The sequence below is a fragment of the Anabrus simplex genome, chromosome 9, assembly GCF_040414725.1.
Source record: "Anabrus simplex isolate iqAnaSimp1 chromosome 9, ASM4041472v1, whole genome shotgun sequence".
In the NCBI taxonomy this organism is placed as follows: domain Eukaryota; kingdom Metazoa; phylum Arthropoda; class Insecta; order Orthoptera; family Tettigoniidae; genus Anabrus; species Anabrus simplex.
Window position 1 is genome coordinate 139,811,390 of NC_090273.1, and position 487,587 is coordinate 140,298,976.

The 487,587-nt window shown below is 41.3% G+C and overlaps 1 protein-coding gene across 3 annotated transcripts; it reads right to left on the reverse strand.

The window, feature by feature from the left end:
• Positions 1–27,039: 27,039 nt before the first annotated feature.
• Reph (Regulator of eph expression) lies at positions 27,040–483,972 on the reverse strand. 3 transcript variants are annotated; one of them, XM_067153458.2, is made up of 4 exons: positions 483,498–483,972; positions 483,060–483,123; positions 247,735–248,345; positions 27,040–28,023 (listed from the first exon to the last, which is right to left on the reverse strand). In XM_067153458.2, exons 1-4 carry the CDS (start codon positions 483,564–483,566, stop codon positions 27,940–27,942), a joined length of 828 nt encoding a protein of 275 aa, XP_067009559.1. In that variant the 5' UTR covers positions 483,567–483,972; the 3' UTR covers positions 27,040–27,939. The 3 variants fall into 3 exon arrangements, with proteins under 3 accessions (XP_067009559.1, XP_067009560.1, XP_067009561.1); XM_067153459.2 differs by lacking the exon at positions 483,498–483,972 and adding an exon at positions 483,212–483,355; XM_067153460.2 differs by lacking the exons at positions 483,060–483,123; positions 483,498–483,972 and adding an exon at positions 280,019–280,084.
• Positions 483,973–487,587: the final 3,615 nt, after the last annotated feature.

Here is a 487,587-nt window from a genome sequence, read left to right on the forward strand (position 1 = left end):
GAAGCGTTTACAGTTCCACGCTTCCAGTATTCCATCATGTTTGTCACCAAGCGCGAACACTACGATTCTGAAGGTAAGGTCCAAATTTTAACTTCGTTCTCTCTCCACGTTATGTTACTTGCAACTTCAAAATGATATCTTGACCTGTATGCACCAAATGCAAATTAAACGCGCAACTGCTGCACGTTTTACAAATTCACAGTATTAGTGTATTAATATTTACTGCAACCTTTTCAAGAGTCATAAACTGGATGAACTCAACTTTGTTACTAATGAGTATATCATATGTACAATGTTACAACAAGGAAATTATAAACTGGTATCAATACTATACAAATTGGCCCCTATCTTATTCATTTGTACATTCATAGTTTTTGTTTAATTAAATTGGTACAACTAAGCTTCTTATTACAAAGCAATATACCATGAAGAATTGAAAATTTCTTTGCATGTTTGGAAGAGTATGTGGATTATATCTATGGTATATCCCAGATAAGGAAAATCTGGTCCAGCTCACGAAAAATAATTCAACTTAATAAACACAGCTCTCAAAAGTGATACCTCAAGCAACAAAATATTGAGATTTTCAGGCGTATCTCTTAATAAACGTTTATTCAAGAATTTCACAAACAACATAGGACCCTAAATTCATATCAAGCAAATAATTGTTGTTCAGGCTAACATAATTTACCATAAAATATTTAACCACTAATGGCAGACAACAATGCTTTTCAAATAATTATAATTTTCTTAGATTTTTAATCTCTAAAGTATTAACTTAAAATGGTGGATTATAGTGAACAATCACAGAAAAATTGAAACAGTCTACAGTAAGAACAGTCTTCATTTTTTCTTTTAGAAAAAAGCAATAAACGTTTCCAAAGTTATAATGGGATTCAAAGAAAATCTACGGTATCCTATGAAGAGATATAATCAAATATTTGAACCAATGTATGGAATCATTTACTATAAAAATGGTAAAACAATGGCAAAGAAATATTGAAAATATATATCACAACGGAAAATTACCAAAGAATATTCAACTAAATTTTATAAATTTATTGTACATTTTTCTTACACCCTTCCTGCGGAAACTTTGGTGACAAACGACGCGCTACGAAAAGGCCACGTGCAGAAAACAAAAACTAAGCTGCCATTTTCCACTGCAACACTCCAAAATAAACCCCAGAGTTATTATGGCAAGAGGAAAGTGATACTAGTCGGTACAGCCTTCACTTTCAGCACACGCTCCACACATCTTGCCAGTGCGCCGCGTTACCGTCAGACCACCCTTCAATTCCGGAGCCTTGCAGTGGAAACAGGCAGCTAATCATTTGCACATGGTCTTCTCGTAGCGCGTCGTTTCAGTTTCATGTTCGATTTCGATATGAAAGGCGTGACATGTTAAGTAAGCCTTATACCTGTTTTACATTAATTAATAAAACATTCGTTGAAAGCTGCACATCATTACAAAGAAGTATTTTCAGGTTCTACCAATATTTTTGAGCCACCTTCTTAGCTAGAATATACCAGAGGAAAGTTATACTTGGATATGTTTTCTGGTGAACACATGTTCTCAAGAGTAATCCAATGTTGCAGAAATGTCCCTTCTATAGAAACAATGACATAATCAGACAGGAATGGAAGACTTCGTGTTAAAGCATATTAAATGTTCGAAATGTTCACTTATATTTTTTTTTGCTAGTGGCTTTACGTCGCACCGACACAGACAGGTCTTATGGCGACGTTGAGATAGGAACGGCCTAGGAGTAAGAAGGAAGCGGCCGCGGCCATATATTCACTTATATGCTAGAATTCCTTCCAGTGTACAGACCTCAGTTTTCAGATGGCATTTTCTTTTATATATTCAAATACTAACAGTGTAAACTTCTTTTTAGCTAGTCCTGAAGTGCTCAAGTTAACTTGTTTTATCACTATACAGATTCGTATTCTCTTAAGTTACAAAATTTAGTGAAATCATTTTTGGTATAACAGCTCGCATTCTCCTTGTACTGTTAATATAGCGGTGAAATACGCTCAATACTGATTTGTTCCTCAACTCGCTGTTTTGATTTTTTTTTATTACAAGGAATAATGAAGATTTTGGTAATATGTGATCCCTAAAATGTCATCTCGGTTGATAATCCCCTTAAAATAACGATCAATGAAAATAAAACAAAGCAAACACTCTCAGATCTTTCTCGATTTGCATTAATTGTGAAAGCCTAATACATATTATTCAAAAATATCGAAAGAATATTGCCTTTCTTGTGACTTTAAAAATACTAAAACCAACAAATTATCTATGTATTAAACTAGAAGAAAGCTAATAATGTAATAAATAAGATTAGCAGACTGATTACTCCTACACCAAATGTCCCGTAATTTTTAAGGTACCGGGCGAGTTGGCTGTGCGCGTAGAGGCGCGCGGCTGTGAGCTTGCATCCGGGAGATAGTAGGTTCGAATCCCACTATCGGCAGCCCTGCAGATGGTTTTCCGTGGTTTCCCATTTTCACACCAGGCAAATGCTGGGGCTGTACCTTAATTAAGGCCACGGCCGCTTCCTTCCAACTCCTATGCCTTTCCTATCTCATCGTCGCCATAAGACCTATCTGTGTCGGTGCGACGTAAAGCCCTTAGCAAAAAAAAAAAATTAAGGTCTACAGACTGAGCCTGGCGATGTTGCACGTTGTTTTTTTTGTTGTTGTTTTTTTTTTTTTTTTTTTTTTTTGCTAGGGGCTTTACGTCGCACCGACACGGATAGGTCTTATGGCGATGGCACGATCTTAGCTATCTGTAATTTCATCTTGTGACATTGATGAAATCGGGTTAAGCATTGTCAAAGTAACGCAACTGTAAACTCTAGATAAAACAAGTATAGTCGCCAAAGAACGGAATGGGAATATGATATTGTATAAGTTCCTCACAGGTACAGAAAGATAGCGCTCCCAAACTACTGTTGTAGCAAAGCAAAATCTTGAAATTAAGATATCCCCTGAATATACAATTCATTCCATCAGCAAATACAATGTAATATAGACAATACTTCCTATGCAAAATACATCGCATACCTATGAATCTCGACAGATATATACTTTCAGTGTACTGATATACTACACGACCCGTTATGTATAAGAATTTTCTCAGAAGGAATGTATACAATATCCTTTAAAAGTGGAAACAAAAAGTTCTAATCGACTTCACTTATTTAGTGTTGACAATTATTCGTTTGAACCCATTTTTAAGATGCTAATTTTGAAACGTTTAATTACACGGTATTACAAAAGTAAGTCACATCTTGATTTAATCACGAATCGATTCAAATTTCACTATAAGTTTAGGTATTGAACAAACACATTTCTTGACCTTGCGGCAATGTATGTTGTAAAATGGCCAGTGAATCAACCATTCCTTTTTCTGATTACTACCAACAGTTTCTCGAAGTAGTGGACAATCATTTCTCCTGACAGGGGTGCCAACTTTACTCCTTACATTAGCTCATTACCAGTGTGCAAACACCTGTAATAATGACTAACAATTCTTTATAATGGTTTAATAGCACATCAATTCTGCCACCATGCTGTGCATCGAATGTAGGATTTTTTTTTTTACATTTTAAAAGCAAAATATTGAAAGAATAGTATTATTTCCTTTTTCGTGAGGTAGAGTGGCAGTATTTTTTTTGTACTTATTTCCTTCTTGAACTCTTCTTTATCATCATCATCATCATCATCATCATCATCATCTCCTCCTCTCCCTTTTAAGATAATTAATAATATAAAGGGGCACACACACATACACACATCCATGTCTACAGTACCATACAAACAAATTCAGTTCTTCTTCCTCTTCCTCCTCTTCTTCTTCCAACCCCCAAAAATTGGCAAGGATTTGACATAACATTTGTGTAACTTTTTTTAGTACAATGAGGCTAAGTTGGGAACCAGCATTAATATTAGGAAGAAACTCCTTTGCTGTAACGCAAAAGAGCACACAAAATCATGAATTTCAATTTGATCTAATCATCAATTCTGTTTTCACAAGATATTATCCATAAGATCGACTGGTCAGTTCGGGACAACAATGATAATTCTTGTAAGAGTTTCTTGGACGTTTACCTAGTTATACTCCAATGTCTCGCAACAAAACAAATTTATATGTTAAAACTCATGGTCATCTACAAGATTGTTTCTTTATCGGTCAGCCTATACACCTGAAATACGTAATTCCTCATACACTGATTATTATTCATGTCTATGAATTAAAACCCTATGCTGTTTCCAGTTTTGGAAAACTAGGTTTATCTCTGTATGTTTACTCATTTGTTTACCATGATTACAATTAGTCATATCACATTTAAACAGGTTACATCAAAGAAATCTTTTCTTTTTATATAAAGGTACAACCCCCCCAACGATATATGAAGCCTAAAAACATGATCGGTATTTGAATATACTTTCAATAATTTTCTCAAGGAATGAAAAATATTTGCTGACAAATTATGTAAATAAAAACATGATCATTTCGATAGTAGAAGAATTTCACGTAATATATTAGAAGTTCACCAAAACCAAAAAGATAAACCAAATCAAGGCTCTGACGGTCGTCCTCTGCAATATTTCCCAGAAAATAGTACTTCACTGTACTTTTGTCATAATGGATATAGCAAACCGGTCGTCGCCATTTGTTGGAACATAACTTTGATTAGAACAATATATCGCTTCATGATACGCCTCTAAACAATTCCTTCAAAAACTCTTCATTTACAGTGCATTCAACTGATCTATCGTCAACAAAGGAAACGCTTCTTCCCAAGAAAACCTCATTGTATTTTTGTTTTACGTTGTCGACACTGCCTTGGCGCTAAACGACGCTCTAGAACATGAAAGCAACGTGCAACGGTTATGCACAATACTAAAGAGTTCTTTTTTTTTTTTTATCTCTCTCAAAAACTACCACGTTCCAATATTACAAAGAAATATAGTATATCCCTACGATGAATCACCATAATCTTTTCTTCCATTTCTTCAATTTTAAGGGTGTATACGCTCTTTTGTTTGAAGATATCTATATTGTTCAAAAATTCATGTTTTCAAGTCCTTCCGTTTCATTAATATAGATATATTTATATTTTTTTTATTTATTATACTTCTTGTTTCAAATATTGACAAGGTGCCCAAAGTTTCGAGAAGGGTGCTGGTTTGATCCGACATCGTTGCCTTTCTGCTGTGCTGTGACAAAAGAAGAAAGACATAAGACTTGTGACAGTGACAATTTTTTTTTGCGTCGTTTTTAGTTTTTTTTGTTCTTTTAGTATTTTTCACAGCAGATCATTGTATATTATAATACTTGCTATATATATATATATATGTATATTTATAAAAACAATCTCCTGCTGCCTAATGCCTCAACGCATTCTTTCATTATATCTGAGATACAGACAGGTAATTTTATTTTTACATCTAGACAGAAATCAGAAACCACATATTAGCAGGATATATTGCCACAGTTATGGGCAACAATACTTATGATAGAGTATATTGCATATCTTATTCCAAAAGAAAACATAAAAAGTTATAGGTATTATAAATGAATGGATAAGATGGCAGTGGCATATTTTTATTTTAAGGTATCTGCAACTCAATGGCTCCTCAGATTAAACTAATTTCTTTATGAACTGTAACACAGTTTTATTAAAGGGGGTTAGGTTTGCGTTGCGACTTGGACTTCTCACAAACCAGTACATAATTTTGAGCAATGGAAACGCTGAGGCTGACAAATGTTCAGAAATCCTTATTTAAATATTAATCCATGTTGAAAGTTAAGTTTTAGGATAGCACTCGGAAAACGTTGGAGACTCTGGCCACTGCATTTCTATTAAACGCCTAAACTCCTTGAGAAATGCTGGACGAATATAATTATTGCTCAGGTGTTTAGATGCCATGATATAAAGTATTTTGCACAGTAACTATAACATCTATTTATGTTGAAAATTACTGTTTTTCGAGAGACGTTTACTAACATTTGCAATACACAGACCCAAAATAGTATAATAATACAGTACCAATGGATACTGGAGATAATGATTATGTTTAGATTCCTTAGGAGTGAAACAGGACAAGTTTCGATGAGGAAAGTCAAAAATATTTGCTTTACGTCGCACCGACACGTATGTCTTACGGCAACGATGGGATAGGAAAGGGCTAGGAATTGGAAGGAAGCGGCCGTGGTCTTAATTAAGGTACAGTCCCGACATTTGCCTGGTGTGAAAATGGGAAACCACGGAAAACCATTTTCAGGGCTGCCGACAGTGGGGCTCGAACCCACTATCTCCCGATTACTGGATACTGGCCGCACTTAAGCGACTGCAGCTATCGAGCTCGGTCAAAAATATTTAGCTGCATGACAAGAGTATAAGCAAACTTCAGGCAACTTCCTTATAATTTCGTCAGTTTCGTATACCGTTTTCTTTAGTGATGACAAAATATGGCAAGCGGTATGTTGCCAACAAAATTGAATATTTCACAGAAAAGAAGGTTGGATACTCCTTTACAATTTCTGTCAAGTGTACAATGTAACAGCGGCAGTCTAAATGAAATTTTAACCTATACTTAAGGTTTTCTAGAAGTAGGAATGATGCATGTAAACAGGACTTTCTTTACAATTCTTTAAGTCTGCCAATTAGTAATTAACGATGTACCTCATATTTCACTCGTAGCACAAAAGATGCATGCTGGCAGTAGAATCATTAAAGATTAACTCTGCAATAAAACAGACTCATTGTAATTCGCATGATGTAACTCTGTGTAATAAATAAAATTAGCATTGGATCTCATTAAAACAAATTATAGCTTAAGTGACTTCTCCCAACCAAAAGCATCAATTACACCATGCATTAGAGTATTTAAAGCTCAATCGCATACCGCATTACGATGATGTTTCAAATCTAGACAGAACATAACTACATATACAAGAGAAATAATGCAATGCCTGCAAAACAACTACTACTCAGTTAACATACTGGTTTAAATTTGGTTCTGGTGAGATCTCGACTCCATGTCTAAGAGTTTGCGGCAAGCATAAACGCTATTCCAAATTTCACTTCCTCGTGATGAGCGCATTTGCTCTTTAATATCTTCCTCGACACGAGCATTTAGTCAATTGGTCAAATGAATTACTGCTTTCGTGCTCCTTTCCGCCCTAACGGACCACCTTCGAGTAGAGTGAGAATGCCTAAGAAGGAAACCTTAAATATGCATTTCCATGGTTTCATCGGATCAGAAGATACTGAACTAAGTAATGAACAACAAGGACTACTGAACCTCGTCGAGGAGTGATTAAGGCAACAAAATCCTCAGTTTCTGTTTAGACAGCACGATGGAAAAATATTCATGAACCTCTTCACCGAAATTATATGAACCGTGCATTCCATTTATCAGTGTCGTTTTGCTAGAGTTGTTCTTTGTGCAATAAACGTTAATTTTGAATAAAGTCTACCAATTTGACCATGCTCATTCTAGAAGATGCACAATCTCACTTTATTTCAGGAGAAATAACCTTTATTACAATAGAAGAAATAGGTTATCTGTTGTGTGCGTTCACGGCTGTTTCACACATTATTTCCCTTGTGTACAGTAAAATCCTATCAAACCCACTTAGTATTGCAAGTTAATTCTCTGTGTAAGGTTGTATATTTGCTCCCTTACGCCAGAAGAATCAAAAATTTCATCTCATGTAGGTAGTATTTACAACAATGATTGTTTCATCTGTCATTTCATATGGTGTAAAATTAACTTTTAAATTAAGAATTCTCCACTTCACCGTATAGCTGACATTGCACTGCATACACTGTTTTCTGTACAGTCAGAATCTAACGACTTCAATTTTTTCGGTTTATCAAATGCATGGTTAATTACTCACAATGCGCAGTGTCATTGAGATGGTAAGTTGTCGATGATTGAAACACAGAATGTGTTGCATCAATTTCGATTAAGGCAACAAAATCCCTGTTTTTATTTACAAAATTTATGTCTAATGTTTACAGTCTGGAAATGTTTGACTTTCATTGCAATTTACGGGTACATCATCTGACCAATCTAAATCTTGCAGAAAGCAATTATTTTAGCAAGTCCGACGATGTATCTTGAGATAATGTTAATAATAGCACAGAAAATTATTCAACTCCCTCTCGAGGAAACAATTCATTTCGCTGTATGAGAAACAAGGTATTCGGATTTCGTCTGTCTTATTGTGTTGTGTTGGTAAGCCTTACTTATTATAAACCTCTTTATTCACTAGAAAGAAGGGTTTACGTACAAGCCTACGATTCTACCATTCACGCAGCCTAAATGATTTTAAATATTAACTCTTTTCAACAGCCCGTACGGAAAATACTGTAAGTTTAAAACAATTGGTCAGTGTAACACTAAACCGTTAGTCTGTTTTGATGCGCAAATGTTACAGCAACTAAAGTGACAGTAATGTTGGTGAACGCTTTTGATACACAAGCTCGTTGAAGAAACCACAGTAGGCCCTACAGTGTTATATTTTTGTTGTTAACTCAATTGTGTTGTAGCATTTGAGAACATCGGGATGGAGTGTCGTATGACCTACTAAACGCAAAGTTAGGTCAAATCCCGATGAAGTATTATGGAGAAAAGCAAACACTATGCAGTTAAGGAGCGACAGATTAGTGGCGATTGTTTTAAGGACAAAAATGGCGGGTTAGACACATTTTACCGAAATACTGAGCACCGAGCCTTTGGAACGTTCCTATTACTTAAAATCAATTTAAAATAAAGAATCAAAATAAGAGTATGGTAAGAAGCGACAGCGACCTCATATTGACGGAATATGAAACTATTTGTGCACTGTGAAAAACAATTGTGTACGACTAAAGAAACCTTGTCCAACCTTCAAAGACCACTGGTTCAATTTCTGCCTGCCTGTCTGTCTGTATGCGTTTCAGATGAAAATAGCGAGGCATACTTTCATGAAACTCGATATATATTTTACAATGTGTTAATTTAAATGTTGGGCTAATAGGCACTAGGGTATTTAAAGGACAGGGGACAAAGAAAGGCGTTGGAATTGTTTCTTCGTGATATTTTGAAAAAACTGTAAGCTTTATTTACGAATGTTACTAGACGCGCAGGTCGTCCATGGGTGCCAACTAGAAAAACCTGCGCTCGGCCTATCGGGACGCCACACAGCATATTATTATTATTATTATTATTATTATTATTATTATTATTATTAAGTTTCAAACAAAACTCAACATATTGAAAATTAAATTTGAAGTATGACATGACAAGCTTTCTGATAATGCCAACCTTAAACGACTTAACTGCGAATAAGCTAGGAAATGGTACCACTCCAGGTTTCCAGCCTACGCTCTGGGGATCCAGTGACCGATACTCCACCACTAAACCACATAGGGAGGCCCTGGAAGCAATCAACGCTACCATTCACTAGGGTGACCAGACCCCTTCTTTTAGTGTATCCCGTTGTCCCGAAAAAGCTTAACGGAACGTATAATATTGTCCCGTATTTTTCTGTCTGCATTGACTGGATATAAAAATAACATCAAATAAATCTGAATGGTGCTGCTCTCTGTCGGAAATTTACCTTAACTATTAAGCTATTAAACTATTAAACCAGGCAAGAATCTCGTCGAGACCTGGGTACTTAGAAAATACTATGTAAAAAAAAAAAGACGTAACATTGTGGTAAACTTAGCCGTTTCATAGCTAAAACAGTTTTTTTACACTTTCTTTAGCAACGAACCCGTCAGCATAATTATATTAGGCAGAAAAAAGGAATACAAAGATCAGTGTTACCCAGCTGAAATAAATTTACAGTCATCTACATCTTACTAGGCTGGTAAAAGAAATTCCCAAGTAATGCAAGCCTGCCTTCGGCAGCCGAAATTACTATGTGAAAAGTAGTAACTAAGAGCGCGGCCGACTTAATACGTCACTCCAGTCACCTCAACGTAGACCTAGTTGGCCGTGTTCAAATTCGTACTTCGAACTCATGCCAATAGATGGAGCTGTGCGTGTTATCACTTCGCAATTTCTGTAAGAATTGCGAACGTAGTGCTCGTGAGGAGTTCGTTGTATTTTTCTTGTAAAAGTGCGGTAATAATATATCTGGCGTCAATTTCAACTGTTAAAAGTTCCATTGATTCTCTCAATATCGCTGTGAGAGACCGACAGACATAGGGACTGTATATACTGTATATTGATGTTCCAGTTGACATCTCTATTTTGTGAATAAAATATAGTTAAATTGTTGCAAAATGTTCTGTCTTTACTGATCTTATGAAATCATTTCATTGAAATATTCTAGAAGATTGTTCCGCCTTTTCCGATTCTGTAGAGCTGGATATCAAACGTTACACTGAAATTGAGTGTCCTCTCTCTTACGGGGTCACTCGCCTCATATCCGCTAGATGGCAGCAGTTGTTCAAGAACTAAATCATCAATATACACAGAGGCTGTTCTCCCATCTTAAAACAATATTATCAGCGCCAAATCAATAGAATAAATCACATACATTTACATAGCAAGAAACTGGAATACAATGAACAACAACGAATTTCAGCGTAAGAGATTACAATTGTAGTCTCTAAAACGACAGAAGATTGCAAACATTGCTACAGAAAATTAACATCATCTACAACAGAAGCTGAAAAATTAATGTTAAGGAGGACAAGATTATGATTCTAAGTAGGGACAGGTACAGCAATTTGCAAATAATGATTGGTAAAGAAAAAATGGAGTGTGTTTCACATTACGAATACCCTGAACGCAATCTAAATGGCCAGTGGGAACGCAAACAAGGAATGTCAGTTGAACAAGCACGAAGTATGCTCGCGATGATGAGTGCTTTTTTAAATGGCTTAACGTCAAGGTCATCAGACCCAAGTAAGCACATTAATCATATTCCTGCGATCTAAATAACTCAATCTTGAGAGTTCGCATTCTCAAATGTTTTGTCTTTCCAAAATGGCTGTATGAAATGGAATAATGAACTGTAAAACTGAATGACTACACAAAGCTGGAGTCCTTTGAAATGTGATGTTACAGGCGTATGTTTTGCATCTCCTGGACTTCATGATTGAAATAATGAATAAAACTGAGGTTTTCCTTTCTCTCAAGGCCCGTAAAATTCTATAGCTCTCTCATGGTGTATCAACAGGGGAGATAATTAGAAATTCTTGCAGTTGATACTCCAAAGTAAGTTTGTACATAAACGTCGACTTGGGAGATTTATATCATGGCCTGAACATGTGAGAGATTTGTACGGTAAAATAAAAACCATCTCCTGGAAGTTGCTAAATCGGAATGCCACAATGATCGTGAACCTTCGAAAGAAAAATACACCTCCAGAAGAAGACTGATACAAGTATTTCGGTACTTCTTACTTTCATCTTGACCAGGCATTATATGAGCTTAAGTGATTCAAATATTTGTACGTATAGCAATACGTTAAACCAATGGAGGTCAATAAGAAACTTTGTAAATCAAGCCAAGAACGGCCTATTATCACGCATTACAAATCCAGATCCCATCTTCAGGAAAGTATAATGAATTATGTCCAGGTAACATCGCTTAATTTTAACATATTCAAATTTTACTTACATCATTCATGTTAACACGTGTAAAAAGATCACTCAGAATGAATCATCATACTCGTTAAATAAAATATTTCTGGGAAAGCGATTTTTTTAAACGCCCATGATATTTTCACTAGACACACGCTGTTGTATACAGTTTATTGTGAAGTAACCCATAGTTATCACTACTGCCAATCTGAGGAGGCAACTAACGGTGGTTTCTTGTAGCCAAATAATTAATGATGTTACGATTGGCTTCAAAATGCAGTTTCTTCCGCTTTTCTCTGCGATCATTTTAGTGATGTCAGTTGGGAAGAAACCTTAAGGTGACTGAATATCAGATCGAGAATTCCAAACTTTAACACTCTTCGGTCGTGTTAGATAACAATATGAACACTTTTTACCCAGGTCGGTCTAAGAACTCAGCACCATCTCTCGTCATGCGGACAGCGTAGTACTAACAACGTAGGTCAAATGTTGGTCCAGACAAAATGAAATATCGCTGAATATCTTCGTTCACTTCTCGCGTTTATGCCCAAAAGAACAAAGACGAACGGAGGGTTGAATCAATCTCCTTTCCGATCCTAAATGTATTAATACAAACAAGCTGTGAAAAGTAATTATGAGAGGTACAAGCATTGGGCAGGATTCGGACATCTCCTCCCCCGCCCCAATCCCAACATGTCCGACTGCGTTAATACGTATGAAAGGGACACGTTTGTGATAGTGTTGAAGCTGATTTCATACGAGTATTAGGGAGTGCCGCATGAGAGTAGCCTCCTGTGTGGAGCGGGGCAACTGGATGCCAAGATCGCGGTTTCAAACCCAGCAGAGGTAATGGATTTTCTTAAAGTCCATTAGACACTGAATGTCGTACGATGTCGGCATGTAAAAGCTCTCTCGTTACATTTCCTATTTACTAAAAAAAGCCAAATATTGCCCAACATAGATCAGTTTATCTGTCACCTCGTGGAGTAAAACGAAACATCCAAACTGATACACAGGCAGGATAAACGGCAGCAAAGTGAAACTGTGTCGGCACATAGCCTACTCCTTTCGAATACTGCTAGCCACCATTCGGATGGTGATTTTTTTTTCCTTCACGGTGTTACCAGACTTACCGTGATCTCTGGTAAAAGTGTTACTTGTAATTATTCAGGTAAAAAGTTCGGATAGATGTGGAATTATCCTATATTTTCCACGAGTGTGGAAACACAGATCAGCAGTAGTGGCGTGACACTAACTTTAGTTGCTAGGTTGAGAGTTTCACAGGCCATGGATGTGTACGTCATAGCCATCCATCAATACTTCACATCACAGCCTGAACGATTGATAGATAACATAGCGTCAAACATTTTATTGCAAGATATATTTATGATCATTTGATTTTCCTAAAAGGAAATTTAATACCGTTTTTGAAAAGAAAAAGGAAACTTTAATTACTAGGCCAAGAACGTTTCATTGATTTGAAGTATGCTTAATCTCTGCGCGTGCCTAATTTTGAATCTCCTAATTTCGTAGTTAGCTCACAAATGTTCATTTTGTAGGGAGTTTGAGGCTTAGGAATTCGTTCATTTATGATGTTGGTAGCAGTGAGAGATGCTTTCTTTCAGTATTTTAACCACAGTGAAGTATAGCGAGCTAAATTACGCATGTGGATAAATTTTCAAGTATTAATTTAGTGTTTCTGGCGGTATTGTAACAGGAGCGAACGATCTGATAAGTCAATGGGTGTCGCCTAAAGACACAATGCACAGCGCGGATATTCGAACCTGCATGAGTGAGCTACAAAGCACAGCGTTCAGCTTTGTTCCAAGCTCATTACATAAGTTTTCTAGATAATGCCTTTATTCGTGGCGAAGTTATGGCTGAAGGACTTCTGTTACAGTTAGCCACTGGAAGAGTATATATCTACACAACTTAAAATTACAAACAGCACCAATAATAGTAATAACGGCTTCTATTCTTTCGCACGAACTTGAGATCTTTTTCCATCACACACTTACAGATACATTTTGAAACGTTCACCGGAAAAGGAAACGACATGTTCTTGGCGGAACAAGTATCAGATTCTCGAGGATACCTTTGTGAATTAACGCTCACACCTGTAGTAGCGATAGTGGTTTTCCTTGTAAGTTAAGTGCTTTCTTTTACTGGCTGTTAATAGTTCATGAAAGCGCGTACCACGTAACAAGACCAGCAAGAAGATGACCCTTTATACTACAGGCCTTCAGGTAGACGACAAAGAAATGCACCATTCAGGGTATATTTTAATTAGCATTGTATTGGATCGTGTAAAATTTCGATAGTTTAATACTGAATGTAATATGTGTAGGATGGTAGTGAAATTCAATCAGGTTGCAGCAAATTTAATGCATCAGGTGGATCAACGGTATTTTAACAGAAAGTATTCAGTTCCCAGATGTAACTATTAATACAGTATCTGTTTTCAGAGAGACTGCCGCCCGACAGTGAAAGATGGATGGACTCAGGATCTCATTTATGAGTTCGAAGTAAAAGACATGAAAGTAGCGACAATGATTGCGGGTAGAAACAGAGGGGGAAAATGCCAGGAAAGTCCACTCAATGAAGAGATAAAGGCTGTTAGGAATAAACTAAATTGATGAAACAGTACGTATCAAGCAACTTCAGTGGTGGGGTCATGCGAGATGAATAGGGTAAGAGATTACCTAGGAGAATAATGGGTTCAACCATAGAGGGAAGAGAAGTAGAGGGAGACTGACTCAGGTTTTAATTTAATGATAACGAGTTGTGGAACTAAACGAGGCACTTAGTTAATTCAGAGAGGCTTGCAGAATGAACGTTGAAAGGCAAAACAGTATATAATGAAGATTGTGTATGTACTGTATATGTAGGTAGCAATGAATTTTATCATTTGTAAAATCATTGTTTAAGATCTACACCAGTAACAAAACACTATTGGAGCGAGTATAGTAATTTCATATACACAAATGACTGAAATAGTTTTTCAAAGCAAATCATAAGTCTTGAATCCGGAGTCCTGCAAGGATGATCTTACTGAACATATTTTATGAGAAATACTAGAATATTTCGCGATTCTAAAGTATCAGGGATACACTATCAACAGCGCTCTTACACAGAAGCAGCATTGTTTGAAATGCAAGCAAGCAAAAAATCTGCCAGGAACAATGTGAGGAAACTGGCAGGTACAACGTTGAGACTACAGCCAAACAACACTACACCCAGTGTGGCACGAGTCCAACCATGCACTGAATGAGGCATACCGCATTATTACGGGTGGACTATGGCTTGCACTCCTGAAAAGCTGTGCTGCTTCCCGATTACCGATACTACACCGCAGTAAGGAAAGAAAAGAAAAATGCATCGGCATCCTAAGTCCATCCTTTATAGGCCATCAACCAACCAGCATGCCCAAGACTTAAATCACGTAAGAACATTTCAAAAACTAAGCCTGAATCGTTAAGACGTCAAGTCTTTATGGTCCAATACCGGGGTGAGCCGTTTCGAGTCCCGCTAGAGAGAAATATATATATCACCGTCAGAATGTTGGCCAGCAGGGAAGGAAATGTGCTGGTATGCAGTGGTTTAGTTGGACGGGTACGCCGTCACGGAAAATATTTTCCCGCTTTAGAATGACATAACATTTTTATATTCAGTAAGAAGAAAGTCTTACGATCTATACATACCGCTGAAACGTCATGAGTGTACTCTAGCGGACTAATATCGAACCTTACTGTTTTATGTTCATAAGATACGGTCGCTTTTACACTCCTGGGCGGTTTTCTGGTTCTCTAAGGTTGGCTACACTGCTATTGGATTCCGAGAGCGAGAAGTGAGCACAACAACTTTCTTCCACTCGTTATGTTTGTGTGAATCCAAGGTTTATTTGACGTTTTGCTCAATGTGTTGCTGTGAAGCAGACATTATGGGATCTCTCAGCAGTTAATGAACATCAGTACCCCCGTAGTACCTTCCACGTTTTCCAGTGGCTGTGAAAGTGAGTTTTGAGTGTGACCATTAGTTTACTTTAGTGAAGTGGCTGGGTTCAAAAAAAAAGTGCTGGGGATGAAGATGAAGAATCAAAGAATACTAAAACTCTAAAACTGTATGTGATGGCTCAAGTAAAAACGAAACTGGAGTTCCGAGAACGTTAGTTTCATTAAATACGTTAGTATAAAGACAGAGCCTGGGTTAAATGTTGCTGAAACGTGTGATGCAGATTCAAGAGAGAATCTAGGTTATGGTTCTACACCTACGAGCGACTGTGAAATTCGAGGACCCAGCTACGGAAAACAAGATTTTTCCAGACTGTTGGAACGAGTCTCACTACCGTTATTTTTTTGTCAGAGAACAAGAGGTTATTTGCAGAAAATAAAAATTTAGGCTGCAAAATATGTAAATAGGAAAGTAAATTAGGCTTAGGAGTTTCTAAAGGGGCAGGACTTAATCTAATTGAAGTATGGGTAGAATGCAAGGTTCATCCCAACGGAAATAATATTAATCAACAACAAACAAGCCTTCGGAAAAAAATATTTGAGCACAAATAGTCAGAACCTCACGAAAAGCTATGTTACAAAAATCAGAATCTAATAAAAAGATATTTGAAAGTTGCTTGGACACTATGAATGTAAAACACCTAGAAACCACCGTTCGAGTATTTCGAACAGCATACTCAATTGCGAAAAGAAATAGACCCTTCGTAGACCTACAGGCTTATGTTGAACTTCAACAATTAAATGGTTTAGATATGGGACGAGTTCTTCATACAAATTTTAGTTGTGCTTATGTTATTGAATACATTTCACAGGAAATGAGAAATAAAATAGCAAACTCTTTACCAGAATGTCAGAGGAGAATCAGTATTATGTTTGACGAATCAACGACAGTTAGTGTAAAATCTGTTTTTATTATGTTTGAGATGTGCTCTTTCAGATAATTCTGAAGTTATTTACTTTTTCTGGGACTTGATAGAACTTGAATCAACCACAGCAGATATTATTACTCGAAAGATATTGAAGAATCTTTCTTCATATGGGATGAATGAAAACTTTCTGGCAGAACATTTAGTTGATCTGGCAAGTGATGGGGCCTCTGGAATGTTAGGTAGGAAAAATGGAGTTGGAGCACCGTTTTTAAAGTTATTTCCAGATATAGTAATCTGGCACTGTTTAAACCATCGCTTGGAATTGGCCGTTTCTGATACAAGAATTGAAGTTACAGGTGTTAATCATTTCCATTCTTTCTTTGACAAATTGTATTCCATATACAGCATGTCCCCCAAAAATCAAAGGGAACTCAACATCTGTGCTGCTTCACTGGAACAAAGAGTTAAGAAGATTAGGAAAATATTTACAATAAGATGGGTAGCATCAAGCCAGAGAACTATAAAAGCTGTCTGGATAAACTCTAGTGCACTAGTAAAACATTTTAGTGAGGCCAAAAATGACCACCAGAGAGACTACAAAGAAAGGGCAAAACTCCAAGGTCTAGAAAATATGTTAACATGTGTAGAATTTCTAGAAAATATTGCAATTATGTATGATGCTCTTGTTGAGTTAGCTGATTTGTCATTAGAATTACAGAAAATAGAGACAAGTCTGACAGAGGCTCAAAATGCAATCAAGCGCACTATAAAAGTGTTTGAATCTATGTGTAATTCAGCTTCTGGAGAATACTACAGAACAGTTCTTAAAGCAGTAGAAAACAAAAGGTTTAGAAACATGGATTACATGATTCTAAAAAAGTTCTAAAAATTGACAAATCAGTTTTTCAGAAGTCTTGTGAACAATTTAAATAACAGGCTTATGGAAAATGTGTCCACACCATCTCATCTTGGTTCCAGCTCTAGTCAGCAAAGACATGAGAGAATGACAAAAGTTATCAGCGATTCGAAGGTACTATACAAAAATAACTGGCCCTCCCCTTCTACTTTGGATATCTGCTATGGTGGTGAGTGTTGGCAACCTTTGTGACTTTTTCCACGTGTCAGACAAGAGGAGGTACATTAATGCTTTTAGAAAGTATGTCGAGACCAAGGAAATTCTAGTGGAGCTGATGCCTTTAATCCAAGACTATACAGACCATTCCCATCTCTTCAGCAGAAGCTGAAAGAGCTTTCAGTACCATGAATGAGATCCACACCGAAAAGAGAAATACGCTGCTGGTTGCAAGATCAAGCGAACTTATTTTCGTAAGCAGCGGTGGACCTCCTGTGCATATATTTAACCCACAACCATATGAAAAGTTATGGCTACGAAAGGGGAGACGTTCAGTTGATGAAACAACTTGTCGGAAAGATGAGGCCGCTGATTTTGACACCCAATACGAGTCCATTTGGAAATTGCTGAATTAATAAGGTGAGTTCCTGTAAATATTTTGCTCCAGCTAAATCACTGCTGGTATGCAATTCCTAATCACTAAATTGCATGCAAAAAAGCCCGGGCTGAACTCCAATCTCTCCCATCCATGTACTTTTCACAGCGTGTGGTGGCATGTTGTGTGGTTGCAGAATTTTCGCCACGCTCTTCTACCCCTACGCTAATTCGACCGTCGGGTGGAGACTAAGCCTTGATCAGATGTGTTATTTCGAAGAGAGCAGGCTGTGCGCCAGCAGAGTTCCACTCTTTCCCAACATCATCAGAACATGCATTCATCAGACTGCACACAGAAAAACACACAATCGCTTAACGATTTTCAACTCTGGGCGCCTGAGACCAAAGATGATGTGCACAAATAAATGAAGATCATGAACCACCCACACAGCACCGGCCGAAAAACTAGCGACCAAGAAGCCAGTATGTTATATGGGAAGGCCGTATGGCAATATGGAAAAATGAGCAGCAGGAAAGTCTCTCAAAAGGTTGTAGTTGAGGGTCACGAGATGCTGGATCAATCGGCAGAGGTGGGATTTTGATGTGGATTCCATGTTATAAGAATGTAGAGCCGTCGTCCAGACATCTCCTCGGCTGTACTGCAACCCCTCGCCTACTGCATGCAACATGGAGAGCCTGGTGGCACCCAGCTAATACATTTGACGGAGCTAAAGTTTATTTCATTTTCTTATGTTTATTTCGTTCATTATTCATACGAATTATGTCATTACCAACTTCAAGCTCAATTGGTCCAGTAGTGAGAAAGAAACTGACACCATCTAATTTTAATATCTTTTTGCAAATGTATGTTCAGTTCAATATTTTGAAATAGAACAGTTACTTATGTGACAGATCTCTGTGAGAATGTTTGTGCAAATTGTCATGAAATTTCGCCCAGCAGTTTAGACCAGGTGTGTAAAATAAGCAGACGCCGGCACGCCCTGGGCGTCTAAATTATTTACACAAGCCTCTTATTAAGATTTCGGTAACATGTGTGACAGAATAAAGGAAAATCGCCGAGAAATTTACGTTCTACAATGAATGTTTCAATTTTTTTGAACTTATTATTTTGTGATATTTGCTACGTAATTATAAATCTACAAGTTACAACTGAACCTTCTGACACGCATGTGCCACCAGGTACATACCGGTACATCATTTTCCCCGCCAGGAATATTGTTTCACCAGTGAGTGCGTACTGGAGTAAACAAGGCAGCGATCTTGCACTGTTTGTGTACGGTTATCTCCCGTCTCTCAATTGCGAGTTTTGATTAAGAATTACGTATAAATAGTTCGTTTCAGTAACCAGCCGTACGTCTCTGTAGTTTGTCCTCCTTTGGGAAAGACGAAAGATTTTAATTACAAAAATCAAATACAAACTACTCACAGAAGCACGGTACTTGGAATAACTGAATGACTATCAGTATGCCACTGACCCAACAGAACCCATTCAAAATTGGTTTCTCAGAAGTCACGTCGGCCTCACTATAAGCAGTAGGCCTACACCAGGTAAGCAAAGTGGGCCTGTAGATTTTCCGGTGACACTCTAAATATTCTGCGCTTATTTACAACCCTAGCTTACGAGACGCGAGGCAAACACACATTACTTCATTTTTATAAGGAGAAATTGTATGGCATTTTCCTAAACAAGTCTTAAGTGATAGTACAAAAGAACCGAAAAACAAATTTCAGTTAATGTGAATGATGCACCTTCAGGTCCAGCCCACATCCTCAAGCTACTGAGCTAATTATACTTGCACAAACAATGGACCAGAGCAGACAGAATGACGTCCGTCGCTATACCTGCCAGAACGATTAGCGTTACAGTCTTACCTATTTTGATCAGAGATATTTTCTTTCTAAGTAATTAAACTGGCATCAAGCCCATGACGCCCCATACATTAGCGTGTTCCAACACAGAATACTAATTTAAGAGTAAGGTGGATCGTACGTAGGCGTAAGGTTATACGCATGTGAATTGTCATTTATTTACGTGTTACATGCATCGCAGGCTTGAGCTTGTTTCGAGCATAACAACCTATCCGATAAAATTTGTAGCATAGTTCTAGTGGTGGGTAAACAGGTTTTTAATTGGAACCTGGACCAGTTAGATAGCATTTAAGGGTGCTTAAATACAAAACCTGAAGTACATGCATTTATGTTTTGAAAGTAGACAAAATAAGGTCAATGTTCAATCCAGTGAGAGGGACTCGTCCTAAAACTCTCCGCGACCACAAGTTTCAATTATTGATGAGCTGATAATTCTCCTTCGTGGTTGCTGCCGTGCGTCAATACACTGAGTGAAGTCCTAGTCTTTTTCTAGATACCAGAACGTTGCTCTTGTTAGAAGTAAAGCAGTCTCGAAACTGCTGTATAGGCTTGCTGCAATTCACTAAGTCGTTTTGATGGGTATTTTACTTTACTTAATCCTCTCCGGAAGAACTACGATTTCAATGATAATCAACAGTAAGGCACTTACCTTTTTAAACGCACTTATTGCCAAGATTTTCTGTACTTCGGTAAAGGACAGGTATACGGTCTTCCACGCCCAGTAGATGTTCAGTATATACTAACCTTTTGTACACAGTAATTGTAACTGCAAATAAAGTATTTGCTAAATTACAGTTTCATAGCTTCGTACTTGTATTTTGGGGCGTGTTTGGGCAATGAACATTCTTTTTCCACGAAACCGTCTTGAGGTATATTACGGGAGTTCAAGACGTATTGACATTATCACCAGTCCACCAGCTCAACAAATGGTTTCATCATTGATCCGACCTTCAGAACGGAAATGAGCGAATTGTATATTGTAATTTATGAACCAGTCATACTGCCAAACATCCAAGCTATAGTTATAATTTACTAATGGGAGCCATTGGGACCATATCCATGAGGTTCACAAGCTGACCTGAGTTGCACTTCTCCTACCAAGACGTATTGGTAGTGAACTATTCACTTAACAGATTGAGGTGCTGGTTCTTTAGTAGATTAAGACACAAAATTACACATATTCAATCCTTTACTCAATGTACAATTTAGTTTCATCTTTAATACGAGTTCTCTGCTGACAAGACCTATTGTTTTACAATGCATTATGTCTTCTAGTATGGACTAGAACGAATCTGTTACTTTCATTGACCTGCCTTACTTTTATCATTAGTTTTGACAAAACGAACGTAACTGAGGTATGAGCGATGCTGGTAATGTCATTCCCTATGCAGCCAGGTTCTGTCATGAATTATGTGCAAATGTTGCTCATACAGTCTGTTGGTGTATGCGTTTCAGTAAACTTGGCAAACTGATTTGGTAATTTTTGGCTCGGTAAGGTAAACTACCTCATTCCTCATTTCCGTCTTATACATACCTCTTCAGTGGTGCTTAAGGCCATCTGTGACAGCTGATGTCGATGCTGTTGAGGTTCCAACCAGCCCTGGGGTTGGGCACTCAACATACATAATTTGATTCTTTAGTTTTCTGAAGCTTCGTCAGTAAGACAGACGCCAATCGGACGAGCACAAAGCACAAAGTTGTGTTAAATTTCTTTCACATTTCTAGGAAGAGGTACTTATTTACAGACTGTGGATATATACTTTCTAAGTTGTTAGTATTCTTTTTCGTATTTCTAGGTCTTAAGTCATTATATCCTATTTCAGGTATATCCTAAACCAACTGCCCGATAATGATTTATCATCATGATAAATGATCTTTGAAACGCCATTCAATTACAAAGATACCGACGACCGTACGTGAAAGATCATTTTTAAGAAAAGATCAATACTATAAAGAAAGGGATTAGATAACTGGTATCCTGTAACATTTTAACTGGCAGGTAAAATAAAACATTACTAAACTAAACATTCGGGATAAAGTGTCATACTACTTTTCATGTGACATGCTTTCACTGTGACGTGTGGAGCCAATCAAGAAGTATTCACAATAAACAATGTTGTCTCTGCTAATTGCAGTGCTCCCCCTCCATGTCGATAAAACTACTATGCTGAATGCTTTGCCTGAGTTTTGTGATAAGATTTAGTGCATGAAGATATAATTAGTAATGAATCTATAACAAAGACACGCTTTCCAGTGTATTATACCACGACCTTGGACACAGTGAAGCAGATTGTACTTCGTATGACGTAATCAAATTACAGGACAGTCGCTAAAGCACGAAACGAGCTTGCATTCAGATCAAAGCACGATTAGTGTAAAGAATACAAGAAAAGCTGTCATTAACCTTCAAAACTTTTAATGCTAAATGTAATCCAACTGAAGACCTGAAATTTCAATGGGATCAGTTTCAAAATCAAAGTTTCGAGATATTAGCAAACACAAATGTATATTTTTCACGATGCAAGAACACAGCAGAAAAGTTACAGAACTAGGAAATGTGTATTTGAAGGCATACGTTTACTGGACACTTACGCCAATGCCACGTAATAGGCTAACAAATGGGCTAAGGCCATGAGTTTATTTCTTCTGCAATATACGAATATCTAACTAAATTAAAATATAGTACAAAGAACATTCTGATGACAAACATAGCAGTGTTTAACAACATCGCACGTGACTAACAAGTTCCGCATTTCAGAGGAGTAATGTTTACTATTTTCTAGAGTCATATTTAAAATGCTTATGGTGTGCGAAAGTGATTTGCGTGTTTTCACGGAAAACTTTAAGTGCATTACCCGATTGCTTCGTTGCAACTACGGAAGAATTTCGTTTTCTTGTCTTGTATGCTAAATGTTGCTTCTGAATAACTCAAGTCACAGCAACTTCCACGATTTCTCTCCATTGCTTACCGAGTGAATTAGTTTGGCGGTATGGGCCATGATAACTGAACTTGCATTCGGGAGATAGTGAGTTCGAAACTCATCGTCGGCAGCCTAAGTTTTCTATGGTTTCCCATTATCTCACTAGGTAAATGTACTTTAATTAAAGCCACAACCAGTCCTAGTCCTATTATTGCACCGTCGTCGAAAATATAGAGTAATCGTTGGTACCAACTGGAAAAGAACCGTTCTTAATACATTACTTTGCCCTCATGACCTTAGTCCTTTGAAATTTCAATTCCTCAATATGAATAGTAAATAATTTTCTTTCTTCTTTTTTAATTGGCCTTACGTCGCACCGACACAGATAGGTATTATGGCGACGATGGGATAGGAAAGGGCTAGGACTGGGAAGGAAGCGGCCGTGGCCTTAATTAAGGTACAGCCCCATTATTTGCTTCGTGTGAAAATGAGAAACCACGGAAAACTATCTTCAGGGCTGCCGACAATGAGGTTCGAACCCAGTATCTCCCGGATGCAAGTTCACAGCTGCGCGCCCATAACCGCACGGTCAACTCGTCCGGTAAAAATAAAATAAATTTTCATTACGAGCAAAAATATCAATGAAATCTGGTTCTTTGAAGGAAAGAACAAAAGCACTGACGTATTATACAATCTGGTATACAATGAACGAATCAGGGCAGTCCAAGCAGTCTCTACTTGTTTCTCCTTTGATTCGTTCTGATTCATATTATTATATTGCATATCCACCCCTTTTGAATCAATGTTAACTAGTGAAGAACGACTGTTATTCCTTATTTAACCTCAACTAAAAGTAAGGTTAGGCCTTTGCTGGCAGGACCTGGTGTTTACAGTGCACTATGTCTTCTGGTATAGGCTAGAGCAATTTTGTTACTTTCATAGATCTGTCTCATCCTTGGCTTTGACATATGTAAGTGACTGAGGTATGAGCGATGCTAATAATGCCAATTCCTTATGCAGCCAGTCCCTGCTATGAATGGTGTGAAAATGTTGCTCATAGGGTCGGTTGATGCATTTCACTGGGCTTGGCAGACTGATATGTGATAGCAACTCTGGCTCGGTGAGGAAAGCAACGGGAAACTACCTCACTCCTCACTTCCCTAGTACGCCTCTACAGAGATGCCTAGGCCATCTATGACAGCTGATGGCAGAGCTGTTGAGGATCCCACCAGCGGAAGCGCCGACGGACTGAACATACATACATACATAAGTCCGGTTCAAAACTAAAATACAGCTAACCCAACCTTAAAGGAAAAACATATTTTAACAAGAAATTATCACTTCGCTTCAAGCCAAATACAACACGAAACTGTAGTATATATTCGACTTCCAACTGGGTCTGAAATGTTAGGTAAGTTCATTTCAAGGTTCCCATTCCCGTTCCTTGAGTTCATGTAAACTTGTGAGGTGTGAACATCGAAACCTTCTCGTTCTTCTTTTGAAGCCCACATGATACTGTATGAAGAATTGAGAAGTTTTTTCCCCCCTATTGTCATGAAGTATGTATGCAAATGAAAGTTAAATAGCAAAGCATGATTTGTTTTCTAGCTCTACGGTTACTGTAAGGAGCGGCAATATATTTAAGTGACATTTAGAATGGTTCAAATTCGACTGCCGTATCGGTTCGAACAGCGGCATTGAAGAACCACGACGACTTTCACCTCTAAAAGGAAAAAGAATGTTACTCTTATTATAATAATGATAATTATTTTGAACATTTCTTGTAACATGTAAAACAGTAACAGACATCAAGAGCGAAACTGACTGGTTCACCTGATTCCATGGTTTCGCTTTCACTCTCAATCAAGTGGTATTCGAATGAACGAATCAAACGAACGGATCATTCTGGTGAATCGTTTCAAATGAATCGAGTCTTGTAACTGATTCGAATTCCCCGTCTCTATACTGAATCGTTGAAGTTGAAACGCCAGAACGGTGCTAATTATTAACAGATTTCTTAAAATAGTTCATGATACTGTTGTATAGATGTGATGCTCATATCACACCATACCGCCAGGCTTTCTCATGGCTGAAGCCTGATAAACATCAACAGCTGCATATTTTAAAGATGGGGTTTAACTGAAAACCAGCCTCTAAATTCATCTTTCTATCATCTTTGCATGACCTAAAAACCCGTTCAGGCTCCTTTCTTTCTATCCCTGTGCACCGCACAAATAAAATTAAGAGATTTGTTGTAACCGGCGTCAGAATACGGAATTCCCTGCAAGCTCAGGTCAAGAGTTAGCAACTCGTCCAAATTCAAGGTCGCCTGCCAAGACTACCCGCTGAGGACAGCTGACTGAATAGTTTTCGTATGAATGTGTGCGTGAGGATTAGTTAGATTTTAAGAGAATGTTCTATCCGCGAAACTTTTAGTGGCACAGTTTTACGGGGATGAGGAGTTAAGGAGGGAGCTAAAACGGTTCCGGTAATACTGCCAACTCAATGGAAATGAGATCTGAATTGAATAGAAAGTATGATCGATCGACATGAATTTTCTAAACCGTTGTTTCCGTGTAGGAGTTCTAGGTTGTTCCTGTGATGTACTTTGGTTTTCCTCACTCATGTTCAAGCTTAACCTATATTTCGACTTTGCTGTGTAAATAACAGTATTTAAAGTGTTGCAATTATGCCGCCAGTTGTCTCACGGCGATGCACAATCGATTCATATTTTTTGAGGCAGACGTTGCCAATACGAATCTCGAAGTTAACCGAGGTCTACCGATTCAGCACTAGGAAGCCGAAGTATCACTGAAAGTTTCTCGGATAGTAATAGGACCTATGGAAAAACGTAGTTATGGTTGCAAGACAAACAAAATTATTTATTGCGTGTTTTGATTGTTTATTTCATTCTTAGAATCTTAGATTCTTAGAATCTTTGATTTACTGCAGTATTACATTGTGTTTGTACTTGCTCCTAAAGGATGTTCCAATTTTTCTTTAATTTAAGATTTAAGTTTCAAATTTAACTTTGAGTATGTCAGTCTTTAGTTCTAGTAATTATATAATTAATTATCAATTATATTTAACAATTTTAATACATTTATTATTAAATTTGAGATGTGGTTAAGTGTAAGAGAGGGCCTAGAGCCCTAACTTCGCCACTGAACAAGGCACAAATAAATAAATAAATAAAAAAATAAATAAATAAATAAATAAAATGTAATTACATTACCGCCGCTGAACTCTGACGACACACGGCAACGACCGTCACGATCGTCGATGGGGAGAAAAACACCGCACAGATGGTTCTTAGTTCAAATGCTCTCACTGTTAAACTACCTTCTCAATTCGAAATAGCTGTTGTAGTCGACCAGTCAACTCACCGTGACGTAATATTCTTAGAATTTTACCAAGTAAAAAAGGAGAAAATCCTCTGCGTAGAAATCTTACCTCAAATCTGAGCAGTGTTTATGTCGCACACAAGAAAATATTTCTCTTCAAAAAGCAACTTTTCGTTTATCCTCTTCAGACCTGGTTTATCACATGGAAAACGTTAGAACATTCAAGAAGCATGAGGTGTCAACTGTTTTGGGCTTGTGGTATCATATAACCCTACCGCAGACCTATAGCTGCCACACGTTTAGTCATTTCTTTTCTCTTGGCCCAGCCCTGTAGTTTCGTATATAATGCCTACTAGTATTCTGAACGGTAGGAGATCAAAAGTACTTATGATTAAATCACGTGGTAAAGAGATTAATCTCCTAAACAAATTTACAGAATGTTGCCTGTAAGCTCAGTTATTGTATTGGAACAATCACTTGTTTCAAATAACCGTAAGTAGTATTCTGCAATTTCATATTCTAATTTTAAACTTCGAGAGGGTATGGTTGGAATATGACTATAATAATGCATTCAGTGTTGAACTCTGTCAAGATACAAATGCACCAAAAATTAGAATTAGTGATAGTAAAAGCTTACAAGGATTCATATGAATGAAAAGGGGGACCATCCAATAAACTAGATATGAACCCATTAGTTTCTTACACAGCTTACCTTCTAATAACATTTAATACTATATCTAGGTAAGAATGATCCAATAGACATTTTATCAGTAAAAATGCCGCGGGATTCTTCTCAGGACTAAAAAAAAAAAAAGGATAGCATGATACAACTGCTCAAGTATCCGTTAATGTTTAAATCATCACTTAAGAAAATTCATCACTAAATACAGTGTATACCCCGAGAGGGATGGGAAATAAATTACGGTTTTTAATACCGTACGTCAAAAAATTAGAAAAACAAACAAATAAATGGTTTAAAATTTCATTATCACTATGTAATGCAGCTAAAACTGCTTTGTACAAAGGAAGAGATCTTCTGGAATTAAAAATGCAATATACACACAAAGTAGATGGAAAAGTTATTCCAACATATATACATCACAAGAAACATCCAAGTGAAAAATCACCGCCTGCTAAACTGTGAGTTCCTGAGCTCTAAATCCAGACATTCATTCAATACGACTTGAATCGGACAATCTCGAAGGCGCACCATCATCTACACATGATAGCCTGAGGCGTATCATTCAACGTTACTTCGTTAAATCTCTCTCTCTTCAGTACAAACAAGTTCCCACACACAACTATCCGACTTCTTTCTTCGAGTAAGAAAAGAACGAGGAACAATGAAAAAGAACAGGAATACGATGATGTAAGAAAATCAATATTTTTAAACGTCTTATTTCTTGACAAGAATTCTCAATGTAATGTCCATATTATTCTTGATTTTCAAACTTTTTTATCTGTTCACGTTGATTTCTTTAATAGCGCCTCAATGAATTAAGAATATAATAGACTAAAGCTGAAAAAAACATGAATTTCTTATAATAGATATAAATGTAATCATAATCTCCATTTTTAAAATGGTAATAAAATATCGCAACTCAACTTTTCATAATATGGCCTACTTTCTTTGTAACAATAATTAATCATTTTGTATTTATTTACTTAAAAAATGAACTTAAAAGAAAAGTTGATAAAGACTGTCTTCTCTTTCTCTCTCTCTTTCTCTCCGACTTTCTCTCTTTATATAAAAGCACAAGTTTGCACCACATCACACTTGCACACGCACTGCTCGAGCTTGCCCTCAAATGTCCCTGGCACGGCTGCTTCTTGTACCGGCTCAGCAACCTCACCAGCAGAATACGGACAGCTCGCCTCCATGGCCGCCATGATCGCCACTGTGTCGCCAGGCCGTGACCGCACGGGCCTTCAGCTGAAACAGACAGAAAACAAGCCTTTAGATAAAGCTCATCAAAACTGAGTTACGACCCGAATTTTCCTGGTCTTTTTATAAAATTATATCCATATTATGAAATTAAAAATAGAAAAGTGTGAAAGAAAATACAGAAATGATCTATTTTGAAAACATTTGGGTGAAATATCGGTATCAAAACTAGAACTAAACACCAAAACTTAAAAAAAGGCCCCAAAGCTTATTATCATGTTTAAAACTATAGCACATCAAAACAAATAAGAACACCCAGATGAAATACAATACAAGAAGTTGACAAATGTTATTACCTAGACGGGTTAATTAGACTGAAAAAAATGATGTATGGAAATTAGAAGAAGAGTTGCCGTTTAAAGTAACAAGTGTTTTCACAGAGAGAAATGTCTTGGTAAATAACTCCCTCAGTACGGTTAGCAACGAGGCCAACGAGGGAGACAGGCCGCAGCCCGTTAAAGTGACGTGACAAGTCCAGTCCCAGCAATGGTAGAGTGAAGCCGGCTATTACATGTGTTCTTGCGGTGTTATTGCTAGTTTATTGTGGATTATGGAAGGAAATAACGGAGATTTTGTGTTTATGTGAATATGTTGGTGTTGTGCAACAGTTCCTTACATTCATAGTGTTGTGTGCGGAAGTGTAAGTAAGTATTAATTTACAAAAATGTGTATATAACCTCTACGTTGTTCACATCATTCAGCAATGTTGGGCTGCAGTACACGAGTTGGATAAATTACAACACCAGTGCTGACGATTTAGAGGTAATGCATTCATATCCTATTTAATTACAGATATATGAAAATGAAAATTTAAGTATTAAATATGATGCTGAAACCAGATTGTAAATATCTTACAATAGGCCTACCTTTGATCCCGGATTCAATAAGATATTCCTTACATGAATGTTGTTGTAAATATAGGCTTAATTGTGCATTAGCCAGTTTCATTAGCAACATTTGATTTATCTAAGTGTGCATATCTTTACTGCAGTAAGATTTTCAGTTTTTGTCATCATTTAATTTCGATCTGAATAGGGTGGTTGGTTCCAAGATAACTTCCAGGAAGGTAGCAAAATTTAAGTATTAGATATGATGCTGAAGCAAGGTGGAACAAATTCAAGACTTGTAAATAGCTTAAAATAACTTTCAGGAAGGTAGCAAAATTTAAGTATTATACATCATGCTGAAGCCAGGTATGGAGTGGAACAAATAAAAGATTTGTAAATAGCTTACAATAGGCCTACCTTTCACCTTGGATTCAATAAGATATTCCTCACATGAATGTTATTGTAAATCTAGGCTTAATTGTACATTAACCACTTTCATTAGCAACATTTGACTTATCTGAGTGTACATCTCTTTACTGCAGTAAGATTTTTAGATTTTGTTAACCAAGGCTAGTAAGATACACTGTATTTTACTTAATTTCTAAATTAATAGGGTGGTTCCAAGGTAACTACCACGAAGGTAGCAAAATTTACGTATTAGATATGATGCTGAAGCCAGGTATGGAGTGGAACAAATGTAAGGCTTGTAAATAGCTAAGAAGCTAAGAGTATGCCTACGTTTCACCCTGGATTCAATAAGATATTTCGTACATGAATGTTATTGCGAATATAGGATTACTTGTACATTAACCATTAACATTATTGAGTGTGCATATCTGTACCTGAGTAAGATTTTTAGTGTTTGTTCAACCAAGGATAGTAAGAGACAATATGTTTCATTTGATCTGTAGTTCAGTAGTGTTATTTTAGTAGGTTGAAATACGCCGAAATGTATTTTATTTACCACGCTACGATAGTCTCTCACCTGAACCTGGGGATTCATTCTCTACAGCAAGACCGGCCAAGTCACGTGACATTCAGTGTATGACGTGCGCGCCGCGGCCTGTCTTTCTCGTCGGCCTCGGTTAGCAAGCAGTTTGTAAATATATTTAAGTGGAATGTAATGTTACACGCATAGGAAAGCTGGATTATCTCGACCAAAGTACGTCTAGAGGCAATGAAAACTGATTGTGGAGGAGACAAAGAAACTAGCTGCACAGAAAGTAAAACCGACGAAGAATTTTTAAAGTAAAGGAACAAAGAAAGAAGCCCCACAGCTAATAGTCAGGAAGGAAAACGAAACGTGTTGGCCGCGTGTTCACACACAATAGCTTCGTAACCGACATGTCTGAAAGCAAAATTCTGAGAGAGAGAAGAAAATTAAGCATGTAAAAACAGTGCTTGAAGATGTACTGGCGGGAGGAGGGGGGAAGGGAGGGGAGGGTGTCGGCAAGAGATGTCAAGACTATCAAAAAATGAAGAAGGCAACAAAACACAAATTATGATGTATGTTCAGTCTTCAGCCCTAAGGCTGGTCGAATTCTCAACAGCTCCGCCATCAGCTGTCATAGATGGTCTAGGCATCACTGAAGAGGCGTACTAGGGAAATGAGGAGTGAGTTAGTTTCCCATTGCTTTCCTCATGATTACTATGAATAACGCACATTTTATCATTAAGTCATATTTGACAAAACACAGTATAAAAACATATTTTTTCGGTCATGCTGTACTATTTTTAGTCATTCCTGCCGATATTACCCAAGTGATTGTGTTTTTCTTTTGGTTATCTTCAATTTCCTGTCCTTAGAAATATTTCGTGGCTCCAAGATAAACGTGCTTCGTGAGCAGTAACTTGTCAAAATAGAAAGGACAAAAACAAAGTTCTGAATGTGATCGGTTTGCTGTTGGTCTCGTAAGTAAATTTTGGTCAATATTTGATATTTCCGAGTTATCACCACAAAAAGAAATCCAAGGGTGTCAGATCGGGTGGTCTTGGCGACCAAGCTATCGTTCCATCACATCCAATCCACGTCACGGCGTGATAGAAGTAAGACGGAACCTCGTAATGGAAATGTGGAGGTGCATCATCCAGCGGAAAATTTAACGCTCTGTTCATATCTTCCTGCAATCATTGTGGCATTAGAGAGTTTTGCAACATATCTAAATAATTCGTTCTATTTACAGTTTTCTCGATAAAAAAAAGAATAGACCATACACTTCGGTAGAATTTATTGCACAAAAGACATGTAACTTTGCCGAACCACATACATGTTTGACAGTTTGCCCGCTAAGATCACCCGATCTGACGCCCTTGGATTTGTGTGTGGGGCTACGTTAAAGACGAAGTATCTTCCACCTCTTCCTGCAAGTCTCAATGAACTGAGAATTCGGATAAGAGAAGTAGTAGCAAATATTTGCCGTGATAGATGGGATTCGTAGAATTTGGGATGAAATCAATTACAGACTAGATATGTACCGTGTAGCAAAACGAAGCCATATTGAAAGTTGGTAATACTTCTTGTTCACGAAACTTTGAAGTTATACTGAATGTTTTGCTGCATTATTGAAGTAAATCCGATTTATACTGCCTTCACAATTCAAGTTCTGTATAATTAATTTAGGGAGATCGTGTGTATTCAATCAAAACAGTAAATATATACAGTACGTTGTTCATATTATATTAAATTCATATCCGATGTATAAATACCAATAAAAATTTGTAAGTTTCTTCAGCTTATTCAAAGTATTTGTGGGGGTCATTCAATTTTGGGCTTTGGTGGACTGTTTAAGGCCGAACGTCCTACCGTCCTTCCTGAGAGGACGAGGTTTTTCTCAGGTGAAAATTCCAACCCGGGAAAGACCGCGAATCGAACCTCGGGTTTTCAAGATAGAGAACCCGCAGAGAAGCCACTCCGCCAAGCAGGTTCCAATAATAATAATAATAATAATAATAATAATAATAATAATAATAATAATAATAATATGGCCTCATCTACTACGTATAGGATGTCTGTCAGCCAAATTTGAGATATTTTACACGCACACATTGTAAGGCATGAAGTTTCAAATGAATTTTTCTCCGTCGGTCAGCGATTACCTCTGCCGGGTATTTGAAGCGGCGATCTTCGGATTCGGAGCTCGACACTACCACTAATCCACACAGGAAGCTTATGCAGGACGTGAAAGTATTACAGAAAAAACGTTTTCTTGGTTCCTCTAACACACTCCTATTGGTACAATCACACCACACCAACTGTCACAGGAATTTTGCCTGTTACTGTAGTTTCATGCAACGTTATCAAATATGTACATATATATTTAGTTATTTTTATTGAAATAAGGCATTGTATATGGACTTAAAATTACAAAATCTATAATTTCCATTCAATATTGAAGTTCTATGAAACTAAAAGTAGGCCTACATGAAACAACGTTGTACTTCTCATTTTAATATGAACTAACACCACACGGTCTTTTATTCTCCGTTATCAAAGCAATGGATTACAAAATGTTATGTTAAGCGTTGGAAAATTAATCTGCGTTCAACAGGAGAGGTATTGGGGGCATATTTGAACTTCGCAATGTCTGCTGGGGTTAAGCGCACACAGCATTGCAGCAATCTTTCAGATTTCCATATATACAGGGTTCTTTGGAAGTACAGTGTACATCTTCATTTCTGCTATACCTGCAGCAATACCTCTACCACGACTCAGTTGCCTTACAGTATTATTCACATTTTTGAAAAGTTCAGAAAATGATAGATGCGCGTTCTGTAGCCTTTTGAGTGCTTTTGTGATGCATGAAAAATTATACTGAAGATAACCAAGTCATTCATCACACTTGTGACAGAGACTAACATAATTCGGTCTCAGCAAATTGTGATTTGAGCCGGAGAAACACATAGGGTCACGAATGACCTAACTTACTTGTTAATTCATTTTCTAATTGGGTGTATGTATACCGGATGTATGTGTGATAAGTAGATTAATGAGTGGCTTAATGGTGAAGACGTAGACGATCCTAGAGATCGTGAAAGAGTTTTTAGTGAACATGATACTGAGAGTGAACAAGAAATAAGGAGGAAGATTCTGATGAGATCATCGTTACTTCCAGGCCCCAGTAATTTTCGCCAGAGAGAAGATCTTCCAGAACAACTAACTACTCCTGTATGCCCCGAACAGGCCGAAAAACAGGATTCTGGATCAGAGTTATGTCCTGTGACAAAAGTTATTAGATCAGCCGAAGAGAAAGATGTTTACGATAAAAATAGTTTCGTATGGAGCACCCTGCCTCCCTGCAGCTCAAAAATAAGACAGCATAATATAAACAAGGTAAAGTTGTCTCAGCTCCGAGGGGAAGCAAACAGTTCTGTCTAATGAACCTGTAGATTTTTGGCAATTTCTTTTTGCTGAGGACATGCTGAATATGATTTTCACCCACACAAATGCCAAAATAACAGAACAGTGTTCGAACTATGGTGGTACAGCTTCGTTTGTCAAGCATACCGACCTTCTTGATATAAAAGCTTTGTTGGGTTTGCTGTATCTATCTGGAATTTTTACGTCAGGCCATAAAGATGTGAAAGTGCTACGGCACAGGAAGCGACATATTTAGAGACTCAATATCTCTAGAGCGCTTTATTTTTCTTCTAACTGTTCTACGGTTTGACGGTTTGAGTTTCACCGAACTGGATGACCGCAGTTTTATTGAAAGACCTATTGCATTGTCGATGTGTCGTGTAAATAATGTTTTTTACGTCTGAATTATAGAGTAGGTATATTTTTTCACAAAGTGGTCTCGCGGCTTTGTGTGAGGACAACTTTAAAGTGCTGCAACTTCACGATAAAAAATCCGAAAATTAAGGGAAAGTGTTCAGTCTTCCATAATATGAAAGAAATATTAGGACCCACATTCCAACAGTCTTAGAGGAATAATTCTGCAGTACCATTTTCTCTATTTGTTTATGGGATTTACACAGTGAAATATTTCGGGTCATACTAGACCCGAGGATAGTGTTAATGTCAAGAAATCCATGATAATAGCTAAGGGTTAATAGAGTCGCATAAAGAAATTAAGGGAATGTCGGAATTACTACGAAATAATCGGGAAACCACTGGCACACTGTCGTTTGCTGAGTTGCACACAAGTTAAAATGTTATTGCTAATTTGTTTCTCGATTATTGACAGGACTCTTCATTCAATAGAATTGAATATGTTTAGTCGAAATATGGACTATGACTAAGAATATGGACCATGTGTGCTAAACTTCAAAATATGGAAAATAAACACAGCATTTTTCAACTCCGCGCGTCATGATTCGTAAAGATAATACAACATAATAATAATAATAATAATAATAATAATAATAATAATAATAATAATAATAATAATAATAATAATAATAATGGCATTTTACGGTTTTCGGAGACTCCCAGTTGCCGGAATTTAGTCTCGCAGAGTTCTTTTACGTGCCAGTAAATATACCGACACGGGGCTGACGTATCTGAGCACCTTCAAATGCCACCGGACTGAGCCAGGATCGAATCTGCCAAGTGGAGTTCAGAACGTCAGCGCCTCAACCGTCTGAGCCACTCAGCGCGACAATTTTTTAAAAAATAGATATGTATTTACATAGAAAACCGTTCCACTGATTATCGCCAATAGTTATTCGGTACCAGTTGAAGTTCTGACGACTTGTTCATGTCATGTTAATTGTAGATCAATCTTTGTTTAAGCCATGTACTGTATATAACGAAGCTTATCATTAGGGAGCATGTATGTATAAAATGTTTATTAGTATTTTCTCAAACTTAATATACTAATATTGTGTGAATACTGTATGATGTTATAATAATGCACATCGCCGTCATTTCTATTCTTGTTGTATTTATATATTGTTTAGTGGTTGTAAGACGTTTTATTTGTGGTCTATTTTTTTAACTGTGGTGCACATTTAATGTTTTATTTTTAGTTTACATGGAAGAGAGGGCCTAATGGTCTTAATCTTGCCAGATGAAATACACGTATTCTGTTCTACTTCGTGTTTTAAGCCATAATCTTATCCTTAGTAAAATGTCAATGATGGTGGGTATTAATAGGTATTATATCACAATGCAAACAGACAGTGCCAACATAGTTTGCCACACAAACAAACGGCTGTTTAAATCAATGCGGAGGTGTCAACTGTTGGCAGTACCTGTGGCTACTACACATTTATACTAATTACAGACTACCATCCAACACAGGCAGTGGCAGACAAGACGACGACTGCCGGTCTACCTGACTCGGCGGTCGCCAGCACTTCTGGGAACCGTACGTAGCGCGTGCAGCTGTTCATGTGGCCCGCAGCCATATCCCCGGACCTCGGTATCACCGAGGTATTTCCAACCGAAACCCAAAAGAGAAGCAACACCTTACTGAATGTGTGTTGTCCCTTTAAACTGGAATATGTTATGGACCTGTTTCTATTATGATTAACACCTGTTGTGTAACTGTAGCAGCAATGACATATAATGGAGGTGAATGACAGCAAAAGAGAGAACTCACACCTCAACAGTCACCCAGTGTAATATTGTCAATACGTTTTAGGAGCTCAGGAAATTGTAAAGGACTACATTTTCTTTTCTTCTAGCTCGGTGATATTAAGGTCTCTTATTTCCTAAGTCTTTGAGTGTTCGTTCTTTTACGTTTAGTCTTCATTATCTTCCAGATACACAAACTAACATCGCCCGCTAGTTCGTTACCATGGACTGAACAATATTTCCACGTGAGCGACGCTCGCCCTTGATGTAGATGGCGACTATCTCAGTTACTGTAGCTCTTTCGGTATAAATGCATCAACCGAGCGAGCTGGCCGCGCGGTTCGGGTCGCGTGACGTCGCACTAACAGTGAAAATTTTCGGCGACGCAAAGATGGGAAAACGCTAGGATTAGGAAGGAAGGAAGGAAGGAAGGAAGGAAGGAAGGAAGGAAGGAAGGAAGGAAGGAAGGGGTTGTGGCCTCAAGGTACAGACAGCATTTGCCTGGTATAAAAATAGGAAATGACAGAAAATCAATTTCAGGACTGCCGACGGTGGGATTCGACCGCACCATCTCCCGAATATAAGCTCACAGTTACGCAACCCTAACTGCACGGCCAACTCATTCGCACTCAATTTTTTTCACTTTGCTTTACTTGCACCGACACAGATAGGTCTTATGGCGACGACGCGACAGGAATGGGCTAGGAGTGGAAAGGAAGCGGCCGTGGCTTTAATTAAGGTATAGGCCCAGTATTTGCCCGTGTGAAAACTGGAAACCACAGAAAACCATCTTCAGGGCTGCCGACATTGGAGTTCGAACCCACCATCTCCCGAATGCAAGCTAACAGCTGCGTGATCCTAACCGCAAGGCCAATTCGCTCGGTACTAAAATATCTCTGGTTAACATTCTATGATTACCCAACAAAATTAACTAAAACTCTTGAGATCCGTTTCCCTGCCCTGCTAGAAATTGGCACGCAGGCGTACAGTCAAAATGCTTGCACACAGAAACCGAGGTAATACGATTATTACCTGTAGACATGATATGAGCTGTTCTTCCTCGTCAACAGTCGAGATTGTCTTCTGAAGACGCGGAGCAAAGTTTACGGCGAAACATAGATTTTCACCTCGTTTTCTTGACACGGCATGTCTACAAGTACGGGCCGTGAAAGCGTCAATGTTAACGACTATTACCTGTTTATTAATATGTAACACGGTCCGGTAACTGCAGTTATCGTTTAACTGTTTTCTTAAAAACTCATTGCGATTTGAGCACGCAGCGTAGTGCAGGGGTGCCACTTTACTTAACTACGAAAGTGAAATGTCACTTCTTTCAGCTGATAATACCAACAGTGCGCGCCATTTTGAACTGCAGCAACTAAAGGGAGAGATTTATATTTTCGGGCCTGTAAGGATGTTTACGATGGTTTCCAAGCCCACGTACAAGGAACCGGCGGCTGTTCACAGATGTTGCACTGCTGAAAAGGCTTTCTCTAACCAACACATAATGCCAATACGAAACTTTAGCAGAAGTATGTAGGCTCCAACAATATTCTGTATTAGCCAAATCTGGAGCTTCACCAGTCTGACGGCGAGCAGCCGCCACTTGGAGGAATCCTGGTCATTCCAGAAATCTAAGATATGGGCTACGAAAGAATAAGACTCAAAGAAAAACTGCCGTTTGGGAGCATAAAGCTATTTGAAGAAACAGAAAAATCTGAAGAGAAAAATAACAGAAAAACGCCTAGCACAAGAGGCAGGAATTTCAAACAGTTCACAATCAAGATTTTCGAGTTTACGTCCCAAAAACTGTGTGTACACCGAAGTACCCTAATTTTGCCTCCATACATTTTCTTTACGTTCCAGTGTGGGTGTAAGCACCTGAGCTGGGACTGAACCCGCCAACTTGGGCTCAGAAGGCCACTTAGCCCCGCCCATGTAATTCCACTGGTGGCATATATTTGTATAATAATAATAATAATAATAATAATAATAATAATAATAATAATAATAATATTTTGACGTATGAATGGCGTACACATGTGGCTCATAGGGTCGGTTGGTGCAAACATTTCAGTGGGTTCTGCAGACTGATATGTAATAGAAACTTCTGGCTGGGTGAGGAAAGTAAAGGTCACCACACACAGAAAGCTAAGCTAAGCTAAGTAATGCCAAGCTGTACGAAATGAAATGGCTTATGGCTTTTAGTGCCGGGAGTGTCCGAGGACAAGTTTGGCTGGCCTGGTAAAGGTCTTTTGATTTGACTCCCGGAGGCGACCTGCGCGTCATGATGGGGATGAAATGATGAAGACGACACACACATCCAGCCCCCGTGCCAGCGAAATCAACCAATGATGGTTGAAATTCCCGACCATACCGGGAATCGAACCCGGGACCCCTGTGACAAAAGGCCAGCACGCTAACCATAACCATCGAGCCTGACATGCCAAGCTGTGTTGTGCTATGTCACGAATAAAAAGCTAAGCTAAACTAAACTATGCTAGGCAGCCGTTTAAAGATGGTGGATTAACTGAATGTGTTTTCATTGGCCTCTGTCGAGGAAGATGAAGGCAGAGAAAGAAACAAACAGGAGAAGATTTTAGACACGTGAAATTGGGAGAATAATTCATGGTGAATCCCATCATTTGGTTCAATATAACAGCTGGTGTATTCAGGTAATTCACGAAAGCCACGCGCATGAAACAACTGTGGAAATTATGAAAAATTAAACATTATTTTCATCCACAACAGGAACAATTTCGTGAACTTCCCTCTGTTACTGAGGATGATATGGAGAAAAAAATGAATACGAGTACCCAAGTTATAAATGTAGAGTAAAAATGTATGTAAAAGCAATTAATGATGCGTAAAATACATTTCCAGAGTTTCATTTATTTCTTGCCAACAGTTGTATTTCCTGGTTATCTTTAAAAATTTGACAGACAAGTGTATTTTTGTACCTCTTTTAATGAGCCTTTCTTTCGTCTGCCTTCCATGATAATTAACAAACACAAAAACAATTCAGCAATATAATGGCTACTGTATTCAGGTAATTCACGTAAGTGACATGCATGAAACAACTGTTTGCTAGATGCCGGCTATGAAAATCGCCGCCTTGGTTATCGTGGCATGGCTTGGCGTAGCAGTCTGTGTGTGCCATTTCATGTAACATCATGCGAGCGAGTTTTTTCGTTGGGTTGCGTAGCTTAACTTTCTGTGTGTGGTGGCCTAGCTCACTCCTTTCCTGAGTACGCCTCTTCAGTGACACTAGGCGATTTTAAATGGTTGACGGCGGAGATGTTGAGGATCAAACCATCTTTCGGGCTGATCACTCAATCAACCAACTAACCAACCAACCAACCAACCAACCATACCTACATAACATTGAAGCTGCACAACGCTACGTGACAAGCAGCACGCTGCTCGGTGCAACTTGGAAATACGGTATTGTTTGTGATCTAGCCATCTGTCGAGCACACAGTGCAGCTGTATGTACGCTGCAGCAGGTAATGTCCAAACATAAAGCAGAATTAAATAGAGCGTACAGACGGTACACAATGGGTGTGAGGTAGTAAACACTGATAAGAGTCCGCTTCGTATTTATAAACTTCCCAAGCAATGTTGCATAAAAGAAAGTACGTAAGGGAGATCATAAACATAATCGACTGTGATATTGCAACATAGTGGGGGGAACGCTAGTCTTGCTGGAGGTACTGGCTCCGAGCGAGATCTACATGTACGGTCGTATATGCGAAGCCTCATGATGCCATATAACATCAGAATGATCTCTAATCCTGTAAGTGTATTCAGCATGCCGAGATGTCACGTGGCAAGGAAAATTACCTTTTGCCTTTCAGCGATTGGTTGATAGCACTGGAGCAGCTCAAGTGAACAACTGCATTACCTAGATGGAAGAGTAGTATACTCTCGTTTCAAATAAACTTAAATAAACTTAAACTGGATAGAACACCGTCTTTATTAACTACTTAAAATAACTGACTCTCTTGACTATTATTTCACAATAAGGTTTTATTTGTAGTAAATGTAGGAGCATTCTATTGTAAATAACACTCCATGTTCACAGTAAAATGTGTTTTTAAACAGGGGCCAGTTTTTTTATATTTTCTCATGAAAAGTGGTAATGATAGGGGTTGTGTGTATGGACAAAAACGCGAGAGTAATTGTCAACGTTCACAACGTAATAATAAAAATTAAAAACACAGTTATACAGCCTACATGGGCCTCGGCTTGCCAAGCGACCGCTGCTCAGCCCGAAGGCCTGCAGAATAAGAGGTAACGTGTGAACAGCGCGACGAATTCTCTCTGCCATTATTCTTGGCTTTCTAACCCGGGGTCACTATCTCACCGTCATCAGATAGCTCTTCAATTGTAACCATAACAGCTCAGTGGACCTCTAGCCAGCCTTCAGACGCAGTTAATCTCTGACGTGGTCAGGAATCGAACCCTGGGCCTCCGTGCGAGAGGCACGCATACTAAAAATAGACCGCGGGGCTGGTTTTCTACTTGCTGATTACCATAACTTTTTGCTAGTATAACGTCGCACTAACACATGGACGGTTTTCGGCGAGGAAAGTGTGGCAAAGAGCTAGGAATAGGAATGTATCGGCCGTGGTCTTAATTACAGAACAGCCTCAGCATTTGCCTCGTGTGAACATGGGAAACAATGAAAGGAGGTTAATTTAAGGTCAAGTTTCCTGCGTACTTAAAGTTGATTCTACGAGAGGCCTTTAATATATAATGCAACATCTTTGAATATTCCCGTTTCGTCTCGTCGAGTTTCATTTTGCCGGGCTGAATGGCTCAGACGGTTGAGGCGCTGGCCTTCTGACCCCAACTTGGCAGGTTCGATCCCAGCTCAGTCCGGTAGTATTTGAAGGGGCTCAAATACGTCTGCCTCGTGTCGGTAGATTTACTGGCACGTAAAAGAAATTCTGTGGGACTAAATTCCGGTACCTCGGCGTCTCCGGAAACCGCGAAAGTAGTCAGCGGGACGTAAAACAAGAGCAGTCATCGAGTTCCTTTTGGGGAAAAACCGGGACAACACAGATATTCATAGGCGCTTGCAGAATGTTTACGGAGATCTGGCAGAGGACAAAAGCACGGTAAGGCTTCTCCATGACAACGCAAGACCTCGCACAAGTACGCGCACCCAACAGGCGCTCCCAAAACTTCAGCGGACTGCTCTTCCTCATCCACCCTACAGCCCGGATCTCACGCCTTCTGATTTCCATCTGTTAGGACTAATCAAGGATGCATTCCGCAGGAAGCACTACGTGGATGGTGGAAAAGTTATTGATGTAGCACGACCTTGGCTCCGATATCGAACAGTAGAGTGGTATTGTGTAGGTATACGGGGCCTCACATTACGGTGGCGTAAGGCCGTAGCATTGAACGGAGATTATGTTGAAAAACAGGATATTGTAGCAAAAGGATTGGGGAATAACATGGTGTATTTGAATCCTCAATAAAACCAACCTGCTTTTAGACAAAAAATAAAAAAGAGCGTAGCACTATATAATGAACTCACTTCGTATTGAAAAGAATGTAATGGGATATGCAGCATACAGGGGACCGGGCAAAGAGATGCATAGCAATAAGACTAGAACAATGTTACAGCAATTAAAAATCAGACGTTTAACTTCAGCACTTTAATACAACAGTTTAAGCGGATAATCCGGCATCCTACAAGCGTAGCTACCAGCATGCCTGCGGGAGCCACGAGAAGGTGGCATTCTTATGACAACGGAAGAAGAGGAAAAAATTCTTGGATATTCGTTACGAAGGAATAATTTAATCGTAGCGTTGACTATTGTCGTTCACAATCTGTAAATTCAGGAAGTTGAGGCGTTTACAGCTGGACTAATTTTATACCGGAAATATTGTTTCCTTCATAGTATTTAAACACCAAGAATAAACCATCTGAAGGAAGTAAGCTAAGCTCGGTATTTTAAAAACAAGCAAGTTTACAACTGAATGTGTCTGTTGATATAGTAATCATACCCACAGGACTTGCAACTTCATGTGGAATTCCAACCATAGGAACATGACCTCTATTTTATTTAACTTTAAATGCACTGGCCGAAATCCGAACCACGACCACCTTGATAAAGAAGCAATGACGAAATCACCCAGTTATCACGTCCTGGAAGCTTAACGTTGTTCCTTTTTTTTTTGCTAGGGGCTTTACGTCGCACCGACACAGACAGGTCTTATGGCGACGATGGGATAGGAAAGGCCTAGGAGTTGGAAGGAATCGGCCGTGGCCTTAATTAAGGTACAGCCCCAGCATTTGCCTGGTGTGAAAATGGGAAACCACGGAAAACCATCTTCAGGGCTGCCGATAGTGGGATTCGAACCTACTATCTCCCGGATGCAAGCTCACAGCCGCACGCCTCCACGCGCACGGCCAACTCGCCCGGTTACGTTGTTCCTTACCTAAATCTCAGAAGTGTATTAATAAAGTATTAATAAAGTGGAAACATTTCATTGCGAAGTCGCTTTTAACGACGTATTGAATAAACGGCGAAATCTAACGCTTAGTACGACATCTCTTATGACATACCGTATAAAACGACGTATTTTGATCACATTTTCGGATAGATGTATCGGCTATAACGTTCAGTGTTGATTTTTGTTACGAATTCGGGGATTGCTGACAACACTTGCATACTGTTTGGCGCTAATTTCTCAGCTCGCGTGTTCCTTAAGGGCAATCGCGAGAGAAAATCATGCGACCGACCACAGCCCAAGCATTTGCCTGGTGTGAAAGTGGGAAGGTGGTGATGATTATTGTTTTAAGAGGTCAAAAATAAATTTAAAATAAAATATGTATTCAACGAACGAATTCGGAAACGAAGTACAAAATAAAACAAAACATACTGATTTTTTTCTACTTGCTTTACGTCACACCGACAGATAGGTCTTATGGCGACGATGGGATAGGGAAAGCCTAGGAGTGGGAAGGAAGCAGCCGTGGCCTTAAGGTACAGCCCCAGCATTTGCCTGATGTGAAAATGGGAAACCATGGAAAACCATCTTCAGGGCTGCCAACGGTGGGATTCGAACCAACTATCTCCCGGATGCAAGCTCACAGCTGCGCGACACTAACCGCATGGCCAACTCGCCCGGGAATTATTGAATTAGGCCAAAACATTACTAACGAATCAAAAGGGAACGTGTGTTCCCTACCACGGAAAACCATCTGCAGGGCTGCCGACAGTGGGGTTCGAACCCACTATCTCCCGAATGCAAGCTGATAACTGCGTGACCCAAACCGCGCGGCCACTTGCTCGTTGAAGAAATGCTGAAAAATCGGAGTAGTTTTAAACAATTAGAAATTATATTTCTCAACACTGAATCCTGTTCTAACCTGCGGAAATCGTAGCTGAAGAAGAAATCTGATTAATTTGGTCCCTTAATACTGTATGTGGACACAGAAGCACAATTCTGAATAAACACCCGTCTTCCTTCTCTGTCTTCAAAGGCACGAGGAGTTATTTAGGGATACTTCGGACCCGTGCCACATCCCAGTAAAGACCTCGGGAAATGGGCAAAGAGAAGCTACCACGCAACGCGGGGAATTAACGTTCCAATGCAACAGCGCGTATAAAGAGGAACAAAGAACGCTTTTGCACTACAGTCTGCTGATTAAATTACCCGCACCAGGCTACAGAGATCACCAACCTACGAAATAATTGTAATGCAGTTTCTCAGTCTATGACCTCTTCTGTAGGGAAAAAAGAAAAATCCAGTAATTTTGGCAAACACTCAAGAGTAGCTTGTTTGCTAAAATGACGGCACAAACAGAATTATTAATTATAGTATTTTTTCTACTGTTAGGACGTGTTATTGCGCACAGAGTCCTAGTACATGCGATGCAGATGTTTGGTTAACCACAGAGATTACTATTATTAATTATATTTCTTCAACTTATCCCAGTTATTTCTTGGGTTGCTGGAGCCACCTAGGCTCAGTTTGGTTTTGATTGCGGGTTTACGGCCGGATGCCCTTCCCGACATCGTGATTTTAGAGAAGGCAACCTCAATCCAGGATCGTCAGGGATTCGAACCTCAGTCTTCCGGGTGGGAAGCCAGCAACTAAGCCAGTGAGCTAATCATTCCCCATCCCCCAGAGGAAATTCGATGGTAATAATAACTTTACTTTGATGGACACCCAGAAAGGATGAAATAATCAAAACTAAGCAGTATCTGGCTCCTTGCCTGAATGGTCAGCGTCGACGCCTTCGGTTCAGATGATCGCGGGTTCGATTCTCGGCCAGGTAGAGGCTTTTACGGTAGTTGTGCCTGGTAAATTCCTCTGTCTCGAAATTTGTGTTTGTCCACACTAACCAACCACGACAAACACGCAATAGAGAATGTATACCTCCTCATAGAACTGGCATCAGGAAGGGTATCCTGCCGTTAAACAGTCCGCACGTGCGACATAGTTCGCATCCGCGATCGCATCAGGGTGAAGGAAAGAAGAAGAATCAAGAGTGACCAGCATAATCCACAGACTCAACTTACGCAAGAAAATATCACTTTGGTATAAACAGGTCAGACAAGAACTTATCCCTGAAATACTATAGGCCTATATGGCAGAAAAATGATAAGAAAATTCACAAAAAGAGTTTAAGAAAGAATTGAGACGAAAGAGATCAGAAGAAAAAGAACAATGCAGTTAAAAATGAAAGAGATATGGACACGGAAAAAACTCCAAGAACGCACAGGCAGCCCCAGTAATCTCACGAAGCTGAATATAATTTTGGTTGACTTTTGCAGTCCAAGTTAACTCATCCGAAAACAAACAAACAAACAAACAAACAAACAAATAAATAAAACAAACAAACAAACAAACAAACAAACAAACAAATAAATAAATAAATAAATAAATAAATAAATAAATAAATAAATAAATATTTCCCGTTGCCTTCCTCACTGTAACAATACAGTATATTCAAAATAATTTACTACTTCAGTAATGCAGCACTGTTCAAATTATCTTGTTTCGCCGATTACGCAGTAAACAGAAGTAGTGCCATTGTAGTTTTCTTCATTTAATACTGTACTTTCCACTGTCTGCAAACGCCGGTCGAGTGTTAGCCATCTCAGTCCAAGTTTGCGGGTTCGATCCCGGCTCAGCCCGATGGTATTTAAAGTTGGAACTGGCCTATCGACTGACAAAGAACACTTATAACAAAAAATGCCTGTCAAGCAAACTGAAGCACTACAAGTCAGTCATACGACCAGAAGCTCTGTATGCCATAAACCGAAGAGGTCTGATGGAGAAACTGGAAGTCAGAGAGAGGAGAATTCTCAGAAAATCTTACATCCAGTAAAGGAAGATGATGAATTCCGTAGACGGCACAATTTATCATCAGAAAATGTTTGCTCTAAACGCGTAGACGAGACTTATGACCACGATGCCCTGCTTGTCGAAAGAAAACAGGCAAAAGCACGAACGAGACAATTGCACAATAATTTCAGCAGGATATTTTTATCTTCAGTGGTCAATAGTTATGAAATGCGACTCAAAGGATATTTAAGACTTGATAAGAAGCATCCAGAGATTTCCGACCTGTCAGAGCGACACACGTGGAACCGGCCTGTTTGTCCCACCCAAGCCAAGAGAAGAAAGAAATGTCTTGTGGCCACTCTCCAAAACAACTTTCTATTTCTGGGCTACGCCGAGCCTCTTGCTTTGCTATATACACTTTTATCACATCAAACTCAACTACTTCTGTTTAGTTACTCTTCTGCCTTATATTAATACGACTCGATGTGACAACATTCACTCCAGAGGCCTGTATGCTTGGGAAGATGGCGTTACGGTAAACACCCTGCTTATCACAGGCCGTTTGTAGTAAACCATAAGTGATGCGAGGCCTCATCTAACTGTAATAATGATAAATCCAGCGCGATAGTGCAACTTCTCCTCACGGCGGCCTTGTGTTGTGAGCTCTCTGATTACGCGCCCTCAGTACAATTCGGAGCGCCGTAGCGAGTGAACCTGTGTAGACACGTCGATTAAAAATATTCTAGCCTAGTTTTGTTCACTAACATACCAACATATGTTACCGACATTACAATGAACAGTTTTGTTAATAAGTGAATCAAAATGCAACAGCTGCTTTCTTTAATCAGCGATTTAACCGACTAAATATCAATTCCGTCCCTTATGCGGGACACTTATGAAGTAGCCTACTAATTGATGACGGTATGGCAACGGTTGCTCTGCGACACTTGGGAACAGGATTAATTTGCTTCATACACATTTCTGAATGTAAGTTCCGACCCAAAATTAGTATATAATTGAAAAGAAAATCCTCCGCCCAACACGACGGTATTATTGCAGTAGATTTAGAACAATCAGAGAAGAAGGTACATTGTCGAAGACATTATAAAATGATCAAACATACGCTTGGGCTATAAAAAGATATCCGTATTGCTAGACGATCAGTTAGGTAAGGTGGGAATAAATAACGTAACAGCCGTAATGATAAAATCAGCTAATCGATTTTCATTTCCTTATTGATGAGAATTTCCCATACGATGAAAAAATGAAATGCGTATGGTTTTAGTGCCGGGAATGTACGAGGACAAGTTCGGCTCCCCAGATGCAGGTCTTCAGATTTGACCCCCCTAGGTGATGATGAAATGATGACACAGTCTACACTCAGCCTCGTGCCAGCGAAGTAAACCAATCATGGTTAAAATTCCCGATCCTCCGGGAATCGAACCCGGGACCCCTGTGACCAAAGACCCCATGCTAACAATTTTTTTTGCTAGTGGCTTTACGTCGCACCGACACAGATAGGTCTTATGGCGACAATGCGATAGGAAAGGGCTAGAAGTCAGAAGGAATCGACCGTGGCCTTAAGGTACAGTCCCAGCATTTGCTTGGTGTGAAAATGGGAAACCACGGAAAACCATTTTCAAGGCTGCCGACGGTGGGATTCGAACCCACTATCTCCCGGATGCAAGCTCACGGCTGCGTGCCCCTAACCGCACAGCTAACTCGCCCGGTACTAACAATTTAGCCATGGAGCCGGACCCCATACGATGGCCGGGCGAAGTTTGTAGCAACCCCTAGCGAGACCGTCCCTCACTGCTCCCATCCGTATTTTTTAGAGATTCCGGTTTGCCGATTGATCTGCTCGATAAAACTGAACGAAACGTTCGGCGAATTTTAATAATAATTTGGTCTGTTATATCAGAGTACAGAAAGTCTGCCATATCATTTATGATAATGTTTGTTCTGTATATAAGTGAACATTAACAGATTCCTGGCACGGTAGAACTGAGGTCAAAGCACACATACAAACTTGACCTGTCCTTCAGTAATTCTAAATAAAGTAATATGAAATAACATTATTAACTGATTGGCAGCAGCAACAATAAAATTATAAAGTAGTTAATATCTACTTCATAAGTTAAAGGTCAAATCTTATCACCAACGCCGAAGTCAAACCTGGACTTCATCGGGGCTGTGATGATAACCCATGATGATGCACTCCTACACTATATATGCTACAGTTTAACCTTCAGGACTACAATCACACTTGATCCACTTAGGTATTTTTTTTTTGCTTGTTTAAAGGGGCCTAACATCGAGGTCATCGGCCCCTAATGGTACGAAATGAAATAACAAGAAGTTCAAATTCATCCACTGACCAAAATAAAATAAAAAATATAATGAAGAATGAATGGATGGACATGAACCCAACAAAAAACAAACAAACCAAAAAACAGTGGATCAGACTCAAAAAAAGATCGTAAATAATAGTATTACTGACCAAGGGACCACTTATAAAGCACAATGATCCATGATGTCTAAAGGGGTGTAAAATCCACGTCTAAGGCCCCACAGAATGGTACATGTCGCGAGTAAAGTAGAACCATGGTATTTGTCATGTTGGGATACTAATCGAAAGTAGCGAAGACTCACGGTGTTCCACACAAGATAGTACTACTCACAAGTACTGCACTTCGTACAGAGAACGCAGACCTATGGTGTTTCTCACACAATGGCGCCACTCATAGCCAACGCAAACCGATAAGGTTCCTCACCTAGGTGTACTAACCACAGGGACTCGCACTATCCCGTGGTGTTCCTCACATAGTGGGTATTAATCACAGGCAACGGAGACCCACGGTGCCGCTCATATGGCGGTACAACTCACAGGCTACGCCCAGACCCGCAGTGTTGCTCACATGGGTACGACGCACGGGTACTGGAAACCCCCAGGCCAGCCTCTTTACTGCTACTAATCACAAACCTATTTCGTACCTAATTTAGTGGTACTACTCGCAAATACAGGCAACCCATGGTGTTCCCCGCATGATGGTGCGAATCAAAAGTAGTTTCATGGTTCTAATTCAATCATCCCTTGGTCGCCCCTTTTAGTCGCCTCTCACGACAGGCAGGGCAAACCGTGGGTGTATTATTCGTCTGCATCCCCCACCCAAAGGGGGTAAAGAGAGAGAAAAAAGAAGCAAGAAGGGATCCGTCAAGGCAAGGGCCACGAAGGGCATGAAAATGAAAGACTCCCTAGGCCTTGAATGCTCTAATACCGTCGGGGTCGGAAAAGAACAAGAGTTGACCAAGGAATGTCGGATAGGATAGACGAAAATGAGGAGCCTGGCACAAGTGGAAGCAATGCCAAGACTCAGCTAAGGGCCCCGTGGTCGCCAATCCACACTCCAAGGTGAGAGCTCCTTGGACCCCTTTTAGTCGCCTCTTACGACAGGCAGGGGATACCACGGGTGTATTCTACATGTGTGTCCCCCACCCGCAGGGGGTAGTGTGTTTGGTCCGCGAGAGGTATTTTATTTCCCTCAAGTCCGCCGGAAAGCCGGTTAGGACCCCCCTATGCGCCGCCTGGAACGCGCCACGTGGGAGTATCACCTCCCCCCCTGCTAAGCCAGCGTAGTAGGTTCGAGGGATCCACTTAGGTAGTGAGGCGCCATATATGTCGAGGTTGGTCCGAATTCTGTTCAACTTACAACATATCCCACTGGGTAACGTCAAAGCTAGAGGCCTCCGCGATCTTCTTCTTCTTCTTCTTCTTCATGTACGTTGGCGGACATCTTGCTCCACAACACTTCGACGGTGCTACTTAGGAACAGCAACGAAGATTTTTGAACTAAGAAGTCTGCCTTCTCCCGCGTCCTCTTCTACCAGAGACTTTTCGTTCCAATGAAGAACAGAAGGAGGTGGTACTTCTCATTACATAGCATGTACTCAAAATAATTCTTCGCTGTTTATACAGTATCTATTACTTCATTTATCCCGCGTGGCACAGTTTCATTTGAGGCATGATATATCTCCGAAATTCGGGGCAGTCAATCTGCTTGTACACAGTAACAAAGGATGGAAAAAAAGGACAGCATCCCAGCATTCTTGTTCTGAGGTATGCTGTAGTCTTATATGCAAGCAACACAACATGTAGCTCAATTTTATGACTTGTAGGGTCTATAGCTTTCTCGATATGGATCTTATTTCCTTGGCAGGGTCCCAATTTTCATTTAGCACGCAACCCAGATACGAATTAGTTGGAACTTTTTGAAATGCTATCTGGCTTACCATTATTCTGGCTGTTACGTTAGCATCTTTGCCTGTTACAATTCTTGTTTTGCTGGCGTTGAACTTGATGCTGTACTCTTCACATATTACAACAATTGGGTCCATTTATCCCTGCAGGTGTTCAGTGTAGGGTAGCTGGTATGTAATGAATTTCTACAGTACCGGTCAAAAGTTTAGGACCACATAAAGAAATCACAAAATGTCATCTAGAACCTAAAATTGTGTCACTAGACCTCTAATTTTATTCTGAGCTCTCACATCTAATATGATACATGTCGCGTGATTTCATTGAGTTAGTCCAAACACTGTAGAAGTTATGAATTTTTAACTCTTGGAAGCTCACACCAAAAAATCAAAAATTTTGGTAATGTAATGTACTGAATACTCTAATTGGCTGCAAGTATCATCAACAAGATTTTTCTGTAGACTTAGGAATAGGTGGGGGCCATTTCAGTATATATAAATTCCGAAAATATCCGGCACCGGTTTTTTGCGTGTTTTTTTTTTTTTGAACCAGGGCAAAAATCGTTTATTTTTCTTTGCCTTTGTCATGTATGGCCCAAGGTCTCAGCACGAGCTCACGGCGTCAAACTTATCTGCCCTGATAGTTTCATTTACACTCTGCGGATGGCATCCAAGAACACATTTCTGATGCCGATAGTTCACACTGAGACCTATGACAAGAACAAGGAAAAATTGTCCGTTTTAGCGCTGGTTTGAAAAAAAAAAAATTAAACGCACGAAATGGGTGCCGCATTTTTTCGGAATTTTTATATTTATACTAAAATGACCCCTAACTATTGCTAAGTCTCTACAAGAATCTTGGTGGTGATACTTGAAACCAATTAGAGGACACAGTACATAATATTTCCAAAAATGTTGACTTTCTGATGTGACCTTCCAACAGTTAAAATTGTATAACTTATACAAAACTTGGCGTAAATCACTGAAATCAGGAGAAGTATATCATATTAGATGCAAGAGCTCAGGAAAAAAAAAAAAAAAATACAGAGGTCTAGTATCAAAATTGTAGGTCCTAGATGGAACTTCGTGATTTGTTTAATGTGGTCCTAAACTTTAGACCGGTACTGTACAGGGGCAAGCATATTCCATTCAAATGATCGCTGATAAATCACGTAATTTTTTGATATGTACACTGTGTGTTGCGGGGGGGGAGAAGGAAGAGGCTGCTTTGAACGAGAGCTATTGGACTGGAAGTTAGTAATACTGTCATGAACAGGTGGATGTTGGTTTTCATGTTTCTTATATGATACTCGAGAAATCTAACAATGCAGCAACACCGAGCTCGATAGATACAGTCGCTGAAGTGCGGCCAGTATCCAGTATTCGGGGGACCTCACTTTTACATGGAATCCAATGTGCTTTTTTAAAATCTCATGCGCCTTTTGGTAAATAAAAAAAAAAAGGAACAGTACAGGCCAATTACGAGCCGAATTGGTGGCACTGTGAGAGCAATGACAATTGCTATGCGAGATCACTATAGTGAAGAACTCCGTTTCACTTTTTTCGAATATGTTATAGATTTATTTCGCAAAAAAGTTTCGAACTTCGAGTTTAACTTGTACCTCAACTCTCGCAACTACCTACTAGACCTCACAAGCGCTGTCCATAACAAACGATCTAAGACGTGACCTGCCCCAAACCAATGGATTTCATGGACTCCACTGTCAAGAGAAAGACGAGGAGACCTTGATAGTAATACAGTATACTCTATTAATGATTGTTGTTTTAAGGGGTCTAGGTCATCGGTGAACTCTGTAGTTATAGTTAACCCTGAATTGGTCGCACGAAATGAGTACCATACTTACTTCCCCGTGGAATCGTGTTCCGCAGAGTACATAACACAATCATTTAAATTCAAAATATAAGGAACTATTTTGTGACACTGTATCTAGCAAACAAGAATCCATTAGTTTTTAAACAGTGATGATTCCCACTTACATGGTGATGGTAATTATGGCGTGTGGCCTCCGGAGAGGCTTGGTGCAGGTCTTTTGATTTGACACCCGTACGCGACTTGCGCGTCGTGATGAGGATTAAATTATGAAGACGGCACATATATCCAGGTGAATTAACAAATTATGGTTAAAATTCTAGATACTGCTGGGAATCGAACCCGGGACCCCTGTGACCAAACGCGAGCCTTGCATGGTGACGAAGGGGATCTGAATCACGGTAATCAACAGATTCTTAACCTCAGGATTCATAATATTTTCTTATATAACATAGTAATTGTCATTTTTCTCCAATGTTTCAATTTTGCACAAACCTCATTTGTCTTCCTCAAATATACAACTTTCACAAACAATTTCTATTCTTAATATTTCATTGAACACGTTATATTTCTGTTATATTAGGAAGACAGATCAAATTTAAATACATTTAAAATACTTTAAAATTCATTTGCAGTGTTAGCACGCAAAGGTACAATACTGCCTTTGTTACGGAATTAAATAGCTGCCTCTGTGGATCAGCGGTAGAGTGTCGGCCTCCGGATCCCAAGATAGCGGGTTCAAACCCGGCAGAGGTAGTCGGATTTTTGAAGGGCGGAAAAAAGTCCATTCGACACTCCATGTCGTACGATGTCGGCATGTAAAAGATCTCTGGTGACACATTTGGTGTTTACCCGACAAAATTCATTAAAAATCTCAGCCATAGACGCCCAAGAGAGTTTCGGTTTACTCGGTCTGCCATCTAGTGGTGGCCTAGAGTAAAACGGAACGTCGAAATTGACAAGCAGACAGCCAGATGGCGTCAAATTGAAATGTCTGCACACGGTAGCTGAGGCCATACGATTATTATTATTATTATTTTACGGAATTAAATTAAGCACCGTTCCGTCGCACTTATTTTCCTCCGCGACAGTGGTCCTTTCGAACAGGTTAAAAAGTATTTACAACTAGTCGCGAGAGAATATTTATTTACCCATGGATCAAAATTCTGCATTGCGACTAATTCAGGGTTAATGATTTCGAGGTGAGAGACATGGAAGTAGATTCTTGCAGATTGAATGTTGAAAGGCATAACTGTTTCTAACGAATATGTGTGTATGTATAATTATCCTCCGTGCAGTCTACACAACTCAGAACTAGCCACACAGCTTGTTTCTGAGGAAGCATCAAGGGCAAAGTAAGACTAAGAAGAGTACGGAGGAAGGTAACCCGTGGAGTTCCTTTCCGTGCTCCTACAGCTGGTTCGCACCCATTGAGTTCTCCCACTCCATCTCATGGAATGGAGGGGAGGAGTGGGGAAGAGTAGCTTAAAGCTGATGGACGGTGAGCTCGCGCATCAATGTTTTAAACACGCCCGTTCGCCAGCCATTTGAATAACTGCTGGAGTGGAGGAAGCGGGAGAAAGAGACATAATGGATCACTCTTCATTGTTATGACTGACTTAAAATTTATATCACGATGAAAATGTTTAAAAACAAAACACAGTGAGTGAGCTTCAGTGAATGGCGCATATAAAATGGTTGCCTTTTAAGCAGTAATGCTACCCCATGCTATTGCTGTGACCTTAATACACAACGCCAAGCAGAGTGGATAACGAAGGTTTCCAAATTGCTAGGAAGATGGCAGACAATGTTGATTTCTCATACACAGAGCTCATAAATACCTTGGTCCGAATAACGAACAACCATAAATGGAAGAGATGTGCATCAGACAGTAGACTATAATATCCCGTGTCAGTGTATTTTTCCACAGACTGGAGTGTCCAATTGTTTGGAAGGCCAGGCCGGCACAAAAAGTCCGCCATCACTTTTTAAATGATCGGTACAACATGGTGATGATACATTTTATTAAAGCAACATGGAATTCAGGGGCGCAGTCAGGCAGGGCGGGTGGACGGCGGAATTTTACAAAAAGGAAGTATACAGAAACGGACAATAAACGAACTAAATAAAAACATTCAGAGACAACTGTAGAACGAACAGATCTGTAAAACACTTGTATCAATGTACATTCATGCACCTTCATAGTGATCTACCAAGAAACTAACTACAACACCTCATTGGCGGATCCCCGCTACGTTACTAATGGAATTGTAAGCCATTCTAAATTATACCACTTCATAATTTTTTAAAGCTATTCTTTTACTTACCACAAAAATGGGCAGTATACTGAACACATGGACACAGACTAATTCCAACAAATAAATACGATAATAATACGATGAGTATAAGGCAACAATGGCGGACTTCGACGTTTCGTAGAAACCACAGCGGTGATAGCTATAGTGTTAACAGTTAGGTCCATCTGACGATCAAAGTCAAATTCGGGACGTTGGTGTCCCGTGTATATGAGCGTTACAGGGTTGGTTATGCTGACAAATAATTTCAAAGAAACAATTCGATATCTCGCACCGTTGTCATTTCATCAGCTGCACAAGTCAGCCAGTCAGATCGCTTCGCGGGAGAATTCAAATGAGCTGATATCACCCAAAAGAGATCCGTTTCTCTGTACGACGGAGCGCCAACATTGACAAGCAGGCAACCCAAAACCGATCAGCCACTCAAACAATCATTGATCTGCATTTACGGCTGTAGGCCAAGAGGCAGTTTCCCTATCGTTTTTATACCCAGTATTTTCTTAAATGATGTCGAAGAAGTAGAAAATATATCAATCTCTCTTGGGAGAATCCCATCTATTTCAACATTTATTTAAATTCCCAATTTTTAAAAAAGTATAGCTATCGATAATCGAAACTAATCGATCGATTTTGAGGAGACTACGTCATCTGACATATTATACCGTATAGGGTATTCCCAAAAATGTGAAATGTAATCTGGGCGTTGATAGCGCATGCCGAAACAACACAAAATGTCTATGAACATACATCCTAGAATTGATCGTGTACGAGTTATGCCTGTTCATACTATCAGTTGGAAAGGAGTAAAGAATTATATGTTGTAACATCTCATATAATTTAATTCACCCATTTAGCAACTGCGAGTTCGACGCTGTCCGTTCTTCTTCCATGGCCAAAATAACGCAAGATACTCACAAAGATAACGCCATGAATGATTTCTACAACCACTCGTAAATACTATGTTCAGTAGAGCATTTCTTGTACACAAAGTTGGCTACAGCTACTCGAATTGTGATGTGCCTGGTAGGGTTCTTGACAATTCTAGTAAGTTAACACTATGGAATGTCTGCATATTATATTCATTCGTATGCATATTACATGCAGAATAGCTTCAAAATTTCACTCACAGAACAATACAGCACCCCAGTCCTATTATAACGCGTGCCGTAAACTCTCCGATGCAAGAGAGGGTGGGACATTGCTCCGAAACGATATTCACAAAATCGGGAAGTTCGGGCATCCATCAAAACCACAAAGAAATAGCGTTAAATAGAGGTAAAAGAAAAAGGAAGATCAACACGATTATTTTTGAAGGCGTTTGCACAATGCAGTATTTTCTAGTCTCGAAAGTCTAATTTACAAGGAAAAAATTAACCCTTCAAACCAATTTTCTCCAAGTCTCAAAATTACAAGTAATTTTACCTCTGTTGAAATGATGTCAGTAAACAAACAGCAGTCCTACGGAATAGCCTAGCTTCTATTTCTTAACGAGAAACGAAAGAAGAGAGTTTGTATAGAATTTTCCAAGTCTTTTGTTTAGTATTCAACTGGGTAAACGGAAGACAGCTGCTATTGAAGACAAAGATATCAATACAGGCTTCCGTGCTGGCGCGTACACAAGACAGCGCTGCCAACCGCATAACAGACATACGATAAATTAATTACTAGCATGTCCTTCTGGAAAGTGTAAGAATTCTCACATTTCCGCAGACAGGTGTTTATGAAAATATTGTACCGGTATAGCAAAATATTTAGTCGGATGAAAAAAATTATCACCGTCTGACAAGGGAACTGTCTGGATTGAATCAGACTGACTATAATGAAACTTGGGGTCAATGATAAATTAGCATATCGTCGTTGAGGAAGCAATACCACGCATCTAACAATGCTCTTCCTATCCATTATTTTCTTTACGACTGGTCATGCATCCCAGCCACATATGTACACGCAGTTCATCAAAACAATGTTCGGTGTGTTATTTTCCCTATGGTGATGTGCAGAGGAAAATATCTATTAGTCTACACCAAAAATGTACCAGATTAATATCTAATATCTATCCGGCCCGGAGACTGGGTGTTTGTGTGTGTCCCAATACTTTCCTCTTCATATTCAGACAACACACTGCACTACCAATCACCACAGAAATACGTAATAATGATTGCATCCCTCCATACACGGTTGGCGTCAGAAAGGGCATCCGGCAATGAAACCGGGCCAAATCCACATGTGCGTCAGTTCACACCCGCGACACCACATGTGTGGGGAGCAGTAGAAAAAGATTTTATTAGCACAAGTGAGGAAACTGCCGAATTGCTATTCCTACTGCCTATGTAACAACAGCATGTGTGCAGCGATGCTCTGATGTGTTAATGATCATCCTAGAAAGTATCATTTGCCATCAATCTGGTCTAACCGAAATATTTCCCTAGTGACAGAGTGATTAGTGTTTGGTGATTTTCCATGCTTTTCTTGTGGCGATACGCAACGGTACGCAGTATCGACACTTTTTTCTCAAAGAAAAAATCAATTTGATATTATTAGGAATATTCCTATCACATTTTCTTTGAAGTGTTGGTGTATGGCTTGAAATAAAGTTTGTTTATCCGCTTTTGTTACGCTTCTATAGATATGCGTACGAGCACATGATTGTAGTTTCTTGTCCTATTAACCATTTAGTGTCGCCAGTTCGGAGTTAAGCAAAAAGAAAGAATCTTTGTCTTGCTCTTTCTCATCCTTCTAAATTTTTGGCTATTGAAATACAATAGAATAGGGAGCTGATTTTCTTACCCTTCAGCATATTTCACCAAGTGCCGTTAATACCAAGGAAGCAGCAAACAACTATAGCAAATAGCTAAACGTCATTGCATTTCGGTACAAACTCATGTTTTAAATAATTCAGAAAGCATAAAACACTATTTTTGCTGCCGATGCAAGCGAGTTCATTTAGTAGGCGCAGAAGGTGCGCATGTTTCGCAATTTAGAAAAGTCAAATGAATAAAATAACTAATTATTTTGCACAATGAAAGGAAGCATCACGATTCTTCCATATAAGTACTTCTAGAAAGTTTGGAATTTAATAAAGGATTTTGGCGCGCAATCTAGTCGGAAAGTTTTTATTGACCAACGGGATTCGATGGTGATTATGTTTGTGGTGATTGTTTTGAAAGGAAGAAAACTAGGCAACCATCCTCTATATAACAGTAATCAGAGAAAAGATGGAAGGGAAGTATCGGCCAAAGGAAGACAAGGGCCACGAAACTTTTTACTATCCTGCCTACCAGCCAGCATTCTGAAAAGAACAAAAATTGACCAAGGGAGGTCTCTGATAGGATAAATGAAAGTGAGGGACCCGGCACAATTAAGTGGAAGGAATGTCAGGACTCAGCTGAGGGCCCCGTGGTCGCCAACCCACGCTCCAAACTTGAGAGCCCCTGGGGCCAACGGGATTCGAACAGGCTAATCACGGTGTCAGACCGTATAGACTTTACGCCTTAAAGATCATGGCTCCAGGCGAGTTAGATAAGTGATAACTATTCAGTCTTAATTCGGTATCAGAGGAAAGAAAGGAAAGGATCCGATCTTTCGAAGAATGAAAGTATCTCAGAGGAAGCATTATAAATGGAAAAGACTCATTATTATGGCAGCCTAGCCGAGGCCAGAGGCGTGCTCTCTTTAACTGGAAGGATATAGGTTCCATTCCCAGACAGGATGTCGAAAATTGTAAGAAACGAGATTTCCACTTCTGGAAATGTTCACTCAGAATACAGAAAAACTGAGTTCAGTTTTCGGGAATAAAGTTAACCACTCTATCCCAGTTAGGGCCGAGATTACAGAGACTGGAAGCCTTAATGGCCCAATCGGAGATATTATTATTATTATTATTATTATTAATAATAATAAAAATAATAATTGTACCGGGAGGTACACCTCAACGCCGCGCATTCAAATTAGCGCCTAAATGAACTCCTCTATTGGTGAAACAGTGAAAGTGAAAGTGAAACAAACTACACCAACTTGGAACTTTAATTACAGTACCTGATGTCACCACTAAAATATTGAGAAATTTTGTTATTGTGAAGTTTCCTAAACTGACTGAATTTCTCCTAGATTTGTTTGCTATACATCAAGAAGTTTGGACATTTCTCCACAGATGACACTACCAAAAAACTATGATCATGCACCCTGGTGCAAAGTGAAAGAACTTATAATTTAAAGAAGTTGTGTATTTCTAGGTTTTTGTAACTGATTGATGTTCATTTATTTTTGGGTTGGCAATATTTCCTTTTCCTTTCCGCCAGTTTTGAATGTGGCCAATGAAAATTTTCTGTAATTGATTTTCAACCTATCACAGGCTTCTTGTTCGATTTTGAGTGTTACTTTTGAACTAAACCAATAACATTGAGAGGGTGTGACTAGTTTAATCTTGAATGATCTCGAACCTTCCCTGAGGGTTTATAAACTGCGGCTTTTCACGTTTCTTGGCCAATTGATCGACGTCTATCTGAGTGTGTGTTAAGCAGGAGACGGGCGGCCTCTTTCGTCGGCAGCTAGAACATCTACAACGTAATTGCAACATAACTTTAGTCTTTCTTGCTACCTCCGCAGTTTAATCCTTGAGAGAAAGGTCTAAATCGTTAACTATGTCACCTACTTTCTAAAATGTAAACCATCTTTCGGCTAATGTAAAAACTTCGTAAACCCTTTAATTGTAAATCGGGGATAGAGAGTGAATTATCCCCTTCATCTTCGTTTGAGGTGAATACGTTTTATAATTGTTTTTCATTCTGTAATGTAGCTGCCTCTGTGGATCCGTGGTAGAGTGTCGGCCTCCGAATCCCAAGATAGCGGGTTCAAACCCGGCAGAGCTAGTCGGATTTTTGAAGGGCGGAAAAAAGTCCATTCGACACTACATGTCGTACGATGTCGGCATGTAAAAGATCTCTGGTGATACATTTGGTATTTACCCGACAAAATTAATTAAATCTCAGCCATAGACGCCCAAGAGAGATACGGTTTACTCTGTCTGCCATCTAGCGAACCTAGAGTAAAACGGAACGTCGAAATTGACGAGCAGACAGCCAGATGGCGTCAAATCGAAATGTCTGCACACGGTAGCTGAGGCCATACGATTATTATTATTATTATTATTATTATTCTGTAATGTGGTAAAGTAATTTCTATACGAGTCACCTGTAGGTTTTAATTTTTCATTATCTGGGAGCGCTGTGTACGCCTCCAAAACTTGTGTGTTTGGGCCAGTTATTTAATCTGTTCCGTTTTCATGAAGGCCCCGTAGGTTGGGTATTAAATACGCCTGCATAAAATTATTTTCAAATGGTAAGTTGTGCCTTGAGAGGCCAGTGATTGTAAATTGATGACGCCTCGAGTAGGCTTGGAAAACTGAGAGCCTGTTAGCTCTTTTTCGAAGTTTCGTACCTGTAAAGAGGGCCTCTGGAAGGCCAGATATTGTATTTAGGGAGCAAGTGCTCTGTGAATTAGGCGATTTCTGTCCTTGAATAAATGTGTGCTCTTTTGTAAATTTGAGCTGGGAGCTCAAGAATTGTAAAGCGAGGGGCTTGAAGCCCAGGACCTGTAGGATTCACTAATTTTGTATTTTCCTTGACTTGTTTCAAGATTGTCATTGTACCTGATATATTATTGTGTTCACTCAGTGAAATATTGTTAAGTTTGAAGTTCTAAAAGAAAAATATAACCTTTTATAATTTTAATTCATTTCTTGATATTGTAGATAGAAGACCCATTCACCCCGGCACTTTCTTTAACCTCTTTCTGCTCCACGGGTATACCCGTAACAACAACAACAACAACAACAACAATAATAATAATAATAATAATAATAATAATAATAATAATAATAATAATAATAATAATAATAATAATAATAATATGGCTTCAGCTACCTTGAGCAGGCATTTGAATGTGACTCCAGATCGCCTGCGTCTTACTTTACAGATTCCGTTTTACAATACCAGATGCCAGAGAAACTGACGTCAGACAGGCGGTCTATGGCTCAGGTTTAATTACTTTTGTACGACAGCGAGTGCTGGATGGATTTCCTTCCAGCCTCCAAAAATCCGACTACCTCCGTCGGATATGAACCCTTGATCCCGGGATCCAGTGGCCAGTGATCCTGGGCCTCGCAAACTAGTACCATCGCGGTCGGAATAGCACTAGAGTTCATCGAGAGTGGTCGGATAGGAAATCTAAAACCGAGAAGTCTAGCACAACTGAGAAGAAGCATTTTTCTATTTTTTGTGGGCGAAGAAATGGAGAGTCCCAGGGCGGAAACTATGCCCTTTTACTCACCTGTTTTCAAGGAGTACCCGAAGAGCCGGAAAACCTTAATTCATGCACTGGCGGAGGTAAAAGCAATCTATCTTGGAGGCAAAAGGCCTACAAGTCAGAAGAGAACCCCACCCACCCACCCACCCACCCACCCACACTCTTCGCTACTTAATTTGGAATATAATACTGATGTTAGTGGAGGTGAAGAGGAAGGAGTCCTCTTAACAAATGGCGCTTTTCAGGGTATAATTTAGATGCATTTAGTGGAGGGTGGTGCTAAAATTTGAAAAAGGCCGAAATGATTGCTCTAAGCCAGGTCAAAAATGAGCCAAGGGCCGCGATATTTAAAGCGAGTGTTTGGCTTCTTTGTCCTTATGACCTGTTTTAAGTAGAGAGATGCCCTGATCAGTAGATAGGGCTTGCAGTATTCTAGCCTTGTTCATCTTGGTTATCTTATTTATCTGGGTTCTAATAGTCGGAATACGGACTTCAGAGCGTATCTTCCTATTAGATCTCAGAATGGGGGCTGGTGTCATCTTTCTAAGTACTTTATTTTGGAATACTAATCTGGAAAGAGGAGTTTTGGGACTATAGCCCCAGGCCTCGCACCCATAAGCAGTACGGGCCTGAACATGCTAAATAGAGCTTTCTCTTGATGGAAGTAGAGATGTACCTACCGTATAGCAGAGGTTTCAGGTTGCCACATGTGTCCATGCTCATTGCAGGGCCTGTTCTATATTCCCTCTCCAGATAAGACTTTTGTCCATTGTTAGGCCGAGATATTTGATTTGATTGGTCCAGAACAGGGGGGTATTGTTAACATGAAGATGACCAAGTCCAGGCCTTCGTTTATGAAAGATAATTGCTTGGGTCTTGCCGCCATTTATTTTAATTCTGTTCCGAAGGCACGACTTCCAGAACAGAGCTCCAAGATTGCAATGCGGAGATGGTATCGCTGTTTCTCCTTTTTGAGGCATAAACAGCTATATCATCAGCGTAATGCTGAATTTCTACTCCCTGCCACTGTGGTAGATCGTTCATATATAGGGCGTATAATAAAGGAGAGATTTTTCCGCCCTGAGGGACTCATGCTCGGAGCCTCCCAGGGGTGGATTTTTCCCTGTCTACAGTGATGTAGAATTTCCTATGTGTAAGATATAATGATATAATTTTGATTAAGTAATTTGGAATGACATGCAGGTCCAGAAGAAGCAGAAGCAATGAGACTCAGCAAGAGGCTATGTGATCACCGACGCCACGCTTCCAAATGCAGAGACCCGGTCCTCTTGTCGCCCAGCAATGCCCCTACTCTCTACGTCACTTATCGGTGTCATAGCCAAGGGATCTCCAGGTTTATGGGAAATTTTGACTACAGGGTCGTGTCCTCATAATGCAAATATCCCAATCATATTGGTCTGATTGAAACTGCGAGCACCGAGCTCGATAGCTGCAGTCGCTTAAGTGCGGCCGGTATCCAGTATTCGGGAGATAGTAGGTTCGAACCCCACTGTCGGCAGCCCTGAAAATGGTTTTCCGTGGTTTCCCATTTTCACACCAGGCAATGGTGGGGCTGTACCTTAATTAAGGCCTCGGCCGCTTCATTCCCACTCCTAGCCCTTCCCTCTGTGTCGGTGCGACGTAAAAAAAAAAACTGCGATCGTCGTAGTTGAGAAGCTTGTATCGAAATAATTCAGCTATCGCACCAGAGAGTGCGCGCGCGCACGAGACAACTAATTTCTGGTATCTCACATAGCAAAACTTGTTTTTCCAAGATATACCTAGGTAGATACGATTTATCACACAATAAATCAGCCGTTCTCCAGTGAGGATGACCATAAACGTCCGAAATACAAAACTTATAGTAAAATTACACTTTATCAGTTTGGCAACTCGTTCGTGGGAGAAGTTGTTGACATAGAATTATTCTTATTATTGCAACCGTACTTTTTTTTGTTTATCCAAGGAAAATGTTTCATCTCATAACAATGACTGACCGTAAATGCTCTAATAGAGGAACAGTAATTTCTTACCTTGGCTTAAAAATTCCACAAAAGTAGAACGAGAGATTTCTCAAGAATTTTGGACACACCCGAAATGTCTACTAATCAAACATTAAAATTAGAAAGTTAGGAAGTTTAATCGGTTCTGTTGAAACAGAGATGTAGAGAACGAAGAGGATTTTTGCTAATTCCCATGAGCACTCTATATTTCCATATTCTTTTAACGGCTGATGAAAACAGTGGTCAGTATCATGAGGTATGTCCTGTGGAACTGATTTAATCCTCAATTTATTAGTCTTACACTGAAGTTCTCTGTGCGGTTGAGACCGTTAAGATTTTAGTCTTTTACAGCAGCATTCTGGATTCAAGTGGTTGTGATTTCAGTTGAAATTTCTGCTCGACAAAGAGGAATCGGGCCAAGTGTTCTTCGAATCTCCTGTTTTTCCTATCCAATTTCAGTCCAGTAACCCGGTCCAGTGGAGCCCATTCCAATCTCAGACCAGAATGAAACTTCTCAGACGAACCAGGAATCTAATCCACAACTTCTGGGTAAGAGGTAGAGACAGTCCCAGATCACAGGCCTGGCACGAAAAGAAAACCTTATATAACAATTTCACCTTTCCTCTACTGAAGCGATACGACAAAAAGCTTATTCACAAGCTGAAGACAAGCATATTTTAATGCGACATCTGTTTTACTTTATCTCCTCTCATAGATTTACTACGAGTATAAAATAGGATCTTCCCATACACATGTTGTAAATATGAAATACAATGAAACCCCCACATCCCGGACACCCCTTTTGATTGGACATACACTGAATGAACCGTATGCTAAAAATCCTCTGTACACTGGACAGCCCTCAACTCTGGACATTGGACAGGCATTAAATGACAGTTTGGACAGGTTCAAAACGATTTTGTTGTGTGTTTAGTAATGGCTTAGTGCAAGCAATTTTAACATTTTCATTTGAAATTATACCAGTATAAGAGCATTAAAAACAATAAAGTTAAGACAGAGTCTTCCTGTAATTTGGCTGGTAACATTGCAATCGAATTTACACGGAGTGTGACAGTCCTCAACGCAATTTGCTGGATCCATGGTGTCTACGTGGACGTGTCAAAGGCAACAATTGTGAAATGTGTTAACTGAGGAATTGAGATGTCTCCCTAAAGTCCTTCAGAGTGCACTGGGAGACGGTGTTTTTAGTGATTTCGATAATGTGTTAAAGTCTACGAGGATATTCTTGGAACAATTGATGGATTGTTAAAAAAAAAAGTGATTTCTTCAGAAGAACGATCGTCTTCAGAAGAAGGAAAAACAGTTTGTCACCCAAGGAACCACCTATTCATCAAAAAGCTGCGGAGTGTTGTAATGAGTTGGAACGTTATGCCTTTGTGTATAATCAACTGGAAATAATTGAAACTATTTCGATTACATATAAGAAAACTGAATCAGAATGAGCACGAACAAAAGTTAAAAAATGAAACAGTCCTGTGATTGATGGTTTCGCTACGCAGTAAAGGCTGAGTACTGAACAATACAACATGCAAAACAAAACATTAGAAAATACCGTAGTGATTTTTGAACTTTTAGTACGTAGGTATGAAATTCAGTGCACTGTGTTGTGTACGAATTCAAAGAACCGCGGTTTTTATTATGTATATGCAGTTTTATTTTTCCTTTCTTGCACTTTTATAATGTTTTTTGCTTTACGTCCCACTAACTACTTTTTTACTGTTTACGGAGACGCCGAGGTGCCGAAATTTAGGCCCGCAGGAGTTCTTTTACGTGCCAGTAATTCTACCGACATTGATCTTTAAAACTGCTTAAAATATAAGTGGAATGAATTACTTGAAAATGTTCCTATAATATGTAGTGATTAATTGTTCGTATAGAACAATGACCATAATAATCTTTGCTCAATGGCATTAGACTGTTTGTGATTAAAAACAGTTATTCACATAAGGGTGAGCTCTTGTAATGAACTATGATGATGTTTCATAAAATAAACATGATGAGGAATGCTAAAATCACATATATTGGTTGAAAAACGAACTGCTGATGAATAAAACGTCGGCGTAAATAACCTTATGGGACTCCCTCGCGTTGTGTTTCAAACAATGTTTATGTAATAGTGTGTTAACATTGGGCTTCCAATGGAGAACTACTGATCTTGTAGGTAAAAAAAAAAAAAATCGGGTGTATCCCGTGTGTTAATTGAGGGGAGATTAGTCCCTTGGTTGTTACGGAGGTCTGATGGTCACTGACTTGCTGCTACGTGTGCTAGGTGTTTGTATGCCCCAATACTCTTTACGATGCCACGTGCTTTCAAGTGAAAATTCCAACCCAAGATCGACCAGAATTATATCCTCAATCGTCAGGGAGGAAAACCAACAGGTAGGCCACTGTGCGAATAACTATTTCAATATTCTTCTATGTATGTGAGCGCGAATGTAATGCGTCTCCGTTATATTATAAGACGACATGGGATTTTGAGGCATTTTGTTCCTTAAGAAATAACATGAAAATTTAAAAACGTTGACGTTTCAATTATGAATCCCTTACATTCATGGTTTTGTAGTGCCCTGAAATGTCAATTTTGACCTTTAACGCCTATTTTGGTGCTTAAAATGCCTATATTGTTCATTTAAAATACAATTACAACAGTTGTAATTTTTACAATCATGTGATGTACATCCCTGAATGAAGAGTAGAACAGCAGAGGTTGGGTTTGAGGGGATAAGAGACAAGAGGGCTCGTCTATTGCGGAAGAATCCAAGTTATTCAGTGCTGAAAAGGGTACATCTGGTAATGGTTGGGGAAAAGGGTAGACTTACGTAGTGAAACTGAACTGAAAAATGTAAGTAAATTTTCATATGCCCCTCCAACATCTGTGAGTGTGGAGCATTCTTTCTTCTGATTTCAAAATAACTTTTACAGACCAAAGACACAACCTGACTGTGGAAAATTTGGAGATTGTTATGTACTGTAAAGCAAACTACGAATGAAAATGCTGTACGAATGTTTCTGACAAATCAACACACTCCGCGTTTGCACCATTATGAAACGCCTACACTGCTGTAATTGCGATCAGTGATTTTAGTATTAAAATGTGTAAACAGACAGAAAACAGAGTTTAAAATATTACAACATACTTAAACTGTAATGTGATCTTTTCATTTTTTTCACTTAACAAAAATAACTACAAAATTAAGACAAAATTAAAAAGACATTAATCAAAAACACTTGATTATATGAAAAATTATAATTAGTACTGAACTAAAACCTGAAGAGCGTCATTTTAAATGCCTCTTAAAAGCCTACTTACGTGTTTAAAAAGCCTACTTTAGGTGCCAAAATCGGATTTTTTTGCTATTGGCTTTACGTCGTACCGACACAGATTGGTCTTATGGCGACGATGGGACAGGAAAGAGCTAGGACTGAGAAAGAAGCGGCCGTGCCCTTAATTAAGGTACAGCCCCAGCATTTGCCTGGTGTGGAAATGGAAAACCACCGAAAACCATCTTCAGGGCTGCTGACAGTGGTGTTCGAACCCACTATCTCCCGAATACTGGACACTGGCCGCACTTAAGCGACTGCAGCTATCGAACTCGGTAAACGGATTTTTCTAGAGCCTAAAATCCCAGGTCTCATTATAAATAATATATCTGTAGATAATACTGTAGATGTAAAATGAGATGTTTGGATGTGTGTAGGTGTAACGGAGAACCAGGCCTAACTTTGCTACTTGAAAGGAGTCACAATAAATTAGCAAGTGAAATTTGTAATCTGCTGTTTCTCATCACAGAAGAATGGTGGTCTTCATGGAATAATTATTCCTATTTTGTGCTTCTCGTCCACATGATTTTCCGGGCATGATGGAGTACTTCCTCGTTGGAGACTCGTTCCACCCATGGAATCTTCCAAATTCTGTGATACACCTACAATGAAAGGTATGGCCCGCCTGGTGGCCATGATCGTTAAGGCGTTGAAGTCTAAACGGTCTGACACCGTGATTAGTGGGTTCGAGTCCCGTTGGTCGAAAACATTTTTACCATCAGAATGTTGGTATACGATTTCTAGTCACTAGATTGCGTGCCAAAAGCCTGGATGAAATTCCAAACCTCTCCGCAGTGCTCACATGGAGTGAGGGTATATGACGCTGTTGATGGTGATTCGTCCCTCGGATGGGACGTTAAACCTCGAGCATACCCTTTGGTGCTATTCGACAGGAGTAGGCTATGTGCCGGCACCGGGCTTCACACTCTCACCCTTCCAACTCCCATATATCACGTCACACATTTCATCTCATTAACTCCTCCGATGAGGTTTACGTCAGCAAAGGCATCCGGTCAGAAAAACCCGCACGACAGATTCATCTCACCTCACACCCGACCCAAGGCCAACTAGTGCGGCCTTGCCCGACCCCGTAGAGAAACTGAACAAGAGTTGGACAAACCTACAATGAAGGTATGAAAATGAAAGATGCCTCAAGTCGGGGTCCGAAATAGGCAACACTAGAAAGAGAGGGTGCAAGCGATCGAATGGTTATCTTGTTTCGTTTTATTTTAGACTGCATTTTAGAGACTCCATTACAGTGCTCCAAATTGTTTAATGGAAATGTTCGCATAAAACTATGAAGAAATAGCCGAAGAACATTCCACAATTCTCAAGGAATTCTGAGCTGTTATCAGTACGACAAGTATTGCAATTCTTCTCTCATTTTGCTTTAACTCTTGCGCGCTCCGGCAGCTGTCATTCAGCAGAGTTATGGTGAACTGTGCGTACTCGTCCCCGAAAGGTTAGTTACTATAATTACAGCAGTAAAACCATCTAACAGAGGTGAGTTGCATCAGAAGAGGGAAAGGAACACACACCTCAACTTATTAACAATAGTCGGTCTAAATCTACTGTTGATACTTTTTAGGGGCTTAAGAATCCGTCTCCGTAGCGTAACGCTTACTGTTATTAGCTGCCGTCCTACGGGGTCCGAGTTCGATTCCCGGTAATGCCAGAGATTTAAGAATGGCAGGAGGGCTGGTGTGTGGTTGAAATTGTATATGTAGCTCACCTCCATTGGGTGTGTGCTTGAAAAGAGCTGCGCCACCTCGGGATGAGGACACAAGTGTACTTAGGGGCTTAAGCTATTGCAGGTCTTCGTCTTCCGACTCAGCGATATTACGGCTTTCAACGCCCACACCCCACGCCATCCCTCTTTTAGGATTACTTTTCCCTAATTCTTCGAGTGATACTCTTTTTTAACAATCTGCTTTACGTCACACTGACACAGATAGGTCTTATGGCGACAGTGGGATAGGAAAGGCCTAGGAGTGGGAAGGAAGCGACCGTGGCCTTAAGGTACAACCTGGTGTGAAAATGGGAAACCGCGATAACAATCTTCAGTGCTGCCGACAGTGGGGCTCGAACCCTGTATCTCCCGAATGTAAGCACACAGTTGCGCACCCCTAACCGCACGCCCATTATTTTAATTTTTTAAATGCTATTTGTTCGGGGCGTCGACCTATAGAGATCTTTTGCCCCTCCTTGCACCATGTGATATGAACATGAGTGTAATTGGAATGGAGTAAGTGTAGAGGGTTGAATGTGAGGAAAGGAACGTTAAGGACGACACAAACACTCAGTCCCCAGGCCAGGGATATCGAACCCGGGACCGCCGGGTGACAGGCGAACGCGTTGCCCCCTATACCGCGGGGCCGGACAACCGCACGGCCAAGTCGCTCGGCGAGTGATTTCTTTGGCGTTTTCCTTCTTATTTCCAATCACCTGAATTATCTTCCGAATGCGGTTTTGCAGCTTATAAAACCAATCACACCACCACCACATCGCCAGTCAACACGTTACCGTCACTACTGAACATTTCCACGTCAGCGATGCTCGCAGTTGGACTAGGTTATCATTACGCTTAGAAAATGGCTGCCCACACGAACAGTGCTCCGAACTAGAGATCTGCATTGTTTAGTAATTTAATAATCAATTTGCATCAAGTAGCTATTGGAAGACTGTATCAGACCCCCAGAAACCTTCAGGATTCTCTAATTCCTTAAATAAATCAAATTACCGATTCTCAAAAAGTTCCAAGCCGTTTACTATTTATAAAAACTATAATGTTTATTCATACAATCTATTGTTTATGGAGCTATGTAACAAGTCATTTACTTGTCATAGTAACTCCACCATGCGAATACTATACCAACTCAGCGTGCATCTCTTTCATAATAAACTGTATTAATTCGTCTTATAGTGGACTATATAGCGGTCATCAGTCATTGATGGGCTACTTTTAGGGCAACACAGAAAACGCAGCTTCATCATCCTTTCAGCAGAAATCCCATACATCCTAACCAAAAGCGGTATGTCAATGTTATGCTATTGCTGACTGCCATTCCAGGTTGCGTTCTCTCTGGTAGTGCGCTGCCCTCCGGATCTCAAGATGGCGGGTTAAAGTCCTGCAAAGAAAAGACCACTCGGGAATCCATGTCGTATGATGTCGGCATTAACAAGATTTCGGGTGACTTTCCCAGTAAACACGACAAAATTAAAACTCAGCAGAAGTTCGCCTAAGAGGACTACTTTCTTTACTCTGGCACAGAGAAACGGAACGTCAAAACTGACGCGCAGGCGGCCTAACTAGTGTCAAATCCAAATGCACGGCAGCTGAAGGCATATCACCAGTTAACTTGGAATTTGTGAGGAATATAATGATCGCGAATACTTTCGTTATTTTTCGCATGAAGCATAAAAAGTATGAAATTAAACTTCTGCACATTTTTTATGCCCCCTTACTATTGTTACGGCAATGTATACTAATAAATGATTAGACTGTATCAGTTTTCTACTTCCATACATGCAATCCGAGATTAAAACTAAATATAAGACAGACTGTTTCTTACTCTACAAGTTTGTTTCAAAAAAAAAGAAGCATTAATCGATTTCGACAAGGCAGAATTGAAAACACACCGAAGGTGGCTTTGAAGCAATCTCAGTTGATACCTCAGATAGGAAACAAGTTACTCCCGTGCTAAACAAACTGCTATTCGTAGTTTCTTATGCTCAGCTGGTGCGTCAAGCGTGTTGCGCTGTCAGCCTCAAATTTTCAACGGGAATCCGTCTGAACACAGACATAAGGGTTGCATATCGTTGCACTACATTGCAATCAGCATTCTTGAAGGGGTTTGAGATTTTGTCCTCATGAGGCGCTTGTGCCCTTGCAGAACAAGCCTATAGTCTGATGATGAGCAACTGCATTCTGTAGCAACCAACAGTCTAACGTGGAGTGAACGCCATGGCTCGTTCCACACCCCTGGCTGCATGAATGAAGTGTATGGATCGCCGCGCCGGGAGGAGAGAAGAGGGTCACGGGACCAGACCAGGGTAGAACAGGCAGATCAATACTCAACAAGTCCCCAGGCATGCAGGCTAGCAGAGCGGGTATGGCTGTAACGTACAGTATATACACACTCTCGCTCGGGCTCGCTACCAATTAGCACTTGCTCACTGACTCTCCATCTGCATTCCTTCTGGCTCCCTGTCCCTCTTTCGCTCCTTCCTTACACTTCAATCTCTACTTCCTTCCTTCCATGCCGGTCTTCTCTACGCCAGTCAGCGCATTCCTTTGTTCTCTACGCTAGAATTCCTTTGTCTCTGTCCGGTAGACTGTATCCTCTCACGTCCTGGCTCCCCACCCCGCCACACCCCCCTTTATTTCTCAGCATACCTTTAACCCCTTACTCCGCTTTTCATTGTGCAGCAATCTGCACATGGACGAACTTAAAGGGAGAGAGTAACGGGGGTGTCCTCTTTTCCCAGCGCAATTCAACCAACCCGATATAATGGACATAAGGAGAGTGTTTCTGAGATAATTACAGTCTCCATCATCAACTTCGATCCTGACAATTATCATATGTTCAAGGATACTCCATTGTTCTATCTTCTCTCATCTCATAAGTCAGTCGTAATGCACTGGCCAAAAATGGTTGATTACAACCTTTGTACAAAGTGTGCCTAAATGTTTCTGCTCTCTCCAAGAAAACTTGCATTCTTGTTCAATTTCAGGGATTAGGGCTTTCGTGTGCTTCAGCCATGTCTATGGAGACTAATGGTTTAGTTTAGAGAACAACAAGCCATCACACACTATGGTAGAGGAAGGAAGAACACGCTAAGAATGAGAACAGAGCAAGACTTTCCAACCAAGAGGTTTACTCAAGATGAAAGTCTTCAGTGACCTATAGCAAGCCGATCCCGCAGTCAAAAGAGTAGCGAACATGTCCCTCGCCGAAGTCTAGGATAAGACTTCCGCGCCAGGTCAGGGAATTTTACCTGGATATTAAGGCAGGTTCGAGGTCTTCTGTCTTCACGATAACCACTGAGAAACTAGCTGGCGATCAGATGACTGCTACGGTCTGGAAAGCCAAGAAAAACGGCCGAGACGATTCGTCGTGATGCCCATGCGTTACATCGCATATCTTCGGGCTAAGCAGCAATCGCATGATAGAGCAAGGATCAGGACTGTAATACCCTGTAATGCTCTGTTGCTTTACCAAAGCTCACTTATACTCCATTTCTTTACAACCACCACTACTAATAACATACAGTATGTGTCACTGTTATTCGTACAGGCTTCAATTTCTTATCGAGTCTCGTATATTCACAGTAACGATTGAAAAACTGAGATAAATCGTACATTACTGGTAAAAACATGATTTGTCAATGATAATTCGTTAGTCAAAACCATACTTATCTACATACAGGCACGAAGATTTTATATGAATATGCCGGCATCGACAAACGGGTGTACCAGTTGTATTCGTACACATGGACAGGATGAAGCGCACAGTTTACTTGCGATGCACGGAAAAGTCTCAGTGACGGCATACGACTAGTCAAGTGTGTTAGTCTCCTTCCTAATGTATCTGTGGTGGACATGGGAATGAGTGCAGAGTTAAGTACGGAACTTAAGAACACTATGTATATCATCAACTGCAACTTCACGGATTTTCATTACGAAAAATTTGAGAGCTGGTCAATAGAATACATTCTAAGGTGCAATATGTGGTTGATAAATGTAAATATACACTACAGTATTAAGAACACTCCAAGGAAACCCAGGAGAAAGTGTTTAACTGAAAGGAAAGAACATTTTCTCTTCGGCTGCTAAAGTCAGATTCCAAATTAAGTACACCAGTACTGATGCAACTCACGGAGGAACGACCTGGAAAGAAGATCAACTCCACCATCCGTCGGATCCTGTATCGGCATGGGTACTAGGGAAGAATTCCATGGAAAAAGGCCATTCGTAAGTTGAAAAAACAGACGGCTTAGACTGACTTTTGCTAAGGAGCATGTGTATAAAGAGAAATCATTCTGCAATGACGTTATTTGGTATGGTGAGACAAAAATGAACCTATTCGGGTCAGATGGCATCCACGGAATATGGAGAAAAATTGGTACGGACAATTATTTGGCAAATACACTCCCAACTGTACAATACGGTGGTGCGTCTGTAATGTTTTGGGGCTGTATGTTAGCCAGAAGTGTGCGTAACATATATTTCATTGACGGAATAATGAACAAGAGGACTATAATGCAATCCTAGGGCAAACGTTAAGCAGAGTAAAAAAAAAAAAAAAAAAAAGTTTCCACCTGTTTATATGTTCGAGCATGATAATGACCCAAAACACACTGCTGACATTAATATGATATGGTTGATCTGGAATATTCATAAGCAGCTAAGAACACCTCCCAAGTCTCCGGATTAAAATCCCATCGAAGATATTTGGGCTACGTTAAAGAGAAATATCCGTAGGGAACGTGTGCGTACGAAGGAGGAACTTAAAAGCGTGATTCTTCAGGAATGGCAGAAAATCAGCTCTGAAATGTGCAAGAAATTAGTGTATCTATGCGGCGACGATGTCAGGAAGTTAAAAAATGCTAGGGGACATTCCACTAGATACTAACAAATTTCAGGAACCCTTTATTTTTTTGTTTATTTCAAGTGTTCAGTTTGTACGAATAGGAAAGATACATGATTATGTGCGCGCTTTTCTTTATTAGAAGCTGTATGTTCTGTTAACACGGTTGCAAACAGATATAGTAGATATATGTTTTCTGAAGGCTTTTTCGAATATATTTTCAGTGAATAAAATCATTTTCAGTTTATTATTTTCTGGCAGTGCGTTGAGGTACTAAAGCAAACAGCCCGTACGAATAGAATAGGTACATACTGTACATCATAGACCGTTATGCCTTTCAGCGTTCAGTCTGCAAGCCTCTGAATTTACTAAACGTCGCCACAATCCTCTATTTGCAACTAGTGCTGTGGTCTCATTTAGTTCTATACCTCCTATTTTTAAATCGTTAGAAACCGAGTCTAGCCATCGTCGTCTCGGTCTCCCTTTATTTCTCTCACCCTCCATAACCTTCCACCATTCGCCTCACAAGACCCACCACCAAAGCCAGTTTATGCGTACAGCTTCAAACATCGAGTTCATTCCTAACTTAGCCTTTATCTCCTCATTCCGAGTATCCTCCTGCCATTGTTCCCACCTGGTTGTACCAGCAATCATTCCCGCTACTTTCATGTCTGCCACTTCTAACTTCTGAATAAGATATCCAGTTCTCGCTTCCGTAAAGCAAAGTTGTTCTGAAAACAGACCGATGTAAAGATAGTGTCGGCCGGGAGCCGACTTCCTTCTTGCAGGAGACTGTTGATCGCAACTACGAGCTCACTGCATTAGCTTTAAGACACCTTAATTCACTCTCACTACATTACCATCTTGGGAGAACACACATCCTAAATACTTGAAATTTTCTACCTGTTCCAGTTTTGTATCACCAATCTGATATACAGTTCTGTTGAATTTCTTACCTACTGACATCAATTCAGTCTTCAAAAGGCTAGATTTCATACCATACTCATTGCACCTATTTTCAAGTTCCAAGATATTAGACTGCAGGCTTTCGGCACAATCTGCCATTAAAACCAAGTCGTCAGCATAGGTCAGACTGTTCCTAAATTTCCACCGAACTAAATCTCTCGCCGTCACAATACCTTTCAGCAGATGATCCATGTAAACTACGAACAACAAAGGTGAAAGATTACAGCCTTGCCTAACCCCTGTAAGTACCCTGAACCAATAATGCATTCTACCTACCATCAATTCCCACTGCAGCCCAATTGTCAACATAAATGCCTTTGATTGATTTTAATAATCTACCTTTAATTCCAAAGTCCCCCAGTATGGTGACATGTTTTCCCTCGGTACTTAGTCACATGCTTTCTCTAGATCAAAGAAACAAACACAATTGTGTATGCCTCTCGTAGCATTTTTCAATTACCTGGCGCATACTGAAAATCTGATCCTGACAGCCCCTATGTGGTCTGAAACCACACTAGTTTTCATCCAACTTCCTCTCAACGACTGATCGCACCCTACCTTCCAAGATTCTCGAGAATACTTTGCCTGGTATACTAATCAATGAGATACCTCGATAGTTGTTGCAATCCTTCCTGTTCCCTTGCTTACAGATAGGTGCAATTACTGCTTTTGTCCAATCTGAAGGTACCTTCCCACACTCCATGCTAATCTTACTACTCTATGAAGCCATTTCATCCCTGCATTCCCACTACATTTCAGGTCAAATTTCATCTATTCCTGCTGCCTTATGACAATGGAGTTTATTTACCATCCTTTCCACTTCCTCTTATACACAATGCAGAACACTAATTTAGAAACCAGTAGGACAAAGAAAAATGCCAAAATAAGAAGAGGAGTTAGGCAAGGATGCCCACTGTCTCCTTATCTCTTCAATATGTTCATCGAAGAAGCCATCGCAGTCATGAAAGAGAAAACAACGGGGATCAAAGTTAATGGCAAACAAGTACACTCTAAGATTTGCTGATGATATTGCCATACTAGCAGAAACAGGTAAAAGTATGCAGATAATGATCAACATATTAACAGAAACTTTAGGCAAATGGAACCTCAAAATTAATACAAGAAAAACAAAAACCATGACAATATGTAAAGACAAGAAAACACCTATAACACACTTCAAAATTGGCCCTGATAAAATAGAACAAGTGAAACAGTTTTGCTACCTAGGAACCTGATCACGAGTGACAATCGGAGTATATCAGAAGTCACGAAGAGGATACCCATGGCAGAGAAGCATTCCAAGATAAAAATCACCTGCTGGCCAACAAACATATAGATATTCAAACTCGGAAGGCCTTTGCAAAAACCTTTGTATGGAGCGTGCTTCTGTATGGTTGCGAAAGCTGGACATTAGGAATGCAAGAAAAGAAAAAACTAGAGGCAGTTTAAATGTGGATCTGGAGAAGAATGCAGAGGATAAGTTGGACTGAAATGAAGAGCAATACCGAAGTCCTTAGAGAGATGAGAGAAGAACGAAATCTGATGACAAATGAAAAACGGAAAATAAAATTTATTGGTCACATTCTGTGGCATGAGGACTTCCTATGTAATATCATTGAAGGAATAATTGCTGGAAAAAGAGGAAGAGGACGACCCAGAGTGTCCTACTTCAAGAACCTGCTTCTGAGGATGAAGTGCAAGACCTACGCTGAGTTGAAAAGACAACTGTGGCTGCAGCGACAAGGCTTAGCCTTTAGAATATTATGATGATCCACTTCCTCAATCGTAATTTCACCAACATTTTCCTCCTCCCCATGAGCTTGGCTGTTCGCAACACCGCCAGGATGATTTCCTTTTACATTGAGAAGATGTTCAAAATATTCCCTCCACCTCTCCAGTGATTCCCAGGATCTATGAGTTCACCTGAATTACTTAAAACACTGTTCATTTCCTTTTTCTCTCCCTTCCTAAGATTCTTTATTACTGCCCAGTAAAGTTTCCCTGCTGCTTGACCTAACCTTTCCAGGTTATTACCAATATCTTCCCACGAGTTCTTTTTGGATTCAAAAACTATTTGTTTCGCTCTGTTTCTTTAATCTACGTACAAATCCCTGTCTGCCTCGGCCCTTGTTTGAAGCCAATTCTGATAAGCCTTCTTTTTACGTTTACAAGCTGCTCTCACTTCATCATTCCACCAAGATGTTCGCCTTTTCCCATCTTTACACACAGTTGTTTCTAGGCATTCCCTTGCTGCTTGTACTACAGCATCCCTGTATGCCACCCATTCACTTTTTATATCCTGAACCTGCTTACTGTCTACTGTTCGAAACTTCTCACTAATCATATCCATGTTCTTCAGTCTAATTTCCTCCTCCTGGATATCTTCTACCCTTATTCGTTTGCAGACAGATTTCACTTTCTCTACCCTAGGCCTAGAGATTCTTAGTTCACTACAGATCACATAGTGGTCTGTATCAACGAAAAATCCCCGGAAAACTCTTACATTCCTAACAGATTTCCTGAACTCGTAGTCGGTTTAGATATACCGTAGTCTATTATGGATCTGGTACCCCTAGCCTCCCATGTGTAGCGGTGAATAGCCTTATGTTTGAAGAATGTATTCATAACTGCTGAAGCCATACTAGCACAGAAGTCCAGCAAACGCTTCCCATTTCCATTAGCTTCCATATCTTCCCCACATTTACCAATCACCCTTTCGTATCCTTCAGATCTTTTCCCAACTCTCGCATTGAAATCGCCCATTAGCACTATTTTATCCTTGCTGTTGACCCTGACCACGATGTCACTCAATGTTTCATAAAACTTGTCAACTTCATCCTCATCTGCACCCTCACATGGTGAATACATGGACACAATTCTAGTCCTAATTCCTCCAACTAAAAAATCTACCCACATCATTCGCTCATTTACGTGCCTAACAGAAACTATGTTGCGTGCAATGGTATTCCTGATAAAGAGCCCTACCGCAGACTCTGCCCTTCCCTTCCTAACACCCGTCAAGTACACTTTATAACAGGGATGGCGAACCTTTTCCAGCTAGTGTGCCATTTTAAGTCTGTTTTATTATTCTCAACTGTTTACTGTGCCACTTGTTATTTTCTTTTAAGGAATGTTTATACCCCACCCCAGTACGACTTCCTTTCTTAATTCCAATTATGTTTCATAATATGTTAGTTATTCATTTAGTGATTTATTTACTTATTTAATATATATCTTGTAAATACAACATGGTTGTATTTTGCAAAAACATCAAAAATACATTTTTTAAGTATTTTGAGAATACCTAACATTACTTGTAAAAATATATAATAAGCTCCCATTGTAACACACCTCGTCATTAAATATTATTAGATATAACAATTAAAATACTAATATTGCTAATGAACTTCGAGTGAAATATCGTTCTCACATTTAGTACCCATGTCATTTATATTAGGTACATAACTTACGGTCTTCAATAACACACAAGAAACACATAGGTAACCCATTATTAATACCCACCATACTTGAGGCTATTCTGTAAGTCAAAGCCCATTTTTAATACAAGTTCTTGCTTCAGATCCTTCATTATATCCTCACCTATTGTCCTATTTCGTAAACTCAACAATTTTACTAATTCCTCCCTCCCCTCATCATATTTTCACAAGGAAATCAGACAAAACAGCAATCCTTTCTTGTAAGGTCACATACGTGTTTTCATCCAGACATACTGAATACATCTGGGAGTTATCAGCTTTCAAAAGCTCCGAAACATCTTCTTTCATTCTTATTATTCTACCCATGACAGTTTTTCGGCTGGCTGGCATTTCTTTAATTCTGTTAATTATTTGCTATTTGTTAGGAAAGTCTTCAATTAATGTATCGGACGTCGATAAGAAAGTCTTTTTCAAGAACTTGCCGTCAAAACTCGGCTTCCCATGCTCTAATATGCAGTGAGACAAATGGAAGCATCCGCGCTGATATTATTCCTTGGCCTGAAAGATGATACAAAACAAATAGTGTGCTTTGTGTATTCTTCGATTTTCTGTGAAACTACCTCTCTTCTTTCTTCATTTGACATGGAATGAACATTTAAATGGTTCGTCCCGAAATGGTGCTTTCGGTCTACATTAAATGTGCGGGACACGGCGGTTTTCAGTCACAGGAAACACAAAGCATTATTGCTTATTTCTATCACTCTGAATTCCATTGTCCACTGTTCTTGAAGAATCCGGTTACTACTTTAACTTCTGTTTTATCGGCACCGAAAACCTGTTTGAGGTCCGTATAAAAACGACATTCAATAAACTGTAACACACAACGAATAATTACGCGCTACTTGCTACCACACACACGTCAAACCTAGTGACACGCGTGGCATAGGTTCGCCATCCCTGCTTTATAATCTCCTATCTCTTCCTCGTTATCTCCCCTTACCCGAATATCACTTACTCCTAACATATCCAGATGCATCCTCTTTGCTGACTCAGCCAGTTCTACTTTCTTTCTTCCATAAGCCCCATTAATACAGATAGCTCCCCATCGAATTCTATTTCGTTGCCAAGTTGTTTCCAAGGAGACCCTCGCCTGTCAAATGGGAGTGGGACTCCGTTACTCCCATAGGTCCGAGGCTTGCTTAAAATGTTCTGAGCTCGGTAAATTCATGAAGCAGGATGCTACCCTACTTGCACATAGTCCAAGTGAGGATCTCTCCTCTAGCGGGTTATGGACCACCGGTGAATTGTATAGTCCTAGCCGCCTAAGCACAAGGAGGGCCACGACTCAGAACATGTTCGAGATGCCCACTCCCATTCCATAGCAACTGTTATCCCGACTCTCAGGACCTCTTACTGGGCCACTCAGCCGTTGCCCATGGTTCACGAACTAAGACGTGACTACAGTAACCCACACCATAAACCATTAATAACACTAAACATAAATAAATACATTTTCTTTCTAAGTGTCCACCATTTTCGGATATGAACCGACAATTTATCTATCGGCCACTTCCAAGATAAAAAAAGCAAGGCTCTGAAAAACTTGCGTGTTTCTGCACATTACAGGGTACGGAAATGGCCTGCATTGGTGAAAGGAAGTTAGGCAGGGACGATTAAACAGAGACGAAGACAGTACCCACCAGAGGCGTATTCTCCTTGAATGCAAGGCATTCAATGCATGCGTTATGATAACACAAAGAACTGTCTGATGTACGATTTTAGGTTGTTTCAAGTCAAATATTAACGATTTCATCGCTCAGAAGTTCAAAAGGTCCGCGCAACTGTACTAGTTCCGTTGCTTGACTACGTGTGGTGCCGGTGCAGTCTCGCCGTCTACTCCACTCTAGGAAGAAAGACAGCGAATGGAGGATTTAAGGATGTAAGGCATTCAATCTTAAAATTGCATTCGGTGGCAGACGTAGTTCTGAAACCCTCCGACGATGTCGCTGCAATTGAAACTTGGTCAGAATTTGTCACCCCATACCAGTGCTACCCTCTGCCATCTGTTAGCAACTGGGAGAAAGTCGGCATCTTTACAGCGAACGGGACCCACAGATTACCCCCCAGCGAGAACCCAAACAAGTTTCCATGTTGGCTGCAAAACCAGAACTAAAGCTTTCAGGCTTGTCAAAGGCGGCTCGCCCCACTCGCGCTATTTTTCGCTCTGAATTGCGCTCTGTTTTGGGTAGTGCGAAATTTCACTCGAAGCGAGTAAGTTTCGCCCAAGGGACTTTCGCGAGGGAGTTTCGCTAGTGTAAACGCAGCTTTACAGCGAAGCCCTGGGTTTGATTCCCGGTCAAGTCAGGTAATTTACCACGATCTGAGGGCTGGTTGACTTGGTTTAGGTGCTCTTCGGGAGAATTGGGTACCAGCTAGGAAGCTACATTTTTTCCTAAAGATGGCGGCTGATGCGGTCTTTTAACATGCTGTAAATGTGACTAGCGACAAAGTGGATACATATCTCACCAGGATTTTTAATAGCGAAAAACATGCTATTGAAGATTGTATTAGAAAGAAAACACTCAGATTTGTTGGAAATATCCAGGAAACTTCTTCTATATAAAGCCATGCCTTCAATTGATGATTCACAAGACATGATTCATGAACGTGTCGTAATTAACTTTACAACCTTCCAGCGACAGAAATAAGGCGTCTTTAGGACTTGTCGAGAACCGGCGTTTACTCTCGGTTGGGGACTTTGGAGTGATTAACTTACCCCCACCCTTCCCTTACCCCCCACAAACACAAGAATTTCTACATTGAGTAATGTACAATGTATCTGATCATAAATTGTCCTGCAGATGGTGATCCATCATTTTCGATCGGTCCCCTAGAGTTGTCCACGCCTTGCTACGGACAGTTGAACGACATGCAACTGGATTAAATCCAAGATATTGGAACTTAAATACCAGAAACTTCTTTCCGTTACCGTTTTCTATTTTATGTTGATGGCGAGTGGTTGTGATGGGTTAAAACAACGAGATCATTTCCTCCTCCATGAAACCAACTGAAGGAGAAACATATGTGATCTAACCCTTCGAAGAAATATATATTAGGCTAGTTTTCCGCCGTACCACGATAGGTCATTGTGAGGATGGGATTTTTTTTTCACACTTTGTTTCACATCGCACCGACACAGATAGGTCTTATGGCGACGATGGGATAGGAAAGGCCTATGAGTGGAAAGGAATCGGCCATGGCCTTAATTAGGGTACAGCTCTATCATTTGCCTGGTCTGAACGGTCAACGTACTGGCCTTCAGTTCAGAAGGTCCCGGGTTCGATTCCCGGCCGGGTCGGGGATTTTAACCTTAATTGGATAATTCCTACGGCAAGGGGGCCGGGTGTATGTGTTGTCTTCATCCTCATCACAGCGCGCAGGTCGCCTACGGGAGTCAAATAGAAAGACCTGCACCTGGCAAGCCGAACCCGTCCTGGGATATCCCGGCACTAAAAGCCATACGACATTTCATTTCATCTCATTTGCCTGGTGTGAAAATGGGAAACCACGGAAAACCATATTTAAGGCCGCCGACAGTCGGGTTCGAACCCACTATCTCCCCGGTTGGCCCGGTGCAATGGGATAAGAGAAGGTTAGGACTGGCATGGAGTGACCATATGCCAACAGTGGGATTCATAACCATCATCTCCCGAATGCAAGCTAACACCCAACACGGCCGAACCGTGCAACCAACTCCATTCATCGAAGGTTGAGTTCACCTCCGTCCACCTCCGTAGTGTAACGGAGGCCCGGGTTCAATTCCCAGAAAATTGAATATTAACAGTAAGGCCGGTATGTGGTCTGGTCTCTAGTTCAGGTACATGCAGCTCCACTGAGGGTGAGCTCGAAAAGTTCTGCACCCCGTTGGAATGAGAACACGAATTTGTCCGGCTCTGTGATTAACTGGTAAGCATGTTGGAATTTGTCTAACGGGTCCCGGGTTCGACTCCTGGTCAGAACGGGGATTTTAACAGTCTTCAATTATTTCCTCTGGCTCGGGAGCTGGGTGTTTTGCCGTCTTAAACATTAGATTTCATCCTATCCTCACACACGCGGAGTTCGTCCATAGGCATCAACACCTGTACAGGCCTCTCCGGACACCACACGCCGTTATCGGGTCAAGAGGACAATGAAACACGGAAAAACAAGACACGATAAATCTTATAAAGCCAACACAGATAGGATCCGCGGAGAACGCTGCACTGCCTTTACGCAAATGTTTTCTCTTTACTGAAAAAAGGAACGTTACGCTAACCCAAATAAATCTTATGGCTTACCTTCAAATTTGATAACTGCGTCTCCATTCATAATAATCACCTCGTCCACGGCACTCCGTAAGATTTGTCTTAGCAGAACGTAAGCTTTTCTTTAAAGCTGCTGTAGATTATAACTGTGTCCCAGCTTTTTGATGTTTTTTGATAACGATACTGCGCCACTTTAATACGGCAACTTTTCCTAAGATCCATGTTATAGTCATGTATTTTCTTTAAAATTTTCTATTCGTGTTTTTAATAACGTTTTCCAATTTTTCTAATCGTAAGAGAATTGATCGATATGTATATCTACCTTGGGAGTTGTCAAAGCTTTTCTGTTAGTAGCCTACATGTATTTTCCGACTGTTTTTTTTAAATGTCTATGGAACGATTCTGCCCCATTGTCTTTCTAGGATCGCTTGAAGGACAACTAGCCCATAACACTGGTAGAAAGTTGGAGTCATTACTCGTGGGAAGATGTTTGAGTTTTAATTCACGTTTCAGCCCAATGTTTACAATTTGCCGGAGCCAAGACTGTCCGAAATGAAAGTTACATTATTTTATACGCGCGTTCGGGGATACTGTATGTATGTCCAAACCGGGGCGGGTAGGAAGTGAGGTGTGCTTCCTGAAGTCAACTTCAAAAGAAGAAATGAATGACGTGTATATGATAGGAGAAAGGGAGAGGGTGGAACCCGGTGTCGGCTCATAGCCTGCTCCTGTCGAATAGCACCAAAGGGTCTGCTCAACGCCACCAACCGACGAACGAATCACCATGAAGTCCCCACTCCATATGATATTGCGGAGAAGTCTGGAATTGAATCCAGGCTATTGGTACGTAATCTAGTGATTAGAAATTGTATACCACATCCTCTCATGCCCTGCCGGCCAATATCCAGATTGTGAAATGTTTTCGACAGACGGAACTTGAGCCGCCTAACCACAGTGTCAGACTTCACGCCTTAGTGATCAAGGCCACAAGACGAGCTTCGGAGACACATTCAAAGTCTAAATTCATACAAAGTTTTTGTCGGACGTTCCACATGCTTTTGTGCGTATCAAAAGGTTTAGAGAAAAGTAAACAACAAGTTTAATGTATCAGGATTACAAGAAAAACAGTAAATGTTTTTCACACGTAAAAACCTCTATTTTGCTGCGAAAATCTGCGTAAAGAACATATCTTCTTTATTGCATGAAATATTTAACTCGTACAATTGTAGCATTGCTCGTCTGCATAAAAAGATAACAGTGGTCTTAAGAGGTAGTGTAGTAAAGTCCTCTTCAGCTCTGCGTTTACAACTATTTTTTATTACAATGCGATTTTCGATGCACTGTTTTCACTCTCACGCTTATATTCACTCTTAGCTACACACGTCGCCTACAACATTCTGAACAGTGCACTCCCACGATATATTTCCGGCACTCATACGTTGACTAGTGTATTAAATAAGGAAGGTGTGCCTAATAGGCATAGGAGAACTTTACAACTTTCTAAACAGAATTCTGTCAGTGATGCTGTTCTGTTGGTACATTTCATGGCGTGATATTTTTCATACTGTTTCAGCACAAACCGCAAATGCACTCGTCCGTTGCCTCACGGAACGACTTCAGACTGCATTCAGTGGTGGAAACCATGCGTTGCCAAACGTGTCGCTTCCATCCACTTGTTTGTTTGCATAGCCGTGGGTGGTGATGTAGAATTCTTCGTCTATGTTATTCCTTTTCGTTCGCGGGAGCTCAGTGTATGCAGCTGTAGCTGACAAGAGCAATTGCAGCTTCAGGTCTTCTACCAGAAATGTTTCCCTCACCATTACAAAAGTGTAGCGAGACCGCGTGTATTTTGAAAGTCCTAGCACCTTTTTCAAGTAACTTGCTTTCAGGTTTTCAACCTCCCTTAATTGCTACTTCGGTAGGTGTTCCCATATTAATTCAAGTCCGTAAGTAAGCACGAGAATCACTTTCGCTTCAAATAATTTCATACCGTGATAACAGACATTCTCGATATAGGCCTATGTCTGATGTCGCTCATGATTTTTATAGCAGAGCTAGTCTTTCCCTTATATACCTTTCCTAAATGATAAAAGCACTCCACGGCTTGACATTGCTTTTACAAGCTCCATGCCGACACCACTGGTGAAACCCAAACAAGTACCGAGCGAGTTGGCCATGCGGTTAGGGGCGCGCAGCCGTGAGATTGCATTCGGGAGATACTGAGTTCGAACCCCACTGCCAGCATCCCTGAAGATGGTTTTCAGTGGTTTCCCATTTTCACGCCAGGCAAATACTGGGTCTGTGCATTAATTAAGCCGTTTCCTATCCATCGTCGCCATAAGACCTATTTTTGTCGGTGTGACAAAGCCATTTGTAAAAAAGAATGTGTTTACATCTATATAGGCCTACCGCTACCACGTTTAATACGGTACCGGTAATGCAATCAATTCTGAACATATTACAGTGTTGCCAAACATCACAAGTTGTAAACCCCTGGGTACCTTCTTCCGGTAAGCTAGGCTGTAGTTTTATATGGAATCAGAACTATGGGGACGGGGCAACAATATAAACCATTACCCAAACATGCATCTTGAAATTACACTTAATGACCTTTGACTGCAAATTTTTGGGTGAATTCCAACTACCGATCACAAAAAAAAGACAGAGGTCTTACATCACCAATTAACAAAACAATTTACTGCCTTACCAACAGCAATAAGACTGCAGCTTAAAGCTGTGTTGATTCCTTGGGACAATAACCGACCAAAATACCGTACCATGCATTTATGGAATTGGGGCGTTCTACCCCCTTGAAGAGCAGGAATGTTTTCTACGGGAACTAGAGTTCTGAAGTAATGTGGCTGGGCCAGGCTAATTGCGTGTTAAAACCGCTTCAGGATCTAAAAATATCACTGTACTACATGCAAAGTATGGTGTGGAGCTATTTTTAAGAAATCGCGCTGCCTTCTGCGAGAGGCGCAATGCACTTGTCGCACCCACGAACTCAGCACAGGCTGTAAGCTACAGTAGGTGAACTGGAGGTCACACTAGTGGTCTGACATTGAGAGTCCTTTTTTTTTGCTAGTTGTTTTACGTCGCACCGACACAGATAGGTCTTACGGCGACGATGGGACAGGAAAGGGCTAGGAGTAGGAAGGAAGCGGCCGTGGCCTTAAGGTACAGCCCCAGCATTTGCCTGGTGTGAAAATGGGAAACCACGGAAAACCATTTTCAGGGCTGTCGACAGTGGGATTCGAATCTACTATCTCCCGAATACTGGATACCGGCCGCACTTAAGCGACTACAGCTATCGAGCTCGGTATTGAGAGTCCTAACATGAATAGAACCCTCTGATAATGATCAGTATCACGGGTCCTTAACCTGGGGTCCGCGAATGGGCTTAAGGGGGTTGAAAGTCAAGAACATTTTGCAGATCTCAATACGTGTGACTTATTTATGGGGATATTTGAAATGGAAAGTTTATCGGAATAATCCGCGCAGAGCTCACGCCCTGGATAACGACATTAAGAGTGAGATAAGTGAAATAACAAAAGACGAATTACGACGATGCTAGGTCTCCATAAACGAAAATGACACTCATTTTCAGAAGCTGCTGTGACATTAAGGTAAGAAAGGAAAATCACTGCTTACTTTTAATTTCCTTCCATACACCATCTACAATTTCAAAATATAGGATATTGAAAGGTTATTTGCCTGTTTAACCCTCAAACTAATTCTACTCAATTTAATCATCTATTCTACCCATGCATGTCCTGTTCAACAAAATACTTCCCGGAAGACAAAGAAATAGCAAGCACATCTCACAAAAGTGCATTTGTCCACTGTTTACATCCTGCGCGGGTTAATGAGGGCCATGAGTCAGTCTAGCTTGAACCATCGAGGTGTTTGTGACAGTGTTGAGGAAAAGCGAGTAACTATGCCTAGAAAATAAATATCTATGGATATTCGTAATTTAAAACTGAAATTACATTATGAAGATATTGTGGAGAATGGGGGAGGGGAGGGGGGGGGGAAAGACTCGTGTAACTGTTGAAACAATTGTGCGCAATTTCAAATTGAATGGTAGTGTGATGAATAAATCACGTTCTGGACGTGCACGCATATTAAATGACCGTGATGTTCGGTCAGTCTTGAAGACAGGGAAATCCAATCCACGAACAAGTATCCCTAAAATAGCGACAGATATTGCAAACACTACACATAAGACTGTACACCCCGAAACTGTAAGTAGGATTTTACGGAGAAAGGGATATCGAGGACGAAGTGCAAGACGTAAACCTCTAATTACGGAGCAGAATCGGAGGAAGAGGATAGAGTTTGCCACAGAGCATCTTGGGCAAGATGTTACGTTTTGGAAACGAGTTCTCTTTACGAATGAAAGTCCACACAAAGTATTTAGAGCAGATGGCAGTGGTAAAATATGGCGTAAAGCAAATGAAGCCATGAAAACAAAATCTTTTACCAACCGTCAAACATGGTGGAGGCACTGTGATGGTATGGGGATCAATAGCGGCGGCTGAGGTGGGGAATTTGGTTTTTATTGAAGGCACAATGGATCACAGGCAGTATCTCAACATATTACAACAAAATCTGAAACGTCTGCAGAAAGTTTAGGGCTTGGACGACACTGGATCTTCGAACAGGATAACGATCCAAAACACACTGCACACACCGTCCGAGAATGGATTCCGTATAACGTTCCTAAACAACTGCAGTCACCACCCGAGTCACCCGGTTTAAACCAAATCGAGCACATCTGGGCTGAAGTCGAAAAAAGACTTCGCAAATATCGAATCACGAACAAAGATACTTTGAAGGATGCACTGAAGAGGGCATGGTCCGAAATAACTCCATCGATGACAGAACACCTTGTGTTATCTATGCCTAGAAGACTGCAGGCTGTTATACAAATAAACACAGATGGAGATCCTACGAAGTATTGAGACTGAACACTGGTGTTGTATGAAGACTTTTGTGAGGTGCTACCTTTAGTTTTTCCATTTTTGTTACAAAATAGATATCTGAATGTTAAATTTTGTTATGACAACTTAAATGTCCCTGTAAAGAAGCAAGGTGGTATAAAACTTGCTAATATTTATTTGTGTTTCTTGTATAGGGAGAACACTTACTAGGTGTATGTAGACTTTTGTGACTGATTAGCGATGGTATATGAGGCTGTTTCTTAATTCCCTCCTGTTGAAGAGAACAGCGATTGTCTCCAGTTGGAAGGAGCGGTAGGGTTTTGGGGAGATAACAGCCAGTCTTTCCCGTCGCCTCGCTAAGGGCGTCTGGCTTTGCCGTGAACTTTCGTTTCCTTTCAACAAGACATGTACAAAAATTTATTTCTGATAGATTTATTTAAGTGTAAATATATGTGTTTTGCAGTGCCAATCATTTCGATGTTTAGCCCCTTAAACAATGATCGTCACATGTTCCAAGCACTGTACCTTTGCAGAAAGCTTCCCACTGGGTGGAAAAATTCCTCATGTAATTGCGTAGTTACATTATTTTGTTTCTGATACCCCCGCCCCATTTACCGATATTAATAGCAATACAAATTAAACCCCAAAACCTACTCGCCCAATGTCCATTCGGCTTTGGTAAAAGAAAAATGGATAACCGGAGAGAAATAAGAATTTGTCGAAAATAAAACTTTAATTAAACGTTGAATATATGAACATCGTCGCCATAAGACCTATCTGTGTCGGTGCGACGTAAAGCCCATAGCAAAAAAAAAAAAATATATATATGAACAAGCAGAGTTGTTTAGCAAAGCTAGAAGCAGGTTGATAATCTGGATTTCACTGCATTAGAAGACGTCGAAGACAACAGAGAAATGTCCTTAAAGACTTCATTTTTGAAACCATAGACATTTTCTGGCTGGTGCTGGAGCATATCAGCCGAGCAAGGAACTCGGAGAATCAACAGATGCAAAGAGTAGCCCTTAAAAAGTCTGTAAAAATTTAAACTTTATTTTTAGCTGATGGGCATGTCAATATCACAAGTCTTCTTTGAACATCGATAAAATAGTATCGATAATTAGTAATATCGGCAAGTCTAAGTAGTATTTTATAAAAATCTTAACTGAATGATTATCATTTACCAGAAATTACATTCTTCCAGATTTATGAGCGAGAAGGCTGCGCGGTGCACATCGTGTAGACGTGAGCTTGCATTCGGGAGGTGGTAGGTCAACAATCATGAAGATGGTTCTCTAATTTTTCACACCAGGTGCGTCAAAGCAACGACCACTTCCTTCTCAGTCCTATCTCTGGTAAGGTCCCAACTAGAGTACCTATGGGTCCAGTGTATGGGACCGTCACCAGGATTACTTGATTCGAAAACTAGAAAAATCCAAAGAAAAACAGCTCATTTTTTTTCTGGATGATTTCCGACAAAAGAGTGGCGTTACAAAAACGTTGCGAAATTTGGGCTGGGAAGACTTGGGAGAAAGGAGATGGATGAGCTGTTCCGAGCTGTCAATGGAGAGATGGCGTGGAATGACATTAGTAGACGAGTGAGTGAGTGGTGTTTTTAAAATGATGAAAACGCTGGCATTCAAGAGGACAAATTGGGGCAAATATTCATTTATAGGAAGAGGAGTCAGGGATTGGAATAATTTACCAAGGGATCCGTTCAATAAGTTTCCAAATTCTTTGGAATGATTTAATGAAAGACTAGGTAAACAGATAGGGAATCTGACACCTGGGTGACTGTGCTAAATGGTGAATAATTGACCCCATCGTCGACGAAAATCTGCGGTGGAGCGACACTAAACTACTAGCAAAACAAGAGAGATGAACAGAGTTTTCATGACACTGCAAAGTTTAGAAACAATTGTTCTTACATTGTAATGCTCAGGGCAAGCACCTTTAATCCAGCGACAAATACGAACCTGTTTGCAACATCTTCATCGGAGAGGGTTTCAGATTAATAATGCTAATGGCATAAGAGAGACCCGGGATTATGATGGATAACTCTTAATATGCATTAATTAATTGAGCGTCTGTTACTGCAACTCGCGGAACAGCTGACACGAGGACGAACGGGCACTAGACCGCGATCTCGCCTAGCTGGCAGGCTATGCGGAGCATGGCAACATCGCACTCATACAAGCAGGGAACTTGGAACACATGAGATATCACACACACACTAACTCTTCTTGCCTTTGAGTTCAAAGTAAACATTTCATTCCATCCAACACACATACGCACACAAGGACGTTCTGCTGCAGTATTGTCTCTAGGCGCGACCACGATGCAGCTCCGTTCAAATAATCTAGCAGCAAATAGTAGTTAGCCTTCGGTTTATTTTTTCCCTCTCCTGCCGCAAAATCCAGCAATGCTGCTCTACATCAGCACTCTAGTTCCGTGAACAGTGAAGGGCACCTGTACGCGAAAATTGATGTTAGAAGGCCCATTTTGTAGATTCTTCTGTTCCAAGACAACCAAACTTTGCTCGCCTTTAAACTTGAAGTATCCATCTCTCTCCAGAGCCAGACTGAACTGTAGAGCAGTAGCCTTCTGACCTCAAGTTGGCAGGTTCATTCCTGGCTCAGTCAGGTGGTATTTGAAGTGCTCAAATACGCCAGCCTCGTGTCGGTAGATTTACTGGCAAGTAAAAGAATTCCAGCGGGACTAAATTCCGATATCTCTGCGTCTCCAAAAAACATACAAGTTGTCAGCGGGACGTAAAAACATTTAACATTATCTCCCATCAGTGATGCATGAACAAATCACATTTAAGAATTCAAACTTCTGTCAACTTCAGACAATTTTCACCGTATATATTGTATACATTACACATCTTTCAGTCGTAATTATTTCTGTGCAATTTAATAACACTAGTACGCCTACAATAAATACCTACAAGTACATTTAAAAAAGTATTTTGTCCTATTAAAATTTGCTCTCAAAAATACAATAGTTTCCTCTCACAAATTTGGAGGTGCTTAGTGCCTATATTTTAGAGAAAAATATACTTTTTTCAAGACATCCTTGTATCTTTTGGGCAATTAAAGAAGTGTATCAAGCTTGAATTTTTTTTTAAATGTCACAATTTGGAAATGTTATGTTGCCTGACAGCTGAGGAGTGTCAATGGTGCCGCCATAGTTATATAGCCATTTAAAATACAGTTTTATTGCAGGAACGTACACATCTTCGGATAAATACAATTATATAAAATTGTACTGTCTAATTTCATTTATTTTGCGTTATTTTGATATATTTATCCGTTTTAGGTCAAATCAAGACCGTATCAATGGTTTTTAGCTTTCGTGTCTTTTCCACCATCAAGGGGGAAACAGCTGAATTAGATCTCGACCAAACTTTGTATCTAGACAGGGCCAGGTTTCAATATGCATATTATTTAAAAATCACTGAATAGACTGGTTTAAAGGAAGACCAGAAGATATCTTTTCAATTTTCTTTTAAACTAGACTATACCTCGACCAAAGACCTATCTGTGTCGGTGCGATGTAAAGCCCCTAGCAAAAAACTTGATATTTAGGGTACTCATCCAGAAGCAGGTGTTTAAAAACCCTTGAACAGATTGGGAGTTTATAGGAATACCAGAAGAGGAATTTTATTTTATTTCAATTTCCTCTTACATTTACATTGAAGCAGGTTTTGATGTGCATATCATTTAAAAATCAGGGAATAGACTGGCGGTTTATAGGAAGACCAGAAAAGGGGTTTTTTTTTTTTTTCATTTTCCCTTACATTACTGACTATATGTAAAATCTGTGGACTATATGTGAAACACCCGTTCATTTTAAATTATTTTTATATACATAATTTCGCTCAAATGACGGAGAAAAATACTATTTTCTACGGGCTTCATGCTCTGCAGCCAGTATCCGGCTCCACGGCTAAATGGTTAGCGTGCTAGCTTTTTGTCACAGGGGTCCCGGGTTCGATTCCCGGCAGGGTCGGTAATTTTAACCTTGATTGGTTAATTTCTGTGGCACGGGGACTGGGTGTGTGTGTGTCGTCTTCATTTCATCCTCATCACGACGCGCAAGTCGCCTACGGCAGTCAAATCAAAAGACCTGCACCTGGAGAGCCGAACATATCCTCGGACACTCCCGGCACTAAGAGCCATACGCCATTTCATTTCACTCTGCAGCCAGTGACGGACACCCTCGCAGACTTAGTTATTTGAAGGATCCATAACAGGAGAAAATCAGAGGATGCATAACATTTCGCTCAGCTTAAAAACTGAACCCACCTAATGAAACCGAACACCAAGGAAACGAGTTAGAACGTTTCCTTTTGGTCATTTGAAGAGTAAGCGAAAGTATGTACATAAAAATGATTCTACTGGCTATAATTAAGACTATGGCAATACAATACAATGTGTGTATCTATAATGATGTGTGTGCTTTAAAAAAGATGGCCTACTGCAGCTTGCTTTGCAAATATAACATTTCTATAATAATTTGTTTCTAATTGTTAACCTACTTTTAAAATGGTTAAAATACATGTTGCAAAGAGTTATATTTTACTAATTAAAATGTATAAATCCCGAATTACTTCCTGCGATTTACTGCTATGATCAACCGTCTTTTCAAATGAATTTCATGAGGTCGTGAAGAAAACCTTTGTATCACAGTTATCTATTAATGCAACCAACAACAAGCATAGTTCTGCCCCAAAGGTTATGACATTAAAAAAAAAAATCATCTGAAGGCATCTTTGAGAAATCTTCTTCTTCTACTTAGCATTGCAAAGTGTCCGAGAAGTCCCCGTACCCCTAGTTTCATACGTGTCATATTATAGTGGAGTACTTACATATACAAACTATGAATCTAGGGAATCTGTATGTGCACCATCCTGCCTTACACAGAGTTCTATCCGTCTCCAAGACCTCATTGATATCTCAGGAGTTATGGAACGAAAGGCTTCCTCCACACTTTGGCGCAATTCTTCATTAGTCGTGTACCAACACTGAGCCACATGGGACTTAATTATTCCCCATAATGAGTTGTCTGGCGTGGTAAAGTCCGGGCTTCGTGGTGGCTAGTTCAACGGGGCTGGAGATGTTCGTGAGCCACGGCCAATCCAACGGCCTTTAAATTGTTCATCAAGGAACTCGTGGACCTCAATAGCAAAATGTGCTGGAGTCCCATCCTGCTGTAATCACACATGACCCATGATTCCCTTGTCTTGAAGCTGAGGTATTAACCAAGATTGTAACATATGTAAATAAGATTTTCCATTCACATACCCATAAAAAAAATACGGTCCGCAAAAGTGACGTGATGACATCCCGGCCCATACCATAACATGAGGGGTGTTCCTTTTCAACTCTTGCACATAATGAGGATTTTCCTTAGACCAGAAAACCACATTCCTCCTATGTGAACTGCAATATATCGCACATTCATCAGAAAATAACACACTTGAGCGAGACACGGCAGTTGGGCATTGTTCCAACAAAGCACGGCAGGCTGCAACACGTTGCTCCATGTCATTGTCAGATAATTCATTCACATGCATCGGCCTAAATCCTTTCATTTTCAAATCTCTTTTAATGTGGTAATGCATTGTTGACCGCGGTACTTGAAGCTCAGCTGCTCTTTTGCGAATGGAGTTCAATGGAGACTGCTCGATTGATTGAGCGACGGCACACGTTTCTTCCCGCGTCTTCTTACGACCACTACGCAGCCTGTCTTTGACACTGCCTGAAGCAAACGAACGTTTCTCCCAATCAAGCAGAGTAGCTTTACGAGGTGGGGGTTTGCCAAAGCGATCTCTAAATGCACTCATTATTACCGTCATTGTTTGCCCTGTATATGCTCGTTCGTGCACCCACACACACGCCACAAATCGCTCCTCAACAGTGTAGCTGTGTCCGCTCACGTCCACCATGACTTAACAACTGAAATGAGACCAACAACGATGCTAGCAGCAGGGATACCAATACCAATAAAACAACTATTGAATTCTTCAATTATACAAACTCAATTGTCCATGCCATAATATAACAAAATAATGATATGAAACGTATGAAACTAGGGGTACGGGGACTTCTCGGACACCCTGTACATCACAAACATGGCCGGATTAACACATAGGGAATGTGGTCTTAGATTCTAATAATGGCTTTAAACAAAAACATAGAAAGGGATTCAGCGATAGAGGGCCACTGTAAAATGATTGATGAATATATGTATGTAAACATCACACATATTCCAGCTTCGTATGGTCAGCTGTTGATGAAGGTGCCCCGAAGTAGTTCACGTAATTTCAACCTGCAGCAGCACATTGCTATACGCACGGAGCCTATAGTAAACGTGCTTGTGTTAAGAAAAGTCTAGTATTTAAGTTAACCTGCACATGTCCTAACAGTAAGTCCATATGGACGAAGGAGTAACATAAAATAAAACAGATAAGAAAAGAAATAATAAATTGAGGCACTGGTGTGTCTCGAACCCGAGATGCCGACTACTAGGCCAGCGGAGTGTAACATACCTGCAAACTGCTCAAGTATGCAGGCCGTAATATTTTCCCTTTAAATGAGGACCAACGGAAGCATCGGTTTATTTTTGTTGTAGATCTGTCTCCCTGGTTTGAATGAAATCCGTGACCTCATAGCTGTGGCCCCACTTGGTCAGAATCTAAGCGTGACTATAGGTACCGTGGAAGAATACGCACTGTGCAGTGGCATGTTGCTGGACAGAATCACTACGGATTGGCTGGGTACCACAGGCGCTCTCCTGTTCTCAAGGTTGGGAAGTCGAATCTGGACAAGGTCGATTTGCATTTAAGGGTGTTTAAATTTACTGATGTTAAAAAGGACTTCCAAAAGAACTAAACTACCAAGGAGAAAATTGCGGCACGAAGACTTATTTTAAGTGTGCTCATAATCACTTGCACCGTAACTCCAACGAGTCATACGCTTCTGGGTTAAACAGCTGTCACCCAGAATTGCCATTTTCTTCCTTGTAAACCTGCGGATGTAAGGACAACTTCCAGACGCCGATTTCCATTTTACTTCAGGTGTTTCAATGTTTTCGCCCCTTGGATCCCATCACTTCACCCTCTAGTGATCCAATCACTGAAAGTCGGAGCAATATGTAGCCATTTCTCTTCGACAGAAGATTTTTTTCGGAAGAATGTCTATTCTTTAAAGAAAAACTGAAGTTACAGTGAATCGAATGGAAAATCGTTCGCGCAACGTAGTTCGAAGGACTGCTCAAAAATTGCCTAATAATTGAAGTCTTTTGGCCTGTTAGTGATTTTATTCCTGCCTCAGACATACACTAATGGCTACTGTGATTTCTCAATCAACGAACTAAGATCAGGGATTCAAGTGAGCAAAAATTCAGTTCAGTTAACTAAAATGTGTTAAAATTTATCTTACAACATTATTCAAACTAATGAAGTACTTTTATGTCCCCCGTGTGATACATGTACTTCCTTACGAATCTCTTCTTATTCATCTCCTTTTCTCGATTTGGTTGCTCAGCCGTACATTTTTATACTGATTGTTTCAATCGTTGCGTAGGATTTCTTAGTCACTTATAATTACAGAATACGTGCGATTATATTTCAACCGTAGTTCATATGAGCCAGTAAATGTAAGAAATATGATTGGATATCGTATCTTTGGATTATACGTAACCTAAAATTGTGAATTTTATCTATAAAGGTAATTTTGGAAGTACTTATTAAAATATTTATAGGATAACTTCTGATTTGTAAAATGTGTTCAAGCTACAAAATGCCTAGCCGAGGAGGTTAAGGAGGGTTCGGTTCACCCGGAAGAACGTGGGTTCGATTCCTTATCAGGAAGAGAAACGAGATTTGCACTTCGAGGGAGGCACACGGAGGCCAGGTTAATTCCTGGGGTTAAAGGCGGTCATAGCTAACGACTATCCCACACAGTAACTAGGCTACTGATAGTGGAAGCCTTTGCCGCCTACTCTAAGGGCCTTCATGATCTGCACAGAAATAGCATTGCTTTGCAAAGTACAGGGTGTATCTGTGATGATGTTACAGACTTTCAGCTATGATGGAGGACGGCAAATAGATCAATTTGAAATAAGGACCCATATTCCGGAAACTGTAGAGTCAAAAGTTAAGCAAAATTCTACTCATTTAAGTCCATTTACCTGCACAAGTTTCACAAGCTGCTCCATTTACAACAAATGTTCGAAATGGCGCCCGCCTTCGTCAACGCAGGCATGGCATCGCTGCATAAAGTTCCGTCGTACCCGTTCGAATATCCCCAGTGTCGTTTGAACAACGTCGCAGGCAGCGAGAATTCTTTACTTTTATATGAGACACCGCCGAGACTGACGAGGATCTCTTGGCACATGTAGTGTACAGTAAAGTCGGAGGTATCAGACCGATTTTGAATTATCGGCCGCAGTGATGTAGTGGATACGGCATTGGTCTACTAATCCCAAGTTAACGGGTTCAAACCCGACTGAGGTCTGTGGCTTGTAAGGGTGTTTAAACGTGACAACCCCATGTCGCTGGCTTCCGGTATGTTAAATAACTACTGAGGGTCGAAATTCCGACATCCCGGCGTCTGTTAAGAACGGACGGACGTTAAACATTTTGGATTATCAATAACTCATGACTCGAACATCCCCGGAGTACGGTTCGTTATCTCAAATTGATCCATTCGCCACCCTCCATCATCCCTGAAGTTTGTAACATCACGGATACACTCTGTACATCGGTCTTTAAACTACAGTTTAGATTGAGGATGCAGGGCTGGTTGGCTCAGGCGGCAGAGCGCTGACCTGAGCTCAAGTCTGGGGCTTCGACCCCGGCTCAGTTTGGCGCTATTTCAAGGTGCCCAAGCACGTCGGCCTCGTGTCGGTATCAGGCACGTTAAAGAACTTGCTGCGGAACAACATTCTGGCACCTCGCCGAAAACCGTAAAATTAGTGGGACAGAAAACCAGTAACTTCATCATCATCATCATCATCATCATCATCACACTGGGGATGATTTTGGTTTTCGCAACCCATAGTAGGTTGTGTTCCGAGCAGCACAGGAGCACCGTTGGTGAACGTCTAGAAATCGTGGAGAATCTCATCGTGATCGTACTCCACATTTTGTAACAAGCTGTGGTCTATTGAGAACAGCAGTTAGCGATGTGTTGTAACAAGGCAGATTCGCTTTCCCGGCGCATCACGCTTCTTTTTAATGATGCCGAGTACTTCAGCACGCCCCGCCGCAATGTTGCCTAGTTTCTTGTCTGTAAAAAAGAATTGATTACTTTCTGTCTTTCTTAGCAAGTCGGTATTTAAATTCTTAATTAGGAACGAGCCTGTGAAGTATTGTGATACAACACAAATCGATTAAGTGCGCTCTTTGTTTATAGTGACATCAAGAGGTCGTTAAAATTAAGAGAACATGTGATAGAAAGAGTTTTTATGATGCTTCAGAAACCTTCAGAAACTCCCTTTACACTCCTGATTGTTTTCCTACTAAGGTTAGAATCAGGAGGGATAATTCTGGATATTCTGCTTTTTTGGTTTAGAGCCTGTGGTTCATTGTGCCGAATGAATTAGCAAAACTTCTAGGCGGTGCAAAAGTCCTTGTGTTTTTGAAAATATGCTGAAATCGCCAAAGGCAGTTTGGCTCATATACAGTGCAACATAAATAACTAATTTTAAGTTTCCAGACGGAATTCTACCTATTTTAAGTGCAACATACTTCAAGCCAAGATGTAAAATATTTTCTGTCCCTCGAAGTTATGTAGAAATTCACGTAGAAATTTTTCTACTCTACTATTCCCATGTTAACTTTTTATAGATACAATCAAACTTCGTGAATTGTTTCGGAATTACAAAAATTTATTGTGATGGGAAAATGTTAAAAAGGAATCTACATAAATACAAATAAATAAATAAATCCAAAATTTAAACTAGGCCCTATTTCAAGTTGACCTACAATCATTTAGGAAGACCGATACCTAAACTAGAATTCTTCAAATTCGAGTAAGTTAATTAAAACTCACGGGACAATAACTGGTGGGATCAACATCTAAGGATGTTACAATCGCAAGTCACAGTTTTACCGTCTGTCAGAAACTTCGATTTACAACGGTGGCCAGTTCTTCGGTGTCTGAATTGCACCTATCGCTCTATTGTTGTATCCTTCATTTTAATAACAACTAGAGGACCCGTGCTGCTCCGCAGCATTAGTTATACCGGGCAGCTCTATCTCAACAGCAATGAGTGGAGTGCGAACAGCGACGGTGGTGACATCTAGCGTGTTGGTGTGAACTGCATACTTGTCTGTGCTACAGCTGAGAGGAATGCACTACACTCATTGGAAATACTTTTGTTAAAATAATTGAATAATCATAATAATTAAGAATGAAATTATAAAATATGAAATGCCTCCTTCATAAACCTCCAAATGAGCATTATGTTAGCCGTGCCTTTCGCTATGTCTTAAAAATTATAAAGCAGAATCTGAGGATCCACCCAGCCTCTGGGGAAAAGGCTTAATAACTACACTCTCCTCTTTTTTCTAGCCTGTTCTCAATTACCTAGCGCAGGATTTTGTATGGACTTAGCCTAGTTTTCCGGCCGGATGTCTTTCATAACAGCAATCATATGTGGGGGGATATATACCGTACTCACTATCGCGTGTTTTTGTGGTTGTTTTTCGTAGGATGTGTTGTATATACTTGAAGATGCGTATGAATACGAACACAAACCCTCGATCTACAGGAATTAACAGACGCGATTAAAATCTCCGACTCAGCCGGGAATCGTATCAGCGCCCTCTGAACCGAAGGCCAGTACGCTGACCATTCCGTGGTGGTGATAATTTAAAAGGAAGTACAACTGGCCAGCCATCCTCTATTAACACTAATCAGAAGGAAAATGGAAGAGGTCCATAACTCCGAAGAATGAAAAGGGGGGATGGGGATGGCACGAAGAGCTAACCATTCAGCCAAATAGTCAAAGGGGGCAGATAACCTAACAACATCCATGATTTATTAAGATTTTGGGAAAGAGAAGAAGCTGTAATTAAGAAACAGTAGTTTGGTCCATTATGTTGACTTCTTCTTCTTCTTCTTCTTCTTCTTCTTCTTCTTCTTCTTCTTCTTCTTCTTCTTCTTCTTCTTCTTCTTCTTCTTCTTCTGTACGGCCGATCTACAGAGCAACTCAACCTCACGCTGCCATCTCGCTTTTGCTGTTCTTTGAATTTTCTGTTTTACCTCTGAAGACAGAAATACATAATATATATAAAACACATATTGGGGTTACGTGAGTGAACTACGATGTTCCTGACAAGGTTGAAGTGTTCAGAATTTCCAAAAGTCTCTTTCACAAATTTATGTATGAAGAATTACCATACACACGTATTAATTTAGTTGGACTGGTGTTCAAGCCTATGCCAATAATACACTGAAATAATTTTCTTACGCCGGGCTGAGTGGCTCAGACGGTTGATGCGATAGCCTTCTGGTCCAATTAGGCAGGTTCGATCCTGGCTCAGTCCGGTGGTATTTGAAGGTGCTCAAATACGTCAGCCTCGTGTCGGTAGATTTACTGGCATGTAAAAGAATTCCTGCAGGATTATATTCCGGCACCTCGGCGTGTCCAAAAACTGTAAAACTACTTAGTGGGACGTAAATAAAATTATTATTATTATTATTAAGGTTATTAATTATTATTATGCTCTTACAGAAAAGAAAAGGTGACTGGATTCGAAACTCATGGCCTTCAATTTTCAATTTCAAGACTACCGCGATAACCATTACGCTACAGGCCCACAAGTTTTCGATTATGAAATTTATGGCACTGTTTAACAATATGGACCCTCAAGCTTGAGCATACTAGAGTTGCATATTTGTTATTATTGGTTTTAATAATAATGTTATTTGTTTTACGTCCCACTAACTACTTTTTTAAGGTCTTCGGAGACGCCGAGGTGCCGGAATTTAGTCCCGCAGGAGTTCTTTTACGTGCCAGTAAATCTACCGACACGGGGCTGTCGTATCTGAGCACCTTCAAATACCACCGGACTGAGCCAGGATCGAACCTGCCAAGTTGGGGTTAGAAGGCCAGCGCCTTAACCGTCTGAGCCACTCAGCCCGGCATTATTGGTTTTACGTCCCACTAACATTTCAGTAACCGAGCTCGATAGCTGCAGTCGCTTAAGTGCGGCCAGTATCCAGTATTCGGGAGATAATAGGTTCGAACCCCGCTGTCGGTAGCCCTGAAAATGGTTTTCCGTGGTTTCCCATTTTCACACCAGGCAAATGCTGGGGGTATCTTAATTTAGGCCACGGCCGCTTCCTCCCCACTCCTAACCCTTTCCTGTCCCATCGTCGCCATAAGACCTATCCGTGTCAGTGCGACGCAAAGCAACTAGCAAAAAAAAAAAAAAAAATCAGTAGGCTATTTGATTAAATTTCTTAAGATAAGGGGCGTAGACTGTAACCTCAACACAGATGCGAGGTCATTACTTCTTTTTAATACTTGCGGTCCTTATTTCCCATGCCCATTATCTTGCTGGGTAATTTGTTCAGCGCATAACACTTTTCATGGAATATAACTGCAATGTAAGATTATTTAGTGACAATCACTGATACATTATAAGCAACACGACAGTGAGCCAAGAATCATACAGATGGCAGCATGTTTTTAAAAGTTGGTCACACCAAGCCATGTAGGTAGCAGCACTATCGGCTTTCTCGCTGAAAACAGCAAGCTGTCCGGTATTATCATATTAAAGTATTTGGTTGTATATAGGTCTTATAACTCGTATTGATGTGTCGTAGTCATTGTTTTGCCCGCCCTTTTAAATGGTTTTATGAAAATTTATTAAGAAGCGCGTTATGGTATGCCGCAGTTCGAAGTCAGAATTAATGTATTCTGACGCCATCATGCCGTCTGTTTGCTAAACATCTACCCATATATTCGCTTTTTTATCCAGCAGTTCTTCATGTAAAGCTTGGTATTGTGTCAAAGGCAATGGCATTTTTAATCGCAGTTCTCTATATAACTGTTGTCTTGTGAGCTCTTATGTTAGTCTCGAAGGAGCGCTTTTTGCCAGGCAGAGAACTGTTTTTAAGATGCATGGCCTTCATTATTTCTAATGTAGCTAGGTTATCCTTCAATACGTGTTCCCAGATAACGTCTAAGGTGTATGTCATGTTGGTGTCTGTACGTAGACTTTTTCTCTTAGCAGCATGTAACTTATTAGGAACGCTCTTCCATCTGTTGAATATATTTGGAAGCTGGGAAAGGTTAGAGAATCAGAAAGTATATAGCAGGGGAAATAGTATTCTTCCATAATCAGAGAAAGTGTCCGACTCGTTGGCTGAATGGTCAGCGTACTGGCCTTCGGTTCAGAGGGTCCCGGGTTCGATTCCCGGCCGGGTCGGGGATTTTAACCTTCATTGGTTAATTCCAATGGCCCGGGGGCTGGGTGTTTGTGCTGTCCCCAACATCCCTGCAACTCACACACCACACATAACACTGTCCTCCACCACAATAACACGCAGTTACCTACACATGGCAGATGCCGCCCACCCTCATCGGAGGGTCTGCCTTACAAGGGCTGCACTCGGCTAGAAATAGCCACACGAAATTATTATCAGAGGAAGTGTATACTATCTGGCTTGACAGGTGGTAATCAAACATGGCTGCATGCAATGATATTACTAACAATAACAATGTTACTGGCTTTACGTCCCACTAATTACTTTTACGGTTTTCGGAGACGCCTAGGCGCCGGAATTTAGTCCCGCAGGATTTCTTTTACGTGCCAGCAAATTTATCGCCACGAGGCTGACGTATTTAAGCACCTTCAAATACCACCGGACTGAGCCAGGATCGAACCTGCCAAGTAGGGGTCAGAACGCCAGCGCCTCAACCGCCTGAGAATAACAGTACTAAGGATGATAATCATATATTAGAATAGTAATGTAAGTGTTAGTCGCATAGCAACCTGCTAAGCACAGAATGTAATGTGGGTTAGGGTGAGCCTTCGCTTGCAATTACTGGAGTGATAATTTCATGATTTGATTTTATGATTACTCAAAGTTGGCTGAACTTAAGGACCTATCAATATCTCATGATTTACCGGCAGGTAATTCCGGAGACAATAAAACAAAAATGAAGCAAATCGGTCCAGTAGAACGGACGGACGCATTTGCCAAAACTGTTTTTAGTAAACTCTTAATATATAGATCATGTATTTTAGACCTTTTTTCACGGCCGCATTATAACTTACAGCTACCAAAGCACTCTTTCTCCATTGGTCTAACACCTCAGGAGTGCAAAGTACACTAGTGTCCAAAGGTTAAGCATGATCACTAAACGAGGCCATACTGCCTGATGAGAATGTCAGACGGACTACTGAACAAATGGAAGTTGACTCACACACCATATGTCACACAACTTGTCTAAAAAAAGTGTGAGAAAGGTTGATAGCTAAGGTACTCCTTTGACAACAACTAACAAAACTTGGCAATGTCTTCCACAACAAAATATGATGTTATTAGGGTGTACGGTTACCCCTAACGGCCACACATGCTTTGCTGCGACATGGCATGCTCTCTATCAGATGGTCCAAGAGCTCTTGTGGCAGTCGATCCCATTCCTCCGAAAGGGCAATGCGAAGGTCTTGGAGGGTCCTTGGTGGAGGCTGACGGGATGCATTTCCTTTTTTTTTTTTGCGTCGCACCGACACAGATATATCTTATGGCGACGATGGGATAGGAAAGGCCTAGGAATGGGAAGGAAGCGGCCGTGGCCTTTATTAAGGTACAGCCCCAGCATTTGCCTGGTGTGAAAATGGGAAACCACGGAAAACCATCTTCAGGGCTGCCGACAGTGGGGCTAGAACCCACGATCTCCCGATTACTGGATACTGGCCGCACTTAAGCGACTGCAGCTATCGAGCTCGGTGGGATGCATTTCACCTCCCCAATGCATCTCAGGCATGTTTTATAGGATTCAGATCTCCAGACCTCGCTGGCCAGTCCATGCGATGAATGTCTTCCCCAGCCAGAAATTCATCCACCAGAGCAGCGCTGTCGGGCATTATCGTCCATTAAGACGAAATCTGGACCAACCACACATCTGAAGAGTCGAACATGTGGTTTCAGTACCTCATCACTGTATCTCCGAGCGTTAAGTGTTCCTCGGACCACCTATGAAGATGTGCAGGTCCGTACGGCCATTCAACATGATGCCGCTCCACACCATGGCACCACCACCACCACCACCACCACGCTGGTCCCGTTCCACGATGTTCCTTTGGTTGTATCGGCTACCCGGTTCTCTTCAGATTAATGTGCGCCGGGAATCGTTCTGCAAACTGAAGCGGGATTCATCTGTGAAGAGCACATGCCTCCATTCATTCATGGTCCAGTTTCCTTGTTGACTGCTCCACAGAAAATGGGCCCGTCTTTGTGCTGGAGTGAGCGGGACGCACACCGCTGGACGTCGGGCAAACAGCCCTGTTGTTCTGAGCCTTCGGTACACAGTTTGCCGAGAAACGGCAACCCCTGAGACGGCTGCAAGCTCCACCGACAATTGTCTTGCAGATGCACTCCGATTTCGTCAGGCGGTTAAGGCCAGATATCGGTCATGCTGTGGGGTGTTTACCCTTGGTCGACCTGGTACTGGCCTACGACTAACATCTCCTGTGTCTCGAAATTGTCTCCAAAGCCTGGAAATTACACTTTGTGGCACATTCAAGGATACGGCGACTTCGGTCTGTGTCTGGCCCGCTTTCAGGCGGCCGAGTATTCTACCCTGCAAAACGGGGTCCAAATGGCGTCGTTGTCCCATTATGTTGTGACGTTCACCACAAGGTTACACTCCGCACACCAACAGGGCAAACACGTACGGTTGGTAGGTGCATATGTCGTGCGATTTACGGTCTATTTCCTGTTGCCCTGGTTACACGTAACTTATACTTAACTTTTGGACACTAGTGTACTAAGCACAGAAGGGAGCGTGTGGACGCTGTTTCGTACTAGAACAACAGTACGTAAGGTACCGTATGTAAATACTGTGTATTTTGAACAAAAGTGCTCTCCGGACATTTTTTTTTCTACATTAGCCTCGTAATACAGCAAAGGTGATCATCCCTTATAAGTTTCTCCAACCAACGATGCAACTCAATCTCAGCCTCTGTAGTGCAGTTTGAGGACGGTGCCCAGTTATAATTCCTCGTTTAAGTGCAGCCAGTAGCCAGTGTTCGGGAGATAGTAGGTTCGAACCCCATTTTCACACCAGGCAAATGCTGGGGCTGTACCTTAATTAAGGCCACGGCCGCTTCCTTCCCACTCCTAGACCTTTCCTGTCCCATCGTCGCCATAAGCCCTGTGTCCGTGCGACGTAAAGCAACTAGCAAAAAACAATAATCATCGCAATCTCGCAACGAAAGCTGTAAATTATCCATAATAGCAAGAAAATAGGCTTTTAGAAATCGTACGAGATTTCAGACAGACACCGATCAAGCATAAACTGCAGAAATATTCAATATTTATGTATATGCGTGGGTTGATGTTAATATCGCCATCCGGAATTTTCGTTCGATATGGCCTTCCTAATGCACCATAACTGTTCCTCTCCTCTTGCCCCATAATTTAGCGTGACGAATAATTGCTGCCTGCTCTCTGCAACCAAGAACGGAAACTCGCTTTGAAGTAGATGATGATGATGATGATGCCAGTATTTTCAATGTGCTGAGTCACTAACTTCTCCCTCGCCTCACGAAATATGGGCTATTGTGAGTCGCTGGAGATGCTTCAATAAAAAAGAGAAGTTCCTTTAGAGAGGGAATGAAGTAAAGGTGGAAAATATACGATCATTAAAAACTTTCGGTAGTGCAGAGAACTGTGAGCTTGCTTGGCCTTTCACATCGAGGAACACCGGTCGCTGAAGAGAAGCTTCCAAGGCGAGATTACACACTCTACTTCATATCAGTGTGACCAGCTCTGGAGCTCTCCTAGTGAAAGGGAGTAAGTTATTTATTACAGTATGCACGCGACACGGTATTTTTTCTGAAATATCATCATCATGATCTAACTCCCCATTTAGCAGTTAAATACTGAATTCTCATATGATCAACTACTTCAAACTATTACACGGCCGCTATTTGATTTGCACCAGAATTTTATTTACTCGAGATCAGGCAACTGATAAAGCTATGAAAATGGTTGTGGGCTGATCTCACAAACCAGTATTTTATTTCTCCTTTTGATGGTGGTGATGATTATGATGATGATGCCGAATGTTGTTTAAAGGGCCTACCAGCTAGGTCATCGGTCCCTAATGGTACGAGGTGAACGAAATGAAAATTAAAACTTCCAAATGTATCCACTGACTACAATCCAAAACGAATGATGAAAAAATGATCGTGAAACAAAAATAATCAGTGGATCCAATTCACAATGCCAAAATCCAGGTCACCGGCCCCTCATAATGGTAAAGCAGTGGTACTAATCACAGGCAACAGACTCGTGGTGAATCTAGCAGGGTGGTAATACACGTAATCTAGACCCACGGTATGTCACACACAATGGCACCACTCACAAGCAACGCAGGCTCATGGTGTTCTTCGCATAGTGGGACTGATCACGGCGCCGGTATTCCCGTGGTGTTCCTCACATGGTGGAACTAATTACAGACAACGTATATTCATGGTGTTGCTCACATAGTGATACTAATCATAAGCAATGTAGACCCACGGTGTATCACACATTATGGTAACAGACAACACAAACCCAAGGTATTCCTCTAATGGTACAACTCTCAGACAATGCAGACTCATGGTTTTCCTCACATAGTGGTATTAATCACGGGCGCCAGCCAACCCGTGGTGTTTCTCACTTAGTTGCACTAATCACAGGTTTGTTAACAGATTTTCTTCTGGTGACTGCCCTACTGCCCAACCTGGACGAGCAATCTTAAGCTATCTGTGAACATGGATGCTTCTATTACAAAGAAAAGTTTATATAAAACTGTCCTTGCACCCGTAGGAAGTCAGATTTGTGGGTGCTGTCATGAGGTCCATAAAACCAGTCAGTCCACTCTCTGAGCTCCTCACGTAGTCAAGTTGACTCAAGGAGGTGCTGCCACCTGTCTGACATGTCACGAGCGTAATACAGTCTTGCCAGGAGTGAAGTACCTCTAACCCTCACCGGTCAACTACAGTAGTTTCTTCAGTGCTGGCCTCTGAATCCGAAGATCGCGGATTCAAAGGCGATACGATGATGGAATTTTAAAGATCTTTGATGACACATTCAGTGTTAACACAAAAAAGCAAAGCTATTTCCGTACAGCTCACGGAGAGTGCTGGAGGAGTGAAAAGTATTCCTAACTACAGCCCCAAGAGGGAAAGAGTGGTTAGCAGAAAGCCCAGTCCTCAGCAATTAAACCTGGTACTCATTTTTTAGCAGGCCAAGTGAACATCAGGATCACGTGCTCTTCCGCAAAAGCATATCACATTTCTAAACGTATTTTTACTTCCTTACAGTGAATCGAACATACGTCCTTCTACGTTAACCGGACACGACTTCATCGTCTCTGCCAGGCAGCCCTTGTTCACTCGTCCCTAAATTAGGACTCATCGGACAGAGGACAAGTGGAACGACGAAACTGATAGACAGGCAGCCTACATCTCCACCACGAGAGCCAAGATTTGGATCAGTGGTGGAGCGTTGGCCTCGAAATCCCCCGATTGTAGGTTCCAACCTGCACAGGCAGTCGAATTTCAAGGGCGGAAAAAAGGCCATTTGGCTGTCTATGCAAGTATAATTTCGGCAGCAAAAAATCTCTGATGACCGAGCAAGTGGCTGCGCGGTTTGAGTCACGTACGTAGCTATCCCGCTTGCACTCGGGAGACAAGTAGGTTTGAAACTCACTATCGGCAACCCTCAAAAAGGTTTTTGTGGTTTCCCCATTTTCACACCAGGCAAATGTTGGGGCTGAACCTTAATTACGGCCACGGTAGCTTCTTCCCATCCCTAGACTTTTCCCACCCTATCGCCGTCTATCTGTGTCGGTTCGATTTCTGAGACATTTTTGGTGTTTACCGAAGAACAAAAAAAGAAACTTACCAATAGATCGCAAAAAATATATATATTTTCTATGCCACCTCATAGCGAAAAACAGAACATCTAAACTGCGTCTAATGAAACCTGCACCCGACGGTTGAGGCTATTATTATTATTATTATTATTATTATTATTATTATTATTATTATTATTATTATTAACGACAGGAAACTTGCGTAGCTGAGTTTTTACAAGTTCAATGGGAGATAGTTGCCACGGGCATCTTAGTATACAGCTGCCCGCTTGTTAACAGACATTTTGGATCCAAATTCTAGCTTAAACTGGCGGTAGCACTAGTCGCTGAAGGGCTTTCTTGGTATGATGGGGATAATATTTTCAGCTGAAGACGATCAGAGAAAAATGAATTCAAAACCATTCTCGACAAACTTTCTTTCCCAAACAAATGCAGCATAAACAATATTATTCAAACGAATTCCATAAACCAATCGTAAAACGAGTCCAGGTCAGGAAAAAGAAAGTTATAACTGAAACAGCGACTCATCTACTCCACTGTTCTTAGCACATACCTCACTCTCACACCCTTTTCGTGAGCACGATATCCATGACTTCATCTAAGATCAGTACGTTCCCCACGTACATTTTAAAAGGCGTATTTAATCTAGCCTTGTGTCTATTAAGGTATAATCTCACACTTATGGCTAAAAATCGGGCATAAAAGTCGAGCAAAACGCACCATTTGAGAAGTACAACTAAAAACTCGAAATAAATATCTCTGCTATCATTTATTAAATGAACATTTGGGTAAGAAAACACAGATTGGAAATTACTTTTTCCACTGCTGTATTGTGTGGCAATTGATTAGAAATTTTACTGAATCTTTATTTTTACAGTTCCTGTTCCGGTGCAGTTTCCTTATAGAAAGCTGGCAATCATGGAGTTATTTTCCTTATTTTATATTTCCTATCCTGGCTGTCCCATCATAACAGGAGATTCTGCATTGAATATAATATTCTCCGCACACGTTTTCCCTGCTATGATCAGTTGTATAAGGCTGGACGACGACAGAAATGATTTTTTTTTTCCTGCGTTTTGCGAAGGTTAAGCCTTCTCATGATTTCCCGGTACAACGGAGTACCTCCTCGTTGGTAACACGGCCTACCTTGCGATACATCCACATCTGAAAGGTTAATAGTGCCCATCCTGCGACACAACAGCAGCACTGGTAACACACAGGTAATAGAAGTCACGATTGCACACAAAATGTTTAAATAATGTTATTAGCTTTACGTCCCACTCACTACTTCTAGGGATTTCGGAGATGCCGAGGTGCCGGATAGTCCCGCAGAAGTTCTTTTCGCGCCAGTAAATCTACCGACATGAGGCTGATTTATCTGAACACCTTCAAATACCATCGGACTGAGCCAGGATCGTACCTGCCAAGTAGCGGTCAGAAGGCCAGTGCTTCAACCGTCTGAGCCACTCAGCCCCGCACACAAAAAACAAACAAAATGTTTTGATTCCACGATAGAAATAATATAAATGGGAATTTGGGAGACGCGGATTCAAACTTCACCATAGGCTGCTCTGGAGCTGGTGTTCCATAGTTTCCAATTTTCACAACAGGCAAATGCTGGGGTTGTACCTTAATTAAGGCCACACGGTTGCTACCTTCCCAATCCTAGCTTTGCGTCTCTTCAAAATGAAAGTTTGCCATTTTTTATTTTTACAATTTGTTTTACATCGCCCCGACACATATAGGTCTTAGTAAGACTATGGGATAGGAAAGGCTTAAGAGTGGGAAGGAGGAGGATGATGATGATGCTTGTTGTTTAAAGGGACCGAACATCTAAGTTGGGAAGGAAGCGGCCGTGGGATTAAGGTACAGCCCCAGCATTTGCCTGGTGTGAAAATGGGAAACAGACAACCATCTTCGGTGGGGCTCGAACCCACTATCTCCCGGATGCAAGCTCACAGCTGCGTGAACCTAACTGCACGGCAAATTCGCCCGGTACTTCGCCAATTCAAGCACGAATGTATGCTCCTCTCTTATATTAGCATACATTCACAGATTTTATTTTAAGAGGTCCGGATTTAAACTATCAACAGAGCTCTCAAGTAGAAAGCAACAGACCAGTAGTCTGTTGGGAAACTGCATGCACGTGGCCATCAATAACGCGCTAGACATTGTAATCGAATGTAAGCTAGAAACTAGTAGCTCACGCCTTTTACGGCACAGCAAAGCATTCGTAATCCGCTCTGCGCCGACCGCGCCAAGGTCACACAAGCCAAAACCAGCCTGCTGTTTTATAATCGAATAACATTACTTATTACTACCGCACTACGCCATCATAACTATTACAGAGGCCATCAATCTATCAGAGTGCGCGAACCTCCACTCAGGTTATAAAGTACTTTCCCAGCCACATTCATCAACACGTAAAATATATATTTGAAAATGTAGATTACTTAATGCAACTATGAACATTTCATAGGACACGAAATTAGCACTCTAGTGTTGAAGAATCAGCGTCAAACTTAGTTTCGTGCTAGGGTCTTTCATCATTAAATATTTACTGTTTAACTCTTTAATACATATTTGTCAAATACAAATTCCGCCAATGAACTTGCGAAGTTTTATGTTACGAACGTGGCAAACAGCATTTAGGGAGATTTGTAGCGAATGTTATCGTTTAATGTTGTTGGTTTGACGTTCCACTAACTACTTGTTATGTCCAGCCCCGCGGTGTAGGAGGCAACGCGCCTGCTTGTCACCTGGCGGGCCCGGGTTCGATTCCCAGCTGGGTCAGGGGTTTTTAATTGTAAAAATGATAAAATATCCCTGGCCTGGGGACTGGGTGTTTGTGTCGTCCTTAATATTCCTTTCCTCACATTCAACACTTTACACTTCCACCATTTCCAAAAAACACGCAGGTTCACAACATACGGTGCAAAGTAGGGGCAAAAATTCTTAAGTCGACGCCCTGAATAAATGGCATTAAAAAACTACTTGTTATGGTTTTCTTAGGTCTAAATTGTCCGATTCCATGGCTAAATGGCTAGCGTGCTGGTCTTTCGTCACCGCGGTACCGAGTTCGATTCCCGGCAGGGTCGGGATGTATGTGTCGTCTTCATCGCCATTTCATGCTCATCACGACGCGCAGGTCGCCCACGGGAGTGAATTCAGAAGACCTGCAGCAGTCCTCTCCGGAGACCACACGCCTTTATTATTAGGTCAAAACTGAGTCTTAGGCAGCCTAAATGACGTCAAATAAAAGTGTATGCACACTGCAACTTGGGTGAAAGCCAGGTGGATCTGAACGCGAATCTGCCGCCCCTCCAGACGGGTCCTACACTAGGTTTTTCTCCCAAAGTGGAAACTGACACACAGGTAGCTTACAGTACATGGCTTCAATTAAAATGCATGCACACAGTAACAACAACAACAGTAAGAAGAAAAACAATGTCGCCTAATTTGTAGGCATGTACTTCAAACTCCTTAACACCAGCGAGAAGCAGAGCTCAGGGTTATAGTTACTATGGCAACTGATCAATATTTGCAATGTTACCATTGATGCCCTTACAACATGTATAGGCTTTTTGGGCTTATGCCGTGTCAAGAAAATAAGGTGAAATTCTTTACGTTTCGGAGAGAACTAACCACTGTTTTATTATTATTATTATTATTATTATTATTATTATTATTATTATTATTATTACGGTATTAGCTAAAGTATCTTCTTCCTGGAATTTTTCCAATTTCTTTGGGTAGGCAATTCACGTAGATTAAGCCCCGTTTTACTGCCAGATACCATTACTGACATCTGAAGGGATGCATTCACTATTAAGTGTTTCTGTGGTGGTTGAGCGTATTAAGACAAAGACAGACATCAATTGATTCACTCCCTCTTCACTCCGCACGTAGTGTATTTTATTTCCGGAAACAATATACTGGACGATCCCCTCTAATCCAGCAATATTATTCGATAACATACAGGTCTTTCTTCGTCTTGTCCAATCAGGCATTACTTTGATGAACACACTGTACTACGCTGCCTACCTCCCACGTTGCCGTTTGCTTTGACAAGTGAAAGACAGACGTTAACCTCACAGGGGTTAGCACGAAAACCCTCCCTTTTAACCAGTATTGTAGGCAATTAAAAATAAACTATGAGGCGGGGAAGGTGAAACGACCAGCTACCCTTCATAAAATTTCTCAACTAACAAACACATGTCTGTATTCACATGTGTTTAGATGTGAAGAGACAGCACGCCTGTGGATAGAACTAAATTATTACCAAGATACACCATACACAGAAAGGAACTTATACTACTAAGGGAATGAAGGAAGTGCAGTAAACCTAACCTCGGAGCATCTGACCATGATTTTTTTTACGAATTCCAACATGACTCAGAAAAATTCCCGCATGTTTAACACCTGCATACACGAACAAAATACAAGTCAACAACTAGACGAACGATGAGCGTGGATAACATTCTACAAGATCGCTATCCCATTCTTTTCGATTTTGGCAATCTAAGGACTAAGGAAAATGAAAATAACCCTGTGCATTCATCTTGACGCTTCTTTTCTCGACTTTCACTTTGCCCATCTGTACTTCCTCTCAAAACAGTAACTGCCACCACCTCCAACCCACGTACTTCCGAGTGAACAGAGCAAGCTGAGACAGCAGAGTGCAGTAATGTGCCCCCATAAATCTACAAACACGGGTATTTCACGCCAACCCGTCCCGCCGGGATTCAAGATGGCAGCCAAGCGCATTGTGAGGAAGAGATACACAGTCGGTCGAATAGAGGTTTACCACTGAAATTTCCAAATCAAGATCACGCACGTCGATAGTCTTGGAGGAGAAACGGGTGCGTTGAAAGGCCTACTATATGCAGGTCAACTGGCCGTACTTATGAAACAGTGCGATCGGAACAAAATGTAAAGAACAAGCAGAAGGAACTAGGACGGTAGTTTCCGTGCCAAAAATGCTGCCTGCGATTGCCGTTAAAAAGAAAATTATTGATGAACCCGCAAATATTTCAGTCACAAATGCATCATGTGATCACACACACACAGGCTTGCCTACTTGGCAAGAAGTGCTACGCCAAGAATACTCCCGATAAACAAACAAAGCTTCCCCCCCCCCCTCTCTCTCTCTCTCTCTCTCTCTCTCTCTCTCTCTCTCTCTCTCTCTCTCTCTCCAAGCAGATTTTTCTCACAACTGAACCGATTGTTTGTTTCTTGCGTGAAAGCTTCCAACTGGCGTAAGAGTATCGCAAATTTTCAGCTGACTTATCCACAAATACAACTGCATCATAAGTGGACTCAAGGGAAAGTTATAGTTAATTTTACGAGCTGTAAACAGCATGGTTATCATCAGTCGTGTACTTCCCGAGCAACTTATGGCAAGATGATGTGGTTTTAATAAACAATACAATGGAATTACCAACAGAACTCCATGGCTAAGGTGTTAGCGCATTCGTCTTCGGCCCTTTTGAGACCCGGGTAAATCCCCTTGGCTAGATGTTTGTGCTGTCTGCAACACCCCTGCAACTCTCACACCCACACAACACTCTCCTCCACCACACGAATGCGTCGTTTCCTTTTCCTACACAGGACAGACGCTGCCCACCCCTCACCCGAGGTTCTGCCATACAATGGGATGCACCAGGCTGGTAATAGTCACAAAATAATATTTTATTATATTCTAGAATAAATATATCACTTTCTGGCTAGGGGCGGGGAGATAGTATACATCCACATATCTCCTGCCTGTAATAAGAGACAAAAGGGGGATACCACGTGGTTCTCAACTTTGCAGAGAGGGCTGGTGATCAGCTGAGACTGTTATTGCTTCCACTCACTTTCATCTTCCCTATGCAACCTTCCTATTGTCCTCTACCGATCCCAACAAATTGAGTTAACGGGGCCTGGGGTCTCACTTCCACGCCCTTCGTGGCTCTATCCTTCGCCGATGCCCTCATTCATTGAAGGGTCGACCTCATTCATTTCTTTTATTAGTGTTAAGAGAGGATTTGCTATCCAGTTGTACTTCCTCTTACAACAATAACAGTCACAACAACTATCAATACAAAGAAACACAAGATCGCATCCTTCGAAGAATGAGCTAACATGGGAAAAGGCATGTAGACAGAGGATTCTCAAATAAACCTAATACGGCAGAGATCGGAAGAAAACACGAGCAAACCAAAGATGGTCGGATAAGAGAGGAAACTGACATTAGTACATGGAAATAAAGCCGGTCTCAAAAGATGTGAACCACTGGAGAGGAAATGAGTTATTCCATATCTGTGATTTCTAAGAAAAATTGTAGAAGAGAAGTAACATCACAGCATATGCCTCTTGAAGTAACAGCACGAGGGAAGTTACAAGGGGAAAACTGTATTCATAAACATAACGTTCCAAGTTCTAAAGTACACTACTACTGCACTGTAGTTCAGGCAGAGTGTATGTATGTATGTATGTATGTATGCCTCTTCTTCCGTAGGGCAGACATTAAAAATGGCAACAGAAAGTGTCGGAAAATACAAAACATTAACCAAATATAGGGTATAATAAGTCGATGACAAATACATAAAGGAAATGACCAAGATGTATGCCAAAATGTAAATGATATATATAGCCTACATTTCCCATGTAAATCAATTTAAAACTGCGATGTTTGTCGTATGCAAAACTTCACCTTGACAACTTTCCCAGGTTTGATGAGAATCTGACCGTATAAGCTTGATATTTCTTCAGGCAAGAAATGAGGCACATTTTAATTTGTGTGTACAAAATAGTATAGTTTCATAAATACATCATTACAGATTGCTATGCCTTTCTGCGTCCAGTCTGCAAGCCTCAGGATTAACTAAGCGCTTTCAAAATCATCTACTCTAGCTCCAGGGTTTCATCAAGTACTACACCTATCATTGACAGATCATTAAAAACTGAGTCAAACTACCGCCGTTGTCTCCGTCTCTCTCTCTCTCTCTCTCTCTCTCTCTCTGCTTCAGTTTCATGGATTATTTTTCTTCTCGTTTGTCATCAGTTAAAATAGGAAAAAATGGAAATGAACAATTCGTATCTCAATATTTTTGATTCCACCAATTAATAAGCCCATAATTGAAGTAGACATGTAGTTTTTACTGGTTCTGGGGAGCGTATTGCCTTTCTGGCATCAACCCAAAACCCGCTTGTTCCTTGGTGTGTTACAGATTAAATGTCCGACGCAATAAGGCGTAGTAAATGCTGGAGAATGCTCTCCCTGTACTGAATACAATCCATAGCTAACGATGTAATACACAAAAGAAACCGGTATTTGAACAACAATCGCTCCATTATATTATAATATCGGAACATATTGAGGAAAATAAGTCCAAGTCAATACTTCAACCACAATGTCAAGGAGATAAAGCACACAATTATAAACTGAATTTTAGAAGCTTTAAATCCTACAATTACGGTCTTCCACAAAGACTTCATTTCCTGTCTGTGAGTACCAGTAAGGTTTCATTACCGTTAAAACGAAGAATATTGTTTTAACGGTCATAACCAAACATTCCGCAACTATGAGTGCCAGGAAATTAATTCTGGCGTAGAACAAGTCCTGAGTTTCGAAATCGTATTTGGGCCGGAGTTATTAAAAAAATGAGTTTTTTAACATCTAAATACTTCCTAAGCAACACGTAGGACAACAGTTTTCAATATCTCATTTTACGAGGAACGATCAATGTTTCTAATAGCAACGGTCAACGTCATCGAGTGAAGCAATAGCGTTGCCATCTTGAAGTACTAAGATCGTCGTTCAACGTCGTCTAGCACTGGACTCCGGCGCGGTGGCACATCGTTTGATTCGTCTACACTGAACGACAGAAACAAAATCAGGTAGCAAAAAGAAATGTAGTACGAAGAAGTCTGAAAAATGTCCCTTCGTAAAATGTCGCGACATACGGACAAGAATGGCTTCATCAATATCTAGCATCAAAAGATTTATCACGAACGTCTCGAACTTCAAGCGGCCGAACGTCGGGAACCCACCATCTCCCGGATGCAACCTCACGGCTGCGCGCCCCTAACCACATGGCCAACTCTCTCGGTAATTATAATATCAATATAAATGTGATACGAAGAGTCATTACTTACCTAGTGTACACTCAAGAGTTAGGGATGAGATGTCTCCGTACATCTTAATATAAGAACGAATATGGGGCTTTTCAATGAAGTGTTCGTAAAAAAAGAACACATTTGACAACAGCTACATCACTGCACATATCTTCAACGTTGCAACCAAACGTCATAGCTTAATACACTCATGTTCATAAAAACCAGAACACCTTGAAAGAATAAGATAGGAAGTTCATATTACAGGACATGTGCATTAGTACAGTATGTTCTGAAGAAATGATTAGCATTTGAACCATGTCGGTCTTAGGTTCAAAGTCCACATCGATATCTCAGTGCACCACCATCGACTGGTAAAATGTGCCTGCGGCTCTCGTTGTCGCTATAAACCGAAGGTAATGGATCAGTGTGACTTGAGCAGACGTATGCGAGGGCGCATTATTAGCATGAGAGAACGTGATGCATCCATCCGGGAAACTGCTGCTCGTGGGGGACGACGTGTGTTGGCAGTGCAACGGGTGTGTACAGAATGGTTCACAGAAGGCCGTAGACTACACGATGAAATGGGTCTGGTCGAACCACCCAGACCACCCCCCGAGAAGATCGACACCTCACTCGAATGGCATTGCAGGGCAGATCTGCATCCTTCTCGGCTCTGGCTCAACAGTAGAACACATCGTACACTATCAGGAGTGACAGTCCGTCGCCGTTTATTACGGCCTGGGCTACTGGCGGGCCATACACTTCTCCGCCTACCTTGACTAATGTGCGTAAACATGCTGAACTGCAATGGCGTGTGGAATGACGTCAATGGGAACAGGAATGGCAGCAGATAGGGTTTCTGGGCGAATCCAGGTTCTGTTTGAAAATGATGGCCGCATGGATGGCTATACCCCAGGACGCCATTCGCGCCTTATACGCGTCGATGCCATCACGCATGGAACAAGTTTTCAGCGCCCATGGAGGACCCACTGCCTACTAGGCAACAGGACACATGCTGAACCCAGGTGACAAAATGCTAATCGTTTCTGCAGAACATACTAATGAACATGCCCTGTGAATATGAACTTCCAATCTGTAGTCTTTCAAGGTGTTCTGTTTTTTATGAACATGAGTGTATTACTAACCTCAACTACTGTAAGTTATTCGTTTGATTAAATTTGTAACCGTACACGGAAAGTAACCCTACAGCCATTTTCAGTGACCATATTGGAGCTTTCCTATCAGTTTTAATGACATTCGCTGTGTTCCGAAAACAAATACTTCCCTCGTAACTCAACTTCGTTCCAGACATTAGCTGAAAGGAACAAGCGTGTAGCAAAGCTAGGAGTAGAATACCGGACCACCTGGACGACAACGATCTCATTCTTACCTTACTCTTTCTCAACGTCCGACATCCACCGGTCCTATTAGTAAGAAAATATGACGCTACGGGCAAGAGTGAAACTGTTATCTCTGATGCCAGACAGGGAAAGCAGACAGGGCAGTTTTCTTAAGTGAAGTGGTGGTACGCAGTTCAGCCAATTCAGAATTTCAAATGCCTATTTTGTGGGCATAGTGACTTGTTTTAAAGGACAAAACAACAAACGTAACAGATTCTTTTAACATTAATCGAAGAGAGAAAAAGACTGGATCATTCGAGAAAGGCCACAAGAGGCAAAAAATGAGACTTTCTAGAACGCACTGAGCAGGAAACGAAGAAGAGATTGTCACAAAAGATGAGTACACAAGTGAGGAGCTTGACACGAGTAAACGGAAGTGTTGCCAGGACTCGGCTAACGCACCAGGAGTAAGTTAGGTCTTACGTCCCATAAAACACTTTCACGGTTTTCAGAGATGCCAAGGTGACAAAATTTCGTCCCGCAGGAGTGCTTTTACGTGCTAGTAAATTTACCGACACGAGGCTGACGTATATGAGCACCTTCAAATATCACCGGACCGAACCGGTATCGAACCCGTCAACTTGAGTTCAGAAGGCCAGCGCTCTACCGTCTGACATTACGGCGTGGTTTGTTTAAAATAGTTGGGCTTTCTGCAAAAATGGACAGATTTTCGAATTTGCTCGATCCCTGGCCCTAGTAAGATAAACTGTGTAAAAAATAACAGCTCGAAAAATTACGCGACAATAATATTAAAACCACCGGTTTTCCAAAGTTAACATGCAATAATGTTACTAGACACAGAAACGCCTACACACGTGTAACGATATTCACGTCTGAGACAATGAGAAGTCCTTGACCAAAGATGGCGCACACAAATAAATGAATATCACAAACCGCCTATCATAACGTCCAATGGGCACTTATCCAAGTGCCAAAGGCATTAGAACACACAGACTTCAAACGAGTAACTCTACTGAAACATTGCACAATTCTGTCATGATCCGTGCATTGTAAGATAATATCCAAACATAAGCATTTTAAATACCTTTTCTTTCCATCAAAACCATTCATTTCTTTCCTTCGAAAATCTGTGAAATCAGATATAAGTCTCTAAAACTGTGGTGTCATTCAAAATTAATAACGGGGAAAAAATGGCTGCACACTACATCCACACTCGCAGTATGTGAAACAGGAAAACAATGGTCTACATTTGTGGATCGCTAAGTGAATCCTGGTTTTCTTCACAAAATACACTCGGTATGAAGGTGGAACATGATCGTGTGGAGATCGCTGTGTGCCAGAATGAAATAAATTCATAAACCAAGCATTTCCACGACCTATCCGATGCAAGAACTGTTGCCATTTATTTTCAGGCTGTCACTTGTAACCATTAAAAATACTATAAGTCTCTCTGGACGAATACATTCATATATTACCTGCAGGGCGCTAGAAGTGAAATTCTCCAAAGCGTTTAACAATTTCCTTCAAAGAATAAGAACAGTTTGTCCCGAGGTCTCTAAGGTATCATTGCGCAATGACTTGGCAGGTGTTGCATTACTGTCGTAAAGTCAAATTTTATCAATGCAAGATAAGCTACTGGCTTGCTACTTGAACCAACATTATTGTACGAATAAAAACGTACTTGAAATTATGCTTTGCAATTCCATCGAGTTCCTCCTCAGCTCGGTATCCTACAGTGACTTGATGTGCGTTAGGATACGCGATATCGCCGTCAGATCTGATCTGAGAACAGTTTCGGTTCGCGGAACTGTTGAGTTTTTAAAACCGTGACCTTCTATTGGCTCTCTTGAATCGCGCTTCTCCCACTCATGCGCCAACGGTGGTGCCAAAGTCAAGGACACTAAAAATACTAGTGTTTTATCTGATACGTGGCTCTGCACTGCAATCGACTGTACAGATTAAGGGCCGAATTCAGAGACAGCACTTTTACATGAGTGTCCCTTACAAGCCAGGTTTCATTTCATATTACCTACTTAAGTGTCCCACTTATTGCTATAAGTGGACCTCCTACACACACTTACGTGACTCACTTATGTTGCAGCAAGATGGAGGATAATGATTTTGCTGAATATGTTGAATTTCATTCACAAAATGTTTTCCGTACACATAGTAGAGATGGAAAATCCTGTCGAAATGTAATGTGACCAACAGTTTAAAGAAGGTTTCGTTTTAGTAAAGTAAGAGTTATGAATATTCTTGTTCCTTTGATTGAGAGAGTGAATATAACCTCTAAAAAGGACTCACTATCACCATTAATGAAGATATTGAGATCTGCCGTCCCTTAATTTCACGTTATTATCTCCATCATCATTACCGGTATTTCGCTTAATTGGAAACGTGTTACAAGTTGATAAGTTAGCAAGACTGTAGGCCTATGGAATAGTAAAGAACTATATTGAGTTCTAAGAATAATGAACGTGTTGCAGTACCACTATTTTAAGGTTGATTTATGCTAATTATATTAGGTTAGTCAACCAATCGTTTGCTGGATTATATCAGAAGTTTCTGAAATTATGGCATCGCACATCAAAACATACTATTTACATTTTATTGGAGAAGTAATTAGGCCTATTACAACGTAGTAACGGCTACGGATATATTTGTGAAATCATTAAAAGCGTTGTAAGGCTGAATATCTACATTTGGATTAATATTTTTATAGGTTCGAGTACCTGGATAACTGTAAGCATATTATATTACGAAGAAAATTAGACGCTGGGCATGTTCGTAGTTTGCATTGTCCACAACAAGTTTTCCCACGTCATTCATATTCTGATGAGAAACTTCGTCGATCTGCTTGTCCTATATTATGTGCATGTACTTCGACAAGTTCTTGCAGGTGCCGTCTCAGCTCGCTGTTTTGTTATCTTTTCTGATAAACAATAGATCATCCCACTATTCAGTAACCAGAACTACGCACTGCCACATCTCCAGTGAAATCTTACTGTATCAATGAGTGTGTTCTTTAAGTGGGGTCTATGAAATGTAAACTCATAAGTGAATACTTATAAGTGATCCCTTATTACTTAAGAGTTCCACTTATGTGTAAGTGCTGACTATGAATTCGGCCCTAAGACAGTTTTCTTTCTAACTGTAGCCCCAGTCAACTACGAATACACTTATTACACACACCAAATTGAAGAAAATAATAATAATAATAATAATAATAATAATAATAATAATTTTTTGTTATCGTCAACTACAGAATGTAGGCATATTGAAGAGATGCCATCTAGGCCGCCTGCACGTCAATTTCAACGTGGAAATGCATGGTTTACGATTTTATTTTATTTTATTTCATTCTGGCACACAGTGATCTCCACACGATCATGTTCCACCTTCTTACCCAGTGTATTTTGTTAAGAAAATCAACCAGATGGCAAAGTAAACCGGATCCCTGTTAGACAAGCTATGGCAGAGTTTTAATTAATTGTGTCAGGCGAAGACCAAAAGTGTCACCAGAGATCTTGTAAATGCCGGCATCGTACAACATAGGGGTGTAGAGTAGTCTTTCTTCTTTCAGCTCTTTAAAAATCTGACGACCTTTGCCGGCTTTGAACCCGCGATCTGGGCATTACGCCCGACACAGAGCGCTTATGTAGAAGTGAAACATGGACGATAACTGTTATAGAAAGAAAGAGAATAGAACAGAAGACTTTCGAAATGTGGTGGTAAAAAAGAATATTGAAAATAAGTTAGATAAATCTGATCCCAGACGAAGAGATACAGAGGAGAACGATTTGGAGAAATTAGACCAGAACAGGTAGACTGACGAAGACCCGGGACCTGTACAGAGTGTGGTTTGTAAGGCCACGATATGAATATGAGAGACCGATCAGAATGAACAATGGATGACAAAAACCATATACAAATAAGCAAACGGTAAACAATACTAGAACTGTAGACAGTTTAGCCGCTGCCACCGGGCGATACAATACATCCTCTACCAGACGTACGAAGCGACTAGTAATAACACCGGACTGAGGCAGAATCGAACCTGCCAACTTGGTCAGATGGCCTGCGCCTCAACAGTTTGAGCCACTCAGCCCGGCAAGAAGCGACTACAAGGGCATCTCAGGGAGTCAAATTGGGAGTGTAGGTTGACGACCATCCAACCCTTACACGAATCCGGAATGGTTTCCACTCAATTGTATGTATGTGTTGGGTATTCAGCCCAAAGGCTGGTTTGATCCTCTACAGATCCACCAACAGCTGCCATAGATAGCCTAGGTGTCACAGAAGAGGCATACTAGGGAAATGAGGAGTGAGGAAGTATCCCGTTGCTTTCCTCACTGAGCCAGAAGTTGCTATTAGGTAACAGTCTACCAAGCCCACTGAAATGCATGCACCAACCGACCCTATGAGCGATATTTTCACCCCGTTCATAACAGGGACTGGCTGCATAAGGAACGGTATTACTAGAATCGCTCATACCTCGGTCACTTCCATTTGTCAAAGCCAAGGATTAGACAGACAGATCAATGAAAGTAACAAATTTATTCTAGCCCATACAAGAAGACACAGCGCACTGTAAATACTACATCCCGCCAGCAATTATGACAGTGAATGGCTGGCACTTCTCCTATCCGACCTTCCATGGTCCTCTGTCCGAAACGGCATGATGTCTGGAAGGCCTGGAAGCATTTCCTTTCCCAGTCCTTCATGGCCTTCCCACATTTTCTGGCGATACCTTAATTTTTCGAAGGATCAGCCCATCTGGCTAGTGATAGGACAGAATGATTGTGTAACATTGATACCACTTTTGTCGCTGGTTATAAAATCCTGCAAAAAACTTGGTATTTGAAAGCGACAGGCAGTCACAATTTCACTCATTTGGCAACACTCGTTGAATACTCCTAGGATGTGCCGCAACCAGCAGTACAGCATGTGCATAAGTTGTCCTTGGCCTTCCTTGTGCCACACCCGCCACCGCTCAAGAGCAAGCTTGTCCGTCATAGAGGCTCGCCACAAGTCGTGACGAAGCCTGCCGATTTCCTGCGATACCACACGGCTCACACTATGCATACAGAAAAGAGAGACCGTCCATATTTGAAGTGACTGTGCGCTCAATGAGTGTGCCTAATACTAACGAGTAATGATGAATGGCGCGGCATTGAGTAAGGCCCGTCGTTTTTGAGCAGAGATCAGACAGACACCTTTGAACACAAAGGAAATCACTGACTCAAACTCTGTTCACAGAACTGTTAAGTTCTTTTCATAAGAGTGCAGACTTTATGATAATTATATATCTTTCATTTTAGACATATATTGTACATAGCTCGGATCTTTGCAATTCGGCGTTATGCTGTTGTTTACCCTGAATTTAAAAAAAAATACTCTGAAATAAAATTCGTAAGCGCTTCTAGGTCTGATTGTGCCACAATATAGACTGAGAAGTGTTCGTGAAAATCTGCAAGCCCTTCCAGGTGGTATTGGTGGTGATTGTTTAAGAGGAAATGGAACTGGGCAACCATCCTAAACATAACACTAATAAGAGAGAAAAAATTCAAAGGGATCCGGCCAAGTCGAAAAATGAAGATATCGACCAAAGAAAGACGGGTCATGAAGGGCATGAAAATGAAAGACTCCCCAGGCCTCGCAAATCTAATATAGTAGGGGTCGGAAAAGAACAAGAATTGGCCAAGTGAGGTCGAATTGGATAGGTGAAAGTGAGGAACCTGACAAGTGGAAGCAACGTCAGTGCTCTGCTAAAGGCCCCGTGGTGGACAACCAACGCTCCCTAGTTCAGAGCCCCTGGGGCCCCTTTCAGTCACCTCTTACGACAGACAGGGAATAATACCGTCTGTGTTATTCTACAGCCCCACCCACAGGGGGTGCAAGCCGTTCCATCTTCCTAAAACACTGCTAACCGACGGGGTATTGACAGCGCTAATATCTTAAATGAGGATTTTAATTAAATTATCTTCGTTGAATGGTTCATGTTTGTGGGTTACTGTAATCACGTCCTAGTTCGTGAACCATGGGCAACGGCCGAGTGGCCTAGTAAGTGGTCCTGAGAGTCTGGATACCAGTTGCTATGGAATGGGAGTGGGCATCTCTGACATATTCTGAGTCATGGCCCCCCTTGTGCTCAGGCGGCTAGGACTATACAATTCACCGGTGGTCCATAACCCGTTAGAGGAGAGATCCTCACTTGGACTATATGCAAGTAGGGTAGCATCCTGCGTCATGAATTTACCGAGCTCAGAACATTTTAAGCAAGCCTCGGACCTATGGGAGTAATGGAGACCCACTCCCATTTGACAGGCGAGGGACTTCTTGGAAACAACTTGGCGAACGAAATGGAATTCGATGGGGAGCTATCAATATTAATGGGGCTTATGGAAGAAAGAAGGTAGCACTGGCTGAGTCAGCAAAGAGGATGCATCTGGATGTGCTAGGAGTAAGTGATATTCGGCGATTATAAAGTGTACTTGACGGGTGTTAGAAAGGGAAGGGCTCTTAATCAGGAATACCATTGCACGCAACATAGTTTCTGTTAGGCACGTAAATGAGCGAATGATGTGGGTAGATTTGTCAGTTGGAGGAATTAGGACAAGAATTGTGTCCGTGTATTCACCATGTGAGGGTGCAGATGAGGATGAAGTTGACAAGTTTTATAAAGCATTGAGTGACATCGTGGTCAGGGTCAACAGCAAGGATAGAATAGTGCTAATGAGCGATTTCAATGCGAGAGTTGGGAATAGAACCGAAGGATACGAAAGGGTGATTGGTAAATGTGGGGAAGATATGGAAGCTAATGGGAATGGGAAGCGTTTGCTGGACTTCTGTGCTAGTATGGGTTTAGCTGTTACGAATACATTCTTCAAGCATAAGTCTATTCACCGCTACACATGGGAGGCTAGGGGTACCAGATCCATAATAGACTATATCTTAACAGACTTTGAATTCAGGAAATCTGTTAGGAATGTACGAGTTTTTAGCGGATTTTTCGATGATACAGACCATTATCTGATCTGTAGAAAACTAAGTATCTCTAGGCCTAGGGAAGAGAAAGTGAAATCTGTCTGCAAACGAATAAGGGAGGAAAATCTCCAGGACGAGGAAATTAGACTGAAGTACATGGATATGATTAGTGAGAAATTTCGAATAGTAGACAGTAAGCAGGTTCAGGATATAGAAAGTGAATGGGTGGCATACAGGGATGCTGTAGTAGAAACAGCAAGGGAATGCCTAGGAACAACTGTGTGTAAAGATGGGAAAAGGCGAACATCTTGGTGGAATGACTGAAGTGAAAGCAGCCTCTAAACATAAAAAGAAGGCTTATCAGAAATGGCTCCAAACAAGGGCCGAGGCAGACAGGGATTTGCACGTAGATGAAAGAAACATAGCGAAACAAATAGTTGTTGAATCCAAAAAGAAATCATGGGAAGATTTTAGTAATAACCTGGAAAGGCTAGGTCAAGCAGCAGGGAAACCTTTCTGGACAGTAATAACGAATTTTAGGAAGGGAGGGAAAAAGGAAATGAACAGTGTTTTTAGTAATTCAGGTGAACTCATAATAGATCCCAGGGAAACACTGGAGAGGTTATATTTTGAACATCATCTCAATGTAAAGGGAAATCATCCTGGTGGTGTTTCAAACAGCCAAGCTCATGGGGAGGAGGAAAATGATGTTTGTGAAATTATGCTCGAGGAAGTGGAAAGGATGGTAAATAAACTCCATTGTCATAAGGCAGCAGGAATAGATGAAATTAGAGCTGAAATGGTGATGTATAGTGGGAAGGCAGGGATGAAATGGCTTCATAGAGTAGTAAAATTAGCGTGGAGTGTTGCTAAGGTACCTTCAGATTGGACAAAAGCAGTAATTGCACCTATCTATAAGCAAGGAATAGGAAGGATTGCAACAACTATCGAGGTATCTCATTGATTAGTATATCAGGCAAAGTATTCACTGGCATCTTGGAAGGGAGGGTGCGATCAGTCGTTGAGAGGAAGTTTGATGAAAACCAGTGTAATTTCAGACCACAGAGAGGCTGTCAGGATCAGATTTTCAGCATGCGCCAGGTAACTGAAAGTGCTACGAGAGGAATAGGCAGTTGTGCTTATGTTTCATAGATCTAGAGAAAGCATATGACAGGGTACCGAGGGAAAAGATGTTCACTTTACTGGGGGACTATGGAATTAAAGTTAGATTATTAAAATCAATCAAACGCATTTATGTTGACAATTGGGCTTCAATGAGAATTGATGGTAATAGTTCTTGGTTCAGGGTACTTACAGGGGTTGGACAAAGCTGTAATCTTTCACCTTAGCTGTTCGTAGTTTACATGGATCATCTGCTGAAAGGTATAAAATGGCAGGGAGGTATTCAGTTAGGTGGAAATGTAGTAAGCAGTTTGGCCTATGCTGATGACTTGGTCTTAATGGCAGATTGTGCCGAAAGCCTGCAGTCTAATATCTTGGAACTTGAAAATAGGTGCAATGAGTATGGTATGAAAATTAGCCTCTCGAAGACTAAATTGATGTCAGTAGGTAAGAAATTCAACAGAATTGAATGTCGGATTGGTGATGCAAAGCTAGAACAGGTCGATAATTTCAAGTATTTAGGTTGTGTGTTCTCCCAGGATGGTAACATAGTAAGTGAGATTGAATCAAGGTGTAGTAAAGCTAGTGCAGTGAGCTCGCAGTTGTGATCAGCAGTATTCTGTAAGAAGAAAGTCAGCTCCCAGACGAAACTGTTTACATAGGTCTGTTCCAGACCAACTTTGCTTTACGGGAGCGAAAGGTGGGTGGACTATGGATATCTTATTCATAAGTTAGAAGTAACGAACATGAAAGTAGCAAGAATGGTTGCTGGTACAAACAGGTGGGAACAATGGCAGGAGGGTACTCGGAATGAGGAGATAAAGGCTAATTTAGGAATGAACTCGATGGATGAAGCTGTACGCATAAACCGGCTTCGGTGGTGGGGTCATGTGAGGTGAATGGAGGAGGATAGGTTACCTAGGAGAATAATGGACTCTGCTATGGATGGTAAGAGAAGTAGAGGTAGACCAAGACGACGATGGTTAGACTGTTTCTAACGATTTAAAGATAAGAGGTATAAAACTAAATGAGGCCACAACACTAGTTGCAAATCTAGGATTGTGGCGACGTATAGTAAATTCACAGAGTCTTGCAGACTGAACGCTGAAAGGCATAACAGTCTATAATGCTGATGAATGAATGAATCTTCGTTGAAGAATCTTACTTTGAAATGTGTTCAAAGCGATACGTCAAGGGAACGAAAGGAAAATGTTATCCGTGGAGGGTTTACAGCGTTAGAAATATGTCGTTACAGGTAACCAAAATCATGTTAACAATCGCATCGGTCAAAGTGAGTTCTTGGTTCGAAGTAGTTACACGGGTTAGACAACGTTGTAATTTCACCTTGTTCATAGTTGACATGGATCGTGTACTAAAAGGTATAAGGTGGCAAGGAGGGATTTAGTTACGTAAAAATTTAATAAGCAGTTTGCTTTACGGTGGAGTCAGTGATAAAACAGAAGTATGTTCTCTGACGAAACTATCTTTGCACCGGCCCGTTTACTGGCCGACTTTGCTGTTCGGGAGCAAAAGCTGGGTGCATTATTCATTAGTTGAAAGTAACGGGCATGGAGGTAGCGAAAATGCTAGAACAAACAGGTAGGGACAATAAAGGAATTCTGAATGATTTATAGGCTAGGACGGGAATAAACTATCGAGAAGCTATACGCATAAACCGGCTTCACTTGTGCAACCAGGAGAGTGGATGAGGGTAAGACTGCCAAGGAGGGCAAGAGAAGCAGAGGGAAACCATAGAGGATCTTAGAGGTGCAAAGCTATTCCACTGAGGCTTGGAGACTGAACTCTGAAAGACATAACAGTCAATATGAAGTATGTATTTTATTACTTTACCGTCGCACGAACCCGGACAGGCGACGATGCGATGGAACAGGGCTAGGACTGGAAGGGTAGCGACCGCGCCCTTAACATTTGCTTGATGTGAAAATGGGGGAAAACGAAAGAACTATCTTCACGAATACCGATAATGGGGTTGAAACCCAATGTCTCCTGAATGTAAGTTAACAGCAACACGGCCCGAACCACGAACGATCGATTAAGTCATTTTTTAAACAAAGTGGGTTCACAGAAGTAAAAAATAAGATGTCGGAGTAAGAAAATAAACTAGGAAAATATCTTCGAAACTTACCTTCCTATCGAGGCTTCTTTTCAAAATAAATAGTTGTAAAGATACTGAAGTAAGAAGTTATAAATAACCTATCTTACAAAGTTGCTGATCTACAAGACGGTAGAAGGCCGGATGCCACACAGAATTATCTTTTTAAATAATCTACTTACTCTTCTAATGTCGCGGGGTTCGACTCTCTTGAGTAGCCACGCAAGCAAGTAGGGAGGAGATATGCGACACAGGCACGAGAGAAGCGCTTTAGATGTTCCGCACCGATAAGAGCTTTATGTCGTCGGCACACGTGAGATGGGGCGGGCTCACTGCAAGCACTTTTGAGTGGGTGGAAACGCTTATAATCCACTTATTTTTAGCCTGATTTCCACAGGAAATAGGGACTTATAAAATAATCATGTCTTATCTGCGTATACACCATTCTCTCCTTCATCCATTCCAACTCACGCGAGAATTTCGTAAGTTGGGCGGACTTTCATGCCGTAACGATGCCTCTAGTTTGATGACTGGGAACATTACACGATCAAGAAACACATGGTGCATTGTGTTAAGCTAGAAACGCCCACTAATGCTACATGGCATTATGACATTTCTAAATGTTTTATTCGATTTATTATTCACGATGAAGCCATCTGACATACATAAGATACCTTAAGAAAGTTTAATTACACACTATATATATATATATATATTGTCGGGATGAGTAGCTCACACTGTTGAAGCGCTGGTCAACTGACCCTAACTTGGCAGGTACGATCCTGGCTCTTACAAAAATTTCTAGACCTCTGTGTCTCCGACAACTGCAGTTAATGGGAAGTAAAATAATAATAATAATAATAATAATAATAATAATAATAATAATAATCACAAGATATGTCTATTATTCAGGGGCGGAAACGCATCAAAGTAAAGATGGCGAAATTTTTATTAAGAGGCACACTAAGGTCATCGACCTAGAAATTGTGAAGTCTCGCCAATAATTAATCGAATAAGGTGGGGAATATTTATAATGAACTAGCGGTCATGTGCACTTGGCCATGCGATTAGTTTTTACAAAAATGTCCAATGATACATGTATAATACAACGTAATAATAAAATTAACAATACCTAGTCGAAAAAAAATAAAAATATATATTCATATATGAATTCATCTTTCAAAGTATAAAGCATAAAGTTTCAATGTACGCCTCTCACCTTTCGATAAAAACAAATTCCTCTGAATGAAAAAACGCTCACATACTGATATGTTTTACACCTGATCCCCAATTTCGAACACCTCTACTCAGCACCTGGGTGAATTTAGAGATTTTTCTAGGAATTTTAAGATAGTTGAATTCCTTTGTAACAAGGTTTTACGTTTTTAGGTTGCCTGCAATCGCCTCAATTCATGGCTATTTTTAATACCTATCGTTATACATTTCTAGACTTCAGTTTCTATTATTAGTAAATCAAAACAGAAGTGTTAAAATGTTTCCATTTTTAATGGAATTATACCGCAAAACCGGCAGCCTACATTTACGAAATTATCTATTTTTATGAAGTATATAAAAACGAATCAGTATGCAAAAATTTGCCTCTTTATCAAGTAATTCGTAAAATTTAACACAGTCCCGTTAAGTTCTTACTTCCATTTCTTGTCCTGGATTGTGACCAAACACTTAAAAAGCTCACAGATCACAGACAAAATTACAGGGAAACATACTGCTGTTTAGAAGACAATTTTATACAATATTACTGACATACTGATACCCAACGTAGCCTACACGGTCTTCTAAAGAGAGGAAATGGGAAAATTACGGCTGCATATCCTTCTGTTTGTAAGCCTTTATACTGAGCTTAATACTTTTCTCAATTTCCCTCCAATAAAATCTCAGGGCTTTAAAAGAAAAGCCTTCTTCGGCATGGATCTTATCTTCTTTTCACTCAAAGGATTTACTTCTCTTGCTTCTCCACCCCTTTTAAGACATCTAAACATGGCGAGCACTGTGTGAGAAACACAGCGGAGAAGAGACATAACACTCACGTGTGGGGGGTAGGGGGTCTTCATTCCTAAATACCTGTCCGCTGACCGGAAATTTGGCCCACAAGAATAGATTAGCAATGGCACGAAAATACTTCACGAACAAGGATGGAAGATTCAAAATATATAAAAAAGCCATCTTCTAATAGGACTTGTGGAAGAGAAGAGCCTTCAATAAAACAAAGCGACAGAATGGAATATCTCGATATATATTATTTCTAGCCAAATCGAACGCGGACTGTAAAGTATACATACGAATGTTTGGTGATCTGCCATGCAGGTGCGGCAGTACGTGCCGAGAAAGTGTTAACATACAACAACGCTTCGTTTTAGATAACGGCTCTACTTTTTTATAACTATAAAATAAGAGTTTTGTCTGAACATTCCTCAGAATTTTAAAAGAATGGTATTTCTGTATCGGTCGTGTCTACAGTAATAACGAAAAGCACTTTTTCGTCTTCCGTTCATGTCTGTCTGTCTGTCTATCTGTCTGTCTGTCTGTCTGTCTGTCCGGGCATCACGAGAAAATGGCTGAAGAGAATTTAATGAAAATCGGTATGTAAAGTCTAGGAATAAGCTACTACAGTCTAGGTTATAAATGTTTTATTCACGCTGGATGAAATGGCAGTTGAGGGGAAGGTTCCTAATTTTTTAAAATTAATACCTATGTTATTGGTCCTATCGAAAAGTATTATATCTCGTAGCAAAAGTTATAGAGAATACAAGTTCCGATCACTTATGTCTTACACAGTTTCACCGTACCGACTATGATAATAGAATTCATGAATTTAGATTTTCGTTGCTTGGCGTTGATATGAACTAAGCAATGTTAATCTGGAAATATTGTTTGTGTTAACTGGCGATGATTTTTGTCACGATTGTCTCGAGGTGTAAAACAGCGTGGTCATCGGTCCGTACCGACAAGGAAAATTGTGAAGATTATAAAAATGAGAAAAAATCGTAAAGGAACAATCGATTGAAGAATAAGAGGAGAGGGAGTCGTGAAAGAAGGAAGGACTCCCTTTACATCAGATGCTCTAATATCCCAGAGTTGGAGGAAAACTAAATGTGAAGGCCTACCATATCGAAAGCTCACAAAACTGATCAACAATAACATTATACTGACCATTGTTGTAATGTATTTTGTCTCTTCTGCTGCCACTCATCTCCGATAGATAGGATTACTGCTGCGTCCCGAGTAAAACAGTCTGCCTGAATATCGGCGGAATGTAGCTGGGGAGTTAGAGAACTTTGCATTATACCAGTCAATGATGAGCACTATAGATAGTACACTATAAATCGACTGGTCGTCACAATCCCTGTTCTACGAAATAATGCCATATCCCAAGGAAATCATTTGTTATTAGTGTCGCCAAAAGGTTTACTGTTATTAACGGAAGAATGTTTTAAAAATGGTACAAACTGACAGTTAATTCACCTTTCCATCCAAGGATTTTTTTTAAAACTACGGCAAGTGCGGTATACTGCTACAGGTATTATGAGATTATGAAGAATACTGCAAAAGCTTTTACCTCCCACTCCACGGATCTGTTTACAGATTGTTGGTTTACAGAACACGACAGATATCTTGCTGATACTACTTACCATCGAGGACTTGACAAGTTCCACAGAATTCAAAGCAAAACACGCACTCACCTGGAAAAAGAAACAGAAAACTATGAAGAACTTCTTCACAATATACACTTCCAAAGTAATTGAATAATTGAATAAAGAATACTGCCTTTCTACAGATAAGTCTCAACTTCACACAATCAAAATCTCTCTGGAAATATAGGACTATTCAAGCGTGGTTGTTGCCTTAAGGGGAAAAAATAATGTGATTATTAATCAAAGGAAAAGCAAGAAGCAGGACTGCGTGAATGAACGAATTTACCCTGTAATACTCTATAAACACGTAACTTTGACCTCGAAATCATACTCTTTCTAGCCTAAATTAATTCGAGTGATGGGAAAAGTTACTATTTCATGAAAAAATATTGAATTTCATCTCCAAGGCGGAGCTACAAATATTTAATATTTTTCAAATTTCCTTACGTTGGAACATTAGTGACGTAATGCAGCAGATTCGTAAGGTACATTAACGTAAGTCTTTACGAAAGTTCAATTCGTGAAACAACAAAACTTTATTTATTCGAAATGTCCTATTGATAACATAATTACAGAAGACGTATAGTCAAGGAGAAGTGGTGTGATTAAGAATGATGGAATACGATACACGATACGTAAATCAGAAAATAAGAATACAGACCCCGAGAAGATTAGTAAAGAGCCCTCTAGCTACTGCATATGAAAATGACACGTGCCACTAACTTAGTTTAAGTTCTATATTCATACAGAATCTTTTCTGAAAGCAACTGAAGTAAAAATAACTGGTAATTAACATGGATATATAATCCATGGGGATTTACAAGTAGCGTCTCTTTATACATACAGCCTGAAAAATGTTAGAACTAGTTTGAAATGTTCACTTGCTAAGCTGTTCCCGTGTTACTACCTACGCTGTTCATCCTAACACCACAAGGTAAATGATCGCGAAGTTATATGGCTTCATAATGAAATTATAAATGGTGTAAAACCTTCAGAAATATCACTGTCCATATGACATCCCTGGGTTGGAAAGGGTTAAACATCAAGTCGTTCTTTGGTCTTCTTACCTTCTGCGACAGCGTTCGTCGACTCCTGTCCGTTTGAGACCCTCACTACCCTACCACCGTAGCTGGTGAAGCTTCAGACGACATATTTTTGAAATCCTTTACTACGAATAACTATAGGACATTGACGAATCCCACCTGATCGCTCCGATAACCACTGCCGCTACTTTCATATCTGTTAAGATACGTCGAGTCAACTCAGCTTTCACCATAGAACCACAAAGTCTGTTTAAAAATGGATTGACTTACGGTTCATTATTTTCTTCCTCCTACTGGCCTGAGTAGCTCAGACGGCAGACCACTCGATTTCCGAGCCGAAGTCTGCGAGTTCAATCGTCCTGGTATTTGAGGTGCTCTCCGAAAACCGTAAACGTAGTAAAACCGACTTCTTCCTACCTTTCCCAAATTAAGTAAAGTCGACACTACAAGTACAACTGGACCAGTTTTACGGCCGGATGCTCCGTGTGGAGGGTAGTACTCAATTGCATGTTCATGTGCTGGTTGGCAATCTGAGGTATGTACACCAAGTGGTGCATATTAAAGTTGAATACAGACACGGAATATCAATAACATTATTTATTATCGCTTCCTTTTACAAAAGTGAACTCTCCGTGAACTCTTTGCTCAGTACCATTCCTCTCACCATAGTGACATCCTCTGATAATACACAAGCACAAGCTATCCAATGCTGTAACTGCAGCCTGTACAGTATGATATTGTATATTCCAGAACAGAGCAGGGTATATGCACGCTCTCTCTCCCTCACACAAGATATTGGCTGTGTTGCTGCCAGGTATAAATCATTTTTACTGCGAGAACTCGAAACAAACATTGGCTGGCTCCGGGACGGGCTTTCACGACATACTAACACAACATTCACTTTTCTCTCTTTTCAAAACCCATGGGATAGTTAGATGCACTTCTCTACGTCATTCTGTCGTTCTTTCTTTAGCTCTCTCTGCCCCTAGGGTTTCTCATTCCTCTATACTTAGTTCCATCCACAAATCATAACATCTACCACTATAGTTAAGCGCTATCACATCGTACGTCGCTCTTCCATTCCGAAAAAGTCAGATAGCCATAGGTATTAATGCACAGGGTACCGTTCAATAATCACTGGCGGTAAGTAAACTCAGGAACCAACTCACTAGTTCGTATTTTTCATCCAGTCAACTGGGTAATGTAAGGTAATGTAATCTTAGTACGTAGATTTTCACGACCACTAAATGACAATACCAAATTTGGGGATATTAGGTCGCGTAATGTTAATATGCTGACGCGTTTCAATCCTGCGACCAGGATCGTCTTCAAAGCAATAACAAATGATAGTAACCAAACTCAAGCCTCCGTGGCTCAGACGGCAGCGCGTCGGCCTCTCACCGCTGGATACCGTGGTTCAAATCCCGGTCACTCCATGTGAGATTTGTGCTGGACAAAGCGGAGGTGGGGCAGGCTTTTCTCCGGGTACTCCGGTTTTCCCTGTCATCTTTCATTCCAGCAACACTCTCCATTCTCATTTCATAGCATCTATCAGTCATTAATACAAATCACTTTGGGAGTTGCGACCCCATCGTACTAATAGCCTATATCTGCTTCATTCATTACATCCCTGACCCGGTCAAAGACTGGAAAACAGGTTGTAGGTTTTCAGTAACCAAATTCAAGATAGAAATATAGTTCATTCCATGGCCTCCAGAGTCAAAGAGAAAGATATTGACGAGGTAACTATGGACGGTAGCCATGATCTGCTCAGTATACAGCCTTCACCTTTCCTAAAATTATTCGGGTGTTTAGCAATTTCAATCGCCTCACGAATGATTCTGGGTATAAAATGTTTCTCTTTATAAATGACAGAAGTTGCATAAAAACGATTTGATGGTCATTATGTATGGCATGTTCTGCCACAGCAGACTTCTCTGGCTGGCAAAGACGTAAGTGCCTGCGATGTTTAACTCTCGTTGCTATTTTCCTATAAGTTTGACTAACAAACAGATCCGCAGGAACAAGGAATCATAATTATATTCCAGCACAATAGGATCTTTGACAGATCGCAGCAATTGCCTATGATGATATTGGGCTTAAAAATGGTATTGACACTGTGCCTTCTGAGAATATTGCCAATGATATCCGTGACAGATTGTAAGTATGGTAAGAAGGCCATACTCTAAGGACGAGAATCAGGTGACAAACTGGCTTCTGGCTTAGGATGCAGCACTCCATTAATCTGTTTCCTTGAGTAGTCATTGCTCAGGAATGTTCTGGATTGAATCTGGAGGCCCTGGAATGAACTGCATTTCTAACAGGGTGTCTATCTTGAGTCTGGTTACTATGGAGTGAGTTGCCAATCCATTATTTGTTACTGCTCTGAAGACTATACTGCTCGCAGGATCGACATGCGTGAGCAAATTATTAACATTAAGCGACCTAATATCCCCAAATTAATTAAGGTAATGTAGTTTTGCAACTATTACTTATCAATACTGCCCACTTGGTTTGTGCTCCTCTTATTCACCAACCCTCATACAGTCATGTCGGCTACCACGAGCTGTAGAAAAAGGCGCAATACAAAAAATTCTCACTAACATGTGATTTGAATTAAACATGGTCTTTCCTTTGTGCAAATGTCTCGACATTTCGGCATTTTTATAACATTGCTGCCTTCTTGCTGGCGAATGGAGTTTGAGAACAAACAAGCCACTCAGAGGGAATTAAATATAGGATATAACTGCCACATAAAGTTAAAGCAAAACAGACTCATAAAAAATGTCGAATTCACTTGTCTAAGTCCACAATTTCACGAACCACGCTACTCCGTGATGACGTAACACCACAGATTAAGCAGCTTCCTGCTTGTAGCAAACGGAAGAGACTAGAAGCGACTATTTCGCTCAATACAGTAGTTGCCAAATTCTGAGCATACGAATGAAACGAAACAATGTTAACAGATGTTCTGGTTTCTTTTAAAAAAAATGGAATATTCTGTTCCGTGATAATGTTCTCCTGAAATAGATCCTCTTGTAAATGCTATTCCGAAATAATGAGAGGATCAGCTGGCACCGGGCTATTTGTGAGACAATTTATATTTACTTCACGACTCCAATGACCAATTCTGTATAAGGATATCAGTAACTTCCAACATCGCCCTGGTTATCACTTTCGTATTAGCGCACCTGCGTGCAAATGTTTTAATATTATCAGAATAGCGAACTGAAACATCTTTAAAAATGCATTTGACCACAGACTGCAAATTCAACGGGACGCAACTGTGTAGTTCTGATGAAGCCAACAGCGGACACACTGGGCGAATGCAATCCGAGGAATTTTAATACAAAAAATCGTGCTACAAGGTTTGTTTTCTGTATTAATATGATTTACTGTATATGCATGCACTTATTTTCATTACGTATTTTTATGTTGCATATACTCGGCAAATAATCAAAATAAACAACTCGAGCTCCAGGTTCTCTCTAACTAGAGGATGGTTGCTCAGTTTTTACTTCCTCTTAAACCATCACCACCACATCTCTAGGTAAATTCTGCATCTTTCGCTGTATTATTGTACACAAAACGCTCCATAATAAGACAGTAAAGTCAACGACAAACCATTCAGTGCAGCCAAATACATATCACTTTATATGAAGTGCACATGGCATTGGGAATACAACAGAGCAAGCAATTTGGTTTAAAATAAAGCCCATTCCTATAGATACTTAAAGAGTTTCCTCACATTTCATCGGAGATGCCATTTACACAGTCTGTGTACAATTCGACGTTCTAATTATTCTGCCGCCAGACGGCGAAGTAGAATTTCACTGGATGGTTCCAATGGCTCAGCGAATTTTGTCGCGTAGAACTGGACTGCACCACCAGGAAAATTTAACATGCCAACAATGAGGACATTACAAGACAAGATTTTACCCTGTCCTTCAAGAATAGACTATGGCGGCCTGTATCGAACCCACAAACTTGAAATCATACGTCGGACATTCCCTTCCATGTCCGGATCCTTGGGTGAATGGTCAGCGCAGTGGTCTTCGGTTCAGAGGATCCCGGGTTTGATTCCCGACCGGGTCGCGAATTTAAATCTTAAATGATTACAGTAATTCCTTCGTCTTGGGGACTGGGTAGCTGTGCCGTCCGCAGAATTCCTACAACAAATACACAACACTATCCCCTACTACAATAACACGCAATTTTCCCATAAACGGCAGATGCCACCCACCCTCATCGGAGGGTCTGCCGTTCAAAGGCTGCACTATGCTTGAAACAGCCACACGGAAGTATAATAACCACCACCTCCTACACAACGCGGCTACAATTAATGTTCAAATCAGATTCACTCAAACGTTGACGTGGAATGATGAGAGTTTAGCACTTCAGAGGTCTCTAGTATTATTTCATAAGAGTTCATTATTTCGTAGATCTTTTGTACTATCATAGAGATTGTTCTAACATCATTGGAAACTTCCGGCTGATTTTCTAAGATATTTACTTCCATACGTAATACATATTTACATACGCGAGAGAAAACATGCCTCGATAATCCGATTAGTCAGGAAATATACACCCATAAATCATAACACAACAAATTAGGAAGGCATTCACCACTATGTACACGAGGCTTACTGGGACACAGTTGCACATGAAGAACCACGCCTGTATGTACACATTAAAATAACGGATTGCAAGGAACGTTCTGAGCATTTTCTTAGGTGAATTTGTAACAAACCGAAACAGTTTAATAAAGAAACTAACCTTAATGACTGAGTCCTTTCTCTTGGAAATAAATACGTACCGCAAAATTACGATGGCTAGGACGCGAGTGTCATCCAAGTATATTTGTACACCGTTAAAATCGCTATAAAGAATGTTCTTTTCAAGGAATTATAGAGAGAACTTAACACATGTAAGTCGAAAGATGTACTCTTTGCTCTACACGACAGGTGTTGCAACAGAGTGAAATGGCAAGACCGTCGAACGAACATGTTTTTGAAGAGGAGAATTAAGGCAACAATTTTCGAAAATAGAGCCGACCACGTCACACGCACCCTAACACACGCCTTCGAAAATAGTAATGAACCGTCGATTGAAGAATGGACAACGTAAAGCTCGAACAAAGCGAAAGTGATGTCTACTACGAAGAAGTGCCAAATGAATACTGGCTACTGGGAGGATGTAGCGTCTGATCCATAAGGGCCCACAGCATTATTTTGAACACCGAAGAGAGCACGAGTCTGATAAAATAGATCGCAGAAAACTGCAAGAAAAACAAAGAGGAAACGACCATCACTACAATTTAACAAGGAGCTTTGGCATTTTTATGTGCGGCAGAGCTTGTGGTTCAGAAATGTGTTCCTTTAGTCATTTAACAATTCATAATCGGTAACTGCCAGCCAGTGAATGCATATATGACAATGATCTGCATTTAGGGCGGCTGCCCAGGTGGCAGATTCCCTATCAATTGTTTACCTCATATTTAGCTTTATAATTGTTTACCTAGGTTTTCCTTCAATATTTTCAACGAACTTTGACATTTATTGAACATTTCCCTTGATAATTTATTCCTCGTCTTGTAGCGTAAAAAAAAAAATTCAGACTAGCTCTGCAGGGTTTGAACCCATGATCTTGGGATCCGGAGGCTGACAGTCTACAAAGGAAACTGTCTGCATGGTGATGAGTGTAAAATATTCCATTGGGTATGAATTAAACTCTTGAACACTGAAGCACTGTACATAAGCACCAGCTACTGACCAGCGGAGACGTCGTCAATTTTACAGGTAGGTAATCAGTTCCGCTTGATTCGCGACGGACAGTGCAATAACTTGTACGAGCAATCTAAGCGGAGGAGAGATACATTCACTTTAATAATTATATGCAGCTGAAGGGTACACTTTCTATAACGAACTGATTAATTAACAAATTAACACAAGGATTTCATGCAACTACATCGTGTCACAAGCAGAAACCCGTTAACTTAATATAACAGTAGAGCAGTGCACATTACAACTTTACAACAGCCCAGAGAAAGTGAGTGGCCTTCAATGAAGAGCAAGGAGTACAGCTGAACATTTGCTGTTAACACTATTACTGGGATTAAAAGTCTTAAGATCATAGAAAAATATGCTTTTATGAGTTTAATATCTTCGATGATTGTCGCGTACACCACTCATAAGGCAGCTGACAGGAAATATTGGAAATGTGGGTGTACTGCAGTGTCTTTGCACAAATGCATCAGTTCTCTGAGAGCTAAAAGTTACGGACAGGCTAATGAATTAAAAGAAAAAAGTTTCCATGATAGTATCATGAGTAGAATATAACAATGAAACGCCAGAAACAAGTAAACGAAAACAAATATGGAACGGTTTACTATTACAGTTACCATTTACCCATTAAGTTAACTTCAGCGTTCGAATAATAACTGTATTTTTATATTAAATCTTTAGTTTAATTATTTGTTTTATATACTATTAGGACTAAATAATAATAATACATATGTTAGGTAATGTAATGTCCTCGTCCCAAGGTGGTGTAGTTCTTTCCAGGCACGCTTACCATTTTAACCACATACCAGCCCTCCCGCCATTTTTATATTTTCTGGAAGTAGCCGAGAACGCCAGCAAATTGTGCTGTAATGTTGCGGAGTATCGATATTTTATTTACCAGTTTGGATTCAATGTTTCCTCAAAAATAAAAACCTATTCATTTACTTGTTCAACGAAGGCCTATGTAGTTATTCTTGTTGCCGAAAATGGTTTAGTACAGTCTGTGTCGCCTAATATTGGTCTCTATCCGGAATAAACCTCGCCTTTTCAGACCCACTACTGCAAAGTTATTGATTTACACTTACTGCATTGTCTAATCGTTAGGTTCCATTACATGTCAGTCACAGTGAGATCCTAAATGCCGGTAAATCATTAAATCACATGTTGGCAGCATTTATTGTGTTTTGCGAGGAGTTTAACAATTCGTTCACGCTGTCGTTTCGTGAAAATCACTACTGGTACTGGTGATTAATATTTTATTTTCATTTGGTATTTTAAGGCTATTAGGATATCAGGTACATAGAATGTGTGTACGAATAATGTATGTTACGCCCGTGGCTCTTTCTTGATTGATGCAGTATTTTACATCTCTCTTGGCATAGAACAGAGCAAAATACGGCTTTTACTGAAGTATTCCCCTGATTCCCCTTCGGGAAATAGGAAAATTTAAGAACCGAGACTTCCATTTCCGGAGGTACACATGGCCCTGATGTTCAGTCAACCTACACCAAAAAAAATAAGTACCAGGTTAATTCCTGGGGGCAAAGGCAACCGTGCGTACAGCTAACCACTCGTACCGAGGTTACGGATAGTGGAAGCCTTTAACGTCTACCTTCATGACCTGTACGAAGATTGCTTTACTTGCCTTGGCTATTTGCCACTCAGAGTCAGTCGTGTCTGGCTCCGTAAGGAAAACAATAGCCAACTTCCTCACTCCGTATCTTGACTAGTACGCCTTAACATTGCACCGTTATCGTTTTTTGCGGTTTCCTTATAACTGAATAACCTTCCGTGGTGCTATCTGAGAATCCAACCTGCCTCTGGGTTTATGAGACAGGTAAGATTTAATAACCTGGGGCGGCCAATGCAAGTGGGAGTTTTTAAACAACAGACCGCGTCTCTGTAGTGGAGGATGAGTGCCAACGATCACAATATTAGTCTAGAAAAAGCTAGAAGCCAGCTTGCTTAATTACTTCGTAAGTTTCAAGAATACTGTACTCAGGTAAGTGGACCTACGTTATTCCTTTTCTTTTTCCCAATAAGATTTTATTTTACAGACCATGTTCACATGATTTCAATTATACCACTGCGTTTGGAAAAGAACACGAGTTAATCAAGGGACGTCAAAACCAGAGAGATTGCATTAATGTAGAACCATGTGGCTTCACACTTACTGATTAATTAATAGGACAACGCCGAGTTCTGTGAACGTAAGTTCAAAAATGACAGATGCTAGAAACTTACTGCGTTAACAGCGAGTAGACTCGAGCAAGACGGCGACGAATGGTGAAGTATGAGGTGAGACGACCACAAACGGGATCCCGATACCGACCGCAGTGTTACAAAGATAGCGATAGCCATTAACATTTCCCGAGTGAAAGGAAGGTGTTGCTAGCTTAACGGGCGTATCGCTCGCTTCAATTGTTCTTGTCTCCTCGGTCAGCTACAACGTGGTACAGTATAAAAACTGAGCAATAAAGCGGAAATAAAAGTGTAATTCAATTGATAATGACTAGTGGCGAAACATTAAACAAACACTGCAAATTAACGTATCAGATTTTCTTACTCGAAACAATGCCGAAGAATGAAAGCGAACGAAACACAGCTAGTTATCAATAGCAAGAAACATTATGAGTAATTAGGGTTGCCATATATACCGACTCCCTAGCCCTCGCAAATCTAATAGCGTCGGGGTACGAAAAGAACAAGAGTTGAGCAAGAGAAGTCTAATAAGATAGATGAAAGTGACGAGCTTGGCACAAGTAAGCGGAAGCAATGCCAGGACTCACCTAAAGGCCCCGTGGTCACCAACCCACGTTCCAAAGTTCAGAGCCCTGGGGCTCCTTGTATTTGGATGTATAATATTTTAGTTCAAGTTTCCCTAATTTTGTACTCTTATGCAAATAATGTCGATTGCTCTTTTAATTTATTTACTGTTAAACAAGTTTTCTGTCGCTATTTCACTTATTTAACGCACTCCTTGCTTTTGATGAAATAAAGTTATCGATTGTTAGTTCATTAATCAATAATGTATACTCTCGAAGTCTAATATAATCGAGCGAAACGAGCTTTTTTTTTCTTTTCTAATCGATTCCTTTAATTCTGTCTTATTTAAGTAAACGATGTGATGGCAATAAAGCTGTGGAAGAAAGATGGGCGTACATTTTCTCTTCTCAAAAATAAATATTTCTATGTACGAAGAGATTCACTGCCTGGTTCCAGAGCAAACGTGAGTAGTTTTTCTCCCCCGAAATTGAAGTGGTCTGACAGCAGGAACACCATTTTGATGAAGTCAGAACTTCACGCGTGAATTAACTTGTTTGTTAAACTTTTGTAATGCTGTCAAAAGGGACCAGAGGCTAGATTTTCTTCAGAATAGACAACAGCCGAATTTCTTGTACTACGCGATTTTATGTAAGTACTATGTAATTGTCTTTCTCTTGGTATACCTTATCTCAATTGTTGCAGTATTTACACAACTAAATGAGATATGAAATAAGGAAAGTGTAGAGGCATTAAACAGGGTGTCCGGACATTTGCGGTCACGGACAATTGCGGTCATCACAAAATCACGGACATATGCGGTCACTGCAGCAAGGGGTGGGCCTCATTAGCTTAATCTCGGGATATCCCTGCTAACCTGCCTGAACTACTGTTCGCTCCTTGCACATCCACCTTTTTCTCTCGCGAGCATTATTTAGAGACAAACACAATTCTATATCGAAAATTCCTGGTGTAAGTATTTACTGTTGGGTGCTGTAATGGATTTGACATTCACTAATAAGGCAACTGGTAATATGTACAGAAAGTATAGGGAAGGTCAACATGAAATCTTCATCTGGGTGTGTCTGAAGGAGAAGAACAAGTCATGTCATGTTTGTGGTAACATACAATTCTGTAGATGATAAATAAATCTCGGGATTTCCTATCCGGCCTCTCTTGGTCAACTCTTGTTCTCTTCCGACCCCCACGGCACGATGTTTGCCAAGCCCAGGCAGTCTTACATTTTCACGTCCTTTGTGGCCTTTCCCTTCTTCCATAAAAGAGAGTCGGACCTATTCGACTTTTTCCTGGTTAGTTTTAAGGGAGGATGGTGGCACCGTTCTAATTTCTCACAAAGCAGTAATCACCACCATCACGAAAAGGCCCCGTCACTACCACGATATAAACAGTCACGCAGATATACAACCTCGTATATTTGATATTTAAACTCTATATATAAAAACATCAGAGGGTAATTCAAAAAAAGGGTTTCCTATTTATTTATCGTGGAATAATTAAAGGTAGGTCAAGGTAAAAGACACTTATTCCGCATCATTCCTTCATTTTTAGAAAAACACTAGTTGATCCATCGTTCATTAATTAAATTAACTTATTTATCTACTCTTATTTACTTATCCATGCATTTATTTATTTATTTATTTATTTATTTATTTATTTCTGGTAGTCTAACGTCACGCTAACATATTTTTCGGAGAAAATGGGATGGGAAAGAATTAGACACAGTGGCTCACACGGTTGAGGCGCTGACCTTCTGGCCCCAACTTGGCAGATTCGATCCTGCCAACACACGCTCCCAAGTTGTGAGCGTCCGGGGCCCCATTTAGTCGCCCCTTACGACAGGCAGGGGATACCGTGGATGTATTCTTCGTCTGCGTCCCCGACCCACAGGGGGGAACAACCTCCAAATTCGAGTACATACAATAATTTGGTCGACAGTAAATTATATGTTTGAAAATGCTGCTTCCCATCACTTTATCCAGGCTTTAGACTGGCATAATAAATTATTGTATTAAAATAATTTTGGCGTGTTTAAAATCAGCTGCAACTAAGCTTCGTCAAGTATTTTTGTCGCCTTTAGGTAAGCGTCGTTATAATTTTGTTCCTTTGTACATACCTATTTACATTAGGAATACCTGAAGTAGCAAGAAGATTACGCTAGTTTTTCTATGTAAGAAATTGCCTTTACGCAGGGCCTAATGTCACTGGTTTCTTCATATTTCTGAAGGGTTCTTTCAGTCTTGTCATCTTCACATATTTCGTCTTCCTCCTTCCACCTTCAAGATTGACCTCCAGTTTCCGGTACATGCAGTTCGTCGCTTCTGCTTCCTTCTTTAAACAAACCACCAAATCGTCGAATCGAGGATGTGGATTTCCAACTAAAGAGTTGATCTCGTGATGCCATCCCTCTAGAGCATTTGTTGTTCGATGTCGCTTGTTGTAACAGCTCCACATAGTGATTGGTATCTCGCTGTTTTCAAACCATACGTCTAGAAAATGTTCGAAGAAGCCAGTAAGTTTTTCTGTAGAAGGAGCCTGAGAATGTATCACCAGCCATCCCTCACTGACGTCATATGGCTTCAAAATGCCAGAGCAGCCGTTGCCTACGCTATAATACATTATACATTATATTATAACGTAGGCAACGAGAGCAGCGCACATTCGGATGTGCAGACGTATATCTTCGTTCTCCATGTAGGCGCTCGTTAGGCCAAGTTCCTGTACTTTTCTCCACAGACATTGTTTCATGTGAAAAGCAGCCACTTAACTCTGATGACGGAAATACTTCTCGTAGGGCTGATATCGTAGCTGCTTCGAAGCCAACAGTGCTTTTCTTAGGATTCCATTGGGGAGCCGCTTCCAAGATAAGGTGAAGGAAACTAATAGTTTCTTTCTTTTTGTTAGGCAGGAACGCAAAGACGACTGGATAAACATTGTTTTCATCACTCCGGCCTCCAGGGTCTGCATGAAAGGTGTATATCGGGGCGAACTGTTTGTTGAAACTCTTGAACGTGTCATCCATAAAAAATAGCCCACAAGGCTTAAGACTTTCACTACATCTTTCGGCACTGAAAATTATAATCTTACTACCATGCCGTCATCGGCTAAAAGAAACGGGCTGCCATAATCATCCTCTTCATTAAGAATTATCTGAGCACTTGTTTTTGGCTCTGCTTGAAGTCCGCGTGCATGATTTCGTTCCCGACGCACTGTTCTTTTCCAAGTTTCCTGAGCTGGCATATCAGTGATAAAGTCGTAGCCCCTGTTATGCAGATCACCCAACTCCTGCACGTAAATTTGTGATAGTGGAGTCGCTTCTTCTCTTGCTCTCTTCTTTGCCTCTTAAACCTGCTTTTTCATTTGAAGGCCGCTTCTTCAGGTGGTCCACACTGATGAACGATGCTATGAAGTATGAATTACTTGTTCTTCTTCAGACACACCCAGGTGACGATACCAGGTTGTCTCCCCCTATACTTTCTGTACATATAACCTTTGTAAAGTGCACAGCGATTTCCGTGATTAGTAACTGTCAATTCCATTGCAGCACACAATAGTAAATACAGTACTCACACCAGGACGTTTCTGTATAGAATGGTGTTTGTGGCGGACGGTATCAATCTCTAAATAATGCCCGCGAGAGAAAAGGTTGGTCAGCAAGGAGCGAGCAGTTGCTCAGGCAGGTTAGCGGGGATACCCCGAGATAAATCTGATGAGGGCCACCCCCTGCTGCAGTGACCGCAAATGTCCGGCGACCGCAAATGTCCGTGACCGCAATTGTCCGCCAACCTTAAACAGTAGTAGGTACATAATTTCTCCTTTTTTTGTTCTAAAAATTAGAGAACAGATCAACATTTGGCAGATTACTACAACCGTTCGTATTAACATAGACTTGAATCTCCTACACGACCCGTAATAAGCTTATTTAAAGACATTGCTCTCAGTATGTATCATATGAAGCACTGATACCAAGAAAGTTATACCCGCCGGGCTAAGCTACTCAAATGGTAGAGAGCTGGCTTTGAAAGCCTAAGTTGGCGGATTCTATCCTGGCTCAGTCCGACAGTTTTTCAAGGTGCTGAAATACGCCAGCCTCCCATCGGTAATTTAATGGCACGAAAAGAACACCTGTAGGAATAATATATTATTATTATTAAAATTATTATTTATGGCTTCAGCTGCCAGGTTTAGGCTTACTGAAGTGGTGTCATGTAATGACCCGAGTATCAGTTTCGATGTTCGCTTTGCGGGGCTATCTAGAAGCCAACAGAACTCGTCTGCATGCTACAGTGTTTTAAGGCTCTTTGGGTCATTTTCATAGCTCGTTCAGCCTCTCACGACAAAGTTTCAACCATATCAAGACTTTTGCCCGCGCTGCTTGAAACGACTACCGTGGACTCTTGACACTAGATTCATTTACTACACTTCATTCCCGTCTACCGCTTTCAATCTATCGCGGACAAAGATGAACTCGTCTTTCTGCAGTATAGGAATTTTGTTACTTTCATTGATCTGTCTGTCTTATCCTTGGCTTTGACAATATGAGAGTGACCGAGGTATGAGCAATGCTAGTAATTCCATTCCTTCTGCAGCCAGTCTCTGCTATGAATGGTGTGAATATGTTGCTCATAGGATCGGTTGGTGCATGCATTTCAGTGGGCTTGGCAGATTGATATGTAATAGCAACTTCTGGCTCGGTGAGAAAAGCAACGGGAAACTACCTCACTCCTCATTTGCCCAGTACGCCTCTTCAGTGATGCCTAGGCCATCTATGACAGCTGATGGCGGAGCTGTTGAGGATCCAACCAGCCTTAGGGCTGAAAACTGAACATACACACAGGAATTTCTGGTCGTTCAACAAGATCCCGCCCCCCTTCGGCGAGAGAAACGCACCATTAGCTTGGAGCGAGGCCACACTTGCACTACATTTTCTAAAAGAGACACGCTTAACTTTCTTTTGTACACCTAAATATCTTTTTATAGAACTCCTTACCACAAGAATGTTTATTTCTTAAGTGATTAACGTCATTTGCTAATCAAAAGCAGAAAAAGACCTTTGTTTTCTATTTGCGAAAAGAATGCCATATGAGCGAAAAAAGGAATGTCGGAAATTATTGCAATCACGTGTTCATTCATCAAGCAATAAAAGTAAGTATCTAATCGTCAGTATAAAATATATTTTTAACAGTTTTGTAAGGATGTGTGCTTTTTTTTTAAAAAATACGTCATTTATTAAAAAGAAATAAACACTGGGGTCTACTTCTCTTATTGTTTCGCAACAAGAAATAATGTGGGGAACGCACATGCGGAAAATATAAACAGTAGTTCCGCAATCTCCTCGTCCTCATTCTACTGTTTTTGTGTAATGGGCGAGTGTCTTAACTTTCAAAACAAGAACCAGTCTGTGTAGGTTGTGTCTGCCACAGTCACATTTACACGACGCTAAAAATCGAAATATCTTTAATTTCGCGGGTATTGTTCGTTTCACGACATAAGGACGCTGACTGCATAGCACTAATACAGAATGACAGATAATGTTAGGGAAAAGGTTTCCATCTGTTGCCACGTTTAATATCTCTGTACATCGGCTGTTTATAAACACTCTTAGAACACCGCAACAGTAACTGAAGGCATTTGTAGCAGGATTATTGGCCACAAAGGCAGAACATTGACAACGTTCATTTCTGGGGATTGGCTTGCGATTTCTCTGTTGACCCCTTCTCTAACTGGCATCGCGCTCCTGTCAGATTTACGGCTTCTTGCCAGGTAGGACTCTAATCGCGAAATTAAGAATACTATGTCTTCAGTCGGGAACAGCAAACCAATGACATTACGGCTAAGTCGCGAAAGAAGCAAGGAGAGCTCTTTTTCTGTTTTTTTTTTTCATTCTTGAAATACAGTATAGGAATCAATGACATTAGAACAAATTATAGCTGACAGCATAACCATCTGCGAAGACTCCCACGGAAGCAGCGCATAGGGTCCATTTTCCGCAGTTCGCAGTCCGCCATAACCATAGCCTAAATGCCTTCGGCTACACCCACAATGGCGTGTGCGTCAGGGCACACTTAAAATATCTTATGGTGAAATATACCGCAAAGATGGTCATCTCTATTCGTTCTGGCGAAACGCATGCTTAAACAATCGCAACTCTGTCTAATTTAATTCGTTCCGATATACCTCTTAACATAACGCGATACTTTATTTCACTTCAAGTAGGATAGGTTAAGTCGAGTCTTGAGGAGAATATGTTTATCAGAAAATTATATCCCCACAGGTGGGAAAAAATCCATCCTCATGTCTTACGAAATTGTATCGAATTATTTCTCGAAACATTTTTTATATAAAATCGTTACTACAATATCACAAGCTGTCATCAACTGAATTCATTTTATTTATTTATATCGTACAGCTTTTCGTGCCGGGAGTGTTCAAGGGCTCACCTGCTGCAGGTATTTCTATTTGATGCCCATGGGCGTCGTGCGCGCCTGGATGTGGGATGAGGTAGGGAGGTGATAGCCGGTGTCGGCTCAAAGCTGTACGACCCCTTGCGACGGACGAATCACTCAACACCGTCATACGCCCTCACTCCGTATCAACACTGCGGAGAGGTTTGGAATTTAATCCAGGCTTTTGGCACGCAATCTAGCGATTACAAATTCTATATACCACCACTCGTCTACCGTGGCGGCCAACATTCTGATGGTTAATATTTTTTCGACCAACGAGAATCGAACCGGCTAACCACGGTGTCAGACCATACAGACTTAACGCCTTACCTGTTATGGCCACCAGGCGGGCTCATCAACTGAATGATGCAAACATGGCAAGTCGAAACTCAGTGAAATGTCAATTACAAGACGAAACCCATCTTCATGTGAACTCTAAATCTTTCGTGTTCCGATCTATGCAGTGGAAAGTTGGACGAAGATGATTACCGATCTCCGTAGAATTCTTCTCTAGATAGCTCTAGAAATGAGCAGCTGATACCTTCGGCGGCACACCTAACCAATGAATCAATCTTGAAACAGCCCGATGTTGGAACAAGACTGACGGTCTTTATTAGCTGAAAAAATCTCAAGTTCCGTGTTCATATTACCAGAAGAGCAGAGGCAATGGTAAGATTTATCAGAGGGTAAAGTCATTGGGCGAAGACCCAGAGGACATGCACCATCACGATCAAAAGATTGACAGAGATGAGCCTACAGCAAGCAAGTCACCATGCTCAAAACAGAGACTCCAGGAGGCAGGTCGTCAACAGAATTGCAGAATAATGCCTATTTAGGGTTGGACTAAGATCTATTGTCACACTGTTAAATAGTAAGCATTTCTAAACACAAGCCCTGAGGCAAATGGACAAAACACTTCCCTATGATACGTTATCCACGTTGGTGGCCAATTCTTTTATAGGGCAAAACGACGAGACCATCAGCCCATGTGACCTTTGTCCGATCTTCAAGAAATATGAGCCCTCTGTCTTTTCGAAAGTGCGGCCAGTATCCAGTATTCGGGAGATAGTGGGTTCGAGCCCCACTGTCGGCACCCCTGAAGATGGTTTTCCGTGATTTCCCATTTTCACACCAGGCAAATGCTGGGGCTGTACCTTAACGCCACGGCCGCTTCCTTCCCAGTCCTAGCCCCTTCCTGTCCTATCGTCGCCGTAAGACCTGCCTGTGTCGGTGCGACGTAAAGAAAAAACACATCAACGACACACCATGCGTCGTTGAACGCAATTTCGGGATAAACACTATTCTGGCCATTATTATTTAGTCATCTGAAGAAATGGAGTAGATGAAACTGAACATTTATTTTACGCACTGCAAGATGCCACAAAATCAAGAAATAGAGCTATCTTTAAAAACTAATATTAAATCTACTGTATGTTTGAATTTAACTCATTCTCTTAATATCATAATTTATGATTTCATTCTCTTCGGCGAGTCCATGCTTCTACTCCAAAATGAAGGATGAAAAAATACAGTATAGCAGCATTCTACTTCTGAGGAGTAGATTTCGATTTAAGTTACAGAAGATGTTATTTAATTTTATGAATGCCTGTCTAGATTTCCCGATACGGATCTTTATTTCTTTGGCAGGGTCCCAATTTTCATTTAGTACGCATCCGAGATACGAATCAAGAATTTTTTGGACTGCTATCTAGTTAACCTTTATGATGGTTAAACTTAGCATTTTTCTTATTACCAAATTCTTGTTTTGCCTGTCGCCGATCTTCATGCTGCACTCTTCACACAGAGAGGCGACCGACTTAGTCCATTAATCATGGCAGGCTAGGAGGGCACTATCACTTGCGTGTGACCACGGATCACTGTGCATCTTTCACACTTTCTACGGCTGTTCTAAACGTAGTCCCGGAGTACGTGTCTACCATAGCGGCGATTTTTTTTTACAATATGCTTTATGTTGCACCGACACAGACAGTTCTTATCGCAACGATGGGATAGGAAAGGGCTAGGAGTGGGAAGGAAGCAACCGTGGCCTTAAGGTATAGCCCCAGCATATGCGTGGTGTGAAAATTGAAAATCATCTTCAGGGCTACCGACATTGGGGTTCGAACCCACTATCCACCAAGTGCAAGCTAACCGCACGGCCACCTGGGTCGAAAGCAGCCACCCTAGCTGGACAGTAATACATTTTCGAATCGGACACCTACAAGTCTGTTCCTGATAAATTTTGGCGATATATCTGTTTATCGTAACTATTACCTTGAGGTTTTTCGGTATCTCGTTATCCTTGTCCCCTTCCGCACCCCATGTATTTGGATAAAATCTTGATTAAAAAGATGGTTCCCTTCTCTGTTTAACAGACATCCAGTTCCAATGATAACAGACGCAGTAGTCTATTCATTATTTCAGCAATATTGCTTTTCAACGCTTTATTTCATGTATCGGGAGTCTCACAATGAGTCCTTTCTATACGAGTTGTAAGGAAGCGACTCTGAAGTATGGGAGACACTTCCAATTCCCTAAATCGACTTTTTCCCCCTATTCCTATGCGTAGGGTGGAAATATACGTATATGAGAACACACGATTACCTTCATCAAGTAGTGTTCACTGAAGTTCATATGCGACACGTAACACTGTGAAGGGACCCCTTCGCCCTCCCACTCCCTCCTGTGGTGAAAAATCGCTCGCGTTTTCACGCCAGGACAATCTTAATCCCTCCCTGTTCGGACAAGGTGGTCTATTTTTCATCTACTCATTTGACATCGCCCCTATGCAGGTAACATTGCTGACAATGCATCAACAAAGTAAGCAGGGAGTGTGGCCCGAAAACAAAATTAATGGCAATCAGTAAACAGAAAATCGCCAACACAATGATTACCCTGGACGGAAAGACCATTGAGACCAATTCAAGTACCTAAGATGCTGGCTAACAGAAGAATGAGATCAGGATGCAGAAATAGTAGGAGTATGTTTCTGGAATTAAAACATCTTGTGTCACCGCCTTCGTGATGTTCAGGCTGTACTATACCTCTGATGACGTCACAGGTTGGACGGGACTTTGAGGCGATAAGCATTCGCTCGGCTTGAATAAATCGTATTCTTAAATTTCTTAAGAAACTGCTAACACCTTATATTAAAAAAACTGTTCATAAATATTTGCTAATCTGATATACAATGCATATCCTCCATCGTTACCCTATTTCTCGCGTATATCCGTCCGTTTCCGCCAAGACAGAGGCTAGAGATTTCTTTGGTTTAGCTGGACTACACATAGGAGACTGCTACTCAAAACTCAGGAAAGCAGCTTATTTCGATAACATCTTCCGAAATTAAAAATACAACCTGATATAACTGGTCATAGAAGACAAGCGAGGACGAGGGCGGAGAAGATTATCCAACAGAAGTTCGACATCCACGGTACAACTCTGATAAGGAAAATCAAAAATAGGAAAAATAGTCACCAACTTTCTGTAGAAGACAGCCTGAGAAGAAGAAAACTATTTTATTTTCTGTGAATCGTTTCAGTTATTGGTACAACCACTGTTCTTACGGAACAGGGTTGTGTCCACGTTTCCACCGATATCTGGCCATTATTGCATTAGCAATATTGTAACGATCACATTAGTTAAGCTCAATATAATTCACGGATTCACACAGAGCTCATTACAAATTTATGCTCGTGCGATTTTACTAGCTTGAGTACTTCCGGCATACTCGCACCGACACAGATAGGATGGCGACGATGGGACAGGAAAGGCCTAGGAGTTGGAAGGAAGCGGCCGTGGCCTTAAGGTACAGCCCCAGCATTTGCCTGGTGTGTCGACAGTGGGATTCGAATCCACTATCCCGGATACAAGCTCACAGCCGCGCGCTCCTAACCGCACGGTCAACTCGCCCGGTAAGATGGGAAAGAACCATGATTGAGAATGTAGGGTCCGTCGCATTAAGGTACATCCTCAACATTTGTCTAGTCTAAAATTGGGAAACCATGGAAAATCTTCAGGGTTGCCGACGGTGGGATTCGAATCCACCACCTCCCGAATGCGAGCTGACTGCTACGCGACCCCACTGCACAGTTTTCTTCGCTAATAACACGTACGTAATTCTAGATCCAATTTATGGATTAATAGATTAGATAACACGAGCTGAGTAAACCTACGAATACTGAATCTTGCTCATTTTCCTTTTGAATAAACCTTCCAGAAATATCGAAAATAATGTTCAACTACTACAAAAAACTCAGTTTACTAGTTATTACTCTAAAATAAAGATGCAAGGTATTGGTGATCGGCGAAACAGTCTAGTAATGCAATGACATTACCGGTGTTTTTTAAATATCAACTCTCTACTGTAGATCATGGAGATGTAAGCAAGCTTGTTTTACGTGACTTACTATTGTTACAACAGCCACGCCCCTCCAATATTATGTAGATTCCGAAACACAGACATGTAGTTAATCTAAAAATGCCACATGGACTGGCCGAGATTCGACGGGTGAGAGCCAGTGACGATACCATTCTGCTCCACGTCCCTTCCCCGTTAATTAAATTGCTAATGAAATTCTTATACTCCCTACCTGTTAGACCATATGATACCGTTACGACCAGTTCTCACCTTGATATGGTTGTATCATTCAGGCCTGCTGTCATCTCATGATGGATGCAGCATGTTTTGTAGTGATAAGCTAACCGTAATATGTTTCTTAAAATAGTTGTTTCAGTCTCTCTCATGGCTGCGGTAGTATGAAAGCTGCCGAGGTTTGGGTGCAGGGCATGGTTCAGTGTGGAAAGCAATTGCAAACTCCCTCACGCTTTACCTGGGTAAGTATACCCTCTTTCAATTTGCAGGGTTTACGAGTAACTACAGAACCTACGCATGGAAAAAATTCTGGCCCCTGAAATTCATTTTAGGGGACAAATCCCTAAAGCTAAGTATGAAGACCGCAGTTCTGGAGAAGTGTGTACTACCAGTAATGCTTTATGGATGCCAAAACTGGTGATTAACTTCGAAGCAAAGAAAAACGCTGCAAATAGGCCAATGCAGGATGGAAAGGAAAATGCTCAACATCACGCTGAAAGACAGAGTGAGGAATGAGGAGATACGCAGAAGGACCGGTATAAGAGACGCACTCAACATAGCGGACAGATTGAAGAGGATATGGGGAGGCCACATAGCAAGAATGGAGCACAAGAGGTGGACACACAGACTAACAATGTGCGATCCTAGAATCGGCAAGAGGATCCGATGGGCTGACCGGTTCAAGAAAATGGCTGGTGCACAGTGGACAAGAACAGCAAGAGACAGAAGAATGGAAGACCCTTGAAGAACTCCTCTAAATGTATAAACGTAAATTAAAGTTTTGTATGTGCTTAGATATATGAACAAGAATACCTAACATACAAGATGTAAAGGTTAGAAAAGTACGTGTCACTAACAGGCAAGGAAAGTGCACCACATGATGCTTTCACACTCTTTAGGACTGCTCACCTAACGAGTTTATCCGAGCGAAGCCCTCCTTAGCAGGAGGCCATTGCCCTTAAGGGATTTCGAAGGCTAGATTTAGACATAAGCTTCGGGAGTGCATACTGAGGATCCAACTAGCACCAAGAACAATGACTTTAAAAATCGGAATCTGTATTCCCAGGTTTAAATTAGAAGATACCGTGATAATTTTCTGAAGTGAATGAGGAAAAGACATCCATAGGATTGCTGCTATCGGTGTCCCAATTCCTATCTTGAATCCGTGGAAAGGAACAGTTTGGGATGGAGGAGATGGATTGCAATGGCATTTTGCAAAATGATCAAGGAAGACATCAGAACATGGCTGTACACTTGCCGTTGTTACATATGCTCATTCTGAATAGGATTTCGGCAGTTTCTTCGCTTGTGCTGACAGTTTATTAATAGAGTGGAGACGATTATATACAGAAATTACCAGGATGTCATACTACATTATACGGTATGTGAAAAAACAAACTACTCAAATTACTGCTCAGCTGCTGGTCAAGTTTTCCTAGCAACGAATTTATTGTATCTAATACTGTAGTTTGACATGCTGTGAATTCAGTGTTTTGTTCATTTCTTCAATTATGGTTCTAACAAAAGAGGGGAAGGTGTTTATCATGGAACATTATTTCCGGTCATGGACGAAATCTACTTCACGTTAAAGAAAAGCACGATGACTGATGTAATAAGGAGGCACCAAATAACAGAACAACGTTGGGTGCCGTTGACAAGTTCCGTCATACAGGAAACTAAAGGGGGCAAGAAGTCGCTCAAAATGGCGTTGGTGGTGATTGTTTTAAGAGGAAGTATAACTAGGCAACCATGCTCAGTCGCCCAAGAACCGTCACCACAAACTAGAATCATGGACGACTACAACAGGTCATGGAATACTGGGCCCTTATTTCGTTGAGGATGTTCCACGAAATCCAATAACAGTGGACCAGGTAGTCTACTGAAACCTCATTACTACCCTATTCGTGAGAAATTCGCGTCTTTTTTTGACGGGCTAGAAACTTATCCCTGCAACGACAATGGATGCAGCAAGATGGAGCTACAGCCCGCACCGGCGGGGAGTGACCATTCTGCAACGACACTTTGGAGATTGCCTGCCGTTCCTGTTCCCCGGATCTCACTGACCTATGTATGGCTATACAAGGTGGTCGGAAACAACATGAACCACATCTGAGTGTTACAGCGTTGGTCATACTGATAAATAATTCGAAAAACGATAATTCGATATCTCGCGCCGTTGTCATTTTATCAGCTGCTAAAGGGGAAATCAAATCGCTTCGCGGGCGAATTCGAATGCGCTTTTGCTAAATCTGCACGTGGCATTAGACCGGCTTGAGAGCACCAATCTAAGAAACAAAGTTTACCATGGGAGGGTTTTTAACACGGACCTCCGAGTTAACACCATTGCGCGTCGGCAAGTACGCCGCGGTGACACTGGCTGAAACCCATGGTGTGTGTGTGTGTTTGATGATTTCTGGGCGTGGCTCTCAAATCGGTCTAAGCCACCTGTAAATTTAACAACAGCGCTGCGCAAAAACCATTTGAATGAACGCGGGAAGCGATCTGATTCGCTAACGTCAGCAGCTGATAAAAAGACATCGGCGCGAGATATCAAATTATTTTTTTTCAAGTTATTTATCAGTATGACCAACCCTCTAACGCCCACAAACCCGGTTCACGTTGTTTTCGACCACCCTATATATGGAGCATGTTAAAGGGATCAGTTTTCAAGACAGATCACCCACCTGCAAATATTTCCGAATTACGCGAGAAGTTAACGTCATCTTTTGTGTCTTTCCCGCAACCTCTGTTCAACATGTTCAATCTTCAGAAACGTAATGTACAATGTGTGGCACGTGGTGGTACACATACTGTAGCAACGCAATTTCAGTGTCGTGCTGTCGCATAACGTATTATAAACGATACAGAAATATTAAAAACCTGATAGTTTGATACATTTATAACCTGTACGTGTTAGTAAAATAGGTTTGTAGAGCGTGAAATTCTGTTCGTGTTGTCAAATCTCATTTTCGGTAAAAAGTGTTATAAATCATATACTGTATATTACCTCAGTAGTATAGATCCCTCTTGCGGCGCTCAGAAGTAACCGGTCGTGACAAACGAGCATTCAAAAGAAAGTGACGAATTGCACTCTCATTTCATAAATATCGATATTTGTTTTTAATGAGTTCAAATAATTCTACGAAGTGTGCGATTTGCAAATACTGTTCCTGTAGGAAAATACGGGCCATCATTGCTGTCCACTTCACATTTTGGCCGCTGGGACGCCTGTTTTATGTTATAATATGCTGTAATTATCAGTTAAGAAAAGAATGATAGTAAAACGAAAAATTACTTCCGGAACATTCGTCAGTATAATAATGCACATGCATTTGCTTCCGTTCAAATGGATACCATAAATGTTAAAAAAATCAAAGATTACATTAAGTGGCAAGTAAGACTGTCTAATACTGTACTGATTTATGTATTCCTTAGTTCACCAGGGGGACTACTCCGCTACATACTTTATGAATATGCGAGATTTCTCGCACGGGTCCCATCGTAGTTTTAAAATAGGACTATCAGTATATTATATTCAGTGTATACGCCAGGTCATCAGCAAGGTGCACCGAGCCACTTAACTATCTTTTCTAAAATTCAACACTGATTTTTTGTTGGCCAAATGCGCGCTACCACTAAATATAGGATATGTTAATAGATTATTCACGCGAGTTTCATTGGACTGTCATGTCCAACCCAAACAGCCCCTTTGTGACACTACACCTTCAAAGTGGTTGACTGTAGTGGCAAGGGAAGTTACGCTCAACCAAGAAACGTGAGAATATTCAGACCGTGTAGAACTATTATTGTCGTCTCAGAAAACCGTAAAAGTAGTAGTTGGGACGTAAAGCAAAATAATAGTCTATTAACTATTATTGACGCTCTTTCTAGCGTCTTGTGTTTGCATGCATCGAAGAGCAATATTTGATGTTTTTATATATTTCACATGGCGTGGACAGTCATCACGTCCTCCGTGTTGAAGTGAAAAATCACGTACGTGTTTCACAAAACAAGTATCTCGGTAAAATTTCAATGGTCCTAGGCATGAAAACCTTTCCGTGTACTACTTTTGCTAATACCGATTCGATGCAGATCGTTTTTGTCCGAAGTCACTCGGCTCTTCATTGCTGTTACTTTTACATATGTTGCTATGTTATTTAATGCTGCTCTTCCCTTCACTGGAATAAATATTTGCACAATACATCAATTCTTAAGAAAAGCAAGCGACGGAATTGTTAATCAGTGCAGCCAACTCTGATTACTAAATCAGAGCGCATATGCTGGGAATCTGCATTTATCAAAGAATGTTATTGAATGTTACGCTCTGTGTTAAAGTTTGTAGACAAATATCGCTATCTAGTTATTTTTTCACGAACCGTTTTCTAACAGCGAGTCTCCTGTTCACGAAACTTTTTTTAATGTTCGTGGGTGAAATGAATTTATAAAAGACTAATAATCAGCACCGCATCCGTATTGCCGTAGCACAAGTGACAAAGTCGTAGAAACAATGGAAAATCCGTAGTATTTGGCATCTCCACGTCAGTCATGCAATGTCCTCATTTGTGGAGACGTGCAATCCATACAACAGGAAGTATCTCATGGTTTTTAGCAAGCAAGATAGCACACGGCAGAGGTTACGTTCCCCCAGCCAAGTGCACGAAATTCTGTCGTATGTACGAAAGGCCAGAAGTTCTATTTTGACACAATATATCGCATAATGTAAGAGGTGCCATAAAGCGAGATACAGTATGTCTCTTAAAGACAGCGGCTCCATGAAGGCTAATTGGATCTCGCCAGGTCAACGGGGAGCGGCACACAACGAATTTTAATGGCGTACTAATTAATCGGGGGACAACCCTAAGCCGACCGGCAGGGCGATGTCACCCCAGACAATTTAATCACGGCCCACTGACAGGCAGTACGGCAAGAGTATGCTCGCTGCGGGTAACAACTGGATCACACTTTGCCACGTACTGCACATGGGTAATCGTATGCCGCGAGTCTCACGTTTCAGAAACATCAAGTACAACAGTTTGGGCAAAACAGATTATAAACGGCAACTGAATGTACTAGTGTGACAATTTTTACGAACCTCAGTGATGACTTGAATGGGTCACGCAGGGTGCGGTAAACAGTTTTTGTTTGTCAGGGTGGCAAGTTTTGTATCGTAAAATCTGTCAAAAGCATCCTAGTCGTGGTTTTGTACTATTACCCATGGTCCTCATGCTCGCCTCCTTGGCTAAATGGTCAGCGTACTGAAGAGGGTCCCGGGTTCGATTCCCAGACCGGACCGGGGATTTTGACTCTAGCTAGAGGACTGGATGGCCGTGTTCGTCTCAAGACAATACACTACCAATCTGCACAGAAACGCGCAACAGCGAGTACATCCCTTCAAATAGGGTTGGTGTCGGGAAGGCCATCCAGCTCTAAAACTTGGCCAAATCCACAGGCGTACCTAACCCAATAAATTGGGGAAAAGGCCGGGAAGAAGATACGCCGTCAACGGCGCGTTTCGTACTAGATACGATATAAATTGCATACGTATAGTCTCTCCGGATTTTAATTCTGTTCAAATATTCCTTCAAGTTATTAATTGTAAACATTTCAATAAAAAATGCTTCATTGTGTTAAATGAAACTGCTTCCATCTTAAATAACTCAAGCGGAATATCATGTTCTGTTACTGACCTTTACTGTCATTCACTGAAAGGTTTTAGAAACGGTCAACGACATCGTTTACACCGTGGATGGAGGAAATCTGAGAGCTTGAAACTGTAGTGCGTAGCAAAGGTCAGTAAGTAACAGACCATAACTCTTCAAATGGGAAAACCACGAGAACACCAATCGAATGATGGTGAACAATAGGCTTTATCTCCAATGAACGTGTGGTTGTATACCAGAATCTCTGAAGATGTAGTTGCCTCTCTCAACTTTCAATACTGTATGTGCATATCCCACGTACCATTACGAATAAGAAGGGTGACTGAATTGACAGAGTAGGCTCAAGGCCCTGGCTATTAACGTGACCGCTTCAGGTTGGAACGACCTTGGTATACAGCTGTGCTATCATCAGCCGGTTCTACAGCTTTGGGATAATCGCTAATCACGAACGAAATGAAATATTAGGCATCGAACTTGGGATTGTGAGATCTTGCTCAGAGGAAAATCTTGCAATCTTGCCATAAGGGGGAATACGCAGGAGTATGTGTGTACTGCATTAGAGACTTCGAAATGGTCAGAGTTCTGTATTAAACATGAAAGGGTCCCAGTGACTGCTTGGAACAGCCAGTATTTTTACAGGACGAAAAACAAAGCGAGAGGACATATTGCATACAATGTTGTCCCGTTACCGCATTGAAATATTTGAATGTAATTTTCTTGGACTTAAGAAGTGCCAGTAAGACATTGTTGCCATGTCATATCCTATACGGTAGGTGAACAGAAATTTACTGTATTCCGCCAGTCCCGTGGCGTAGGTACTTGCCTCTTACCTGGAGGTTCCGGGCACGATTCGCGGCTAGTCTAGCAATTTTACTGAGGACTGGAACAGCGTTCAATAATATTTGCTTTACGTCCCACTAACTACTTTTATGGTTTTCGGAGACGCCGAGGTGCCGGAATTTAGTCCCGCGGGAGTTTATTTTACATGCCAGTAAATCTACCTACACGAGGCTGACGTTATTTCAGCATCTTCAACCGCCTGAGTCACTCCGCCCGGAGTTCAGTCAGCCTCATGAGACCAACTGTGCCCTATACAGTGTGGCCTCTGGAGAGACCTGGTGCATAACTGACGCCGATATGCGACCTGCGCGTCTCTCTTATATATATATATATATATAATTATTTTGTGTGCGCGCGCGCGCGAGCGAGCGAAAGAAAGAAAGAGATAGAAAGCCGGTGTCCACGGAGTCTGATGAAGGCTTGACGTCTCCATCAGACGGACAAATCACTAAAAATGTCACGTGTCCTCCCTGCATATTGACATTGAGAGGTTTGGAACTGAATCCACGCAATCTAGAGATTGGGAATTGTAGTATCACTACCTCTCCGAAGCTCCCGACTAACGACACTTAAACCAGCTAAGTCATCAGACTGGACGCTTTAACGATCATGGCCACCAGGCAGGTTGTGAGATCAACTGACGAGCTACTGATACGAGAAGCAGCAGACTCAATAGTTGAGGATTCTGCTATGCTGAGCACTTGGCACTCCAGTGCCTCCAGACCAAGACCCTTTGGGCTTCTGCGCCAAAAGCCTGACTTGTTTTACTACAGGCTGAAGAGGAGATACGTCTATTTCCGTGCAGCCAAAAGGTATCCTAGCTTGGTCACGGCGACCACTGTAATGGTGGATGTTTATGTCGAATGCTGTTGTGTTTGCTATTGTTTTCATAATTATTCGTTAAAGATAATGAGGACGTTCGATGTTGAGAATACATACAAGCTATACTGTATACTAGAAGCCAACGGCCATAGCCGTGTTGAAACACCGGATCTCGTGAGATCTCCGAAGTTAAGCAACATTGGGCGTGATCAAGAAGTGGATAGGTTGCCACGCGCTGTTGGTGGGGGTATGGGAGTGGATTAGTGGAAAGGAACTGGCTACCCTACCGTACGTAAACTCCGGCTCAGGCACACCTCTGTGGAGGTTCGGACCTGCCTTCGGGCAGAATACTCCCTTTTAAATACCTTTGCTGGCAGGACCTAGTGTTTACAGTGCACTAGGCCTATGTCTTCTGGTATAGGCTAGAGCAATTTTGTCACGGTACTTTCATAGATCTGTCTCATCCTTGGCTTTGACATATGAAAGTGACTGAGGTATGAGCGATGCTTGTGATGCCAATCCTTATGCAGCCAGTCCCTGCTATGAATGGTGTGAAAATGTTGCTCATAGGGTCGGTTGGTGTATGCATTTCAGTGGGCTTGGCAGACTGATATGTAATAGCAACTCTGGGTCGGTGAGGAAAGCAACGGGAAACTACCTCACTCCTCATTTCCCTAGTACGTCTCTTCAGTGATGCCTAGGCCATCTATGACAGCTGATGGCAGAGCTGTTGAGGATCCCACCAGCGGTATCGCTGACGGACTGAACATACATATATACTAAAAAAAGAATGCCAGAGAAATATACAAAGTCCAAAGATGTGCTAGTGCTGGTAGTTAACCGGAACTTTTATTGTAAACGTAATTAACAGCGATGTCAATTAAATTTCAGGAAACGAATTATAATATAAGGTTCCATATATATTTTTACAGTATTGGTAATTAATGTTGTTGAAATTAATTTTATCAATATAAACAGGTGTTATTCATGAGCATGAATCACAAGAAAAAAGGAACGCGACAACCAACAGAATGAAATAATTTTCTTTTATACATTTGCGCTTTTACCGTATCATCTATTTAAGGAATGCCGCAAATTAAAATACGGTATGAGGCAAACAAGCCGTAGAGAAATTACGAACATCCTCTGAACATCAATTAGTAATATCTGGCTCCTTGGCTGAATGGTCAGCGTACTGGCCTTCAGACCAGAGGGCTCCGGGTTCGATTCCCGGCCGAGACGAGGATTTAAGTTGTTAATTTCCTTGTTTCAGGGCCTGAGTGTTTGTGCTATCCGCAACATCTCTCCATGTCATACACCACAATAACACGCAGTTTCCCAAATAAGGCAGATGCCACCTACCTTCGTCGGAGGATCTGCCTTATAAAGGCTGCAAAAGGCTAACAATAGCTACAAGAAATTATCAGCCTATACAGAAGGTCGCCTGAAAGCGGCCACTCCAACGACAACGGGTGCACTAAGATGGAGCAACAGCCCACATTGCCTTTCTGCAACAACACTTTGGAGATCGCTTCCCATTCACGTCCTTAGACGCCTACATACGGGGCATACCGAAAGAATCCGTTCTCCGGTCAGACGACCCATTGAGGAATGTTCCCAAATTACGAGAGAAGATACAGTCTGCTTTGTGCTCTTGCTCAACCTGTGTTAATATGTTGAAGGACAGTTGTGAGAAAAATGCGAGACGTGAAAGTGCACATTTTGAAAGCATGCTGTACTGACTTATCGTGATGTTCAGAGAATTATTTCATTACCGTTTTTCCGCATACTATTTACAATTTTTGTCCCCGTTTTTATACCCAAAAAACTAATTCGAACATTCCTCTCCAAGGCAATCTTTGATTTATCGATTTTCACCCGCTAGCAGTGGAGTTATTACAATTTTTACACGTCAGATGATGAACGCCTTCAGATATATCATAGGTATGCTATAATGTAAAATATTGCTAGTGTTGATGTAATTAAAATCAGAACTGTTGCAGAAACGTCGACATGAAAACACGCAGAATCCTCATGATTGTGTTAATTTGTGTTTGTGGGCACCAAAACAATGCATTTTTGCATTCATGACGCAATATCAATCTACAATGAAGCGAACAGTGTGCTGGGTGAAGTACTGAAGGTTTTTCACCTGCAGTGAACACTGTACAAGCAAGAAGTATCGACGGAGAGAGGATAAGTGGAGCAGGAAGAAGTGTAATAATTGGACAAAAAAGGCCAAAAAAGCAGCTTTTAGAAGATTCGGAATAATTTCCTGACAATCCAATCTTCTAGTGGAACAATGCACTGACAACCGTTAGAAGTAATCTCCCAAGGACGGGGGAATCAATTTCCAAAATTCAAAGGATACTTTCTCAATGAGTACTCAAACTAAAAGAATAGCATATTAACATAATTCTTGCAGTGATAAGAATTTAGTTATAACACAGTAAATTTACAATAAATGAAACCGTTTTGATGAAAGGTAAGAATAGCATCGCATTTTTAATGAAAGGAAACTGCTCTTAACAAAACAATATAGAAAAGATACTAAACTGCAACTACAACACCACAGGATAAACCATTGCACATGCAACAAAAGTTTCAAGTCTGTACATATTATAATTGCTCCATAAATGTTCCTAAAATATTACCAATATTACATGGTTAGAATAGGCATCTCCATCAACCCTTAAACGATTCTATTTTGTTCCATAGTGATTTGAGCACAGTATTTTAATGTTATATCTACTACACTGACTTAGCACATGTCATGGGATAGTCACCTAATAGCGTGTGGGGCCTACTCTGGCGCTGCGAACTGCAGTGAGACGCCGTGGAAGTGAGTCGACAAGTCACTGGTAGTCCTCTGGACGCAGCCGACACCAAATCGTTTGCAGAGCGGCCGCCAATGCTGGTCTGTTCGTGGGTGCAGGATCCATGGGACGGAGCCTGCGTTCCAGGACATCCCAGATATGTTCGATAGGGTTCATATCGGGACTCCTGGGTGGCCATGGCAGTCGTTGGATCTCCGCTGCATGTTTCTGGAACCATTCCCGGGCGATGTGGCGGCGCGTTATCATCTTGAAACATCGCTGAACCGTCTGGGCGCTGGAAGGCCAAACATGGGTAGAGATGGTCTCCGAGCAGCTCAACATACCGCGTACCATTCTAAGTCTCTTCCAGAACAACTAGGGGGCCCATTCCATACCAGAAAAGTGCACCCCAGACCATAACAGAGATACCAGCGGACTGGACCACACCTTCGAGGCAGGCGGAATCCATCGCTTCATTTGGTCTGCGCCATACACGGCGCCTCCCATCGCCATGGTGCAGTTGAAATCGTGATTCGTCCGACCATATCACGTTACGCCATTGTTCCAGTGTCCATCCCTGGTGACTGGCGACAAATGCGCATCGTTGTGTCCGATGACTCTGGGTTAACAGTGGCGCAGGCTCCCATACACCATAGAGCCCATGTTCCTACGGATTGTCCACTGGGAGACGTGTCTAGCACAGTCTGTGTTGAATTGAGCCGTGATTTGTTGCACGGTTGCCCGTCTGTCACTACTGACAATCCGTCTCAGATGTCGCCGGTCACGGTCTTCGAGGGTGGCTGGACGGCCGGTCGTTCGTCTGTTGTGGATGGTGACACCCGCATTCAACTATTCACGATACACCCTGGACACGGTTGATCGTGTGAAGCCAAATTCCCGCACCACTTCCGAAATAGCACTTCCCATCCGTCGGGCACCGACCCCAATACCCCGTTCGAACGGTGTCAGCTCACGACGTTCAACCTGTCACATGCACAGCCACTGCTCACAAGGTCTCTTATATAACTGCCGCTGGCACAGGGGGCGTGTGGTGCGCAGACAACACACCTGCGCATCAGTGCTCCCTTACCCCATGACATTTGCTCAACCACAACTACAATTACAATATACAAACACAATACACAAAAAATCCAGGTATGTCACACTGAAAATAACTAATTATGGAAATATTTTGTTCACTTCATGCCACACATCGCGGGATAAAGTTGAAATTTGACTCCAATAACCTGGAACCAGACTTACAAAGCTCCCTGAATACATTACAAAATTTCGCAATGCCTAGATGGAACTTACGAGGTGAGCTACGCACAGCTTACATTCTTTAATCATCTTGAAGGGACACACAAAGCATATGTTAAGCGAATCTTTCCTTAACACCAACTTGAAACTGGTTAAAAATACTAAAAATAAGCCTATATTTCAATGTTTAAACAGCAGGGATTATGTTTGTGATTATCTCCAAGTTTATTCGTTACATCCTGCAACACCCCCTAAGGAAAATAATACGTTTCAGCGATTCAACTCGGAAAAAAAAAAAAAAGCCTTGGACAGCAGTCCAGAAGCTATTGATGTGGAACCTGTATAACATGCGAGCGAACACCAGGAAAGATGAAAGGAAGAAAAATGCGAGATTTATCACTACAGTCCTCATACCGACGGCACAGCTCCAGAGACTTCTTTTGCTAACACATTTTCATCTTCCACCACACTTATTTCCACTCCTAGAAGTACAATGAAGAAGTGTCACCACTGAGCGAAAAACTTATGAACTGATCTATCCGTACCTCAAGAGGGTATCCAATGTCAACGTAGGTTATACGGAATAATAATAATAATAATAATAATAATAACAACCATCCAGTATTCACGCGAAGATTCTGTGGATATTATGATTTAATCTCGAAGAGGTTCTTGGGAGTGTTAGCAAATCTACCGTCACGCAAATGTCGCATTTACATAATTTTAAATACCATGCTATGAAATGGGCCTGAACTAGGAAAGAAACTGCAAACTCAAGACACAAATTCAGCACGTTGCCAACTACCAGTCAGGAAAAACATACCGATATTCACAATTTGACGCCATTTAGGCTGCTTGCTTTTCAATTTCGAAGTTCTGTTTTATTCCAACAGATGGCGAGATAATGAAACAGTACTGAACGACTTACTGCTGAATTTGAATTAATTTTGTCGGAGGAACACCTATCACAAGAAATGTCTTACATGCAGACATTGTACGATATGACTGCCGAATGGACACAATTCCGCCTTTCAAAAGTCCGGCTTTGAACATGCAATCTTGGAATCCGGAGAACAATCCACAGAAGGAAAAAGATCAGCCGAAATGAGATTTTCCGCGATAGCATGTTGTGCCCCCTCCCTGCAGCCCAACAGAATACGGGAGTTGTAATTAAAGCCTCTCTTCCGCTATGTGACGCTAGCTGAATGTGTATCTACCTACTCCATCACATAACAGCGGTCAGCGGAACTAAGTACAGTACACCAACACAGCGGGAACCAGAGGAGCCAGCTTCGGGGACTACGGTGTTGCTGGACGCTTCATACATTAGGTCCACAGTAGCTAAGTATGTTGAAATACGTGCGCATTAGAAAATCAACAAAGTACGTGTATAAAGCATATTAACACGAATACTAATTGCCACAGACGAAAGAAAAAGTCAGAAAAGTAATGGATGAATATTTTTTAAAGATGTGTTACATTTTTTCTTAAAATCTCCAGCAAACCGCTTTGGATTTTATGGATATCGTACAGAGAGTGCCGTACAAAACGTTTTTAAGAAGTAAATACATTTAAAATGTAATTATGTTCATCATTTTGTAATACTGTAGCGTAACTGTACATCCACCGCCCCATAGTCAGCCACTTTCTCACAAACAATGGAATACTAAATGTCTCAATATTTCCCGCTCTTAATGATGCTACAGTACTCGGCAACTCTTCTTCTAGCAAAGAAAGTCAGTGCTGCCCTCTGCAGTGATTGCTTGGTGTCTACACACATTTCTGAAACCTACTCTGAGTCACATTGTGAATCAAGTGAATACTCTGTTTTATTGCTAGGTTTATGCTGATGTACGAGAGGTAATTGTACTTTTGCCCCCATTTAGACCAGACATCATTTTATTCACTATGCAAATGTCAAATGTGGTTTTTTATGCTTATTTTTTATTTTGGAATCTCCTAACCTATTCTTATGTGTGGCTGAGTACTGAAGTAAGTTCAGGGACAAAATCCCATGTTCAGCCAGGAAGGGCGACTACTGGGTATAAATGCTGTAACTACTATTAAAGCTAATTTTATTTCCATGGAAACAGAACCATCTCACTGATAGGAAATATAGGAGTGTAACTGCCAGTACACCCAGAAGTCAGCCACAAAAACAAAATGTGGTTGACTTCTGGGGATGTCATATACCATTAGTCAGCCGCTACATTTGTTATAGCCTACTGTTGGCCTAGGCCTAATTAATTTTGAATTGGAGTAGGCATATAGTGAATTATTTAGTTAAAAATACTCCTGCATTTGTCAGCTTTGCTACTTGAAAAATACCGGATGCTAGGAGACCTATTCAGCAGTATCCTGAGAAGCCCGAGAACAAAAATTACTAATAAGAGAGGCAAGTCGAAAATTCGGTGTGCCAAGGGGGACGCTTCAAGAGAGACTTCACAATCGTGTAACGTGGACTATCTGAAAGAAATAAACGCAACAGATATTTTAGAAGATCCCAGAAGGATCCTCAATGGGGATGAAACTAGTTGTAGTATGTGTCCGAAGACAGGAAAAGTGATAGTTCCTAAAGGATGGAGAAATGTTTACGATATTCAGTCGGGCAATGAAAAAGAAAAGATCACAGTACTTTTGGTGTTTACAGTCAGCGGGGAGATCGTTACACCTATGGTTGTTTTTCCATACATTCGGCCACCTAAGGAAGTAGTGAACTGTATGCCCGAGGGTTGGTTTTTGGAGAGATCAGACAGTGGGTGGATGAAAAGTGATTTTTTTTTAATACGTCATAAACTGTGTTGATGGGTACCTAACTGAAAAGTCGATTCAAAAGCCTACTATTTGTTGATGGACACAGGACCTACCTCACAATGGAACCGAGTAAAGCATGGTCAGAAAAAAACAATTTGGTATTGCTTACCACCAAATACAACACACATCCTACAGCCAGCCGATGTCAGTGTCTTCAAGCTATTGAAATCTGAACGGAAGAAAACTAAGACAATGGCAGAAAGAGAACAAAAATGTCAATGAAGTTATTTCCAAATCCACCTTCTGTCATCTTTTAGCCACGACGTTGGGAAGTCAAAACCTTTCAAATTCCATCCAGAATGGGTTCAGGAAATGTCGGCTCTACCCATTTGACTAACGCCGTAAATTACATAAAATATGTTCAGAATCAACTGGAAAAGTTAAGGGAAAACAGCCCGCCTAAAAAATCTGGACTTGAGTATAAGGATTATGAAAGTGCTGAAAAAGTTATTCGTAAACTGCAACAAAAGCTGGCAGACAATGGGATAGGTGTTGACACCATTTTAGAATGTATTACCTCTGCAAAGGAGGACTTAAAAACTACAGGGTGTGTTGTGGATAGGTTTACTGACTTTGATAGTTTAATTGAACGTGACCTAGAAATCTTCAGTCTCGATGTAGAGCCTGGACTGTATGAGCTTCAAAAAACAAAATCATCATAATGACGACAGTTTCCTCAAAGAATATCATTCGTTTAACACCACCTGTTGAAACTACTGAAATATCTGTTCCCTTGCCTGTTCACAACTCCCCTTTTTGGCCACTAAGCAACTTGATTCAGATCCCGAATACATTAGACTCAGTACCTTCTACTACATCTGAGGTATGCGAGGTACCTTCTCAAAGTGTTATGTCTGATCGGTCTGGTATCAATACTTCATCAGATTGCTCCGATTGCTCAAAGTCTCCAACTTCAACAAGCAAAAGGAAAAGGCTTATTTAGAGTCATTTGTACTATCCAGCTCCTATACCTAGAGCTAAGACAAAAGGTCAAAAAAGGAAAGATTGAAGGGAATGTTCCGAAATCACCACCTAAAGCAATTTCATCTGTGTTATGGCGAGAGTGGTATTCACACAAACAGAAGGCAAAAGAAGAAAAAGAGGAAGCCATTCTTAGAAGAAGAAGAAGAAGAAGAAGAAGAAGAGAGAGAGAGAGAGAGAGAAAAGGATATCAGAAAGAGCTCAAACCTAGGAAAAGAGGAAGAGAAGTAGGTCTAAGAAGACAGATACAGGACGCAAGACTGAAGGTAATGTTCAAAGTTTGGAACTAATCAAATGCAGAGAAAGCAATGAAGTGATCAGTGGTGTAGAGGATAACAGCCTAAAAAACACTGGATGTGATCTATGCCCACACTGGTTCCACTTAATGTGTACTAAATTTAGAGGATTATCACTGTGATGAACCATTCAAGTGTAGATTTTGTTAAAGGTGATGCTCCTTTCTGTCTTAAAAGCTAGTTGATAGTTAAATACAAATAAAACATTATTCCAAAGGTAAATATTTGCGGCTTTAAATTTTGAATTTTATGCTGGCTATTGTAGTCAGCTAGCTGACTTATGCATTTCAAAGACTGAGTACTGGAAAAATCTCCTGAAATTCTTTAAACATATTTAACGGCAGTAACTTGACAGCATTGACCTAAAATGTAGGTTCCACAAAGACAATACATTCGGCTTAACATAGAACAACAAGTTTTTTATTATATTACCATTACGAGTTATGTATGAAGACAGTCGCATATGTTGCTAACTGGCCGACTACTGGCATAGTTACCATACCCTATACCTGGTTTCTTCAATCGATGTCCGTGTGAACAAGTTCGTTGACTTGACACTGAATTTAACAAGACACCGGCTTATCAAGAATTTGTTACACTTAATCCTTGTGTTGAAATAACATGACACTCGACCTGTATCAAATCTCTTAACAGGTGTTAACATTTCAAAATAGCAGCATCTATAAAACATGTTTGACCTTTACTGTTGTATGAAGAATACTACTACAAACTGAAGGTGGCGAAGGATTGGTAAGGCATTACTTCGTTTTTCCCGCAGAACGCCTGAAAGCCACTCGACTTTCATGAATAATCAGATTTATCCATTGTAGTAGTGTAGTAGTAGACCCAGCTTGCATTCCTGCAATATACTGAATAAAGCGGTATAATCGTCCACTTAAAAAGTCAAACACAACTGCATATTTTCCGTTTAAATCTGGAACAATATTAATGTCTCATTGTAATTAAGTTTACGTTGCCTCTTACTGTTCATGTTTATGTCTTCGCAGTCTCCGGTAGCCATCAACTGTAATAACCTCATGCACGTGTAACAAAATACGATTACAATTAACTGCTCTCAGAGCCGCATGTAAAGAAACAGAAGACGTTCCTGTCTAATAGCTCAGAAATTTCACAAAGACTTGTTAATTTGTCTCCAACAGTTGTTACGTAAGAAATGTTCGAAGTGAGTTCGTGAGATATCCGGACATTAGCGGTCACTGAGATGTTTATGACCGGGTTGTGTCGCAGAGGTGTGAAAGGTATCTGCCTGAGAAACGCAAAAGTGCCCGTTTTTAAACGCGTTTCAGCAACGCGTCAACTTTAAAATATCGTTTATCAAAAAACTGTCATGTTTTTAAAATTATAACTTTCTGCAATTTATAAACGAAGTATAATCCATCCTAATGTATACAGTGTTAAAACTTGGGATTCGATCAGATGTGAAGCATTGATTTACCTCTTGTCCTCAGCCGTCCTTTACACATGTTCATTTCCTTCACACACACACACACACACACACACACACACACACACACACACACACACACACACACACACACACTGGTGGCGATGCCATGTTGACTGTCCCTATAATTTCTGGTTATAGGGTCTTTCTTATAAACCCAAGCCGTCCAGCAGCGGGGTTTCTACTCTCCGAGACCTAAGCAGCTGTACGGGAGGCGCACGCATAGTTCTTGAACTTGCAAGGAGTATTCGACCTACCATCAGTATTCAATCTCGGCTGTTAACATGGCGAGTTAGATATCACTGCAACAGCGTATTTTCGTATGTAAAAGTTATTAGGTACGAGTCGGCTCGACGGGGACGCGATGCAGTTGTTCAATTTCCTGATGAAGTGACACCTTCATGAGCACAGATTCATGAAATTGTAAATAAATTTACAACTACTGGCTCCGTGCTCAATAACAAACATGCGCGCACACGAACAGTTTTAACAGAAGAAAAGCTACAAGACATTGATGCGAATCTTGAGCGGTCACCGAATAAATCACTCACAAAATTAGCACAAGTAGGGGTTTCGGTTTCTTCTGCATGCAGAGCTAGAAAGCTGTTACACGGTCCCATTGTTTCAAACCTGCTGATCCAGCCACAAGAGTAGGGTATTGTGAGTTGTATTTCGCATCATTGAATGATCGTTCACTCACTCACAGCTTGTGTTCTTTTCGGATGAGGCCTGGTTTCATCTTAATGGTCGTGTGAACAGTCAAAACTCTCGCTATTGGTGTGCAGAAAATCCTAATGGTGGCGGTGGCGGTGGTGATTTTTTTGTTTTAAGAGGAAGTACAACGAGGTAATTGTCCTCTCTGAACAAATTAGTGGAAAAGATATTTAAAATAAAAAACAAAATTATGTATTCAACAAAGGGATTTGGAAACGCAGTACAAAATAAAACAAAAACAATTATAGAATTAGGCCGAAAAAATTACTAACAAATCAAAAGGGAACGTGCGTTCCCCGAGTAACAGTACACTTCTAATTTATGTACCCTTGGTAAGTCCACTGTCGCATATAAAGCGGATGACGAGATCAGCAGTAGTCTTGATAAGTACGAATCCATCTCGGAGCTTGCGCATCTCGTCGACTTCAACAGCAACAATTTCTTCGATTGAATTGCTTATCATAAAAGGACATTCGTCAAGGAAACTTTTACCATCGACCCTGGAAGCAACCAGGAATCGAGGAAGACGTTCGCCACTTATGTAGTCCACAGGAACTGGAGTATACCACTTACGTTTTTTTAACCAATTTTAGACGCAGTTTTTTTGAAGTGTGCCACCCTTTGAAAAAGAAGGAAGGGAAAGAGGTTCCGTCTTTGGTCCCACGAGTACTCCGGAGGTCGACCTTCGGCAGAGCCAAGGAGAAGTACCGAAGGCAAGGCTATATACTCCAGAGGACGCCGGTATCTGGAGGAGGTCGCTAGGAACTACTCACCCAGTAACCATGCATCACCTCGCCACGACCCGAAACTTGTGATTGGGGGAGGATAAAACCTCCGTACTAACCTAATCTATCCGAGGCAGAGAGAGTGGCCAGACAGGAAGAGGAATGAAATTTAAGAAGGTGAGAATAGAAGGGTACAAAATAGTGATGAAGAATGAAGAGCACAGACACCTCTCAAGCAACTCGGGGGACACCTTGTCAGTCTGGCCCTACACCGAGGCCAATCCAGCATGGGTAACCCTGAGCTGGCACAGCCCTCGGGATCAACAAGCACACAAGCCCCCACACCGACGTCAAGGTCATGGTGTCCCTAGAGGGGGTCCTAATGGTGTTTATGAGGTTCCTCATTATGAAGGATGACACTTCCAGAATCTTTTGTAAGGTAAGATTTCATAGATTGTATACACGCTTAAAGTAGGGCGCCCACGCGACGTAAGTTGCGTTGAAGCACTTGCTGTAGCGCAGAGTACAAACACCGTGCGCTCGGTCTGGGTTTATAAGAGAGATCCTGTATAACCACTGTAATGTGCACATCAATTTGCCTTATTAGTAACTACCAGCTCTATTACAGAACAGTAAATACTTGCACTACGAAGTTTCGATATAGAATGGTGTTTGTGGCTGAAGGTATCAGTCTGTAAATAATGCGCGAAAAATGTTCTCGAAGCGAGTAAGCAGGAGCCCAGGCAGGTTAGCGAGGATACCCCGAGATCAAGCTAATGAGGCCCAGTCCATACTGGAGTGACCGAAAATCCCCTGTGACTCTGCTGTAGTCATAGTTACCATAAACCACTGTTAAGTAAAACTTAAGTGTGTGACAAACAAGCCTATCTAGAGAGAGAGAGATTCATTTATTTGTGCATTTTAAACACTGACAGGGTAAACATGATTGTAGTCCATCAGACCACAATAGTAATATTAATAATTATAAACATTTTAAATGGCTACGTAGTATTTTACGATGCGCAATGAATTACTGACCCATTCACGAAAGAATGCAATTATGAGGCAAAACATGAATACTTTAAAAATCGGGTATTTTGTGTGCTATGTATGTTCGAGTGGAAAATAGGAACTCGGTAGAGTTAATGACTATTATTGGAAATTAACAATGGTTATTGTTATGTTTCAGAGATACTGAAGTAACACAGATGTAAATAAAAACTTGCTCAACTTGCTGACATGCTAAAGCAATATTACAGTAGAGGAAATGCGCGGGTTTAATAGCCAAGCAAACTCCTCGACCAAGGACCTGGCAACACTTTACCGCCAAGAGTGAGGGAAAGAGTATAGTAACACAGAAAACGACGAAGTTTTCCGCGGATGTGCACTAAAGACGAATGTCGCAGTGAAAGGAAAGAAAATCACATTCCGCAGCGAACGCGTTAACAAAACTATAAAGTCGAAGCTTAATCCTTAGGTAGCTGATACTTCGGATAGGCCTAAGTTCCTCTAAATATAAACGATTTTGTTTTCATTTGCATGTTTGTGTCCTTCCTCTGTTATAAAAAAAACTTAGTGTCGGCATGAAAACCGTTTTAAAGATTACTCCTTATTTTATCATCCGTGAGAATGCTGTACGTTCCTGCCTGACGGAATGCAGGCTGGCTAGAGGTGGATTCAGCCAGGCAGTATCCGTGCTAGGGGTATCAAGGACACTTAGTGCTAGCTCAAGCGGAAGCGAGACCGGTTCTGACTTCCGCTCCAAGTAATATCTTACTACACAACTCACACCTAGGCTAATTCACAAGAGATGACTTGAGAGTATTACAGCCTTAGCGGAAACGACGAAGTAGGAAACATCCATTCACATTCTCCCGACGACTTCAAAGTAAGATTTCTCCTCCTACTACAGGGCAGAAACGAGTGTAATACCCTGGTGGCATAAATACGATGACCACTCTTTGTAGTACACTCAACAAAGAAAGCATTGCTATAGCTAAACTAAGTAAAGAGTCGCTGTTTAGAAGAACGAACACAAGTAGTATATTTCGGAAGTATTTCAACAACTACTGCACTATGGACAAATGCATCTCAGTATAGATCATCAAGAGTACAATGAAACTCCTCTAGATAACCAACCATCCTTTTAAGCCGACCTCCCCTATTCCCGACCACATTTATAGGCACGGAATGAAAATTACATAACATCTCTTCAAGAGTGGTGGTGATGATTATTGTTTTCGGAGGAAGTACAACTAGATAACCATCCTCTATGTATGTATGTATGTATGTATGTATGTATGTTTAGTCCGCAGCCCGAAGGCTGGTTGGATCCTCAACAGTCCCGCCATCAGCTGTCATAGATTGCCCAGGCATCACTGAAGAGGCGTACTAGGGAAATGAGGAGCGAGATAGTTTCCCGTTGCTTTCCTCACCGAGCCAGAAGTTGCTATTACATATCAGTCTGCCAAGCCCACTGAAATGCATGCACCAACTGACCCTATGAGCAATATTTTCACACCATTCATAGCAGGGACTGGCTGCAGAAGGAATGGCATTACTAGCATCACTCATACCTCAGTGACTTTCATTTTGTAAAAGCCAAGGATAAAACTGAGACACATCAATGAAAGTAACAAAATTGCTCTAGCCCATACCAGAAGACACAGTGCACTGTAAACACTAGGTCCCGTCCTCTATATAACAATCAGAGGGAAAAAATGGAAGAGATCCGACACTTCGCAAAGAGGAAGACATCAGCCAAAGGAAGACAATGGTCGGAAAGGCGTGAAAATGAAAGACTCCCTAGCCCTCGAGTGCTCTAATACTCTCGGGGTCGGAAAAGAACAAGAGTTGACCAAGAGAGGTCGGATAGGATAGATGAAAGTGAGGAGCCTGGCACAAGTAAGTGGAAGCAATGCCAGGACTCAGCTGAGGGCCGCGTGGTCGCCAACCCACGCTCCAAAGTTCAGAGCCCCTGGGGCCCCTCTTTTAGTCGCCTCTTACGACAGGCAGGGGCTACCGTGGGTGTTATTCTACCGCCCCCACCCACAGGGGGACATCTCTTCAAGTTGCCCACCCCTTTCCCAGATAACGACCGTGAACTTTTGTCATAAATCTACAATATACCACCTTTGATGTGTCCAGAAAACGGCGAAAAAAGTATAGACACTGTGGTATTTTACACTCTTATATTTAATTCACATTGCTATTAAGACAGCAGCGAATGGGCGCGTGTGTACGTAACAAAAAGGACGAAATTTCTAAACTGACACAAAGGAAAAGTGAATACGTTGTAGAATGTGCACTTCCTGAAGGAAAAAGAATGGAAAGAAATGGTTTAGGCAATGATACACAGAAATTACAGAACCAATTCTGCTCCATCCAAGCTAAAATATATTAACCTAACAGTTACTGGGAAGGGTGGTTTAGCAGTAGTTACAGTACATTCGTAACAAACTACTACGTGGTTACTGCAAACGCATTTGTCGTGCACTTCTTTCAAAAAGGGTTTTTTTTTTCTCTTCAGCGTCTGCTTTCTTTCTAACTGCTGAAGTACTGTAAATACCTTCAGAAAGTGTTCCAGTTATTTAAACAGTGCACTCCGACTGAGCAGAACTGTACTCTATTGAAATTCTGATCACGTGTATCGCCTTTCCTCCAAATTAGCAATTCACAGTACAGTATCATGATCGCTCTGAAAGAGATTCACTGACATCAAATCCAACCACGCACTGGCGCGAATTTCGACGTTCAGTATCTTAAGAAACACGTTCGTTCAAGGACATTCTGAGATTACGCAACTCATGTCACGCTTCAATTACCTCCCTTATTTTCATTTTGCCGGTTAAATGCTTGTCTGGATCATCATCTAGCAAGAATAGAAGCTGTGCATTCGTTGCGCGCAACTGAGACTCTGAAATTAATTGTGTTCTGGACTAAAATTTATATATCCATGGTTTTCTTTTTATGTACTCAGCCTTAGCTGAGCCGGTTGAGTCTAGGATGGGTGTGCAATTTGGTGGTAGAAATATTATTAATTGCCTGGGGTATACCGACAATACTATATTGTCGGCAGAAAGCAAGGACGACTTCGAATATTTGATCGGAAATTTAAAGGACGGAAGCCAGTAGGTTGGGTAGTAACCGCGAAGAAGACTGCGCCTCAAGTCAAATGCCGGCTGGAAGTAACGCACTGATCAACTTAAAAACATAACTGGAAAAGTAAGGAAATTCGTAACAGAACCAAATGCAGACTAGTCAGAGCTATAGCTTTCCCCACAGCCACTCATGGTTGCGAAGCACGGACCATGAAGAAACCTGACAGGAGAGGGATCGATGTCTTTGAAGTTTCATGTTGAGGAAGTTTGTTGAGAATACCGTGGGCGGCCAAAGTTAGTAAGAAGAAAATCTTTGACTTGTTCAATCCCAACATCTCTTTGATAAGGGGTATATTAAGCCTGAAGCTAACCTACTTTGGCCACATAAGAAGTACCCTGGAAAAAGTCATGCTAGGAATGGCGGATGACAAAACAGGAATTGGAAGGCCAAGGTCAGGTTGGTTAGATAAAAAATACTGGCACGACGATCGCTGAATAGAAAAACACCCCGTAACAGAGGTGAGTGGAGACATGATCCAATAGGATAACCGACAGCAGTTTTCACCTGAGCGGGTCAAGAGAGACAGCAGTCTTTATTGACGGAGTTAAAGAAGGCCAGGATATGGTACTGGGAGAGTAAATTTTCTCATTTGAGTATCTCTCAGATTTACCTCCCGACCGACGAGGCGGAAGTGGTAGCGACAACCCGGGCAGGTAACATTAACCAATCGTCAAGTCTTCAAGCCCGGGGACTGTATGGTTGGATCCTTACATAGCACCAAGGTGCGCAGTTAGGAAAAAAAGATGGCGTCGCCAGAGCCTCCTTGGTTCAAATTCCGGTTACTCCATGTGAGAACTGTGCTGGACAAAGCAGAGGCGGGACAGTTTTTTCTCCGGGTAACCCGGTTTTCCCCGTCACATTTAATTCCAGTAATACTCTCAAATATTTCATTTCATCTGTCATTCACTAACCATTAGCCCAAAGGAGTGTGACAGGCTTCGATAGCCGGCACAATTCCTATCCTCGCCGCTAGGTGGGGGCTTCATTCATTCCATTCCTGACCCAGTCGAATGACTGGAAACAGGCTGTGGATTTTCATTTTCGACGCCAAAATGAGGCGTACAAGGTTTGATGCAGAGTGAGGTAGTTTGTCGTTAATCGATTAAGCAATAATAGTTTCCAACCATAGATAAATTATTGTACCACGTAAACAACGGGAAAGGACGTTAAATACTTCTAAGAAGGGACAAAGTTATCAGAGAGAGGAGGATGAGAATTTCCTTTAGTGGTGGTATTTCTAGAATTTGTTTGAATGTGTGCCTCTACACAAGGAAACTCTTCCTGGCCCTTTGTAAAAAAAAAATTGTCACACATGTGGACTTGGCCCAATTTTTAGGTCGGGGGCCCCTCTCAGTACGGATATATTCACTATTACACGTTTCCGTGGTGGTTGGAGAATCCTGATGCGTTGTGTGAACAAGAAGAGGTGTTCATTGAGACAAACAGCGAGCCAGAAGCAGCTATAAATCCCCGACGCGTTCGGGACACACTTAACCTAACGCCGCTACGCTGACCATTCAGCCGCGCAGCAAGACTATTACAATATAATTTAATTGTCAGCGCCCACTACTTAACAATTCCCGCTATGTTAATGCTGTTTCCTTCCTCATCGTTCACTTTCAGTTCACTGTACTAATGTACAAAAGCGTCTTGAAAGGAAGACGAACTTATTTTCTTTTAACTCAAAGACTATTCCAAAGTAAAACAAACCAAACCACATGGCGCAACAGCCCCGAAGAGCCATGGCTTTCCAAGCGACCGCTGCTCAGCCCGAAGGCCTGCAGATTAGGAGGTGTCGTGTGGTCAGCACGACGAATGCTCTCGGCCGTTATTCTTGGCTTTCTAGACCGGGCAAAGAAATTATTCCATTTCAGCTTGTTAATTTAAACTTTAATAATGGATCGGGCAATGTTACTGCATAAAAATTTCAGAATAATTTTTTAGTTGGTGTCAGGTATCAATTCATCCGTATGAGAAGATTTACTTCTGGATTTGGTTTTCATTATAAAACACTTTAAATGGCCCTTAGAGCCACGGAACCATATTCTCAGTCAATCTGAAATCGGGCGCATGACCACCGTCCCGTGCATAGAATGAGGTGTTAACATGGGATCGTGCTATGTTTACGTGGACTATAAATAACCAGTCCAACCGGAAATTACATGTATAATATACGTGTAACATTTCTACCTGAATCCCACGTACTTTTCCTCAAGCGAGCGCTCGAACTGTGCGAACTTCTTTTGAAAAATCAACACGGACTGTGCTTGTGTGTATAAACTGGAATCCATGAAGAACGCCTATTACATTAAACCTTGCTGAAAACAAAATGTATAACTACCGAAGTAATGGCGACTGTTTAATTTCAGGAACAAGACGCAGTCATCAATCCTGCATAGTTTAATAAACGTTTTCTCATGGCTTTAGTTACTATATAGTTGTATAAGTAGCCACAAATTGTACTCACTATAGCCAAGAAAAGAATCCAGCGGTGAAAATGCCCTGTCCAGAACGTCGAGAATAGTAAAACTGTACAACTATTTGTAGTATACGAACACATTTGTAACCATATAAATACACTAGTGTCCAAAAGTTAAGCATAATCACCAAACGAGGCCATACCGCCTGAAAGGAATGTCAGACGGATTGCTGAACAAACGGAAGCTCACTCAAACACCATGTGACTTACAACTCGTCCAAAAAAATAGTGTCAGAAAGGTTCTGATAGCTAAGGCACACCTTTGACAACAACTATCAAAACTTGGCAATGCCTTCCACAACAAAATATGCTGTTATAATAGGGAGTATGGTTACCCCTAACGGCTACACATGCTTCGTAGCGACGTGGCATGCTCTATCAGATGATCCAAGAGCTCTTGTAGCAGTCTATCCCATCCCTCCGAAAGCGCAATGCGAAGGTCTTGGAGGGTCCTTGGTGAAGGCTGACGGGATGCAATTCGTCTCCTCAATGCATCCCAGGCACGTTCTACAGGATTTAAATTCGCAGACCTCGCTGGCCAGTCCATGCGATGAATGTCTTCCCCAGCCAGAAATTAATCCACCAGAGCAGTGTGGTGCGTTCGGGCATTATCGTCCATTAAGAGGAAGTCTGGACTTACCGCACCTCTGAAAAGTCGAACATGTGGTCTCAGTACCACATCCCTGTATTTCCGAGCGTTAACAGTGTTCGTCGGATCACCCATTAAGATGTGCATGTCTGTACGGCCATTCAACATGATGCCGCCCCACAACATGACGCCACCACCACCATACTGGTCCCGTTCAACGATGTTCCTGTGGTTGTGTCGGCTACCTGGTTCTCTTCAGATTAATGTGCGACGGGAATCGTTCTGCAAACTGAAGCGGGATTCATCTGTGAAGAGCACATGCCTCCATTCATTCATGGTCCAGTTTCGATGTTGACGGCTCTACAGTAAACGGGCCCGTCTCAGTGCTGGAGTGAGCGGAACGCACACCGCTGGACGTCGGGCAAACAGCCCTGCTGTTCTCAGCCTCCGGTACACAGTTTGCCGGGAAACGGTAACTCCTGAGACGGCTGCAAGCTCCGCCGACAATTGTCTTGCAGGTGCACTCCGATTTCGTCGGGCGGTTAAGGTCAGATATCGGTCCTGCTGTAGGATGGTTACCCTTGGTCGACCTGGTACTGGCCTGCGACTAACAACTACTATGTCTCGAAATCGTCTCCAAAGCCTGGAAATGACACTTTGTGGCATATTCAAGGTTACGGCGACTTCGGCCTGTGTCTGGCCCGCTTTCAGGCGGCCGAGTATTCTACCCTGCAAAACGGGGTCCAAATGGCGTCTTTGTGCCATTATGTTGTCACGTTCACCACGAGGCTACACTCCGCACACTATATCAGGGCAAACACGACTGAGGGAATATGGGGCGCATGCACTGGCTGTGTTTACTTTGCGGTTACGCCGCTAGTCAAAGCAGGGAACACTCCTTTCCTATACAGATCGAACACGTAAAAGGTTGGTAGGTACATATTTTGTGCGATTTGCGGTCTATTTCCTATTGCCCTGGTTACTCGTAACTTATGCTTAACTTCTGAACACTAGTGTATTTGAATGGATGCTATTTTTAAAGTTAAAGTTTAGTAGTTCAGAGACTGTCTCGGCGGATTACAAACAGACGGTCCAATTCATGGTCCCGTAGGTGGACCTGTTTCGCCTGTTTACTAATGTTATATAACAACAACATAGTCCATTCCACTGAACAAGCATTTATCGTTTGACTACTGTATTTAATTAAAAACTCATTGCGATTTATTATATCAACGGATAGGAGCTCCGTCAGTCAGTAGGCCTCCACTCTAGAGTGGGCTGTTACGACACTGATGTGCTTCGTATAAATGGAGAGAGGAACCCTCGACTATAAACCCTGATAGCACTAACGCTGCACGATCTCGGTTCGAAACCAAGTGTTCATTAACTAGTCGTGACTTGAGCTCAGGCGCTTCCCAATAAACCGCATGGGTTGCATTAGTTTCGTGACCAACTGGGCTAGCCACTAATATAAGTCGCTTGCGAAGAATATCAAGAGGTTTTAAAACCAACAAACGTATCTACAGCCAAGGAGACTACAATCAAGGAGTTCAGAAGTGAATATTATCATTGGATTGCGAGTAGAAGGAAACTTCACTAATTGCAATAAACACGTGAGACGAACGCTGAGGAATAGAGACAAAAGCCCTAGGCCTATATAAAACTTTATAATAAAGAGAGAAATATACGAGACGAACTGAATGTATTCTCGCTTGATAATATCCCATATAGCGGGGATGGTGAGAGGGGGAAATAATTACCTCTTCTTAACTCGAATACGAATAGAAAACTAAGATGTCTTAACACTTCGAAGAAGAAAGGAATTGGCAACAAGAAAGTACGTTTATAAGAGGTAAAATGAGCCGCTCTTCAGGCCCTGTAATGGTGATGAATACTATCGTACGAGGAAGTGCCGATCTCTACGGAAATGAGGTAGTTTCACCGAGCCAGAAGTTGCTATTACATACCGTTTACCAAGTCCACTAAAATGCACGCACCAACCGACCCTATGAGCGACATTTTCACACCATTCGTAACAGGGACGTGCTGCGTAAGGAATGGCATTGCTAGTATCTTTCATACCTGAAGTCACTTTCGTATCGTCGAAGCCAAAGGTGAGACAGGCGCGTCAACGAAAGTAACGAAATCCTTCTAGCTAATACCAGAAGACACAGAACACTAAACTCGCCAGCAAAGATATAAACAGCCGTGAAGGGCGTGAAAGTGAAATATTATCTAGGCCTCAAAAACGTTGGAATCCGACAGAGCACTGTCGATAGAAGCTGAAACGAGGATCCCTGAGGTGGAAGTGATCTAAAATCAGCTAAGGGATCACGTGGATGAATGAGAAAGAGAGAACGGTCAGTCTTTAGGAAGACAATTGGGGGAATAAATAATGCACCCGAGAAACAACTTATCAAGCCACGAAATGTTTCGGTGGAAGAGCGTAGAACAATTAGCTAAAGACTTCAAAGACCTTCAACGAGAGTGAGAAAAAAATCCACAGCGTAAAGTATGCGGCACAGAAGGTCAAGCTGACTGTAAACGTGGTCCCACAGACAGCCGTGACGATGAATTAATTAATGAATTAATTAATATAATCATTATTTAACGCTCTATCTAACTGCTTAATGGTCTTTTAAGAGACGCTACGCTGTAATTTCAGCTCAGCAAGAATTATTTAACTTGCTGGAACACGGCATCCTCAAATGACATCGACTTTAGCAGGACCCGAACCTGAGAACATGGAAACAGAAGGTCAAGGACTAATCGACGGCGCCACTAAGATCGGCTATCTGAGAAGAGAAGCGACGATTAGCTCTAGCAATAAAGACGCTGCATCTCATCTGACAGAGGGTCGAAATCCAATACACGTGGTAACAGAGCAGATTTCACTGCTCCTGAGGATAAGGCAGCGACTGCTGGTGCTACGTACACTCCCTAACACAAAAACTGAGCGAACTCTTATCCGCATGAATCAGCGTCAAACTCTGTATACCTCGTCCTATGCAATACTCTTGAAATAAAATTTCGTATATTACTCTTCAATTTTCAGTATTCTCAGTACTAACTTTGCCAATAAACTTGCGAGTTCTCGGGCGCTTCCACGACTTTTCATGCACTTATTCCTCTGTTACCAACATTTCGTCCACTTTCTTACGTCCATCTTTCACATATTTTAACCCATATCAAATTCGCCCATAGCAATATTTCGTACATGCGAGTTCGTCCGAAACAGCACATTCTGACCATAAAAGTCGATTTAATTTCGTCGATTTCAAATTCGCCAATTCGCCCATTTTCTCCTATTCCAATTCGCCCGTTTATTTTTTATTTTCATTTACGTACGTGTAGTCATTGTAGCCTAGGCCATTGAAAACTTTGTGTAAATTTGGCATGAAACATTATACAACATGTATTTCAATCCTATAAAAGTAACTGTAGCCTAGTCCAATGACAGACTACGCAATTCAAGGTAAAATTGACGAAAATATTAAAGTTGGTCGAAAAAATGTGTGGGTGAAATATAGGGGTGGACAAATGTCGTTATAGACGTACGTGAATGGTTGGGCGAAATTGAAAGTGGTGAAAATGAAATGCCGTATGGCTTTTAGTGCCGGGATATCCTAGGAAGGGTTCGGCTCGCCACGTGCAGGTCTTTCTATTTGACACGCGTAGGTGACCTGCGCGTCGTGATGAGGATGAAATGACGATGAAGACAACACATACACCCAGCCCCCGTGCCATTGGAATTAACCAATTAAGGTTAAAATCGCCGACCCGGCCGGGAATCGAACCCGGGACCCTATGAACCGAAGGCCAGTACGCTGACCGTTCAGCCAACGAGTCGGACCATTTAACATGGTGCAAATGGTCGAAACATCCGGGGATCTTTAGGGCAATTTGTAGCGAGTATTATCACAAACATGTTATCGGAAACAGAAAAGTGTACCATTTTATTGGTAAGTGTAGACACAACTCTGCGTATAAACTGTGCAAGAAATCTCTATGATAAAGTGAACCCTTCTTTCAGCCGTGCTTGTACTAGGGGACTCAGAAATTTTCAGCCCATCACTTTTTGTGTTATGAAGTGTACTTCTAGAAGTTTTTAAACTTTAACAAACTCTTCAAATGTTCCTGACATCCATTAACAGGCGTGCAAATGGTTCAGCTCGATCTTTACTCAAGAGAACATAGCGACGAATTTCCATGACATAGAAGGCGAACATTTCGGGATATGTTGTAGTATCCTAACTTCGAATGATATTTGTCGATGGGCTGCCCGGCCAAAGCTGTTAAGGTTATCTCTGTTCACCCGAAAGGACGCTTTTGGAAATCGAAAAATGTAAGAGATTTCCACGTATGGAGAGGTACATGGCCCCGAGGTACACGCAGCCTACACCAAAAGTGATGACCAGGTTAATTCCTGAAGGCAAAGGCGGTTCGTGCAGAGGTGGTTTTGATGTCATTGTGATGGTGGCAAGAAACGCCACCAGAAAAAGGAACAGAAGAACAAATGAAGAGAGGAGCTTAAAACAAGTGGAAGCAATGTCAGATTCTGGGACGCCGACGTCGGCGTTTATCGGTTCAAGGCATAGACGGCCCAATAAATAGGCAGTATGGCCATGGAGCGCGGGTCCGGCTCCCTGGCTGAATGATCAGCATCCAGGCCTTCGCTCTAGCGGGCCCCGGGTTCGGATCCCATCCGAGTCGAGGATTTTAACTGCGCCTGGTTAATTCTTCTGATTCAGTGACTGATTCACCGCAATACCACAACCACCAAAGTAACACACAATACAGAACACATTCCTGCATATAGGGTTGAGGTCAGGAAGGACAATAGACCATAAAAATTGGCCTAGTCCACATGAGCGACACAGTTCGCACCCGCGACTCTAGCAGGATGAGCGAAGAGCAGAAGAAAGAAAGAAAGAAAGAAAGAAAGATAGATAGAAAGAAAGATGGCCATCAAGCCTGGAGTAGTCGGACACACACCGACGAACGAACACCGAAAACATTCATGCACGTGTATTTACAGGACTTTTAGAAACAGTTTTCTTCCACACTTCAGGGTCTACTGCTCAACACTTTCTCCTCGTTAAATAACTAATAGCAAATTAACTTGGAAGCTTTGAGTGTAAGTTTAAAATGTAGTCGTTGGTATTTATAGATGCAATTTCATAATCAGTACTCCTCGGGAGTAGACTATATGAGAGCCATTAACTATTTGGGCATCTATGAAGAAATTCTCAATTGTAATTCCTTACAAATTAATAATGAAATAATTGCAAATAGGATATGTCCATTACGTTTTTATGTACAGCTAAAATACGGCTAGTGAAATTTCTGTCACGAATATGTGTTGACATGCAAATGCAGTAGATTAGGAACCTCGGAAGGAGGGGCAAAAGATTACTCGGAAACACCATTATAAGAGCAAGGAAAACCACGTGCTGGTCACTTTATATCAAGTTAAGTGTCAGGAACATCTCAATTATTGGACTAGAGCGTGTAAATACTATTCATCCCCATTTTAACGTATGCTAACCTTTGTTAACGGGTTAGTCTTTGAATTGCAGCAGTAATGCTGCCTAGCGGAGATGAGTAGTAGCTGTCAGTGTACTGCTATTGTTGAATCAGTTTCAGGTGGTTAGGAGACTGTGGGTCATCGTATTTTGTTTCCTTCCGGCTAGGCCATATTACGATATTCAAGGTGTAAGCTTTCAAACCAACCCACCTGATTTCTTCTCCACCTCATTCTCCGAGCGATTGTTCCTTTACGAATCTTTTCACTTCCGACAGTCATCTTCCTGAACAATAAGGGTTAATGTCTATAGCCTACGCAGAAAACCACCACCGCTAGACAGTTCGTTACCATGACTACAGAACAATATTTTCGGTGAAGGACCAAGGTATAAAATCGCAAGTAACCAATTTATATCAATCCCTTATTGAACAGAAATTCCACTTTCCACGGATGTTTCGCAGTTAAGCAGCTATGGACATCCTTCGGTCCAGAAGGCCCCGGGTTCGAATCCCATCCGAGTCGAGGATTTTAACTGCGTCTGGTTAATTCTTCTGATTCAGTGACTGATTCACCGCAATTCCAACCACCAAAGAAACACACAACAGAGAATACATTCCTGCATATGGGGTAGAGGTCAGGAAGGACATTAGACCATAAAAATTGGCCTACTCCACATGAGCGACACAGTTCGCACTCGCAACCCTAGCAGGATGAGGGAAGAGCAGGACAAAGAAACGCGTATTTTCTGTTTTCTTTTTTTCGTTTTCGGAAAATTCACTTAAAGGTAGGGTTGGAAAGAAGTGAAGGGTTTGAATTATTTTATGAGGCAAATTATTAAGTGAAGCCAATTTAACATTGTTCTAATCTCAGTTTAAACTATCGTCATCCAACCCAACTTCCTATACCGTGATTTATCAAGTAGTCGCAATGCTAGGGCAGGCCCCATGGTGTGAAGATGCTGCTCCTTGTCCTTCCTCCTTTAATAAATGTACACAGCTGGCTGCAGAGTCTTACAGACCGAATGCCAAAATCTCTCTATACCGTATAAAATAACATATCCTGACTGACATCATCGCCGAGCCACAACTACTGGACACAAAGAAATTAAATTTTGGGTACCTATACGTTTATATTGCAGTGTAGGTGCTCACTAAGGTAGGGTTTAATATTCCGTCACTAAGGGGAAGGTAGATTTTTTAAATATTCCGTCACTAAGGGGGTGAAAAAGGGAATGAATTATTAAAATGAGCATGTCTCAAAAACGTAACATGTTTTTTTCGTTTTCGGAAAGTTCACTTAAGGTGGGGTTGAGAAGAAGTGAAGGAATATAATTTTTTATGAGGATACTTATATCCTAAAAAGTGAAGATATTCCAGACGTTAAATTGGTATTTGGAATCTCCTTCAAAAACAAAGAACACAGAGAGGACTGTTTCTCACATGAACAGTACTATGTCGCATGTTCTAGAGTTAGTTCTGCCAGTAGCCTGTTCACCTTAGCCCCAGAAGACAATACCACAAACGTGGTTTACAAAGAGGTTCTGGGGTAAAAGAAATTACATTTTTCGGTGAGTTTTATACTTTGTAAATTTTCAGATAATGTCTTAGTGCAGCACGGAGAAAGATTACTTTCATCAAATTACGAAATTCACACGACCGAAGCGGCAGGTAACAGCTAGTTTTGAATTAAAAATATATTCAAATTCAACAATGTCTCCATTGTTATAGCCCATGAAGGACAGAATTTTCTCATATTTCTTATCTATAAGATAGAACAAATATCTCTGGAGATATTTGAAAGTTCAAGAAAATTACAACAATCGCGAATATATACGTTATTATTCCTCGTAAGGTGAAAGTACATTAAACAAAATAGAGGAAGTTATATTTTGCAGATCTTTTTTAATGTTCCGTTTTCCATACAATGTTAACGGAAAAATTTCACACTCCCTCTTTTCGCCCCTTTAACACTCTTACCATCGTACACCAATCAAATAAGATACAGCCTTAATGCATTACACAGCTACTTCTGAACGTAAATACTGAGTTTCAAGAAATTATGCTACGCCCTTCCCTCGTAATGATGTAAAAAATAAACAAGACAAAACCGAACAACTACTTCAAGCTTTTGCATACCTAACCCGAGATAAAAACGGAAATGAGAAGCAAAAATTAACAGTGTGAAGACGACATTACAAGTTTTCGGAGAGAAAGGGGATTTATTGTGAAAACATCTTTCTGAATTTAGAGGTTGCCAATATGGAAAATACAATATAGAATATAGGCCGACATTGCTGTAAATTGTATACTATAAATACATTGTATAGTGCAGTGTATTACCAACCGTAGGGGTGAGATTTTACAATTCCCAATGAACTACGGATTATACTAAGCAAAATGTATTTGATTCCATTCTTTTGCAAAGCGAAACTGCTTTCAAAACTTCATGAAGAACGACACTACCTTACCGCGTGCTCCGAACATCAGCCCAATTACTTCAATCTCTTGTAGATTGTCTGTTTCGTAGAGGGGAATTGTCTGAATGAAACTGTTCTTTTATTCAGCGTCTAAGTCTTCGGGTTGGCCTTTATGATGCTCAAACCTGATTGCTGGGTCTATTATATAGCCCTTTCCTTGCTATTTTCAAGAGCTATCTATGAGTCTAGTGCTGCCATCTAATGATATGCCATTTCCTTCTTCATAAACTATATAGGCTGATCTTTCCTCCGCAGTTCGTCTGCGATTAAAGATCTTACTCGATGGTGCCGATAACTTCTCAGTACTTCACCATGCGGGATCCTAGCACGTCGGCCAGTACTTCTCTCTGCGGCAACGCCGACAGAGGTTACCAACCAGAGATCTACAAGCTACAATTCCTAATGTGGTGAAATAAAATTGACCGTCATTTTAAATGCATCCCGCCATTCACTACAGGAGAGGCCTTCATGGTGTTTCATCCGATTACTGGTAGGCATATATCCCTTGTCAAGTCTGTGAGGTAGAGAGTATCAAGCGTTCATATCGCGGTCCCCGAAGCTCTTTACGAAAGTTCCTTGGAACATGGAGACCATTTCGCTGGTTAATTTTATCATTAGCTATGTTCAGAAATGAATCAAGTTACACAACAAATATACACAGGACACTGGATGTATCCACTGAGACAGTTAACTGGATTCCCTTCTGGTATATCGAACGAAGGAACTAGTGCTGTTCCTTGAATGATCTGATAAATATATGCCTAATCCCAGTCAGCCGCAATCGGCGAAAAGACGAAGAAGAATGATCGGAGCCCTTCACAGGCTGCAGTAAAGCTCGCTTCGATTACAGGTCCGTATCACAGCAATACAATGAGAAGCGAGGACAAAGCATTCCATTACTGCGACAGCCAGCTTAGTATCATTGTAGCGTCACTGTAGGATATAAGTCGTAGAGAGAGACCTTGATTCTCACTGCGAGAAGCAGTATTCTGTAAAAAGCAAGTCAAGAGTTTTCTTCTCGAGTGGCATATAGCTGCCTGAGGTTTCAGATAGAGTGAGTTACATCGACTACATGTAGATAGTGTTAGTTGCCGACTTAAACAGCAACATGTAGGTAATCGGCTCCAAGAGAAAATTGAAAGAATTAGACCGATAGTGGGCGCCACCCATATGTAATACTAAGTATATGAGCACCATGAAATCGAATAGGCTCAGTAATTTAAAAATGATTAAAACACTCCAGGTTACCAATATCCTTGAGATTAAATGTTGCTCAGAATTTCAACGATGCTCAAGGAAAAGTAACTTGCAACTAGACGTAAACAGTCCTGCAGATGTGAATCAGTTAATCCTGATAGTGTTTTTTTTTAATGTATGAGTAAGAAAGCTTTCTTCGCACAGCTAAGTCGTCCCAAATATTTGAGAGGAAAACTCCACAGTGTGGGAAACCGTTTGGTATCTTCTACTCCCCAAAAGGCTAGGATTCCTCTTTTTCGAACAAATATTTCAACGCTACGGGGTTCTGGACGTCTTAGGGTGTCCAATTCACTTTCCACAAGAGCAGCCATATGTGAAATTCCAAATATATTGAAAGAAAGCGATAAGTAATATTAAACTGTTGGGAGCCAAACAAACATGCAAATTATTAAATGCTATATCATAATGACTGGATAGCAGCAATGAAGAACAACCGTATATTTCAAGGGAGGTTCTTGCACGCGAACCCTTTCTTACTCGCGCGACAGAACATCAAATAGCATTTTAAGAGCATCAGGTTGAGAAAGCTTAGTCTAGATCCTGTGAGAAATCACAATGTTTAGGATACACAATTTGTGAGGCGAGGGTATGAAATGCAAAGGTGAATGTGAAGATATTCTGGGCCTGTTGCAACTAGAATCGACTATGCGGTGCACTTGATGGGTGCTCGTCTCATATGCTCAAAGTTGTGTGGTAAAATTCTTGCACTAAACATAGTTTTCACACATTAATATTATTATTATTAACTGACACTCCTTACTAGGCTATTATTCCTGGTGGCAGGTGTAACTTTGAACGTGAGAAACTAACCAAGAGATGGTAGAAGCGTTGGCTTTCTGAGCCCAAGTTTGCAAGTGCAATCCTGGTTTAGTCCCACTACCCATCGTAAAAATGTCCAGTGCTATTGCATTTACATGGATCTTCATTTTGTCTGTACTCTATATAATTTTGCTTTTGAAACCCATTAAGGGATAGGGGACCCAACGTTCCATTGGTGCTCTTTGCTCATATTAAGGTTGACGGCTAACTGAAAGATACCCTCTGGGAAGCCAACCTTTGGATAACCCACCGAAGATAAGGCGATTCTACGAGACACTGCTTATAATTTGCAACGTGACTACCATGTGACTTCATGAAGCTAGTAAAAAAAATGACAGTCTCTATATCAGGCAAGTTTAACCTTGTGAAGACCAGGGAACAATAATTTTATAAAAAGTTCTGACAGAGGGCCACAGCACCTTTAACGGCCGAACCCCTGTATAGATTGTCCTAATAAAGATCGCAGACACCGATCTCCCGATTTTGAGAGGAGGTATAGTATTCTTGTATTGTTTAAAATCCTACACTTTTCTGGGTTCTATCTACAACTGGAGATAATTTATGTTTTAAAATACGAAGGACTCTCTAACGCGATGCTTGTCATTTTACCGAGACTATTTTTAGCATATTTACGAAGACAAGAACATGCTTGGGATCAAAGCGTTTTTGAGAAAGCTTTGGAAAAACGTTTTACCTTAATGAATGTCCAGGAAGTTACGTGCTGGAGCAAACTTTAGCTCAATATTTTCGAACACTGAAGCCTTCGTGGCTCGGGCGGCAGCCTCTCATCACTGGATACAGTGGTTCAGATCCCGGTCACTCCATGTGAGATTTGTGCTGGACAAAGCGGAGGCGGGACAGGTTTTCTCCGGGTACTCCGGTTTCCCCCCTCTCACATTTCATTCCAGCAACACTCACCATTAACATTTCATTTTATTTCATCTATCAGTCATTTATCATTGCCCCAGAGGCGTGCGACAGGCTTCGGCAGCCGGCAGAATTCCTATCCTCGGCCCTAGATGGGGGCTTCATTCCATTCACTGACCCGTTCGAATGACTGGAAACAGGCTGTGGATTTTCATTTAATTTTCGAAGGCTGCCAAGTCAGCTACGAAGTTGACTGATCAGTACCAGTACTCCCAGTTGAGCAAGTAAAATTCCGTTCTAGTCGTGATTGTAGAGACCAAGTGACTGACCACGTATGTGGGAGGGTAGATTTGAGAAGAAACTGAAAAGTGTATCCACCTTCTTAGATTTTAGGGCGGCATACGACACAATCTGGAGAGGTCTTATACCTAAAATGATTAGACTTTCCTTGCATAAAAACTGTACGGCTATTTGACAACATGTTACGTAACCGACTATTTCTGGTCCACTACGAACACAACAAGAGTAAATTTCACAAACTTAACAATGGCTTGCCATAAGGATCAATACTCTCTCCTACTTTAATTTATGCGTTCACGATCTGCCAGCTACGGTGTCCCGTAAGTTCACATATGCAGATGATATATGTCTCACAGTTCATCGAACTAACTTCAGAGAGGCTGAAACAGTTCTTGATCAAGACCTCCAGTTGCTGGGTGATTACTTTCAAAGATGGCATCTAACCCACAGAAAACAGTACCATCTACATTTCATCTGAACAAAGTACAAGGAAACTATCGTCCAAGAGAATTCTTTAGAGACTATGAATTACTTATGCCACTCCAAAGTACCTAGGAGTAGCGTCCGATAGGTCTCTTAAGTACAAAGATCATTTGCAGAAAACTGCCAACAAAATAAAAACCCGTATTAACCTTCTCCAGCGTCTGGCACGAACCTCTTGGGGAGCGAACGGAAATACTTTACGAACAACAGCTCTGGCTTTGGTCTATTCTACAGCAGAATACTGTTCAGGTGTTTGGCTTAACTGTGGTTACACACAGCAAATACATGTCCAACTCCGCCAAACCATGCACACCATAACCGGTACACTCCGTGTTACACCAATCCACGGGTTAGCGATGCTCAGTAATATACTACCTCCACACATCAGAAGACAAGGTCCTGTTTCGTCTTTGGTCTAGGATGCTGAAGAATAAGGCACTACCAATTCACGAGAATGTCAAAAGAGCGACGCTCACGTTCTAAGTCTCGACAACCTGCTTGGAAGACTCATGAAGGTAACATCCATTCAATGTTCGAAATTTCAATCCAATTACCTCCTTCCAAATGTGTGTCAGCAAGTTTGCATCATCCTTTGGATTAAAGCGTTTCACCATCGAAACTGATTGTTCACAGACGTAGGTGCTGTGAAAGTTGGCATTTTCTGTCACTGAGATCATCCATTCCTTCAGGTAACAACAGCCTGTAAAATCGAGGAGTCGCACAACGCCAAATTTCGCTTTTAACTGAAGGTTACTTTGAATATCTAATTCCATCTGAAAAACTACAGGCTCTGTCCCAATATCAACATGGGAAGGGGAAATGAAAATAATTCAAACGATTTTTCGAACATTTCGGAATATGCTGTTGAGCTAATATTCAAGATCAGCATAGTCTCTTCAAATATTATACAATTTTTGAAGTAATACAATACCAGGCTGATAGTTGTACACAGCTGCTCTATACACATACCCAGGGATACACAGAGACCAAGATCAAACAAGGATGAAGTGTCCAAATACAGTCTTAAAGTAGATAGGAGTGCTAATTCTATATATTAGGGCATGAGAGCAGCGCAATGGTTTGTTATACCACGTAGTTTCCTATGGTATTTTAAGTATTAGTTATTCAAGGAAGACAAGTTGTAATAAGTATGAACTTCTGAAAGAAGCAATATTTATTTATTGTATATCAAGGGATCAAATTAAAGAGGCATACATTCACGGAGATTCGACCGCGACTGTCTTGGCAGGAAGTCAATGACTGAGCTACTCTTATGTCTCAGTCAGGCTAATTTAGGTGGTGGTAGTAGTAGTAGTAGTAGTAGTAATATGTATCCTGGAAGTCTGATTGGACTAGGTGACTACGGTGTTTCACGCTCAACGTACTTGCTGATAGCACGGTGATTCGTTGATGTCTGGCCGTGCGGTTAGGAGCGCGCAGCTGTGAGCTCGCATCCGGGAGATGGTGGGTTCGAACCCCACTGTCGGCAGCCCTGAAGATTGTTTTCCGTGGTTTCCCATTTTCACACCAGGCAAATGCTTGGGCTATACCTTAATTAAGGCCACGCACGGCCGCTTCTTTCCCATTCCTAGACCTTTCCTGTCCCATCGTTGCCATAAGACCTATCTGTGTCGGTGCGACGTAAAGCAAAATAGCAAAAAAAATCATTGATGTCATATTAAAGTGTGTAGAAGAAGAAGAAACTGAGCGAGCCCGTAGGGACTGTTCTTATTTGGGCTTTAACTTGTTGCCAGTATCTTCTAAACCCATCGATAAGCGCCTCTTTTGCATTCTCCCCTCCGTCTTCTGGAGTTTGATGCCATCTTATAACCTGGGTAGCTGTTCACCAATCGTCTAAATCGTCTAAATTTGTCCCTGTCATTAAGTTCTCTGTCCTGGATACCGATTATACTCAGATCTTTTCCGCATTCCTGGAACCACCTCGCCCTTTTTGTCTTAGGTGTAATGAAACTCCGTCCGTATCATTTTTGTTGGTCAATCAACCGTCACCCTGAAGATATAACAGCAGGCGTTTCTTAACTGATGGCATGATTAGTTCTATCTTGCTGTACATGTCTTTACTTGATCACAATATTATTATTATTATTATTATTATTATTATTATTATTATTATTATTATTATTATTTGCCACCATCTATGGGCTATGAATAAAAAAGATCCTTTCATTCCTTCCATACGATTATCTTTCCTGCCAGAGCTCCTTCAGCCTCCAACGTCGCCTTAGCTGCCCTTCTGCAGAAATCTTAGGTCTTTGAGATTTATCTTTTACATCATCTGCTTTAATCTTAAAACTCACTCCGACCCAGAAATCTTCCGCTATTGCATTTCCAACTGTAGCCAGGGAGGTTGTGACTTCCACTTCTCTTGGATGATGAGAATTTTGTTTGCCAGCCTGTCGGTTCATAAAATATTAGTCTAATCGAAAGAGCTGGCTGGCTGTGCGGTTCGGGTCACGTGGCTGTTAAGTTTGAATTCAGGAGATACCCCAGTATTGGCAGCCCTGAAAGTGTTTCACGGTGTGTTTTTCTGTTCCTAACAGGCAAATGCTCATGCTGTTCATCAATTACGGTCACGGTCACTTCCCAGTTCTATCCCACCGTCGCCAAAAGACCTGAATCGGCGCGACCTAAAAACAGTATGAAAAATAAATCACCCCCTTTTCAAGCTGAGTGATAGCCCTTTGAACTTTTCATTAAGCTCTTATTCTTTTTTAACACCAGGTGAAATGTAAATACATCTCGGGGATCTTTCTTAGGTCCTAGAATTCTCCGTAAGATGTAATTATTTATGTTTTTGCTGGTGGTCTAATGTTGACTTAACATATCTAAGTATTTCGGCGACGGGAAGATACGGAAAATTTACAGCCGCACGCATTTACTGCGGGATGAGGCGGTAGAATAGACGCAGTATACCCTGCCTGTCGTAAGAGGCGACTAAAATAGGGTCACACGAGCCAAGGAGAGTGGGTTGGTGACCACGGAGCCCTTAGCTGGGTCCTAGCATTGCTTCCACTTTTATTAGGTTCCTCAATTTCATCTATCCCATCCGACTTCTCTAGGTCAACTCTTGTTCTTTTCCGACCCCGACGGTCTTTTCCGACCCCGACGGTATTAGGTTTCTGAGACCTAGCGAGGCTTTCATTTTCACACCCTTCGTGGCCCTTCTCTTTCATTGGCCGATACCATCATTTTTCGAAGTGCTGGGATCCCTCCATTTCTTCCCCTCTGAGGAGTTAATAGAGAATGTTTGCCCCGTTGAACTTCCTGTAAAACAATCACCACCACCAGGCGAGTTGTTCATGCGGTTAGGAGCGCGCATCTGTGAGCTTGCATCCGGTAGATAGTGGGTTCGATCCCCACTGTCGGCAGCCCTGAAGATGGTTTCCCGTAGTTTTACAATTTTCACACCAGGCAAATGCTGGGGCTGTACATTAGTTAAGGCCACGGCCACTTCCTTCTGATTTCAAGGCCTTTCCTACCCCATCGTCAACATACGACCTATGTGTGTTGGTACGACGTAAAGCAAATTTGTTTTAAAAAATCACCATCACTAGACAGGAAAGCGATTTTCTTGTTGTCAACTTCGTTTTATTAAACGTTATATTACTTTCCATTTTCAATCCTGAGAATCTACATAATCCTGAATGCACCTCAAACTTTTTCTTAAGAAGAATAAAAGGATGAAGCCTTCTTCCTCCGCTTAAGGTTCTACACAAGATATTTCCTTCCTCAAATTTTATGGTGGACGCTCTATCTCATGCGTACACACTTTCCATTCTGTACCAATTTGGCACACCACTACGACTACAACATCTACTACTATTCTCGCGACAAGCAACGTTAAGGAACGAAGGCGAGATCAAATTAGATTCTCAATGGAGGAAGGAGGACCGATCCAGTCAACCAGCAAGCAGTAAATAAGCCCTGTATATAGGTCAATGTGACATGAGGAATGGCCATCGCGCGGTTAGCTAGCTCAGCTCTGCGAGATCGGTGTGTGTATGTCTGTGTTTTAAATGTTTAATTTCACTGTACAAGTCTCGTCGTCGGTTTGAATTTAAAACAGTGAATCGCGTTCCGGTCGACACGCACACACGTAATGAAATATTTAACACGCTCTGCGCGCAATGCTCGACTCGACAGGCCAACCAAGCAACCAGACGTTCGTTACAAAGAAGAGTGAGCGGTGGAAACGGTAATCTGCATCTACTATCTCACCACACGTCGCACGGCGTTAACTTCCTCCCATAAAATACTAGGCATACATCAAAGTTTCCAAAGGAATACAGTGTTAGCGATCTGATCACGAACAGTACGTATACCGTACATAAAAGGATTAGTAAGGACGTGTCACCAGTAGCCACTGGGTCAATCTACATTTTGCAATACAGTGTTTTCTCATTTATCACAGCAATACAACCTTTATAGACATACAAAAACTACTCATAACATGAAACTTTCATAATATGATCACATAGCATTTTTACGCGGAATACGTGTTTTCGGAGGACCTGCTTAGTCGAAAGCGACATATATACAGAGTTATCGACAGCTGTATAGCGCATGCGTGTATTGTGTCGAGGCCATAGTTATCATAAACCATTATTAAGGATAACGTCAGAGTGAGGGAACTGAATTTTATTGAACATCCTCTCACCAGAGGTTGCCAATTGACAAAGTATGTAAAAATTACATACTGTAAACTGAAAGTATACACCTCAGCATTAATTATCATAATAAATTCTCGCTAATGTCGGTGTTAAGTGTTTCACACTAATGATATCGAACCTTGTAACGTAGTTATATTAGATACTGAATTAATAATGTCACAATTTAAAAGTATCCATTGATAATTTCGGATTGGTTCTTCTGACTTTGTCATTAATCCTACAACAACGACGCGTCGTCCTGCAGTGTGTCGACAGCGGCTCATTGATGCAAGAGACCAGCGGATGCTGTCGCGCACTGTTCGGAGTGACCCTGGGGCCACAGCTCGAGAAAATACCAACAGGTACAACGGTGATGACCGGACCAATGTTTCCCAGCACATGGCTCGTCGAACACTGCTGAGCATGGGACTGTGGAATCGACGACCCATTCGCACCCCGATGCTGACTGCATTCCACCGAGCGCAGAGCACGGGGTGGACTGTGGATGACTGGATAAAGGTCGACTGGTCCGATGAATCACGGTTCCTAATTCACGTCGACGGCAGAACGCAGACAGATTGGTGGAGGTGGTGTGATCTGGAAGATCCCTAACAGCTATACGGTATCTGTACGTTATTGGGAACCAAGTTCATCCGTTCAATGTGAACAGTGTTCAATGTTGGTAACGGCCTCTTCCAACAAGGCAATGCGTCCTGCCACAATGTCAGGTTTGTGAAGAACTGGTTCGAGGAACATGATAGTGAATTGACTTTAATGTCGTGGCTCCCAAAGAGCTCCGATATGAATCCCATTGACTGAACATTTGTGGTTCAATTTGGAGAAGCGGTTTCGTGCAACATTACTACAGCCCAGCAGTGTACACGTCAACTGGAGGACCTGCTGCTGCGCTTGTACCAGATACCAGGCATAATACGTAGTGGCAGTAGGTAGTGCCAGATACCTCAGATATATTTCGCCACCTCGTTGAATCGATGCCTACATCGTATTAGGTAGGTGGTCATAATATAATGGCCCACCGGTGTAAACATGGCATACATTGGCAAGGACTTCTGTATTAATATGCCTCTGACACCTGGACGCTACACAAGATAGAAACAGACTGCTTACAAGAATTTGAAGTGTAGTGCTTTCAGAAGATGATAAACATCTCGTGGAAGGACAAGATCTCTTAATTCCAAGGTCCTGGAGATCTTAAGTACATTTCATATGCAAGCTGCGTTTGTCCTGGTAGGAACATGCAAGGCGGCATTCGGAATGTATACCTACAGCAGCACAGTAAAGACACTACGTGGACGGGTGCGATACAGCCTAATCAAACAAATCGTGAATGACACAGGGGTGGACATTCGGAAACAAACTACTGCGAAAGATCGCCGAACACAGAGGAACTTTACGGCAACCACCCAACCCTAGAACTGATTTACAACGATCATTAAACACACTCCCATTATGGACTGTTATGACTTTCAGTGTTCAGTCTGCTAGCCTTTGTGAATCACACGAGCGCCTCGTAATCCTCTATCCGCAACCTAGTCCGTGGCCTCTGTTAGTTCCACATCTCATTTTTAGCCCCGCTCCATGGCTAAATGGTTAGCATGCTGGCCTTTGGTCACAGGGGTCCCGGGTTCGACTCCTAGCAGCGTCGGACATTTTAACCATAATTGGTTAATTTCGCTGGCAAGGGGGCTGGGTGTATGTGTCGTCTTCAGCATCATTTCATCCTCATCACGACGCCCAGGTCGCCTACGGGCGTTAAATCAAAAGACCTGCATTTGGTGAACCGAATTAGTCCTCTGACACTCCCGGCACTAAAAGGCATTTCATTTCATCTCATATTTTGAAATATTAAAAACAGTCTAACCATAGCCGTTTGCTTCTCTTACCTTCCGTGAACGAGTCCATTATTCTCCTCACATGACCACATCAAAGATATACATGCAGTTTCATACAAGGATTAGTACCTAATTTAGGCTATATCTCCTCATTTTGAGTTACTTTCTGACATTGTTCCTACCTGCTTATAGCAGCAATCATTCACACTACCTTCAAGTCTTACTTCCATCTTATGAACAAGATCTCCCGAGTCCACTCAGCTCTCATTCCCGTACAGCAAACTCTGTGTGAAAACAGAGCGATAAAAGATAATTTCGTCCCTGACTGTTACAGAATATCACTGCATTAGCTCTGTTATACTTTTACTCTATTTCACTCACTATACTTCCAAAGTGGGAGAATATGAACAAATTTTAAAATAAATTAATTATTTTACTTCAGTAAATTCAATCAACTATTCTCTTGGCAGAGATTATTTTAGTGATATTGTCTTTGGTTCATATATGTATAGTTTCACAAACGCGTTGGAAGATTGAAAAGTCGTGTTCCTTCCCTGCGTCTTTTTTTTTTTTTTTTTTTTCAATTTGCTTTACGTCATACAGACACAGATAGGTCTTACGGCGACGAAGGGATAGGATAGGACTAGGAGTGTGAAGATAGTGACTATGGTCTTAAGGTACAACCCCAACATTTTCCTGGGGTGTAAAAAGGGAAACCAAGAAAACCATATTCAGGGCTGCCGACACTGGGGTTCGAACCCACTACTTTCTGGATGCAAGCTCACAGCTGCGCGGCCCTAACCGCACGGTCAACTCACCCGATTTTCCCTGTGTCAGTCTATCCCGTGTCCGCCAGCACACACTATGGAAGACCGCTCTGAATGCCATTGACGTCGCCTGTTATTGAGTATAATAATAATAATAATAATAATAATAATAATAATAATAATAATACCATATGCAGACATTTCAATTCAACGCCATCTGGCTGTCTGCTCGTGGATTTCGACGTTCCGTTTTACTGTAGGCCTACTAGATGTCAGAGTAAACCGCATTTCTCTTGGGCGCTTATGTTCGAGTTTTAAAGAATATTGTCGGGTGAACACCAAATGTGACACCAGAGATCGTATGACAGTGTCGAATTGACGATTTTTCCACCCTTCAAAAAATCAGACTACCCCTGCCGGGTTTGAACCCGCTGTCTTTTCATCCGGTGGCAGGCACTCTACCACTAATCCACAGAGGCAGTTAAATAATATTTAATTGCTAAACTACAACCTACCCATAATGATCCATAACTTGATTGGATTCTAGTACATACACTTAAATTACACATATCTTTTTGTAGTCATTCGTATGTTTATTATCTTATGTTTGAAACTGTCTATTTAGTCGGTACGTTTCTTCAGAGTAGAGTAGCTTATAGCTTACAGCATCTCTTAAAACTACATTACAAGTCATTCCAGGCAGGGGCCTATGTCGACGTTGTCACAACACGATCGAAACCTTCCCTCACGTGTAAGGTGACTGTACGCACAATTAAACTAATTCACGCCAGATACCACAGCATTCGTTCCATGCTGGCCAAGAGCTTGAAAGATTCCGGCATGGTCGTCCACGAAGAAGTTGACGGCATCTCCACTACTGCAGCACTCAAATACACATCATTATCTTCGACGAAAAAAACAAACAAAAAATTGATATATAATTTAATAATCGACCCAACTGTCAGACTCGAAACGGATGCGACACAGCCAGTAGAAGTCGACAAACAGAAAATGAATATACAATTCATTAAACCTTGGTGCTGTGGGAATTTCGGTCGGAGCCAGACACTATTCAGTCTTTCTTTACCGACTTCGTAATAGACTGAAAATCAATAAAGACGCCATTCACACATCGCTGCCTTCACTGCATTGATGGGATCAAACATGACAACTTCTTATATTCTGAATCCTTGTGGTCACCTATAATTTCAGGCAGGTTAATAAAATAATTACTTTTACGGTTTCCGCAAACGCCGAGGTGCCGCAATTTTATCCCGTATGAGTTTTTGCGTTCCAGTAAATCTACCGACACGAGGCTGACGTATTTGAGCGTCTTCAAATTCCATCGGACTGGGTCGGGATAGAATGCGACAACATGAGCTGAGAAGGCCGGTGTTCTATCACATAAGCTACTGAGGCAGGTTAATAAAAAACGTGTTACTCTACAGATATGTCTGCGCAATATGCTACTTCTGACAGGAATAAAAAAGGAAAGTAAACCCTCATGTTCAATCAGCAGCGCAGCGATTAAAAATGTCAATGCCAATTTTCCTGTTATTTCTTCCTTCGCAGCTTTCCCCTGATTAGGCTGACTGGATGGTTGGCCACCGTAAGTTGCTGCAGACAAGAGGCTATAGAACTCTGTCTCAGAGTGAAAGATAGTTCACAGCACCACAAGCCCTGTCTATTACTTCCTATTCTGCGCAGAGCTATAAATGCCACATTTCACTCTCAAATCCACTTTAAAAATAGCGCTTTCCTTCCAAGTTACAAGGCTATCTGAGTCGAGCAAACCACCGCAAAATAAAAGGTGGCCTCAGGTAAATGAAACTTGGAACAAAAATCGCACTACTTGCGGTAGATATACTTCATGTTGAACATAAGGTCACTCACGGTTCCCAAAACAAGAAAATATAACTACAGAAGCTAACCGAAATATGACTTTCCATGGAACCAGCAGTGCCGAGTAGAAGAAGAAATTTACATCTCGACGTATAAATTTACTTTATCGGTATTCAGTAATGTACCTCATGTAAAAATTATAAACAAAGGTTTTGTTATATATACTGAAGTATTATTTTAATAACAAGCAATACCGTCACAACTTGAGACTGGACCTCGTCCTTATTTTCGCTCATCGTTATATCACGAACAAAGCTACATTCTACATTAAAAGTTATTTTTATTCCCACATCGAAAATGTAGCCACTAGTCACAAGGAGCATATCATTAATAAACCGTTTAACCCATTTCTTACACATGAAGCACTTTTTCATCACATTTAACTTGATCTCTTCCGGAAGCTGTAACATGCCTCCATTCCAGCAAGCGCCATCTCGAGTTAAATCCAAGAAAGAACAATACCATATTCTTCTTTCACTGCTTTTCCCACACTCTGGTGGTGTCACGTGTGCAAGGTGTATCACTTATGAGGACTTGGTCCTGTTTTACGACCGAATACAGTTTCTGATGTCAACCCTATGTGGAGGGATGTACTGACTATTGCGTGTTTCTAGTGGTCGGTAGAGAGTGAGCGAGTGTTGGGACAAACACAAATACCCAGCTCCCCAGCCAGAGGAATTAAACAGATGCGGTTAAAATAGTTCTGCCGCAATCGAACCCAGGATCCTCTGAACCGAAGGCATCGACTCAGACCATTCAGTTAAGGAGCCGGACGCAAGAGAGAACAATGTCTTCGGGAAACGTCAATCTTCCTGTAGTGTGTCTCATTCCATGCAGCATAAACCGAAAAGGCCGTCACATCTAGTATTTCGGCAGAGCTGTTGAGTTTCATTGACATGCGCACGTACACTTACTCGCATTCATATTCGGCCAGGGTGACTTATTAATACCGCCTGTATTGTATTATATACTGAAAAGACTTATAAGAATAAGAATGTGTAATCTGTGAAGTGTTCCACATGTATGTATTAGAAACTAATGTGTGGTCTTCTATAGTTTCAAAATGAATACGATGTATATTGAAAGTGTCACCGGAGCGCGCCACCCCATGTGCTGACCACTACCACGGCTGTTTACTCAAGCGCAGTTCTCCGTAATCACTGTATCGAAGCGTTGCTGCAGAACGTCAGTAAAAAGGGTCGGAAAAGAATAGCACGTATGAGCATCGTCAATTTATTGTATTCCATCATGCAAATAAGCAAGCTTTTGAACATATCAAGGAGCACAATAGCAGACATAAGATTTGATAAGGAAGACAGGCTCGAAAAACTTCCTCAGCAAGGCCAACCTAAGAAACTCTCTGAGCGAAAAGAACGGATATTGAGTAGAAAGATTAAGAAACAACCCGGGCTTAGTGCTCGTAAATTAGCAGCGGAACTGTTCCAGGAGTGCGGTAAGAAAGCCCATCCTGAAACAGTACGCCGAGTTATGAGGAAACAAGGATAGAACGGTAGAGCTACGAGGAAGAAGCCCTTCATTGGCGAAGCAAACCGAAAGGGGAGATTGCAGTTTGCAAACGACTACGTCAAGAAAGATGATTCTTGGAGGAACGATGTCATTTTTGCCGACGAAAGAAAATTCAATGTCTGTCTCTGATGGCAACGTATGTGTGTGGCGGAAGCGAAATACAGAACTGGAAAACAGAAATATACGGCCCACTGTTAAACACGGTGGAGGAAGCATGATCTGAGGCTGTGTGTCTGCAGGTAGAGTCTGTGAAATGACTAGGATTGATGGCACTATGAAGAAAGACTATCTCCTCATCTTGAAGGCAAATCTCCAGAAGAGTGCTGATGAACTGGGCATCAGAGGTAGTAGTATATTTTATCAGGACAATGATTCTAAGCAACAAAGCTTTTATTGTGAAAAGTTGGCTCTTTACAACTGGCCCAAAGTGATTTAAACACCGCCTCAAAGCCCAGATCTCAACCCAATCGAAAATTTATGGGCAGAACTCAAACACAGGGTTCGCAGAACCCCTGTTCCTTCTAAGAATGAATTTCAAAGAAGAACTGAAGAGGAATGGCGAAGCATCCAGGCTGACGATACCAAAAGACTGATTTCCAACATGTGACACCTTTTACGAGAGGTCATACGCAGAAAGGGAGGAGCTACAAAGTAAATTAATGTGCAGTATAAAAATGTAATAAGTAGCCGAATATTAATGCGAGTAAGTGTAGATGAGTTGGCCGCAAAAAACATGGGAGTATGGTGGTATGGAATCTTTTCTACTGCGACATGGAGTACACAAACGAATCTAGAAATATCTTTCAGTATGTCTTTTACACTTCTGTACTTATCTCACTAGGGTGTGGCGTGTAGTTATCTGAATCCTAGCTGTTTGTATATGCATGTTGAAGGACGCATGGATACAATTCACAGCACGGTATTTCCCGAGAATTAGTATTCGTCAGACAAATGAGTATTTGGTGAAGCGTTGCTCTGACTGAAGAATTTTCGGTTGCATTGTTCAACAATGTAACACACGACTTGAAATTTAAAATGTGACGAAGCTAAACGTCAACTATCTCAGCTTAGTAACAGATGAATATAGCTACGTATATTGTATATCCTCTTTCGTAAGAAATGTTCCCGACTCGTACGATATGGTCCAATCAACGACTAAGTAGTCTGTTTTTATCTACGAAGGGACACTAATTACTCGTTATCGAGTACGGGTGCATCGGTCACCTTGATTTAAAAAATATTCTACGCATTCCAAACGTGAACCACCTTCGGATCTATTCACATAAAAATGAAATTACGTCTGTCTCTTTCCGAAATAGCACGTCTAAAACGCTGAGCGGAATTCGAATTTATTTTAGAAGTGCTTTCTCAGAGGGAACTGTCACATGACTCATTTTTTTAATTCTGAAAATAGATAGTGAAATAACTTTTTAAAAAGCGCATAAAAGATTTAAATAGCTCAATACTGCTAAAACTGCAGGACCAGCCGCCTGAAATCCCGTATGAGTTTATTTCAGATATTCGGTTGAAACACACGCCTATTGATTTTTGATTGATTTTTCAATAATTAACCTCTTCAAAATGACATACATTAATACGCGCCGTAGGTATTTACTGAGCTTGCGGATACTTTACCGGCAAAACCCAAAGTAATGGCAAATAGTTGGTCCCATCACAAAATAAAGCCCAGCGCGTATAAACATTGCTTTCTATTTTTAGAAAAAGGCATATGAATTTTCTTTGTAACTCTGACGGTTCTCCAGGAAATTATACTTCCACGTCTTAAATCATGCGTTCCAGAGCAAGTTTTCACCGACTGATTGGCCGGTCCATCAATCAATCATGGTCTACATTTTAAGGCTGTCGTCCAGGTGGCAGATTCCGTATAAGTTTTTTCCCTGAAATTATTTCAAAGTAGTTGGAAATCTATCGAACGTCTCCCTTGGTAATTCCTCTTCCCAAAAGCAAGTATTTGCCGCAATTTGTCCTCCTCATTTCCAACTTAATTTACATATTATTACTTTCTTACTTTTAACAACTCAAGCCTATCCGTCTACTTTTACTCCACCCTATCTCTCCACTGGCAACTGAGAACATTTCGCTCAATCGAGCAGCTTGTCTCCTTTACCCCACGTCTTCCTAGTCCAAAAATCCCACCTTTTTCGTAACACTACACTTTCGTCGAAAATCACCCAAAACAAATCGTGATGCTTTCCTTTGCATTTTTTCTAGAACGATACGTCCAACCCGAAGAACGTATTATAAATAAATAAATAAATAAATAAATAAATAAATAAATAAATAAATAAATAAATAAATAAATAAATAAATAAATAAATAAAAAAATAAATAAATAAAATGTACGGTACTCAAGTAATCCTGATGATACTTGTTTAAAGGGGGCCTAACATCTAGGTCGTCGGCCCCTAATGGTACGAAATGAGACGATATGTAATGACAAATTAAAAGTCCAAAATTCTCCACTGACCAGAATTCAAAACGAGAGGACGAAGAATGAATGGATGGATATGAATTTAAAACAATCAGTGGATCCAACCAGCAAAGCACTAGTATTACTGACCAAGGGACTGCTTCTAAAGCAAAATACTGAATCGATGATGCTTGGAGTCTAAAGGGGTCCAAAATCCGAGTCATCTGCACCTCATAATGGCATTTATCGCTAAGAAAGTAGAACAATGGTTTTTGCCATGGTGCGGTACTAATCAAGAGTAGTGTAGATTCGCGGTATTCCACACATTATGGTACTACTCACAGGTACCGAGCTCAATAGCTGCAGTCGCTTAAGTGCGGCCAGTATCCAGTATTCGGGAGATAGTAGGTTCGAACCCAACTGTTGGCAGCTCTGAAAATGGTTTGCTGAGTAAGCTTATAATGAAAACTACGTGAAGAGAGAAATTTAAAATAATTTAATTATCTTGCAACTGAAGCCTGTATGAAAACTTACTGCATAAAACACTTCAACGACATCAATCAAGTAATTCTCAGAGAATGTTTAAATGTGTGAACTTTAATAACTTTAATAACCTAACTTTGAAGATAGGAAAATGTGAATGTGCTACTGCATTATTAATTTACCTATTTAATTTCGGTTTTAATGATTTAAACATAAAATAAATGTGCAATTGTTTAAACTAATGTAGTTGCGATATTCTAAACGCGGTGTGTAATTGCTGGAGGGGAATCCTAAGGTACGCCTATTTTCTGCAACTACAGCAACTCTGACAGTCTGGTCCCCATGATCGTGAAGATGTCTTAGTTAGTGGCTGGTTACACCACCGGTGGTGGAAGAGATTTGCTTCTTTCGGTTTGGCAGGAGGGTAATATATTATTTAGCGCACGGCTCTTTAGTAGCGGAAGTGTCCGAGGACATGTTGAGCACGCCTGGTGCAGATCTTATTTGTAAAGCCCTGCAGAGATGCGGATATCCGCGAAGTTAGTGTTTTGGCGGACACAAACTGTATGACAGTGCGGATAATTTTGCAGATAATTTCTTAATAAGTAAGTTTGTTGATTTTCACTCAAACATCCTCTTATTTTTGCTTGTGGTTAGGTGACCCTTGACAATGATATGGGAGGATAGTGATATTTAAAGAGCCTTGAGACCATAAAGCCGTAAATCTGACATAACCCTAACTGGCTCCTGCCCGCAATTAGTGGAAGGAAGGAGCACAGGTTCTAAAAGAGAACCGCTCAATATGTCCGTAGTTATCGTAAGAGGAAATCCCTCCTAAATCTGCAACGTCTGGTGCCAGGTATAAGGCCTATGGTATTACGTTAACAGATTTATCCATTTCAATACCTTCGGTATAATTAGTTCAATATTTACAACATCCGCGGATGCGGATAATATTTTGTATATCCGCGCAGGGCTCTACTTATTTTGCTGGACATTAGCGATCTGGGACATGAAATGGCATATGGATTTTAGTGCCGGGGGTGTCCGAGGACAAGTTCGGCTCGCCAGATGCAGGTCTTTCGATTTGACTCCCGTAGACGACCTGTGCGTCATGATGAGAATGGAGACGGCACATACACCCAGTCCCCGTGTCAGCGAAATTAACCAATTATGGTTGAAATTCTCGACCCTGCAGGAAATCGAACCCGGGACCCCTGTGACCAAAGACCAGCACGCTAACCATTTAGCCATGGAGCCGGACGGCGATCTGGGAGTCTTAGATGCGAGGCGATGAGGTAGGGAGAGGGTGAAACCTGGTGTCAGCACATGGCCTACAGTTGTTGCTCAAAGCTTAACGTCCTCATCCGACGGACGTAAAGTCACACTGCCAACAACTACCCCGGCTCAATAGCTGGAAGCGAACCTCCTTTATAAAAAAAGATTAGGCCATATTTGATTAATTTTAGTCGCACTAAAAGGAAGAGGGGGGAGATTGTTGATAATTGATATGAGCTTCGATATAGGGCCTACTCCTGTTTGAAGTATAGAAAAAGCGTCCCAGGTACGTATTTGATAAAGTATTTTCACAAGGATAAATTTCAACCACGAAACATACATTCACAAAATAAAACTAGTAACGTTCAGACCATTTTTTTTTACGAGCTGAGACATAAATTAACGAGAGTTTTTTTATTTTGGTAGTTGCTTTACGTCGCACAGACACGATAGGTCTTATGGGGACGATGGGACAGGAAAGGGCAAGGAGTGGGGAAGGAAGCGGCCGTGGCCTTAATTAAGGTACAGCCCTAGCATTTGCCTGGTGTGAAAATCGGAATCCACGGAAAACCATTTTCAAGGCTGCCGCACTTAAGGGACTGCAGCTATCGGAGCTCTAATGAAAACATAATTTACTAAATGATTCATATCAAGCAGAATAGCTGACTATTAGAGATGTGTTTCTACAGGATAACGACGACGCAAATATGGAACTATAATCTTTTTCTACCGTCGTTTCCCCCACCTGTGGGGTCGCGGGTGATAACTGTGTCACAAATTTAGAGTTGGCCCTGTTTTATAGCAAGATGCCCTTCCTGACACCAAGCCTATATGGAGGGATGTAATCACTATTGCGTGTTTCTGTGGTGGTTGGTAGTGTAGTGTGTTGTCTGAATATGAAGAGGAACGTGTTGGGACAAACACAAACACCCAGTCCCCGAGCCATAAGAATTAATCAGAGGCGATTAAAATCACCGACCTGGCCGGGAATCGAACCCGAGGTCCTGTGAACCGAAGGCCTCAACGCTGACCTTTCAGCCAATGAGTCGAACAAATATGGAACGTGTAATACCGGTACTTCTAACAAATTTTGGGAAGAGTACAGGTCAGGGGGGAACGCCAACAAGATCATCGCTGAAAATTCAAGGGTTGAGTATATTTACAATTAGCATCTAACAATTCATCTGCACTACGAGTAATTGTTATATACCGGTACCTAAAAATAATGGTGGTAGAAGTGTAAAACAGAAGTGGTTAAAATGTTAGGAATAATAATAGATGGCCTCAGCAATCGTGTGCAGGCATTTTGCTTTGACGCCATCTAAGCTGCCTACTCGTCAATTTTGACGGTCCGTTTTACTGTACCAGAAGGCAGAGTAAACCGGATCTCTTTTAGGAGATCTATGGCAAAGTTTTATAATAAATAAGAAGAAACAGACGGTTATTGGCTTTAAGTCCCAGTAACTACTTTTACGGTTTTGGGGGACGCCGAGGCGTCGGAATTTTGTCCCGAATGAGTTTTTTACGTGTCAATAAATCTACCGACACGAGGCTGACGTATTTGAGCACCTCCCAAGTTGGGGTCAGAAGGCCAGCACCTGAACAATCTGATCCACTCAGCCCGGCGATAAAGTTTTAATTTAAGACCAAATGAGTCACAATCACAATCAGCCAGTTCTATCAATAACTGATGTGGCCTCTTGAAGTCTGAACCTTAGGTAAGTATTTAGGAGTTTTCTCCACTTCCAGCGATCTTGAGCGATGTTTTGCCGATTAACTCCGGCAATTTTACGGATGTCCTTGTTCCAGCGATCCGGTGGCCTTCCTCGCGGTCTCAGTTCATCTCTTGGGCTCCATTCGAGAACAACCTTGGTCCATCTGTCATTCCTTCTTCGGGCCACTTGTCCTGCCCATTGCCACTTCAAGGTTGAAATTCTCGTTATGATGTCAACGACATTTGTGACTGCTCTTATATCATGGGCCCTCTTTGTATCTCTTCTGGTAAACCCAAGCATAGACCTCTCCATTCTTCTCTGAGCAGTTCTTAGTTTCCGTTTAGTGAACTCATTCACTGTCCAGGTCTCACAGGCGTAGATCATGACAGGGAGAATGCATTGGTCATGAACTTGCTTCTTTAGGTTTACTGACATGTTGGATTTGAAGACGGTTGAATATCGTCCAAATGCCTGCCGTCCAAATTTGATTCTTCGGAAAATTTCTTGACTTACATCTCCTTTCATGTTGATTTGTTGGCCAAGGTAGATGTGAATACCAAATGAGTCGAACAGATATATCTATGTGCTTACATCCTACTATATGAAATGCCAATTGAAATTTTTTAAATCTGCATCGCCCTAAGGTAGACTTCACATAACTAAAAACAAGAAAAACAAGCCAATATCTTGCTCCACCATTTTCCTACCTAGATTAATATAAAAACCATCGACCGCAACCCTCGTTACAACAGGTGTACTCAAATAAAACCTGTCTCAGCTAATTAGAATGCCTCTTCTCCGTATGCACTCACCACCCACAGATCCATCCATTTCGTTACTACACGGTGCGATCCTCCCCTCATCAAGCAGAGTGCTATACTATGCTAGTGCAGAGTCGCCGAGGCAGGCAGATTTCAAACAATAGTCAGTCTGCCTGCCTGCCTGCGCTTTAATAAAGACATGCCCCGTGAACTCGCGACTCAACAGAATCGATATTTGTTAACCAGCCGCACGCACAGTGGAAGTACACTGGTACTAACCGAGTAACAGGTGCCATATCTCAGACAGGGGTGCGCAAGATTAGCAAGATTTGTTCGCACCTACTTCTGCTGGTAAAACTTCCAGAGAGAGAACCCAATACAGCGGCGCGCGCTTAACCCTTGCGTCGAACAAACAGATACATTTAGATTCTTGTACAAAGCTCACACTTAAACAAATCGTAACTTCTTATATCTCATACCAAGAAGACAAATATAGCAACTTATCCTTACAGCCCAGGAGAAGACCGCTCCGATAATATTGCATTCTCTTTTCTTAAAAATCTCTGAAGTACGATTATCAATCATACTCAATTTGCTTTGCGTCACACCGACAGAAATAATGTATGTCTTATGGCGACGACGGGAAGGAAGCGGCCGTGTCCTTAAGGTACAGCCACAGCATTTTCCGGTGTGAAAATTGAAACCATCTTCAGGGCTGCAAAAGAAGGATACGAATCCACCAACTCCCGAATGCAAGCTCACAGTTGTGCGACCATAACCGCACGGCCAACTCGCTCGGTCAAGTTAAGCTGTCAATAAAACCAATACTATGAAATAAAATATATCGTCGGCGGGATGCTGTGCAGATAACCAATTTGTACATCTTCATTACAGACCGATTTGCCTTCCAGTGTTTAGTCTGCAAGGCTCCTTGAATTAACTATGCACCTCCACAATACTCTTATTTACAACTAGTAGTGTGACCTTGTTTAGTTGTAAACTTATTGTCTTTAAATAATTACAATGTAAGTCTAACCATCATCGTCTACCGCTGCTTCTCTTACCCCCCATGGAGAGTCCATTGTTGTAAGTAACCGGCCTCAGACGACCCCATTAACGAAGACGGTTTATGTACACAGCTCATCCACTAAGTTTATTCCTAACTATCTCCTCGTTCCGAGTAACCTCCTGCCACTGTTCCGACCTGTTTATCACAGCACTTTTCGCAACCTTCACGTCTGTTACTTCCAACTTCTGAATATCTTGAGTCCATCCAGCGTCCACTCTCGTACAGCAAGAAGACAGTATATCACCAATGCGATATCATGGCGTTAGTATTTTTACATCTTGATTCGATGTCACTATACTGCGACGCCGGGAGAAAACATGTCCTAAATATTTGAAATGATAAACCTGTTCCAGTTTTGAATTTCCTACCCGATGTTTCATTCCAACTGACATCACTTTTGTCTCAAAAAGACAATTTTTTATATTATACTCGCTACGTCTCTTTTCAACCTTCAATATATTAGACTGCAGGCTTTCACCACATTCTGCCATTAATTCCAAGTTGTCGGCTGCTTTCTGAATTTTCACCCAATTGAATCCCTCCCTAACCAGCCCTGCGTGTAGGGGTTGCGTGCCCACCGCTTACCCAGATGCCCCAGGTTGGATTCCCGGTCAGGTCAGGGAATTTTACCTGGATCTCTGGACTGGTTGGAAGTCCACTCAGCCTACTGGATCATAATTGAGGAGCCATCTGACTGAGATGGCGGCCCCGGTCTAGAAAGTCAAGAATAACGGCCGATAGGATTCGTCGTGCCGACCACACGGCACCTCGTAATCTGCAGGTCTTCCAGCTGAGTAGCAGTCGCTTGGTAGGCCCAGGTCTTCCGGGGCTGTTGAGCCATGGGGTATGGTTTGGTCTGAATCCCTCCCTATCACTGTATACATGCCTCTCGATCAAGCAATGCAAACTTTAAACAATACCGGTAAAATATCACAACCTTGTCTAACCCCTGTAACTACCTTAACCAAGAACTCATTCTACCATTAATTCTGACAGAGGTCGGATTAACAGCAAACTCCATATGGGCATGGTGTCTGTTTGAAAATGGCAACGATATACGTAGGTAATACAAATTTCTCTTCGTATTTCACACTTCAGAAAATATTGCAAAGGGCCGAGTGGGTTGTCCTCAGGATTCGACCGATACAATATTATAATCCTTCATGACTATCGTTGGATTTTGTCAGACATGATTCTTAAACATATGGCACTATTATCCAGGATGTCCTCTGCTGCGGAAGCTTTGTCCTTCTGCCTTCCGGCATGATTTCTTCAGCCGTAACTGCAACAGTTCGCCGTAGAAAACAAGGACACTGATTAACGTGGATTTCCTTTCACACTGCTTCGCCCCAATAAGGAATCATACCTACATGTGATAAGCATCATTATCTTCCTCGGCACTAAAATGTAGTAGCCAGAAGGATCGTCTTGTTCTGACACGTGATCTGGCAGTCAAGTATCACTGTCATTGATACCGGAAACTATATTATTATTATTATTATTATTATTATTATTATTATTATTATGTCCGGCTCCTGGGCTGCTAGTTGCTTTACGTCGCACCGACACAGATAGGTCTTATGGCGACGACGATAGGAGAGGAAAGGCCTAGGAATAGAAAGGAAGCGATCGTGGCCTTAATTAAGGTACAGTCCCAGCATTTGCCTGGTTTGAAAATTGGGAAACCACGGAAAACAATATTCAGGGCTGCCGACAGTGGGGTTCGAACCCACTATCTCAAGGATGCGAGCCCACAGCGGCGCGCTCCTGGGCTGAGTGGCTAGCGTACCGGTCTTGAGTTCAGAGAGATCCGGGTTAGATTTCCGGCCAGGCAGAGGATTTTATCTGTGTATAGTTAATTCCTCTGGCTCTGAGATTTTAATCTTCAGTGGTTACTAGTGGGTGGCTAGTAAGAAATACAAGAGTAAAAATATCACATCGACACCGGTTTTCAGACAAAACTCCACATACAGCGCTCGGGGTAAGAATGGTGATCCAAGTCCCTTACCCGAATTACTTAACAATGAAACCCAGGACTGTTTGTCTTCCTAAATTCTTAACTTTTTTCAATATGCGTGCCATGAAGGAGCCATTGCAGAGGCACGTAAATGGGTACAGGCACGACATGATAGTATTAAAAAATAATAAAATGTTGAAACACACCAAGAATTTGGTGCAGGGTAAACACTTGCAGGATGCACTTGGTACGGTGTTGGGCCACCCGCAGCACGGAGACAGGAAAACTATACGGTCGGGAAAGGAGGCAAACAGACGCCGGATGTTCCACTGAGGAAGATCCTGCCTCAGCTGGTACAATTGACCCTCCGAATCTGTCATAGTTACCGCTGGCTAAGTTGCTGTTCACTCTGGTCCCAAACTAATAGATGGGCGATAGGCGTGGACACTCATGGCCGAGGCAGCATGTTGACATCACGACGACAGGCCAGAGTTACCCGTACTCTGGAAGGCTGAACATTATCCTGCTGGAAAATGAGGTTGTCGGGCTGCACCAGGAAGGGAAGCACAAACGGTCGCAGAATTTCCTGGACGTACCGTGCAGTCAGAGCACATTCAATAGCCACCAGTAGGGGTGGGTATTTTAGAAAATTGCACTCCACACGAAGACACCTCTTGTAGAGACTGTGTGCCGCACTACAATGAAGCGTGGATCATTGAGCTGGCCAGGACGTCTTCAAACTCGAATTCGGCAGTCGTCTGTATTCAAATATAACCGTAATTCGTCGTTGAACACCATTCGTCGCCAGTCCACAAGCTGTCCTGCTGCCCGTTCCTAGCAGAAGTTCCAACGTGATCGGCGATGCTCCGGTCGTAATGGTAAAGCCGTAAAGGATACCACAACGACAGATCTCGGCTCAGATAGCAGCCTCGATATGGTACTGGCGGACACAGGCATATTCCCAGCTTCCATGACATGTTTCTCGCACGATGAAACGATCCTCCCAGTTGGTGGTCCGCCGTGGGGGCAACCCATGCCTTCTCGACGCCTGTGTGTACCCTCCACATCCTCAGTGTGCCCAACATCGAGGCACAGTGTAGTCAGAACGGTTCAAGTGACTTAGTCCGACGATGCGGCCCCTCTCAAACTCCTCTAGCTGGTCGAAGGCTTGTAAGAATGTGCCGTCGAGGCATTCTGGGTGTTCACTCACTGTGGCTCACACTGCTTATTCAGTCTTTCATCTACGAATGATTGAGAGACATGTACGGTCCCTTAGTGCCACTTCCACGCAAGGAATCAGCAATACGCAAAATGACATGACAGTATATAACGACACCGTGTGGCAATCTTCGTTGTACTCGCGCGATTTGTTAATGGTGCGCATTTTTCTTGTTCTTTTGTTATTTTTCGTTGGAAATTGGTATTTACAAAAAATACTTCCGTGGCTAGGTAGCTCCTTTCAAGGGCAGGGCAGAATTTGGATTCAGATGTCATTATCCTGGAATGTCTTTCCAAACTCAAGTCAAAGACATGTCTAGCTTTTAATGACACCACGACACATTTTGTCGGCCATATGAATGAAAATTTTACTGTATTTTAGTATTACTGTAATTCATATTTGACAAAAATGTATAAATGCATATTTCTCATCGTATTATAATTTTAGCCGTCCTCCAAGTACTATTTAGTCTACATGTTTTGTGCTGATGATGCCAAGGTGATTGTATTCAATTACTTTGGATTCTTTTCCTTAAGAACATTTTGTGATTAAAGTAAGTTTGAAAGTAATGGGTTTCGCGAGCAATAAGTTGTCTAAATAGAAAGGATAAAGAATGATAGGAATATGGCTAGTTTACTGATGGTCTTCTAAGCAAATTTTAGATGATATAGGCTTATATTTCCAAGTTTCGATGTCATGTTTTGGCATTCTTTTACGATGTTAGGAGCATGCATATTTACCGAGTTTTTAGGGCATAGAAATCCAAGCCTAATAACAACTTACTTAAAATAAAATACTAAGATCTTAAAAATAACACTAATGTTTCGGACTACAAGATTCGGAAAGAATTACCTACGTTGTAGCCAATTTGAAAAATATTATACAACTCAAATGCAAATAAACTAAACATACTAGTAAAAAAATGGCGAGTGATCTCCATAGAGGCCTGGTGCAGGTCTTTTGATATGACTCCCGTAGGCGATCTGCGCGTGATGAGGGGGATGAAATGATGAAGACGGCACATACACCCACTCTCCGTGCCAGGCGAATCAACCAATTATGGTTAAATTTCCCGACCTTGCCGGGAATCGAACCCGGGACCCCTATGACCAAAGGTCAGCATGCTAACCATTTAGCCATGGAGCTGGACAACATATTTGTAATAACAATATTAAAAAAATTGAACTAATTTTCGCAGTACGAGAGCCCCTAAGCCAAAGGATATCCGCACTGGCCACCACGCAGGGATCTTTTTGGACTAAAGGCAGAGTTCAATTCACTGAGTGTTCCTCATTTCTCACTGTGATAGCAGAGCTACCACAGAATGAATTGTTCTCCTGGCAGGGAGGTGGAAAATCTGTGGTTTAGCCTTCCAGCAGCATGGTGATATGTATGTTTATTATTCCCTCTTTAACTTAGGTTGGCCGCGATTTATAGAGCAATAAATAAGTAAATCAAACTGGTAACTTACACGTTTCAATGCTTGTTCTTCTATTTTTCTTCCGTCTTGGTTTCCTTCCCATCTTGTAAAACAAAAGGAGAAAAACTATGGAGGGACGCGATGCTAGCAGCAAGCTGTTCAAATAAATAATCTTTCTGCTCCCACTACTACTCTTACTATTTATTTACGTTCTGCAGCTCGTCCACACGTGTACTGCTTGGCTTCATATGTGTCCTCATTTTACGGGTTCTTCAATTCGTGGAGACAGCCAAGAGTCACCAAAGCTTCCTTAAACGCACCGAAGAGAGACACAATAAGTGAAAGTTTTTTTGAATACTTCTATACAAATCCCAGCCATAGATGGCCCAACAGTTTCTCTGCCACCTGATAGCGAACGTCGAAAAGGATACGTATGCAATCTAAATGCACTCGGTAGTTGAGACCATATTATCATCCCACTGGTACTTCATAGGAGCTTGGAACATCACGGCGGACATTCTCAACTGTTTTAATGTGTCGAGTTTCGTCTAAAATCATGTAACGAAGTGAATCTACGGCGTGTTGTAACTCCGAAGAAAAAAAAAAAAAACAACCTAAAGTTGTTCTTGACAGTCGAAATAGAGGCCCTCTTTCTTAATATAAAATCCATATATAGTTTATGCACCTACGAAATAGAGGCCACTGGGCGAGTTGGTCGTGCGGTTAGGGGCGCGCAGCTGTGAGCTTGCATCCGGGAGATAGTGGGTTCGAGCCCCACTGCCGGCATTCTCACACCAGGCGAATGCTGGGGCTGTACCTTAACGCCACGGCCGCTCCCTTTCCACTTTAAGGCCTTTCCTATCCCATCATCGCCATAATACCTATCTGCGTTGATGCGACGTAAAGCAAATAATAATATAGACCCTCTTTCATAATACAAAATCCATATAGCTTAGGCAGCGATTTACAGATGGTGGACCACAACGGATGCCATATCTATTTTCTCAAAAGGCATGCATGAAAACTGAGAATGATTACACGTGAAGATTTCTCCAGCAAACGTCGGAGTTAACATTCTTACAGGATGCATTAAGAAAATCCGAAACTACTATTCTAACAAATGATAGTTGTTAGCTATGCTATGTTTCCACACTGAAACCAAGAGGGAAGAACATTTATGAGCTCTTACGTGCGCGAAGACATTTCAGTCAACACTAACTGGATGCAGACGTCACATGTCTCCTGAAGATAATTTTCTACTGGTCAGTATTTTTTTGAAAGGTGTTAAATACTCTAATGCTATTTTAACCGATTCGTGTAAGACCTCGTAGGACAGAATCTCCTATAGAAATACGATATACACGTATAATCTTGTAGAATGTAATCTTGACTAAGAATTCATTTTCAATTGATTTGCCTCAATACACGCCATCTTGAAACCTCCACACACTCAACGGTTCGAAGTGGTTCTCCTAGATACAGTAAAGTTGGAAAATTATATACTCTTCTCGCTCCTCTACCTACTTTGAACCAAATCATTTAAAAATCACTCACTCTACCTTGAATGTCAACATAAATAATCTTGATTGCTAGCAAAATCCAATCGGTAAACTAATCTGCCAATACTGTGAAAATTGCATACTTTTATGCTATAACATGTGTGCATTCTCCGGATCTACAAGAGGACACAATCTATTCCCCTTGTAGTCTTTCTCAGTTACCTGTCAGACAGAAAATTCTGCACCGGCAACATCTTAAACGCTCGTTATTCCCACTGCGCCACACTTAATGCGGAAAATACATTCAAAAACCAGTTGTCAAAAAGTTAATTCCTGAAGGTCCTACTGTGATAGTACATATATCACACCCTCGCGCTATATGTAGAAGTAAAATATATTTTTGTCAGTATTCGATTTATTATTATATTTATTATTATAGTCAGTATTTCAGTTGTATATTTTGTCATTAATATTTGTAAGCTGGAAGGTATCCAGGTGTAGTATGAGTAATGTTTCATACAGCTGGGAAAACATTGCTATATTGGACTCTGGTAATTTGTATGACTCATGCGGGCATCCCAGTGTCTTATGAGATGTACTTGTTGTCGGTAAGTTCGACAAATCATGTGAATAGCCCAGAATCACATGTGCTTGTTGATGTTGTACTAGGAAAGTTCTATGACTCATGTGAAACACCCGAGAGTTTGTTTATAACTTGGGACCAAGGAGAAGTTCACGGCATGGTCTTGACAAGAGGATATACCATGATTGACTGGCGAGGATCTATCTCGGCGTATCATCTGAGAGGAAGAGAGAAGCTGATATTTATATAAACTTGGACATCACAGCGGAAACGATCCACAACTGACACACTGTACGAGAAGGAAGCAGTGCGGACAGACTGTACGGGAAAGAAGTAGGGCTGATACACGGTACTGGAGTGAGACTGCTGCACTATACTGGACTTCAAACGTTCGTGGAACGTAGTCTTGTTATGCTCATGGAAAGTGGCTGATCGACAAATTGGAGTGCTTACACATTAAGTATTGTAGCACTTATGGCGGCCTGGCATTATATGTTGGTGAAAGCTATCTAAGACTTTCCATAATTTATGTTCAGGTTCGACAAGCGTGTGTTGCTCAAATGTATATATCTTTACAACAAGTGTTATTAAAGTCTGAACACAGTATTACGAGGTACATTATCTGTGTGATGTTATAACTGCCGATTATGAGAATCGGCAAGTTGTATTGATATAGAAACAGTGAAGGGTTCTTATTTACATATATGTACATTGTTCAACGAACTACAAATGGTGGCTTAGTTCTCGCTTTCGTTTTCCCACTGTTTTCATTGATGTTGTAAATGTGGAGTCTTCCAGCAATATTTTGTGTATTGTAAGTGTATTTTAGTGTCTTGATGAGGTGTTCGTGCACGGATTTTATTCAGAATATAGTTAGATATTTTAGAATCAGTGGAGTTATTGATGAACCTAGGTGCAGTTCCTACCTATTTATTCGTTTTCAGAAGGTTAGGTAAGGCCTGTAGCAGATGTACCAGTACGCAGCATTATGTACACGCCCTAGGATATAAAGAATTATCATGCTCTATCTAAATTCGAGGGATCCATTCTGGTGAACTCTGGCGCCCATACTACGGATATTTTGATTAATTTTTATTAATTTAATTAATTTCAAGTATTTTATGTTTTATTTTATTGTTATATAGTTTTATTCATGATTATATTTACTGGTAGTCATCAGATTGGTACACTACTTGTCATTGCACTGCTGAATACACAGGCCACTCTGTGTCATGGCCCACGATATCTCTTCCTCTTAGTGACGTCTCAAATGCTCTAGTTACAGTATTTGATTTGTCATACTTAAATAACAGGCGGGATACGTCAGAGTCTTCGTCGTTAAACCCTTCAATTCAATCTTGATTCAAAACATGTTAGGTTTCACAAAATATCCAGCATATGAAGTAATTTATCTGGATTTATGAATTCAAGTGAAACTGCATGGGTCGTGTGGACTGTAGTCAAATCATCTTCCGATGGAGTTATCCTGACAGAAGGCTGACGAACATCATGGGAGTAGTATTCCTATCGTGTATGTCAAACCACTGTCGGAAGTTCTACATCAAGGATAGTATTCTCCGTCCAAGTTTCCCTTTCATCTTTTCTTCTATGGTCAGTTGTATCAGGCTGAATTTGTCATTTAGAAAGATGTGACCGAGAATAGGTTACTTTCTTGCTTCTTGCGAGGATTACGACTTTGCATACTTCCCTGCCACGATGGAGTACGTCCTCGTTGATGACTGTGTACCAGTGGGATCTAATATACAGCGAGCGATCCATGCACCATTTCTAAAGTCTGCAGTTCAATGATGAAGCCTTCAGTGTCGATCCTTCGACAGCATAATATGTAACACGTAATACTCCAAAAAAGTCTAGTCACACAAGGTGTTTTGATTTTAGAACCATCTCTCTTGCAATGCTGATTCTAGTTTTGATTTCTACATCCGGATTCCATTCTTGTGTGGTAATAATATAATAGTTTATATTAGCAATGTCTACTGGTGAGGAAAAAAGACGAAACTAACTTGAAAACAAGGAGCGCATACTGCAAAGATCCGTTGCAGAATTGGGCAGGCCAGAACTTCTCGTCAGAAACTTGGAAAACGTTTAACAAGCCGTGACCTTCACATTACATTACGGAAACGACTACTCCGGTGTTACGTTTACAGCATCCTACTATATGGCGTTGAGCCATGGACACTAACAGAGACCGTGTGCAAGAGACTGCAAGAGTTTTAAATTTCGGCGTACCAAAGGACGCTGAAGAGAGAGCTAAAATGAACAATACAGAGTGGTCGGAAACAACGTGAACTAGGTGTATGAGCGTTAGAGGGTTGGTCATACTGAAAGAAATAATTCGAAATCTAGCACCATTGTCATTTTCTTAGCTGCTAAAGTCAGCCAATCAGATCGCTTCGCGGGAGAATTGAAATGGGCTTTGCGCAGCGCTGTTGCTTAGACCGGCTTGAGAGCCACGCCAAGAAATCACATACCGCGGGTGCTCTCATGCCGGTCTTAAGCCATGTTCAGATTTAGCAATACAGACACAGAGCCCATCTGAATTCGCCCGCGAAGTGATCTGACCGGCTAACTCCCAACAGCTGATGAAATGACACCGGTGCGAGATATCGAATTATTTCTTTGAAATTATCAGTATGACCAACCCTCTAACGCTTATATACTCGGTTCACGTTGTTCCCGACCACCGCGCTTTTCATTGTATGAACAAAGAACCAGAACCGTAAGAGAAGGAAGTTAGAATACTTTGGTCATATGATGCAGAACACTAAATACCACCTTGTACAAGTAATACACCAAGGGAAAATTAATTGTAAACACGTGGTCCGGGACGAAGTAGAACATCGTAGCTCTGTAACTTGAGCCAATGATTTGAGTTAACGAAGCTCGCTGTATTCAGAACAGTTAACAACAACAACAACAACAACAACAACAACAACAACAACAACAATCAGCAGATCGCCAACGTTTTGCTAGGACATCGCACATGAGAAAGACAAAAAATAACTTATAACAAAGATAAAATCAAATGTGTAGCTTGAATGCCTTATGAGGTATTATTTAAAGTGAAGGCATATTTCATCGTCGACTAAGTACTGCAATCCGACATATTTTAATAAAACATACATAAACAAGTTTTAAACAAAAAATATCAGGCCTATACTGAGTTTCTTGCTCCATATACAGTATTTTAGTCGAAGGCATCTCACATTTCTCCGGCGACATTACATTTCTCTGCCTCCACTTACGAAGCGCGTTCATGACCGTTTTTTTTCGTTATAAAGGAAGGTTACTTGTTTGAGAACAGAATAAATACCACGGAGTCGTTCATGTTCGCAGATTCAGGGCCATACTGTTTGTACGCGAGCATACCCTACTCCACTTCAGCGACGAGAGAGCGGATCGATGTAGCCAACATGGCCGCCTCGGCCCGCCCGCTCTTTGTTCGCCCCCAGCGCGCGCTGCGGGTACAGTTCAGTGCAACATGTGTGGAAACAAACCGCAAATAAATTGGTAAAAAATATAAACTTTCTGAATTGCTGAATGCGTAACGAAATACAGTATATCGTATTTCTACACAGGCACTAGTGATACAGTAACACTCGGTTCAACCTCAAATTGGTTGGGCGACGTTTGATAGGAACTCCGGACTCAGGGCGAGGTCCATGGTCTGTCACATAGCCACAGTAAATCCGTAAATCTTGTATGGAGCTATTCCAGTGACGTACCTCACCCCAAACTTTGACAAATAAAACATGCCCTCAAAAATAACAATGAACTATTCTCACAGAACGCAGATGCGATTTTCCTTATAGCAAACTGTCTTGAAGAAAGGTAAAAGCAACAACGGAGAAATAGACTATAGTATTTACTAGGCGCACACGCGCACCGATAATTTGGATAAATAAGTATTTCTGAAAGACTTAACACTTACAGTGAGTTTAATGCCAGGGACTGTTTTGTGGTCACCAGATGACAATATTCCTACACACTTGGATGACATCACGAGCTAACTACTACAGCCACCGTAAATACTAGACAAGTACCATGAAATAAGTAGTTAGGTAGCATATAGACTATTACTGCAGAAATCTGATAATTGCGTTCTGTGTAGAAAGGTCAATAAATGGTCGACAAAAATGTAATCATGCAAATGCTAAGTGCTGTCCCGTGAAACGAAGGGTACACCAGCTAGTATGTAATAAATTCAGGTGTTACAGATCTGGATATAGCATGTCGCACAAAAAAAAAAGATCACCATGAGATTTTTCAAGCGTTAGGAACGTATGCGGGTCAACAAAATTTGGTAGTGAATGAGATGAATACAAAATTAATGCAATTATCCACAAGATGTAATACGGAGGTTTCATCGCACAAGGACGTAAGTTTATGGAAATTTTGTATAATTTGGGAAAAGTGATTACCAGTAAAGCAGGGAAGAAGCGGAGATGAACCAGAGGATTGTTGCTGCCAGCTGAGCATACTTTCCAGTTAGTAACTTGATGAAACATGAAAGATTTGACTTTGATGAGAAAACCGATACGACTGATACATGGGCGCGAGACCTAGGCTTTTCGTGCAGCCAATTACAAGTTTTCGAAAGAAAAGTTTTAAAATTATAGTTGGCCCAATTCAAGGGGGCAGTGTTTGGAATCGAGGAACGCATAATACATCGAGTGAATTATACTCGGAGCCCAAAATTTCAGTACCGTGTATGTCAAGGTAACGCGACTGAGGTGGCTTGGACACGTTGAAATGGTGAAAAGAGTGTATAACTACAGACATTTATAGGGATAAGACCTAGTGGACGGCCAAGGACAGGAGATAAGGTCAGGTATACAGTGGAGAGATAAGAGAAGTGTCTGGAAGGAGAGAGAGTATCAAGCCAAGGATCGAGTTTGTAGTACTAAAGGAAGGATCGAGTTTGTAGTACTAAAGGAAAAAGCAGCAGCAGCTTGTCATTTTAAAATATGCTTTATTTTCCCATAACAATGGATAATTAATCCTTTCTACACTAAATCGGGAGTGAATAATGTCCTTAAACTAAGTCTCGTAATAATAATTATACTAATTAATTATTTAATTATTAATTATTTATTTATTTAGGATCGTTTCAACCTCCTATGGGTTACGATTACACAACTTCCTTGACTGTTGTAGATCTTTCTTTTTACACCAATATTACTCCATTCTCTGGCTCGCTTTTGCTTGTTCCTCATCCGAGAACACCCTTCTTGTTTTCCTGGGTTTCTCTATGAACAGATCCGTCACCTCCGCAATTTACCTTCTGAACACTGTTCTGTTTGTAGTATCTCCCTCCTCAATGCCGCATTTTTTTTAAGATCCTGATGAACTTCTTTCAGCCTTGGTACTTGGTCTTGTTTGCTAGGCGTTCCGATCCCATTCTGCTCAGGTGTCCATAGGAAATCGGTCGCCTTTTTCTTATAGAGGTTGAAATGTTCTAGCATTTCTCATACAGCTCTTGATTTGACCTAATAATAATAATAATAATAATAATAATAATAATAATAATAATAATAATAATAATAGCTTTACGTCCCACTAACTACTTTTAGGGTTTTCGGAGACGCCGAGGTGCCGGAATTTAGTACCGCGGAGTTCTTTTACGTGCCAGTAAATCTACCGACACGAGGCTGACATATCTGAGCACCTTAGGATACCACAGGACTGAGCCAGGATCGAACCTGCCAAGTTGGGGTCAGAAGGCCAGCACCTCAACCGTCGAGCCACTCAGTCCAGCTCTAAGTCTGGTACGAACGTTTTTAGGACACACGGAGTCAGTACTAGCACTAAAAGAGGCTTATTCTACTTTTAAACACGAACTGAAATTGGTTAAATACATGGCGTAATTTGACATTCCTTACTCAAAACACTTCATGCCCACATTGTATGTACGGAGGCCATGACGAAGTAGCTGATCAATGTTCCAGATGAACACAACCGTTCTATATTCTGACCATTTTAAAACACACACGCCGAGTTTCAAGTAACTAATGTGAAGAAGAAAAAAAGTTGAGGTAATTTGTTTAGAAACATTAGAGAACGGAATAAAAGCAGAGGATGAAACGTAAAGTGCTCACATTTCGTTTCAAAATTAAAGTAGTCTGCAGTTGCTACTGAACTTCGTTATCGTTTCCGGCAGATCTGTTCTCCGGTTTACTTTCAAGCGTCCTGTAAAGTATTGTCGCTAATTACTAACGTGTTCCCTCTACAGTAAAAACAAGTAATAGAATATAAACATTTAAAGTAACTACTATACGAAGATCACAAATAATTCTCCTTTATACGAGATACCCCCCTTATTCTACTAAGGGGCAATACATGTGGGATTTTTGAAGTGGAACGTCACGTAGAACTAATATTGGAGCTGCGCCCATTAAAACTACCATGATTATTATCATCATCATTGGCTTCAGTAAAACATGTCGAAGACAGGACGCGACACAGCTATGTACTCCGTAATATAACATTCATTCCATAATTTAAAACAATATATAAGATATTTTTTCTGTTTAGTCTGAAATTTATCCTATTTTCACCCGATGTCGAGGAATAGTCGCCCAAAGTATTATTCCACGATTTTACTGAAGCGAGTCCAGGAAATTCCCTGGAAGAAACAAATATTCCTGGAGTATTTTCTACATTCTCTCCAAGACCGTCTTTTTAAGTTCCATGACACCCTTGACAATTATTTATTGTTCTCTCGTTTTCCAAAATGAAACAAAACAAAAAAGAACTAAACAATAACTTACTCTCAAACGATCACGGAATATTGGCACGTAACTTTAGAGCACAAACAATTGCTGCGATTTCCTTACTTTATTTACTGTAAACACCGGAGGAAAAAAGAGTATCTGGCATGAAAGTAGGTAAACTGATGACTTATTTTACCTCGCGAAGTACGACACTTGTCCCTGTACATACTTAATATGAAATATGAAACTAACTGCTACCCTATTGTACTATCTAATATACATTAAATATCTAATATACAACACTATATACAAAACAAATGGGCATTTTGCTTTCTAAATACAATACTAAAGTAAAATCTATTTAGAAATTAATGGAAATAACTACCTAAATGACCGTACTAATGTACTATCATTAAAGTATTTTGAATGTTCCACATTTAAGGACTGTTTCGGTGCCCATGTTACAAGCTAACTCAGGGCGAGAAATAATAGAGTATTACTAAAAGGGACTTGAAGTAAGTAGTATTAAATCGATGAACCACAACCGAGTACTAAATGTTATTGCTTTTACGTTCCACTAACTACTACGGTTTTCGGAGACGCTGAGGTGACGAAATTTTGTCTCGCGGGAGTTCTTAGCTGCCAGCAACTCTACCGACACGGCACCTTCAAATACCACCGGACTGAACCAGGATCGAACCTGTCAAGTTGGGCTCAGAAAGCCAGCGCCTTAACAGTGAGCCACTTAGTCCGGCTTACTAATTTTCAGTAAATAATAATAAGAATCTGCTGTCGTTCTGCTGACAGAAAGAATACCTGAAGGTAGTAAACCAGCACCCAACACATGCATCGCGAGTTGTCTTCCTGATGGTGTTAAAATGAATTCAGACTAGCAGCTCATCAATCAAGCTGTTCGTTCCAAGATTTATATTTCCATTCAGTTCTTCAAGGTCCTGGAGCCAGTAAAAATCTGGTTAACAAATTATTTCGTTCTCATGGATCGGTAAGTTATATCTTCCCCATCTTCTCTCTTCTCTTCTGCGCGCTCCTTCCCTCACCCTCCACTAGAAGTACGGCGAATTAATATTACATGTTTTACGGAAATTCCGCCTATTCTTTTTCTTTAATATTATTGAAGTTCAAAATGCAGATTTCGCGCTGCTTTTCATTCTGTATTTGATGTAAGTATTTTTCTTTCGTACCTTTCATCCTACTATGAGACACTGCAGAAATAGCGTCGAAATTTTAGTTTTGTCGTTCCTTAAATTCGCAATATTGCCAATTAGACGGCACCAGTTTTCGAGTGGTTATTATGCTGACTTCTTGTATTCACAACGGCGGATTTGATTAGGGAAGTCACCAATTCGAGAATCACTATGCTATACCATACTTTTGTAAAGAACAAAATTGCATACAATTGGGACAATACACCACTAACGCGATATAGTTGTGTATTTTGTAATTTTCCCACGATGAGAATTGAGAAAAAAGACGACACATTCCTTCAATATATATATCAGGGACCTTTGAAGACGGGAAAAGCCATGTGAACCAATGTCGTCCGGGCAAAGTGTAAAGGAACACAAATATTAAAATGTCTAAATTCCCTCACTATTTTAATCCATCTGCATGGAATTCCGGTTTCACCGAGGTGGTGGCGGTAGTGACTACTGTTTTAAGAGGAAGTACAACTAGACAACCATCCTCTATAAAACCCTAATCAGAGAGCAAAAATGGACGAGATCTGGTACTACGAAAAATGAAGGTATCCATCAAAGGAAGACATGGGCCACGAAAAGAATCCCGAAGCCACGCAACCTAATACCGTCAGGTAGTGGTGATTATCGTTTGACATACAACTAGGCAACCATACTCTATATAACATTAATCAGAGGAGAAAAAAATGGAAGGCATCCGACATTTCGAAGAATAACGACATCGGCCAAAGGAAGACAAGGGCCACCAACGGCGTGAAAATGAAAGACTCCCTAGGCCTCCATACGTAATACCGGCGGAGTCGGAAAAAAACAAGTTGACCAAGGGAGGCCGGATAGGATAGATGAAAGTGAGGAGCCTGCACAAGTGGAAGCAATGCCAGGACTAAGCTAAGGTCCCCGTGGTCGCCAACCCACGCTCCCAAGTTCAGTGCCCCTAAGGCCTCATTTAGTCGCCTCTTGCGACAGGCAGGGGATATCGTGTTTTTCTACCGCCCCCACCTATAGGGAGGCCGGTTTCACCGAGAAGAGGGTTAATAAACAATGTATACTGCTGCTCACAGGTAGCCGTAAGGACTCAATGCTGTTGTAGTTATGATTAGTGTATATCTAAAATCCTCCCCTGCGGACCATGTGACGTTGGCTTGAGTGTCCCAATGAAGCAGATAGCCGAGCCGCGGGTGCAACCATATCGGATAGGTACCGTTGAGAGACCAGACTAACGAATGATTAATCGAAAGGGGGGGGTAGCAGCCTGTCGGAAATTGCAAGAGCGGCAGTCTAGGTGATTGACTGATATGGCGCAGTAATAATACTGAACATGGGTTACCTGTGTTGACACTGCTACACGGCTGAAAGCAACGGGAAACTACAGCCGTAACTAAATCCCGAGGACTTCCAGCTCTCTCTGTATGAATGATGTACTGATGATGGCCTCCTCCCGGGTAAAATATTCCGGAGGTAAACTAGCCCCGCATTCGCATCTAAGGGTGGGGACTACACGAGAGGGGGCGATCATTAGGAAGATTGATACTGACATTCTGCGAGTCGGAGCGCGGAATGTTAGAAGCTTGAATCGTAGTGGTAGGTTAGAGAATATGAAAAGAGAGATGGATATACAAAAGTTAGACGTAGTTGGTTTAAGTGAAGTATGTTGGCAGGAAGAACAGGATTTTTGGTCAGGCGACTACCGAATTATCAACACAAAATCAAACAGGGGAAATGCAGGAGTTGGTTTTATAATGAATAAGAAAACAGGGCAACGGGTAAGCTACTACGACCAGCATAGTGACAGAATTGTCGTCAAGATAGACACCAAACCAATGCCCACCACAATAGTGCAAGTCTATATGCGTACTAGTTCAGCGGATGATTAGGAAATCGAAAGAATATATGAAGAGATAGAAGCATTTAACACCAAAAGTAAAAGGTGACCAGAATCTAATCGCGATGTGAAACTGGATTGCAGTGGTAGGCCAAAAAAGAGAAGGCAATACAGTAGGAGAATTCGTATTGGGACAGAGGAACAAAGAGGAAATAGGCTGGTTGAATTCTGCACTGATCATAATTTAGTCCTTACCAATACTTGGTTCAAACACCACCAACGGCGGCTGTATATGTGGACGAGACCTGGAGACACTGGAAGGTATCAAATAGACTTCATTATGATTAGGCAGAGATTCAGAAACCAGTTGCTGGATTGCAAAACTTTTCCAGGATCAAACGTGGACTCACCACAACTTGTTGGTCATGAAATGCCATCTGAAGCTGAAGAAACTGAAAAGGAAGGAATGCAAGGAGATTGGATCTAGACAAGTTGAAAGAAAAGAGTGTGAGGGATTGTTTCAAGGAACATGTTGCTCAAGGACTAAATGAAATGGCTGAAGGAAACAAAATAGAGGAAGAGTGGATAGTCATGAAAAATGAAGTCGGTAGGGCTGCTGAAGAAATATTAGGAAGGAAGAAAATATCAACTAAGAATCAGTGGATAACACAGGAGATACTAGTCCTGATTGATGAACGACGAAAATACAAGAATGCTAGAAATGAACAGGGCAGAAAATACATGCGATTAAAGAATGAAGTGGATAGAAAGTGCAAGGTAGCTGCTAAGGAAGAATGACTGAAGGAGAAATGCAAGGATGTCGAAGGTTGTATGGTCCTAGGAAAGGTAGATGCTGCATACAGGAAAATCAAGGAAACCTTCGGAGAAAGGAAATCTAGGTGTATGAATATTAAGAGCTGGTATGAAAAACCACTTCCAGTGAAAGAAGAAAAAGCAGAAAGATGGCAGGAACATATCCAACAGTTGTATCAAGGTAAATAAGTAGATGAAAGGGTTCTGGAACAAGAAGAGGCTGTTGATGCTGATGAAATGGGAGACCCAATTTTGAGGTCAGAGTTTGACAGAACAGTGAGAGACCTAAATAGAAAAAAAAAGGCACCTGGAATTGATGACATTCCCTCTGAATTACCGACTGCCTTAGGAGAAACCAGCATGGCAAGGTTATTCCATTTGGTGTGTAAGATGTATGAGACAGGAGAAGTGCCATCCGATTTTCGGCAGAATGTTGTTGTACCTATTCCTAAGAAAGAAGTACTGACAAGTGTGAAAACTACCGCACCATTAGTTTAGTATCTCATACCTGCAAAATTTTAACACGTATTACTTACAGAAGAATTGTAGGAATACGTGAAGCAATCCAGACTTAACGTCTGATCTTAGAGGAACGAATTAAGGACAAGCCCACGTGCGTAGCGTTCGTAGATCTAGGAAAGGCATTCGATAATGCTGATTGGACCAAGCTATTTAAGATTCTGAAGGTGATTGGGATCAGATACCGAGAACGAATAATTATTTACAATCTGTATAAAAATCAGTCTGCAGTGATAAGAATCGAGGGCTTTGAAAAAGCAGCAGCAATCCAGAAAGACGTGATGCAAGGCTGCAGTTTGACCCCCCCCCCCCTCCTTTTCAATGTTTACGTAGACAAGGCAGTAAAAGAAATCAAAGAGGAATTTGGAAAGGGAATCACAATCCAAGGAGAGGAAATCAAAACCTTGAGATTTGCCGATGATGTTATTTTATCTGAGACTGCAGAAGATCTCGAGAAGCTGCTGAATGGTATGGACGAAGTCTTGGGAAAGAAGTAGAAGATGAAAATAAGTCCAAAACAAAAGTAATCGAGTGCAGTCGAACGAAAGCAGGTGACGCAGGAAATATTAGATTAGAAAATGAAGTCTTAAAGGAAGTAGATGAATGTTGTTACTTGGGTAGTAAACTGACTAACGATGGCAGAAATAAGGGGGACATAAAATGCAGACCAGCACAAGCAAGGAAGAGCTTTCTTAAGAAAAGAAATTTGCTCACTTCAAACATTGATATAGGAATTAGAAAGATGTTTCTGAAGACTCATCTGGAGTGTGGCATTGTATGGAAGTGAAACATGGACGATAACTAGCTCAGAAAGAAAGAACAGACGCTTTTGAAATGCGGTGTTACAGAAGAATGCTGAAGGTGACATGGATAGATCGAATCACGAATGAAGAAATACTAAATCGAATTGGTGAGAGGAGATCGATTTGGCTAAATTTGGCGAGAAGAAGAGATAGAATGATAGGACACACCTTAAGACACCCAGGACTTGTTCAGTTGATTTTTGAAGGAAGTGTAGGTGGTAAGAGCGGTAGGCGTAGACCAAACTACGAAGATGACAAGCAGATTAGAGCAGATGTAGGATGCAATAGTTACGTAGAAACGAAAAGATTAGCACAGGATATAGTGGCATGGAGAGTTGCATCAAACCAGTCTATGGACTGATGACTCAAACAACAACAATATCTACATATGCGAGAAATTAAGTCTATACACGTCAGCTGGACGTCGCTTGTGAATGAGCAATCAAATGGTTAAATAAATTCTGATATGACGACGTCCTCTCTGGTGAACGTAGGCAGTCCGTACTCGAGGCGAAACTTCTTTAGAATAACACCACCAGCACCAGTGAAGAGGCTTTTACTGTAGTTAAATACACTGGCGCGATCTGTCTGTGAAAACTGAACGTAGAATTTGGCATGCAAGTCATCCAGGTGGTGTCATATCAGAAGATTTGCATTCTTGCAGCTAAGACAATACAATATCATATCAACTTATCGTTCCATCAGTCTTAAGGATAGTGCTTTTAGAGGATCTATCTTTGCATATATTTCCATGCCTTGCGATCTTCTGCCAAACGACTTGCTTGTATGAGGGATGCCTTAGTTGCATGTTTTTTTTGTTTGTTTTGTTTTTTCAGTCAGTCCAGCGTGTAGGAGCACGTCTACGCTCCCTCTCTTCTCAGAGATTTCCTAAAATGATCGAGACTCTCTTGTATAGGTCTCATGGTCTGATAAAAAGTACGAGATGCTGTCCAAGGAATGAGAACCATTCTTCTCCAGCACCCCATCTCAAATGTGTTGATACTTTTCATAACTATAGCTCGCAAGGTCTATGTTCCAGCACCGTACAGGAAGACGGAGAAAGCCAGAATTTGAACCGTGACGTTCTTGGCAATGGCGATCTCTTTTTTTTTTTTTTTTTTTTTTTGCGTCGCACCGACACAGATAAGTCTCATGGGGACGATGGGATAGGAAAGGCCTAGGAATTGGAAGGAAGCGGGCGTGGCCTTAAGGTACAGCTCCGGCATTTGCCTGGTGTGAAAATGGGAAACCACGGAAAACCATCTTCAGGGCTGCCGACAGTGGGACTCGAACCCACTATCTCCCGATTACTGGATACTGGCCGCACTTAAGCGACTGCAGCTATCGAGCTCGGTAATGGCGATCCTTCTTCTGATCTCACATTACATAAAGGCCTGCAAATGTTCCGGGACTGTAAGGCAGTCAACGAATTGGTTTCTAACTCAGCGTTTCACCGAAAACTACGTCCAGCATTTTCAACGGCCCATTCTCTTCGACGGTCAGGGGTCAGTGGTGGACTGGAGTGAATGCGTTCCCGCAGCAGCAAGTGCCCGGCTCACTCGCAAATCGGGTGCGATTTTACGGAATCGAAGAGTCTTTTCATCCTAAGAAACGTAAATGAATACGGTAGTTTTTTTTTAGGTAGTTTCTGGAAGCAGTGCAATTTAAAGCCTCGTGTCTATTATCACGAAGACATGTTTGCCTTAATGTATACTATCAGCGACCACCTTTCTCATTTTCGGTTATCTTATCTCTTAACATTTTTACGAGTATACCTTCCTTTATCTATGAGATAAAATACAATATCCATGAAAATATTCCCACACAGGATGATTAACACACTACTGATATAATTCAAGACATAAAGGAGCCAACTGAAGGAACTTCAGTAGTCTCAGAGGCCAGAGGTTCAGACCACTACGGTGACAGTACGTTAAAGAATTCAAAGAACAACGCGGACATCAGTTTCCTCTAGGTGGAGAGTGAGAATTATTTCCGGTTGGCGTCAGTGGTATTTTGGAGTTGGTACTAAAGTCATTATTCAAGGGGCGAGACTGTACTGCCATACTCAAGGGGAAGGGGGGGGGGGGGGTACAGGTTTTTGTGAACCTCCTAAACATTCGAATGTTTCTTTTGAATTGAAATATTAATTATAATAATGCTACCGGTTTTACGTGCCATGAACTACTTTTACGGTTTTCGGAGACGCTAATGTACCGGATTTCGTCCCACAGTTCTTTTACGTGCAGGTAAATCTACAGACATGCGGCTGACCTTCAATACGATAGACAAACAGGACTGAACCAGCGAACGTGGGCTCTGAGACCCAGCGTTTCTACCGTCTGAGTCTTTTAGCCCAGCTACAACAAATATTATCAATCGAATATCTTAGTTTTTCACATTCCAACGAACACTTGCGACCAGGAATAATAATAGTAATAATAGAATGGACTCTCGCCCTTACTCTTCAATTGCGTCCTTGAAAATGTGATAACGATGGCGCCAACAGAAATTGGTCCTCAAAATTCACCAACCAATCACTTTAGGCAGAAGAAAATTGGCGATAGATTGCGTAGCATTTGTGGATGACCTAGCAATACTAATACGAGACATTTCAACAGCCCAAAATCAGACTGAACTCCTGAAAGAAATTGCGGAAAAAGTTAACCTTCAGATACTTTTTGAAAAGACAATACATGACCTGCAAACATGCACCAAAATTCATGGAAACAAAATTTGGCAAAATTAAACGAGCATCACAATTTAAGTACCTTGGTGAAACAATTCAGGAAAATGGACTCGAAACAAAAGCCAATGAAATTAGATGCCAAAAGATGGAATCCGCACATCAACTAACCCAAAATATCTATAACTAAAATGTATCTCCAAGCATACAAAACAGACATTACAATACAGTCATTAAACCAGAATGTCTTTATGGATGAAAGACGCTAATTTTTAACAGGAAAGCAGACATTGAAAACATTGAAAAAATGGAACGCAAAATCGCAAGAAAAATTCCAGGCCCAAAAATCACCAGCAGACAATACCAATTTAGATGCAGACAGGAAATCAAACAATATACACATATTCAATATCATTAGAAAATGCAGGCTAAGATTCTATGGTCATATTAAAAGAATGCGCCCAGACAGACTTACCAAACGAATAGTCGAGCTCTATGAAAATAGGAGTACAGCTAAAACAGAGACAATGAAATGGATTGGATTGGCGAAATTACAACCGATTTGAATCAGGCTGGAATTGCACCAGCAGATGTCCAAAACAGGGTAATCTTCAGATACAAAATTCACAAATGGCAAGTTGACCAAGAGGAAAGACCAAAGACGACGACTTGAACAACCTGGTCTGAAGACAGAAAGAAAGCCCACAGTAAAATAATGAAAGAAATATGGGCAAAGGGGAAGGCAAGTGCACGGCTGTAAGTACTTTGCGTAGTTGGGCTTATTCGCGCATGTATAATAATAATAATAATAATAATAATAATAATAATAATAATAATAATAATAGTAGTAAGTTGCACCTCAAGGATCAGTCTTAAAAATGAACCTTTCACCCCGACGAATATCTGCGTGCGGTCTTTAATCAAGTGTTCCAAAAACATTCAGCAGGTCAGCGAGTCCTCGCAGGGGATCATAACTTGATCGTAACCAGACATAAAGACCAACTTCAAGAAACTGACAAGTATTGGAAGGTGGGATTCTCCTTATAACTTAACCTTAGTTGCGTTGAGCCAATACGGGACAAAATATGATATAAATATCATACCTTCGTTAATTCCAGAATTCTGATCCTTCTATAAGGCGTTGCCATTACACCGCTGTACTTGGGGAAACATTTTGCGTAGGAAATTTACTGGACATCTTTCCTATGTAACTTTTCATAAAATATTTGAGTAAAAAATCCATAGTAATCAATTTTGAATATTCGATACTACGAGCAACTATACAATACTTCATTTCACACTTGAAAATACTACATTTAAAAAACTACAGTATATACTAAATATACGAAAACATTTTTCTTAATCAGGCTGTGTCAAATGGGAAGCGGTTTACGTTGCAGTCATTTTTATGAAGCAAGAATCTTTGTGCCTGGCACAAGTGACATTTAATGCAGTGAAACTTTCAGCGCAACGCAGCGCATTCAATGGGCGATAGAACGAGACAACATAGTAGCCGGTTGGCTGGACAATTCTGAGTAACCTTTCGAAGTCAAAACTGTTCCCATCTGACGAAGACTGTAGTCCATCATTTAGAATATCATGGTGTTTGTTATTTTATTTATTCTAAATTTCGACTGTCTCGCGACTGACGACAGCTTGTATCAGGTGTGTGTACTACGTCTAACGAAGGGAATCGCTGGAGAACACTATGACCCAATGAATTTACACCGAACGTCTATTTGTGATTCTCAATGCTCGATACACTGAAATGAAAATCCACAGCCTGTTTCCAGTCATCTGATCGGCTTAGGAATAGAATGAATAAAGCCCTCATCTAGCTGCGAAGATACGAATTGTGCCGGCTGCCGAAGCCTGTTGCACTCCTCTGGGGCAATGATTAATGACAGACAGATGAAATGATACTGGAGTATGTTGCTGGGATGAAAGATGACAGGAAAAACCGGAGTACCCGAAGAAAAACCTGTACCGCCTCCGCTTTGTTCAGCACAAATCTCACATGGAGTGACCGGGATAAGAACCACGGAACCCAGCGGTGACAGGCTGGCGCGCTGCCGCCTGAGCCACGGAAGCTTAGCTCAATACACTCTGGCGCTTAATTTCATGTAGCACTTTAAAGGGGCACGTCAAATCGCAGACTTCAGCAAAGGCCCATGTACCTGAGGATAGACAGTATCAGCACTTACACAAACAAATCAGATGTAACTGGGCAGGTATACGATGCATTAAGATAGATAGGGCCATGCAATGGAGTGACAGTGAATTATTCTGGAATACGATTTTCTCGTTTGCCTTCGACCAGATTAGATCTGGTAAAGTCTGCAGAATTAAAAATCATGAGTAATTGTCTAGTGGAGAAGTTTCTGCGAACCGCCTCTCAAGCTACCTCATCCATGGAACTATATTCATGATCCTCTCCTCCCAATTTCAAATACAGCATTCTGAATTTTTTTTTTCAATCTGACCAAATGTTTCTAATTTAAAGTAATAAAAATGTACCCTTTTGTGTAATGAAGTCACTTTGTTAAAAAGGAAGGCATTCTTTCCCGTGTCGATTCAGTTAAATATACATATTACACTGTAACATACGTAAAAAAGATATCGAACAAGGAATAAAAATACACGCTATTATTCCTTGATGCGATGTTTTCCACTCGTTGAACCATTCTAAGCGTAAGTGTTCCATGATGGTACGGGTGAAGTCTCGTTAAGATATACGCTTTAGCAGCAGATAGTTTTTTTAAATTTTTATTTTTTATTTTTACAATCCGCTTTGCCTCGCACCGACACAGATAGGTCTTACGGTGACGATGGGATAGGAAAGGCCTCGCAGTGGGAAGGAATGGCCGTGGTCTTAAGGTACAGCCCGAGCATTTGCCTGGTGTGAAAATTGAAAACCACGGAAAGCAGCAGATTACTAAATGAAATGTTATAAACGGCTGCATGTTATGTTGATACATTGACGCAGATTTTTACCCTCTATGAATGACTTCATGCTTCAGAAATGAATTATCGTGACTAATCTACAAGCCTCCTTCGGATAGTAAACCAACGAAAAATGCCCAAGCGGTAATTAAAGCAGTCATCATAAGTTATCTAATTTTTAGTTATCTAATTTTTATTAAAAAACAGATCGCGATCTATACTTAGAGAAGCAGTTCAAGTGATTCACGATGCCGATATAATTAAGTATAACATTACTGTATGCATCAAATCAAAGCTACAAATCATTCTAAAAATACGTTATGAGTTTGGACTAATCCTTCACTTTGTGATAGATTTCATTCAATGGAATTCTATTCTCTACACGATGTCGGCATGTAGAGTGTCTCTGGTGACGCATTTCACGTTTACTCAACAAAACCAATTGAATAGTCAGCACAGACCACCCAAGAGATACGATCTGGTGTAGTAAAACTGACTCGCAAGTAACCTACGTGGCAGCTAAGGCGTATTGCTTTAACTGAGAATAATGCCCTTCGTCATATACACGAAAAAGGTATTGGGCCTAACATGGTAACTGAGCTAGACCGGACCGACAGCAATGACGCTTGATAGGATGATGGCCTGGGGGCCACGATCGTTAAGGCGTCAATTCTATAAAGTCTGGCACCACGGCTAGCCGCTTCGAGTCGAAAACCATCTCAAATGTTGGTCCGTGGTGGTATACAACTTCTAATCACGAGACTGCGTGGCGAAAGCCTGGATTAAATTCCGTAGTTCTCCGAAGTGTTCGTATAATGACGCTATTGATGGCCATTCGTACGTCGGATGGCGACAAAGCTTTGATGTTATTCGACAGGAGTAGGTTATGTGCCGACACCGGATTTCACCCTCTCCCTACGTCAGTATCATCCCACATCCAGACGCGCAGTTCGCCTATGGTCATCAAATACAGAGACCTGCACCAGGCGCCCAGCACTAAAAGCCATACGATATACAATACATCGAACTTATGGTCATTATGCCTAAAATAATACTCAACAAGTAGCCATCTGTACTGCAGTTTTAAATGGAACGCAGTATATAAATTGACTAGCTGATGTACCCGTGCTTCGCTACGGGATTCTCAGAAAGACTGACTTTGTGGTTTTCCTAACTGAAATCAACATAGGTCATTACAAAAACGTAAGTATGAATGTAGCGATTAAAAGCAATGCTATCATATAAACTTTTTTTTTGCTAGTTGTTTTACGTCGCACCGACACAGATATGTCTTATGGCGACGGTGGGATTGGAAAGGCCTAGGAATGGGAAGGAAGCGGCCGTGGCCTTAATTAAGGTACAGCCCCAGCATTTGCCTGGTGTGAAAATGGGAAACCACGGAAAACCATCTTCAGGGCTGCCGACAGTGGTGTTCTAACCCACTATCTCCCGATTATTGGATACTGGCCGCACTTAAGCGACTGCAGCTATCGAGCTCGGTATCATATAAAAAATAATACTCGATCAAATGGAAAGCCAAATGTTTTATCACTTTTAACGAACAGTGCTGCGGTTAGATTGCGGTACCAATCTAATAGTCCAAAGTTCCAAAGCTGGGATGACCAGGCCGCAGATTGCCATGAACACTCATCTGCCATTATTCCGCTAAATATGCACACTGTTCATTCCAATCAGTGCCTCAGAGTAGGGATTGAATAGCCCGAATGCTATGATGATCCAGTGCGTTACGTACCAGTAGTATCAGAAAATTTATAAACCAGGGGAATGTCATGCTAAAGAAGAAAGTTATCTAACTCCGCAGCTACTTCCCATCAATATTCAGACAGGCTGTTACACTCTGTACGACTGGGCGAGTTGACCGTGTGGTTAGCGGTGCGCAGCTGTGAGCTTGCATCCGAGAGATAGTGGATTCGAACCCCATTGTCGGCAGCGCTGATGGTATTCCGTGGTTTCCCACTTTCACACCAGTCAAATGCTGGGCCTGTACCTTAATTAAGGCCTAAGGCACTCCTGCCCTTTCCTATCCCATCGTCGCCATAAAACCTATCTATGTCGGTGCGACGGAAATCAAATAAAAATATACTGTACGCAGCAGTAATCCTATCTACCGGAGATGAGCGGCAACAGAAGACACAAAGCACAAAGCACAAAGCACAAAGCTCACATCACGACAAACAATGGTCAATGTAATGTTATTGTTGATCAATGTTATGAGCTTTCTATATTGTAGGCCTACACGTTTAGTTTTCTTTCGACTCTGTGATTTGCAAAATATTTTATACCGTAAACTGTAGTTTCTTATTCTCCGACTTTATATACCGATTTTCATTAAATACTGTTTACCCATTTTCTCGTTACTCGGCGCTGATATGGACTTAGTAACAAAAATCCAAATTTATGAGTATCTTTGTGATCATAGCCAGTACGGTAACAATGTATAAGACATGAATAACAGGAAATTTAATACTATATAACCTTAGTTATGTAGCATTCATCGATTACACTTCTAATAAATATTTGAGAATTACATTTTAGGCCTTCCCCTAAACTACCATTTCACTCAGCGTGAATAAAATAATTTACAGCCTACACTATAGCGACTTATTTCCTGACTTTGCATACCGATTTTCATCAAGATAGGACTGTACTAATAACAACAATGTTTGAGAATTAAATTTTAGGCCTTCCCCTAAACTACCATTTTTCTCCGCGGGAATACAATTATTGATAGCCTAGATTGTAGCAATTTATTCCCCAACTTTGCATACCCATTTTCTTTAAAATACGACCACTAACAACATAAATAGTTGAGAATTTAATTTTAGGCCTTCCCCTAAACTACCATTTTACTCAGCGTGAGTAAAATGATTTATAGCCTAGATTGTAGCGGCTCATCCCCCGACTTGACATACCGATTTTCATTAGACCACTAATAACATAAATAGTTGAGAATTCAATTTTAGGCCTTCCCCTAAACTACCATTTCACTCAGTGTGAGTAAAATGATTTATAGCCTAGATTGTAGAGGCTCATCCCCCGACTTCACATACCAATTTTCATTAAATTCTCTTCATCCGTTTTCTCGTGATGCGTGTACATACATACAGACAGACAGACAGACAGACAGAAATTACGGAAAAGTAAAAAGTGCATTTTCTTGTTACTACGGACATGACCGATACAGAAATACCATTCTTTTCAAATTCTGAGCAATGTACAGACAAAACTCTTATTTTATATATATAGATATGAAACTTTATAGCATGGTCAATAAGACATCAGAACATCGCGGCACACAGTTTTTACGTACGTTGTGCATAACATGACAAAATACGAGATTCTAAATAGAAATCGGTTAGTTTCCTAGTTTGGCTAATAAAATATTATTTTAACGTTCATCTACAGTATTTAATGATGATTTCATACAACATAATACAGTAGCTTCTCTTATAAACTATAAAGAAATATAAAAGCCCTAATAATTATTAAGTGACATTCTGTTGTGTACTCAAAATGTTTTTTGATATGGAGGGTTTTAAAATAGAACTATCGGTATATTTCTACAGTACATACGCAGGGTCATTCTACAGTAACACGTCATAAGCCAAGAGCGGCTATTTACAATTAATTATACCACTACCGTTGACTTTACAGCAAAATAATTATTAGCAAGGAATTTAGGATATGCCAATTGATTACCGAACCTAGTTTCACTGAAATCTGACTGGTTGAACCCAAACAGGTGCCTTATCAGAATTTGGGCTGAGTAGACGATGCCGAAACTTATTACCCAGAGTGCTATTCACCTCGATATGACCATAATATTGAGATCTCCTCTCCTCCCTGAAATTCAAGGCTATACTGCGTATTGTTCCAAGCCACCACTCTTAACGCATACGAGGTCCTTCACCTTGAATGTCTATATCTGTCCTCCTACTAAGCTGACCTGGTAAGTAATCCCCGCACTAGGCAGGCCTCACTGTCACTTATGCGCTGTGTTGGAATCCTTACACACGGTTTAGCAGAATCAGTTCCAAGGGTAGAGTGAAAAACAAATCCACATGAGAGTCATTTACAAATCGTAAATACGATAAAACACAAATTCATCATAGGCACATTTCAAAACTTATTTCACGAAGGGTTCGTAACGTCAGAATTTACGGGAGGTTTCAATAATGTGTGCCATCCTTAAAACAACTGAAAGGATCAATAGATTTTGATTTGTAATAAACAGCGAGTAAAATAAAAAGTTTAAATTTGGGCAGTCCACGTTAGATAGTGTTCACAAAGTAATGTAAATTGTCAGTAGTTTAAACTAGTTTTCAAGTTGAGGATTCAGAACAAAATTATTCTGCCCAAGAGTTCCCTTCGTAAACATGCTAATAAATTATGACATTTAACTCTGAAAATAAAATGAGGTAATTTTCAGTCCAATATAGTTCTGAGAGTTGGAGAGCAGTTGGACAGCAGTGATAGCTATACTAAATGCAATGGACCAGTCGGGGTTTTCGTTGGGCTACTGTTACCAATAAAACGAGTTCGATCCCGGTTGGGGTCGGTGATATCTGCAAAAGTAAAACGAAGACATCCCTGTACAGGTTACGAAGGCCCTAGGAGAGTTGTTCTCAATTCGACAGTAAGTGGGATAAAGTGGTCAGCTACCTTTGCCTCGACGAATTAACATAGCACTCATTTTTGCAGAAGGCTGAGTGAATCTCAGGCCCAAGCTTTAATCCAGAAGTAGAAATCTTATTTTTAAATGTTTATATTCCCTGACGGGAAATCGAACCCACATCATTCTATGTGAACCGAGGACACCTTTGCGCCCTAATCCAAAAATATATAACGTGTATATTCCAATAACGAAAGTATGGGCATTTAAACATGACGGCACTGCTGCTAGCTTACATATTCCCCGAAAGTGACATTTTAAATCTTAAGGAACACTTTTTCAATCAACCGTAAGAACTGCAATGAAAATCAGTACACATCTTTAAATGCCTAAAAGCTACAAGGAAGTAAAATTGTCCCCTAAAATATATGTAGCATTAATCCCCCAAGACATCTTTTAGGGGAAAACATGTTTTCCTTCTGAGTGTCCATTGTCGTAGCGTAAAATACTTTAATAAAGTGAACACCTAGAGATTGCCTGGCCAAGGCGGAAAAGGCGTGCTCGGTTCGCCCGGAAGGACGTGGGTTCGATTTCCCGTCAGGATTTCGAAAAAATTAAGAAACGAGATTTCCACTTCTGAAAGTGCACATGGCCCTGAGGTTCACTGAGCTTACACCGAAAGCGAGTACTACGTTAGTTTCTGGGGGTAAAGGCAGCCGGACGTAGAGCTAACCATTCTAGCCCACCAAATGTCGAGGTTACGGATAGTGGAAACCTTTACCTTCTCCCCCTCCTAGGATCTTCATGGCCAGTACGGAAATAACTTTGCTCTTTTTCTTTAATTGTACCTTAAGTTCTGGCGGAAATTTTAATTTTCAAATGTGATTTGTTGCTACCTTTAAATAGTTTATATTATGCCAGCACATAGTTTACGTTAGAAGGTGAGCAGAGTTTGGTAGTCTTAGAATAGTTTTTCAGATAAAAATCTACAAACTGGGTCTTAAAATATGCTAGTTTCAACTCCATGTGCCTTTGAGACCGCTAGAAGTTAGAACGGACTCTTAAGAAACAGTAGTAGTGAATATCTTCCACATGACACTTGCGGGAGGGTGTGTGTGTGTGTGTGTGTGTGTGTGTGTGTGTGTGTCAGACGAGTGACAATCACAGACTTCTTACCAAGACGACCGCGGAACAAATCTCGATCACTGAGAAATTAAGTCATCCCCCTCCGTCTGGTTCGGACTCCAGGTAACCTCCGTGGCTATGACCGCGATTTCACCGGCGATATCGAACTACAAGCTTCCTTTCTTGCTTTGCTTCAAGCCTCAAGTTTAATTCTTCCGATAAAACTCGCATCAGTATATAAATACCTTGTCATAGAACGATTAACGAGCAGTGTGAACGCTATTAACGCACTTATCTTCGTTCTAAACTAGGTAATAGGCTATACTGCCGAGGTTTCCATCACGCACTGCACGCGTGACTAACGGAATCAATTTAACGTGCAGATCGGCAAGTCTATTACGAAGTATAAAATAAAATGTTATTTATGTGACACTAGGAGAAACGAGTGGACACACCAAAAATAAAGGTAGAACCAACGTGTTCAATGTTCATCTACGGTATTGAAATCGCTGAAGAAACTTTTTCAACCTAAATTATTCATTTACTATCGGCGTTTATCAAACTGTCAGAGGAACAACTGTAACGCACCAATCAAATCATATCCGAATTGTCATCTGTTAATAGTGACAAATATTCCATTCAATGAAGAATCTCTCAGCTTTACGTCCCCCTGCGGGTGGGGACGGTAGAATAACATCCAAGGTATTCTAAAAGGGGCCCAAGGGGCTTTTAACTCGGGAGCGTGAGTTGGCGACCGAGGGACCCTAAGCTGAGTCTTTGAATTGCTTCCACTTGTGCCAGGCTCCTCAATTTCACATATCGTATCCGACCCCACTTTGTCAACTCTGTGAAACCTTCCGAAAATAGTATGAACCCATGCTCCACACGTATGAATCACTCATGCACTTTGATGCCATTAGTTAGCAAATGCATAGATTAATATATTGCATCACGCGCCCGCGCATTTATGCGAAGCGGAATGCTATTTTTATAGAGTAATAAATTAAAAATTCGCCAGAACTGTCTCAAAATGGCTACTAAAATCTCTAGTCGCTGTCTTTGAAATTCTGTCACTAAATTACTAAAAAAGACTCCAAATCTAGCAACTAGTCTCTAGAATCGACTAGACTGATGTGAACAAACACGAACATAGAATGCGAGAACGAGAGATTGACAATCCATATACGCGTCGGGATATACACGTTTCAATAAATATCGCACATTCGCACGCATTTCTCGTATTAATAAACGTCGATATTTCATTTGAAAGCGGCCAATGAGTGAAGGACTTCCGACCAGTGGCGTACAAAGTTGAAATGGCGGGATTTAAAAACAAATATTTGAAGCTCACCAAAAAATAACCTAAAAACGGGAGAAATAACAGAAAAATCGGGCGGCGAGAAAAACTGTCGAAAATTGGGGAATCGCCCGCTTAAATCGGGAAAGTTGGCGGGTATGTTTAATATCTTTTGCTCTACCTTCCTCACTGACATCCTGTTTTCTTTCGATCCCGATATGTGGCCACTGGCACTAATACTTCATAACCTGCACTTTTCTAATCCGGGACTGTTGTTCTTTCCCAGGAGTCAATCTGATTCTCTCATTAGCTTATTTCTTCCTTGGATCGGCACGTGGTGAGCATTTGGCCCAGTTTTACCTCTGGATGTCTTTGCTGAAGCCAACTCTATGTGGAGAGAATATTCTCTATTGCGTGTTTCTAATAATAATAATAATAATAATAATAATAATAATAATAATAATAATTTTACGTCCCACTAATTACTTTCTGACTGTTTTCGGAGACGTCGATGTGCGGGAATTTTTTTCCCGCAGTTCTTTTACGTGCCAGTAAATCTACCGAATATACCGATACGAGACTAACGTATTTGAGCACCTTCAAATACCACCGTACTGAGTCACTCAGCCCGGCAGTGCGTGTTTCTGTTATGATTTGTAGTGCGGTGTGTTGTTTGGAGACGAAGACTAACACACACACACACACACACACACACACACACACACTCCCTGCATCAGTAGCATTAATTACTCGTATACACACTTTAAATATCCCCGGCCCAGCCTTCGCTGACTATTCGAGCAAGGCAGCCGAGCGGTGTACACATACCGCCCACCGATGGACACTACCCACTTACTGGGCTCTTTTTCTGTCTTTCTCGTCAACAACAGGTTAAGCACCTTAACCTCATTTTTCCTCACCAAACCGTACAGTAGGCCAGAGGCGCCAACTTTGGGAGGGGGAGGGAGACGTTTTATTTCCCCCCAAAACAAATCTTAGGGGGGCGAGTGCCATTTTGCCTCCCCGTCAACAGAAAATTCTCTGTAGTCTTCGGTGGTTGCTAAGGCATTAAATCTGGAGAAGGTGGTAGATGATTTTATATCAAGAAATGGGATTAGAAAGCGGGCATGGTGGAGCTTTTCACATTTCTTACCATTAAATACAGTAATAGGACAATAAGAAAATGTATTTATGAAGCAAGATCTACTTTTTTTTTTAACCTGTGATTATTTTTGATAGTTTCATACATAAAACGTACCTTCACAATATTTATTTATGAAAAGTTATATTTTTCTGTTTGCTTGTGAATATTATTGCAAACTCCATATGAAGACTCGTTCAAAAATGTATTTGAGAAACAAGCTCTATTATCGTTCTGTTTTTTTTTTTTCCTGTTTGTGAATATTATTATATAGGAATGTTTGCATTAATAGTTTTCCCCATTTAACATGCCTGCGTTCATGTAAACCATTCCCCTCCCCCCCCCCCTAATAATTACCCGCGGTGTAGCCTCATGAATGAGAGATACGTCGGCCAATAAGATAACAGGAATTATGTACATAATATAAATGTTCAGCGTCTACATAGTAGAATGGATGATATACGCATTAAAAGGACTATTTAACCACGCACCATATCTCCAATATTAACAACTGAACGACTGTCACAAAATCTGGTGACAAACCATTTCTTAACTAACACCTTAATTTAAACAAGAACTATTCTAAGATTTAAAATATCTTAAGCGATAGAAATAAAACTATTTATAATACACAATTCCAGCTATGTTTGCGTAAAGGGTTGGCGAATTCCGTGAAATTTACTATTACACAATATTAATCCTGAAAAGCCATTTTTAACGCAATCACGAAGGGTCTTAGAAAGGTCAGAGAACGTATGTAAACTTACAGCAATAACAGAGATAAGAAACTGCCTTGATACATTTTCTCAATAAGAGATCACCCACACGTTCCCACTGAAGAACTGCTACTGGCAACTGTTCCAGTGTTTCTACGAGACCTAATCTTATCTAATCAGCTCGGTGCACGGAGACGATGCCCTCACGAAGTGCATTGATCCCTGCAATATTTGGCGACGTTTAACCTTTCTTTTCTTAAACCAGACTTCGGACAATTCCCTCATCTTATTCTAAAGGATAAGCCTTGTTGCTGCAGCCATAGGTCAGGCTTGATTCAGTCTTTTCAACTTAGCGAAGTCTTTCAGTTCATTCTCAGAAGCAGATATTTGAAGAAAGATACTCTGGGATGTTTCTCTTCCCCCTTTTCCCGAGTTGTTTTTTCCTACCTCTCTAAGGACTTCGGGATTGATCTTCATTTCAGTCTAACTTATCCTCTACATTCTCGTACAGACCCACATTTCAACTCATGATTTCATCCGTTCAGTCGAATCCGATCATACCTGGCGAGTTGGCTGTGCGGTTAGGGCCGCACAGCTGTGAGCTTGCATCCGGGAGATAGTGGGTTTGAACCCCACTGTCGGCAGCCCTGAAAATGGTTTTCCATTTTCACATCAGGAAAATGCTGCGGTGTACCTGAATTAAGGCCACGGCCGCTGCCTTCCCACTCCTAGGCCTTTCCTATCCCATCGTCGCCATAAGACCTATCTTTGTCGATGCAACGTAAAGCAAATTGATTTAAAAAATCCGACCATTGGCGATTATATGAATTAGCGCTCTTCAAGCTCTCCTATTCCACATTGCCTCCTTTAGTTGTTCCATGGTGAGGGTGGTGTCTATTTTAATGGTGCCTAACCAATGAGTCCTCTGGCGACCCGGTCTTCATGTACCACTGATCATTCCTACCACGATTGCTTTTTCCAATGCATCAGATCGCACAACGTGGCCAAAGTACGTTAGTCTCAGCTTCATAATCATACCAACCAATGTCATACGGGGATTGATGCGCTCTAAAACTCCCTTATTACATTTCAACTAACTCTTAACCTTTTCCTATTCGTCTCTTGTTCAGCTTTCACAACTGTACAGAAGCACTCTCCATGCGAAAACAAATATGCACAAAAATTGAGGAATTCGCCGTAAAACTTTCCATAACATCTTTTACCCCGCTTTTGGCTCTTCGAAAAGGGTCAGCGTTTCTTCTACTTTCCTCGGTCCTAAACGTTATCTTCCGTTAATCTCCTTCGTCGCATCTCTGCTCACACAATCCGTCTACCGTCTCTTTGACCTTCCTCCACTTCTACTCATCCACTTCCATTTCAAACACTCTCCTCGCACATAACTTCAATCCGGTCTCGGAATGTCTCCATACATATGCGACTGCTTTTCTGCTCACCACTTTACCAACTTATTTGCAGTAATAATAGTTTGAGACTCAATTCAATACTATCCAATAAAACTTTCACCTAAGGAACAATATTACACATTATTACAATTAAGCAGAAGTACGGCGAGGTTATACAATTAAAAATCATTTTGTATTTGACTACAGGCGAAGAAACTAACAGACACTGAAGAGACTGCCAGACTGACGAATGCGCGCGGCAAGAGTTTGGATCATAACTTAGTGTCCATGTTCTTGGTAAAAGAAACACACACACACACACACACACACACACACACACACACACACACACACTACCCTCCACATACAAAGTGGCCACTACTTTCTGTGGTGCTATAAAAATCGGTTAGTCGCGACCAACGACATTTTTGCGTATTTCCGCTAAGAATTTTGTTAATAATTAAAGAAAATAAAGATAATAATTAGCTGATAAGAGAACAGGGCTTGTACAAATTCCTTATTTTAATATTCCTGTAATTTCTAGTTTCAGCCGGCTAAAACGTAACAAAACGTACCATTTTCTCTACAATCGCCGCTACTGCTCAGACGTCCTGATCGGCCATGTCTCTTCCCCGTATACCATTGCAGGTCTAATCAACGTTTTATGAGCTATTCCATTGAGTTTCGAGGCGAGTCCTTTCTTTCTTTCTTTCTTTCTTTCTTTCTTTCTTTCTGGAATACACCCGATATTCTTTATTTACATTCCGAGAAACTCTCCAGAGAGTGGCTTAAGACGGTAAACACGCCGGCGTTCTGAGCCGAAGTTTGCGCGGGTTCGATCGTGGTAGGTCTTAAGATGCTTAATACGCCAGCCTCGTGTCGGCAGATTTGTTGGGGAAAGAACAAGTTTCTTACTTTCATTGACCTGTTTCAGTATCATACTCGGCTTTGCCACTATGTAAATAACTGAGGTATGAGTAATGTTAGTAACGCGATTCCTTATCAGTTTTGAATGATGTGTAGGTGTCACTCATGGTGTCCGCAAATTGTGCATTTTAGCGAGTTTGGCAGACTAATAAGTTCAGTGGGGAAAGCAAGAGGAAACTACCTCACCACTCATTTTTCTAGTACACCTCAGCGACGCCTAGGCTACGAAGACAGCGAATAGAAGATCAGTCGAGGATCCAACCAGCCTTCGGACTGAGGACGCAACAAAGGAAAGCAATAACGCATGGTCAATTGCTTTCATCAACTGGTGGCCACAATACACAGTTATATGGCTGAGTCTGAAATGCAAGTTTTCGTTAAATATGTCGAGAGGTGAAAATATGAACTTCGGCGTGAATGCCTAACCAGATACAGTATGCCGTGAGATCTAATGCTTTGACACAGGTTTCTTACCACGAGCAGGACAAGGTATTAAAAAACCTGTGTGAACATACATTAAAGAATCTCGAAAGGTCACGAACAGATCTTTATATATATATATTCCTTATAGCGTCTACTATTAGGTCAGAATTCCCCAACCGCATTTACGAATTCATGGGTTCTGACATTAAGGCAACTTCCCGAATAACGGAGCGAATAAAATTTAAACCATTAACATTTCCCGTTAATATTCTTCCAGGTACAAAAACTGCGCGGACTGTTGTACAAACGAATGAGCACCGAACTGTATATATCGAGTTCCGTGCTATGGTCTGGAAGTATGAAATGTTTCTTCTCTTGCTCATTAACGCAGTCCAATATGAACTTTCCAAATAATCTAGGTTAGTTCCATTTAGTAAGGGAAGTGACAGGCAGTGTTCTGGCCAATTTGTACCGAATGCCATCATTTCAACTCGTTCACAAAACAGTAAGCTGCACCCTAACTATTTAGTTCATGGTTCCAATTTGTTTATTTGATCGTATAGCATCATTACACAAATACACAGTTAAAAGAAAACTAGTTTATTTACAAATCAACTTTTACAGTTCGTAGCCAGTTAACAAGCTCAGGAGTTAGACTGAACATGTCAACAGGGCTTCCCAGGGTAGGAATGTATAGGACAGCGGGATGTTCATTGGTCTACTCTTCCTCATTACAATCGCACTGCGGATCCCTTTCATCCTCCTAGTCTGATCGGCCGTACACTTCAGACGGCAGCACTGTTTTGATGGAAGGTCCTCGTCGGATGTAAGGCATGCGCGGGTGTTCCAGTAGTCTTCAATGATCATTCATATTTCCAGGACTGGTTGGTATCGAAGCGGTATGCCGTGAGTCTGCCAGTAATAACACAGGCAGGTCTCAGATCTAAGCCGCCGATACGGTGGGTGACAACATTACTGTGTCTGTGTTGAACATCTTTGGTGCAGCACGTCTGACCGAGGACCGCAAGAGACGGGCAACTTCTCGGAGATCACGATCCTGAGAATTGAGGGAACAATAAGAGCGACGGCGAGAAGCCGGGTTGTAGCGTTCGTTGTATTAAAGAGTAACTATCGAGTGAAAATCAATGTAGAGAAGAAAATAATGGCTGTATAAAGTCTGATTCGAAGATTGAGAAAAGGGGCAGTGATGGACAGCCTTATCGGCCCACAATTTAAGAAACGTTGAACCAGTTCAATGCTGCAATTGTTCAAGGTATGTTTACTAACAATTTATGCAGGGTTAAATAACTTAGGCTTGTAAATTTTAAAAAAACTTACCTAATTGCAGTATCAAATTCCTGAAGTCCAGACTGGATTTATGAAAGGAAAAGGTACTCGAGAACAAATCTTAAGCCTAAGACAAATCATAGAAAAGGCTAGAGAATTCAATGTTCCGGTATATCTGTGCTTTATTGACTACCAAAAGGCCTTTGATACTGTCAAATGGAACCATCTTTGGAAAATTTTGGATGACATGGGTTTGCCACTCCATTTAATTGATCTCCTCAAGTCCTTGTATAAGGAAAATACAGCCACTGTGAAGATTCAAAACAAACAGTCTCAGCAGTTTCGTACAAGGGCTGGAGTTCGCCAGGGATGTATCCTGTCACCGTTACTTTTCAATATCTATGGTGAATATGCAATGAGAACTGCATTAGAAGGCTGGGACAAAGGGTTTTCCATTGGGGGATGCAAGATCAACAATCTGAGATTTGCTGATGACACCACCTTGATAGCATCATCTGAAGAGGAGTTGACAGAGCTGATCAAGAGAGTAGAGGAAGCAAGCCTAGAAATTGGATTACGCCTAAATCGACAGAAAACCAAAGTCATGATTGTTGATCGTAAGAACAACAACAGTCCACATATCAAACAGATTGGAGGGTGTGAAGTTGTACATCAGTATGTATACCTAGGCTCCTTACTATCCAATTCTGGTGGTTCCAAAGATGAAATAAAGCGCAGAATTGAAATAGCAAAGGTAGCAATGATCCGTCTGCGGAAGATCTGGAAAGATAACATCACCATTAAGACAAAAAAGAAGCTCGTTGAATCTCTAGTCTTCTCAGTCTTCTTGTATGGCGCAGAGACGTGGACCATCCTCAAACGTGATCGTGAACGGATAGAAAGCTTTGAAATGTGGTGCTGGAGGAAAATGTTAAGGATTCCTTGGACAGCTCATCGCACGAACACATCAATCCTGAACCAACTTCAGATAAAAGTTCGTCTATCGTGTAAGGTCTCTCAACGAATTGTACGCTACTTTGGACATATAATGCGCCGAGATGGTAGTCTACAAAAGCTGATTGTTGAGGGCAAAGTCCAGGGAACCAGACAACGAGGACGAATACCAACGCGATGGATTGACATGGTGAACGGCCCCCCTACAGTGTTCTCTCAGAGTAACCACATTGAAAGCTTTAGATAGGGAAGAATGGCGGAGTATGGTTCATCGGCTAGAGGGCTGAATATTATGATAGTCACGACGCCTCAGTCATGAGGCAAAACGAAGAAGAAGAAAATTGCAGTAGCAAGATTTAATTATTAAACATGATTTGATCTACGGCGTCGCGCGAATATAGCGAGGGCGGCGTGAACTGAAAACAGTTTGAGAGCCGCTGTCCTGGAGCACCATATTTTAGTATTTTATATCAAAGCCCTTTTATGAAACTAAAATCATCCTCAAACATTTCAACTTATACGCAGTGTGATTAAAGCTAGTCTTTACAAGAGAACGTTATCGAGTATTTCTTCTGCACGTGAATGCATCACGTCTACTTCCAACACCCCTGCTGAAGGGAGAGAAATGGCACGATCTATAGAGCTTACACTTTTGCTTCCATTTATAGTTCTTATACACATAAAAGTGAGGTGAGGTTTCCCCTCCACCTACCTGCCTCATTTGGGTCTCATTAAGCTAGCAGCACAGCGCCTGTGAATATTGAAAGGCTGGTTCCCTCCCCGCCCTTCTTGTCACTCTATACCACAGCACACGGGCTCATTAAAACTGTCCGCCAGCTTCTTCAAATTACTGAAAAATTGAATTGTGTCGCAGCACGCCCCCGATCTACTTCAACTGTACTTATACACCACCACCACCACCACCACCACCACCACCACCACCACCACCACCGATGAGTTAATAATTACTTTATACCTGCAATTTAGTTCACTCAATGGCGAACAAGATTAAAATATTCCAACAACATATTGCCCTCCACAATAAGGGTTTTCAAATACTTCATTATGAGCTGAAAAGACAAACTGCGTATACTGTGCAATAATAAACCTGGAAAAAAATATTAATTACCAGAGCCAAAAAACGGAACCCTTTAAAATTTATGAACTACTTTCTATTCATAAAATATATACTTTTATAATGCAATACCAAACATCGTAATTAGTTGTTATACAACTCTCCCATACGACATAATTCAATATATTTTGTAACCAAACAGACTCGTATTGGTTTGAGCTTCTATTTCTTCAATAATATTTCTTAAAGTGGTAAAGCAAGGGGGCACCACGGCTCGGAGTGTGTCGTACTGAATAAGAAGGGGCAGCTGAAAAACGAGACAAACGGAAATCCTAGAAAAAATTTATGACCACGGAAAACTACAGACGGGAAAAGTAAAAACCTCCGCAAGTACTTTGAGGAGATCGCTGATACAATGCGGAAACGAAGGTAAAAACTCTATGGACATCTGGTGAGAATGGATAAAACCCGAATGATCAAAAGGATCACTGAATACATCGCAGGGTTAAAGGCAACCACGAAGTAGGTGGAGGAGGTCTAGAAGGGCGCAGAAGAGATTGGAATCTCAGCAGAATTGATCCATAACAGGAAAGAATTCAGAAACGGAATCAACAACCGCTAAAATTTCCAAGAGAAGCGGCCTAACACATAAGCCACAGAGGATAGTGTCCGAGAGCAAAGAATGATAACCGATAGAATTTAGAAGATCCGGGATGAAAAGAAGAGACTGGGCCGGACGCCGTAAGTTTTAGGCGGTCCACACTAAGCCAATATCGGAATACGAAAGTGATTGGTAGTAATGCCATTTCTTATGCAGCCAGGGCATGTTATAAATGATGTGTCGCCCATCGGGTCGTATCGTACGTACATTTCTGTAAGCTTGAAAAAGTGCACCTTCTGGCTCGCTAAAGATTATAATGCAAATTGTGTACGATACTTGTAGTCGAAAGGGGTCCAAAATCCAAGTCCGCGGCCCCTCACAATGGTACTTATCGCTAGAAAAGTAGAACCATGGTATATGTCATGTTGCGGTACTAATCAAGAGGAGCGTAAACTTCGCGGTATTCCACAGATTATGGTACTACTCACAGGTAATGAAATTCGCACATGTATTACAGACCGTACATTGCGGCACCATTTACAGGCAACGCAAACCTATGGTGTTCATCACATAAGTGTACTAACCACAGGGACTCTTACTATCACGTGGTGTTCATCATATAGCCACAACCATGGGTTCCGTTATCCCACGGTGTCGCTCATAGAGTGCTACTAATCACAGGTACTGTAAAAGCCGTCGCGCTCTCGTTTGCTACTAATCACAAATCTATTTGGAACCGAACATAGTGGTACTACGCGTAAGTAAAAGCGACCCATGGTGTTCTCCGATAGTGGTACTAAACACAAATAGTTTCATGGTTCTAATTTGATCATCCCTTGGTCGCCCCTTTTAGTCGCCTCTTACGACAGGCAGGGAATACCATGGGTGAATTCTTCGTCTGCATCCCCCACCCTCAGGGGGTAATAATTTATAACTAAGTCTTGTGTATAAGAGAAGTATGTAAAAAAAATATAGAACTCTGAATGATTAGGAGAAAGTGTTTCCTAACGTGTCACAAGCACCAACTTCAGCACCCTACCCCACAGCCAGTCCATTCACCCCCGTGTGCCTCAAAGGCGAAGCACGAATGGAAATGGGAAGGAAATGGAAACAACAGTTACCATTCCGCTTCTTAACATAATTATCGTCCGAAGTGCATGCTTTAGTTCTGTGCAAGAAAAATGCCAAAAGTGAAACCACAGCAAAGTTGGTTTTGATATCAGCTACTGAATGTGGAAAAGACGTGTTTACAACAGATGAGCATGTTTTATTTTGTTAATTGTGCAGTGTTAACGGGAGTTCTTTGTAAGCAATACATTAAAAGAAAAAAAGAATCAGATCTGTTACGACTGCGAAGAACAAGATGATTTCCACAGGTTCCAGCAAATCATTATGTCCATGTTATATACACTAACAAGTACTGTAAATTGGGGGGGGGGGTGTAGTGAATAGAACGGGGATATATTACTTGTAAATTCGTTACAGCCACCAGAATTTAGTTTGGCAGAACACTTTAGTCATTTCTTACTTGAACAAATAGTTTCTAGGCAACAAACTACTTATTAACCGATGTGAATTCAAGGTAATTATTTTAAATTTCATTTTTATTACTTGGAATGCGAAAGTGGAAAAAAATATGCAATTCGCGACTAAAGAACAGACTAGTCTCGAACTCTTGCCATCCCTCGTCATCGCCAGTATAACTGTCCACGGCTGGCAAGCACTCCTTACCTCCCTTATGGCTTAAATAACTATTTCATATAATCTTGGGAGTCCATGACAGCTGATTTCGTTCGAGGCTAAGGGCCTTGAAGTTGAACTTCGTATACCGGTAATACAGTAATTGTGAACCTCGCTTAGCGTGCTCAAAATCGGTCAAACTATCTACTGTACTGCATACAGCGCTCCAGTTTCTTCTACTAGCTGTCTCTTGTATACAATATAATACTATTCTTCTTGCACGAGCGAACTGCGAAAGGCTTTATGAGTCATTGTGTGCAGTGAATGTGTAACGACGACACCTACGCCTCAGGCTGTTGTTTTCCAACACCAGTCCCGGTATAACCACGTAGTGTACAGCGGAGCACAGCCTTGGGCTTCTGCCTGACACTGCATAGCAATCAATGACGCTATAAACATGATACATTAGCATATAATTACTAAACACAACCAGCAGGTGGTAGGCAGGCCACAACAACCAGCCCTCAAGAAATTACCACTTACTGTATCCATGTATTGCGTAAGTTAGAACATCCGCTTCAGATGAGGTGTTATGTCTACTACACCCATTTTCAAGTATCTTCAAATGTTATGGAGTACGAAAACCAGACACCTCTACTCATGAGGCGACTGCTTAACTTTCTTCTTGCATCGGAGAATGTCATTCTTTTATTTGATGCGCAGTAACGTCTGTTGATCAAATTATGAGGATGAATTCGGAGCATTCAAAACTGCCAAAAGTAGCCCTGCGTATTGCTTTCTCCTTTTGTGATTATTTGCCGTACATGGCCACCTTTCGGGATATTTGGCTGCAGTGGCATTGTAAGAATGTCGGATGTTTTAGCATCCAGGAAAAAGACATACACCAGAATATTTTGCATTAACTTCCATTGAAGAGCGGAAAGAATTCATGAATGGAGCAAATATAACCGTCTTAAGTTATTCCGAAACATTCTCCTACTTACAATATTCTGGATAGACTCTGGTGTACAAAATGATTTAAAAATGAAAACTTGCATCAGAAAAAAATCGTTCCAGGTATTCACTCGCTGACGAGTACGTCGTCTTCCGAGTGAATCAAGGTTGGCGATTAAAGGTTCCTATATACCTGAAGAGAACAATTCTAGAACCACAAGCTCTGCAGCAATGATGGCAGACCAAATCTATCCAAGCTCGTTCTGATTTTCACGTTTTCATGCCTTCGTCACAACTATTCAAGACGTCCTGGCTCCTCAAGGAAAATACGTCGCCACATCGGCCAAACATGCGCCTCATGCTCACGGTTGCTGAAGTCTATTTGACACGCCTTTATATTAAACTCTACAACGTCCCTGTATCGTTTTGGGGGGGCCCTTCCTCAACGTGTAGCCCAGCATTCACTTGAGAATAAACCACTTGGATTTCAAGGCGGGTTATTCATTCAATTAAATTACCAAATAGATTTGAGTCAGAAGTGTTGGAGGAGATGTTCAGCTTGCCTGGAGCAGGTCTTTCTAATTGGCATCCATGCCGAAGTGAAACCATGGACGATAACCACCTCAGAAAGAAAGAAAGAAAGAAAGAAAACAAAAGCTTTTGAAATGTGTTGCAGAAAAATGCTGAAGGCGAGATGGGTAGATCGAATCACGAATGAAGAGATGCTGAATCGAATTGGTGAGAAGAGACTGATTTTGCTAAATTTGATGAGAAGAAAGGACAGGACACCTCTTAAGAGACTCGAACTTTTTCAGTTATTTTTGAGGGAAGTGAAGACTGTAAGAACAATAAGGGTAAACCAAGGTATGAATATGATAAGCAGTTGGAGCAGATGTCGGATGTAGTAATCACGCAGAAATGAAAAGGTTAGTACAGGATAGGGTGGCATCGAGTGCTGCATCAAACCAGTCTATGGGCTGAGGACAAAAACAACCCCACATACGCGTTTAGGTGTGAGATGATACTGAGGTCGGAGAGGGTGAAACACGGTGTCGGCACATAACCAACTCCTGTCGAATAACACTAAGGGGTGTGCTCAGGACTTAACATCCCCATGCAATGGACGAATCACTATTAACAGCGTCATATGCCCTCACACAATATGAACACTGCGGAAAGGTTTGGAATATGATTCGTTACAGTAGGAGACTCGAAAATGCGACAATCTCCAGAGCAGATGATAGGGATTATATGGTTTATTGTCCAAAGATGTTGTATAGTAGTTCTGAAATAACACATTGTAAGCCTCCTCGGCAGCATCGGAATTGGTAATAGCACACGAAGATTACAGCTGAAAAATTACTCTAAGTTACGCGTACAAGGGATTGCCAACTGCCAAATGTTCTTACCTGCTGCATTTTCTCGAAGTCAAGGCATGGCCTCTGAATGTGATGTGGTCGTGGCGTGTGTCTGTGTCTCTTGCGGGGGGACGCTTCTGCGGGATGTCCACCAGCGATGCCAGCGCCGCCGTAGTGGAACAGCTTGGGGGGCGGCGATAGAGAGCGACCAGGCTTATGCGCGTCCAGGGGCGGAGACGATCTGAATTGTACAGGCGTGTTCATCGCAGCGAGCAGTCCCTGTACCTCTTCATCCGAACTACTGGCCCCTGAGCTGTGGTGACCATCCGCTATGAGCACCGCGGCGCTGCCCACTTGGACGACCGCTTCCACCGCCGACCATTTGCGTTTCTCAGGCAGCACGGCCGTCACGCTACTGCACGCCGCCGTCATCTTGGGTACGGCCGCAGATGCTGCAGCTGCCGCAGCGGACGCGGCTGCTGCGCAATTGCTGGGACTGTTTATTACCTCCAACTCTTCTTCCGAGCTGTGGTGGTCGTAGTTGTGGTCCGAATCGCTAGGCAGTGCAGAATCCAGGAAGTATGGACTGCACGCAGTTATAGGGCCCGAGTATGGGCTCACCGTGGTCGAGCCGCTTGAGCGGTCCGCCTCGCTCTCCATGGCTGCAAAGAAAAGAAAAAACGGAAATTAGTGGCAGTCCTCAAACTTTAAAAACAACTCGATTAACTAAAACAAGGCAAAAGCAAGCTTGTGATTTAAGATCGTGATCACAGCCAGGGGACCCACAGTTTTATGCGCAATGAGCCAGAGGGGCATAACTTTATTCCGAAAAACCCACCTGCATTGGTTGGGATTCCAACCGTGACCACTCTGGTAAGGAGGAAGTGACTTATCCACTCCGTTATCACACTCCCCGACTTATCCACTCCGTTATCACACTCCCCAAGTTGATTAACTCAACAACCACTAACAAGTGGTGAATGATCACAACAGCCTCGCATAACAGTAAGTATAGAAGAAAAAGGGTCTCAATCTTTTTTGTTTGTTTACAATTTGTTTTACGTCGCACCGACAGATAGGTCTTATGGCGACGATCAGACAGAAAAGGGATAGGAGTGGGAAGGAAGCTGCCATGGCCTTAAGCAATAGCCTCAGCATTTGCCTGGTGTGAAAATGGGAAACCATGGGAAAACCACCTTCAGGGCTGCCGACAGTGGGATTCGAACCCACTATATCTCGGGTGCAAGCTCACAGCTGCGCGCCCCTAACCGCACAGCGAACTCGCCCGGTGGGGTCCCAATCCTGCGAAGAATAGGAATATCGCATTAAGAAAGGGAATGCACGAAAGTGTGGAAAAGATACGCAATGGTTGCGGCATGCGCTGCTCACAGTTCCACGATGACGATATCTTTGACGACATCAAGTATGCCCGCCGAATCTACAGGGAGCACAAGGGCTTCTCTGGTGATGGCTTCAGCGCCTGGACGGTATACTACCCCCACTGTGCTTGTGGTAAAAGTGCTCGCTTCACGGACGGCTGCTTCTGACTGCACGTGATTCACATCGCACACATAATAGCGTCGGGGTCGGAAGAAAGCATTTGATCAAGGAAGGATGGATAATGAAAATATGCGACAGGGGCTTAGGACAAATACGCGGAAGTTAATTCTAGACTCGGTAGGGACCTCATGAGGTGGTGGTGGTGATTATTGTTTTAAGAGGAAGTACAACTAGGCAACCATCCTCTATTTAACACTAATCAGAGAGAAGAAATGGAAGGGGTCCGACACTTCGAAAAATGAAGATATCGGCCAAAGGAAGACAAGGGCCACGAAGGGCGTGAAAATGAAAGACTCCCTAGCCCTCGCAAACCTAATAGCGTCGGGGTCTGAAAAGAACAAGAGTTGACCAAGGGTAGTCGGATAGGATAGATGAAAGTGAGGAGCCTGGCACAAGTAAGTGGAAGCAATGCCAGGACTCAGCTGAGGGCCCCGTGGTCGCCAACCCACGCTCCAAAGTTCAGAGCCCCTGGGGCGGGACCTCGTGATCGCCAAACACAAGCACAGGTAAAATGTGTCCATAAAGTTGATTTTCCAACTAAAAACATGGCCAGCCCTCAAGTGTAGGGGTAGTGTGCCTGCCTCTTAGCCGAACGACCTGGGTTCTATTCGCGGTCATTCCAGGGATTTTAATTCTGGACTGAGGGATGAAACTGAGTCCACTCAGCCTCGGAAGACCAAGTGAGGAACTGTTTTGAAAGGCAATGGACCCGGTCAAGGAAGCCAGGTTATTCTGTTGAGGACGCTGTTACACTGAGCGCGTGGTACTCCAGTACCTGCAGGTCATATGGATGCTCAGCAGTTGCCATGGTAGGCCAAAGGCCCAAACGGGCTATTTAGCCATGACAAATGCACTAAAACGCAAGATGCAACTCATCATTGCGTTGTTCTCTATTTGTCATTATTTAAGAAAATAAAATTTCCTCATTGATCAGAATAAAATTATTAAAACTTCATACATTATAATAAATGTGTATGCTATTAAACACAGTTTGTCCGCGGTGTCTACAAACCTGTGAATGTAATTCTCATAATGTCTGAATGAGATGTTTAAATCTACGATTTGATTTCTACTGTGCACTGTTGAATATTAAAAAGCACTGAATTTTGAAAGTTATTCAGGATAATACAATGGTACCAGAAACGCACCTGAATAATGAACTACGAGGAAACAAGGATGAAGCGAAATTCGCGCACTTGGGCGTCGCAGCGCGACTCCTCACGTGCCAACAATAAAAAAAAATATCTCACAAAAGTTGGTCCTGCGAGTATATCAGGCAGAAAAAGGACGTTGGAGAGTGGCAATTTGGCAACACTGTAACCACATGTAGGGTAACTACCTTTGTCAGCACCTATTACTCGTGCTGTACAGTTGGTGCGGTGGATAGAGTTCGGGTTAGCACGCAAGAGAGCGAGGGGTCGACGCTGGGTTGAAGCGTATATTTTTTATTTCGTAAATGTAGTCCAGGTGGTATGGCATCTGGCATCTTAATCGTCAACAGCGATTGCGGCGGATCCTCTAGACACCATTTGCACTTGCATACTACGATCCTAGAAATGGACGAACAATCGTTTTCATTGGTCAGCTTTATAAGAAGCCCTTTCCACGTCGTGGGCGTGAATTCATTTGCACCACTTCATATACTAGATGCGAAACCTGTTTTCTTTGTACCCTCCTCCAATGGTCTCATGTATTAGTACCAATTAGGGCCTTACGTTACCAGTTGGCGTAGCAAAGTATTTGTTGTGTTCAGCGCTACAAAGTGGTGTAAATGTAGGATACATTTTACCTAAGGTACCTGTATTACAGTATGTAATGTCCGATGGAAATTAGCAAATAAAAAATGTGCCTCAACCCAGGATCGAACCCTCGACCTCCTGCATGCTAACCCAAAACTCTATCCACTGCACCAACTGTACAGGACGGACAATATTTGCTGACAGAGGTACTTACCGTACATGTGGTTACAGTGTTGCCAAATTGCCACTCTTCAACGTCCTTTTTCTGCCTTGCAGGACCAACTTTTGTAAGAGACATTTTTTTATTGTTGCATGTGAGGAGTCGCACTGCGACGCCCGAGTGCGCGAATTTCGCTTCACCCTGTATATAAAAGATACTAGTAGTTAATCAACCAGAAAGAACATCACGAAGATCAAGGTAATGTGTGAAATATGCGGCCATCAGCGTAAAAACAATTAAACTTTTGTATGGTAGGAGATACATACTTGAAAGTGACCTGTTCGGCAGAAGATTATGTAAGATAGTAACAATGTTATTTTTTAAAATATTGTGTTTGGTTGCCCGTCATTTGTGTAATTTGTTATCAAATTAAAACATACCAAACAATCTAATATTTGTGTAAAGAAACCTTTTGAAACACTGATATTCAGTAAATTACAGTATATAATTAACCAGGCGAAGTTAAAATCTCAGTTTTGTTCACTGACGACCTGACAGTTTCGCTGATTCAATTAATAATCAGGAACATACAAAATTGCAGCTGGTCGTTAAGACCGAAAACCAACATTTAAGAAAGGGGGGGGGGGGGTAGCAGCCGCGGCCTTACTTAAGGTACAGCCAAAGCATTTGCTTGATGTGAAAATGGCGAAACCACCTTTAGGGTTGCCGACGGTGGAATTCGAGCACATTTTCTCTACGCGGCCAACTCGCTCTGGCTGTGACAGTGTTGAAGCTGCTGGGGTGTGGGTAGTGCTGAGTAATGACAATCAGAGCACAGCGAGTTCGTCTGGATGTTATGGAAGGTGCTACTCATAGGACCAATCGGGCTGCAACGGCACTTTCTCATCACAGCCCCAGCATTGCTTTTGCAGTTTCCTTAGCACCTCATAGGATCCAACCAGCCTCCGACCTGATGACTTAACAGACGTGTATATGATGGTGCATTTAAAGAACTAACTAGTTTTAGTATGTATGTATGTATGTATGTATGTATGTATGTATGTATGTATGTATGTATGTATGTATGTATGTTTCAGTCCATCAGCGATTCTGCTGGTGGGATCCTCAACAGCTCTGCCACCAGCTGTCATAATGGCCTAGGCATCACTGAAGAGGCGTACTAGGGAAATGAGTGAAGTAGTTTCCCGTTGCTTTCTTCACCGAGCCAGAATTGCTATTACATATCAGTCTGCCAAGCCCACTGAAATGCATACACCAACCGACCCTATGAGCAACATTTTCACACACCATTCATAGCAGGGACTGGTTGCATAAGGATTGGCATTACTAGCATCGATCATACCACAATCACTTTCATATTGTCAAAGCCAAGGAAAATACAGAGACAGATCTATGAAAGTAACAAAATTGCTCTAGCCTATACCAGGAGACATAGTGCACTGTAAACACTAGGTCCTGCCAGCAAAGGGAGAATTTTAGAATCAACAGTCCATATATCCATAATATAGTGCAGCCTTTGCTGCCTATTGCAAGTCTGTCAGACGGGTTAAAATGACGCTTGTCCACAGAGTTCCTAGCTTTTAAACGTATGCCCTTCTCGCCCAAATTAAATGTTATCATGGATCTGAACCTCACTGGTTTGTCTCTTGAAATAACCACTACCATATTTTGTACAAAGTCGTAGGTTCCAACATGACCCAGGTCACTGTTCAGGCCTAGGGGTAAATGAAAACTAGAACTTCTACATCTCACTAAGTCGTGCATGTCTGCCCATGAAGCAACGCGGGGCACAAATTAGATGTCCACACAGCAAAATTCTCTCCACGTTCATAATCCGTCTAAATATAATTATTTTTGCAACTACAAATGCTGACAACGTTATACTACGATGGTGTAACCTGCAGACTACCACAAAACGTCAAAACTGATGCGCAAATTTTCTGGTTGACTACAACCAAAAAGGCTGTTTTTTATGCAGTCAAAGTAGAATAATATATGACAATAAAAAACCCGGATGATTAGAAACACGTGTGGTACTAAAAAGATATTTATAGATGAATGAATTAAGACGACAAATGCCACCCTCAAATTCAAATAATTCACTATAAAATTTTAATGGCAAACAGATTAGTCCGTTTCTGATTGAGCTTCCAATCTATTCAACGTAAAGCATATCTATAAAATAATAACGAGAATGAACGAAGTCCTTTCATTTATTTATTTGTTTATTTATTTATTATTTTACTAATATAAATTTTGGCTCGAAACTATCTTTCGGTTTCGTTACTCACACACAAAATCTGACAATGATACTTAGTCGTGTTTCCCAAATGCAATGTACATACGTTTTTTGGTAATATCTACTACACCATCGCTCACTTATTGCAAAAAATATGCATTGAATGTAAAAAAAAACAGATTGGACTTTGATGACTAATAAAGGTGGTGGTGGTGATTATTGTTTTAAGAGGAAGTACAACTAGGCAACCATCCTCTATATAACATTAATCAGAAGGAAAAAATGCAAGGGGTCCGACACTTCGAAAAATGAAGCTATCGGCCAAAGAAAGACAAGGGCCACGAAGGGCGTGAAAATGAAAGACTCCCTAGCCCTCGCAAACCTAATAGCGTCGGGGTCGGAAAAGAACAAGAGTTGACCAAGAGAGGTCGGATAGGATAGATAAAAGCGAGGAGCCTGGCACAAGTAAGTGGAAGCAATACCAGGACTCAGCTAAGGGCCCCGTGGTCGCCAACCCACGCTCCAAAGTTCAGAGCCCCTGGGGCTGACTAATAAAGGTCTGGTTAAGAGCAAAATGACATGCAAATATATATCAATACATTCAGAAAAAATAAATACTCGTATATCATTTTCCAGTAAAATGTTACCTGTTATTCTTAAAATGTGTAAATATTTTATAGTTACAAGCTAATTAGTAAACAACACTGAACTGTCACCGAGATACACTGTCGGTTTTACTTTAAGAATGGGAGGTTTCTAAATCTACGACCTTTTATTTTTATTTTATTTTATTTTTATTTTATTTTTATTTTTCCAGAATCAAACAAGTCATTTCCATACATATATCGACTTTACAGAGATTCTAAATCTTTGATCTCGAGTTATTCACATTTTGCTGCTAAGTATTTTCAGTACACAATCACATGAAAATAATGTGAGAAGCACTATATTGTATCAATCTGGAATAAATGTACATAACCTATAATGTGAACAAAAACAATATTAGGCCAGACTTCCTTGCCAGAATTTGCACGAGTTATTCCAATCGTACTTCTTATGGGCACCATATCAGCAGACGAGTCATCGTTCGAAAATGCAATGAAAATACCATCATTCAAAACGACCAAGTGTACATTACCTAAACCTTGAGAAAAGGTTTTTAATTAGTTGCCTTTGATCGAAGGTAAATTTGGTCTTTTTTCTTTTTTTCATTCTTTTGCATCTTGCAAATGAAAAGTGCGCATCGATTATTTCTTGAACGCTCCAGTATTTTTGCATCTGTCTTTCGGCAAATGTTAGGGTAAAGTATTAATTCCCCTAAACACACGGCTGTGAAAGAATGGAAGCTGCTGAGGGCAAGATCTGTGTGGATGGAGTGAAAGGTCAGTCCTGCGGCAACAACACTGATTAAGTGAGGAAAGCAAGGGCGAACTACCTCGCTCCTCATTTTGCCTTATCATCATAGCACCGCCATCGCATTTCGTAGTTTCCTAAAGAACGGTTTAATCTTTGGTGGTGCTATTTGAGGATTCAACCTGTCTCCAGCTTGATGACCTGACAGGTGTTGGTGGTGGTGATTGTTTTAAGAGGAAGTACAACTAGGCAACACTAATCAGAGAGAGAAATGGACGGGATCCGACACTTCGAAAAATGAAGGTATCTGCCAAAGACAGACAAGGGCCACGAAGGGCGTGCAAATGAAAGACACCCTAGGCCTCGAATACCGTTGGGGTCGGAAAAGAACAAGAGTTCGCCCACGGAGGTCAGATAGGATACATGAAAGTGAGGAGCCTGGTACAAGTAAGTGGGAGCAATAACAGGACTCAGCTAAGGGCCCCGTAGTCAGCAACCCACGCTCAAAAGCCAAGAACCACTGGGGCCCCGTTTAGTCGCCTCCTAGACAGGCAGTGGATACCGTGGGTGTTCTATCGCCCCCACCCACAGGGGAAGATGACCTGACAGACAAAACGTTAAAGCAAACCCAAATTACTTCTAGGTTACGAAGTTTAAAATAACTATATTTAGAAGACTTATGATAATGATGTTTGTTGTTTAAAGTGGCCTAACATTTAAGGTCATCGGCCCCTGAGAGTGGGGGCGGTAGAATAACACCCACGGCATCCCCTGTCATAAGAGGTGACTAAAAGGGGCCCCAGCGGCTCTGAACTATGGAGCGTGGTTTGGCGACCACGGGGCCCTTAGCTGAGTCCTGGCATTGCTTTCGCTTGTGCTGGGCTCCTAAGTCCATCTATAATAACCGACTCTCTTGGTCAACTCTTGTTCTTTTCCAACCCCGACGCCATTAGGTTTGCGAGGGCTAGGGAGTCGTCCATTTTCACGTCCTTTGTGGCCCTTGTCTTCCTCTGGCCGATATCTTCATTTTTCGAAGTATCGGATCCCTGACATTTTTTTCCTCTGATTAGTGTTATAGAGAATGGTTGCCTAGTTTAACTTCCTCTTAAAACAATCACCACCACCACCCTAATGGTACGAGATGGACGACATGAGATGGTAATTAAAATATTAAAATTTATCCACTGACCAGAGTTTAAAATAAATGGTGATTAAAAATGATTAAGAGATTAAAACAGTCATTGGATCTAATTCGCAATGCCTTATTTGCTAATAAAAGTACAGAAAATAGAGGTGATAATGGAATAAGGCACTGTCTGGAAGTATATAATATATAATTCATGTCAGAAGTTACACGAACTAAAATAGAGTCAAAGGGATAAAAGCGCAGTTAACACAAATACATTAAGACAAAGGACATTATTACACGCGATAAAAAAGATCACTATCCCTCAGAAAACGGATGACGAGGTCTGCTGACTGCTCATCATCTCGCACGATGAGGGAGATGGTACTAGGGAGTGTTAGTCTATGCCGCAGATCGACCAGGTTCACGCACTCCGTAAGGATGTGTACCACGGTACGATGATCGCCGCAAACACACACCGGAGGGGGTTCTCCTTTCCATAAATGGGAGTGCGTTAGTATACGGTGGCCGATCCGAAGACGTCATAATACCACTGCTTCCCTCCGAGAAGCCCGAAGGGAAGTCCTCCATACCTTCGTTGTACCTTTTATCGCTCTCAGATTATTTGGAAGTGGAGTAGGCTGCCACTCCGTCTCCCAATGGCACTTAACCAGATGTCTCAGCTGAGAGCGAATATCACTTACTGAAACCTTGTAAGGCAACGGGAGCAGTATTACTGCCTCCTTGGCAGCCTTATCTGCTAACTCGTTTCCCTCCATAGCCATGTGGCTTGGGAGCCACATAAACGTGATTCTGGTGCCGGTATCCGAACACCCGGCCAGCAGGTCCTGGATCCGCTGCACCAGAGGGTGCCGAGGGAAACTGGTATCAATAGACTATAGCGAGCTCAAGGAGTCAGTACACGAAAAAAAGTGTCGGCGCTCATCGGACAGTGCGTACCGCAGAGCTTCACAGATAGAACAGGGCTCTGCTTGTGTACACACTAAAGGTTTCCGGGAGAGCAAAAAGAAACCTATCAGTGTCGACAACGAACGCACAGCCCACTTTCGTGTCTGTTCTCGAGCCATCCGTGTAAACGACGACTGAACCTAGATACCGGCCAACAATGGACAGGAAGAGCCTCCAATAAATCGAAGGGTCCGTGTTTTCCATTGGGCTAGTGTGCAGATCCAGGATTTCAGGTCGTCGTATTACACACCGAGGTATCCCACTTGGTAGTCTGACAAGGCAAGGAACCGAAGGTACATCAAACAATATGTGGCTGCTATCCAAGCGTATTCCAAGGTGGTGGTAGTGATTATTGTTTTAAGAGGAAGTACAACTGGGCAACCATCCTCTATATAACGCTAATCAGAGAGAAAAAATGGAAGGGGTCCAACACTTCGAAAAATGAAGGTATCGGCCAAGGAAAGACACGGGCCACGAACGGCATGAAAATGAAAGACTCCTTAGGCCTCCATACGTAATACCGTCGGGGTCTGAAAAGAACGAGTTGACCAAGGGAGGTTGGATAGCATAGATAAAAGTGAGGAGCCTGGCACAAGTAAGCGGAAGCAATGCCAGGACTCAGCTGAGGGCCACGTGGTCACCAACCCACGCTCCAAAGTTCAGAGCCCCTGAGACCCCTTTTAGTCGCCTCTTACGACAGACAGGGGATACTGTGGGTGTTATTCTACCGCTCCCACCCACAGGGGCTAGCGTATTCCAACCGCCCGCGTTGCTCGAGGACAAGCAGCGTACAGCTGACGGTGTCCATTGTTCAATACGCAAGGATAGCTTGGCTGAAGTAGCATCTGTCGCAAATTTGCAGTATACGATAGAAGCATTTAATGGCGCCTCGGGTGTAAAGGCGGCACACCAGATTCAGCGAGCAGGCTATCAATGGGGCTTGTACGAAAAACTCCCGTCGCCAACCTAACACCGCTGTGTCGCATGCTGTTCAGTTTCGCAAGGACGCTTGGTCTTGCAGAGCCATATGCTACACTGCCCTATAGAATCGCAGGTGCACTGTGCGGTCAGCACCCCTACTAGTGCTGCTAAGAAACTTCGAGATATTCAGCTTATTGGTGCATTGCACTTTTAATTGCCGCACGTGTGACTTCCACGATAATATGCTACAAAAAAGGAGCCCAAGAAATCGGTGTCAACTACGGGAAGAGCGACATTTTCTAAATAAAGCTCAGAATTCGGGTGAAGAGTGCGTTGCCGACAAAAGTGGACAATAGGGGTCTTTGCGATGGAAAACCGAAAGCCATGTTCTAAGGTCCACTGTTCCACTCTCCTAATAGCTGGCTGTAATTGTCGCTCTGCGACTGCCATATTACGTGAGCTAGAGTGCAGAGCAAAATCGTTCACATATAGCAACGGTATATTACTGCTGAACCAGCAGCAGCGACAATACCGTTTATGGCAATCGCAAACAGAGTGACACTAAGAACCGATCCATGTGTGACTCCATTTTCTTGAAAGTGGTATTGCAAATATGCCCTCCCAACTCGGACACGGAATAGACGGAGGGACAAAAAATTCGCAATAAATACCGGCAAGTTAGCTCGGAATCTCCAATGATGCAGGATTGAAAGGATACCATATCGCCATGTGGTGTCATAGGCCTTTTCTAAGTCAAAGAAAACAGCCACCAAAAGCTGTTTGCGGAGAAATGCATCCTGGATAGAACTCTCCAGGCGTACCAGGTGGTCAGTGGTCAGTGTACTCCTTCGAAAAATAAGCCTCGAAATACTTGAATATCCAGCAAAAAACACACATTAAACCATCATTATGCCATTACAGGAGAAGTGGGTGTGGTTCTGGGCTTTTGAATGTCCTGCGGGCTCATATTAAATGGCTTCTACAAGCTTTAAACAAGCCGGAATGTCTAAAATAAAAACATTTTCAGAAAGAGGAAGAATTGGGCTATTGGTGTATGAATAAAAAGAAAACCCGAGTTTGGGCTCAAAATACGAAAAATTCAGTCATACCTCCCCTTAAGAATGCATAATTTAGTGGCATATATGTATACAATTTACAACAATGTTTCCAGAAACTGTTTTTCACTCGTATTGTGTTACCGATCGTTAATTGCATGTATACAGCACCTAAGTTAATATTTGTCGGCCCTGCATTTTTATTGCTATCCCGGAGATTTACCGACCTCGGAATGACGTGTCAGTGTTCCCAACGTCCTTATGCTTTGAGTGAACATGTCCGAATATTTTAATTACTCCAATGCACCATTCATTGAGATTTAAAATTGATTATATTATCATTGCTTCCGCATAAGGAGAGTTCTAGGATGGGTACACCAACATGGCGGACCGCGCGTTCAACTTGGCGTACTTTCTCCTGCAGCGGAGAGCTGCCATCAGCGATCCATGTATAGAGATCAGTGGGATTTCGCCAAAGTGGTCGCACTCAAGCAACTGATCGGCTTGCAGTGCTGTACGAGGTTTCAAAGGCACACTACCGTTGCGCATTTTCTTGAGATCGCCGTAGACGTCTTCAATGTGTCTACTAAAATGATCAATTTTACCAGCTTAAAATCGTGCCCATCGGTTCTGGTAGCAACCAGAAACCTAGGGAAGTTTGAATCCATTCCTTCACGATGCGCATGTTCCCAGGGAGTTGTAGCAAAAGTAAAAGATTTCGGTGGGGGACCACCTTGAGATGGGCGACTTCGTTTCGAAGCCATGCCCGAAATCATCCTCCCGGAATGCCACCCACTCCGATCAGGGGTCTCTGTAGCCGAACCAAGCAGCCAAGGCAATACCCACCTGGTCATAGCCGGTACAGCCCGGGGTCCGATGTTGGACGATGCCTAATACGGGATGACCGATGCAATGAGCACTGGGACTCCCTTTCTCCAGTCGCTCGCAACAGCATGTATCCCATAGCGTGTACAGAGCACTAAATAGACAATTTTTTTTTTTAAATGTCCTGGGATACGGCTGTGCCGAGACCTGCGTAATACTGCAAGGGTAACAAGACGCTCCCACCCGCCGCTCCCTGGGTGGTTACTGCACGGGCTTTCGGGCGTAAACGCACACGTAAGAGGCCCATCTCCGAGCAGCACGCACATAAAAAATTTGGAACCTGTCTACAACCCTCAAAAAACAATTATAGAGGGGACCATGGCCACATGACCCTTTTAGTCGCCTTCAATGACAGGCAGGGATTAACTGTGAATGTATTCAGCCCCTCCCTCCCACAGGAGGTCCAACAGACAAACCACAATCCGTATCCGCGCCTAGGTCGCCCCTTTTAGTAGCCGTTTACGACAGGCGGGGGATATCGCGGGTGTATTCTACATGTCCGTCCCCCACCCGCAGGGAGTATTTAGAAGACAGACTACTTTTGAGGATTCATGAAATGTAACTTTTTCGAGGAACGTGCATCATCCTTTACCCCTGGATAGCAGAGCGGTCCTTAAGGAAAACTGCGATCACAGAGGAAGTAGACGAATAGAAATAATCAAACAGTCCTCAAGCAGCAAGTATCTTATCGTAGCAAGAAAGAAAACAAGTGGTGGTAATACCATTACGTTTGTTCTGTCTGAGCACAGATTAACACCACTAGAGCTTAGAAGCATCTCAAACTCGACTACTTGAAAGGAATAAGAAATTCTAACCAGTTGACAGACAAAACAACTTACGAAACGGACTACTTCCAAACACGCAATAAAATCAGCATTCCGTTTACATTCATATATTTTAATAATTAAGGAAGTTGACTGCACGATGTATTGCCATTGCTTTGTCCAACACAGCTCTCCACAGATAGCAATAATTTTGAAGGAAAGGAACTGAGTGAGATCTTCGCGAGTGAACCATCCTATCCGAAATGCTACTTTTCTTAAGATTCGGAGACGCGAATTCTGAGTGGTGGTGGTGGTGGTGGTGATTGTTTTAAGAGGAAGTACAACTAGGCAACCATCCTCTATACAACGCTAATCAGAGAGAAAAAATGGAAGGGGTCCGATACTTCGAAAAATGAAGATACCGGCCAAAAGAAGATAAGGGCCACAAAGGGCGTGAAAATGACTCCCTAGGCATCGAGCGCTCTAATACCTCGGTGTCGGAAAAGAACAAGAGTTGACCAAGGGAGGTCGGACAGGATAGATGAAAGTGAGGAACCTGGCACAAGTAAGTTGAAGCAATGCCAGGACTCAGCGAAGGGCCCCGTAGTCGCCATCCCACGCTCCAGAGTTCATAGGCCCTGAGGCCCCTTTTAGTACCCACCCACAGGGTGAGGAAAGGCATAGTACTGAAGCAGCACCCGTATTTCACCGCAAATATAGCAGAGAAAAGAAATCGTTCTGAGAAGTGGAAACTATCACCGTTTCTAGATGCACGTGCACCAATACTGCCATATTCATTTTTTTTCTCTTTCGTCTTTTGAAAAGAACAGTTTTGCAAATCTCCTGTTTAAATATAGGCCTACATAAAAGGTATGTGTCTTAATCCGACTCTGGTGATCTGTTTCATGTTACTTAAAATCGCCGGGCTGAGTATCTCAGACGGTAGAGCGATGGCCTTCTGAGTCCAACTTGGCAGGTTCGATCCTGGCTCAGTCCAGTGGTAGTTGAAGGTGCTCAAATACATCAGCCCCGTGTCGGTAGATTTCCTGGCATGTTAAAGAACCCCTATGCGACAGATTTCATGTGCCTCGGCTTCTCCGAAAACGATAAAATTAGTTAACGGGACGTACAATCAATGACATTATTCAAATCAGTACCGTGACCCGGCGACACCACACTCGTAAGATAACCTCATGCTTATCGGTTATTATTTTACCATCTTGATTAATTCGAAACACCTGGTCCAGTATTTGCATATATACGTATCAGGGATACCCACCTAATATTTCGTAGCAGCCCATATCTAAAGGTAGGAACACGATAATCACCATGTTGAATGCCGAGACAGGTAGAAGCCGTTACGAAACAAGACACGGCTCAAGCAGCATTGGCTATTACCATCTTCACACTTCGCTGAACGCTACAACTACGGCCTGAAGGAGAGTAGTTAGAAAAATATTAAGCTGCTTTTCAACGGCTGTATAATATCTTAGGATACAAACCAGTAAAGTCAATGACGGCTACTTAAATATCGAGAGCTTATGCCTGATAAATAATTACATGGAAGATATTCCTACCAGAAACCCCCTGTGGGTGGGGGTGGTAGAATAACACCCAAGGTATCCCCTGCCTGTCATAAGAGGCGACTAAATGGGGCCCCAGGGGCTCTCAACTTGGGAGCGTGGGTTGGCGACCACGGGGCCCTTAGTTGAGTCCTGGCATTGCTTCCACTTGTGCCAGGCTCCTCACTTTCATCTATCCTATCCGACTTCTCTTGGTCAACTCTTGTTCTTTTCCGACCCCGACGCTATTAGGTTTGCGAGGGCTAGGGAGTCTCATTTTCACGCCCTTCGTGGCCCTTGTCTTCATTTGGCCGATACCTTCATTTTTCGAAGTGTCGGACCCCTTCCATTTTTTCTCTCTGATTAGTGTTATATAGAGGATGGTTGCCCAGTTGTACTTCCTCTTAAAACAATCACCACCAGCACCATCCTACCAGAATAATTTCCACTAGGCAAGGATCTATTCAAAAGACCCACGTCATTCCGGTTCTCCATACTGTGAACTACGAATAGTCGCTATGCTACAACAAAACATAAAGCAAAACCTAATTTATTATCAGTTGTATCCTTTAAGTGCGGCCCGTATCCAGTATTCGGGAGATAGTGGATTCGAACCCCACTGTCGGCAGCCCTGAATATGGTTTTCAGTGGTTTCCCATTTTCACACCAGGCAAATGCTGGGGCTGTACCTTAACTAAGGCCACGGCCGATTCCTTCCCATTTCTATCCCACCGTCACCGTAAGACCTATCTGTCTCGGTGCGACTTGAGGCAACTTGGAAAAAAGTAACAGTTGTGTAGAGACAATTATGGTCAACTACCTCTTCCACACAAGCGACAAATATTCTCTCTCTTTCGCAACCTTCAATGCAAATGATGACTTGCTCAACATAGCACCTACAGTAAATTTATGTTTACAACAGAGGAAATCCTCGACCGAGCCCATAGAGATATTTTCTTCAAACAAATTTGAAGGGCTGCATGGACTTCTGCAAAAAGCATTCCACAAGCCACTCAGTTTTCTTTCTGCAGTCGATACCTTATTCTTCGCAAGACTGAAGTCTTCCTTTTTCCCCCCTATGATTAATGTTAAGACAGGATTGTTCGAGAAGCATTCCACCAATAATCATCAATTGTAAACATCACTTGTACGCGGATGATAACCTGTCCCCTGACCCTGCATGACCTGGTGCAAGATACATTTTCAACAATGACTTCAAAGAAATTTATAACTGGACGGTCTGCATGAACTTTTAACTAAATGAACTAAACATTCAAGCAAGCCTAGCCCTGCATACAAAACTAAGAAAAATGTACTATTTTCTCAGTTAGTCAGAGAAACATCGAATCCTGAATATGTTTTTAGGCTTTGTTTACAGCCTCTCTTTATAGGTCTAATACATCCATGTCTTTCCGTCCACCAAAATGGCGTCGTTCTTTTGTCCATGCAAAACTGCCCACGCTAATTTCAGATAGACCCCTCAAGCCTAAAAACATATCTGAACTTAAAATAATTAAGTGCGACCAATGTAACTCACCACTTCAGTGATTCAGTGTCCCTATACTAAGTGAAAGGTTCTCCAAGCGTTCTTAGAACTATTTATAAATAGCTAACTAGCAAAACGTACCAGTCGTTGACGGGTCAATAGTTTGCGATGTCATTGACTTCTCTTAGTATCCATTGTTCAAATGTTGTCGCTTTTAAGCAGCAACCTCAGCACACACTGGTGTTCCGGCCATGAATTACCAAGACCTAGAACCGACCAAATACGTAACCAAACAGCACTCGGCCAACGTGTGAGCTCTAGAATGCGTGCTTTAAGACTTGAAAACGCAATTTCCTGAATAACCATTTGGGTTACAAAGAAAAAGCTATGAACATTAAAAAATAAAAAAAAGTCAACTGGATTTGCATTACACACAACGGGCTTTATTTTGTGATCGAACTAACCATTTGCCCATTATTTTGAAACAGTTAACTATTGCATAATTATAACAGTCTTGTTTGAACTGATTATTCGAGGCATATCTACTGTATTCCGAATTACAGCTCAATTGGTCCGGAATGTTTCGTGCGACTGAGCGAGACTAAAGACACCACTCCGTTTAACAATTACGAGATTATTTTGCAAATATATTTCAGGCCAACATTCTGAAATAAAAGAGTCTTAACAATTCTATTTGACAATAACTGTAAAATTTCATGAAATTCCGCTCAGCAGTTTAGCAGGCACGTAGGCAGACTTGACATGTCATTTTTATGGAAATCTCTGCGATCTCAAATATATTCTAAACAAAACAAATTGTGAAAAACCTCGTTGGGAAGGAATGTACACGTCAGGGTCTGTCACAATGGGAAAGTATGCGCCATCCAGAAAATTAAATATAAATTTTAGCACAAATTTACATTTTAGAAGTGGAACACGTACTTTGTTTAAAGCGAACTGAAAACAGGAGGTACAATATTAGTGATAAGACTTTGTTAAACTTTTCTCAACCTTTAATACTGCACAGAAAAATGTTCGTAATACCGGGAAAAAATAGGCAGATCTACGTAAAACAGCAGGATTTTTAAACAAGTTACTTCGGAAGAACACTTCGACCTCTATTAGGGAAATAGATTCAAAACTCAGCTCTCACGCAAAAGAGCACCGATGAGCACGTAGTTTAGCAGTGTATCATCATATTACTCGGGTAAACAATAACACGAGAGCTTCATACCGCATATGTTTTAGGGGCCGCTGACCTACTGACGATGGGTTTCTTTTTATGGAGCCTTCTTTTTTAACAACTCAACTCTCGCAGTTCATGCTTCTTTTGCTCTCACATTACAGCACGGCTTCTCTGCTCACGAACGCAGAGAAGTATCTAGAAATCGCGCACTTCAATACGACTGGTTTTGATATCCCGCATATCACTTAAATCTTTGCTGCTAACATTTCATCTTACTTGCGAAATTTATTCTATTTAATTTATGACCAGAATACTTGTACGCCAGATAGTTTGACTTGAGAAATTTATATTCTAGCCTATTTCTAAACAGAATACTTGTATACCAGGTCAGCGAGTTAACTCACTTTTTATACCTAGATTCTGGACACAAGTTGGCTTTGTGGGTCAGAGGTACGGAGTATGCTGTAATCCCACGATTATGGATTCCACCCCGGCCGGGTGAATGCAAAAATCACGGCAATCCATATTTCACATATGCTAAAATATCTCCTCCGGCGCATTTTGCGTCGGCTATTTCCGTTACACAGGATGAATAAAATATATACCGATAAATCTGGCAGGGAACTCGAACACCCAAACGAACATTTTTTTCGAATGTCATATGTACCTGCGAGGTATCATTTGGGGAGGCTACCCGATCCCAATGTAACATTCATTATCTTCTTGTATGGTGTGTGTTAATCGCAGGGACATTTAACGCACGCTACGTTTTTTGCTAGTTGCTTTATGTCGCACCGACACAAATAGGTCTTATGGCGACGATGGGATAGGAAAGGACTAGGAGTGGGAAGGAAGCGGTCGTGGCCTTAATTCAGGTACAGCCCCAGCATTTGCCTGGTGTGAAAATGGGAAACCACGGAAAACCATGTTCAGGGCTGCCGACAGTGGGATTCGAACTCACTATCTCCCGGTTGCAAGCTCACAGCCGCGCGCCCCAACTAGCCCGGTACTTGAAGTTACACGTATGTAAATTTATAGAACTCCCTCCGTTTTCTTCAGTGCGGCATTAAAAGTACATCTGACATCGTACATTAGGCGTGTAAAGGAGTGCAGACATTATCTCCTGGATTTAGAAAATAAAATGAAAATTAAGCTATTTTAGGGAATCTTAGGAAATCTTAATTTGATAACACAGTGTTCTTTGTATCAATATTTAACATAGAGCAAGTTAATCTTTTGTGACAAAGTCAATAGGTGCAATCTCGTTCACGGATGTAAACAGTATTCTTGATATGGCATATCTGAAATTCATAAATATTGAAATCCATCATTACACACACAGGCCTATACAGTTTTATTTATATATTAAGAATTAACATTATTGTGGTAACTGTACATATAAGATGAGTCTCGAAACATAAATCTCGTCAGCATAATAACGAGTACGACAATAAACACACTGGATGAACGATTCATTTGTGCAGTTGGAGGTTGGGCAACTCAAATCTTTAGTCTACCAGACGAAATTATCAGGATCATTAAAGAAATGTACATTCAACTGTAAATATAGCTTTCTTCCTGGCGTAATTTAACTGAATGCTGGAACGCTTAACTGATTATGGATAAGCGCATGAAGGCGGATGATAATGCATTCGAGGTTGACGATGTCTAGCAAACTCACAGAAGTGATTGGCAAACTCTTCCCATTCCCATTGACGAAAAAAATACAGGTTGGGACGGGGGAGGGACTGGTCCGCTGGGTTTTCGTGACATCATCCGGCGCAAATCTAACTTAGAACAGTCCTATTTTATACAAGTGGTCGTGAGAGAGAGAGGGCAATAACGGCTGTTATGTCACTAATATTATTTAGTGCGAACTAACTGGCAATAGACAGCTAGAAGTAGTACAGGGACTACGCTCGACATTTTGCTTGATGATGCTTGTTTAAAGAGGCCCAACATCTAAGGACATCGGCCCGGTCAAACATTTTATGAACGTTCCCTGTAAGACAGTAGTTAACAGTGTTGCCAGGTTGAGGAATTTGTTCCTTGACACACGAGTTTTTCGAAGCGAAAGGGCGTGAGAGATTATTTTGGAGAACGATTACTTTAATCAACGAGAGAAATTCACCTCTAGACGGAAACTCAAAACCATTAGAAAATCAACTATTTTTACAGATTACTGCCAGTGGGGAGAGAATATGTTCTATGGCGGTCAATACAGAAACATGGAAATAAATCCTACATTCAAAAACAATTGCTGCACTAGTACGTAACAAGCAGGATATAAATGTAACCAGAATAAATGCAGCTGTAACTATCCTGTTACCGAATATATTATTACAACAGTTCAGTGATAAAATGTACACTCAAGATAAGGACCAACAGTCTACTGTGCATGCAGACGCAGTGGAGACTGACGACAGATGATTCTCAATACAAGTATAATATGTACGTCCAACCCTTGTCCCGTGTCTCTACAGCGTCGGGTACGAAGCGAGTAGTGAGTTTTTACGAGCGGGTGCCCTTCCCCACGTCAACCTAATCAGAGGTGAGGTGAAATAAATGACGTGGTATGTGATAGTAGCAGGGAAGAGGGTGAAACCCGGTGCCAGCACATAGCCTACTCCTGTTCAGTGGCATCAAGGGGTCTGCTCAAGGCTTAACATCTTCATCCAACGGACGAATTACCATAAACGGCGTCATTATGCCCTTATTCCACTTGAACACTGTAGATGTTTGAAAGTGAACCCAGGTTTCCACATTTTATACCACAACGTCTCCTACCTTGCCGTCCAACATTCTGATGGCAACGAGGTTTGTTTCTTCGACCAACGGGACTCGAACGGACTAACCATGGTGTCAGATCATACAGACTTGACGCTTTACTATTATTTCATGATTCTTAGTAATATAATTTAGAAGTGCCAAGAAAAATAATTGAAAAATGGCACTCATGTTTCTACGATAAATAAAAAAATGCCAAAAACTGACATGCGAAGTATTGCACTGGGTGGGGGTAGCGTGCCTGTCTTGTACCCAGAGGCCCCGGATTCGATTCCCGGCTAGGTACGGGATTTTTACCTGGATCTGTTCGAGACCCACTCAGCCTACGAAATTGCAGTTGAGGAGCTATCTGACTGTCAGATAACGGCACGGTCTAGAAACTTATGAATAATGGCCGAGAAGATTCGTCGTTCACCACACAACACCTCGTAAACTTCAGGCCTTCGAGCTGAGCAGCGGTCGCTTGGTACGCCATGGCCGTTCGGTGTTGCGCCATGTGGATGGGTTTGGTGCTGCGTTCTGCACTATCGTTACATTTACAGGGCCACATTTCACATACAATCAATGTTTCGACGGTTTCCCTTTCAACAACAATAATAATACGTCGCACTAACTACTTTTTCGGTTTTCGGAGACGCCGAGGTGCCGGAATTTAGTACCGCAGTAGTTCTTTTACGTGCCAGGAAATCTACCGACACGAGGCTGACATATTTGAACACCTTCAAATATCAGTGGACTGAGCCAAGATCGAACCTGCTGAGTTGGGGGGTCAGAAGGCCAGCGCCCCAATCCACTCAGCCCAGCTGTTTCCCTTTCATCGAAGTACGTATAGTTACAAAAATAAATTATGAACTGTGACGTATGGTACCAAACGGGGATAGCCCTCCAAATCCAATAAGCACTTGCATGTAAACAAATCTATTCACCATGGCTATATTTAAGTAGCATGCACGGGGTAAACAAGTTAATTATCATCAGTTAACAAATGTATTACAAGAAGACAGCTTTCCATAAAGATGACGGCGAAAGAGCTGAAACTGTGACCCTCTAGGGACTCGAACGCGAATACCTCTTTGTTACCTGATTCCGCTAACATGACCCACCAGGAAATCCCAGGAGTAACTCCCCAATACCGAATAGCTGTCGGTGGAGTACTAATAAAACAAAGCTGGAATCACGATGCACCAGCACAGCCCAGTCATGTCAGAAATTGGTACTACAAATTCGGAATCGAACCGTAATATGGTCACATTTCCATTTTAATTTTGATTTTGTGGTGACAGGCCTTATGATTTCCTGGCAGACAATGCTAGTCGTTTCTCCTCATGTATACATGATGGTCGGAAACAACGTGAACAAAGTATATCACCGTTAGTGTGTTGGTCATGCTGATAACTCGCACTGTTGTCATTTTATCAGGCGCTGAAGTTAACCAAACAGATTAGGCCTACTTCGCGGGCGAATTCAAATGGACTTTGCGCAGCACTGTTGCTTCCGGCATGAGAGCACTAATCGAAGGATGAAACTACTTTCTTTACGTCGCACCGACACAGACAGGTGTTATGGCGACGATGGGATAGGAAAGGCCTGAGAGTGGGAAGAAAGCGGCTGTGGGTGGCCTTAAGGTACAACCCCAGCATACACACATCATTACAGATCGTTATGCCTTTCAGCATTCAGTCTGCAAGCCTCTGTGAATTCACTAAATGTCCCCACAATTCTCTATTTGCAACTAGTGCTGTGGCCTCATTTAGTTCTATACCTCTTATCTTTAAATAATTAGAAACCGAGTCTCCATTATTGTCGTAGGTAACCTATCCTCCATTCGCGTCAGCATTTGCTTGGTGTGCAGATGGGAAACCACGAAAAACCATCTTCAGGACTGCCGAAAATGGGGCTCGAACCCACTGTCTCCCGAATATTGGATAGTGGCCACACTTACGCGACTGCAAGTAACGATCTCGGTGGATAAAACTTCGCCAGCGGCGGGGTTTCAATACAGTTCTTCGAGCTGACAGATCGCGTCAAAACTTTGGCTGAAACCAACGGTGTGTTTGTGTTTGATTTCTCGGCATGGCTCTCAACGTACAGATATGTAGCAACATCGCCGCGCAAAGCCCATTTGAACTCGCCCACGAAGCGATCTGATTGGCTAACTTCAGCAGCTGATAAAATGACAACGGCGCAAGATGTGGAATTATTTCTTTCAAATTATTTATCAAAGCAGCCATTCCCAAACTGTGGTCCGCAACGATAATCCGCAATGTCACTTTCATAGTGTCATCCCTGATTTTAATTATATGAAAAGTGACTGAAGTATGAGTAGAAAGTGCCTAGAACTTGGGTAATTCCGCAAAATGGCGTACACTGCCCTCCCTTGAGGAAGATCAAACTAGCCGAAGTATATTGTGACTGCCCTTAGAAGACTATGTATCAACTCCACGTCTCTGATCGACTTTTGGATCCATGACATCCCCCCTATACTCTACGATTTCTAGAAAGGAAATACTGCGTTTAATGCCCTTCATGACAACATACGTGTGAGTGTATATTTTCTGTTCTCTCACCGACGAAAACGAAGCATAGAAATAGAGCTAATGCAGAGGCTGATCTTTGGTTCGAGTGACTACGCTCGGAAAACGCTTGGTTTTTCAAAAACAGCACCAAGTGAAATTTCCCAAGTACCTAAGTTTCCAGATTCACACTGTTGTAACCGTTAGCCAAGTGTCACATTGTTTTATCCTTTTTAAGCATAAAGTGCCTGTATGTAAATTAAGTTAAATTAAACTTTGTTAGTCCTAAATTATACGAATAAAACCAAACGTAGTAATATTACAAACTTCTGTTTTGTGTGTGTGTTTTTTCTTACTGAATCCATTATGTTCTGTGGCTAAAGTGTCCTTGGACTTGCGTGCGATATGCTAAGGGAGCATTAGACAACACGTTTGGGAAACCCTGCTCTAACGCTCATATACCAGGTTGACGTTTCCTACCATTCTGTATAAGTAGCGCAATGCGGCATACAGTGCATAACAGTCTTGTTTGTACACCAGTTTATTGCAACGAAATAACGGTTAAACTTTTGTATACAATTATTGTGATGTATTTTATTACCCATATCGTAATAGATACATTAATAAACAATTTAAATAATAAAGAAACAGATACGTGACCTTACAATTCAACACAAATACAAGCAATGTATCATAACCGGGCGTTTCATCGTGCAACAATCTTGTTTGTACACTTGCAGAAGAAAATGAAAATTTCACTCAAAACACTTGTTTCCTTGGATTTAATACCCCGATGAGTATCCTGTGGCCTTGAGAACGGACTTGCACCTTCGCTGTATGGAATGAACCAGTTTGTTACATCTTTCTGGATAGGTTTTACCCCTTCTTCGTCAAATGCACTTAACTGCTCAAATGATTGACGTTTCCTTTCATGAACCCGTATTTTTAGGTTGACCAACAAAATTTCTGTGGGTTTCAGTTCAGGGGATTGGGCAGGAGTTCGCAGTTGCGTTGGTGAGTTCTTTATCAGCCACTGTTTGCAAATATTAGCTGTGTGCTTGGGGTCATTATCTTGCTGAAAGATGTAGCGAGACCCCAACCCCATTTTTACTGCACTCTGTTTGATATTGGTCTTTAAAATGTTTAAATAACCTCATCTGTCCATGATACCATTGATGATTCCGATATTTTCCACTCCACAAGACGACATGCACCCCCAAATCAGAATTGATCCACCTCCATGTTTTGCGGTGGCTAGGATATTTGCAGATTTATTGGCTGTATTTACTTGTCTTCATACAGAACTGTTTCCATTCGAACCGTATAGAGATATTTTGGTCTCATCTGACCAAATAACTTTGTTCCAGAACGTACAATCCTTGTTTTCACACTCTCTGCAAAAAATTCATTCTGGCTTTTCGATTGTTTCAGTAACAAACGGCCTTTTCCGTGGCCGTCTACTGTGATAATCATATTTCCGTAATATGCTACGAATTGTCTGACTTGGTATTTTTTTCTTCGTACTTCCTTCCAGCATTACGCGGATCTTATGTGCACTTAACTGTGGATTCTGTCTTACTTGTTTCACAATATAACGTACGTATCTCCTGTTCAGTATCTTTTCTTTTGCTTTTCTTGGCAAATTATTTGTGGTTCCTCTATATCTGAATTTGTCCAACACATAGTGTATTGTGGAATGCGGTTTATTTACTTTGCGTCCAATTTCAGGCAAGGAATACCCTTGCAATCCAAGAGATAAAATTACATTTTTCAGTTCGTCACTGAACTCTGTTGTTTTACCTATTATGTAACTCACGGCCTGGTGCACAAACTGCGAAAATATACACACTAGCACAGCACAGATACACACGAGCTAACTAGGAGTGTTCCCGAGCAAATACGAGGTAGTGAACGTGTACAAACAAGACTTGCAAGCAAGTAGGCCACTACACAACATATTTCACTCCCATTCTTTAAAAATGATGTACCGAGACTTTTGATCGCTAACATCAAGTTCTCAACACCTTGTGCAATAACTTATCCAAGTCTCGTGCATTGGTTATGTACTATTTAGAAATTATAAAGACATATCTGTTAAATGGGGTGTACAAACAAGACTTATGCACTGTATGTAAGGCCCTTCCGGCCGCCTGAATGTTAGCTCTCTTCTTTCTCCTCAAGTGACAAGGGTATATTTATCTTCAGATTATCGAAGTAAACTAACAATTTATTTTGATAAAGATTATTATTTACATCGTCAAAACATGCTTCCAAATTTTAAGTTTATTTTCTGCAAACTATAACATAAAAACTTATTACTTTCTACAAACAGGTAGATTTTTGGAGCTCTTTATGCTCAACAATTCTTCCCGACATACTTGGGGTTTAGGTAGCTACAACATGTAGGCCTGCATTCGCTAAAAACTGACCGCTGAGGATTGCAATATTTGTTATCAGAAAAAACTGGATCTATTTATACAATGTTTGTCGCTGGCATCCACAGGGTTTTTATCCGCATGGTAGGTGAACCATATTTTGTCTATTAAAATGTTCTGATTCCAGTCAGGTTCATTTCATCTCGAATGCATTGAGTTATATAAATTTTTGTGGTGTTCTTTGCAACCATTCAACATTAAGTCTAATAAAATATTAAATGCGAGGAACATACAATACCATGCGTTCATTCCTTTCACCGCCGCGTCGTCTCGATCATCATACTGCCTGCTCTATGCCACTAGTTTAACACAGGAAGGCCCGAATATCAGTATTTCTTTAAGTCGCCGTAAGAGTGCAGTCGTAGACGCACCATCATCCGTGTTATTGATGAATGCGTGTGAGTAAAAAGCTGAGTTATTTCGTACAATGAGTACATCTGCCTGTTCACTTCCATTTGTACAAGTGACACTTTGTACAGAACTGTGAAATGAATCATGTTATTTTAAAGTGTACTTATTTTCTTCCGTTTGTGCAAATTATACATGTATTTGGTGTTTTTTTTTTTTTTAACTGAAACCAGATTTTCCCCCAAAATATACAACTGTTGTGTACCATTTTGCAAATCTCGGCAAGGTGGTTCGCAGCCAGAAGAGATACGATTCCATAAAATACCGTCTAGAAGGAAATTAAGACAAAAGTGGCTGCCTGCTATATCCAGGTAAGGTCCTAATAAAGGATATCCTCAAATTACTCTCGCATCTGTAGCCTTTACACGTTTACACCGTATTCTGGAAGGTGATTAAAGCCGTGGAAGATAGTGGATTCCTTGTGATAAGAATTGTGACGGACAATCGCGAAACAAGCGTCTTCATGTTTAGACAATTCGGACAACCTCAAATATACAAATGGCAATGTCCCAATGAATCTAGAAACAAAATCAAGTCCTAATTTTCGGGTACTTGGTTCATGTTGAAGAGAGGATGGAGTGTGGGTGACATTTGCGTCAGCAACATCTCACTGCCTAGAGATTCGACACCACTAAATGGAACTTATTACGCATCAGGACAGGGGAGGACTTTGATACCCAAAGCACAAAGCACAAAATATCAACCGTCCAGGAAAATCTTTAAATTGTGTCATGAAGAGGCCAATGACTCCATACAAGTAATATTATCGATATTTAATATTACTGATGTAATTTACGAGCTACAGTGAACATGTGACTATACCGCATAGTGTTTTGTGGGCTGTCGTCATAATAACGCGTTAAGAACTTTATACGTCAATGCCTGCCATCTGACGGAGAACTTTTGTCGCGGCCTATTCGCAAACAAAACGCTTTGCATAGAGTAGGCAGTATAGGAGGACCGAGATAGCGGTGATTCCCTTTGTAAGCGATTACACATATACACCAAGAGAAAACGAATATTGTCTACAAGGAAATCTTACAAAGCATATCACTAAGATTTCAAAACTGCTTCAGAGCGAAGCTGGGGTGGATCGCAAGTGAACATCTGAAGTGTTCAAATCAGTACGCTACGACATGGGTTTCATTGTAATCACGGCAGTGTCAAGAACGTTGCGTAGAAATCATATTCCTCGCGATTTTCCTGGTGGGCGGGGAGATTCGAACCCACGTTCCGCCCTGGTACTCTTAACTCTGATCTTAAGAGAAATAGGACGTAGAATGAAGAGTTATAAGGCCATGAGAGGCCGGCAAGAGATAGGGCACTCTAGGCTACAATAACCTAAAAGAAGAACAGCAAGGGTTGACCTACACAGACAAATAAATTAATAATAATAATACGGTCATATACGACGGATGATCGACTCCCAATGGACGAAACGTATCCTCAGTATATTTGACTCAAAACCAAAAACAGCAATGCCATGGTACGTTAATGTCGAGAAAGATCTTAAAGAACTGGACCTACAAGCAGAAGATGCACAAGACCGAAACCTTTTCAGAGCAGCCATAAAGACTTTTGGGACTTTCCGGGACGAAAAACGGGCAACTAGTGCTAAATGGACAGAAGAATGTTGTGCTAAACACAGTGAGCTAATGAAGACGATGTGGATCAAGCGAAAAATTAATAAATGCCAGAATGTAAAGTGAGGCTTATCGTGGTCCCTAGTTGGCCGATTAGCGAAGTTAAATGAATAAATTGAATGAATAATAATAACAAACGTCAGGCTAGGCGGGCACCTTGGAGGAAATTAAATACTACAGTTTTGTTCCTGTATAGCTACGGTGATGGAAAGCTGAAAAACGTCTGGTTAGTTTCACTCTTAAAAAAAAAAAAAAAAAAGATACATTTCGAAATTTGTACAGGTGTAAGTCTTAAAGAAACTCTCGTATTTCCTCTCAGGCAACCGAATCCACAATCTCTGGCACGGGAAAAACACATTTACCACTTGACCACGCCAGTGGCGGAATATCATCAGATGTTCTTATCTCGCGAATGTCTTATTTAAAATGCACATTGCAGTACACGCTATTGTAAAGAAAGGCTATCAGAAGGTCAGATGATAAATTCAGTGCCTGACATCAGACGCTATATTCCTCCAACAAGCTAGAGAAGGTTTAGTTAATAACCTGAGTTCTAGGAAAGCTTGGAATTATATCAAGTGATAAGAAAATATGTGGTGGTAGCCGCTCCTTTAAAGGGGTAGTACACTTAAGATAAATTATAAGTAACAAACAATTTTTTATACCTCATCAATGATAGTTTAACAAAATATTGTATATTTAACATGCATTCATTATTACCGTATCCATGAAATAATGATCAGACTTTTTAAAAGCTTGGTCATCTGTCGTTTTATCAAATTTGCACATATATTCGTATTTGTTGCACTATAAATACAATTAATTTAATATATTTTGAAGTAGAGGAGATAATGTTTACTATAAAGGTGTAACGCCCCCGCCCCCTTAAGGGGCAAATGAAATTAACAGACATTCTTAAATCAAATAAATTCGGAAGATTTCTAATATTCTTAACAAAACTGAAGGTACTGAGAACAGTAAGAGAATGAAATGGTAAAGTGGCAAAAGGAAAGCGAAATATTCCTTTAGCTTGTAACCGTCCAGGCTTCTCCAGCCCTACTAATTTAATATAATATCATTTTACGCGATATCATTTGATACCAAGTTTATCCGCCATCGGCAATTATTTGTAATAACATATTTATTCAACGTCAATCATTTGTAATCAAGGCTTTTTGGAATCATATTGTATATATAATAACATCGTTTTAGTATTTAAATTATTATATTATGTAGGATAAGAATTATGTTGTAAATACGGTCAATATGTTGAGACATAGTTGTTTTCATTTCATCTCATGTTTGTGTATACGGAGGGTTATTCTTGAAGCTTGGGATTTTGCGTGAGTCATGGGTTTATTTTATGACCAAGGCTAGTAAACAGCGACCCGTGCGCGAGGCTTGCAAGCTGGTCAGCTATATCATCGCCACGCCTTCTGGACTTGTCGAGGAAGAAGAAAAGGGAAGTTGATGCTTCGATCTATCAAATCAGATACTTCGTTGTATATGAGTTTTGAGATTGAACTGTTACCAAGAGTGGGGGTGAGCCCGGATATACACTGATTCTCAACACGAGAACGGGACCTTACGACCTTACATCCTAACTACGTGAACTCCATCACTACTAATTCTACTGTGAACATCTACTTTGAACGACGTGATTTGATATTTGAAACAGTGTGTGGTCGCTCAGCGACATTGTTACTTTTGTACAATGTGTTGTCGCTTCGGTTATGTTATCGGATCTACGAGAAACGAAACTAGCTTATGGCTTGTGTGATATTCAGTAAATATTGTGGACGAAGAACTATGTTTAGTTCAAGTCTACGGAAATTTGGTACAAGTCTGTACCGTATAAATAGTATAGCTCAGTTGGATTGAGATTTCTACTAATATGGAAAAATTCATATTTCTGAATTTTCTCCTCATACGATCAACGCTGATCAGTTTTTACAAGTATAGGGCCAATGTCTAATTTAAAGACTAGGCAAGTAGGGAGTGTTAGTCCAGATAGCCCGTACCATATCAGAAGGAAGGAAGGATTTCCATGGAGCAAAGTCTACATCGAGAAGAAGAGAACGAGTAACCACGGAAACCAGATGACGTCAACGGAAGCTGCAATTGGTGAGCTTCAATTAGATAAAGCAAGCAATAGTAAATTCAGTAAATTATAAATCCCTCCACGCTTTAAGGAAACGTTTCCGATTCATCTCTCTTTTTTTAATATAATAAACTCATTTGTATTTTATAATGCGTTAATTTTCTTTCTTAAGCGATACTTAATGGTTAATTATTTAAAATCCTACCCCTGTGATTTAAGTATAAGTCTCTATGCTAGTAAATATAAATTTTGGTTTACAGTTTTATTAAAGACTGTAATCATGGCGCCCGAACATTACATAGAGAAATGGGGAACCATGGAATGTTAATTGTTTCTATTTGCGTGGCAATTTGCGGGCAAGCCACAAATAGTTTATTTAATATTCATGTGTCCCAATATTATAACTTTCATCTCCTCAAGTGTTTTGATGAGAGGGAACAGTTACAAGCTTCACAAATCCAACACTCAACGTTTTGACAAGGAATGTCGAACAGGAAAAATACAAGAGAAGAATACTGGACATGAGAAAGCAATGCCGATCTCTGGTGGAACGAAGTGCTTATGAGCCCTTTAGTATAGTATACAGTGCCGAAAGAAGCGAGTGAAATCTAGAAGGCATTGACCTTGTGCGCCAGCTGACTACGTTGTTGGAAGAAAGTGAACGGTGTTGATGCCAGTAGGCGTGCTGTAGAGAAAGAATTTTGAAAAATTGCCTATCAAAAAGGAAAGAAACTGCTGTGTGTGTGTGTGTGTGTGTGTGTGTAGCGCAGCTAGCACCAAATCTGGAGGCAAAAGAGAAAATCTACTTTTATAGGCTCAAAGTGCAAAAAGGGATTGCACCCTTTACGCTACCCTCTGCAGAAAAATATACGAACTGTAAATAGTAGTGTATTTTTTTTAAGTTAATGTTATTTTCATGAACAGCGACATTTTTGGGGGTTTTCTTGTTTACTATTGTTATTTTGAACATATGAAAGTTATGTGCCGAGAAATACAAATTGCTGGTTTATGTTTCAGTTATTTTTTAAAGTAAACTTTCGAAATTTAGTGGTTTTGTTCATTTTTAAATGTTCTTTTAAGTAATATGGATGGTTGGAGGCCAGCTATTTTTTTTTTGTATTTGAAATTTTGAAGAATTGTGAAAAAAGAAACTTTCTGATTTGGTCAGTAGATTTTGAAAAATTATATATCTTTCTGAAATGATTATTTTTTTTCATTTAGTATCTTTTATAGTATGTATTTACAAATAAATCATTAAAATTATTCAATTTAGACAATAAATAAGTGAAATAAGCATATTGTAGTAAAATACTTGAATAAAGCAAGAAAAGGGCCTGGGATTTCTTGCACATACCCTGCCAAAATGTCGGAGCGAAAGGGTTAAAACTGCACATTTCAGAAGAAATAATATTTTTAGTGTGAGAAACCAGTTAAAACAGTATAACTCGAGACTGATGGAAACGTGCAGATTTTCAGAAACTTTAAAAATATAACCCATTGCAACATCAGCCCTGTTTGGCCCAATAATCCTAATTACAAGTTAATATACCTCCACCTTTCTACATACGTTATTTAACTCAAACTCAACCCCTATAGTAACGAGTTGCGCCTTTCATGGAGACCTTATGTAATTAAAGTTCTTTCTGCCCGTAAACCTGTAATAAACACCTACAATGATGCCTTTCCTTTATAAGGACGAACGCAATTTGGCTGAAGAGGAAAAATAAGGAGTCTATATGTTTGTAGAACAATATTTGGAACATATTTTGTTGAAGAGGACAAGTAAAGAGGCCCGGAGTGAAAACTATGCCCTTGTACACATTTATGTCTAAAGTTACCCGTTGACACCAAAAAAAAAGTTACTTACACTGACGGAGGTAAATCTTGGTCTTGGAATATAAAAATCTCGAGATAAAGAAGAAGTCTTCCCTCACCATCACTAATTTATAATGATACACATTGAGGGAGTTGTTTCTCCTCTCAAGTAGTTCAGTGAGCAATTGTATCATATGAATCTAGAAAAGGCCGAAAGTTTGCGTTATAATAGGTTACAAATTAACCAAGTGTCCCAAAGTTTTGAAGGTAGTGCTGGATTATTTTAGTCCTTACAACCCCTGATATACGCGGATCGCTTGACAGGATGAGATTTGGTCACCTTGGCGAACTTTGTTACCTGAAATTTCGTAGTATATTACTTTTAATTCACTGTTAGTTATATTCGTCTCTTGTTATAATTAAGCTAGCTGTACGCGAATAGTAATTTAAAGTTTCAGTAAGTCAAAATCGCTGCATTGTATTTAGAATACTGAAATTCTTTCTTAAAATTATACAAGTAATGAGTGACTGTAGTACAGCAAAATGTACCACAGGTTTCTTTCCCTCCATTAGATTTGAATAGGGAGTAGACACGTTCCTCCCTCTTCTTCGTTGGTAAATCTAATCCTCATACATTACAGTTGCAGGTGTTCGGTAAGTAAACTTCAGCAAATATTTATAAATTAATGTTGAACTCCATTTTCTCTGTACAAAGGCAGAACGAAGTAAAGGAGTTTCAGACTGGAAAGGAGGAAATATCTGGAGTATGATAGTTCTAAAATCCAAGTCATCACAGGTCTTCCGAAAACCTGGGTTTGTTTATATTCACTTCCAACTCTGATGGCTGGATTGGAAAAATACCATAAGAATTCGTTTATAGAATGTAGTGACAAGCATGTGCGCGAATAGTCACCTCGGTGCCTAACGTAGATCACGCAATGATGTTTTCATAACATGCGAATTATTTCGTTCGAATTTCCTAGGCCAGTTTATTTTCGTTGTGAACTCCTTAGATATTTCGCTGGTAACGTCTAGGCTCTCCAATAATGAAACGCGTGACCTTGAAGTCCAGTCCCTTTAAAAGGATGTCAGAAAAAATGTACTTTCTTATCTATAATAATAATTTCGTGTGGCTATTTCTAGCCGAGTGCAGCCCTTGTAAGGCAGACCCTCCGATGAGGGTGGACTTTCTTATCTGATATATATATTTACAGAAAGAAAGTGGATCACAACATACGCGAATAACTCAAAATTTTTCATGAACCCTCCAGTATAGAACATACAAATTTATCTGAAGCCGCCATGACGATGACAACAACTTCCCTTCGTTCAGTAACACCACGCAGAGAGTCAGTCTTATAAATCACGGTGTGCTGAGATGTAGATTTATGTTATTTCAATAGTCAGCTATTTCTGATAGATAGCGAAGACCAACAGCATCGCATCTTTGCCATTTCCTAAGGCGAAGTTCCATATACATTACACAACAATGGAAACATGAATAAATGAAAGAAATAATTCGAAACAATATACAAGAAGACTATCCGAAATTAGTGAAACACTTGAAGAGATATTCAACGGATCAGCATCAATGCAGTCAAACTTACCACGTTACGTTTAACAGTATATGAACCACAAACAGGCCCAGCGACACACTCACTCCAGCTGACAGCACTCTACTGAATGGTTGAGTCTTCTGCGCATGCTCAGGAAAGGGAAGTTCGCCGAGAACTTCCGCCGCGAAATTAAGTTCCCTTTCAACACTGCTATCAACGACTTATGTTCATGTGCTAACCACAGCGTTGCCGAATGCCGACCGGTCTCTTGCCAACTATCATTTGCTCGCCGTTCGACAACTATTCTAGAAAGGAAAGTCACTAGCATTGTCAATTTAGTATACAATTTTTTTTAGCCTAGAAGCTTAAATCCAATCACTAAGCAATGTAAGAGGTTGGATTTGGAAATGCTAATCATTCACATCATAGAATACTATAGCCCATATGGTTTTCTCAAGGAATGTTTAAAAACTGTTAGGGCAAACAAGTCACGAAAACAACTTCAGCAATGACTTGCCGGTAATACTTTTTCTTTCGCTCTCCAGAACTTATTTTTCCTAATTTCTTGAGGGTCAGAATTTTGTGTGGATTCGGCCCACGTTTACGGTCGAATGCCCATCCTGCCGCTAATTTGATAAAGAGGGATGTATTCATTACTCTGTGGTGGTTGGTAGTGTGATGTGTATTAAGACTAACACATTCACCCAGTCCCCCATATGAAGGAATCTGCTGGAAATCGAACCCGGTGCCCTCTGAAACGAAGAGCATTCAGCCTAACCGGACTCTTGGCTAAAATTCTCGAAAGTATGTTATTTACGTGCTTCTTGAAGTTGTCATTTGAATGTAGTAATTTTTTCATCCATTAACAGCCAACAAAAAAAGCCTTATATATGTGAAATGAAAGCATGCGAATTAAATAATATATTCAATGTGATGTCCTAAAACACTGAGATGCTAGCTGGAGAAATTAATTCAAACAGTTTGCAGATTTTACTATATCGAAACTTGTACGATATTGTCATGGTCAAATGAAGAGATGTACAGGAAGGAGATTCAAATTCATCGATCTCATTTTCGCGATTTGTCAGGTATTTATTGAAAAACTCAAGCGTTGACACAGCTGTGATTTACTTTCTTCACTTTGTAGAAAACTATGTCATGCCGTCGCCATTAACTACAGTCTCCCCCACATCTAACGTCAACTTTAGTTAGATTCTGGTGGATTTAGAACACTGATTTAGAGGGAATTAACTCTTTCACTACAAGACACATAGAAATAATGAACTTCAGTATTGTTAAATTCGAGGTTCGAGTAATAATTAAGGTCCGCAGTGTGAAGAATACTGTACCCGTTTGGAACAAAATTGCGTTCCTAATATCGTTCCTGCCAAACAACTTATCTAGGTACACAAAATTAAACTCGTTTGTTGCTTAGCAAGCTTGATGGCTTTCAGTTCACGTTGTGGATATCCTTGGAATGGATACATGCATACTGATTCAGTCACCAGGACTTAACAAAACATGTTTTAAGTGGATGTCTCACACTAAAGAGTCGTAATATGTTACAGAAAAATTGTGGTAATATATGGAGATGACAAACACAAGGCTATTCCATAATTTTGTCAGGATAATTCTAGTCCGAACTTGATATACATGATTACTAAAGAACAATGTAAATGTTATGGTCAAAAGACTTGAAAACTATCTGCAATATCTGCTTAAAATGACAGTGTCCCTTGACGTAGGCACAAAATCTCGCTCTAAAAACCTGAAAGGTGCAATAAGAGAACTGAAAAATCGAGATTAATTGTTTAGTTATAGTGGAGACAGGGGCACTATGACGGGAAAAACTCTCAAAAGTCATCAAGGTTCTTCGAGGGGTGGAGGGTAAAGGTTTCCCGTGTGGGTGGGGGCGGTAGATCTTTAGACCTTGCCTGTTGTAAGAAGACACTCCAGGTGCCGTTCGCCTCCGTAGCGTAGCGGTTAGTGTAATTAGCTGCCGTCCTCGGAGGTTCGGGTTCGATTCCCGGTACTGTCAGAGATTTAAGAATGGCAGGAGGGCTGGTATGTGGTTAAAAAGGTACATGCAACTCACCTGTATTGGGGGTGTGCCTGAAAAGAGCTGCACCACGTCGGGGCGAGGACACGAGTTTACTCTGTCCGACTCGTTACCTGAATGATCAGCGTACTGATCTTCGGTTCAGAGGGTCCCGATTTCGATCCCCGGCCGGGTCGAGGACTTTAACCATCATTGGTCAATTCCAATGGCTCGGGGGCTGGGTATTTGTGCTGTCCCCAACACCCCCCCTGCAACTCACAACACACCACACACAACACTACCCTCCACCACAATAACACACAGTTACCTACACATTGCAGATGCCACCCACCCTCATCGGAGGGTCTGCCTTACAAGGGCTGCACCCGGCTAGAAATAGCCACAGGAAATTATTACCGCCAGGTAACCAGGTGGGTTGGCGACCACGATCCTAGCTGAATCTGACGCCATTTCCACTTGTGCCAGAATCCTCACTTTCATCTTTGCTATCCGACCACCTCTTGTTCTCTTCACGCCCTTTCACGCCCTTCGTGGTCCTTCCTTTCTTGCCGATCCTTTCATTTTCCGAAGTGTCGGATCCCTTCCATTTCCCCCCTCTGATTAGTGTTAATAGAGGATGGTTGCCCAGATGTACTTCCTTTTACAGCAAAAACCACCAACGCGTGGCGGTAAGAGTTGTTAACTCTAACACTGAGGCCACCCTAACTTGTTAAATTTCCGTCCAGCTCCTTGGCTGACTCGAGGACTCAGTGTTTGTGCCGTAATGCACTCATTTTCATACACATGCAACTATTCACCACAGAAACACAAATAACGAATTCATCCCTCCGCATAGGATTGGCGTCGGGAAAGACATCCAGCCGTAAACAGGGTTAAGTCCACAAATTCACCAAAAAGATGAACTCCAGACGGGTTATACTGTAGAATCCATGCCATTTGACGACAATCGAACACATTTTCACCACTACGGCCAGACACAGGATGTGATTGTTTTAGAATGCGTACAAACAGTATTTTGAATGAGTTTGCTACAATCCTCATTTGTACCAGAACGGTTCGCGCACGTTCCATGTTTGGACTTCACAGTAAAATACTTCGAAAGTCTAATGTTCGAATCCCGCAACTATTCTATTCATTGAGGGAAAATGCTGGAATTGTATCTTCCCCATTCCAAGTCCCCGTCCTACCTTCATTCTAGACGCAAATAACTGCCGTTAAACACAGTTGTTATAGATGGCACGATGTTAGGAATCTATTGCGATGGAGGCCAAGGATTTCTTGAGCCCGCAACATAGACAGTTTCGTAACATACCCCCTTTACCATCGCCGTCGTCATCAAATCTAATTGATCAGGCTATTGCAACCAATCTTTAGGGCGTCCAATTCTCTCTTGCCAAATGAGTTATAAAGAATTCCTGGCTTGCTGAGACTTCACCTATCCAACTTTTACGTATATTCTATTCATTTCGAGCAAGGCTCAGACAGTACAACGCTGGCTTTCTGAGACCAAATTGGCGAGTGCAATCGCAGCTCAGACTGCTGGTATCTGCACGTGTTGCAATTCGCCAGCCTTGTGCCGACAGAACAAGACATGTTACATTGAATCAGTTTTTTCATTACCGTTGGACATGTAAAATGAAGCACGTATCTAAGCAACGATATGGGCTTATGGCAGCCAGTCTGTTTATCGATATGATTTCCTTGAAGTAGCAGAGGCCACACGATGATCATTACTATTATTATTATTATTATTATTATATTATTATTATTATTATTATTATTATTCCTCGTTATGCCCAACTAAGGACCGCGATTGAACTAATTTAGCTATGTTGTTGCGTTTTTCTTCTCAATCTCTTCATCCTCTCGTTGTGGCTTCTCTTGCGATCTTCTGACAAAGTTTTGTTGGGGGTAGTGCTTGGATAATATTTAAAGCGCTGATTGTCGACTAATTTTCTGAACTTAGATCTGTCTAACACAATGTCATTTGTGATGCCTATTTCCTGAAGTTTTCCAACTTCGAGCAGCCAATTGTTTTTACTTACATTGATACGGCGAGGTTCAGAATTATTTTGGTCAATCTCTGATTACTCATTCTGAGAATATGTCTACAAAATTTAAAACATCTTTTCCTAAATGTGTCAGATTTTCTCTGAGATTTCCTTATCACCCAAATTCCCCCTGTACAGACTGGTCAAAATAAATTTCTTTACGATATTTCTTTCTAGCTTTTCTACAGCTTTAATCAATTATCTGACCCCAATGATCAGTGTTTCGGATGCATATAGGTTCAGGCTTGATTCCAGTGTTATGTCAATTTTGCATTTCGGGATATAGATTTTTTAAAAATTATATCTGCTCTACGTAAATCTGTATGCTCTTTGCAGTTTAGAGACCCTTTCTTTGTTTGCTTCACGATTGGGTCCTGAACGTTGGATGACCTCCCAAGTATTTGAATTCAAACACTTGGGATATTTTTCCATTTTGGGTTTTCATTGGTTGTCCATCTAGGTACCGAAGCGATTCTTCCATGTAGTGAGTTTTCTGACATGAGACTGGAGTCCTGTTCTGGATGCAATTTCATAGAGTTTTTCCAATGGATGCAATCGCTTCCCGTCTTATTGGATAACACTGATAAGTCATCAGCGAGGGCCAAACACTGTAAATTACTTTTGTTTTCACGTAATCTGCCAAAGGTTATTCCTTTAACTTCTTTTTCCCAAGTCCTAATAACTTTTTTTCCAAAGCAAGATTAAACAATAAAGGGAACAACCCACCTCCTTTTCGGACTCCTGTTTTAACATGAAATGGATCAGACAATTCCCCTAAGAATAATCCTGGAAGTGGTGCCTGTTAGTGTTTGCATGATTAATTCTCTTGTTTCCTGTCTACTTTGAATTCTTCCAGTACACGGAAAAGTGCCTGTCTATCTATAGAGTCATACGCATTATTATCATTATTATTTATTATTATTATTCCGGTAAATTGTTGCAAAAGCCTCAGCCGTATAATATGCATTTTCCAGAGTCATCTCCGTAAAGGCCATGGAGGCTCCAGGACGCGTAGAACGTAGGACTTCCACCATTCACAAACTCGGCACTAAATGGGACGGAGTGGCATAGGCCGCTAACGCATTAGCCCGGAAAACATTTATTTCAGAGAGCATGCACCAACTTCTTGTTCTCGAAATGAAGCTTTCTGGACTTTAATCGTTCTTCCCTCAACCCTTCCATTCTTCCCGGTTAAGATTCTGACAACTTGGCATCCCTTAAATCTATAGAAACTGAAAATATGTTTAAAGAAAATAATATTATCACTACTGGATTTCACAAAGCCTATGTGTGAACTCCACACAGTACAGCCGTTACACATTAGCGACCTACGCGGTAAATAAAGCGTTGTGTCCTTCGTGTAATGAGCTGCTGCCACCAGCTAATTATAGAGTCCACTTGAGCGTGACCTCAGTACGTACAGTAGTTCGTGAACTAATCACTCCCAACGAATGGCTCACACAGCTGAACTAGTTCGTAGCCGGGAATTCACTTCGTGATCAGCCAGCGATGTTTTACGTCAGTGAACTGTATACAGTAATCTGTTGCCATCCAGCCACTTGGCTAAATGGAAATAATAGCGAAGTGGTCTTCGGTTCATAGGACCCTAGATATTCCCGGCCGGGGCGGGTTAATTCTTCTTGCTCGGGGACCTCATCTTATTACACATGGTCATTCACATACAATGTATCACACCACAGAAACACGCAATAGAATTAATTACTGCGTTGATGGGGCGAAAGTCCTCATGGGGATCACTGTAAAATACCTATGTGTTAATATAAGGAAAGATCTTCATTGGGGGGAGTCTTTCATTTTCACGCCCTTCGTGGCCTTTGCCTTGTACTTCCTCTCGAAATAAAAACCACCACCACCACCACGTAAAGGAGACGGCATACAAATCTCTGGTAAGACCACAATCAGAGTATGATGCCAGTGTATGGGACCCTCACCAGGATTACTCGAACTGGGGGAAATAGAAAAGCAGTTAGATTTATTCTCGGTGGTTTTCGACAAAAAAAAAAGTAGCGTTACGAAAATTTTGCAATCTTTGGACTGTGAAGATTTGGAAAAAGGAGACTAACTGCTCCCCACAAACATCGCTTTGGGCTTGGAAATGCTAATTTTGAAACTATATTCGCTGCACCTCTTTTCAATCTCCAGGATAATTCGACTGGTGGCTTTGAACACAAATACGAGAGAATATCTGCTATATAAAAATGAAATAACGTCTGCCTGTGCCTTGTGAAAATTCACGTTTAAACCACTGGGAAGAATTTCATCAAATTTTGCATTAATATTCGCAGAGGAAATTGTCACGTGAATAACCACGTTTTAATTCAAAATATTAACCTGAATTGTTTTTATTATTTCCGAAATAATTTGCAATGAATCGCGTAATAGCTTGAAATGATACGGTGTCTCGTTCCCGCTCGACCACACCAAAACTACAGGACCAAATGAGCTGAAAGTATGTAATTGTACCTCCCAGACCTTCTTTTTCACGTTATTAGAATAATAATAATAATAATAATAATAATAATAATAATAATAATAATAATAATAATAATAATAATAATAATAATAATAATAATAATAATAATGTATGTTGTATGTTGGGTATTCAGCCCGAAGGCTGGTTTGATCCTCATAGCTCCGCTAATGAGGATAGCCTAGGTATCACTGATGAGGCATACTAGAGAAATTAGGAGTGAGGTAGATCCCCGTTGCTTTCCCCGCCGAGCCAGAAGTTGCTATTACATATCAGTCTGCTAAGGCCACTTAATTTTAATTTCGTATGGCTATTTCTAGCCGGCTGCAGCCCTTGTAAGGCAGACCCTCCGATGAGGGTGGGCGGCATCTGCCATGTGTAGGTAACTGCGCGTTATTGTAGTGAAGGATAGTGTTAAGTGTGGAGTGTGAACTGCAAGGATGTTAGGGACAGCACAAACACTCAGTCCCCGAGCCAAGGGAATTAACCATTTAGGGTTAAAATCTCTGACCCGACCGGGAATCGATCCCGGGTCCCCTGTGACCAAAGGCCAGCACGCTAACCATTTAGCCATGGAGCCGAACGCCAAGCCCACTGAAATGCATGCACCAACTGACCCCATGAGATATTTTCACACCATTCATAACAGGGTTTGGCTGCGTAAGGAATGGTATAATAATAATAATAATAATAATAATAATAATAATAATAATAATAATAATAATAATAATAATAATAATAATAACAATAATAATAATAATCAAGAAAAAACTGTGGCCAATTGTGACTCAGTAATATTAGTCAGCACTCCGTATAATAAGATCTTTCAGATATTCAGATCAAACACAGGCACATTCCGACTTTTAAATAATTAGCCATTCCAAAATAGCGGCAACTGACAATCAGGTATTTACTGAACTTGCGCATGTTTTACATCCACTAAAAACTGAATGAACAAGTGGTTGTTTTTTTATCGTATGGCTTTTAGCACCGGGATGTCAGAGGATATCTTCGGCTCACCTGGTGCATGTCTTTATTACAACCCTGGATAACCTGGGTGTGGAATGATGAGATTGATATACGGAGAGGGGCTAAACCTATGCCTGCTTATAGCCTACTGTACCGAATAATAAATAGTCTACCAAGGCTTAACGTTCCCACACAACGGACGAATCACTATCGACAGCGTCGCATGTTCGGCTCGTGTGGTGTAAGTCTTGCTAGTTGACGCCCATGGAAAACCTGTGCGTCTGGATGAGTGATCAGCAGCGGCGATTGGGAATTAGAAGTGGGGGGGGGGGAATACGGAATATATACAGCACTGGGCCCTTGTCGCTGGCACAAAATAATTTCGAAATATTAACAAAACACCTAACCATGATCATAAACGGTCGCGAAAGTTAAAATTACCCAATTCTCACTTTACAGTATATTACGATACAGATATCACTTTTATTATTATGATGATTATGATTATTATTATAATTATTATAATCACCATCTTATACTATTATTCTTATACTTATTTATATGAACAGACCAGGTGAGGAGCGCAAAAGCGCACCGGTACTGGTACCACACTAGGTACCCCCTCGGGGTTCCCCACACAGTAACACTTGGGTATATACATCAAGCGAATTTCAACAGAGAGGTAAAGGTTGACAGTTTACCAACGTAAGTGCGGTAGTAATAGTTTGAGTTTCTAATTCAACACAATGCAATTAAACTTCCACCAATGGAACAATAATCACACATGTATTACAATGAAATAGAAGTACGGCGTGATTATACAATTAAAATTTCAGTATTTGACTACACACTAAGAAACTAACATACACTAAAGAGACTGCACGCGGCGACTGGGTGAATCATACCTGTGTCCATGACCTTCGTAAAAAAAAACCAACCCTTCCTCACAGGACATGCAAAATCTGCACTATTTGTTGTGGCAATATACAAATCGGTTAGCCGAAACGAACTATATTTTGTGCGTATTCCCGCTAATAATGTTGTTAATAATTAAAGAAAATAAAGGAAAGAATTACCTGAAGACAGTAGGGCTTGTACGAATTGCTCTTTTTTTTAAATAATTCCTAAAATTCCTAGTTTCATCCGTATAAAATTGAATAAGAATGATGTTTTCTCCACAAAGTGGGTGGGGGGGCAACTGCTCCCTCTCCCCCCCCCCCCCCGTAATCACCGCTACTGTGAGCGTTAATGTTGATTATTGATAATGGTATGAGAGGGAGACGGTGAAACCCGGTGACGGCTCATAGCATTCTTCTACCGAATAATACCAAGGGGTATGCTCAAGGCTTAACGTAGCGTACGGGTAGCACAATCCTCGGTAGCCCGGATTCGATTTCCGATACTGCCAGACATTTAAGAATGGCGGGAGGGCTGGCAAGTGTCTCGCTCGCCTCCATTGGAGGTGTGTTTCTGAAAAAAGCTTCACAACCTAGGGACAAGAACATGAGGTTACTCCATACGAACACTGCGCAGACATTTTGGAATTGAATCCAGGCTTTGCGCACGCAATGCAATGATTGCATAGCCCCATTTCTCCTACACTCTGCTAGTGAAAATGCATTCCACCAACAGGACATGAAGAAGCTAATCACGGTGTAGACTTGACGATCACGGCCACCAGCCGGGCTATGGGGAAAAAGGTTAGTCCTAACCTAACCCAACCCCATGGCACTACGGCTCTGAAGGGCCTTGGCCTGCTAAGTGACCGATGCTCAGCCCGAAGACCTGCAGATTACGAGGTGTCATGTGGTCAGCACGACGAATCCTCTCGGCTGTTATTCTTGGCTTTCTATACCGGAGCCGCTATCACACCGTCACGTAGGCTGAGTGCACCACGAACCAGCCCTCAAATCCAGGTAAAAATCCCTGACCTGGCCGGGAATCGAACCTTGGGTCTCCGGATAAGAGGCAGGCACGCTATCTCTACACCACGGGGCCGGTAAAGGTTAAGTCCTATTACAAAATAAAGCCCAACAAGTGTAGTTTAATATTTCTGCGGTACTTTTAATTTTTACAATTATTCTAATTGATTTACGTCCCACTAACTACTTTCTTACGGTTTTCGGAGACGCCGAGGTGCTGGAATTTAGTCCCGCGGAAGTTCCTTTACGTGTCAGCAAATCTACCGACACGAGGCTGGCGTACCTGTATTTGAGTACCTTCAAATACCACCGGACTGAGTCAGGATCGAACCTGCCAAGTTGGGGTCAGAAGACCAGCGCCTCAACCGTCTGAGCCACTCAGCCAGGCTACGACTTTTCTTTACGTCACATATAGGCGTTATGGCGACGATGGTATAGGAAAGCACAAGGAGTGTGAAGGAGTGGGAAGGAAGCGACCATGGCCTTAATAAAGGTACAGCCCCAGCATTTGCCTGGCGTAAAATAGGAAACCACGGAAAACCATACTCAGGGCTGCCGACAGTGGGATTCGAACTCACTATCTGCCGAATGGAAGCTAACATCTATGTGAGCCAAACCACACAGCGTCTTGCTCGCTTTTGTACAACGTAACATAACTGCTTACGTTTTGCTGATGATTTGGAACTTTACGAACACATTAGCGACTGCAAAGACCAAGACACTGATAACGCCATTTCGTGGTGTGATAAGTTACCTTTGAAATTTAGTAAATGTAAATACATGATTTTTACCAGGATGAGAGTTTTTAAAACATCAGCCTATCACAATTATACGTGGGGCAAAAGTGAATGGGGTTTTAAAGTTTAAGGAATGGTCATATCAATAAACTAACAAAGGAAACAAACCCAATGCTAGGATTTTATAAGAAATTCGAGACTTTTTAACCAGCCTTCTATACTGGATAAATTCGTTCCTTAATATGGAGCATACTAGAATATTCTACAATTATTTGGAACCCATATACAAAGCAGCAAGTGAATGCTATTGAAATCTTACAAAAAAAAGTTCCTTTAATATTTTAATATTTGATATTTTTTGCCCTTTCGAAACTTCAATTTCCTTCATTGAAAAATCAGACGAACCTTAATTTCTATACAAATATTAAGGAAAATAATAGGAAAAATTGATTCTTTGCAGCTCTTCGATCACATTTTATTCCATGTTCCTCAAATAATATCACGGCAGCATCAATTATCTAATGTCAAAAGGTCAAAAATAGTATATCCGTAAAAGTGACAACAGTTTATAATACTGTAAAAAAAGAAGTGGATATATTTACCGAATTAGATAATGAATTTAATAAGAAATTATAAGTGTTCCCTGCAATTTGTAATATTTTCTGATAATTCTTTTTTCCTAGCACTCATTTCTCCCAGTTTAAGTACTCATTTGTGTTCTGTGTTTGATTTTATTATTTTTGTTTTTGATTACCGTGTGATTGTAACTGTGCATAGATAGTGATATAATACACTCGCCAGCAATAAAAGCGAACCAACATATATTTCAGACAAAATTGAATTGTAGTTCATTTCAAACCTGGTAAAAATAAAATATGAAATTGCAACAATGTGGCAATGTATTTTAAATTAAATAGTCCATGTGAAAAGTTTCATCTCAATAGTTGTCTCGATGAATACTGTTTCTCAATCCGAACAGTCCACCAACACGAATTTGGAAATGTCGAAACCTGAAGCTCTTCACCGGTTCGTATGCAGTCTATTTGTCTACATATTTTCAACACATTTCCACTGACTCCGTAACGGGTATTAGCACCACTAGACGCAGTTACAGCTCTCATTCGATCAGGAATGCTCAGGATGCAATTTCGAATGTTCTCTTGTGGTATGAGCTCCTATTCTGCCTGGAGCGCAGCCCGAGGTTGAGCCCGTGTATCAGGGGAACGACTCCTAGCACGTCCCCCAATCATATCCCATGCATGCTCTATCGGGTTTAGGTCGTGACTACGAGCAAGCCACACCATGCGCTCAATTCAGACTTCATCCAGGTACTCTCGAACACAAACAGCAACGTGTGGGCGAGCATCGCCATGCATCAAGATAAAGTTCTCACCGATGACAGGTGCAAAAGGCACCACGTGATCCACAAATTTCCTCGATGTATCGGGACTGTCATACGTCCATGCTCTATGAACGCAAGCTCCGTGCGCGCATCACTGATAATCCCAACCCGAACCATCACAGAATCTCCACTGAACGGTGTCGTTGGAGAGAAAGTACAGGGTGAATAACGTTCCCCTGACCTTCTCTATACACACTGCCTCCTATCCCTCAACCAGAATCTGGATTCATCCGTAAACAACATTGAGCTCCACTGCTCCGCAGTCCAGTTTCGATGGGCGTGGGTGAATTTCATCAGAGAGGCACGGCGCTCACGTATAAGCAGAGATCGTGGCGGGCCTCAACAAACTAAACTCTTCGTGTAGATATTATCCTCTCTGCACCTTTTAACAGTTGTGTTCACGTTAGAAAAAGACGTGCCTACAACGTCTGCTACAGCCTCCGCTAATGCCATGGCCCTTGCTGCGTTTTCAGGTGAAAGAGCCATATGACCTGACTTACAGTACTCAGCACGTAAGGGTATACACTAAAAAGCAAATATCGCCGCCCTATTCTCTATTTTTAACGGATCATCACTGCTGCCAACTTAACTAGTTACGTACTGAAATCATGAGACAAACATCAACAAACTAAACTTAATATAGTAATGGAGGTTCCCTTACCCAAGTACATGATCAATCAGTGAGACGAATGGAGGATAGGTTATCTAGGAGAATAATGGACTCTGCTAATGGAGGGTAAGAGAAGTAGAGGGAGACCAAGACGACGATGGTTAGACTCAGTTTCTAACGATTTAGAGATAAGAGATATAGAACTGAACGAGGCTATAGAACTAGTTACAAATAGAGGATTGTGGCGGCGTTTGGTAAATTCACAGAGGCTTGCAGACTGAACGCTGAAAGGCATAACGGTCTATAATGAAGATGTACGAGGGCTGATCAACGAAGACCGAGACGGATTATTTTTCACAGATGTTTTTTACTCCACCACGGCCACCGGGCGGGCTATGGGGAAAAAGGTTAGTCCTATTACAAAATAAAACCCAACAAGTGTACTTTCATATTTTCTACAATATTTTTTTAAATTTTACTTTTACATTTTTCTAATAATAATAATAATAATAATAATCATCATCATCATCATCTTTGCTTTACGTCCCATTAACTACATTTTTTATGGTTTTCGGAGACGCCGAGGTGCCGGAATTTACTCCCGCGGGGTTTTCTTTTACGTGCCAGTAAATCTTACATGATCTTTATTCAAAGTAGTCTCCTCCCACTCCAATGCACTTTTTATAGCGTCTCTGCCAGTCCTTGAACACATGTTGCAAACCATTCTTTGTCAGGTCCTTGAGAATCGCGTCACTTTTCTTGAGCACTGCTTCAGAGTACTCAAATCGAATGCCTCCCTAAGCTTTGCCTTTAGTGATGGGAATTATAAAAATTCACAAGGTGCAAAATCAGGGTTATAAGGTGGATGCGGTACACAGGTAATGTTGAATCGAGCCAGAAACTGCACGACTTGATTCGCGACGTGAGGCCGTGCATTGTCATGAAGTCGCCACCAAGTCCAAGAAAGCACTGGTCGTTTCTTTGCAATGTGCTTCCATAGTGTAGCCAATACTGACATGTAGTGACATTAGCGTGGGGGGGAACTGCATGCTGTCACCCCCATTGTGTGGTATGCGAAATGCATGTAGCGTCAATACCATAGAGCATTACTACCAACCTACCGATACGAGAGTGCTGCCGCCTACGGACATTATACATAAAAACCCGCTCTTCTCAAATATTTATGTTACAGATGGAAAACTATCACAGAAGCTACAGGAAAAAATCAGTCTCAGTCTTTGTTGACCAGCCTACGTGTGTATGATCTAGAATGATACATACATCCTTTGTATTTTTTTTTGCTAGGGGCTTTACGTCGCACCGAGACAGATAGGTCTTATGGCGACGATGGGATAGGAAAGGCCTAGGAGTTGGAAGGAAGCGGCCGTGGCCTTAATTAAGGTACAAGCCCAGCATTTGCCTGGTGTGAAAATGGGAAACCACGGAAAACCATTTTCAGGGCTGCCGATAGTGGGATTCGAACCCACTATCTCCCGGATGCAAGCTCACAGCATCCTTTGTATGGCTAAATGGTTAGCGTGCTGGCCTTTGGTCACTGGGTTCCGGGTGTATATGTCGTCTTCATCATCATTGCATCCTCATCACGACGTGCAGGTCGCCTATGGGAGTCAAATAAAAAGAACTGCATCTGGCGAGCCGAACAAGTCCTCGGACACTCCCGGCACTGAAAGCCATACGCCATTTCATTTCATCTGGATTGATACTTATGAACCTGTGTACTTAAATAAAAAATAACACACTCTCAGCGCTGTAAACTGAAATATGCCCGATCTCTTCTGCTAGATGGCATTACTGTACAAGGACTAACCGGTTTACAACAAGTACATTAGTTAGTATAGAATACGAGTCAATACGAACAATTAGGAAACGGATTATTTTATAGTTGCATTCCCCCCTTCAACAATCACTATTTCAATCCTTATCGGGAGAAATCTCAGATCCTCGACCGAATTCTACAGCATATTCAGAGTATTGGCCAGTCTTTAAATAAAGATGAAAATAACGCAGTGCACACACAGCGCTCGAGGGTGTATACTGCTGATTTCCCTAGTGGCTAACTTTACATTATCACAACATTCAAAAACAAGAAAACTTTTGTGCGCGACTGTGACTCAGTAATATTAATCACAACTCCGTACGATAAGAGCTCATAATAGTAGCAACTCGTTACTATAGTATTTACTCAATCTCCCGAGTTACTCAATGCACAACTGATTACAGCACACGTCCTAGAGAAAGTACTGTTCACCATGCCCGAAGCGCACGTACATACCTGATGAACACTGATAATGACGTAACGAATTCCGAGGTGTTAGCCACGTGGGAACACATCTTCATCAGCATACTGCTTTGGAAAACAGGAGGATGTAGACCGTTAAATGCTTTGAAAAAGAATAACCTCCAAAATTGTTTACTCTCAATATAAAATATCAGAAATTAGGGAAATGGTGTTTTGGTAAATCAGATGAACTCCCTTTAGATTCCAGCGAATCACTGGAGGGACTGAAGGATTTTTTAATCTTCTCAACGTAAAAGGAGAATTTTGTGTTGAAGTCCGAAACAATGGAGTTCGTGAGGAGAACAATGATGGCAGTTCGAGGAAGTGGAAACGATGGTAAAATTCTACTGTCATAAAGCAGCAGGAACATGAAATGAAATATAGTGGTAAAATTGCTTCATCGAATGTGAGTGAAGTACCTTCTGATCGGTCGAAATCAGTAATTGCACTTATCTACCAGCAAGGAAACAGGAAGGATTGCAAGAACTCAGGTAAGTACACTATTATCCAGGTATTTCACTTATCACTTTACCAGGCAAGGTGATCGATCAACAGGCATGTTTGAAAGAGGTGTACGACCAATGGTGTGGGGGATGATTTGGATGAAAACCACTGTGGTTTCAGAGCAAAGAGGCGCTGTCAGGACCAGATATTCAATATGCATCACGTAACTATATTTAAAAAAAAGAGTATCCACAGTTCTAGCTCTTCAGGCAAGCAACTCAATGTTGTAAAATAGGAAACCACGGAAAACCACATTCAGGGCTGCCGGCAGTGGGGTTCGAACCCCAATATCTCCCGGCTCAGACGGTTGAGGCGCTGGCCTTCTGACCCTAACTTGGCAGGTTCGATCCTGGCTCAGTCCGGTGGTACTTGAAGGTGCTCAAATACGTCAGCCTCGTGTCGGTAGATTTACTGGCACGTAAAAACTCCTGCGGGACAAAATTCGGGCACCTCGGCGCCTCCGAAAACTGCAAAAGTAGTTAGTGGGACGTAAAGCAAATAATATTAATTACATTTTACTGGTTGAAGAAACAAAAACGTAGCCGCTTACTGAAAATTTCAATACATGATTTTACGGATTGAAATGTACTTGTTCAGGTTTTTATTCTTAATTATATTACTGAATTGGTTTAAGTAAAAAATTATTATACCGCTAAAATCAGCAGTCTTTTCTGAAGTTTGTAATATAATTTCTTAATTCATAGGAGGTAACAGCAGGATCTTGGGAGAGTCTCGTGGTCCAAAATGACATGTTAAATCAGACATGTCTGGGCCAGTTGCTATAGAACCTTGGCAACAGCGTAATTTCTATCACCTGCCTAATTTAGTGGCCGCGACAACAGTCAAGTTAATTTAGGAAATAACACCTTCCAATGAAGGTCAATAATAATAATAATAATAATAATAATAATAATAATAATAATAATAATAATAATAGTCTTCCGTTTCACTTGCTACCTTCACGGTTTTCGAAAACGCCGAGGTGCCGGAGGTTGGTCCCGAGGCTGGCGTATTTGAGCACCTTCAAATACCACTAGAAGAAGCCGGGTTCAAACTCGCCAATTTAGGCTCAGATGCTCTATCTTTTGAACTACTCAGCCGAACCTCTTCCATATACGTAACCTAGAAAAATAGCTGCCACGATATCTAATCCTTGTGCAGAGAATTCAAACACCATTTTCTGAACAGTACAACTAAAATGTCAAGTGATGTTACTTACCACCAGAGTACACCTGTATCCAAGCCTAGCAGTCAAGTTTCGTGTAGGATCTGAGCATGGATACCTCAGTGTGATTCAGCTATAACTGAGCACTGAGTCATTCTCCATTTGTACTACGGCTCGACAAGTTGTTTCTTGAGAATCCCTCTTACTCACCAAGGTCGCACAGTGTGTATGCATGTGTGATGTGATGGCTGGCGGAAGTGTGATGGTCAGCCCTGACTGTAACAGTACTTGAACAAAACACACACACACACACACACACACACACACACACACACACACACACACACACACACACACACACACACACCAGCCAATGTGACCTCGAATTGTAATGAATTCAACATACTGGCAGCTGAAAGGAACGGAACGCGCTGAATAATGTTTTTAAACTTGCTGCTGTTCATGCTGATTAATGGAGTTGTATTTCAATTTCTGTTCAAAATGTTTAATATAATCGAAACGAATGTGCTGTGTGTTATAATGGAAGCATTAAAATGACTAGATTGAGCTACACTTCACCATGTCTTTCCTTGCTCTAGATTCTCATTCTGTATTTATGTTCTTTCTTGTTGAGTAATTATTGTTCGCTAGCACTGGCCGGTCGTCTTGTATACACTGCCAGCCTCTACAGTTAGCTATCGCTTTTACATCGTTTATCGCTTATGGCTGGTTAAAATTGCCTTCTCTCCGATGTGATGACACAGCCCGTCTTTCTAATGAACAGGATCAGTTATGGACGGATTCCTGCGTATATGTACAGTTTAATAGACAAAGACAAAGAAAACACACAAATTAGAGGGAAAATGTACAGTCAATTCATAATTTAAAATATACCTACCAGCGAGCGAGTTGGCCGCGCGGTTAGGGTTGCGAGGCTGTGAGCCTGCATTCGGTAAATAGCGGGTTCGAATCCCACCGTCAGCAGCCATCACTTAATTAAGGTCACGGCCGCTTCCTTTCCTATCCTTACGACGCCAAAAAAACCTTGAGTGCGCTAGTGCGACGTTAAACCACTCTTCTGGCTGTATCATGTAAGAAATAAAGCTGACATGAGCAGTTTCCCCTTTTCGAAGTACTGAATCCTACACTTATCGACTCCAAACTCTTGAAAGCTATAATTACCCGTGACTACTGCAAGCCTGGTGCAGGTGGTGGTGGTGGTTGTGATTATTGTTTTAATAGGAAGTACAACTAGGCAACTATCCTCTATCACTAATCGGAGAGAAAAAATGGAAGGGATCCGACACTTCGAAAACAAAGGTATCGCGCAAAATGAAGACAGGGCCACGAAGCCCGTGAAAATGAAAGACTCCCTAGGATTCGCAACCTAATACCGTCGGGATCGAAAAGAACACACGTTGACCAAGGGAGGTCACAAAGGACAGATGAAAGTCAGGAGCCTGGCACAAGTAGAAGCAATGCCAGGACTCACCTAAGGGCCCCGTGATATCCAACCTACACTCCAAGGTAAGAACCTCTAGAGCCTCTTTCAGTCGCCTCTTACGACAGGCAGGGGATGCTATTCTACCACCCCAACCCACAAGGGGACAAGCCTGGTGCAGTCCTTGTAAAGACATACCCTCCGACGAGGGTGGCCGTGTTATTGTAGTGGACACACTGTTCTTATTTTTCGAGTGATCGTTCCTTCAGCTTTCCTTCTCATTTCGATGGTCATCTTCATTATCTTCCTCATCGATATGAGCTGATGACCACTCTGTTTTGAAAATGAAAATCCACAGCCTGTTTCCAGTCAGTGACCGGGTCAGGGATGGAATGAATGAAGCCATTGAAGGAATTGTGCCGGCTGCCGAAGCCTGTCGCACTCGTGTGGGGCAATGATTAATGACTGACAGATGAAATGAAATTATATTGCAGAGTGTTGCTGGGATGAAAGATGAAAGGGAAACTGAGTACCCGGAGAAAACCTGCCCCGCCTCCGCTTTGCTCAGTACAAATCTCCCATGGAGTGACCAGGATTTGAACCGCGGAACTTAGCCGTAAGAGGTCCGCGCGTTGCCACCTGAGCCGCGGAGGCTTTTTTGACCACTCTGTTTCGAACCTCAAAATATAAATCTGGACAATAACGACCATTTTCACCGGGTAACTCATTACCAAACCCCTGCGGGGTAGGGTGGGGGAAAGGTGCAGTAAAATAACATCCACAGTATCTTCTGCCTGTCATAAGAGGCAACTAAAAGGGGGACCAGGAGTTCTCAACTTTGGAGCGTGGGTTGGTAAGCACGGTTCCCCTAGCTGAGTCTGGCAATACTTTCACTTACCTGTGTCACGCTCTTCTTTCATCTGTCCTAACCGATTTCCCTTGGTCACCTGTTGTTTTCTCCCGAAAACGTTCTTTTTTCGTTCCGATTACAACAGCACCAGAAATAAAAACCGCTAAAGGGTCGTATACCACCGTGAAACACAGAGAGAATGGAGAGCTATAATTTGGTGAGATTACGTTTGAGATTGGTGCACCAGTTCATTTTTTTTTTTTTTAATAGAATTTTAAACTCTAGCATCCGTTGTTTTGAATCCGACAGTAAGTCATTTTCACGGCCTTCGTGGCCCTACTTTTTTTTCGATGCCTTCATTCTTCGAAAGTACGGCCCTGTGCTATTTTATCTCTAATTAATGTTAATAGAGGACGGTTGCCTAGCTGTATGTTCCTCTTAAAAACCAATAACCACCACCACCACCAACTCGTTACTACAACGATTAAACAGTATTTCCACATCTAAGTTCGGCGCTGATGGAAATATTAACTTAAAAATCTTATTCCGTGTACATGTCCGTTAATATCCCGCGTACATCAAAGAAAGCATCAAACATGAAAGATATGGCATTGCATTTTACACTATTTTTATTATGCCCAGTTTTTCGGTGTGTTTACACCCTAATTAACGGAGAAATGTGATATTTCCTCCTTCGCTCCCTTTAATATTGTTCCACCGCTGTATATTAGTCTAATAATATTTATTGCCCAGAGCAAACCTGAACTTAAATATACGGTTTTCAGAAGTTCGGTTGAACCGTTCTTTTTTCTTTTTTCAAGTTGCTTTAACGTCGCACCGACACATATAGGTGTTATGGCGACGATGGGACAGGAAGGAAGCGGCCGTGAGCTTCATTAAGGTACAGCCCCATCATTTGCCTGGTGTGAAATGGGAAACCACAGAAAACCACCTTCAGGGCTGCCGACAGTGGGGTTCGAATCCACTACATTCCGAATAATTGATACTGGCCGCATTTAAGCGACTTCGGCTATCGAGTTCGGTAAGCCGTTTTTCCCGCGATGACGCCACGAATAAACTAGCAGAGAAAAAACGAACTAAACCTTTTTTTCAACTTTTGCAAACCTAATCCGGAACAAAAATTTTACAAACAAAATTACAACTGCATTTATATAGATTAGCGACTCTGTGTGTATTCGATTCTCTGTGATAGCGAGAGCGATAATTATTCGTGCAAGGCTGAAAGAGCTGAACATGTGACTGTCCTTGGGGTTCAAACCACATTCTCCAGTTTTCTTGTCTGATGAGTAAGCAGTTCCATCACAGCAGAGAATTAGATTCTGTAAGCTGATGTTGAACTACATGCAGGGATCTAGAGACATAGGCAGAATTATCGAACTCTATTTATTTATTTATTTATTTATTTATTTATTTATTTTCTCTGGTTTACAACAGGGCGAAATCGCCCCAATTATAGTAAACCTACACTATTTCTAACACACATATCTTGCAAGAGGTCAAATTACAGTATTTCTATTTTTACGATTATGAAGCTAAACTAAACTACAATTATAATCAGTCCTCTGTCAGTTGTTAGTCTCTTGTAAATGTGATGAAAATATTTAAGAACGGTGTAATAGGCAACGTCTAGTATTTGATCCTTCAGGACAGCTCTCTTCTAGCTATTACATAACTGTAAAGTGGTGAATTGCTGTGTAAGGTAGTGTGTGCTTTCTCATACTTGAATGTAGTATTTAGCCTTGAAATTATACGAGGTACACGAAAATACATCCCAGATAAAAAGTGTGGGTTGTCTACGGTAATGTTAATTTTGAGGAGGAATTTAGCGCCAGTAATTATTCTACGGTCTTCCTGACTAATTATTTTCATATCCTATTACACCTGATAGACTCCTTAAACCAGTAGCAACGATTGGGAATTAGAAGTGGCGGTGCAAAAATACGTACAGACAACAAAAATTACTCTGATTTTGTGGGATACATCGGGGGGGGGGGGCGGGCGGTTATATACTGTACATCAATAATGAAAAAGGAAAGGCTACAAACTGGTAAGACTAGATGCTCTGTGAGTGAATTTTGACAGAGAAGTAAAGGTTGACAATTTACCAACTTAATGCGGTAACAATCGATTTCTGAGACTTTGATTAAATACTATACAATGAAACTTTCACGAAAAGAACAGTATTACACACGTATTACACTTAAAAATAAGTACGGCATGATAACACCCGACAAAATTAATTAAATCTCAGCCATAGACGCCCAAGAGAGATCCGGTTTACTCTGCCATCTAACGGACCTAGAGTAAAACGGAACGTCGAAATTGACGAGCAGACAGCCAGATGGCGTCAAATCTAAATGTCTGCACACGGTAGCTGAGGCCATACGATTATTATTATTATTATTATTATTATTATTATTATTATTACACAATTAAAAACCGTTTATCACACTAAGTAACTTAACGGACACTAAAGAGACTGCCAGGCTGACGAATACTCGCACCAAGCGCGTGAATCATGCCTGTGTCCATGACTTTGGCAATAAAATATACCCCTGCTACCTTTCCTCCCAGGCACAGCATATGCACAGTCTCCACTACTTGCTGTAGAGTTATACAAATCGGTTAGCTGTGACGAACATGTTGTGCTTCCGCTAATATTTTTTTAATTAAAGAAAAAGGAAATAATCAGCTGATAAGACAACAGCGTATGTACCATTTTTTTAAATTCCTAAATTCCTAGTTTCAACCGGCTAAAATGGAGTAAAGTGTAAGTGGTAGTGGTGATGATTGTTTTAAGATCAAGTACAACTAGACAACCATCCTCTATATAACACTACAGAGGAAAAAAAAAAGGAAGGGACCTGACACTTCGAAAAATGAAGGTATCGGCCAAAGAAAGACGAGGGCCACGAAGGGCGTGAAAATGAAAGACTCCCTATGCCCCGAGTGCTCTAATACCGTCGAGGTCGGAAAAGAACAAGAGTGGCCCAAGGAAGTTCGGACAGGATAAATGATAGTGAGGAGCCTCGCACAAGTGGAAGTAATGCCAGGACTCAGCTGAGGGCCCCGTGGTCGCCAACCCACGCTCCCCTGGGCCCTTTTAGTCGTCTCTTACGACAGGCATGGGATACCGTGGGTGCCCTCACCCACATGGGGAGAAATAGTGGAGAAAGGAAGAAAAAGAACAGAGACTGAGGGCTTAATTAAATATGGCTTTTTCTGCCTTCGTTCTTTCTTTTTTAGGGGAAGCGAAGGAGAAAGAATGAAAAAGAACAGTGGCTGATGGTTTACTCGATCAAATTAGGCAGATTATTATTATTATTATTATTATTATTATTATTATTATTATTATTATTATTATTATTATTATTATTATTATTTCGTGCCTTATTCGTTGCGGATAATGCTATTTCAGACTTGTTCCTGGAGTATTGGAAGAGTCCCGCTGAAGAAGTTCTGACTCCAGTCTGCAAGCCAAGGCTAAATGTACTAGAAATCTGGCATATCCCTACGTATTCATGCCTGTAAACATAACTGGATGCATATGAGTTAAACATCACTCAGCTGGAGATCAAAATGATTTTGACTAAGAAAAAGAACATCTTACAGCAACAAAGGATTCATTTTCTGAAAACTCGAAGTCAGACATTGTAAATTTCCAAGCTTCCCCGCCATACCCGGATAAGAAAGTCAGTCCGTAAAGTGAGAAGACTGCAGATGGGAAATTAAAAACTCCATTGGCGTGGAAGAGAGATGTCTACATTTGCAGGTAAGTTACTGTCGACAAGTGAAAAGTTTACCATCAATAGGTATGGGTGACATTTCCAGCAAATCACAATGAAGAACGAATTTCGCTTTAAAAAAACTCGCTCCTCCTAGGAAGAAGCGCTATGTAAACGACACCATTGTACTTGCTGATAATTTAGGACACCTTCAAATCGTTTTGACAGGCATCAAGAAATAGTCAATAATTTCGACCATAAAATAATCAGAAAACAAAATGCATGCATAACAGCAACCATCTTTTTTTTATTTGCCTTACGTCGCACCGACGCAGACAGGTCTGATGGAGACGACGGGAGAGGAAAGGGCTAGGAGTGGAAAGGAAGCGGCCGTAGCATTATTTAAGATAGTCCCAAATTTGCCCGATGTGAAAATGAGAAACCACGGAAAACCATCTTGAAGGCTTCCGAAGGTGGGGTTCGAACCTACTATGTCCCGCATGCGCGATTCTAAACGCACGGCCCAACTAGTTCGGTAGCAACCTGAAAATTATCAAAGTTATCATCGTCTTGGGCGGAAACACCATTGCAATTGTGCAATATTTCAAGTACCTGGGACTAGATGTGGAGATCATAACCAGAACCGGCGTCGCACTGTTTCTGAAATTAAAACAACTTCTGTGCATCAGTGACCTCTGATGCAAAACTCGACGTATGATACCGGTGCTGCCTTATAGTGCCGAAGGATGGGCACTAAAGACTTCGTAATAAGCCGACTGCAGGTCTTTGAAATGTGGATATCCGCAATCCCATAGATAGAACCACAGACATAGATTTAGACTGGCAATGAGCAGAATTCTGAAGCCGGAAACGTGCGGCCGCCGCCATCTTACGTCACTACACTACACCGATGCATTAATGTAAACTAGTAGCCGAAACGGGAAGACTGGAGAGGACATAATTAAAATAATTAAAAGCACATAGAAATAATAATAATTCTGACTGACTAGACCTATTATGTCAATTATTTTACTATTTAAAATAAAAAAACACTGGTATATCAATTTGTAAATGCTTAAAAATAGCTACCTATTATAGACTGATGGTCAAATCTGTTTCCATTCAACTCTCTTACAGTATGATTCACACGTATTTTCAAGTACAGTGATGAAATTGTACTAATAAGGACGTGCGTGTCCTCTGAGTTTAGATCTAAAGCATTTGAGTTCAAAATTGAAAAAATAAAAAGTTTCATACAACTGAGCTGTTACTCCATTAAGTATGTCCCCTTTAATGACTGAGCTATATGTCTGTGGATAGACCAAGTCACCAACGAGGTGGTACGCCGTCGTGGTGGGAAATCATGTGACGACTTAGTGCGGAAACGTACGAAAGCAGCCTATTTCGGTCATATTCCAAAATAACAAATATAGTTTGATACAAATGACCGTAGAAGGTAAACGTCGACATTAGCGGAGAAGATTACCCAGGGCGCGGAACTTCTGACAGAGGCTAGACATCCACGATACAACTCTGATACAGCCATCTATGAAGTTGCAAACTGAACAGTGCTGAAGACGTAGACTTTCACGACCACAAAATGACATAATATATCATTTGAGGGATGTTAGGTCGTGTAATACTTACAATATGCTGACGCGTTTCGAACCTACAACCATGATCGTCTTCAGAGGAATAACTAAGATTCTATTGGCAACTGTCACTCCATAGTAACCAGACTTAACATAAGCAGACCCTGTTAAAAATGTAGTTGATCCCAGGGCTTCCAGAGTCAAGGAGAAAGATGTTGAGATAACTATGGAGGATAGCCATGATCTACTCAATCTACGTATAGCTGTCCCCTTTGTTAAAATTATTCGGGTGTTTAGTAATTGCTATCGCCTCACGAATGATTCTATGTATAACATGGTTCTATTTACAAATTACAGAAGTTGCATCAAAAATGATTTGATGGTTGAGGCAATGGCCTTCTGACCCCATCATAGCAGGTTCGATCCTGGCTTAGTCCGGAGGTATTTCAAGGCGCCTAAATACGCCAGCCTCGTGTCGGTAGATTTACTAGCATGCAAAAGAACTCCCGAGGGACTAAATTCCGACACTTCGGCGTCTCAGAAAGCAGAAAAAGTAGTTAGTGGGATGTAAAGCCAATAACATTATTAAATGATTTGATGGTGGTTATGTATGGCATGTTCTGCCAAGCAGACTTCTGTGGCTGGCCAAGACGTAAGTGCCTGCGATGTTCCTTAACCCTCGTTGCTACTTGTCTATCTGGAGACCCTGGGATGAGCTACATTTTTAACAGGATCTCTCTAGCTTGAGTTCGGTTACTATATATAAAGGGACAGTTGCCAATAAAATCTTTGTTATTGGCCTGAAGACAACCCTGGTTGCAGGTTCGAAACGCGTCAGCATATTGTAAGTATTACACGATCCAACATCCCTAAAATTATGTATTATAATGAATAATGTTTATTTAAAAAATTACTTTGCAGGCTTATCCTTGCGCCTTGCCTCGCTGGATTTGGAGTGTTTGACGGACATGGCGCGGTCCTGACGAGAAATGTATATGACTACATTGAAGTCTTACTGCCAGCTAGATGACACCTAAGTGTAGTGATGTCAAGGAAAAGTCCCTGCTTCCTTGATGTCCTGTTGACAAAGCTGAATCCTCGTTCACAAAATACTGTTGTTACTGCAATGCACGCGACTCCGTAAAACACTTTCTTCAGCTCACCTAAGCGCTCAGGATAGAGCAGAGTGTTAGATAGCTTGTTGAAGTCATTCCGATTTTTTTTTAAACCTTGATTTCGCCATGAATAAAAATGAGCTAGCTGAAGAATTTCATAATTGCCATAAAATGCTGTCAGGGTGTCATCTTCAGGCAGGCACAAGAAATCCAGAACGTGGCACTTGGTACCTGCTTCCCTGTCGGCTGTATCAAGCCCGTACTTCCAAGTAGTGAAGGGTGCTTCTGCTCAACTCTCTATGAATTGATTATTTTTATTCCTTTTTTTTTTCTTCGGTAAAAACTAACTCGCCACTAGCGAGCGCACGAGTAATTTTCAAGAACAGTCCGGTATATTAAAATCATGACTATCAACAACAGAATGTGAAATGGCTCCAGAAGTAGACTATGATTTAAGCACAAATATATACAGCCATCTAAGGTGCCAGTAAAAAGCACAATACAGTAATACTAACAATATTTCAAATTAAATATACAACGTATGTTCCATGGACAACGTACTCAAAACAAATATTGCAATTAAGGATATCAGGTTCTACAGAACTAGGAGCAAAGTTCCTGACGCTAGATTCAAAAACTCTAAAATGATGATGATTGTTGTTTAAAGGGGCCTAACAACTAGGTCATCGGTCCCTAATGGTACATGATTGCAACGAAATTGAACTAGTAGTTAAAACTTCTAAATGTATCCAGTGACTAAAATATTAAACGAATTATGGTGAAAAAATGACCATGAATCCAAAGCAATCAGTGGATCCAATTCACAATGCCTTCTCTGAGATGATGTATATATAAAAAGGGGTTCAAAATCCAGGTGACCAGCCCCTCATAATAGTACTAATAACTGGTAAAGGAGAACCATGGTGTTCCTATTATAGTGGTACTCATCGCAGATAAGGTAGACTCATGGTGTTTCTCGGATGGTGGTACTAATCACAGGTGATGCAGACCCATGGTATGTCATACATAATGGTATCACTCGCAGGCAACACAGACCCATGGTGTTTTCACATGAAGACACCACTAGCAAGCAACGCAGACCTATGGTGTTCCTCGTGTAAGAGTACCATTCGCAAGCAACGCAAATCCATGGTGTTCCTCACATAGTGGAACTAATCACAGGCCACGTATACTCTTGGTGCCGCTCACCTAGTGGTGCTAATCATAGGCAATACAAACCCACGACGTACCACACATTACGGTACCAGCACACAGACCCATGGTGTTCACATAGTGGTACTAATCACGGGCAATAACCAACCGGGTGCCCCCCATCGCCGCCTCGATGCGATACACATAACGGCACTAACCACCGGCAACGCCCAGACCCGTGGTGTTCCTTACATAAGGGTATTATTCTTAGGTAACGTAGATTCATGGTATTCCTCTCATGGTGGTACTAATCGCAAGTAACGTCGACCTGGGGTGTTCCTCACGTAATGGTACTAATCACAAGTAGTAGTCTCATGGTTCTAATTTCATAATCCCTTGGTGGGCCCTTTCAGTCGCCTCTTACGACATGGAGGGGATACCGTGGGTGTGTTTTTCGTATGCGTCCCCCACCCACAGGGGTATCTCCAAATGCTTTAGCTTCCCTGTTCTAGGGGAGAATGGATTTAACTGTTCGGATACAAAAGCGGCACCGAATATTAAACCTACCAAATAGAAGCCGTGCATGGCACGAAACGAAACTTCACGGACTGGGAGTATACGGTCAAAACATGTTCACTGACACTACCACTGTCTCTTGTCATTGCCTCTGGCTCTGTGTTTCATTAAGTGGAATCGACATGTAACCTTTTATTTCAACCTACTGCGAAGGACGAGGCAATGTAAGCACTGACGTCATGATTTCAAATATTTAATTCCGTCATTGCTATTTGGTGAGATGAAATTAGCCTGAAGATTCCTTTATAAGTATTTTAAGAGTACCTATATGTCGAATTTAAAGCCTATAGGAACTACAACCTATCGCTAATAAAGAAGACTAGATTTAGACTTTATGCGTAATACAATTCATAAACGAAAGTGTGACTAATGCATTCGTATCTTAAGGCAAAAGAAGACAAGTTTGTTTGCTTTATAACGGTACAATTTCAAGAGTTATGTTAGGAATGAGAACTATTTAACGTCAAAATATTTTCTTTAACATTACAGCACAGTACCGTATTTTGTTTACTTAATTGGTACAGACTACTATGACACTTAAAAATTACCTAACATGCTGCGTAAATAATACAATTAGCCTACTTCAGGTTGGTAGACTGAGTGAAAGTGATTATTTAGATGAGAATTAGAAGGCATCTACAAACATGGAGTTTGTGACCTTTTTTTCTAATTACCCCGCTGTCTACATTTTCAATGATAAAGTGTTTAAATACGTAATTAGTCCAAAAATTTTTAAGGAAAACGGTGAAGGGAGATCGAAAGGCCACTTTTTATTTTTTTTTTTGCTTGCCTTACACTTAAAAGTTGTCCCTAAGTGTAAACTCATTTACCCAAAGTCTTACATTATGCTAACAATTAACCACCAATATCGGACCGAAGGAATCAGACAGAGTGAACAAACATACACTGGTACGCTACTAATTTACAGTGGAACCTCGATATCTCGAATCACCTCGGGAGCTACATTTTATTTCGAGATACAGAGAATACCGTTTTTGAGCATGTATAGCAACCAATTGAATCGTATGGATCTACTGGCTTATACTGACTACATTATTTTTTAAAGTATTTAAAAATATAGGTACAAACTATTTTACGGCATCACTTTAATTATAACCCTTATTATAGTAACGTTCTGGAAAACATACAGTAGTGAAACAAGAAACATACCTCCGTTAAGACCTTTGGAAAAAAAAAATCTGTCAGTCTCTTCTGTTTGTTACTGTCGTGCGGCCTCAGGAGCGGTCTGGTACATGTATTCCTATCTGACACCCATGGGCGACCTGAGCGTGTGGTGAAGGAGGGTGGTTTGGTGATGGTGAGGGAGAGGGTGAAACCCGGTGTCTTCTGCAGAACACCACCAAGGGGTCCGCTCAAGGCTTTAAACCTCCCTCCAAATGACCATCAACAGCGTCATATTCCCTCATTCAATACGAACACTGCGAAGAGGTTTAGAATTGAACCCAGGCCTTTGGTACACAATCTACTGATTAGAAATTGTATACCACCACCTCTCCTCCCCTGCTGGCAAACATTCTGATAGTGATTTATTCTTCCGCCAACGGGACTCGAACCAGCAAACGACAGTGTACACACTTGACGCCTTAACGATCATGAACACCAGTTTCCGCATAATGGCAAGTTGAGTCTTGCGAAATTCTACCACTTGCGATCCATCAATTCATGACTCGCAGATTACTTTCACGGTCAACGAACTGGCTTTTCAACTAGCTATGACGCGTTGGTAAACTGTCACGCATCACTAGAGGAGTTAAGGAAACCACGACATCAAATGTAGCTGAATTAATAGTTGCCATAACTAGGCATAGAAACAATACACAGAGTAACTTTTTTTCCTCAGAACTCATTAACAGATGAACACGAAGGATAAAATTTTCCATTAAAACTCATGAAGGTACCTGCAACAAATATCCCAATGTAGGTAGTAAAACTACAAGACTGGCAACTGAAAATAAGCGCTGTAGTCCGAAAATTCTCACTGGGTATACTCTAAGACAGGGCATGACAAATCCCGGATGCAGTTCACCCTGGCGTTTAAAATTAGTGGGTCACAGCTAGTTGCAACAAACTTCCTTCAATCAGGCATACGTAAGTCACGAAGAAATCCACATTTGAATGCACTAGTTTGAAAATCTTAATTTGTTTACACACAATAGTTTTCTACTGGAACTACTTCCAGCTGTTTATTAACAAGTTAATCAAAGGTGCCTCTTATTTCCTTTTATTTTTTCGATCACACCTTTCAGTGGAACAAGCTCTTGAATTTGTGTATGTTGCAGAGCGGTGGTTTTGCGGCCATGTCTACATATATTTCTCAGGCTTAAATCGGTCAACTGGTGAGGCATTTGAATGTATGAACACAAGGCTGGAGACGTAAGCAATGCACGGTGATGACCTTAAATAAGTGATGGCTGATAATGTTATCCATCAAGCTAAACCTTCCATGTTCACGATTACAAGCGTAGCTGGAAGTTTGAAACTCGCTGATGAAATGGCGAAATTAACAAGAAAAGAATCCAAAGTAGAAGGTATACGCAAGAGACCAGAATACATACTCTAATGAGTGGAGTTTAGAGGGCATACTGCGTATACCCGCGTGTACCCTCGACTACAACCCTGCGTAAGAGGAGAAAACATTAGTAAACATTTGCCTTCTTCCGACTCGTAACTACGCCAAAAATAACAGTTTGTTAATAAATCCTAAAACGATTCTTATTCTTATTCTTGTGCCGTCTCCTCACAGAAGGTTGGCGACGATCATGGAGTTATTTTTTTCCAATTTTATGTTTCCTATGCCAGAGTTTCCGTATCGTGGATGTTTAACGGCTGTCGCAGGTTCCGTGTCCTGGATAATCCTCTCCGCCAACATCTATGTCTCCCTCCTATCTTGTTTCCTACTGTACTGCTTTTCTGCCTTTTGCGAGGGATAAGACTTCGCATGATTTTCCAGCACTACAAAGTATCCCCTCGTACCCATGGGACCTTGAACATCCACGTTTCATGATGGTGATGATGCTGCTGCTTGTTGTTTAAAGGGGTCTAACATCTAGGTCATCGGCCCCCTAATGGTACGAAATGAAATGACAAATGAAAAGTTTAAAATCATCCACTGACCAAAATAAAAAATGTCATGAAGAAAGAATGGATGGATATGAATTCAAAACAATCAGTGGATCGAACCCAAGAAACTATCATAAAAAATAGTATTACCAACCAAGGGACCACTTCTAATGCACAATCCTGAATTGAGGATGCTTGTTGTATAAAGGGGTCCAAAATCCAGGTCAACGGCCCCTCATAATGGTACTTATCGCTAGTGAAGTAGAACCATGGTATTTGTCATGTTGGAGTATTAATCAAAAGTAGCGTAGACTCACGGTGTTCTACACATGATGGTACTACTCACAAGTATTGTACGTCGTACAGGTAACGCAAACCTATGGTGTTTCTCACATAATGGCGCCACTCACAGACAACGCAAACCGATGGTGTTCCTCACCTACGTGTACTAATCACGGGCGCCGGTATTCTCGTGGTGTTCCTAATATAGTCTGTACTAATTACAGGCAACGCAGACTCACGGTTTTGCTCAGGCAACGCCCAGACCCGTGATGTTTCTCACAATGGTACTAATCACGGGTACTGGAAACCGACAGTGAACCACTCTCTGCTGCTACTAACCACAAATCTATTGTGTACCTAATTTAGTGGTACTACTCGGAAGTAAAGGCGACCCATGGTGTTCCCCGTGTGATGGTGCTAATCAAAAGTAGTTCCATGGTTCTAATATAATCATCCCTTGGTCGCCCCTTTTAGTCGCCCCTCACGATAGGCAGGGGATACCGTGGGTATATTCTTCGTCTGCATCCCCCACCCACAGGGGGGTAGACAGAAATCAAGAAAAAAGAAGTGATCCGTCACTTCGAAAAATGAAGTAACGGACGAAGGAAGGCAAGGGCCACGAAGGGCATGAAAATGAAAGACTCCCTAGGCCTCGAATGCTCTAAAACCGTCGGGGTCGGAAAAGAACAAGAGTTGACCAAGGGAGGTTGGACAGGATAGATGAATGTGAGGAGCCTGGCACAAGTAAGAGGAAGCAATGTCAGGTCTCAGGTAAGGGCCCCGTGGTCACCACCCCCACGCTCCCAAGTTGAGAGCCCCTTGGGCCCCTTTTAGTCGCCTCTTACGACAGACAGGGGGTACCGTGGGTGTATTCTTCATCTGCGCCCCCCACCCACAGGGGGTCATCTACGTTTCAAAGGCCTGATGTCAATCCATTGTTGTGATCGACACTAACGGCATTGACAATCATAATTAATATTTGCTACCAGAAGAAACCTCAACTTATTAGACAGCAGACACGTGTCCGCAATTACGTTAAACAATAATATTTTACTTGCTGTACGTAGTAGGGAAATTCGGTGTTATAGTGACTGAGATGCTGAACAAGTAGTAAACGCATGCCGCAAAATTGAAATAAAATTGCCTTTTACCTCTCAAACACTAATCCACCACATTTCCAAAACATATTAAAACATAACTGAAACAATCCACTAGGACACTTTAGGAGACAGCACTAGAAGAACAAGAGAAAGGTTTTGTTACGTTTTATTAACGAACTTCACTGCGTCGGCGAAGTCAAAACTTTACCAATATTTTCTCCTACCTTTCTACTACTTTCAGTTGCCTATCTTGTTGTTTTACTCCGTACTTCCCCATCTGCATACTTCCTGAAGGTATGTTAATGAATTTTGATGGAAAACTTCATCCTCCTTGTTAATCTGTTAATGGGGTCTGAGAACAACAAAAGTTACCCTGTCTGTTGTTTATGTGCCTAGTGATGGTAACTACTAATCCAGTTTCCACACTTGCGTTAGGTTCATATGTAAACTGCACTACGATGCAATTCACCGTAATGTAGGGGGTTGTCACGGCTTCCTGTTCATGCTGTCCCTTCTGTGTACCGAATTACCTTCCTTTAACTTGGAGCTACATCTTCATATCGTAAAAATAATACACGATTTGACTCCTGAAAATGAAAATCCACAGCCTGTTTCCAGTCTTAACAAAGTAAGACATTCAACGAATGAAATGAAATGGAGTATGGAATAGAACCCGGAACCCCTGAGGCCACAGGCCAGCACGCTAACCACTTAGCCATGGAGCCGGACATTGAATGAATGACATGAAATGAAATAATATTGGAATTTGTTGCTGGAATGAAGGATGACGGGGAGTAGCGGAGTACCTTTGTCCAGCACAAATCTCACATGAAGCGACCGGGATCTGAACCACGGAACCGAGCGGTAAGAGGCCGGTGTGCTGCCGCCCGAGCCACGGAGGCTCAACGATTTGGCCCCTCTCTAACTCAAAGTCACTCCACCGCTAACAATCCGCTAAGCAGGGATGAAGGAGCAAAGAGCGAAAGGTGATTTTGAAGGCACAATTTAAAGTTACAGCGAATTATCCACAATCGATTATTTCACAGTTCGACTAAGAGAGGTTACTGCTCTCTATAGCGATTCAACTAAACCTTCTGCGCGGTGATCCGAATTTTTTACAATTTGTTTTTACGTCACACCGACACAGATAGATCCTATGGCGACGACGGGATAGGAGAGGCCTAGGAGTGGGAAGTAAGCGGCCTTGTCCTTAATTAAGGTACAGCCCCAGGATTTGCCTGGTGTGAAAATGGGAAACCACGGAAAATCATATTCAGGGCTGCTGACAGTGAGGCTCGAACCCACAATCATCGGATGCAAGCTCGCTGCTGCGCGGCCCTAACTGCACGGCCAACTCGCCCGGTGGTGATCCGAATTGCTGAACTTTTTAATTTTTTAAGATATGAACGAAAATTCCAGATTTTGATTTTTTTTCCGGTCATCCAGACGGAAGAAAAGGAACCATCCAGTTTTCCGTTATGTATGGCAACTCTACATAATCACCACGCACGTCTAAAATTGTGAGCCTCTGTGGCAATAAAGTCAATAAGCCAGTGTAATCAAAGCTTGCAAGTTGAGAGAATGAGAGGCTGTGATAACATTTAGGACACGGTTCCTTGATTTCATGTAACAGTTTCTACATTTCTTACTCTACTGCAAAGATGCCCTTCGTCGTATACGCCATTGGTCACAAGTAGAGAAGCTATTCTCAGACGACATGAAGAAAGTCTCTGAGCTGGCTATAAAACACACGCTATATAACTCCAGGCCAAGGGGTCGCTATAAAAATCCATGCCGGAGTCAAGGCTCGACCTCACGACCTTTCGCTTTGTGGTTCATTCAACGCTTTAAAAGACTGCTCAAACTGCTTGCTATCGCTCCCTCTCTTTTCTTTTATAGAGGGTAGCAATGATGTAATACTTCGTGGAAACTTCTCATTTTCTTTACCAAGGACGTGTGTAGATGTATTTCTGCAAATAATGTTCGGATTGGAGTGTTCTGATCAAATACCTCGCGTAACCAACATTGGGCGTGTTTTCCAGTTTCATGGCTCACCGCGCATGGCTGCATTTTAATACGGGACTGATGGAAGCGACCACATTTAGGCTCGTTTTAGGCCATAAATGACAAAATATAGACTTTGAGGGGCGAAATACAGTAAATCGTTTGGCTGAGAAATGAATGAATCACTCAGATTTATACGGGAAATTGCTTGAAACAAAAAAGGAACATCTGTCCTACGTTCTCGCGTGGTTGATAGTGTGTTCCAGAAAATTTCCTTATGTCAAGAGTTCAGGCAGGGACCTTAAAATGTAATGCAAATATTAGATGGCATATAGTTTCATTAATTTTATTTTCGTGCACTTATCAATGATTGTAGTCTTTGTACACAACCTAGTGCTGTTTACTTCCATTATTATTATTATTATTATTATTATTATTGTAACATTATCTGCAACTATATATATACCCTATATATAAATATAGGAGTTTTGTCTATACATTGCTCAGAATTTTAAAATGATATTTCTATATCGGAAGTGTCCACACTAACAAGAAAATGCACTTTTTATTAAATTCCCGTCAGTTCTGTCTATGTATGTCTGTCTGTCTGTCTGTAAGTAAGTATCGGTATCACGTGAAAATGGCTGAAGAGAATTTAATGAAAATCGGTATGCAAAGTCGGGGAATGAGGCACTACAATCTAGGCTGTAAATAATTTTATTCACGCTAAGGGAAGTAGCAATTTAGGTTATATATATAATAGTTACATAGAATTAAATATCTGATCATTTATGTCCTCTACATTTGATGATGTTTGTTGTTTAAAGGGGCCACACAGCTAGATCAACGGCCCCAATTTTCTTTTACATTTTTACCGTACCGGCTATGATAAATATTTGTGAATTTGGATTTTTGTAGCTATGTCCATATCAACGCCGAACTACGAGGATATGGGCAAACAGAATTTAATGAAAATCGGTATGTAAAGTCTGGGAATACGGTGCTAGTCTATGATATAAATGATTTTGATTCACGCTGGATGAAACAGTAACTTAGGGAAAGGTGCCTAATTTTTAAAAAATAACTGCAGTATGTTACTAGTCCTACCAAAAAGTATTTATTACATACCGTAACAAAACTTATGGACAATACAAGTTCCAGTCATTTTTGTCTTATACAGTTTTATTGTACCTACTATGATAACAGAGTGATGAATTTAGGACTTTTTACTTAGTCCATATAAACATCAAGCATTGTTAACATGGAAACATGGAAACAAAACTGGCGATAGTTTTTGTCATGACTTTCTTAGAGTGTAAAACCACGTGGTCATCGGACTGTATCGACAAGGAAAAATGAGAATAACCTTAAAGGAACGATCGCTTGAAGAATAAGACAAAAGGGAGCCATGAAAGAAGGAAGGGCTGCTCTGATATCCCCGAGTCGGAAGGTGAAGGTCTACAATATCGAAAGCTCATAAAGCTGATCAACAATAACAATGCATTGACCACTGTTGTGATGTGTTTCGCCACGTATTTCCGATAGATGGGATTACTGCTGCCTCCCGAGTAAAACTGAATACTGGCGGAAAGTAACTGGAGAGTTAGATAACTTTGTACATTCTAGATGATCGTCCCATCAATGACGGGTAATGCAGCTAGTAAATAATATTACCGTCATTTTTATTATTATTGCCCATTAAAGGTGACCTATAAACATTTGAACGATATCCAATGTATCTATGTAAGTGTACTATAGCTGGGGACGTTTATGCCCTGTTGTATGCCCCGTTTATTAACCCTGGAGAGGGCACGTCACGGTCTTTTCGATCGGGTTCAGAGATAAATGTTTATAGTTCTTAACGTAGCGGGCCTCTAGCTTCCATCCCCTCCGCACCTTACATTGGACCCGTCCACTATCAGTGTGCGTAAACAATTCACCCCTTATGCAACAATTTGGCACCAATGTCTAACTTCCGGTTAACTGTCAAGTCGAAACTCAAGAGAAACGGAACTGTAATTCCTCTCACTTGTCAGCTTGTTGGGAGTTCGGATAGCTAGCCACTCCGATTCCCAGAACGCCGAGATGGATCAACGTAGCCGAGAACAAATATCCGCAGCAGGAACGTTCATAGCTGTAGGCGGTAAAAGTGCCGCTTCTTTTGCAGCTTCAACAGCAACTTAATTTCCTGCAATCCCAACGTGGCTCGAGAGCAACGCGAAAGTGATTCTGTTGCCAGCATCACACAATCTGACTAGAAGGTAATAAAACCGCCGCACTAGTAGGATTTTTACCTGGATCTGAGAGCTGGTTCGAGGTTCATTCAACCTTACGTAGAAATAACTGAGGAATTATTTGATTGCGAGATAGCGGCCCCGGTCTAAAGTGCTAAGAATAACGACAGAGATGATTCGTCACGTTGACCACGCGTCACTCGTAATAGTAGGACTTCGATCTGAGCAGCGGTCGCTTGGTAGGCCATAGCCCATCAGGGCTGTAACTTATGGAGATCAAATTGTTGAGTGCGCACAAACTCGTAGGTTAAATTGTATCAAACAGCAAAATGTGTGTGTGTGTAAATTATTTCATTCTCGGAAAGGGGGTCATGTGTCCAAGAAGTCAGGGAACCACTGGTATAGGATATTATGCCCTGAACACTCCATGACAGTTGTGAATACTGAAAGGAATTTAAGGTGCAGCAACTTTCCAAAAATATAGCTATTTTCATACCGATAGGTCAATATTTGTATTTGGGGACACGGAAGGAAGCGAAATAAAACAATTTGTTGCACCTTTTGTACCTTTTTCTTTTTTTTGTCAGATTACTACCTTTTGCCACTTTTCCCTTCTATTTCATGCTTCAACACCTTTTCCACCCACTTTTATCTCCGTTTTAAAAATATTAGACAGAATCTGTTTTCTCTTCAACACTTCTTGGGCGAAAACTTTGATAAAATCGAATGCTTCACTTGTGTCAGATCCAAAGTCATCCGGCAGGCCCAACAATTATTCAACAACAAAGACCTGTAATTGGAACTTTTGTGGTGCATGGCTACAAGTATTTGCCTGATATGATTCCGAGTTTGGAAGAAGTTGATGAGTGTTAGGAAGAACGTTAATGGATTTGCTAAAGATAAATTCAAATTAAATTTGAAGAAACTCCTTTTACCAGTGCTGACAAGTATACTCCATTGTTTTCTGTAGTTTTCGAGTGGAGTTTCTATATATAAGGATCTGCCGAGCTCAAAGCGCCAGCGACTTATTGTCAAAAACATTGAAATGTGGTGTGTAATCCAATATAACAAGTTTATTAAATATTCGGATCCAGTAAATGGGATAAGTTCATGTAACTGGTTTAAACCTTAATAACGTGATTTCATCAACACCTTTTTGTATTTATTTTCAGAACCTTCTGCCCCTCCCCCCTTTTCTGACAATACTTTCCACCTTAAGATGCGTTCTCTAGTTATGAATACCTGGTTATATCTTTTTTTTTTAACCATAGTAACTTAATTCACGTCCTTTTCATCTATTTTAATGACGTTTCGAACATCAGTGGGATTCTATGAAAGCTAAACGTTTTGAAAACTCACCCCTTAATAATGAACCTGGCAAATGACAGGCGATGGAGGTGCAGTTGAATAATAGATCCCAGCCACGGTGGCACTACTGCGCTTATCGAAGTCCCGCAACTCAATCTGTGTACAGCAGCGAGTGGACGATAAGCTCACAGCTGATAGCCAGTTCATAAGCAGCCTGGCCTAATTCTAAAACTATAAACAGCTGTTATGACCACCAGCGGACATTGGAAATTACGACACCGGGTTCCAATAGTTACATACCCCGCTATCAGAAGGTTATAGCATACAAAGCTGTGGTACCAGTAGCTGGATGGTGATGGGGGCTGAATATTGTATGAGTACACTGCTTAGCTGTAGACGAATCATATTTACTTTCTCTCAGGAACACAAGACTGTTAGTATCAATTTGTTCAACTGGCACATGTGAAGCAATGTTAGAAGCTATTTATTTAAAACATTTAAGGGAGGCTTCACAAATGAACACATATCAGAACTTGTGAAATTAACCTAACTACTGAATCCAGTGAACAGGAAGCACATTAAGATCAATCAACCTGCTCATTCTGGACCAAGGCACTATTTTCACAATGTTTTCAACTGGCAGAACGTACCATCGTACCGACCAAATACCCAACCGAACAGCGCCCGCGTCAGTGTTGCCAAAATTCGAACAGGATTACCCACCAATGTGGTGGTGGTGGTGATTGTTTTAAGAGGAAGTACAACTAGGCAACCATCCTCTATTTAACACTAATCAGAGAGACAAAATGGATGGGGTCCCACACTTCCAAAAATGAAGGTGTCGGCCAAAGAAAGACAGGGGCCACGAAGGGCGTGAAAATGAAATACTACGTAGGCTTCGACACCTAATACCATCGGAGTCGGAAAAGAACACGAGTTGACCACGGGAGGTCGGATAGGATAGATAGATAAAAGTGAGGAGCCTTGCACAAGTAAGTGGAAGCAATGCCAGAACTCAGCTGAGGGCCCCGTGGTCTCCAACCCACGCTCCCAAGTTAAAAGCCCCTTGGGCCCCTTTTAGTCGCGCCTTACCACCTTACCCGCCAAACGGCTGCTTGAACACCAGAAACCACAACCCCTCTCCCTATCCACCACTTCCCCGCTGAGTTACAAAAACTATCAACTCGAAAATTAAGCATATTCTTGTAGTTCAAGCGTTACAAGTATTCAAAAAAATATTTACAAGTGAACTTATCTAATAGATCCGGATCACTGATGTCTTTATCAACACTTCGACAGAAGGCAACGAGGAAGAAGCAGGAGCAGAAACAGATGTCTGATATGTTTTCACAGCCCATGCTTGTTGTAATACTTCGTTTGGTGTAATACTTCGTTTGGTAGCTCATATGACGACCGTGAGCGTAGAAGCGTGCGGCTGTGAGCTTGCATCCGGGAGATAGTATGTTCGAATCCCACTATCGGCAGCCCTGAAGATGGTTTTCCGTGGTTTCCCATTTTCAGATCAGGCAAATGCTGGGGCTGTACCTTAATTAAGGCCAAGGCCGCTTCCTTCCAACTCCTAGGCCTTTCCTATCCCATCGTCGCCATAAGACCTATCTGTGTCGGTGCGACGTAAAGCCCCTAGCAAAAAAAAAAAAAAAGCTCATATGACAGCGCTGTTAGTTTCTGCCCAGTCCTGCTCGAATCGATAAAAGCAAATTTATGATTTCGGGTCTCATTCTATTTTTGGCTTTAGTTTTAATAATATTCTACTCGCTAAAATTGTCTACAATTTCACATTTAACCTTGGCAATACTAGGCACAAAAAGCAAAGTAAAGTAATCTCTGTACAGGCCTTGAAGTCTCTTGGAGGGGTGGAAGGTAAAGGCTTCCACCATCCGTAATCTCGGCACTTGATGGGGTGGCGTGGTTATCCCTACGCCCGGTCACTTTTGACGCCAAGAACTACTCATTTTAGTGTCGAGTCACAGCCATGTGAACCTCCAGAAGCGGGAATCTCGTGTCTTAAAAGTTTTTGAATTCCCGACCTTAACCTTCCGGGTGAACTGATCACGCAGCCAGGCAAAGTGCAGCAGTGCAATGTCCTGAAATGGATTGGTTTCCGCTTCATCACTTTAAACGACGATCGAGGGAGTGGCTGCGTGGTTTGGACCATGTAGCTGTCAACTTGCATTCCGGAGATGAGTGGGTTCGAACACCACTGACGGCAGCCCTGAAAACTGTGTTTCGAGGTTTCCCATTTTCAATAATATTATTGACTTTACGTCCCACTAACTACTTTTACGGTTTTCGGAGACCCCGAAGTACCGGAATTTAGTCCCGCAGGAGTTCTTTTACGTGCCAGTAAATCTACCGACGCGAGGTTGACGTATTAGAAAACCTTTAAATACCACCGCACTGAGCCGGTGTCCGGACATTCCGTACCACTTGATTTTTGAGGACATTTCGTACCACCTAGGTCGTTATCTACCTGCCAACGGTTTTCCCGTAATCTCCAAATATTTGCGCCCGGACAATCCGTACCACTTGATGTCAAATTGGAATTCCATTTCCACGCCAGCGGGTGTAATGAGCTTGTCAGGCACACTTAAGAAATCAGAAACAAATCTAATTTACAACATTTGCTGAAGAAAACATCTATATAATTTTAATAATTGCCTTTTAAACTATACTTATCAGTCATGTTTTCGTAAATGTTATTATAAGAAAGTCGATTTTTTAAAGAAATCCTCAACGAAACAATACATAGAAATATACATCCAGGAGCGCGCGGCTGTGAGCTTGCATCCGGGAGATAGTGGGTTCGAATCCCACTGTCGGCAGCCCTGAAGATGATTTCCATGGTTTCCCATTTTCACACCAGGCAAATGCTGGGGCTGTAACTTAATTAAGGCCACGGCCGCTTCCTTCCAACTCCTAGGCCTTTACTCTCCCATCGTCGCCATAAGACCTATCTTTGTCGGTGCGACATAAAGCCACTAGCAAAGAAATATAGCCTACATCGTGTTCGGGCGCGATGTGCCTGGTGAGCGTAAGGATGGATAATATTATTATTATTATTGTGAATATTTTTTAACTACTGCATTGTTTCAGTATCAAGTAAGTAAAATAAAAATATTCTGATGAACTGGCCGATATGGGCTTGAAGGTCACGCGGAAACAGGACATTACTGAAAGGTGGAAGTAGTCAGGTCCCCGCGAATGACGAATACGAGGTAAGAATTAACACGTGTGCCTATCAGATCAGTTGCGCCCGACGGAAGGTTAGCATCAGTAGTGGTCACACCGTGTGGAGGCTTCTGCGCCACTAGTGGACAATGGATATACAAATGAATATTTTCATTAGGATACCGTTTTTACTTCGCAATACTTCTCACTCTCTCAAGTGGTACGAAATGTCCTCTCCTAAATATTTTAAAGTCTTTACCTGACACTTCGCAGGTAATCAGCCGGTCAAGTGGTACGAAATGTCCGGTGGTACGAAATGTCCGTGGTACGAAATGTCCTAGAACCCACTGAGCCAAGATCAAACCTCCCAAGTTGGGGGTCAGAAGGCCAGCGCCTCAACCATCTGATCCATAAAATTTGATAAACTGCCAAACAGATAAGATGATTCAGAAAATTTCATGTTTAGTTATTCTCCATATTCTCCCTAATTTTAACTATTTTCAAGCTCACTTTGGCATATTTTAGTGCTTGTAAACCCGTGCCCTACAAATGTTCCCAAATCTTTCCACTCCTTACGCTCACTGCCTTGGCAACGAACACAGCGACACCCATTAAAATCGCCGTCCGACCGAACACTTTCAATGGCATGTCGACGGCATTAAAAGTAGTATTATACCTCTATTTCGAAATGGTGAAATTAAAATGTCATTCGGATTCTTACTCTAACACGATATGGCCAGTTCGCACAAAACTTATCACTCAAGAAATAAAAATTTATAACTTTGCTGCCGGATACTAGTATCTGTTAAAAGAAATCTGGTTCCCGTCGTAGGAACATTAATGTTAATGGCGCCAGGAGACTGGCCTGGTAAGCACTGTTCACGTCCAATGAAATGCCAGACGACGCATGCCACTTTCAGAACTCGTTTCCAGTTCATCTCGGCTCATTTAAGTTCAGGCCTGTATATACTTAGCACGGAGAAGCCTGTCGAAATCAAAGGTCTGGGTGTTATTTAATTATATCAGGTTTCTACAGCTGGAAAATAGACGAAGGAATAGTGTATGATACGAACTATTGAAAGTAGCTATTATAACGGAAAGTGGATGTTATTATTAATTTTCTCTATTTTGTGACATAGTAAGGATCTAGCAGGTTAAGTCCTAGAACTTCTTTCACTCAACCGTATATGAGCAAGCAAAAGCGCTTGGCACTAAAAAGGCAGAGTTGCGAAGTTGACGAGAATCTCGACAAAACCCGCAGCAACGAATGATGACTGGAACGAAAGCAACAAGAACAAAATGCTTATTTTTTGATTGGTATGACCTATGTCCAGCATACATTTGGTCATCAACATTGTACATCGAAATTTAAAAGAGTTGAACATCGCAATTAAACAGAATACACAGGCATTTACATAGTTATTTTGAAATAGCTGTTCATACTGTCCATATCAACTGATCTCTGGAAAAGAAAAACCACCAACAGAAAGATAATACTAATGACAGTAATCGAACCTCGATATCTCGAACCTCTATTTCTTGACTTTTCAGTATCTCCAAGTAACCTAAATTTCCCAGCCGTCTGTCCTATTCTGCACGTGTATTTCTCTATTACTCGAAATTCGGTTACACGAATTTCTCGAAGGAAACATTTCCTCCCTCGAAGCAAAAAATACTCTTAACTCGAATTTTGTGCAACATTAACTGTTCAATAGAGCATTTGTGATTAGTGAGGAACAGTTAACAAGTAAAGAAAGGTTTACAGTGATGTTAGGAGCTAATATGACGGGAACCGAAAAACTAAAACTTCTAATGATCGGAAAATTGGCGAAGCCTCGGTATTTCTCGGGTATGAATTAATTACCGGTTACGTACGAACGTAGCGGATGATCAGCTCCATTTACAAATCTCGGCTGCGTGGTACTGACGAGAAGTTTTCAACGTGAAGGGAGCAATGGTTAACAGTAACAATTAGGAGAGACCAACGGATATTTTTTCCAAAGGTGTTAACCGAGGTATGTGCCTTGTTTCACTAATGTATGTACTGTATCCTGTCTTTTAAAAATAATAAGGATTAAGTGATGCCGTAAAATAGAGTGTGTGTGTATATTTTAAATACTGTTAAAAATAATGTATTCAGTATAAGCCCGTGGATACATATGATTCAATTATGTGCTATACATGCCAAAAAAACGGTATTCTCTATATCTCAAAATTTCGATAAACTCGAAACAAAATTTAGCTACCGAAATGATTCGACATATTGATATTCCACTGTAATAAGAATTTCACTTAATTATTTGAACAAAATGTTACGTTTCGCAAGTGTCCATAGCCTTCGACAAGGCCGAAACATGTGGAGACCATGCACCTACAAATTGTGCTCTATGAACGCTGTAGTAATTTGTGTTTGATAGTCACTGCGTCGGAGCCTCCGTGGCTCAGACGGCAGCGCGTCGGCCTCTCTCCACTGGATACCGTGGTTCAAATCCCGGTCACACCATGTGAGATTTGTGCTGGACAAAGCGGAAGCGAGACAGGTTTATCTCCGGGTACTCCGGTTTTCCCTGTCATCTTTCATTCCAGCAACACACTCCATTATCATTTCATTGCATCTATCAGTCATTAATAATCACCTTGGGAGTGGCGACCCCATTGTAATACTAGCCTATATATGCTTCATTCATAACATTCCTGACCCGGTCTAAGACTGGAAAACTGGTTGTAGGTTTTCATTTTCAGTCACTGTGTCGAGGATTTAGAACGCGTACATAAAACTAAGAATTTTGAAGTATGGAATTTTGCACATTCATTTATGACTGGAGTGAAACATAAAAAAATCTACAATGTTAATGTAGCTCCTAAACCGTGCTATTCCTAAAATTCTAGAGCAGAGGTACTCATGCACTGGAAGCGGGCGGGCAGATAGCCGATGAACGTACCGGTATGCTATCCACTGGAGGTTACAACACGAGCCGTGAAGGTTGGGCGAAGTCTCGATTAGTGTGGCGATACCCGAGTTTGAAATGGAGGCAAAAAAATAATTAAAGAAAGAGGGCAAAATTCCATGTCACTTTCACGTTGTAATGAATAAGTTATTTATGTTAATTGCAGTTTATGTATTTTGACCGGATACAATTAATAGTTAGGCCTACAACCTCAAATATTTTTGCACCGTACGTAATCAATTATAATTTTCACTACCATATTTTAAGAGGTGCTTTAGAAACATCTCTAACATAATATGGAGTTAAGGTGGATAAGCTGTGGCTTGTGGTTGCTTGGATTTAAATTATCTGAAAAACTCAACAAAAACCCAATCCAATCTTGCTTACAGGGAATAACATCAGTAATCAGATACATTTACATTGTTGTCTTACTTTGTATCCTCGCTCGTGATGAAACTCCCTCCCCATTTAGAGGCTAGCTATTATTGTCGGACGCCTGATAAAGATTTACATACTATTTTCAGAAATTCAGTGAACAGGGAAAGTCAGTCACAACACTGAGCAAAATCAAGTCACACACTTGTTGAATTAAGTAAATACATTACGTTTTGCTGAATGAATACCAGGAATTTTAGTTTTAAAAAATGGAAATACTGACATTTACATCCCAAGGAATTCTAAATCGTAGCTTGTACTCTTAAACCTGTATCTTTGTAAATTGTAACACAAAAATTACGTGTCAGTCTTCTTTGAATGCAAGTACAAATGTAAGAAAATAAAACTGACTCTCTATATCGAGCGCAGTATACATCAAACCGGAATATCTTGAAAAGGTCGGTTTTCTGGCCATAATAATGGCTTTCTTTTAAATACTGTACGGTACCGCAATCAACATTTAGTGGAGGAGAGCTTCGTAGTCACAATCGAACGTCAGCGCCCCATATCCCTCTCAAGTGTGTTCGCTTTCTCCTTTCACTGTGACGTATGCTTCCTACGTAAGCTGCCCGCATTTACGTCAGGCCAGCCCGGCTGCACCTCTGTTCTAGAGTTTCATATAGCTATGGATATATTTAATGTATGAAAAACGTTTGGAGACATCGGTACTAATACTTCAGTGGGAGTAGGGTGTATGTACAAATGTAATAACTAGACCTCGGATTTTTAGGTGCTAAAATTTTTGTTTTAGGTGCCTAAAATAGGATCTCAAATTATGAAAAAATAATAGGTTCTAACGTATATTTTAGGCACCTTCAATTTTATGTATTCAAATAAAAATTTATCAATTAAAATATCATTGTTAAAACCAAACCCCTTGGCACTACAGATTACGAGGTGTCGTGTGGTTAGCACGACGAATCCTCTCGGCCGTTATTCTTGGCTTTCTAGACCGGGGCCGCTATCCCACCGTCAGATAGCTCCTCAATTCTAATCATGTAGGCTGAGTGGACCTCGAACCAGCCCTCAGGTCTAGGTAAAAATCCCTTACCTGGTCGGGAATCGAACCGGGGGCCTCCACGTAAGAGGCAGGCACGCTACCCGTACACCACGGGAACGGAAAAATATCATTATTTTGCTAAATTAATAATGACTCTAGAAACGTCACAAAATATTACCATCCGATATGAAACAGGGAAACTACTGTAACCACTGTTTAATTAACTAAAGACGACTTGGTAGCTGACACTTTTGGCATAATGCGCACAATGAACAAACGGACAACCGGAATGTTCTCAGAGAATGAAATGAACAGCTTTGTTTCCAGCAGGTCAACGGACACAGAGACTACAGGCATGCTTACTGCCGAAGTTTCTTAAGGCTTCCCGATTTGTAGATTTTGCTTGAAAAGTATTTCAAGAATATATTATTCGACGTACGGAAGAAGAGTCTGCAAATACTTTACTTTTTCGGAATAAATCACAGCATTTTAATCGATTTACGGATAAAATATAGGAATTATAGGAATATAGGCAATAATAATAATAATAATAATGTTATTATTTCTACGTCCCACTAACTACTTTTTGAAGGTTTTCGGAGACTCCGAGGTGCCGGAATGTTGTCCCGCAGAAGATGTTTTATTGTTTTACGTGCCTGCAAATCTATAGACGGGGGGGGGGGGGGCTGACGTGTTTGAGCACTTTCATACACCTCCGGACCGAGCCAGGATCGAACCTGCCAAATTGGGGTTAGAAAGCCAACGTCTCAACCGTCTGAGCCAAATTTTTGGTTGTAACATCAATTTAGGCATTTTAGGCACTATAGGATCATCGTTTTAACCTTATAAATATGAAACGTGTAATTACGACTTCATTTAAAGTTCTTTCTTCACGAACAAAATGGGTTTTCGCCTAAAATCCGAGGTCTAGTATTGACGCGTTTCAAAAAAAAAAACACAGTTTTTAAAAGAAGTTCTTAAAGGAAAACGAGAAGTCTAAATCCAATGACCTGTAATTGACTGGAATCAGTAAGACATTGAAATGTGTGGATTTCTATCATTAATAATGCCGTGTCGCCTCCGGAGAGGTCTGGTGCAGGTCTTTTGATTTGATTTGACGCCTGTATGCGACTTGCACGTCGTGATGAGGATGAAATGATGATGAAGACGGCACATACACCCCGTCCTCGTGCCAGGGGAATTAACCAATTACTGTAAAATTCCCGACACTGCCGGGAATCGAACCCGGAACCCCAGAGACCGAAGGCCCACACGCCGACCACTTAGTCATGGAGCCGAACATTATCGTTAATATTACAGCATGACAGACTCTTAACCACATGTCCTCAAACCATATGGACGAAAGAATCACCAATTGCATTCCAACCTCCCAGAATAACAACATAAAACTCTAATAATGTACTCCACTTAAGCCTAGGATAAACATGCCATAGCTTTATAAACAATATCATCACAAGGGACACCCTTCTAAAATGCATATACTTATAATCTCGCATATAGCTCCCCTACATCCAACAAACTGAAGCCAGGGTCTTGCGATTACCATCTGTATTTTTTTACTCTGATGCGAAATAAATCCTCATTTTTAGCAGATTGCTGCTTCGTTATTCACGCCAGCGCGTTATAAAACAAAAGACAAACTGCTACAATATAAGCACGCAATTTGTGAACGGAATAGTAGTCAAGCAACAACAGAACTGAAAGGGGCTACATGCTTACATTCCGTTTCGAAATGTTGATGTTCCATAAACAAACACGCTTATCAACCAGTGGCGTTTCCAAACATCGGCTCGAGTTAGCTTCAAATTGTTCTATTCTAGCAAGCATCTGTACTAAAAGGAAAGCATTTCAAATGTTTACAAGGTTAAAACAATTCAACTGCCACTCATCCAAATACCTCTACGTTTTGTGTTACAACAGAACAGGTGGACAAGCAAGCCAGCAGCCAGCTTCAACAGTGAAAATATTTTTGGTAGACTAAAATAGAACGGTCCATAAGCGACCTCCAGTGCATTAAATACCAAAACAAAAAACATCATTATAACAGTTAATATCCTTACAATATAAATTATTACAGATAATGTGGGGTGTAATAGCCGAGCACTGGCCTCTCACTAAAGCTGCCGGCACGAATCCTGTCAACGCATATGGGTTTTTGAAGAGTCCCTGTGGTTCGGATTCCATGTAAACTAGGAATCCTGAAAATTTTCTATAGCGACGAAACAAACTGGCACGTTAAACATATGAACAGTGTGTTAGGAACATGCAACACATCTTCCAACCCAGAAAATTAAATACAAAATCAGAAGATATTAGAAAACTTACCACCATGCGATGAAGAAACAAACAGTAGAAAATTAAAAAAAAGTATGTACTCCTGAGTGTCTTATTTTGAAAAACTTGTAATTTAGAAAGCGGAGTTTTAGCAATATAGCCCCAGGCCTCACAGCCATCCATCAGGATGGGCCTGATACATGCCAGGTAAATATTTCGCGTAATACTTGTAGAAATATATTTATTTCCCAGCAGATGTCTCAAAGCTTTCATCCGTGCCGTGGCACGCTGTAAGGCTTGTTCTATATTGTATCTTCAGGACATATTTCCGTCCACAGTAAGTCCGAGATATTTAATTTTGTTTGTCGAAAATGATGTACTACGGAGCGATGTTCATACAGAAGTGCCACTTTTTGTTTTTGGTGTATTCTATCCGCTGGTGACGTAGCGGTCCCACGTAACGATACACAAAGTATTAATGTCAACAAGCGAGAAGTAAAGTGTGACCACCTCCGATGATCATAAACTCCTAACATAATACACCTACCTTTGGTCCTGTGGCGACGTTATCTTAAGTGCAACTTAGGAAGAATTGCCCAAGACTGTATCGTCAGCTCTGTAATCAGTCTGTATGTAGAGAAATGAGTAGTTAAGGGTGTACATAAATAAAAGAGGACTTGTTTTTCTCAGCTTGGGAAAATATACTCGCCTCCAGGTTTGAATTAATGATGTATCCAGCGTTCTCCTCAAAGGCTTTCCGTATAAAAGCAGAGTCAGTCCAGAGGCCGCAGCAAAGCTAACGTTCACATTTCACTGGTACAATGTTTTTTTTAAAGTCTCTCGACGACCAAAATTTGCAACTTGACTGCGTTAGCATGATCAAAGCAGAGCTGAGTTTTGTAACCACACTCACTCAACGGTCAGAGTTAGAGCAAAAGTTTCAAGCCCGTAATTATTACAACCAAAACCAATCACGACGTAGCAGAGAAACAACGGCAGACTGCCACTGATGGGAATTTAAGTACTGCTAACGTAAGATGTCATAACGTATCCCATAATTCTAGTTCCTAGAATTGTAGGCCTACAGGCACCGAAAGAATGTGACCAACTGTCTTTTAAAAATCCACTTTAAATTTCCAAGAAAGATGATTCTTGGACATAATACAAAGTTCAAAAAAATTGGGGGAACATGTTTTTGAACGTGTGCCATGCTCCACAAAACAATACCTCACACCCAGGTATATTATCAACTAAACCCTTATTCTTTACCGTTGAAGTATATAAAAGAACATCGATGGATTCATTTTCAGAACACAAACTGAAATGTCCAAATAGGTGCGAAAACAAAGTGATAACAGTCCTCCAGAGTAGATTTTTATCAGAGTTGGAGAGCTTCAGTATGGTGTATGTCCTCCACGAGCATTTATCACAGCTTGGGACCTACGTGGCATGCTCCGTATAAGTCGACGGAGGTCACGTTACGGTATCAGGTCCCATTCTTCAATGAGAGCCTGTTAGGGGTCTTTGAGAATCTGTGCTGGAACAGGACGCCCACGAACACTTCTGTCAAGCCTATCCCACACATGCTCGATGGAATTAAGGTCGGGACTCACTCCGAGCCATTCCATCTCTTGAATGTCCAGTTCATGCAAGACAGCTCTGGTGATGCACGCTACATGAACCCTGACATTGTCGTGTATGAGTACGAATTCAGGACCAACACCACATGCAGCAACCAACACATGCTGTAGCAGTAACTGCTCGATGTACCCCGCAGCGGTAAGATTACCACGGACGACAACATCCGTACAGCCATCAATACTGATGCCACCCCCCACCATCACAAAACCTTGTCCGAATCGGTCGCCTTCCTGGACAACATTTGGGATGTACTGGTCACCACGGCGCCTCCATACACGATGTCCATCACGCTGTGTCAGGGGAAATCTGGACTCGTCTGTGAACAACACAGGTCTCCATTGGCAAAGTTGCCAGTTGACGTGGGTACGGGCAAACAGAAGGCGAGCTGCGCGATGTTGCTGCGTTAAACGGGGCACTCAAACAGGACGTCTGGGTCGTAAGGACACTTCCCTTAACCTGTTCCTTACTGTCTGGTCAGACACCGTGACTCGAGTGACCCTCCCGAGGTCTTGTTGCAGTTCTCTGGCAGTTGTTGCCACAACGGGCAGATGGTCAGATATCGGTCATCTTGTGGGGTTGTCATGCGTCCACGACCTTGTCGAACCCTCCTTGTGAACTGGCCTGTCTCACTGTAGCGATTCCACAAGCGTTGAATAACACATTGTGATCCACAGCAACACGACGAAGAGTCCATCCTTCCTGGATCAAAGTGACGGCCCTTGCAACTTGAACCTCTTTAAGATGTCTCATGGGATGAGCTGGTTTACGTACAACGTGCTCAAGTGACCGCAGTAGTCTGTGTACCTCACAACGACACACGGACGCCCCGCTATTGGCTGTTTTGAGGGGTCACCTGACAGTTTAATGCATGGCTACGCCTACAGATGGAGTATAACTTCAATTTCACATACCCTGACTAGCTAAGATCTCAAGGTACGCTGCATGACCATTGAAACCCCATCTACCAAATTATCGTTAACATACCAGACGTTACAAAACATGTTCCCCTGATTTTTTTGAACTGTGTATATACTGAAGTTTTGCGTATAAAGGGTATGTTGAAGACTATCTTCAGCGTCCTCAGACCAGGACTAAAAAGAGCAGAATAATCTACGAGTGTAAGGTTTTCGTTCAATTACTGAAGAGTGAGCAAGAATTTTTCACCATATAACCAATTTATTGGGGTAGACACTTCGTGTGTGTATTTGGGCCAGTTTCACGGCAAGATGGCCTTCCTGACGCCAATCTTGTCTCCACATATTCGCTATTGTGCGTTTCTTTGGCGGTTAGTAGTGTGGCGTGTTGTACGCGAACAGAAGTGTATTGAGACGAACACAAACACTCAGTACCCGAGCAAGTTAAATTAACTATACGCAGTTCCAATCCCAGATTCAGCCAGGAATCGAACCAGAGCCCACCGAACCGTACCATGACTATTCAACCGAGGAGCCGGACTAAAATGTCCTTCAAAAAATCAGAAAAAGTTAACTGACGAGTAGAACCGGAAATACTCAACTGGTAAATTCAACTTTTTTAAAGTACAACGGTAGATAACACGAAAGAGCGCGTGGAAGAGACACTGTGAACAGATTCTCGATGATGATGATGATGATCATGGTTATCGTTTTGGTTGTTTAAACGGGCCGAACCGTCAGGTCATCAACCCCTAATGGTACGAGGTGCAACGAAATTACAAGATAATTCAAAATTCAAAATGTATCTACTGACTAGAATGTGAAAACGAATGATGATGAAAAAAGACAATGAATCCAAAACTGTCCGTGGATCCAATTCACAACTCCGTATTTTCAGAGATGATACTTGTTGCTCAATCCAAGCCCGTTGATCAAAAATAAAAAATAAAAAATTCATCATCAGAATGTTGGCCAGCAGGGGAGGTGAGGTGGGGTATACAATTTCTAATCACTAGACTGCGTGCTAAAAGCCTGGATTAAATTCCAAACTTCTCAGCAGTGCTCATATGGAGTAAGGGCATATGATGCTGTTGACGGTGATTCGGCCCTCGGATGGAGACTTTAAGCATTAAGCAGACCCACTGGTGCTGTTTGACTGGAGTAGGCTATGTGCCGGCACCGGGTTTCACCCCCTCCCTACTATCATGGTATATCATACCAATCGTTTCATCTCATTAACTCCTCTAATGAGGTTGACGTCAGGAAGGGCATCCGGTCATACAAACCCGCCACGACAGATTCATCTCGCCTCATACCCGACCCAGTAGAGAAACGGGACAAGGGTTGGACAAACAAACATATTTGTTGCCCCAAACGGTCAAAAATACAGGTCACTGGTCCCTCATAAAAGTTATCACTGGTAAAGCAGAACCAGGCTGACCCACCTATAGTGGTACTAATCACTGGTAACGTAGACTCTTGGTGTTTCCCGCATGGTGGTACTAATAACAGGTAATGTAGACCCATGGTAAGTCACTATGGCACCACTCACAGGTAACGCAAACCTATGATGTTTCGCATATAAGGATAAGACTCACAAGCAACGCAGGCCCATGGTGTTCCTCAAATAGTCGGACCAACTACGGGCGACAGTATTCCCGTGATGATCCTCACATAGTGGTAGTAACAGGCAATGTAGACCCACGGTGTATCACACATTATGGTAACACCCACAGACAATACAAACCCATAGTGTTCCTCGTATAATGATGCTACTCTCCGGCAACGCAGACACATGGTTTTCCTCGCATGTATGTATGTATGTTGTATGTTGGGTGTTCAGCCCAAAGGCTTATTTGATCCTCTACAGTTCCACCAACAGCTGTCATAGATAGCCTAGGTGTCACTGAAGAGGCATACTATGGAAATGAGTAAGGTAGTTTCCCGTTTATTTCCTCAATGAGCCAGAAGTTGCTATTACATATCAGTCTGCCAAGTCCAATGAAATGCATGCACCAACCGACCCTATGAGCGATATTTTCACACCATTCATAACAGGGACTGGCTGTACGGTATTACTAGAATCGCTCATACCTCAGTCACTTTCATACTGTCAAAGTCAAGGAAGAAACAGACAGGTCAATTAAAGTAACAAATTTATTCTAACCCATACCAGACGACATAGCGCACTGTAAATACTACATCCTGCCAGCAAAGGCATTTTCCTCACATAGGGCCGTTTTCCCCAAATGAGTTTAAACTAGGTTTATTTTAATCTGGTTTAAGTCTGAGTTTAAACTAACATTCATTTTCCCCATATTGGTTTAAACTTTGTATCAAGTTTAAACTTGGTTCAAAGTTAAACCTACTATACTGTTGATTTAAACTGCTGTTTATATTCAACCTTCTTGACATTTTATTAATGCATCTGTGATTTTCCTAGTAGAAGGGTTAGTTTTGACAACCAGTACTGCAGCACTTTAATAGAAAACGTACTCAAATTATAACCTGGTATTAGCATTAGAAAAATGGGAGAATTTATTGAAGTCTTTGGTTAAATAGGAAATAATTTTGATGTGCAAGTGAGGTTAAGAAGCCGCATTCCAACAAAAGTTTACAATCTTGGAAAATCGGATGTAACAGAGTTTTTTGATGGATTTATAATTCATAAGCGAACAGCAAGGATTGTCTAGTATCGAAGAAGGATTCATTTAAAATGTCAACTGCACGAAATAATGCTATTTCGCTAGAAGCAATGATTCTGGTTGCTTTAAGATATGATGCAGCAGGCATTTTTCTTATTAACAACGGGTACCACAGACCTTAAATTGCAGTTTCCTTATAATATTATATACTGTAAAATACTGTTGGTGGTATGAATACTGTAACGTGAAGCATAAAAATATTCCTACATAAGTCGTGTAATACGTCTGCTCTTCATTCGGTGCCTGGTGGCTGTGATCGCTAAAGCGTTAGGTCTAGTCCGAATCCGTGACTAGACGGTTCGAATCCAGTTTGTCGAAAATATTTTTACCATCAGAATGTTGACCGGCACGGTAGGAGAGGCGGTGGTCTACAATTTCTAATCGCTAATTATATATTTATAGGGCCAGAAAAACAATAAAGTGTTTAATGCTTGCTAGTAAACTTGTAATAGAATAAATTATAGTTAAGAATGTTTCATCGTAACTATTACCAGCATACCAGCAATATAAATATTAATGCTATAGGGAGAAGAGTATTATGCATACAGTACGACATATCGCGAACTTTGTTATGTTATAAATGAATATGGAATCAAGTAATACATCTCCAAATAACACATCCTCAGTGGTCTGTCTGCTGGATCCAAGGTTTGTGAGATTGATCCCGGCCGAGGGCGATTGATTTTAATAGGAGATAGATCCCGAAGTCCGCCTCTGTGGTGTAGTGGTTAGCGTGATTAGCTGCCACCCCTGGAGGCCCGGGTTCGATTCCCGGCTCTGCCACGAAATTTGAAGTGGTACGAGGGCTGGAACGGGGTCCACTCAGCCTCGGGAGGTCAACTGAGTAGAGGTGGGTTCGATTCCCACCTCAGCCATCCTGGAAGTGGTTTTCCGTGGTTTCCCACTTCTCCTCCAGGCGAATGCCGGGATGGTACCTAACTTAAGGCCACGGCCGCTTCCTTCCCTCTTCCTTGCCTATCCCTTCCAATCTTCCCATCCCTCCATAAGGCCGCCTGGGCGAGGTACTGGTCATACTCCCCAGTTGTATCCCCCGACCAAGAGTCTGAAGCTCCAGGACACTGCCCTTGAGGCGGTAGAGGTAGGATCCCTCGCTAAGTCCGAGGGAAAAACCGAACCTGGAGGGTAAACAGATGATGATGATGATGATGATGATGACAGATCCCGAAAATGGTAGGAATTTGTTTACTTGAAATTCACATAAATGTTGATTTTCTGAGGAAAGGAATACCGTAGGCCTATTGCTGAAAGATCAGGATTTTAATATTTCAACGTTCCCGTGTGTTCCGTAAGACAATACAGACACAGGCCCACGGTACTTGTTTATGGTAAAGCATTACAGAGAAAAATAAGAAATAAAAGTGCATTCCAAGAAATTGTAGACAGCAATAGGTAAAATTATATGACAACACTTCGCACAAATGTAAACAATTTATTTATCAGTAAAGCTAATATCCCGCCGAATTTGTTCTTTATTCACTACGTACGATAGCATTAATTCGCCACAAACAGCTGATATTATTACAAAAATGTCGGTCATTGAATTACTTGGCTCTGATTGGCCAATTCCAATCGACCATGCCTTCGACTATTCCTTCAGTGCAGCCAACGTTAGCGCCAACGACAGCTCGCCCGTTTAAACTAAACGAGTGTCAGAAATTGGTGGAGAAAATGGACGCAAGTTTAAACTAGGTACTAAAGTTAAACGGGTTTAATTTATACCAGGTTTAACTCGATTTGGAGAAATTGGCCCAAAGTGGTATTAATCACGGGCGACAGTTAAACCCGTGGTGTTTCTCACAAAGTGGTACTAATCACAGGCAACGTAAACCCATGGTGTTTCTCGTAAAAAGTTGTACTGCTCAAAGGTAACTCAGACCCATTCTGAACATAAGCAGCGCCAGAACAATAGTGTTCCTCGCATAATGGTACTGCTCCTATGTAACGTAGACACAGGGTTTTCGTCGGAAGGCGGTACGAGTCGCAAGTAACGTCGACCCATGGTGTTCCGCACGTAATCGTACTAATTACTAGTCTCATGTTCTAATGTCATCATCGCTTCGTCGCCTTTTACGACAGGCAGGGGATACCGTGGGTGTATTGTTCGTCTGCGTACCCCCACCCACCCACAGGGGGTGAAGAGATTCTCGAATAAGAGTTAAGTTCCAGATAATCGCATAAGAATCATAACCCTACTCAAATTTTGCCATATCCATCCACAATGTCTAAATACTGCATTTAGAAATTAGTATTTTACATTTACTGAAAGCAACCTTCCCTTCCTTAATAATCTACATAAGAAACTTCAAACGAAATTTTAAATTGCGCTTATGATAAACCCGGTCTATAGCCACGTATTCTTTTTTCTACGAACGGAAACGCAAAATTGCTGAAATCACATGCTCAGCTAATTTGTATGAGAACTGTCCACCTTCTTAAGACGCTGTTAAGCTTTTAAAACATCCTGTTGGAGACGTTACACGCACCGGCGAGGTCCCTTCAACCCCTGCAGAACTAACAAAGAATCCACCAAGATGTTAGTCGCTGTCCTGCCCGCTGGCGAGGTGAGAACAATCCCCGGCACACAGCTGATCGATACCGCACAGCCGGACAACTCTCCTACAATCCACATCAAAAACATTCGCTCGAGTGAACGTCATCCAACCCTTGTCATTTCTCTACGGGCTCGGGTATGAAGTGAGATGACGCGAGTTTTACCAACGGATGCCCTTCCTGACGTCAACCTCATCAGAGGAGTTAATGAGATGAAATGAACGATGTGATATATGGTAGTAGGAGAGTAGAGTGTGTAACCCGGTGCCAGTACATAGCTTTCTCCTGAAGAATAGCTCCAAGGGGTCTGCTTAAGGCTTTACGTCCCCATTTGACGGACGAATCCCCATCAACAGTGTTATGTACAGTAGCTTCGCTCTATATGAGCACTGCGGAGAGGTTTGGAATTGAACCCAGGCTTTTGGCACGTAATCTAGTGATTATAAATGCTATACGACCACCTCTCGTACCCAGCCAGCGAACATTTTAATGGTAACAATTTTTTCGACCAATGGGACTCGAACCGGCTAACCACGGTGTCAGACCATACGGATGGCCACCAGCTGGGCTTATCCACACAAACAACAACACATACAAATGCTGGATAAGACAGATTAAGCTAGTTTTGGAACTAGTGAAAGAGGATAGTAATATAATGCAATCACAGGCCCAATTAAAGAGCGAAGTGAATACAGAATCAGTCATAACAACGAGCTTTATCAATATTTAGAGAGCATAACATCAGCCATGAGAAAGAGGAGACTTTTTTTTTACGGTCACGCAGTCAGAATGGACAAGAGACAGACATCTCAAGGATCTTCAACACCATTTCTAGAGGGAAGGTAACAAATGCAAAATGGAAAAACGGGTTCGAAAAGACCTAGAATTTTTAAAAATTGGACCCAAGGATATATTTAACAGGGATGAATTTACATAGAATGCTGATCAGAACATCCGACACTCTCCAGTCAGTGACAGCTTAAACATTGCGTCCCGGCGTGGGAGTGAAGTTGACTCAAGGGAGGGAAAGCAACCCGCAGTGCAAAGATGAAGGAATACTGGACTAAGCTCACCTGCGTTCGGAACCATCTGGTCCAAAGGGCCTCAACGAAACAAGAAATGCAATCAACGTGACAATTACATGTATATATATATATCTGCATGCCACCTTCACTGGGCGACAATAATAGCGTTAATGAAAACACTGTCTGTATGATAACATATCGGGCAGCTTTATGGCCTTCCGTTCAGAGGGTCCCGGGTTCGATATCCGGCCAGGTAGGAGATTCTACCTGCCTGTGGTTAATTCATCTATCTTAGGGACCGGGTGTTTGTGTTTGGCTCACAAAACACCACCACAGCAACACGTAATAGTTAATCCACCCTTCCACATAGGGCTGGCGTGAGAACGGACATCCGGCCGTAAAACAGGGCCAGATCCACATGTGCGCACCCATGATTCTACCAAAGTGTGGGGAAAGCGCATTAAGAAAATCATGACAGATGATATTGCCGGTACGTTATATCTGTCTTCTTGTTCTTCTCCTTCTCTTTAAGGGATGAGAAGTCTAACAGAAAACGGAAAGGTAATGCAGGCTAGATGTCAAGGAGAAATCTAAATGGCCCAACTTGTCATAAGCGATGAATCTCTCATTCCTCTAAAGGAGACTGGGAATATCTTTCACCGAAATTCCTTGCAACACTTCTTTTATCCTAAAAACGCCCACTATTACGTGGATCACTTTACTCCAAATCTCTTTCAATACAAAGTCACCAGGCACATTGCAGTCCACGAGGCGACCGGTATAGGAAGCCCACGATCTCTCTCTCTCTCTCTCTCTCTGCCAAGAGGGAGGGGGGGGGGCAGGGGAGGGGGGGGGGGCGCAAGCGGGATGGAAGGAGAGCTAGGAAGGCAAAGAGAGGGGAGTTTACGGCCTACTACTCTACGGTACTACATTCAATAGTGTCGGAGAGGGGTGGGGGAGGAGGAGGATGGGAGGGGACGGCAGAGACGTGCTCACGACGCCGGACACGTCGTCGTCTAACGACCTCTAGCAGGTGATGCACGACGTCTACTATACTACCGCCTTACGCAGCTTACACACACGCACACACTAACACGATATGTGGTAACGTGTACATTGGAAGAGATGAATTAGTGCAAGGGTGCTGCGTTCATCCGTGCCAAGAGGAAAGTTAACCAATTGGCACACGATTACAGTATGGTATTTCATTTGCAAAAGCGCCAGAATATGCAATTATTTATTCACATTTTCGATTATAATTGCTGTCGACAGCATTGGACTTCCATTTTAGATTCTTATCTCCAACTGAAGTCTATTTACTTCTACAACAGACAATAGAAGTCAACAGGAAAACTTACGAACTTTGAAAAAGGCTGTGATGGTGTCGAAATTGCTTTTTCAAATAATGACTAATATGGGGTATGACTGGAAAGGCAGGCGCCTTATTCTGAATCTATATAAAGCTCAAACCACGGAAGTTAATATTAATGATACTACAAAAGAGGCAAAAATTAGAAGAGGAGTGCGACAAGGCTGCTCACTGTCACCATATCCCTAACTTGTTTATAGAAAATGCAGTTAGAGAAATGAAAGAGCACACTAAAGGGGGGGGGGGTAATGATATTCAGGTGCACAGTATCCGCTTTGCGGATGATATTGCTCTCTTATCTAATTCTGAAAAGGATACGAGTAAGATGCTACGAAAATTCACCAAATCCTTAGAAAAATGTAAACTAAATATATATAAAGAAAAAAATCATGATACATTAGTAGACAAAAAGAAGCCTGCAGGCAGAAAACACTTAAAATTAAATAACACACCGATAGATCAAGCCAGAATTCCCCCATTTGGGTAGTGTAATTACCTCTGATAACAGAAATCAAGAAAAGAATAGTGGTAGCAAAACAAACGTTCCAAAATGAGAAAAACTTATTGCTAAACAACCATCTCAGTTTGAAGACCAGAAAAGCATTTCTCAATACCTTTGTTTGGAGTGTGCTACTGTATGGCTGCGAAACCTGGACATTAGGGAAATAGGAAGAATCAAAACTCGAGGCTGCTGAAATGTGGCTTTGGAGAAGAACTTTTTTTTAAAAGTTGGATAGATAAAGAAAATGGCTGTTTTAAAGAACGTAAAAGAGGATCGATGTTTATTAAATACGATAAAGAAGAGGTAAACGAAGTTTCTTGGACACGTACCGAGACATGACCCCCTTCTCCAAATCATCATTGAAGGTAAAGTACTAGGAAAGAGACCCAGGGGACGACCAAGGATGTCATACATCAGGAACTTCGTCTGTGAACTGGCATGAGGTTCATAGAGCTACATGAAGAGGCTAGCAGAAGATCGTCGATGTGGCTACAGCGATAAGACATTGCCTTTAGTAGATGATGATGATCTGAAGTCTTAGTATTAGACTGCCGTCGGTTAGTGCTCTTACGCGAAACCTATTTATTTTGTCACACCCACTCAAGACAGGTCTTAATGGCAACTGTGGTATTAAACAAGGCTAGGACTAGGAAGGAAGCGATAGTAGCCTGACTTAAGGTAGAACCCTAGCATTTGTTTTCTCTGAAAATGGGAAAAAACGGAAAACCACCTTCAGGGCTGCTCACAGTGGGGTTCAAACTCACTCTCCCGAAGGCATGCCTCAACTCGCTCGGATAGGTGAGAATTCGTGTTCGAATTTCGCGAGCGAAAACATTTTCACCCTCGTTCATCTTACAGGCCCACTAGAATTGCAAAGATCGTTCATCACGTTAATGAAGGAACAACTGGGAAATTCTTATACCAAAATCGTGAAATATTTTTGAAGTTTTGAAGTTCTACGAACAAGACGATCAGTTTTATAGAAGCAACGAAGAAGTAGTGCTACGTATGAACGCAACATTCCGGCCTAGAAATCCTAGAATAATGGCCAAAAATGATGATCGTGCCGACCACACGACACCTCTTATTTTGCAGACCTTCGGACTCAGCACTGGTCGCTCCGTAGGCCATGGCCCTTCGGAGCCGTTGCGCCATGAGATTTAGTTTAGTTTACGAACGTAAAATTTGCCTTATAACATAGGAAATCACGAAGGCAACAGTCACAGAAATGTATTCCCAATTTAAGTGCACTATAACAAGAACATAAGAATACAGTACTGAATAAGAGATGTACAACTTAAATTTTTCCCATATTTCTTTCTTATATAGGGGTTAATAATGTTATTTGTTTTACGTTTCATGCATAAACGGACAGTTCAAACAAGGAAGTCTCCAATGTCCTCCATCTTTATAGAGGCCGATAGTAATCCTGTTGCCTTACTCCTTAAAACAATAATCACCACTATCATACCCGAGCAGTAAAATCCGCTGGTCTGGAATGTTTCGAAATCTGCTATTAGATTTTCATAACCAACAACGTCTTTACTTGCCGCATGTTTCGCCCTGTCAATCAGAATGGTGGTTTGAAAAGCACTGTACATTATTTCAAGACCCGCAGCATGTATGTTAAATCTGAACCAGAACACGATTTTGTTTTAGGTGTCTCGTCGCCTAAACGTTGATGTTAACGTATTTGCCTTGTATGAATGAGTAGGCCAGCGCTCTGCTGTGTGATCAAAAATACACTTAACGGTCGGTCAGGGGTTTATATCCATTTCCATAGAATTTATGCTGACGGGTATATTTTTCAGGTACTGTTTATATCACCGAATACCGTACTCAAGGGAGATGGGCGATTTTATCGGAAAACATTCATCGCTCTCAGAAAAGATTTTAAATTACTACTAAATCCCAAAGTTAATGGAACGTGGTTTTAAAACATATGAACTTCGTGCCTTGGAGGGAAGTTATATAAAATGAAATATTACAGCGTGACGAAGTGATATTCAATGAGACAGAAGCATGCAAAAAGTTTACTTATCGCAATCTAGGCAACGACTTGATGGCATTGCACAGGGTGGTTCTAAGACTTGCGAATACACCCGGTGAATCTACCGAAAGAGGTTTATACATGAAGGGACAATTCTTCTCTAGGCGTGCCCAAAGGGATCTAGAAGTTCTGCATACAAAGCGAAGTTTCCTCTCTACAGGCGGAGAGAAAGTTAAAGGCTATTGTACGTAACATCGGCACCAAGGCAGTTCGTTTTAGGAAAAAGCCATTCCACAAGATACAGCAGATATTTTAGATTCAGGTCCAATAACCTGTAATGCGATTGACCTATTAAAGCTTTCGATACGGTAGATCATGGGAGACTGACAAAAATTAGTGCAATTGGACTAGACATAAAAGTGACTGATTAGGTGGCTATATTTCTAGAAAAGAGAACTGAAGAGAATTAGAGGAGGTGAAGCATTATCTGATCCTATAATCATTAAGAGGGGAAATTCCTCAAGGCAGTATTACTGGACCAAGAACTGGAATCAGACATAAGGCTTTTTGCGGATGATGATATACTGTACAGGGTAATAAATAAATAAATAAAAAGGCTGTGAGCTACTGCAGTAACACACCTACAATGTGAGATGGGCAGCAGGCAATGGTATGATGACATACGGGATGAAATATCACGTTGTGAGCTTCACAAAGGTCTTTTGTTTTAATTACTGCGTTGATGGGGTGATAGTTCCTCATAGGGATCATTGTAAGTACCTAGGTGTTAATATAGGGAAGATCTTTATTGGGATATACCATAAACGGGATTGTAAATCAAAAGTTACAGATCTCTTCGTATGGTTGAAGGTATTTAGGGGTCGTAGTAAGGATTTAAAGGAGAGTGCATTACATAAGTCTCTGGTAAGATCCCAATACGGTTCTAGAGTATGGAACTCTTACCAGGATTACTTGCTTCGAGAACCGGAAAATAATCTGAAGAAAAGCAGCTCGATTTTTTCTGGGTGATTTCCGACAAAAGAGAAGCGTTACGCAAATGTTGCAAAGTTTGGGCTGGAATGACTTTGGAGAAAGGAGACGAACTGCTCGACTAAGTGGTACGTCCCGAGCTGTCAGTGGAGCGATGACATTAATAAACGAATAAGTTTGAGCGGCATCTTCAAAAGTAGGAAAACCACAATATGTAGATAAAGTTGAAAATGAGGAGAATAAATTGGGACAAATATTAGTGTATAGGAGGAGGAGTTAGGGACTGGAATAATTTACAAAGGAGATGTTCAATAAATTCCCAAACTTGTTGAAAATATTTAAGAAAAGACTGGGTAAACAACTGATTTACTTGCTAACAAAAGTACGACCGAGTGGTTAAGCTGAGCGCTCTGCCGGCTTTTCCGCCCAGGAATTAACCCGGTACTCATTTCTGGAGTACTCTGAAGCACAGAGCCACGTGCAGCTCAGAAGTGGAAATGTATTTTCTTAAATTTTTCGTCTTCCTGACAAGCAATCTAACTCAAGTCCTTCGGGGTGAACCGATAACGCCTTTACTGCCTCGACCATGCAGACCCTAAAGTAGTACATACACGCAAAAAAAAGCTGGTAGACTAGGCAGAATCGGATTCAACAGTTCAAGTGTGTCGCGTTCAGTCTACGAGCCTCTGTTAGAAGATGGCCTTCTACAAAAAAGAGTCTGAATCTCAGATTATCCCTTTAACATTACTGAATTAAACATCCCAAATACACTTTGAACTAGTTTTCGGGAATGTTTGTATTTCACGTCGACTCTTAAATACGCTTCTTTAACGGCAGCATCAGCAGAGCAATGTCTGAACTCTGTCATTACCGGTTACACACTATCACTTGGTTTCTGCCTTGGACTTCACAGGTGTTACCAATGAGTTCGATAGAAAGAAAAAATATCCGAGCTCTACGTACTATCCTTAAAATATTCACCTATGAGTCACGATGGTGGTGATAGAATAAATCTACAATTTTGCGTTTTTCTTAAGAATTATGAATTCTTCTACCGCTTTTCCCCCCGATACCTGTGAGGTCGCGGGTGCGACTGCGGCGCTGATGTGTATTTGGCCCTGTTTTAACGCCGAATGCCCTTTCTGACGCCAACCCTATGGAAGGAGTAATCTATATTGCGTGTTCCTGTGATGGTTGGTAGTGAGGTGTTTGGTCCGAATATGAAGATGAAGTGTTAAGACAAACAAACACCCAATCCCCGAGCTATAAGAATTAATCAGACGCTATTAAAATCCCCGACCCGGCTGGGAATCTAACCCGGGACCCTCTGAACCGAACGCCTCAACGCTGACCATTCATCCAAGGAGTGACTATTATGAACAGACTATATGAACTAAACATATTTTAAAGACGAACACAAACACCCAGCCCCCGAGCCGGAGAAAATCAGACGAAGTTAAAGTCCCAGACCCGCTATCTAAAACTCTTCGTGGCCCAGTATTTAGATCCAAGAACCTATTCCAACTTGTTCCTTTATGTAAGTAGAATATTGTTCGTGAACTGTCCGGGGCCGATGACCTTAGATGTTAGGCGCCTTTAAACAACAAGTAAACTGTCCAAAGCTGGGCGCATTTTTGTCCTAGATTCATGGCATGCATGATGATACGTCATCAGACCCAAGTTATGTTCATGTTCAGGCCAGGATTCAGACCTGCCTGACCTCACATCAGCGAACAATTATTTGTAGAAGATCGTGGAAAAAGCCTAAAGGATAAAACTATGAATGTGCTTCATGGTGCTGATTACAAGAGCTTTCAACACGCTCTGATAATAAGCGACAGGAACAATCTAGGTTCCTCATTTGAGGTGCAGTTCCCTGTGTGTGTGTGTATATTTGGTTTACAATTATTGCACTTTCCACACACACACACACACACACACACACACACACACACACTGATTTCCTCAGCAGTAATGTAGCACTGATTAGCATAGAAGCCTAGGGCTTTGAATTAAACTATCATTCCAAAATTTGTTTAGGATGGATTGTATAAAACCCACGGGAAAAATTGAACAAATCTTAATAGTACAAGTCTCTTTGCTTTCAGCTTTCTTATCTGACCTCCTTTGATCAACTCTCGTTGTCTTCCAACCCAAATGGTATGAAGTTATCGAGGTCAAAGATGTTTCATTTTCAAGCCCATCGTGGCCCTTCTTTCTTTCTTTCTTTCTTTCTTTCTTTCTTTCTTTAGTCGATACCTTCATTCTTCGAAGTAAAACCTTTTCCTATTAATAATAATGTTATTGACTCAATGTCCATCCAACTACTTGTACGGTTTTCGGAGACTCCGAGATGCCGGAATTTTGTCCCACAGGAGTTCTCTTACGTGCCAGTAAACCTAGCTGACTTATTTGACCACCTTCAAATACCACCGGACTGAGCCAGGATCGAACCTGCCAGGTTGGGGTCAGAAGGCCAGCGCCTCAGCCCGGCCTCCTCTTCCTCTTTGCCCATCTGATCAGTGAGTGTTAAGAGGGAATGGCTGGCTAGTTGTACTTCCCCTTAAAACAATCAACGCCAGGAATGCCAATTGGCCTTAAACAACCGGCCGAGATCCAAAACGAGACACGGTGACTAGCAGCGACCCCAGAAATAACTCCGATAAGCTGAAGAAAGTTTACTACTCTTCTAAAACTGTAACACGTTATTCCAGTCACGAGATTGACAGCGCTGTGTTGGACAGCGTTAATTCAAATTGTTGGTATTATTATTAAAAGAGCTGAGAGCTTCCAAAGAAAAGGGAATGGTGATTTTGTCATTGGACAAACAGCCCACTATATAAATAAAAAAAGCTCGTCAATAATGTGGCTTTGTGCTCAAGAGCGCAGTGGCAGGATGACAACTTCAAATATCGTTTTAATGAAGGGGTCTCTTCTCACACGTAAAGCCGAACGTGGCAGCAATGGAAGTAAAAAGCACATTTGGAATGGCATGACAAGAAGGGCTAGAATCTGAATAATTATTGCTCAAAAGAAGAGCAAGCGACCGCCTTTTAAAAGCAGTTACGACTTAATGACTGGAAAGAAAAGTTTATGAAATGATAAAAGAAGGTATGTTTGCTGGTAGGCCGCCAACCTGTTTCAGGCAGGGGGAAAATGAAAGCACTACACTCAGAACCAGTGCAAAAACCTCAGGTGAACCCGGAGACAAATTCTAGAGCCCAGTCGACTGTTTCTGTCTGACTCCTGGGCTGAATGGTCAGTGTCGAGGCTTCAGAGAGTCCCAGGTTCCATTCCAAACCGGGCTTAGAATTTTAACCGCGTCTGGTTATGTCCTTCAGGTAACTCCCACTCTCTAGCTAAGAAATGAGTTAGATTTAAGGGTATCAAATTTTTGTCAAATACAAGACTTCAAAGGAATTTTCAATACTTCACAAGTTTACTTGCCAAATAGCTTGCAACACTTGAGAAGGCTTCAAAAGTCTTGAAAGTGAATTAGAACATGTTCTAATCGGTCAAAGAATTGCCAAGTCTTCGACAACACTGACCAATGGAATTCGATATAAAAGTGTTGCACTCTCCCACGTGTGAGTATGACCCTCCGTGTGTCGAAGATTTGAAACACGTTTTATTTGTTTGTTCAACGTACAGAGCTGCGCGAACAGTAATGCTCTCAAAATCGGAACTCTATTTCCAACCAGTGTGCCAGTTCTTTCTCCTGCCAACCATAGAGTATATGCGATTTTAACAGAATTTCTAAAAATTATTGATCTAAACATATAATGCCTTTCTTTTTTAACCTCTCTTACTTAATCGAAAAATTGTATTGACTTTTGTTACGTCCAAAAAGTGTAAATATATCTTTTTTTTGCTTTACTGTGCACCGACACCGTCTTATGGCGACGATGGGACAGGAAAGACCTAGGAATGGGAAGGAAGCGGCCGTGACCTTAAGGTACAGCTCCAGCATTTGCCTGGCGTAAAAATAGGAAACCACGGAAAAGCATCTTCAGGGCTGGCGACAGTGGGGTTCGAAGCCACTATCTCCCGGATGCGAGCTCACAGCTGCACGCTCCTAACCGCACGGCCAACTCGCCCGGTAAAGTGTAAATTATGGATTATGAATGTCAAAACATCCAAGGAGTGTGTGGTGTGAAAGATTGTCTCCAACCAGCGTGCTAGTTCTTTCTCCTGTCAGAGTATAAGCGATTTTAGCCCAATTTCTCAAAAATAGTGTTTTAAATATAGATAATTTTTCTTTATTACCTCTCTTATTTAATCAGACATTAGTATTGATTTTAGTGATGTTAAAAAAACGCAAATCATGAACTGTGAATGTCAGAACATCCAGGGAATTTGTGGTGTGAAAGAGACCGTTGCAGGTGATATTTTGTCTACCATTTATATCATTTATTTCCTGTGTTTTAGATATATAAATAATATATATATTATTGTATGACCTGTGAATTTTAATGGTATGCTGGCTGTATAGTTGATGGGGCCAAAAGCCACACACATTAAAAAAAAAAACTGAATTCGAGTATTAACGGTGAGCACTAGGCATGCTAGGAATCAAAACAACAAAACTGGTTTCGTCTTCATGGCCAAGGGTGTGGGTGTGTTTCTTAATTGCTAACAATGGAGCACATCCCTGCCTATATTCAGTGGGCTCCGTAGACTACCACAACAAAAGGAATAAAACGACAGCGTACGACGAGACTGGAAGAGAAATATTTCAAGGAAGAGGAGAGCGTTTATGTTTAATACCGAACGGTAACCTCTACGTAAACAGTATCGACAATATTCGATTTTGACGATCTTCGTATTGTTTTGATTCGTTATGCGTAAGTAAGGAGCGCGTGTGAACTTATTTAACACAATATTTCTTCTTGTCTTTCCAAAATCTCTTCATCCTTTCGCTGCCTTTTGCGTTCTTCCGTTCATCCTGTAGCTTGTATTTTAGGTTGATCAGCAAATTTGTGTTTATGAGATTTCTGATTTTTTTTTTTTTTTTTTTTTTTGTTTTGCAAGATTTCTACATTTACACAAATTTCCTGAAGATCTTTGTTTATTTCTGTAAGCCAGTTGTGATTTTCTAGAAATACTGCGAGATTTAATATTTTCCTTGTTAGCCTATTGTTATAAATCCTGATCAAGTGACTATAGAATTTTATTTTTCTTTTTCTAGCGGTGTCTGATTTTTCTGTTAATTGACAGGTTTCCTGTGATTTCCTTTTCAACCAAGTACCATTTTCGCACTATGGTCCTAGAATTTCCCTCTTTATTTTTCGATGTTTTTTATTTCTGATCTGCCACCAATTATCAGAGTTTCTGATGAACAAAGGGCTTCTGGTTTGACAACTGTGTTGTAGTGTCGCAATTTTGCGTTTTGGGATATAGATTTTTTGTTGTGTCTGCTCCCAACAATTGTGTATGCTTCCTGCAATTTAGTAATTCTTTCTTTGCTTGCTGATTTCTCCAGTTTGGTTGTATAATTTCGCCTGGGTATTTGAATTTATCTACTTGGGAGATTTTCCTATACCTAGTGATTAGAGGGGGGTTGTTAAATCCTGATTTTGTACCTTCCATATACTTTGTTTATTCATATGAAATTTGGCTTAAAGCCGCCAAATAACAGCCAGAAAGCATCTTGAGGCAACCTCTAAGGCTCAATATTTCAATTGTATCCCTGAGATAGACTTCGATCGCTCTCCCCACTATCTTCAACTTGTTACCACGATGGAAATGTCAGTTAACAAAACAATTATTATTATTATCGAATTCCTAGCTAATTGCTTTACGTCGCACCGACACAGATAGGTCTCATGGCGACGATGGGACAGGGAAGGGCTAGGAGTGGGAAGGAAGCGGCCGTGGCCTTAATTAAGGTACAGCCCCAGCATTTGCCTGGTGTGAAAATGGGAAACCACGGAAAACCATTTTCAGGGCTGCCGACAGTGGGGTTCGAACCTACTATCTCCCGAATACTGGACACTGGCCGCGCTTAAGCGACTGCAGCTATCGAGCTCGGTATCGAATTCCTAATACGAAGCCCGCCTGGTGGTTACGATCGTTAAGGCGTTGAAGTCTAAACGGTCTGACACCATGGTTAGCCGGTTCGAACCCGTTGGTCTAAAACATTTCACCATCAGAATGTTGGCATGTGTTATACAATTTCTAATCACTAGATTGCGTGTCAAAAGCCTAGATTATATTCCAAACCTCTCCGCAGTGCCCATATGGAATGAGGGCATATAGCCTAACGCTGCTGAAGGTGATTCGTCCGTCAGATGGAGACGTTAAGCCTTGAGCAGGCCCTCTGGTGCTATTACACAGGAGTAGAGTATGTGCCGGCACCGGGTTTCACCCTCTCCCTCCCTACCATAATATATCACGTCATTCATTTCATCTCATTAACTCCTCTGATGAGGTTGACGTCAGGAAGGGCATCCGGTCGTAAAAATCCCGCCACGACAGATTCATCTCACTTCGTACCCGAGCCCGTAGAGAAATGGGACAAGGGTTGGACAAACAAAAAATGTAATTCCTAATGTGTTTTTATGTAATGAGATATGCATTTGCGCTGCATTGCTATATTTTTATGCAATTCATGCGAATGATATTTTATGTTCAGAAATGCATTGCGAAAATTTGTTTCTTTTCGCCGTGTAAATTATGCTTTATTGCCCGTTTCTCTTCTTTTTAAGAATATATCCCACTGCTAGTCAAATAACCATAACTGGCGCTAGCCCTTCCTCCATTTTAAAACAACATTATATCAAATCTTGCCAAATCTTTTCAAATCTTGTCAAACCTTCGGCAATGTTGAATAATCTTCGACAAGATCTGACAATTTTTCTTGCGAAGCATTGAACCGAAAGTAAAAGTTGATGGTGCATTACAGGCATTAGGTAAGATAATAATCTTGAATTTGGTGGTGAGAGGGAATAATCTGGTTTGGTGAAGGGTTGAGGAAGAGTTCTTTTTCCTTTTGTTTCATTTGTAAATTGATTTTTTTTTTTTGGCAGCAATTTAGATCATTACACTAACTCACTGTTAATGAGCAGTATAGCTCCTTATTGCAACATAGTTAAGTATTACAAACAATGACACAGGTTAAGATTGATCATTGTATATTAGTTGTATGCAATGTCCAAGTATGTTCTTCAAATTTCAAATTTTAGTTGAGTTTTTTTCCCCGTGATTGTTCTTCTGTGTATTGTTTTCAATGCAGATGGTACATAAAGGGGCTCATTCTCTTGAGTGGCAAATTGTAACCAATAAATTGAATTCAAATTCAACTCAATTTTAATTTAATTCAATTTTTATTCAACAAGTTATACACCTTACGACGATCAGACTATTTACAATTTTTATCACTTTCAGCCCCATGTGTATCAATTTGATACATGGTAAGTTATGAGCTCAGCCCCATGTGTATCAAATTGATACACCGTTAAACCCAGCCAGAAAGTTGATAAATTCACCCACAGCCCAAGGCTTACTATTGCATGAACTCGTTATTCTGGTGGCCTACAGGTGTTTTAAAACAAATAAAAACATTTTCTCATCTTGAACTCTCCTAAATAAGGTGTGAGTCAATAAGATGCACATGGGCTCTGAGTAAGTTATGTATGCACTTTTCGTGTGCGTCATTTTAATACACGCACAAAAATAGTTTAAAAATATTATTTATTAATTTATTTTTATTTCAAACACTTCCATACAGATTTGGATATTGTTTTATGTTACCAGGGTTAGGTTAAGTTACGTTAGAATAGGCGAGGTTAGATTAGGTGACAAGAATTTGAAATTTAAAAAATGGACACAGGAATCAGCATTAGGCGTAAATACATACAAAACTCAGTAGATTCCTTCAACTGATTTCTTTTACATTTTACTAAGAGCAACATTTTACTTTCTGTTACTTCGCTACATATCTATGTTTCTTGAAAAAACAGTCCATACACATGTACTTGAATTCTGGGCAACCAAAGCACATTGTTCTTACTTGACCAATATACGACCCAGCACCGTCCTGTGGTCCCACAGCCGCAGGGAGAAGAAGACACTATGCTATTTCAATGTACGTGTGAATCTGAAAGCCTCACACTTTGAAGAACAAGGCCCTGTCATGTGTGTCAATATGATGCACATGGGGCTGAGCGCCTTACTTGGTGTGTATCAGAATGATTCACATGGGGCTGAGCGCGTGTTAATTAAAACATCGTGGGCTGGGAGGAAATGTGCCTTCCATACCTCTGGGGCTGAAAGTGTTAAAAAAGAAAAGGCAGACTTATTACAGTTAGACAGTATGCTTATTATACTGTATAATTGACAAGGGTAGAAATCACACAATTTAACAACAAATATTTTTTATTTTTCAATTTCTACAGAGATAACTAAAAAAATACGCACGCACAAATACACACATCTTCGTTGAAAATTATAAATATAAGCCTATACACTTTGACAGAACGACACTAGGGAAAAAATATTACTACACGAAATGATGAATGGGAAGGTTGTGTATTGTCTATGTAGTGTAGTGTCTTAAATCGAGACGGTTATCCATACCAGGAAGCTATCTTCATAAGGTGGCTATCCGCTGATGGTCAATGAATGGAAACATTTATAGGAAGTTTACAGGAAAGATCAATCCATCAAATTTATCCGCCGAACTGTCCGCACAATGAGTTGACAGATACTAATAAGTGCGGAGAAACATACAAAAGAAATTACTAAGAAACTTACGTATGCTTGAACAAGGCTCAGGAGTAGAATCTGTCAGATAACTACGTTTCTTCCTTGTCTCGTTTAAACAGCAAAAAATTGAAAGGAGCCTTGCCAACCAACTCAATTTACTGAGCAGCGTGTGGGACTAACAGCCCACTGTCAAGGCATCGTAACGTTTAATGAAGATGACCGGAGGACAAAATACTGACGCGTCCTTGTGTGATGTAGGGCTGGAAGTGGGACAAAATTATAAATCGTGAACAGTGTTGGCACAAGAGGAGGGTTTTTAGAATTGGCTTCATTTTCTTTCTAAGTACACGTTATTTGAAGCGTGCCGTAAAGAATGAAAACGGGGATATTATCGGGTCTCCAAGCTGAATATTACATTCTTATGAACCTACCATGTGGTTGAGGTCGATAGAAGACTGAAAGGGGTAAGACCAGAGACTCGCAACCTGGAAGCGTGGATTGGAGATTATGGAAAGTTTCCACTTCTTCCAATTATAGCTGGATGGTTGTCTCGTAGTTCCGCTTAAAACGATCGTTTCCACCACCACGTTCTTCGGAATGAAATTGTCTACTCACGAAGGAAAATATCATTGCACTACAGTCCAGATGGGCCTTGTCCTATCAAGCGAACGCTGTTCAGCCCGAAAACCTGCAGATTACGCGGTGACGCGTGATCAGCATGATGAAGCTCCTCTGGCGTTATTCTTGGTTTTACAGACTAAGGCCGTTAGATTAACTTCTCAATTGTTCTTAAGTAGATTGAGCGGACCTCAAAACACCCCGCAGATGCAGATAAAAATTCCAGATCTGGCCAGGAATCGTACCCAGCAAGTCCAGTTCTTTACCCCTAGAGAGCGAGGCCAATCTCTACACTAAGGAACCATACATGCAATTATTGGACACTGAAGAGTTGTCTATCGTGGTGGTGGTGATGGTGATTAATGCTTCAACGCTCAATACAACTAGAGTGACCTGATTTTGAAGTGAGAAAATTGGGACAGTAACGCACTGGAAGTGCACTAAGTTCACACAGGTCGATTTTTATCGAAGTACTGAGAAACCTATCAATGAGAAACGTACAACAATCCAGGTAATCCATCCTTGGGAAGCCTCCAACGAATACTACACGACGTTGTCAGCTGATCAGAAATTAGTTCGTTAGTGAGAACGAGGAAACGAGTTCATCATGTTCTCCAATCATAAATGTGGAAATTCCAAAGGTGCCAGTACAAAGCAGTTCTGAAGACAGGAAATGAAATACATAAATATTCGTAAATGTCAGGAGTACGATAGAAAAGTATCAGCCGATTAGAGTTTCTAAAACCGAGCTCGACAGCTGCAGTCGCGCCGCGCCAGTATTCGAGAGATGGTGGGTTCGAACCCCACTGTCAGCAGCTCTGAAGATAGTTTTCCGATGTTTTTCGTTTTCACAACAGGCAAATGTTGGGGCTGCACCTTAAGGCTACGACCGCTTCCTCCCGACTCCTAGCCCTTTGCTGTCCCATCGTCGCCGTAAGACGTACGGTACAGTATCTGTGTTGGTGCGACGTAAAGCAAATTGAAAACAAAAAAACTAGACGGTCAGTCGACTAAACTTGCTCGTAAATTGAAAAAGCAGCAGGAATTGTTAACAACAGACTGTTTAACAAGCTGACATACATAATTAACCACAATTCTTAATTTTCCCTGTAGCTAGCAGTAGACAGCCTTTTAGTCTATATAAATGGAAAGTGCGCTATGTACACTGACTGAGCAAATGTCATGGGATAGCGGAGCACTGATGCGCAGGTGTGTTGTCTGCGCACCACACGCCCCCTGTGTCAGCGGCAGTTGTATAGGAGACATTGTGAGCAGTGGCTGTGCATGTGACTGGTGTAACATGGAACCTCGTCGTGAGCTGACACTGTTCGAACGGGGTATGGAGGTCGGTGCCCGACGGATGGGAAGTGCGATTTCGGAAGTGGTGCGGGAATTCGGCTTCACACGATCAACCGTGTCCAGGGTGTATCGTGAATGGTTGAATGCGGGTGTCACCGTCCACAACAGACGAACGACCGGCCGTCCAGCCACCCTCGATGACCAAGACCGGCGACATCCGAGGCGGATTATCAATAGAGACGGGCAACCGTGCACAAATCACGCCTCAATTCAACACAGGCTGTGCTAGACACGTCTCCCAGTGGACAATCCGTTGGACATGGGCTGTATGGTGTATGGGAGCCGGCGCTGCACATGGGTGCCACTGTTAACCCAGCGTCACCGGGCACAATGACGCACATTTGTGGCCAGTCGTCAGAAATGGCCACTGGAACAATGGCGTAACGTAATATGGTCGGACGAATCACGATTTCAACTGCACCATGCTGATGGGAGGCACCGTGTATGGCGCAGACCACATGAAGCGATGGTTTCCGCCTGCCTCGAAGGTGTGGTCCAGGGCGCTGGTGTCTCTTATGGTCTGGGGTGCATTTTCCTGGTATGGAATGGGCCCCCTAGTCGTTCTGGAAGAGACTTTGAATGGTACGCGGTATGTTGAGTTGCTCGGAGACCATCTCCACCCATTTTTGGCCTTCCAGCCCCCAGACGGTTCTGCGGTGTTCCAAGATGATAACGCGCCGCTACATCGCTCCCACGTCGCCCGTAAATGGTTCCAGGAACATGCAGCGGAGGTCCAACGACTGCCATGGCCACCCAGGAGCCCCGATATGAACCCTATCGAGCATATCTGGAATGCCCTGGAACGCAGGCTCCGTGTCATGGATTCTGCACCCACGAACAGACCAGCATTGGCGGCCGCTCTGCAAACGATTTGGTGTCAGCTGCGTCCAGAGGACTACCAGGGACTTGTCGACTCACTTCCACGGCGTCTCACAGCAGTTCGCTGGGCCAGAGGAGGCCCCACACGCTATTGGGTGACTCTCCCATGACATTTGCTAAGTCAGTGTATATTAATTATCTTCTTGAGTTTTTTAATTGAAAAGTGAAACTGTGTACGCGCTTTCAATGCGCAGCAATCAGGACAAGCAAATGCTGGAGAAGAGTGAAGTGGTGGCAGTGGCGGTGATTTCTTTTAAGAGGAAGCACAAGCAGGTAATCACCCTCTCTGAACAAATTAAGTGGAAAAAATTAAAATAAAATACAATTATTTATTCAACGAAGGAATTTCGAAATTAATCACAAAATAAAAAAGAAGCTATAATATTAAGCCGAAAAGTTCACTAACGAATCAAAAGGGAACCCTTGATTAATCCACTATCACACAGAGTGGATGACGAGTTCAGGAGTTGTCGCGTCATCGACTAGTTTCAGTTCTCGAGTGTTTCCTGCAGAGCGAAACTCCGTCTTAGGCCAGAGAGATCGGCGTACTCTGTGAAAATGTGGGCGACGGTGAAGTCGGCATCACAAGAATACACTGGGGTGGGGGGTGTGGCCTTCCATCTTTAGGAGATGAGACTGCGTAGATCGTACGTGACGAGCCTCAGCCTACACAATACTATAGCCTATCTCCGGCCGGAAGAAGACAGCCACACGGTAGCTGTCATATTAATTGCTCTCAGCATGTTGCGAGTTCGCATAGTTAGCCACTCCGATTCCCAGGCCGCCAAGATGGTTCGACGTAGCTGAGAACAAATATCTTTAACAGGTACATTCATAGGTCTTGGAGGTAAAAGTACCGCTTCCTTTTCTGCTTCATCCCCAAGTTCATTTCACGCAAGCCCTACGTAGCGTAGAAGCTACGACAAAGTGATTCCTGTGCCAGCGACACTCAACCTGGCTAGAAGGTGCTGCACCAGTGGGTGTTGCGGGAAGCAGGTGTCAGTGGACTACAAAGAACCTAACGAGTCGGCACACACGAGGAAGTAGTTTATTTCGTCGCCCAGTGCAAACTGCAAGAATTGCGCAAAAAAATTATACATCCAGATATACAGGGTGTTTTAAAAATGGGGGAGGCATAATTTCAGGTATGTATTTGTAATATGCAGACAATCAAAATAGTTCATTACAACATGTGTCCGGAAATGCTCCATTTCCGAGTTATGGCCTTCACAACACTGAACTTCACCGGAACGTTTTTCTTCCGCAGGTCATTGTCATTACAGAAGATGTTCAAAATGTCCACCTCCTGCTTAAATATAGAACTCACATCGATGTCTCATTGACTTGGATCGAATGTTTCCCGATCGATAGTTAGGTAGAATTGGCCCGATTGCTTGATCTCCACGCTCACCTGATCTGAACCCTCTCCTTTTCTATTTGTGGGGCCATTTAAAATCCTCGGTGTATTCTTCTCCGGTGCCTGATGTGGAAACCCATCGGAATCGAATTGTGGCATCGTGTGAGGACATACGCAATACTCCTGGAGTTTGGGATCGTGTTCGCAGGTCAATGAGACATCGATGTGAGATCTGTATTCAAACAGGAGGTGGACATTTTGAACTACTTCTGTAATGACAATGACCTGCGGAAGAAAAACGTCCCGGTGACGTTCAGTGTTGTGAACTCCATAACTTGGAAATGAAGCATTCCCGGACACGTGTTGTAATGCACTATTTTGATTGTCTACATGTAACAAATACATACCTGAAATTATGCCCCCTATTTTTAAACACCCTGTATCTTAAGTGGAAATGTAAATTACCAATTTTTGGAATACATACTGTACATCAATTTGTATGTAGTCTCATCATATATGCTGCTTCAAAGAGTAACACGCAGTCAAACAATATTGTTTTAAACTTGTCAGTAGGCATGCGTTTAAATACGCGCGCGTGTGTGTGTGTGTGTGTGTGTGTGTGTGTGTGTGTGTGTGTGTGTGTAGGGAGATTAGACATTTTAAATAAGGAGGTAAATGCTCGACTTACGGACAGCAGACGAACACTCATTCACCAGGACAGATACTCACCTGAAAGAAAGAGAAAAATACATCAATACCTCTGGAAAAACATATACTGAATCAGTATTTCTAATCAAGAAATAAACATTAATCTGAAACATATTCAAAGAACAATGGGGATAAGAAGGGGAATAAATTTAATAATACTAAAATAATTAATAATAATAATAATAATAATAATAATAATAATAATACTGGTTTTACATCTCACTAACTATTTTTACGGGAAATAGTGGGTTCAAACCCTCTGTCGGCAGCCCTGAAAATAGTTTTCCGTGGTTTCCCATTTTCAGACCAGGCAAACGCTGAGGCTGAACCTTAGTTAAGGCCACGGCCGCTTCCATCCCATTTCTAGGCCTTTCCTATCCCATACCTGTGTCGGTAAGAAAAAAGAAAATTACAATAAAAACTACTTTGCGGCAGTTGTGGAGTTATTTTACACGAGACTGGCGTACTTGAGCACCTTCAAACAAGACCGACGTCGCAATTGTAAGAATTTGATTTTTGTTTTTTGTTCAGTTGTTTATTCATGGTCACGATTTTATGTATGGGTGTGGGTGAATCGCGGGCGTCTAGTAAAGGATTCTTACGTTTGCATTTCACAAAAGTGTTTAATAGCTTGAAAATAAGTGCATATTTAAATGCGTATTTCACCACTAGTTGCATGCTTATATTGGTGATTTATACTGCATATAAATCCGATGTCTAGTGATGATTTACTGAGAAGGTGAGGTGGCTGCGGCCGTGGCCTATAAAGGAACTGTTCCGGCATTCGCCTTGATGCAGGAGAGTGGAAAACTTCTCAGGACAACCGACGGTGGGGGCCAACTAGTGATGGGATAATCGAATACAAAATAATCTGTTATTCGATTATCTCATTTTATTCGATTATTTTTCGATTATTCATTCGAATGAATGAGGCAATCGATTAGTAAATATTTTTCCATCCGATTTTTTTTTTCGATTATTCGTTCGAAACTGCATTCAAATGAATGAGGCAAATGAATAGTGTATGCTTTCGAAATAATCTAATGAAAAGTATTGTTAATAAGACAGTTAATACACCCGTTTAGTTTCAACATTTGGACATAGACCTACGCTTGGAAAAAGGCATATTTCTATTCTTCACAAGAGCTCATCTATTCTCTTATTGTAATCGATTATCCATCCGACAAACTTAAACCGAAACACTGATTCATTACGCATCCGAATATTCTATGCGATACAAAATGATATTTGAAACTCATCCGATTATTTTATTCAATTGTGCAATAGCAACTTCTGGCTCAGTGAGGAAAGCAACGGGAAACTACCTAACTCCTCATTTCCCTAGTACGCCTCTTCAGTGACACTATGACAGCTAATGGTGAACCTGTTGAGGATCCAACCAGCCTTCGGGCTGAATACCCAACATACATACATACATACATACATACATACATACATACATACATGTAAATAATCGTATGGAAGTTATTCGAATACTATATCCCATCACTAGGACCAACTCCTCCGCCTCCCAAACGTAGGAGCCGCAAGACTGGCCGAAGCCTAGTCTACTCGGTGAAAGATTAAGCACGCTTTTCATGTCACGCGCTACACTGGGGGCAATACGATTACACGCTACGACACCCTGGCTAATCTGACTATTCCAGGAACAAGTTTGGCCTTAAATTCTTCGTTAAATGTCATACAAAAATTCGGAACTTCTGCAGAAAAAAAAGCAGACATTTTGTCTAAATAATCAGAATTTCTCATTAATTTGTAAATTTCGTGTAAAACAAAAAAAGTCATTTTGCGAGTGTAAAATGACCATAGCGTGAAAAAGAATGCGCTTGCTTCATCTACAATATAACCATGTTTCGCGAATCCGTCGCTCGAGAAAGCTAGGTATCCCTATTAATTAACGATGAATTAAATAAAAAACGCTCTCGTACTAGTGCAAACATTCACAATAGTTGAGCGACTATAACAAAAGCAAGAGGTATCATGAATACACGTCACGACCAAGGGAGGGTTAGCCAATTATACACCGTCCTCATGAGGCAACCAGGCGATCATAAAAAGGCGATACAGAGAAATTGGTTCTCCCAAACAACTGCTGCAATAACTACCACGGTACGGGAGTTTAAAAAAAAAACGCAATGAAAATTCACCTTCTGCAATTTCATCACGCTCATTGATTTTAATGACGTTGGCATTTTTAGAAAATGTGTCGCTAAATTAGTTCATATGTCCGTCCATAAAGGTGAACTACATTTTACGGCCAATTGTGGCCGTACAGGCAGACGCGAGTGGAAATGGGGAGAGGGGGATGACTAGAAAAGTGCACAAAGCCAGTAATTTGAAAGCTTGAAAAGAGTAAGACTGAATGTACTAGTTTAAAATAAATTAAACAGCAGACTTAAAAAAATCTGATCATAGAATGTACTATATACTACGTGTCTGTCTGTCAGGTCAACAGCCCAGAGGCTGGTTGGATCCTCAAATAGCACCACCAAAGGTTATGCGGTTATAAGGAAACCCCCAAAACCAATGGCAGCACCAAAATGAGGCGTACTAGGCAAGATGAGGAGTGAGGTAGTTTGCCATTGCTTTCTTCACTGGGTCAGAAAGTACTATTGCAGCACGACCGACCGTGTGGGCAGCACCTTTCATAACACTCAGATGCACTAGTTGTGCTCTGAATGTCATTACTCAGCACTACCCTCCCCCTGTGGGTGGGGGCGGTAGAATAACACCCACGGAATCCTCTGCCTGTCGTAAGAGGCGACTGAAAGGGGCTCCAGGGGCTCAACTTTGGAGCGTGGGTTGGCGACCACGGGGCCCTCAGCTGAGTCCTGACATTGCTTCCACTTACTTGTGCCAGACTCCTAACTTTCATCTATCCTATCCGACCTCTCTTGGTCAACTCTTGTTCTTTTCCGACCCCGACGCTATAAGGTTTGCGAGGGCTAGGGAGTCTCATTTTCACGCCCTTCGTGGCCCTTGTCTTCCTTTGGCCGATATCTTCATTTTTCGAAGTGTCGGTTCCCTTCCATTTTTCTCTCTGATTAGTGTTATATAGAGGATGGTTGCCTAGTTGTACTTCCTCTTAAAACAACAATCACCACCACCACCATCAGCACTATCCATACCCCAGCAGCTTCCATATTGTCACAGCCATGGATGTTGACTGGGACTTCGGTGGAAGCCATACTTTACTCTGGCCTGTGCCAAGAGATGGATGCAAAAGTACTGTATCCACCAAGAAATGGCAGCAGGCAGATATATTACGTAGCGCAGGAAATTTGCTTGAAGATCATAAAGTTAGGAACACCACTACCAACAAGTTTACCAGTGTTGTTTAAAAACTAAAGCATTTTGAATCTATAGAGCGAGATATTTACTATACAGTTTGTTCTGTCTGTGATCAAGGTGACTTAGTTATTACGCCAAAAGCCAATAAATAAAGAAAAACAATATCTTTTTACTACTTGTTTAACGTCGCACTACCACATCGAAGATTTTCGGTGACGGAGGGATGGGAAAGGGCTAGGAAGGGGAAGGTAGCGGCCGTTGTCCTTTTTGCTGAAAAAGAAAAAAACCCGAATTCATCTGAAGATGACTTAGCAATTTTATTTTCCTACTATAGGCAAGAAGCGTTCCACTCCCTTGGAAAATTCATGAAATTACAGCCAAAACTAGGCTCCAAATCTCATATGAAAACACAAAAACAAAACATGTACTTGGAAGGAACCTCTTGGTACCTCGATGAACAACCTATGACAACAATTCGGAAAAATTTCTCAAGCAACTAAGTTCTTTTTTTTTTCTTTACGTCGCACCGACACAGATAAGTCTTATGGCGACGATGGGATACGAAAGCCCTAGGAATGGGAAGGAAGCGGCCGTGGCCTTAAGGTACAGCCCCAGCATTTGCCTGGTGTGAAAATGGGAAATCACGGAAAACCATCTTCAGGGCTGCCGACAGTGGGGTTCGAACCCACTATCTCCCGGATGCAAGCTCACAGCTGCGCGCTCCTAACCGCACGGCCAATTCGCCCGGCGCAACTAAGTTCAAGGACACAGGAAAAATCATTCAACCTTCAGTATTAAATCTTGACCAAACAGAGAATCTCTGAATTACAAAAAAGTCTATAGAATCACCTGGAACAGATACAACAAAAGAAATCAATAACCCGGAACGTAAAACTAACAAGGGCCATCCGCGATGTGTCTGGCGGGTATTTATCTCATCTTCTGTAAACAGGCATAAATGATTTACTAGAGAGAAGAACGCGAGTTTTAGCTGCCCATACTGACTCGTTCATTTTTACTCCAACAAAATCTGTTTGCAATACCGGTTGGTAAAAACCATTCCACCTGGTGCAACTTCTTTTGTTCAACCTATGAATGTATGCTTTTTTCCGCCAATTAAAGAAGTTCGCCAGACGTTCTTATAGGTAGAGCCCTGCACAGATGCGGATATCCGCGAAGTTAGTGTCTTGGCGGATGCAAACTGTATCGCAGTGCCGATAATTTTGCTGATAATTTCTAAACAAGGAAGTTTATTGATTTTAATTCAGGTATGATACTCTTTATTTTTGCTTGTGGTTAGGCGACCCTTGACAGTGGTATGAGAGAATGGTGATATATAAAGAGCCCTGAGACCATAAAGCCGTAAATCTGACCCGCAATTAATGGAAGGAGGGATTAAAGGTCAATACGTCGGTAGTTGTCGAACAGAAAATCCCTCATAAACCTGTGACTGTAGGGGTTCTGGTGCCAGATCTATTGTATTATGTTAACAGATCTATCGGTTTCAATACATTGAGTGTAATATACTGTAGTTAAATATTTACAATATCCGTGGAAAACCATTCGCGGATGCGGGTGCGGATGAAGAAAGTGCGGATGCGGATAATATTTTGTATATCCGTGCAGAGCTTTACTTATAGGCGAGTTTTAGCCCACAACATTGATATTGACTTCCAGAGCCGTAACGCTATCATCTACCTTCATGCGCTTATCCATAATCAGTTCGGAGTCCCCACATTCAATGACATGATTAAGCGCCCCTAGAAAAAAGTTAAATTTCCAGTTGAATGTGATTTCTTTGATGCTCCTAACAATGTTACATGAAACAATGAAAATTCGAGCTGCTCAACTCCCAACTACACAATGTGTTTACATTTCATAATGGATTTCTACATCAAGACCCACGAACATGTTTAAGTAAGTATATGTAAGGACAGCTAACATTTAGTAGAATAATTATTTATAGCTGGGTTTTCTATCGTATTAATTATGATACCAATATCTACATAGGCTCGTAAACGTGTATAAATACCGCTAAAGGCAGCTAATATTGATACAATAAATAGTGATTACCGTTCAGCTTTCCACCTTATTTTATTTTACACCATTATCAGTCGGGTACTTCGCCAATGTCACTACTACATAGTAATCAAACTTGAAGCATTATACGCACCGGAAACTTTGATCAATAGAAGCAGATCACTAATAAAAGACAAAGAAAAGTAAGATTGGACAATTCTAGGGATCGTCTTCGGCCTAGATTGCAGAAATGAAGAAGAAAAAGAAATCCTACGAGCTACACCGGCAATCTGAAAAAGAAACCCCTTTTCCCTTTGCGAAAATCAAATGATCATAAATATGTGTCTCGGTCATGGCCATCGATCAACAGCTGCTAATTTCAAATGGTAACCAGCCATAAGACATAGCCTGCACGGTTGCTAGGTAACAGTCTGACTATCGATCCTTACATCACTACCTGCACGGTTGCTATGGTTACACTTCCGTCACACATTTTGTCGTGTCACGTTGCACAAATTTTCGGATGATCGCCCCACTCATAAGACATACTTCTGTCAAACTATGTCACTTTCAGGAAAAGGTGATTGAAATTCTATGGTCACATAACTTAATCGTAATGACCAACTATAACATTGCCAAAATAATTTTCAACCTTGCCCTCTTATTGAAAGTCAAGAACAATACTGACTAATCCCCCAAATTTGTATCACACGCGAAACTGCGCAGGTCAGATCTACAGTACATTCAGAACACTAATGAACTAGCACCAATTTGGGGACAAACCCCAAAATGGAACCAATAAAATTTCGATGCAGAACGCAAGAAACATTTCAGCGAGAAAATCAATTGATTTGGGGCGAAAAAAAAAAAAAAAACCGTAAATGCATTAGGTAAACAAGTTCAATAGTAGAGCTTCATTGGGCAAATTAATAACCATGAAATATGTCACATATTGTCGTTGCGTCTAGAAACTGACCGGAAACTATCAGTATTGCACGAACTATATCAACATGTGCTGCGGGCCAATATTTCTCTCCTCGACACTGTCACATAGCTGCATATCGAGGAACAGGAACATTTCAGCGGATGAGGCATCATCATCATCATTATTATTATATATTATATATTTTGCGAATGAGCCCATTAGGACTACGCAAAGTACTTAGACATTTGCCTTTCTTTGTGCCCACACTTCCTTCATTCGTTTGCTGTGTGCTTCTTTTCTCTCTTGAGACCATGTTGTTCCGGTCTTTAGTTTTTCCTCTTGGTCAACTTGCCACTTATGAACTTTGGTTCTGAAGATAACCCGGCTTTGGATATCTTCAGGTGTAATTCCTGCCAGTTTGAGATCTGTTTTAATTTCGCCAATCCATTTTATTGTGTCCGTTTTGGCTTTACTTCGGTTTTCATAAAATTCAACTATTTGCTTGGTAAGTCTATCTGGGTTCATCCTTTTTATATGTCCAAAGAATCTTAATCTGCGTTTTCTGATGTCGCTGTGAATGTTAGAAAATCGTTTGATTTCCTGTTTCCCTCTAAGGCGGTACTGTTCATCTACGAGTTTTGGGCCTAACATTTTTCTAATGATCTTGCGTTCCTTTTTCTGAATATTTTCTAGATCAGTTTTCCTGTTCAAAATTAGTGTCTCTGATCCATAGAGGCATTCTGGTTTTATAACTGTATTATAGTGTCTTAGTCTGGCATGCTTGGAGGGACACTTTGTTATGGATATTTTGGGTGAGTCTATACGCAGTTTCCATCTTTTGGCATCTAACTTCATTGGCTTTTGTTTCCATTCCATTCGCCTGAATTATTTCACCGAGATATTTGAATTGCTGGACCCGTTTTATTTTGCCATATTTTGTCTCCATGAATTTAGGGGCTTCTTTGCTGCAGGTCATGTATTCAATTTTTTCAAACGATATTTGGAGGCCGACTTTTTCCGCTGTTTCTTTCAGGAGTTCGATCTGGTTTATGGCTGTTGAAACGTCACGAGTTAAGATTGCCAGATCGTCCGCAAATGCCAGGCAGTCTACTGCTAATTTGCCCCTACCAAGAGTGATTGGTTGGTCAATCTTGAGGACAGACTTCTGTTTGCGCCATTCTTGTATTACCTTTTCAAGGACGCAGTTGAAGAGTAATGGAGAGAGCCCATCTCCCTGTCTTACTCCTGTTTTGATCGGAAAAGGGTCTGAGATTTCCCCCATGAATTTAACCTTAGATTTTGTGTCTGTCAATGTCTCTTTTACAATTGCGAGTGTTTTCCGGTCTAGACCCTGTTATTTTAATATCTGAAACAGTGATTGACGATCAACTGAATCATATGCCTTTTTGAAATCAACCAAAGTACAAACTACATTTTTGCTACAAATTCTCTGATGCCTTAGGATTAACTTTAGGTTCAAAAATTGCTCTGGGCATGAACGGCCTGGTCTGAAACCTGCTTGATATTCTCCAGTTTTTGGTTCTAGTTGCTGTTGGGCTCTATCGAGAAGGCACCGAGATAAAATTTTGTAGGCAACAGATACCAATGAGATTCCTCTGTAGTTATTTACGTCTGTTCTGTCTCCTTTCTTATGTAAAGGATGAATTAGTGCACTTTTCCAATCTTCTGGAATTTGTTCTGTTTCCCAAATCTCTTGGATGATACCGGTGAATTCTTTTATAGTATTTGGGCCTGCTGATTTGAGAATTTGTGCTATGATCCCATCCTCACCTGCAGCTTTATTCATTTTAAGTCGTTTTATCTGTCTGGTAATTTCTTCTTCATCCGGTGGTACTGAATTTGGGTTTGTGAAGTCAGGTTCCTGCGGTGAAAATCTTTGTGTTGGCTCTGGGCAGTTAAGCAGTTCTTCATAATACCTTGCAACTTCGGTGCAGTTTTCTTGATTGTTCAGTGTAAATTGCCCATTTACTTTCTTAAAGCAAAGCTTTTGTGGCTGATACCCTGTTAGCTTTGTTTTGAAGTTCTTGTAGAAATTTCGTGTGTGGTTTTTTCGAAGTCCTTTTCAATTTCTAGTAGTTGATCTTTCTCGAATTTCCTTTTGGTCTGTCGGATTAATTTCGCTGCCTCTTTCCTGACTGCCAAAAACATTTTGTGATTCTTATCGGTCTTTTTGCTGTTCCACTTATTGTAGGCATTCTGCCGGGATTGGATGGCTTCTTCACAGTCTGCGCTCTACCAAGGGTGTTTTTTTCTTTTCTGCAGAGGAATCAGTGTTTGTGCTGTTTCAATTAGTTTGGTCTTGAGTTGCTGCTAATTGTTGGACTGCTTTATCTCTAATTCTTCGGCGAGAGATGGCTGGATCCGACTAGTATCAAATTTCGGAATTATTTGCTTCCATCTTCTGAACCTTTGGGGTATCAACTGTAGTTTGACTCTTGTCAGATAGTGGTCTGAGTCTATGTTTGCACCCTTCCTTACTTGGACATTCATAATTTCTCTGTGGTTTGGGTACGAAATTGCCACGTGATCAATTTGAAACTCGCCCAAGAGGGAGTTGGGTGATCTCCATGTCATTTGTTTAGAAGGCTTCTTCCTGAAGCGAGTCGACATTATTATTATTATTATTATTATTATTATTATTATTCTCACATTTGCATGGTGATACCGTACAACGGTCATATGTACTGGAAGTCATGACACTCATAGGACATGGACACACCACGAGATGGCGGTGCCTTAGACAGGTACCCCGCACAGGGGATGGGACTGCAGTAGTGAGTCAGGATGTAACGAGGCAAGAACTGCGTGCATATATCAAAATGGCCGTTCGCTAAGGTCGCAGTTCCAAAGAATGTCAGACAAGTGGAAGTGGTGAGGAAATTCCCTTCCGTACTAACCCGCTGCGAAATGGGCAGCGGCATTTCACCACGGACTTGAAACAAGCAGAGACGGGCAACGGCCCAGAAGACATGTTAAGTAACCGGACTGATGTGTCACGTGCAGTAATTATCCAGTGCATGGACGGAAGATGCACAGAAGATGGACACTAGAGTCACCAGCCGAAACATGCATCACATGCGAAAATGTGCATCACGGTGGGTGCCACGTTCACTCACTCGAAGAAGCAGACACTGTATGGCATGACTGTAATTTTGGGCCAGAGCGTGCGAACCAGAACTCAAACACCAGTCCGTAGAATGGAGACATATAGGATCACCACGAACACAGAAGTTTCGGCACTGTGGCTAATGACGTCAGAGGCGTGATTGCGTATCACTTCGTTCCACATGACACAACGGTGATAGGAATGAACAAGTACTACAAAAACCTGCACACACAGAGAGAGTTAGGTGGTACCATTAGGGCAAACAGACTGATCTTCTCAGGAATATAATCGTCCTCCATGAGAAGGCCACACCGCATACAGCAGAGGTTGTACAGAGGCAACTTCAGCGCTGTGGTGGGGAAGTACTGGAACAACCCGCCACTGTGACCTGTGACCTGTCTTCGTACGATTTGGATCTCATCCTCAAAGTGGAAGAACCATTGCGTGGGAGACTGTCTGGGACACGAGAGGACATTGCCAATACTGTGAAATATAAGGTTATACAATTTACATGTAGAGAAGCGACAGGTACCGACCTTTCCCGCATCGTTGGCAACATAGACAATCTTAGAGTACTATTTTGGGGGTTTACGCAATAAATGTTATTCTACTCTCCGAGAATTCCACAAAGATTTCATGGCTGACAGTATCCCACACATAGTAAACCTACTCTGCATTATTCATACGTTCCATAGCACCTTACACCCTCCACTCCCATCTGTACATTTCCATTTGTCTGGTAGATTCCGCATTGGTGCGGAAAGAAAATAGTTGCCATGACATCTACAACCCCCTCATCATCATTATCATCATCGGAGGGCGTGATCGGCTCAGTGTCTTAGTTGCTGGCTTCCCACTATGAAAGCTAGGCTCGAATCCCGGTCGAACCTGGGTTGCGTTTATCTTTTCAAAAATCATGTGGCGTCAGAAAGGGCATCCGGCCTTAAACCCCCGGCCGAAACCAAAACGAGCCAAGGTGGCTCCAACGATCCCAGAAATAACTGGGATAAGCACAAGAATACGTTTATTTTATCATCAACAATGAAAATGAGAATCCTAAGCCTCTTTCCAGTCATTCAACCGGCTGAGCAAATGAATGAAGCCCCCATCTAGCGGCGACGATAGGAACTGTGCCGACTGTCGAAGTCTGTCGCACTTCTCTGGGGCAATGATTAATTACTGATAGATGAAATGATATTGGAGAGTGTTGCTGGAATGAAAGGTGACAGGGAATACTACAGTACACAGAGAAAAGCCTGCCCCGCCTTCGCTTTATCCAACACAAATCTCACTTGGAATGATAGATTTGAACCACGGAGGCTCTTTCTCATCATCATCATCATCATAATCTATATACTAAAAGAGTTTACTAAAAACAACTTTGACAAATCCGTCCGTTGGTTCTACTGGAGCGATTTGCTTCATTTCTGTTTTATTCTCTCCGGAATTACCTACCGGTGAATCGTGAAACATTGATAAGTCTTTAATTTCAGCCAACTTTGATACATACATACATACATACATACATACATACATACATACATACATACATACATACATACATACATTATCATTATAGACTGTTATGCCTTTCAGCATTCAGTTTGCAAGCCTCTGAATTTACTAAACGTCGCCACAATCCTCTATTTGCAAGTAGCGCTGTGGCTTCCTTCATTTAGTTCTATACCTCTTATCTTTAAGTCGTTAGAAACTGAGTCTAACCATAGTCGTCTTGGTCTCCCTCTACGTCTCTTACCCTCCATAACAGAGTCCATTATTCTCCTATGTAACCTACCCTCCATTCGCCTCACATGACCCACAAGCCAGTTTATGCGCACAGCTTCATCCATCGAGTTCATTACTAAATTAGCCTTTATCTCGTCATTCCGAGTACCCTCCTGCCATTCTTTCCACATGACTGTACCAGCAATAATTCTCGCTACTTTCATGTCTGTTACTTCTAACTTATGAATAAGAGCCTGAGTCCACCCAGCTTTCGCTCCCGTAAAGCAAAGCCAACTTGGAGTAATCATAAAATGAAATCATTAAATGGTCACTCTAAAAATTGCAAGCGAAGGCTTACCCTAACCCTCAATACATTCTGTACTTAGCAGGTTGCTAAGCGACCAACACTTTCATTAATATTCAGATATAATTATGTAATTTTCATCCTTAGTAAAGTTATTACATGCAGCCATGTTCGAATACTACCTGTCAAGCCAGAGAGTATACACTTCTACTGATCACGGAAGAATACTATTCCCTGCTAGATACTCTTTGATTCTCTAACGTTTCCCAGCTTTCAAATATATCCAACAGATGACGGAGCGTTCCCGATAACTTATATGCTGCTAAGAGAAAAAGTCTACGTACATACAAAGCCAATTATGACAGACGTCTTAGGTATTGACTGGGAACACCTATCGAAGGATAACCTAGCTACACTAGAAAGAGTGAAGGCTATGTATCTTAGAGTTATCTGCATGGTAAAGAAACGCTCATTCGAGACTAACCTATGAGCTCATAAGACAACCGTTCTATTTAGAAGAACTGCCATTAAAAATACCATTAGCTTCTACGACACAATACCAAGTTTTACATAAAGAACTGCAGGATAAAAAAATGAATATACTGGGGGAGTTGTCCATGCGGTTAGCGGCACGCAGCTTTGAGCAAATTGTAAAAAAAAAAAATATATATATATATATGGATGGATTTTTACCAAACAGAAGGCATGGTTGCGTCAGAATGCATGAATTCTGACTACGAACTGTGGCATATCATAACGCCCTTCTTATTAAATGTTCATAAAACCACTGAAAAGGGCAGGCAAAACAATTGACTACGACAGACATATCAAGACGAGTTATCTGACCTATTTATAACGAACGCTGCGGAGCAGCGCCGGTCCTTTAGTTATGAATTAAAACAGTAATAACAATAATATAGCATTTTAAAACAAAGACATGTATAAAATTAAACAGTTCACAACCAATGTATCGAACGAAAATAATAATAATGGCCAGTTTTACTACATTCAAAACACACGGCAGGTGGCGTAACCCGCCGATACTGCACAATAATTAACATTTCAAAGGGTCTGCAAAAGTAGACTATGGAGTGCTAATCCTTTCTGGGAAGATTCTGTCTGTCTGTCTGTGTGTGTGTGTGTGTGTGTGTGTGTGTGTGTGCGTGTGCATAAAACTGTTTCTAAGCTATTTATACATGCACAATAGGAACTAATGCGTTGATGTCCAGACGGGCAAAATAGTATACATGCATCGTAAAAACATTAATGACGTTAAACTATGCATCGTTGCAGCTGTGATGTAATCTTAGAGCTCGAGATCACACACGAATCATAAATTTTATAACCGCATATATATCACGTATACGCATACAATACTATATTACTATGCGTCGACGTCCGCAGGGAGAAATTACCGGCAGACTCGGCCATAATTGGTCTCGCAAGTAATTAATGTAACTTTATCAGCGAAGGGAATAATTTAGTGCCTCGAGGAAGTTGCCGTGTAAGCCCTTCTAGAGACACGAAGTAGGAGAGGGAATAGATATACCTCCCATAGGGCCAACGTATGCTACTTCGAAAAGCACAATACTTTACCATATTTAACCTTGCCACTAATTATCTCATACATGCGCTGTCTATGTGAATAATAAAACATTACTGTACAGTAATTCGACCTGAAGCAGCAGAATGCCTCTCAATGAATAAGGAAGGTATGGCAGAACAAATGGAAGTTCAAGAAAGATCTTGGGCCCAGTAAAGGTATGGAGAATATAGAAGAAGTCACAATCATAAACTATACCTGTATATGGAGAAAATAACAGACACTATTGGGTAAAAGATTTATTTCTATGGTCAATTAACATGAATGACACCAGAAAGATTGTCAACTCGTATATTTGCCTACTTTCTGAATAAGAAAACTAAAGGGGTTTGGATTCACCGAGGTAGAAAAGGATTTACAAGAATTGGGGATCTTACGTTATGACAACTTGCAGCGTAACTTTTTAAAGAAGAAACTTGAAGGTCTACAAAGTTTTCGAACAGAACTTAAAATGTAGAGAGACAAGACGTGGATCGAAGAAGGATGCGGGAGTACTGGGCGAATGTTAAAGCTCAAGACAAAACATTTTGAAATAGCGTGGTACATAGCTGGCCGAAACGAAATAATAATAATAATAATAATAATAATAATAATAATAATAATAATAATAATAATAATAATAATAATAATAATAATAATAATAATAATAATATAGACACCGCTATCAAAAGCGTCTCAGTTTTTATGTAGACCTAGAAAGCATGCAAGAATCAACAAGACCAATCAACTCAGCCAACTTACGTTATAAAACAACACCACTTTGCTATAAACAGGTCAAGCAAGATCTTGAAACTATGAACATCCTTGAAACACAAGTACAAGACAGAAAAACTTTAAGGAAAGTTATACATGAAAACTCACAAATCGAGTTTAAGAAAGAACTGGGACGAAATAGATATAACCAAAAAACAACAAGGCCGAAGAGTGCAAGAGATACAAGGAAGAATCATCTCCAACAATCTAAGCTGAAAATCAATTTGACTGACATTCGTAGTCCATAGTTGGCTAATCCGAAATAAACCTGTATGAGTTATTTTACATGCCAGTAAATCTACCGACGACGCTGCTGTATTAGAGAATCTTTAAATACCACCAAACTGAGCCAGGATCGAATCCGTCAATTTGAGCTCAGAAGCTACCAGTCTACCTTTGAGTCACTGTACTCAATAATAATAATAATAATAATAATAATAATAATAATAATAATAATAATAATAATAATAATAATAATAATAATTGTACCGGTAGGTACACCCCAACGCCGCGCATTCAAAGTCAGCGCCTAAACGAACCCCTCTATTGGTAAAACAGTGAAACTGAAACTACATCAACTTAGAACTTTACTCAGAAGATGTCACTACAGAAATATGATGTAATTTTGTTATTGTGCAGTTGCTTAAAGTGAGTGAATTTATCCTTGTTTTGTTTGCCATTCATCAAGAAGTTTGGACATTCTTCCACAGATGACACTACTAAAAACTGTGATCGTGCACCCTGGTGCGAGGTGTAAGAAGTTATAATTTTAAAAAAAGTTTTGTATTTCTAGGTTTTTGTAACTGAATGATGTTCATTTATTTTTGGGTTTGCAATATTTCCTTTTTCTTTCCGCCAGCTTTGAATCTAGCCAATCCGTAATTTCTGTAATAATTTTCCACCCATCACAGGCTTCTTGTTCGATTCTGTGTGTTACTTTTGAAATCTACCAATAAAATTGAGAGGGTGTGGATAGATTAGTCTCGAATGATCTCGAATCTTCCCTGAGGGTTTATAAACTGCGGCTTTTCACGTTTCTTGGACAATTGATCGTCATCTTACGCAGTGTGTGTGTGTGTGTGTGAGTGAAAGCAGGAGGCGGGCGGCCTCTCATCGGTCAACAGAACATCTACAAGGCAATGGCCACATAACTTCTTTCTTTCTTGCTTCCTCCGCAGTTTAACCCGAGGGAAAGGTCCGACTCTTTTGTTATGTAACAAACTTTTCTAAAATGTAAATCTTCTTCGGCTAATGTAAAAATGTCATAAAACTTTGACTTAAATCGGGGATAGAGAGTGAATTACCCTCTCGAGCTCCCCTTCATCTCGGTTTGAGGTGACTACGTTTTTATAACTGTTTTTCATTCTGTAATGTGGTAAAGTAATTTCTATACGAGTCACCTCAGTAGTTTGGGAATATCCCCTGTTTCATCGGCCTAGAGCCCCGTAGGTTGTTTTAGTGTTCATATCTAGGAGTGGAAGTATACGCCTCCATTCAGTTTGTGTTCCGGGCCAGTTACCTAACCTGTTCTGTTTTCACGAAGGCCCCGTAGGTTGGGTAGTAAATACCCCTGTATAACTCACTTTCAAATTGTAAGTTGTGCCTTGAGAGGCCAGGGATTTTAAGTTTATGTTGCCTCGAGTAGACTTGGAAAACAGAGCCTGTTGGCTATTTTTCAAGTTTTGTAATTGTAAAGAGTGCCTCTGGGAGGCTTGATATTGTATTTAGAGAGCAAGTGCTCTTGCATTAAGGGGATATCTGCCCCTGGATAAATGATTCCTTAGTCTGAATCAAGGTTCTTGTAAACTGGATCCGGTATCTCTGACATTGTAAACTAGGGGCTTAAAGCCCAAATTTTTTAAAGTTCTGAATCTTGGATTTTCCTAATTTTGTACCTGATATTCTGTTATTTGTTGACTTGTTTTTTTTTTTAAGAAATATAACCTTCAATTCAAATTTTACATTAAGTTTGATCTTGTAGTTAGACCTATTCAAGCTCGCACCTTCTTTCATCACCTCTGCCTTCCACAGATATCCCGGAATAATAATAATAATAATAATAATAATAATAATAATAATAATAATAATAATAATAATAATAATGTCTTGGTATTGTCCTTTTCAATAAGGATGCCAAAGTAGCCTACTGACAGAGATTGTCGTCTCACTGAACGGCAAAATTCAAACCACCCAGACGGAAAAATTAAGAAGCACACAGCACTGGGAGAGTAGATGAAGATATGGAGACTAAAACCGTGATGCTGGTCTGGAAGAATTAGGCATGAAGCATATCATTGCAAATGTGATGATGATGATGATGATGATGATGCTTGTTTAAAGGGGCCTAACATCGAAGGTCATCGGCCCTTATGCAAGATGTGGTGGTAGTGGTGAGTGTTTTCAGAGGAACTAGATATCCATCCTCTATATAACAGTAATCAGAGAGAGAGAGAGAGAGAGAGAGAGAGAAAATGGAAGGTATCAGACACTTCGAAAAATGAAAGTATCAGCCAAAGACAGACAAGGCCACGAAGGGCGTAAAAATGAAATACTCCCTAACCCTCGAATGCTCTGATACTGTTGGGGTCGGAAAAGAACAAGACTTTTCCACGGATGGTCAGATAGGACAGATGAAAATGAGGAGCCTGGCACAAGTAGTGGAAGCAATACCAGGACTCGGCTGAGGGTCCCGTCGTTGCCAAGGCAAGCTCCCAAGTTAAGAGCCCTGGGGCCCCTTTTAGTCGCCTCTTACGATAGGCAGAGTTTACCGTAGGTGTATAATTGCAAGAATGCAGATATAGTCCGTTTTGGTTGAAAGCGTCCTGCGCGAGAAATGGTTGCGCATGCAGTGGTGGGAGCTATCGTCCCCCCACTCCTACAGCAGGTCCAGTCGCCAGGCTAGCGCTGAAGTGAAAACGTCTCTCAAGCGGCGCGTGTTGTTACGTGCGGGCTAAGTTGAAATTACTGAAGTGACGAGCATGGCTTCTAGGTCCTCTTCTAAATCTGGGAGACCACTGCGAGGCTAGGCACGTGAAAGTGTTTATACCATGAGTGAACATATGAAACATATCATCCAGATCTCAATCACACTGAGTCGGTTTGGGGAGATATCAAAGGAGAGGTCCGTGATAAGAATATATCTCACCGGGCGAGTTGGCCGTGCGCGTAGAGGCGCGTGGCTGTGAGCTTGCATCCGGGAGATAGTAGGTTCGAATCCCACTATCGGCAGCCCTGAAGATGGTTTTCCGTGGTTTCCCATTTTCACACCAGGCAAATGCTGGGGCTGTACCTTAATTAAGGCACGGCCGCTTCCTTCCAACTCCTAGGCCTTTCCTATCCCATCGTCGCCATAAGACCTATCTGTGTCGGTGCGACGTAAAGCCCATAGCAAAAAAAAAGAATATATCTCAATTAATAGTAATACAGCATAATTAGTTTTTTAGCATAAAAATGTGTGCCATAGCATCTCTAATGCCTTCACTGTTCATAAATGAGGCGCTCCTATTCCCAATATAAATAAAAATGCTTATTCTGTACGAAATATTTCTCTGTCTTATTGATCACTCGTGACTTGACAGCAGACACACTCGACAAAAAGGAAGCTCTTTGCGGATATTGCTTGCACAGTATTCGCAAGACAAACGGAAAAAAATGTTGCAACAACGTAAAAGACACTGAGCAGGAATACTGGGAGAGTGACAACACCATGCATAAGGAATTAGAATTAGACCAGTCCGACATCAACCTCGGTGAAGCTTCAGATGACACTGATTCAGACGAGAGTGAAGGTTATTCTGAATAATTTGTAAATAAGATCACTGAACTCCGAATATTAAACAAACGTGATCATAGAACACGTAAGAAATCCGATAATATTTTTGCTCTGTTTTTTTGAGACAGATTTATATTGTCTATTGTTCCGGAGCATTTCGTTGTTGTTTTTGTTGCTGCTGTTGCTGTAGGAGACCTGTTCTCTCAGTCATAACAATAGCAGGTTATTCAAGAGTATTATATATTATTATATTTCTTCTGATGGACAAGAAAAGTAGACATTGTTAACGTTATTATGAAAGTAGCTGAAGTTTTTCTACTAATGCTTCTTCTGTGCATTTTCCCGACAAATTTGCATTAATTAATCTCTTTTATACATATTTCACTAGAAATCACGTTAAGTAGATTATATCTCCAGGCTGTCAGTGGAAACAACTTCCTCCTATTCGTTAGGCGATTGATGAACTGATAGCGCGTACCGATGCGCCTTTCCTTGGTATACAGTACAGTACAGTACAGTACAGTTTCAAACGAACTTCCTTTATTCGCAGTATTACCAGTTGCAAGTTACTGTCTTATGTTCAATTGATTTTCTACCAAATGGTTCAAACCTTTCAATTTTATATAACAGATTTCATATTAGTAAGAATGTATAATAAGAATGTATAAGAATAAATTAGAGGCTACAGAGTGCCAAAATACTGACCTCCACTTTTACTATACACTGAGATTTATTTCACGTTGTGTCGAAAGCATCATCCGATATGAATTCTTTTAGGCATGACCCTCTGATTTCTTGACGTCACCAACATTTACGACGAAAGTTACGAAGTATTTCCGTACTGGAATAGAACTGAAATTTTAGAATGTTGTGCTCAAAGGCCTGTGTAGTTAATGGACAAGGTTTTAAGGCAGACAATCGAAATATGAGACTCGATTTGTACAATGTACGGTACTATTTTATTTTCACTAGTTTATCATATTAAGTAATTCCTACACTTTTGAGTTAGTGTGATGTATGTACACCGATGAGCCATTGCATAATGACCACCCCGACTCGGGAACGTTTCGCGCCTAAGCTTTCCACACTATTTCAGTCAGTTCCCAGGGCTACGTCCGCTGCCTGAACTCGACTGTGTCAGCTGGAGGAAAGGTTCAAGTTCTTCCCCCACCACCAGCGCGAACGCTCCCATAGTTCCTCGCACACGAGGCCAGGCCACACCTCCGGTCGTCCAGAAAGACGCTTATTACGAAGATGGACTATAGCAGTTTTGCTGGACAAGTGTCACACAGTCAATGGTTTTTGCAACAATACTGATTTTTATTCTACGTGATACCCGATCCGACTCCTTGGCCGAATGGTCAGCGTTGAGGTCTTCGGTTCAGAGGATCCCGGGTTCGATTTTCGGGCGGGTCGGGGATTTTAAACACGTGTGATTCATTCTTCTGCCTCTGCATAATCAACAACACACCTCACTACCTACCACCGTAAACAGGTAATAGTGAATACACCCCACTACATAGGGTTGGCGTCAGGAAGGGTATCCGGTCGTGAAACTGGGCCAAATCCACAGAGTATCGACCGTAATAGAAGTGGAAGGCCATGAAGAAGCTGAACAGACAAACGATAGGGAATCTTCCTCGTGGGCGACAGCTTTAAATACAGACCACTGGTGTCTGAATGAAAAAGAAGAGTGCTTACGTCAAGTATACTGAAGTATTAGAAACATTAATTCCCGCAGCTTAATTGTTGAAGTCTGATAATGTAATTTGTCCATCCCTTGGGTGTTTAAAGAACATCATATACGACCGCCAACCGAAGCAGCAGCTGTCACGTTATTTGTTGCCGGCGGAAGCCTGCTTATTGTGTTCCATCGGAATCAATGTCCTGTCCCTGAGAGCAAACGATGCTGTTGGGCACATACTAGTCCCAAAAATGACAGTGAAGAGCATAGAATTAGTGGTGGGGGCGGAACGAGTAGAACTGTAGAGTAATTCTGTTCTTCAGGTTAGTGACATCACAACGGAGCACCGATTCAACTCGAAAACTCCGCATACCGCTGCGGGTGCTTCCGTAAACCTTCCAGCCAGGCTACACAGAGAGGCCGTCGGACTAATCTTTCTTCTTGGAATCGTCTCAACATGATAATACGAATTACATGTTTCATGGTACATAACCTCTGATTGTGATTCACTCCTCTTATTTGAGGTTAAACAGTGTTCTCACCAGTGTTAATAATAATTTCGTGTGGTTATTTCTAGCCGAGTGCAGCCCTTGTACGGCAGACCATCCGATGAGGGTGGACGGCATCTGCCATGTGTAGGTAACTGCGTATTATTGTGGTGAAGGGTAGTGTTAAGTGTGGTGTGTGAGTTGTAGCGATGTTTGGGACAGCACAAACACCCAGCCACCAGGCCACTGGAATTAACCAATGAAGGTTAAAATCCCCGACCCGGCCTGGAATCGAACCCCGACCCTCTAAACCAAAGGCCAGTACGCTGACCATTCAGCCAACGAGTAGGACCGAGTGTCTAAGTGATAACGTCTCAGCAATGCGGCAGCCATACTTAGGCATTGTTGAACCGTAGACATCGTCTAAGCACCGTTTCTGCAATCGGCCCATAATGTTTAAATCGAATTTATATTTTCTTTAACTGAGGTGAACGAGCGCGGCGAGTTCGCCCTGGCGAATTGACGAAGCAATTCGCTCGCCTGTAAAATCACGGCTCGCCCTACAGATCTTTAAAGTTAACATGTTATTCTTTTGGAGTGAAGAAAGACGCTCGGTCTAGGTACTTCATTACTTATATGGTATCGAAAATATCACGGATGCAGTGTAATTTCCATCAACATAAAATAAATGCAGTCTGATTTCCATCACACTTCATCCGTCCGTCTAGTTTGACATATTTTCGTCTTCCTTTTTTTCCCTTCCATATTGAGCTCGGCCATCACAAATGGGCAGTTCGTCTTCTCAGCTTCCGTCTTCAATACTTTGACAACCTCTTAATTTGGGGCAAGATCTCCCGACGAGATTGTTGAGTCGGTTGTTCAGCCCTCAACAGCGTTCGTTGTCCTGTGCCGTGCTTGGTGGAAATTCCACATCTCAAATGGAATGTCTTGGTTGTCTAGTCAGTTTTCAACAAAGTAGTCAAACTGGCTAAGTTTGGAACTTTCTGAAGCTTGAGAGTATTTTCACCCACACATCGAACATATCTTCAATCTTTACAAACGCAAGTGCTGCGCACATACGGACATGAATGTCGATTTCGTTATTCTCTCGGTACTCCACCGACAATCCCAGATCCTGTATACTTTTCTACATAAGCATTTTGTCATGTGAAAATGACAGCCATGTATTTTTGTTGTTGGAAATACTTCTTGCAGAGAAGAAATGACAGCAGTTTCAAAATCCACGTTTATATTTTCTGGTCTCCACCCAGGAACAGCCTCGAGGAGGAGTCTGAACAGTCTCGTATAAGATACGTCTGCTACTTCTTGTTTGGTAGAAGGGCGAATACGATAGGACATATTTTTGTCTCACCATTGCTACTCCCAAAATCGGCATGAATGGTATATATTTGACTAACTGCTTGCTAGTTTGTAATAAGAAAGAAGCAATAATGCCACGAAAGTTCTCCCAAGTACGGCAGTATTTTATAGCAGTCCAGGTAGAAAATCAGTTACTTGTAAAATTTGCAGTCAAATCTATTGTACAGGCAGAGGAATGTCAAATGTATGGAATCAAATAAAACGGGCGCATCGTAAGGACATGGTACGAGATACAGTTGCACATCGTGAAAATAATTCTATTCCTACGTATGGAAGAGACAATGCAGGAAAAAATTAAGTTGAATAGGAGTTTGGTTACTTTTGTATGCCAAGACATGCAGTCACTGAGGGTTGTAGAGGACAGAGGATAGAGCCAGACCTGTAGCTTAGATCCTTTCCAACAGAACAAAGATGAGCTAGGCCACTATAGCTCAATCGGCACAGCTACCAACGCGAAATCGGGATGTTATGGGTTCGGATCCCACTGGTGTCCAGTTGGCCGTTTTTGTTCTGTACTTAACATCTCTTCAACAAGTACTAAATGTAAGGAACACGATATAATAGGCTGAAAGACTATCTCGATTACATGCGGCCGTGAAAATTCAATATTCAATGACTAAGTGAACTTTCTCTTGCTAACCTTGGCGTACCTGCTACATATGTGTCCGCAGAGGTGTTTTCATGTGCTGAACAAATTATTTCAGACCGAAGGTCGTCGCTTTCTGCAAAATGAGCAGAAATTCTGATATTTCTGAATAGAAATTCCTCGTATGTAAACCTGTTCCACCGCTCCGTCCCCACCGCTACATAGAATCCAACCAAACCCTATGGCGCAACAGTCCCGAAAGACCTCGGCCTACAAAGCGACCGCTGCTCAGCCCGAAGACCTGTAGAGTACGAGGTGCCGAGTGGTCAGCACGTCCAATTCTCTCGGCCGTTATTCTTTGTTTTCTAGACCAGGGCCGCTATCTCGTCAAATAGCTCCTCAACTGTAATCACGTAGGCTGAGAGGACCTCACATCAGCCCTCAGATCCAGGTAAAAATCCTAGACCTGGCCGAGAATCGAATCCGGCGCCTCTGGATAAGAGGCAGGCACGCTATCCCTACACCGCGGGACCGGCGCCCATAGGATCACTCAACTGAAACTTGTGGAATCTAGCACAGTACTTGCCTTAGACCACGCTGGTGGAACACGTTCGTGATAGAGCACGCATGGCTATGGCGATCGGATTCAGAAAGACTTGACATGTTTTATCACTAAATGGAGGTCATATTTCTTACACACCATATTTTTTATCTAGGTTTATGTTGGAAACTTAACAGATACAAAGCTGAAAAATGGGGAGGGGTGTCTTCATAAATTGTATGCAGTGTGTTATGACTGTAATATAAATGTCAGAGTGCTGGCAAAATCTGTAATGAGCAAACATTAGATGCACGCTATATAGTGTCCATAGACAGGGAATATAAAGTTTCTGGAGTATAAATAGCTATGTGTGAATCGTTAAAACAGTGCGCGGACATAAAAGCTAAATGGAGTTTTACGGTTAGAAACTCGTAACTTATTATCCAGTAATTATAATTATGTATTTTATAACATAGTACAGCTTATTTTGATGATAAATTATTATAACTATTATTACAGATTAGCACTACCGCGGTTCGGTCGCACTGTTGCCAGAATTAGAAGTCTGATGTGAACCCTGCTGGTAACAGTAGTCTACACTCCAATAACAACTTGCATCTAATCAGCCCCTATATCAATATTAGCGTGTCTATTTCCCTCGCGATGAAAAACTATTTGGCAAGAGTACGTCGCACCGACACACACAGGTCTTATGGCAACGTTGGGATAGGAAAGTGCTAGCAGAGGAAAGGAAGCGACTGTGGCCTTAAAGTACAACCCCAGCTTTGCCTGGTGTGAAAATAGGAAACCACGGAAAACCATCTTCAGGGTTGCCGACAGTGGCGTTGGAACCCACTGTCACCCGAATGCAAGCAGACGTATATGTGACCCAGACCGCACAGCCACTTCCTTCTATTCAAACAATATTCTGTCAACAGATTTTTGAAGGAAGCTCCTAGAAGATGTTTAGCAAGGCAGCAAAGTCAATGGAGAAGTGATCAACAACATTCGGTACGCCTACGACACAGTACCCAGAAGTCTGGAAGATCTTCAGTTTATTGTTGATGGAGCGCGCTGCGTGAGTCATGTATATAGGCACGACCTCAATGTCAAGACGACATACAGAAAACTCAAGACTAAATATAATATGGTCATCAACTAGACGCCTACGTCATCAGGGATTCTGACAGTAAACAACCAACTACTGTAATATAGTATTCTTCACATACGGCAATACACTAAAGGGCAAATATTACTACCCTATTCTCTTTTTATTAACGACTCGTCACTGCTACCAACTTGACTAGTTATATATTGAAATCACAAGGCATCACCATCAACAAACTAACCTCAATTTAAGTATCAATAATGGAAGTTCCCTTACCATAAGAAAATTATCAATCAAAATATTCCTAGTTAAGTCGGTTGTCAAGCTTAATGATGAATTAAGGAAACACACACTCTCACTCAATTTAATGTTATATATTTCTGCCTTTATTTGATATACGCATTACTATAGCCGTACTCTTCGGCGTTTGCCTGGTGTAAATAATTCAGCTCCACGCTGTAACAGACACAAGCATATATATTACAAATAATTACATGCATATGCGTTACGTCAGCAACAATACACAAAGGCTGTCTGCAAACCGTACCAAAGTCGTGGCAAGTCAAGGTTAGGCTAAGTTAGTTTGATAACGAAATTCCCTTGTATTTCAACTGAACTGATCTTTATAGATGAGGTAATGTTGCTTTCCTTTTCGGAGGAGTTCTTGCGTATTTTTCTTGCTTCTTAGACCTCCTAACCGAATTCTATACTAAGTATTGGACGATTCCGCCCCGCGTTGTAGGAGGCAACGCGTCCGCCTGTCACCCAGCGACCCCGGGTTCGATTCCCGACCAGGTCAGGGGGTTTTGATTGTAAATTATTAATATCCCTGGCCTGGGGACTGAGCGTTTGCGTCGTCCTTAACGTTCCTTACCTAACATTCCACACTCTGCACTTCCGCAACTCAACTTACACGCAAGGTTCCTATCATATGGTGAAAGTAGTGGCAAAAGATCTACAGAGGTCGACGCCACGAACAAATCATTTTATTAAATTTAAAGTATTGGACGAAATAAAACCGTAATTTAACACCAACTACGTTACTAAATGCATTTTTCGAACAGGCCACAATTCTACTTACCTGGTATTACCCAAACAGATTTCCAATCCCATAGAAAAAAATGCTTTAATTATACTCGCAAATGTAACACTAGCTATTTTTACAATACAGCAGTGGCAATACGTAATTCTCGCAAGTCACGAAATAAACCATGACTGTATAGGGCCAACGTGCCAGATTAACAGTACCTGTAAGACGCCGTATCGGCAAGTAGGGTCCCTAAACTGTATGGTTAGACACTGAATCGAACCCAACAGTGAGAAAATAACTATAAATCACTACTACATTCAGGGGAATAAAAGTAAGGCTGTTGCCTTAGTGTACATGCTTACGTGCCAGGAAGTAAAGAGGGGGTCCCCATATAAATGAAGTCTGGGATTATGCACATGAAATCAGGTGTAGTATCGAGAGATCAAGAACAGTATTCGTGAAGATTGGACACGTATTGTACAACCATAGCCTGCGCGTCGACTTAAAGAAATATATTGCTAGATAACTATTTTCAATTCTTCGATAAGGCGTCAAAGCGTGGACTCTATTTCTAGCTAAAGAGAGAAAACTCCTAGTTTGTGAAATGTTGGTGAACAGGGAAATTTTGAAGATATCACGGACCGGCCATATCACTAATGAGGAGGTTCTTCGTAAGATGGATTGTCGAGTTCAGCTGATCAAAGACGTCAGAAAGAGGAAGTTGTTATATCTCGGCTATAATATGAGGAATGAGCAAAAATGATTATGATGCATGTTGTTTAAGGGGCCTAACATCTAGGTCAACGGCCCCTAATGGTACGAAATGTAATGACGAATTAAAAGTTCAAAATCATCCACTGACCAGAATAAAAAATGTGATGAAGAATGGATGGATGGATGGATGGATGGATGGATGGATGGATGGATGGATGGATGGATGGATGGATGGATGGATGGATGGATGGATGAATATGAATTTAAAACAATCAGTGGATCCGACCCAGAAACTATATAAACAGTAGTATTACTGACCAAGGGACTGCTTCTAAAGCACAATACTGAATCGAGTATGTTTGTCTAAAGGGGTCCAAAATCCAGGTCAACGGCCTCTCATAATGGAACTCATCGCCAATAAAGTAGAACCATGGTATTTGTCATGTTGCGGTACTAAACAAAAGTAGCGTAGACTCACGGTGTTCCACACATTACGGTACTACTCACAAGTATTGTACGTCGCACAGGTAACGAAGACCTATGGTGTTTCTCACATAATGGCACCACTCAGAGGCAACGCAAACCCATGGTGTTCCTCACCTAGGTGCAGGCTACTAATTACGGGCGCCGGTATTCCCGTGGTGTTCCTCATATAGTGGGTACTAATCACAGGCAACGCCCAGATCCGTGGTGTTTCTAACAATGGTAATTATCACGGGTACTGGAAACCCATAGTGAACCACTCTCTGCTGCTACTCATCACAAACCTATTGTGTACCTAACATAGTGGTACTACTCGCAAGTAAAGGCGACTCATGATGTTTCCCGCATGATGGTACTAATCACAAGTAGTTCCATGGTTCTAATACAATCATCCCTTGGTCGCCCCTTTTAATCGCCTCTTATTACAGGCAGGGGATACCGTGCGTGTATTCTTCGTCTGCGTCCCCCACCCACAGGGGGTATGAGCAAAAATATCGCCTCCTGCAATTCATACTATAAGGGAAACTAGAAAGTAAAGAGAACCCGGCAGAAGAAAACTTCCTGTTTGGCCAACATGCGAGAATAGTTCAATTTAAATTCTGCCCAACTATTCAGGACAGCAATGTACAAACCAGTAGTAGCCATGATGACACTAACATCCGGAACGGATAAGGCAATAGAAGAAGACTCTCTTAAGTATTCCAGTCGTACATTTCCTTTGGCTTACATCACAATTTCTTTTTCATCCTAATCCACCCAGGTGTACCACATGAAACGTGCAGGCCCTCCGGCCCTTTAACACGTTCAAGCCAAATTATCTGCGAACTGTTAAGAAAATGTGTAAGGACACTTTACAGAAAATTTGAAACTATATCCAGTATGCATGCTTCTTTTTTGACATGGTTAACAGATCAACTGTTAATTTGCTTTATATCAGATAAAGTACTTGGAAGACTGCTAGAGTTACGGAATAAACCTAACGAAGAGTGCTTTACTGTCCTTTCCAGTTCGTTCACTTACGATACTGAAATAAGATCGTCGCAGAAATCAGAGGTCAGCACTTTTACTGTGGGTTACCCGATCCCAGCACAGCGAGCAAAGGCAGCTGTCGATCTGGTTACATAAAAGCCTGCTCAGCTAGCAGTTGAATGAGCCCATTGTGAGAGGAATAGTGTAGGTTCCAAACGAAAACTAATATGGAGGTGAAGTCATAAAGGTGGCCGTTGTTGCTTCATGAAGAGACCTGGGTACTGGTAACCTGTGCTTACGTGGTTAGACTCAATTAATTACGAATACACACACTATATTTTGAAGTAACAATGTCTATAAAATCAGGCTACACGATACGAAACTGAAAGACATGCCGTCAACCGGGTAACTTTGGACATATTTTTCACATTCTTCATTACAATACCCTAAAACTGCTCACAGGAAAAGAATGCTGTATTTCCTTCAACATGATCTTAACTTACTGCTAATGGCCTTTCTTCAACAAATTAGTGCTCCGAAATCACAACTACTTTCTATTTGTGCCCAATGTTACCCACTAACATAGGCTAACACTGAACATGGATATAGAACACATGCCAACTGTCTGTATACACTCTCTGGAGTAATTCTGGAGATGCTAGTATAGAGAAAGAGGTCAGAAAAGTTAACTACGAAACAAATTTTAAATGAACACACAAAAATCATACGCTTGATAATTATAATAGCATAAATAACACAAATTAAGGTAAACGTTACTGGAGGATGTTTTCACGGTGGATGTATGAGTGCGCTGCTACGCCGAGCATCTCTGCTAACAGCACTTCGTGGAGGTGTCGATCTTCTCTTGGCAGGATTACTGGTGGTAACCGTCCTCACTGGTAATATTTTTTCCAGGCTGGACATTAATTTTCTTTCTGTCATTCTACCTTGTTGGAGTCTCACGATGCAACTTTTCAAGAATGTCTGCCACAGCAGAGGAAACAAAACTTTGAACTCTGGGGTACCATTATTGGTCCTCTCCGACATCTGCTTGAGCACACGCTCTTCATCAACAAGATGTATTCCGGATTTTAAATTTGTACAATCTCGTCCTCCTTCGTGTTATCTGGACATAAGCCAGTCCAAAAATGCAGGAAAACAAAGATCACACAAAATTAAAATAGCATTAATGCTGTGGAATTTGTGGTAACCGTCCACAGTGACCCCTGAAAAAATGAACCTCCATTGTTCGGAAACACAATGTTTTCCAGTTGCAAATTTATCTTAAACATATCAACAATGTATCTGTAGCATAAAACAAATCATTCTAAGCTAAATTGGGGAGATAGTGTAGAAAGTGTCATATCTTTCAATAACAGCAGAAACAGTTACCTCCAAAACATTAACAACTGAACACAACAGGAGGCGATGTAAATTCAGTAGTCGTGTTCCTAGCAACGCGGCAAAACTAAAAGTATATTTTGCTATGATGAATCGTAGACCAGAAAAACAAAGGAAGACCTGCATTGTGTCCAAAGTTACCCTGTTTGACGATACGAAGGCAGTTAAGACGATAAGCGGCTGTTCACACTCCCCGGGCGTGTAAATTATTTCTGCGGCGTAAACCGGAACTCTGTTGGGCAATCTATGGCAGAGATTTCATTAATTTTGTCGGGTAAGCACTAAATCTGTCGCCAGAGATCATTTACATGCCGACAGGGTACGACATATAGTGTCAAAATGGACATTTTCCGGCCTTAAAAAATCCGGCTACCTCTGCTGAGTTTAAACCAGCGATCTTGACATCCGGACACGACACTCTACCACCGATCCACAGATAAGACACGAGGAAATGATTGCACTGGGCAACAAATGTTTCAGTCTTTGTTTGAGATTTCTCCCAATGTGCGACTAAAATGAAGGAAAATAAAGGGTGTAATGGTCCTGATTTGCTTTTACGGTCAGGGTGTTTATTCATTTTTACCCAATTTTAACACAAGGATTGCTCCGAATGACCAATACAAGTTCTTTCCAGAACCTACACTACGACATAAAGTAGAAAAAGACACGGTAGAACTGCCACGGAGCGAAAACAAAAATTATAATCTTATTTTTAAAAGGCCCGTTTTCGTATTTTATTTACATCTTGTTTATTATTATTATTATTATTATTATTATTTGCTTTACGTCGCACCGACACAGATAGGTCTTATGGCGACGATGGGATAGGAAAGCCCTAGGAATGGGAAGGAAGCGGCCGTGGCCTTAATTAAGGTACAGCCCGAGCATTTGCCTGGTGTGAAAATGGGAAACCACGAAAAAACATCTTCAGGGCTGCCGACAGTGGGACTCGAACCCACTATCTCCCGGATGCAACCTCAAAAGCTGCGCGACCCTAACCGCACGGCCAACTCTCCCGGTTTTAGAACTGTTATCGCGCAAGTGTTTAAAGCAATACAGTTGATAGCTTTATTCGACATGCATACATACATACAAACAAACGGTTAAAAGTGTATGTATAAAGAAACGCAGGATTTTTAAAAAATGACCAAAAAGGGAAACCATGTGGAAGATATTCCCTAAATATAATCCCCCATCATACTCTTTAACTGTAGTTAGTTTGTTTTAATGTTGAAAACATTTCTCAGCAAAGTAGCGATCCCCACACTACGAAAAACGTAAAATTAAGCAACTTCCTCAATTGGGCCGAAAGTTGAAGGGCTAAAGGACCAGGAAAGATTTCAAATTGAGAGTCTGGGATAAATCTAACAAACTTAAAAGAATAAATCGAAATTCACTTCCGGCCTAAATGCAGTTCCGGAAAACCAGCTTAAAATCGCGTGTTTCTTTACTAATTTTCTATTTTTTATTATTTAAATCCTAGCCAAATTATTTAAATAATTCTTTCTGGAATGTGTTCCTTGGTTCATTACCTTAAGGCATTTTATTTTTTTGAAAAATGTCCACACCGAATGCCGTTATAAGGGCTTAAGTGAAACTCAGCATTGAAAAAGGCAAACTGCTAATCTAATCGACCGGATAAGGATGACTGATTGTAAGTTTTCGGAATAATAAAAAAATCAGAGATAGCAAAAAAGATCAATGCCCTGTTCGCAAAAGTAAAAATGAACAATTACATAATCGATTTCTCTTCATTTCAGGACAAAAGGAACCAGTCATACTTAGGGAGAACCGCGTCACAAAAATCGTGGAGACGGATGTTATCCTGAGATCATAATCATCACATCTATTCCATTATTTCTATTTTCTTCTAATTCTTGTGAGCGTATGTTTCCGGGGCACAAGCCACCTACGTTGCAGATATAAAAATACTACACTGTAATATCATTATGCATGCTCTTACTCTCGAGGGAGCTGGAGTTCGAATCTGGGTCAGACACGCGAGACAGACGGCTCGCTTTGCTCATTCATTATCGAGCTGCGTTGAGTCGAGCCGGTGCAGCGACCGGCGATGAGTGGCGTGATGTGACAAAAGTTATCTATATACCAGCCTAGCTGCAGTGTTGCCATAATGTTCACATTAAAACACTGATTTTGTACCAAGAAACACGTAAGTCAAGGCATGTAATCAAAAGTCAGAAATAAAGGACTCACTCTAAAATATAAAAGAGACTAGTCGCGTTGTCCATTTATAAGATATGTAGGCTATACAGTTACGTACATCCTGCGCAACACACGACACACTGAGTTTAGCTGGCGAGACCTAGTGTTTACAGTGCACTATGTCTTCTGGTATGGGCTAGAGCAATTTAATTGCTTTCACTGACCTGTCTCAGGTTTATCCTTAGCTTTGGCAGTATCAAAATGACTGACGTATGAGCGATGCTGCGGTCGTAATACTGAAAGAAGCATTCTGGCATTTCTTGGAGGGAGGTCCGTTTACTATATTTGGGGACAAAACATGACGACCTCGCCTTACTCTTCCACTCTCCAGTAGGGTTAGGCACTATATCTGTTTCGGCACACTGTGCCGGTGCATAGTTATATTCCGCTGTTCCGGAACACGGAGCGTCAGTTGTTCCGAAACATTCTGAAACGAGAACGAGACAGTGATTCGCTGTCCCGTCAGAAGCACCACTATGCACTTCCCTTCACCTACTAGCTGACTGTCGATACCGGGTAGTGTGCCGCCATGTGCTGGAGTGTTCCATGTTCCGTCGTATGCTCCGTGTTCTGCGAGTTCCGTTGCACCGGCAACTGGCCTTCGGTACATGCGGATAACTTAATGCGTTCTGTTTCGTGAGAGTGTTTTAATTGAAGCCTGGTAATATATACCGTACGAAATTCTATAAACTTTGAATAATGTCGCACCGGAGTCTTGTTTACGATTTTTTTCTAGAATAAAACCGGACAGAATGACATGCAATTATTTATGTTCCATTTTGTCTGCAAAGGGATCTTCAACTGGCACAATGACGAGACATTTGAAACAGCCTACAATTTTTATTTTCGTGTTCTGCTTGTTTAGACCTAGTTTTATTTTTAATCTCCTGTTCCGCTTATATATATATATATATATATATATATATATAGTGTTCAATTTTTATCTTCGTGTTTTGCTTCTATGGATTTTTTTATTTATTTTCGTGTTCCGCTTATATATTGTGTACGTAAATAGAGTACTGACGAATGTTTCTTCAACTGTGCAAGTATATTTTTAATTGGTGAAAATAAGATTGTGACATTGTAAACACATGTACTGCCAGTGTGACAGGTGTATTTCAGAATAAGTGAAAACCTCCTTATCCTAAAAAACAACATTTAGACATGATTTTCTGGGTGCCTATTTCAGAGTTCCGACTGTTTTCACGTGTCATGAGTTTTATCCTGGCCCTAATTACGCACAATATAGGCTGACACATTCAACTGATGAAAATATCCTTGGAGTAGTTACTTTTAAACACCTGAACTGCCATTGTAACCGTGTTATGTGAATTTCATATTGACCGAAAAAATGTTCACGTAAAAGCAGCCTTTAAACGTTATTATTGGACGCGAATTTCAGTGTTCCGACTGATCCTTCACGTTCCGTGCAGATTTACACTGGCCGTAACTACACGCAGAACGTCCGGTACAGCAGCTCATTCCTGCTGAAGCAGAGCACGTCATGTTCCCTCACGAAGTTTTCTCTACTGCACAGTTACAGTCCCATGTGTCTGCACACTCCACCTTGTACTTACTCCTACCACTACTATTACTTTCCTTTACACTATATACTATGAATTGGTTGAGCGCCAGTTGCCGTAATAAGCAACAAAATTCGGAGAGCATGCCTCTTATCTCAATTATTCTCAAGGCGTGAAGTGATAAATTCACACATCTGGCAATATACAAGAATATGGATCAGGACAATTTCAGATTACGGTTGCATTTTCAAATTGAGGATTGTATTTGGAAATGGAATCACTTATTAAAAAACTGAATTTAACTATACTTCACGTCACAATGAACAAGCAATGCCATACTTTAACACTAAAAATATACCCTGTGAGAATTGTTACATTTACAGAAAATTTGATCTAAATAACGAAAGCTATTGGCATGAACTTGAATTTAACTATGATATCGCCGCTGATTACATTCTTCTTCATGTTACTTATGCATAACATGTCTGATGCTGTAATTACCTGATGTCTGCACACACCACTGTTGAACTTTAAATTCCTGAAGAAAAAAAAAACCATTTGGTTGAAGTCGTAAGCCGTCTGCTGTTTTCTTATGTAACCTGGAGTTAACCTACATTCCCTGTCCGAATGTAGTAAGCTCCAATGCGATTACGTCCACTCAATATTTATTATTAGAAATTGGAAAACTTAACTGAAAGAACCTGTAATATCCAGGCATACTATCTACTTTCACACGTCCTGATAGCAACTATAGAGACTGTTGAAATAAATACAACAGATGTTAGATGTATCTACGTTAGATTCAATTCTCGAACAAGCATAGTAGAATACAATAAAAATTCGAAGTTCCATGACGAGTGTTAACTGCATATATCGGTTAAATTCGATATATATATATACCAGGTGGCTCTCGAACGCCGTACTTTGAACTTGTAAATGTCCCGCATGCACAAATGATGAATGGGATGTCTACCAACTGATTTTCACAGGGGAACTACTACCAGCGGGCAGGTTACGTCAGGATATGAAGAGATAAGAAACGGAGTGGCGCTCGCAGCATGTTACTCAGCGCTACTGGTCTAATGCACGCCTTGAATTATTAAACGTTTTCGACCGCATAGTTCGAGGCTGGTGTATGGTACAGCCGCACTATATTTGCTGTCTGCATATCGGCAATGGCTAGTGTGATTAGCAGCGGTGAATACACAAATTATTTTAAGCTGGACAACCTGGTCGGAGTGCAACAGAAGCTACAAACAGACGTACGCCTTCTACACACATATTTCGCCGAACGGTATTAGTTTTTGTTCCATACAATCAACTCTTATCGAGTTGAATGTCTACGCGTGTATAAATTAATAAGTTATTAGATTTCATTTACTGCATCTTTGGCGTATCTACAAACAGTAGCGGCGGTTAGGGGGTGGGGTGAGAAGGGACAGTCGCTGCCCACCCTCAATTTGTGGAGTAAATGTTACATTTTATTCCACTTTAGCCAGCTGGAACTAGGAATTATTTTAAAAAAGCTACGAAGTATTTGTGCAAGCCTTGTGGTCTTATATGCTAAATCTTCCCTTTATTGTACAGCGCTACGGCAAGTAGTGGAGACTTAGCATGTGCTGTGAGGAAGGGTAGTAGGGGTACATACTTTTTTTTGCCGAGGTCATGGCCACTGAGTTATAATTCACCCGCTTGCCACACGCATTCGTCTATCTGGCAGTCTCTTTAGTGTCTGTTAGTTTCTTAGTGTGTATTCAAATTCTAAATGATTTTTAATTGCATAATCATGCCGTGCATCTATGTAATTGTACCGGGCGAGCTGGCCGTGGGGTTACGGGCGCGCAGCTTTGAGCTTGCACTCGGGAGATAATGGTTTCGAATCCCACTGTTGACAGCCCTGAAGATGGTTTTCCGTAGTTTCCCATTTTCATACCAGGCAAATACTGAGGTTGTACCTTCATTGAGGCCACGGCCGCTTCCTTCCCATAAGTTCTGTGTCGGTGCGACGTAAAGTCAATTGTAAAAAAAGATATATTTCATTGTAATTGTAATTTCAACGTGAGAGAATACCAACTTTACTTCTTCTGTTTACCCTCCAGGGTTAACTTTCCCTCGGACTCAGCGAGGGATCCCACCTCTACCACCTCAAGGGCAGTGTCCTGGAGTGTGAGACAACTGGGATACAACTGGGGAGGATGCCCAGGCGGCCTCACCTGCTATGCTGAACAGGGGCTTTGCGGGGGGGGTGGGAAGATTGGAAGGGATAGACAAGGAAGAGGGAAGGAAGTTGCCGTGGCCTTAAGTTAGGTACCATCCCGGCATTTGCCTGGAGGAGAAGTGGGAAACCACGGAAAACCACTTCCAGGATGGCTGAGGTGGGAATCGAACACACCTTTACTCAGTTGACTTCCCGAGGCTGATGGACCCCGGTCCAGCCCTCGTATCACATTTCAAATTTCGTGGCAGAGCCGGGAATCTCACCCGGGCCCCCCGGGGGTGGCAGCTAATCACACTAACCACTACACCACAGCGGCGGACACCAACTTTACTTTCACCGGACTAAATTATTTCGTTTGTATTATGCTATTTTATATGTAAATGTAATTAATCTGTCCCGTGGATTATTCGTAATAATAGTTTGAGATTTTAATTCAATGCTGTATAATAAAATTTTCACCAGGTCTCACGAACATACGACGGGGCATTTAGTTAATGAATAACATAACACAAAGAAATAATTTGGGGACGTTGGTATTGGCTCCAATTGAAATACGATTACAACTGATTTTTTTTTACAATTGGCGTTACGTCGCACCGACACAGATAGGATTTATGACGACGATGAGACAGGAAAGGGCCACGCGTAGAAAGGAAGCGATCGTGGCCTTAAATAAGGTACAGCCCGAGCACTTGCCTGGTGTGAAAATGGGAAACCGCGAAATACCATCTTCAGTGCTGCTGACAGTGGGATTCGAAACTACTATCTCCCGAGTGCAAGCTCAGAGCTGCGTGCCCGTAACCCCACGGCCACCTCGCCCGGTATATTTACATAGACGTACAGCATGATTATGCAATTAAAAATCATTCACTATTTGAATACTCACTAAGAAACTAACAGACACCAAAGAGACTGCCAGACTGATGAATGCGTGCGGCAAGTAGGTGAATTATAAATTATAACTCAGTGGCCACGACCTCGGCAATAACAATATTTACCCCTACTACCCTTCCTCATAGCACATGCAAAGTCTCCACTACTTGCCGTAGTGCTATACAAATTGGTTAGCCGTGACGAACAGCATTTTGTGCTTATTTCCGTTAAAAATTATGTTAATAATTAAAGAAAATAAACGAAGGAATTAGCAGATAAGATAACAAGGTTTGTACAAACAGCTTCTTAAAAATAATTCCTAGTTCCATCTGGCTAAAGTGGAATAAAAATGTAATGATTACTCCACAAAGTGGAGGGGAGGAGGACTGTCCCACCTCGCCCCAACCCCTAATCACCACTACTGTTTGTAGACACGCCGAAGGTGCAGAAAAGGAAATCTAATAACTTATTAATTTATACACGTGTAGACATTCCATTCGATAGAAGAGTTGCTTGTATGAAACAAAAACTAACTTCGGTGAAGTAGGTGTGTAGAAGGCATACGTCTGTTTGGAACTTCTGTTGCATTCCGACCAGATTTTCCAGATTAAAACAATGTGTATTCGTCGCTGCTGATCACACTAGCCATTGCTGATACGCAGACAGCAAATATAGTGCGGCTGTACCATACACCAGCCTAGAACTATGCGGTCGAAAACGATGTTTACTAATGCAAGGGGTGCATTAGACCGGTAACGCTAAGTAACATGCTGCGAGCGACACTCCGTCTCTTATCTCTTCATATTCTGACGTAACCTGCCCGCTGGCAGTAGTTCCCCTCTGAAAATCAGTTGGCAGGCATCCCACTCATTTGTGCATGCGGGGCATTTATAAGTAGAAAGTTCGGCGATCGAGAGCCTCTGCAGACCATGGCACTAAATCTCTGGTGAATCTACTGAAATAAACTTACATTGCGAAGTTATACCTGCTGATTTACTACGAGCCCAGTACAAGTCACTACTCAGATCAGACCACCACTCTTACACCTCTTCAAACACCTTAGCACTGCTTAGCTCTGACCATCACTGTTACACTGACTTTTGTAAACTCGTGATAACCACACATTTCCCTACTATCTGGTCATCCCTTCCACATCGACACACGGTAGCTGGCGAATACGGACACTCAACACCACGTGGCCACGCACTATTCAAAAGTAGTCGTGTGTCTTAATAGCTTGCCCACGCGTACAAACTATGACTGCATAGCATGTGACAGCGGAAAATTTACTAGCCTAATACAGTCTCTGTTAAACATAGCCTCTGTTGCAAAATATTATGCCAGCTCACCTACCCACAGTTACAAGTCGCATCATGACCATTTCAAATCAACAAATCTCACTTATTTATGTACAGAATAATTACAAACAAAATTCCCTTACCCTATGATTAAATGACATAATATCCGTGATACCTAATTATATTACAGTCTAAATGATGAAAATCAGAATATAAAATCTAATGAATCGGGTGAATTAAAGATAATAAATGCTGAATGATATCTGTAACCCTGTTGTACGGTTACAACCTCAAGCTTCTAATGTTCCGGAACAACTGGCTGTTCCGGTCTGCCCAACCCTACTTTCCAGCGGCAGCCCGGTGTCTATTAGCGGCTTATGGGATTTACTACTACTACTGTAGCCAGAGTTGCCAAATCGTCAACTGCAGTCGACAAGAAGAAAGTGTGTGAAAGAAAGTGGATTGGCAACCTCTCCACCCCAAACAAGGATCACTTAGAACTCATACTCACTGCTGGCTTCCAGCTCACTTCAATCAACTGAGGCCGTCAGTTTTGTCACCAAGTATACATTACTGGGCGGGAATAACTGAGTAGGGGGTATGGTTGCCATGGAAATAAGCCTGCTGGCCGGATCGTGTTGCTTGGAGTTGCGAAACATCTCACTTGACTTCTGAGTTACGTGCAACAGAACACAGCGGTCTGAACAAACAAGTGAGGAGGAAGCGAAGGGAAGGAGAAAGGAATGCAGGAATGTGGCAACACCGTGCAGTGACACATTTAATGCTCTCCCTCCAGCTCTCTCTTATGCTTATTTTAATATTGTGGATAGCGTCCTTATGCAGCCAGTCCCTGCTATGAATGGTGTGAACATCTTGCTCATAGGGACGTTCAGTGCATGTTCAGTGGGCTTGGTAGACTAATATGCAATAGCAACTTCTGTCTCAGTGAGGAAAGTAACTGGAAACTATCTCATTTCCCCAGTACGCCTTTCACTGATGCCTAGGCCATCTATGACAGCCGATGATGGAGCTATTGAGGACCGAATATACACATGCTGTACATTCAGAAAAAACATGATTGCGAGGACTACCGTAGTCACTTTCAGCAATATTACAGGAAAAATATTTACGCTCATCTCGGGGATCGAAATATCTCCAGGAACAAAGAGCTTCACTATTCGTAAGCATTTCTAAGGCATGTTGCTAAATGTGAAGACTTGGCAATAGAATCTGAACTACGTCCGATTCAACTTTGCCAAACAAAATAATTCCCATCCAGATGTGTCGAACGTCACACCTCTGTATTCACACCATCGTCCCATTGCTAAGCTCAAGTTAAAAAGCTGTAGGCACAAAAGTTCTAAAAATGTCTAAGTTGCGTATCACCCATTCTCCTGGGCAGAAGAAGTCTGCACCGGAAGAATCGGAGTAACATACGGTATAAGGCATATTATGCTGATTGATTGGAGAATATGCAACGCTTTGGATGTTTAATAATAATAATAATAATAATAATAATAATAATAATAATAATAATAATACTGGCGTGTGGCAATCGGAGGCCTGGTGCACGTCTTTCGAGTTGACTCCCTGTAAGCGACCTGCGCGTCTCTGAGGACGGGGCCTACCTAAGATGAAGTCTAATGTAGAAGACAACACAAACACCCAGCCCCCGAGTCGGAGGAATCAATCTATGAAGGTTAAAAGTCCCCGGGAGTAGAACTCGGAGCTCCTTGGACCGAAGGCTAGCATGCTAACCAATTAGCCGTGGAGCCGGACGTTTTATCTGCCATGAAGAGAAAAATATTGCAATGCTGACATGAACACAATGATATTGCAATGATATTTCTAGTCTTCCATAAAACTGAATTCTCTTCACATATACCTTTTACAAACGTACCCATGGATGTAGTAGTTATGTAGAAATAAAATTGTTAGCATAGGATAGGGTGGTATGGAGGGCTGCATCTAGCCAGTCTCTCGACTGATGACTTCAACAACAACAACAACAACCCATGGATTGTCGACTTTACTGAACCATAACTCGTGAAAAGTGCAGCTAACGAAAGATTAAAGCGTTCATAAATACGGTACCGGAAAACTGTATAACAAAAGTAAGAATGTCCAATGTCCGTCCCCTTTCTGTACGGGGTCGGGTATGACGAGAGATGAACCTTCGTAGCGAGATTTTAGGCCCGGATGCCTTCCTGACATCAACCTCAGAGGAGTAAATGGGATGAAATAAATGAAATGAAATGTCGTATGGCTTTTAGTGCCGGGATATCCCAGGACGGGTTCGGCTCGCCAAGTGCAGGTCTTTCTATTTGACAGCCGTAGGTGACCTGCACGTCACGATGAGGATGAAATGATGATGAAGACAGCACATACACCCAGCCCCGTGCTATTGGAATTAACCAATTAAGGTTAAAATCCCCGACCCGGCCGGGAATCGAACCCGGGACCCTCTGAACCGAAGGCCAGTACGCTGACCGTTCAGTCAACGAGTCGGACATGAAATAAATGACGTGATATGTTAGTAGGAAAGGAGAGGGTGAAACCTGCTGCCAGCATAAAGGTGTTTGCTCAAGGCTTAACGTCTCCATCAGACGGACGAATCACCACCAACAGCCCATATGTCCTGACTCCACATGAACACTGTGGAGAGGCTTGGAATTTAACCGAGACTAGCAATCTAGTGATTGGAAATTGTATAGAACCACCACCCGTAACCTGCCGGCCAACATTCTGATGGTGAAAATGTTTTCGACCCAACGAGACTCGAACCGACTAACCACGGTGTCCGACCGTATAGAGTTGACGCTCTAACGATCATGTTCACCAGGCGGCTACTGTATAATACAAGTAAACCAAAAAAGAAAGCAATGCTGTCATCTTTCGTGTATCAATATTTTATAGCCTAAATATTAAAACTTGGTCGCCTGTTTCACAGACCTCGCGACCGGAAATTTCCCACCCTGACTTAACTGGTTTCTTTCTTCTTTTTTTATTAGCATCAGCCGACAAGAGAGTAAGGAAGCTGACAGAAGAACCATTGGCAAGCTTTCCAACGTCCTCTTAAAATGATTGGTCTTATTGTGTTCCGGAAATTAGATTGTGCACGAGACCCGAGTTGTGTTGCGCATTACTTACATTTCCTCGTTCCATGCTCCTCTCTTACCTTTACCAACTGTAGATAGGGGCGGTAGAATACATCCACTGCATTTCCTATCCGCTGTAAGAGACGACTAAAAGGGATAACCCCAGGGATTCTCAACTTGGAAACGGAGGTTGGCGAACACGGGATCCTGCTTACACTTGTACCATACTTCCTATGCTTAGTCAACTCTTGTTCACTTCCCACTTTCGCCGATGACCTAGACGTTACGCCCCTTTCAAACAAAAAGCATTATCACCATTTCTTCCGAGATGTTCGAGGTCTAGGGTGTCTTAATTTTCGCTCCCTTCACTTCCTTCTAAAATACATTACTGCACTATATTCAGCTTTATTTTCCCCTTAATATTAACACTGAAGATGGCTACCTAGTATAACTGTAAGAGTAAGAATTTGGTAAATATAAAGTTGAATAAAATGCAAGAATGTTGAATTGTTAATGATGAAAACACCGAGCGAGTGGCTGCGTGGCACGCGTCGCGTAGTTATCAGCTTGCATGCGGGAGATAGTGGGTTCAAACCCCACTATCGACAGCCTCTGAAAATGGTTTTCCGTTGTTTCTCACTTTCACACCAGGCAAATTCTGGGGGCTGTACCTTAATTTTAGGCCACGTTCGCTTCCTTCTCGCTCACGGTAACTAAAATAGATACAGTAGGTGTCACGCGCGGCCGGCCAGGAGCATGTGACGTCAGTGGACTCCAGTCTGCCAGGCGCTGTAAATTACTGCAAATCAGTATGCCGAGCGCTCCGCTTATCTTCCTTACCACGAATACGTTTACGTTGTACTATAACATTTTCACACGAAAACCACTAAGATACTGCATAAAACCATTAGTTTTATTTTGTTTGTGTGCTTTTTTAAATATTGCAGATCTACTTTGAAAGCCAGAATAGCGAAACCGTTTGCTAATATACTTAAATATTTTTATTATTGTTCCAATATACCGGATATTTTAGTATTTTTAGCTCGCAGTTACTTGAAAGAATTTTAAATTAAGTATCCTATGCACGTGTATTTTCTCTCTGTATTTTTTGTTATGCAGAAAGTATGGGGGTGTATTGGGAAGGAACTGTTCCTTCTTTTCAACAAGCGCTTAACAGTTCATATTGTAAATCTTTTTCTCAAAATCAGAGAGCAGAAAACGTTCGGAGCATATAAATGCGATTTTAGTGTTTGAAAACATAGTTTATATTTTATTTTTCAAAAATCTACCCACTGTTCGAGCAGCGTGGGTCATTTGGGAAGTATAAAAGGACAACTTACCGCTTCTTTGCGTTATTAGGATGGTTTGTACAGCCTGCAACCACACAGCGCGGCATTTTAACGGCACAAACACGACATACACACTGAAATACACTTCACTCACAAACGATGTGCACGAGTTCACGACTTGTAAAACATTCGCAAACTTCGAAAGTAATTAAATAATTCGAGAAACAATGTGCAGATCGCAGACGAACAGCAATGCACCGAACTTCACTGCTTAGTATGAAAACACAGACAGCCAAATAGTATATACACTGACATAAACGCGCAAAGCAATGCGTAGTGTAATATGAGAGTCCAGTGACGTCACAACCTCCCCAGTCCACTGCGCATCCGTCTCGTGACACCAACAGTCTCTTTTCTAGTTACCGTGTTCTCGCTTTTAGTATCCCGTCGCTGCCAGAAGACCTATCTGTGTCGGTGCGACACTAATTGTAAAATAAATTAAAATTTGTTGAGCAGTAATAAAATAAGTATGTTTTACAATTTGTTTTGCGTCGCACCGGACAAACAGGTCTTATGGTGACGTTGGGATAGGAAAGGGTTAGGACTGGGAAGGAAGCGGCCATGGCATTAAGGTGCAGCCCCAGCATTTGCCTGGTGTGAAAATGAGGAAACCACGAAAAACCATCTTCAGGACTGCCGACATTGGGGCTCGAACCCACTATATCTCGGATGCAAGCTCACAGCTTCACTCCCCTAACCGCACGGCCAACTCGCCCGGTAATAACATAATTAAAATAGGTTAATTTTGAAAATACTTCCTTTGCAATCAACTAATTTTATATGCCTCTAATATATCGTAAGTTCGTTTCAAAACTTCCCACCTTGAATAAATATTTAATGGTTATTTTTGTTCTTACTGAGGAAAACCCCATAGTTTTCGACGGGGACTTTAAAACTACTTCTGACTGAATGTTGCGTTTTCTTAACGACATCGTCTCAGCTATGTACTTATTTACAGAGATAAGATATTGGTATTAAGTATTGTCATTTTATATGGCGATCTTAAATTTCTAAACGGCACTGCATGAATGTCCGTGATACCACGATGGTAATTATGACCGCCCATAAACTGTGATATTTTGATATTTCCAATCACAATCTAATGGCTACTGGACTGCTAAGAGCCAACCTATGTCCTATAATTCTTACTCTCAGCAGGGCATAAACGGAAAGGGGAAAACCGATTAATTTACGCGACCCATTGTACGTACAACACAGTAACCCCTTCCCTCGAAACGGGCTCCCCTTCCCGAAGCGTTGCGATTGGATGATACGGCTTTTGAGGGTTACACAATAGGCAAACATTAAATGGGCACAGGGTAAAATAAAAGTACGGTATAAGGCAATTATAGCCTTTTATAGTCAATGTTTTATAACCTTCGATGAAACACGCCATTCGAAATCGAAATTTCAGCACGTGTTAGCGTAGGGAAAAATACATTAACATTTTACATACAAGAAAATGAACTCATTGAAGCAATGAACATTAAAATTCATCTGTTTACTACACAAAATCAACAGAAAAAAAGAATCGCTATGAGCTTATACGAGGGCAAATCAATAAGTATCTGCAATTTTGCTCAAATTGTCTTTAGGTTGGTTCTATGGCGTTGTGTGCTCACCAGTCATAGATGGCGCCGCTGTCTACGTCTGTGGTAGGTTTCAGTGTTATCAGATCAGTACAGCTTGCGCTGTTGCGACGTAAAGATGGCAGACCCACACACTGTTTGCACCAAGGAAGAACAGCGTTCCGTAATCCGTTTGTTGTGGTCTGAGGGTGTACCAGGAGTGGAAATTCATAGAACACTCACTCGTCTGGTATTCAGGATCATATCACGCACTTGTTTAACATTGGCATTAGGTACGGCAGCAGATGGACGCCCGTATCTTTCCTCATCCTTCACGCTCGTGCGACCCTTATTGAACTGTTCAAACCACTGGTAAACACTTCGCTGTGGCAAAACATTGTCCCCGTATTGTGCTGAAAGTCGGCTAAGAATTTCCACTCAGACCACAGGAATATATATATATATATATATATATATATATATATATATATATTTACGAACGCTGTTCTTCCTTGGTGCAAACAGAGTGGCGCGGCCATCTTTACGTCGCAACAGCGCAAGCTGTACTGATCTGATCAGTACTGCCAACTCGTAAGTTGAAATTCCCCCCAGATCACTGCCATTATTCACAAAAAGAATAAATCACTCCACAGTATTAAGATATTCTCTCTCTCGTTCTCATTGGTGGGTAGCATGACTGTCCTCGTCCAACGACCTTCTAACCTGAGCCAGCTTGCTTGATTAGTTGATATGGACGTCGCCCTTTAATGCCATCGAGGAACCCTGCTCTTGGTCGTCCTCTCCTAGTCTTTCCTTCCAGTTTCCCATCAAGCAGTGTGGTGCACCATGATGAATGCCGGAGTAAATGACCTATCCAACTACATCTTTTCTCTAGATTGACATTACAGATATCGATCACCTTACTTTGAATACCACGCAAATTGCCTTACAACTCCATGAACTGAACAGTCACAGTGAGAACTGCATCGAGTTAAAATACCAGACTGCTACATTCACGTTATGCGGGGATTGTACTCCTACATTACATTGACAATTAATGACGTTTACTCTACAAGCGGAGCAATTAACTATGTGCGAGACCCGAAGAGCGTGATTTCCCTTAACATCTACCGAAAAGAACAAATGCACCTGTGGTTACCGAGGAGAAGGCGAGAGGTATGCATGTGTCCAATGTTTTGATGTATCTGTAGACTGTAAAACTTATATAAAATCTACTATTTTTTTAAATTAATAAGTTTAAATACACCTATCCGCTGGTAGTGAATTAAAAAAAGGTCAAGAATAAGGCGATTGCTGCGTTCGTAAAAGAGACGAGAAGAGGGAATCCCAGGGCATGTAGAAGGTATCATACGCTAAGAGCTGCTAGAAGAGAAATTCATGATGTTGCATGATTAACTGCAGTGCCTGAGACAGGCAAGCTGGCCAACAGCAAAAAAACCTCAAGATGAAACCAACACACTAGCCGGACTAGCGGAACCAACCATGCTATTGCAATGAAATAAATAATGTCACCCCCATAGCCCCTCAAAATTCCCCCTAAAATCCCCCCCCCCCCCGACTCTTCTATCCCATAAACTTTCCCTCTGGGACGGTTAAATCCTCCTAAATTTAGGGGTAAAATCCCAAAGTTGGCAACACTGGATATGATAACGCTGAACCCGACCACAGACGTAGACAACGGTGCCATCTAGCAGCTGGTGCACACAACGCCATAGAACCAACTTAAGGACAGAGCAAAATTGCAGAAATTTACTGACTTGCTTACGCATATATACACTGACTGACAGAGCAAATGCAACACCAAGAAGGAGTGGTTCGAAAGGGATGAAAGTTGGGGAAAAAAAACAGAGACGGCACGGACGAATAATTGATGTTTATTTCAAATCGATATGCAGGTTACACAATGCGCACGGCATCGACTCAGTAGGATGTAGGACCACCGCGAGCGGCGATGCACGCAGAAACACGTCGAGGTACAGAGTCAATAAGAGTGCGGATGGTGTCCTGAGGGATGGTTCTCCATTCTCTGTCAACCATTTGCCACAGTTGGTCGTCCGTACGAGGCTGGGGCAGAGTTTGCAAATGGCGTCCAATGAGATCCCACACGTGTTCGATTGGTGAGAGATCCGGAGAGTACGCTGGCCACGGAAGCATCTGTACACCTCGTAGAGCCTGTTGGGAGATGCGAGCAGTGTGTGGGAGGGCATTATCCTGCTGAAACAGAGCATTGGGCAGCCCCTGAAGGTACGGGAATGCCACCGGCCGCAGCACATGCTGCACGTAGCGGTGGGCATTTAACGTGCCTTGAATACGCACTAGAGGTGACGTGGAATCATACGCAATAGCGCCCCAAACCATGATGCCGCGTTGTCTAGCGGTAGGGCGCTCCACAGTTACTGCCGGATTTGACCTTTCTCCACGCCGACGCCACACTCGTCTGCGGTGACTATCACTGACAGAACAGAAGCGTGACTCATCGGAGAACACGACGTTCCGCCATTCCCTCATCCAAGTCGCTCTAGCCCGACACCATGCCAGGCGTGCACGTCTATGCTGTGGAGTCAATGGTAGTCTTCTGAGCGGACGCCGGGAGTGCAGGCCTCCTTCAACCAATCGACGGGAAATTGTTCTGGTCGATACTGGAACAGCCAGGGTGTCTTGCACATGCTGAAGAATGGCGGTTGACGTGGCGTGCGGGGCTGCCACCGCTTGGCGGCGGATGCGCCGATCCTCGCGTGCTGACGTCACTCGGGCTGCGCCTGGACCCCTCGCACGTGCCACATGTCCCTGCGCCAACCATCTTCGCCACAGGCGCTGCACCGTAGACACATCCCTATGGGTATCGGCTGCGATTTGACGAAGCGACCAACCTGCCCTTCTCAGCCCGATCACCATACCCCTTGTAAAGTCGTCTGTCTGCTGGAAATGCCTCCGTTGACGGCGGCCTGGCATTCTTAGCTATACACGTGTCCTGTGGCACACGACAACACGTTCTACAATGACTGTCGGCTGAGAAATCACGGTACGAAGTGGGCCATTCGCCAACGCCGTGTCCCATTTATCGTTCGCTACGTGCGCAGCACAGCGGCGCATTTCACATCATGAGCATACCTCAGTGACGTCAGTCTACCCTGCAATTGGCATAAAGTTCTGACCACTCCTTCTTGGTGTTGCATTTGCTCTGTCAGTCAGTGTAGAATGTATGTACATTGGCATACACTATTTTGGGGACACATTCCTAACGGCAATAACAAACACTAGTACATTTTCTCCGCTACACGGAAAAACATACAATCGTTCATATGTTTTTGGACTTAGAAGACGAGTACAGATTTATTTGGTTGTTCCCCTCTTTTTTTTAATGCTATTTTTTCGGGGCCAGGCCAGGGATATTAATCATTACAATTAAAAAAACCCTGACCCGGCCGGGAAACGAACCCGGGGCCGCCGGGTGACAGGCGGAAGCGTTGCCACCTACACCGCGAGGCCGTGCCCGTCTGCAGTGTTCCCCTCTTAGCAGTCCCTTACGCGACTCCCGGGAGTCCTGCAAATGGTTTTCTGTGATGTGATACAGCCCTAAATGCAGATCAATCCTGATAGATGGTGACTGACTAATCCGCCAAAGAGAACAAGTTAGCAACCCAGCGCGTACGTTCCTATATCACCACAGCCTCAGCGACAGTCCAGAAGGAGAGCCCTGGGCAGACACGGGGCAGCGTCAGGGCACCTGGCCCTCAAGCGCAGAGTTAGAAAGACCCGAATTAATAGCTTTGTTCGTAATACAATCAGAAACTTGCCAACTATCAGACACATGCGCACATTCAAATTCGCGTTCGTAGTAGCAATCACCAGAGTTGCTGACTACTAATGTGTTGTTCGTACATGGTTTTCAAACGGTTTGAAACGATCAGCAAACCATTGGAATAGTTTCCAATCCTGGACAAAAACTCGGTCAGCGAGTCAGAATATGCGCGCGCATACCCCTGCCATCTATAATAGTTTCATAACTGACCTGAGAATTACTTCACGGCCGTGATTAGTTGCTCAAGTAACCTACAAAATACGTAAAATTTACCAAATATTAAAATATAACCTCAATTCTGTATTTATGTCTAAGTATATATATATATATATATATATCAGACTTTCAATTTTCAATGCTTAAACTTGAAGTCACGAATAAAATCCCAATTAAGCTCACAGAGTACAAAACAAGTTGGTTCAAAACAGCTGACGTCTCCATCCAGTTCCGTTCGTAGTGGAAATTAGCTAGTCACGTTTCAAACTAGTTGCCAGCCGCGCATGCGCATATGGACGACAAATCAAACTATCACGGATTCGTTCCGCGAACAAACTTAATATTACTAGTATCTGTCACGTGTCAAGTACACCATACTACCGTCCCCACCCTCTCACTTACCAATAATTTATGAACAAAGACCCACCAGAAACAGCCAAACATACAACCCCCGCCCTCCCAAGCCCGTTCTCAGTTCCATGCAACAGCCCTCTTCGCCTATTAACAACCATCTCCTTTTAAATCAATTGAAACACTGGAAGCAAGGATCACCGAGGCGGTGCATTCAAATATGCTGCATATGATGCTTTTCCAAATTAATTTTCGGTGTCAGTAACATGTCACACACGCTTAATCCTTTTTAAGCGAATACCGGTCACGTTCCAGCAACACTGGGCGTGACTGGCACCAGGATGGGTGACCCTCCCCACATATCACAGGAAAAATCAATACTTTTAAATACATCAGCCATGTAATCATTTGTGCATCTACGAAACAATCATCTTCTCCATTCAATATCTCTACAATCACTTAAGCTGAATAATGAACAAATCTGCACCCTTTACTTATTTCCTTTTATCAGCACACCTTAACAACGCACTCCATTCTAATTCTATACACAAGTCTCTTCTCTTTTGCTCTTCACACACAATTATCAATAATTATCAATTATCAATAATAGAAACAATTCATTTCATTAACCTTTAACAATACCGGCAGAGGATACCAGGTACTTTCGGCGTCACCCCCTTCAGCTCCTTGGCTGAATGGGCAACGTCGAGCCCTCCTGTTCACAAGGTCCCGGAACAGATTCCCGGCAGGATCGGGAATTTCAACAGCTCATTAATTCCTCTGACTCCGGGGACTGGACGTTCGTGTATGTCCCAATATACTCCTCCTCATACAAACACCAAACACCACACGCAGTAGTGAATAGATCCATCCAAATAGGGTTGCCATGAGGAAGTGCGTCCGGCAGTAAAACAACGCCAAGTGCACACCCGCGGCCTCATCAGGGTGTGAGAAAAGAAGTTTAACACTAATTATATCGCAACTATATAGCCTTTGAAGTATTCCGAAATACTAATAATAATAATAATAATAATAATAATAATAATAATAATAATAATGCGGAAAAATACCACAGTGATTCCATGAAGAGATTTTGGAAGAAGAATAAGGGAAAGCCGTCAGAGAAAGTTAACAGTTTAACGCGCTCTTTAATTGGGCATAACGAAGAAAGAAATAAAGAGAGAAAGAAAGAAAGAAAGAAAGAAAGAAAGAAAGAATCAAATTACGGTAATAACTCCATGAAATTGCATCCAGAACTGGACTCCAGATCTCATACCAGAAAACCCACTACATGGAAGGATCTTTTCGGTACCTAGATGGACAACCAATGAAAACCCAATACGGCAAAAAATTCCTAGTGTCTAAATTCATATACCTGGGAGAAGTCATCCTAACTTCAAGACTGATTCGTGAAGCAGACAAAGAAAGGATCTCTAAACAACAAAGAGCGTACAGACTCATTTGGAGTATCAAACACTCACCTTTGGGGACAGATCACTGATTAAAGGTGAAGGAAAACAAGAGAGAAAAATCTTAAGGAACATTTTTAGACCAAGCTGTACATGAGGAATCTGGATGATAATGAACTCTCATGACCTGCACCAACAGTAAGAGAAAATCTCAAACACATTTAGGAAAAGACGTTTGAAATATTACGGACACATTCTCAGAATGAGTAATCGAAGATTGACTAAAAGAATTCTCCACCTTGTCCTATCAATGAAAGGAAAAAACAACTGACTGCTCGAAGTAGGAAAAGATATTCAACAAATAGGCATCACAGAAGGCATTGTATTAGACAGAACTAATTTCTGAATATTAGTCGACAATCACCGCTTTATACACCATCCAAGAACTAGCACCAACGAAACCGGGTCAGAAAATACCAAGAACAGCCACACAACAATATGAAAAGATTTCGGGAGAAGAAAAAGGCAACGACATCATAAATAAGTTCAATCGCGCCTTTTAGTCGGGGAAAACGAATAATAATAATAATAATAATAATAATAATATGGTCTCGGGTAGTCATCTGACGCCATTTAGACTGCCTGCGTATCAGTTTCGTCCTTCAGCTTTACCCTACCAAATGGGAGAAACGTTCTCTGTGGCCGATTTTTTTATACATTTTGTAAACTCCAAATAAGTCACCAGAGATAGTTTATATGCCGACAAATTACGATATGGACCGCCCAATGGGCTTTTCAAAAACCCGACTGCCTCTTCCGGGTCTGAACCCGCGACCTTGAGGTCCGAAAGACGGCACTCTACTATGACCCATAGAGCGAGCTGACTGTTCCCTCAATACGGCTGGTACATTTTTCATTTACCTGCCACAAAAAAATTCACGCCTTCGGAAAGGGGTTCTGTCGTCGGAATTGCGGGGCATTATGAAAGGGAGTAAAAAGAGGTACCCTGACAGAAGATGAACAATACACATGAATGATATCGTTATATGGACATGAAGTCCTCCTGTAGAGAAGTGAACACTCATAAATATAAAAGAACGAAATGGGAGAGGTGAGGTGGTAGCACTCATTAGAACAGACCGGGACGCTATCGGAAACCGATACTCACTCCCTGCCCCGCCCCTATCTCGCTGCTTCTGCTGCTGCTACCTGGTGGGTAGATGGTGTCCAGGCCGCTCAATGATCAACAATGCCGTCACTCGACATACCATTTTTTAAACTATCACAGCTACAACAGAGGCTTCCATTTACAATTACCCATCATTTTATATTATTTAACTAATGCCGAAACACAGTTAACAAAATTACACAAGGAAATACAAGGAAGCTTATTTCACAAATGGCTTAAGAGTTCTGAAATATTTAAAGATTTACGTTTGATCTTACCGAAAATTCTGTCCGAGTCCGTAGATAAGTAGTCAGCACGCTGGCCTTTGGTTCAAGGTGTCCCGGGTTGGATTCCCGGTCGGGTCGAGGATTTTAACTTTCATTAGTTAATTCCTATGGCTCGGGGGCTGGGTGTTTGTGACGTTTTCAGTGTTAGATTTCATTTTAGATGGGGCCCCGTCCTCAGACGTGCAGGTCGCCTATACGGCGTCAAATCGAAGGACCTACACCAAGCCTCTCCGGAGGACACACGCTATTATTATTATTATTATTATTAATATTATAATTATATGCGAATAAGCCCATTAAGACTACGCAAAGTATTTAAGGTCTGCATTTGCCTTCCTCTGTGCCCGTATTTCTTTCATTCTTTTACTGTGGGCTCCCTCTGTCTTCAGACCACGTTGTCCCAGTCTTCTTTGGTCTTTCCTCTTGGTCAACTTGCCATTTGTGAATTTTGGATCTGAAGATTACCCTGTTTTCTACATCTGCTGGTGTAATTCCCGCCTGTTTCAAATCTATTTTGATTTCATCAATCCATTTCATTGTGTCTGTTTTAGCTTTACTCCTGTTTTCATAGAATTTGACTATTTGTTTGGTAAATCTATCTGGGTGCATTCTTTTAATATGTCCATAGAATCTTAGCCTGCGTTTTATAATGTCACTGAATATTTGTGTATTGTCTATTTTTATTATTACCGTAAATTCTGATGAACAAGCAGTTTAAATTCGAAAATGAAAATGCTTTCCTATAAATAATAACAGAACTTCCAAATGCATTTTCAAAAAATGCCAACCAAACGAGATGTTGCGATGAAATCTTGCTTGAAAAGTGTTAAAATATAACATGTCATTTGCGTAAATTATACGTTCAGTTTCCCAAAATCACTCGTACCCTAAAACTGTTCGCATAATCTCCTCCAATCTGCAGCATTTATCAAAGCAAGCCATTTCTTGATGCAGTGACAGTCGAGGTCTAAAAAATATTTCTTCGATGACAGTACCCTTAATCATTACGAATGAAAGGGCAGTTTAACATCATTTTTCGAGCAATATTATCTGACTTACCTACACTTGAACCACTTTCATTCATACTGAGCAAACTCTTCTGAGAAAACACTCGTACATATTCTCCGCTCCATAGATATGTCTTCGGGCTTATAAGACGAGAGAGAAAGTTCGTATCCTCATAATTGTATGCTCTGCCAACGCAGTTTATTTCGTGTTTCAGTTGGAGCAACACCTGCGTGCAAAGTGGGGTGAGAATAAATGGAATAATAATAATAATAATAATAATAAGACTTAATTATTCTATTCCACATCAAGTATTTATTTACGATTTATATGCCCTTACAGAATCCACTCATGCCGTTAGATTATTTCGAGAAAAATTTTCAGTTGTTCGAGTTAAAAGTCGTGGGACGATTCATAAATTAGATCAATTTCGTGAAACGAGAAATATTAGTGAAAAGGAACGAAGAAGGCGACGAGTGCTAGCAGAAGAAATTTTTGAAGACATTGTAGAACGCTTGAAATGTTCTCCCAAGAACACGCTTAGTAAACGGAAATTCCTTACGATTCCGTACAAAGGGGTACAAAGTTACTGAAGTTAAACCCCAATAAATGTACTGTGGTGCAAGAAATTACACCAGATGATCCTCTGAGTACGATTAGATTTAGTGAATGGATTCTGAATAAAGTGCTTGACGGACAAATTGATCACAATCTCATTCTCAGACGAAGCATGGTTTCACTTACGTGGGTACATAAATTTTCAAAACATCCGACAATGGAGTGCCGAAAAAACTAATCTGTTCCATGAGGAACATCTTGATGTCAAGAAATTATATTAGTCACTCTAGCTTGCTCCTGAATTGCCCGGCCAGCAGAAATCGACAGTTTGCCGGCCGAGGCCTAAGCTGCGGTTCTGCGTTAACTGGATGGGCCTGTATTTGCTCCTTCACCACAAAGCTGTTTCCTCGAGCGGTATCGAACCCGCTAAATTGGGATCACGAGTCGCTCTCGTCTACCGACGTAGTGTCATTTAAAATGTAAAAAGAACATGAACAACGTTTATTTCCTTAGAACAGACCGGCAAGCTGTCGTGAGTTTTAGCGCCAAGGGAATGGAAAATGCAATGTTCCGTGAAGTTGCAGAGTTTCCGAAGTCTAACGATACCCTCCTCGTCTCCCCCCTCAGGAGCAAATGGGAGACAATGAGAATATACGTGTTGGCTTATTTAATTAAATTTCATTACACATTCTCACAGTAATTAATCGTTTTGAATATATATACAGACTTCCTTATTTCCAGCTTCGCTCTGAACGAATATACATAATTAACTAACTACAGTAATTGTTTCCCTTCAGACAAAAGAAAGAAGAACAGCAGGGGGAGATTAATTTTTATAAGGACAGACTTTCACAGGAGGTTAGGTCTGGACCTTAGTTGTACGAGTGCTACACTAACAAGGCGAGATATTTCTCCAAAGTCATTGAATCTTCCTGAAAATGTGTGACCTAGCCCTAGCCAAAGTTATGTCAGAACTGAAATAATAAATATCATCAGTAGTTTGCACAGGGGCCGATGACGTACAATCATCAGCATCGTCATCAGTTCGCAAAAAAGAAAAATACTGTTCATTTTTTACTATTTAATTCTCTACTAAACGCTACCCTTCAACGGCTTGCAGCGTACACCAAGACTGTATGCTGGCGTAATCAAAGCAAGCGTAATCAATCTCCATGGAGATCTCATTGATAGCGATAATAAGCTCTTACTAAATACCCTAAAATGCCGATAGGTTTTTTTTTTTTTGCTACGGGCTTTACGTCGCACCGACACAGATAGGTCTTATGGCGACGATGGGATAGGAAAGGCCTAGGCGTTGCAAGGAAGCGGCCGTGGCCTTAATTAAGGTACAGCCCCAGCATTTGCCTGGTGTGAAAATCGGAAACCACGGAAAACCATTAATGCCGATAGGAAGCACATTTCTCAACATATTTTTTTCTGTCTAGCCTTTTAAAGTTCTTCGACAAAAATGTTGCGAACCTCGGACAGGGAATACTTGAGAGTAAGGAGATGAACAGCTCGACTCAAGAAAAGAAGTATGTTCCAAGCTGTCGTGGACAGATGGCTTGTAAAGACAGTTGACGAATAATTTTGACTGGAGTTTTAAAATATTTAATACTAAACACAATGTGTACAGATGATTTTAACCGGGCGAGTTGGCCGTGTGGTTAGGAGCGCGCGGCTGTGAGCTTGCATCCGGGAGACAGTAGGTTCGAATCCTACTGTCGGCAGCCCTGAAGGTGGTTCTCCGTCGTTTCCCATTTTCACACCAGGCAAATGCTGGGGCTATACCTTAATTAAGGCTACGGCTGCTTCCTTCCAACTCTAACTCCTAGGCCTTTCCTATCCCATCGTCGCCGTAAGACCTATCCGTGTCGGTGCGACATAAAGACACTATCAAAATCATACGATTTTAGGAACAGAGCAATTCACTGTCGATACAAGGTTTCATCTTTTGCATAATGAGAAAGAGGAAGTGTTCTTTGTTTGCAGTCGAACAGGTAGTATAGTGAACAATGTGAGCCACCGATTCCACAAACACAGTCGCTGGATACCTGGTGAAAACCTTTCTTATTATAAATACATTGATGAAAGCTGTGAACTGTTCCTCTCGTGTAGAGGTGACGTAGCTCAAAATTGGCTGCTTTCCATTCATCATTGTTCATGGCGGGAATATACAGAATTCTGGGTCTATTGCTGCAGTTTTCTGGAGTCGTTCATCCAGGAACTTTTGGTAGCTGGTGTTGGTGTCAGTTTGAACATTTGAAAACATCGCTCGAGTGAAGGAAAGCCTGGAACGAAGTCCGACGAAATCTCAATGCCGTTTATCTGTGCAAGTGGGAATTAAGAGATCGCCGTGTCGAAACATTATGAAAAAAAGAGAAAAAAAAGCAGCTACATCTGTATCCTTGTAAATTTACTGTTGTGCATCCGTTAAAGCGTCCAGATGAATATTCGCGTGGGAAGTTCTGCCGGTGGTTTCTGAGTGGAGTCAGGACGTTTAGATCCTCAGTTTTTCATTTCTTCATTCAGATGAAGCCATTTCCAGCATCTTCTGTGATGTTCACTAACGAGGGTCAATCCAGCGCCAGTCTTATTGTAAATATATTGCGGACAGTTATATTTTGCCTAAAAGAAGAAATTAACGAAAACGGTACGTTTTAGAAATTTCTAAATATATATGGAAGGACTCCAAGGCAAAGGATGAAGGAGTATTGGAAACAAGGAAGAGAAAAAAATCTAAGGTTGAGGAACTGAAAGTGGCATGCGGTCCCTAGATGGCCATAACGAGCAGAGAAGAAGTTTTGTTTTATGTTCATATCCATAGGTTTCGCCAGATATTCAAAGGAGTCCGCGACATAGAAAAGGTTAAGAATCTCTGGTCTAAAATCATCCCACTGTTTGATTTCGTAGGGTATATTTCATTCCGCGCATATGTCACCAAAATTCTACCTCCGTGCAAGCGTTACAAACACACATACCATGACACTAATGAGGCGCTGTGAGCCTCAATGAACTCGCCCCAAGTTGAGGGCAGGGAGGGAGGGATCGAGAGGCAGGAAGTACGGGCTATAGAAAGGAAAGGGGCAATAGACCCCATACTTCTCATTATCATGAATGGCAAGAACAAAGTCAATTCACGTCACATCACATCACACATACCACACTCTCTGAGAATATGAATTGAAGACAAACCAAGGGCAGAGCAGCAGTGTGTGCCAGCACACGAGGGGGGCGTCTCCTTTCACGAGGTATTCCAGCCATTCATAATCTGCACACCGATTCAATGTTTGGTAGTTTGACACGTCTAGTAATCACTTTTTTAAATGCCAAGACGAAATTTGAGCGCAGTTGTACAGTTTTTACATGTTCAGATCCAGCAAAGTTGAATGGTAAAGCGCTGAACTACAGAAAGTAAACACCATCAAACAATGATGTTAAGAATAGGCACTCTCGCAGACTCGTTGTTTTGAAAGTCATAAATCATTCTCTATAAAGATTCATATATTTTCAATAATACACACAAAAAAACCCAGGTAAAACCACACACGATCCAGGGGCGTAATGAATTTGATACGGGCCCGCCTGCCAAAATAAATATTCGGGCCCCCTCAAATGAGGAAGTAGGAATGTCCAGCTGTATGAACAGAGCGATTATTAATAGGGATGTATAGAACTAGAACCGATAGAGCGCACTGCTGTTGTACTGGGTAAGCGCAATGCGCTCTTCATTTGTCTCCTGTGTACTCATGCCGCTAAATAACCACGAATTTAAGTTGTTTAAATTGTTATTTTCGTGACTATGCCGAGCCATTAGAGTGTTCCTCTTTGCAAAAATCAGCTAAGCCCATTTTCGTTTCACCAGTTTTCTACAAAATAGAGAAATGGTTATTAGAAGGAAAAATTTCGGTGAGAAGAATCTGACCGAAAATATTAAAGTGTGTTTCCATTATTTTCAACCCGGTGACTTCACGAAAACTTTGTTGGGTAAGTGCGACTTACGAAGGGAAATAATTTCTATGTTCTACCTGTAAACTGAGTAGGCATTTCGATAACAACCACCGAATTTATGCGTTTGTATTTAAAGGTGAGAGAGCAAGATTAAAACCAGGCGCTGTTCCATCGCTTTTTCCGTGGACCTTGAACACACCAAAAATAAGGAAGAGGCCATACACCAGAAAATTGCCGGATTACCAAGATAAGCCTACAATCTGCAGAAATCATATTCTTTGAAGTACGGGAAGAAATAATTAATTATACCCGAAGAAGTGAATGTAACATTTGTAACTCCCATTTTCAAAGACATCAGCACTCAAACAAATACTACAGGTAATTTGGTTGTAGAGCAAACAATGCGTAATTCTGATGCCATATTGCTTTATACATGGTTTGTAGACGTCTAAAATTGTAATTTGGTGTTTGCTGTTCTGGGAGAAAACAGATACAATTTACAGATATTCCCTCTTGAATCCAGACTGTGTTTCTTTTTGACAGTTATGAAGCTGCAATATGCCCTGGGGCGTGCTCCAGCAAAACATTCACATTCCCCTCCTATAATGTCACCAGGTACTCCTAAGATAAGTTTCACATTATAGGTCTCATGTTTTCTGTACTCGGATTTCACCGCACTGCGTTTTAGAATTTCACCCGATTGAAATTAACCTTTTATAAACGAAACAAACTTTTCACTGAAAAGTCTGTATCTAGCATAAGACAATGATTTGTAGTTGGAAACAGGTGCTCCATCTTTTTCCGATTTTATAAATACGAAAAAATCCATCAAATGCAAATTGTGATAATGATCTTCACCTTATGGCTGATGGTCAAATCTTCAAAGGAACCGGCACTGGGAAACTCAAGAAATTAACATGCCTTTGGTGGTGGACAAGGCTGTATTTGCAGTTTCATGAAAGCCTTCATCCTTAAAAAAAATACAAAAATCGAAGTCTATAAGCAAGGGGAGAAAGTGCGTATTTAAATCTATATTTATGATTTAAGTCTTGTGGAGGTATATTTATATATTTATCAATGTACAATACTGAAGTAATTGTAATCTTTAGGAAAAGACATGCTGACTCCTATTCATTATTTGGATAATAAAGCGTGTTATTATTTTCTTATTTCCGCTGTACCGTACTAATTCTTCCTTCCTCCCGCTAGTTTTAGCGTCTCTGGTCCGTAGCTCATTTTGCAGCTGTTTAACGCTTAAACGCTGAAAATCTTCCGTAATATACTAGGGGATATACCTATACAACTAATCAATATAGTCTTGGAGTAAAATTAGAGAAGATACAATCGGCTTTAGCTCAGAAAACTCTGTCACATTCTATACATTGCTCGCAGCTGACTGGGAGAAACATAAGATGATCGCCTTGCGCTTACCCAGTAGTACACGAGCGCTATCTGGCGCGAACTTTCTCTGCCTACATCCCTATTGCTGTAAAATTATTAAAAAATTATGTTTTAATAGGTTTTATTTGACTGTCTCCGTGCTTTAACAGCTAAGCTGCCAACAGAACCGTACATCACTTAGATATGCGTACTTAAAATTGGTTTCATTTTTCAGTAACTACAGAATTATACTCCGTAACCAATAGCGAAGTCACAGTTATAACAATTTATTCGATTACAACCCACAAAACAAAATTAAATAAAGTTTTTAAAATAATTTTACAGCAATTAATCGCTCTGTTCATACAGCTTGACAGTTCTACTTCCTCATTTGAGGGGGCCCGAATATTTATAAAGTTTGAAAATTTTCAATCTGCGCAACTGATAAGGCTGATGATAAGCCTTGGTGTAAGTGCATCATGAAGATAAAGCTGGAATTTTAAGAGGACAAATTGGGGCAAATATTCGTTTTTAGGAGGGCAGTGCAATGCATATATACTTGGAGAGTTGCAGCATAGTCAAGCGCAAAGAGAGCTCGTTCGAAACCGAGATGACTTTGTTACTACTCCAAGTTATTGTTGGAATTCTACATTCTTGTCGAATAAATGTGTGAAAAAAAAGTTAAATGATAAATTATGTGCATAATACGATATCAGGTACACTACACATCACAGCTACGATAATTGATGCTAGATGCAACAGAATGGCAATTCATCTATCGTAAAAACCTATTTCGTCGTGATCTGATCTTCTGACCATCTCCGTGCAGAGTGACATTAGGGTAGATATTTTTCTTTTCTTTTTGCGAGGAGTCTGAGGGGGCCCCCCGAAGGCGCGGACTCGCCTCCATTGCAGTCCCTACAGGCCCTAATGTTACGCCCCTGACACGATCCTATCGTACCTTACCAATCAATCAATCAATCCAATCAATCACTACTAATCTGCATTTTGGGCAGTCGCCCAGGTGGTAGATTCTATTGTTTCGCTAGTGTTTCCTTAAATGATTACAAATAAACTGGAAATTTATTGAACATCTCCCTTGGTAAGTTATTCCAATCCCTAACTCCCCCTCCTAAAAACGAATATTTGTCCCAATTTGTCCTCTTAAAATTCCAGCTTTATCTTCATATTGTGATCTTTCCTACTGTTAAAGACACCACCAAAATTTACTAGTCTACTGACGTCACTCCATCTCTCCACCGACAGCTCGAAACATACCACTTAGTCGAGCAGCTCGTCTCCTTTCTCCCAAATCTTGCCAGCTCAAACTTGGCAAGATTTTTGTCGAAAATCATCCAGAACAAATCGAGCTGCTTTTCTTCGTTTTTTTTTTTTTTTTTTTAGTTCTTGAATCAAGTAATCTGGTGAGGGTCCCATAAACTGGAACCATACTCTAGATGGGGTCTTACCAGAGACATATATGATATCTCCTTTACATCCTTACCACAACCTCTGAACATCCTCATAACGATGTGCAGAGATCTGTATCCTTTATTTGCAATCATATTTATGTGACTACCCCAATGAAGATCTTTCCTTATATTAACACCTAGGTACTTACAATGATCCCCAAAAGGAACTTTCACCCCATCAACACTAATTAAAACCGAGAGGACTTTTCCTATTTGTGAAACTTACAACCTGACTTAACCCCGTTTATCATACCATCGCCTACTGTCTATCTCTCAACATTATCGAGATCATTTTGCAGTTGCTCACAATCTTGTCACATTTATTACTCTGTACAGAATATCATCATATGAAAGAAAAAATCCTGATTCCACTTCTTAACCTAAAAGTATCCTTCAATTAATGACGATGAACAAACTAATAGCAAACTAATAATTATGAACACCGGGCGAGTTGGCCGTGCGCGTAGAGGCGCGCGGCTGTGAGCTTGCATCCGGGAGATAGTAGGTTCGAATCCCACTATCGGCAGCCCTGAAGATGGTTTTCCGTGGTTTCCCATTTTCACACCAGGCAAATGCTGGGGCTGTACCTTAATTAAGGCCACGGCCGCTTCCTTCCAACTCCTAGGCCTTTCCCATCCCATCGTCGCCATAAGACCTATCTGTGTCGGTGCGACGTAAAGCCCCTAGCAAAAAAAAAATAATTATGAACAGTAAAAAGAATAACTGCACACGTAGAATGCTGACAATACAAATACTGTACGCACACACAATGATTAAATAATGTAATACAAAACGGGTACAAAACAGAGTTTGCGGAGAAAGGCCACCAAGTTGACCATGACAAACACACTGTTTAACGCCATAAACATGTCAACGTTGCCGACGTCACCATGAACAAGAACATGCTATTTTTCGCAACATCCCCGCCAAACTCCAACTCTCGAAAATAGACCTGTAAGTAGACTTACAATCGTTTCGTCACCTGAGAGTATGCACGTGTCAGGTCACAGTTGAGAGATTTTGTCATCAAACTGCACTGATCTCTATCCATCTAAGCTGTATCTACAATAAACTGTATTGCATGCATCGTTACGTTCTCATGCAACTGCCAGCCCACTGTTAAGGCGGCTATACACGAGCGGGATTTCTTCAACGTTCGGCCTGAACAGTCCAATACCTTGAGGAATTCCCCAACGTGTGTGGCGGCGTCCTTGAGGCCGCGCTGGGTGCGAGAGATCCAAAAATCCCGAACAAAATTAAATTCTTTTCCCCCTTGAGGCCAAGCAGGCCGCATTTTTCCAGTCTCTTGCTGCGTGTGTTGATGGTAGTAGGCCTTGAGGACTTGTGAAGTGAAGTGATTGTCGGGAGCGTCCTATATCGTCATGTCTCGAGAACTTAACAGAATTTACACAAATATACCAGAATGAACCTTGCTTGTGGCAAGTGAGTTCAAAAAATTACCATGATGAAAACTATTTGCAACACCACGTGAACAATCAACCACCACCAGTCAACAGAACTGTTGTTGACCTGGAGTTGAACCTTGAGAAAATCCCCAAGGCCTTTTCCTTGAGGATTTCCTTGACCGTGTGTGGACGAGGGTTCGGTTGAGGAAATCCCCAAGGAAATTGTGGAGCCTTTTTCCCTGAGGATTTCCTGTACGTATATGGCTAGCTTAAGCCCTACTCTGGCATTTTCTGGAAGAGTTGAGCGAGTCAGACCGGATCCCAGCCGGCCTGAGGACATGTGACGGCCTCTGCTTTATTGTGTTTTTCGTCCGGTGCCTCCGTGGATTTTCTGGAAGGCGAAACTAGAACGTTTTTATTCTGCCTGCACCGTGAAGATTCTAGAACTTCATCACCAGGCATATATAGTGTTTGAGTGTTGCGCTCCTTTGTTGGTAGCTTTCCCCCTCGTTTGCCGTGAGTGTGTGCCCATAGCTCTTCATGGCCCGAGTTGGGAAGTCAGTTCTCTCACCACACCAGATGTAAGACGGCAGTGACTGCAGGTTGACATTTGGAATAATGGCCGCGTCTTTCGGTTCTACACATTGAAGACAATATGATTTGCTTTTTATTTACTATTATTTTTATCACTGCTGTAATAATTATAAAACAGACATGAAAACATTTAATCTAGCGTTTACTTTTCCGTGCTGAAGAGAATGTGGTTTGCTTTATTGTTTTTTCACAACGTTGTGTCCAACTAAGGAGCGCGGTTGAATCTCTTCATCGTCTTGCTGTGTTTTTCCTTCCGTTCTTCCGTACATGCAGTGGGACATCTTGGTTTTTTCAGCAAAATGTTAGTTTACCAACGCTCTAAAGCTAGGGCTGTCCCATAAAATTTTACCTGTTATGCTAATTTCTATAAGGTCTTTTTCAATTTCGATTATCCAATTATTCTTGACTTTTAGTGAGGAGACATAATTAAATATCATTTTAGTAAATCTTTCATTGTCCATTATTTGAGTATGGTCATAACATTTCAATCCTCTTTTTCTAACAGTGTCTGGTATTTTCTCACAATGCTGGTATAATTCAGGAGACTACCTTTCCATCCATACTCCTATGCATACTGGGTCAAAGATGTTCCTATGGATTTTCCCTCTGTTTCTTCTTCTTCTTCTTCTTCTTCTTCTTCTAACTATATCATAGGTATGATCAGTATGTGTTTCTGTATTTCAGTTTCACACATTAAAGAGAGTGCTGCTATTATTATTATTATTATTATTATTATTATTATTATTATTATTTAAATACAGCATATCGTCCCTGCGCCTAGAAAACACTACTATGTGATAATATTGCAGCTTAGAACTAACCAGAAAGGTTCTGTCATCTGTATCAACGAATTTTCGTTCTAAATGATACGTACGTGTGCTACGGGTCAGTATTTCGAGATACAACGATGTGCTGAAATATTTCAAATACAGTACGCCTACTAGCTTTCGTCTTTTTGTCTTTCTATGATTGTTTTGATGCAGCGTAATGTTTTACAGCAACGTAGTTGCCCTGCAAGGTGTTGTCTCTCGCTGAACGTGCTGTTCAGTTATCTGCCCTGAACTTTCAAACTTGGAATCGATTCGTTCTGGTGACTTCTGAGCTTGCCGTAACAGCATTAGTCAATGCCAAAATCAGGTAGTCCTAGCCGATGGTCGCCTCAGACGACTTGCAAGGTGTTAAACCTCGAGAGGCTTGCACGATGTTTACTGGCCATTTCATTGGACACCAATTGCTCGGTTCGTCCTATCAGAAAATGACCCCAAACTCCATGGCGCAACAGCCCAGAAGGGCCATGGCCTACCAAGTGGCCTCTGCTCAGCCCGAAGCCATGCAGATTTACGAGCATAGAACTACTGAGTGTGAATCCAAGGGAGGTGCTCTCTCTCTCTCTCTCTCTCTCTCTCTCTCTCTCTCTCTCTCTCTGTGCGTGAGAGAGATTCCCCCCCCCCCTCTTCGGTGATCAAATTACTGTATTCCTGCCAAATTCCAGTAATGAGTCAAATCAACTTTTTAAAATTAAATTTTCCACAATATTTAGTTAGAAAATAGCCAGTTTCTTAACTCTAATTTAGTATGTATTGTGATAGTACATATATCACACCCTCGCACTATATGTAGAAGTGAGAGTTATCAGTAAAGTGTATATTTTGTCAATATTTGTAAGCTGAGAGGTCTCCATATATGTAGTATGAGAAATTTGTTTTGACCATACGGCAGGGAAAACATTGCTATATTGGAACTTGGAAACTTTGCATGAGTCATGTATATATCCCAGTCTGATGAGATGAGCTTATTGTTGTGCTAGGAAAGCTCTATGCCTCGTGTGAAACACCCCAGAGAGTTTGTTTATGTCTTGGGACCAAGAAGAAGTTCACGGCGTGGTCTTGACTCATGATTGGCTGGCCAGGATCAATCTAGGCTTATCATGTGAGAGGAAGGGGAATGCTGATGTCTATAAAGGTTGATCATATGGCGGGAACCGGACACACGGTACGGGAAAGGAGTGCAGACACATTGTACCAGAATTAAGTTATGCTAACACACTGTACGGGGATGGAGTGCGAACACACACGGGAGTGAAACTGGATATACGTTACTGGAGTGACACTGCTGCACTATACTGGACTGGACTTCAAACGTTTGTGGAACGTAGTATTTTTATGTTTGTGAGAAGTGACTGACATACAACTTAGTATTGTATCATTTTGTGGTGGCCTGGTATTACATGTTGCTGAAAGCTGGGAGGTGCTATATCTCAGACTTTCCATAATTTATGCTGAGGAACGACAAACGTGTGTTGCTCAAATGTATATATATTTACAACAAGTGTTAAAGTCTGAACACAGTATTACGAGTTACAGTATCTGTGTGATTTTATAAGTGCTGATTATGAGAATCGGCAAGTCGTGTTGATACAGAGATAGTGAAGGGTTCATATATATATATATATATATATATATATATATATATATATATATACTGTTCAACGAACTAACTACAAATGGTGGCTTAGTTCTCGCTTTCGTTTTCCCACTGTTTTCATTGTTGTTGTAAATATGGAGTCTTCCAGCAATCTTTTGTTTGTGTATTATAAGTGTATTTTGGTGTGTTAATGAGGTGCTCATGCACGGATTTTATTGAGAATATAGTTAGATATTTTAGAATCAGTGGAGGTTAGTTAAGGCCTGAAGCAGATGTACCAGTACGCAGCATTATATACACGCTCTGGGATATAAAGAATTATCATGCTCTATCTAAATTCGAGGGATCCATTCTGGTGAACTCTGGCGCCCATACTACGGACATTTCGATTAATTATATTTCAATTTTATTACGTTTTTGAGTAATTTATTTATGTAATGTTCCGTATGACATTATTTATTAGTATTCACAAAGAGTTACAGTATCAATGGAAAGGGAACATTTCAAAATATTAGTATCGTTTTATTAGTTTTACAATTTTTTTGTTTCTCCTCCTCTTCCTCCCCTCGGAGGAAAGTGGCTGGATCCAACACCGAATAAACTAATGCAAAGCATCTCTGTCATATTCCCTGTTCGACATAGGCTACACCACTCAAACCTCCCTAATGATGATAGGTTTGGCAAGTCTAGTGAATCTTCCATTTCACCGCCTTGAGTGGATTCCTTCATTCTTCCGGAGATCGAATCTTTTTTCTCCAACCAGGGTGCATGGACGGCGATATTGGAAACGTGCTTTTAACAGTCCAAAAGCGCAGAAATCCATTGGACTGGCATCAGAGCTCTTCACAAGAGTCTTGAAATGGAATTACACGAATCTTTAATTATCTTTCCATTTCCAATTTTAATTTTTTTAATGCACACATTTTCTGGCTGTACGTCTTGAGTCCTTGTCCATACAGATCCGCAACAGATTTGAATCCACTGTGACGATTCTTCCATTTTGGCCCCACCAGATGCGTTTCACTGTGCATGTGAACGAACACCGAGCAAGGACCAATATCAGTATTCCCAATAACTGTTGATTTTCGGCACCATTTCACGACATTCACACACCTACAAGATCGGACAAGACTGCTCAAGACAGTCTAACCGTAGTTCCAACGGTCACTCACCAGGTGGCAGTAGTGTTACGCTACCGGTCGGATGTAAACCGAACGACCCTCTGCATTCAGGCAGTTTGTTGGTGAGGATTGAGGTAGTTTGCCATTGCTTTCCTCACGCTGCCAGAAAGTGCTAATAAATATAGGCTCTATGAGTAGCATCATCCGTAACATACAGACGCACTGGTCGTGTCCCGTCCATATTGTCCCAACCATCAATGAAATCATTTCGGTGGAAGCTATACTTTGCTGTGGCCTGTGTCTTGAAACAGATGCGAAAAATACTGAATCCACGAAGAAATAGCAACTAGTGAGACATCAAACCCCTAGAAATTCCTCCGTCAGGACATGATGCATCACAGACAAGTACAGAAGTTCAGAGTTAAGAACTTGGCAGGGGAGAGCGGCCGAAAACACTGGATACTACTTGTATAATGAAATGACTTCATCACAAAGAGTGAGTATATCTATGCGTAAAGCCTGAAACTGATTAACTACGAAATACATCTCATCTTTCCAAATGAGCTTCCTCATTTCCTTATCTCATCTAACAAGAATGGATTTCATCATCTCACAATTCATCACTCTCATTTACTTGTCTAAACCAATCACAGCGAACGTCAACAACTTTGACAAACGTAACTTCTGGAATTCCTGGACACGCAAGGAACATCCAGAGTAAGAAAAATCTCCTGCTGAACGAGAGCCTACAAGGAGGAAGGAGAAATCTGTTCCCCTCTCTTACAACATTTGAAACTGCTTACGGATTTATTCCTTAGATACAAGAAAAGTTAGAAAATTCAAAACTCAAAACTATGCATAATTTGAAAGACATATGCTTCCATGACAAGGCTGGCTGTCTTGTGACAAAGTTTAGCAGTTAAACGTACGGATAGTCAGTACAAACATTATTATTATTATTATTATTATTATTATTATTATTATTATTATTATTATTATTATATCCAACTCTTGTCCAGTTTCTCTACGGGGTCGGGTATGAAGCGATATGGATGTTCGCGAGTTTTTTTTTCAACCTCAGAGAAGTTAATGAGATGAAATGAACAACGTGATATTATATGGTAGTGCCAACATATAGCCTACTCCTGTTGAACATCAAGGGGTCTGCTCAAATTGGCCTCAAAATAAAGTAAAGGTGGTGGTGGTGATTACTGTTTTAGAATGAAGTACTACCGGACAGCCATCCTCTATTAACAGTAATCATAGGGGAAAAAATGGAAGAGGTCCACTTCGAAAGATGAAGGTATAGGACAAGCTTCCTAGGCCTCCATACGCAATAACGTCGGGTCGGAAAAGAAACAAGAGTTGACCAAGGAAGGTCGGATAGGAAAGATGAGTAAGGAGCCTGACAAAAGCAACTGGAAGCAATGCCACACTCAGCTACGGAAACCGTGGTCCCCAACCCAGATAACTTCATTTGATAATTTTGCATCGCCATACAAAATATCACCGATCACAATTGCCTGGTGGTGGTGGTGGCGGTGGTGGTGGTGATCATTATTGTTTTAAGAGGAAGTATAACTAGGCAACCATCCTCTATTAAGACTAATCAGAGACAAAGAAAATGGAAGAGGTCTGACACTTCGAAAAATGAAGATATCCGTCAAAGGAAGACAAGGGCCACGAAGGACGCAAAAATGAGAGACTCGCAAGGGTTCGCAACCTAATACTGTTGGGGTCGAAAAGAACAAGAGTTGACCAAGTGAGGCCGGAAAGGATAGACGAACCGGGCGAGCTGGCCTGCGGTTAGGAGCGCGCAGCTGTGAGCTCGCACCCGGGAGGTAGTGGGTTCGAACCCCACTGTCGGCAGCCCTGAAGACGGTTTTCCGTGGTTTCCCATTTTCACACCAGGCAAATGCTGGAGATGTGCCTTAATTAAGGCCACGGCCGCTTCCTTCCCATTCCTAAGCCTTTCCTGTCTGTCCCATCGTCGCCATAAGACCTATCTGTGTCGGTGCGACGTAAAGCAAAAAAGATAGAGGAAAGTGAGGAGCTTGGTACAAGTGAAAGCAACGCCAGGACTTTGCTAAGGGTCCCGTGGTCGCCAACCCTTGCAGCCCCTTTTAGTCGCCTCTTACGACAACCAAGGGATACAGTGGATGTTATTCTACAGAACTTTGTATCGCCATACAAAACACCACCGATCACAACTGCGTACTCACTGCTACACCTTTATTCGATTTCTCAATATTCTAAGTTACCATCGTCCCGGGAGAATGCACATCCTAACAGATATAATAATTGTATGGAAGTTGAGACAGAGGTGGCGCAGCAACCTGGTGACGCAGTTTCCCCCGAGCTCTTGTGTCCCCTAGGGATTATTATCTAGTTTTACAAGCTCCGCTCGTCGCGCGCCATTGTTTCCCGAGTTTGGTCCTAGAGGCAGAGCTGATGCACGGTCTTCTATTCAACTATGTACACATACTTGTTAGATCCTCTGTTACTATACACATTTCGTCTGTGCTAACCATATAGCCTTGGGGACAGCCAGACTGCATCTGCAAGCATATTATTACTCTCTCTCTCTCTCTCTCTCTGATTTCTAGATTCCACAATGCAGCTGGGAATTATTCGTCCCCAGCGCTTCTCTGCACGGAGTAAACTTTCACGTTATGTCAGCAAGTTATAATATATGGTAGTACAGTTTGGAAAATATGAAGTGTTGCAGCCTTACTGACACTGTACATTACCGAGCAGTAATAACAACTGAATCCCAGCAGAGCAAAATATATATAACGTATCACCTAACCAGAGGAATCTACCCATTCGATAGTCACTTCCTTTAACTACTCTTATGTATGTATGTATGTATGTATGTATGTATGTATGTATGTATGTATGTATGCATGCATGTATATCCAACCCTTGCCCGTTTCTCTACGGGATCGGGTATGAAGTGATGTGGATCTCCGTAGCGAGATTTTACGATCGGAATCCCTTCCTGACGTCAACCTCATTAGAGAAGTTAATGACATGAAATGAATGACGTGATATATGATCATAGGTTATGATTTTCATTTTCGTGTTGACGTATTACTAATATAATAGGATTTGAGGGATGTTCCACCATTCAACACAATGTAAAATATTTGATATTTATAATAATAAATTTCATATAAATTTAATAAAGATCAAATATTTTACATTGTGTTGAATGGTGGAACATCCCTCAGATCCTATTATGTTAGTTATATTTATGATAGTAAGAAGGGAGAGGGTAAAGCCCGGTGCCGGCACATAACCTACTCCTGTCGAATAACACCAAAAAGTCAGCTCAATGCTTCGGAAGTCCACATCCGACGGACGAATCACTATCAACAGCGCCATATGCCCTCACTCTATATGAACACTGCGGAGGGGTTTGGAATTTAATCCAGGCTTCTGACACGCAATCTAGTGATTAGAAAGTGTATACCACCACTCCTACCCTGTCAGCCAACATTCTGACTGATTTTTTGAAATCAACGGGACTCGAACCCCCTAACCACGGTATCAGCCCATTATGAAGAAACACACATAATATGCAACATATACATACATACATACATACATACATACATACATACATACATACATTATCATTATAGACTGTTATGCCTTTCAGCGTTCAGTCTGCAAGCCTCTGAGAATTTACTAAACGTCGCCACAATCCTCGATTTGCAACTAGTGTTGTGGCCTCATTTAGTTCTATACCTCTTACCTTTAAATCGTTAGAAACAGAGTCTAACCATCGTCGTCTTGGTCTACCTCTACTTCTCTTACCCTCCATAGCAGAGTCCATTATTCTCCTAGGTAACCTATCCTCCTCCATTCGCCTCACATGACCCCACCACCGAAGCCGGTTTATGCGTACAGCTTCATCCATCGAGTTCATTCCTAAATTAGCCTTTATCTCCTCATTCCGAGTACCCTCCTGCCATTGTTCCCACCTGTTTGTACCAGCAATCATTCTTGCTACTTTCATGTCTGTTACTTCTAACTTATGAATAAGATATCCTGAGTCCACCCAGCTTTCGCTCCCGTAAAGCAAAGTTGGTCTGAAAACAGACCGATGTAAAGATAGTTTCGTCTGGGAGCTGACTTCCTTCTTACAGAATACTGCTGATCGCAACTGCGAGCTCACTGCATTAGCTTTACTACACCTTGATTCAATCTCACTTACTATATTACCATCCTGGGAGAACACAACCTAAATACTTGAAATTATCGACCTGTTCTAGCTTTGTATCACCAATCTGATATTCAATTCTGTTGAATTTCTTACCTACTGACATCAATTTAGTCTTCGAGAGGCTAATTTTCATACCATACTCATTGCACCCATTTTCAAGTTCCAAGATATTAGACTGTAGGCTTTCGGCACAATCTGCCATTAAGACCAAGTCGTCAGCATAGGCCAAACTGCTTACTGTATTTCCACCTAACTGAATCCCTCCCTGCCACTTTATACCTTTCAGCAAATGATCCATGTAAACTACAAACAGCAAAGGTGAAAGATTACAGCCTTGTCTAACCCCTGTAAGTACCCTAAAGCAAGAACTCATTCTACCATCAATTCTCACTGAAGCCCAATTGTCAACATAAATGCCTTTGATTGCTTTTAATAATCTGCCTTTAATTCCATAGTTCCCCAGTATAGCGAACATATGCAAATAATAATTTATTAAACTTCACACAAAACTGTGTTAAAGATTTCTGTCTACATTTACACTACATAGCATATCCATCGCAGTGGTTTCCACAAAGAGCGCTAGCTGGTAAGCTGGTTCTTTGTAATTCTTGATTTTACGCACTTTAAAATTAAAGCCATGAACTCATTACGAGATGTTTCAATTTGTATGTAACATTTTTCCAAGCACAATAAAATTCACTCCATATTTCTTCTCTCTTTCGACTCACAACACGTAACAATCTTGATATCGTGGTGTATATGACAACACATGCCTTTGCTGGCAGGACCTAGTGTTTACAGTGCACTATGTCTTCTGGTATGGGCTAGAGCAATTTTTTTACTTTCATTGATCTGTCTGTCTTATCCTTGGCTTTGACAATATGAAAGTGACTGAGGTGTGAGCGATGCTAGTAATGCCATTCCTTGTGCAGCCAGTCCCTGCAAACGTTGCTCATCGGGTCGGTTGATGCATGCATTTCAGTGGGCTTGGCAGACTGATATGTAATAGCAACTTCTGGCTCGGTGAGGAAAGCAACGGGAAACTACCTCACTCCTCATTTCCCTAGTACGCCTCTTCAGTGATGCCTAGGCCATCTATGACAGCTGATGGCAGAGCTGTTGAGGATCCAACCAGCCTTAGGGCTGAAGACTGAACATACATATGACAACACAAGTTTTAGTTCTTCCATGAAGGGAAGCTCATTCGCTAGTACATACATTAAACGTGATTGCGTGAATTTAGAAAGACACAGAATTCTGTAGGTAGGAGGACTTGATCTTTCCAATTTCGGACAGATGACTATTTCAGATATGCTACCACAGGGGCGACTTTAAGATGAAGCCTTACTGCTGTTAGTGAAAAGTTGTGTAATTAGTTTATCACGTTCATTCTTCTAATTGCGGAATTTATTCTTTCTCTGACATGGATAGATAAGACACCCCCCGCAGTCTGTAGCGTCACCTCTAAATATTTGAAATACCAAACAGATGCAGACCATGTAGATCTCACGCCTTAACGATCTTGGCCACTAGGCCGGCTACTTCGTTTTTTCTACTTGTGAGCGTCATGAAACTAATTGTGAATCAAGCTCTACTCAGCCCTTCTCCACTAAAAAAAACTGAAGTAATGTTATATTTGCACTATTAAAGTGAACCGGACAGTAACTCTCCCACAGATATACGTAGCTTTCTGTGTTGATAAAAATAAAATACGAAATCCACGCCTTCATTAAACACATCTACACTGGAATCGCTTTTGGTTCAGAAGATGAAAATGCCGTCTCATGGGGAAGGGTGCTTCACAAGAAAATCTACACTGAAAAGCCAACTCCGGGTACGAAACAAGCTAATAAGATTTTCCTAAATCACAGAACTAACAGGTAATGTGCCAATTTTATTGTGTAATAAGATACACAAATGGGGTGTCAATATTGTGAGGGGACGTACATGCTTTGGATTTGACACGAACATTTCCTGAGAGTATTGAGGGATTAACGATAACCCACTTGCACCTCTGCCACCGTAAGCGACAAAAGCAAACAACACTGAGCTGTTATTTAATTGTGTTTGTACAGTAAGTGTTCAAAATATGTACCACCACGACACACACATTGTTCGTACCTTTTCTGAAGATTATGGAACACTATGATGAACAAAATGTAGCTGTAACGCTTAAAAAATAAATTACGTTATCTTCTCACGTAATTCAGGAATATATTTTGTACATGGGCCATATGCCCAAAAATCTGATTCTTTCAACATGCCCCGCATGGAGACATCTGAGGCCGTGAGATCCGCGGAGCATGAAAGGTGCGGGAACGCAGGTCCACGAGAAATTAGGCGAACATACTGGAAATTCCTTCATTTCCCGTACCCTTTCCACTCCCAGGAACTCATGCCCTCAGGTGTCTGCATTCCCGGGCAATCTTCGGTTCTGCAATCTCCCTTGAAATATGTCTTATCATTGGGCAAAAGTTAGCTTGAAATTCCTCTTCAGTTCTATGCATTTGCGGAGCCTAAATTATGATACAACCTGAGATAGGTTTCATCCAATGCAACTTTAAAATTTCATTTTTCATTTCCTCTTCTCTCGCAGTGAGTAAACGTAGTTGACGGGAAGTAAATAAAACAATTATTATTATTATTATTATTATTATTTAGTTCTTTATAGTACAGAACGTAACTTCCAAACAAGCCTACGAGAAAAACTACAACATAAATGAATCAAATAAGATCTGCCTCCGCTGCCAGAGTACCGCCACAATGTGTGCTTAATCTTGACGATTTCCGAGTTTTTTTGTTGATATTAGTAACGAAATCCTTACGCCCTCAGGTCTCATAATCTCTGCACACAGGGCAACCCTGCAGTCCTCGGTCAGCCCAGCTCAACCCACCGACTGACCCCGAAAGAGGGGTGCGAGCCGGGCCATCCTCGGTTTCGCAGCCTCCCTTGCAACGTGAGTTCTCATCATTGGGCAGATGGAAGCTAGAATTTTCTCTTCAGTTCCATGTGGTGCTCTTGCAGAGTCGAAATTTATATGCAACCAGTACAAGGAATCATCTATACACGTTTAAAAATTCATTTTCCATTCCCTCTCGTCTTGTAGTTAGTTTGAAGTAAAACCAGTAACATTTCAGAGTTCTATGTAGTTCAAAACTTAACTTACAAACGAAACCTTAGAGAGATAAACGGCATCTTCATAGTTGATTTAACAATAAAATAGTAGTCACAATATGTGTTTAATCCTGATGGTTTCTCCTGGTTGTGTATTGATAAAGCCTCATGCCCTCAGGTCTCATAATCTCTGCACACAGGGCAACCCTGCAGCCCTCGGTCAGCCCAGCTCAACCCAACGACTGGCCCCGAAAGAGGGGTGAGAGTCGGGCCATCCTCGGTTCCGCAGTCTCCCTTGCAATATGAGTTCTCATCATTGGGCAAATGGAAGCTAGAATTTTCTCTTCACTAGGTGGTGCTCTTGCGAAGCCGAAGTTCCGATACAAATAGTGCGAGGTATCAAGTAAACGCCTTGGAAAAAAAAAAAAAAAAAAAAAGCATTTTCCACTTCTCTTCTCTTCTCTTGCAGTTACTATCAGCGTCTCACGAGAAGTCGCGGCAGCTTGTAGGTACGGCACGAGTAACATGCTACACTAAGCTAAAGACATCAGTCGTGATAAACAGTGCGGGCTCCCTTAAAGAGATGCGTGTTAATTATTAAACTGTTCATTATGCTATAAATGTGTAATTAAAGCGCAATTGCTCTGCCAAATTGAAATTCACAGCGGCACCTTAGTTCGCAAGATTCACCGCGACGGAACCGATGTTTTTTTGTCAGGCCTTGAGACTTGAGATTGGCCCATGTACCATGCTTACCCTCCGCACTCGCTCACCCCGCATGCACATGGCTACTCGTCAGACGACCATACCAGTAGAAGTAGTTAATAAGAACTAAAATCGATATTATTATTATTATTATTATTATTATTATTATTATTTAGTTCTGTATATTCACAACTTTCAAACGATGCCTTGGGGAGAGAAACTCATCTTCATAGATGATTTAACCATAAACGTGTACCGTCACAATTTGTGGTTAACCCTGACGGATTCTCCGGATTGTATGTTGATATTATTAACACTAAATTCTTATGCCCTCAGGTCTCATAATCTCTGCACACAGGGCAACCCTGCAGGCCTCAGTAAGCCCAGCTCAACCCAACGACTGGCCCCGAAAGAGGGGTGCGAGCCGGGCCATCCTCGGTTCCGCAGTCTCCCTTGCAATATGAGTTATCATCAATGGGCAAATGGAAGCTGGAATTTTCTATTCATTTACATGCAGTGCACTTGCGAAGCCGAAATTCCGATATAACTAATGCAAGGCGACTGCGCGATGAGGATTGTGATTTTCAGGATACCTCAGGATACCTTACAAAAGGCCTTGCTGGATGCCGCTCAAGAAACTATCCCTGCCACATCAACCAAAGGCAAACACCCATGGTGGAGTACAAAGTGTGATGAGGTTATAGAAGAAAGGCGTAAAGCCTAGACTAGGTGGAACCAACATAAAACTGAAGCCAATTATGAAGTCTTCCTCATGCAAAGAAAACCTACAGGTAACACCATCCGCAGTGCCAAGAGAAATTACCTCACGAGCTAATGCAACAGGCTGAAACAATTTTTAGAGAAACAAAAGACAATTGTACAAAGGACTTAAGAAGCAAACGATCCTGTACACAGCTCTTACCCTCATCCTCCACGGACCAGATGGAAAACTTCAACTGAACAATAACGACTGCACCAAAACTCTGGCAGATTATTTCCAGAAGCTACTAAACGCGGAGGAACCTAAAGAAAAGATATTTTCCATGAGCCTTCACACAGGAACCCTGATTCTCAACCACCTACGAGAGAAGAAATAATGGACATAATTGGTGGTCTCAAGAACAAGGCTTCAGGTGAAGACGGCATAGTTGCCGAGATGTGGAAACATGCAGATGACTAGTCTTTGCAGAGCATCCATCAAATTATAAAGGACATATGAACAACAGAGTCCCTATCCGAAGGATGGACGTCTGCCGTGATCCATCCCCTCCACAAGAAGGGAAGTAAAACAGACCTCAACAATTATAGAGGTATTTTCTTGTTACAAATTACCTACAAGATCTTCTCCGTAGCCCTGCCCAATAGAGTCACCACACAGACTCACAGTTAGGTGAATACCAAGCTGGTTTCCGTAAGATTAGATCTTGTCCGGAACAGATACACAATCTTAAGACAGTTCTCAATTAGAAAAGCCGAGGTGGACATCCCTGGGTAGCGGTCCTAGTAGATTTTCAGAAGGCTTATGACTCTGTGGACAGAGACACCCTTTTCCCCATACTATGGGAACTTGGTCTGGATGGGAAGACCCTAACGATTAGTTCAAGCCACTCAGGAACACGACGTCCAAGGTCAGGTTCAGAGGTGAACTATCCGAAAGCTTTCCAATCAGAACAGGAGTTAGACAGGGTGATGGTCTCTCCTGCATTCTCTTCAACTGTGTCCTGGAAAAGATTATTACGGAATGAAGAACGATGCTACCACCGGGAGCTGGACTGAAGCGTGGGTACAAGAGACAACCTCATTGTCCCGTGCCTCGCCTTTGCCGATCACCTCATTCTACTGGCAAACAATATAGAAGAGGTTAACTACAACTTAGAGTCTTTATACTGTAGCGGTTAAGAATGGTCTGAAGATCAGCATCCAGAGACTGAATTTATGACCTATATCAAGAAGGTCCCTTCTATAATTCCTCTCACAGACGCTACCATACGAAAAGTACCTGCAGTTAAGTACTTGGGAGAATGGAACTCCGCGAATCAGAGCGAGAACCTAGTCATCGAATCAGAGCGAGAACCTAGTCATCGAATCAGAGCGAGAACCTAGTCATAGGTGCCAGACGTACAAAGTTTGAAAGGGCTTATCACTCGTGTCGTATCTATTCATCTAAGTGTCTCTCCAAGAACCTCAAACTCAGACACTACAACTCGGTCGTCAAACCATCTGTTCTGTATGCTTCCGAGTGCCTTGTAATGGCCAGGAAGGGCCCACTAAGAAAACTGAAGTTAAAAGAGAGGAAGATCCTGAGGAGGATATTAGGACCAGTCAGAGAGGAAGGAGGCATTTACAGAATCCGCCATAATGATGAACTGTAAGAACACCAGGAGGACATCGTCACGTCTATAAGGAAAATGCGCCTGACCTTTTATGGACACTTGGCCCGCCTGGATTCCGAAAGACACACCAACAGGATATTCACAGTAACAGGAAGAGGCAAGGCTTCTAAGAACAAATGGATCATGTCAGTTAAGTCGGATATTGAACAACTAGATATCCCACCGGGACAAACTCATGACCGACTTCTGTTCCGTCAAGCCATCCGACACGGAGTTTTCCCAACGTCCCTTACAAGTAAGAAGACTACAGTAACTAAGTAGACAGAGGAGAAAAAGCTGGCTCATAGTCAGCAAATGGAGTATTGGAAGGAGAAAGCAACAACTTTACCGAAGAGTAGATACGAGCCCCGTGGTCCTCAGTAGGCCTAAACGACAAAGAAGAAAGAAGAATGCAAGGTATCAACTGAAAACCCTAAAATCATTTTCCACTCCCTCTTCTCTTGCATTGAGTAGTTATTGGAAAGTAAATGATGTATTATTATTACAGTATTTAGTTCTTTACATTTCACAATTCAAAGTTTTTAAAGAACCATTGGGGAGATACATCTTCAAGCTGATTTAACCATAAAATTGTACAATCCTGATGGTTCTCTGGGTTGTATGTTGATATTAATAACAAGAAATCTTATGCCCTCAGGTCTCATAATCTCTGCACACAGGGCAACCCTGCAGTCCTCGGTCAGCCCAGCCCAACCCAACGACTGGCCCCGAAAGAGGGGTGCGAGCCGGGCCATCCTCGGTTCCGCAGTCTCCCTTGCAATATGAGTTCTCATCATTGGGCAAATGGAAGCTGGAATTTTCTATTCATTTACATGCAGTGCACTTGCGAAGCCGAAATTCCGATATAACTAACGTAAGGTATCAACTATACACCTTTAGAAAATCATATTCCACTCTATCTTGCATTTAGAAAAGTAGTTACTGGAAAGTAAAACCGATATTATCATTATTCTTCGTTCGTATGGGCCTACTAAAGACCATTTTATTTTTAGCTGTCGTCTCTGGGCTTTGATCGCTGTCCACCGCTCCTTCATTCGTTGCCGGTGTTGCTCTTTTCTTTCCTCCGTCCACGACTTTCCAGTCTTCAACTTTGGTCTTTCCTGAAAACCCTGGCGGTCTTTCACTTTCCTCCTGAGTGGGTTGCGGTCTTGTGTATCTTCATTAGTGATCGCGGTCTCCTGTAGGTCCCTTACCACCTCCTTGAACCAAGTTGGCTGGGTCTTATCTTTAAAAGAGGTAAAGATCTGATTCGATAATCTTGTGCATTTCACACTTAACAAGTGGCCATAAATTGCAATTCTTCTCCGCATGACATAGATCTTCTGGACATTTGAGTATATAATTTATGGTTATGCCGACGTCTACATTCATCTTTGTCTTTAATTGGGCCAAGAACTTTCCTTAATATCTTTCTTTAATTTCCAATTTTCTGACAGGCATTTCTTGTTCATAAAAAGGCATTCCGCTGCATACAAAGCCTCTGGTCTTATGACATTGCAATAATGTCCGAGTTTTGCGTTCAACGATACGGATTGTTTGTTGCAAACATCTTTGGTCAGTTAATAAGCCATTTTTAATTTTATTCATGCACGAGGCGAAAGCTCGTTTCGGAGATGTTTGGTTCTATCCACTCGGCAAGATATTTAAAATCTGTCCGTTCGATTGCCCCCTGTTTACTTTTAGCTCTCTTGGTGCTGTCTTAATGTTAGTTATGAACTTAGTTTTCTCCAAAGGGATCTGGAGGCCTGCTTTTTCCATCTGTCTTGGTGATTAATTTGCTGTCATGTCTAAAGAATTATAATTATTATTTCGTTCTTTATAGTTCACAATTTAGCTTTCAAACGAAGCCTTGAGGAGAGAAACTAAGTCTTCATAGCTGAGTTAAGCATAAAATTGTACCGTCACAACACATGCTTGATTCTCATGGTTCTCTGGGTTGTATATTGATATTAATAACGCCAAATCCTTATGCCCTCAGGTCTCATAATCTCTGCACACAGGGCAACCCTGCAGTCCTCGGTCAGCCCAGCTCAACCCAACGACTGGCCCCGAAAGAGGGGTGCGAGCCGGGCCATCCTCGGTCCGCAGTCTCCCTTGCAATGCGAGTTCTCATCATTGGACAAATGGAAGCTGGAATTGTCTATTCATTTACATGCAGTGTACTTGCGAAGCCGAAATTCCGATATAACTAATGCAAAGGTATCAACTTAACTACACCTTTAAAAAAATCATTTTCCACTCCCTCTTCTCTTGCACTGAGTAGTTATTGGAAGTAAATAAGGTATTATTATTACAGTATTTAGTTTTTTACATTTCACAATTCAAAGTTTTTAAAGAACCATTGGGGAGATACATCTTCAAGCTGATTTAACCATAAAATTGTACAATCCTGATGGTTCTCTGGGTTGTATGTTGATATTAATAACAAGAAATCTTATGCCCTCAGGTCTCATAATCTCTGCACACAGGGCAACCCTGCAGTCCTCGGTCAGCCCAGCTCAACCTAACGACTGGCCCCGAAAGAGGGGTGCGAGCCGGGCCAACCTCGGTTCCGCAGTCTCCCTTGCAATATGAGTTCTCATCATTGGGCAAATGGAAGCAAGAATTTTCTCTTCATGTCTATGTGGTGCTCTTGCGAAGCCGAAGTTCCGATACAAACAGTGCGAGGTATCAAGTAAACGCCTTGAAAAAGAAGTATTTTCCACTTCCTCTTCTCTTGCAGTTACTATCTGCGTCTCATGAGAAGTCGCGGCACGAGTAACAGATTCTGCATTAAGTTAAAAACATCAGTCGTAATAAACAGTGCGAGCTCCCTGAAAGAGATCCGTGTTTATTATTAAAATGTTCATTATGCATTAAATGAATAAGTAAAGCGCAATTGCTCTACCAATCTGAAATTTAACAGCAGCACTTTAGTTCACAAGAAGCACCGCGGACGGCACCGATGTTTTTTCAGGCCTTGAGACTTGAGATTGGCGCATGTGCGGTAGCCAAGCTCACCCTCCGCACACGTTCACCCCGCATCCACATGGCTTCTCGGAACCATAGCAGTAGAAATAGTTTCTACGAAATAAAACCGATATTATTATTTAGTTATGTGTATTTCACTACTTAACTTTCAAACGATGCCTTGGAGAGACACTAGGCCTACATCTTCATAGACGATTTAAGAATAAAATAGTACCATCATAATTTGTGCTTAAACCTGACGGTTTCTCCGGATCGTATGTTGATATTATTAACACTAAATCCTTACGCCCTCAGGTCTCATAATCTCTGCACACAGGGCAACCCTGCAGTCCTCGGTCAGCCCAGCTCAACCCAACGACTGGCCCCGAAAGAGGGGTGCGAGCCGGGCCATCCTCGGTTCCGCAGTCTCCCTTGCAATATGAGTTATCATCATTGGGCAAATGGAAGCTAGAATTTTCTCTTTATGTCTATGTGGTGCTCTTGCGAAGCCGAAGATCCGATACAAATAGTGCGAGGTATCAGGTAAACTCCTTGAAAAAAAATTCCACTTCCTCTACTCTTGCTGTTACTATCTGCGTCTCACGAGAAGTCGCGGCAGCTTGTAGGTACGGCACGAGTAACAGACACTACACTAAGCTAAAAACATCACTCGTGATAAACAGTGCGGGATCACTGAAAGAGATGCGTGTTTATTATTAAACTGTTCATTATGCAGTAAATGTGTAACTAAAGCGCAATTGCTGTGCCAATTTGAAATTTCACAGCGACACCTTAGTTCGCAAGAATCACTGCGGACGGAACCGATCTTTTTCGTCAGGCCTTGAGACTTGAGATTGGCGCATGTGCAGCAGCCATGTTTACCCTCCGCATACATATGGCTTCTCGTCAGACGACTATAAAATTAGAAGTAGTTACTAGGAAATAAAGTGGTGATTACTGTTTTAAGAGGAAGTACAACTAGGCAACCATCCTCTATATAACACTAAACAGAGGGAAAATATGGAAGGGGCCCGACACTTCGAAAAATAAAGGTATCGGCCAAAGAAAGACAAGGGCCACGAAGGGCGTGAAAATGAAAGACTCCCTAGCCCTCGCAAACCTAATAGCGTCGGGGTCGGGAAAAAACAATAGTTGACCAAGGGAGGTCGGATAGGATAGATGAATGTGAGGAGCCTGGCACAAGTGGAAGCAATGTCAGGACTCAGCTGGGGGACCCGTGGTCGCCAACCCACGCTCCAGAGTTCAGAGCCCCTGGGGCTACTAGGAAATAAAGCCATTATTATTATTATTACATTCGTTTAGCCCCTTAAGGTGCACGTGGAACCATTAAATAACACCGGTATTCATCTTCTTGTTCTTATCTTCCCCAAACTTCCTCATCCTTTCACTATGGGCCTGCCGTCCTTCTTATGTCCATGAGTTTTTGAGTTTCAAGCTTTTCTCAGATGGATTCTTGGGTGCAATTTTATGGGTGTTGATCTTTTGTCTGTATGTATTCCTTGTGGTTGCCACTGGATCAACGTCGACTTCTGCGAGGTCCTTTTGTGCATCCACTAGCCAGCGAACTTCGGTTTTCGGTTTCCACTGACAATAAGAAATATTTTCTTAGTCGTAAGTTGTCCATTCGTGCTAAATGTCCATAAAATTACATACGCCGTTTGCGCGCGACTAAAGTGAATCGCTCAGTTAATGCATAGTGTTCTTCCGAGCTTTTTTGCATCCATGTACCATCTTGAAACTTGGGCCCGAATATCTTCCTCAGTATCTGTCCTTCAATTTTCCCAATGTCCTTGATGTTAATGGTGAGTGATGATTTCTCAGTTGCGTAGAGTGCCTCAGGGAGGACAACAGTGTGGTGGTGTCGGAGTTTGGCTTTTGTGGATATTGATTTCCTATAGTAGAAGTTCCAGGTGATAAGGTATGCTTTACGTAGTTTTTCTGAGCGCATTTTGTTGGTTGCTTTGTCATTGCCTGAATTACCAATAATTTCACCTAAGTACTGGAATTGTTTGACTTGTAAAATGTTGTCATATTTGGTCGCTAATGATGTTAGGTGTGTGCACTTGGGAGTCCATGTATTGCGTTTTTTCGTAGGAGACGTGGAGACCAGTTTTGATTGCAATCTCGTGAAGCGTCTCGATGGCGTGTCTGGCTTCTTCGGGAGTCCGGGTAGTTATTGCTAGATCGTCAGGCAAGGCAAGGCATTTTGTGTTAATCCGTTTACTCTTCGTTCCCATGTTTATTCCGGGTACTTCTTTCTCCCATGTTTTAATGACCTTATCCAGTACTAGGATGAACAGAAGTGGGGACAATCCATCACCTTGTCTAACGCCTGTTTTTATTTCAAAGGGTGCAGAGATTTCACCCATGAACTTCACCTTAGAGGTTGTATCTGTTAAGGTTTGTTGGATTAACGTGACTGTTTTGTTATCAACACCGTATTGTCGAAGGACATAGAACAGGGTACCATGATCTATTGAGTCGTATGCTTTTCTTAAATCTACGAAAGTGACCACTGTACGGTTTGACTGGCGGTGTTTGAGCATCATCTTCAGGTTCCAGATCTGTTCCACGCACGATCGATGTGGACAAAAGCCCGCCTGGTTTTCGCCGATCTTATCTTCTGTTTGTTCCAATCTGGCAAGCAGAGCACGTGAAAGAATTGTGTATGCTATTGGCAGAAGAAAAATACCTCGGTAGTTGTTAGGATCCATCTTGTCACCTTTCTTATGCAGTGGATGGATCAGGGCAGTTTTCCAATGTAGAGGCATGACTCCACTTTCCCATATATTCGCAATGACGACTTGTAATGGTCGATCATTTGATCCCCCCAATCTTCAACACCTCGGCGATTACACCATCTTGTCCTGGTGCATTCTTGTTTTTAAGATGTAATATGATGCTCCTTATCTCCTGAGTCGGTGGAAGTGAAGCTGGGTTTGGAGTACGTATGTGGAATTGGAGTTTCTCAGTTGGTGGTTCGAAGCTGTGTAACTTTCTGAAGTGTTGTTTCAGGATGTCACAGTCAGCCTTTGTGTTGGTCTCGAGAGTTCCGTCAGGGCGCCGAAAACAAAGAATGGATAGCTTGTAGCTGATCAGCTCTTCGCGAAAGGTTTTGTAGAAATGTCTTGTGTTATTCCGTCATTATCGATCTCCTCTAATCTTTTGTTATGGTATGCACGTTTAATTCGTCTGATTCTTTTGGACGTTTGCTTCAGAGATTCTGAAAAGATCTGCCAATTCTCTGGTATTTGAAGACTGTGCTAATTCTTCCAGGCTCGCATACGAGTTTCCAGTGCTCTGTCACAATCCGAAGTCCACCATCTATGTTTCCGTTTATACGGGATAGTGGGCCAAGTTTCCTAGACGATTCTTGGATTGTCTCAAGAAGTGTATCCCATGTTTTTGCATTTGCCCGCAATGACTGAAAACTCATGTGCATGTTCTTGCAAATAACCCGGGACAATGCGTGGGATTGTAGGTTTTCGGTATTTCCTCCGATTGAGTCTCAAACGGATTTTGATTTGTGAGAGGTGGTGGTCTGACTACATAACCTTTGCGTACCCTAACGTTCATAAATTCTGTGGAAAACTTTCTGGTAATTGCTACATGGTCTATCTGGTATTCGCCTAGGTGACTGGCGATTTCCATGTGGTCATTTTTCGTTGACGTTTCTTAAAATTTTGGACAATATTATTATTATTATTATTATTATTATTTAGTTTTGTATATTTCACAACTTAACTTTAAACGATGCCTTGGAGAGACACTAGGCCTACATCTTCATAGACGATTTAAGAATAAAATAGTACCATCATAATTTGTGCTTAAACCTGACTGTTTCTCCGGATCGTATGTTGATATTATTAACACTAAATCCTTACGCCCTCAGGTCTCATAATCTCTGCACACAGGGCAACCCTGCAGTCCTCGGTCAGCCCAGCTCAACCCAACGACTGGCCCCGAAAGAGGGGTGCGAGCCGGGCCATCCTCGGTCCGCAGTCTCCCTTGCAATGCGAGTTCTCATCATTGGACAAATGGAAGCTGGAATTGTCTATTCATTTACATGCAGTGTACTTGCGAAGCCGAAATTCCGATATAACTAATGCAAAGGTATCAACTTAACTACACCTTTAAAAAAATCATTTTCCACTCCCTCTTCTCTTGCACTGAGTAGTTATTGGAAGTAAATAAGGTATTATTATTACAGTATTTAGTTTTTTACATTTCACAATTCAAAGTTTTTAAAGAACCATTGGGGAGATACATCTTCAAGCTGATTTAACCATAAAATTGTACAATCCTGATGGTTCTCTGGGTTGTATGTTGATATTAATAACAAGAAATCTTATGCCCTCAGGTCTCATAATCTCTGCACACAGGGCAACCCTGCAGTCCTCGGTCAGCCCAGCTCAACCTAACGACTGGCCCCGAAAGAGGGGTGCGAGCCGGGCCATCCTCGGTTCCACAGTCTCCCTTGCAATACGAGTTCTCATCATTGAGCAAATGAAAGCTGGAATTTTCTCTTCAGTTCCATGTGGTGCTCTTGCAAAGTCGAAATCTCGATACAAATAGTGCAAGGTATCAACTATACACCTTTAGAAAATCATATTCCACTCATCTTGCAGTTAGTAAAAGTAGTTACTGGAAAGTAAAACCGATATTATTAGCAATAATAATAATAATAAGAAGAAGAAGAAGAATCGTTCGTATGGGCCTATTAAAGACCATTTTATTTTAGCTGTCGTCTCTGGGCTTTAATCCCTGCCCACCGCTCCTTCATTCGTTGCCGGTGTTGCTCTTTTCTTTCTTCCGTCCGCGTTTTTCCAGTCTTCAACTTTGGTCTATCTTGAGAACCCTGGCGGTCTTTCACTTTCCTCCTGAGTGGGTTGCTGTCTTGTGTATCTTCATTAGTGATCGCGGTCTCCTGTAGGTCCCTTACCACCTCCTTGAACCAAGTTGGCTGGGTCTTATCTTTAAAAGAGGTAAAGATCTGGTTCGATGATCCTGTGGATTTCATTCTTAGCAAGTGGCCATAAATTGCAATTATCCTTCTCCGCATGACATCAGAAATCTTCTGGACATGAGTATACAATTCATAGTTATGCCGACGTCTATATTCAACTGTCTTTAATTGGGCAAAGAATTATCCTTAAGATCTTTCTTTCTTTAATTTCCAATTTTTCTGTCAGGCATTTCTTGTTCATAACAAGGGATTCTGTAACCGACACTTCAGCGGCTACACCGAACACAGTAAAGGGAGGAAAGTAAGTGCAGTTACAGGGTACCTAAAACACTACACACACAATAAAACATCTGATGAACTACGCGGAACTCAGCCGATAACACTACTGGTAAATATCAGTAGGGGCAACTTGATGATAATAAACCAGGAAAGTGGAAAAGTGGAAAGGAAACTGGGAAACCTTACCAAGGGCCCTGGAGGTGCAAAGGTTGCAGTTTTCCGAAAAGCCAACAGTGATCTCTTGTTTTCAAAATATAATTTACAAAACCGGCAATACAAATTAACTTCCGAAACAAATTCGTCAGTAGACCAAATCTAGACACACACTACATATGACATACACGTTCTTTGACAAATATAGTTTTAGACGTTCCTAGACAAAAGCTTTAACTTAAGTTCAAAGAGTTAAGCAAATACATCTCAGTACAAAAATTCCACAAATACAATATTGAAGGTAAGAGGAAACACGAAATACTATTACATTTTAGAGTTATATCAAAACTTGTTTTTCACATCTGATCAACAGAGTGGCGATTAGGGCAAACTCCCGTGATACACCAACGAAAACTAAATGGAACTTAAACCAGACAGAAAGAAACAGCGCTTACCCCAAAGCAGCCCATGCTGGTACCGAGGAGACTTTCACGACGTCGAAAACTTCGGCAGGCCAAGACCAAGACGGCTCAGATTCCTCTGCATACAAAGCCTCTGGTCTTATGACATTATTATAATGTCAGTTTTGCGTTCAAGGATACGGATTGTTTGTTGCCAACAACTTTAGTCAGTTGACAAGCCATTTTCATTTTATTCATGTGCGACGCGAGTGCTTCTTTTTCGGAGATGTTTGGCTCTATGCTATCCACTCGGAAAGATATTTAAACTTATCTGTCCATTTGATTGCCCCCTGTTTACTTTTACCTCTCTTGGTGCTGGCTTGACGTTAATTATGAATTGAGTTTTCTCCAAAGGGATCTGGAGGCCCGCTTTTTTCACCTGTGTCTTGAGGTGATTGATTTTTCACGTCTAAAGAATAATAATAATAATAATTATTATTATTATTATTATTATTATTTAGTTCTTTATAGTTCACACACTGAATGGATGAAAAACATAACGGTATAAGTGACATTTTTTTAAAATGAGTTAAGTGCAGAATGCAACTCCAGGAGGATGAATCCTTTCACCAGCAAAGGGATACAAGTTATAGCGGTAATATTCTGCGCTCTAGTGATGGGTGGTATAACTAGAAATAGCATGCTTTATATGAGTGTTGAAGATGTTTAAATGCCTTTTTCTCTGAATGACCAAAACGAAGCCTTGAGGAGAGAAACTACGTTTTCTTAGCTGATTTAACAATAAAACAGTACCGTCATATTTTGTGTTTAATCCTAACGGTTTCTCCGGATAGTATATTAATATTAATAACACCAAATTCGTATGCCCACATGTCTCGATCTCTGCACACAGGGCCACCCTGCAGTCCTCGGTCAGCCTAGCTCAACCCAACAACTCGCCCCGAGAGGGGTGCAAGCCGGGCCATCCTCGGTTCCGCAGTCTCCCTTGCAATACGAGTTCTCATCATTGGGCAAATGGAAGCAGCAATTTTCTATTCAGTTCCATGTGGTGCACTTGCGGAGTCTAAATTTCGATGCAACCAGTGCAAGGTATCATCCATACATCATTAAAAATTAATTTTCCATTCCTCTCGTCTTTTAGTTTGCAAAACTTTAGTGTGAAGTAAAGCCAGTAACGTTATTATTTTATTCTTTATATTTCACAACTTATCTTAAAAACGAAGCTTTAGAGCAGGGCCTCTCAAACTCCCAAAATCTCATGCGTGCAAATAAGGTGCAGAGTTCCTGTGCACACTGCATCGGTCCTCACTCGGCTCGGCTCGGACCAATGCTTCGTCTCTGGGCTACTCGGCTAAGCTCGGCTCGGATATGGAACGCTACGGAGCAAGTGACGAAGAGGGAGACAGGCGGAGCGAGCGAGAGGTGTCGGGAAAAAGAGACAGCGCTATTGCTCCAAATCGAGGAGTGAGGGCCTGCACTCGGGTTAACCAAGCGAAGTCGTCTCTTGCACCGTGCACAGTGCACCCTGAGAGGCCCTGCTTTAGAGGGAAGCTGATTTAACTATAAAATTGTACCGTCACAGTTTGTGCTTAATCCTGACGGTTTCTCCGGACTGTATGTTGATATTAATAACACTAAATTATTATGCCCTCAGGTCTCAATCTCTGCACACAGGGCAACCCTGCAGCCCTCGGTCAGACCAGCTCAACCCAACGACTGGCCCCGAAAGAGGGGTGCAAGCCGGGCCATCCTCGGTTCCGCAGTCTCCCTTGCAATAAGAGTTCTCATCATGACCAAATGAAAGCTGGAATTTTCTCTTCAGTTCCATGCGGTGCCCTTGGAGTCGAAATTCCGGTGCATCGAGAGCAAGGTATCATGTATACACGTTCAAAATGTCATTTTCCATTCTTTCCAGTTAGCAACAGCAGTTAGTGGGAGGTAAAACCAGTAATATTACTATTGTTATTATTAGTATTTCATTATAGTTCACAACTTACCTCCCAGACGAGCCTTAGACAGAGAGAAACGACATCTTCATAATTTATTTCAACGATAAAAATCAGCCTTCGCTGACATGGTACGGTAACAGCACATGCTTAATTTTGACAGTTTCTCGGGATTGTAGATATTCATAACGCGAGATTCCTATGCCCTCAGGTCTCATAATCTCTGCACACAGGGCAACCCTGCAGTCCTCGGTCAGCCCAGCCCAACCCAACGACTGGCCCCGAAAGAGGGGTGCGAGCCGGGCCATCCTCGGTTCCGCAGTCTCCCTTGCAATATGAGTTCTCATCATTGGGCAAATGGAAGCTGGAATTTTCTATTCATTTACATGCAGTGCACTTGCGAAGCCGAAATTCCGATATAACTAACGTAAGGTATCAACTATACACCTTTAGAAAATCATATTCCACTCTTTATCTTGCACTTAGAAAAGTAGTTACTGGAAAGTAAAACCGATATTATCATTATTCTTCGTTCGTATGGGCCTTCTAAAGACCATTTTATTTTTAGCTGTCGTCTCTGGGCTTTGATCGCTGTCCACCGCTCCTTCATTCGTTGCCGGTGTTGCTCTTTTCTTTCCTCCGTCCACGACTTTCCAGTCTTCAACTTTGGTCTTTCCTGAAAACCCTGGCGGTCTTTCACTTTCCTCCTGAGTGGGTTGCGGTCTTGTGTATCTTCATTAGTGATCGCGGTCTCCTGTAGGTCCCTTACCACCTCCTTGAACCAAGTTGGCTGGGTCTTATCTTTAAAAGAGGTAAAGATCTGATTCGATAATCTTGTGCATTTCACACTTAACAAGTGGCCATAAATTGCAATTCTTCTCCGCATGACATAGATCTTCTGGACATTTGAGTATATAATTTATGGTTATGCCGACGTCTACATTCATCTTTGTCTTTAATTGGGCCAAGAACTTTCCTTAATATCTTTCTTTAATTTCCAATTTTCTGACAGGCATTTCTTGTTCATAAAAAGGCATTCCGCTGCATACAAAGCCTCTGGTCTTATGACATTGCAATAATGTCCGAGTTTTGCGTTCAACGATACGGATTGTTTGTTGCAAACATCTTTGGTCAGTTAATAAGCCATTTTTAATTTTATTCATGCACGAGGCGAAAGCTCGTTTCGGAGATGTTTGGTTCTATCCACTCGGCAAGATATTTAAAATCTGTCCGTTCGATTGCCCCCTGTTTACTTTTAGCTCTCTTGGTGCTGTCTTAATGTTAGTTATGAACTTAGTTTTCTCCAAAGGGATCTGGAGGCCTGCTTTTTCCATCTGTCTTGGTGATTAATTTGCTGTCATGTCTAAAGAATTATAATTATTATTTCGTTCTTTATAGTTCACAATTTAGCTTTCAAACGAAGCCTTGAGGAGAGAAACTAAGTCTTCATAGCTGAGTTAAGCATAAAATTGTACCGTCACAACACATGCTTGATTCTCATGGTTCTCTGGGTTGTATATTGATATTAATAACGCCAAATCCTTATGCCCTCAGGTCTCATAATCTCTGCACACAGGGCAACCCTGCAGTCCTCGGTCAGCCCAGCTCAACCCAACGACTGGCCCCGAAAGAGGGGTGCGAGCCAGACCATCCTCGGTTCCGCAGTCTCCCTTGCAATACGAGTTCTCATCATTGGGCAAGTGGAAGCTGGAATTTTTCTCTTCGGTTCTACGCGGCGCACTCGCGGAGTCGAAATTCCGATGCAACCAAGGCAAGGTATCAACTACACACCTTTAAATTTAAATTTTCCAATCTATCTTATCGTGGTGTTATACGAAAGTTTGGATATCTTGTCTTACATTACTGTGTGTTTCAAGTGATTGTACGATAATTTAGTTCTCTCTTGCCATTCAATTTCCCCTGTTTCATAATTTTTTTCTGGGTTTCGTACAGCAGCTAGTAACAGGGGAAAACAACATCAATTACACACGTAACACGAATTAATTCTTAAGTACCCACCACAGCCACAAATCAGTTGTGAAATCGATATGCTATAAGATATAATGTATACATTACAAAAAGTAATATCTAATATTTCAGATGTTTTGCATAACCTGGGATAAAACTAGCCTTCCCAAAATATATCTAACATTAGATTGCTCATTTTTATACATCGTTTGTTCAAAATAGAGACCCAGTTCGTGATACACAATTCGCATTGTTTAGGCGCCGATTTAGAAATGGTGGCGCACAAATGACGCCAGAGATGCAAATGTATGATCGAAACATCCGTTCGTACGACAACTTAAGAGCTGTTCTGTGATTGAGAGCAAGCATACGCTAAAACTGAAATGTCTAAGACCTGGCGAATTGGCCGTACTTTTAGGGGCGCCCAGCTGTGACCTTGCACCCGGGAGAAAGTGGGTTCGAACCCCACTGTCGGCAGCCCTTAAGATGGTTTTCCGCGGTTTCCCATTTTTACACCTTAATTAAGGCCACGGTCGCTTCCTTCCCATTCCTACGCCTTTCATATTCCCTCGTCTCCATAAGATCTATCTGTGTCGGTGCGACGTAAAGCAAATAGAAAAAAAACAATGAAATGTCTAAGCAACCGAAAAATGATGCTCAAAAGTTAATTAACCGACATTAAAGGTACTATTTTAATTTCCATAAAATATATAATGTTAAACTTCTGAAAATGTGCGACACGTTAAATTACACGACTATACAACTTAATAATGTTAACAGTTTCTGAGAAATATAATTTTAAACTTACTGAATAAGGTCCATCTTCCTCGGTTTGATGGTCTGCAAAATGGTTGTAATATTAAATATGAACTTTCGTTTAATATTAGTGATGAGATATATTGAGGACATTTTGAGCATTAATATATTATGTTTCTTTTCTCAATAACGTATGTCACGTTGGACGTACTGACTACTTATACCACGTAAACGCGGGAACGTAATCTACTGTTACCTGACGAAGAAGAGCTGGCTCATCAATGCCAAAATATGCCTATATCCCGCATGGAAGTACTCTTAGAAGCGAAACAAACAGAAAATTTAGTTTTTGTACAGTTCACAACTTGTAAACAGAACGTCATTTTTATAGTTCATTTAATAGTATCATTTTCCGCCGACATGGTAACATCACAGTACGTGTTTCACCCTGGTGGTTTCTCCGGGTTGTATATTGATAGGCATAACACGAAATTGTTATTCCCTCATGTCTCAATCTCTGCACACAGGGCAACCCTGCAGCCCTCTGTCAGCCCAGCTCAACCAAAACGACTGGTCCCGAAAGAGGGGTGCGAGCCGCGCCATCCGGGTTCCGCAGTCTCCCTTGCAATATGAGTTTTCATCACAGAGAAAAAGGAAGCTTGAATTTTTCTTTTTGGTTCTATGCAGTGCGTTTGCGGAATCGAAATTCCGATGCAACCAGTGCAAGCTGTCAACTATATGGCTTTGAAAAATCATTGGACTTTCCATCTTTTCTTATAGTGAGTAAGTTGTGACATTTTGGATGATTCAAATTAAGTGGATACGCGGTAAATTAATTCTTTGTTCCCATATTCCTTAACAAAGTAACGTCCATTTTCGCTCTGTAACTACTTCTTGGGTTTCATACAGCATCTAGTAACAGGGAAATATAACATCAAGTACACATGTAGAATGAATTTTCAAGTACCCCTGCCCCAACCACCACCACTACCACCCCCACCACCACCACCACCAAGCCACAAAAAACCAGTTTGAAAACGAAATACTGTTAGATGTGTTTTATATATATATGCTGAATGCTATTCTGTGATTTAGAAATGCATACCCTAAAACTGGAAAAATGTGCGTACCAAAAAGTAATAACCAAACGTTAACTGACTTACAAAAGAACTATATTAATTTCCAAAAAGAAAGGAATGTAAAGTTGAATCTACTGGAAATTAGTAACGTGATAAATTACAAGATTAAACAAATGAATAAAGTTGAAAAGTTGCTGAGAAATACAATTTTAAACATACGTGCAGTTTGCTTGGTTGATAGTTAGCAAAGCGTCTGTAATGATAAATTTGAAATGTTGTTTATTATTATTAATGAGGCATACTATACGTGAGCACTTTTGTATTGATGATGATTGTTGTTTAAAGGGGCCTAACATAGAGGCCATCGGCTCCTAATGGTACGAAATGAAATAACACAAAGTTCAAATTCATTCACTGACCAAAATAAAATAAAAATATCATGAAGAATGAATGGATGGACATGAACCCAACAAAAAACAAACAAACAAAAAACAGTGGATCAGGCTCAAAAAAGATCGTAAATAATAATAGCAAATTGAGACTTGATGTCTAAAGGGGTGCAAAATCCATGTCTAAGGCCCCACAGAATGGTACATGTCGCGAGTAAAGTAGAACCATGGTATTTGTCATGTTGGGGTACTAATCAAAAGTAGCGAAGACTCGCGGTGTTCCACACAAGATGGTACTACTCACAAATATTTTACTTCGTACAGGGAACGCAGACCTAAGGTGTTCCTCACACAATGGCGCCACTCACAGCCAACGCAAACCGACGGTGTCGCTCATATAGCGGTACAACTCACAGACTACGCCCAGACCCGCGGTGTTGCTTACATGGGTACGACGCACGGGTACTGGAACCCCCCAGGCCAGCCTCTTTACTGCTACTAATCACAAACCTATTTCGTACCTAATTTAGTGGTACTATTCGCAAGTACAGGCAACCCATGGTGTTCCCCGCATGATGATACGAATCAAAGTAGTTTCTAGCTATTTTGCTTTACGTCGCACCGACACAGATATGTCTTACGGCGACGATGGGATAGGAAGGGCCTAGGAATTGGAAGGAAGCGGCCGTGGCCTTAAGTAAGGTACAGCCCCGGCATTTGCCTGGTGTGAAAATGGGAAACCACGGAAAACCATCTTCAGGGCTGCCGACAGTGGGGCTCGAACCCACAATCTCCCGATTACTGGATACTGGCCGCACTTAAGCGACTGCAGCTATCGAGTTCGGTCAAAGTAGTTTCATGGTTCTAATTCAATCATCCCTTGGTCGCCCCTTTTAGTCGCCTCTTACGACAGGCAGGGGATACCGCGGGTGTGTTCTACATGTGCGTCCCCCACTCGCATAGGGTAGTGTGTTTGGTCCGCGAGAGGTATTTTATTTCCCTCAAGTCCGCCGGCAAGCCGGTTAGGACCCCTGTATCCGCCACCTGGGACGCGCCACGTGGGAGTATCACCTCCCCACCCCTGCTGCGCCGGCGTAGTAGGTTCGTGGCACTTTTGTATTAATATATTATGTTTCGTTGTCAATAACATAAGTCACGTTACATGTACTGACCTCCAATGTGAACGCAGGAGCGTAATCTACTGTTACCCCACGTGGAAAAGGTGGCTCGTCAAAGCCTACATATGCATGTCTCTCGCATGGATGTTTTCTTATAAACGGAAAGAATATATTTGTTTATTATTATTATTATTATTATAATTATTATTATTATTATTATTGAGCCTCCGTGGCTCAGGCGGCAGCGCGCCAGCATCTCACCACTGGGTTCCGTGGTTCAAAGCCCTGAAGATGGTTTTCAGTGGTTTCCCATTTTCACACCAGGAAAATGCTGGGACTGTACCTTAATCAAGGCCACGCCACGGACTCTTCCTTCCTACTCCTAAGCCTTTCCTATCCCATCTATCTATCTGTGTAGGTGCGACGTTAAGCAAATTGTAAAAACTATATACCTATCAGCCTTCACTGACATTGTAACGTCACAGTACTTATTTCACCCGGACTGTTGCTCTGGGTTGTGTGTTGATGTTAATAACGCGAGATTCCTATGCCCTCAGGTCTCAATCTCTGCACACAGGGCAACCCTGCAGCCCTTGGTCAGCCCAACCCAACGACTGGCCCCGAAAGAGGGGTGCGAGCCGGGCCATCCTCGGTTCCACAGTCTCCCTTGCAATATGAGTTCTCATCATTGGGCACAAATAATCTTTGATCTACGTATTTTCCAATTTTACTGTTCGCACTTCCTTACTTCAAAGTTCTGGTGCAACCAATGAAATGAAATGAAATGAAATGAAATGAAATGAAATGAAATGAAATGAAATGAAATGAAATGGCGTATGGCTTTTAGTGCCGGGAGTGTCCGAAGACAAATTCGGCTCGCCAGATGCAGGTCTTTTGATTTGACTCCCGTAGGCGACCTGCGCGTCATGATGAGGATGAAATGACAATGAAGACGACACATACACCCAGCCCCCGTGTCAGCGAAATTAACCAATTATGGTTAAAATTTCCGACCCTGCCGGGAATCGAACCCGGGACCCCTGTGACCAAAGACCAGCACGCTAACCATTTAGCCATGGAGCGGACGGTGCAACCAATAGAATCGGTGGGTAATGGAGCTTTGAGATGCATCTTTCAATTCGTCTCGTTGCTCTCTCACAACCCACACTAACTCAGCCACGCCGGCTTTACAGTTTGCTCACTTACAACTAAAAGCTATCACACTAGTTCCAGTTGAACAGTACACAGTATCACAGTCGACTACCATCGCTCTTCGTCGGCCGTACACTAACAGTCCTCGCTCGATGTTACTTGCCGATCTTCGTCGAACTTTCACGCTGCACACCAGAGACACGACGCTCACTTCACTGCAGCCAACGTAGTGGTAGGAAAAGGCAAACTGCTAATCTAATCGACCGGATAACGATGATTAAGAAAAGGATTGTAACTTTTAGGAATACATAAAGAATATTTTCATACGTTATTATAGTTTGTTTGCTTGAAATTCGTAGCTCATGTCCCTAGGATGTTATCAACAAAACAATATCACAACCACCTGCCACAAACCGCTTTTTCATTAGGTACTGCAATGTCAGAAAACGAGAATGAATTTTCCCTGTTGCATGTGAACTGAAACTTATTTGTTACAAAGAATAAAATTAGCACATATTTCCGTAACGAAGAGTAATACTGATATACTGAAGAAACTGTACAGAATGTAGAAAAACTAAAATAATATCTGAATTAACCATACGAAAATTAGTCGCGTATCTTCCGTTGTACTCCCTCCCAGTGGTTGCCTGTACTATGTAACATCGCTCCACCCCATCTTAAGAGACAGCAAGCTCTTGTTCGCCTGTGGTGTAGGATCGTGGAAATTGATGCTCTTCCAATTCATCATGATGTCAAACGTCTTTCTAAACTGAGATTGAAATCAAGAAAGCCAGCTTGCAAGACGGCTGTGGATCTTACGTCAACCAGGTTCAAGCTCCGAAATGCCTGGAGAGATGAATGGATAAACTCGACACCCCATGGCCTACTTTCAATCAGTGATCCCACTACAAGGCTTGCTGGTAACTTTAATTTACCTCGGACAGTCCGGTCAAGGTTAAGGTTAAATAGGATTCGATGTGGTACTGGCCGAACTGGTGCAGCCCTATATCAATGGGGTTGGATAAATTCTCCCCAATGTTATTGCGGTTTTGAATTGCAAACCATGAAGCATGTTGTGCCGGAGTGCCCTCTACGTGCATATTCCGGCTCCTTGGATGAACTCCACTCAGCATCTCCAGAAGGAATTATCGGCACACTATCTTTGTGCATTTGTGTACGGGGGTGAGGAGTCCCGATTCCGGTAGTGCTGCCAACAGAATGAAAATGAAATCTGGGTTGAATCGAGAATATGATCGATCGATATGAAGTTTCTAAACCGTTATTATCTTAAACCAACAACTGTCTCACATACACATTATATAACATTTCTCGATGCGAATCTTGTTCCTAGCATGAATTCTATAGTTTGGTTTTGCTGTGTAAAGAACAGTACTAGTCCGTAAAGTGTACGCCAGATGTCGCACAACGATGCTTAAGCGATTCATAGTTTGTGTTTCAAACGTTGCCAGTAACGAATCTCGAAGATTGCCGAGGTCGACCGATTCAGCACTAGGGTGTAAATGCACCAAGATAAAGTGTGCCGATAATAGATGGATTGCAGACCTTTCTATCCATATTTGAAGTGGTCCTAGTGCTGTAAATTGTATATGCCAAACAATATAATTTAACGTAATTCTTATTGTCTTTTAAGCATCATACGCTAAATAAATAAATAAATAAATAAATAAATAAATAAATAAATAATGCGTATGACATGTGTTGTAAGATGTTACTGAAACGAATCTCAAAGAATATTTTCAACTTCCATGTTTCTAACTGTATATTAACCATTTAGACAATTTATAATTGCCGAGTTATGAAGCCGAACTTATTTTATTATAAATATTTATTATATTATTACTTAACTATAAACGCTATAGATGGTGTAAATTTTACGCAGGCGAAGTACACTAACGGAACGTGGATCTTCTGTACGTAAACTTCTTATGATATTGTTTAAATACCACCAATCTAGCATCATGAACAGACATTGTGACAGAAAGTGAGCCTTAGCATATTCCTCTTCTATTGTATGTAATTGGAACTCATTGGGCATGACTGAGGCCACGAGAATATGAAATAAGAGGCCAATAACCTCTCGTGCTGTCTACTTACCACACTGACTTGTGAGTGCGTGTGAGTTGCCTTTTTAACTTAACCACACGCCTTGCACATTCGACGTAACGCTCGGCACACGCAAGGTGAAATCGAAACCATATCCCGTAGATAGATCTGTCATTACCAACTCGTTCTTATCGTTCATACGTAATAGAGTGCTGGTTGCTCTTCTTTTTTTTAAGGTGATAAGGAAGTGCTGAATATTCCTATACTTCAGCCCAGTTGAAGTCTGACATTGAGAAAGCAAAAACTACGAAGTGCATTGCGTTGCCACAGTTACTGTACCTCCGCCTGAGATATCCTTTAATACAGGCTGTATGTTTAGTAAAACATGTAGGCCTGACCGAATTCAATGAACTTTGACCCGTTCCAGCTCCTGCTAATAATTTCAGCATTAGACAGAACATGCCGTTGCTGATAAAAATAAGATCTCATAAATAATAATAATAATAATAATAATAATAATAATAATAATAATAATAATAAATTTATTGAAATCAATCGTCCGTCCTCTAATGAAGGTGACCATTCAGATGCGGAATACAGTCACGTTACAATTTCAATGGAGTTTAAAAACATCAAAAAGTGGAAACTTAATTGTTAATGCTCTCATTATCAAATCATCTGCTGATAACTTCAGCAAAAAATGCACAATATATTCAAAATTGCAGTCAGAGTATATCTTATATCCATCAACCAGTCATAAAGAAGTTATATTATCATACAGAAAAGAACACTAGCCAAATTGGCATTAATTAACGCCGAGTGTTAACGGTACACTTTAAGAATGTAAATAGGAAAATTCTGAACTGGCCACTGATCAACAACAATAATATTCGAAGAAACAAAACAAGGAAAGTAATAAAACTAACAGTACCACTCTGAATGACACCATAAAAGCGACTGAGAGCAAGTCAAGCCACGTGGTGATACCATCCCTAAAATATATCGATGAAATCGTTGCCATGGAAACAAACAGTTTTCTAGTACCGGTAGCGTTAGTCAAGTTTTACTCGCTGCTAGCTCTAAACGTCAGATTCCAGGTCTTGTGCGCCCTAGTTATAACCACGACGACTTTCAGCGGCTATTCAATGCGGTGGTGATGGGTGATTATTGTTTTAAGAGGAAGTACAACTAGGCAACCATCCTCTATATAACACTAATCAGAGGGGAAAAAATGGAAGGGAACTGACACTTCGAAAAATGAAGATATCGGCCAAAGGAACACAAGGGCCACGAGCGGCATGAAAATGAAAGATGCCCTAGCCCTCGGAAACCTAATAGCGTCGGGGTCAAAAAAGAACAAGAGTTGACCAAGAGAGGTCGGATAGGATAGATGGAAGTGAGGAGCCTGTCACAAGTGGAAGTAATTCCAGGACTCAGCTAAGGGCCCCGTGGTCGCCAACCCACGCTCCAAAGATCAGAAACCCCGGGCCCCTTTTAGTCGCCTCTTACAACAGGCAGGGGATACCGTTAGTGTCATTCTACTACCACCACCACCACCACCACCACCCCCTCTGCCCATTCAACAATCCCCCCCCCCACTCTAACTTCGCATATAGTTCGTGCAAATTGTGGGATAAAGTGAACAGTAAAGGCGAGCTAGATTCATCCAGAAGGACGCGGGTTCGATTCCCCGTCAGAAAGTCGAAACATTGAAAAACCGAGATTTACACCTGTGGAGAGGCACATAGCCCGAGGTTCACTCAGCCTACGCTAAAAATGAGTGCCAGGTTAATTCCTGGGGGAAATGGCAGCCGAGCGTGGAGCTAACCACTTTGCTCTACTTAGTGTTGAGGTTATGGATAGTGGAAGCCTATCTTCCACTGCACGACGGACCTTCTTGGCCTGTGCGGAGATTGCTTCTTTGCTCTGACCGGCTAGAAAGTTTCCACATGGCTTATCTGAACTTTTCACGCGATCATAAATGCTCTCATAGTTTGCCGGGAAACCAATTGGTGGTTCGATGCTTGATGAGTGATGCCTTACATCACTTCAATAGAGATGGTACCTACCTTTTGTCGGGTACCTAGAGAAATCCCCTTTATGAGTGTGTAAGGCAGGCGAAGTAAGTTTTCTGTGGTGGTCAAAACGATGTTACGCACGACTTCATCTGAATGCCACAATTACTGTTAAGTGATAAGTATGATAACTAGGGCTCGGATGATGAGGGAAAAAACCTTTTCTTCTCTCGAGTGTCCGAAGACGAGACACAACAAAATGTATATACACTGCAAGTCATTGTGGGTCAGAAAATGGTGGGGTTTATTTTTCCTTTTTTTTTGCCTTTTTCAGCGTTTTTTGGCTTATAGGTCCTTTTCCAACCTTTAACGGCTTTTGTTGCAACTTCACCTTCTTTCGACTACATCTGTACTTCCCATTCTCAATTCGAATCATCGTTAGATCATCCATCACCACTTAAAACATCTTTTCTGTATAAAGAGGGAAAATGAAATGAAATGAAGAAATGAAACTAATGCTTAAAAAAACAGGGGTATCAAATTATGTGCAAGATACGTGAAATATTGAAGGGATACAATTTTGATGAGCCTATTTTTGAAGATCTCACTTGATTCAAGTATGAACCCTTAAAATCCGTTGATGTGCAGAGAAGTTTCTCGATGTTGTCCAACGTGCTGTCTGTAAACCGACGATCCTTTACACCTAAGAACCTGAAGATAATTGAGGTTATACTATTTACAATTTCTTTCTCCAGAATGTCCATTGAGAGTTCACTGAATTCATTCGAGGTGAAAAAAAAAAAAACACGTTATTCTAAATTTTGCAAGTACTTCTTTTAAGGGAACCGGAAAGTATGACACGATAGAAAAATGTAACTTCCGATGTTTAGTTACATATCTCAGAAACTAAGAGGCATTTCCTTGAATGTTCTTTTGATATATCCCGAATAAACTAGCCATTATTTGGGTATAATATGAAGCTTATATGTTTACTATTTTGTGTCAGAAAGAACATTATAAAAATAATATTTTTAAAAAAATATTATCAAACATTCCCTCAACTGATGTACCTCTTTCTGCGAAAAAACACATACCAGACCCAAGAAACTTTGCATCGGAAATATACGAACCTTTTTTGAGCTGTTGAGAAGTAAAATTATTGCCCTATTGTTTATAGGAGTAGAGATTTTTAATATCCTATTTGAAAACCGAAATTTTCAGTACTCTTCAAGATGGCCTCCAGGAACTAAACAAGATATCTGATTAAATTTACTTCCACAAGCAGATTATATATATATATATATATATATATATATAGTGTCTTAAGAGACTACAAAGTTTCAAATACATTGATGTGATAGTTTGAGAAAAAGGTACACAAAGTTTCAAAAAATATGACACGGAAAATCCAAAAAGAATGACATTCAGCGTGCAGATTTATGTTTAACCCTAATTTTAGTGCCTAAAATATAACTTCAGCACAATAACTGATACAGCAAACTTCAGGAAAAAATTGGAGATTTTTTTAAAGCTCAAAACCGAAAATTGGCATTTTTGAGCTTATCACACTTCCCGGTTCCCTTAGCAAATAAGGAATTCCTTTTTTCTAAATTATAAACTAAAAATATAGAATGTCTGAAAGAAGAATTTCACTCATAATTTTGCACTGTAAGTTGCTTACCCCCAGAATTTTGCATTTTAATATATTATATTCCTTCATTAAATATGTAATTAAAACTAATATTAATCAATTTAGATGACAATTTTACGTCGTTTTTGTCAGTTTTTACGTCCTGTTTTCGGATATGCTAAGTCCTTTTACAGGTCCTTTTTAGGCAATTTTTAGGTCTTCAACTTCCGAGTCCTAATGATAACATACAAAGCAATGAAGAAAAAAGTCTAATTTTGGAAACTTGTTAAGAATACTTAAGGCTATGAAATACTAAGCTTGGAAAGCGTGTTATTTTTCTGATTGGTTCACCTGTTCGCCTCCCCACCCCAATACAAACTCCGGTATGTACACGTTTGAATCCGAATGTAATGTGAACGTACTCTGAGAATAGCCCGCCTGAGGGCCATGATCAAGACGTCAAGTCTTTTAAGGTCCGACACTGTAGTTAGCTGGTTCGAGTCCCGCTGGTGGAAAAATGACAATGTGAGCGGCAAGGTAGGAGAGGTGGTGAAATAAAATTTCTAATCACTAGATTGCGCGCCAAAAGCCTTGGTTCAATTCCAAACCTCTCCGCAGTGTTCGTATGGAGTGAAGGCATATGGCGCTGTGGGCAGTGATTCGTCAGTCCGATAGACATGTGCAAACATTGATGCAAAAATCCAATATCGTTTAAGATGTGCTAGTGCGGCTTTCAGTCGTCTACTAAGAAGAGTGTTTGACAATCATGATGTCAGTGTGATAACCAAACTCTACGTTTGCAAAGCTGTTGTAATCCCTACTATCTATGGTTGCCAGACCTGGACAACTTACAGGAGAAACGTAAAATGCCTGGAAAAATACCATCAACGATGCTTGCGGAGAATACTGAAAGTTAAATGGCAAGATCGTCGAACGAACATTAGTGCCCTCGAGGAAGCCAACACTACAAGCATGGAGGCAATGATAGTCATGCATCAGCTACGCTGGGTTGGCCATATCGTCCGCATGCCAGATACACGCCTACCAAAGAAAATCATGTACTCCCAACTAAAGAATTGCAGCGTAACCATGGAGGGCAGCTTATACGATATAAGGATGTTGTAAAGTGTAATCTCAAAAGGTGTCATATTGATATGGTCAACTGGGAAACTACAGGCGAGGATAGGCCCAAATGGCGTAGCATTGTATACAACGGAGTTGAACATGTAGAACAAGATAGGGGAAGATTAGAAGCTGAGGAGGAACCGCAGGAAAGAACGAGCGAATTTGAGGGATGACGTTCTTGCACAACCATCTGCTGCAACAACTAGTGTGTGTTGTCACTGCAATAAAATCTGTGCATCCAGACTGACTATTCAGCCATCAGAGACGACACAATTAATAGGTACTTCCAAATGACATTGTATTTACTATATATTCGTTGACAAATAAATACTTATGATGATGACAGCCGTGAGCAGACCCCTTGGTGTTATTCGACAAGAGTAAGCTACAGTATGTGCCAACACAGGGTTTCACCCTCTCCCTACCTCATTATGATCATAGCACCCCGACGCGCAGGTCGTCCGTCAACTGTCAAGACCTGCACCAGGCCTCTCCGGTGGTCACGCGCTATCAATAAAAAACTTAATCCGCAGCTGGAGGAGAAAGTTAAAAGGAGTTTATGCACCTGACTCGGCTCGGACCCCCGTGGCTTGAGGTTGCAAGACACTGCAGAATGACAATGCAAAAACAATGTGATAAATGCAGATAAAAATGCGAAATCCTAAAATCAGCGTATAACAAGAACTGCACGAGAGATATGGCCTCAAATCTTTGAAGTATGAATGAAACAAGGAGAACGAACGTTCAAGTCAACATTTACCTAAGGATCTATTTTGGTCCCATTTCCGAGCTCCGTAAACGCAAACTGACTTATTAGCCAGAGAGAAACGTCTCACTAACATAGGAACAGCACATTCACTGCTATTGACGGCGGAACAGAGAAGCAGCTAATTAGAGACGGCACAAGTAGCTCTTCACTGAATACGTTGTTTTCTCCTCCACAATAAAATTATCTTGCTAGCAAGCAACTCCAGGTTACATGTATACAGTATGTGACCTACTTCGCCGGGCTACATAGTCCAGAATGGGAAAAACAAATTCTAAATCTATAGCCTACTAATAAATGGATGTATAAATCTTCACTAGAGCGCAGTAACGTTTCATAGTCGATCTGTGTAATGATCGACTGCGGACCTTTGTGTCCTGCTTTCAGTGCAACTCCTTTTCTGAAGATCTTTTTCTCAATTATTCTCGGTCAGGTACTTTTCCTGACGCCAACCCTATACAAAGGGATGTACTTACTACCGCTTGTTTCTGGAACCGTAAATCAGGGCCGGACAAATCTGAACGAAATCTAGAAGCCAGACAAAAAACTTGCTTACCCGTTATCAACCAGATCGATCTCATCACCTTCGGCAATCATCAATGTTTCCTTCTTATTTGCACCTTCTAACGTGTGTATTTTCCTCTGTTTGAAAACACCAGTGCTTTGCTCATTTTGTCGGTCAAAATTCTTCCAAATATCTTCGGAAATAATAATTCTATCATAAAGACTACAGAAATGATAGAAAATCCAGTTTTCATACTCTTACAGCTGGTACATTTTACATAATAATAATAATAATAATAATAATAATAATAATAATAATAATAATAATAATAGTAGTAGTAGAGATACAGTAAATTCTCTATTCAATGGACTTCGCTTTAACGAACAAAATTTGACAAATAGCCTAATGAAGATAATTAAAAATAATTACTGAACGGGAATGAACCGCAATGTGAACTTAGAGGGTTTGAAATCACTGACTTTCGTGAAACTTTGAAGAAACAGGTGATAATTCCAGGGAGAAGGCTAGATATCGACGAAGGTGTGACAGGCTACCAAATTCTAAGCCAGGAAGATAGCTGAAGATGTTCTACAGAAAGCTGACCATGAAAAGGATATAACGCAGTTTCAGCTGGTCCGAAACTGCCGACAGTTAGAGAACACATGAATTACATTCTCTCGTTTAAAGGTGTCTCATCACAGCCTTATCAAGTTGAATCTACTGTAATATAATTCTATAAAATTGTTCCCATTAAAGTTTAGCAATATCACTGAAAGTCCCTTTATTGCCAAGATTCGAGGTTCAATTAGCAGTCTGTTATATGGACTAGAGACTTCACTGTATCCAGGAATAAATATAACCTCGGGAAATGAAGTTACGGCTAATTTCTTTAAATGAATAAATAAATAATATTAGAGGAGTGAAAAGCAAGAGGCCACTATCTGTCACTTCGGCACTAAGTGAGCCCGGCCGCCTTCGCCGCCAGAAATTAATCCGATACGCATTATTGTTGTAGGCCGAGTGAATCTCAGGGTTATGTTCCTATTCAGAAGTAGTTGTCTGTTTTTTATATTTTATTTCGACTTCCGGGGGTTTAAGGCAGGGTGCCCTTCCCTTCCGGGATCGACCGGGACTCGAACCTCAACAATTCGGGTAGGAATCCAGCACTTAAGCCAATGACCTGATCACGCCCACTATTGTTATTTTCGACTTCCTGGCGATGAATCGAACTACGTCCTCCCGAGTAAACCACACACGCCCTTATCGTCACAGCTAGGCAGCCTCATCATCATCATCATCATCATCGCCGTCATCTCTGCCAGATATGGACCAAGTTATCTCAAATGTTTTATACCTCCTGCTTTAACACTTGCCCAATATTGCGACAATCGTTCTCGATGTGTCTGCTTCCTTTCTTCACTACACACCCTGCCTGTTTTAAGCTTTAAAAGCTTTTCTTGAAAACTCCGGAGTGATTCAAGCTGCTTCTTGAATATCGTCACGTGTAATCCCCTCGTCCTGTAAATCTCCTTTCACCTCAGTGAACCAGTCCCATTGGATTTCTTTACTAGAAAGAAGGTAGAGGTTCTGTTCGTCAATCTCACTGGACTCATTCGTATTATTATTATTATTATTATTCCTTTCTTAATCTGTTTACCCTCCAGAATAGGTTTTTCCCTCGAACTCAGCTAGGGATCCTATCTCTGTCCTGAAGCGCGAGACTTTGTGTCGGGGATACAACTGGGACGGAGGACCAGTACCTCGCCCAGGCTGCCTCACCTGCTATGCTGAACAGGGACCTTGTGGAAGGGTGGGAAGGTTGGAAAGCAAAGGAAGAGGTAAGGAAGCTGCCGTGGCCTTAAGTTAGGTACCATCCCGGCATTTACCGGAGAGGTGGGAAAACCATGTCGAGGATGGCTGAGGTGGGAATTGAACCCACCTCTACCCAGTTGACCTCCCAAGGCCGAGTGGACCCCGTTCCAGCCCTCTTACCATTTTTCAAATTTCGTGGCAGAGTCGGGAATCGAACATGGACCTCCGGGGATGGCAGCTAATCACTACACCACAGACGCGGACATTATTATTATTATTATTATTATTATTATTATTATTATTTCAGGCCCCACTAACTATGTTTACGGTTTTGGAGACTCCGAGAAGCCGGAATGCTGTCCCGCAAGAGTTCTTTTACGTGTCAGTAAATCTACTGACACGAGGCTGACATATTTCAGCACCATCAAATACTACCGGACTAAGCCGGGACTGAATCCGCCAAATTGAGCTCAGAAGGCCACTGCTCTACCGCCCGAGCTACTCAGCCTGGCAAGGGGGGGGGGGGAGGGTCATAAAGTATCTACTAGCACAGTCCTGCATATGTCATAATAATAATAATAATAATAATAATAATAATAATAATAACGAAGTGTCTTATCCAAACCTGGACGCTGGCGACATAGTCATTACTCCCAACTTGACCACAGGCCACAGATCAGATATCCAGAGGAGGATTTTATTTGGGGTAGGGAGGACTGTTCCTCTGTGCTCCTCGTCTAGCCAATAGCATGCAGTCTCCCCAGCCAAGAAGTGACCACGCCCAAAGTTGTTTAACTTCGGAGATCTTTGAAGATGCGGTGCTTCAGTACGACTACGCCACTGGTTTCGAAATTTCACCCCGCGGTCAAAGTCTAGCGAGCCTGCCTCCTAGCCGAAGGCTCTGCGTTCGATTCCCGGCCAGTCAAGAATTTTTACTTCACTATCAGGGCTTGTTAGAGGTAGATACTCATTCTGTCTGAGAACAATTCGGGAGCTATCTGAAGGTAAGAGAGCGGTCCCCGGTCTCGAACGCCAAGAATAAAGGCTGAGAGGAGTCGTCGATCTGACTACGCGTCACCTTTTAATCTGCAGGTCTAGGGCTGACCCCACTGTTGGTGGGGGCGGTAGAATAACACCCACGGTATCCCCAGCCTGTCGCAAGCGGCGACTAAAAGGGACCCAGGAGCTCTGAACTTCAGAGCGTGAGTTTGCAACCACGGAGACCTTAGCTGCGTTCTGGCATTGTTTCCACGTACTTCTGCCAGGGTCCTCACTTTCATATATCCTATCCAACCTTCCTTGGTCAACTTTTGTTCTTTTCCGACCTCGACGGTATTAGCGTTGAGAATCCTAGGGAGTCTTTCATTTTCACGCCTTTCGTCGTCTTTAGCCGATATCTTCATTTTTCGAAGTGTCGGATCCCTTACATGTTTTCTTTCTGATTAGTGTTATATGAGGATGGTTGCCTAGTTGTACTTCCTCTTAAAACAAACACCAGCACCACCGCCTTCGGGCTGAGCCGCGGTCGTATGACAGGCCAAAGCTTATCAGGGCTTTGGTTTTTTTTTCCCCCTACTTCTTTCTTTTTGTTCAATGTCCGTGGTGGTCGCTGGTTTTTGGTAAAAGTAAAAAGCATTTCGAACACATTTTCTGACTGGCGGAATGGAGCCGAAGCCAGTGCGGGTGCAGTGAGTTTATGGAAATGATGTTCTCTCCTACTTGTCAATGTCTGTGATAAAATTATCTTGTCAGTAGCAAGCTAGAAGCAAGGAGGCTGGGTTACCAACATCCAAACTTCGCTTGACATTACGTTGGTAAGGGTCTCTGCCGCCCGCGGGGAAAGTTAGTTTGCTTGCTCGTTTGTGTCCTCACGTAACTCCCCTTTCCCTCCCTTCCCTAGCCCCCACAGCAGCCGCAAGTTTACTCATACTGCTGGTGGAAGTACTGACAACTCAATTTCGTCACTAGCCGTACGCTTCCCTCAATATAGTATGGTCGGTTACAAACTCTTAAAACGAAAGTGCAGACCATAGAAGAAGTGTGTTTGCGAAACATCGCTTTGAAACTGGAGGGAGAGAGAATGCCGGTAGGCCATTCGCGACGTAGGCAATGTGTTCTCATGACATCTGCCACGCCCTTAAAATACGTTCTCAACTTTTTAAATGTCCTCACTAATTATTTATGAAATAATAATAATAATAATAATAATAATAATAATAATAATAATAATAATAATAATAATAATAACTTACCAATCGCATTTCAGAGACTTTTCTCCATGGCTACTTGATACACAATTGTTTCCAAAGAATATTATACCATTTCATTTAAGAGCAGGAGCGATGTGAATTATGAATCTATCACATCTATGTAGGGTCAACTATATTTTAGGGCAATATTTCTTTTTATATTCATTTTCAAGTTTATCATTGAGTATGAGTTGAGGATCTATTAATTAATTGATGTCCATAAATGTCTACAGTTCCTAAACTGCTCGGTTTTATCCTTTTCGAATGTGTGTGAAAATGGTGAGAATTCTGTATATTTAATACTTTATATCCTGTATCATGTAGATGTGCAGCAAGTGCTGAGTTTTCATGCTTAAGTAGGCGACCACTCGGTGTTGCTGTAATCTGACGGTCAAATCCTCTTCCACAATTTTTAGAGGCCACAACACTAGTTGCAAATCGAGGATTGTGGCGACGTTTAGTAAATTCTCAGAGGCTTGCAGACTGAACGCTGAAAGGCATAACAGTCTATAATGATAATGTATGTATGTATGTATGTATGTATGTATTTTATACACACCAGTCTGTTTAAATTTACCTGGTGTATTGATAGTGTGCTAGGACATGACCCAGGTTGTTTATGGTTGTTTGAAAAAATGTCATAGTCTGAAGAAGTAAACTACATAAAACCACTCAATATTATCAAGACATAAGAGATAGGTCTTCGGTGATTATTATTATTATTATTATTATTATTATTATTATTATTATTATTATTTAAGGACCCTAACATCTACGTAGGACATCGGTCCATGACGATTTTGTGAAAAAAATAAAGCGAATTAAGATGGAATTGTATCATAGCATATTTTCAGATACTGGTATCCGAAACGTTCACTTTATTTTGAAGTGTAGATTTCTATCACATTTTAATTGTGTACTTCCATTGAGCCTGTGAATATTTCTATCCACCGAGTCAATACACTGCGCGATGTGGCTCACGTAGCTATTTGCTTGCATTTGGGAGATTGCGGGTTCAACCCCCACTGGCGGTAGCCCTGAAGATGGTTTATATATATATATATATATGGTTTTTCCTCCCGTCCTGGTCCTGTCCCATACCTTCTTCCGCACAATACCTGTCTGAATCGGTACAACATAAAACCAACAGGATAAACAAATATATTCCTCACTGCCGATAAAATACTTAGTAAATAAACCAACCATTTTGAAAACTGTGTAAAATGGCCGGTACATTACATTAAGTGTATGGTCTCATGTGCAAGAATTCCTATTTGATGCCATTTAGGCTGTATGCGTGTCAATTTTGACGTTCAACTTTTCAAACTAGATCTCTGTTTGGCGATATATGATTGAGTTTTAATTAATTTTGTCGGGCAAACACCAAATATGTCACCAGGTATAATTTACATGCCGAGACCGGACGACATGAGTGCCAAATGAATTTTTTCCACCCTAAAAAAAACCTACCTCTACCGGATGTTTTTTGTTGTTATTTGCTTTACGTCGCACCGACACAGAAAGGTCTTATGGCGACGATGGAACAGAAAAGGCCTATGAGTGGGAAGGAAGCGGACGTGGCCTTAATTAAGGTACAGACCCAGCATTTGCCTGGTGTGAAAATTGGAAACCACGGAAAACCATCTTCAGGGCTGCCGACAGTGGGGTTAGAACCCACTATCTCTCGGATGCAAGCTCACAGCTGCGCGCCCCTAACCGCACGGCCAACTCGCCCGGTCTCTACCGGATGTGAACCCGCGATCTTGGGATGCGATAGCCGATCGGCGGAGAAAATAATCCGGAAAAACTAAAAAAATTGGTCTGTATTTAACGAACTTACAAAAATGCCATTAGCTTTTCCTTCTTCAGCTTGTCCCAATTATTACTAGGATTCCTAGACCAACTCAGGCTCTTTTTGGTTTTGGCCGGATGCCCTTCCTGAAGCCACGTGATCCTCGAAATGAAAATCTGAACCCAGAATCGACCGGGATCCGAACGGCAGCCTTCCGGATGGGAAGCCAGTAGCTAAGCCACTGAGCTTATCACCACCACCCCACTCACCATCCACAGATGTCTGATCAAATATAATAACCGCCCATTATGTATAACTGACAATTCATTACATTTACCGTAATATACAGAGTGATCGGGAAACAACATGAACCGGGTATATAAGCGTTAGTGTTGGTAGTACTGATCTAGAATTTGAAAAAAAAAAATGTCGATACCTCGCGTCGTTGCCATTTTATCACCCGCTGAAATTAGCCGATCAGATCGTTTCGTGGGCTTTGCGAGGTGGTGTTGCTAAATTTGAACGTGGCTTAAGACTGGCTTGGCAGTACCAATCTAAGACAAAACTTCGCCAGAGATGAGAGGACAGCGCCATTGCAAGTATAGTTGGGGACAAATCATGACGACCTCGCCTCACACCACTACTTTCCAGCAGCAGCTCGGTGTTATTAGCGACTTAATAGGATTTACTACCTCTACTGCAGCCCGAGTTACCAAATCGACTACTGCACTCGACGCGAAGAAAGGGTAAATACTACAGAGAGTGAGGAAGGAAGTGGTTTGGCAGCCTCTCGAAAAACAAACAAGGATCACTTGGAACTCGTTAACTCAGCAGGGTGCAAGGTGTGATTGACTGCTGGCTTCCAGCTCGCTTCTAGGAACTGAGGCGGTCATGTTTTGTCCCCAACTATACGCTATGACGACACCGGCTGTTGTGTGTTTCATGCTGCTTGGATCTCTTGGCACAGGCCAGAGTAAAGTGTAGCTTCCACCGAAGTCCCAATCAACATCCATGGCTGTGACAATATGGAAGCTGCTGGGGTATGAGTAGTGCTGAGTAATGACATTCAGAGCACGACTAGTGCATCTGAGTGTTATGGAAGGTGCTGCTCATAGGGTTAGTTGTGCTGCAATAGTACTTTCTGACCCAGTGAGGAAAGCAATGGCAAACTACCTCACTCCTCATCTTGCCTAGTACGCCTCATTTTGGTGCTGTCATTGGTTTTTGGGGTTTCCTTATAACCGCATAACCTTTAGTGGTGCTATTTGAGGATCCAACCAGCCTCTGGGCTGATGACCTAACAGACAGTCAGACAGGCTAACTTGAGCAGTAGGTCATAAAATTACAACGCCGAGATATATTCAATTTATTTATTGGTATTTTAATTTAATAGCGTGTGGCCTCCGAAGAGACAGATCTTTCGGGTTGATACCGTATAGGCGACCTGCACGTCTGTGACGATACGTCCCTATCCATGATTAATTCTAATGACGAAGAGGGTACATAGACACAGTCCCCAAGCCCTCGAAAATAACCCCTATCCGGCCGGGAATCGAACTCGGGACCCGCTGGCCCAAAGGCCAGTACGCTAACCATTTAGCCATCGAGTCGGACATTTATTAATATGAATGACCCACCTTCTAACCACCGTAATATATTTTGTTTCCGCTAGTGCTGAACGTCGCACTGCCACACTGGCGAGTTTCGGCGACCCTAGAGACATCTGGAATAAGCTGAAAATGTCCGCTATTACAAGCTAGTGTCTTCGTTACAACTATACACACTAGCAACATACGAACTTAAACTTCATGGCAAATAAATTATACCACAGAAAACGAGTTCCAATGCTCCAAATTACACTGATATTTTATCAACACTTTAATGAACTCTGAACGAGTAACAATATAATGGCAAACGGAAATTTGCTCTACCCTATGCTCAGTCAAGACGAGTATTTCTGACTATAACACATTTAACTTTCTTTTTACGAAGTTATTTGATGAACAGATCTGGACTATGAAATAAAGCAAGGTCATCAATTCTGCCATTTACCACATAAAATGGAAATAACCGTTATGCGTATTCTCTTCCGACCTCGAGAGATGACATGCTCAAGCAAGTTCTGATATGTTTATTAGCTATGATGCATCGTGGAAGGTTCACAGGTGATTGACCTCATGCCTTTTGACAAGAAAACCGCACGAGACTGCCCTGAGCATTGCACAACCGGTGTTGGTGCAACTGATAGAAGAGGGGTTCTCAACCTTCTTGAGATTGTTAACACCACCCACATGTATGGGAAAACTATGAAATCGCATCTGTAATAAACAGTCCTGCAGGCGTGAATCAGTTGATAGAGATCGTGCTAGGTGTTTCGTTAAGTGAGAAAGATTTCTTGCAAAGGTAGGTATTTCCTGTTATAGCTAAAGTTTGAAACGCTCCGCAGTATTTCCTTTCTTTAGAATCTTCTGCTCCCCAAAAGGCTATGAATTTTTCATTTCAGCATTGCATTGCACTTTACGTCCCACCAACTACTTTTATGGTTTTCGAAGACACCGAGGAGCCAAAATTTTGTCCCGCAGGAGTTCTTTTACGTAGCAGTAAATCTACCGACACGAGGCAAGAAGTATTTGAGCACCTTCAAATACGACCGGACTGAGCCGGAATCCAACCTGTACCTGCCAAGTTGGGGTCAGAGGCCTGCGCTCTACACTCCGAGGTACTCAGCCCGGCTTCGCTAAGGACTGAGGATCTATCACTTCAAGTTCTGTAAAAGCAACTATATTATTATCTTGAATAATCTTGACTTTTCTCATGAAGTCCAAGTTAAATTACTGCCGATTATCTTGAAAATATGAAAACGCAACAGATATCTTGAATGCAGTGCTGCCAACTCAAAATTTTACTTGCCTTTAAACAAACTGTAAAATCCCGCTAAACATAAATAATGAAAAGTCAGATTTCTTTCGCTTGCAATGTTTGGAACATTAACTTCTATAAAATTAGTTTTAAGAACTGGTAAGAAAAGGAAGAAAAGAATCCAGACACTACTGAACACGTTGGTAAGAATCACACCAGCCGGTTTACAATATGACCGCAAACTGGAACTATTATAATCCAATTGAGCACGTATCTACAAACAATGGGTCTGATATTAATTCAGACAGTGTGATTTCATAAACACAATACAAAATGTTGAATACGCGTCATTAAATATTATACAATAATTAAAAATCTAAAATTATAATAATTCAGTCTGATATTTATTCTCATACTTTGGTATACCTACATTTAAATCAATAAATATATAGATAACGAAATGTTTAACTAATGCGGCAGACTGTTTGTATAATAACAAAGGATGAGAAAGGAAACTGGCGTAGTTGCTCCAAATGAAGTTACTGAAACATAAAACAAGCTCTTTAAAATAATCCTTGTCTACAAACGATACAAAAATAATAATCCGGACTTTACAGGAATCGCAAACATTAAAATCTCAAGTACTGAAGTAGTCTATGTCAGAATCATTAAAAACTGCCAATTAAATAGATAGCTGCTAACCACGGCCCCGAAAACACCGGATTTAGCTACAAAACCGTTGACTTGGCAATAATACTTAAATAATGTACCTTGAATCGTTAGCTGGGCAATTTTGGGACAAACAGACTGGGCTCGGCCAAGAGAGAGAGAAAGTTGTAGCAAATGTCGCAGTTCAATCTTACTTCTTGTAGAAAGGAAACGAAGTTTAACCATTTTTTTAAAAAAAATCATAAATTACATTTAACTGAAGCTCAAATAAAATCAGACACTGGTAGCATAACCAATTCAACAAGTTGAAACTAAAATGCTAAAATATTACAATGGATGGATAGCAACACTATTATTTCGGTTCGTAAAGTATGAACAGAAACCTCAAGAGCGTTCGTGCTCACGAGCATTCTTTTACTCGCATGACGAGAGCACCGAATGCAAATTAAAGAGCCCTATGGTGCTCGAAATCCAACAATGACGACCGAGAGGATTCGTCGCACTGACAGTACGTCACCTCGCAATCATCAGGCTGAGCAGCGGTCGCTCGGTAGGCCAAGACCCATCAGGGCTGTAGCAACACGGGGATTGTGCTCGCGAGCCTCAGATTGTGAACGCCTGCTTCAAACTGTCTTTTAGTTTTAGCAGTCATCCATAATTGCGTTGCCCAAACTAGGATTGAAAAGAACAGAGGGAAATAATCTTATCCTAACGAGGACCGAACTCTTGCCATCGTAGCCGGGAAGATAAAGCTTCAACCTTGCCACAAGTACAGTTCATGTGTGGAGTCCGGTTTCTAATGAAAGAAATGGAGCACCATCAACTCATCACTTCCACCTTCAGACACCCCGATAACGTAGAAGTGTGTGGTGACAGGAAGTCCTTACATTCATAGGCGCCAAAAGTGTCGAGTAGAACCCAGAGTGTGTGAAGTTCATTAGAGTCACGTCCTATCGATTAGCTCAGAGGAGCTTGTCGAGTAGCAGCTGCCCGCAAGTAATCAGTCTCGCTGTCACTTTAATTAACATTAATCACTACAAATAACACGTCTTCCTCTAACGACCCACCCATACAGCACAGTGTTGCAACTTAAATCCTACTATTTTTATATCTTCCACAAGATCGCTGATAAAGAGCACTGTCATACGGACATAGGTCTTTGAAAGAGAAGGGAGTAGTACCATTAACTTTAGAATTGTATTCTAGGGCTGTATGAAGCCGGCCACAGAGGTCGGAAGTACTGGTAATGATGGCGACCAATTGACGTAACAACTTTGTGGAATACATCCCATCATCGAAGATATTAAACCGTTATTCAACCAGATATACCTAGAAAAGCGTGGTATAATTTGCGAAAGGCCAGGGGCATACTGGCACAATTAGCTGTCGGGATACACCCGCACTTCTGGGATCCGGTTAGTCTCTCTTGGTAGAAAAAAAAAAAAAAATCATCTATCAGTGTGCGAGAGGTGGAATACAATTTCCTTGTAATCACTAGATTACAATTGCCTGTCAAAAGCCCGGATTCAACTCCAAAACTCCCCTGGGTTCACATGAGGTAACGACTTATGACACTGTTTGTGGCGATTCGTCCGCCGGATGGAGATGTTAAGCCTTGAGCAAACTACTTTCTGTAAATCGACATGAATAGGCTATATGCTGTCACCGGGTTTCTCCCTCACTCTACCTCATCATCTCAGATCCAGACGCGCAGGTCACCCATGGGGTTAAAAAACATCTGCACGAAGCGACCCAAACTAGTCCTCGGACACTCCCGGCACTAAAAGCCACACGCTAAGTGAATCAAAAAATAAAACAATGAATTAGCCTACCTAACGGTCTAGAGGAATGCCTCTTATTCACAGGCTCCGGGTTAGATTTTCAACCAGGTCAGGGATTTTTACCTACATCTGAGGGCTAGTTCGAGGTCCACTCAGCCTACATGCGAACAACTGAGGAGCTTTCTGACGATGAGATAGCTGTCACGGTCTAGAAAGCTAAGAATAACAGCCGAGATGATCCATCACGCTGATCACCTCGAAATCTATCCGACTCGTTGGCTGCATGGTCAGCGTACTGGCCTTCGGTTCAGAGGGTCCCGGGTTCGATTACCGGGCGGGTCGAAGATTTTCACCTTCATTGGTTAATTCCAATGGCCCGGGGGCTGGGTGTTTTGCTGTCCCCAACATCCCTGTAACTTATACACCACACATAACACTATCCTCCACCACAATAACACGCAGTTACATGGCAGATGCTGCCCAACTTCATCGGAGGGTCTGCCTTACAAGGACTGCACTCTGCTAGAAATAGCCACACGAAATATTTTTTTAAACTCGAAATCTAAGGGCCTGTGAGGCAGAGCAGCGGTCGCTTGGTAGGCCATAGCCACGGTTGTAGTGCCATGGGGTTTAGTTTACGTTTTAGTTTTTAAAACCTGATTCTGGGAATTCAATTTCAATTTAAAGTGGATTCAGGGAGATTTTTAGAGGCTTAACAGGCCTGTTCCAAAATCAAGGCTTCATCGCATTCAAAGCTTGTTTCCCAGGCTCCACAGCTGTTTCCCCCCCCCCCTCAGACTCGGCGAGGGATCCCACCAGCGTGAGCCTTTGGGTCGGGGGTACAACTGGGAAGGAGGACCAGTAAACTCACCCAGGCGGCCTCGCCTGTTATGCTGAACAGGGGCCTTGTAAAATGGGAAGATTGGAAGGAAAGGAAGCGGCCGTGGCCTTGAGGTAGGTTGACTGGAGGAGAAGTGGGAAATCGCGGAAACCCACTTCGAGGATGGCTGAGGTGGGAACCGAACCCCCCTCCACTCAACTGACATCCCGAGGCTGAGTGGGCCTCGTTCCAGTCCTCTTACCACTTTTTCAAATTTCGTGGCAGAGCCGGGAATCGAACCCAGGCCTCAAGGAATGGCAGCTAATCATACTAACCACTACACCACAGAGGCGAACTACAGTGAAACACAAAGCAAAAGAGCTATTATAACAGTCTTGCTGACCAGCAACAACAGCCAAGGGTCAAACAGGAGAGCGGTGCAGGCGGGAGAACGAAATGCAATAACGTTGGGAGTACAGGACGACACAAGAAAATACAGTACACGTCCCCTCTCCTCGCCCTTGACGACCCGCGCATGGACGCGCCCGTAGTCTCACCAGCTGTACACAATAGTAAATACCACAGCAGGAAGATTGGAGTGGAGATGTACAATTCTTTCCCGTTCTCTCGAGTTATTGAGCAATACGCCACGCGTACTTCCCAAAGCACTGTAATTAAACTATCTAGAATTCTCTCTGAAGAAAACTTCACTAAGCTATATGATTTTCTAACACTGTATGTCAGGAGCCTTGAAATTTCACCCCCTGTGGGTGGGGGCAGTAGAGTAACACCCACGGTATTCCCTGCCTGTCGTAAGAGGCGACTAAAATGGGCCCCAGGGGCTCTTAACTGGGTAGCGTGGTTTGGCGAGCACAGGGCCCTCAGCTGAGTCCTGGCATTGCTTCCACCTCCTTGTGCCAGACTCCTCACGTTCATCTATCCTATCCGACCTCCCTTGGTCAACTCTTGTTCTTTTCCGATCCCGACGGTATTAGAGCACTCGAGGCCTAAGGAGTTTTCATTTCCATTCCCTTTCTTTCTTTGGTCAATACCTTCATATTTCGAAGTGTCGGATCCCTTCTATTTTTTCTCTCTGATTAGTGTTATATAGAGAGAGGATGGTTGCATTTAGACTATTTAGGATGTTTAGGCCTATTATCCCAAAATGGTAGTATAACAGCGATTGTGGTAGGAATTGTGGTTAATTGTGGTTAACAGTATTCTGTAGGTAAGAAAGAAGTCAACTCACACACAAAATTATCATTCTTTACATACCTAGGTATGTTTTCAAACCAACTTTGTTACAAGGGATTGAAAGTTGGCTGGACTCAACATATCTTATGCATAAGCTGGCAGTAAAACATGAAAGTAGCGAGAATGATTGCTGGTACAAAAAACGTGAGAGCAATCAGACGAAGGTAATCATAAATGTTAAGTTGTGGATATAAATGGATGGGACTGGTGTTCTACGAGAATATCGGACTCTGCCACGGAGGCTAAGGAAAGTAGAAGGGGACTAAGGCGATGATGTCCGGTCTCAGTTTCCAAAGGTGTGGAACTAAACGAAGCCAAAGAGCTAGTTACACATAGAGGATTATGAAGGCGCTTGTTTAATTGACGGAGGTTTGCATGCTGAAAGGCATAACATTATATGATGATATATGCGTGCGAGTACAGTAAAACCTGGTTTAACCGAACGCCGCTTAACCGTAACAACGCCGCGAAAAGAAAGTTTATTTTCCGAATGTCCCTCCATGTACAACGTACAAATAACAGAAGTGATGTTTTCCTTTTAGTTCACAGCAAGGTCATTCAGGGCACTTCTCACCGCACAAAACATATGAATGGCCGTGTAGGAATGCAGAAAACCTGCTTTCCACACCCTCATTTGTTTTGCCAGTACAAATGAGAATTTTGTGAGTATATTACAATGTCCACGAAAAGAAAACGCTTGCTTTTCAATGTGTATATAGAACAGGCAGTAAAGGAAATCAACGAGGAATTTGGAAAGGGAATCACAATCCAAGGAGAGGAAATAAAAAACCTGAGACTTGCTGATGGTAGTAATTTTATGTCAGACTGCAGAAGATTTGGAGAATTTGCTAAATGGTATGGACAGTCTTGGGTATGAGGTACAAGATGAAAATAATTAAGTCCAAAACAAAAGTAATGGAGTGCAGTCGAACGCAGTCAGGTGATGCAGAAAATAGTAAATTAGGAATGAAGCCATAAAGAAAGTAGATGAATACTGTTACTAGGGCAGTATAATAACTAACGATGGCATAAGTAAGAACATAAAATGCAGACTAGCACAAGCAAAGAAGGCCTTCCTTACGAAATTTGCTCACTTCGAACATTGATGTAGGAATTAGAAAGACGTTTTTGAAGACTTTCGTCTGGAGCGTGGCATTGTATGGAAGTGAAACATGGACGACAACTAGCTCGGAAAGAAAGAACAGAAGGTTTCCAAACGTGGTTTGCAGAAAAATGCTGAAGGTGAGATGGATAGATCGAATCACGAATGAAGAGATACTAAATCGAATTGATGAGAGGAGATCTATTTGGCTAAATTTGACCAGAAGAAGAGATAGAATGATAGGACACATCTTAAGACACGCAGGACTGTGCAGTTGGATTTTGAAGGAAGTGTAGGCAGTAAGAATGGTAGGGGTAGACCAAGGTATGAATATGACAAGCAGATTAGAGCAGATATAGGATGCAGCAGTTACGTAGAAATGAAAAGGTTAGCAGAGGATAGGGTGGCATGGATGGCTGCATCAAACCAGTCTATGGACTGATGACTCAAGCAACATCATAGCCAGGAAAGAAAAACTTGAAACACAAAATTGTGCGATTTTGCGAAACATCGCAAACGATTATGGAGTTTCCGACTGGGTAATGTCAATGATTCATGATGATGCTTGTTTAAGGGGCCTAACATCGAAGGTCATCGGCCCCCACTGGGTAATGTCAAAGTCAAAATTTGTTGAGTATATGCGTTTCTAACTTTCATAATCGAAAATAGTTCCCGTGTATTATACGAAAAACGCGGTTCCAATGTATGTATGTATGTATATATGCATGTACGGTACGTAGACATATCGTAAACGCTAACTCTCACACAGCACTGATACGCTATAAGGCAGTGAAGATCAGTGGTAGCACCGGCCTTTGCATCTCAAGATTGCGCTTTCGAACCTGGTAGATGTACACCTGTCACGGGGGTCCCGGGTTCGATTCCCGGCCGGGTCGGGGATTTTGACTTCGCCCGGTTAATTTCTTTGGTTCGGGAGCTGGGTGTTAGTGTTCGTCTTAAATGTATACGTTCAGTTTATCAAGTCAATTCATAATTAATAATCAGAAACATACAAAATTGTAGCTGCCTAAATGGTCGTTAACAACGAAAGCAAAATGTATATATGTACACCTTTCGGCTTCTCCTCCGCCTCCTCCTGGCATTTTCCCAGTTTATTGGAGTCTGCAATGGATATGGCCCCGTTTCACGGCCAGATGCCCTTCCTGACGCAGACTCCATGTGGAGGGATGTATTCACTATTGCGTGTTTCTGGGGTGGTTAGCAGTGCGGTGTGTTGTGTGAATATGAAGAGGAGAGTATTCAAACACCTAGTACCCGAATCAGAGTAATTAACCATATGCAGAAAGTCCTCGACCCGGCCAGGAATCCATCCCGGGGCCCTATGAACCGAAAGCCAGTACATTAACCATTCACCTGGACGGACACCTTTGCTCTTTACCCAACAAAATTAATTAAAACTCAGCCATAGATCGCCCAAAAGTGTCCTGGTTTTTCTGTCATCTGGTAAAGAAACCAACAATGTTGAAACTGACAAGTAAGCAGCGTAAGTTGGATAAAAATGCCTGCACATGGTGGCCGAGGCCATACTATTACTGTATTATTTCACTGCTTTATTATTTGTATACTATTTTGTACATAATCAGAGCGTTGTAACTATGATGTCCAAAATGCCTCAGTACAAAACATGGGCTGTATGAGGCGAAAAAAAGGGGCACTCCCAAGGGGCTCTCAACTTGTGTCAACCTCCTCGCTTTCATCCCCCTGTGGGTGGGGGCGGTAGAATAACACCCACGGTATCCTCTGCCTGTCGTAAGAGGCGACTAAAAGGGGCCTCAGGGGCTCTGAACTTTGAAGCGTGGGTTGGCGACCACGGGGCCCTTAGCTGAGTCCTGGCATTGCTTCCACTTGTGCCAGGCTCCTCACTTTCATCTATCATATCCGACCTTCCTTGGTCAACTCTTGGTTCTTTTCCTACCCCGACGGTATTACGTATGGAGGCCTAGGGAGTCTCATTTTCACGCCCTTCGTGGCCCTTGTCTTCCTTTGGCCGATACCTTCATCCTTCGAAGTGTCGGATCCCTTTCATATTTTCCCTCTGATTAGTGTTATATAGAGGATGGTTGCCTAGTTGTACTTCCTCTTAAAACAATAATCACCACCACCACCACCACCACCACCACCACCACCACCTCGCTTTCATTTTTCCTATCTGACCTCCCGTGGTCAACTCTTGTTCTTTTCCGAATCTGCCGATATATGGTTTGCGAAGCCTAAGGAGTCCTTTTTGTCACCCTTTGTGGTTTTTACATTTGTTTTGCCGACAGCCTCATTTCTTCCATTTTACGCATTCTATGTATGTTTCCATTATTTTTTTCTTTCCCCCTGTTTAGTTTCGAGATGATGATTCCCAAGCTGTAGTTTCCCTTAAAACAATAATCATCACTACCGCCACCATCAACCATTCGCAGTGCTCAGTTGCATGTGGTACGAGATATCGTAAACGCGAGACAGGGCCGCTGTGGCTCTCCACACGAACAGGACATTCGGTATTCTGTTTTGTCTGTTGTGGAAGAATATTTATCGTATTTTGTGATGAACATGAAGCCCTCGCATCTGCTGTCAGTTGCGAGTAAATTTATCTGAAGTGAGAGTTGTCCGATACATCGCGGAGATGTCTCGCTGTCACCAATCTGTTGACGGGACTTCCACATCATTTGCCATAATAGTGAAATGTTTCTGGAGACTAATGAACTCAGCACACTCGTCCCTTAAAGCAATAACGATTATGAAACTTTATCAGATATAAGAAACAAGACAATTTCGGATTCCGGGCACGCATGTTGCTATTATTTAGTTCGCATCCCTGCATATTCAAACTCTTACTTTATTTCGAATAATACCGTGAGTGGACTGATATCCTTATAGAATTTAGTTTCACCGTGGAACGTTTCTAACTAATTTCATTGACAACTGGAGAAAATCGGGTATTTATTCTTCTGTTTCGTTTCGGCCGGCTGTGGAACACGTTATTTCAACCGTTTGCATCCTTGAGCTTTTTCTTTCCCAGTATTCCCGCATTCCCTTTCTGTCAGCCTCCTTTCTTTCCGTGTCGTCTCAAAACTCACAAATTCCGAAAAGAGGATTAATAAGAGTAACTTTCTCTACCTGGGCCAGTCTCAAAACTCACGAGCAGGGCCAGTTCTTTGAAAGGATAATGTCCGACCTATTAGTGATGAGATAATCTAATACTTTTAATAATCGAATTACTTCTATCTGATTATTTAAATAAACGATTAAATAATCAAATCAAATTAATCGAATGAGTTTCACATATATATCGCACTGAATAGTCGGTTGCGTCATGAATACACTTTTCGGTTCAAAGTGTGTCAGGTAAGTAATCAATTGAAATAAGCGAATAGATGAACTCTTACGAAAAATAAAATACGCCTTTTTCCAAATGAAACTCCAAATGTTGAAAATAAATTAATGAATTAACTGTCTTGATCTTTAATGTCTCTAAATAAAGTTCCTTATTCAAGTAAATGCCGCCCCAGTACTACCAACTGACAGATTCTTTGAACTAGTAGCAGGCAATATACCTTCTTTAATTTTATGTCGTCCGGCTGCATGCATAAATGGTTAGCATGCTGAGTATAGATCAGTGTTACACTTGGAGAATTTACTCTGTGTAAGATGATCATTCCTCTTAACAGTACATTGTAAATCCCATTCTAAAAGTGGGTGGAAAAAACATGGGTTGAAGGGAAGCGTAAGTCACCGCACACCTCATCTATCCCGCCATCATCGCAGGCACCTGCTGTCCGGAGTTGTGAATTTTGAGACTCTTTAGAATGTTCACTTTAGCTACCAGATTGTAGTCGTGAGTTTTGATACTATTTGGTACTGATTTTAGCCCATGAGTTTTGAGACGTAGCCCCTTTCATCAGCTCACTTCTTAACTTCGGCTTTTCTTGGAATCGCTGGTATGCTCGAACTTTCTTTTGGAGAGGACTACGTTCCTGGATGTCTTCATGTGTGATCCCTATTTCTTGAAGGACTTTTTCGGGCAAGTATATTATACTACACATACTGTTGCAAGAGCTGCACCAGGCGGGTATAACTGTATGCCGTCACTGTACTTCACGAGGAGCGGCCGAGCCCTGGCGAGGGAGGGACTATGGCAACAGCGGAACACAGTAAGCCCATAAGGCCTGTAGTCTTTTCTTAACTCTGGATGCTCTATAGCGACCTCCATTAAAAGTACCCACAATTCCACGACACAATGTTATTTGAATCTCGACCTCCCTCCCGCTGAACACTGTCGTTACAGAGCGTGCTTCAACGTTCTCATTTGTTCTATGCATTAAAATGTCTATTCTTTGTCGTAAAGAGCGACAGTTATTAATGGACGTGTCTGGACAATAGGTCATAACCCTAGATAGGACCGCGAAAGAACTGGGCATTACCTGAACTCCAACTCCATCGAGATTCGATGATACGTTGGTACTAAGGATATTCAGCAACAATTCAAGTTACGTGTTACAGGAAAGCGATCTCAATTTAAATAAGTTCCCTCGACTAGAGCATATTTCAAAAAAAAAAAAAAAAAAAAAAGAAGAAAAAAAAACTATCTGCTGCAGAATGTACAACCCTATTAATAAGGGCAATGGGACTATACGTTAGCATCCATTTTTACACTGATTTTTAGTATGACAGAAGAAACTTTTACTTTGTGACTGTGCTTCTCGGTATAATTTAACAGGTGTAAAGCAATTTAAAATAATGAGTATAAACTTCACAAATCATTTTAGTCAATTAAATCCTAAATGAAATACCATGCTTTAATTGTTCTTTTTAAGTATTATATTTAGGCCCTATCTTAGTCTTTTAATCAGTTCAGAACAGCACTGGGATAATATTGTGTTGCGATGTTAGTCACGTTATGTTTCATGCTGTTTTAATCATATTTGTGTATCACAGAAAAGCAATTTAAAGAATGCATGTTGTATATCTTGTATATTAGTACCAATTGGCGCGAATATTGTAATTGAAATCCATGACCTAATACTTTAACAAATAATAAATAAGTAAATAAACATCTACCCATATTAACTCATGAGAGGACCTGACGAGATCGTGAGCAACACCCGGATGCCAGTCTGTATATCAAGACTTCACGTTTTAAAATATAATTTCTTCAAATAATTGGGTTGCTAAAACACGAACCAACCGTATTCTCACAATGAAATTAAATACAGAACAGAGATAGCAAGAACAAATTTTCTTGAGATTAAACCAGTGTTTTGAAATAATTTAAATTCGAAGCTGAGACAAAGAATGCTGAAGTTCTGTATTTGCTATATGGCTATGGCTTTTATTATTAAATCATCATCATCGTTGTACGGCATACACAACCATAATTTGAACAATATATACAAAGGTAAAATATGTACGTTAAATTACAATGTTCAGCTTCGACATTTTTTTTTTCTATTTGCTTTACGTCGCACCGACACAGATATGTCTTATGGCGACGATGGTATAGGAAAGGCCTAGGAATTGGAAGGAAGCGGCCGTGGCCTTAAGGTGCCTGGTGTGAAAATGGGAAACCACGGAAAACCATCTTCAGGGCTGCCGACAGTGGGGCTCGAACCCACTATCTCCCGATTACTGGATACTGTCCGCACTTCAGCGACTGCAGCTATCGAGCTCGGTGGCTTCGACAATCAGTCCACTCCACTTTGTGACACTTCATGCGGAGTCTGTAATCCGTACGTAATTATACGGGTGTGAAGTCTGGATAATAAAAGCAGCGACAATTTGCCAAATAGAAGCATTGAAATTTGGCTTTATAAAAGAAATCCTCTTATTCCATGGACATCTAGAGAATCCAATTAAGAATTGTTCATGAAAACGAGAACATTAACAACAGTAAAATGTAGGAAATTGACATACCCAGGACATGTACCGTTTGCGATTAAAATCCCACGACCCAGCACGGTATCAAACTCTGAGAACCTAGGCTAGCAGGCCACAATGTCATGGAGCTGAACAGCATACACGCCTGCGATTTGAAGGTTACATTCTTTTGCTTAACTCTGTTGTTACTTTTAGAAATGCACGCCTCGGTGATAATAATAATAATAATAATAATAATAATAATAATAATAAATAATAATAATAATAATAATAATAATAATTCAATCCTAGCTTCAAACTTTAAACGACACTTCTAGTAAAAATATAAATGCATTTATTAAAGAACTGTTACCGTCCCTTTCTTCTTATTAACATTCCGTATGCATGTCAGGTAGGTAAAGAACGTCAGGTGGCCTTGGAAACAACTGGATGCCTCGGAAGTTCCCTACCGCTGGTCTACCGCGGAGATGAGAAGTTCATAGCCTTCTAAAGTGAGGGTCACCTACCGACCTTGGGGAAATAGAGACCGACACTCCAACACTGATTCATGTAGGAAACAACAACAACAACAATAATAATAATAATAATAATAATAATAATAATAATAATAATAATAATAATAATAATAATAATAATAATAATAATCCATTCACACGAATCTCCGCAAACCAAACAGAAAAATAACATCTTCCTGTACTGTTCAAAATATACTGCAGAAAAATCCAGGAACGAAATACTTTATGACAAAGGAAGTACTCCAAAACTACAGAGGAAATGCGAAAAGCAGAGAGGGCCGTGTAATTCGAAGCAGATGCATATTTAAAGTTCCACTGCGGATTCACAATGGAGCTACAGAATGCTGCATTGTCATTTCAGCACGGGAATTCAATGTTTTCAACACAGAAGCACTGTTCTGTTATGTACTGCCTCAAAGGTGCAGTTGAAAGATCAACATAGGCCCTCTAATGCGACTCCCCGGAGTTCACAACCCGATGCTGCAGCTGAAATTTGTGACACGCCTCGAAGGGAGTAAATGGGTCGACTAGAAAAATATTCTCCATTTCTACTGACGTTTAGTTTTCTATCCCCTTCTAATATTCTCCACTGCTATTCCTGTAATGCAGCACATCGAAAAACATTGTAATGAAAAAAAGGAGACAAGCGAGAAAGGAAAGAAAAACACTACTATAGAGGATCATCAGGCATCCATGAATGAGCATTTTTCTCAACCTTCTTCCTAGTTATTAGGTATTGGCTTTACGTCGCACCGACAAAGATAGGTCTTATGGCGACTATGGGAGACGAAAGGCCTAGGAGTTGGAAGGAAGCGGCCATAGCCTTAATTTAGGTACAGCCCCAGCAGTTGCCTGGTGTGAAAATGGGAAACCACGGAAAACCATCTTCAGGGCTGCCGAAAGTGGAGTTCGAACCCACTATCTCCCGGATGCAAGCTCACAGCTACGTGCCCCTAATCGCACGGCCAACTCATTCGGTATATAACAGTTGGTAAGTGATATTAACAGTACTCACATTGTTCGGCTCCATGGCTAAATGGTTAGCGTGCTGACTTTTGGTCCAGAGGGTCCCAGGTTCGATTCCCGGCCGGGTCGGGGATTTTAACCTTAAAATGTTAATTCTTTGCGCTCGGGGACTGGGTGCTTCTGCTGTCCCCAACATCCCTGCAACTCAAACACCACACATAACCTCCACATGGCAGATGCCGCCCACCCTCATCGGAGGGTCTGCCTTACAAGGGCTTCACCCCGCTAGAAATAGCTACACGAAATTATTATTATTATTCCCACATTGTTTCTTCAACAGCAGGGAGTTTGAGATGAACAGTTATTTTAAAACTGAACTTCATGAATTCATAAAACAAAGACAAAAGGAACACACACAGATGAAATTATTTCAAACCTCACAAATCTACATAATAATGCATTAATGTTGATTACTAACAAACCCACACACTTTCACTGAAACAATGAACTCACCCAGCTCTAAACAATGCCTCAATTAACTCCAGCGACTAAGCCAACATAATGGTCGTGTTATTAGACCAACTTTTTCAAGTGTGACTTTATGATTGAAGGGGCGCTCCCTAATAAATTCATGAAGCCATTCTAAGCAATTCGTAGGTCCAGATAGATATAATCCTGATGTTGGATTTTTGACATTGTTAGCTGCGTAAAATCAGCAGTAACCTTTCACGTTTATTGTTCTGACTTGAAACTGATAATTTACTGAAATAGCTCCTGCTGTGGATCAGTAGTAGAGTGCCTGCCTCCGGATCCCATGATTGCGGGTCTAAACCCGGCACTGGTAGTTGAATTTTTGAAGGGTGGGAAAATGTCCTTTCAACACTCCATGTCGTAGGAGTCAGCATACAAAAGGTATCTGGTGGCACATTTGGTGTTTATCTGACAAAATTAAAACTCAGCCAGATCCGTTTCTCTGCCATCTGACCGAATGAAATGGAACATCCAAATTGACATGCAGGCAACATGGATGGAGTCATATGAAAATGACGGCCAATGGTAGCTTAAGGCCATGCGTATTTATTATTATTATTATTATTATTATTATTATTATTATTATTATTATTATTATTTCTTATTTGGCAGCATGTTGTATTCTATTCCCAAGAAAGACGGTGCTGACAAGTGTGAAAACTACCGCACCACGCCTGCAAAATTTTAGCACGTATTATTTACGGAAGAATGGAAAGACAAGCTGAAACTGAGTTGGGAGATCAATTTGGCTTCAGAAGAAATGTAGGAGCATTTGAAGCAATCCTAACTTTACATCTAATCTTAGAGGATCGAATTAAGAAGGACAAGCCCACATACATGGCGTTCGTAGATCTTGAAAAGGCATTAGATAATGTTAATTGGACCAAGTTATTTGAGATTCTGAAGGTTATTGGGGTCAGACACATAACAAAGAACTATCTACAATCTGTAAAAAAAAAAAAAAAAAATAATCAGTCTGCAGTGATAAGAATCGAGGACTTTGAAAAAGAAGCAGCAATCCAAAAAGGAGTGAAGCAAGGTTACAGTTCCCCCCCCCCCCCCTCCTTTTCGATGTTTATATAGAACAGGTGGTAAAGGAAATAAAAATAAAAAAGGAATTCGGGATGGGAATCACAATCGAAGGAGAGTAAATCAAAACTCAGATTTGCTGATGATATTGTTATTTTATCTGAGACTGCAGAAGATCTGGAGAAATTGATGAATGTACAGACAGTCAAGGAGAACAAGATGAAAATAAATAAGTCCAAAACAAAAGTAATGGAGTGGAGTCGAATGAAGTTAGGTGATGCAGAAAATATTAGATTAGGAAATTAAGTCTTAAAGGAAGTAGGTGAATATTGTTACTTGGGTAGTAAAATAACTAACGATTGCAGAAGTAAGCAGGACGTAAAATGCAGGGTACCAAAAGCAAGGAAGGCCTGTCTTAAGAAAATAAATTTGCTCACTTCGAGTCCGGCTCCATGGCTAAATGGTTAGCGTGCTGGCCTTTGGTCACAGGGGTCCCGGGTTCGATTCCCGGCAGCGTCGGGAATTTTAACCATAATTGGTTAATTCCGCTGGCACGGGGGCTGGGTGTATGTGTAGTCTTCATCATCATTTCATCCTCATCACGACGCGCAGGTCGCGTACGGACGTCAATTCAAAAGACCTGCACCTGGCGAGCCGAACTTGTCCTCGGACACTTCCGGCACTAAAAGCCATATGCCATTTCATTTCATTTTGCTCACTTCGAACAGTGATATGGGAATTAAAAAGATGTTTTTGAAGACTTTTGTCCGAAGTGTGGCATTGTATGAAGTGAAACATGGGTAACTAGCTCAGAAAGAAAGAATAGAAGCTTTTGAAATGTGGTGTTACAGAAGAATGCTGAAGGTGAGATGGATAGATAGAATCACAGATAAAGAGAATACTGAATCGAAGTGGTGAGAGGGGATCGATATGGCTAAATTTGACCAGAAGAGGAGATAGAATGATAGGACATCTTAAGATACCCAGGACTTGAGCAGTTGGTTTATGAGGGAAGTGTAGACGGTAAGATCGGTAGGGGTAGACAAATATATGAATATGACAAGCAGATTAGAACATATGTAGTATGCAGCAGTTATGTAGAAATGCAAAGGTTAGCACAGGATAGGGTGGCATGGAAGGCTGCATCAAACCAGTCTATGGACTGATGACTCAGACAACAATAACAACAACTGTTTCTTGGTTCAAAGTAATGACAAGGGATCTTGATGGCATGAATCACTTGTTGAAAGGTATAAAACAGTAGGGATGGATTCAGTAAGATGGAAGAATACTAAGCAGTTTGGCCTAAGCTGACGATGTCGTAAATGGCAGATTGTGCTGAAAGTCTGCAATTTAATACACTGGAGATAGAAAAAAGGTGCAGAGAGTTTGAAATAAAAATGAGCATTTCCAAGACTTAAGAGTGGCGTCAGTAGGGATGAAATCTAAGAGGACTGAATACGGAATTTGGAACTAGAACTAAGTGAAACTGAATCAAGGTGCAGCCAAGCTAATGCAGCTCGCAGTTGTGATCAACAATATCTGTAAGAAAGAAGCTATTTCTTAGAAGAAAATATCAGTACATCAGTCTGTTTTCAGACCGACTTTGCTGTACTCACGATATCTTATTCACAAATTAGAAGTGAAATACATGAAAGTTGTGAGAATGATTGATGGTAAAAACAGGAGGTGGGAAGAATCGTAGGAGATAAAGGCTACGTTAGGAATGAGATCCGTGGATGAAGCTGTACATATAAACCGGCTTCGGTGGTGGGGTCGTGTGAGGTGACTACGGAAAGATAGTCTACCGAGGAGACGAATGGACTCGGCCATGGAGTTTAAAAGCAGTAGAGGGAAACCCGGGAGATTATAGACTCTGTATTTAATGATTTCAAGGTAAAAGGCATAGACGCAGAAGAGCTCACCGTTCTGATTATGGATAAACGACTATGGGGTAATTTACGTATTTAATAACAGAACCCTTCAAATTAAACGTAGATAGGCACACCCGAGTCTAATGAAAGATCCTGCACTTCGAAATAAATTATGTTGAAGATTGTTTTAGGTTTACCATCCGATTCAATTCATAAACTCTATTAAAAAGGCTAATTCAGTTATTGACCAATCCGCCTATAAATACATAGCCCTCTTATTTCTGTTCCAGTATTTACCAACTCCTTCCAACTAATTTGAGCATGATACTTGTATTCTTTTTCTATGGGTGCTGTTAAAGAACCTCTGGCACAGCCAGGAATCGAAGATGTTGAAGGCCTGTGGTTGGTAGCAACTGAGGATTCACAAATAACGGGAGGGACGCCTAGGTCAGATTCCGTATTTTCTGCTAATCTGTGGTGTGCGAGTGTGTTCAAACAAATCATTTTTTAAAACTCATTTTTGAGTTAACTACTAAACTGACACTACAGTAAAACCTGTAGCTGACAGTTCTCAATAAGCGATAGTAATATATGATAGATTTATCGGCTAGACGGGGCCGACCTCATATCTTTTTTTTTTTTTTTTGCTAGGGGCTTTACGTCGCACCGACACAGATAGGTCTTATGGCGACGATGGGATAGGAAAGGCCTAGGAGTTGGAAGGAAGCGGCCGTGGCCTTAATTAAGGTACAGCCCCAGCATTTGCCTGGTGTGAAAATGGGAAACCACGGAAAACCATCTTCAGGGCTGCCGATAGTGGGATTCGAACCTACTATCTCCCGGATGCAAGCTCACAGCCGCGCGCCTCTACGCGCACAGCCAACTCGCCCGGTTCATATCCTATTAAGAGGAGACTAGAAACGGATTCTTTTGATTTCTGATGACGCGTCTGCCACGACCGCCAACCACCTTACCTTCACCAATCCAAATCTCCTTCGCCTGAGAGACTGCGTTACCGTCTAAAACAACAGACCCGCCGAACCCCTCAGAGTACGGAATGAAAACTTGCTTAATAATAATAATAATAATAATAATAGTATAATTAACAATACTAGTGTTGCAGTTGTTAGCAAAGTAATATAGTCACTGAATCGGTCGTAGGAGAATAATAATGTTATTTACTTTTACGTCCCACTAACTACTTTTACGGTTTTCGGAGACGCCGAGGTGCCGAAATTTACTCCCGCAGGAGTTCTTTTACGTGCCAGTATATCTACCGACACGAGGCTGACGTATTTGAGAGCACCTCCAAATACCACCGGACTGAGCCAGACCGAACCTGCCAAGCTGGGGACAGAAGGCCAGCGCCTCAACCTCCTGAGCCACTCAGCCCGGCGGTCGTAGAATAAAAATAACGGATGTAATTTCAGTAAGTTCAGATTACAAACGTGCCATTTTTCAAAAGTAAAAATTAAAAAAATAAAATAATTCAGGAGATTTATTTTTGCGGCATATCCCCATATGTTATGACATATCACTAATTACATAACTTTGAAGAATATTTAACACATAAGTTACTACTCGATTATGTAATTTCACTTATAAATTTATTTATAAAAATTGCATGTATTTTATAAATACTGAAATACTCATGACTTCATTTTAATGCCTTAGGCCTCTTCATAAATTTTTGAAGTAGATTTATGCTCAAAGCACTGGCCTTGTGGAAGAGGTTTTAAGGTGGGTTTTTTTTTTTTTCAGAATTCTTTTTCGGGAAGCTTTGATCTGAACTGAGGTTAAGATCCCCTCTTGGCATTCTGAAGTGATTTTCAAGGAATCCAGAGGAATTCCACATACACTTTATCCCTCTATGATGTCGATGACTGATAGAAATGAACTTTTAATGAAAAATACACTTTTTTTCGGAGGACCTAAAGGTCAAAAGCGACACACGAACAGCGTTATCAATAGCCGTACAGTGTATGCGTGTATTGTGCCGTGGTCACACTTCTCATAAATAAACAATTATTAAGGCTAATTATATATTAGGGGCATGTGACGTTTATCTACTGTGCATTTTAAACACTATTAGAGCAAATAATAGTTTGTTAGAATAAAATAACAGTAATAATAATTATAAACACAAACTAAATAGTTACGCACCGAGAATATGAATACAATAATATCCGCGCTTAATCCGTTGACAGTATGGAAGTTCATCTACAATGGTACGAGTGAAGTCGGACAATAAAACAAACGTAAAAGTGTTGGCACACTCACAAAATCGCTAATGTTTGGGCAAGATCGCAACCTAGCAAGAAAATAGTTTGTTTCATAGTTATAAAATACGTAGTCTACACAAGATTAATGAAAACTGTTAAAATTATTCAGGTCTTGCTTCATAATAGTTTAGTCAGGAATTCTTATGCTATATTAATACTGCGTTGTGCATCACAAGCTCACAATATTTTACTCAACTTCAATCAAGATACACACACGGCTAAAGAGGTCGAGGAACATCCTTTCAGATGCCACGTCTAAATATCCCCCGTCCGATCAATGAGCTGCTCCAAGCAACTACTTGCTCTTAACCTGTGAACGTACGTTTTCACTCAGGAATGTGGAGGGAGACATTCGATGCAGTGAAAATTGCAAGTCCTTTGTTCAGAGCAGTAATGATATCTCCCCTGTCATGAGAGGACACAAAGAAAAGACGACAGAAATTAAAGCTTTTTCTACCTCTTGCATGGAATTTTTAGGGGCTCGCGCACAATTATTGTAAAATGGTTGAACTAAACAGCATTTTATATCTAACCCTTACTAGTCTTACGTTCCTCGAATGAGTCCATTAAAACCCGAAAAAATTACCCCTGCCTCACATTCATCCTGAAAGCCATTTACGGCTTATGTCGTCGCAGTTTCAAGTATCATGCTCAACTCTTAAATTGTCAACAATACACACTCATATCTCAGTGTTAATAAACATCTGCATAAATTATTTAGTGCCTTTACCTTCAATTTGTCCACCCATCAATCCATTTCAATAAAAAGTTTTCTACGCGAATGTGAACGGAAAGTTAAGGAAATGAATTAATTTCCTTTTCACGCAGCACATCACAGTTACTGCATTACTTTCACTTCACCTGAATTACATTTCTCCGTAATAAAATGCCATCCTTCGAGAATTCTCAGCCGAAATTCTTGAAATGGCCCACATAACATTTTAAATTTAGGACCTTATCCCCCCTCTTTTCAAACATTAATCGCTTTCGCTTTTGAAATAGATAAATAATTTCTCTATTATTATTATTATTATTATTATTATTATTGCTAAGTATCATTATTTTGCCTTCTGCATGGAAGGAAAATGCAGACAATATAAAATATTTGCAACAAAACAGTCACACTTTGTATTATATCGATAATGTTCAAAGAAACCTTGATGGAGCACTTTTCTGAATTCCGAAAACCACTCTTCATTACCAGCAATCACTCTGGATGAATATCTAAGTTAGCCTTTTAAAAGCCCTTCATTGGGACAAAATTAAACTACAGAATCACCTGCAGAATGAATATCTTATTCATATACATATCCTCAATCTCAGCGAATACTAGCCGAATACGATATTCAACACATCATTCGGATTCTCAACGAGTCAAGCAATTAATAACCAAAATATTCACAGCTTAAGTCTATTCGATGGGATGTCCAACCAGTTTTATTTACCAACATACCAACAGATCTGCCGGCTTTGTTCCTCTACCAGCGCACTATTGATCTATTCGAGCGCAGGTCACTGGACAAAGACCTTTGTTTCACTTTAAACTAAAATAACGATTATTAACCTAAACACGAACAATATGGTTATTTTCTAAACACTCGTAACAATAATTCAGATTTAAACTGCATTATATCAGCAACAATACATTCCAGGAAGTTTTAGAGTACAGGAAGACAAAGGAGGCAACACACAGGAATATCTGATGAGTTTAAGATTTAACCTACGTAGATTTAACTAATTTATGAATGAGAAAGAGGAATTCAAGTTAGAATAATCAACACAATGCTGTAATTTTTGTCAAATGTTCACAGAACAAGTTCATCAGTACTTGCTCTAGCAAATGGAATAGATGACAAAAACATTTTAATTGGTACCAATTTAAATTCTTTTCAATATTCAGGCATTTCGTAAGATATCTAATTCGATTTACACTAGTATTTTTTAACGTCCTTTAACACGCTCTTATTAGATCCCCATTTAAATATATTGCCGTAATTATCAGTTTTTACGCTGGTATATAACATTATTATAATATGCAAAGGATGAATTTGCATAGCCTACAGTTTAAACATTTATAGTGAAGAGCTACTTTTGTGGTCGAAAATTCGAGATTAGGAAGTGAATGAAAATGAACAATCAGCTGTTAAAAAAACACTAAAATCTGACAGGCCATACAAGCAACTAACTTACAATACTGCAGCAGAAACTGTACAAAAATGGCTAATGAAATTAGGGAAAATAACTTCCGGCCTGCTACAGTTAGCAAACAAAGAAAGTGGCATATATATTTTAAAAATGAAGTTATAAGTATTAATTTTATTATTTACAACGTTGGAGTGGATATTATTGAAAAGATAGGGCTTGACAATGCCATACTTTTTACAATTACCGTGAACATAGTTTCAAGTACTTCACTGCAGATGCCATAAACGGAGTTAAAAATCCAATAAATATAGTAATGCACAACTAATCAACTATGGCAAATGAATTTAACAACAGGAAATTTATTATACAGTCATGATAGGTAGGCTATTCGGTGACCTCTCAGTAAATGATCAATAGAGGCACAATTCCAAGTGATTCGTTGAGAGGTTTAACAAACAAGCTCGTATATTCCACCTAATGTCAAAGTGGCATAAACAATAACAATAATTAAGGGAAGATATTTTTGAATAAGGTAATAGTGACACTGGAATGCAAGTATGGCATGCTGATAGAGAATAGCAACATTAGACAGATGAAATGACAACGTTACACATGAATTTCAAAAACAAAACAATGTGAATAGGTTACTCACTGCTTTCAGGATCTTCTGTATCCCCGTCGGATTCCGTGCCTGAGTCGTGATCGTCGTCTTGTGCCTGAAACAAATACAATCCTATGGTCAGCCATCTTTTCCCTAGTGTTCGCACTCTCACAAAATCGTTAATGTTTGGGTAAGATCGCAACCTAGCAAGAAAATAGTTTGTGCAATTCGTAGTAGAGGCTCGGTTTCACCTCTAAACCGCTTGCCATAAGTTCTAGCAGCTACCAATGGCACAAGAAACACCTCCAACTATCGAGCTCTTTGTTCTACTTTCCAGCTGAACACGGCAGCCATCTTAGCTATAACCAACCAGAACCTAGGCCCCCTGGTATGACCTTCAAGGAAGGTGACCGGTGGGGGGAGAATGGATTTAAGAGACCAATAATTAGCTCCATAGAATAACAGAATATTTCCAGTACAAAAGCCTACCTTATCCTGATGCGGGTGCTCTTCATTCAGAGAATGCGTCCTTAGTTTGTGAGTAAGAAACTTGAGCATATTTCACAAAGCCGGGGCAAGAATATACGTCCTTTTGGGGAGGAAAAGGGATCCGATTTGCGGGGTGTGTAAATGGAATATATACACGAGTGTCTATTGACTGTTCCAGTGTAACAAAAAAAATTTCTGCCCGGAGCCCCTGTTCACTGAAGAACAGGTCTCACTCGCACAACTTCCGCTGTTTATTTTGTTAAAAAATGCACTCAGTAGTTACTTATAATGTATATAATAATAGGATGAATACAGAAAAAGTGAGTTTTCACACGCTCATGATGTATTCGCTTTGTTTCGACACGGCATGGCGACAAGCTTCAAACCGGCCGCCCGTTACAAAGACCGAACTGATCCGCCACAGCGAACGAACGTCCGTGAGCCTCGCAAGCTCAGCACTCACTACACCGACACCCCCGTCATCTTACTACGGTTGGATCGTACAAGAGTACGTAGTCAGCTGAACTGGAGTGGCTGGGCGAGTCCATTTCGGCGCCGGGAGACGGGGAGGCCGGTGTTCGGCATACACTAGCCGGGCCCAAATTGAGGGAATATCCCACTGCTTACTCAAACTTTACACAATTATTACGGTATATTCTCTCATTAAATTATGTAATATATGGATAATTAAGACATATTTTCTGTAAAATCAGCAGAATTCGTCAAAATACGTCTGACATTTATCAATCTTATTGTGCATTTATTAATACCCTTACCCTACTGCTCATTGATGAAAATGGACTCGCCCACTAGGAGTAAACGCTACCGCTCTGTGATTGGCTATCGTCAATGCAATGTTCGGAAGAGGGGAGCAGCACGATATGTGGAGAGTGGGGATAAACTCAGGGAGAAGGCCCCCTATGACTTGTGAATGAAAACGAGTGCGTGCTCTCCTCCTTGAAGACGGAGGGCGCTTCGTCGAAGGTGAGTCTTGCCAGCAAAACAGATGCTCCGAGCCCGCAACACAATGAAACCTAGTCTGCGATTGATAACTTCACCATCTCTGCCGATCTGCGGTCATGAATGACATGTTTTCAGTTTCACTTCGGATTGGTCTGTTTATAAATACTCTGTTGAAATTAAGACGTCATAATCGATACTATTAATTCCTACTAGTTTCAAAATGACTAGCTGACTTGACCGCTCTTTCGTAGTAAACAATGAAGCTAGGATCAAATGTTCTACGCAATTTCTTCTAAGCAAAGACACAGAACAGAGTAATACGCTGAAAATCAACACATTTGATCCTTTCCCGTCCGTTTTTTACAGAACATTTTTAATCAAAAAACTAAAAGCATTATCTCGATTCTCACGGCAAACAAGAGAGATAAAGTATATTTTCTATTCTTTCAGGTTCCCGACATCACAAACCAATGAAGTTATTCTACGTATTTTTTTAAAATACTCAAGTTCACATTATTTATTTCTGGCACTCAGTCAAATCTGAAAATTATCACAAGATAATTAAAAATAGTTTAACACATTCGCAAATAATGCCCCGTATGCTCATTAATGTGAAAGAATGAACATATTTCTGGGTGGCACATTGTCTGTAATTTCTCTCTGAATTTCTCTATAGAAGCCATCTCATCTCCGTTAAAAGCACAAATGACGAACAATTCACACGGTAATTATCTTTGGATTTTAGCCACAAAAGACTTTTTTGAGAGAAAGACAGAAAACGCTGGAGAGGTGCATTAAAGATTTCTGCTTGTAGTTCCTAGCTCGCCCACATAGAAGCAGCACTTGTCGAGCTCTGCGCAGAAAAGTCCTTTCAGTTGAAAAACAAGAGATTGTCGCCATGTAAATTGATTCATGCAATGGAAAGCAGTTCATTACGATCTTGCATTTGAAATGTTCTTACTGGCAGCAACCCCTTTACAGGTACAGAGAGGAAGAAAGTGCGAAGAGAGTGGGGGTTGGGGTGGGGGTGGGGGTGGGGGTGGGGGTGGGGGTGGGGGTGGGGGTGGGGGTGGGGGGCGTGGTTGAAAAGAGAAGGTTGTTATTTAAATGTAAATCCCTTGTTAGGCAGTGGGGTTGAAATGTGTTGGACCGTTACAAGCAAGCATCTTAATATTCATGGCTTGGTTACTGATGACAATACTAGTCAACTCTTCTATGGACTCAGATTCACGCCAGATTAACACAATTAATGAAGAGGAGATGGTGAGCAGGGTACGAAATCTTTCATAAATAATTTTTGCAAATGAATTTCACACTAATTCTTCGACTCAAATTTCTTTCATGCACATTAAAGGACTACGTCAGTGAATTAAAATGACAGTAATTACCCATTGCTCTTGACAGTAAGCAAATAAGGATTGAGGAAAAATCCCGAAAGAGACTCTAGGCCTACCTATGGTGAAGATCAGATGGTTATTTTAAGAAGCTTAGTACCTTGACGTTGGTGAACTCGTTAGTGTACAGAGGGAGTGGCTCCACTCTTTCCGAGCAATCTTGAAGTTTTAGGCGACTGCTGATATCGTCATCATAGTGAAATATAACTACTAATAAATGTTCTTAATTTTACGCTCTACAAACTACTTTTACGCATTTCAGAGACGCCGAGGTGCTGGAATTTTGTTCCGCGGAAGTTCTTTTACGTGCCGGTAAATCTACCGCCACGGGCCTGGCGTATTTCAGCACCTTCAAATATCACTGGACAGAGTAAGGTTCGAACCTGCGAACCTGGCCTCAGAAAGCCAGCGCCTTAACCGTCTCAGCCACTCAGCCTGTCTATCAGGTCTGTTATTATTACTCGAAAAATAAGGTTCCTAGAAGGAAACCATAATTTAATTGCATCGATTGCGTAATGTTAAAAACTTTTAAGCTCATTAATTCTTTAGGCTGTTTCTTCATTCGTGAAATTCCCAGCGTTTCGCCCCAGTGTAGCAGTGGGCTCATCAGTTGGAATGCTACACCTTTCCAAGATGCTGTCGCTAGTGCGCCGTTGAGACACCACTGCAAGCCTGCTATGTGGGACAGTGCAGTGACGGTGCACCAGGGGAAGCACGTGCTTCCACTTATATAAATGCCTGCCTTTGGCCTGTATCAAAAATAAGGTTGCTAGAAGGAAACCGTAATTGAATTTCATCGATTGCGTAATGTTAAAAACATTGAAGATCGTTAAGTCTTTAGACTATTTCAATCGTGAGATTTGGGCTTAAATGCATTATTATTATTATTATTATTATTATTATTATTATTATTATTATTATTATTATTATTATTATTATTGTATTTGTGATCAATAGTTGAGAGTAAGTTGGATGTAAACCAGTGTGGTTTCAGACCACAGAGGGGCTGTCAGGATAAGATTTTCAGTATGCGCCAGGTAATTGAAAAATGCTAAGAGAGGAATAGACAGCTACTCTGTTGTTTCGTAGATCTAGAGAAGGCATATGACACAGTACCGAGGGAAAAGATGTTCGCCGTATTGGAGGGCTATAGTTGTAATGCTAGATTATTAAAATCAATCAAGGGCATTTATGTTGACAATTGGGCTGCAGTAACAATTGATGGTAGAATGAGTTCTTGGTTCAAGGTACTTACAGAAGTTAGAAAAGGCTATAATATTTCACCTTTGTTGTTCATAATTTACGTGGATCATCTGCTGAAAAGTGGCAGGGAGGGATTCATTTAGATGAAAATGTGGTAAGCACTTTGGCCTATGTTGACGATTTGGTCTTAATAGCAGACTGTGCCGAAAGCCTGCAGTCTAATGTCTTGGAACTTGAAAATAGGTGCAATGAGGACGGTATGAAAATTAGCGTTTCCAAGACTAAATTGATGTCAATAGGCAAGAAATCCAAGAGATATTAATGTCAGATTGGGGATACAAAGTTGGAACAGGTAGATCATTATAGACCACTTAGAATGTGTGTTTTCCCAGGATGGTAGTATAGGAAGTGAGATTGAATCAATTATCAATTATTCAATTTTAACATTGAATCAAGGTGCAATAAAGCTAATGCAGTGAGCTCGCAGTTGCGATCAAGAGTACAGTATCTTGCAAGAAGGAGGTCAGTTC

What these genes read in the sequence shown, in the direction of transcription:
- Reph (XM_067153458.2), bottom strand. Translation starts at nt 483,566, where the DNA reads ATGCTCAAGTTTCTTACTCACAAACTAAGGACGCATTCTCTGAATGAA. An exon ending in TACAGAAGATCCTGAAAGCA is followed by an intron (nt 248,346 to 483,059) that starts GTGAGTAACCTA and finishes TTTTCTTTGCAG; the next exon opens with CCATGGAGAGCGAGGCGGAC. An exon ending in ACTTCGAGAAAATGCAGCAG is followed by an intron (nt 28,024 to 247,734) that starts GTAAGAACATTT and finishes TGTCTGTTTCAG; the next exon opens with CTGAAGGCCCGTGCGGTCAC.